Raw genomic sequence first — 553319 nt, 5'->3', positions numbered from 1 at the left:
TGACTCACCGCATTGTTAAGACAAGTACACTTTTTATCCTCTAAGAAATAGAGGAAATATTGTTCCAGAAGAGGAACAGTTAGGAAATAAAGTTGGTTATGGAAAGAATGAAATGCTCATTTGGGAATGAAACTTATAAAATCTGGAATTAAAATACCGAGGATTTTAGAAATTAAAATCTCAGTAGAGAGCTGTGTGATGGTGGCTCAGTGACAGAATTCCCGCCTGCTGCCGGAGACCCGGGTTCAATTCCCGGTGCCTGCCCACGCAAAAAAAAAACAAAAAACAAAAAACAAACCTCAATAAAAGGGTTAAAAAGCAGAATGAACACAACTAGGAAGCAAATTACCTGAAGCTCTCTCCCACAAGGAGGATATAAATTGCAATGAATTCTGGGATGTGTTTGTACTACATTTGAGTATTTGCCCATTCAATCCATTCATATTTCCTGTGTACCTGTCAGGTGTTAGGTGTTGCTGCAGATGGTAAGGTGGTGAGGTGGTGAGGATACAGCGGTGAGCAAAAATAGAAAAAATTCCCACCTTCCAGGAGCTTACATTCTAATGGTAGGCAGATGGATGGACACAAGACAATGAGTAAACTATGTGGTGTGATGGTTGGTGGTTAGTGTAAAGAAGAAAAGCAAAGCAGGAAAGGGGACCAGGGAATGCCAAGGGTGGAGGAGTTAAAGTTGAAATAGGGTGACTGGGAAGCCCTTGCAGAGAATGAGACTTCCTAACAAAGCCTTGAATAATTGAGCTAAGGGAGTCTTCGGGGGAAGAGGTTTCCTGGAAGAAGGAACAGCAAGTGCAAAGGCCCTGAGGCAGAGATGTGACCAAAACACTCAAACAACAGCAAGGAGGGCAGCGGGGCTAGAGGAGATGAGCTTAGAGAAGCAGAAGAGGGCAGATCGCTGTGAGGACTCTGAGCTTTCCTCAGAGTCAGATAAGACACTGCCAAATTTGACCACAGCAGTGACATGATCTGATGATGTAAATCAGAACTTCTCTATCCGTGGGTGGAGAACAAACTGAAAAGGTGCAAAGGTGGAAGCAGGGGGGCCCATGCAGAAGCCACTGCAGGGATCCAGGTGGTAGCCCTAGAGAAGATGAGATGTGGGCACATTCTGGCCATGTTTTGAATCTAGGACTTCCTACCAAGTGGACTTTGGGGTGCAAAAGGAAGAGAGGAGCCAGGAATAACTCTTCAGTATTGATGAGACAGGGAGCTTGGAGTTGCCAAAGGCTGAGGTGGGGAAGGCTGTAGGAGAAGCCTGTGGGGAGCTCAGTTTTGGCTGTGGTAACTGTGAGATGACCCTTAGGCAGCTCAGATTAGGCAACTGGATTTAAAGTCCAGAATTCCAAGGAGAGGTCCAGGCTGGAAATGTGACCAGGCGATGAAGTTGGAGGAGAAGCAAGCAAAGCTGGAATCCTGAAGGCCCAGGGAAGAGGTATCTCCTGGAAGGAGAAGGGTCAGAGGCAGCCCTTGGCTCAAGTGAGATGAGGACTGGAAATGACCACTGAATTCAGCAGCATGGAGGCCAGTGGTGACAATGTAGTGACAAAGGCAAAGATTTGAATGGAATGACTCAGAGAAACAGTGGGAAGAGAGAAATTAAAGATGAGCTGTAGATGCTTTCCTGGAGTTTTGCTTTAAATAGAAGCAGAGAAGGGCATAGTAGCTGAAGAAGGGAAAGGGGTTAAAAGAGAGGAGGCTTTTTTTAAGATCGAAGAAAAATAATATATTAGTATATTGATGTAATTATGCAGTAGAGAGGAAAACCCAGATGATGCCATCTGTTGAGGGAGAGAATGGAGGGTAGAAGGTTTGAAGAGAGTAGATATATGAAATAGCTCTTAGTTGTGTGTTCAAAGACATGGATAAAGGAAATAAAAAGACAGAAGAAAGACAGAACAAAGAAAACCCAATGGGTTCAATAGAAAATAGGAACAAGAAAAACAAATTTCAAAGGGAAAAATATGGTAAAGAAGAAAACATACTAAGCCCAAGTAAGTCAGTGGTAACAATAAGTGTGAATAGGTTAAAATCAGTAATCTAAAGCTAAAGGAATTGAGGAAAGAGGAACACGACCAAACTCATTTTATGAAGCTAACATCACTCTAATACCAACATCAGATAAAGATGTTACAGGAAAGGAAAATTACAGACCAATTTCCCTAATGAATATAAGCTTTCCCCTAAGATCAGGAATGAGACAAGCATACCCACTATCACCGCTATTATTCAGCATTGTACTAGAAGTCCTAGCTGGGGCAATTAGACAGGAGAAAGAAGGAAAAGGAATCCAAGTAGGAAAGGAAGAAGCAAAACTTTCGCCATTGATTGTACACCAAGTATGGAATGGTCATATGTTAAAAATGTTCATGTTTGTATGTTGTTTTGTTTTTGCCAATAAAAAAATTTAAAACAAGAAGTAAAATTTTCATTATTTGCAGATGACATGATCCTATACATCAAAAATCCTCAGAAATCTATGATAAAGCTTCTTGAGCTAATAGACAAATTCAGCTCAGTGGCATGATACAAGATTAATACACAAAAATCAGTAATAAATATTTCTATATACAAGCAATGACCTCACTGAGGAGACAATTAAGGAAAAATTCCATTCAAAACAGCCAGTAAAAGAATCAAATATTTAGGAATAAACTTAACCAGGGATGTAAAGGGCCTATACTAGAAAACTGTAAAACATTGCTTAAAGAAATCAAAGGTCTTAACAAATGGAAAGATATTCCATGCTCATGCATAAGAAGGTTGAATGTCATTAAGATGTCAATTCTACCAAATTGATCAATGTAATAATACCAATTAAAATTCCAACAACCGACTCCTACTCAGATGTTTGAGACACCAAGGATCTCTTTCAACATGGCCCAGAAAGACTCTGCAAACGAGACCATCTCTACATGTCAAAGGCGCAGTCGCACCAAATTCACACCAGATCAGCTGAAAATCCTCATAGACACTTTCAACCAAAAACCTTACCCAGGTTATGCTACCAAACAAAAACTTGCTTTAGAAATTAACACTGAAGAGTCTAGAATCCAGATTTGGTTTCAGAATCGAAGAGCTAGACACTCCTTCCAGAGGACAGAACCTGAGCAGGCCTTGGAATCAAGCCAAACCCACAGACCAGATGCCCCTGCAGTGACTCAAGTTAGAGAAGCCAGGCGGTGCCGGACCACCTATACATCTTCCCAATTATGCGCTCTCATCAAGGCTTTCAAGAAAAACCCTTACCCTGGGATTGATTCCAGAAAAAGACTCGCTAAAGAAATTGGGGTTTCAGAGGCCAGAGTCCAAATTTGGTTTCAAAACCGAAGATCTCGATTCTATGACCAAAGAAAAAGAGAACCTGCTGAGATTCGAGGAAAAATAAGAGACAAGGCACAAGGTCTCTGAGAAGAGAGAGTTCAAGCCACAGAAGCTACACAAAATGTCACCAACCTCGCTAACAACTGTTTTATTTCTCTGGAGCCAGAATGAAGGGTCATAGAAACAAGTTCAGTGTATCAGATGTCATCATCCTGAGACCCAAATCTATCTCACTCTTCCTGAAAATGCACTCTTCCTCTGAAATTGCAAGTTGAGCATTCTGGAAATGGTAAGCAAGACTTCAGAAGGCAGAAACAAGTCCAAGAGGCATGTCACAGCACTCCTCACCCAGCTTGGATCTGGAGTTCAGCAGAGTTTGAGGACAGTGAAAATAAAACTAGCACATTTTTAATCATCACAGTAAGAATTGGTTCAGACAAAAATCATCAGTGGATGCAAAACTCTTGAAATGAATGTTTTTTGAAAAACGAGATATACATTGTCTCAGAGAATCTTACCCATGGATTCCTTATTAATTACAAAAGGAAATTTGTATTGGAGAAAACTGACAGACTCTACCTTAACCAAGTGCTTGAAATTTGCTTTATCAGCAATAACACGGACTGAGGTGAGGTGCCTCCTGATATGAAGCATCTAAGAAAGACAAAACATCCTTTCTGTGGTATTACTGCCAAAAGTGCACATGCTTAATTTAATCATGAGGAAACACCAGACAAGCAAAACTAAGTGACATCCTACACAGTAATAGACCTGTACTTTTCGACAATGGATTGAATAATTGCAATAAAGATGGAGAGATAGTATGCCAACTCAGGAAGCCTCCTGAAGAGCTAACTTCTATAGGTAGAATGTGCTGCCATTTATGTGGGGAATGGACGTATATTCAGAGACCTTGTTATGCTTACAATTTCTCTCCAAAGATGTTCAAGAAACTGGTAACATTGATTATCTCCCTCTTTTTTTTTTTTATAAATGTGATTTTATTGAGATATATTCATACGCTATACAATCCATCCAAAGTATACAGCCATTGGTTCATATAGTTGTGCATTCATCACCTGATCATTTTTGGAACATTAGCATTACTCCAGAAAAAGAAATAAAAATAAAAAAGAAACCCCAAACATCTCATACCCCTTACCCCTCCCTCTTATTGACCACTACTACTACAATAGAGTTAACTAAGACAGTGTTGATTAACAGAACAAAATATCCAGAAGTAGTTCCGTAGCCACATGGGCAATTGAAATCTTTTCCTCAATATAGTTATACAATCATTATTAAAGATCAGGGATACTGGGTTACAGTTCAACAGCTTCAAGTATTTCCTTTTGGTTATTCTAAAATACTCGACACTAGAAAGAAATATCTATATAATGAGGCAGTACTCACAGTCATTTGTTAAATCCTAATTTCTCAGTTACACCTTCATCTCACATGAGTTACCTCCTGGGAAGAGAGGTGGAAAGTTGAAGATAGAACTGTTTTTCCACATTAATCTTTTTTCTTTTCTTATACTTTTGTAGTACCAAATGTACAACTCAATTTCTCATTTTTACCACTTTCAAGTGCACAATTCAGTAGCATTAATTCTATTCACAGTATTGTGCTACCATCACAAGCATCCATACCTCAACTTTTTCACCTCAAGCAGAAACTCTATTAAGCAATAACTCCCCTAACACCTACTACCCTCTCCCCACCACCGTGGCTCCTGGTAACCTGTAATCTGTCTATGAAGTTTGCTTATGTGCATTTCATATAAATGAGATCATACAGTCATACAATGTTTATCTTTTTGTGTCTGGCTTATTTCACCCAACATGAAATCTCCCAAGATTCATCCATGTTGCAGCAAGAATTAGAACTCCATTCTTTTTTATGGTTGAATAATCATGGCTTGTATCAACAATATTTTGTTTATCCAATCTTATATTGATGGACACTTTGGTTGCTTCTACCTTTTGGCTATTGTGAATAAAGTTATACAAATAAAAAAAAAATTCCAACAACCTATTTAGAAAACTTGGAAAAGCAAGTTTTCAAATTTATTTGAAAGAGAAAGAAACCTCAAATAGTTACAGATTTTCTAAATAAGAAGAACAAAGTGGGAGAATTAACACTTCCTGTTAGAGCTTACTATACAGCCAAACTGGTCAAAACAGCATGGTACTGGCACAAAGATAGAAGTATAGACTGATGGAACAGAATTGAGAGTACAGAGATTGACCATCAAATGTATGGTCAAATAATCTTTCAAAAGACCCCCAAATCCACTGAATTGGGACAGAATAGTCTTTTCAATAAATGGGCTTGGGAGAACTAGATATCAATAGCCAAAAGAATGACAGAGAACCCCCATTTTATACCCTACACAAAAATTAACTCAAAATGGATCAAATACCTAAATATAAAAGCCAATACCGGGCGGGCCGCGGTGGCTCAGCGGGCAAAGTGCTTGCCTGCTATGCCGGAGGACCTCGGTTCGATTCCCGGCCCCAGCCCATGTAACAAAAACGGAGAAACAAAATACAATAAAACAAGAAAATGTTTAAAAGATGTTTCCCTTTCTTCCTCCTTTCCTTCCTTCTATCCTTCCTTCCTTCTCTCTGTCTTTAAAAAAAAAAAAAAAAAAAAAAAAAAGCCAATACCATGAAACTCCTAGAAGAAAATATAGGGAGTCAGTGACTGAGAGAGCACAAACACAGTCGAGAGGCTACACTGGATGTCACTCTTACACATGCTTCAGTTAGACGTTGCTACCAAATGCCAACCAAAACCATTCCTGCCAATCCTAAAGAATACCTAGGGCATTATATAAGATTCTAGAAAGGTTCCATGCACTAGGGTAACTTTCCAGAAACCTACAACTTCCAGATGGGTCCCGGACCAGATAAGTCCTGAAATGCAAAGGGGCCAGCCTCTCCAGAACATCAACTAGTTCTGTCCCCCTACCCCATATTATCAACAGCCCCCTCCAATACGAAAAAGTTAGAAAGGGCATTGCCCAAATACCCCTAAAGAGTGGGAGAAAGATCAAAGGTGAGGTGTGGAGTTATACAGAGAAGGGATGATTTAACAAATGAGTTTGAGTGCTGAATCATTATACTGATATTTCTTTTAGCCTCCAGTGTCTTGGAGTAGCTAGAAGAAAAAACGAAAACTCGTGGAACTGTAACCGATAACAAACTTTAAAATCTGTTCTATAACTACTTGCTAAAACTTACTTGGAAACATATTGCTTTTTTGAATATATGTTTTATTTCACAATTTAAAAATAAATAAATATATATATATGGAAACATCTATAAATATATATGGAAACATCTTCAAGATCTAGTGACAGGAGGTAGCTTCTTGAACTTTACACCCAAAGCACAAGCTATAAAAGAAAAAATAGAGAAACAGGAACTCCTCAGAATCAAAATCTTCTGTGCATCAAAGGAATTTATCAAAAAGGTGAAGAGGAAGCCAGTTCAATGGAAGAAAATATTTGGTTACTATATATCGGATGAAATTTTGATATCAAGTGTATATAAAGAAATTATACAACCTAACAACAAAAAATAAATAAATTATAAAATGGGCAAAAGATATGAACAGACATTTTTCTGAAGAGCAAACACAAATGACTAAAAAGCACCTGAAGAGCTGCTATAGCGGAAATGCAAATCAAGACTACAATGAAATATCACCTCACAACTATAAGAATGGCTGCTATCACTACTTGACTCTAAGGCATATTACAAAGCTACAGTGGTCAAAACAGCATGGTACTGGCATAAAGATAGATATACTGACCAACGGAATCGAATAGAGTGTTCAGATATAGACCCTCTCATCTATGAACAATTGATCTTTGACAAGACAGTCAAGCCAATTCAATTCACCTGGGACAGAACAGTCTCTTCAATAATTGGTGTCTAGAGAACTGGATATCCACATGCAAAAGAATGAAAGAGGATCCCTATCTCACACCCTACACAAAAATGAACTCAAAATGGATCAAAGACCTAACCATTATAGCTAAGACCTTAAAACTTTTAGAAGAAAATGTAGGGAAATATCTTATAAAACTTGCAATAGGAGGCAGTGTCCTAGATCTTACACCCAAAGCACAAGCATTGAAGAAAGAAATAGATAAATGGGAACTCCTCACAATTAAACACTTTTGTGCACCAAAGAATTTTGTCAACAAAGTAAAAAGACAGCCTACACATTGGGAGACAATACTTGGAAATGATATACCAGATAAGGGTCTAGTATACAGAATATATAAAGAGATTGTTCAACGCAACAACAAAAAGACAGACAACCCAATTACAAAATGGGCAAAAGACTTGAACAGACACTTCTCAGAAGAGGGAAAACAAATGGCTAAAATGCATATGAAAAGATGCTCAACTTCACTGGCTATTAGGGAAATATAAATCAAAACCACAATGAGATATCATCTCACACTCACCAGAATGGCCATTATCAATAAAACAGAAAATAACAAGTGCTGGAGAGGATGTGGAGAAAGAGGCACACTTATCCACTGTTGGTGGAAATGTAAATGGTACAACTGCTGTGGAAAGCAGTGTGGCAATTCTTCAGGAAGCTAAGTATAGAATTGCCATATGACCCGGCAATACCATTGCTAGGTGTCTACTCAGAGGACATGAGGGCAAGAACACAAACGGATATTTGCACACCAATGTTTATAGCAGCATTATTTGCAATTGCAAAGAGATGGAAACAGCCCAAATGACCATCAACAGATAAGTGGCTAAACAAGCTATGGTATACACATACGATGGAATATTATGCAGTTGTAAGACAGAATAAAGTGATGAAGTATGTAACAACCTTGAGGACATTATGCTGAGTGAGATCAGCCAGAAACAAAAGAACAAATACTGTATGGTCTCACTGATATGAACTAACATTAATGAATGAACTCAGAGAACTTCAGTTAAGAACAGAGACCAACAGGAGATAGAAATAGGGTAGATATTGGGTAATTGGAGCTGAAGGAATACAGATTGTGCAAGAGGACTGATTGTAAAATTTTGGAAATGGACAGCACAATACCACCTAACTGTAATACAATAATGTTAGAACACTGAATGAAGCTGAATATGAGAATTATAGATGGAGAAGGCCTGGGGGCACAAATGAAATCAGAAGGAAAGGTGTATGACAAATACTGAGATGACATAATCTAGGAATGCCTAGCATGTATAAAGATGGTGACTAAATGTACAAATTAAAAAATGTTTTTGCATGAGGAAGAACAAAGGAATGTCAATATTGCAGGGTGTTGAAAATAATGGTAATTCATATTTTAAAACTTTAACTTATGCATGAGACTAAAGCAAAAAATGTTTATTTGGTACAAAATTTATATTTTAACTAGTGCATCTCCTAGTATAACTTATATGGACAGTTTAATTGAACACCATAACTACATGGAACCTTGAGTAGGACATGAGATTTTGTAGGTTTATCCAGAGTGATGCCCTGATAAATCCCAGAGTGATTTGAACAGTGAATAAAGAAGTATTTGCAGTCTCCTTGGGTGAATGGCAAGAAAGGGGGAAATTCAACTTTCCCATTTAGAGAAGACCTGATATTCTCGCAAGCAGTGGGGACAACAAATCAACAGGCTGAGCCCTCAACCTTGGGGGTTGTTCATATGAAACTTATCCCTGCATAGGATAGGCTAAGCCTACTTAAAATTAGGCCTAGGAGTCACCCCCAGAGAACCTCTTTTGTTGCTCAGATGTGGCCTCTCTCTCTCAGCCAACACAGCAAGCGAACTCACTGTCCCCCTCTCTATATGGGACATGACCCCCAGGGATGTAAACCTCCCTGGCAACGTGGGACAGATGTCCTAGAATGAGCTGAAATTCAGCATCAAAGGATTGAGAAAACCTTCTCAACTGAAAGGGGGAAGAGAGAAATGAGACAAAATAAAGTGTCAGTGGCTGAGAGATTTCAAATAGAGTCGAGAGGTTATCCTGGAGGTTATTCTTACACATTATATAGATATCCCCTTTTTAGTTTAGGTGTATTAGAGAGGCTAGAGGGAAATGCCTGAAACTGTAGAGCTGTGTTCCAATAGCCATGTTTCTTTAAGATGATTGTATAATGATATAGCTTTCACAATGTGACTGTGTGATTGTGAAAACCTTGTGTCTGATGCTCCTTTGATCTACGATATGGACAGATGAGTAAAACATATGGATTAAAAATAAATAAATAATAGGGGGAACAAATGTTAAAATAAATTGGGTAGAGAGAAATACTAGCGGTCAATGAGACGGAGGAGTAACGGTTACGGTATGCATGAGTTTTTTCTTTTTTCTTTTTATTTCTTTTTCTGGACTGATGTAAATGTTCTGAGAAATGATCATGATGATGAATATACAACTATGTGATGATATTATGAGCCACTGATTGTGCACCAAGTATGGAATATTCATACGTTAAGAACGTTCGTCTGTGTATGTTGATTGGTTTTATTAATAAAAATTTTTTAAAAAAGAATGGCTGCTTTTAAACAAACAGAAAACTACAAATGTTGGAGAAGATGTGGAGAAATTTGAACAGCTATGCGCTGCTGGTGGGAATGTATAATGGTGCAGCCATTGTGGGAGACAGTTTGGGGGTTCCTTAGAAAACTAAATTCTGAGTTGCCCTGTGACCTGGCAATACCAATACTCGGTACATACCCAGAAGAGCCAAGGGCAGTGACACAAACAGACATTTGCACACCGATGTTCAAGACAGCATTATCCACAATCACCAAAAGATGCTGTGCTAGTTTGAAAGGATGTATGCTCCCTAGAAAATCCATGTTTTAACCAAAATCCCATTTCATAAAGGTAGAATCATCCCTGTTCAATACTGTATGTTTGAAACTGTGATTGGATCGTCTCCCTGGATGATGTGATTTAGTCAAGAGTGGTTGTTAAGCTGGTTTAGGTGAGGACATGTCTCCACCTGTTTGGTTGGGTCTTGATTGATTTACTGGAGTCCTATAAAAGAGGAAACATTTTGGAGAAAGAGATTCAGAGAGAGCAGAGAATGCTGTAGCACCACGAAGCAGAGAGTTCATCAGCCAGTGACCTTTGGAGATGAAGAAGGAAAACACCTCCCGGGGAGCTTCATGAAACCAGAAGCCAGGAGAGAAAGCTAGCAGATGATGCCATGATCACCATGTACCCTTCCAGCTGAGAGAGAAGCCCTGACTGTGTTCGCCATGTGCCTTCTCACTTGAGAGAGAAACCCTGAACTTCATCGGCCTTCTTGAACGAAGGTATCTTTCCCTGGATGCCTTTAACTGGACATTTCTATAGACTTGTTTTAATTGGACATTTTCTCTACAGCCTTAGAACTGTAAACTAGCAACTTATTAAATTCCCCTTGTTAAAAGCCATCCCATCTCTGGTATACTGCATTCCGGCAGCTAGCAAACTAGAACAGATGCAAACAATCCAAGTGCCCATCAACAGACACATGGAGAAACAAAATGCAGAATATACATAGGATGGAATATTATGCAGCAATAAGCCAAAATGAGGTCCGAAAGCATATGACAGCATGGATGAACCTGAGGACACAACGCTGAGTGAAATAAGCCAGACACAAAAGGATAGATACAGTATGATTTCACTATTATGACTGTGGTAAAGAGAGCAAACTCCAAATCATACAGCCCAGGAAGAAAATCTATACTTGTATGTAGCAATGAACTAGAGGTTGCATCTTGCAGCTAGAGTACACAAATGACTTCACAAGCAATGGCCTTCATCTGTTCCACATTTTTGACATTGACCATTCATACTAAAGATTCTATTTAAAAATGCTGTAGAGGGTGGACCACGGTGGCTCAGTGGCAGAGTTCTCACCTGCCATGCCGGAGACCCAGGTTCGATACCCAGTGCCTGCCCATGCAAAAAAAAAAAAAAAAAAAAAAAATGCTGTAGAAAACTACATTAGTTACATCCCCTAGCCAAAGCTAATTTGATGATTAGAGAAACTTCTCGCAGGATTCCCACTTAATATCTTGAGTTTTGGCAGCTGACAAAAAAAAGGAATAAGCCCAGAGAAGAGGGCTGTTACCTAGTGCTGGTTTTCAGTAGCTCTTTTTCCCTTCTCCTGAGGGTGAGATGCGGAGGGGGGAGAAAAAGCCAGAGAGGTGCAGGCTTGTTTTCCAGCTGGGGTTGATGCAATCCATTCATAAAGAAGAGTCCGGGAGTATTGACCCCAAAATGTTCACAGTGGTGATGACTGCATGGGGAATTTAAGAGTGACCTTTATTTTCTTCATACCTTTCAATATTTTCTGAATTTTGGAACATAGGTATATTAGTTTTATCATCAGGGAAAAAACGTGAGCTCCTTTTCAAACCAGCCATGCGTTTCAGGAAGCGGCTTCTTTTGGGGTCCGAATCAGCGTTGGGCTCCAAAGATGGTCTAGAGAAGGTTCCAGACCCCCAGGGACAGGCTGGAAATTAGACCAACAGGACGATAATGGAAGGGGCAGGACGCCGTAAAGTCAGGCTGGCAGTGGCGGCTCTGAGCCTCAGGTGTGGAAGGAAAGAAAGTGCTGGAGACCCTTGCAGACCATGCAGATGTGTCCAAGGGACAGCCTGGGGCAGGCCTTCAGCCGGCAGGGGACACGAGCTGGAAGAAGCAAGGAGAGCACCATGCAGAGCAGAGGGGAGGAGGCTGTAGATGGTGAGCCGGGGAGGGGAGCAGAGGGAAGAGCGGGGGAGAAGCGGGTGGGGAGGGGGAGTCCTTCCTAAATTAAGCAGCTTCGTTCCCCAAAGCCCCTGAGGACAAACAGCTGGGTGGCCACCTCTGCTGCACTGCCCGCCCTCTACATGCCACACGCACACGGGCACGCAAGCACACTTCTGAGCTCCCTTGTGGTCTCCGCCCTTTAACCTGTAGAATTAACCTTCCCAAGCAGGGGGGGGGGGGAATCTCTAGGTCTTCGTTCAAATTTTTCCTGACCCTCTCCCCGCCCCCATACAGCTTCTTCCCCTCCCCAGCCTCTGCTGAGCGGGAGCGCCCCAGCTTTGACCCGAGGGTTTCGTGCTGTAGGAGGCGGGATGAAGGGGCAGGGGCAGGAGCAGAGAGAGGCAGCGAGAGCAGGGTGGGGGACAGTCCCCAAAACCGGGTCAGCGACCCCAAGGCCAGCCCTGGAGATGGAGGTGCCGGCGGAGGGAAGAGCCTTCCCGAGGCCAAACTAGCAGGGCCTGGGGCTGGTGGGCTGGGAGGAACCGGGCAAAGGACTTGCAGCTCGATGCTGGGGGGCTGCCACTGAGGGGGCGGGGGGAGTGGTCCTGGACACACGGAGCCCAAGGCACTGACAGCGTGTCTGGGGACGCTGGAAAGCTCCATCCAGGGCTCAGGAGTGGGCGAAGGGAGAAGGCGGTCGAGGCCAGCAGGCGGGCGGAGGCTCCACCCGGGCCACGCACGCGGGCGTCCGTGCCGCGGTCCCCACGCGGTCCCGCGCAGGGAGTGGCTCCAGGGTTCAGCCGGCCCCTGATAAGGAGGGTCCCCCCCCTAGGGCACCAGAGGAGCGGCCTAGCCCGGGGCAGAGACTTCACATCCGCGGCCCCCCTGGGAACCCAGTTCAACTTCGAGGAAACGATCACAGAACGCGGTTCCCTAAATGCCACCGGGGAAAGGTTGAAGCCCCGTCGGCGCAGCTCCAGCCTCCACCTCCTCCGGGGCCCGCGGCGCCTGCGTCTTCGGCCGTCCCCAAGCGGGTGCAATCTGCCGCGGCGGTCGCAGGCCCCTGGGCCCGGGGACCAGCCTCGGTGGAGTGGGCACCCCGGGTAGGTTCCAGCCTCTCCAGCCGGTTGTCCCCGGCCATCCCTATCGTGGGGGCCCCACCGCCGCTCCCGGAGGACGGCACCCACCCGGCCCGCGCCCCCCACCCCCACCCCCGACCCTTTCCATCCCTTCACGCCAGCGGTGTTGCCGCTTCCGCCAGCTGTGGTGGCAGTTCCTGGGCCCCAAAGCGTCCGTCAACCCCTGGACGAGGCGGCCACCAAGCCCTGTGCGGCACCCTCACCTCCACCATTGCGACCCAGGTAAGGGCGAGTCCCCCAGGTGCACAGGGGTCAAGGTCACGGTGGGATGGACTCAAAATGGCCTGTGCATTCTTGCACGGACCCCGGGCCTCTCCATCCCCTGCAGGTGGGCTCCCAGCCCCTCCTAGCCCATCCTCTTACAGGGGGGGTGGATGGTGAGACCCCAGCCATGGTGCTGACACTTACTGGCCCCCAGGGCTGGCGTGGGAGGCAGGAGGACGACACTCCCATCAAGGAGTTACTGTCACTCACAGGTTCCTGGAAGCGCCCGGTCGCAGCTGGGGACGGCTCCTTAATGCCTAACCCTGAAAAGCACCCACTGGACCTCCCCAGGCCCGACCTGGGACCCCCTTCAGCTGTGACTCCAGGCAGCTTTCTCCACCTTGGGGAGCCCAGTTGAACAGACTGGGAACTGGGGGGCCCTGGGCTGGGTGCTGGGGACATGTGGTCTTGCTCCACCATGGGACGTCCAGTCTAAAGGGACCTGGTGGCCGAAGCCCGAGGTGGGTCTGAGGCCGGCTCCGGGGGCTCCCCAGAAGCGAGGCGACTGGGCTGAGTCCTGAGGGGTGCACCGGGCGAGTCTGGGAAGCGGGGAGGCACCACTCGCTCGGGCGAGTGGGAGGTGGGGCTCTTCTCTATTTCTCCGGGCTGTCGTAGCCAAGTGGGACCAACCCGACAACAGCAATTGATGGTCTCGGTTCTGGAGGTCAGAAATCCAAAATCACTGCGTCGTCGGGGCCAGGCTCCCTCTGAAACCTGCAGTGGGAGGGTCCTCCCTGGTCTCTTCCAGCTTTGGGGGCTTGACCCCCACTCCCACCCCACCCCCAGGCACCCCTTGGCTTGTGGCTGCCTTCTCTCTGTCTGTCTCTTCTCCTCTTCTGAAAAGGCCCCCAGGCCTGTTGGATTAGTGGCCCGCCCTTCTCCAGCATGACATCATTTTAATTTAATTAATTCCAACTGCAATGAGCTTATTTCCAAATAAGGGCAAATTCTGGGGTGCTAGGCACCGGGACTCCCGCAAATCTTTCTGGAGGGCCCAAGCGGCCAGTACAGGGTGCTTTGGAAAGAACAGGGCAGGGCGGCCCCTGGGGGGTGGGGAGGGTGCTGGCCGGGTGGGTGGGCAAGGCTGGGGAGGGGGCCAGATGAGGCTATGGAGTGTTGACCCTTGAGCCCACGGGCAATAGGGGGCATGCGGATTCGGTAAGGGGGGAACAGGAGAACCCTCATGTGGCAAAGCGACACCTGTGGGTGCCGTCGCTGTCCCACACCAGGTCACCCACACCCGGCTCCCTTGGGGGCCCCCGCTCGGCCCTGCCCACCTCCTGAGCTCAGCTCCCCACTTGCCTCTCCCTGGGAGATGGTGTACGGCTCAGAGGCCCTGGTCATCTACTTGGCTGGGAGCCTGGTGGCTGCTGCCGTGCATGGCTACACCTTAGACAGGTGGGTGCCACCTGCCCAGACAGGGTCCCTCTCCCCTTGCCCAGGCCTGTGGCCCCACTGGTGTCTGAACTGGCTTCTTGCAGCTGAATCTGGAAGGAAGCTCTCTGCCCGCAGCCACAATGTCTCGGGTCTTGCCACCCTCCAGCCAGGTGGCTTGAGCAAAGCTGTCCCACTCTCAACCTCGTGGTGACACTCTCCTCTCAGGGTCTGGAGGGTGACTGCTTCCCATCAGCACTTGCTGCTGAAACCCGCTCCACACATCCCTGCTTGAATCCTCCTGGTGACGGGAAACTCACTCCCTAATCAAAGTGCCTTCTTCAGCAGCCCACATTCCAGAACACACCTCCTCAGACGCACAAGTTTCCAGGGTGGAGAACATGAGTTTAGTCCCAGATGTCCTTTTAGCATCCTCTTCAGCTCGGTAGTCGGGGCAGGGCAGGCTCTCAGCAGTCCGGGCCCAGAGCTGGCTCTGTGGCAGGCCACAGACCCCAGCCCCCCTCCCAGATATGTGTGACACAGGTTCAGTCGCAGGCCGGTGCTGACCTGGAGTGACCTTCAGGTTGCCATGTGGGGCACACGGCTGCCTTCACCCCCATCGTCCCCTTGTACTGCCTGTTCCACTTCCTGGTGACCTGCACTTCAGTCGGTGTCGTAATGAACGCAGACACTCTCCCTAAGTTTTCGAACCTGTAGCTGGGCTCAAGAGGCTCTGTGTAGGCTCCAGAGCCAACCTGCTCTGATCTCCTTGCAGTGATGGAACGGACCTCGGCATGGACCCCAACCTTTGTCCATGACCTTGAATTCACTGGGCTTCAGCTTTCGCCAGGTCCTGGTGGGACTGGGAGATGCTGCAGCAGGCCAGCTCCAGTGCCTTCTTTCTCAGCTTCGGCTACCCATGGTGAGTACTGCACCCCATCCCCTGCTCAGAAGACACCCAGTCCATCCTCCCCCGAGGAGGAATGGGAGACTCTCCTTTCCCAGGAGCAAAGGTGGGGCCTTGGGTGGGGCATACAGGGCCAGGGGTGCAGGAGGGAAGAGGAGCCTGGCACAGCAGGAAGCCTCAAGTCTACCACTCTTTTCCTCCAACCAAGGCCTGAGTGCCCGGGGCACCTCTCCCTTGCCCTGTGGCTCCCAGGCGCCTTGCTCTACCTCCTTTGTTCTCCCCCTTCCCTCCTCTCTGTCACCTCTCATCCCTTCCCATCTCCTGTCTCTGCCTGCCTTGTCATCTATGCCTTCAGACGTGCTTTCTCAGCCCCTAAGCTAAGCAAGGCATGGCAGCACTGGGCCAAACTAGGGGTGGGATGCAAAGATTACACAAATACACACACAACTCCCAGGGCACTGTGACAGACTGCCCCATGGACTGACATTATCAATGTACATAGCTGTCTGTTAGAGAACAGAGGTCACGGTCTGGTCATCTTAGGAGACCCCACAGACTCCTCCAAAGGAAAGGCATGCATGGGAGGTCAGAGATCACACTGCCCTGAAATAAATCAAGCATGGTCCTTGCCAACCATCTGGCAAAAACTAAGTGTTGTATGGATGAATGGATTGCTAGATAGGTGGATGAATAAGTATTCGGATGGGTGGATGGATGGAAAGATAGGTGAGTAGATGGGTTTGTGGCTTGGAGAGTGAGTGGATGGATGGGTGATTCAATGGGTGGATAATGGATGGATGGATGGATGGATGGATGGATGGATGGATGGATGGATGGATGGATGAGTTGGTAGATGGATGCGTGTGTGGCTAGGTGGATGAATGAATGAGTGCTGGGGTGGACAAATGGTTCAGTGGATGAATGGATGGATGGATGGATGATTGGGTAGATGGGTAGGTGAGGGGTAGATGGGTGAGTGGATGGGTGAGTGGAGAAAGGGAAGGACGGAGGGGTGGGTGGGTGGTTGGTTGAATGGATGATGGATGGGTGGGTGGGCGAATGGGTAGACGGGAGAGTGGATGGATGAGTGAGTGGACGGATAGATGAGAGATGGATTGGTATGTGGGTGGGTGGTAGATGGTGGGTGGGGTGGTTGGAGAGATAGATGGATGGCCAGGGAGGGAAGAATGAAGGGAGGGAGATATAGGTAGATGGGTGGATGGATGGCTAGATAACAGATTCAGAAGTTAATTAAAATGTGGACTTGACTGGTCTTGGTGGCTGATTGGATGAGAGAAGGGGAGGGAGAGGGAAGGCCAGAGTGGTATTCCTCCTGGTTTTCAGGAATCTGGGCATCAACCTTCTCTTATTTGACCTCCTGTCTTCACCCTTGCCCCCAGCATGCATTCCTTGCCCAAGGATAAAGGGGAATCTTTTCAAGTCATAAATCAGATCATGTCACTCCCTCCTACAACCCCTCAATAGCTTCCCATTTCCCTCAAAATGATCACATGGTGCTGCGTTGGCTGCCTCCCTCCCCCTCTTGCCTCCCCTCACCCAGTACTCCCTCCCACAATCTGGGCCAACCTCACCAACCTCTTCTGTGTTTCACCTTCAGTCCTACCTCTAGGGCTCTGCCACGCAGTTGACTCTGCCTGAAACACCCTTCTCCCAACTTCTGCTCGTTCTTCAGGACTCAGCTTAAACACCACCTTGTTTAGAAAATCTTCCTTAACCATGTCTATCTGATCAGGTATCCCCTTCTGGACCCCACTGCCCCAAGTTCCAATTGTCACCAGGCTGCATCCCTGTGCTCCATCGTGCTCCAGACCCTGGGAGCACAGCAAGCCTGGTTCATTCATGCACAGACCTGGTCCTTGGAGGTCACCCAGCCACTGCTGCCTCTGCAGAGAAAAGAACAGCAGAGGTTCAATGTGGGGGTGGGACACCTGCACCCACACTAGAGAAGGAAGGCTGACTCCAAAAATCTCTCCCAGCCCAAAAGCTGGGAGCAGAGAAACTCCTAAAATGGAGCCTCCAACAATTAATTTGCAGTCACTCCTCAGAGGAGACAATGACCTCTCACCAAGTGAGGGGATAATCATGTGTAACAGTGGCCCTCTAGTATGGCAGGTTGGACCCTGTCACCAAGGAGGTTTGGAGGGTGGAGGGAGAAGGACAGCGATGTGGGTTCCCTGGTACTGGTCTCCTATGCTGGCGCTGAGCAGCAGGTGAACCTCAGCCAATGTGCTTACAAGGGTGTTGTAGGAGTGCCCGGCATTCATTCATTCATTCATTCATTCATTCATTATTTCATTCACTCAACAAATAACTTCTAAGCACCTACCATGTGCCAGGCACCAGCCAACACCAGAAATGGAGGTGATAAGCCAGCGAGATGGTGTCAGGCCCACCTGGTGCTTGCAGTCTAGTGGGAAACCCCACACATCACCATTCCAGAGTGTGCTTAGAGCTTGATGAGTAAGCCAGGATCATGGGCATTTCTGAGCATGGATCCCCACAGCCCCTGCAGCTCCCACCAGTTTCCTTGCTTCCCTTCCAAACCATTTTCTCTATAGGAGAATGGCCCACCTTTGCTGTCCCACTTCCTCTCTCTCCCTGTCTCCTTGAAGCCACTCCAATCCAGCATCCCCCCACTTCCCCAACACAACGGTCCTTGCCAGAATCCTCCATGGCTTCCAGGTCACCATTGCCTCCTCTTCCCACTCCCGCAGCATGCAGCACAGATGGTGCTCTCTCCCCGGGGGGATCTTGCCCTGGGCTGTAGTTCTAATTCCATCTAAAGGCTGACAGCTCCCAGGTCTCCACTTCAGCTTTGCTTCTCGCCAACTTCCGGTATTGGCTCACCTGGCTGCATGCCATCTCCATATTGGCCTCTCAGCATCTCTTTCTACCTGCTCCTCCCCAAGGCCTCCCCAACTTTGGATTGGCGGGGGGGAAGGGCAGCTCCCTCACACCAGGTCCTTGAGTTAGGGTCTCCATGCCCCATCCCTCCAAGTCTGGAAGAGCACCAGGTCTTGGCAGCTCTACCTCTAATGGGCACCTTTGATTTTCTCCCACCCACTCTGTAAAGCCTGAAGGACAGTGGAAGGGTGGATGGATGGATGGATGGATGAGTGGTTGGGTGGATGTGTTTGAGTGGATGTATGGAGGGAAGGATGGATGAATGGATGGATGGATGGATGGATGGATGGCCCACTGGACTGCCTGGTTGGGGGACTGCAGGAGCGAAGCCCAGAGGCAGGAGCCAGGGTGCAGTGTAGAAGCCAGAGGAGCTCATCCAGCAGGCAGGGTTGAGGCTGGGGTGTTGGGAGCCAGGTTGGCATCAGGGAGCTAGCCAGGTGGTGGGCGACTGGAGTACATGGGACAGAATGGTATCGAGGAGGTGGCAGCTGTTGTCCCAGCACAAGATAGAGCAGGAGCCATGGGGACAGTCAGAAAGGAGGGCTGCCTGTGGCAACAGGAATTGATGGCTAACTGGAGGCTGGTGGTGTCGGGACCCAGGATCCTGCTTCCATCTGAACCCCTGAGTGGGCGTGAAGCTGCTTTCAGTAAAAAGGGCATCAGACAACTGTCCTGCCGGCTTAGTTCAGGCGGTGAACTGGTGGTGGGGGGAAGACATGTGACACTGGGGACCCTGGTATCAGACTGGCTCCTGGGTGAAGCAGGGAAGGGCTACAGGGTAGAGAGGGGGGCAGGAAGGGGAGAACGGAACCCCAGGCCCACCCCAGAAGCCAAGCCAGGGATGATGAGAGCCGTGGACATCCAACCCCACCCCAGGGAAGGAGGAAGGAGTCAGAAAGGGTCTGGGGATGGAGAGTGGTTGAGAACATTGCCCTGCAGACCCTGCCCACTGCCCTCAGCTGACCCCCTTGGCAGGGGACACTCAGGTCCAGAGAGGGCAGATGGGTCCCGGAGCTCTGTGAGCTCGCCCAGGCTGGGCCCTGTGGGCCACAGGCAGTGACCTCTGCCCCTCCCCAAGTGGCTGGCAGAGTTGACCTGCTGGCTCCCCATCGCGGGCAAGGTGGGGCACGGCCTGCGGGAGCTGCAGAGGGTGGCTGGCATCAATGGGAAGAGGGCAGCCAGGGAGGCCCTGCGGCTGGAGGTGAAACGGGGCCAGATCGTAACCCAGGGTTGGGGGGCAGCACCGGTGGACGTTCAGGCCCTGGTCCTGGGGACCCCAGTACCCAAGCAGAGAGGGCGCTGGAGAAATCCCCTAGCTTCTCCCTTCACCCCAGCTTCTCCCCTCGCCCCAGCTTCTCCCCTCACCCCAGCTTCTCCCCTCACCCTGCCCCCGGCCTCTCCCTTGCATCTCCCAGTGGCCAAACCTAAGATGGCCACGCTAGCTCGGGAAGCAGGTCAGGAATGGACAAAGGACCAGCCCTACCTCCCCACCCAGCCTGACACCACCACCCACAACCCGCCAGGTTCTCTTTGGGCTTCACTTTCTATCGCCTGGCGCTGGACAGCCACAACTTCCTGCTCCAGGCCCTCATCGGGATGGTGTGCGTCCCGGCCAAGGTGGCCACCCCGCTGCTGCTGACGGGCCTCTGCCTCCTGGCCAATATGCTGTGCCCCAGGGACGGCAGGCAGGAGGGGCATCCCGCGGGACCCCTGAGCTCTCCCCCCAGGCCGTGGACCAGAGGCTGCCCTGGCTGTCTAGAAGGAGAAGGTGGGGGGTGCCTTCTGGCAGCGGGAGCAGGGATGGAGTGGAGGGGACACCCCAAGAAAAACTGTGGCCATAAAATGAGAAGATCATAGTGATGGGTTATGGGGGGGTGGGGGTGAAGGAGAGGGAGGGGGTCAGGGAGGAGGAGCCCCAGGGTCGGGCTCTGGGGCACTGGATGAGGAGCAGGTGGCCGGGAGGGGTCATGAGGTCACCCAGGCGGAGGTGATTCCCAGGCAGGTGGAAAGACCGGCCTGGAGCTCATGGCGAGGGCTGGGCTGGAGAGAGCCGCCCATCTACCACTGGACCTACCCCGCCTCCATCCACAGCGAAGGCGGCTGTCCCGTGAGGCTGGGGGCCGCCTTGACCTGCATGACCTTCCACGCCGCGGCTCTTTCCCCCAGTGCTCAGAGGAGGAGGGCCCCTGGGCGAGGGGCGGGGCCTCCGCAGACCCGGAAGTCCGTGCCACGTGGGGGCGGAGCTCTGCGTCCCCTGACCCAGGGTCAGGGGTCACGACTCAGGCCGTGGGCCGGTAGGATGACTTCGGGGGACCTGGCCCAGCTGGGGGCCTGCATGGGATCCATCCTGAGTCCATTTGTGTGGCTGCTGGGCACACGCAACCCCTTGCTGCCTCTACTGGTGGACCCCAGGGTGCCGGTGCTGAGCGGTCTGCCTGCATTGTCGCGCTGCTGGAGACCCAGAACCTGGCTCTGTCCGACACCATCCAGGACCTGGAGCCAGTGAGTGGGCCTGCCCCTCCCGTCCCTCCTGAGAACTGCAGAGCGAAGGACCAGCACCGACAGAGGGGGAAGCTACGGCCCAGAGAGGGATACGGCATACCCAAAGTCACACAGCACATCTTTGGGAGAGTTGAACTAAGACCTGGGGCTCCAGCTCACAGCGTGGGCTTGTCCTGTGCCCGCCATTCCACCATTTGCGGCACCAAGTGACCCAGCGACCCCTAGCTCCACCTGGAGAGGGGCCAAGGGGAAGTGGGAAGAGTGCCCTTTGTGATGACTCAAGTTAGGGAGTTCCTGTAGGCCACAGACCCTACCCCTAGATTGAGCTGACAGAACTCCGTCACTGCCCACCCCCCATCGCGTGCTCAGAGCTTAGGGGCAGTATCTCCTGAGTGCCAGGGTGGATGGATCGGGGGTCTCTGCATACCACTCCCCCACACACACACACTCCAGGACACAACAGCTCTGTTTTTCCTGAACAGGTCAGTAAAGAAAGCAGCTGGTGCTGAAATCCACCTGGTTTTAGGCTCCTGGGAACCCTGCAATGGAACATTTGAAGGAGAAACTTCTTTGAAGGGAAGCAAACTAAAATGCCTTCATTTCCAGAGGGCCCAAGCTGCCTGCCCGGAGTTGAGTCCAGGCAGGCAGCTTGCCGAGCCACTGGGCCACAGCATCACTGCTTCCAGGCACCTGCTGCGCAGGCTGCACACCACTCCCTGGTCACACATCAGTGACATGTACACACGCGTGCACATATACACTCACTCCCACACAGCGTGTGCACACACTGAGCGTGTGTCCAGGACAACAGAAGGCAGTTCCTTGTCCCCAGGAGACGGGGCTCACTCCCTGGCCTGGTCTTGTCAGCTGCAGCCTCTTTTCTGCCTTTTCCGTCTCCCAAAGGGCCTCTGGGTCACCTACAGCCACCTGCCTGTGGCTGTGCCTCAATGAAGGCCCCGAGGGCAAAGAGGAGTGGGAGTGGGGTTCATGCTTATAAAGATGCCCAAAGATGAGGTTGGCTCAGCCTTCCCTGGACTTTCCATCTGTCTGTCTGTCTGCTGTCCACCTGAGCACCAGCTCTTACCTTGCTTGGCATTCTTGAGGCCCCAGGTATCCAGAAGTTTCCATAAGGCTGAATCCAGAGCTGGCTGGAGATGGTACCTTCTCTCCCCTGGGGTGTCCCTCCAGCTCCCCAAGTGGGTCAAGGCTGCCCCTCTGCCCCCATTCAGAGTGACCTCACTCCACCAGCCTTCCAGGACCTGGGGTCTGTCTGCTTCCAATGACTCATCCCTCAATGGGATCTGTTAGCTGGGAGAGCCCAGGGCCCTGAGCCTCTGGGGTGCTGGGCATGGTGTCTGGCTCACTGGGGAGTAGGTGCCATTGCCAAGGCTGAGTGGGGACCCTGTGAAAGGAGATGGGGCCCCCCTCAACAGCATCAAAAGACCTGCATCCTAAAGGACAGGCCTGCACTTGGAACATACCCTTCTCTCTTGTGGCCCACCATGGGGTGCTCTGACCTCTGGAGCTGCTGGGGCACCTTCAGTGGGGGAGCCAAGGGAGCTGGGGGGTGGGGAGAAGTACCCACCCACCTCCCTGCCCGCCAGCATTCTCATCCCAGGCAGTGGGGACTGAGGAAAGTGGTTCAGGACCCACTTTATCAATTCTCTCACCAGACCTACAGCTCACCCAGGAGGATGGTGGGGGGTGAGACGCAGCTCCAGGTAACAGGGGCCTCCCTATCTGCCCCCAGAAGTGAGGCCTCCTCCCAAAGAGCCCCAGCAGCTGGCCGGGCTGGTGTTTCCTCCCCTGGGGGCTAGTGTGACCTGGGCAGGTCTTCAGGGTCAAAGGGCATCCACCAGACTTCACTGCCAGCCTTTCTCCCCAAACGCTGTCCTTGGTACCCCCAAGGGGGAGTCTCAGGGGTACCAAGTTGCAAGTAGCAATTGTCAAGGATCCCAGGTGCCTGGAACTTCAGCCACCCTATGGTGCTGTTTGGGCCTCCTCTGGGGGTCACTGCCAGGCCAGCCAGACCCCAAGAAGCCCAGCTCAGTTCCAGGTGCTGAGTTCAGGCCTAGATGCATGGGCCAGTGGAGCCAAAACCATGGCCACTGGCTCTTCCAGATGGGCAAACTGAGTTGATGGCAGAGCCCACCATGGCCTCGAGGGACAGGAGTTCTTAGTCTCCTTGTGCCAAGAGGAAAACACCAAGTCCCGTGGTCATGTGATGCCAGGAGGCCTGGGGCTGTCCATCCAACTGCTGGACCACCCCTCTTTCTGCCCCCTCTATCCTGACAGACTGCTCAGGGCCATTCTAGGAATTTCTGGAGGAAGGATGTCCCTTCCCTTCTTGACACCAAGGACCTCCTGCCCACCAGTCTTTGTTTCCTCTGGTTGGTGATACAGGGGAGAGGGAGCAACCAGCTAAGTCCCTGTGCCTAGGATGGCAGGGGCAGCAGCAGAGCCCCAGGGAAAGTGCCATCGCCAGCACAGGAGCCGAATGTCCTGGCAAGACTGCCCCAAGTCTGCGGGTGGCTAGAGCCGACCTCCCGGCTCCAAGACGGAGCGGTGGTGGGGAAAAGCAGGGCCGGGAGACCCACTCCTGTGATGGCCTTGTTCAAGAAGGCCAGGAGAGGCCAAGTCCATGGAGATCCACACCTGGGGGGTGGCAGAGAGGACCTGATCCCTTGGGAGGATGTTGGGGGAGGGCTCCCAAGGGCTCCTGAGGACAAACCTCATGGTGGGGAGGGTCTCAGGACAAAAGCCTTCTCCTGGGGAGGGAGGAAAGGAGGAGGGGGTGATGAAGACACCTGGGCCTCTAGAGCTGGGCAGAGCCGGCCAGTTCCCCTGACCATGCTAAGGGATATTCTCTGGCTGAAGGGTGGGTCTCATTGGGCCACAGGCAGCCTCAAGCCTGAAGGGCCCGTGAGGTGTCCCAGTGGAAAGAGGGACCAAGCTTTGAGCTGAAAAACCCTGCTAATGAGCTGGCCAGCAGCCAGAGCCGCTGCAGATTTGAGATTGTGATGCAGAACCAGGGAGTGAGGGAGGTGGCAAGCCAAAAGCATGAGGAAGCAGCCCAGAAGGAGGAGTTAAGATGGAAGGCAGACAAGCAAGGTGATCAAGATCTGAGAAACAAAACGTGGCTGAGTCACAGTCCTGTGTCAAGGGGTGTGGCAATCCACCCCCCGACCCTGTTCCTCCCAAGGCTGTCGGCACATACACGAGTCTTTGTGTCCCATCCGCATCTCCCAAGTCTCTGTCCCTTGTGACTGCAATGCACGCCTGCCTCTTCCAGGGGCTGGGCCCCTGGACATGTTTGCTTGCTAGTGTCTCCATAAAGGAGCGGGCACCTGTGGACAAGGCATGTGAGCTGTGGGCTCACGTGTCCAGTCAACCCCAGGGTGGCCTAGAGGTAAGCAGAGCAAGTTGGAGGCAAGTTCAGACTTAGCCACCAATTCACCTGGAGACCTTGGACCCATTTCTGAAAGTTTTGTGGGCCAGATAGACACCGCCGCCCCTCCTACTGCTGGAGGCCGTAGGAAGCACTTGTCCCCCCACCCCACCCCTCCAAAGTCAGAGCTTGGTACCCACAGGTGCCCAGAGAATGTCTCCGCCTTCCCTGAACCAAGGGTCTTGGTATACGGGCGCAGGCCATCTTCCACCACTAGGGGGCAGCACAGTGCGCCTACCTCCAGGGACCCGGCCTGCCAGAGAAGCTGAGGTCTACACCGCGAAGAGGGCCAGAGCCAGGGCTGTCCACCCACAAGCATGGGGGCTGCTTCCTGCCCCATCCTCAGCCAGCGAGGACATGGGGTTTAAGACAAAGACAGGCTGCCCAGAGCAGCTCAAAGCAATGCTTGGCCCAAAAGTTCAAGGACAACTTACCGGCTCTCGTGGGCCAAAATTCGGGCCGAGACCCCAGCCCAAAGCCAGCACCTGCCCCAAACAAACTGCACAGGGCCGATGGGATTTGGAAAGTTTTTGTTTTCTTGTTCCCACACATTTCCGGGGTTGGGGTGTTTTCCAAGACTCAGACACATTTGTTAACAAAGAGAGAAAAAAAAACTGGGGGAGCAGGGAGCCCGTGGGCAGAGGGGTGACCCCAGCAGTCTGCGGACAACACCTCGCTCCCTCTCTTCCCTGTTGCCCGCGCCCGACAGGTGCCACAGGCGGCTGCTCGTGGTATCTAGATTATTTGTCTTTAATATATATCTGCATTTGCCTTCCCCCCCACCCGCCCCCCACCCCTGCACCTCCGGCAGGTTCCCATCAATGCACGTCGCCCGGCGGCACAAAACAGGCCTTCGGCCAGGCCTGAGCCCCTTTCCTGGGTGGCACCGGGCAGGGGCCTCCTCCTGGCAAGCGGAGTTGGGCAACTCTGGGGGCAGCCCCATTGCCCTGCCCCACGCTGCCCACCTACACGGTTGCCCCCGGCCCACCTTCCCGCCCTTCTCCCACCAACTCTGGAAACCCAAAGGGAGGAAAGGAAGGAAGGAACCAGACACACGAAAAAGGGAGAAGAGGGTAAGGAGGGAGGGGACAGTGACACAGCAAGCCTGGCGTGGGGACTGCAGGGCTTGGGAAGAGAAGGAAGGCAGGAGGGACAGAGGGAGGGAGAAGAAAGAAACTGAGGGAAATTAACGGGACGAGTAGTGGACGCTTTACAAAACCCCCAGCCTTCCTTCCCGCCCAACCCCACCAAAATAAAACTACCTCCCCTTAAAAAAATAAATCAACCCAGGGCTGTGAGCACGTGCCCTGCCTGGCGGGGGCGCAGAGCCGCGAGGGGCAGGCAGCCCCAAGACGGATAGGCAGCCCCAGGAGGGACAGGCAGCCCCGGGACAGACGGTGCCACTGCGCCGGGCTGGCAGAAGGAAGGGGGCAAGCACGGGGTTTTCCTTTTTTCTTTTTTTTTTTTTTGCGTTTCCTCTTTGTGAGAGAAGTCCGAGGCAGCCAGGGCGCGGTCCCCCGGCGCGCCATCCTCCCGGGCCGTCCCGGGAGGGGCAGCTGGCAGTGGGGCGCAGGCCGGGGGCTCAGACGTAATACTCCTTGTCTTTGTTCTTCTTGGCCTTGCTGGGCGTCTTGGGGGCGGCCGGGACCTTCTCTTTCACCACCGCCCCGTTGCTCTGGGCCGAGTTACTGATGTAGTTCCGGCTCTGGTCCACCTGGTAGGAGCCCTCGTCGCGGTTGCGGTACTTGTACATGGCGTAGAGGAGGATGAGGATGCAGAGCGCCGCGGCCGCCACGATGCCCACCACCATGCCCGTGGTGCTGCTGGACTCCCGGATCACCTCCACCGCGCCGGGCGGGCCCCGCTCCCCGGGCCCTGTGGGGTAGGCTGTGGGCAGATGGGGGAAGCCGGGCGCGGAGGTCACGCCGGGGCGCAGGGGCGGGGGCCTCCGCGGCTCGAAGGAGGTGGGCGCCCCGGGCCCCGGGGGCGGGTTCTCCAGCAGGGGCTGCAGCGGGTCGCGATGGTTCATTTTACCCGCCGGCAGGTTGGGGGCCGGGGCGGAGGGGGCCAGCAGCACCCCGGGGGCGCCCGTGGCCCCATCTGTCCTGAGGTTGGGCCGGGGAGCGGGTTTGCGGGGCGACAGGAGGGTGGTGCGGTCCGTGACCAGGGGGAAGGTGGTGTAAAAGTCCTCGTCGTCCGTGGGGGGGAGGCTGGAGTCAAAGACCTCCCCGGAGGCGAAGCCTGAGGCCTCGATGGGCTCCTCGCAGTCGCTGTCGTCCTGCTCGGCCTGGCACGGGCCGCCGGCGGGCGGGCGGCGGGCCGCGGGAGGGGGCAGGGTGTCTTGGGTAGCGCCCACGCCCGTGAGAAAGGGGTAGAAGGTGGGGGGTGGGGGCACGAAGGGGGACCGGGTGGCCACGGGAGGGGGGTCTAAGGAGTCCTCCGTGATAATGGGCAATATTAACTCTCCTCCTAGAACAAGAGAGAGAAGAAAAAAGGCAGGGCGTCAGCGCGGGCCGGGGCGCAGGCGGCCAGCGAGCAACAACAGCCTGACCCAAACAGCACCCAAATCGGTTCCAATTGGCTTTGGCGGAGACTAGAGCGGGCTGCGCCCGCCCGCCAGCCGGCCGGAGCGCTGCGCTTTAAGCGGGCGGGGCCCGGAGGCCCTGGGCACCCCACGCTCGGGCTCTGAGGCTCTCTGGGTTTTGGTCTTTTGTTTGTCTTAAGAAACCAAAAGGAACAGAAAGGAAAGGAAATCGAAAAGAAAAGGAAAAAAACAAAAAAACAAAAAAATCTATCGGTTTAAGACTTTAAAAACAGATACAACAGCAGCATTTAAACAAACCTAACAACGATATCTTTTAGGGTTTTTTTTTTTTCTAGATTTTTCTTTTTTTTTTTTTTTTGCTTTTGTTTTTAAAAAAGAAGATAGCATACCACGGAATTCAGGCAACTTACATCAACAAATAGGCCGTGTGATTTTAGCATGAAGAAAAAAATTACAAACAGAGCTGTGTAAGCGGGTTCTCCCGGAAAAAAATAAGAAAAAACAACTTTTCCGTACAACGTTTTCTGTCTATCTGTTAGGTATTTCCCTCCCTCACTCTTCTATCCCTGGACATCTTGCTTCCTCCTGACTCCTCTCTCTCCTCCCTTATTTGTGCCCTCTCCCCCTCATTAAACACAAACCTGAAATCTGCACAGTACAGGCTGGAGCTGGGGAACCGTTGCCGCCACTTGGTGTCAGCGTGGGGGGTGAGTGGATAAAGGGAGCAGGGGGAAGGAGAATTTGGACGGGAGGCACATGACAGACATTTATGCTGGAACTGCTGTGATGGGTGAGAGGATGTGAGAGGGAATGACCAAGTAAAGGGGCTTTGGAAGCTAATTGCTAGTTGGTGTGGAGAGAGAAGTTGAGGGTGCAAGAGAGAAGGCCCTCTTGAGAGTGGGCAGGGAGGAGGCAGACACACCGGGATAGGGTTCTACAGACACACCAGGGCAGGGTCCTGTCCCATAGGACTCTGGGAGGGGGTGGCAAGGTGCCAAGGCAAGGCAGGGAGGTAGGGAGGGGCGCAGAGTGAGTGGGGGCAGTGAGCAAGGACACATCATTCCTGAGCTAATACTAACTCCCCAACGTTCTCCTTCACCCTCCACCTCTAGCCCCCACTGACTTCCCCCCTCCCCCTCCCCAAAACCCCCAGGGGTCGCCAGGACCTGACCAGGGCTTGACTGCCTCTGGCCCTCTTATTATTGTTAAAACAATAATAAAACAACGGAAAGAAGAAGAAAGCAAAAAAAGGAAAGAAAATACATACACAGCCATCTGGGAGGATGCACTTGCTAATACAGGGCCCATGGCGACTAGGGGAGAGGGCTTTCATAGGTCTGATAACTTGGGACCCCATGACAGAAACTACAGCTCCTATCAGCCCCAAAGGGTGAGAACTACAACTCCCATTAGCCCTTGGACAGGTGTGGACCACAATCCCCATCAGCCCCCATGGGCAACAACTACAATTCCCACCAACCCCCCTGGGCCCTCTCTCAACTCAACCTGGGCTCTAGGGGGAGGGAGCTGGAACCCGGCTCTAGATGGCAGATGGGAGGGCTCACTCCACTTGCAGGGGCGCTCTGGCCTGGTGGGGCTGGAGGCTTCCTATCTAGCTCTCCCACCAGCAAGGCTCAGGCCCTACCCAGTGCCCTTCCTGGCCTTGCAGGTCTAGTCTTCACAGATCCCATCTACAAGTTCCCTCCCGCTCTGTGGCTAGCATCCCAGGGCTGCCATAGCCAGGTCCCATCTTCCCCCTTCAGCCAGGGTGGCCCCATTCCACCTGTAAGTATTCGAGCATCTTCTGCTGCCCCCACCCAAAGCCCTCTGTTCTTGGTACTACTATTCAGACCCCCTGCTGAGCCTTCTGATCACAGCTCCATCTCACAGTGCCATCCTTAGCCACCCAGTCAGCCACTGAAGCGTCAGCCTTGGCTGTTCTCCCCACCAGGCTCCAATCTCCTGCCTGAAAAGGGCTCCCCTGCACCTCAGATCTCGAGGGCTCTGGGCTCCTGGCCCTCTGCAGGCTGAGCCAACAGCAGAGAAGCATGTTTTGTAAAGCTGGAAGTGCCCAGCATCCATTTTTTTAAGGATAAGGACGCTGAGGCCTGAGCCAGGCAGGGGCCTTACCAGCCAGCAGGTGTCGGGCCGAGGCCAGGTGTATGCATGGACTGTCCAGGCCCTTTGTGGCTCGCAGAGGCAAGGAAAGGGCAGGACTCCTGTGGAGCCCAGGAAAGCCGGAACCATCCTCCCCAGGCCTCCGGGAATCTGCCGAGGCTGACTCTTGGCTTGGAAGCTAACATTGGAGCCAGACACCTGTTCTGTCACTAAATCACTGTATGACTGTGGGCAAGTTTTGCTCAAACCCTGGGCCTCAATTTCCTGATCTGTAAAATCAGGATATTGGACCCTTCAGTCTAAGGAGACACATAACATACCCTCTCAGCCCTCACCTGACCCCTGCCTCACCAAAGGGAGGCCTGGTACCCTGACCCTTAAATAAGGAATAAGCTCAGCAGCCAGCAGTCAGGTGGTAGCATCCTGGGCCCGCTTATGGCAGGCTCCCCTCTCTGCAGCCATCTGGAGGCCATACTGCCGGCCCACACTACCTGCCGTCTTTGAGATCTTACCTTCTATTAAGAACACCATCCCTTACCCCATTATGATCTCTCACTCGTCCTTCAGAATCCATTCAAACAGCTCTTCTAGGCACACTTCCAAGGATCCTTCCTGCCTTGAGTGCCTCTGACACCATATCCCTACCCTGTCCTGGAAGCAGCAGACTGGGACCCATTGTCAGAAAAGGACCAGAGGCCCAAATCCCATTTGTCTGTCTCCCTAGCACCCAGCACTGAGCCTGGCACAAAGCCGCGACTCATTAGCTCTCATTATTTCTTCACCAGGGGAAAGGGAGGACTATCCCTCAAGTATTTCCTCTGAGCCGGGCCAGGCTAAGTACCTGGGCAAGGGGGATGGTAGCCCCTGCACACCCAAGAAGCTGGCCTTCGACACCAACTGCCACCCACCCCTCCAGGCAGCAGCACTGCTGAGCATTCATTCTGGCAGGAGCCTTGCTTGGTGTGCCCAGTTCTCACACCCGGCCTGCTCCACCTCCAATCGTCAACTGGGGCATCAGATGCTCCTAGAAGTTTCAGAGTAAAGGCTGACCCCAGACTGACAGACTCAGGACCTAAAACAAGGAGGCCCTTGCTGGGCAGGGGGTGTGTGTCCTGCTCTAGAGGAGCTGATCCAGTCCCCAGGGCACAGACTTGGCCCTCTAGTCTCTTTGCCCACCTATCTAGGCTTAGGTGGGGGAGCAGCAGTGGTGTTCAGGCCTTCACCCACGGACAAATCCTGCCCAGCCTGAGTGCCCTGACCACTGGCCCCACGTGCTGGATCTTTAGGCCTTTGGAGCACATAGGTTTCCAGGCACTCCAGCCCCCAGAGGCCTCCCATGCAGGTCATACTCCCTGACCCCTATGTCTGGGTCTCTGCCCAGTCCCTGCTTCACTCAACTCCTAGTGGTTTTCCCTGAGCTCTCTCTGCCCTGGGCTTTGATTACAAGTCCCCTGGGGGCATTTTTCCCTCACTCCATCCCCCAGCCCATCAGGACTCCCCTCCCACCATGCCCCTTTGTGCCCCCAAATATCAGCTTCTCCCTGCACCCTGCTCCCACTCCCCATCAGAAAAATGCTGCAGAGAACCCCCTCGGATGTCAACACTGCCTCAACCCTCTGCTCTCTGGCAGTCGAGTCACACGCAACACAAGTACTGAGCTTTCCTGGGGTCAGAAGCTGGTCCAGAAAGGATCTGAATCCCCTGGTGAGGACTTGGCAGGGCCTGGGGGAGGGGAGGACACTCCTGAGACCCCTTGCTGCGAGAAGTCCAACCTGGGGCTCCTGGGCCAACCCTCCCCTCTGCTTTTGGGGTGGGGGGCAGACTACGATGGCTAGGACTTGGATCCAGCTCTATGCTAAGGGTGCATACTGGGATGGCATGTACCAGGAAAGGCTGGTGAGGACTCTACGGTAGTCTCCTTCCCCTCTACCCCCACTTCAGGCAGCTACATTTGGAAACCCAGGTGCACACTTCTCCCAGATGCCACCTACCCTCCGTCTTCAGCATCTTAAGAAACAATTGAATTTCAGTGTCTGCCACTCCTACTTACTAAAGAAAATTCCATTCCAACCAAGGAGACCGCCAGCCATTCCTGAGCACCACGGCCCTCATCCCCAGCCAACTCTCCTTCCTTTGGGGCTGCCACCTAAGCAAGGTATGCCCACCCCCAAAGGGGAGTATGGAACTGAGGTTGACCGTGTGAGAGTCTAAGTGATCAGGCAACCAAGGCCTCCCCAACCAGTGCTAGGGGACCTAACCAAGAAAGGCCACCCACCCACAGGACATTTTGCATGGAGCAGGCAAAGGGCAGACACTCAAAGTGGACACAGCCCTGTGCCAGGGCTCACAGCGCACTGCTTGGTGGGCAGAGCACTGGCTGGATTTCGGCCCTTACTCACCTGTTAGAGCAGAAAACAACCTGTGCAACTGTGGGCAGTGGCCAGAAGGATGGTGTCTCTCCACCATCTTGAAATGCCCTCAGCAAGGGCAGATGCCAGGACAGCTTCAAGGTCAAGGAAAATGAGCTGCGTCATGTGTGTATACCCTCTGTGCCACTGGACATATGCCTCTAAGCACACATGTATGTATGCGTATCTGAACCTTGATGGATCCAGGTTGATGAGCACACATGTCAGAGAGTCTGAATAGATGTCTGTGCATGCAAGCACACCTCTGGCTCTGTGCATGTGAGGGTATCTCTGGCTCCGTTTTCACATGTCTGCTTGCCTCTGGGCCCGGGTCCGAGCATGCACTCAGAACACATGAGTTCACCAGTGAGGTGGTGAGCACACATCCTGTACCTCTACGTAGCAGAGGTTACCACAAAGTTCACCAAACTCATTTCCATCTTCTCCTGGGCAGCTAGATTACGTTTCCCAGCATCCCTTGCAATTAGGTGCGGCCATGTGACAAAGTGTTCACCCTGCCAGCACTGGCCTGTAAGAGCCTTCCTGGGTTCCAGCCTCCATGCTTGTTCTCCTTTTGCAGTGACCTTGAAAATGGAGGAGCCACAAAACGAAAGACGTCTGGATTCCTAAAGCACCCTGGGGGAGAGCCACCTGCTGACCCGCAGCACCCAGGTGAGGCTTTACCTGACTGAGAAACTCCTCTGGAAGTGACCACAGAGTTTTGGGGTTATCAGTCACAGAAACGAAGTTTACCTTGATCAGTACAGACACCAGCACAGAAATGGGTATCGCAATAATGAAACCTGTGGTGCGCACGTAACAATCCAGAGACACGGATTTGGAGGCTCAAAAGATGAAGACACAAATGAGGTCAGGGCAAAACCTTGGGTAAGAGCCGTTGCTTGTGATGACCTGGAGACTGAGGTGCCCAGGGAAAGGGATGGATAAGAGTTGTGGAGTGACACATTAGCTTTTACTTTATGCTTTTAGTAAAGTATCACAAGAAAGAGACAAGTTTAGGAAAGAAGTGGCTGATGTGCAAGCAGAGATAGGGGGAAATCCAGAAATCTGGGCCCAACAAGTGTTAGAAAAGGCAACTGTTTCCAAACCCAAACAGTAAGAGAGAAGATTAAAAAAGGTTTTGAGAGGCAATGACCCAATAAAATTTATCACCTGGGCACAGGACTTGGGTTGCAGGGTCAGATTAGGGGCGAGACACCCCACCTACTGATTCAAATGCCCTCAAGAGAGTTGCCACGAAATTAAGAGCCATAGGCATGAGATAGAGAGACAAGGAAACAATTTAGGCTTGAGAATTATATCTAGGAAAAAAAAGACTAGGTGTGATTCTTTGAGGCTTAAAACAACCTTTGGGTACCCAAATATGAATGAGCAGGAAGTGAAGAGCCCCAAGAAGTTCATTTGTCCCAACACCCACTTTTGAGGTGGCCATAGAGGATAATGGACTGGGAAGAGCCTCTCAGAGGGTAGAGCCAGGGGCCCCAGACAAAGAAGAGGGGAGTTTCTCCCAGAAAACAGAGGCAGGGTTTAATGAAGACATTTCCCATCACCGAGCCAAGGTCTTGCACTACCTGCTGGCTGGATTTCCTTGCTGCTAGGAACTTGGAGCTTCTAGGTGTCTTCCACCCTTCCCTTTTTTCAATGGGAGGGTTTATTGTGGGTGTTGTCTCTGCACCACCATCGTATTCTGGGTGTGTGCTGGGATATGGGAATGGTGAAATGGGTACTCAGACCAGACAACGGTCCCCAGACCAACCAAACATAGGAATCTAGGCCAGACAAGGGTCTCCAGATGACAAAGTCCAGAGGAATGAGAACGGGACCTGATGGATTGGGCCCCACCTCTCCCAGGGATCCTCAGCTTTGATATGAATACCCTCTCTGAAGGAGACTTTTCATTGTCTCCCTTAGGTAGGTCTGAGCATGCCTTGGGGGCCCCAGGTGTGCATGTCAGCACGAGCCTCGGTAGGTCTGAACTCACGTGGGCCCCTGAGGGGTCTGGGCAGGAGGGTGCACTCCATGGGCACAGGTACATGCAAGACAGGTGAGCTTCTAGAAGCCTGAATGTGGGTGTACTGGATACACCCTGTGGTCGGGGCACGTGTGAGCATCGTGTACAGATAAGTCTACACATGCATGTGTGTGAGCGATCAAGGAAGTAGAGTTCCTTGAGTCTGACAAACACATGCCTCAATGTGTCCAAGCACATGTGTATACAAGCTTAAATCTGAAATATACACATGCATCAAGTGTCTGAAATATGTAAGTGCTTCTACAGGTCTGACTATGTGCATGTACTTCTGAATATTTAGTGTGAACCTCAACAGAGCCGAGCGTGTGTGTAGGTGTGCCCCAGAGGGTCTGAGCACCATGTGTATGTACCTCTGAGCTCGTGCAAGTGCCTTGGTGGGTTTCAGCATCTGTGTGCTGATGTGGCCTGCATGTGTGAACCTAGGTGAGACTGTGCATATGAAAGTGTGAATCTCTGTAGGTCTGAGCTGGGTATCTGGAGAGCTCTAAGCACACATTCGCAAGACTCCGTGTGAGTGCGTTTGTGAGACTGTGCTCGTGTGCATGTGTGCTTCTGTGTACAAACCACAGAGGTCTGAGTCCATGCATGTGTGCCTCGGTGAGTCTCAGCAAGAATGCCACGTGCTCTCCTGGTTGTGCACAAGTGTGCCCATGGAACTGGCACATGTGAACGTGCAGGTAGGTCCACAAACGTGTGTATGGACGTATCTGTGAAGGCCTCTGTCCAGAGCATGTGTTGGGGCAGAGGTACACGTGCCTCTGTGGGTCGGAGCCCATGTGTGCTCTTCCTAATGACCCAGCGATGGCAAACTCAATTGCGGGGCAGGTAACAACATGCAGGTTGGGGCAGCTAAGACAACAAGGGGTCACCTTTCCAACAATACAATGCATGCCCCCTAGAGACATTCAAAAAAGTGCATGCACTGTATCCCAACAATATCCTTCTTTAGTTGGGCTGCCAGCCTGTAAGCAAATGACCAGGTTAGGTGATGGTCTCACCAGGCTGAGGAAGGGGCCTGGGGGCTGTGCAGGGGCCCAGGTCAGGGCTCGGAGGGGGTGAACGGGGATGATCCAAGACCCTACACCCGGATCCAAGGTGGAATGAGTGCAAGCACCCTGGGGTTGTTCCTGGGCAGCCACTGTCTCCACCCAGGCTACCTCCACCTCCCAATACTGACCTTGGACCTAAAGGAGGCCTAGTCAGCTGCTGGGGAAAAAGCCCCCTGCACTGTGGGACTGGACAGGCGTGGGCTGGAGCTCCCCTCCCCCTCTGGAGTATTGAGGGGGACTTAGTCTAGACCAGCTTGGGGCATCTCAGTCCTTGCCTGGCCTCCCATCAGATGATAAGAATCCACTTTAAACACTTCAGAGTGGTGTGGGCCTGTATGTGTAAATGTGAACACATGACAGTGTGATGCAGGGATGGGGAAAGCCAGTCCAGGACACCGCTGGTTTCCTCTAGGGGCTCAAGTATGCATCCTGCCCTCCCTGCCCCACCTTACTTTTTTGGCTAGGCATTGGGCTGGCACACCAGTCTCTCTCTATCCCCTGACTTCCATTGCTTCTCCATCATCTATCTGCCCCATATGTGCATGGGCCTTTTCCCAGGAGCATCAATCCAATGGTCAGTGACCTCGCCCCTATCCTAACATGGCCTAAAGGGGCTCACATCAGCCAGACATGCACCGATGAGGCTCAGAGCCACAGCTGGGAGGCGAGAGACCCTTAGGTAGACAGGGTTATGTGTCCTGGTGTGTCCCGGTGTGCTGCAAGTCCCTCTGCAGCAAGCACCTGGCCCAGGACCCCCTCTGCAGGATCAGGGAGAACATCCAGAGACCCCTCTCAGCCTGGGAGCCCACTCCCAGCACGTGCATAGGGGCAGGCATGGGTGAACAGGGGCAAGTGGAGCCCTTTTCCCGTGACCCTCTGTCCCCAGGACAGTCCAAAGCCATACACCAGGGCTCTCAGCAGGCCATTCTTCACAGCCACTCTAGGCAGGCCTGGCCCAGAGGCACTGTGCCTGCCTACAGGAGCCCCCATTAAGTGAGGAGAGCTGTGGGAGGAAGCCCCAGGTGGAAGCTGCCAGATGTCCAGAGCTTCCCCAGAGCAATGGTGGGGTTTGAGCTTGGAGTCCCTGAGCCAAGGTCACCCAGTGAGATGGAGGGACAGCCCCCAGCCCCAGAGGGCCAAGCAGAGGGACTTCCCACTGTGAGCAGCACCTGTTTCAGAAGGCATAGGCCCCTGCCGTCAAGGGGGGCCTTTCCAGCCCAGCAGCCTACAGCTCCCCCAGGACTGCAGGGACAGCCCCTCAGCTCTGGCCTACTGGGGAGACACAGAGGATAGTTAGGCTTCATCCTCTAGGTCTGGGACTGCAGGAGGGAGGTCAGTGGCCTGCACCTCAGAAATCCCTCAGCCCATGGTCTCTGGAATCTGCCCCTCTGCCCCTAACGTCTCATAGTCACTGCTTAGATCCTGTAATCTTCTTGTTCTACCCACACCCTCAGCTTGAACATCTTTTCTGGGGCTGGCTGTTACTGCAGGCCCACCCACCATGCCAGCTGCACAGGATGGCCTGGTCACACTGCCCACCTCAGCCGACCACACTGCCTCCCCCGCCCCTGCCTGGCACCTACCCTGACCCCCAGCCTTCCATACCCATGGTCCAGGGGCCACCCCAAATAACAGATGTGAGGACCCTCCCCTCCCACAGGCTCACTGGGGCGTCACCAGACTCCCACAGTGGGGCATGTGACACATCCTGTCCTTCTTCCATTCCCACAGCCAGCCTCCAGCAAGACCTCAGTTCCTCCCAGCCTGCCCCTTCCCCAGCTCCTAAAAGCCACCCCACCCTCTGTCTGCTCAGGAGTGCACTTCTTGCCCACACCATGTCACTCCCCACTCCCCCAGTCGGCACTCAAGATTCACCCCCACTCTGCCAGTCGGGTCTCTCTGCAATTGCACCCTGGGGCCTTCAGCCCCTCTAGAACCCCCCATCCCTGGAAGCCTTCCACCCCAGCCCTGTGTTCCTCTCATAGCAGCTCTGCCACTGGAAATTAAGCGCTTGGCCCAGGGGACACCTCCCACCCCAGCACACTGTCCACGCAGAGCTGCTGTGCAGTCACTGCCCTGGCAGCCTGGAGACCCTCCAAGCCAGAGCGCCAGCCACCTCCCAGAGCCTAGGGATGAGGGGGGTCAGGGTCAGCAGAGCCCTGCTCTACTAGTAACAAGAACACCAAGCCTTGGGGCCTGATGGGAGTTGTAGTTCTGGACCCAGGAGCTGATGGAAGTTGTAGTTCCTAGGTCTACCCCCACCCCCACCCCCACCACAACAGGACTCCTGGGAGCTGTAGTTACTCGTCTTTCTAGGGAAAGTCTCCTTCCTTTCTTCCCAGCATCCCCTGACTCTAAAACCCCAAGTCTAGGGACCTCACTACCGCTGAGATGGGCCACTAAAAGGTCACAACTGCCTCGCCAGAGGGCATCTGAGGGACCTGGTGGGGAAGTCTGTGAGGAAGGGAGGGAGCTGTCAGGGAAAGCTAAGTCCTGGCAGCAGGCCCTTGGGCATGGGCCAGGTGACAGTCGCCCTCCCCCCCAGTGTTACAGGGGGCCCCGGGGCAGGGGAGGGGGGAGAGGCACTCACCAGTACTGGGCTCACACTCCTCCAGGTCCTCATCGTCGCTTGGACACTCGGCCGAGGCCACCAAGAGGTCATCTGTGTTCTGGGTGGGGGGGGGTGGCGAGAAGAGGGGTGGGGGCAGAGGGGATTCCAGGGTAGGTCAGCTGACCCCACAGTCACTCTTGATGCATAGGATAGCAGGGAGGGGCACAGCCGACAGGGCCGAGGCTTGGGCTCAGACGACCCTAGCTGCAGTCACAAATCTAATCACTGCCTGGGTGACCTTGGTTCCCATTTTCTCCAGTGCAAAGAGAAACAGCACCATCCCTGCACCCCCGCCCCCACCCCACCCCAGGCCTGAGGATCAATGAGAGCACACATGTAGAGCATTTTACTTCTGGGAAGGAGACTGGACGCCAGCCCAGGGACTGCACAGCCGCAGTAAGGGGGCCAAGAATGCACTAGGGTAGGGGCACCGGGGAAGGCTGAGGCTCAGGGGCTCTGGAGCCAGCACAGGCTGAGACGGGGAGCGGCCCTGCAGGGGTTACCCAGCTCCAGCTTCACCACCCCATCACCCCTGCTCTCTCCCAAACCCCTCCCCACAGCCAGAGAGAACCCCGCCTCACATAATAATTAGGGCTATGGTTGCCATGACGACAGGAGTCGGCTTTGTCAGCATTTTCTCTCCTGATTGCAAAGAGACAGTCCCCAAGACGAGTGAGTGGGGTGGGGTCCTCAGGGGCGTTCATAAAAGGGACCCAGTGTAGTCCAGGTAAGAACGGGGCCTGGGAGACTGCAGGGCAGGCAAGGCTGAAGAGTAAGGATGAGGGCAGCTGGGGTGACGGTGGGGTGAGGGGGTCACAGCCTGCCTCTTTCCACCCCTGATCGCACACGCTGCAGGCCCTCCCCAAGGGGAACATGGACACAGAGGATGGACTTCCCTCTGCATTCTTCCTCCAACATAAACAACCGCCTCCTGCCACGGGTGTTCGCTCCATAGCTGTGACCCCCAGACGCCCCTTCCAACCGGAAAGTCGCCACAACCCCCCCCCCAACTGGCCTGCACAGCCCTGCTCCCCCAGGAGCTGGAGACCAGGCGCTTCCCCACGTGGTCCCCCCTCCCTAGGGCCAAGGCCAGGAAAGGCAGAACTGACGGACTGTGGTGGTTTGTAGCTGTATGTACCCCAGAAATGCAAGTTCTTAAACTGAATCCATTCCTGTGGGTGTGAACCCATTGTGAGGAGGACCTTTGCAAGAGGTTGTTGCAGTTAAGGTGTGGCCCAGCCCACTCAGGATGGGGTTTAATCCTATTACTGGAGTCCTTTAAAAGCACAAGGAAACTCAGAGAAAAGGCCACGAGAAGCAAGAAGCTGAAGGTTAAGGGAACCCAGAAGGGAAGAGAGAAGCTGGGAGAGGCTGCCATGTGAGAGGGGAGCCCGGGACCCAGGATTACCGGCAGCCAGCCCAGGACACCCCAGTCTTTGGGGAGAAAGTATCGCCTTGATGATACCTTGATTTGGACTTCATTCCAGCCTCAAAACCGTAAGCTAATAAATTCCCACTGTTTAAGCCGACCCACTGCACGGAATCGGCTTGAGCAGCTGAGGAAACTAAAATAGGCTCTAGCTTGTCTCTGCCACCTGGATAAGCCTGTCCAGTCCCAAACCTCACTCCTCCCACAGAGGTCCCAACCCAGACCCATGGAACTCACCCCTCATTCAGAGGGAGACGCTGAAGCCAGGCCTGAGAGGAGTGAGGGAGACGCTGAAGCCAGGCCTGGGAGGAGTGTGGTAGCTCCAGGCTTAGAGCCCAACAGCCCCAGGCAGTGATACCGCGGCAGGATGGGGGACAAAGCCTAAGACTGCCCACGGGTGCCAGGTGGGAGCCTCTCCGGACTCACAAGCCAGAGCAGACCCTGGGGGCAGCAACTAGAAAACTTGGCTCGGGGCAGCCACAGTATGTTGCACACAGTGGCTTTGGCCAGCAGGAAACCTACACCTGCTCTACACCTGCCCTGCCCCAGCAAAAGCACAGCTCCCAGGGGCAGTGCCCTCCAGGCCTCCCCTGGGTCTAAGTGAAGAAGATAAACCCAAATCCCTTGGCTTGACCTGACCCAGGGAGAGCACCTGAGCAAGTGAGGCAAGCCCGAGGGAAGGATAAAACAGCTGGGGGCCACTGGCACGCAGTCCCCCTAGAACCACCAGTCCAGGAGACAATGGGGCCTGCAGGTGGTGGTGGCTGCTCAGAGGCCTTGTGAAGGCCAAGGGGCGGCAGGGTGGGACCCACGGCAGGGATCCCAGCCACAAGGAGAGGCAGCTCCTGGCCTCCAGCAGCCTCCAGACAAGGGCTGCCCACCACCGAGGGTGACTCCCACCAGTCTTCCTTCTGCATCCTGTCCAGAGCAGTGCCCACTACCTCCCATTTGCCACCAAGAGCTCTGGGCTCAGGCTTCACTGGGTGGGGGGCATTCCCTTCCCCCAAGTCAGATTTCATCCCTAGTAGGTAGAGTGGTCCTCCCTGGTCTGGCAGGGGCACAAATTCATCTCAACTCTGGAAATAGTCCCCCTGGAAATGGTGGTGTATCCACCGCACCTTTGTTCACCAGTACACCACCACCTCCTCAAAGGTGACCTTACCCCCTCATCTCACCACTGCCACAGCAAGAAGGATGCAGACAGAGGCCTCTAGGACGCCACCAGAGCCCTTGGACTCTCACCTGGTGTGCTGGTTTGAAAGGATGTATGCTCCCTAGAAAATCCATGTTTTAACCAAAATCCCATTTCATAAAGGTAGAATAATCCCTGTTCAATACTGTATGCTTGAAACTGTGATTGGATCGTCTCCCTGGATGATGTGATTTAGTCAAGAGAGGTTAAACCGGATTAGGTAACAACATGTCTCCACCCATTTGGGTGGGTCTTGATTGGTTTACTGGAGTCCTACAAAAGGGGAAACATTTTGGAGAAAGAGATTCAGAGAGAGCAGAGAAGAACGACATAGCCACGAGAAGCAGAGTTCACCAGCCAGCGACCTCTGGAGATGAAGAAGGAAAATGCCTCTCAGGGAGCTTCATGAAACAGGAAGCCAGGAGAAGAAGCTAACAGATGACACCGTGTTCACCATGTGCACTTCCAGATGAGAGAGGAACCCTGACTGTGTTCACCATGTGCCTTTCCAGAGAAAGAAACCCTGAACTTCATCAGCCTTCTTGAACCAAGGTATCTTTCCCTCGATGCCTTTGATTGGACATTTCTATAGACTTGTTTTAATTGGGACATTTTCTCAGCCTTAGAACTATAAATTAGAAACTTATTAAATTCCCCTTTTTAAAAGTCATTCCGTTTCTGGTATATTGCATTCCAGCAGCTAGCAAACTAGAACACCTGGGCACTCCAACTGCTTGCAGATATCAGCCCCAATGCCCAGCCAACCCCCATCCCTACAGCCCAACCTGAGACCCTCACCTGCACCCCTGCCTACCAGCCCAAAACCCTCATCTGCACCCCTACCTGCCAGCCCAAGGCCCTTACCTGCACCCCACCTGCCAGCCCAAAACCCCCACCTGCATCCCCACCTGCCAGCCCAAGGCCCTCACCTGCATCCCCACCTGCCAGCCCGAGGCCCTCACCTGCACCCCTGCCCACCAACCCCAGGGGCTCACCTGGGTTGTGCTGTCCCTCAGCGTAGGGGAGCGGCCCCGGCGCGTGGTGGTGGTGGCCATGGTCGTGGTGGTCTCCATGATGGTGGTGGCCATGTCGGCCAGCAAGGTGGTGGCCGTGGTCTCTGCACTGAGCAGCACGGACGGCCCCTCCCCCACCAGGCGCAGGTGGCCCTCGGTCCGCACATTGGGGTCACTCTCAGCGGCCAGCGCCAGCACCTTGAGCCCATTGTAGTAGAGGCCGGACACCTGGCCCTGGAAGGGGCGGCCCTGATCCCGGCCCCCGATCTTGATAGCAGCCTGGCTGTTGAAGATGGTCAGCTGGCGGCCTGGGGGGAGGGGGTGACAGGCAGAGAAGGGACAGGCAGTGGGGGGGAGACCAGCAAGAGGACGAAAGAGGAGCCAGACAAGAAGCCAGCAAGTGGGGATGAAGGGGCGTGGGGCACAGGGAGGGAGAAATAAGGAAGGGACAGACAACCAAAGGGAAAGTCCTTGTCAGCCCCAGCCCCAGCCGGGGGTACCCCAGAGGGCAAGAGTCCTCAGGGCACACATGGGCTGGGGAAAGGGAGACAGGTGCCCCCTCTCCCCACCATGCTCATGCCTCCCACCCCACCCGGAGCCCCTCCTCCCCTGCCCCCAGGGCCAAGGCCCCTCTTCTTTCTCCCTCGATTTGATCCCATCTCCTCTTCTCCCTTCTGCTTCCCCAAACATCCACTCCCACTGTCCGACCCCAAGCCAAGGAGCCCTTGGAAGCAACAGACAGAGGCGACCAAGAGACAAAGAGACAGATGGAGACAGCAGGCCAAGAAGGGGAGTCAGTGCAAGTCAGGGCAGAGAGTGGAGGGCAGAGCCAGGCGCCACAGTGCTTGAGGGTGGGTGCCCCACACAGCCGCCCCAACCCCACCTTAGCCTGCTCCCTTGGTCCCCCACCCCAGTCCCCTCTCTCCCCGCCTGGCCAAGGCCCAGTCACTGCCCATGGCTCAAGCCCTGGAGAACAGAGGCCTGCCTCCCCACCAGGACGTGCAAGCCCCAAGATGGAAAATGTTAAAGGGACCTTGCTTCGCTCGCTGACAGCCAAATAATCCACTCCAGCTCAATCTTGCTCTTGGCTCAGCAGTGACACCTCAGAATTCCCACCTGGGTGGGGTTTGGCTGTGCTGTTTGATTTTAGTGGATCTGGGGGTCGGTTTAACCCTCTGAGTTTGTTGCTTTGGTTTGGTTTTTAGAAAAGAGATTTATTATGTTTAAGTTTAGATTTAACTTTGGTTTTGGTGTCGGCTTTTTTTTTTTTTTTTTTTTTTTTTTTTGCAGGGGAGGGATTGGGCAGAGGGACTCCTGCATTGCTCCTTTGTCCCCCAGACTTTGAGCTGCTGGCGCTGGGGGGTTTAAGACCTGGCTTAGCCCTTGTTAGCCTCTGGTTAGTGCCTCGTTAAAGATCTGGTTTAGAGTTAGGTGACTGGAGCCCTGCCCCCAAACCCAGGCTGAGGACAGTCCAACTCGTGAAACCCACATCCTCGCTGGAAACATGGGTTCTCTGGGACACCAGGTCCCTGCATGCTCCAGCCCTCCATGTGGCCTCTGGACAAGGAACGGCCACTGGTGCCTCTCCCCACTCTCCTCCTCAGCACCTCACCTCCTCCTCCAGCACCATCCCACCATGGACAAGCCCAGGTTCCCACTGACCCTGACCTCCTTCATCCAGGCTAGGAGACGACCAGGGATGGACACTCACTGCAGTCACCTCCCTGGGTCTCGCATGCCCAGGCCCCCACAGGCAGTGTCTCACAGACCAGGGGGAACGTCACTGTCACAGGCGGGTGAGCTGGTGCCCAGAGAGGCCAGGACTAGTGAACGGCTGCCTTGGGCAAAATCCCAAAATGCCAGCCCTGGAGAGGCCCTGGAGAACCACGATATCCAAAGTTTCCCAAAGCAACATGTTCCAAGGCATAAGAATTATGAGAAAAATACACGGAACAAGGTTTGCAGTGACCCAAATGAGTTTTGGAAACAAACACGTTTCTCATGGGACTTCTCAGAGCCTTCATGAAACTAATGTGCATGTGAATCTCCAGGAAGAAGAAACAAAATTCAGCATTTCCCAAACTTATTTTACCATAAAACCCTTTATTGTGAAGCATCTCATGAGACTTGTGTTTTAAAGAACATGTTTTGGAACTGGGTAATTGATTCATTCAATAAATATTTATTGAACATTTACCATCTGCTGGGCACTGATGTTAAAATAATCCCCTCCAAGAATGTCCAGGGCTTGTTTTCAAGTGCTTTCCGCCCTTTGTTTCAACTGATTCTCACAACATTCCTGGGGGGTGGGGGTGGAGGCTGTTTTATCAAGGAGGGAACTGAGGTTCTGGAAGGGAAAGCAGCTGACGGAGGACACACGAAAGTCGATTCCCATTCCATGCTTTGGGAGATGCTGATCTAGCCCAATCCTTCATTTTCTAGAAGAAATTGAGGCCTGAAGAGAAGGTGTGAACTCACAAGCCTGAGTTCTTGCCTCATCTAGACCACACGTCTCCCCACCCCCCACCCCAAAAGGGACTGCCCAGCTTTCCCCACTCTGTGGGGTCAAGAGTTGTCCCAGCCTCAGCCCAGGCTGCTCCCTTGGCCTCTACGATTCCGGGGAGGGAGGAGGGTAATGGCGATGGAGCCACACACAAATTAGCAAACTCTGCGGCCCCTGCCCTGCTCCCACCTACCATGAATTCCTCAAAGGGTTAAAGTTCGCCCTGCTGGAGAGAGCAGCCCAGTATGGCTGGGGGCTGTAGGTTTTAGCGATGTCTGTTACAGTCCCTTTAACTTTTTGTCCTGTTGTGGATTTATCACATCTGGTTATCAACATGTTTAGTTCCCCACTGGCCATGTTGGGGGTTGGAAGTTACATTTGGGGGTTTTAGTTGGGGAAGGCCCCAGTGGCCATTTAAAAGCACAGTTATCAGCTGGTTAAGTGGAGGTTTAACAGTTCTAATCCCCCCTAGAGTTTAGCCTTAGAGGTACAGAGCTCGCCCCCCTCCAAAGGGAATGGGAGGACTGCAGATGGCCTTGCCCTTGGCCCCCAACTTCCCTTGGTGACAAGAAGCCTTCTCTCCAACCCCCAGCAGCACCTGGCCATGTGCGGACCTTATCTTGAGTCTACTCTTTCTCGGCAGCCCAACAGGCACAGAAACCCCATCTCCTCTTTCCCTATGCCCTCGAGTCTCTCCTCGTACTACCACACTTCTAAGGGAACTTCTGGAACAAAGCGGCCCACTCCAGACTGCAGCCCCCAGGCCCTCTTGGAGCCTTCCCAGTAGGATCTGAGGCCCTGCTGTTCCCTTCTCTCCTGGGTGAGCCCGGGGAAGCTTCCTGCTTTGGATCCTTTGCAGTGCGTGCCCTGCTTCCTTGAAGACTTCCAGCCTCTAAGTGCGCAGCAGCCCTCAACTCTCCCCTCACAAAACCCCTGGGATGGGCTTCAGGTGGGGGAACCTGCTTGCCCACTCAGCACCCCTACCCTGGTTGTGATTTACCAGCTTAGCAAGAGCAGGGGAGGTTCTGGGGCCATGGATGTCAGGGTTAGCCTACTTCATCCCAGGTTTGGAAATGAAGACTCTCCCTCCTCTCAGAAAATAAACGCTCTCCCCCCAAACCCACCCCTCTGAAAATACACAGGCCCTCCTCGACTATAAACTGGAAGAGAACACTTCCGATGGCCACTCTTCCCTTCCCTCGGGGGTGGGGAAGGCATGGATGGGAAAAGAGAGAGCTCTGCACCTTTAAGATAGTGTTTTAAAAGTTAATTAATTAATTAATTAATTAATTCTGGTTAATTACCTTTGTCGAGCAGCCACTCATCTACTACTCGACCAAGCCGGTAGGGGATTCTCTGTCTAGCAATCGCCAGGCGCTCGTTATCAAAGTTTCCTTGGAAAAGTTTAGAAAGACAGTAGGTTTCTCAGGCGGCGAAGTCCAAAGGAGTTAGAAAAGTAATTATTCATTTCTTAGGAGACTCAGAGTAAGCAGCAACATCCAACGGAAAGAGGGGGGAGGTCCACCAAAGCCAGGAAAGGAAACACGGGCCCCTCTTCTTTCCCATCCTTCCACCCCCCACCCCCCACCCTGGGCGCCCCATCCAGAGCAGCCCCACCCTGGGGGCAGAAGCAACCAAAAGAAAAATAGAGGGGAAAAGAAGAAAAGGAAAGTGAATGAAAGAAAGGCAGCTGGAAGGTCAAAGGTCAGAGGTTAACAGGTTTATCTGTGGTCAAGCTGTTGAGGCCCCCCCTTACTTCCCCAACCCAAAGTGGGGTATTGGGGCAGGGGAGGGGCATTTAGCAGGTTTAAGTTAGGGGCTGGCCCAGCTGGTTACTGCGTTTAGAGGGTGGTTTAGAGGGGAGGGATGGGTTAAGCAGGGTTTATGCGGCATTTAGGGGCTTGGGGGGGTCACCCGGCACACGCATTTAACAGTGAAATTTAAACCTCTTCTCCAAGGCACTTCAACCCTTTATCCTCCATCCTCACTCCCAGCTTTATACCACCACACCTCCTGCTCCCAAACCGACCCTGGCACTTTCTGCCTACTCCATAGGGCCCCAGCTCCCTCCTTTCCACCTGCCACACTTACAGGTAATATAAGGACTTAGTGCCTGTGTGGGATCGTGGCCAGCAGCCCTCAGAACCCTACCTGCTTTCCAGCATTCTCATGGCCCTTTGCGTTGCCTCCTATCTCACCTCCCCTTCCACCCACTCCTCCTCCCTGAGCCCCTTCCCCGCAGTCACCCCCCAGCCTCCCCTCCTCCCTCCTTGGCCCCACTCCGAAATGCTCTCCACACCTATCTCAGCTCCATTTCAAGACCTCAGACTTCTCCCTTCCCAGACCCAGATTCCCCTCTTTCTCAAATCCTTTCTGCCCTAAGGACCCAACCCCGCTCCCCAACTTGCTCACCTTACCAGCCCCACCATAGCCGTTCTCCTTCAGCCTTTCCCCACTCCCAATATCCCTCTTCTCAGTCCTCAGCTACCCATCTGGACACCCACCTGTTCCTCTCACTCTCCATTCTCCAGCCCATGGGGAGGGAGGATGTGCGTGCGCATGTGTGTGTGTGTGTGTGTGTGTGTGTGTGTGTGTGTGAAGCCTGTGCAAAACGGGGTTTGTTGGTGGCCCTGGGAGGATCTGTGTGTCCTGCCAATGTCCATGGGCCACAGATGACGCCTGTCCCCAGCAGTAGACATGGAGATGGCCTCCTTTGGGAATCTGGACACTATTCCTATTTAAACCACCTAGGCACTGGTCAATGCATGTGCATGGTGGTGAACACACCTGCCCAGGGATATCTGAGCCCAGGTCTGTCTGTGCCCATACCCTGTGAGTGTGCACATCCGCATACTCACATTTGCATGTACCATGCCCCCCCTTAGGTGCTTATGAGTCAACGAGACCCTGACATCCCATCAGATTCAGGACCCTTGTGTTTAAGCTGAAATGGATTATTCAGTGGGTCATTCACTCAATAAATGTCCCTTAAGCACCTGCTCTGTTCCTGGTGCTAGGCCCATGAGGAGCCCCCTCCAGTAGGGGGTGGCTGACACGTGACCAGTGGTGTTATGTGTTCTGCTACAGGTAAGCCCCGAGCACCCAACTGTAGGGGATGGGTTGGGAGGGGGTCAAAGATGACCCCACTTGGAGCAATGAATTGACTAGGAGAGAGTCAAGTGAGGAAAGGGGAGTGCCCTGCAGAGGCCCCAGAGGCAGGGGAGCAGGAGGCACCCCAGGGACCATGTGCAGTGGGATAGTCTGCATGTGTGTCCTGAGAGGAGGGAGGAGCATACATCTGCATTGTTGGTTGGAGGCTGAACATATAATCATTCAAAGACTCTGTGGTTGGACTGCCTCCACTACACATGCTCTTCTAGCACTTTCCTATATTGTCTCATGGAATCCTCACAGTATGGCTGTGAGCTAGGCATTTTTCCCCATCTTCCTGGGGTGGAAACTGAGATCCAGGGAGGTTAAACGACTCATCCAAGGTCACACAGTTTGTCAGTAATAGATCCAGGATTAAAACCCCAGCCCTAAGGATTGGAGATCCCTGAGCTGTGTCTCCCTGAGGTTCTGGAGGCCCCCCATCTCTGGCCCATGCACACCGCTAACCTGGCCTTTGTAGATCTGCCCTCACACTGCATACAGCAACCACCAGCCCCTTAGGCTGCCCTGCTTTTTGGAGGTAGTGGGGGTGGGGGAACAGTCAAGATCCACACCCCCAGCCAGGGGTCCCTGAGCAGAGGAGAGCAGGCGTAACTCCCCAAACCTGGCATCTGGCCAGCAAGGCTCCAGGTCCTGGCTTGACAAGGTAAGCTCTTTATGCCCTCTCGGCCCAGCCCTGACCAGCACAAGCTAATGTTATCATGCCACCGAGATGGCTCTGGGGTGTATGCATTTAAGAGAGGGCAGTCACACCCACACAGCCTGGTCTGTCTATGTCTGTGGGGCAGGGGTAGGGGTGACTGCACAGGGGGCATTTGTGTCTGAGTGACCTCACACGTGCCCTTGTCCTTGGTGTCGGCTGGCATCCCTCTGTGAGCTGTTTCCATGTGTGTCTGTCTGTCTGATCACATGGATGTCTGCAATTCTCTGTGCAATGGGTTGGTCTACGTATATTTCAGCCTCTGTGTTTCTTCTAGGCCATGAGCATTTCTTCATCTCCTGAGCTGCCTGAGAATGCCTAGGTGCCTGTATGGTTGTGAGCTATGAGCCTGAACTACCACATTTCTTCCTGTATCACAAGGCCCATGTGGGTTCGCACACTTGCACCATTCACTGTCCTTCTGCCCATGCCCCTGTGGGTCAACAGGGGCAGCTTCTCTTCCTCCTGCTCAGCCTAGTCTGCAGGGGCTCTCTCTGCTTCTCAGCCAGTCTCTGAGTGAGACTGCAGTGTGGCTTGGCCTGGACCTTAGCACCTGCTTCTGTAGTTCTCCCCTGCAGTCTAGGCTATCCCCCACCCCCGTCTTTAGCTCCCTGGTTGGGCTCTCTACTCTTCCTCCTGAGGCTCTGTCTACCTCTCCTCTCCCTGGCTGGGTCTGCCTGTCAGCATCTCCATCTATCTCTCAGCATCTCTCCTGGAGCTGCCTCTGTTTCTGCAAATGTCTCAGGCACTATTTTCACATCTCCCCATCAATTCCCCTCTGGTTTCCTCTCTCTCTGAGGCACTTCTTCTCTGCTTCCCTCAGTATTTTGCAAAACCTCTACCTCCTCCTTTCTCTCATGTTCTCATACCCATTCCTCACCACAGCTGGCCCACTGTTAAAGCAGGTCTGCCTGTCTGCATTGCTCCAGCCCCCCACCTGACTGTGAGACACTGCAAGTGGGAGTTGTGTCCTGCCCACCTCTGTCCTAGAACAGGACCTGATACCTAGGAGGTGGTCAATGAAGGTTTGTTGTGCACATTTGATCCTATTTTTCACTCTTGTGTCATCCATCTCTCTCTCTCCCTTTCACCATATGCCTTATTCCCTGAGACACTGAATCCTTTTTCTCTGGGTCTCCTTGGCTACTTCTCTGCCTTTATTTCAATCTCCACACATGGGTCTTTGACTTGCTCTTTTTAAAGACCCTGGTCCTTAAGAACAGCACAGCCTCTTTGCCAAGACAGATTCTGTTACTTCTGGATCTTTCCTCCGCCGTTTCTGCAGCGGCCTGGGAATTTCGACTGGACCCCCATTTCTCAATCACCCTTTCCTCAAAGGCGCAGACTCTCTCTATCACTCTCTTGCCTCCACTTCTCTTCTCCCTCCATCCCCAAACTACACCCTGGTTCCTCTCAGTTCGCCCCCTCATCCCAGCTGACAGATTCCCCCACAACGCGCAAATCCCGACCTTTCCTTTCAGCTCTGCGGGGTGCTGGTCCTTCCACCCCCGGTCCCGCCTTGGCCCCGCCCCTACAAGCTTTTCTCGTAGCCCCGCCCCACCAGCCGCCGGAAGCTCTCCTTAGCCCCGCCCCTGCCGAGGCAGCGCTCCTATCAGACGCCGCCAGCGGCCCGGCCCGTCCCACCTCGCCCACCGCGCATCCTCTGCAGGCCGGCGCCGCCTACCTGCCGGGTACCGCTCGTTGACCGGCCAGCTGTCCACCTGCAGGGTGGCGTTGCCGCCACTTCGAGTGAAGCGCACCACGTGGTACTTGCCGTCGCTCACGATGGCGTTGGGCTCGTCTATGGTAATGTCGTCCGTGCCCACGTTAAAGATCACCCCCACGGTGCCCTGGTCCTGGGGACAGGGAGGTGGAGGTCAGCGGCCGCGAGGGAGCTGCCGCTCACCCGCAGGCTACCGGTCCCTCCTTCTAGAACTCCACCTGGGACCACCACCCGCCCAGTTCCGCGGCACTTTGCCGCTTTGCCACTCCCCTTTCCCTTCGCTAGAACCTCTCAACTGCTCAAAGAGGTAGGCAGGGCTTGGCACTCTCATATGCAAACAAAAGAATAATCTAAGGCTCAAATTAGGGGAAGCATGGCGAGAGGTGCAAAGTCTGGACCCAGCGCCCTTTCCACGCGCCACACCTGCCTCTTGCCTTTCGGTTTGCCCAGAATATTCACATATATTTACACTTGCCTGAGCAAGGACCACTGAGCCAGACCCCAGAGACAACCAGGACCAAACTGGGGAACCGACAGGAAGGACCACAGAGTGGCCTGCATGGGGGACAGGGAGGGAGCCGAAGGGAAGACCAATAGAGAAGACAGCCTGGTGTCTGACCACTCCTATCCCCCCTCCCTACCTTGTAAGCTCAGTGCTCCCCTTCCCAGAAAATCCAGCTCCTCATCTCTCCCAGCAAGTTCAGCCTCCTCTGCTCTGCATGCTCAGCCTCCCCTTCCCTCCCCTCTCCTCCCCTGCATGCACAGCCTCCCCTGCTCTGCATGCTCAAACTCCCCACCTCTGCATACTCAGCCTCCCCACCTCTGCATACTCAGCCTCCCTTCTCCTCTCCACCCCAGGAAGCTCAGCCTCCCCTCTCCTCCAAGCTCAGCCTCTCTTCCTCTGATGCTCAGCCTCCCCTCCCCTCCTCTGAATGCTCAGCCTCCCCTCCCCTCCTCTGAATGCTCAGCCTCTCCTCCCCTCCCCTGCATACTCAGCCTCCCCTGCTCGGCTTGCTCAGCTTCGGCACCTCTGCATACTCAGCCTCCCCTCTCCTCTCCTCCCCAGGAATCTCAGCCTCCGCTGTCCTCCAGCTCAGCCTCCCCTCCCCTGCAAGCTCAGCCTCCCCACCCCACCCCTCCCCTTCCCTGAAAACTCAGCCTCCCCTCCACTTCCTTGCATGCTCAGCCTCCTCTCCCCTGCATGCTCAGCCTCTCCTCTGCTCCCCTGCATACTCAGCGGTGAGCAGACCCCTGGAGCTCCCTCACCAAGGCATCAGCTTGCCTCTCCTGGCAGCTTATTGGCCAGAAGTAGGTCAGGTTCTGAGTGTGGGGGTGGCCCCTCTGCAGGATGGGGGAAGAGCTTTGGTCTGTGTGTGTATATGAGGGTGATGGGCATGGGAAGAGACCCAGGGTAAACAATGTTGGATTCACTAAGGAAAGGTGAGCATGGAGGATCAGGGTATGGAATAGGGCTGACAAGGGAGAGGCAGAGGATGGCTAGGGCCTGGTGAAGGAGGGAAAACCCTACATGTTAGAACCCTTCTGTGGAGACAGAAGCCACCCAGAACCTAGCCCAGGAAGACATCCATGGTTGGTGCTGGAGTGAGAGGGAGAGGGTCACTGAACCACTAAATGGGCCAGACCCAGGGTGGATGCTCTATACACATGATCTCATTCAGTCCCCACAGCCACCCTCCAAGGAAGCCCATAGCATCCCCATTTTATTGAGGAGGAAAGTGAGGCTCAGAGAGGCCAAGGAACATTTTAAAATCTCACAATTCATATGACGGGAAATCCAGATTTGAACCCTGGGTGGACTTGACTCCAAAACCATTGCTCTCTCCACCTCGGTCCATGAGACTGGGCAAATGTTGACTCTCAGAACTTGGGGGTAAACACTAGAGGGGTGGAGAGGTAGGGAAGGTAATCCAAGAAGCCATTGAGAGAAGCCTCTCCCCTTCTCCACCATGGGGGTGGTCTACGGAAGCCAGCAAAGGACCACTGGGTCCTGAACTTGAGCCCCTTCTATTGCCCTTCCCATTCCTAGTAACACGCCCTCCTTCCCAGGCCGCCCCCCCACACCCTCCACACACACACTCAGGACAGGTATTTACACAGGCTCACGCACCCCCGCCCCCAATCACACAGCCACAGGGACCCAGCCCATCAAGGAAACAAACTACACCCCTGGGGTCTTCCTGAAAGGTGGTCCCAGCCCAGCCAGGGGAAGAGAATCCATTCAGGTTCTCTTAGAACTAACAGAGCGGAGAGGCTTGTAGCTTCGGGGGTGGGGGCTGGTGTGCCTCAACATAGATCTGGCTTTTGCAGAGAGGAGTCAAGTTTTGAGGAAAGAGTTGGGGGGCACGTGGAGACCCACCCCTATCTCTTGCCCTCCCGTGGGTCCAGTTTCCCCCTCCTAGAACTTGGGAAAGCAGATTCTACCATGTATGCAGTGTCCCTCCTCAGATGCAGTAAAGAAGGGAAACTGAGGCTGAGCTTGCCTAGCACAGAGTATTGGCAAGCCCCACCCATCCGCCAGGCACAGACTGAGCACATCCCCAGGGAGACGGGCTGGTGTCTGCTGCCTGCAGAGAATCACTCCTGCGCCTCGCTATTGTTAGTAATAATATCCCCCAAAAATAGCATCAGCCTCCTGGATGGACGGCTGTGCTGCTGGGCCAGGAACCAATGCAGTCTGGGAGAGGGGCCAGCAGAGGCCGGGTGGGCCTGAGAGCTGAGGAGCAGGACACCTGGGTTTCCTAAGAGGCAGCAGTGCTGTGCACTCCGGGGGAGAAGGCAGCTCCCCAGAGCCGCTCCTGGAGACGTGAAGTCAGTTGTCACTTCTGCTAAAGTCATTAATTCCTAATTCCCCAATTACCTCATTAGGCGGCGGTGGGGAGAACGAGACCGCTCCTACAGCAAATAATTATGGGAGTCAAAATTAATTTGGCAAAGTGGAGCGACGCTTTATTAGAAACGTCAAATTGCTTTTCTCTTATTTTGCTGCCGCCTCCCCACTTTCTGAGAGCTGCTAATGACGCCGTGGTGGAGCTGATGTGTCACCAGGGGAGGTGGGGGTGTAGGGGCTGCCCCCACGGGGCTTCAGCCCATCTGGTGCCCAGCTCTCCTCTCCAAGCTGGCCTCTCTCAGGGCTCCCCACTTCCTCCAGAGCCCCCCCCCCACCCTTGCCAGGCTCACCCCATCCTGGAGCCAGGCCTTCACCTTCCCCTGCCCTCTGCAGCACCCAGACACCAGGCCTCATCCCTCCATACCCTACACCCAGAGCCCCCTACCCTTTCTTAGCACCGGGGGACCTGGTTCCTAAACCAACAGGCACAGAGAAAGCAGTGGACAGACAACACACACACATACCATCTGGGTTGGCTCATCACAGCCTATCTCCACATTCGCGAATGCTGAGTATGTGCCTCCCTCAGACTGGCAGTGTCCCCAGTGCCTGGTACACAGTATCTCACTTGACACTCTCAGCACCACACTCCTACTGTGCTCCAACCCAGACAAGGAAATTGAGGCACTGAGACAGGAGGTGGCTTGCCCAAGGACTAACCAAGGCAATGGCAGAGTTAGAGTTCAGGCCCAGGCCCTCTGCTCCAAGCCATGCCTGGCCTCCCTTTCCTTAACTGTGGAAAGAGGACACCTTGCAACGGTCAGACCCTGACACACAGAGCAAGGTGATGACATACAGCAAACTCCACTCTGCATGGAAATGCAAATAGAGACACACTCAGAGATCGAAAGACATGGTCTCTGCCACGCAGTCATGGCATGCCAGCCCCACGCTGCCATACATGCGGTTCTAGATGCTAGCACAGCCACATATTGTCTCACACACAGGCTGTCACTCAGTTAGAGGCCCTGTCTGTCTCACTCACACACAGGCATGGAGCTTCCAGGCCTTCTCAAGTATCCCTCTCTTATACGCTTTCCTGCCCAGCCTCCACCACCCATCATGCCTCCAGCTGCCACTTCCACTCCAGCTCTGCTCTGCCCACAGGATATCTCTCCTCACATCTTCCTGCCCCACCTCCAGCCATACTGGGGGAAGGGGTGCCGACATGGGATGCTAAGAAGCTCTGCATACAGAAGAACTGGCAGCCACATTTTCATCCCAGAAGACAAGATGGGAAGGGCCAGAACCTGGACCCGCCAACCTTTCCTGAGCTTCTTCCCTTCCATTCTGGCTCAACTCTTCTTAAAGCCCAGGGGTCCCCAGCACACAGAGCCTGGGCAGTCTATTCAAGCAGGAAAGGAGCAGCTGTACAGGGCTGTATATGTGGAAGTGGAGCTTGAAGTCAGAGGCATAGGAGTTCATGTAATGGGGAGGTGGCAGGAGAGAGGCCAATACCTGAGATGAAACTGGGCAAGGCTAGAGGTCATGGGGAAGTGGGTAGGGGAGGAGAAAAGATTGGGAAGGGCTAGGGAAGAAAAGGGGCCATCTGGAGACTAGAGTTAGGAGCAGAGGGTATGGTGGGAGACCTGAAAGGGGAAGCTCTGGGAAGGAAGAGGGGTCAGGAATGGGAGCAGGCCCAGTCAGGGCCAGGTCCACAGTGAGGAGGTAGGCAGCGAAGGGACAGAGGCAGAACTGGGTGGGACCAGCGGTCAAGGTGGACTAGACTGGAGATCAGACCGGCAGGACTAGGCCCAGAGGCCAGTGAACAATTAGGAGTAGAGGAGCAGAGGAGCAATGAGCTGTCAGGGCAGCAGGGTTACGGGGGCAGAAGTCGCAGGAAGAGATCAAGGCAGGGCAGGGGCAGAATGCAACGGCAAAGTAGAAAAACAAGGTGGGCTGCTCTGGGGTGGAGGAAATGCTTAGGACCCAATAGGTGGCCCTGGGAGGTTCTGGTATGAATGGGTAAGCAGCCCAGGGGCAGTCACCAAGGTGGGGACATTCCTGATGGCTGCGTGAGAATGGCTGAGGTGGCCCAAGGAGGTTCTTGACTAGACTAGAAAGTCAGAAGACAAGAGAGGTCTCAGGTCTCAAGGAGTGGGCAGCTGATAGGACAGCTCTGGGCATCTCCATAACAGAGTGGGGTAGGTCTCAGAAGAGAACTACTGAGGAGGACACTCCAGGAATGGGAGAACAGAGATCCTGAGAGCTCTGCATGAAGGAAGGATTTGAGGCAATGGGTCTCTGCCAGTGAGGGGACTGAGAGGTCCGGGGACCAGGGCAGGGTCAGTGTGGCGGCTGGGGTCCTTACAATGTGCAGTTGCAGATAGTCCCCGAGGCCGGAGGCGCTGTCCACCCGCACTAGCACGGCGCTCCGCTGGTGGGTACTGAAGCCCACGGCCAGGCGGTCCATTCTCGTGCTGGGCCTGTCGTTGGGAGGCCACGTGTAGGTGATGAGCGCTCCCCCCTTCCCAAAGATGTACGTGGTCCCAGCTGCCGAGAGAAGGAAAGGGGGAGAGAAGACATCAGGAGGGCAGACCAGCAGGTCCTCAGAGCACTGGGGTACCAGGCTTAGGGTGTGAGGCCCACTGCAGCCACCAGGCCTGCAACCCTAGGGAGTATGCAGACGCGCGCCTGGGTGAGGGCCCGCACGCGCGCAGACAGATGTAGATGCCTCATAAGGAGTTCCAGCCTTAATTACAGCAAAACAGAGGTAACAGAGTGGCAGAGAGGGAGCCCAGAGGCTGCAGGGAGACTGAGAAAATGGGAAAGACCCAGGGGCACTAGTCCTGACCAAATCGACTTCTCCTGGGGCTGGCAGAAGTGACAAATTCAAGGCATGTGCTTCTTTGGGGCTGGCACTAAGCAGGCACCAAAGAAAATAGAAGCCCCAGGCAATGGCGGGAAGATGAGCAGGAACTGTGCTCAGCTCTGACTCACATAGCCCACAGGCTGGCACCCCTCCAGCATCTGCACACTGCCCCCCCCCCCCGCCCCCCAGCCTCCAACCAAGCCCTTGGAAATCTTCCTGGTCCTGGTCTGCCCAGACTCCCTGCTTCCATCCCCAACCAGGGGGCTGCTCCACCAGACTACAAGGCCAGTCTGAAAGTGGGGGTCCTGGAGCCCTGCCTGGGAAGGAAGAGACAGACGTGGGGGGCTGGGTCAAGAAAGATTGACAGCCAGAGGAGGAAGGAGGCAGAGACAGATGGACAGATAGGGACAGAGAAGGGTGTAGGTGAGAGAAAGCAGGAGAGTGGGAGCCAGAGATGAAGGCTCCCTCTCCTCACCTTCCCCCACCCCACCCTCTCTCCCCATCTCCCTCTCCTCCTTGAGATCCGGCTGCTGCTGGGGGCGGGTGTGAGGTCCCTAACCATCCAGCCCCAAAATAAACCCCATTAGTCGCCATGTTCCCTCCTGCGGCTGACTGAACTCCCTGGGGGTGGGGGAAGTGGGGGCAGATTAATGGTGGGGGTGGGGGTGGGGGTGGGAGGCCGGCCACCCAGTTTCCTGGAAGGGAGACTTGTCCGGGAGGGCTAGAGAACTGGGACTCTGGGGCCTTCAGAGAAGGGAAGGAAGACAACTATCTGCCATTCTTTAGAACATAAATGGAGCAGATGAGATTCATAAAATGTTTAATTAAATAATTAGCCTCTAATGACTCCTCTCTAAGCACTTCAGGAGGGGAGAGGGGCTTGAGGACAGGCTTATCCAGAGAAAAACAGAGAGGCAGATGGAGCCCAAGGACAGTAGCCTCAAGCAGGTGGAGAGGAAGGGGAGGCCTGGCTGATGGAAGAGCCCTGGAGCGGGTCAGGAGCCGTGGATGGGGGAGCTCGGATGCTGGGGGGCAAGAACAAAAGTGCTCACCAGGGTAGCCACAGAGCTGGTCAAGCTGGGGCTGGGTCCCCCCAAGCACTCAGGGGTCTTTTGCCCCAAGGACTCAGGACAATCAGGACTAAGGGGGCACTACCCCAAGGAGCCCTTCAGCCCCTAAAGGAGAGAGGTCCTCCTGAGTGCCTTGAAGGGGGTACCAGTGAGGTGCTGAGGCCGGTGGGGTTGAGGCTGTGGGAAGAGGGGCCATGAGTCCACTTGCTGGTCCCCAAAAGGGCTCACCATCGGTGCCCTCCACCTCCCTGGCAGGGCCAGAGAGTGAAAGAGGAGCCCCCCCAGGAAGCAGGACAGGCAGGAAACAACCACCGAAACGTCCAAGAATGGGCATCTCCCAACAGCCTGTGGCTGGGAAAGCATCCCCCAGCAGAGGGAACTGAGCTCTGCCCATTCTGGGCCCAGGGGCCCTCTTTCTCTGGGGGTGCTCTCACGGCGCACCCTGCCCCCTCCCTACTGGGTCACCTGTCTACAAAGGACAGGCTGGAGGAAGGAGCCGGCAGGCCTCTTCCCGGTTAACAGTCTCTTCACTCCCAACACTGCAGCACTCTGGAAAACTGGCTGTTGCCATGGTTACCGTGATACCCAGGGTCCTCCCTTCCCCCTCCACTTACAAGCTGCACGTCCAAATCTGGGAGGTGGGGAGGGCCAGGGGAGCTGAATTGCTGACCTTCGTCCAAGCACACCCCTTCCCGTGCCTCCCCTAACTGCTTCCTCTTGGCCCCTGGCTCCAGGGACCCTCAGTCAGAGGAGGGGTTTGATCGGCCTCCAGAGCAGTGGATGGAAACGCCCTCGCCCTGGAGCCCTCTCCAGACCTCCCAGGTCGGTCGGGAAAGAAGACCGTTTTTCACTTTCCCACGCCAGGAACCCAGAAGGGACAGCCTCCCAGAGAGAGCCCTGTCCCGCCCAGAGAGGGCCGGTAGACACATCCCAAGCCGGCCTCACGCACCTGGCCGCACTCACCCGGTGACGCACGCCCAGACCCCACACCCACACGGGAGCCGACACACCCGGCTGCACACAAAGAGCCCGAGTGGAGAGGCAGACGCGCAGGCTGGAGGCGCAAAGCAGTCCAGAAGCTCGGCGGAGAGCACACAAAGGCGGCCCTGCAGGCAGGCGCAGGCGCTCCGCGAGCAAGGGCAGCGGCTGGCACCGCGGGACAGGTGCTCGACACCCCACCCACCCAGCCCCCAGGTGCGCGGCACACATGGCCGCAGCCCCACTCACCAACACCCGGCCTGCTCAGCAGGGCCTCCCCTGGGATTTATTACCCAGATCTTCTCACATCGCAGCCAGTTTATTACGCTGGGGCGGGCCTGTTAAAGCCGAAGGGCGTTTATTATACTGCTGGGGTGTGTGGGGGGGGGGGGGGATCGGGCCGGAGAGCCATTCTTGGGCAGAAGAGGTGAAGGATGAATGGTTTATTGGACTGGGGCGACAGTAATTACCCTGGGGAGACATATCTCTCCCCGGCATCACCGCTCCCGCCCGCCCCGGGGGCGCAGAGGGCTCGAGTAGGCGAGGACCGCGGCGGGGCAGAGGGGGCGGAGCTTCCGCCAGGCCCTGCCCTGCCCCAGAGGCCCCTCTCACCCGGGCGAGCAGTTTTCTGCAGGGACCACCAGACTTGGCAGGGGAAGGCCTGGGCTGGCTCTCTAGAAGACATGGAGCCCAGGGCACCACACCACATCTGGAACCTCTGAAAAGCTCCAGAAAAGGTTCCAGAATAAGAGGTTGCCCAAGAGTGATCTAAACCAGTTTTTTTTCCTCCCTAGGAAAAGCTTATGAGCTAAATGGGGCATAACATTTCAGGAGGTGTGCAAAACCCTGCAGCTCCAGGTGCCCACCACCCCGAGGCACTCTCAGCCCTCACAGTCCCTTCAAAGCCTCCTAGACCCAGAAATTCACTGATCCAGTAAAACACCCTAAATGATAAAGAATCTTCCATTCAGTCCACACACACCTGCATTTGAGAAAAAAAAACCGAACCAATGGTTAATAACGGTTACCTGCCTAATAATCATCCCATGTAAAAACAGCACCCACGCGTGGATGGCCTGTGGTTAAAAATACCTGTGCAGACCCTCTCTCTGCCTCTGTCCCTGCAGAGTCAGAAGTCATGATAAAATCCTCTTGGTCACTCTAGATAAAACGCCCTGCACAATCCAACAACACCTGGTCCCAGGAGCCCACGGCCCACACAAGCTCTTTGTATATGGACCCTCACTGCCCAAAGGGGGACCGTCACCAGTACCAGAGCTCAGGCTCAGCTCTCTCTTGATCTAGAAGCCCAGAACAACATTCCCTCAATTCTTCACCCCAAACATACTTGGCCATAAACCAGCCAGTAAAAAATGCAGGTAAGCACACCCATATCCAGCATCAAAATAAACACCAGGCCCCTTTGAACACTGGAGGGATGAGCCTGGAACCTCTGGAAGCTACTGACTCAGAACTGGGCTGAGACTGACCCCTCCCCCACCATTCCTGGCTTCCCAGGGTATTCAGAATGAAGGCTGGGGATGGTGAAGGATTCTCAAGGACTCTGAAACAGGGATTGGGATCAAGGACCAGGAAGGTGTCACCCCTTCAGCCCATTTTTAGGGCGCAGGTGTGCTGGTCTTCCCAGTGCCAGGCTGCCATCAGGTGCAAGAGTGTTGAGACCAGTGTCTGGCAGGTTGGTAGGGGCATTATGTAACAGGAGGGGTTGGGGGATGGAAGGGGAAATGGGGAGGAAAAAGAGAAGGGTGTAGGGACAAAAGCAAGGAGATACACAGCAAGAACCCAAGGGAAGGGAAGTGGGGAAGCAGGTGCCCAAGGAGAGGTCCCTTCACCCAGGGAGATGTTAGGGAGATGATTGGCAGAGTGGAAGCCCTGGTCCAGAAAAGTCTCCCAAGCTCGCCTCATCCTCCAACCAAATGGGCGACCCCAAGAGGAGTCTGTTCTTTCCCCTCCTCCTCTGAATTAGGTGAGCAGAGGTAGAGCTCAGCCATGACAGGTGGCCTCCTCCCTACTCTTCCATCTTTCCTTTGACCCTCTTCCTTCCTCTCCCCACTGCTCCCCTTCACATGCTCCCCCACCACATCTCCCACCTTCTGCTGCCCCTGTTGCAGCACCCTTCAGTTCCTCCTCTCCCACCCTGTGCCACTGGGCAATCACTGGCCAGTGATTCTCCTCCACACAACAAGGGGTTGGCCATCTCTGAGGCAGTCCCAACACCAAAATTCCATAGGTTCTGCCCCCATCCAATGCTCTCTCCATTTCTTTTCCTTGCCCTCAGCTCTTTGCATTCCTCAGTCCAGCTCCTTCACTGAACCTTACTCTGACTCTCCAGCCACCAGGCCTTCTTGCCTTCTAATCCATCTGTCCTCCCTGGGAAGTTCCTCTCTCCTTTCATTGTTTCTTCTTTTTTTTTTTTTTTTTTTTTTTTTTTGCATGGGCAGGCTCTGGGAATCGAACCTGGCTCAGGCATGCACTCTGCCATTGAGCCACTGATGCCCACCTTCCTTTCCTCTTTCACCTCCTCTTCTCCCCTCCTGGCCATGCCTCTCCCCAGTGTGCCTGCCCCCCTTTTCTATCTCACACCTTTATGCCTCTTCTCATGGCCCAAAAAGACCAGGTCCTATTGGGCCCCTGTGGAAGCAACACTGGGCCTCAAGAGAGCCAGAAGAGGACAATGAAGGGGGGTAGGTAAAGAAGGACAGAAAGTTTATGGGAAGGAAAAGGGAGTTAAGATCAGGGGCAAGGTGTGGGGTGAAGTGAGGAAGGAGTTGAAGAGAAAGAAGCTGGAGGGTGCATGGAGAGCACCCAGCTGGGACAGAAATTACATGTAGAAGCGAGATGGAAGGGATGAGGAAAAGGGTTTGAAGCGGCTGCTCCTGAGAACTGGAGGAAAGGAGAATAGAGGCATGCAAAAGGAGGTAAAGATGAAATTGGAGAAAAGGAAAGAGGATTGAAAAAGGAAAACGAGATTGGAGGTGATGTGGAGGAATAAGAATTGAGAAACAAGGATGGACGGATGAGAACAATGATGGGGAGGCAAAGACTGAGTGCAGAAATGGGAGGGAATGAGGGCGTGGATGGGAAGATGAAAATGTAGACATGGAAGATGACAGAGGAACAAACATGGGCTAGAAAAATGAGAGGTGATGGTTAGACAGACATGGGAAGTGAGGAAGGTTAAGTTCAGAAATGGAGGTAACAAGAGGGCAGAGTGAGAACTGAAGAAAGTACAATGATGTAAGGTGAGAGGAGCATGGAGATGTTAGAGTACCAAGATGGGAGGTGATACTGGTACAGAAAGGCGGGGGGTGTAGAGGGAGGGCACAGAGATGGAAGGTGATAGGAGGACAGAGATGAGAGGTGTTGAATACAGAGAAGAGAAGTGATGAGTGGAGGTGATGAGTCTCTGGGATGGGAGGTGATAGGTGCTCTGAAATGGGATGTGAAGGGGGGACTTAGATGGGAAGTGATGGGGTTGAGAAAGAATGAGAAGAAATGTGAAGAGGGACAGATATGGGAGTAAGGGGTGGGACAGAGACTGAAAGTTATGGAGTAACAGTGATAGGAGGTGATGGGAGCACAGACAGAATGGAGGACAGAGAGGGGGCAGATGGGTACAGAGATGAGAAGAGATAGACTACAGAGAACATGGGGGGTTGAAGATAGGAAGTGGTGAGGGGCCTAGGGTGGGGGGAGATGAAGGACAGAAATAAGAAGTAGAAATGGAGGGTGATGGATCGGAAAGGGGAGATAAAGTAGGTGTTGAGACAGAAGGTGAGGAGGGACTGAGATAAGAGATGACAGTAAGTGGAAAGTGACAGAGGTCTGACCTGGGAGGTGAAGGGGAGTTTGTGATGGGGAGTGATGGGGGAGCATAACTTAGGAGTGCGGGTGTAACTGAGGTTGTGGGGCGATGGCGATCAGAGGTGGAGGTAGGTCAGGGTGGAGCAGTGTGGGGGGATCAGGGGGACAGGAGCTGAAAGGAACAATGATGGGAGACCAGAGTGAGGTGACTGGGAGGTGATGAAAGGACAGTAATGGGGAAAAGATGAGAAGGTTGCTGGAGGTGCAGTGGCAAAATAAATATGAGGAGGTGAAAGATGAAAAATGGGACAAGTCAAAGGCAGAGATGATAGATGGGGCACAGGTGAGACGGAGACTGTGGGAGGACCACAGCTAGGAAGATAAAGAGGCACAGAGCAGTGGGCCAGCATTGGGAAGGTGAGGGTGAGGCAGAGGTGGGGGTAAGACGGGTGGGGAAATTATAAGGAGCAGAGGAATGGGGAAGTGGGAATTGACAGAGAAGATGAAAGGACAGAGATAGGGAGGGGATGTGAGTGCAGAAATAAAGTGATAACAAGCCAGTGGGGAGGCTAAGGAGGTGAAGGTGAAGCAGGGAATGAAAGCGGTGGAGACAGAGATGGAGGGGTAGATGGAGAGGAGGGGAGTGATGGCGAGAGAGGAGAGGGTGGGGCTGGGATGAAGGGAGCTGGAGATGGGAGGTGAGGGGGTGCCGGCCGCAAAGCCGAGGGGCCGCGGCGCGCACAGGCTGGGGTGCGGCCCGTGGGGGCCAGGGCCGCGCACACCGGAGGCCCCGGGGGCCCGTCGGCTGGCCGGCGTCAGCGGCGCCACTTACCGTGCCCGCCGCGGGTGAGGAAGGGCATGCGGTTGATGGCGATGGGCACGGTGCCGTGCTTGCTGTGGAAGTGGTGGACGTGGTGGGTGGTGCTGAGGCTGGAGGAGACTCGGGCCCCCTCGGCCGCCCCCAGCAGCAGCAGCAGCAGCAGCAGGAGCGGCAGCAGAGGTGGCGGCGGCGGCGGCGGCAGGGGCCCGGCCAGGGCGGGGGGGCGGCGCGGGCACCCCCCCGGCCCGCTCCCCCCGGGGGGCATTTCGGCCCGGGGGCGGCCGCCTCACAGCCCCATGGCCGGGGGCGGGGACGGGGGGCTGCGCAGCCCCGCGAAGCCCCCCTCCGGCTCCGAGCCCCGGGAGGGGGGTAGGGGTGAACAGAAGAAGGAAAAACCAGAGCCCGAGCCTCGGTCCGGAGCCAATGAAATCAACTGGATCCCGCCGGGGAATCCGGGGTCCGCCGAGCGGCAGCGCCGAGGTCCAGGACGCCTGGGTCCATCGCGAGGAGCTAGGGGTCTCCCCGCATCCCGGCGGGGTCGGGGCGGCGCAGAGGGCCTTCAGAAACCCGGAGAAGCGCCCGGGGGAGGGGGCATGGTTCCGGGTAGAGAGGGAGGGGAGGGAAGGGAGAGCGGGGGAAATCCTGCGGAAAAAACGGGCCGGGGAGGGGGAGGGGGCTGGAGCCAAGAAGGACCGAGGCCCCGCTCCCCGGAAAGCGGGAGAGCGACGGGGACCAGAGCCGGCCGCGCCGCTGCTGCCCGACGGAGGCCGGGGGAAAGGAGGGAGCGGCCAGGGAGGGGGTGGGGGAAGAAGGGGGAAGGGAGGCAAATCCGGGTGAGGGGAGACTGGAAGGAGAGGAGAGGAGGGGAGAGGAGAGAAGGGGAGCGGGGCTGAGCAGAGGAAAGGCGCGAGCCTGCGAGATTCCGGCGGAGAGATGGAGGCAGCGGAGTGTTGCTGCAGAGGCTGAGAGGGCTGGATGGAAGAGGGAGGAAGGGAGGGAGAAAAGGAGGGGAGTGGAGAGCGGAGGGGCGGGGGAGCGCGGGGCGGGGGGGGGGGGGCAGGGCGGAGGGACCGAAGCGGCTCCCGATCTGCGGGCGGCGCTGGGCAGCTCCTGCGCGCGGCACCTGGCTAGCCCGCTCGGCGCTCGCCTCTCCTCTGCTCGCGCCCTGCCCCTCCCCCGCGCCTGGGCGCGCGCCCTCCTCCCGCCCCCTCCAGAGAAGGGGCCCTGCTGAATAATTGAACAGGACTAAGGCCAGCGAGAGAGGCCGCTCTCCTCCTCCTCCCCCCACCCCACCTGGACGAACCCCATTAGTGCTCGCTGGTCCAGCGTGTAGAGTGTGATCACCGCCACCCCTGCACGCACCCCTCGGAACACACGTGCCCGCTGGGAGGTGGACGGACTTGGGTACCGAGACATACACGTGCCACAGAGGCACCGGGGCGCGCGCACGCACACATCGCTCCGCCGACACGTATGCACACATGTGCTCCTAGACCCGGGCACACGAAATCACACTCGGCCGAGCCTGTGCACATGCTCACAGAGGCATGCATGCCCGCACACATGCTTGGTCACAGGCGATGAATGGCCGACGACACACAGAGCACAGACTCTGGGCCGCACACCCTCCACAACAGCGTGCTCTGCTTGCATACAAACAAGCACCCAGAGCACTCCCCCCCCCCCCCAGTCACCTAGCCTCCTCACCACCTCCCTAAAAAGGGTGCTCCTCTCCTCCTGCACAAGCTCCTCCTGGACTCCTCCAGCCCTTCTTTTCCACTCCTCCCCTGCCCCCACCAAATCATCTTCAACCTCTCCCTCCATGGGGGGTCCAGGGGGTTGTGAAGACACCTGTCACTGAGTATCCTACATAGGAGAAGATCCTTCCTTTCTGTGCTGGGCCACTGATGTCCAGCTGAGAACCACTTACCCTTCAGGGTGCCTCCCCCACCCTGCTCCCCCTCAGACTTTTGGGGGCCTTTAGGAAGCACTGGTCTTAGGAGACCAAGAGGTAAGTGCAGGGAGGTTGCCTTCCCTTCAGATCTCTGGACACCAGGGGCCATCTAAGTACCCACCTCCACCTGCTATGATGGGGGAGGGGCGGACAGAGGGTAGAGAAGGAGGAAAGGAGGGAGTGAGGTGGAGAGAGGGGACCTGCAAGACACCAAAAGAACAGTTTAACAGAGCGAGGAAGAGAGGTGGTAAAGAAAGGGCAAAAGGAAGGGGGAGATGAAATGAGAAAGAGGAGAGAGAAAGGCCCACAGAGACGGGGTCGGGAAGGGCAGGAGATCACGCACGAGGCCTGGATCCTGCTTATTGATTGTGAATTCTGTTTCGGAGCAAAAACTGTCACCCTGAGCCCCAAACCAGCTGCCCCCAGTTCCCGGATGCAGTCAGCACTCGGAACAGCTCCTCTATCTCTGCCGCCACCCCACCCCCACCCCATTTGGCCCTCAGCCCTTCCGAAATAGAGAAAGGGGTCCTCTGAGGCACCCAAAAGCCAAGAGGAGGCTTCAGGGTGTTGTGTGGCCCCACGAGGGATAAGAGACTGCCAGCTGGGGGGCAGGGCTGAGCCCCCCTGAAGGCTTGTCCTCCTGCCCTCTCTGTCCCATTCCTACACCCCGGCTCTGGAATACAGACTGACAGCTCTGAGCAGGCAGAAAATGTATGGTCCCCCGGGGGAGAGAGGGAGGAGCCAGTGGCTAGAGGAGAGGAAGGGAAACCGCCTAGAGGCCAATCAATATCAGTGAGTGGGAACTGGAGAGGGCTGGAGGGGGTGATGCAGGCCAGGGGGAGGGGGAATCTAGGGAGTAAAAGAAGAGAGAATGAGAGACAGAGGGTGTGCAAGAGACCAGCTGAAGCTGCAGCCAGGAGCAGAGGTGGAGAGGCTAGAAGCAGCCAGCGAGGCAGCGATGGTGAGGAATCAACTGCCTGGGAGCAGCTGGAGGGGCTCTAGAGAGGCAGCAGCAAGCGAGCCCACCAGGGGCACCTCAATTCCAAGCCCTCAGGGCTGGGTTATGCTGGGGTATCAGGAAGTGTTCCTTCCTCCTTTCATCTCCTTTCATCTTCCTTCGCTCTCTCGTTTCATATCCTCTTTTTCATTTCCTCCCTATCTCTCGCTGGCGGAGATGTGTTCTCTCTCTCTGATCTTCTCTCCCCAGCCTTCCCAGAGAGGAAATCCCCAGGTCACAGAGAGAGAAACCGAGGGCTCCTCACCCCAGCCTCCCCACCCTACCCCCACTCCAGAAAGCTCTAGCCCCCAACTCCGAGTCCCTGAGACTGGGGTCCTTGACCCTCCACCCTGGCCCTCCCCACCTCTCTCCCAGTCCTCAGGCCCAGGACCCCTTGGTGTCCCCAGGGCCTCCCAGGGTCGTATATTCAGTGGCAGAGTTAACTGAAAGGGCTCTCCTGCTAGGTTCCTGAAGGACCTCCTGTGTCACTGGGCCCCAAGAAGACCAGTCATGCAGAGGGAGCTGGAAATAGCAGAGACAAGCCTGGAGAATCAAGAGGAGGAGCCACCCCGCTAGAGGAGGGGGTTGTGGTTTGAAAGACCCTGGCCCCACCCTATTCCTGCCCCTGCCTTCCAGGGGTAGAGACATCAGAGCTGCCCCAGAGTCAGTGTTCTCTCAAGGCCCTCGTGGGCTCTCAGGTTGCACCCACCTTGTCTTTAGGTCCACAGCTTTGTCCAGCCTGTGCCACTGGGCACACAGACTTTGGGACAGTGATGCTTCCTAAGACATGTCCTGCTCCCCTGCCCCAACTCTCCCTGTCTTCCAGGGCAGTTGGATTCCTCCAACCCCAAAATCAGAAAACCTGCTCGGGCTTCTCTTCCCACAACTGCTGATGCGTGGCACAGCTCCCTAAAACCCAGTTCCTCTTTCGCCTCATTCCCAGGAGGCAAAAGTCCACTGCACCAGGAGGAAAGCAGTGACGACAGCAGCACAGCTCCCTGGCCCTGACAGTGGTCCCCTCCAGCCTGAGGATGACAAACAGAGGGCTCAAGATTGGGAACCAAGGGCATCTAGGTTCTATCATGACACCCTATGGCTTAGATGCCCCTTTCTGAAGCTGCTTTCCTCCTTAGTTAAGTAAGAAGGATGGCCTCCATGCCACTGCCTTGTCTGAGGATCAGATTAAATGGGGTCATGAATGTAAAGGACTTTGTCAACTGCAAAACACTAAACAATCAATGGGATTGCTAATATTGAGTAACAAAGGACTCTTCTCCAGGTGTCCTGGACCTTGCTGAGTTACCTGGGAGAGCCCTGCTTTACCCTATGGCAGCCAGGGCTGAAAAAGCCTGGAGCTGTCCATTGTCTGAGAGGCTCTGGAAAGCATAGAGAACAGTAGTTCAGGCAAGGAAACTCCTGGGAGGGGAATGCGGTGGTACCTAAGGGTTAGCCATGCCCAAGCACCAGGAAATCACTGAGGAAGATAGACTGGGCGTTTTTCCAAAGGGAAAGGAAAAACCAAGACCCACCCTAGAGCCCGAGCCCCCAGAAGCAGTACGTTTGTCTTGTATGGAACTCCAGACTCATGCCCAGATGAGAAAGTCTCCTGCAGTGATGTAGGAAGGAAAAGGCAATGGCTCCGGAGCCTACCCCAGTACCTCCCTGCGGAAATCCAGTGTCCCTTTCCAGGCCTCAGTCTCCATGTGTAGAAAATGGAACAGCCCCTTCCTCCTGTGAGTGTGTGTCTCTTTTCCCACAGTAGCCAACTCTCAGCAGGGCTACCCCAGGGAAGAGGATTCAAGCCAAAGCCTGAGGAAGCTGTGCACTCACCACAGCCCCCAAACCCTTCAAAGCCCCTCCCTCCAAAGGTGGAAATAGCCCCCTCCCCCTGTTGCCCCAGCTGCCCTCCCTCTGTCAACCTCTAGCCAGCTGCTGGCCACCAGGCACCAGAGATTGGGAAATTCTGCTGCAGCCGCCCTCTCTGGAGAGGGGCCTCAAGCAATATGCAAGGTGGCAGGCAGAAGCCCACCAAGCAGGACTCGTGGGAGTGTCCTTCGGACTTGAGGGGACACTCTGCAGCTGGGATTCTTGGGAGAGAAGGAGGGAGCAGCAAGGCCTGAATCCAGGCGAGCCAGCTGTCCAACGGCCTGGCCTTTGGGGGAATTTCCTGAGCCTGGTCTCTGGGATGTGGGTCTATTCTGGGCAGGAAATAACAGGCTTCCACTGCATACTTCTGAGGACAGGAGGAAGGGGGGTGCACAGGCTGGTAACAGCCTCCACCTGCACAGCGCATGCCCATGTGCACTGTGAGTACAATAAATAAGGCCGTCGCCAGAGTCACACAGTTCAGCCCCACAGAGGCTGACACCATGGTTGGGGGAGCAGCTCTCATAGAGAGCGGCTCATATCCACCGATCAACCCCAGAGCTTCAGGGAGAGAAAGCCAATCCTGCACAGCTCCAAGGGAAAAAACTCTGAGTGGGGCCAGCAGTCAGCAGCTCCTCCTAGGTTCTTGTGACAAGACAGGATGAGGAAGGGGCAAGCAGTGCAGTTCAAGACTCTCCCTCCTCCCCAGCAGGCCCACGGGCTGGGCAAAGGCCTGGATCTGCCCCGGGCACCACCACCCGTCCCAGACACTCACGGTCATTGCAGATAGGGCCTCCATAGGAAGTCATGGTGCAGTCGCAGGTGAAGCCATCCCACTGCTGCAAGCAGACGCCCTGGTTGGCACAGGATTCTTCGGTGCAGGTGGTGCTGGGGCCTGGAAGAGGCAGGAGGGAGGAACACCCCTGGCTCAGCCAACCCCCCCTTCCCTCCCCAGGAGGTGTGGAGGTTTCAGGACCAGGCAGAAGAGGTCTGTGCTGAGCTGAAAGGGCCAAGTGCTTGCCATGGAGGTGGGGTGGGCTTAAGGGCCTCTTGGCTTGGCCTTGGCCTGGGACCAGGGTGGGAGGCCACAGAGACGGTAAGTGACCCTTCACCTCCCCCCACCTCCCCACCACGGGGCAGGCTCCAGAGAGGCCCGAGGTCACTTTGGAGCACAGACTACCCTGCCCTGGTCTGTCTCTCTGAAGCTGGCCCTCCCTGCAGCCAACAGGGTCACACTTAACTTCTCCACCCTACACTCACCGTCACAGCCCCTCTCCACCTGCCCGATGCGGTGCAGGGCGTCGGCGATGAGGTCTGGGAGGCGCCCATTGAGGTCCACGGAGGCCAGGCAGCCCTGAAAGCCATCCCGGGAGGCCACCAGCTTGGGCAGGTTGCTGAACATATTCTTGCTCAGACCGCCAATGTACAACTCTCCTGCAAGGGGAGTGGGGTCAAAACCTAGGCGTCCAGGTCTCCATCCTTTTCCCAAGACGTGGGTGTCTGGCTGTCAGGTATTCCCAGCACTCCCTGGCTCGGGGTGCCCCATCCCAGACTCGTTCTTTTTCAGGGATCCAGCAACCTGCATACCACCCCCCAATCTCTTCCTTTTTTCCTTCCCCACTTTGCCATCTGTCTGCTCCCTTCCCGGAGAAGCCCAGATGCTTGGGGGTGGGGAGAGGGAGCAGCTGGAGAAACCTGCTCCATGCTCTCTCCCACACATTTGATTCCAGTTCCGGCCTGTAATCAGGGCCTTTCATAGATGTGCAGTCCACATCCCCCCACCCCCGCTCTCTCCCTCTCCATCTTCCATTCTCAGAACTCCTCCAGGTCTCTCCCAGCCTCATCGGGGCCACCTGCTCCCCCACCTCACTGCCTGGGCACATGGAGGCTGACTCCCGGCAAGCACTAGCCAGGCCGTGGCAGAGCTCAAAGAGCCCTGTCTTCATTGCTGGCTTCAGCCAAGAGGCTGGTCAATCTTGCCTTGGCCGCAGCTCAACATAAAACGCAAGACCAGTGGAGAGGACCCCTGGGTTTGCGACCACTCTGGATAAGCTGGGACACACTGCCCTCTGCTGGGAGCAGGGGGAATTTACAGCCCTGTGCAAGGAGATCTATTTCCATCTCGGCCACCTGTTCACTTTGCAACCTCAGGCAGCCATCTAGTACTCTGAGCCTGTTAAATGCAATTGTCTCTGAGGACCCTTACAGTTCTGACAGTTTGAGTCACACTGGCACTAAGGGGTCCCTCTGGGGCAGAGCACGTGCAAGAAGGTAGGTCTGGTGGCACTGCAGGCCTTGGCCTCACTCTAGTTCCAATGCCTGGTCTCCCAGCTCATTCCCCTTTTCCCTGTCCTCTCAAATACCCATTCTGGGGACAGGCAAGTGTGGGCCTCCACTGACTGCTGAAGAGGCCCTAGGAATATGCCCACCACGGATGGCATGAGGTCCAAAAACTCACCGGAGGTAGCCCAAACAATGCCTAAGATATATGATCAAGGGCAGCATCCAGGGACCCCAAGTCTGGCTACTCACTCCTCCCCTCATCAATTACACCCTCCCACCCCAAGAGGTTGAGTTCCCATCCTCTCGCCAACCCTCAACCAGGGGAGGCTTCTTGACCTTGGAAGTTCCAGAGGCCCTTGGAAGGCCTGGATGGCCCACTCCTGTTTCTAGAGGCCACCAAGCATCTCAGGAGACAGCTCCTGCAACCAATCTTTGCATGTTGAGTGGGGAGATGCGGGAAAGCTGAGAAGACCTCTGACAGGGAACTCTCAGGCTGGACACAGTGGGGAAAGGGAAAGCAGAACCAGCAACTATGGCGGGGGCAGATGGAGAACGGCAAGAGGAGTGACAGCACCCCCAGGGAGGGAATGACCTTGCTGGGAGACAGGGGTTTCAGGGCGGGAGCCAGGCCTTCTCCGGAGGCCCTAGGCCCCACCTTTGAGATCGAGGTTCCGGGCGCCGTTGGAGTGCTGCGTGACGGTGCGGGAGTCGATCTTGAGCGTGTGCACGTTGCCCGGGTCCCGGGACACCACCACGTTGTGCCACTGGTTGTCATTGACTGGCTTGTCTGAGTTCCCCTTCATCAAGGATGGGCCATTCCCCAGGTCAAACACGTAGTGGATGTACCTGCCCCACAGTAGGAAGGAGACACTGCGTCAAGGTGGGGATGGGGTCGGAAGGTGGGTAAGGAGGAGCTACGGCTGGCAGGGGTCTTAGGTGTCACTGGAAGAAGGGATGGGGGGACAGCATCCCCCACCCCATCGGAGAGGGACCTACACCAACAGCAAGAGTGTGTGGTGTGAGGTCCCACCATGGGGAGAATGGGCTGGGGGGGCGGAGAGGAGCTGGCGCCTATGACACCGGCTCCGAAGAAGAGCTGGTAGTGGGGGGAGGCTTGTGGAGGCCTCTGGAGGCAGGGTCAGAGCTGCTCTAGGGCAAGAGAGGCTGCAGCGGCAAGGCTCTGTCTTCTGCCTGTAGACAGGCCAGCGGGTCCACACCAGGCCAGTGAATAGAGGACAGACACGACTAGGAAAACCTTGGCAAGCAACTGGGGAGTCACGAGTGGAAGAAAGGGGTGCTTTGTCTCCATCTTGGCTGAGGGAGCCTCTTGGCTGCTGGTTGGGGAACTGCATCTTGTGGTTTGGGGGGACTGGACATCTCAGCCAGTGGCCTGGGGGAGCTGTATCTCGGGCAGCAGGGGGCGGGGGGTCAACTCCTTGACAGTGATGCAATGCCCAGCACCTCACCCCTTGACCAGCTCGATGACAATGAAGTCGTTGCCATTGCCCGAGTTGAACAGAAGAAGCCCGTCGGGGGCCGTGGTCTTGAACTGGAAGAAGAGGTGCATGGAGGCGTAGGCTTGGAGCGTGGCGAGTGCCAGATAGCTACTGCGGCTCTTGAAGGTGACGGGATCTGCCACGATGGCCCGCAGGCCAAAGCGCGCGTTGAGCTCGCAGTAGGTGATGTCGCCGTCCTTGCACTGGTCCATGTAGGGCTGGCCGTTGAACACCAGCCCGCTCAGGTGCCCGATGAAGTTGGAGGGCACCACGGAGATGAACCGCCGCTCCGTCATGATGCCCGTCTCAATGTTGTGGAACTCCAGCCGGGTGTGGGCTCCTGCCATCTGTCCTGCTCGGGATGGGAGACGGAGATGAAAGGGGTGGCTCTGGCCCACAGACAGCAGGATCACCTGTGGCTAGACCTCGGGTTCCCAGGAGCACCCCTTCCATGTGAGGGCCACCCCCAGGCACAGTGCCTGGTGTCAAGGAGGGGTCGCGGGCCTTGTTGAGTCAGAGGGCTCACACGTTTCCAGGTGCTGCCTGAGGTGGGCCCAAATGGTCCCTGGGGCGCAGACACCGCATAACATGCCACCCCTGAGGGAGAAACTGCAGAGATGCCCTAGAAGCAGCTGCCCAGTCTGTGGCCACCAAGAAGAATGGGACCTAACACAGGTCACTCAAGATGCGTCCCCCTCCCTGGTCCCAGACTACCTACCCTCCACAGTCACGTTGTCCACAGACAGCTGCAGGCTCTTGCCACGCCGCACCACCCTCACCGTGTGCCACTCGTTGTCATTGAGCTTGTGCCCCGCAAACAGCGTCTCGGGGCCTTTACCTGAAGCACCAAGGGGGGAGTGAGCGTGGCACCCAGTCACTCACAAAAAGGTTTCAGGTGCCACCCTGGCCACACAGGCAGCCTTGCCTCTGCACACGTGTGTGCACACATGGACATCACACAAACGTGGCACATATTCGGCCATGCCACACACCCACACAAGACACACACTCACAGCCTCACCTCACACCCAGAGTGCATGCACGCACAGACATGCTCAGCAATGCCACTCCATACAACTTCTGGGGATGCCCCTGGAGCTGTGCCCTGAGGCCCTACGCAGAGACTCGCTAGACACTCAGTCTACTCTTCCCCAAGACCCCTAAGGGCCTTCAGTGTGTGTCGCCAGCAGCCAAAATCTCAGCATAGGTGCACAGAATAAAAGCTTTCAAATAGGCAGAGCCTGAAGGAAGACCCAAATGTAAATACGCAGCACAGCGTCATCACTGGCAGTAACAGCTCCTACCTATACACATCTATAGTGGGACCCGAGGTGACCTTTCTGTGACGACACACACACATACTGACAGCATGGCCAGAGAGGGGAATGTTCTGTTTCTTAGGTATGATAATGCCTAAGATAAGTAAAACATACTTATCTTTCCAACTTTGCTGGACTTTGCAGCACTCCAGATCACTCCCTCAGGGCTCACGTCTGCCAGGGCCAAGGGTGCTGGCATTAAAGGAACTCCTTGTCCAAACCAAGTCCACCACAGACACAGAGCAGCCACACACACACAAGGCAAGACACAGCAGGACACACGGTCTTGCTTGCTCTCCTGCCTTGCTCTCAAAACAGGCAATTACACTACTCAGAAACACACTCTCTGGGACAGGACACTGGGCCCAGGCACACTCAGATGCTCAGAAATGTCCACGCACACTCTCCAACTGGCCCCAGCTGACAGCCCTCAACCCATCTGGCAGAAACTTGCCCCCCACCGGACACACCCGCCTTCATCTTCTTTCCCGTGTGCCTCGCCTTCCCCCTGGCGGCCACTTCTGGAGATGCAGCAGCATATACCCAGCCCCATTCGAGGCTCCGTCCTGCCATGGGTCTTTGCTCCCGTTTGCCTCCTCCCCACCTCCCACTGACTTGGGGTGACGTTTCCTGGCCTTCCTCTTCCAGAACCCACTGAGCTTCCTGACCACAGGCCTTCTGCTCCATTTGGTCAGTTCAGACCCCCACAACCACAGCACCCCCATCGCCTGCTCCCCTCCCCACACCCACCACCCAGCCCCCAAAGAAGCTAAAGAGCAAGGCTTCTCGACCCCACCCCTGCCCCACCCCAAAGCCCAGTGTCCAGCGTCCCAGTCCCCTTGGGTCTCTGCAGAAGAAGAGGGAAGCCACTTACTGGGTGCGCAGCCGACGCGCAGGCAGTCTGGGGGGGCCATGGGGCGGGCAGAGGGGGAGGGGAGACAAAAAGGCAGAACAAGGTTTTTTTGCTTTGTTTTTTTTTTTTTACATCCTTCACAGGGAGGGGTTTCTGCAGGCGGGGTTCCCCCCGGGGCCACTTTCCGGGGACCACGCGTGCCCAGGTGCCCTCTCCCATACCTGGACCCCTGTCCCTTCTGCCCCCGAGAGGGCTCCAACCCTCCCCAGAGCTGGAAGGGCAGACAGGTGATGGGAAGAGGGCTTGCATCCCCCTTCCTGGAGGGGCCCAGGCCTCTCGTGTCTGAGGGAGATGGGCACCTTGGGTATCCCAGTCGTACAGGGGATCACGGGGGACTGAGGGCTGACCAACCCCACATCTCCGCAGTCACTGGGAGGGAGACTAGTGGGGTGGGCCAGGGTCCCTGCAGCCCCTGCTCTGGGACGACTCCCCGCTTAGAGCCCAGGTTCTAAGGACACATCACTCCTTGTGCCCCTCTAGGCTCTGAGCTAAATGGAGGGGTCTGCCCCAGGGCCCCCTTCCCGTGGCCATATACCTCCCAAAGTCCAGCGGGCCAGCACCACCCCTCCAGGAACCTTCCTTAAAGCCCTCCCTATCCTGGAGGCTACCCGGCTGCCACTGACAATCGGGGATGGTCCTCCATCCTGGGGAGGAACTAGTCTTAATCCATTTTCCTAGGGAGGGGCAAAAGCCTCAACAATCGGGACACTGAATGTGACTGTCCATCATATTTATGGGAATGGAGAGTGAGTGGGAGAAACTCGGCCCTTTAAGTGTGCATACCTTCTCAGAACAGTTTGGGGAGCGTTAAATAGTAACCTGTGCCCCAAGTACACAAAATAGATGGAACAGGACTTCTCTGAGGACTCTCGGCAGGTTGAGGACAAGGAGGGCCCCTAAGCAGTCTCCTAGACCTGCTCCAGCCCTTGCATTTACTATCTTTCAGCTTCAGGGCTGGAGGCCCCCACATGGTCAGCCAGCTCTTCCAGAGGCAGAACGCCATTCCAGCAGACACAGACCCAAATGGCCCGAGGGAGAGGGGGCTGCCTGGGGTGACAGAAACGTCTGTGCTGGAGGTGGGGGAGTTGGGCCCTGTGCTCGGCCCTGACACTAACTCACTGTAGGGCCTCCAGCAAATTGCACTTCTTCCAGCCTCAGTTTCCCCTGAGAATTGAGGGGCTGGAACAAGAGGACCCTGAGCTGGAAACAAGAGGGCAGGTGGGCTTCCTCTTTGCCTTCTGGACAGGGGGGCAGCTTCAAGCCCTCTGTTAACAGCAATATCTACTGCATCCTGTGACTCCACCCTGCAAAGTCTCTGCCCACATAATCCTTGGCCCCTGAAGGTTCCTGGAGTGGAGGTAAAAAGATTCCCCCTGTGGCTCTGGGGGGTCATCGGCCCCTCGGGTGGTACAGCTGAGCTCCACACGCGTTGTCAACCGCAGCAGAAGAGTGGGGGAGCAGCCGGGACCCTGAGCCACAGCCTGGCACCAAGGGAAGACGAAAGGCGCAGGGAGAGGCCAAGGAGCAGACACAGAAGGAAGGCAGAGGTTCCGCTGATGAGGAGGAGGAGACAGAGAAAGCAGAGAGAAAGGAGGAAGAGGAAAGTATGGCCAGCAAGAGGAGCAGAGGGAAGGAAAGGTTGGACAGATGGCAGAGGGTGTCAGAGGGAGGGTGTGGAAGGCGCCAGGACTTGGCATCAGGTCACGGGGGCTTGCTCAGGGCCAGCAGAGTCTTCACCAATGAAGGGTCCAAAAAGAAAAAAGGGCTGGAAAAGCAGGCCGATTGCCTGATGGGGAAGAGGGCCTAGGGTAGAAACTCAGTTCTTTCCCCTTCCCTGGCAGGGGAGTGCCAGGAATAGGCCAGTCCATCTGTCCGGAGAAGAGGTGTTAGCAAAAGGCCCACCCTACAGTGACTCTGCCCCCCAATAAACCCCGCTCCAGTGAGGCCGGAGGAGAGGAAACATGCCCTGAAGATGGGTAACCCCTGAGGGAGGGCACCCACAGAAGGAGCACACTCCAGAGGGAACTAGCACTGGCCTGGGTGGGGAAGCCAGGCCCTATGTGTGAGGTAGAAGTAGTCCTTCTGAGGGGCCAGGCCAGGGTGTGACTGCATGATGAGATGGGTGGGAGAAAGGAATCTGAGCTAAAAAGAACTCCAGGAAAAGATCACAGGCTTCTGGCCCCTTCCCCTGGGCCCCCGGGTTGGAGGTGGTGGGCCCGAGGTTCCTGGGCACGTCTAAGGCGACCCTCGGCTCAGAGCAGCAGCGCCTCCCACCAGCAGCCCAGCCCAGAGAAGGAGCAGGAGGACCAGAACTGCTGAAAGAATGAAGGGGCCTCGGGTGGGATGCAGTGCCCCTTGTGTGGCCTCCAGGGTTAAAGGGCTTTGGAATGTGATGGCTTCACACGGGAACCAGGGTAGGACCGGCTCTGTATGGCTCAAAAGGAGAAGTGCAGAGGATGGGCTGACACTAGGGAAGAAAGACCCCACAATTAGGGCTGTCTCAGAGGTGGAAACCCCGACACTGGAGGCGCCTGAGCCGGGGCAGCCTGGTGTTGGTGGCGACTGCCTGGGCCACTCACACAAGGGGATGGGAGGACTCGGGAGGCTTCTCAGGGCCTCTCCAGCTTGGAGGTTCTTACATTACAATGCGCCTATCAGCCCCATGGACAGCCGTGCATAACTGCACGGGTAGTAGGGGCAACTGCAGGGAGAGGGAGAAGCAGCCAGGCCAGGCTGGGTACTGGCCCCTGAGGCCACACACCAGGGCAGGAAGCAGACACAGGCCATGCAGGAAGAGGGTCAAGAATCCAGGGAGTCTGTGGTCCTCTAGGGACAAGACCCACTGTCCTGCCCAGTGTCTGCAGTGGCAGCAGAAGCTGGAGATGGGGCAGGAGGCACCTGGAAGGAGGCAGAAGTGTCTTTTTGGTCCTCTCTGCCTAGCAAAACCCCATCTCTTGAGGCAGACATTGGTCACCTCCTCCAGCCACCCCACTGAGTCCTCAGCAGCCTCTCCAGGATATGGCCTCACAGTCTGTATGATTCCAGGGAGCACCTGCTTAGCTGCACATCTGCCTCCTGGAGGCCTGGCTTCCCTCCCTAGATGAGGCGAGGCCAGGGGCCAAGCCCAACACTGGGGCCTCGGAGTTCCATCAGCAGAGCCCACTGTGAGGCCCTGCAGGCCTGGATGGGAAGCAGGTTGGGGCCCCAAGGGGGGCTCCTGAGGAAGGGGGCAGACTGGGATGTGCTGCATGGAAGCTGTCTCCAAACCCAGGTCCCCCTTTCAGTGAAGGCTGCGTGGGTCGCTACATCTGTGTCTTGCATCTGTACAGTGTGTTCATACCCATTATTCCACAGAAGCCTCAAAACCACCAGGCAAAGTAGGCAGGGTAAGGATTCTTATTCCCATTTTACAGATAAAACTGAGGCTCAGAGAGGGAAAATGCCTTACCAAGGAACCCAGGTCTTCCCGCTCTGAGTGCTCTTCCTAGTACAGCCTGAGGCTGGGGGCAGGGTGCAAACCACCTGTATGTCTGCGGGAACCACGTGGCAGCTACCATACCTCTGTGTACACACATCAGCCGGACATGTAGATGGATGCATCCACACTAAGCATTTGGTCACGACTCCCCAAGGGCTATATTGCAGATGGCACCTCAGCTCATTGCCCTCTGGAATGGGGTAGAACCAACAGGTGCGGGCAGAAGGCCAGTCCTACAGGCTGTCCATCCAAGAAGCCTGCTGTCTGATCAAGAGAAGCCCAAGTTTTTTCCCAGGGGACCTCAAACAGTAGAAGTCAGGAAGATGCCATTTGCCTTCTAGATCCTTCCCTGCAAACAGAGGGCCCTGGAGTTTCCCTGTTGTGTCCCCACCAAGCACAGAAAGCCATGTGTGCAGCCCCTCAGAGAGCACACACACCTAGGAGGGGTCTCGTGCTGGGCACAGAGGGCAGTCTGACAAGCACAGGGCCACCAAGTATGGCATCCTGGGCTGGTACTTCCCTCCTGTGACAGTTTCAGGGATGCAAGTGTTGTGCAGACCTGTCAGGGGTTGGCCGAAGGGTGCGGCCCAGCCTGCTTTCCCCACAGAGCTTCCCTAGCCATCTACTCTCAATGGGCTGTGATCACAGATAGAAGCAGAAACACTTTAGGGAATGCTTCAAACCAATGGAGGCTCTGGCTGCCTGCACAGCTCCCCAGACCCAGAGCCCACCTCTCTTGGTAAATCCTAGGAGTACAAAAGCCAGGTGGCCAAAAGGAAAAGATACAGTGGAAAGTTATAAACGAGGTAATAGGCCCCCAAAGGGCCACGGTCTGCCCATAAGGGCCCTGAAGACCAATGTTAGATGATTCCAGATAAAGACTTAAAAACTCAACGCTCTGTGTTCTCTACAACTGAGATGCTAATCTGCTAAGAAGAGACCTACTTCTCTAGCTCAGAACACAGCAGGTGATTAGGTGACCCTAATGAATGGTGGGAGATAGACAGAGATGACCCCAGGCTGGACAGCTTGGAGTCTCTAACTCCACAGGGGTGGGGCCTTGACTTATCCCTCCTTTGAAGCCCCAAGGCTCAGAATGTACCTGGCATTTACAAGGTTTCCCACCAAGACTGGCCGAATGAGTGAAGCCTCATAGTTCTACGCTGGCCACGAGAGCTGAAGCCCACTGAGTATGCCTAACAGACCCCCCAGTCTGTCCCCTGAACACCTTGGGACCTGCCGGTGCAGCTGCTCTCACATCTGGGCAGGGACACAGCACAGTCCAGCAGCAAGGGCCGGCCACTCCCAGCTCCCATGTAGAACCCTGGGTGAGGCCTCAGCCAGGCAATGGGAAAAACACTGAACCTTTAGGTGAACAACCCCGTCACTGGCTTTGTGTTGTGGGGACAAGGCAGCACATTTAAAAAGTACTTATTTGTAAAGTCTGTCTCACATCTTCCCAGGGCAGCTAAGTGACCCAAACATGAAGGTACCCAGGGTTGGACAGAGGGCAGACAATATGTCCCTCTGTGCCCATGTACAGACACAGAGCTGAAGCTACAGAGGTAAAGAGGAGGGAAGGAGCTGAAGCAACAGTTGGGTCTTTCTCATTTCTGGATCTGCTGCTATTCTGAGCTCAGGTCAGGACCCAGGAGACATCAGGGGTGTTCCCCAAACGAATGAGCCCGTGAATGAGCAAGTGGCTGAGTTGTGAATAGGCTGTATCACCATGTATGCATGGAGACCCCATCAAGCCTCCCCCACGAGGGCCCTGGGAGGAGAGGTCTCACCCCTGGCCCCCTCAGGCCGTGCTCCGGGAGCTCTCTGCTCACAGCACTGGTGGGCACGGAGCACTGCCCTTGGTTGTGGTCGGTGCGGACACCTCCCATCTCCTGACTCTGCAGAGGGCACCCAGCACTGGTGCCACCACCGGCTTCTCCAGACAGAGGGCAGAGGCAGGACCAGGGGTGGGGGATCAGGAGGCGCAGGGCGGGATGGTTACCGAGGTTGACAGTGAGCTTCATCTGTCCCCCGTCCAGCTCGAGGCGCAGGGTGTCAGCGGACTCCCTGGAGGTGGTGGCCATCATGAGGCCGTAGGCCCGCTGGGACATGAAACGCAGTGACACGTCCTCTGCTTCTGTGTGCATGGCATTCGGGAGCATGATCTTCATGTACATGGAGCCGTCGTAACTCAGGACCGTGGCCTCTGTCCCAGGAGTGGGGGAAGAGGGAAGGGATGGGCAGGCAGAGGCCGACAGAAGGAGAGAGGAGACCGAGAGGATCATTACAGGCGTGACAAGACTGGGGGATAGGGATGGGGGTGGGGGGCGCCTTGAGGAGGGGGGCATGGGGGTGGGGACTGGGGGGCCCTGAGGAGATGACACAGGAGGGGGTCACAGGACGGGGCAGGGGCACCTAGAATGACGGCCAGTCTCACCTCTCTCGCAGACCCTCCCCAGAAAGCCGGTCCCGATGCAGTCACAGACGAAGCGGTTCCAGCCCTCCCGACAGAGGCCCCCGTTGTGGCAGGGGGCAGATGTACACTGCTTCAGGGTCTCGCGGGAGCAGAAGGGGGCGACGCCCGCAGCCCCCTGTGCCTCTGCCAGTCCCCGAAGGTCTCGGCTCCGGCCGTCTATGAAGAGGTCCCTCACGCAGCCCACGTAGCCGGCCCGGAGCGCTGCCGTCCACACCTCTGGGGGCAGGGACAGCTCTGCCCGTCCGCCCTCAGGGAGACCGCCCAGGTACAGCTCGCTCTCCAGGTCCAGAATCTCACTCTCCCCACTGGCCAGGAACGGCGTGCTGCGGCTGTTCACAGAGATGGAGCCTGGGGGCCAAGGGAGAGTGGGCCTCAGTGCGGAGGGCAGGGGTCAAAGGGGCCACAGGTCAGAGGACATGCCCTGGCCTTACCGAGGAAGCCCTCCCATCACAGCTGGGCCCTCCCCACCCTGCCCCACATGGCAGGCTCTGGAGGATGAGCAGCAGCCCTGGGCCGGAAACTCAGCACCGCCCGCCTGGCTGCAGTTACTGCTTGACAAAGGTCCCCAAGGTCAAGACTGGGTGCAGCCCACCTAGCCCAGCCACAGCATGCTGGGGACCGGAGCTGGTGAGCTCTGCTAAGGCCCTTCTCCCCAACCTGAGTGAGGGCTCTGAGGATGTGAGCCCAGAAAGGGCTGGCTCATTCATGAGATCACTCCATGTAGTGCACGTGTCCCTTAGACCAGGAAGCGAAGGCAGAGAACACTACGGAGGCCGGGAGGTCTGACTGGAGTTGCTTTCCTTTTCCCTAACGATGTTCAACGAGCCCTTATGACTGTCTGGCAGGCATGTGGCTCTTGACATAGATCATCTCATTCACGTCTCCCAATAACCCTGGGAAATCGGTCCTTTAAGATCCCACCGGGTGGTGGGAGGTAAGGCTGGAGAGCCTGGAGGTCTGCGAGTGAGATGCAGCTGCAGGACGAGCCTCAGCACCTGCATTCTCCCGCTACTGCTCTGTGGCTGCCGGACGAGACGGGCAGGCCGTCTTCCAGGGCCTGGAAACCCGGAGCACAGCTGGAAGAAAAGAGGCCGGCGGAGACCTCTGAGTCGTGAAAGATCTTTGAAAGGAGGGGCTGGTGATCTTAGAAAAGAGATGGAGGATCAGGTGGGAGCCGCAAAGCCTTTACTGAGATTTTAAGAAGCAGAAGTCTACTTCATTCTGCTTGTATTTTTTCATTCCAGACGTTTCCCTTCCCATCTCCTGTCTCAAGTTTGGAAGAATTATTTAGAAAGAAATTAAAGTCAGCCTAGCTCAGTGGGGTTAAAGAGAAGCCAGGAGGGTTTTTGAATCCACCACAGGCTGAAAGTGGCTGGGGTATTTTGGGGAGAAGGATTCCGGGCAGCAGGAGATCAGGGTGCGAGCACACAGAGGGTGACACAAGGGGAGCTGGATCCAGGCCCTTTCTCCCTCACTTAAGTGTCCTCTGCTCAAAACCTCATCTGAATCGGAAAAGCGATGCCCCTTGCCCCGCTTTATCAGCAGAGTCCCTAGCTTGTTCTCTCCCAACAAAGAGTCAGATGCCCCAGGGTCCCGCTGCTAGACCCACCTCCCAGGACTGGGGCCACCGGCCTCAGGCCACCTGGCCCTGCGCACTTCCCCTGGCAGCCAGATTCCCCAGGTGCCTGCTCACCCCACCTGCCGCCAGCCCTCCCTGACACTGGGCTCTCAACCGGTATTTGCTGAATTGAACCAAATGTTGGAGAAGGTAGAGGGAGGGGGAGGAGAAGGGGTGGGGAAGGAGGTGTATAACGGAGAGTCAGCAAAGGAAATGAGGGTGGAGTACAGGCCTCTGGTTCCAAGGTCACTCTACAACAGGGAAGAGGACAGAGAGAGCTTTGCCGCATGAAAGCCCGAGTCTGTGCGTCTGTGCACGTGTGAAGGTGGGCCGCCAAGAGTGGCAGGCGCTGAGGGGGATGGCGGTCCAGGAACCTGAAGGCAAGGAGGCCTGGGAGGCCCTGGAGCTCTCGGCAAGACCTGGGCAGATTCGAACCTGGAGAGCGATCGAAGACCTGTGTGGAAACCCTGGGAAGTGGCGTGGACCCCTGCAAAGACCCACTGAGGCCATCGTGAGACAAAACCAGGGAAGGAAGCCACGGAGCATGAAGCCTGGGACAGACAGCCTCTCTTAAGGAGGGAAGGGGAAGAAAGCCAGAAACCCATGAGAAGCTGATGCCTCCAGGAGCCTCAGCAGCCAGCCCCCATCCTTCCTGAGGGCAGAGGCGCATTCCCTCCACCAGACCTGCGAGCCCCGCACGGTGACAGGGGAGCGCAGCGCTTTAGCTGACGCAGATAAATGCCTAAATTGGATAATGTGTCACTTTTCATTTATATCAATTCTCTCTTTCTTGGAGAATTCTCTTGTGTTCAACAAGATGGAGAAGAGTAAAGAGAAGGGAATTCGTAGGGAGAAAACAAGAAGATGAGAAGGGCAGTCTGAAAAGAAAGGTGGAAGAGTGTGGCTAGATGTGACGGAAAATCCAAGAACTAGCACCGGCCAGCCCCCAGCACTCTCAGACCTGGTGCATTATGGTTTTGCAGAGACCTCACTGCCAGGCAGGAGTGTCTGTCTGTCTGTCTACTGCCTGTCATCCCCAAGCAGAACTCGAGCTTCAGGAGAGCAGAGAGTAGTTCACTGCCATCTGCATTCCCAGCACCTGGAAAGCACTTGGCACATGTGGGTACTCAATAAATATTTGTTAAGTGAGCTAATAAAAGAAAGTTAATTGATCTAGAGAGAAGAGAGATGTGGTTGGGGAGATTTTTTTTTTTAAAGAAAGCTAGAAAAGGACAACTACTCTGTTAGGCATTGTGCTGGTTTGAAGCTATTATGTACCCCAGAAAAGCCATATCCTTTAATCCTCATTCAGTGATGCTGGGTGGGACCTTTTTGATTGTTTCCATGGAGATGCGACCCTCCCAACTGTGGGTGATAACTTTTGATTATATGGTTTCCATGGAGATCTGTCTCCACCCATTCAAAGTGGGGTTGCTTAAAGGGGAGCCCTTTAAGAGGGAACCATTCTGGAAAAAGCTTTAGGGCCACGAGAGCCACCAGAACCGACAGAACCAACAGAAAAGACAGAGCCCTGGGGAAGCTGTTGAAGAGAAAGCTAGCAGATTTCACCATGTGCCTTTCCACCTGAAAGAGAAACCCTGAACATCATCGGCCATGCCTTAGATTGGACATTTCTATAGGCTTGTTTTAATTTGGACATTTTCACAGTCTTAAAACTGTAAACTTGCAACTTAATATATTCCCCTTTCTAAAAGCTATTCCGTTTCTGGTATATTGTGTTCTGGCAGCCTGCAAACTAAAACAGGCACTCTGCTAATGCTTTTACAGCAGCCTCCTTCTTTGCTCCTCTTGAAGAGGGCCACTGTGGTTAAACAGGTCTAGCAAGTGGAAGGACCAAAGTGTGCTCCTGGGTCTGACTCCAAAATGCGGCACTCTCCCTACTGATGCACCGGAGTGGATGGGGGAAACTGTGAGGGCTTGAGAGGAGGAGTGGAGGAGAAAAGGCAGGAGGGCAGCATCGGAAAGGATGCAGAAGAGCTGAGGAGGGGCTGTCAGTGCAGGGGGCGAGGGGAAGGGTCCAGAGGCCTCCTGACCTTTGCGCCCGTCTCTCTGGAAGTCCACGTGGCACCACTCGCCGTCGTTGACCTTGCGGCTGGACGCCCGCAGCTTGATGCCCCCAGAGCCCATGTCCAGTAGGAGATAGAGGTAGCCATCCAACAGCTCCAGGGCAAAGTAGTCAGCCCTCTGGGCAGGGCTGTGGCTGCCGGCCCCGCCCCCAGCCCCGCCCCCAGCACGCCGGCCCTGGCTGAAGAGCAGCAGCCCGTTGGGCTCGGTGGTGCGGAAGTCCAGTGAGATGGAGCCGGTGCGCTTGGCACTCCAGCGGGGCAGCGCCACGAAGGCCTCAGGACTCTCGAAGGTCACCGGGTCCAGGGCGGCCACGTCCTCGCAGCGGAAGGACAGGTCCCCTTGCAGCTTCATCTTGGGGTCCCCTTCCTTTGCCAGGCGGGACAGTTCCAGCTTGAAGTCGTTGTTCTTATAGACCACCTGCGAGGAGGGGGGTTGGGGTGCACATGAGAAAAGGGGTCCCAGGGCCTGGCCACTCCTGCCCAGAAGCAGCCAAGTGCCCGGGGACCCCACTGCCCATGCCTGCAGGCCCCTGCCCAGGGCCACCGGACCACCTGGCCTGGGCCTCTGTTCTAGACCTCCACAGGAGGCTGTGATCATCTCCCCTGCCCCATTTACTCCCTCTGCCCTGGTTTCGGACCCAGCGCCAGCCTGCACCTTGGCCTGCGGGCCTGCAATGCAGCTGGATTACAGATAATTCACCCACAAGGCCGACAACTGCCACTAATGCCTGTGTGACATCTCCTAACAGCCAAAGGACTTCTGCTTATAATCTCTCATCTACTCCTTACGGCAAACTGAAGAGTGAGGTGGTGCCCACTTGTTCACAGGCGCTATGGCTCACGGGAAAGAAGAAAGGAGAAGCCTCTTGACCAAGTCAGAGGGCCTTAGGGTTTGAAGACACTGAACGTGGAAGGAGCTGAGGGCCAGGCAGGTGGCCGGGCCGGGCCCGAGCACACTGAAGACAGGGGCCTGGTTCCTGCCCAGCCCTACTCACGTCCTTGAGGCAGCCCATGAAGTTGTTGCTGACGGGCGAGCCCGGCAGGTCGGCAGTGTTGGGGCTTCCCCCAATGTAGAAGAAGTCATCGGAGCCCAGCATGGTGTAGTCCTCCTGCGTGTAGCCCGTGGTGGTGAGGATCCCGTCCACCGAGATGGTCACCTGCCCAGCCCAGGGAGGGAGCGGGGGAGACAAGGAGACAACCGGCATCAACTTCCTGGGAAGAGCCATGGGCTGGGCAAGGGAGGGGCCAGGGGGCACTGGGGGAGGGGGGACACCCCATTTTTATGTCTGCTTGTCTCAGAGGAGGAACAGTGGGGGGGGGGGGGCGGGGAGAGAGGGGAAAGGAGGGAAAGGATCAGCACAAGATTTGATGGTTTCAGGGTGGACTGAGACCTGCCCTGCAGCCCCCACTCAGCAGGCAGAGGCCTGAAGGACACATGAAGGACTCACCAAGAAGTCACTCGTGAGAGTCCCTCCAACAGGGCTAGGGGCCACAGGATAGGGCCCCATTATGGGGGGATTGCTAATGGCACCTCATTTCTCTCTTCTGGAAGGTGTTCTCTGGCCTACACGTGACTTCAGGGTTTCTTTCATGAATGAGGCAGAGAACAGGAATTCTCCTGGAGTCCTGAGACTTACACTCACCTGTAGCTCTCCCTCCAGGGCGCTGACACGTTCTTTCAGTCTTAGCCCAGTAGGGAGATGGAAGCGAGCAGGGCCATGAGAAACAAGGGTTCAGGTATTCCAGGAAGTCCTGGATCTTCATGGGGTTTGGTAACGCCCCGTGGGGCTCATTCCCATCACTCCTCCCCAAGCTTCAAGTGTCCCACTTGTCCTGGCCCCTGCCCGAGTGTGTCTCTTTCCTCCTTGGGAGCCCCTCCTTTTGGGTTCTCTTCCCCATTCATCAGATTGCTCTTCCTTTCCTGGCATCTCATTACCTTCTCTGGTGTCCCCACCAATGTTATCTCTAGGGTGTCAGGCTAGGGAATAGAGAGGGGCAAGACAAACTTCACAAACACCTTGGTGGGCTGAAAATTCAGGTAAGAAAACAAGATGAGTAAGGATGGGGGGGTACCTGGTGCTCCAAGGAGAGGAGAGGGGCTTGGCAGTGGCCTGGAGAAGGCAGAAGTGACCTTGGGGCGGGGAAACAACAAGTCCAGGGGACTCTCTTATCTCACCCCCAGACCAATGCCCACCTGGCCCCTGAAAAGTCTGGCCATAGGAACAACTCACAAGGGTTCCAGATGTCCAGCAAGGTGGTAGGGGAAGAGCCAAGGGCCGTAGAACCTTGGGCCCCCATTCTAGGAAGGCTGTGGTCTAAGAGAACAGTGGGGAAGAGAGGGCAGGGGCCATTGGAAGCCGGTTTGCAGTTAACCCAATACTGTGCTTCAACCAGTCACAGCTCACCACCACTTTGTGCATCCGTGATGGGCCAGAGACCGGGGCCTTGTGGTCGCATCTGCCATGTCCCCACCCCCGCCAGCCCATACGTACATGCCAGCAGCCGACTTCCAGAGCCTGGTCTGCAAGGCTCCATTGTCACGGAGGGTGGGGGACGCTGAGAGGTGAAGCTAGGAATGCCTGAGGGATGTGGAAGAACTGGGGCAAGGGCAGCTTCCACTCCCTCTCCAGGGCCCTCACATCCTCCTCAGGCTCGGCTGGAGCCTCACGAGTGGGTGGAGTAGGGCCAAGCAGAGGGAGGGCTGAAGGAGGCACTTCCTGAGAACCATCAAACCTTGTGCTGGGGAGGAAGCTAGGGTCAAGGCAGAAGGTGAGGGGGGTCTTTGTGGAAGGGGCCGTTCGAAAGCTTTTGAGTTTTGCTCTGAGAGGAGCGGTAGCCATCACTGCTTATTTCTTCTTGCCTCTACCCCACCCCGAGATTGGGAGGTAGGGATCTGGGTAGAAAAAGGGAGGGGCCAAAGTATTAGTCACAAAAACAAGCAAACGAGATTAGAACGGGCAGAGAGGGGCTGGAGAGAGGGAAGAAGGGCACCAGGGTGAGGGAAGAGGATAAGACAGGGAGGGAGTGGCAGGGAAGGGAACTCCCTGGGGAAAATTCCACTTCCTCTCACTCTCCGCTTCCCCTCCTCTTGATGCTGCACTGAGGCATCAGCAATTGGGATGCTAGGTATTCTCTGAGTCTAAATCTGCTCACCTCACCTACACAGTCAGCTCCCAAAGGCCAGGCACCCCAGCACTAACTCCAGCATGGTCCAGGGGACGGACCCAAAGTCATTACTGACAAATGTCAAGTTGCCTCGTGACTCAGAATGCACTGGCCCTCTCACTGCCCGTGACCTCTGGCAGAATCCCAAAGCCCGGGAGCCTTGGCACCCATGGGGGACAGAGCCCCACACCTACCACGAGGGTTCTGCTCTGTGCGCCTGCTTCTGTGCAGCAGAAGACTTTCTCCTGGCCCCAAAGCTCCCAGGAAGTATCTCCTCTTTGTCCTCCATCAGTAAACTCAGCCTTCTACCCGACCAGAGCCACCTGGCTGTGGCCCCTCACCCTGGCCTCAGAAGCCAGGCCACTGGTTACTGATCACACTCCTCACCCAGGGAGCCCTCTTCATGCCTCTTTGTTGGTCCAGGCCCCCCATCCTTGTGCCTCTCTGCTTAGAAGGGCCTGACTTGGGTGGGAGTGGGGATGCCCTCCTCAACTCTGTCCGGACAGGGCCCACTAGAGACGGCTGCCTTAATCACCCTCTTATCTGTGCCCCAAATTCATATCCACAGTTCCCTGCCCCAGGAGGCTGGGGAGAGAGGGTCACAGGAGGCAAGGTAAAGGTAACACGAGAAGGTGCTCAGGGAAGAGGGAGTCAGACTGGGGGTGGGGAAAGTGGAGGGAGAGATGGGGAGGTAGATACGGGAGTGGAAAGGAAGCCAGGGGCAGAGGGAACAGAGGAAGGTCTCTGGGGAAGGCAAGGAGGGAGGTGACTTGGATTAGTAAAACCCAACTGTTCCCTCAGACAAATCAAAGTCCAGACACAAAAATGGCAGGTTCGTTAGTAAAAGCAGGAAACAGGGGAGTAACCCCCCAGTCCCCTTCCACCCCGGGGGGTTCGTGATGCCCCTGCCCCCCGTACCCCCCCTCCCCCTGCGCAGCTTCTGGAAGGGGCGGGGCCAGGGGGGAGGAGGAAGGGGAAAGGGCCATGCGACACAAAGCAGCCACTGCAGCTAGGACACATGCATGTTAGAGGGAGAGGGTGGGGGGCCAGACCTAGCAAGAGAGGCCAGAGAAAGGCAGCCACCAGTGAGAAGGCATGCAGGGGACAGGGGAGAGAGGAGGAGCAGAGATGTTGGTGAAAGAGCCGAGTGGTGCAGCAAAGAGAAGCTTCTTTCCCAAGGAGGAGGGAGAGAGGAGCGGCCCCTGGGCAGACAGTTCCGGGTTGAGAAAGAAAGGGCGTGCATGTTAGACTCTGACCTCCCTTCCCAGAGCATGGCTCAGTCTCCCAGCTTCCACCCATTCGCCACTGGTCACCAACCCCAGACACACCCACACACCCAGACCTGCCGGAACCCAGACACACCACACACGCATTGCCGCAGGCTCCCCACGGAAGGAGGGAAGGAGGAAGCCTTGACTCACTGTCATACAGCATCTCTTCCATCAATGGGGCCTTGACAAGGACCCAAGACACAGCAGAGACCCTGTACCCAACCCTCGATGACCCATTCAACATGGGCAAGCTAGGCCTAGGATGAGGGCTGTGTAGAACAGGAGGGGTGGGACACGACCAGCCAAGGAGAAGGGGAAGAGCCCAGGAGAGGCAGCAGCCCAGCGCCGGCCTCCACTCCATCCCCAAGAGAGGCCAGGTTGCCAGGAGGTGGCCAGAAAGGGCAGCCTCTCAACCCTCCTTGCTGGCCTCTTCTGCTCTGCTCTCCTCCCCTAAGACAGGCTGGATATGCATGGGACCCAGCCCTGGCAACAAATATCCCCACACCCATGAGGCCCCATGATAGAAAGCCTGAAGAAGAGGGAAAGTATCTCTATAGCACCATCTGGAAACTTGCCCAGTTGTCTGCTAGGCTTACAGGGTCACTGGCCTCCCTGGGAGAGGGGCTTATTCTGGGAGAAAAGGGTTGAGAGCAGGTGTTTTCACATGGGTGGGCTGGACGGGCTCCAGGGATTCATCCCAGGGATGCAAGGATTCAGGATCCACTTGAACCTGACACTGTATGTAAAACTGTACCAATGGGCTTTTTTTTTTTTCCCGTGAGAGTCCACTGCCTTCACCAATTTTCAAAGGGATCCAGGAGCCAAAGGTGGTTAAAAACAACCAGCTTAGGGAAAAGGCCCTTTCACCTCTTTAGGACTGAGTGGGGTGAGAGTAGGGAATAAAGCATGGGGAGGGAAGGTCTACAAAGCTAGGTGAAGCAACGCAGTCCTGCCAAGTGTTCAGTCTGATCACATGGCTGGCATGGGAGAGAGAGACTAAAGAGAGAAAAGAGCTGGAAAGACACATGGAGATGAACTTATCAGTAGTGATAGGCCTACAGGGAAGTCCTGAGCTCTGGATTTGATAAAGTTTGGGAACAGAGGGAAAAACCTTCAGGCCAGAAATCCTGGGTTCCTCTTGTAGCCTTTGCCATCTTCCAGAACGATTTCATTTTACCTCTCACTCTCATCAGTAAAAGGAGGCTTTTGCCAGGCCTACTGAGGACTGCATGAGATAAGGGAAGTGAGAGCCCTGAGCTCTCCCTAGCTGGCCATGTGATCCAGGCCAAGCCACTTTCTCTGGGCCCGTTTCCCTACCTGTTAGTGGGGAATAACCTCTGCCAGCTGCCTGCATCACAGGCCTCTGCCAAGACTAAATGCTACTCAGTTGATGTGAAAGTGATCAGAAGAGCCATGGTATACATGCAAAGAACTTTTTTTCCCCACAGGAAAAGCCCCATTGGCCTGACCGTGCCTACCTCAAACCTCTCTCACGTAGGTGACCTTTTCTTGTCTGCCATCCAACTCCCCCAACTCAAGGAGAAATGGTTAAGGAACAAGAAAACACTCCTTAAAAAACTAAATACCCCCCAAAAACGAAACACATCTGAGGGAGATCTAGGAGTCAGATCGCATCAAACTCTGCCTCTTTCAGAGCCCGTTCCGGTCCTGGCCGGAAATAACTCATCTCCAGAACCAGGACCGGTTTAGGAGGGTAAACGAAGGTGCCGGGGCCTCTCCACCAAGCCGCGCTTGCTCATCCAGGAAAGTGAGGACTTTACATACATAGAATTTAGCAGGTACTTTCCTAGCCAGGGCTGAAACCAAACAAGGTTGTCTTGTTTCATCAGACTTAGCCAAGCCATTCCCTCTTGCCTCCTCCTCCCCATCCCAACTCCTAAAGCACTCTAAGGTTTCACACAGTTTCTCTGGGACTGATTCCTAAATGGGGGGGGGGGGGGGGCAGAGATGCTACACCCCAGGGCTTGCTGTGGGAAGAAATCACCTCTTTACAAAACAACATTCCTGCCCTGGAAACACTAAGAAAATCCACTAACATTTTATAAAGTTTAGTAAAATTATAATTCCCTCTATAGAGTTCAAATGCTTTCACTTCCATTGCCCTATGTGATCTTCACCCTGACCGCCACGAAACAGGCAATGCAGATATATTATCAGCCCACTTGGCAGATGAGCAAACTAAGCTTCAGCAGCCCCAACACACACTTAGAAAGTGGGACTAGGAGGAAGATTTGCAGGTCTTAATTCTAGGACTGCATTCCCCAGGTGCTTGGGGTATACCCCATCGGTTTATGCTGCCTCCCCTCTGTCCCCAAAGTCACAGACTGGTTGTCGATGAAGCTCTGTAAAGAAGATCCAAATGCCCAGCCCCTGACAGGTACCCAAAGGCCTGGCCTGACCCAGGTGAGTTGCAGCTAACTCCCCCGAGAGCTGCTGAAGGAGTGGGGCCTGTGGACGGGAGGTGCTAGGCTCACTGCATGGCTCCATGTGAATACCACGAGGACTGGGAGTGGCCAGATGGGCTTGGACTGGGAAGGACTAGGAGGACTCGGCCACAGGCACTAGCTCAGGGACAGGGCAGAGGGGATGACCACCACAGGTCTCTGGGGGTGCAGGGAAACACAGAACTGCGAAAGCTTCAGGAAGGGCCAGACACAGGGAGGTGGGGGGGCCACTGAGATTGGAAGCCCCACCTGTCATGCTTCCCTTCTCACCGGCCAACCAGCCATGCAGACCTGGGAGGCGAGGAAGGCCAGGAAGCTGCCCCAAGCAGCCCAGGCCCCACGGGAGCAGACACGTCCATCTGCAGGGTCCCCAGCCTAACGCTCAATCATTCTGCATTATTAATAGGCCGATGACTAATCGGCTGCTGCCGCAGAGCCAGGACTGGGCAGGCACGAGGGAATCCCAGGGGATCTCACAGAGCAGGGCCCACAGGCACAGGCGAGGAGCCAAGGGCCGGCCGCCAGCCTCCTCCTTGCCTCTGCCCATTATGGTACATAAGGGCCACCCCCACGGCCCACCTCCACGCACAGTCCTCACCAGGCTGGAAAACACACACAGGCACGCATCCCCCAGTCCGTCCCAGCAGGGGCTCACAAACACACAGTTAGTTTTCCACTAACACTCCCTAAATGTCACACCAACGTTTACACACAGTCACGCCCACACACTAACACACACCAGCTGCACTTACACAGACACCCACACCGACACTCACCAGGGCTGAGCCAACCCAAACAGAGGAGCTCGGAGACAAGTCTACCCCAACCCTGCCCTGCCGGGCCTCATCCTCTCGCTCCCCTTTCTGGGGAAGGAAACCAAGACCTCCTGGGGGCCATGCGGGATAGGCAGGGGGCACTGGGGGGAAGGGGAGATGAGGGGAAGGAAGACAGTGTGAAACAGTGTTAGTCAGAGCAGAACAGTTTGGGGGAGAACTGGACGCTATCCCTGGTGGGGGGAAAGACCATTCATGCCATGCAAAATGTGGGGGGAGACGGAACCAGGAACCCTCGAGGCTGAGGAATGAGGGAGGAGATGTCACCTTTCCCCTGGCAGCCAGCCTGGGGCAGCCTCCAAGCTGACAGGAACTTGTGATTTGAATGAGATCTGGACCCATCCCGGGCAGGTCTGCATCTCCCGGCCACCCACTCCCCAAGCAGATCCAAGGTCACTCCCCTCCACCCAGCTGGCTGCCACTGGAGGTCTCACCCCCACCCTCTCCCCCAACCTGGGGGGGCCCATCTGGGAGCTAGACAGTGAGCAGAGGCGTAGCGTGTCATGGGATGGTGTTTTCCATGGATTTTCAGGAGACCAAGAAAGAAATCAAATCAAAGAGAAAAAACGAGGGAGGGGGAAAAAAAGAAGCCAAAAGAAAAAGAAAGGAACAAAATAAAGCAATAGAAATAAAAGCAGCCTGGCATCGGGGCCAGTCTAACCAGAGCCCATAAACACCGGGCCTGCCTCCAGGTCTCTCTGGCCAGGAATCGGAATTCAGGAGTCAGGGATTAGAGCAAGGACAGGCCAAATTCCTTGATTTCCATTTGTCTTTTGGATTTGAGTTTGTGTCAAAAAAAGAAAGAAAAAGAAAGAGGAAAACTAAAAGAGAGAGAAGTAAAAAATCTAAAGTTGTCCAGGACGCAAAAAACAACTGGAAAAGCAAAACAACCAGAACCAAAAGGGGAAAAGAAACAAAAGAGGGAGAATCGAACAGTTAAAAAAACCCACGGCAAACCAAACGGTAAGACAATTAGAGTGATATCTACCAGATAATGCAGTTTGTTTACCATAGCGTGTCCAATCCCTGCGTGCTTCACCGGAGATATGGGGGGAGGGGTGGGGGTGGGAGTCAAAACAAAGAAACAAAAAAACACAACAAAAAACAAAGACAATAACAAAAGAACAGAACGAAAAGAAAAGAAAAATAAAATGACCAACTGTGAAACTCAAGGAAGGAGGAAAAATATATATCCACATATATCTGGTTGTCTGTTCAGACCCTCCCATCTTAGGTCCAGCTAAAGTATTTTGTGTAAAGAAAATTAAATTATGATGGGAGGGAGAAATAACACGCACACCCAAATTAAATCCCCTTCTCCCAATCCCTCCCCCACCCCTCCTCTGGATTTCTCTCCCCCACCCCATCCCCTCCCCAAAGAACCCCATCTGCAGAGAAGGGGGAACAGTTAGAGACCTTGGTTAGTACAGAAAACAACAAAAGAACTGGACCAAGAAAGCAAAGACTTAAAGATGGCCGACATTCCGCAAATGAGACAAAGGTTAGTTAGGCTTTGCACTCATACCTTGTCCCACCTGTCCCTGCCCCATCCCTTGGGCCCCCCGGGTTATAAGCGTGTTAGTAACACACACAGAGTTGGCAACGGGGTTTTCCAACAGAAGGTGCGAGAGGGAAGGTAGGGGGTTAAGAAGCAGACCCAATTAGGCAGTATTAGTAAGTCCTATCAGCTGACATGTTAGGGAGTCAGGGGTAAGGAAGGGAGGGGGGCGAGGGTGTGAGAAAGGGATGGACTGTCGACTGGGGTTAATGGACCAAGGGGATCATTGACTAACTGGTCAACCAGATAGCTTTCCAGAGAACTGACTAAAGAGTACGTTGGTGCTGGCCAACTGGCTGACCAGTGACCATGTTAGGTTAATGGGTTAACTGGCTGGTAATGGGCCAGCTGGCTATCAGGCTGAGAGACAAGTGGCCAAAACCCCTAGCAATTCAAAGGACTGGCAAGGAAGAGAGGCAGTTTTATTTGGAGACAAAGCGAAAGGGTTCCCAAAGAGCATAGGAGGGGAAACAAATATCTGCTTTTCCTGGGGATGAGGGGAAGGCAACTAGATCATAGGACTCAATGAGGGGGTAGGGGGCAGCTCCTCTGTGTTTTTCTGCTTCTCTTCCTTGAGAAAGGAAGAGAGAGTGAGTTGTTACCAGAACAAGGAAAGGGTCACCTTCCCCTCCACTGGCCGGCACGCGGTTCACTCTCAAATCATATCTGCTCATCCCAGACCCTCCTTCCACTCCTCCCACCCAAAAGCTGCTCCTCCTTCCCACCCAACTTAACTTTTCAGAGCCAGCATCTCCCAAAGAGTTCTCCCAGTTCTTTCTTCCCCACCACCACCAACACCCCATCCAATTTTCTTCTCCTCTGGGCAACCACGTCTCCCAGAATTAAGTGCCACCCACCCCTGCAAGGCCCTGGAATTGGTAGAGCTATCAGAGCAGCCCAGTCTCCTTCCATGCATACCCATAGACCCCTTGGCCTCCCCTCCCCACAGCCAGCACCAGAAATTCACTCCCCCACTACCCAAACCATAAAAAGAAAGGCAGAGGCCCACCTACCTCTAAAATCCCTTATTCCCCCTAAGCTATACACAAGCTTCTTCTCCCCATCACCAGAGTCCCACCCTGTGTGGTTCTAAGTTCTTTCCTCATTGCCAAAGGCAGCAGCAACCACTACGCTTAAAATTACTCTGGTCTTTGGAAAGGAGATACCAAAGGGACTGGCAGCTTCACTTAGAGTGTCAGAAATGGAGAGACACTATTGTCTGATGTCCATTAAATACTAAATTGGACACCCGAGAATGCGATGTGGGAAGAAGAGGTATCCTAAGGACAGATCCATTAGTTAGAGAGTTATTATAACCAGTGGGTACAGGACTAATTCAGTAAGACAATTAATAAGGGCCTCGTATAATTAAAAACAACAGAATTCCATATTTAGCAGCTAGAAGAGGTGCTGAATAACCAGTATTAATTATTAGTGATGTGGAGACAGTTTACATAGCAAGAGAAGAGTCTAATTGCAGGTGCAGTGATTAGAGCAAGGGGATAATGGGTGATGAAAGGATTAGTACTTCCAGTTAGTGCAGCTGTCATGAAGTGAAGAGGCCAACTAGTCAGAACAAGGGACAGCCAGTCTCATGGCAGCTAAACCAATCGTACCAAAAAAGACAGGAATTGCCTGATATCACCACAATAGTCGAACAAGGCAGACAAAAAGGTATTGGATATACAAGTCCAATTACTGCTCTTTTCAAATTAGAACGGGTTGTGACTGAGAATAAAATAAGAAAAAAACAGTTTACAACTTTCATAGACAGGGTTTAATTTTAACAAGTAGAAGAGTAAATTACACAATAGGATTGGGAAGGAAGACGTGAGGTCAAAGTCTGTGTCATCCACTAATTTGTCAAGTGATCAGTCTTCCTCTGAAAAACAGCAGAGCTGGAACAGAAGAGACAGACCTCTCTAGACCCAGGAATTGAGGATTCAGGCCCAATCCATGGTGAGCATGGGGGGGGGGGGGGGCGGTGAGGGGTAATTGGCATTGTGGCCAAATGCGATGGTGGAGCTTCCACGACAAGCCATTTCTCACAGCCTGGGATGCCCACGGAGAGGTACATGGTGGCCAGGCCCTCCCACATGCCAGGATCTGTGAGCTAAGGCTTCACACTAACAAGGGAGCAAGGAAGGTGTCTTTCCACTCAGCAATGGCTAGAGAGCTGCTGGAACCTAAGAGCACAGGAATGACAGTGTACAATGTAGGAGGAGCAGATTGAAGCCATCAAGGGGAGAAGCCAGGCATTTTATCAAGTGGTAACTTCATGGCCAAGAGCCTTTGGACGAACTGCATTCCACTGTCCACCTTGAATGCACAAATCTCAAAACTCTGTGATGAAGGCATTCTCTGTAGAACTTGAGCAAGAGAAGTTCAGGACAAAGAAAAGAGGGGCCCAGACCACTGAAACACACAGAACATTCAAATGGCTTCAAGATTTGGAAACAGCTAAGAATGACAGACCCACAAGAATTACAGCCTATCCTTTACATTTCCCATCAGTGACAACAACCAGACCCTCCCTGGGAGGCGGAGAAATGGAGTGGCTTTGCTGTCAGACAGACTTCCAGTTCCACCACTTCCTAACTGGATAACCATAAGTAAGTTCTTGAACTTTCCGAGGCTTGGTTTCCTCCTTGGTAAAGTGGGAATTACATTTCCTGCCTCATGGGACTGTTACAAAAATTAAGTGAGATACAAGAGAGGAATGAAGTTGGGTGTCGGCCCGACTTGAACTCAGTGGTTAATGGAAGAGACATGTTACAGAGTATTCTGAGAAAGTCTGTATCCAAGGAAATTCGGGAGTGGGAGAGGCTTACTTTGAGCCCTACAGAATAGTTTTTTCCAGGATGACAATAGTTTAACTATCACATATGAAATAGTTAAATCTGCTGACTGGGTCTTCAATTCCAAAATCCCACTGGTCAAAAGAAAGTTTTCAAGAAAGAGTCCAAAGGAACGAGGATAGCTATCAAAACCACTCAATAGTTGTTGGGATTAAGTCTGGAAGGAACAGAGATAAGAAAGACACCCAAATATTGACCTCTTTATGGGCAGAATGCAGTAGTTCCCAAGGGCCTGGAGAATACAACAGAGAAGAAAGACTGGCTGGAGGGTGGATCAAGGAAAGTTTTCTGAAGAAGTTGGCATCTAAGCTGGGCCTGAAGGGTTTTAAAAACAATAACGAAATGCTGATGCCAGGGACAGCGGCAGCAAGCCTTTCGGTGCCCCAACAGTTCGAGGCTGACCTGGGCACTTTCAGGCTGTCCCTCTCTTGGCCTCCACTTTGCAAGTGAGGAGCTGAGCTCTGAGAGGATGCACTCCAACAAGGGCGCAGCAGAGCCAGGATTTGAACCCAGTCTCTCAGACTCACATCCCAGCTCCAGGATTTCAGCAGGTTACCATGGGAGAATTGAGAACAGAGTGGGAGCAGCATTGTTAGGCCCTAAGGCAGTGTGCATGACAAGCCAAGGAGGAAGGCAGGAAAGGAGCCTGAAATACTTGACAGGGCAGCTGGACTCCAGCCTTGGGGTGCCAGGGAGCCCCTGGAAATTTCTGCACTGAGGGGCAGCATCATTGGAGCTGAGCAGGAGGGAGCACATGTGATACTCTGATAGCCAGCTTGTCTTCCCAATCTGGTTTTGGCTAATGATAAACTGAGTTTGCACCCACTTGGATGGTGGTGGGAGGCAGTTAGGAAGCATACTGGGTATGGGAGGAGAGTGGGCTCAGGATTAAAATAGGCCTCAGGGAATCCCTCAGAGGCAATCATTCCTGCAAAGAAGCCCCAAGAGACTCTACTGGTCACAGTAGCCTCCAGGGCTGGAGGCAGAGAAGGAGACACTATCTCCATGTGGCCTCCTCTGGTCCTGGCTGCTATTTTCCAAGAACCTCTTAATGATTCCAGGGTTGATAACCTCATTTGGGGAGAAAAAAGGAAAAAATCCTGCCTCCTGCCAGTCTTTGGAACTGGCCTTTTGACCCACCCCTGGCTGCAGTGATAAGGAAAGGGAAACCTGCTCTTACCCCCTACTCGTTTGGAGGCAGGCCCTCCTCCCGAAGGCCATCTCCCCAGCCCTGCTAATCACCCGGGGGGAAACAATGGGGAGCCACAGCAGTCTCAGATCTGGGCCAGCCACCCTGCAAGGCTGAAGGTAGATGCAATGTCTCCTATTACCTCCTTGTCCTTGCTCCTGGGGAGACAGGTCTCTGGTTCAAAACACCCCACCCTCAACCCAACACTCCTCAGTCACAAAAGGACTTTCCCAACCTCACGGTGTCACCTAGACACCATGTAACCTTGCTTGAGGATGACTCCCTCCCTCTAGAGCAGGGTTTCTCTACCTCGGCATGTGATACTTGGGGCGGGGTCATTCTTTGGGGTGGGAGATGTCCTGGCACAGTGGGATGTGTAATAATCCCCCAGCTGTGACAATGAAAAACGTCTCCAGACATTATCAAATGTCTCTGGGACAGCAAAATTGCCCCCACCGAGAACCACAGCTCTAGAGGACAAGACCCACTCAGTTTCTCTTGGAAGCCCTGAAAGAAAGGTACCCAAGAGGCCTGGGGAGGTTGGACCTGGCCTTGAGCAACAAGAAAAGGCTCCCAACAAGACTTTAAGCCAACACCCTCTTTGACCCTGAGGACCCGCTTTCGGGTCAATTGCGACCTGGCTCTGCTCTGGCCCATCTGATGGAAGGGGTCTCCACCAGTTCCCATCTTGGATCCGTGACTTGGCGAGCACTGGAACAGTTCTGTCACCATCACTGTCTATACACAAGGCCAGCCTCACCTGCCCTGGCCACATACCTCTCCGTCCTCCCGGGTAGCTTCTCCAGTTCCTAGGACATTTAGAGCTGATGCTACTCCGCCAGCACTTACATGGTTTTGTTCTATTTTGTTGTTTTTGTTTTTGTTTTTCTCTCATGAATCCCTCATCCCTCACCAGTTTCAGCAATTGGTTCTGTTTTTGCTTTTATTTTTAAAAACAAACACTCCTCCTTCCCCCCCTCTCCTCATCCCCCCCATCCCTGGTAAACTCTAATCTGGCTATCTCTGTGAATCTGCTATTTCTAGTCCTTTCTTATAAGTGAGATCATACGATTTCTGTCCTTGTATGTTCTTGCTTACTTCACACAACATAAGGTTTTTAAGGTTCTTCCATGTTGCAGCCTGTCTCAGAACTTCACTTTGCCTTATGGCTGAATAATATTCCATTATGCATGTATTAGTTTGTTGAAGCTGCCTGATGCAATATACCAGAAATGGAATGGCTTTTAAAAAGGGAATATAATAGTTACAAGTTTAAAGTGCTAAGGCCATGAAAATGTCCAAATTAAGGCACCAACAAGAGGTTACCTTTACTCAAGAAAAGCTAATGCTGTTCGGAACACCTCTGGGAAGGCATGTGGCAGGTATCTCCTGGTCCTTGTTCACAGTTCTGTGGCTTCCAGCCTCTGATGTCAGTAGTTTCCTCTCTAAGCATCTGTGGGCCTTCTCTTAGCTCCTCTGGGATACAAGTCTGGGGTCTGGCTTGTTTAGCATCTCATGAGAAGGCACATGGCGACATCTGCTGGGCTCCAAGCATCTCCAAACATCCCTGTCTCTGTCAGCTCTGAAGCAACTCTTCTCCAAGGGTCTGAATCTGCAAGTGTCTCTGTCGGCTCTGGGCTTGCTCCAAAATGTTTCCTCTTTTAAAGGATTCCAGTAAACTAATCAAGACCCACCCTGAATGGGTAGAGTTATATCTCCATCTAATCAAAAGCCACACCCACAAAGGGGCAGGCTACATCTCTGTGGAGATAATCTAATCAAAATGGTTTCCACCCTGAAATATTGAATCAAGATTAAAAGAAATGGCTGCCCCCACAAGATTGCGTCAGGATTAAAACATGGCTTTTCTGGGATACACAATGTTTCAAACCGGCACGATGTGAATGTACCACATTTTGTTAATCTATTCATTTGTTGTTCATTTTGTTTATCTATTCACTTGTTTCCAGCTTTTGACCGCTGTGAAAAATGCTGCAATGAAGACTGACATGTACAGGTGCCTATTTGAGATCCTGTTTTCACTTTCCTTGAGTTATTCCTAGAATCAGATTGCTCTGTTCACTTTTCACATACCTGTCCTGTCTCCTCAGGAGCCTAAGTGCTACAAGTGCAGGAACCAAGTATTTTTTCCTTCCATACCGTCCATGGCACCCAGCACTGGATGCACATATATTTGTTAGCCAAACAACACATGGATTGGGACTCCAGGCTTGTAGTATCTGGCCAAAGGCAATACCAGTTGACAGCTCTAACCCTGGAGAGGGAAAGGCAGCAAAAAGCACCAAAGACACCTCCCTCCCCAACAAAATGGGTGTGATGGCTGAGAGTAGCACAAGTGTATATGACCTCCCTCAGGTTTACTCAGACATTGCTGGTGGCAGCCCTGTGATCAGGCAAGAGAATGATATGACATGGAGAGGGGGCACTGCATTGAACAGGAGTGCCCCCACCAAGCATTCCACTTTCAAGACTCGAAGGCCACTAAAAATAGTTGCATCAGCAGGGGCCCAACTGCAACAGGTAGCAGCGGGCTTGGGAAAGGAGCAGCAGGATGAGTCACTGCATTCTCACAGCGAGGGGGGAAAGGCATTCACTGAGGAGGAATCCCCATTAGATCATCACTCAATGATGTTAAACAAGAGCAGGTGAGAAGAGTGGGAGGTTAGCCAGAATCCTGAGCCCCGCCAACTAGCCTTTCCATGGGCAGAAGGGAAGGAGGAGGAAGAGAAGGAAGGCAGTGGTGACTACAAACAGGACGTAATGGAAGATTAGCTCCACACAATTAGAACCACAAGGCACAAGAGAAAGTAACCAGTACAAGAGTGGAGCTGAGAAGGGCAGGGATGCTCAGCCTTCCCGGGGAGGTGCTGAGACTGCTAGAGGTAGAGCTGGACCAGCTTTCCTGCCACTAGCCCTGAGGCTGTGGACCCAGGGAAGAGAAGGGCAAGCATAAGCCTGAACACCTGCAACCCAGATGCTGAGTAAGCAGGGAAAGGAGTGAGGAGGTGGAGGCAGGGGGCCTCGGGAACACAGCTGCACCGCCTGCTTGGGAAGAAGGGTCTAGCATGGGCCCTGTTGCTTAAGGCAGGCACTTCTCAGGGCCACTGAGCAGAAGCCCAGCCAGAGAGATGGCCTCACCTGCAGGGGCCACCTGTGGCAGAGAGATGGCCTCACCTGCAGGGGCCACCTGTGGCCTGTGTGAGGAGAAGAGGGCCACTGCTAAGAGGATAGAGACAACGGCCAGAAGCTTCCACACCTCTCCAGTGGGTAAGCCAGAACAGAGGAGCTAAGGGGACACTGCGGAGATCAGTCCTGTCCTGGGTGCAAGGGGCCAACCCTGGGTGGTTTCCTGTGGACCAGAGGGAGCCAGAAAGCCACAGTCTGAGAGAAGAGGTCACACTCCTTTGAGAGGAGAAGGGAAAGCAGAAGGGAGTGTCCTCCAAGGGAGAAGCAGCATTGTCTCTGCTCCTGTTTCCCTCCCCTAAAAGCTCCACCTCTACCTTACTCAACCCTCTCCCAGTAAAGAAGCTTGCCTTACCTCAGGTTTCCACATGTGCCTTTCCGCCCTAGGGTATCTAGCTGGCGGGAGTCTACTTCCTCCCCACTGCATGGCACTCTGGGGCCCAGCCTGCAGCCCTGCAGCCCTGCAGCTTGCAACTCCCACCTCCTGAATAACCTTAGCCCCAACCCTTAAAACCAACCCTGCCCCTCCCCTCAAACTTCCACCAAGGGGCAGCTCTGGAGCATCCTGCCTACCCCCATCCACCCCACCTCTGAAGCTGGCCAGGCCACCACCCCATTCCTGGTCCCTCGCTGCCCCAGAACCAAGCCCCCTCCCTCGATCCCATTCACCACGGACGGACGCCACTGGCCCTGGCCTCCTTGCTCCCCTACCTGGCGCAGGTTTCGGGTGACCCGGACATCGTGCCAGGCGTTGTCGTTGAACTTGCCGTTGACGGGCTCCACGAGGGCCTCGAAGGCACCCGAGCCTAGGTTGATGACCAGCCAGACGGCCCCGGACTTGAGGGACAGGTTGACGTAGTCGGCCGACTTGCCCGTGTGCAGCATCAGCCCGTTGCGCTGCAGGGTGCGGAAGGCCAGCGTGATCTCGTCCGTGCTGCTCTGGATCGGGTTGTGGGACAGGTCGTAGCAGAAGAACTCATTGCCTTTGAAGGTCGCCACAAACTCCTCCTTCCCTGGACGCCGGTTTGGGGAAATGGAGAAGGCTGAGTGGGCCAGGCTGCGAGGGCCATCCGACTCCCAGCTGCAGGCCCGCGGCCCCTCCCTCCGCCTGTCAGCCCTCCTCCCCGGGCCTGGCCGTCTTGCCTGTGAGAAGTCAGTCCCCCCCACCCTATGTCTGCTTCTGAACCAGGACGCTGCTGAGTGGCTCTCACCCTAACAGCTGACAATTAAGCTGCCACAGGGCCAGGCAAAGCAGCCAGTTCTCACCATCTCCTCCCCTACCAACCCACCCATCGGCCACTCCCCTTAACAAAGGTGTGGAAGAGAAACAAGGAGTAGGGGCTTCTCCCTGGGAGTTCCTCCTCTGTGGCGGAGGCACCGAGGGTCTCCTGAGTGCAGCCCACCTCCCACTCCTGCCATTCCCAGTACCCAGGGAGAGCAACTGGCCTCACTGTAAGGAAGGGGACATCTAGGCTTGTTGGGCAGGGAGTGGTAAGGAGAATGGGGAAGGGTGGAGGAAGGGCAGGTGTCACACACAGGGGAAGGCCCTGCAAGTGATAGGATGTGCACCAGGTAGGGCTGGGCCTCTAGGCAGAGCTTACATGAGAGGCTGCCCTGCCAGCCACCACCTACACCCGCCGCCTCTGTCCATGCATGAAGGACAGACCTACAGGCCCTGGGCGAGAGCCTTTGCAGTACCCCAGCACAGGAGTGGAAACCATGGGGGCCAGGAAAGTATAGAAGAAAGGGGCTAGGGACAAGGGAAGTCATGTGGATGACGCGGGCACATGTGTGTATGTAAGAGAGAGAGAGATGTGTGGTATGTCTATGATGTGTCTGCTGTGTGGCATGTGATGTGTCAGGCATCGGCACAGGGCTCCTTTCACTGGTACTTTCTAAGCAGAAGCAGAAAGGACTGTGCAAGACTTAGCATTCTACACATGGTGACAAGGAAGAGGTCCTGGGAAAGTGGAGTCTCAGCCCCAGTCCTTCGAAGCCAGAACACAATGACTGGCTTCTCCTTGCCAAGACACAGTGCCACAACAGCTCACCCTGCCTCCCGCACGGGTGGGTGAGAGGTGGGGCGAACAAGACCATGGAGTGAAAAGTCTTCAGGAAGAGCACAGAGCTGTCCCAGTATAGGGGTTCTTGCTACAAGCTCCCAAGGCCCAGTTAACAGCAGGGCACCACCCTGGGGCATACGCACAGCCCCCAGAAGGTACCTGCCTTTCCCTGTGGAGCAGGGCACAGCAGAGGAGCTCTGCTTTGAAATGGTGTGAATCTGGGTGCAGATTTCACAGATCCCCCATCCCCTACCCACAGCAGGCCTGCTTCTCTCCCTCCAGGCAGGCTGCCCACACTCTGTCCTCACTGCCTCCTGCTGCCAAGGCACCAGCTGCTGCCCCGGAGCCTGGCACAGCCCTCACTGCAGCTGGCAAGTCCCAGTTTCCTGAGGCCACAGGGCAGTGAGGCCGGAGGGGCCTGGATAACATTCGAACAGCCTGACTGCCCCCTCTGTCTTCCTTAGCATTCAAGTGGGAAGGACCAGAAAACAAAGGTGGGCAACCAAGCAGAAATGAGAAAGGAGAGGTGGGGATGGATGGCGACATGCAGGGAAGTGGTATAGAGTGGAAGGTGACCATCAGGGAGGGAAGAAGGGACATGGAGGCGGCTCAGGGGTGCAAGAGAACAAGAAGTGAAGAGGGAGGCAATGCGAAGAAAGAGGAGGAGCCAGCCTGTGGGGACAGGTAAGGGTGCCGGGAAGAAGGCCAGTGAGGAAAGGGGGACAGGGACCTCTGGGGAATGAAAGCTGAGGCTTTCTCAGGGCCCTCCTGTTTCCATGGCAACCAGGCCAGCTGCCCGGGCACTGGCAGAGCCAGGGGGCTCAAGAACCAGGAAAGAAATGCATTTGACCTTGGATTTGTCCCCACACGTACCAGTCCCTCCCCAAAGCCAGGCCTCCCTCCCACCCCCTCACCTTCACTGCAAAGAAAATACCATTAAAGAGAGAGTCACACAGAAAGAATGGCAAGAATAAGGTAACCACGTGAAAAAGTGATTGGGGCAGAACAAAAGAGGCGAGAAAAAAGGAGGCAGGCATGTGGGGCTGGACTGTGGCCGCCCAGGCGAAACGGAGGCACAAGGCCATTCCCCAACTCCTCAGGAGAGAAGGCAGAAGCAGCCCCGCTGGAGCCTGAGTGTCCAAACTCCCCAATTCCAGAGACCTGGCCAGGGTGGGCCCAGAGGTGGACAGAGGCAAAGAGCAGCCTGAGGGAGGCCAAAAAGACTTTGAGGACAGGGACAGAAAAGAGAGGCGCAAACGTGAAAAAGATCAAGGATGAGGAGATGTACAAGGACAGACCTGAGTGGGGGATTTGGGGAGCAGGATGTCTAGGAAATTGGTGGAGAAGGGCTCTCTGGCATAGGGATGTGGGGTGCCCAGGTGCTTAGAAGCACACAGCCCTCACCTGGGACCGACGAGAGCTCGAGCACCAGGGGGCGCTCTACCCCTCCTTGCTGGGCTCAGAACTCCGGAGCTACAACTCCCAGGAGCTCTGAACAATTACTGCTTCTAATAGCTCCTGGCACGGGAAAGGGGGCAGGGGGAGGCGATAGCTGACACTTGTTTACCTCACACAGTTGGGGAGTCTGGAGCCCACACGTGTCCCCAGTCATGTGAATGTGGCTAGAGACTCGTCGCTAGATGTGGTCCAGATTTCCAAATAGCAAGAGGGAGGCAGCAGCTGCCTCCTGTCCCGGCCCAGCTCAAAGTCCTCTGGGAAGCGCCTCCGGCCCCCTTGGCCCCTTCCCTACTCTCAAACACTACAGCTGTCTGTTCTGCTCACTTGGCACTTACTGCCTAGTGACATCTTGTCCTGCTCCCTTGAGAGGAAGTGTCATGTGAGAAAGACCTGGGCCCTGGGGTTGGCTCTACCATCGGCTCTGTGACCTTGGCCAACATACAGCAAGCATCTCTCAGCCTCAGCTTTCTCCTCTGGAAAGGAGGAGCTAATCATCGGCCTGCCACACCCTTTGCTGTGGGCATCTAGAAAGAAAACAGCCGGGACACAGCACTGTAGACTGCAAACCATGCCACAGATTGACGACTCTTGTGTTGGCAGATAACCCTCTCCATGTGTCAATGAATAAGAGAACTCCTCCAAACCAAGTCTACACCTTTCATACACCTCCCTGCTTCAGTATACACGCTTTCCTGTAATTACCCATTAGGGCACCCATGAGCCCTTGACAGCAGAGTCCACTGGCCTGTTTAAAATACACTGACAGGGTGGGCCACGGTGGCTCAGCAGGCAGGAATGCTTGCCTGCGATGCCAGAGGACCTAGGTTCAATTCCCGGTGCCTGCCCATGTAAACAAATAAAATAAAATAAATAAAATACACTGACAGGACATGCCAGCATATATGCCAAGCACCATGCAAAGCACTAAGGCTCTACAAATGAAAATATCCAGTTGCCATCCTCCAGACAAGCAAATGGAAGTGACGGTTACGATGCCAAGGGAGAAGAGTTGTAATGGATGTGTAGACACAACAACAGGGAGTGTCTGGGTTTGCCTGGGGAGTTCAGGCTTCCAGGGTGGATGGCTGGGCTGCTTTTTCAGAGTCAACTGAAAGAGATACCGGACGGCTGGGGGAAGGGGCAGGACATGGCGGAAATCAAGGCAGACAGGACAGCGTGTACAAAAGAAAAGGGTCAGGACTCAGTCCCAGGGCCTGGCATCAACTGGAGTTAAACTGGCCAGTAACCTGAAGAAGAGAGATTCTCTTAGGCAACTTTGGTATGGATAAAGGAGCTTACCCCCGAAAGCCCTAAGACAAGCTAAAGGAGGCACATGCTGGCCAGGAGGCTGGCAAGTCTCCACTTCCTCATCTGTAAAATGAAGGTAATGACGCCCACTGCAAAAGCATGTGAGAGTTAACTTAGGTGACATGTATGATGGCCAACTGGATCGCACTGGGTCTCTAGCAGGTTTCCAAAATTCGATGTGGGGGCGGGGGGGGCGGCTGCCCAGTACTCTACCAGAGAGGCAGATACTTTCTAGGGATGGGTCTGACTGCTTCCACAGAAAAAGGCACATGTGTTCTAGAAAGAAGCCATCAGAACAACTAGGCTTCGGGAAAGAAGTGGAGGTTTGCATTCCTTCACCCAGGGCTGGGCTGGGGCCCTCAGAATGGCACTGGGGGTGGAGCCCACCAGCTCCTGCAGGCCTAGGAGGGGACATGAGGGAATGTACCTCACTGACTCACGCCCCCCACCCCATCCCCAGGAAGTACAGTGAGCCTACAGGGAGCTGAGGGCTGGGCTCTCTGGGGACTGTGGGTCACTGACCTTTCGTCGGCTGGTGCACATCGCCGGCTCCTCCTCTCCCGGCCCCCCCCTCGGAGAACAGTAAGGACCCTACTGGAGAAGCAGAATTGGGGAGTCAGGCACGGGGGCCTCCCAGCCAGTCCCACCCAGCCTTGAGGTGACGGAGGGCCTGCTCCAGGGCAAAGGTTCTGCTTGGAGACACAGGTAAGGAGGGGCTTCTGTGAGAACTCGCTTGCCTTTGGGACCCCTAGGAAAGGATCCAGTTGACCAACCAAGGGGCCATCTGCCCCAAAGACCCCATCCAACTCAAAACTGCTGACTTGTACCCTGGGCCCAGGGTTGGGGAGAGCGGGTCAGAGTAGCAGAGGCCCTCACTTCTGGCTCAGGAGCCCCTTCTGCCCTACAAGAGACACCTGAGCTTCCACTTCCAGGACCCTCCACCACCAAAGTGTTCTCCTGCCACCTCCCCTCTGAGGCCCATTCTCCTCTCCCTCTGCATCTACGCTTCCAGCCCTTTCGGCTAGGTCAGAGTTCGTGCTCATCACCTCATTCAAAAGCCTGACACAGGCACCCCTCAGGCAAGAAGGCTCCCCTGAGCCACACACCACATCCTCCTCTAGCCTGTGCCATCCCCTGGGTCCCCACTCTTGGTCCCCAAGAGCTCCCTCTGCACCCATGGGAACACCCAGGATCTCCTTTGTCTATCTTTCTGCCATTAGACCGCAGGCTTTCCCATCCCTCTGTCGTACGGACAGGGGGTGGTACACACCAAGGGCGTGTTCATCAGGAATGTGGGAAACCCTTTCTCAGAAATTAGCCCCCCAAGCCCATTGACACCCAAAGCCTTCAGAGCCAAAGGCGTCCGCAGGCACACATCAACTTGCAGGTATCCAGACAGGCTTGGGGTCTACCCCCTGCCACCAAATAGGTACCCTCCACACCTGGCTCCTAGGCATCCCAGACCCTGCCAGACTCCACGTGATGGCTTCAGAGTGAGGGGAACTTGGGGATGGAGTAAAAAAAGTCCCGATCTGGGCTCTTACCCCAACCCCAATTGCAAAGCCCCAGAACTAAAGCTAGAATGACACCTGAGCTGTGATACTTTCCAGGGGGAGGGGCTTGCTGGAGTCCTGTGGACCTTCATGGACAAAAAGGGTGAGCCCACGGCTGGCACCCCCAGAACCAGGCCCCAAGAGGCAAAAACCAATCAGGGTGTCTACTCCTGACTCCCCAACCTGGGGACTTCCTCTTTCCCACCCTTCTTGTGAGAATGCCAGACCCTCACATCCCCAAACCTAAATCATCTCAAATCTCAGATCTATAGCCACCCCTACCAGCTACCTACAGACTAAAGACCCCACCCTGTACCTCAGTAGCAGAGAACACAACGGGCAAAGGGAACGGGGTGTGAGGACCTGGAAGGCCAAATACGTGAGCTCAGAGGGCATCGATAACAGGGGACGGCTGGGGGAGAGCAGACCTGGGGGGATACCGGTCAGGGCTTCTGGCTTCTGTCTCCAGGTGTGCTGAACACCAGAGTTTTGAAGGAAGGTACAACTGGGCAGAAGGGAGGCTAAAATGAGACGACTAATCCTAGCCATACCACCCGTTAACAGCTATGTGGTCACTGACAGGTCACTTCAGCTCTCTGGCCCTCAATTTTCTCATCTGTCAAATGGGGTTAGGAGATGCTCAAAAGCTACACGGGGAATGTGCACGTGAGCAGCTGTGGGAAGGCCTACATCTCCACCACCCCCTACCCCACCCAGCTCTTCCCTCTGCCTTCCCACTCTGGATCCAGGGGCACGCTGTAGCAGCAGGGGTCAGGAGGGAATGAGGCTGCCTAAAATCCTCTTTCTCCAGCCCATGCTTTTCTCTCTTCACTGGGGTCCATAGAAAAGAAAGAATGATCAGAATGAATGGAAGGAAATAAAACACCACCATGAAAAAGAAAAAAAGCAAGATCAACTGCCAGGAAAAGGCAAAAATGTGTGTGGAGACAACGGCAGGAGTTCAAACATCTCTTGATGTCAGAAACCAAGGTGAGATGAGGGCGAACGGAGTGTATCGGGGCAGGTAAGGGGAGAGGGGAGAGCACAGACAAGGACGCACCCCCCCAGCCCCCACCCAGCGCCCCCCCGGATAAAATAAAGAAATGGCAGAGGAAGGGGGTAGGAGGGGCAGGAAGGAGGCAGGGCAGGTGAGGAGGGGAATGGGGTAGGGGTGGGGACAAGGGAGAAGAACAGAAACTCCAGGCGTAGGTTGGGGACAATCCAATCCAATCCAAACCAAACCAAAACTTCAAACCATACCTTCGCTGTTTAACGTCAGGTGAGCCGGACCTTGGAAAAGGGGAAGGAGAGAAAGAAAGAAAGAAAAAAAAAAAAAAGAAGAAAAATGAAAGAAAAGGGGAAAGAAACAAAGAAAACACGAGTCATCAAAATCAGCCAGAGAGAAGGGAGAAAAAGCTTTTGCTGCCACAATTTAAAAACCCTTTTTTAACTTGTGACAGACATCGGGGGAAAGCCCCCAGCCTGGAAGCTGAGGGAAGGGGCCCGATGCCGAAACAGAGGGTGGGGGGCACGAAAGGGGAAGAGAGAGAAAGAGAGATAAGGGGGCACCAGAGAGGGGGAGAGGGATAGAGGCAGAGCCAGAGGGAGAATTGGGGCAGGGAGTCACTGCAGGGGGAGAGGAGATTTTGGTTTCTTTTTTTTCTTCTTGCCGAAAAAAAAAGGAAAAGGAGGAGAAGCATGAGGCTGGGAGGGTTGCTTTTTCCTTTTTCTTTTTTTCTTTTTTTTTTTTTCTTCCGGGACACGGAGAGAAAAAAAAAAAACGGTCAACGAGAAAAACGATTCAGATGGAAGGGAAAATAAAACACGACACAAAACTCAAAGCCACCTGGAGAAAGAGAGAGTGTCCTGTTAGAGTGGGATTGAGCGGGCAAGGGGGACGTCCAACCTCCCACGCCCGAGTCCCATTGTCCCCATGACCCTGGCGGGGAAAGGGGAAAGACGAGGGGCGTGACGACCCTGGGCCTGACAGGAATCCCCCACCTGAGAGGGGCTTGGAAAACCATCTGTCCAGGTCTAAAGTCCCCAGCTCCACCCTCCCAACAACTCTGCGTGCAGAGTAGGGACCCTGTCCATCAGGTCCTAAGAGGAAACTGGGGTTCAGGAGGACGAAGTTAGGGAGGAAGCAGAATCTAGGGAAACTCTGGAGCAAAGATAAGGGCTGGATTCCTCCAAAGGGGAGACTGGGAGACCAAATCTCTCAAGCAAGGGGACTGCCACATCCCATGGGCAGGAGGCCTAGCTTTCTGAGATGTCAGAATGCTTTATTCGCAGATTACTCTACGGACCTGCTTTCTCCATCCAGGACCTCGCTGAGAGGACCCAAACCAGATTTCAAAAATGGAAAACAGAAGCCCTTTTCTAAGACTGAGGGCAACATTGGGCTAGGATTTTCATCCAGGACGACCCTTAAGAGAGCCCAGCCCCAGTGGGAGAGAGCCTGGCCCACTGGACCAGTACCCCAGTCCTCAAAGGGCACCTGTTAAGGAAAGTTCTCTTCCAGAGAGGCCAGCAGCACCCAGGACTCCCCTGGGATCACCAGCCAGCCCCCACAAAGCCCAGCCCCACACCCCCATTTCCCCACACCCTGCTCCCACCCCTGTGGTATCTGGTCAAAAGGATGGGACAGGGAACAGCCTGCAGTACCAATGCCACACTTGGAGGCCGTATCAGTTGTCATGGCAATGAGATGCCACCTGAGGGATAGCTGAGCTCACAGTGGAAGTGTAAGGGCAAAAAAGCTACAAGTGTCTCTGGGACGAAGTTCAGGGCCAGGATGCCTGGGTTCCAGGAGGAAAGGCAGTGAGGAAGCCAGGAAGGCAGAGCCAGGGGCCAAAGAGATGACCCCATGCAGATGGATGATGGTCCCCATTGCCCGCTTCTCCCCACCTCTCTGGGGTGGTGTTGGTCAGACTCCCCATGCTGAGTCTGAGGCCAGTTGGGGGAGGAGGCCACTACTGCTAAGGGCAGCTCAGGACAGAACACCTCCTGGGAGACCACAGGTTTTATCCAGAAAGCAGGTGGGGGGCCCAGGCATTTGGACCCCCTTTTCCTTGGTCTGAATGCCTCCTACCCCCATCCCCAGCTCTTTCCCCAAGAACTACCAGCATCTTCCTCCAGATTCCCTAAATCCAAGGTCCAGACCCAGAGCCCTAAACCCTCATTCAATTCTTCCTATGAGAAACAGCCTTGTCCTCAGGCTCCCATCCTTGGAAATGCAGGCCTCTGGCCCACCCCACCCCCAGCCCAGGAGACAGGTGCCCTGTGAACCCACCTTCAGTCCCTCCACAGGCCTGTCCTGCTGCTGGAGGAGAACTCCATCTCTCCCCTCCCAGACCCTTCTACTGCCCAGCTCCGAGCCAGCCTCATTAGCATGCGGCACTCTCCCTCTGTCACCACGGCAACCAGCTGCTCAGCTCCCTCAGGCGTGACAGCACCAGCCATCTTGGTGAAGGGAAGACCGTTTCCCTTTCCTGTCTCCCTGTGGCTCAGCTCCAGCCTGGCCAGAGGGTCCTCTCCTGCAAGCCCATCTCCCCAACCCAATCTGTCCCCCAGTCCTCACTTGGGTATCAGCCTCCCCACAGCCCACCTGTGGCATCTGCCCCTCCTCCCACCCCTGGAAAGGAGGCTGGCAGTGATGGATGGCATTAACTAAGGGTCCTTTCCTAGAGCACTCTATCTGACTGCTTCTGGGTCTCCTCTCCCTGCCAAAGAGCGGAAGGAAAAAGGGGGCAGGGAAACCGGATCTCCAAAAGGTCAGGTCTCAGCAAGGGGCTGGGAGCAGGATATCTGGGCTCCTGGGAGCCAGCCAGGCTGAGACACAGCCTCAGGGATGTGACAAGAACTGGATCTAGTAGAAACAGGTTGGGGGCAGGTGAGAGCTGCACAGAGCTCCTTAGATCTGAAGGAAGCACTGCAGGGTCCAGAGCACAAGGCCACAGAAGAGGCTCCCAGCCTCCCACCATTAAATCACCACCTGCCAAGCCCACTTCCCCACTTCTAGCCTCACCCCCTACACTCTTACCAAAATACCAGAGAAGACCAATGCCAAAAGAAGAAAGAGCCCACCACTCATTATTGCGTTCCCAAAAAACATATGTTGAAGTTCTAATCCTCAGTGCCTCGGAACGTGACCTTATTTGGAAATAGAGTCATTACAGATGGAATTAGGCACATTAAAATGAGGTCATACTGGAGTACAGTGGGACTGAATCCAATGACTGGTGTCCTTGTAAGAAGAGGAAAATTTGGACACAGACAGACAGAATGGAGAATGCCAGGGATTGCCAGCAAGCCAATGCCAGAAGTAGAGAAAGGGATGGGAGAGAGTCCTGCAGACTGAGGACGCTCAACCCTGCTAACACCTGGATGTTAGACTTCTGGCCTCTGGAACTGTGCAACAATAAATTCTGGTTGTTTTAAGCACCCCAGTTTGTAGTATTTTGTTACAGCAGCCCGAGGAAACTAACTGTTTTGGGTACCCCCAGGAAGTGGGGTGCTGCTGTAACAAACACCTAAACACGTGGACATGGCTTTGGAATTGGTCAATGGGTAGAGAAAGAATTTTGAGGCACCCAATAGGGAGAGCTTAATTGCCTTGATGAGAGGATGGTGGAAATATGGACATTAAGGCAGATTCTGAGGGCTCAGAAAGACGTGGGGAGAGCTGCAGAGAAAGCTTTTATATCTTGGAGAATATATAGATTGTCACGAACAGAATGTTGCTGGAAACATGAACATTAAAAGGTGCTTCTGGTGAAGCCTTATAAGGAAATGATGAATGTTTTATTGGAAACTGGAGGAAAGGCTAGCCTTATTATAAGGAGGCAAAGAACTCAGTAGAAACTGTGTTCTAAAGTCAGGTGGAAGACATAACCTGGAAGCAGCAAGCTTACATATCTAGCTGAGAAGATTTCCAAGCAAAGTGTGGGAGATCAGCCTGAGTTCCCCTTGCTGCTTATGGTAACACGGGAGAGGAAAGAGAGCAACTGAAGAATGAACTGTCAGGTGAAAAGGAACCAGCCCTTGGTGATTTGGAAAATTCTGGACCTATCCAGATAGCAGATGGAAACAGGGCCAAGGGTGTAGCTGGACCACAGCTTGCTAAAAAGATTAGGCATGGGGAACCATGGATCCATTCAACCATCCCAGCAGAAGTCAGGAAGGAGACGTAATTATCCAGGAAAGATCTGTGGTGGACGCTCTCATCTGATAGCTTGGACCCCTCGGGAATTGCATAGAAGACCAGCAAGGTTTTTGAGAATTTTATGTCAGGAAAAAACACTGCTAACCTGGACTGAGAGGGAGAGAGACAGGAGGAGATGAAGGAAGAGTGATTCCAAGGGCAGAAAAGACTTTCTTGAGCCAAGAGGGAGGTGTTTGGAGAGGACAGGCCACCACCCCAATGTCTGGTGAGGGTGGGATCACAGCCCTAGCAGCCCCAGAGGGCAGAGGATCACGTCACAGAAGATGATTCTCTGGTCTTGATATCTAATAGAACTTGCACGGCTGGGTTTCTGACTTGCTTGGGACCCATGCAAGTCCCAACCTGGGACCCCTTTTTCCCTCCCAATGTGCTCCCTTCTGGAATGGAAATGTCTATCCTAAGCCTGTCTCCCTGGGAAGCGGATAAGTTGTTTCCAAGATTTCACAGGTCCCCAGATGGAGAGGAATTGTGCCCCGGGATGGATCACACCCGCAACTGATGTTGATGAGATTTTGGACCTAGAGTTGTGCTGGGCAGCTTACGGCTTTGGGGGATGTTGTGATGGAATGAATGTATTTTGCATATAAGAAGGAGTTTGGGGTGGGGGGGTGGGGGGCAACTTTTATGGATTGAATTTTGTCCCTAAAAAAGAAATGTTGAAGCTCTATTCCCCAATACCACAGAATATGACTTTATTTGGAAATAGGGTCATTATAGAGAGAACTCAGCAAGTTAAAATGAGGTCATAATGCAGTAGTGTGGGTCTTAGCCCAATATGACCAATGACCTTATAAGAAGAGGGTTATATAGACACAGACAGACAGTCAACGGGGAAAACTCCAGGTTTGACTGAGGCAGAGAAGGTTAGGGATTGTCAACAGCCAAGAGAGAAGCAGGAGACAGACACTTCCTTACAGACTTAGAGGGGGCATGTCCCGGCCAACCTCTTGATTTTGGATTTCTGGCCTCCAGAACTGTGTGACAATGTGCTTCTGTTGTTTAAGCCACCTAGTTTGTGGTAACTTGTTATGGCAGCCCTAGGAAACTAGGAGAGAGGGGAATTATAGGAGATGAGATAGAGCAACACCAAAACACACATGCAGACCTGGCACCTGGAGGCACACAGCTGTACCCCATTCCTAGTACACACAGACACACAGCCTCAGATACACATCCCTGCAGAGCCACTAACACACACAGCGCCGTGTTAAACCCTGAAGGCCACCATGTCACCCCAAATAAATGGCTAGGTGGGGTGCACATGGCTCCTTCTCCACCTGTCTCCAAACGCCAGCTTCTCTTCTTGTCCCTATCCATCCCACAGGCTGAGAAAAGAATGATCCTTTCTCTCCCCCCTCCTATCTCCAGGTCACTTTTCTCCCCAGCAGACTTCCTGTCTTGCTTCTCTGTCTCCTCCTCTCTGTTTTCCTTTTTGCTGCCCTCCCTCCGTTTGAGCCCTTCCTCTTTCCACCTCTGTACTTACCCTCACCTACACCTCCCTCTCCTACCCCTGTCTCTCTGCTCCTTCTTCCTCCCTCCAAGCCTCTTTCCTCCACCCTTTCTCCGGATCTCTCCTCCACCTTCATCTCTCCCTTTGTTCTGGAAGAGACGTGGCATCAAGAGCAAGTAAAAGTCACATCAGCACTAAATCTTATCTCCAGCTCTCAGAAAGCTGTATCCACCCAGACACACAGACTCCCTCTCACACACAGACATGCAAAGGTAAACACTGACACAGAGCAATGCAGACCCAGACAGGGAAGACGCAGACACAGATGCAAACACACACAAAGCCGCAGACGCAGAGACACAGAGACGCGGACACGCCTACTGAGGCACGCAGAGAAGTGGGCCCCATCAAAGCAGACACGGCACATCCACACTCACTCAGACCCCAATCCATCTTGCATGCACACCAGCATATTATCAACAGATGTGCACAAAGGCACAATACAGACACATAACAGACTGGGAGAGCCAAGCGGCTCTCTGTGCTCACAGACACTTACACACATGGGTGCCTGCCTTCCGGGACTATAGGACCCATGGACACCCATGGAGAAGAGACATCCCAGGGTGAGAGACCAGCCAAACCACGGACACCACAAGGTAAAACAGATCCCAGCCCCCCACTCAGAGCCAGCTTCTTGTCCTTATTCTTTCCCAGCCCTTCCGCATCCTCAGTACGGGCCTCCACTCCTAGGGTGGGGGTGAGACGGCATCTCCCAGCCTATGACTCACCTGTGCCTCACCCTCCGCTTCTCTAAGAGAACCTGGGGCTCACATCCACACTGCTGCCTTCTCCACGGCGGCCCTGTGAGCTCAGCCTTCAAGCCTACGCCGTCCAGCCCTATCTTTCCTCTCCCTGACCTCGCTCTTCCCCAGAAGAAGGGAAAGAAACAAGTAAAATCCATGCTAGAGGGAGAGGTTCAAAGCGTGACAGAAACCCCAAGGGAGCCTGCGGAAGGACAGAGACAAAGAAAGAGGCCCGGCTATGGAGGCCTGGAGAAAAGAGAGGCAAAGACAAAAACCAGAGAAGAGAGAGAGAAGGCAGACCACACAGAAGAAAGGGCAAGAAAACAGACGGAGAAACTCTCAAGAAAGGCAGACTGCCTTCCCGGCCCCGCCCCTGAGCCTCAGGCTGGAGCGAAAAGCAGATCATCTGGATCTATCAGTCCACTGGCCTGGGTCCCCAGCCCCCTACCCTCTACCTTCACTCTCCACCCACACTCCAGACCCCTTGTGGCAGGAGCGCCAGAGCCCAGAGAGGGTTCTACCCATGCACAGGCTTCTAGGGCTTAACCATCGCCTTCCTAAGTTCGAACGTAAGGCTGGGCAAAAAGGCGTCCACCCACTCACTTCTGGGCACTTTGGATCCTGTCAGCCCCAAACCCTCCATCCCCACTGTCCACCCTTCCCTAACGTCTCCTTCTCCCTCTCCTTCAAGGAAGAAGAAAGGCCAGCAGGCAGACTGGAGCGAAGACACGCAAGCAGAGGGCCTGCCCTTTGCCTGACAGCTCCCCCCAAAACACCAATAAAGAGAGAGCAGATGAGAAGAGGGGCCAAGGCAACCAGGAAGAGGGAACCCAGCCATCCTTCCCCAGAGGACCCCAGAGTGGGCAGGGGAGGGGGCTCTTAGAGGTGGTCAACAGCACACCCTCACACAGGACCCCCACAGCGAAAGGCTCGCTACCCCCGTGACTGAAAGGCATCACTCACCTTCCATGGGGTACTCCTCTACAGACCAGCAAAATGGAGAGCAGGGATGAGGCAGAGAGAAGGAGAAAAAAAAAAAGAAGGCTGTTAGCATCCTTGTACCAGGGACGGAGTACCCAAGGAGAGGGGTGGGTCGGGTCCAAGGTCCCCAGGCCCACCCTAGGCCCTGACACACGTCACCCAACCTGGAAGGTCAAATCTCAGGGAGCAATTCTATCTTTTCTGGGGACCAGACAGGGATAGAGTAATTCCCTGAGTCAGGGTCTAGCACTGGGAGGGCCCCCGACACGTCCCACCAACCATCAGGTTACGTTTCAGGAAACTGAGGCCCAGGGGAGGGAAGTAGCCACTCCTGGTCACATGGAAAACCTGAGGCAGGCCAGGATGGAGGCTTCCGGTCTCCCTCAGGTAGGCTCCTCCCCCTGCACACTCACACCAGTAACTTTCTCACAGGATTCGCCAAGACAGACAAACATACTCAGTGACACTGACACACACAGGCACTCCAAAATATGGCGATGCATATTATCTCTCACGCAGCTCATGCCTGAAGCCCTTGGTCCCAGAAAGCTGGCCATCCCCAACCGTCCCACCCACCCAGGGGAGAAAAAGTATTGGTATGCAGAGAGCCCTAAGTTAGCAGGCCTGTGTGACTTCCATGCCAGTCACTTCGCCCCTCTGAGCCCCCAATTCCTCTCCTATGAAAACGAGAGGAGTGGACTAGATAGTTTCTGAGGCCCCTGCTAGCCCTGGTCTTAGGAGTTTAGGGTCAGGGTCTTCTTCACAGCCTGACGGGCTTCAGTGGTGGGAGGGGTCAAGCTTCAGTGGGTCATAGTCCCAAGGCCATGTCGCCCCTCACCTATTAGAAGTCTGCCTGGGCCTAGCCTTGGGCTCATTCAGATGGTCAAGAGAGAAAGACTGAAGGAAGGAACCAGGGTGGAGGCGGTTCCTTCAACTAGGCTACAACTCCCCGACAGGTCTGCTTTCTAAGACCAAGTCTCCCCATCTCTGAACATCCCACCTCCAGGGAACCTTGAGAAGAAGCAAGAGGCAAGAAGAGAGAAACATGACCTGCCGGCTTAAACCCAATGGGGAGATGTGCACACACACACACACATGCAGGCCTCAGGTACACCCATGTACACACCAGCTGTGTTCAATACCCACTAACGCACACTTATCGCCTCCTACCTTCAACCCCATTTTGCTCATTTGCTCTTAGGGGAGGTAGCTATATTCCAAAAACAAGCACTGTCATTTATCCTACCTTATAACCACCCCCATGACACAAACGCATACACACAGGCTGCATGCAAACATCAAACCCACACCGTGATCTAACACATAATTTTAGAGGTACTATTAGTCGCAAACACCTGCCACTACCTTCCTGCATTTTTCAGTAGCAAATATCATGCTGAACATATACCACATCCCATTTCCTAAACCTACACCAACCAGCCTTTGCATAGTCACATGTTTTTAGACATGCTGCTATATAACACAGAGCTTCTTTTACCAGACAGCTGCATCCCCAAAAAGCTGTGTACAGAATGATTTTCTTAAGCAAACTGAATTGGGTGGCATTTACCAGGGGAGCTGGCTAGTTAAGGAAAATCTGTGAAGCAGAGACCCCTGTAAGGAGATTTCCTTGGCCCCAGTGTGCAAAGGCCCGGGTCAGGCAGTACAATCATCTCTCCGACACCTGTGTAAACAAGGAGGCACCGTGATTTTTAGGTAATCCAACAGGGCAGATATTTCAAAAATTATTTCCACCTGCCAGAAACGTGCATCATGCTATGCTCTGGAAGGTGAAGTGGCCGAGGTCGTCTGCCCCCCTGCATGAGTCCTCCCTCCCCCAGCTTCTGAGAGATGGTACCTGGAGATTCATTTTCTTCTTTTCTTCTGCTGCCCTTTGCTTTCTGCTGATCCACCTATTGTCCTTGCCTGTCACACAGACCCCTCCAGGCTCCTCCCTGCCCTTCGCACTCCTCTGTCTTCTACCTACTCTCCTTGGCCATTGCTCCCAAACCTGAATTTGCAGCACCAACCTCTTCCCTGAGGAAGAGTCCTGGATCCCCAACTGTCTGCTCAGCAATTACTCGACAATTCTCGGACACCTAAACACCACCTCTGAAACCTACTTCCCATCTCCTCCCCGACTATAAAGTAGTCTGGTGGCATAGGTACTGTTTCCTGCAGCTGGCATAGGCACTGCTTCCCACAAACACTTATGGGGCCCCTACTACGTGGCTCTCCCTCTGCCAGGCTCCGGGAATTGATGAAGCCGTGTGCCAGCCCAGCACTAGCCATCCACACGCATCATCCCGCACCAGCCTCCCAGCAATGCCAGAGGGATGGGTGGGATGGTCTCTCTCCTTCGTGCAGAAGAAGAAACTTGCCCAGGAGCCCAAAATCACCTTTGCCTCTGCCCACCGCGGTCCTCGGGCATCCCAGCCTACACGTTCAGGCCCTCACATCTGGCTTATTGCAAGAGCTTCTTCCCGGTTTGTCTGCCTGCCAGTCCCCAGCCCAGCTCTGTTGGCCCCAGCACTCGAGAGACCTAACTAAATACTGCTGTGACCAACACACACACACACACACACACACACACACACTCAGAACTTCCCAGGGACTCTGGTACAGGCCTCTTTCCTGTACTCCAGACCTCTATATGCAATCTGTTTCTGAGCAGCTCCCTCTGAATGTCTCAAAGGCATCTCACTCTTGACAAAGTCAACATGGCTTCATCACCCTTCTCCCTAAGCCTTTTCTTCCTGCCTGTATTCCCCAGTCAGGTTAAGCCCCCAGAAATCAGCCCTGCTCTCTTTTCATACCCATCACCAGGTCCTATTGGTTCCCTCTTCTCAAGCCTTGAATGGTTTCCTAGAAATCCATTCCATCCCTTCATCACCCCCGTCTCAGTCCCAAGCCCACATCAGTTCTTCTCCCCAGATCTCAACTTTCTCCCCCAATAGCCAGTCTTCACCCTACAGTTCAGACCCCAAACACCACCCTAGGGATCCAACCATGGCACTACGCTGCTTGAAACTATTCCTGTTGCCTACAGAATACAGTTCAATCTTCTCAAGGAAGTCTGTTCAAAATCTGACCATGCCTCCCTCCACCCTCCTTTTCTGCAACAATTCTAGCCCTAGCCACACCAAACTTCCTCCTGTGTCCCTCATCTGCTGCATCTCTACACATGCTGTTCCCTCTGGTTGACACACCTTTCCCAATCCCCATCCTCTCCCCCTAAGCCACCTGAGGAAGTCATCTCTTCCTTTAAGGCCCAGGTCAATATACCTCCATCCGCATTCTGAACTGACCTCCCAGACAGAGCTGGTCATTCTTCTTTTGTACATTCTATTATTATGTCGCTTATCAAATCTATACTGCAATTGTGTTTACATGTCTGCTTCCTGACTGGACTGTGAGATAGACAAAAGCAAGGACACTGTCTCATTCATCTCTCTTTATCCAACTGCTTGCACAGTTCCTGGCTCAAAAACAGGCATTCATGTTTGTTGAATGAATAATAAAATAACACTTATCAGATATTGGGCACTTTGAGTGGGCCTGGATCTTCACAGGCTTCATTTCATTTACTCACCTATCCTATCTTCTAGAGATGAGAAAAACAAGGCTCAGAAAGTGAAAGCAACTTATCCAAGATCACACACCACTGATGAGGGAGAGAACTGAAACTTGAACACAGATCTGTCTGGCTTTAAAACTTCCAATGGGTAACACTCTTGACCCGGAAGTCGAGACTTTCAGAAGCTGACTTTAGTGTGCAAGTCTGATTTTATCTCCCACAAAGTTGCAGTGGTCTTGGTTTCCCCACCATCCCTGACACACTCACATCACATGCCTGCAAGTCCTCACTTGGACTATTTTCCCAACTAGAAAACCCTTCCCTTTCCTTCCCCCTCTACAAATCTCGCTCATTCATCCCTCAGGATGGTGCCAACTCTCACCGCCTCTTTGAAGCCTTCTCTGATCACCAACGCTTTTATTGATCACTTAGAATAGTGCCTGCCACATGTATTAATTCATTCAGTCCTTACTGCTGCATTATTACCTCCACTTCCCAGAGGAGGACGCTGAAGAACGATGGAAATCATCCAGGGGCATATGGCTACCAGGAAGCAAAACTAGGATTCAAACTATGCTCTTACCTATCAGGCAACAGGATGCTTTACTGGGGAACATCTACCTCCCTCTGGATCCTTAAAGCAGTTAACTCTCTACCCTGCTCCCTTGAGCAGTCATCATCCTCTGCCTGGAGTCACGTAAAATAGCAGAAACTATAAGACCTCCAGTATTGAATGTTAGAGCTGACAAGGAGATTCCACTCAAGTGATCTCAGTTCCTCAAGTTTCACACATATAGGGATCAGTGAGCCCCCAGAGGGCAGAGTTCATACTATCTGGCCTAAAGTGAACTCAGGATTCGTGCAGATGCATTATGAAAAACTAGAACAAAAGAAAACACACACACACACACAAAAGAGCAACTTCTAAGCAGACAAAACAGACATACAACACCAATGCATTCAAAAACTCTCAAAAGAGAGCCTCTTGGGCCCTAGCCGAGTCCATTCACTTTTAGTGGCACACAATTCTAAACTGCTTGGGAAGGCTGATTTCAAGCTTATACACACACACACACACACACACACACACACACACACACAGATGTTACCTGACAACTCCTCCTAAGGGCGGAGATAGAAAAACCATAAAAAGCTAATATAAGAACTCCAAGGCACAGCAGGTAGGGACCATTTCATGCAGAGCCAGGCCTTAATGAAGGGCTAAGAGCTGGTGGCTGCCCGAGGGAACCATAGCCACCCTGAGTCATCGAGAAAAGGTTAACTCACACTCCAGACAGCACGCTCAGGGAGGCAGAGAGAGAGGGAACATGTTTTAGGAAGATTTTCACCTGAAACACCTTATATTTTGGTGTATTTTAGGTTTTAATGGGATAATCCCCCACTGTCCAGGGAAACTTCCTCTCTGAGGGCTCGGGAAGCCTGAGAGTTACTGATTTGTCTCCACTACCCCCTCTCAGTGCTGGGACAGCTGACTGACAAATACAGGGACACCCTCATCACATGTCAGCTTACAGGGGAAACAGCAGCTCTAAGAATGTAGGATGGTTACTGGTTTTGGTGAAACACTGTCCTTTAGTGTAATCCCAGTAAATCAAAGGCAAGGGATCAATGGTCACTGCTGACCGCTCTCCTTCATGGAGGCAGTACTTGGCTTGGGAACAAGTACTGGAGTCAACTCAAGGCTCAGAGCCCAGACCTTCCCCCAGCTGAGCCTCAGTTTCACCCTCTACTAGTTCCCTCTCTTTCCTCCCTTTGCTGCACAATCCCAGTTCTTTTCTTGTTCTAGACTCCTTCTATCCTGTGTCAGCAGCTCTACCTCTTCGTCCTCCCAATTGTATGCTCCTCTGAAGTCTTGTGCTCAATTCTCTTCACCTCCATCCTTGGCCACCTCTTCTGATCCCAGAGCTGCCATGTAACAGAAGAGGCAAGAACCAAGGATCACCAGCAGCCAGCCCCAGAAGGCCAGTCTTTGCGAAGAAACATCACCTCGATAGGATACCTTGATTTAGACTTTCCCTAACCTCAAAACCATGAGGCAATAAATCCCCATTGTTTAAGCCAACCTATTGCATGGTATTTGATTTAACAACCAAAAAAACTAAAACAGCCCCGAATTGCTAAAAACATCTTGAGGAAAAAAAATGAAGCTGGAGGTCTCGCACTGCCTGACTTTAAGGCATATTATGAAGCCACAGTGGTCAAAACAGCATGGTATTGGCATAAAGATAGATATATCGACCAATGGAATCGAATAGAGTGCTCAGATATAGACCCTCTCATCTATGGACATTTGATCTTTGATAAGGCAGTCAAGCCAACTCACCTGGGACAGAACAGTCTCTTCAATAAATGATGCCTAGAGAACTGGATATCCATATGCAAAAGAATGAAAGAAGACCCATCTCTCACACCCTATACAAAAGTTAACTCAAAATGGATCAAAGATCTAAACATTAGGTCTAAGACCATAAAACAGTTAGAGGAAAATGTTGGGAGATATCTTATGGATCTTACAACTGGAGGCGGTTTTATGGACCTTAAACCTAAAGCAAGAACACTGAAGAAGGAAATAAATAAATGGGAGCTCCTCAAAATTAAACACTTTTGTGCATCAAAGAACTTCATCAAGAAAGTAGAAAGACAGCCTACACAATGGGAGACAATATTTGGAAATGATATATCAGATAAAGGTCTAGTATCCAGAATTTATAAAGAGATTGTTCATCTCAACAACAAAAAGACAGCCAACCCAATTACAAAATGGGAAAAAGACTTGAACAGACACCTATCAGAAGAGGAAATACAAATGGCCAAAAGGCACATGAAGAGATGCTCAATGTCCCTGGCCATTAGAGAAATGCAAATCAAAACCACAATGAGATATCATCTCACACCCACCAGAATGGCCATTATCAACAAAACAGAAAATGACAAGTGCTGGAGAGGATGCGGAGAAAGAGGCACACTTATCCACTGTTGGTGGGAATGTCAAATGGTGCAACCACTGTGGAAGGCAGTTTGGCGGTTCCTCAAAAAGCTGAATATAGAATTGCCATACGACCCAGCAATACCATTGCTGGGTATCTACTCAAAGGACTTAAGGGCAAAGACACAAACGGACATTTGCACACCAATGTTTATAGCAGCGTTATTTACAATTGCAAAGAGATGGAAACAGCCAAAATCTCCATCAACAGAAGAGTGGCTAAACAAACTGTGGTATATACATACGATGGAATACTATGCAGCTTTAAGACAGGATAAACTTATGAAGCATGTAATAACATGGATGGACCTAGAGAACATTATGCTGAGTGAGTCTAGCCAAAAACTAAAGGACAAATACTGTATGGTCCCACTGATGTGAACAGACATTCGAGAATAAATTTGGAATATGTCCTTGATAACAGAGTCCAGCAGGAGGTAGAAACAGGGTAAGATAATGGGCAATTGGAGTTGAAGGGATACAGACGGTGTAACAGGACTAGATACAAAAACTCAAAAATGGACAGCACAATAATACCTAATTGTAAAGTAATCATGTTAAAACACTGAATGAAGCTGTATCTGAGCTATAGGTTTTTGTTTTGTTTTGTTTTGTTTTGTTTTGATTTTACTATTATTACTTTTATTTTTTTCTCTATATTAACATTCTATATCTTTTTCGGTTATGTTGCTAGTTCTTCTAAACCGATGCAAATGTACTAAGAAATGATGATCATGCATCTATGTGAGGATGTTAAGAATTACTGATTGCATATGTAGAATGGTATGATTTCTAAATGTTGGGTTAATTTCTTTTTTTCCGTTAATTAAAAAAAAAAAAGAGAAGGAGTAATTGGAGCTGAAGGGATACAGACTGTACAACGGGACTGGATATAAAAACTCAGAAATGGACAGCACAATACTACCCAATTTTAATGCAATTATGTTAAAACACTGAATGAAGCTGCATGTGAGGTATAGGTTTTTTGTTTTTTGTTTTTTTTTCTTTCTATTATTGTTTTAATTCTTATTCTGTTGTCTTTTTATTTCTTTTTCTAAATCGATGCAAATGTACTAAGAAATGATGAATATGCAACTATGTGATGTTATTAAGAATTACTGATTGTACATGTAGAATGGAATGATTTCTAATTGTTTTGTTAATTCTTTTTTTAATTAATAAAAAAAAAAAAAAAACTAAAACACCCCTCCACCAACGTTCCAACCAAGCAAACTTGACTCTTCATCTGTGACGCCTCGCCTCTCCTGACATCCAGGAAGCAGAGACCCACAGCTTCGGGCCCAGCCAAGGTATTCAGCCACCTCTGCCATCAAAGTTGCCACCATCTGTCCTCACCGTTCCCCAAGACAACCAAGGTCCAGGGGCTACAATACTCCTTTCCTGATTGTTCTAATACCCTTCCAAATGATTTCTCCACCACCTAACTTGCCTTCTATAACCCATTTTACCTTTCAGTCCATGCTTCCTAAATGAATTATTATTATATCATTATTCATCAACCTGCTCCAAAATATTTTATGGCTCCATTTGCCAATACTCTGGACACTATCAGCACCCAGTAAGTGTTAGTTGAATGGCTTTGGTCAACTCTCCAAGATCTGGCTTCAACCCACTTCTCCTGCTTTGGATTCCACTTGTTGCCCCTCTACCCAAAGGACTTGCATTCTTCCATGTTTAAGCCTCGGTTCTTCCCAGTCCTTTCGCTCAGAATGACCCCAAACCTAATTTTCTACTACTCCATTTTCAAGGCCAATCTTAAATGGTATGCCTTTCTTTAAACCCATTGCTGATCCCCCCTCAACCTGTAAATGCTCACCTTTCTGAAAACCCCAATAGCACTTTCCTTGTATTCATAATTACTATTTATTCACTGCTTATGATGTACCAGACACTCATTCAATTCTCACAGCAAACTTAAGAGATAAGGATGCTTATCCCCATTTTATAGATAAGGGAAAGTTCATCTACAGTCACATATGCATGTGATGTCACACGCCCAGAGGGTCAGACAGCTACACACCCAGATCTGTGCCGCCCGAGTCTGTGGTATAACCACTGAGCTCCACTGCCTCACAGCATCTCTCTGGCATATATCCCACTCTATGTTGCACTGTTTTTTGCTGGTATTTACTGAGTACTCTCTATGTGCCAGGCACTGATCTAAGTACTTTACATGAATTAGCATGTTTAATTCTCACAATTTAATTCTGCAGTCTGATTGCAGAATCTGCGCTTGTAACCACTACATTGTCCTGCTTGTTTGCCTGTTTCCCCAATTAAACAGTCAACTCCCAGAGCACAGGGAGTCCTCTGATTCATCTCTGCCTCCCCTTCAGCCTCCTGCACAAGGAGGCCTCGATAACTACCTGTTGAATTAGAATGCCAACAAACTTACAAAACACACACAAGCCACGCGTGTCTACCCCCCTGCAAGAACGCACATCACCCCTGGTTTCACATTCCTCCCCCGAGCAAGACATACACATCTGACCCAGCACACTACGCATCTGTGCCCCATACCACATCAGGTCTCCTTCGTCACCTTTCAGAGCTTCCTTCACACTCAAAGAAAGGGCTCACATGCAATCCCTGAACAGCCCCAGTAGACTCTATCACAGCTTTCACAGATAATCATAATCAGCAGCTGGTACACAGACTCTCAATTACTTATACTCAGATCTCTTCTTCAATTACCTGTGGCGAGACCCCAGGGTAAAAGAAACAAATTTCCTAGTATGGAGGTCTCATTTATGGGGAGGCCCAGACCCCGGGAAGGCAGGGGGGATTCCAAAGGATCCACAAGCTCATAGATCCATCATACATTATCTGAAGACAGATTGGGACGTCTCAAATTTAAAGTTAAAACCATTTTTTCTGATACATATTTTATTAACCACGACAGCATGCATAATGTCAGAGTCATCTAAAAGCTTTCCTGAATTCACAGCAGCTTTCGGTCATTTATTTTCACAACAAACCAATATAGAAATAGTATTTACTCTTTGGAAGGGGTGCTGTGACTTTTTAAAATGTCCCTGATCTCAGAAAATTGGGGACCACTCGAGGCAGGGAACAAGGAAGTGACTGTACCTTCCAGGGAAGCCTGGAGACTGGCCCTGATATCTTTCTCCCCCCATCCCAGGACCCCACAGTGGGAACCCATGCCTTTTCTCCTCGGCTGGATGAGACTGTACTGGAGTGTAATAAGCGAGCACACTATACTACAGAAGCTTCCCAGGAAGTAAGAAACAAATATAAGGAAAGAGAATGAGGTTGGGGGAGGGGAAGGAGGGGGTTTCATGGCACCACTACTGCCCCTGTAGAGGCATCCTCAGTAATCACTGTTTATAAGCCCTATGCCCATTCACACTATATATCTGAAAATAAATGTACATATTTTCATATACACATACAGCCTTACTCCCAAGCCCATATTCTCTCAAATGCTTATTAATATCTTTTCATTCATTCCACAAATCTTTCTCAAACACCCACTAAGTGTCTGGTACTATATGAGGTGATAGAGAGATGAATACAGGCAGAATCCCTGACCTTTTATCACAGACAAAGTACCACTCTCCCAACAGATACCACACACACACACACAGAGAAGCACCCCAGCCCCTAACAACTATCTGACACCCACTTAACAATACCCATTTTCCCTTTCTTATATGAATCTCACACACCCTCACATTACATACCTCACAATGGGTCAGATATACAAACAGCCATATCTCACAGCCCCAGCACACCTGACACATTCAGCATACCCATATAATACACACAACCATCCCTCTAACACACCGGTACACACACACATCTTAAACCCACAACCACACAACCTGTATTCAGATGCACACATGTTGTTTGGTTCCCTGGGGATCTCTGGTGGAAAAATACTTTCCGGGAATGGATACAAGGACTCTGGTTGACCAGACCACCTCTGGCTGCATTTTTCATACACACAGACCCAATTTAGCCAAGTGAGACCAGTTACTACAACTTCCCTGTGGCTTTAATTTCCCTTCTGTCAAAGTAGAAGGGTGGCTCATCCTCTTTTTTTTAGGAAAGCTTGGGGAGGGGGAAGTGGGGGAATTCATAGAAACCAGGGAATCAGGTTACAGTCCCAGAGAGAAATATCCCTCCTAGTCCCACGTGTCTTACTGAGGTCTCACATTAAAACACAGTCACACGTGTTTTACTCTCACACTTGTGCCCTAGGCACTGGACCTCTATCTATAAACACCACTACCCAAACAGACCCATTCACACACAACTATGCACGGCCAGATGCACAGGCCTCTGTGTGAAGAGATGCCCACAGTCACACATTCACAGCTTAGGGAGCACCTGAACTTCTTGGAGGAGAGGTGAGAAGGTGTGAGATTAACTTAATACACACAGTTCTCTGTAAATACATCGCACAGCCTTGCACAAATAACCCCACAAACATAAACAAGAAAAACCCCAAAAACCTGCCTCATGAATTCATCGCCCACAACTACAGGTGCACTATCCAAAAGACTGTGCAAAGTTCAGGTTTCCCAGACCCAGGGCCAAGCCTGCAGACTCAGCTCCTCCTAAAAGTGTTCACCCGCACATAGACACATATGCACAAGGACAGCCACCACCCCCAAAGCATTCCTAGGGTTGTTCCCCTTAAAGAGAGAAAGAGAGAGACACGGACACACACACAACTGCTGAGGGGCCCACAACTTTTAGGAGTAGCCAAGAGAGGCAAGCATGTCTGTCTGCACACACCTGCTCAGGAAACCCATGCCCCTGGACAAGAGATGAAGGGGATACACATGCCCAGCCGGCCAAACTGAGGGGGGGTCCTCCCCTGACCCCCAGCAGGACCGAAGTAAAAGAGGTCCCCCTCTTTCGTCCCCACTGAAATCACAGGCCTGGCCGGGCCCCATGGCCACGTGCCCCTCACTTTGCCCATCTCTCTGCCTCCTCCAAACCTGCCAGAGCCCTTCCAAGTCCACACTCCACATTCAAGTCCAAACTCCATTGCCCGAAAGACCCTCTCCGGCCCAGTCACCTCCCTTCCAAAACTCACACGCCAGGGGCGCCCAGGTTTGACACTAAAGCCCCGGCCCCCAGTCCCTCGCGGGAACCGATCGGCCATTTTTGCCTCAGTCAAGAGCTGAGCGACTTCGGCCACCCCTTCCCTCAGGAGTCCTTCACTCTCCAAGGGGCCCTGGCGCCTGCAGTCCCCGCCCCCCTGGGGCAGTCACAGCCTCCCAAGGCCCCCTGACCCGCACCCGCCTGGCACGCGCCTTTACGTCCTCCTCCCCACGCCCACCGCCCTCTCCCGCATCCCCTCATCATCCAGTCAGGTCCAGACTCCGGGCCTCACCGGCCATCCTGCCAGGGCCTTCACCCGCCGACCCTCAGACGCGGGCGCCACCACGGGCCCCGCCCACCTGGCCCAGCCACGCCCCCGACCTCTCGCAGATCCCGCCCACTGCCCTGCAGGGCCCCTCACGAGCCCAGGAAGCCTCAGCAACCTCCACAGTCTCCGCCCACAAGGCCTCGCCCTGGCCGCCCATAGGCCACACTCACACAGACCCCGCCCACCGCCCTGCAGGGCCCCTCACGACACCCCGGACCTTTGGCTCCCACACTCCCCGCCCATAAGCCCTCGCTCCCATCCCCGCAGGCTCCGCCCAGCCAGACCCCACCCGCGGGCCCTCACCCGCCCCTCATTCCCTCAGCTACCGGACCCACAGCCTCTCACGCGCCCGACGCTCACCCTCTCGCCAGCCCCTTACAGGACCTGACCCCTCAGGCCTACCCGCAGGTCGCCCCGGCCCCTCACGCGTCCCGAGGCCCGGCGCCCGCCCGCGCCTCACAGGGACACGTTCTTTCCCAGCTCACGTACTGGCCCCGCCCTCGCAGTCCCCGAGGACACGCCCAGCCCCTCGTCCTCGCGCCCGGCGGCGGCTCCCGGGGCTCACCTTCGCTGCAGAACTTGCCGCCGAAACCCGTGTGGCTGCAGTCGCAGCCCACCTCGCCGGGCGCCAGCACGGTGCAGAGGCCGCCGTTGGCGCAGGGGTTGCGCGCGGGCGCGCACAGCGGGTCGGCGGCGGCCCCGCGCAGGCCCTGGCTGCCCAGCAGCGCCGGGGGCCGCTCGCCCAGCTTCAGGTTGGCCAGGAGGCCGCGGAAGGGCGGCTCGTACTTGACCGTGCTGAGCGTCAGCGCCGAGAGGCGCACGTCGGGCGGGATGCCGCCCACGAACAGGTCGCTGGCCACCTGCATCTCGCGCCGCTTGGAGCGCACCTCGGCGGCGCGGACCTCGCCGTCCACCGCCAGCGCCGTGCGGCGCGCGTCGCGGGTCAGCAGCACCATGTGCCAGCGGTCGTCGGCCACCGGCGTGTCCAGCTGCAGCGTGGCGGGCTCGGCGCACGAGAGCGTGAAGCGCAGCCGCAGGCGCCCGTCCATGAGCAGCAGCTCCAGGAAGTCGCAGTCGCCGCCGTCGTCGAGGTAGAGCAGCAGCGCGCGCGTGGCGTTGGTACGCAGGCTGAAGCTGAGCTCGCCGCTGCTCGCCGCGCCCGCCCAGCGCGCGTATCGCGCCCACTGGCCCGGGCCGCCGCCGAACTCCAGGCCGCCGGCGCCCGCCGCCAGCGCCAGCAACAGCAGCACCAGGGGCGGCGGCGGTGGCCGCGCCATGCTTCCGGCGGCCCCGGGCCCGCCCGGCCCCCGGCCCCGCTCAGGCTTCAGAGCCGCGGGTGCATGGGGCGGGGAGGGGGCCGGGCGCCCCCCGCGCCGAGCGGGACTTCCTGGCGGGCTCACAATGCCATGGGCCCGGCCGTGGGGCAAGGCGTAGAGGCCGAGGTGCCGGTTTCCCCCGGGTGGCTGCGGTAGCGCCCCTCCCCCGCCACGGGCTCTGGCAGAAGATGGGAGAGGGATGCCTATGGGAGAACAGAGAGGAAAGGGTTACTGGGGGGGGGCGACGGTATTTGGCTTCTTCCGTGACACTAGGAGGCGCCCAATTTGAGGAGCTGACCCTGACCAGGAGACACCATCGTTGGCGGGGGTACTAGAAGCCCAATACTTGGGGGGGGGGGGGGCACTCACTAGGGATGTTACTTGGTTGCGACCCGATGATGTGAGGAGGAAGGTGACACACACATCCAGTGATACCAGTAGAGTTCGGTGGGAACCCAACCCAGCTCCCCAGATCCTCACCCTCCCAAAGCACCCAAGCGTCAGGACCAGGGCCAGCTCCCGCGGTGAGGCCCAGGAACTGGCTACTGGTGACTCCAGCGCCTTTCTTCTCTGAACCACCCAAAACTATGCATGACTTCCTCCTCCAGCTGAGGTTCTCCCTCATCAGCCCCTGATGCTGGATAATGAAGTTGCTAAATAATTCATTGGGATTAATTAAATGCCAATTCATCAATAGTATCACTGAGTAACCAGGCTGAGAAGGGGGGCAGGGGGAGACTGGAGCAGGGAGCCAGCCAGAAAGCAGGATCCAAGCCCCCACCATACAAGAACATAGGCATCTGCCGCCATATCTTCAGTTCCCCCCAAACCACACTCACCCTCCCTAGTGAGGCCCCAAGCCTGCAGATCCTTCACCTTCAACCTCCAGCTCCCAGGCCTCAGCCTCAGGTCTGGTCTAGTGCCTGGGTTGTCTTCACCACACTACCCTCTCACCCCCACCCCAGGGCACCAGGGCTGGGGGAGCCAACAGGAGGCATGCAGGCTCATTTGCATAAAATTGCCTTTCTGAAATGATTACCCTTGTAACAGGCTGTCAGAGAGCAATTTATACCCCACAACGGGGAGGGGAATTTGCATCTCGTTAAACTCTGAGTCGTAATTATTTATATCCAACAACCCTCCTGAATATTGCATTGATTTTATTTTGGGGAGGGAGGGAGGGAAGGAGATGAGGAGAAGCCTGGGAGAGAAGCAGGGAGGAGCCAGAATTTAGGAAGAGACAGGAAAAAGATTAAAGGGGGGGTAGAAAAAGAGGAAGGAGAGGAAATGCTTGAAAAATGACAGCAGTGGAAGAGTAATGGAGGAGAAAGGTGGTCTGATGGAAGAGAAGGAAAAGAAAGATGGAAGAAAATTAAATTCCAAATTCACAGTGCATTTGTCAAAGGCCCTGGATGCTGGGCACTTTTACAAATGTCATTTTACTTAATCACTCTGAGAAGTCCCTTTATTCTCACTACCCATTAGGGAAAACAACTTAGAAAAGTTTGGGGACTTGTCCAAGGTCATGCAGCCAATCACTAGGAAACTGGGACTTAGATCCAGGAAGGAGACAGGTGTAGCTCAGAGGGGAGGTGGGAACCAAAAGAGGGTGGGGTGGCCTCTAGAGGGAGAAGGTTGGAGGGATGGGGTGAGGAGAGCAATGTGGGAGAAGCTGCGGTATGAAAGGAAAGAATGCTAAGGCTCCCCTAAAAAAACAGTAGTTAGGGGGTGAGCAGAGAGTCACAGGAGGGCAGGGATGGTTGGAGTGGCATGTGTGCAGAAGGCAGGTTGGGGAGATGAGCCTCAGGAGGCTGGGGGTAGTGTTTGGGGAGCCATCTAAGGGACTCCCTGAGCTCAGCCCTCAGTTCCTTCCATCTGACTCCTTGAGACTGTAGCCCACCCAGCCATCCCACAGGCCCCAGCAGGGACCCAAGTCGCCTGCCCCAGCCCCTCCAAGGGCTGTCTCTTCCCCAGCAAGGGTGGAGGAGACCCGGGTTTGCCTATTTCCTACAAACACTGTCGGGGTTATATATAGCTTTTCCATTGCCTCTCCTCATTGGGTAATGGGGATAATTAACATGCGCGGGCTAATTAGCCAATCAAATTAAATGCAGCACCTGCTCCCAGCCTGATTGATGCCCTCACACGCACCCCCCAACACACACACACACACACACACACACACACACACACACACACGCATGCACGCATCCCATCCCCAGCCCAAGGCAGAGGAGGGGTATCCCTCAAGCTTAGAGGAGGGACAGGCCGAAGCTCCCCCCACCCTTTCTCTTTAAGGGGCAGCCAGAGGCATTGGCCCTGGTGGCCAGAAGAATGACCGTCCTCCTTCTCTCCCCTGCCCAGGGTCTCCCTCTCTCCTGGCTTCTGCCTGCCTCCCTCCAGCCCTTCCCATCCCTGCCACCTCCAGACACTATTTTGGGGAGGGAATTAATTAGCTATTGATTTCCGCTGGCGGAGGGAATGCGATTTCGTGCTGCTGTCCACTCTCCCCAGCTCGGGAGAGGGAGGGGATTCGTTCCCCTGCCCCATCCCCAACTTGGTCCCCCAGTCATTCTCCCCCTGCCCTCTAGGAGATGGCTGAAGTAGGCTAGGGGCAGGATCTCCCTCCCCGCCAGTAAGTTGGAGGAACACAGAGTGCAGGATGCTCGGGAAGCCTCCAGAGACTGGGTGATCAGCCTTGGGTCCCTGAGAGCCCAGAGCCAGAGGGAGCATTACCTGGGGGGGGAGTTGAGAAGGTAGGGGGCAGGGTAGGAGGTCAGTCTGGACCAAGTCTGTGTGTATGTCAGGATGTGGAGGGAGAGTGTGGGGAGGGTGTCAGGGCATTCCGGCCGGTGCCTGGGAGCCAGCTGTGGGGGCAGCGCCTCCAAGGGCGAGGGGCAGGGTCTGGGCTGCAGCCCCTCAAGGCTCATTACTCATTCTCCCCACAGCCTGCAGCTCTGCAGCACAGGCCAGCCTGGCTCAGTGCCGGGGGCCAGGAGGAAGCCCCAGCCGTCTCCGGGTCCTCAGAGCAGTTTTGTACTAAGAAATCAGCGAGAGCCCCTAGAGGAGGGTGAGCTAAGTGGACACCTGGGTCCTTCTCACCCCAACCCACCCCACAGTTACCAAGAAACTTGCTACTCCCTGTGGTTCCTTTCCCCTGCCAGGTCCCAGTGCCCAGGCCTCTGCTGACCCAGCCGTCAGCACACACTTTCTCCCAGGACTTGGGGTCTTCTCTTGCTAACCCCCCAGGGCTCTCCTTTATGCTCCACCTCCCTCAGCTCCTGGTACTCAGCGCTCTGACCTCAGCCACAACCCTCGTCTCCAGAGATCTCCTCTCTCAAGGGCCAGGGCCATCGCCTTGCACAACTGCATTAGGAAAATAGGGCTCCCTGGAGTTGCGCAGGGCAGTGGCCCCTCTGCCAGGCTCATGCAGTGCTCCCTGCAATGGAAGTAGCCCTCAGCAGTGTCCAGGCACTACCCCCCAAGGCCCAGTCAACTGCTCCAGTGCCCACTGCTAGTTCAGGGATGCCGGCCGGTGCAGCCCCGGGACATCCTGCCCACTCCCTGACGTCAGTGCAGTGTGCGCTGCCAGCCACTGCTGGCTCAGAGCCACTGTCCCTCTGGGGAGCTGCCCTCTCTGGTGTAATCCCAGGACTTTGCACCCTGTTAGCTCCCTGGTGTCCCCTACCCACAGATTGTACCCTGCCCACCCCCACCCCCGGGCCAGTGGTGAGCAGAGATGGAGGGAGTGACGGCTGAGGGACTAGGCTGCGCTCAAAGCCTCTGGCCACTCTCTACCCCACTGCATCTCCCCCCTACCCCAGCGACTCTTTCTGGGACCGCAAAAGCTGGGCAACCCCCTCCTCATCTTCCCAAGACCAGGCCAGTGCCAGTGTAGCATGTGGGCTGCACTATAGCACGTAGCACTTTTGGGGCTCCCCATTCTGCATCATGCACAGGTGGACTGTCCCATTTAATCTCCATGGTTCCAGGAGGTGGTTTCATCACCCTAGGCTTAAGGCAAGGAGACTGAGTGTGAAATGATGCATTCACTTGCCCAGCATCACCGTGTGGGTGAGTGTGCTATTGGCTCCAAAGCCTGTGGCCTTTCTTCTCACTGCACTGTCCACAGGCCTCAGGGCCAGTGTCTGGGGCTCAGAGCTGTCCCTTCTCACATCTGGCCTGTACAAGGGACCCTGCTCCCTGCAAGTGCCCCAGACTCCAAGCCCCTAGGACTGAAAAACAGGGACCTCGGAGCTCCTGGATTCCACCCTTCTCATTTTCAGAAGGTGGAAACAGAGTCTCAGAAAGGGACTATGACTGACCCACGGTCACACAGTACGGCAGGCCTAGAACCAGAGTTCCTGGCCTTCCATACCAGGTGCTTCTAGAACCAAAGTTACGGGAAACTTTGCATGTACCCACTGCTTCAACCCTGGGCCGTGCTGCCTGACCAAAGGCCTCTGCTCCCACACCACCAGTGCAAAATAAGCAAATGGTCTGAGATGGCCCGTGAACCCTCACCACCATCTACACTTGCTGCCCCGCCCCCTCTCCCAGTATCCACACAGCCCAGCCTCCTCTCTGGCCATACCCATACCACCACACACACACACACACACACACCTCCAGCCGTGGGAATGCCAGGCCTCCCTCTGGCTCTCCTCACGCCAGCTCCGTCTCATGCCAGCTGGGAGTGAGGCAACAGGGGCCTCCCCCAGGTTCCAGGGAGGGAGAGCTGGGTTTATACACATCCTGGTGGCCCAGAAGGCGGCAGCCCATGGACAGGTGGGGGAAGAGTGTGTTATGGGGGCGGGGAGGTGGAGTTAGATTTTTGGCTCAAGCTAAAGGAAAATTTGCTGGCAATCCAAACCATACACCCGTGGAGTAGGCTGCCTTGGGGGTGGTGAGTTCCCCGTCTGTGGAGGTGTGTGAGCTGAGGTGGATGACTACTGCTCAGAGATGCTTAGAAGGGGGTGCTCAGAGCACATGGGAGAGGCACCTCAGACTTCTTGACCCCCGAAGTCCCTTTGGAATACAGACTATGTTTGGGGAGCGTCCCCTCTCTTCCCTGAAACCTTAGGATTGGTGGGTTGAGAACAGTTCCCACCTTTCACTTGCAGCTTCTTCCTTCCAGCCCTGATGGCCTAGAACTAACGAGGGAAACCCCCCAGGCATGTCCACCTGCAGCCACGACCTCAGCAAAAATAAAACAGCCAGTAGTTATAAGAACTGGCTCTGAAGCATAGGTTCCACGCCAGCTCTGCCCCCTTTCTAGCCTCGGGCAAGTTACTCTCAGTTCCTGGGTTTCCTTATGTGTAAAATAGAGATAATCATAGTGTTGTCAAAATTGGAATTAATATATGTGCATATGTAAATGTTTACATATGTATATATGTTAAGCACTTAGAACAGTACCTAGCGTAGAATAAAGTATGAAAAAGTATGTGTGGTATTAATGATTACTTTTTAAACTGTTCGCCTCAGCATTTACAGTTTGCAAAACTACAAGTGTGTAGTTTCATCAGGACCTAGAGGGGGAAGTAGGCAAGGCAGGTATTATCTCTGCCCCCTTTTATAGATGGGGAAAGGGACTGGCCCAAGGTCACAGAGGTCATCGAGGCAGAACTGAGAGTCAGACTTAGTTCTGTCTGACCCCAGAGCCCCCTGTGACCTCCTCCCTCCTGCCTAGAAAGGAAGGAGAATGCACGAATAGGTCTGAGGACAAGTGGGGGTCATCTACCAGCACCCATGAGTGGGTGGGTGTCTTTGCAGGCCCCGTGAGCAGGTTGCTGCGTGCCTGGAGAGAAGCGTGAAGGGGGCGGGGCACAAGGCTGGCAGCTCACGTTCTGCGTGGCAGGGCTGCCTGCCGGGTGTGGGGGGCGGAGGGAAAAGGTGGGCCGGTGACCAAGGTGTGAATGAATGACTCGTTGCATTAGGGGGCGGAGCGCAGGTGCCTGGGAGCACCGGGTGGGCGGCCGGCCGTGGGAGGGGCGTGCACTGAGCACCCTGATGCTGTACGCAGCTGGGGGGGGGCCCTGGCCTGGGCGGGTACACCCCAGCAATGCAGCGGGGACAGATGGTTTCCAGAGGCAGCCGTGTGAGTAAGCTTGAGGTGACTGGGACTATTCCTCAAGGTATCAGAGGCAGGTGTGTGTGGGAGGGGGTATGATAATGATGATAAAAATAGCCGCTGTTTACTGGGGGGTTTCACCAGGCCTGACCCATACATCAGATAAAGGAAAGTCCACAGCCCATGTGGCACAGAGCCAGGTACACAGTTAGGTGCACACGAAATAAGAGTTGGACTTTTTACTATTTGCATCATCATTATCCCACCCAGTCTTCTAACAACCCAGTGAGGTAGATGTGCAGGCCCCATTCTGCAGATGCAGAAACTGAGACCCGCCGAGGGGCAGAGCTGAGCTCCTGTGTCCTCCCGCTCCTCCCACCACAGTAAACGGTGGCTGCAGCCTGAGAACGACTTTGTAAACGATGAGGTGCTGGGTGCACACCGGAGAGCGTGTGCTCCGGATTATTTGTGGAACGAGTCTCTGAGAGCCCACAAAGCCTGACAGTGTAGAAGGGTGTAGAAGGGGCCGGGGCGGGAAAGCCACCCAGGCAGATGGAGCGGCAGGGTGGGGGCAGCCTGCGGGGGCTGGGCTCCGGAGCTGTGAATGAATGGGCAGTGTGTCTCCAGTGCCAGGCAGGGGTGGGAAGCCCCTGTGTGTAAGGATTAATGCTGGGGGGTGGGGGGGGCACCCAGAAAAGGGAAGGCGCTGAAGGCGGCCAGGTGTGGCTGACAGCTGGACTAGACAGGGAAGGATGGTGGCAATGGCCGGGAGGGGTAGGACAGCCTGGGGTTGCTGAGACTTTGTGAGCCTGCAAAGATCAGAAAGTCTGAGAGAGAGAACTGAAACGGGAGAGAGGCTTAGGGGGTGAGCCACGGCATAAAGGGTATGTTAGCATAAGTGTGGTCTGGGGCCAAGTGCTTAGGACTGAGGCAAACGCGTGGTGTTTAACCACGTGTATGGGGGGTGGGGGTATCTGGGAGAATGTACGAGCATGCACTGTACACCTGGGAACAGTGGGTGTCTGGGAAGGACAGGGAGTGTCCAGGGAGTGAAGGCGTGCACGAAGTACAGGTGTATACAGAACGGGTACAGGTGTGCCTGAGAGGACTGTCAATCTGGAAAGGTGAGTAGTTGCCTGGGGGGCTGCACATCTGAGAGCGGGGGCTGGGCAGTGGATAGCCGGAGCCCTGTGGGCGTGGAGGGGAGCAGGGTGTTTGGGGGAGGTCTCCCAGGCAGGCAGTGAGGTGACAGAGTCTCTCTGGGTGGGGAGTGTGGGCGGTGTGCTGCCGGGAGGTGTATTGTGTACGCAGGTGTGTGTGTGCCTGTGTAGGTGTGCGTCGAAGTGGGTGTCACGGAGTGTGTGTATCACTGTCAGGGTGTCTGTGTCACAGGCAAGGGCGGGTGGGAGGGAGCAGCTGGACCTGGTTAGAGACTGAGAGCCTGGAGGAGAAGGGAGGTCCCCAACTGTGCCCCCTCCTTGCCCCTCCTCTTAGGATTCAGTTCAAGCCAAGAAACCCGGAGAGGCCCAGGGTCCTGGAAAGAACTCTCCCCTGCCACCCTTTGAGCACCAGCCTTTGCCTGTTGGTCAGTCCCATCCACCCCTATGTGTCTGAGGTCACTTCCTCTAGTAGGAATGAAGGGTCCCCAGCAGACCTTTGTCCTCTGCCTCCCAGAATGTCCCACCCTAGCCTCAGATGCCAGGATCCCCAGAAGCAGGAGGAGTTAGGGAGCTTGAGTAGCTGAAGCACCCACAAAACAGAAGGCCTCACAGTTAATGGACCAGCCGACTGCTCATCTCCCTTTCTTCCTTCTCTTTCTCCTTCTCTGGCAGAAGACAGAGAATATAAAAACCCTAAAGCCCACCCTCCCCCCAAAGGAACACCCAGACACTGGGAAGGCGGGTAGGGGAGAGGGGTTGGAAGGTCCTCACCCACCCCCGCCACCCCAGCACATACAAAAATGGGAGTGTACGGAAGCCCCCAAGGCAGTCAGAGGACTGAAGACCCACCCTCAAAGATCTCATCGCTCTATGTCTGGACAGCTCCCTACTTCACCCCAGGCACCAGGATACTGTCCCCTCCCAGCCCTTGCTGGTTCAGTGAGGCACCAAATGCTCTCTCCCACGGCTACACCCTGAGTTTCAGGTCGAGGTTGACACTAAAGGGAACAACTGCTCCCTAAAGCCAATTTTGCCTCCAAGGGCCCATCAAGGGTTCAAGGGCTCACAGCCCAGCCAAGGAACCCAGGCAGATAGATGGCTCTTTCAACTGAGGGAAGAGGCTGGGTCATGAGCGACGGTCCCCTCCTCTTTAGGGGTGGGGGAGCAATCCCAGGGCCTGCAGCTTCCTCTCCCCCTGCAGCACTCTCTGACCATAACCCTGTCGCCGCCCCCAGCGCATTCCCACCCCAGCACAGCCCCCTCCTACTGGTTACCCAGTCTCCCTCCCCCACCACCCCCAACCTTCCCCCTGCAAGCTTCCGCTTCTCTCCCTCAGGCCCCCCATCCTTCCCGGCTCTCCACCAGCACAGACCCATCTCTGCCTCGAGCACCTTGGCACACTCCCCTGTGCTCCCTCCCAATAACCTCCTCTCCCCTTGGCTCCCATCCCCCAGTAAAGCCAAGTCCTCAGTGGTTCCCCCCAGTACAGCCCTTGGCCTGGCCCCTGCTCCTTTCCTCTCCACTTCTCTCCTCTCCCTCTCTCTCCAGTCCCTCTCCTTCTCCTCCCACAGAATCCAGTTCCTCGCTGGTTTCTCCCTTGCAGACCCTCCAGAGCACAGCTCCTAGCCCCTCCAGTTACCCGCTGCTTCCAGCGCCTAGGGCTGCCACAGACTGGGGGACCCCCCCTTCGGATCCCCCCTCACAGCTCTCTGGACGCCCCTCCTTCTCACCCCATCCCCTCCCCCCATCGACCCACCCTCCAGACCCACCTCCCATTCGCCCCAGCTCAGGACCAGTGCCCCTTCAACAGGGAGCCTCTGACCCCCAAACCACCACCCCCCACCCCCCAGCCACTTAGCCTCTTCGCTGTCACACAGCCAGCCCTCTCCGCGCGGCGCCCCCGCCCCCAAAACCATCCTCGCAGCCTCCCCCGCCCCCTCCAATCCGGTCCCCTCCCCCGATCGGCCCCCACCCCCCCCACCCGTCTCCGCCGCAGCCCCCACCTCCCACGGTACCTGGTTCTGGGGGCGCCAGGAGCTGGAGGGTGAGAAGCAGAGCCCCGGAGCCGCCCCGTCTCCCACGGGTGGCAGAGCCGGGCGAGCGGTGACGGCCGCCTCGCGCCTCTCTCGCTCCCCGCCGCGTCCCCGCCGCCCGTCGGCCCGCCAGCCCCGCCGCGGTGCCGCTCCGAGGAGGATGCTCCGCGAGTCAGGGCGGCTGCTCCCGCCGCCGCATCCCTGCAACACCGACTGACGGCAGCATCGGCACAGGGCCCGCCCCCCGAGCGCGCGCATTGGGCTGCGCCGCGCTAACGGACGAGCGGCGCGGCCAATGGGAAGGCGCAGAGGCCGCCCGGCCCCGCTGCTCTACTGGCCCACCTCCCTCCCCGGCGCGGGACCCAGGCGTCCCGGCCCCGGGGCATACGAACCCTTCCTCGCCTCGCTCAGGCCTTAGCCCAGAAGGCTGGGACCGTGACGAGGCAGACCCCACCCCCACCCCAACCCGGCCTCGGTGCATTTTCCGGGAACCCAGGCACCCTAGACCCCGCACCCCCGGTCCGGAGAGCCCATGTGGCAGCCCCCAGGGCGCTGGGAGGCTGTGGGTCCGCACCTGGGGCGCGGGGGAAGCAGTACCGGCGCGGGGCCTGGGCCGCAGCGCCCTCTGCTGGCTACGCCCAGGGGCGGGCCCCGGCTGCGGGAACCCTAGGGAAGCGGGACCCGGCCCGCGACTGCTGGGTACTTTTTCCAGCCCGCAGCCTCGCCCTCGCCTCCGACTGTTCTAGAGTTCCCTAGCCTAGAGCCTCCAGAACTGAGGAGGAAGGGTCTTTGCTGAGACAAGGACACAGGAGCTGGGGGAGGAAAGGTAGAGATGGCGGCGGGGTAGACCTAGGGACTTGGGGTTTCCCAGCCCAGCCTCATGGGAATCCCAGAGCTGGAAGCATGATTCCCAGTCCTGCCAGGAAACCTGGGCTAGGGAAGGAGTAGGTTTAGGGGGCGGGCACGTGGCTGCACATTGCCTGGCCACAGAAGGGAAGCTGGCAGTAGCCCCCTCTCCGTTCTTCTCTTCCCCAGCCAGGAGTTTCACAGTGTGGCACTAGGGTGAAGGCCTTCCTTGTTAGGGCATCGGCTTCGCTGCGCACCCCATTCACTGACTCAGCCAATAAAAGATGACCTGGCGCCGTGTGTGTGCCACAAAGTTGGACAATGGACTTCTGAATGAGGCAGTGTGCCTGTGCACCTCCCATTCTGCCGCTTTGTTCCACGGCCCTGATTCCTGTTGCAGGGTCTGTAATGTGCACAGCCGGTGGTGGTTAGCACTTCCTTAGCCAGAGGCAACGTGCAAGAACGCTCCCTTCCAGCCACTAGCGCAGGCGTGTGCACGCCAGGCAGCTGCAGAAATGCCCCACCTTGGTATGACACCCAAAGGAAGCACATGCTTGCCCAAGAACGCATGCAAACTTGTGTACACCGGCACTTACATGCTCAGAGGCAATGGCATGTCCAGGGGATCAGGTGCACCTGGGGGACCAGCCCTCGGGGTCCTGCACCCCCCGGAGGTGATTGGCACCAAATGGTCGGTTACTGAGTGCATAAGCGTGGGCACCCACCCACCAGAGAGGACCTCCTGTCCTGGCCTAGGAGGGGTGAGAGGTGGACCCAGGCTTCAGGGTGTGCTTCCTAGGGGGTGGGAAGGCAGATCCCTGAGCCAGATCTCAGATTTAGGGCTGACTCTGACCTTGGAGAGACCCTCAGGCTGGCCCCACCAAGACCAAGGGAGGAGCCAGAGAATGGGAACTGCTGAGTCAGGGTATGTGGGTGTGAAAGCACCTCTCTGACCCACAGCCCACTACCCACACATCCCCCACCGTCCCTCCCCTGCAGCCTCAGGCGTGCACAGGTACCCAGTCTTGTCTGTCTAAGCACAGGGGCATAGATAGACAGACAGACGGTGTAGTGACTCACAGACAGACTGTCACTCAGGCCCTTATGGATGAGCCTGGGAATGGGGCAGTGGGGGTCCAGCAGGGGCAGGGAGGAAAGGAAGCTAAGCACTTGTCTCCTGTCCCCGCCCCCAGCTCTCTGGGCCACCTTTGCCCATCAAGGGCAGGAAAGGTCACCTGGAAGCTGCCGCACCTCCCTGCCCTCCCCTTGGCTACAGGAGTGTCTCTCCCAGGGCCCAAGGTTCAGAGTGCCCAGGACAATTGGGACCCACTACTTCAAGACAGCCCCTGCCCCACAAGGCGCACCCACCCAACGCGGACACTCACACAATGTGGTGAGGACACGCCCCTTCCCCCATGCACCCAGTCCAGTGGGGACACCCCATGGTGGGGAAATGCAGATCGAGCGTGCGTGTCCGTGCCCACACTTGCACACACCCACATGCAATGTGAAGCTCGCACACCAAATCCAGACACAGGAAAAGACAGTGGCACGTCACACACTTGGGCGGGACTGACACCCACCTGGGTACACACACACACAACACATACTGGGAAGGGACCAGGCTGGGGCTGGGGCGGAGTCTGGGGGGGAGGGGTTAGAAAGAGATGCGGACCGGGCTGCAGGGATGGTGGCAGCGCGGGAGGCGGCGGCACAGGGAGCGAGTTGCTCTTCACAACACAATCACCGTCTGTTGTTATAGCAACTCAGCCCCCAAATCGTGAAACGGATATTACAGCCTCGAGAGGGGGAGGGGGGAGGGGGCTGAGTGCAGAAGGAGGGGCAGAGCTGGGGACCCAAATGGGGGACAGGGCTGGAGAGCCCAGGGTTGGGGGGAGGGCAGGGTTGCAACTGAGACGGAACAAGGCAAGGAGAGGTGACCCACAATGAGAAATAGGCCAGGGGAGTGAGGGGGGGTCTCAAAGGGAGAGATGGGGGAGCCCTAGGGGAGGAGGCCAGGGCACGCGTGGGGGAACTGAAGCCTTTGCCAGGAGGGCCTGCACTGTGCTTTGCAGGTAGGAATTGGGGGCGCTTAGGCTTCCACCCCCAGGGAAATCCCACAGCTGCTGTAGGACACTGCCCCAGTTTGGGGGGGTGGGGTTAGGGAGGTAGCTCCCATTCTCAGGATTGCTTTCTGAAGTCTCCTGAACCCAGGGTTGGCCAGGCTCAGTTTCAGGACCATCAGCCCACCCTCCCCACTTGGCTCAGTCTTAGAAGTGGTCATGGTAACACCCCCACCCCCACCCCCAAACCTCCATGCTGCAAGTCCTGGAGGGAAGACCTGGGTTGGGAGAGGCAGCGGAGGCTGAGCACAGGATCAATATGCATTTCCTCTGGAAGTCACTGTCCTTCCGGCTGGCAAGGAGGCTGCAGGCCCCGTAAGCGCAGCAACCCCCCAGCCCAGGGAGGCCCTTCCCCCTCCAGCCAGGACTCTGGGCCGCCCCTCTCCCTCCCATCCTCCCACGATTCTCTGCAGTGAGCTCGCCATTGTTGGAAGTGTTCAAGCAGGGGTTATAAAGCCACCTGTCAAGCAAGGGGATTTCAGCTGCAGGCTGTAGGGGAGTCAGAGATGTCCACTGGACCCAGCAATCCCGGGGTGCAAAAATACACTAATTTCAAATTTTACACCCTGAATGCCTTAAGATTCAAGACACACAGACAGAAACATATCCCACCCCCCAAGATAATTTTTTCCAACGCTTTCCGGTTCGTAGGTTCTAGTCCTCAAGATTCCAGACACATGAGATTCCAGACCTCCCAAGTTTCTCTGGCTATAAAATTCTAAATACCAAGATCTAGTCCCCTAGGGTTACAGCCCCCCAGGATTCTAAGTTTGGATGGTCCACGGGTAATTACACAGGCCTTTTTATTCCATCTGGAAAATACAAATATTCACAAGAGTCTGTACAACCTTAGGGATGACAGCCCTGGCCCTGTCATCAGCCGCATGCCACCCCCACCCCAACCCCAGCCTCCTGCCCAGCACCCCCAGGCTCCCTGCTCTGCTCCAAGTCTTTTCTCCAAGGCAGGCATGAGTCCTTGATCCAGTCACAGCTGGGAAGGAAAAAAAAAAAAAAGGTTATAAGGAAGACCCTCCCCAACAAAATAAGAGTCCCCCTGGCCTGGGACCTTTGGGTTGAACACCATTTTCCTGATGTCATTCCCCATCCCAGCTCTTTGGGGGGAGGCTGCAGAGCAGGTCATGGGAGGACTCACCATGCATTACAAGTGGATATCGAACACTCCATCCTCCACTGTCTGCACCTCCTCCTCTCTGATCTCTGTGGGGGAGGAGGTCAACAGAACGAACCCCTGGGTCTCTGTGACCTCAGTGGCCCTCCCTTCCCTGCTGACCACCCCCCTACCGAAGACATCGCACTCCATCCGGGAAACAGATCCATCCACCAAAAATCAATTCACTGAATGACCAAATGGCCCAATTTTTGAGGCTCTTTTTCTAAGTTTTAGTTCTGCCACAGCTTTTTTCCCAGCCACAGATTTATCAGGGCAGTTTGCTTAAATGTCGATTTTGTGTGGATTTCATATTTCAGACCCCAGCTCTTCTGGAAGGCTCGGTGCAAATGGTTTTATCTTTTCTATTTCTGAGGATTTATGCCAACCCAAACAGTCGTGGTCAACTGCCTTAGACTCCAGTTTAACATGGGCGTTCAGACTGTTCTCAGCAAAATAATCATTTGGCTAACTTTCATTCAGCAAGTTGACCTAAAACTACCAGAGACCCCAAGACAGTCACTTGGAGATTATCAGAGCAAGGACACTTTCCAGAGCAGCCTCCAGGGCAGTCAGAAGGGAAATGCAGACAATGGTTCGCATGACTCCTTTCCCAATCCTTTGTCAATCCCCCTAACAAAATAAGAGTCCAGTTGGGACCTTGAAGCCCCTTTTCATTTGACACATCTATAAGTAAGGCACCCTTACTTCTTCATTGCTCCACTAAAATAAGAGAAGGACAACCCCAGGATGGTTCTCATCCCAAATGAGTTAAAACATTGTCACAGCAGCCCTGCCTCTCTCCCTTCACAGGCCAGTACAGAATGAGATCCACTCTTACCTGGAGGCCGCGAGCCTCGCCTGCCAGGGCGGGGCAGGGAGAAGCTGAAGGCGCGATGGTGGGTGTGTGTGGGTGAGGGTGCAGATCCCTCCAGACTCACACTGTGTGCCCGGCGCCGGCACTCAACGGACAGGCGATCCTTGCACTGCTTGTGGCAGTTCACGCCACAGGCTGGGGGGGAGGCAGATGGGGAGCCCAGATAGGGGCCATTGGTCAGAACACCTTCTATCCCATTCTATAAACCTGCACCTCTCCCAGGTTCCTTTGGTCCTGAGCAGCTGCCCCACCAAAATAAGAGTTTTCCATATACTCTCTCCTGGCTATGCCCTCTCCAAAGTTCTGTGTTCCTGGGCAGCTGCCTCTCCAAAATAAAAGCCTCTTAAAGGCCATCCCCTACACATCAATCAGCATGCCTCCTCCACCCCGTCCAAGACCCTTCACTCGATGGTAATTGCCCCACCGAAATAAGAATCCCCCCAACCCCAATATGGTCACTTCCCACAAAAATCTTTCTGGTTCCTTCAGCCCAGCCACCCTGCCGTTCCAACTCACCTCGGCATTTGAGGCCTTGCTTGTAGATGCCCAGGATCTGAAATAGAGGAAGGGCGGTGCTGGGGGATAGGGATTTAGAGATGATGACTCTATCTCCTTCTGCTTAAAGGCAGGGACTGGAACTGATCCCCCTCTGGGCCTGAGGGCTGGGCTCAGGGTCAGCTGCACAGCAGCGAGCTGAAAGACGGAGACCGCAGGCAGGGTGGGAGGTGGGCAGGGCGGGGCCAAGGCTGGAGGGGCGGGGCACGGGCGGGGGCTCACCAGGGCCTTGCAGTGGCGGCAGGCGACAGGGCGTAGGGAGTTGCTCTCCTGGAAGTTGTGGACAAAGCCCATGCGGCCCCCGAGCACCGAACTGGAGCGCAGGAAGTAGGAGACCATCTCCTCCCTGCTGATGCAGCCGTCCCTGGGGTAGGGGGGGAGGGAAGTGGGGAGTACCTCAGCTCAGCAAATAAAAGGACCTCATAGATCCCTTGATTTAGGATCCCGATGCCGGGGGTGGAAAGAAAAAGCACTTAGATTTGGAGTTAGGCAGGTTTAGTAGCTGCCACTAACAAGTTGCGTCATCCTGGGCAAGTCACTTTCCCCCTTTTAAAAAAAAAGGGGGGGATAATAATTCCTGCCCGGCCCACTTCACAGAGTTGGTGAGAAAATAAAAGCGGGATGGGTGCATGGGTGGTTCCGTGGTAGAATGCTCGCCTCCCATGCGGGAGACTCGGGTTCGATTCCCCGACCGTGCACCCAAAACAAAAGAAAGGAGCTGTGCAACCTCCCATGGGAGTTACAGCCTCCATTTCCCAAAATGTGCTCTGGCGGAACATCCGTGGGGCACCCTGAGAATTAACAGCTTTCTGATGCGCTCTGGGACGCTCGGGAAGGTGGGTTGGGAAAAGCTGCACCCGCTTTGCTCCTGTGTCATCCTGCGGAAAAAATTACCTGTAATCCAGGATTTCCCTCTGAACCCTTTGGCCACCTATTAACATATTTTAAGGAGAGAGTGAGCCTGTGCTCTGGAGACAGGCAGGCCTCAGGGCTAATCCAGCTCTATTGCTTCCTGGTCCTGGGACCTGGAGCAGGTTACTTTCCCCCATTTCCTCATCTATAAACGGGGAGAATGGATGTTCCCACACCTCTCAGGGTTTGAGTGAGGCTTAAGTGAGATAATTCATGTGAAGCATTTACAGAAGTGCCACAGCCCCCAGGAGCTATTTGCAGCAGGGCTGGCCCTTGTTTGAAACTTCCACCTGTTATATTTGGGGTTCCATAATGTTATCCTGGTGGCCCCTCAAATCAGTGCAGCCTTGGAATGGTAATGTAAAAAATAAAACTATAAAAGTGTCGGAAAAGGTAGAGGATTTCTGTGAACTTGAGGGTATATCTCCCCATTACATAAATCTGAGAAATCATAAAGGAAAAGACTGACATGATGAGCATGCAAACAGCTTTTAAAATTTCATATATGGAAAAAGACCACATGAATGGCAGACTGGGCGGAAATATCTGCAAGTGCATTCAACAGGAAAGGGTTAATATCCATTACCAGTCATTCTAAAAATCAATGTGGAAAAGACAACCACCTGGTAGGATAATGAACAAAAAATACCAACAGGCAGTTAACCAGGGAAATATAAATGGCCAGTAAACACCTGGAAAGAGACCCTCCCTGCCCCCCCACAAACATTAAAGAAATGCAGATTTAACCAATTAGACTGACAAAATGTTGAAGCTTATTATAGCATCCTGTGTTGGCAAGGAAGCTGAGAAACAGGGCACTCCTACATTGCTGGTGCAGCCTTGGCTGAGGGCAGTTTGGCAGGCTCTCACTTCATTTAGGATGTGCATATTTTTTTATCCAATTAGGCCACTTCTAGGAATTTCTCCTACCGAAACACTGGCCCCAGTCCTTCGGTCCAAAGATGGCCACAGCAGCCCGGAGGCAAATAGCAAACAAATGGGAAAGCTCTACATGTCCATCAGCAGGAGAATGAATGGTTGGGTAAGTAATGGCCCAGCCACATGACAGGCTCGCAAACTGTTCTAAAGGATGAGGTGGATCCACGTGAATCAGCGTGGAAAGATGTTCATGATAAAGGGTTCATGGAAAGCAAAAATGGGAAAAGCAAGGCATGCAGTTCCATCGAGGAAATGATTAAAAAAAAAAAAATTCACTGCTACTTACACTTGGAAATGCTGGCTAAAATACATCAAAAACTGTTTGAAATGCACAAGCGAGTTTGCAAGAAAGAAATGGTTCCAGAAACAAAGAAGGAGCTTCAAGATGAAGACGGGGCCTGGCATTGCAAGTTGCTGGGCTCCGTGGTAAGCCAGGCGTGGGGTTTTGAGAATCAACCAGGGAGGTGCGAGCTGAGGTTAAAACCCTCAAAGGTCTCAAAGAGCGCTGCACCCCCACTGCAAGGATGGTCTAGCAAAAAACCCACCCACCAGCCCAGAAAGACCACACAGGGACACCTCAGACATGGCCCCGGGAAGAAAAACAAAGCAACTACAGCAAAAAGCCAAGGGCAAAATCGGATTTATATCATAATCCTGTTTGTCCATGATACAGACACCAAGCCAACAAAATCTCTATCAATTTGCACATGCACAGAAAAAAAAAAAAGACTATTACCAAACCACTGACACTAACTATGCTGATAGTTGCACTCTCTGCCTGTGAGAAAAACCAGGAAGGAACTTCCACTTCTTACTTTGCATGCTTCGTTCACTATAAATTTATTTTACTACCTGGTTTTCTTTTTACTGTGGACTTGTAATTTGGGGGAAAAAACAAAAAAACTTTGAAATGCTGGTAACATGAAAGAAAAAAAGTCCACCTGGATGGACTGTGAGTTTTGATCAGGGTTTTTTTTTTTTGGTATTTTTCAGCAAATCAGGGGCACGGGCTTGGTTACAGAGTCATGTTGAGCCTACTTCAAAGAACCAACTGTTTTTCCAAATTGTCAGCATGTGAATTGTTGACAAGCAAGTGGGCGTTGCTAATTCCTGGCCCTTCTTATCTATTCATTAAAACAGGAGCGCCACTTTTTGCAACTAGGAGTTCCACAAATAAAGCAGTGTTTTTATGGCACTAACCCCCAGGTCTTTATAAAGTTCAGGCAGAGTACCCCCCTCATCTGTCTGAATGACTGAGATGACTCTATACCTCCACAGATGCCTACCCCCCCACCAAAATAAGAGCCCCTCCCCATATCGGTAGCTTCCTTGGCCAAGATCCTTTGGTTCAATGGCCTCATCTTGCACATGAGGAAACTGAAGCCCTAGGGGGAAGTGAGCTGAGCTGCCTTGACCTCTCCCCCAGTTCCCCCAGCCCTCCAGGCCTCCTCACTGGTTCTGGTCGAGGTCCCCAAAGGCGATGAGGTAAGGGAAGTTCCCACGGATGATTTGGAACTCTTCCTGCGAGATGTGGCCGTCCCCATCGACATCAAAGTTCCGGAACACAGACTGGGGGACAGGAGGGGATAGGAACAGGGAGAAGACAAGGAACATTAGGCCCTGCCACTTCCCACACTCCCAGTCCGCATCATTTCTGGGGCTCCCAGAAATGTGAGAGCCTGTCTGTCTCCCCTGTCAACTCCTTTTCCCACAACCCCCACCCCAACCCTGCCCATCGGCAGCTCAGCTTGACGGCTATGCCTGTGCCTTCTGGAGACAGCAATAGCCCCTTGAATGGGGCACTCGCGGTGAGCCCCAGAAGCAGTAGTCCGGCAAATGCTGCCTTTACTGACCATGGACGGCTTCCGCCAGCTGACTTCACCCCTCGTCCCTCAGGTGGTGGCTGATACCACCGAGTCTCACCTCCACCATCTTTTCGATGTGCTCCACCACGAGGGCCTGGTCCAGCTTGGGCTTGGCAGCAGAGGTCCACTCCTCCAGCACTGGGGGCCGGGGAGGTGGGGTGCAGCTTGTGGGGCTGGTTGGCTGTAGGAATGGTCAGATCTGGGGTTAGCGCCAGGGTGGAGGGGGCCCAGGGGAACAGAGAGGGGAACCCCTGGGGGAGAAAGGAACTCGCCCAAGTTTACCGCCCCACACCCACCCCAGGCCTCAGTGTCCCCATCTGTCCAATAAGCAGGCTGAGGTCACTTCTTAGAACTTTTCCTGTCCTTTCCTCCTGGGATTCTTGCACCAAATGGAAAAGTGGGGTGCCCCCAGAACCCCTCACCGAGGACTTGGAACGTGGCTCCCGCTGCAGGGACAGCTGGTACAGCTCATCTTCCGTCTGATATTGATCCAGAGACACCTGGGACACACAGGGCTGAGCTCACCCTTCAGGCCCCACTGCTCACAGGTGCCCGCTGCCCAGAGATTAGAGCCACAGGTCTGCCTGGAGGCCACAGCTGAGCTCACACCCAGCACCTACAAGCCAGCAAGCACCATGGCTGGGCCCCAAACCCAAACACAAGCCACTGCCAAGATCTCAGATAAGAATGCAAGGCCAGAATCCAGCCTAGAGCTCTGACATTCACCCCCCAACCTAGCACCCAAGCCAGCATCCGAAATCCAGCTCAGAGCCTAAAAGCAGCCAAGAATTGACACCCCATCTTAAAAACCTAAGCTGCAGTTTACTGCCTAGAACCTCGTCCAGATCTAGAGGAGAAGCCAACTCCCACCTTAGACACTCAAATAGAATCTGAGGCCAACCCAAAACCTGGCTCGGAGCCCAGGGCCACATCTAAAAGTCACCCTGGCACCCAGAATCTAGAATGCGGCCCTAACCTTGAATGCCACCCACAGCCAGGAACTCAACCCCAGGACCCAGCCCAAAATCCACGTGCCCACCTAGAGGTCAGACCTCGGTCCATGGCCCCACCCAGATCCTGGAACCCATCTCAGAGTTCAGCCCAAGCCCATTGGGTTCTCCAAGCCTACAGCCTCGGAGAAACCCAGCCCCGGGTGTGGCTGGTGCCCGGCCCCCAGGGCCTCACCGTGAGCAGGCTCAGCAGGTCGGGGTTGGCCTGCACTGGTGGCCGCAGGCTGGTCACCATGGCCAGCTCCTCCAGGATGCTGAAGAGCTGCTTCATCTTGGCGCCGTTGAGCTGGGTCCGGGCAGGGTCCAGCCAGTCAGGCAGTGCCAGCTGCAGGGCCACCAGGTCCTTGAGGTGGACACCCAGGATGGGGAAGCGGAAGCCCACGCAGGCTGCCAGCCGGCGCCGGTAGTTGCCATAGTTGCCCGTGGCCGTCACCAGTTCGGTCAGACCTTCCCAGAGCTGGGCGGGCAGCAGGCAGAGAGGGTCACACACATGCACACGTGCACACAAGGCCACCAGCTCAACCACCCCCAGCCCCAGAAATGTGGGAGAGGTCAAGGAGCCAGGGTCAGGCCAGGGTGAAAGGTCTAAATCCTCCCTGACTGCCCCAACACCAACTCCTGGAGGTCAGAGTTCAGAGGCCAGGGACTCAAAAGCAACACCCACTTCCGAATGCCACACCTGTACGTCAGGCCTGGGCACAGATTATCATCAACATTTAACAGAAGAAGAAACCGAGGGTCAGGGAGGCACGGCGGCACAAGACAATGAGCTACACTGTTTTAGCAAAAACTGTTGAACGTCCCACGTGTCCAATAACAGGAAAGATACATACATTGGGGTACAAAGTTACAATTGAGACAGCAACAAAACAAAATGCAGGAGTCTCACAACTAGGCAGAATGAAAGAAGCGAGAAATAAAATAACGTATACAACATGACTCCATCTATAGAGAGTTCAAAGACAGGCCACAAAAAAAGCCTATATTGTTTTGGATGGTAAAGCTAAGAAAAGAAGTAAAAAAATGGCAAGGTCAGTGGCATCAGCAGGACCACGACAATGGGTACCACAGGACGGGGAGTTATGCAGTAAGGTGCTGGATGCTTCTGGGGGCTGAAGTTTCTACTTTTTGACCTGAGCGGTAGTTACACAGGCATTTCTTTAACATTTTTCTTGAAACCACACGCATATTTTATATCCTCTTCTACATGTGTGTTATATCATCCAATATATTAGAAATGTAAAGGGAGGAGAAAACACAAGCTTTGGAATCAAGCAGACCTGCGAGTCCCCACTCCACCGCTTTCACTGTATGACCTGGAAAAAGCATTTAACCTTTCCAAGCCTCAGTTCCTTCATTTGTCAAACGAGGGGGCTAGGGCCCGACCCTAAGTGCAGAAGCTGTGCCCAGGTCCCAAGAAGGCTGCTCCCCTGGCCCCTCCTGCTTCCCACTCCTAGGTACCTTGACAGTCTCAGGGCTCACGTGGCCGTGGGTTTCCTTGAGGCGGGAAATGGAGCTGTGGCTCAGGCCTCCAACCACTGCCATCAGCGTGTTGAAGTTCTGCAGCTGCAGAAGCTTCTGGGTGGGAGCAAATGGGGAGGGAGAGGGGGAAGCTGTGAGTCACTGGTACCGGCCCAGACATTGGCCCAATCTTTTGGAAAAGTAGGACCTGGGTTAGTGGAAATGAGGGATTAGTGGAAAGGAGGGGTTCAGCTGGAACTGGCCGGGGGTGGGGGGGACCCCGGGCCCATCCATGACTACTGGGGAGGTTGGGGCCATAGGGAGGGGCCAGCACCTCTGCCACATGGACGAAGTGGGTGATGACCAGCGCCCGCTGCGGGGCCGTGGGTTTGCTGAGGATCATAAGCTGCACCCACTGGGAGACGCTGTTGAAGAGGGAGATGAAACGCTCCAGGACGGGGTTATCCACGGTGCAGCCGTGAGTCACAAAACTGTGATAGTCCTGGAACTGGGCGGCGGGGGGGGGGGAGAGGGCAGGAGCGACCTCAGCACCCCTTGCCGCCGGTCTCTCCCGTGAACCGATGGCCTCTCTCTCTCCCTGTCCTGGCCCACCCCACAGCCTGGCTGGAACCCACTGCCCGGATCACAGCCAACCCCCGACGGCAGGTCCCAGGGCCACACCAGGATCTTGCAGAAGGAGCGGTACTCCAGGTAGGTGAGATGCTCCGCCAGCTCCATGGGTTCCAGATGGTCAAACAACAGGGACATCTTTCGCTTTTTCTGTGCCACGGGGTTCCGCTGGGTCACCTGCCGCTTCCACTTGTAGGTGGGGCTGGGGGGGAGGTAGGTGGGCAGGGGTCATCAGCCCTTTGCTGGGGCTCCCCCACGCCCCGTGGCCCCACACTCACACCGATGCGCCAGCGATGCGCCACCGAGCGCCTGCCTACACAATGTCCTCGGCACCGAGGTCCCCACTCCCAGCCACGCCTCCTATCCGCCCCTCGCCACGCACACCACACGTGTATGGACAACGTACTCTGTGCCAGGCACTGTGCTAGATGCTGGGGACACAGAGCGTCTGTGTCCTGCCCTCGAGGAGCTCACAGTCTACTGGGGGAGACAGACACAGAAACAAACGATCACAAAACAGCGTGCCACGGGGACAGAGGGCTTCGGTGCAGGCGTCTGCACAAAGTGCCAAGAGAGGACAGAGGCAGGGATGACACACTCTGCCTGGAAGAGCCCCGAGCCCCACAGAGCCCAGAGACTTCACATTTGTACTGAGTCATGAGAAGATGGAGAAGGAGGTGTGGGGAACAGGTGGAGGGAGCACATGGTGGGGGAAATGGAGAGACCGGGAAATGGATCCCTGTGGCTGTATTTTACGAGATGCATGGGATGGGAGGCGGACTTGGGAGATGAGACAAGGAAGCCGAGGTGACAAAGGGCTTTGACTGCCCAGCTGAGGTGTTTTGAAGGCGATAGGGAGCCACAGAAGGCTTTTTTGAGCAAGAGAGTGACATGATTCTCATTCATTCAGTTCAACAAACATTTATTAAGCGCACATGATGGAGGACACCGAGTGCCACCCGCCTGCCCTCCAACCCGCCACGCTCCCCCCACGCACACGCTCTCGATGTCGATGAGGCTGCTGTGCCGTCGGTTCCCTTCTTGGTCTAACAGAGCCTTCAGCTCCTTGATCTGCTCAGCCAGCTCCGGGTTCAAATCAAACTCCGCTGGGAACGCCGAGATCCAGTACCTGGGGGAGGGGCAAAGTCACCCAGGGCGGCCCTTCCCCCGCCTTCCCGGAGTGAGCTGCCTAGGACGCTAATTGGGATTGTAGTGGTGCCCCAAAGAGAGAAGGGGAACCTGCCATGTATCAAACTGTGGTACCCCCACCCCAGCTCTGTGTTCCTCCAAGTTTGTAGCAGCTCCTTGAGACACCTCCCCCCCAGTGGACAGATAAGAAACCCAAGGCAGGGGCAAGGTGACCAGGGCCAGATTCAAACCCACACGGGTCAATTTCCAGAACAATGCTCCTTCCAGTCCTCCAGGCCAACTGGAAACTGAAGCTGGAGAAGGTAGCAGCAGGAGGGGACAGGGCCCCAGGAGAAAGACTCACCTCACCAGGTGGCACGTTTTCACCTGCAGTGAGCTGGAGTTGTCCTTCCGAGATTGTTGGTAGGTGAAGGAGAGTTAAGGAAAACGAGGAGAGGATGGAGGCCAACACTAAAAAGCGAGCTGGTGAGGTGGGGAGGGAGGCTGAGGGTGGGAGGATGCTGCGGGATTCCGTAAGCCGCGCGCGGGGCGGGGCGTGGGTTCTGGGATGCTGAGAGCAAGGCCCGGGCTTTGGGGGGGCGGGAGGGAGGGACAGGTCGGAGGCGGGGTCTGGGCGGGACCCACACTCTCGGGAGAATAAGAAGGCCTGGGTTGGAGAGTGAGTGAGTCGGGGGGCGGGGCCTGAGTCGTGAGGGGCGGAGCCTAGACCCCAGAGGCCAACTGGAGCGAAGCCCGAATTCTGGGATACAGGAGGGGCCTCACTCTCGGGAGGAGAGAGCTCAGTCCCGGTCCGGGCTGGGCAGCGGGGCTCGTTCCGGGGGCTCGTTCCGGGATGCGGACCCCAGACACCCCGGCCAGGCCCGCGAAGGATATATTTGGAGCAGCTTGGCGGCCAGCTGGGAGGAGGGGATGTACCAGGGGTGCATCATAAGGAACATGCGCACCAGCTGCGGGTCCCGCACTTTCCCGGAGTCATCTAACTCCCAGGGGTCAAAGAGAAGACGGCTGACCCTTGATCCCACAGCTGTGGTCCCCAAGCCCTGACTCTCCCCCAGCCCGCTCGGCCACAGGCCCCTCCGGCCGCACACCTGACCCTGCCCACCCACCTCTGGCTTTCCCAGAACCCCGCAGCCAGGTAGCAGAGTAGAAAGAAAAGGTGGGGTGGCAGTGGGGGAGGGCATGGCCCGAGGGGCTGGGGGAGGGGAGCGTCGTCGGTCCGGAGGGGAACCAGCTGGGGCGGAAGGAGTCTGGGTTCCCCCGGGGTCAAGAATCCAGAGGTCACTTCCTGAGTGCTGGGGGGAAGGGGCACCCCTTCACCAGATAAGCCAGCCCCCATCAGCCGGAAACAGCTCCCAGGCCGGAGATGGCGAGTTCCTCCGGATTGCCCCAGGAGACAGATAATGTCCCTCATGTGTCACAGTCTGGGGACCCCGGCCCTCCCTTCACTGAGGCGCCGGCTTGGGCACACTGAGGGAATGAAACGCTGATTCTGTCTGCAGCGTGCGGATCTCGCTGCCCCGTGACACTGAGGAGGCTCCCGCCTGGGGTCCGGAGTTGGATGGGTCCCGCTCAGGGAGCTGCGCTTTTGGGAGACGGGCGCCAGGGTTCGGGCTCGGGGCTGGGTGTGCCCTCCCGTGCCACTCACCGAAGGCTTCGATGCAGCCGCGGAGCAGCTCCTCCACCGTGCAGCCCTTGTCCAGGTCCAGGGTGCCCGCCATGGCCGCGGGTGCGAGCGGGCTGGGCCCGAGCTGCGCTCCGGGAAATCTCCGACGGGGCGGGCTCGCCCCGGACCCCTGTCCCGGGAGAGGCAGAGCGCGAGTCTGCGGAGGCGCGGGCCGGGGGAGCTGCCCGCGGGGCAGGAACGGGGCGGGGCGGGCACGCCCCCTGCTGGGCAGGGGCGGAGTCATCGCCCGCGGCCACTCCCGGGGTTAACCGGTCCGGCCCGCGATGGTGCAACCCGCCCGTTGGGAAACGGACCCGCCGAGAGGCTTCCGGCCCTCCCTCGGAGTCTCTGGAGAGCCGACGGGGTCCCCGGGGATGGGACGAGCCGGGGCTGCCAGCACCACCCCCACCCCGCCCCGCGCAGGCCCTCCTCTCCTCGCGCCCTCTCCCCGGAGGCACCTGCAGCACCCCGCGGCTTCGGCTCGGCGCCCCTCCCGTTTCCCTTCCTCCACAGCCTCCCTTCCCCCGCAGGGTTATTTTGGGAACCCGAAGCCTGAGGGGACCTCGGAGGAATTTCTCCCTGGGATGGGAGGGGGGAGGAGAGAACCCAGGCGTCCTGCCCACATCGCCCCCTTCCGGGCGCCCGGGAAGTTCGAGGCGGGGCTGGCGCGGCCCCCCGGGGCCTGCCCTTGGGGAGGCCGGCTGGAGCTCAGAGAGGAACATTCCTGGGGCAGGGGGCGGGGGGGGGGGGGGAACGGGTGGCAAGCCCGCTGCAGCCGGGAGGCGTCAGCGGGAAGCCTGAGCCTGGGAACCGCGAGGTCCCTGGCCACCTCCTCCTGGAAGGCCCCAGGGATCCCAACTCGGCCCTCCCAATCGGTGAAGTCCCTCCCCAGCCTCGGCTCCGGACTCCCGGGCCTCCACCCTGCAAGGTCCAACCAACGGTGAAGCAATTAGGCCGGCCACAGAGCGGGTTTCCCCATAGGGGGCGCTAGCGCCTCGGGGGAGGTAAATTCGTGTCTGACACCACCAGCTACTCCAGTGATTCCAATGACTGGGTCCCCTTGGGGCGGACACTCATTCCATACGTGAGAAACGGACCCATGAACACGGACCCACACTGGGGTGTGCAAGACGCCCTCTCACACACCCAGGGCGCAGGCACTCGCCTCCCATCCTCCCGCTCCCACATGCAATGGCCCACCCATCTTCCGCGCACACCTGCGCCGAGGAACCCTAGGACGCACAAACCCAGCTCATCTACCCCAGAAGGCAAGCCCGAGGCAGGGGCCGGCTCCGAGCCAGGCCAGCCTCGGGTCGCGCGGCCGCAGCGGCGCCGACATCCGCACACGTGTGCCCGCACGCTAGCCAATGCATCCACACGCATGTACACTCTCCCACACACAGGCACACCCCCCCGTGGGTGCGGCACACGCCCATTCCACCTCCCCCTCCCTCCGCGGTCCAGGGCCGTTCTGTCGCCCCCACCCCTGGCCCGGGCAGAACCTAGCACGATAGAGAGCTCTCCCGCCCCCTCCACACACGCCCCCAGGCTGGTCAGGGGTGCGCCTCCATGGAGTTCTCGGGCACACTTTTCCTGGGGGCTATCCGGAGTTGTCCCCGCTGGGCTCTGCCCCTTCCTTTCGGTGTGACCTTGAGAGTCACTTGGCCTCTTAGAGCCTCAATTTTTCTCATCTGTCAAATGGGGGGGGGGGGGTGTTCCCGCAGGGAGACCCGGCTGAGACGTGGCTGGGAAGAGCAGGGTGCGCGGCAGAGGCCCCCGGTTCTCTCGGCAGCTCCCACCTACACCCGACCCCGCCACAGACACCCCGCCCACCCACCACCCCCAGCCCGCCTGCACCGCCTCGGGGTGCCCGGAGGGACCCAGCCCTCCTCCGCCCCGCTTCCCGCCCGCACTCGCTGGCGCACTCACTCTCGGGTCCCGCGACACGGAGCCCGCACCCGGCCCGGCCGATCTCGGTGCGCCCCCGCCCACCGGCCTCGCTGCGGCTGCGGCTGCGGCTCCCGCGCGCTCTCCGCGCGGCTGCCCCGCTCCCCTCCGCCCCGCCCCCGCGCCGCGGCCGCCCCCTCCCCTCCCCGCCCTCCCGCCCCAGCGCGGGGCTCCGCACCGCCGGCTGCGCCTCCCACTCCGGGGGCTCCCTCTAGCCGGGCACGCGGCGGTCCCTGCGGCAGCTTAACCCCTCCCCTGCCGCGACGCCCGGGAGGCCTGGGCCGCAGGCGGGGGCTGCGCCACTGGCTGCGCCCTGGGTGGGCGAGCCGAGGTCAGGTCGCGCGGGACGTGGAGAGGGGGGTGCTAAACCCAGAGCCTCCTCCCCCCACCCCAGACGCCCCCCGCCCTGCTTAGGTCTCGGGCGGAGGAAGCGGGGAGGGGCAGGAAGCGGACTGCGGTGGGGAAGGGGCGCCCCGCCCAGCCCCCGGCCCCGGTTCCTGTTTTCGCGACAAACGGTTCCCACGGGGCTAACCCGGCCGCGGGCCGGGCGACTTCCTGCGGGCAGCAGGGGGCATAAGCCTGGTGGCGGTCGAGGGCGAGGGGCGGCGGGTCCTGGTTGGAGTCGGGGGGAAGGGCTAGGATAAGATGGGAGCATTTTAGCGAGAGGGGCTTCAGCGGGCGGGGGGGCCTCCAGTTCACGCAGAAGGAAAAGGGACCCCAGAAGCCTGGCTCCCCAGGGGCCAAGGGGGACGCACAGCTGCAGGCGGCGGGTGGGTTCTCCGCTTGGAGGCTGGGTGCCTACATGCCTGGCCCCCTGCAGGGCGGAACCTGGGAGGGGCAGCCGCAGGCGGTTAGGGTCCCCAGAAACCGAGCCTAGGGGAGCCGGTAACAGTTTCCGGCTGTTTGGGCTCAAACACACCGAAACCACGGCCCCAAATCTCTCTTCCGAAGCTTGCCCTTCCCCGCCTCGCGCCCAGGGTGTAGGGACGTCCCCCACATTTCAATTTCAATAATGCGAGGCCTGGAAGCAGGCCCTTTCTGGCCCTCAGTGTCCCCTGGGGCGTGGGAAGAGACACTGGCCTAGCCCAGTTGGTCTCAGGGCGTCCCCCACTCTCACACCCCCGACTTTCAATCGAGCATAGCCACCTGCTGAGAGACCCTTAAAAGCCGCAGTGGGCGGGGATAAGGGCGGAGCCGAGAAGGCACCAAGCATTCGCAGGCTCCTCCCCCTCCTGGGTCCCGCCCCCGACGGCGTGGAACCTCGGTTGCCGGGGAGGCTTCAGCCGCAGGCGGGGCTCCCAGTCCCGGTGGGCGTCACCCTGGTGCACGCCCCGCCCCCGGCAGGCCCGTCCGGCCGCTGACCTAGTATGGACACAGCCCCGAGAAGAGAAGCGTGGAGGATCCCCGCCCCCACGGGCCATCCTCACCCGCCTCCGAGGGGACGCACCTGGGGCGGGGTGCGGTGGGGGGAGGGTGGGGGCGGTGAGGGTAACCGGGTGATTGCGCAGCTGCCGCTGTGCCCGCCAAGAGCTAAAAATATTTCCCAACAAAGAGAAGTAAGAAGGCTTCCCAAAGCGAATCATTTTATTGGGGAATGGGTGTCCTTGGTCAGACCCCATAAATAGGTAGGGGAGCAGGGAGCAGTGTCCAGTCCCGGACACTGGAATCTCGAGGCTGGGGAGAATTGGGGGTTCCAGGAGGGAGCCTAGAGCTCTAACTCCCGTAGACCCACCCTCTGGATGAGAGATGAGGGCTGGCCCAAGGGATTACAGACAGTCTCCGGACCCATTTGGGGTCTGGTGTGGAAGCTCAGATGGCCTCGTTCGGGGCTGACAGGCGCTGGCGGGAGGGCTCTACACCCCAGATGTCCCGGGCATACTGGGCGATGGTGCGGTCGCTGGAGAATTTGCCCGATGTGGCTATGTTCCGGATCACCATCCGCGTCCACTCGCGTGGGTTCTACAGACACAAAAGGGAGCTCTGGGTCCACCCAGGGACGGGATCTCCAGCCTCACCCCAGCCAGGGTTGCTAGAGCCCTGCCCCACCCAGGCCTTGGGCTCCTCACCTTGTACAAGGCACTGACTTTCTCCTGGCATTTAATGTAGTCTTCATAATCTGCAAAAACTTTAAACCTGGAAGGGAATGGAGAGGCAGGAAGTCCAGTGAGGAGGACAAGGGCTAAACCCTTGCTGTCCTAGTGGACAGCTGGGGACCTGGACAGTGGGGCTGCTGCCCAGGAACCCTAACCAGCCTGTCTATCTGACTTGAGCCTGGGTCAGCCCCGCCCGCACCCCCAGTGCAGCCCCTGGCCAGGCCCGGCTCACCGGTCGTGGTGCATGAGCATGTTGACAATGTCCTTGAACAGGTCAGGCTGCTTGGGGGAGAAGAAGCCGCTGCTCAGCTGCTCGATGATCTGCCGAAGCTCAGGAATGCGGTCATAATACTCCTGGGCGTTGTACCTGAGTGGGGGCAGAGCTGGCGTCAGCAGCCTGGAAAGGGGGACCTGGATGCCCATCCAGAGAAAACTGGGGGAGTCCCAAGCTTCAGGGTCAGAACCCAGGCCCTGCCTCCTGCTGGACTCCCTGAAGCTGTCACACCCCTTCTGGAGGTCCTTCCCTGACCTTCCTTGCACCCCTGCCTCCCTCGGCTTGGCTCGGCTTGTCACCCGCCCCACCCCATTTGGTGGACAATGAAGCAGAGGCCTGGAGGGGTGGAGACAAGGCACCAAAGCAAGTGCTTTTCTCCCCTCCATTCTCGCAAACCCTCCATAAATGGCTTTTGTCCCTCATTATACCAAGGCCAGCCCTGCCCTCCTCTTAGGGCTCCAGGAGGAGCCAACACATTTGACATCTCTGGATGTCCAAAAGAGCTCATTGCTGGCACCAGCTTTCCACACAGTTTTTTGTCTTTTTTTTTGGCATGGGCAGGCACCGGGAATTGAACCCAGGTATCTGGCATGGCAGGCGAGAACTCTGCCTGCTGAGCCACCATGGCCCCTTTTTTTTTTAATTGTGAAATATAACATAGATACAAAAAAGCAATAAATTTTCCACCCAATTCTGCTTTCTGAGACATCAACCCACCTCTCTGTCACGCCAGTTCGAAACCTCCCCAAGGCCAGTCTTGTCTCTTTCCATTTCATCCACACACATGCACACACACGCTTGCAACCAGACCTCAAGGCCTCCTCTTTCACTGAATTTCTTTAGGTTCCACCCCCATCACCCCTGGGCCAGGCACTGTGCCCCCCGACTCTCCCCTGCATTATGTTGTCAACCTCTCCCCAGGATCCCCACCTCCACCTTGGCCCCTGCAATCCAGCCTCCATCCTGCAGCCCAAATTATTCTCTTAAGGAAATAATCACAAAGGTGGACAAAGATGTGAAAGGTTGCTTATTACTGTGATAATATTTCACTCTAAGAAATAGAGAAAACACCCTGAATGGCACTCATATGGAACTGGTTCGATAAGTTATGGCATGTCCACAGGAGGGAACATTATATAAACATTGAAAGTATATCTGAAGACTGATTAATGACATAGGAAATGCCTCTCCAAAGTTAAATATCAGGGTTCAAAATTATACAATTATTAAAAGACATATATATATAAACACACATAGCAAAAAGGTCTCTAGCTTTATACCGGGGTGATAGGGTCATAGTTATATTATTCTTTGTGGTTTGTAAAATTGTTCCTATCAATGAGCATGTATTACTTCTATGATTAAAAATTCCAATTTTAAAACAAATTTTTTAGAAACTTTACTGCCAGGAAAATGTCTCCTCTGAAGAAAAGCATTTCAGACGATAGGCACAATTGTAACTACCGTTACACATATTTCCCTTTTTGCAATGGCTGCCAGGGAGCCAAGAATTTCATTTTACATCCACTTCCAGAAGCAATGTTATCTCTTAGGGTTGATATTTTTTCTTCCTTTTCTTTCAGTTCTGCGTAATTTCCTTTTTCCCTTGACCTTATTTTGTGAGCTGCCTCGAAACCACTCCAGTTCCCTCATGGCCACAGCTAAAATACACCCGTGCAACCTGGGCACATCTCCTCATGCCCCCACCCCACCCCAAGCCCTGCCCTCTAGCAGGCACCCCATGGAGTCTCCTGCACCCCGTGGAGACTCCTGCCCGTGGACCCTGAACTTTGCACCGCCAACATACCCTTTCTGATCAAGCTTTTCCACGTCCTCCACCCTCATGCCAAAGATGAAGAAGTTCTCCTCGCCCGCCTCTTCTGCCATCTCCACGTTGGCCCCGTCCATGGTGCCAATGGTCAGAGCCCCGTTGAGCATGAACTTCATGTTGCCAGTGCCCGAGGCCTCGGTGCCCGCAGTGGAGATCTGCTCAGACAGGTCGGCAGCCGGGATCACTGGGGGAGGGGGCAAGAGCAGGGAGTCAAGATCAGGGCAGGGAAGAGTCGCCCCCCCCCCCCACCAGCTGGGACCTGGGGGCTGTTAAGGTGGTCCTCTGCATACCAGAGTCAGAGGCCTTTCCTTGCACCCCAACCCTGCTATCTTCACCAACCCTGCCTCCCGTGGACTCTTGAATATCTGGGATCCCACCTGGACTCCCCTCTCCTGCATTGGTGGTGTGACTTGAGAGGAACCCACAAAGCCCCTCTCCCCTATAACTTCACTTTGTTCTGCCTATAATTCCACCATTAGAGGGACACTCTCCAGTCTTGCCCTCCCTAGAGGTGAGTAGTACCTCTTCCTGGGAACTAACTAACTAACTAACTAACTGGAGTCTCCCCAGGGCCCCTGTTGGCAGCACCCCACCTTTTTCAGCCAGCGAGACTCGGTAGTTCTCCAGGAAGATCACACGGAGGCGGTCTCCCACCACCGGGTCATGGTTGACCACATCCCCGATGGCTGTGATGAGTTTGATGATCATCTTGGCCATGTGGTACCCAGGGGCAGCCTGTGGGGACACAGGCCGGGCTCAGCTTCAGAGCCCTGACCCCCCACCCCACATCCCACAACCCAGCCAGGCTGGCCTCCACCCAGACCCCCAAAACCAAAGCTCTGGTCTGACTCCCAGCCTCTCACCTTCCCTCCAATCATTACGGTTCGGGGCACAAAAAACTGATTGGGTTCCTTCTTGATGCCTGGGGAGAAAAGGGTGTGTGGGGGGGGAGGTGGGGGTGGGCGGGGTGAAGTGGGCCAGCTTTGCCCTCTGGGCCCCGGACAGCCTTCACCCAGCCGAGATCCAGGCCGGACTCAGGTAACGACTTGCTCCGTGACCTGAGATCTGTTGCTTTCCCCATCTTCTCTTGGCCTCAGTTTGCCCATCTGTACAATGGGGATAATTCCACATCCCAACAGTTGTCACGAGACCAAGGGAGATATTGATTAAGAGGCATATCATATGCTGGGAGGTACTGGAGGAAAGGACAGAGGGTCAGGGTGAGTCCCTGCCACTCACGGTTGTATAGGGTGATGACGTGGAGGCAGTTGAGGAGTTGGCGTTTATATTCATGAATCCGCTTCACCTGGATATCGAAGAGTGAGTTGGGGTTGATGTGGACTTTGTATTCCTTCTCGAGGTAGGCAGAGAACTTCAACTTGTTTTCCTGGAGGGAGGGAAGTGGGGAGGGCTCACCAACAGGCCTCAGCCTCAGGAAATCCCACTTCTCTCCGTCCACCCAAGCCCAGAGGGGCAAATGGCAAGAGGCTCATTGGCCTCCTTCCTCCACTCCTGCCCCAGAGCAGACATGGCTAGTCAATGTCAACTCTCCTCCAGTGAGTTCAGAGGACGCCTTCCAACCATGGACTCCAGGCAACTTCCACCAATGGCCTGGGGTTGGCAGGAAGAACAGGTGAGCTCTATTTGCCATCCCTGACCCAGCATCCCGGGCCCACCAGCTCTCCCCACACTCCAGCCCCAGTATCGGTGTCCCAAATTGCAACCCTCCCCACCTGCTTCACTTTGGCCACATCCCGGATAAAGGCTTCATCATCCACGTAGGAGAGCAGTTTGCGCAGCTGGTCCAGATCGGAAATGTATTCCTCCCCGATGCGCTGTGGGAAGATGGCTCTCTCAGTCAAGCCCTTCCTCCCTCATTCTCGGGCAGCCAGGCCCCTCCACCCAGCAGACCATGGTGGACCCCCTCCCAGCACCTCCCTCCCTCGCTGGCCTCCGAGTGGGGCATGACTTATGCCCCTCTGTCTTCCTCTCCTCCAACTCAGAGCTCTGACGGCTGACCCTACTTGACCCCAGCTGGCCTTCCCTGCCCCCCTTCCCTAAGGCTGGCAATGACCTTGAGCCTCCTTGGCCAGCTCTCTGTTCCTTTCCCATCTCACCTCAGATGTGTGAACCCCACCAGCCGAGCTTCAGAGCCAGGGTCCCCACTGCTCATAGGGGACCGTCGTGGAAATGAGAAATGGTGCCCCTTCCTCTGGCAGGCACAAGGCTTGGGGATGCAGGGCAGGCTGGGTTTCAGCCCTCAGCCGGCACCTTGTTCAGTGAACAACCTACACCACCATACCCTACTGACCTGGCTCAACCCCAGCTGGCCAGACCGTGACCTCTCACCTCAGCAATGACCTCGGCCAGTCCTGGGTTACACAGAACCAGCCAGCGCCGCGGGGTTATGCCATTGGTCTTGTTCTGGAACTTATAAGGCTCCAGCTCGTAGAAGTCCTTGAAGCTGCAGGATGGGGTTGGGAAAGGGTCACCAGTCAGCAGGGGAGGTGAGGGGGAGCCCTAACCTGCTTTCTTCTTGAAAGGGGCCTGGAGGAGGGCAAACGGGGAAGATGGGTGGGTGCAGGACTGTGCTGGGCGGGTACTAAGGTGCTTGTACTGGTGATACTGGGGGGGGGGGCCGGCCAACTGGAGGAGACCAGGAAACTCAATTAGGGCGGTGAGGGGGCGGGGCCTAGTGGGGGGGCAGGGCCTGGAGACCAGCGGGAGGGCGGGGAGTGGCGGGAGGGCGGGGCCTGGAGGAGGCCTGGAGACTGGCTGGGGGCGGGGCCTATGGGAAGGGCGGGGCCTAGTGGCGGCCTGGAGACGGGCGGGAAGGCGGGGCCTGGGCACCGGCAGGGGCGGGGCCTGTCGGGGGCGGAGCCTGGTGGCGGCCTGGAGACTGGCGGGAGGGCGGGGCCTGACAGGAAGGGCGGCTCTCACATGGTCTTTTTGAGGATCTCGGAGTGGATGCGAGCCACGCCATTGACAGCGTGCGAGCCAGCGATGCAAAGGTGTGCCATGTTGATGCGCTTCACCGCGCCCTCTTCCACCAGCGACATGCGCCGGAGCCGGTCTATGTCCCCTGGGAACGTGGCCGCCACCCTCTGTCCGGGAAAAGCCAGAGCTAGGACTGACCAGGGCTTCCAGCCCCGGCCCTGCTGGACCCCCCCACCCCGGCTCTCCTTCCACCCCTCACTCCCAGGCCCGGCAGCAGCGCCCCTTCCCTCGCCCCCACGCACGTTGAGGAAGCGCTGGTTGATCTCATAGATGATCTGGAGGTGCCGCGGCAGCAGCGTCTCCAGGAGGTGGACGGGCCACCGCTCCAGGGCCTCGGGCAGCACGGTGTGGTTGGTGTAAGCGCACGTCTTCACGGTCACTTCCCATGCCTGGCAGACACGGGGAGTCAGGCCGCCCCGCCAGCCGGTGCCCCAAGGCTCTCCCCACCTCTGGGGGGCCAGGGGTGGCCAGGGTCCCGAAGCTCACCTTGTCCCATTCCAGCTTTTCCAGGTCCACCAGAATCCTCATCAGCTCGGGGATGGCCAAGGAGGGGTGGGTGTCGTTGAGCTGGATGGCCACCTGGGGGGTGGGGGTGGTGGTCAGCTTTGGGCTGACCCCTGGACACGGTCCCTGGCCCCTTCAGAGCCATCCCCCACCCCCAAAGGGCCTGGCAGGGTTAGGGACTGAAATGCTGAGTCCCACATGCACACCCGGCCCCAGCTTTCGCCTCCCCACCTCTCCCAGGGAGACAGGAGTCCCGCTGCAGGGCAGGCTGAGGCTGGGGGAGACGCGATGGGAAGCAGAGGGCGGCCCTCCCCTCCCGGCCTGGCACCTTGTCCGGGAACGCATCGAAGCTGGTGCGCACGGGGTCCCGGCAGCCGAACTTGGAGGACTTGAAGCGGCGGATGATATCCTGTAGGGTGGCGGCCACTACGAAATACTCCTGCTTCAGCCGCAGCTCCTTGCCCTCGAAGAACTGGGGAGAGTGCCAGGCAGGTGGAGTCAAAGCAGTAAGGGAGGCATGGAAACAGCTGCCAAGGGCGTGGCCGGGGGGACACTGCCCGCCCCAACCAGGGCCTCTGAGCCCAAGAACTGTGGAGGGGGGAGCAGTGGCAGGAGAGGGGCAGACAAAGACCAAGGGGATTTGTGGGTGGCGCCAGGAACAGTCCCCACCAGTGGGCCCGGCCACGGGGAAACGTCCCTCCCCGGCTCTCCCTGGGACTCAGGCTTCTGGCCCCCAGCCCGGGGGGTGACGCACGTTGTCATTGGGGTACAGGACCCGGGAGATGTTCTCGGCCAGGTTTCGGTCCAGCACAGCCTGAATGTAGCCGCCGATGTTGACTGAGGGTCGAGAGTGGGGACGGGGTCAGGCCGGGGCTGACCGTGGGTTTGGGGTGGGGGTGGGGGGGCGGGCAAGGGGCTGCCGACCCCGGGGTGGGGGCAGCACTCACAGTCCTTGAGGTTAAAGTCGTTGGGAGCCTTGGCAGACCAGAGGCGCATGGTGTTGACAATGTTGTTGCGGTAGCCGGGCACGGGGGTGTCGTAGGGCATGGCCAGGACCATCTGCAGGGTCACACGTGGTCAGGAGCTGGAGGGGGTCCCCCTCGTCCTGAAGGCCGGAACTCGAGGCTCTGTCCCTGCACCTGCCATCTCCCAACCTCGGCTTCTGGTCCCAAATCGGGCATTGATTGCTAAGAGAGGACACCCCCTACTCCTCGCCCCTGCCTCGCAGCGGGGCTGGGAGAAGTAGGGGAGGAGTGGACAGGGCTGGGCTGATCCTCCCGGCCAGGTGGATACTCAGAGCAGGACTGGGGGCCTCTGGGGCCAGGCTGAAGTTAGAGGTCAAGTCCATCCAAGGGGCTTACGCCTGGCTGACCACAGGGCTAATTAGCGGTGACTAATGTGGGCTCCACAATCAGCAACCATCAATAACTGCTGCCAACAGCCGACTACTTCCATGAGGTCCAGGGATCCCCCTGAAGGGACATGGCCCTCCCTGCCAACCCGAGTAGAGTGGAGGCTGCAGCACCCCACCAGGCTGGCAGAGCAGGGCGGGGCCAGGTGTCAGACCCTCTGGCCAGAACGACTGTGCCAGGCTGCCACGTGCACTTGGCATGTCCTGCCAGCAGCCCCTGCTGGACTTTAGCCTGGATGACGGGCGAACCGATGGCCGATTCTGAAGGCCTAGAGGTTTCTCCAGCCCAGCTGGAGGCAAGTGACCTGTAGCCACAGCGGAAATGACTGAACTTGGATACGGGCACCTGGTGTGGCTTTGGGCTCCCTCCACCTAGCTATGTGTCCTTGAACAAGTGGATTTCCCTCTCAAGGCTTCAGTTTTCTCCCCTCTTCCCCTTTCTGGACTGTTGCTTTGCTTCTTGTCAACCCCCCAGTTAGGATGTGCAGGAGAGAGAAGTCATCTTCTGTGACTCTTGTTGGGGTTGGGGAGGAGACAGGTCAGGGGGGCAGCCCTGGTGGGCTCTCCCAAGCTCTGCACTTGGCCTGGCTGCCTTGGGATGCTGTCTCCAGCCTCTCTGAGCTCCAGCTGTGTGACCTTGAGGAAGTTACTTAGCCTCTCTGAGCCTCAGTATCCTCAGTTGTAAAAAAAGGGATGATTGCACCAGGGCTGTATCCCTTTGTCTCCCTGTTTCCTGCTTCTTCTGGGAACCACCTCCTCTCCCCACCCCCCACCTGCCACCTCTCCCCCACCCCCTGGCCGCTCCTCACCTGCGTGTCTACCCACTTGGCCCCCTGGTTGGTTTGTTCCACCCGGCCGTAGAAATGCACAGGCAGCATGAACTCGGGACGGGCCTTCTCCCAGGGGTTGCCATAGCGAAGCCAGTCATCGGCTTCCTCCATCTGCATCCAAAGCAGGTCCAGGGAGAAAGGACGGCAGGGTCAGAGCCGGGAACTCACAGCAGCAGACCAGTGGGAAGACTCGGGGGAGAGGGGGCAGGTCTGGTGGGATATCAGTGGGAGCTGGTGGGTATGTGTGTGTGGTGGGGGGCTGTCTGAACAGCCCACAGGTGTGCTCTGCCTGCTGCAGGTATTTCCAGCTCTCTTTGGGCAGGGGGGAAGGGGCAAGGATGCTTTCCACTGCAGATCAGTCTGGAGATGGGTGGCCAAGTGGGGGTCCCTTCCATCATGGGGACCCCCCCCAAGATCAGGGCCCAAGGCTGCTCACCTGCCACCCCCCGCAGATCTTCTGGTTAAAAATCCCAAACTCATAGCGGATCCCATAGCCATAGGCAGCCAGGCCCAGTGTTGCCATAGAGTCCAGAAAGCAGGCTAGCAGGTGAGCAGGGAAAGGGTGTCAAGAAGGGACCCAGCACGGCTCCCTGCCCCCTGCAACCCTGTCACGTACCTGCCAGCCGGCCCAGGCCCCCATTGCCCAACCCTGCATCCTCCTCGATTTCCTCCAGCTCCTCCATGTCCAGGCCCAGCTAGAGAAGGATGGGGGTGGGGGTGGGGGTGGGGACAGGTGACAATCGGAGCTGAACCCTTGCAGCCGCACCCCCCGCCGAAGGCTCGTCCCTCCACCCACACACACACCTGGTAAGTGGCCTCATCGCAGGCATTCTCCAAGGCGAGGTTCACCATGGTGTTTTGTAGCGTCCGGCCCATGTAGAATTCCAGGGACAGATAGTAGATCCTCTATCCCCGGGAATGTGGTCAGGGGAAGGGTTAGGGCCATCCAGCAACATCCAGACATCTCGAACCTCCTGCCCCACTCCCAGCCCCCAACATGTCCCATCCGGGTCCCCAGAGTGTCTCCCCCGTCGGAGGCACCGTCTCGGGCAATGGGGGCCCAACAGGTAAGGTCCTGTCCCGGCTGACTTTAAGACAAGTCAACGTGTCCTTTCTGTGCCTCAGTTTCCTTACCTGGAACATGGGGCTGGCTGTGCCTACCTGGGGATTGTGGTAGGGGCTAAAGGGAGCATGGGTGCAAAGAGCTTGGGCACCTCTTCCCAGCCACCCGCTGCCTCGTGCCTCCCAACAGCCCCTCCTGGGATCCAGGGCATAGAGAATCGGAGCCCGGAGACATGGGCTCAAGGTCACGCTATGACTCAGGGCTACTCTCTGGTACCTCCTGGTCATGCAGGCAAACCCCGATCCCCAAGCCTCACTCCCAAGGAGGGGATGGGGAGGCTGCAGGGTCCAGGATGCAGGTAGCCTGGTCTCCTGGGTTCCTCGGAGCCCTCCCTGCCCCACCTGCCTGCCCCTCCCCCACCAGGGTATTGGGTTGCTGACATTTACCAGTGACCCCACCAGACACTCGATCCCTGCTGCCCAGCTGCCCCGGCCCCACCCTGCCCGCTGCCCCAGCAGATGCATGCACATGTGCAACGACACGTCCGTCCCCTCGGGATCCACCCCAGCCACTGGGGTCTTCCTGCCCCACCCCCACCCCCCCTCAGCCACCCCTCTGGCCCCCTCCGAGCGGGCGCTGGGTGGGCCTCTGCAGCCAGCCCACCTGAACTGAGTCCCTTGCCCAGGCCCTGCCCCTCCCCCTGGGGCCGTGTTCCAGCACCCGTTGCACCTGGCACCCCGGGGACTCCTTCCAATGCCAGGAACCTGGAGTGACCTTTTATTTTGCCACAGAAAACCCTGACCCGGGAAGGGGCTGCCGCTCAGGGTGGGTGGGGAGGGGAGCCCCTTCTCCCCGCCCCCTGCCCCCTCCCCCTCCCCGGGGGTGGGGGGGGTGCCCAGGCAGCACCTTGGGGTCCTTCTCGTAGTAGTGCTGCTGCGTGCGGATCCAGCGGCCCACCAGGTGGTCGCGCACGGTGTGGGCCAGCGCGAAGTAGTAGTCCCGGGGGGTGGCCACATTGCGGTCCTTGACCAGCGTGAAGTGCAGATGCCGGTTGAAGTTCTTTTTCAGCTCTGCCACGTTCTCCACGCCGGCCAGGCCCCGCACGCTGATCTGCTTTCTCTTCTCCTGGTCTGACAGGGGCCGGGACATGGCTGCGGGAGGACGGACTGACAGGGGACAGGCGGGCCGGGGAGTGGAGGGGCCCAGCCACCAGGGGGGTTTTAAAGCCGAACCCTGGGCAGTGTGGCCCACCCCACCCCCACCCCCACAGGAGGAGGGTCTTGGCCTGGCAGCTCAGGAGCTATTTTGGGTGTGAGGGGAGGAGGGGAGTGGGGGGCGGGGGCCTGGCTTGTTCACAGCCCTGCCCTGACCCACCTCCTCCGGGCCGCACACACTGGGGGACCCTTCCCCGTTGGCACTGCTGAAAAGTGGGAGAGCCACATTCCTGGATGATAGGTAAAGGGAGGGAAGGGATTGGGGGGGCGCTCCTTAGGGTCGGCCTAAGGGAGTGTTGGGAGGGGCAGGAGGAAGCTTCCAGGGCGGCCCCACACCCCGGAACAGGACACTGGGCCCGGCGCTAGTTGCATTGGGGAGTGAGGACGCTGCCTGTGTGGCAGGAGGGGCCCGGACCCCAGCTGCAGGTTTAGGGCCCAGGACAGGAATATCCATGCGGACCCAAGGTGAGCGAGAGAAGGGGAGCCCGGGCTTCTAGGAGGTGCCACGGGGGGAGGGTGCCTGAGGCAGGGCCACTGCCCCCTCCCCACCCCCACCAAAACTGAGCCACTCTGAGCTCTCCCTGTTGCTGTCCCTCAAAGAGCTCTGAAGTGACCTTTAGAGAAGGAAGGTCGGATTACAGGCCCGCTTTGGCTGACACACCCCCACCCCCAGCCTCGAGCAGGGGCTCCTGGGAACTGTAGTCCACAAAGGTTCCCAACTCATTAATGAAGTATCTACACCCCATTACTGGTTAATCATAGTGACTGCTGCCAGGGAAGCGACCAGAGACTTCTCTCTCTCACTCCTGCTGCCACACACCTGGGAGGGGAATGGGATTTAGAGGGCCAGGGTTCCCAGCTGTGGCATTACTTAAAAATAGGTGCCTAACCCGCACCGCAGGGACCTTATAACATTTGTCCATATGACCTGGCAGCTTCTGGCTCTTCCCTCTGAGGCTTTGGCTGCCCTAGCACTTCAGGCTGTGTGACCTCAGGCTGGTTGCTTTACTTTTCTGAGCCTGGGATTCCTTCATCAAATGTATACTTTCTTGAATGATGAGACAATAGGATTAGGGTTAATCTTGTGGGGGCAGGCTGTGGATTCTAATTGGTTCTTTGGGTCAAAGGAGCCTGGGGGCTTGTGCTTTCATGGGCTGCTGGGGCATCCTGGGGAGGGGGCGGGTTGAGGACTGGCCGTTCTGTTACATGAGCCAAGGAAGCTGGTGGGAGCCACAGGCTGCAGGATATTGAGAGTCTGTGGCTCGTGGCAGGCCAAGCTGCTGCTTTGGAACCACAGCTGACCCAGCATGGTGTGTGGGCCAAACTGCAAGTCCTTCCCAGGTTTTCGGGTTCCTGAGCCCTGCTTTTCCTCTGTTTCGAATCAGCAGGCAAGGTGCCACATGTAAGTCAGAAGGAAAACCCCAAAGTGTCATTTGTGCTTTCACTGATGTAGTGGGACTTATGGAAAATGTTCAATTTTTCTGAATTTTCCAACTTCTCCTGAAAGCAAAGCCACTTTTATACCTTAGGTTTATACCTGATGGAAACCGATGGCACAGCTTGCATCCTCAGCCTCTCCTCTTAGGCTCTATCTCCAAGGAGTGTGCACCCCACCCTCCATCCACACATGCCCAACAGCAGCGGGGGTGCGCCTTGGTGCCTCTCCAAGTCTCCTTGGAGGATGGCCATGAGTAGGGCTTGGACTCCCTGGCACACAATCAACACTCAGCAAGTGGCAGCTTCCCATGCTGGCACCTCACGCCTTGCCGTGGCAGTGCCCCTTGGCCACGCATCCCTCCTCCGGAGACCCTGTTGCCTCGACTGTTTTCCTGCAACTGAAGATCCTGTTCCAACAGACCACTGCCATCTTCTTCCTCTGCCCTTTCCCAGCTGTTCCTGTGTATCTGGAATGTGCTTATTTCTCAAGTCCCACATGTTGACATCTTGCAAGCCAATTCCGAGCCCATTCCCTCCCTCCGTGTGAATTCAAGGCACTGACTGGACTGGTATTGAATGTGTTGCCTCTACCAGTAAACACGTACTTTTTTTTTTTTGCTTTACAACTACTGAATTTTTTGTGGGTTTTGCTTTTGCTTTGCTAATGGCTCCCACTCAAAATTTGTTTCCAGCTCTTCTTGCAGGGGTGATGTCACCCCCAAGGGGCCCCCTTCTTTATTTGCACACCCCAGCGCAGCATAACACCTTGAAGGAGCAGGATCACCTCCTTTTGCTCCCCCTTTCCCTCCACCCTCCTTTACCTCCTTGCTGGTGCAGATTCAATGAACCCTGAAGGCACCATGTTTCCATCCCAAACCAACTCTGGGTTGTTTGTTTTTGACCAGAAATCCTGCCTCCTTCCCTGGACCAATCTTGGGTTTCTCCAGGCTAAGCACTTGGCCAGGTGCCAGTAAGGGAGCCCCATCACTAACCTTTCCTGCCCGTGCTGGGCACCCACCAAACTCTGAGGGGGTGGGACAAGCTGCTGCTGCCCAAACTGGAATGGGGGTTGCATGGCACTCTGCAACCTTGGAAGGAGCAGGTCCCCCCACCCTGTCCCCTCAGCCTTAGGTATCTTTCAGGCAGATGAGAAAGCGTTTCTCCTCTCCCTAACTCTGCCACAAAGACAGGTGCTTGCTGGAGTTAAGAGGCCAAGCCTTCCTGCCGTCTGTTTTCCATTCTGGGGCCTTGAGCACTTTGGAGAAAGGCCCAGGACTGACGCCTCCATCAGCCACTTTGTTAATCTCCAAAACCTTAACAAAGCTGCTGGTGGGGAGCAGAGAGGGAGTGAACACAGGAATGGAGTTGGCCCCAGGGGAGACACAGGAGATAGCTGGGCTGTGGTTAAGTCACTTATTGATTTTATTTCTAAAACCCACATAGCGCCACTTTGCTTCTTCCAGAGCTTCAAAGAGCTAATTAACCGCCCAATGAGCACCCCCAGGGAAACGAGGCTTGTGGGGAAAGTGATGAGGTGAAGCCAAGGTCAAAGAGGGCAGCCAGGCCCACCCCCTGCCTCCATCCCCTCAGTGAAGGACAAAGGGAAAAACTTTCCCACCCTGTGATTGGCGTAGGGCTTGGTTATAGAAACTCATGGGATTTGCCTGCCTGCAAGGCTTTTTCATCCCCCACCGGCTTACATCAAAGAAATACAAGCAGCTTGTTCAGGGACCATACACCACTCTCCTCCTCAGACCCAAGGAGCCAGCCCCTGCTCAGGGACAGACAGCAGCCCACGTCATTACTGCTGTCCCCACTGGCCAAATGTCAGGGGCAGCAGGAACCCGCCTGTCCCCCTAGGCCTCCTTGAAGCAAAGGTGGCTGGAGAAGGGGAGGCTCTAATGTGTCTTCCTCCTGCAGGGAGCACGGCCAAGCAACCGCAGGAGTCAGGTGAGGGCCTCACTGCCTCACAGAGCTGTGACTTCACATGAAATGTTCTGGGCCCACAATGGGTGCTAGCCTGCTGCCCTAGACATGAAAAAACAAAATACCCAAGACCCTTGTGCTGACATAGCACAAGGTGGGACACTTTACCTTGCCCCTGCCATCCCCCAAAGTGCTGGCAGGCTGTAAGTCACCAGCAGAGAAAGAAAAAGCCACTTGGCGGTTTTAATTTTAGCTGCTGTGCCTGACAAGCAGGATTAGCTGGCTTGCCCTTCAGTCCCAAGGACCAAGGGTCTTAGACTGCAGCTTCCAGGCACAAATCACAAGTGGGGTCCAAGCCCCAGGGAATGGCCTAGGATAGGACGGACACTAGGAGAATAAGGGATAACCAAGGAGTTAACTAGGCTCTTCGCAGTATTTACTAGTAAACAAGTGGGAGTCAGTGGAGTTACCCACAAAGCTTCCACCACAAAAGCCACAGGGAGGCAGGTGGTAGGCTTCCTTAATTAACATCCCACTGTTTCACCCTAGGGAGCAAAGGACTGGGGCCAGGTGCTGAACACAAGGGAAGGAAACTGGTGCTGCTGCTGGTCAATGGGTGTTTAAGTGGAGAAAAGAAAAAAGAAACAGAGCCAGAAAACCACACTGCTCTTTTATTCAATGGTACATTCCCCCCCTTTAACATAGTGTCGAATCATATACCAAAAAAAGCCCGGAGACATTTCTGCAGATAAACCAGTGAAGAGAACACACATCATACATTATTGTCAACATAATCACTCCATGGAGAAGGAAGGGGGAAAGAAGCAGAACAGAGAACAAGGGGCTTAAATCCCTTGACACTGCAAAACATTCAGATGTTTGGAATCCAAAATAAAGTTTATAAGGAAGCCTTCCTGGAAGGAGAGGAGCAACTGGAATCTGAGGCAGCTTTGGCAGTCAGGGAGCATGGGAAGGACTCCAGGCTGATGGGCAAAAGCCCACCTACTGCTGGCAGGGGTCCCAGGATGGATGGGGACCCCGGAACCCTGGAGACTGGCCCATCCTCTGTGGCTTTACAAGGCCCTCTACAAGGGTGGCAGAAATAATACCCCAAACTTTAAAACAAAAATCTTTAGGGGTGGCCATGAACCCTGAAACTCAGAACCAAAGAAATGCTCCCCACCCCCACCCCCTAGCTCAACAGTAATGATCAAAGCCTGGGCCTGAAACCATTTGCTCCCCTCTCCTTGGAAAGAGCGGAATGGGGAGTGAAGGGAAAGGACTGTAATTGCAGCAGAAGACCGGGGAGAGCATCTCCTTGGACGGAGTCTGAAGAAAGGAAGAGATAAGAAAATACAAAGGAAAAAAAATTAATAAAAATGTCACGATATGGAGCCAGCGTGTTCCGATTCCGTCCACAAAAATAACTCAGGCTGCTTTGCCGAACCATCCTGTCCACCAGGGGCGCTGCTGAGGCTGTCTGCCTGGAAGGGTCACCAATGGGCGCGGAAAGTCCTCACTCTCATGGCTCGGGCCATCGCCGCTGCGGGGAGGGATCCTGGCGGCCCAATTTGGGAAGAGGCAAAGGGAGTTGGGTGAGGAGAGAAAGAAGACAAAGAAGACACTCGATGCTACAGGGCGCCAGAAGAGCCCAAACTGGCATCCCTACTACCACCTGCCCATTCCCAATCAAGTCCTCGGTCGCTTGGCCCAGCCCAGTGCGTGCACACACACACATGCGTGCACACACAATCACATGCGTGCGTCCCAATGTCTGGCTCCACATGGTGAGGTTCGGCGTGTTTAAACGAGACCAATTCTCTCTCTATATAATATATATTTTCTTAAAAAAAAGCAAGTCTAGTTCTGTGGTGGAGGCGGTGGGGGAGCTGGAGGCATCCCGAAGGGTGGCATGCCCGCCACCCCCATGCCCATCATGGTGACAAAGTTAGAAGGGTCCATGGGAGGCGGAGGAGGAGGGGGCGGGGCATACATCATGCCGGCGGAACCAGGCGGCGGAGGCGGCGGAGGGGGAGGGGCCCCGGGCGGCAGAGGCGGCTGGACCCCGGGGGGCAGGGGCACCATAGTGGGGTTGCCTTGCATCTGAGGGGCTCCTGGAGAAGCTGCGGCAGCCGCCTGCTGCTGTTGCCATGGCGGGATGGACCCTGTGCCAGCGCTCGTGGTGGTAGTCGTCGTATCTGGGGTGGTAAAGAAGCCCAAGGTCACACGCGCGGGGAGCACACCGCGGCTCTCTGCGGCTGCTGCCTTGGTATGGGGGGGCGAGGGGCGCCTGCTCCTTGCTTGGCATGCGGTACGGTGGTGGGGGGCGGGCGGGCAGGGCTGTCCTGGTGATGGGGAGTGGAGGGGTGGGCAGGACTACCCTGGGGTTAGCCTCAAGGTCTCTGGGCTTAGCAAAGTAAGCCTTTTGTCACCAATGCCCCTGGAAGGGCTCAGGGAAAGGTACCAGACACAAGAACCGGCTCTGAAATCCCTCCGCCCAGCTGCCGCCACCACCGAACGGCACATTCAACCTCAAGGCCACAGCTGCTCTCTCCCCAGTCCCCCGTCCCGTCCCTGCAGTCTCTCAGGCCCAATCACATCCCTTTCCACAGAGCATGCGTGCACCCCCCCATCCCCCCCACGTACACAAGGCTTGGGCCAGCCTGCAGCGCACTCAGCCTGAGAGTTTTGGGCTTTTGGCACCCTACCTACAACAGCAGGCTCCCCTCCAAGACCCCCACAAACCTTGCCCCAGACACAACCACACCGAACATCAGCTCTCCTTCCCAAGACTGTGGGGCCAAGAGGCCCATTTCTGTTTATGCTGCCAGCAGAGACGATAGTCTCATCTCAAGATCCGCTGTGTGAGCTGTGAGGCTCTCTTGTTCCTCTCAGCCCCCATCCCGCCCCATCTCCTGGCCCCTCTCAGTCCTCAGTGACACCCCCCCCATCCCACCCACCCCCACAAGCCCAAAATGTTCCACTCACTTTGCTGCCATGGCAAGGGGGTACTGGAAGCCATACTGCTGCTGGGCGGAGGGGGTGGCGGAGGCTGCTGCTGCTGCTGCTGCCATGGGGGAAGAGGACCAGAGGGAGGGGGCGGGGGCTGCCCACTGGGAGGCGGCGGCGGCGGCGGCATCATGCCCATAGGCGGCGGCGGCATCATACCTGCAGGTAGGTGGAGGCAACGGTGAGGTCTCAGGCGGGGTGGGGGGAAGATCAAGCTTGGGACAGAGACCCCACTCACTCCCAGGCCTAGGTGAGGACTCACATAATGTGAGCAGAGGCAGGGGCTCATTACCTTTTCCTTGATGCAGGCGATAGACCCCAGAGCCCACAGGCGTACTTCCCAGGTACTGATCTTGATGGAAGGAAAGAGCAGGAACTTAGCAGGACATGTGAACTGGCCAGGAAAAGACCCACTCCCACTCCCATCCCGCAATAACAGCTTCTCCAGTCACACAGCTAGTAAAGAATACTTTTCAACAAGAGAAGTGCCTGTGAGAACTCACTCCCTTGCTCCTTGAGAGGTCAGGGAGACCCAGTGCACTCCCTAGCTACTAGGACTGCTGCTTTTGACTCACAGCAACTTGATATAAACCCTTTCTCATCCCAAAGCCCCAAGGTTTCTGGTCTGACACTTACTTACCCATTGGAGGAGGGCCATGGTGCCCAGGTGGGTGGGGGCCCTGGTTCATTGGCGGCGGCGGTGGCTGCATCCAAGGGGGTGGGGGTCCATTGGGATTGTGCTGCATGGGATGTCCACCATGCCCACCTGTCAGGCTGGGTAACGGGTGTGGAAAGCTGTGGGGGCCACCTCCTGGTCCACCAGGACCCCCTCCGTGCATGCCGTGGTAGGGCCGACTCTCCGAAGGGCCAGAATTCATCCAAGGCGGGCGGCTCTGGGTAGTGGACATGAGAGACTACGTGAGAGCACTTCCCGCCAACGTCCCTGCCTGCGCTCCCTGCTGGCAACACTGTTCTTTTGGCTATGTCACGGACCAAAACACAAAAAAGGATCTCTCCAAAGTGAGAGGTCCTCAAACTGACCCGACATCCCTGAAGAACAATGTTGCCAGCCACCTCATCAATATGCCCCACCCAAAACACAAGGCCATAGCTCCCAGTCTGAGGAAGAGAATGGGAAGCCAGACCACAAAACCCAGTCCCCCAAGACTCACCGGTGGAGGTGGGTTGTTGGCAGGAGCAGCAGGCCGAGGTGCACTGGCTAGGGGTGTGGTGGCAGGCCCAGAAGTGGAGCCCACGGATGCTGGGACAGGCGCTTCACCCAATTCAGCCATGAGGGACAGATACTCTTTATCCATACGTGCTTTATCTTGAGCTGACTGGGGGTCACCAGGCCTGAGGATGAGGTATAGGACACAGGGTCAGGGGTCAGTGGGGGGATATCATTAAGGACATTTTTATCCTAAAGAACTTATAGACAAAGTCCAGAGGAATTCAATTGTTAAGACTGTTCCCCCTGACCACTTAGGGCATGGCTCAGACAGTCTCGTCAGCCCTTTAGCACACTGCTCAGGATCCCAGTTAGATCTATCAGGAATGTCTCCATTCCCTACAGAGACAGTGGGCTAATAACATAGACAACTAATATGCAAAAGAGGTGACAGTGAGCACCAAACCACAGCAAGCCACAGCAAACAGGAAAACACACATCTTCTCAACGACTAAACTTTGTCAAACTCTGCATTCCCTTTTGAGGGAAGGAAAATCTATGCAAGATTGGAAGAACTGCCAGAACTCACTTAATAAAGCCTTATTATTTATCACCAAAAGGAGAAAAACGTTGACTTCTAGTGCTAGTTTGCAACTGGTTGAAATCCAGATTGCTTAGTCTTTTTGGACCACTTAAAGCAGTTAATTTAGCATGCTGAGTTCCAATGAAAAGCTTTATACCTAGAATAGAATCTTCAGGTTTTCCTAGGCTCAAGATGAGCAATAAAAGGGAATGATTCTGTACAAGGCCATTTCCGATCACCTGGATTACTAGGAAACCCAGAGCTGCCAGCCTCTCACCTTTGGAATTTGCAATCAGAAGCGATGTGGCCGGCCCCTCCACACTTGGTACAAACTGTGGTGTTGGTAATGCTACGGGTCTCTGAGCTCTGCCACGGTCTTAAGATTCTGATGCAAGTGAAAAAAAAAAGAAAAGAAAAGAAAAAGTCAACTCAAGGGCTATGGACATCTCCTCTGTTTCCATGGTTCCTCAGATCTTCCCCTACTGTAAGCCCATAAAGTACCTGTTATCATCTTCCCGAAGAGTCCCATTCAAGCGAGCCAATTCCCGAAGCTGCATCTTCCGTAGATCATTCTGGTCCTCAGGAGTCTCGATGCCCTGCTTCAGGATATTTCTTATCTAGTGAAGACAGTGGACAGTTATGTTAAGTGCTGGGGCCACCACCTAGACTTGTGGCAAGCAGCTTTCTCTCCAGCTTTCTCACCTGTTCTACAGCCTTTTTGACGTTCTCCATGGTATTGGCAGTAACCAGGGCATGAAGTGGCTCATCCTCCCCTGGCAACATCTGGCCATCTTTGCGCCCAACCTTTCCTTCCTTAACAGACCCTTTCCCTCGGATCATAATCTTGGCGTTGCATTCCTTCTCTATGTTCTTCAGGGTATTCCCTCTATCAGAAGTAAAAATCAAACAGCAAATGGATCAAGTTACCACATTTGTCATCAAGTATACACACCCTAGGGACAGAGGACAGGCTGCATAGGCACTCGTGGGGAAACTGCAAGTGTAGAGAATTGGGGGTTGGGGGTTCCCACCAAGAGCGCCACAGTCTCTACGTTAAGGTCAGCCACAGCAATCCTGGGGATGTGATTTCTCTGCAGTAAAACGGGGAAGTAGAGATTTTCTCACAGAAAGGCATAACTCAGCCAAAGTGAGTCTCTTACCAAAAACAGGAAGGGAAGCCAAAGACACCCAATGAAGCACAAATTAAGACATATCTGACAGGTGCTTAGGGCTTCTGTTATCTCGTAGGAGAGCAGTTACTTACCTGGGCCCAATTAGTAGCCCCACGAAATTGATTTCTGGATACTCATCTTGTGGAATCATTACTTTATCACTCACACGCGTTGCTGGAGGCCTAAGAAACAAAAGACTTGTCATCTCTTTTGCAAATTCCTGGGAGTTAACAAAAATGACCAGCAGCTTCTCTAGAATTAAGGCTTGGTGATATGTAATTATGGGTAATTTGGGCTAAGCGGTGAGAAGTTAGCACCAAAATTGTTTCACCAGTTCACACATGACCTGCATGTGTCATCTTTCCAGAGGCCTTAGCTCTGTACTTACTTGTAATCTGCAGGTGGCTTAAAATCAGGGTTGAGTGCAACCATTTCCGTGATGAGGTTATGTCGCTCCTCTTCCAGCTTTTTGCGGGTGCGGAACTCACGGGTGTTAAGCCGCTTCCCCTCACTATTGTAGATGGGCTCAGGGGAAGGGGACCTGTGGGAGACAGACCACCATTACTGCTCTGCCCACTCCCACTTTCTCGCATTCCCCCATGGGCTATAATAAGTTTTCCCCAGCCCTTCTGCCTCTCAGTCCCTAACACAACATTCTCTGGAAGAACCGACCATAACGTGTGCCATTCAAGATTGTGTGGAATGGGGAGATGGAAGCTGGCTTAGCATTGGGGGGACTGGGGGAGTGGGTGAGAAAGGAAAAAAAATGTTTTGTTTCTAAAAGTGATGAGAGAAAAAACTCTGTCCTTTTGGGAAAAATCTTTGGTTTGAAAATGGCAAGGAGAGTGTCATATCCTCGAGTCTTCTTGCCAATGTGGATTTTCTTTCATTTGAAAAATTTTTTTTTTTTTTTTTTTTTACAAATATAACAACTTTATGAGCCACAGAAACCCCAAGTTTAGGTACAATGTTAACTCTTGGAGAGCTCATGCCCTATCAGGAAGAGCGTCTGTACCCCTAACACATGTTAAGTATGAGCTCTTTAACCCAATGCAAGTGGGACTCAAGGCTACTGCAGCTACTTGGCCCCCACAATGGAGAGAGATGGTTCAAGGCTTCGTCTCTGCTTTTCCTTCAATGGCCTGGGGCTGGCTGTGTCCAAGGCCCAGGAGTCAACCTGTTTTCTGGCTGTTCGAGGTTGGGGAGTCTGGGTAGAGAAAAACGTTAAAATGCTAGAGCAGTCTCTAAGAGAGGCTGCAAATGCAGATTTGGTCAAATACTTGTCTAGGGTCTGAACCTGCAAACAGCAAGGGGAAAACCTACGTTTCTCCACCATAGTTTACAAGTCCAGAAAGCAGATTTTCTCTCTCTCATTTTAATGAATAAAATGCTGTTGCTATAAGTAAAAAATAATAATGATAAAATGGTCAGTTTACCACAGCTGGATTTTGCGGTAATAAAAAAAGAGAAGTTACATTCCTAGAATTCTTTGTTAAGATTTATAAAAAGGACCATAGCTTGATATTCTGAATGAAAATTTAGTAGCAGCTGCAAGAAGGGAAGAGACCATGTGGATCAGATTATTAAAAAACATCCTGAAAGTAGTTAAGACTCCTATACCCTCGGTTTAGTTGAGAGAACCTTGCCTAGTTGGAGCAAGGAGTGAACTCGGCTGCTCCCACTGTCTTCAGCCTAAAGGGAACCATGTCATACCAGGTTACACACACGATGGAATAAAAGGTCAGGTTTGTTCATGGCTAATGACGGCTAATTGACACCTCCGTTTCTAGCATTTGTATAAACTGTTAGCACAATTCATTAATAATGAAGAACAAGCAAACATACCCCAGCTCATTAGACTAACATACACATTTAAATCTATAAAAAATTTAAAACATTTTTTAACTGAGTAAGTTAAGCAACATCAAAATAGCATAAAGTGGCTTAATTTTGAGAGTACACCTTCTTAAGAAATAATCTTAAGGTAACAACTCATGCATTTCCCTCCAACCTGGGCTCAAAAGCAAAACAATCAGGCATTAGGGCCTCCTTCAAACTGAATACGAGGGAAGAAAACTGCTCTGTTTTTTTTTTTTCTAACATGCTTGACATTTCTAATTCCCACCCATAGCTGTCTGGAATTAAGCATTTCTGGCTAATCATCAAAACAAGTTTTACCGGTACCAAACTGGTCATTTAAAGGCCTCACAACAGTTTAATCTCTTCCCAAACCATGGAAGTAAATGTCAAAAGCTAATATTCTAAGAGGTTAGACTGGCCAACTTCTTCACCTCAAATAGGCACCATGTTAGATCAACTAATTCTAATCCCAGCTCTCTAGGAAGCAAAGGTTTGTTAAAAATTCAACCTTTTGAGAAATTATCTAGTAACCTGTAGACATAAATAAAGGGAAAAAGGCCCAAAAGGCACTAAACAGTTGTGGTCCATAACCTACAATGCAAATCTCTTTTGCGGGGGAGGACACAAAAACAACAACAAAAAAACACCTTCAAATCAAAAAGTGAAATAAAACAACACAACCTTCTAACCAATATCTACAGATAAAAAACTAGTAAAATTTAATAAAATTAAAAGGTCGATATGGAGAAATAAAATTTCTTTTCTGGCAAAGGGCAGCAGCAGAAAAATGCATAAATAAATGGCTTCTAAAGCCTTATCTTCCCAATTTAAAAAACTATCAACTAGGTAACAAGCTAAAAACATCACTTTTTAAAGCAGTGTTTTCAACTAAGCTACATGCACTAGGAGAAATTTCATTTGCCAGGAGTGGGTGGATGAGGAGAAAGGTTTACTGCCCTTCCAAGAAACAACCAGACATTAGCTGTTCAAAGATGGAGACAATAAAATCCCTGTTGTTGTTTTTTTTAAGTGCATTTCCCCTCAACTTTTCAGAGGCATTAAAATAAACGGCACACTGAAAGGACATGACCACAGCTGTTGAGGACCACACGCCCCAGAACAAAAAGAAAAAAAAAAGTAATATAGGGTTGGCTGCTTGCCACTTGAAATCCCAAAACAGGTGAGAATGTCCTGGCCCCTTCCCACCATCCCGAGGCAATGGCCAAGGCTGAAAATTAACTGGCAGTGAAGGAAGTTGGTTAGAAAACTCATCTGATTTTAAAACCATCTCAAAACCATGAGCAGGAGGAGACTGCAGCAATGAGTGACCAGACTGAGTTTCTGGCCTGCTCAAGTTCAGTGATGCTCAAAAATACTCTTAATCCCTGCAACATGTACCTGTGAAAAAACTGTACACCCTGGGCTTTCAGCCAAAGCAGGTACTGAAAAGGCAGGTTAACTGGCCACCTCACTGTCTCTAAGGATGGGTAAATCAGGTTAAAATCTACATGCTTACCAATTGGAAACCAGTTGTCCATTTTCCTGTAACTTTTAATTTTGCTAGTAATTAAGTTTCATTTCGATTTCCTAACTGTTAACTGATCATAAATATTGCTAATTAAACCCTAATCCCCTGAATGGTCAAGAGTACCAGTCGTCTCATTAGGATTTTATTGAACCGACACAATATGTTGCCACGAGTAAAATGTATTGAGAAAAAGGTAAAAGCGTTACTGTCAGCTGGTTAAAACTGTTTCCCAACCTGTCCTCAGGGTTAGGGGGGATGCCCAGGTCTCCTGTGCGCAGTTTACGAGTCAGGTCTTCTATCTGCAGTTGCACTGGAAGAAACCAGGTTAGGAAAGAAAAAAAAAGGATGGAAAAAAGACAATGTTACCAAAAAACATCTCAAATCTCAACAACAAGCATGAAGAACTCGGAGACTTTGAAAGGGACGATTGATTAGTGAACACATTGAAACAAACTCCCAACCATCTATTGGCAGGAGTCCACTTACATCTATAGGTTTTTTCACTTCAAAATGGTTATCACTTAAGGAAGCAAACAGTTTGTTGGAAGAGGAGTTAGCAGTAAAGACTGTTCACTAATGCTAACATCAAAGCAAGGCTTTCCCTCCCCACCAAGGCTTGCTATACAATTGACACCAAGAACCAAAAGCATAGATGGTATTACCGATACCCCATTCCCACCAGATTACTTTGAGGGCAAAAGTTTGTTTTTCATTAAAATATTGAGACCCAATTAACAGGGGTAAGAAAAAAAAATCAGTTGAACACAGATCAATTCATTAACACCAGGCTTACATTTTCTTAAACAACTAATACATTTAATAACCACTTCAATACCTCATAAAATTTTGTATATATTTTCCATTCAATCAGACCCTACTAGTAAGGGTTTCCCAACACCTGCTGCTTTAGTCAAACGTTAGATGACAAACCACATATCTTAATAAACAAATAATCATAAAGAATCAGTAAGTCTTTTTTTTTTAATTACTACTAATTTGGGGAGTGAAAATGGGAAAAAGAGGATACAACCAGTGGGACAAGGAAACTGTGTGGCCCTCAGACCTGGACATCTGAGGAGGTACATGAAGAGATGAGGGTTTCATAAAAGTTGCCAGTGACTCTGGGGAAATGCTACATGGCTGACTCTCTGAGACAAGAGGAACTGTGGAGTCAGACTGTATTTCCTCAGCATCCTGTTTCTTACCTTTGTAGCATTTGAATTTTAAACAAGCATCTCTAATAAGAGTTGGGTGAGTCTGCCCCATGATTGCACTAATGCCACATCCAACCCAGGATGGCCTTGTAATTTTAAAAACATTTCACAGAGCTATAACACACAGCTAATCGAGCTCTGAAGATATGAAAATCTGTATTAACATCCAGAGAAGGTACCGAGACATACTGGACAAGACAGTTCACACTGTGGTAGATAGTAAGGACAGAGTTCCCTAGACTCCTTTATGCTAGAAAGTTGTGACTTAGTAACTTGAGGTGCAAGTTACCTTCCATGGGGGTAAGAGTTCTTCTATCTGGTCTGTGAGCTATACGGTCTATTCTGAAGAAACAGTTGGTACTAAACTGTAAATCAAATGGATGCTACCTTTCATGGTCTTATGGCAAAGGCCCCCACATTAATATCTTCAAGGCAATTACCTCTACTAATGACATGTCCACTATTTTGTGGTTCTAAGTGACTGCAGATCTACGCCAGCCTCCGCTTTGATTTTTGCTTATAGCTTTGAACAGCCCTTAAAGCTCAGTACATTAACCAGCCCTAAGGAAGGGAACTGGGAATACAAACAATGAGTTTGTTTCCCCCATTTTCTAAGCCTGCTCATGTTCTTAAGATAGCAGCCTACAAGGGGGCACTTTCACAAAATGATGAAAAGACCCAAAGAGGGGTGGGTAGGAGTAGATAGGAACAGTGGGAAAAGAAAAAATATTAGCAGCACTGTGAAAAGAAGACAATTCCAACGCCTCAAAATTCTCAGTAGTCTAAAAAACATAGGAAATGAGGATTCTCAAAAATAACATGCTGGTCTTGAAGTTTTCTGACAGCCACAGAGCTTCGTAACTCTAAAAGTAAAAGGCCTTTGCCCTAATTTCCTCACAAGGGGATGTTTATTTGGTTAGTAGAAAATCATATTTATCAAATAAATGTTGCTAAGACAGCAGCACAGGTAAACGTAAAACTTGCATTAAAACCCTTGTAGTTAAAAAAAAAAGGTAATCCTGAAGTTAATTTCCATTAACTGTGGACAGTCACTCTTAAATCTTGAAATTTCCCAACAATTAAGATCTTTTATCCTACCACCTCATTTCATTTCGAAGCAGTATCCCTTTTTCAGAAGAGTCCTTTAGTAATGATACAAGAGCCTTCATTTTAAGATAGCTCTCCAAAAACCACACCAGAAAAGATGACAGGAAGGTCAACAGAATGGTAAAATGGGTGAACTGTAAACACACTTTCAGAGTCACTTTTTGTTCAAACTGAGTCCCCCCCTCAGAAAGTACCTATAAAAAGTAAAAGACCACATTTTAGGGAAAAGGAGGAATATGAAATTATGGTGAAAGGCCATGCTGAGTGAAAAATTACTTGAGTTTACAATACCTGCAGTGTTCGCCACTGGGGCTGTGTCCAGAGGCACAAGGCACTCACCTCATCAACTGGTAAGGAAACTGAACAGCAGCTGAAAAGGATGGGGGGTGGGGGAGGGGGGCCTTCTGGCCTGGGAACTATTCTCACTCCTAAGTGGGCCCCTCTACCTTCCTGGCACTCAAGGAGAACAATGGTGTTAACAGACCAAAACAAGGAGCTGCAAATGCAGGACCCACTAAGTAAAAACTGATGTATTATGTGAAAGTCTTGAAAGTACACCTGAACATAGCGCTTTCTCAAAATAGAAAACTTTAAAACCTCAAGTTTCCAACAGACAGAAATATTGCTCTGAATAACAGTATGAAAATGCATTTGTATGCAGAACGTGTATTTACCTATATAAGCTCTTTCTTGTTCCCGAGTAAGTCCAGGGGGGATAACTGTTGGCATTCCTGGGATCACTGTCTTCTGTTCCATTGTGTCCTGGTTCCAGCGGCTCCTCTTCCGCTTCTTACTTGGGAAATCTAAAAGGAGATAAAATCCATCAGATGCAAATATAAACCAGCAGAGTAACTACCAATAGGCAGTTAAGGATACTTAGGATATTACACAAATCTCGGTAGACTGTGAAACTGAAATGTTAACCAAAAATTTAATTAGCAAAGATAAACCTCATAACTCAGATGCAAACATATGGCTTCTGCCTGGATCTGGGTCAAAAGAAGTAAACATTTCATGTTTAGAATTTTCCTCCATAAAAACAATGTAAGGTGTGTATACAAGGTAACAAATCTAAGCACAAAGTTTCAGATAACAAAATAAAGTGTTGAGAAAATACACACTACATCTGTCATGAAGTCTTGAAAGGCCCCAGGGGAAAACAAAAGTAGAGAATTAGGAACAAGTTAAAGCAATATTGGAGAACTGCTGCCTCCTCCCATCTCCACCTTCACCAATCTCTTCCTGAATGCACCCAAAACACAACCTACCATAACACACTAGTAAAGGAAAAAGCTCTATTTAGATCATTTTTTTCTTCCAATGGTTAATCAAGACTAGCATTCAATTTTCCCTGCCAAGACCTTCACAATTTGAACTCTGAATAGATGTATTACAAACTCAACAAAAGTTATCAAAAGTAGCCAAACACTGTTTCCCCCACACAAAGGCAGAAACTTCTTCACCACGCAAAAACTATTTCCCAAAGGACACAGGTCTCCAGAGAAGACCCTTTAAAGGAACAGTAAGGGAAGGCGGGGCAATCAGACACAGAGCTCTGGAGCAAATGAAGTGAGAGACTAAGAAATAACAGCTAAGGCAGAGTGGACCAAAGAATCTCTCCCCCCACCACCAAAAAAAAAAAAAAAAATAGAGCCAAAAAAATCAACATCCCCTGACTCCCAGCCCTTTTAATTCTTACTGTAAGGAGAGTGGCCTTGCTCGCTTCCCTCCCTTTCAGGCCACTTATTAACGTGCCCAAATTCTAGGACCAGGAAAGGAACGTTCCCCGTTGTCAGGTGGCCATCCCACGCCTACCCGGCCTCCACACCCAGCACCCCGCCACACCACGGGTCCCTTACTCTAAGGGCCTCCCGTTTTTCGAGTTGCACTGCCAGGCCTGGCTACCACATTGCGCCTGCGCACAGCAAACCTCTCGTCCACCCCCCCACCCTTTCCGCCTCCCATCAGCGCGCTTGCGCGCTACAGGCTCCGAGTACTGGGCCGCGCGCTCCCTGCAGCGCCTCCGCCCGGGTCTCCTCGCGCGCGCGCGCGCGCGCCCCCGCCGCGTGCAGCCACCGTCGCCACTGCCGCGCGCCCCTCAGCCGGCCGGGCCGGTCCGCGCGACGCCTCTCGCGCTCTCGGCCCGACTCACCTCCTCCCCCGCCGGCCCGGCCGGCCTGCTGGTCCTGACGCGGCGGCTGGGGTGGCGGCGGTGGCGGCGGCGACACGCGCTGGTAGAGCGGCGGAGGAGGAGGAGGGGGCGGCGGCGGAGGCGGGCACGAAGAACCGGGAGGCGGTGGCGGCTGCTGGGGCGGCGGGGGGGGCGGCGGCGGGGGAGGCGGCGGCGGTAGCGCCGCGAAGGGGAAGGCCGCGGTCAGGGCCCCCATCGATCCCACGGGCGGCGGTGGCGGCGGCCCGGACCCCGGCAGTCCCGCCCCAGGCCCAGGGGCAGGCGGCTGCCCCGGCTCGAAGGCCCCCTTGGACCCGGGAAGGGGGGGCATGCCGGGGGGGGGCAGCTTACCCAGCGGCGTGGCGTTCGCTCCGGTCGCCATGGCGCCCCCGGGGACCGGCGCCTGCGGCTGCTGTTCCTCAGCGGCGGCGGCGGCTTCTTCTTCGCGAATCTCCCGGGGGGAGGGGACCCGACTGCGCTGCCGCGGAGCGCGCTGAGCCCGTCCTCTCACGCGGCGGGCGGCGGGCGGCGGGCGGCGGCGGCGGCGGCGGCGCGAGACGCACAAAGAGGGAGGAGAGAGGGCGCCGCGGGGGCGGGCCGGGGGCGACGGGGCCGGGGCCTTGATTGGCCCAGACCGAGGCCAGGGGTCGGGATCGGCGTCCCCGGATTGGCGGAGCCCTTGCCTCTCTCGATGTGCGCTGGGATTGGCCGAACCGTTAGGCCAAGAAAGGAAATGGCGGCGGAGCCTCGTGAGCTGAGAGGTGTCGCGGCACTCACTTCATTTGTTACTGCGCGAACTGAGCCCCGAGTCCAGGAAAGAAGGTGCGGGGTGGGGCCAGCTCTGTGACGTGAGGCTGAGGCGCTCCCTCATTGGCTAATATTGATTGAGTCAATCAAACTAGGTTGCGTCGTAGTGTCGTAGGATTGGCTGCAGCTCGTTTGATTCCTTTTCTTCTCCCCTCCCCCAGGGGGCAGTTTCGGCTGGATTGGAGGAGAAGTCGCGGCGGAGGAGCCCGGGAACGAGACTCTGCGGGGGGGGGGGGGGGGTGGAGCGGAAAGGACGGGGGCTGGAAGTGCGCAGGCGTCAATGCCGGGGCCGCCTCTCTGCCCCACTCCCTTTGCGGTCAACCCCGGGGCCTGGCGCGGAAGCCCTCGGTGACGTCAGGCCTAGATCCCTATGGTAACCCGGAACCGTGGGGCGCGGGGAGGGGCCGGCGCGGGCCCCAGCCGCAGATCCGTTGACGCTGCTGGTTAAAAGGAGATTTAAAAAAATAAGTAGAAAACAACAACTTTTAAGTCTTGGTGAAAGATTTTAAACAATACCTGAGCCGATGCAAGAATGTATAACCTTGGCTGGAAGACACTGTAAAATTGTGATTCTAAAATTAATTCACGAATGTATAATCTTTCCACCAAAATCCCAACTGGGTTCTTTTTTGGTGGGGAGGGAAGCGGGATTTGATAACATCACCTTAAAGTTATATAGAAGAGTGACTGAAAATCGTGGTTTCCCACTTGTCGAAAATACTGAGGTCTTGCCTTCCAGATTGTCAGCATTGGTATATAAACTCAGGAGTGAAAACAATTTGATGTTGCGTTAACAAAGTGGAAAGTAGTAGAGTCCTGAAATAAATTTCCCCAGATAGCGGTAGAAATACCTGAGGTAGTATTTCAAATCAGGCAGAAGAAGATTTAGTTAATGTATGGTATAGTCTTAAGTATAAACAATGATCAAACATCTAGAATACAACTTAGCAGATTTATAAAAATATTCTAGGAGTTGACTTTATGAAGACAGGAAACTTGGAAACCATAAAGTAAAGATTAAAAAAAAAAAGACATACTTGATCAAAAAAATATAAAACTTTGTATGGTAAAAGTCAATAGAAAATTTACAGATTAGAAAAACCATTTGCCACACGTATGACAGATAAAGAACTAGTAACTCTGAAAAAAACTCAAAAACTTAATCAGAGAAAGTGAGCAAAGAGCCTGAATGGGCAGTTGTCAGATGGACAAGTCCAGAGCCGGTAAGGACTTTATTTGAAAGGATCATTGCAAGAGTATAGGAAAAGAGAATATACAACAGGGAGAACACTGACTGCCGGTTCAGCAGAGTCTCAAGAGTTAGGCTAAGAGGCTTTCCGAGAGAGGGGTGTAGACCCAGGTGTGGGGAAGTGGGATAAAAGAGTGGTGTAATCAGAGAATGGAGGCGAAGGCCAGCCTGTTTCCAGGAAGGACTGTGCTAGCTCCGGCTGAGGATGGGCTAAAGTTCAGGGTGCTGGAGGAAGAGAGAAGCTTAACCAAAGTTTGGTTAACAGGCATTTTGTTCTGATCAGTCCAGCGATGAATTGAAGAATGAGAATTTGGAGAGTCTGTGTCCGGTCCCCCATACCATCTGGGAGTCTTATCTAAATCACTTCCGGAAGGGGGGTTCTTTGCAGTGAGCCCTTTTTCCGGAGCACAGAGTGGGGGGATTTCTTAACTTTTGCTGTTTTCCGGGATCACAGCCCTCAGGTAAGATTTGGCATCCTCACAAATCTCTAAAAAGCAGATAGCCAAGAAATGTGAAAGGGTTGCAACAGTCCTAAGAGGGAAATGCAAATTATGGCGACAATGAGGCTCTTCATATAAATAGCAAAAAAGGAAGGTGGATAAATTTCCTTTTTTTGGAAACCAGATACCCCCCTTTGAATCCCATAGAGAAGCATGTGATTGCATCATGTGTTCAAAGTCATTCACTTCGAATTGTTTGCAGTGGCAAAATCCTGGAAACAAAGTGATTTTCCAGTAGTATGTGAATGGTTGAACAAACTGGACTATCCACAGTCTGGACTATTAGGCAGCCTTGAAAAAGAGTTAGTCACTACCAACTGACTTGGAGGGCCTTTCCTGCTGAAGTGTTATTAAATGAGAAAAGCAGCATAGAAATATATATTCCTTGATCTTGTTTTTGCAAAACAAACCTCATACATGTGTGCAAGGGCATTCGCACAGGGTTCTGTATAGGAAAAGCTAGTGAAGGATATACAGCACTGGTTCTCAGTGAAGATGCAGGAGTGGGGGGAGAAGTGAGCCTGGAAGTTATCTAACACATTTTAAGAGCCCAATATAGTTTTTTTTAATATGCTTCATACTTATAGAATATGTGTGACACTAGTCCATTTATATAGCATTGTATAACTCTGTAGGCATAGATTCACAATGGACAGTCCCAATCTCTAGTAGCACGAATCTCACGTAACTTTTGCTTTTTTCCCTTATACTTTATTATTTTTATTTTTGTAAGGAGCAAGTATGATTCCTATAAACAAAAAAAAAAAAAAATGAAGCTAATATTGCAGACAATAAAGGGGGGAAGTGATGTTTAAATTGTTTTGAAAATGAAGGGCGGGCCACGGTGGCTCAGCAGGCAGAGTTCTCGCCTGCCATGCCGGAAAGCCGGGTTCTATTCCTGGTGCCTGCCCATGCGAAAAAGAAAAAAAAAAGGTTTTGAAAAGGAAATATTTATCCAGTAAATACAGCACACTTAAGAAGACTGACCAGACACAGTATTAGCAAGGAGAAACTGGAACTCTTCCTACACTGCTGGGTGGGAATGTAAAATGTTGCAACTGCTTGGGAAGACTGTTCAGCAATTTCTTGAAATACTCCCCTGCAATATGACCCGGCCATTCCACTCCAAAGTAGTTACCCATTAGAAGTGGAAGTATATATTGACACAAAGACTGTACATGAATGTTCACAGCAGTTTTATTTGTAATAGTCCCAAACTGGAATCACTCCCAGGTGCCCATCAGTAAGCGCTGGCTAAACAAGCTCCATGCAATGGAATACTACTCAGCAGTAAAAAGGAATAAACCATTAACACATACAACAACATGGATGAATGTCAAAATAATTATGCCAAGTGAAAGAAGCCAGAGAAAAGTAGAGCATGTGCTGTATGATTCTATTTATATAAATTCTAGGAAGTGCAAATTAACCTATAGTGACAGCAGATCACTGGTTTCCTGGAGACAGGGAAGGAATGGGGTAGGGATTACCAAGGGAAGAAACTTTGGGGGGTGATGGATGTATTTCATTATCTTGATTATGATGATGGTTTCATGGGTGTATGCATATGTCAAAACTCATCAAATAGCACAAGGCTTACTGTACATCAGCTATGCCTCAAAGCGTTTTTTTCTTTTTAAAGAAATAACAGCAGCCACAGGGCAAGGGTTCTACCCACAATTCTGTAAAGCAGAGCACAGATGTGATTCATAGGTGATTTCATCAGTCTTTCATCATCTAAGAAAGGATTCTTTTGGTACTTTTGTTTTGTTTTAGCCACTATAGGGTTTTGTGGGGGGGTTTTAGTTATTTTTAAATATTTAGAATTGCATTTTATTATATCAGATGCATAACAAGAGATGTGTGGTGCCCCTGAGGGTCAGGAACTTAGTTACAAACTGAACCCCCTTGAACCTGCCACCCCACCCGAGAGCCGAGATACTACCAGTAGCTTTGCAAGTTCCTGGGTCCTCCCTCCTCCCATGCCCCAGTGCCCTCTGAGGACCACCACCGTGAATTTTGTGCTTTGCTCCTCCTTGATTTAATAGAGTTTTATCATGGTGCATGGAATACCAAACAATACATGGGTTAGTTTTGCTTTTTAAGCTTTATAAAAATGGTGTCAAAGCACGTATAGTTTTGTGCAATTTGCTGTTTTAATGCAGTATGACATTTCTAAAATTCACCTATGTTGTTCTCTGACAGCCCAGCAGGTAAGTTTAAGATACAGTATATGGGGAAAGATGAAGCTTAGCAAAGACCCAGTTCTGGACACACTATGGCAAACACAGCCAATCCCCCGCCATCACGAAGGCACGCTCTGCTTGTCTCCTCTCCCCTTGGCCCTCACCTCTAGGACCCCAGGATTATGGGCCAATTCCCCCAACATCCTGGGTGCCCATGCATTTTCCCCTCAGCCACAGGAGTGATTCAGGCCAATGTGACCCCAGCCTGAAGAGGGCAATTTGACATTAGCTATGACAATGACAAGTATGGCCACCTCTGATCCAGCCATGTCACTTCCAAGAATTCATCTCATAGACACACTGGAGTATGTACAGAGCAGCGTGGGCGTGAGAACATGTATTGCAGTTGTTTGCAATATCAAAGAAGTAGAAAGGACTTAAATGTCCATCAACAGGGACCTAACTAGAGTTAAAGTTACTTATGGGAAACCCATACAATGGGTTGTAGCTATAGGAACTGACAATGGAAAGCTCTCCAGGACATTTTAAAAGGGCAAGGTCAGAACAGTATATGGAATATGTTACCGTGTGTAGAATAAAACACTGAATTGCCTAAATATGCATAAAGACCTCTAGAAGGACTCATGAGCAATGGGGACCTGGGGGACAGGAGTGAAACTGTATTTCTTCTGTATTATTAAAAAAAAGAAAAGAAAAGAAATTTGTACCATGGGCAAATGCTATTGAAAAAAAAAACACCCATAAAAAGTTTAGTCTTTCAGTGCACATTACCCAGCTTCTCAGCCTTTCTTTGCCTTGTGGCCTGCCTTAGCTAGCAGCAAACATTTTATTAGAGGCTGTTCCTTTCGATTTGCCCAGAACCCCCAACTTTGGCACTTTACCTCCCGACACCCCCCAAACCCCTTCTTCAGACTCCTATGGGCAGCAGCTGTGGGCTGGGAAGAAGTGCCACAAGGTGGCGCTAGCCTGCTAGCTCTGGGACAGAGGCCAGCCCCTCCCCAGCCCCAGCCTCAATTCAGCCCATACCGCCGCCAAGAAACCTGGAAGTTAGGAATTCCTTGTTTCCCCAACGCCCCACCTTTCGGCCCAGCAAATACCCTCCACACGGGTGGAAACAAAACTTCAGAACCTGGCAGGTGCCTCTCCGCCTCCTCTGGGTCTCCCTGGGAGCAGGGTGTGGGTACCCTCCCTGACCTGGCTCTCGTCTTCAGCCAAGCCTCCCTTCCACTCACCGGGAGAGGTGAGAGCAATTGGGGCTCTGCCGAAGGGGTGGCCCGGGGGACACGGCGACAACCATCGCACCAGCGGCCATCTCCCCGCCACCCACCCACTTATCCCTCCATTCATTTAGCAAACAGCCACTGAGGGCCCTCCAGGTGGAGTGAGGTCCTCATTTGCACTCATCTGGGCCATCAGAAGGACACTGACCGGACCGACGGCCAGACTGGACTCCCAGGCCATTGCTCCAGTTCATACCGGCTCCCAGGACCTTCCCGCCCTCAGCAGCCCTGGTTCTGCCCATGCAGCCGGTCACCTCCTTCAGCCAGCTCCCACCCTGCCCACTCCCTAGCCCTGGTGCAGAGCGGCCCAGTCAGTGCCTTGGGTGGCAGGGGCTCCCCTGGCCTGGGGTCTGGCACCTTCAGAGAGGGAGCCCCCAGGAATGACAGCTTAAAGCACAAGGTCAGCCATGGGTGGACGTGGCCTCGAGATGCCAGCTCCAGCAGACAGGACGGGCATCGACTATTTGGAAATGTGTGTGTTACATGGATACTGGCTGGCCCTCCCGAGGTCTAACCAGAAGGTCAGGTGTGTATTCAGTCACTCCTGGTCTGAGACAGGCCTGGAAACAGAGGTGCTGCCCCAGCAGTGGGCAGGAGCCAGAGAGGCAGCTCCAGACCCCGAGGGAATCCTGGGGCTGGAAGACAGCCCAGTCCCCGGCCCCCTGCTGAGATCCTACCCGCGGCAGACCGTGCCCTGGGTGAGAGTCTCTTTGTAAAGGGGCCCTGCAGCCTGTAGCCAGCCTCATCCACCTGCACGACTCCCTGGGGTGCCGAGCCACAAGAGAGGCCTCAAACTGAAGAGCTGAGGGCTAGATCCCCAAGACAGGAGCCCTGGGAGACACGGCACCGCGAGAGGCCCGCTGGGGGTCCCTGGTCTCTCCTCCCACCTCTGCAATGCTTCTCTATTTCAGAGCCACTTGGAATGCTGGCAGCATGCCATCCAGTGTACCCACAGCACCTGGTGCCCATGGAAAGGTGGGCGGAGGGAGGGAAGGCGCAGGGAGGAGAGGAGGAGAAGGCCTGGCTCTCACCCGGCCCAGAGGAAGCAGTGGAGCAAAATCAAATAATCTTTAATACAATATAGTTCTCTCTTTTAAATACCATGTTCCCCAGGACAGGGCACAGGGGCAGGCTCTCGACAGAAAGTGTGGATAGGGAGGGTGGAACAGAATGGAATGCATCGCTCAGGCTCCAACCCGGCCAAGCCCAGGGGCACCCTGTCTCGGGGCACCAGGGACTGGGCCACCCTTAGGGGGTGACAGCAGCTTTGTCTGGTCCAGTTATTGCAGTGGTATGGGATGGGCTCCCCTCCCTTCCCCAGCCCCCAAACACTTCTCAGGATTATTTCTGCCCTTTGGCCGAGCGGAGGCAGGGGCCCGGGCCACCCTGATCTGGGAAGGGGCCCACTGCCCAAAAAGGGCAGCAGAGGAGGCTTGGGGCACAGGGGGCCCCCCACCTGCTCAGTAACTGCTCTGGTGGCCCGTGAGGATATAAAGGTTGCTGTGAGCCCCGGGGTTGTCAGTGGGAGTGCTCTCCAGGATGATGTCCCTGGAGGGGGGGCGGGGAGAGAGGGGAGGTGAGTGGGAGGGGAGGGTACCATGGGCTTGGCCTCGGGGGGGAGGGGTCTGAAGGGGAGGCTGGGGATCCCCATCCTACCTGTGGGCCCCCAGCACTCGGAAGATTCTTGTCTCATCTGTGATCTCCTGAGTCACCTGGGAAGGAAAGGGGATGGAGGATGCTCCCGCAGGCCTTCTCTTAAGAGGCAGACAGCCTGGGACACCCTCACCCACTCACCTCGTTGGTGTCCAGGCTGCGGCCCTGCATGCCGTGGCTCCAGAAGGCCAGCAAGCTGTCCTGCAGGCACACTGCGAGGGGCCAGGCCTGAGGAGGCTGCACCCTCAGCTTCCCCCAGGGCGCCAAGTCTGGGCCACAGAGGCCCTCGTGGGCCATGGGTGACGGGGAGGGGCTGGCGATCTGCCACCTTGTCTGGTTGCCGGCCCAGGCCCCGGGCTGGGTGACGTGCTCCCAGCCTGGGCTCTCCCTGCATCCTCCCTCCCCCACCTCTGGCTCACTCACCTACAGTCTCGATGGGAAAGTCAAAGGTCAGCTCTGGAGCCAGGGTGGCTGTGGGCTCGCCCTGCAGGTTGACAATCCTCACACAGCCTGTGCAGAGAGAGGGCCGGGGGGCCAGGCATGAGGTGGCCGCTTCTGGGCAGGCAAATCCACCCAGCATCTCCCAGCCCCATCCCAGAACTCACCAGCATCCCTCATAGCCAACCCAGAACCCACCAGCACCCCCGATCCCCAGCCCGGAACCCACCAGCACCCCCCAGCCCCAGCCTGGAACCTAGAAGCACTCACGTTCAAAGCTAACCAGGACCGTGTCTCTGTCCACCTGAATTACCTGCTGGGCCGAGCCCGGGATCCCTTCTACAGGCAGAGAAGGGACATAACTGGCTGAGCCGCCAGCCCGAGCCTGCCCCCAAGCCACCACCCACTACAGCCTCATAACCACTGTGGAGTCTGATACCTAATCTCACGTGACAGCTGGGGAAACTGAGGACCACAGAGTGAAGTGAGCGGTTCACAGGCCCGCAGCGGGCAGGGGGGACGGGGAGTCAGGGCTAGGCTGGCTCCCAGAAAGCCCGGAGAGGGCAGGAACCCTGGAACCAGGCCAGTGGGCATCAGGGTTCAGCCACTGTGTGACCTAAGACAAGTGTCCTCAGCCATGAGCCTCAGTTTCCTCATTCGTAAGACAGGGATGACAGCGGGCCGAACGGCATCCCCCAAAGGACAAGTTCAAGCCCTAACCCTGGTCCGGGGAGTGTGACCTTATTTGGAAATAGAGTCTTTGAAGATGTGATGAGCTCAGATGGGGCCAAATTGACTGGTGTCCTTATAAGAAGAAGAAAATTTGGAGACAGAGAGGAGACGGCGATGTGAAAATGGAAGAGAAAGAAGTGACATATTTACAGATCAAGGATCGCCAGTAGACCCCGGGAGCCAGCAGAGGCAAGGAAGGAGCCTCTCCTACTGGTCTCAGGGGGAGCGAAGCCCTGCTGACATCCTGATTTCACACTCTAGGCTTCCAGAACCTTCAGACAAGCAGTGTCTATGGTTTTAAGCCCCCCAGTTTGTGGTGCTTCGTTAGGACACTAGGGTCCCAACTTGCAAGGCCATGGACAGGAGATTAAAGTTCTTTTGCTCACGGTCCCTGGCTCAGGGCCTGGCACCCAGCAGGGACTCAGTCAATGTGCCTTTCCCCACTGCCACTTGCCAGGTTCCCCTGAGCTGTCCTGACCCCCCCAGAATCCTGCTTCCCTGCTTGGGATGGAGGTTGGGGGTCCCTGCAGCCCCCACCCTGACCCAGAGCAGTGCTGGTCCATTTCTTCCTTAGCTGTCTCTGGTCTAATGAAATCTCTCACGGAAAATGCAGGCCAGGCTCACAGAAGGGGGGCTGGGGGCTGGACACCCTAAAGCTGCAGGGAACACAGCTCTGAGGGCCAGGTCTCTCAGCCATCTCGGACTGTCTGTCTGTCTGTCTCTCTCACACGCACAGCAGCCCACTGTCCTTCTCACCGGGTGGGATAAGGATGTCAGGGGTCAGGCTGGCCTCCAGGGGCAGGACGTGGAACAGGACCCGGCAGCCCGGCCCCTCGGGGCCCTCGGCCCCCACACACACCTGCGGTAGCTCCTTTCCATCCAGCACCAGCGGCTCCAGCATCCCTGCCGGGCTGGGCAGGGGGCTGGAAAAGTTCTGGGGGTGGGGGACAGCAGGGATGCTCAGGTCCCCCCCTCTGCCCCCAGGCCCCACAGTTCCCACCCAATGGGCCCCCTGGACCCCCACCCCACCTGCCCCGCACCTTCAGCAGCAGAAACTTCTGCAGCGGCTCGTACCACTGCAGCAGGAGCAGGCTGGTGGGCAGGGCGGCGAGCAGAAAGGTGCTGCCCGTGTAGGGGTTTCGCACTGTAAGGGAAGTGGGTGGTGGGTGCAGGGGCTGGGTGCGTGCCCCAGACACCACCCACCCACCTCCCCAGCCCTGCCCCGCCCAGCTCTTACCCACACGACACTGCAGGCAGCCTTTGGTGTCAGGAATCTTGGTGGACAGGGCAAAACGCCTAGGGGTGACAAGCAGCGCAGGGTCCCTGGGAACCAACCCCACCACGCAGGTGGCCACTATCATCCTCCCCGCTTTACAGCCAAGGCTCAGAGAGGCAGAATAACTTGGCCAACAAGCACAGCTGGTGCAGAACCCAGGATGTGAAGCTCCAGAGCACTTTATCTATAGCCTGGAGCATTCTCTGCTTGCAGAATCACGTCTGGGTGGCTCGAGGCAGTTCACTTAACCTCTCATGCCTCAGTTTCCTCATCTGTAAAATGGGGGTAATGCGAGGTTCCCCCCCTCAAGGCCTCAAGCTGAGGGTGAAATGCGTGGACACGTGCAAGGGCTTACCAGCATGTGGCACATGTGTGCACTCGAAAGGGCTAGTCCCATATGCTTGTGTTTCTATTTCCTTTGAGCCACTGAAAATCTTTCTTAGTTGTAGAACTGAGAGTGCCAAGGGGCCGCCAGGCTGTAGAGAGCACTCATGGCCCTGTCCCAACCTCATATTCGCTCATTTCACAACTGGGCAAACAGGCCAAAGAGGTTAAATGACTTGCAAAAAAAAAAAAAAAAAAAAAAAAAACCGGCCAACAGCCTGCCCCCTCTGCTGCCTGGTAAAGGTCATGGCCACGGGGCCCGGGAGACAGCTCACCCTGGGTGCCTGGGAGAAGCTGCAAGGAGTGGGATAGGAGGGGCCCCAACCTCGGTTACTCAGTATCCGCCCCCCCCCCCCCCCCATGCTCCCAGGAGACCCTTCAAGCCTCTCTCTGCCTTTCCCTGCCTCCTCCCAGGCCTCGGCTGTACCTGGGTGCCTGTCTCTCACTGTCCCCTGCCCCCGCAGTTCCCTCTCCCCTTGACCTCTCATTCTCGTCCCCAGGCGGCCTTTGCCTGACACCCAGGCATCTGTTTTTGTACTTGTCTTTTTCTCCAAACAACTCAGGTTCTCTGTCCTTAACATTCAAAGTGGATGCTTTGACTCTGTGATTTTCCCAATACACACCCAAAGCCGCCTGTGACTTATTTGAGCCCCAAGGGGCCTGTTTCCTGCAGGTCATGGGCCAAAGCGGAGGCTGGCTTTGGGGACTGAGCTCAGGAAGGCTCAGGCCACAGGGCTCCAGATGCAGCCCAGAGCAGGCACGCTGCAGGAAAAACCTGGGGCCCTGGCGACCTCCCAGGCCAGTGCAGCCACTGGCCCAGCCTCCACCCACCTCCCAATCTGGCCACGACATCTAAGCCCACAGTTCCAGCCCACCCTCTCCTGGGAGCGCCAGCCCCCCTGCCCCAGCCACCTCCGCTCACACTCTAATAAGCATCCCCAACTTGATGTGACAAAACGAACCTTCTGCTTCCCATAGGAAACCAGCTCCGCCCCTACCTGATGACAGCTCCATCCTTCCTATGCCCCAGGCCAAAAGCCTTGGAGGAATTCCTGGCTCCTGGCTTTCCCTTCCACCCACTACAAATCCATCAGGAATCCTGTTGGGTCTACTTTCAAAACAGAACCCAACTCCAACTGCCTTTTCACCTCTTTCACTGCTATTCTGGCCCAAACCATCATCACCTCCCCTCCAGATTATTCCAACAGCCTCCTGGTGGGCCTCCTTGCTTCCTCCATAGCCTTCAGTCTATTCTCAACATGACTAGTGCACTGACCCATCAGGCTGCATCCTCCTCCACTGAAAACCCTGTGGAAGCTTCCAGGCCACTCAGAGTCAAAGCCAAAGGCCTCGCTGGGCTGCCTCTCACTCCATCCGTTCCAGTCATGCTGGCCTCCTTTATGTTCCTCCAACAAGGCAGGCCCCGTCCTGCCTCAGGGCCTTTGCACTGGCCGTCCCCTCTGCCCTCCCCACCTCCAAGTCTCTGCTAAACAGCTCCTTCTCTGAACACCCTGTTTGAAAGCACAAGCCGCATCCCACAATCCTGGCCTCCCCTCTTTCTCCCTGCCCTTTCGAACGTAGCACTTTCCCCTCTTGGCATCACCAGTGAACATATTCCTTTTTTATGTCCACCATTTGTTATCTGTCTAGCCCCATAAGAAAGTCACAAGGCAGGAAGGGGCAGGAATGCAGGTCTTGTAACTTGCAGAGGCATCTCAGAGCACATCTTAGATGCTCAGGAGATAATTCACTGAATACCTGAATGAGTGACTCTGCTCTAAGAGCTCACAAAACACAGGACAAGGGTGAGAGCGTTATCTTTATAATCTGCCCCCAAGTCCTCCCTCTCCCTCCCCCCTGTTCCAACCAGCCTCCAAATACTGTCAATTCCACTGCCTAAAAATTGTTTAGACCCACCCACTTCTCACCAGCCCTTAGCCTGACAACCCTCGTCTCTTGCCAGCCTCGCCCTCCCATGCACCCTTTCCATCCACACAGCTGGCCCAGCACCAGCCTCTTGTTTTTATCTGTCCAGCATCTCTTGGTGATAACAGCCCCTGGGTTTTCCTCTGGGTGGGGCTCATAAGCCCCTTTCTCCCTCCCCCAGGTGCCAGGAAAGGTCACATGAGCCAGGCCTGGTCACCAGCCAGGGTGCCTGGCCCCAGGCTGGGCAGGGGCCTAAGCCAGGCTAATAAGATTAGACCTTGGGTATTTACGGGAGTTACTTGGAAATAGAGGTTCTAGCTCTACCAGGCAGTCAGTTAGGGGAATGCTGGCCTGATACGGGAGGCAGCCATTATTTGTCCAAGAAGGAAAACAACAAAAGGAAACAGCCAAGAGATTCAGGAAGATTCCTGGTCATGCACTTTAAGCCCTAGATCCAGCTGGGCCTGAAGCTAACTCTACACCTGGACTTCCAATTGCATGAGCCATTAAATTCCCTCTTGTACTGAAGCCAGTGAGTTGAATCATCTGCAATGCAAAGAATCCTGACTGATGTACAGAGTGAGCCTTCTAAAATATTCACAGTGCCCGCTGCCAGCTGGACCCAAGCACAAACCCTCGGCCTGGCACCAAAGGAAGGGTTCCGCCAGCTGTTGCAGCTTAGTCTCCGCTGCTCTGCCCTCCTAAAAATTGTTCAGGTCCGCCCAATTCTCACCAGCCCTCAGCCTGACCCGCCTCATCTCCTGCCAGCCTCGCCCTCCGATGCAGGACAGATACCTTGGACCCTCCAGATCCCTGGGCAGCTTCCCCCCTGCCTGCATTTGCCTGTTTCCTAATCCATCCGCCTGGAAAACCTTCCAAACCAGAAATCCCCCCCACCTTAGTACCAGGTCATAACTGTGGTTTGTGGGTCCATCTCTCCCCTGTTTCTTGAAGGCAAGGATGGGCTGAATTCATTATACCCCAAGGCCAGCACAGGGCTGGCACACAGTAGGTGCTCCATAAATGTCCAAGTGTCATTAAGCCCCACATCCTAATAGCCACAGTTCCCACATCTGTATGGCACTTTCACATCACTATCTTCATGAAGCCCAACAACCCTGGGGGTTGGCATGATGGGGGGCTACCAAACTGCACTGACAGATGACAAAACTGGGGCTCAGAGAGGCAAAGCGACTCGTGCAAGATCAGAGGTCTTAGCATCAGACACGGCTCCCCTACCTCCCGCCACCCCAGCTCTTCCCATGTCAGCACCTCTAGCTCCCATGGGGGTTGGGAGGTGGCGGGGTTGGGGTGGCCTCACCTGGGGATGATGCGCTGGGTGAGGCGGTTGGTGGGGATGGAGAGGGGAACCTGCTGCTGTAGTCGCCGCTGCTCAAACAGGCCCAGGAGGTTGTGGGCCCAGATGTGCGTGGATTTCCCTGCCAGGAAGGGAGGGAGAGCGTTGAGTGGGCAGGTGCTGCAGCAGCTTCATGAGCTGCGAGGCACGCCCCCTCCCACCCCCCAACCCCAACTGGCTTGTACCTGAGAGTGACAGCAGCACGTTGTTCACACAGTAGAGCCAGGAGCAGCGGGGCGAAATCAGCTGGAGGGGACAGATGGTCAGCGCTCAGGGACCCCCGCAGCCATCCACCCCGTGCGGCCGGCCCAGCCTCACCTTCTCCAGTGTATCCTCATGCAGCTCGTGCAGGTTGAGTGTGTAGACGCCTTCCTCGGCCCCCACCACCAGGAACTGGTCTGCAGGTTTGGTTGTGGGATCAGAGGCCAGCCACGCCCCCGGGGCCCAAGCTGGGGGGCATCCTGTTTCCCCCCTGCCTCCCCACCCCGGCCTACCCCGGGTGACAGGATGGATCCAGGTGACAGCAGCGTGGATCCGCAGGGGGCAGCCATTGAAAACCTTGGAGAAGCAGGCGCCCATCTGCGGGGGGAGCGAGAGGGCTGGTGGGGGAGTGCAGGGGCCGTGGGAGGGGTCAGGGCGGTGGGCTGCAGGGGAAACACTTACGTGCACTTTGGGGGTCGGGGGGAGCCCATGGCAGGATGGTCTCTGGGAGGGGGAGGAGGTATCAGGGCCGAGGCGAACCCCCAGCCTCCCATCACCCCAACCCCTCTGTGGCCCCCCCTCACCTCGGGACCCTCCTGGTGCTTCATGGTGGCCCAGGCGGTAGGGAGAAGTGGAGGGCTGTCGGGGCCTGGTGGAGGTGGGGATGGGGTCCCTGTGGGCACAGACCCTCCGTGACTTCCAGCTCCAGGCCCAGCCTGCTTTGCCTCCCGGGCCTCCCAAGTCAGGGACTCACCTGAATGGCTGGACAGAGGGTCCTCAGCTGGAAGCTCAGTGGGGGACAGCCCCAAGCCTGGGGCCCGCTTGATGGTTCCCATGGCATCATCTGGGGAGTCCAGCATCTGGCAGGAGGGGGACCCTGTAACCCTGCCCCCACCATTGCATCTCCCACAGCCCACTTCCCACCCTGCCCAGGTCTGACTTCTCCCCATCACCCCCCAACCTGGAGAGTCAAGGCTGGCCGGATGGTCAGACTCCTGTAGGGGACAAACCAGAAGGAAACGAAGCGTGAGAGGTGGCCGGAGCCCAGGGCTGGCCAGCCCTCCTTCTCCTCACAGACCCCAGCCGCTCACCTCTCCTCCAGGGCTTCCTGGACCGACTGCAGTAGGCTCCTGGGAGGGGTGGGGAGGGGTCAGAGGTCAGCCTTCTCTGCTGCCCACAGCCCTCCCCTGCATGCTTCCCTCTCTCTCACTCACCCACTCAGCTCCTCCTTTCCCAGCAGCGTCCACTCTTCCTCCCACTGTGGGGAAACCGAGTCAGAGAGCCCAGGACAGGGGCAGAGAGACAAAGACACAAAGTGACGCAGCGGTCCAGAGACCGTGGGACATGCTAAAACACGGACGAAGTTTGAAGACATCATGGCCAGTGAGAGGAGCCAGGCACAAAAGGACAGATATATTATTCCACGCATAAGAAATAACTAAAAATGTACAGCTCCATATAGAGACAGAAAGTAGAGTACACTTAATGGGGGCAGGTCTCTGTTTGGGGTGATGGAAGAGTTTCGGTAATGGGCAGTGGCAATGGGCACACAACATTCTGGATATAATTAATGCCAGTGAATTGTACACTTGGGAGAGGCTGAGATGGGAAATTTCATGTTCTATGTATGATAGCACAATTAAAAAAAGAGAGAGAGACTTAAGAGACAACGATGATTAAATGTAGTACAACGAGCCTAGATTGCATCTAATAAAGGAGGAAAGACACCCAAAAGAACGTTATCGAGACAACTGAAAAATTGGAATATAGACTGTGAGCTCTATATCAATGTAAGATGTCTATATTTAATGTGGTTTCATAACTGAGTGTCCTCGTTCCTAGAAAAAGTACATGGAAATATCAAATGTTAGAGGAGCAGGATGGGTGCCACCTACTCCCAAACATTTAGACACTAGACAGATGACACATAAATGAGAGATCGGTAGATAAAGTTAAAAAGAACGAATGACATAGTAAATATGCAAAGGACTAAAGTTAGTAAACACGGGGCTCTGCAGAGGGGGCATATTAGAGTTCTCTGTGTTACTTCTGTAATATTCTTGCAACTCTCCTGTAAGGTGGAAATCATTTCAAAATAAAAAGTTAAAAAAAAATAGAGACTGAGGGTTCACAGGTGGTTCGGCGGTAGAATGCTCGGCTTCCGTGCAGGAGACCTGGGTTCAATTCCCAGACCATGCACCCCCGCCTCCTCCAAAAAAAAAAAAAAAGAGATTGCAGAAAAGAGGGAGAAGATAAGACAGCTAGAAAGTGTAAAAGGCCAGAGAGTTGCGCGAGGCAGAGACAGAGAGATTGTGAAAGAGAGGAACAAAGAGGCAGAAAGAACAGGAGAGAGCAAGAAATAGAGACTCAGTTGACGGGAGCAGAGAGAGTTACTGAGAGTGGGAGATAAGTGCCGGGAAGGGAGGCGGCAAGGAAGTGGGGGCTGAACAGAGAGATGTTTCCAGAGAGGCGAGGCCATCCTGCCACCTCCCAGCGGGCTGTCCGAAGGGGTTTGGCCCAGGAAGGAGCCTCCAGCCCTCAGGTCCCAGGGTGGGCCACCTGCTGAGCTGCAGGTGCAGACAGGCCACCTGTCTGGCTGCCCCTACTTTGCAGCTCTCTTGAGCCAAAATGCTCACCCTCCATCAAAGCCCCCTCCCCTGTGCCCTCTAGGTCCTGCCCTGCCCTCACCCCTGCACATCACCCTCCCCCAGCCCCCTCACCGGCTCATTTAGCGGATCTGTTTCCTTCCTGCGGGGGGCGCCAAATTTCACCTGGTGAACTGGGGGACCCAGGGTACAAGAGTCAGGACAGGGGTTGGGGAGGCCAGCCTCTCGGGACTGCTCCCCCTCCCCCCAAATCCACACCCACCCCCCAGCGAGCTCACACTGGATCTCCGAAGGGGTCCTTTCGGCCTGGCCGTGCTGCCCCCGGGAGTGGATGGTGTCGGGGAACATGTCATAAGTCTAAGAAGGAACACAAAGCAGTGGCCGCATCACCTGACACCGGCACCTGCTTCACACCAAGTATGGCTTCAGGTGCCTTATACACATCAGTGTGCTCTGCTCTCACAACCACCCTCTGAAATAAGCTGCACCCTCATTTCACAGATTGATGGGCACAGAGGGGTCAAGTAACTTGGCAGAGATCACACAGAAAGCAAAGAAGATGGCTCAGTGGGCATCATGGTCAGTCTGGACCCAAGAGCAGCAACCGATCAAAGGGGGTGTTATAGGAAGGTGGGACCCGGCTTTGGCTCAGGAAGGATTCCCAATGGGTGGGGTCAATTCTGCAGAAAGGCTCCCTGTACGGGAAATATCCAAGCTAAAGGGACCTTGCCCTCTAGAACCTCAGGGTTCCTTCTAATCAGGCCAGGCCAAGACCCGCCTCCCCAGATCCATGCCCCCGAACCCCAACTCACCTCCAGGTCACAGTCATCAGGGGAGGGGGTTCCCAGGTGGGGGTCATTGGCTTTGTCCAACAGCTGTGTGAGGAGGGCCCGGGGGAGCTGCTGGGTGGTGAACGGGTGCTGCAGGATTTATGTGTGTGGGGGGTTGGTCAGGTCGGGCCCTGGCCTCTGGGCCCCTGCTTTCCAGCATCAAGCCCCTCACCCCACCCCAGCTTCCCACCTGCAGAAGCTTCTCTGCTGTTGGCCTTTTCTTGGGGTTTTTGGTCAGGGCCAGCTTGAGGAAGTGGTGGAAATTCTGGGTCCTAGTAGGCACAAGAGCCCCCATCCCCCCCCCGACCAATCCAGGTTAGCTGCCATGCGGGCCGTCCTGCCAGCTGCCCCCTGACACCAGGAAGGCGCCAGCGTGAGACCAAGGGCAGCGAGCCCAAGCAACGACGGCTGTGGTGACACAACAGCAATTCCAGCACCACCACCTGCCCTTCTTCCCCGTTCACAGCATGGCACAGAGGCAGGCCAGGCTCCCCACTCAGATGTTGAGGGAAACCAGAGAACACAGGACTCTCGGGGGTACACCCCGGGGGTCAGCAGAAGGCTCCTCCTGCTCCGTGGGGTCTGCAGGGGGACATGGGTCCTCACCAGAGAGTCTTTTCTCTCAGTTTGGGTGGCTGGAAGCTGCTCTTCGACATGAGCATCAAGGCCCTGTGGAGGGTGCAAGGTCAGGGGTCAAGGGTCAGCAGGGGAGGGGTCAAGCAAGGGGGAAGTGTTAAGCTGACCTCATGGGGTGCAGGTGGAACAGAGGGGGCTGCAGCTCGCCCAGCTCGATGGCTGTGATGCCCAGGGCCCAGACGTCACACAGCTCATTGTAGCCACCTTTGCGTTCCACGGCAGCCACCTCCGGGGCCATCCTAGGGGTGAGGTCACAGGTGGGACGGCTGGGAGGGCCCCCCGTGGACTCACCACCTGCCCCCCCTGCTCGTGGCGCAGCCTCACCAGTATGGAGTCCCAATGAAAGATCTTCTCTTAGCCACCGATGCTGTCAGCTCGCCGGAGACCCCAAAATCGGCTGCAGGGAGAAATGGCTACTCTCACCCGCCCTTAAGCTGCCACTTTCCCCTGGGCTCAAGGTCAGGATGCACCTGGCAGGGCTGCGACGGGCAGGTGGCTCAGGTCCAGCCCCAGCTGCCACGGGCCCCGATCAGCCACTCTCCATCCCTGAGCAAGTAAGTGCCTGCCCCCCCTCCCACAGACCCAACCTCACCCAACTCCCAGCAGGCAGGGTGTACTCTTCTGTTTTCTAAGTGGGGAAACTGAGGCTCAAGGTGACACCCAGGACTTGAATCCAGGTCCTAAGATTTCAGGAGACCCCACGGAACCCTCACCCTGATTTCATCCCTGGGGTACTGACCCAGCTTGACATCTCCCTGGAGGGTGAGGAGAAGGTTGGCTCCCTGCAGAACGGAGGAAAGAGAATGCCATTAGGGGTCCCCCAAAAGCCTCTGCCCGCATCCCACAACGCCCTTGGCCAGACCCCTACCTTGATGTCTCTGTGGATCTTTCCCTGAGAATGTAAGTGGTGCAACCCCTGGGGACAAAAGAGAAACCTCTGAGCACGGCCCCACCCAGCACCATCCCACCTCTCCTCTCTTAGAACTGGGGCCCCCCACCCAAGCCGCTTCCTCCTCCCCTCTCCCCAAACAGGAAGTGACTGAGCCAAGAGGGAAATGGGCTGCTTCCGGCAACAAGACTGGGGCCCCTTCCCCCAGGACTCACAGCCCCTTGGGCCAGCCCTGCCTGAGGCGCTCCTCCCTGCCCCCCCCCCCCATGCCCTAGGTCCTGCACTGGCCAGCTGGGCTCCCTGCCCACAACTCCTGGGAAATGGAGGTTGCGGGCAGCTTCTCAGGACAGGCTACCTTCAGTGCCTCCCGGCAGACATAGGCAATCTGCCGTTCCTCCAGGGGCCCGGTGGCTGAAATGAAAGGGAGGAGGGCTGCAAGAGGGTCTGGAGGTGAGGCTTGGGGGTGGGGGTGGGTAGCAGGCACCGTTGGATGAAAACGGCCACATATCCTCCCTGCATAGTCTGGGATGCTAAGCCCAGAAGAAGACAGCATTTCTCTCAAGGTCACACAGCCAGTCAAGAGTGGCAAGGGGCCCCAAAAGAGCCCCAGCTCTCCCCTGCTGATACAGGTTGGGGGTGGGGGGTGGAGGGGTCCTGGCCCTCACCGTGGTAAATTTCCTGCAGGGAGCCCCCTCCGCAGAACTCCATGCAGATCCACAAGCGGTCATTCCTGGGGGGTGGGGGGGGGGGTGGAACATAGAGTTGGGGTGGGCACAAGGCAGGGTCAGACGGGGCTGTCTGGGAGCTGCGAGGAAGGGGCAGCCTCACCTGAGATAGCTGCCAATGTAGGCCACCACGTTGGGGTGACGGCACTCCCGCAGGATGGTAATTTCCTGCTGGAGGGAGCTGATGTCGTCCCCTGGGGAGCACAGGGCATCATGGGGGGAGCAGGTCAGGGGCGGCTCTGATTCAGCCCCATCTGCAAAATGGGCACAGCGTGCCTCCCTCTGGGCCAGCCAGGTGCAGGCGCCGGCACCTGCTGGGACCTGCCCAGCAGGAGGTCTCGGAAATGTCAACTCCCGCCCCCTCACCCAGCTCAACGCAGAGGCCCTGGCGGGGGGGGGGGGGGGGGGGGGGGCCTCACCTGGGTCTAGCTTGACTATCTTCACGGCGGCCAGTTCGGACGTGACCGTGTCGCGGGCCTGCAGGGGCGGAGGGGGTGAAGCTGCGTGAGGAGGGGGCGGGGCTGGGGGCCGGATCCCGCGCCAGGACGCCGAGCCGGCACCCGGTCTCCCGCCCGCGCACCTTATAGACGTCGCCATAGGTCCCGGCCCCCACGCGCTGCAGCAGCTCGAAGCGGTCCCGCGGGTCCTGCAGCGACACGTCCCGCAGCAGCGCCATGGCCCCGGCGGGCGGGCGGGCGGCCGGGCGCGAGCTGCGGAGCCGGCGCGGGGCGGCGCGGGGCGGGGCGGGCGCGGGCGGTTCTGAGGCCGCGGGGGCGGGGCCGGGGCCCAGGGGCGCGGCCGGGGGGAGGCGCCCGCGGGGCAGGCCCGGGGAGGCGAGGGGAAGTCCCGGGGCCAGGGGCGGAGCCGAGGGCTCCAGGTCCGCCCGCCGCGCTACAGGTGGGCCGCCCGCGGCCGGAAGGTAGGGAAATGACCCCCCCCCTCGCCCGCCCATCCCAATTTCCCCCAGCAAACAAGGACGCGCACTTTTTTTTTTAACAAAATGTATTCATCTTCCATGGAACTGAAAAATAAATCTATGTACAAAACAGGAAGAGATCAGGCTTCTCTCGCCCACTGCCAACCCCTTACAGATTTCCCCCGGGGTCCCCCGAGATGGGCTGAGCTCGGGGAGGCCCCGGGGCTCGGAAGAGAGCGCAGGCTCCGCTCCGGGGCCAGTTCGGTCAGGAAGGGGAGGGGCTCAGGAGTCACGGCGGCCGGGGCGGAGCCTCCCGTCCCGGGATCGCGCGCTAGCGAGGCGGGGATTTAGAAATCCTGGAGGCGGGTGGGGGGCTTGGATTTCTAAGGGATAGAATTCTGATGTGCGGAAATGTACTCCTAGCGTCTCAGGGGGTCCTAGGTTCCCAGGATGGAGGCGGGTCCCCAGCCCCCTGGGTTAGGGGTGAAGTCTCAGGTTCAAGTTCCGGGCCCGGGGGGGGGGGGCACCCGCGCGCGGGTGGCAACGGCCTGCCCGGTGGCGGCTGCCTCGATTGCGCGGCGGGGCCCGAGGTGAGGGTTCAACCCGCGGGCTGGGGTTCTACGGGACGCGACCTACATTCCAATGGCTCGGTTCTGAGCGGGGAAGGGGGGCGAATCCTAGGGTCAGGGGCTGAGGTACAGGCCGTCTTCCCTCGGCTTGGGTCACCGCGGGCTGGGGACAGCCCCGGGTGGCTCAGAGGCCCTTGCGCTGCCGCTTGAGGAAGGAAAGCGTGTAGTCGCTGGGCGTGGACGCCTTCTGCTTCTTCATCTGCACTTGCGACTGCGCCGTGAGCTGCAGCTTGATGGCGCTCGAGTTGATCTTGGTGGCCACCAGCAGCTCTTTCATGCCCTTCATCTTCTCACTCTGGAAAGTGAGCACTGGCCCCTCCGGCGGCGGCGACGCGGCGGGGGCTGGGGCCGGGGCCGCGCTGCTGCCCTCTGGGCCGCGGGCAGTGCCCGGGGCCGTCCCCGAGGGTCGCCGGGGTGGCCCCGACATTGCGCCCTGGCCCGCGCCAGGGCCCTTGTCGAGAGCCGGCTTCTTGGGCGGCGGGGGCTCCTCGGGCTTGGACTCGCGCCGCGGGCCTCGGCGCCGGCCTTCCCGGGCCTCCTCGCCCCACGGCTCCTCAGCCTCTGCAGCCTCGGCCTCACGACTCACGATGCGGACTTTCTGCCGCACCTGGGCCCAAGCGGGAGAGGTTGCAGGCAGGGGCTGGAACCCCAAGGATGGCCTGGGGGCCCCAACACTGTCCTCAGCATCCCCTGCATACTCCCTGCCCAGCCTCCCCTCACCTGTCCCTCGAAACGGCCTAGGGACTGCACCAGGAAGGTGGCCCAGCCCACGTGCAGCACTGGTGTGGGGCTGCCCTCCTCCCATTTGCAGATGCCATCGTAGAAACGCAGCAGGTGGGCGAAGCACTCAGGATCCTGGAGAGCAGAGCCCTGGCTCTGTGTGCTCTGGGCAAAGGAACAGGGAGGGCAGGTCAGACCCCCACACCTACCCCTATGAGCATAGGGCACCCGGGAGAAGTGAGCAGAGGCCAAAAGTCTTTTGCAAAATCAGTCTTCAGCCAAGCCCAAGAAGGGAGGACCCATCCCCTACTTCCACACCACCTCTCACCTGAGTGAGGGGCCCTGGCCATGGAAGGGGTGAGCCTCTGTCCCCCCTTATCTGAGGACATGGGGTAGAAACCCCAAAGCATCCTCAGCCCCCTCACAGCCGGACTCAGGTGGGAGGGGTGGGCTGCAGGCTGGCCCCTCACCTGGGCCTGCTCCCCTGGCCGTTCCTCGCCCGCCTCCAGCAAGCTGGCTGCCTCCTTCAGCAGGTTGGGGATGACGTCGTTGGCCACTTCAAAGAACTCCTTGTAGATCTCCTCATCTTCCCGGCAGTAGTTGTAGCTGTGAGAGCAGAAGGGCACTGTGGGGTCTCGGCCATGGTGGGTGGCCACAGGTTTCCTTCCCTGGGTTATCCCAGGAACCAGGCGAGTGGTTGGGGTCCTGACTCCCAGATGAAAGTGTGTGGGTTGGCCCAGAGCAAGACTAAGGAGGGGCAGCAGGCTGGGTGAAGGTCCCACGGCATCCCTTAGTTGGAAAGTGGGAGGGGCAGGGAAGACAGGAAGGGCCTCAAGTCCCAAACAGGGGCTCCTCCCTCCCGGTGACAGTGGCCTTGCTGCTTAGGGACTGGTGGAGGGGGATGGGGCTTGGGCCCCCGGCCTCACTCCTGGATGAGGGCAGTTGGAAACAGGATGGAGAGTGGGGGAGGCAGGAGGGCTGAAGCCCTGGCGGGGGTCCTCACTCCTGGATGACAGTGGCCGTGTCGGCCCAGGCCTGCAGGGCTTCGCGCACGTTGCGGTTGCGACAGTGGTAGCCGGCCAGGTACATGTACGGGTAGATGTGCTCGTCCCGATAGTAGGTCTTCGCTGAAGCAATGCCCTGAGGGGTGGCAGAGACGGGTCATAGGTAGGTAGCCCCCAGCTGCCCCTATGGCACAAATGTCCTATAGGCCATACTCAGAAGGGGCAACAGGAGGATCCCAAAGAGACTCCCTCTCCAACCTCACCTCCACTCCCTGCCACTGCCTCAACCAGGTGTTCCTTACCTGGGTCCACAGGACAGCTTATGAGGCCTGGGCCAGACTGCAGGGGGTAGGGACCCACAACAGAGCAGGGTTGAAGGAGGGCAAGGGGCCCGCTCCAAGCTCAGGGCCCGACCCTTTCCTTGGCTTTCCTATACAAACACTGCAGCCTTCCAAACCCAGCCCAGTGTCCCTCTTACCACTCCCCACCAAGTTAACACCCCTCCTCACTACTCCCCACCCCCATCTGACCTCTCTCATACTCCAGGAAGGACAGCAAGAGGGCAGAAGAAAAAGCAGGGCTGAGGGTTCAATTTCAGGCCCTGCCACTCACGGACTGGGAAGCTGGGATACAAGACTTCACCCTCAGACATCCCTGACTGCACTGATTATAAAGACTCCTGTAGGGCACTGTCTCCCCAGCCCCAGCCTGAAGCTCCTTAAGAGCAGGGACCACACATGGGTCATGTTTCTGTCCTCAGTACCCAGGCTGAGGTCAGGCACATGGTGGATGCCCACAAAATGAGGACTGCGTGGATGATTGTCCCATCACACAAAGTTCTCCTCTGCTTGCCTACCCCCTCCCAGCCACCAGCCACTGTCGGGGGCCTCCCCTCTGTGCTCTCCCGAGATGCCCCCACCTTGTGGTAGAGTGTTAGTGGATCAGGTCGGCCAGGGGTAGGCTCCAGCTCCTCCAGATCTGCCAGGTTCCCCAGTGCCATGGGATACCTGAGAAATGGGTATGAATCCAGGCCACCACCCTGCAACCTCCCCATCAACGAAGGTCCAGCCTGGCCCTTCTTCCTACTGACCTTTCCAGATGTCCCAGGTCATAGAGCAGCCAGAGCAGCTTCTAAGGGCCCAAGAAGAGAGGTTTGAGTTGGGGGAGGCAGAGGGAGGGGTCCACAGCCTGTCAGGCAGAGTTGGGTTTTGGCACACCCGGGACTTCCCACCATGTGGGAAGGGCCAGAATTCAGGAACCTTCAAAGTTCACCCTCTCAAGAGTCCTGGGAAAGTCCAGGCCCGGAATTACTAATCCATTTTACAGAAGGGAAAGTTGAAACTCAGGAAGGGAGAGTGCCCCTGCCCAGGACCCATAGCAAATCAGAGATCCTGCCTAGGCCTCTCCTGCCCTAGGGTCCCCTCCTCACCTGCTGCAGCTGCAGCAACTCCAGGGAGTCAGTGTGCAAGTCAATGGAAGGGTTGATGGCACACACCATAAACGCCACCTCCATCTTGCGGTCACAGCGCATGTATGACCCTTTCAGGTACAGCCAGCTCTGGGAAGGGGCAAAAGCAGACATCTCATGATGGTCTGACCCAGGGAACGAAGGCCAGGGAAGGGGCCTGCTGCCTCCCCTTCCTGATACAGTAGGTGGTGATGGGAAGAGGGAAATGTGGCCCATGAAAATGGACCCTGGGGTGGCTTGGGCTGGTAGAGTGTAAAGGGGTGTGACGGGGGGAGTAATACCCGCTCAGCCACACCAGCATTGACTGTCTGGCCCCGGCGGTCCTCGTTGCCTTTGCCATGCCAGGTGACTTCAGCTGTCTGCTCCCCGTTGGGCCCAAACACTACCCAGGCGTGGTCCTCAGACAGGGCCAGGTGAACATCCCGGAGACCAAGGGCCTGGCAGGCCCCCACCACGGCAAAGGCCACACCAGAGCTGTCCAGTTTGGTGCCTGGGGGAAGAGGAGGTGATGGTAGAGCTAGGCCAGGCTCTGTCCTGGCCCCATCTCCAAGCCTGTGCCCAGACCTCACAGTCCTGCCCATTATTCCACTCTCCTTCCCTCCTATGTGCTCCAACCTTCTCCTTCCCTCTTTTAACATCCCCCAGCCCCAACAAGAGACCTTCCTGGATCTTCCATGGCTCAACCCAGTCTCTGACCCCCTCTCTTTCCTTTTTCTGCAACCACAGTATATATTTCTGCGAATGTAATGATTTTCCCATTTTCTTTCCCTTATTAGAGATGGTGAAAACAGGCTGCTCTGGCCAACGCTCTTTTCACACACCCTCCAGCAAATACTCCTACTTTATTTCTGCATTCCTCCTGCCAAGCTCAGAGGCAGCTTCAGATTCTTTCTCAACATGGCACCCCAGTATGTGACTGTCAGTCTATTGGGTTTGGCACAAAGAAGGCGGCTCTTTGCAAGCCCTGAGCCTTCAGCTTCTTGAGGTTAAGCCCCTAGTCTGTTCACTTTCAAATATTCTCAGTGAGAGTATTTCAGGTATAGCCTATCTTTGGCTCCTCACCCATCCACTCCCCGACCCCCTAAACTGCTACCACTCTCTGAACTGCAGGACTCCAGGATGCTCAATGGCAGGGGTGGGAGTGTGCTGAGGGGGTTGAAGGTGGGTTAATGGGTTTGGAGCCAAGTGACCTGGTTATAGTCCCAGCCCCATGATTCTCTCCAAGTGTGACTTTGGTACATCATTTCCCCTCTCTGGGCTTCAGTTTCTCCCAGTCCAGTGGGGGAATCACACCTGCCCCACTAAACAAAGTCTATAGGTCTCAAAAGGGCTGGGTAAACTATAGAATGTTGTGGGGGAGGCAGCCCAAGGTTCTCAGGAGGGCAGGATTCTCGCCCTTGCCACCTGTCGGACTCCAACCTGTGATGAAGCTGAAGAGGGATTGGATGTGGGCTCGATCCTTGAAATATGAGCGGCTGAGGCTGTTCCAAATGACATCGGAGACCTTCTTCACCAGATCGCGGCTGGAGACACCCCCCTCTCGGGGGTAGAGGGACAGGTCGACCGCACCACGGATCTGGGCAGTGAAGCGAGCATATAGGGCGGCGATGATGGATAAGTCTGCCACCGGGAAGTAGGTGAGGCCGCCAGGGGGGTCGGGCGCGGGGCTGGGCTGGAAGGTGAGCTCGGGCACGTTGGTGGGGATCACACGATTGACAGCCAGAAAATGCTCCACGAAGCCCAAAACCAAAGACAGGAGCACCAGGTCCGGCTCTTCTCGGCCCAGCTCCGCAGCGAACAGGCGCACCACGTCGTCGATGGAGCGCAGCGGGAACAGCGTCTTCTGGGCGGCCTTCAGGCCCATGGCGGCGGGCAGCGGCCTGCAGGCGAGCCGAGGTAGGGAGGGGCGGGCAGGCACGGTCGAGAAGCCCCCTCCCAGGTTCGGCTGAAGTCGCCGCCCCCCCCAACTCCCCTCCTTCCCCGGTCCCTTCACCCGCCGATCACCTGCTCCCCCTCCTTCGTAGGCGAGACCCCCTGAGCCAAAGCTGCAGGGCCTTCTCGACCCCCACAACCCCGGGAGCACCAACCCCGATGTGGAGCGCCTCAAGGACCCTGCTGAGGACTTCCAATGGCCACCCCGCCCCCTCCCTTTAACTCTGCCCCCGGCCCCTAGAACCTGGTCCGTGAGACGCCCCCCGGGCCAACCCACTCCCCCTAGTCTCGAAGAGAGTCCTGGCTTCGGTCCCCCGCGCCCACCTCCGCGCTTACATCCCACACAAGGCACAGCGGCGCCCGCGGCCTGGAGCCTGCTGGGAAATGGAGTTCCGCGTCGCGAGCCGCACTGCGTGCCGGGAAGTGGAGTCCGGGGCTGTCTCCTGCCCGGGCCAAGCCTTGAAATGGAGGCCAGGCCGCGGTGGTTTCTGGGAGTGGCTCTCCCACCAATTTGGGCTCTCGGGAGGCAGGTGAGGGTGGAGGCAGCGCCCCCTGCCTGAGGTTCTCAGGCACGGGTCATTCCCTTTCGCGCAGACCAGGTGGGGAAACGCACCCGCAGTGCCTTCTGGGAGATGTAGTCCAGGAAGTGATCCGGCGTATTCAGGTGGTCGGTGCGCTGCGTATTTCTCTGAAGTGTCTGCAAGATGTGAGGAAAACAGGAACTCCGACATCGCTCGTGTATACATGTGTTTAGCCATTTTAGTTGACATGTAAATGTGCCTACCCTAAGCCTAGCAATTCTGCCCTGATTGTGTCCATGAGAAAATCTTACGTGTGTTAAAAGGAACATCTAATAAACCATTGTAATTATTTGTAATAGGGTACAAGTTTAAAGAGGTGAAGTAAATAAGATGATGAATATGCAACTATGTGATGATATTGTGAATTACTGATTATATGTGTAGAACGGAATGATCAAAATAGGAATGTTTGCATTTGTTTGGTGTTTTTGGTATTTAAAAAAATTTAAAAAAAGAGGTGAAGCATTATAGGCATCCTAAATTAGATCTCCAGAGCATATGGTTGACAGAAAACCAGCCGCAGAACAAAATGTATGATGTGATAGCATTTAAATTAACATTCTGAGACGTCAAAACAATGCTAAATAATTCATTCACTTAATTATTCACCAAACAGGTTCACTTATTCACCCACAGCCAGGTGCTCAGTTTTAGGCATTGGGTATACAGCTGTGAATAAAACCCATAAAATACCTTACCTACCCTTCTGTGCTTTTCTTCTCTGAAATTCATAAGTCCAGTTTAATATATAAATCTAAAAAGAAACACAACCCCAAGCTGAAGCACCTTCTGGAAAATTACTGGCCAGAACTCTTCGAAAATACCAAGATTGTAAAAGACAAGAAAACAGGGAGAAATTGTTGCAGATTAGAAGGAACTAAGGAAACAGGAAACCAAATGCAATGTGGTCGCCCAACTTAGATCCTGAAATAGAAAAGGGACATTCGTGGAAGATCTGGTGGACAGGGTGACCAACTGTCCCAGTTTTCCCAAGACTGAGGGGATTCCTAGGATGTGGGACTTTCGTTTTTAAAACTAGAAAAATCCTGGGCAAAGTGGAACAAGTTGGCTACCTTACTGGGGAAATTCAGATAAAGTCTTTAGCTTTGTCCATAGTTTTCATTAATTATTTTTGAATAAGTGTAGCATGGTTATTTCAGATTTTAACTTTAGGGAACTTTGTACTATAGTTGCAATGCTTCTGTAAATCTAAAATTATTTTAAAATAAAAGCTGTTTATTTTTAAAGACCCTGCCCTCATAGAACTTATATTCTAGTGGCAGAAGCAGACAATACCTATGATAAATAAGTATGATGTTTAATATGCTAGGAAACTATCAATGTTAAGGAAAAATATAAAGAAAAGAAAGGGAGTAGAAGTGTCAAAAAGAGATTGCAATTTTAGAGAGGAAGGCTGGGGAAGGCCTTATGGAAAGGGGGAGGGGAGCTTCAATGAAGACTTGAAGAAGGAATAGGAACAAGCAGTGTGGGCATCTGGAGGAAAAATATTTCAAACAGAATTGCAAAGTGCCAGAGGCCTCCAGTACTGTGTCTGGTGGATTTAAGGACAATAAGACCACCGTGGCTGGGTGCCGTGTGCAAGGGAAAGATGGGCAGAGATGGAGGCAGAGTGGCTAAGGCAGGTGAGATCACATAAGGTCTTGTGAGCAAGGTTGAGTCTCGGCTTTCACTCTTTTTTTTTTTTTTTGACACATGCAGATTCCAGGAATCGAACCTGGGTCTCCCGCATGGCAGGGGAGAATTCTAACACAGAGCTACCCTTGCAACGCCTCGGGCTTTGGCTCTTGATGCCACAAGCATGGCTGTTTCCAATAGAAGGGCCAACCTGACCCAGGGCTACAAAGGAGAAACATGTCTCTCAGTGTGAAGGTGATTTATTGCAAGGGCACTTTGCAAAGAACTGGAGGAATCTTCCCCAAACCAGTTCAAAGTGGGAGGGTGAGTCAGGGTTTTTATTGGTAAAATAAACTAACTCATGGTTTGCATGATTCAGTTTTGTATGGTCAGCGATGACGGTGGATTTTTGTGAGGAGGGTAGGGGCAAATGTTTTGGTGTTTTAGCTTCAGTGATTAGATTCAGGTTTCGATGTGCAAGCTCTTACATTGAGGGTCTTTGTGACTCTTTTCAAACTATTGTTTCATGGGGAAGAAGTGACACTGATTGACTAGGCCACAAGGTGTTCTCAACACTATTTTTATCTTGTTTCTGAAAGCAGAAGTGAGAAACTCTGGTTAACATCCTTCTGGAACTAAGTACAAAGAGTAAGCTGCTAAACTCAGCTGAGGCAAGCTTATTTTTCAGCTATGAGGTTGGGTGAAATGAGGAGCTATTACAGAGTGTTCAATCAGTGGTGGCACTGGGCATCCTTGTCTTGTTCCTGATCTTAGAGGGAAAGCTTTCAGTCTTTCACTTTGAGTATAATGATGTTAGTGGTAGGCTTTTCACAGATACCCTTTATCATATTGAGAAAGTTCTCTTCTATTCCTATTTTTCCAAGTGCTTTTATTAAAAAAGGACGCTGGATAAAAAAAAATCTTTTCTGCACTAACTGAGATAATCATGTTTGTTTGTGTTTGTCTTTTTTCCTTCATTCTGTTACTGTGGCTTATTATATTAATTTATTTCCTTATGTGGAACCAACTGTTAGGTCGGGGGAACCGGGAAGGGCACTGCAACTGGAGCAGCAGAGGCTGTGTCGCCCCTCTCGACCTGACTTCTGGAACTAATGAACTGCCCCTTCCGGATGTCACCTGACCTCCATCCTTAAAAGCTGCCCTCGCTGAAGTCCGCGCATGCGCACTCACCTCCCTCCATCTTGGATTTGGTGAGCTCTGCCCGGGAGCGCGCAGAAATACCCCCCCACACACTTTAAATTTCCTGGTCTACCCTTCTTCTTTCTCACCCTTTTGCCTCCTAAACCTTTCATCTGGTGCCTAAACCAAACCTTATGCGCCCCTAGGTTGTCTTCTGACAAACCTGTCCACACTGGATTTACTTCCAGACATCGGGCAAAAACGCCTCACTTACTTTTGTAAAAAGGCTTGGCCCCAATATCAATCGGATAATGGTTCTCACTGGCCTGAAGATGGGACTTTCAATTTTAATATCCTTACGAACCTCCGCAACTTTTGCCAGAGGAACGACAAATGGGCCGAAATTCCTTATGTCCAGGCTTTTCTCCTTCTGCGCTCCCGCCCCTCCCTTTGCACCTCCTGCTCTACGGCTCAGGTTCTCCTAACCAAGGGAACTCCCAAATCCCCACTTCCCTCTGATGAAACTTCCTCCTTTTCTGACCCCCTCGATTCGTCTTCCTTTAAAAAACCAGGGCCACCTCTCTCTCCAGCCAACACAACGAGCAGTCCCACCACCCTCCCCCTGTCTATGTGGGACATGACTCCCAGGGGTGTGGACCTTCCTGGCAACGTGGGACAGAGATCCTAGAATGAGCTGAGACTCAACATCAAGGGATTGAGAAAAACCCTAGAATGAGCTGAGATTCAGCATTAAGGGATTGAGAAAATCTTCTCAACCAAAAGGGGGAAGAGTGAAAGGAGACAAAGTATCAATGGCTGAGAGATTCCAAACAGAGTCGAGAGGCTGTCCTGGAGGTTATTCTTATGCATCAAGTAGATATCATCTTGTTATTCAAGATGTAATGGAGAGGCTGGAGGGAACTGCCTGAGAACGTAGAGCTGTGTTCCAGTAGCCATGTTTCTTGAGGATGATTGAATAATGATACAGCTGTCACAATGTGACTGTGTGATTGTGAAAACTTTGTGGCTAATGCTCCTTTTATCTACCTTGTCAACAAAGGAGTAGAACATATGGAATAAAAATAAATAATAGGGGGAACAAATGCTAAAATAAATTTAGTTTGAAATGCTGGTGATCAGTGAAAGCGAGGGGTAACGGGTATGGTAGGTATAATCTTTTTTTTTTTCTATCCTGTGTTCATTTTCTTTTTCCATTGTCTTTTTATTTCTTTTTCTGAATTAATGCAAATGTTCTAAGAAATGATGAATATGCAACTAAGTGATGATATTGTGAATTACTGATTATGTATGATGTTTTATTTCATTTAATTTTTTTCATTAATAAATAAATTTTAAAATAAATAAATACAAAAGAAAACAGGAAAAAAAAAAAAAAGACCAGGGCCAGCCACCACCACATCTTGGGAAACTAACCTCCTCTCCCTCGCTCTACCCTCCCCTCCCTCCAGCGGCGCTCCAGTCGCCATCTTGCCTTTCCCTCCCCCCTCCTGCTTCGGTGACATCTCAGTCGCCATCTTCTCCTTCTTTTCCTCCTCCTGTTCCGGCGACGTCCCAGCCGCCATCTTCCCCTGCCTCTTCCCCCTCCCTGCAGCATTCCAGCCTCCATCTTATCCTTCCCTTTCTCCTTCTACTCCAAAGGCTCTCCCATTACCTGCATGCCCCCCACCCCCCGCTTCAGCTCTTCTGCCACCAGCTAGTTCCTCGCTACCCTCACCCGTAAGCTCCCATACCTGCTCAAAAAGTACTTTACTCTGTCCCCTCCGGGAGGCTGCAGGAGCTGAAAGGTTAATTCAGGCACACCCTCCCTTCTCTCTGGCCGATCTTTCACACATTGAAAAACGGTTGGGCTCCTTTTCCAACGATCCAACTACCTACACTAAAGAATTCCAATATCTGGCTAATGCTTACAACCTCACCTGGCGTGACATTCATGTAATCTGCTCTTCTTCCCTCACTACCGATGAAATGGACCGCATTTTCAATGCAGGGCTCATGCTAACCAGGTGCATATAACCGACCGCACCATGCCGGTCGGGGCCGAGGCAGTGCCAGACCAAGAGCCAGGGTGGAAATGTCAGGTCGACACTCCAGCGGGAAGAAACGGGCGGACTAGACGGGACAAAATGCTTACATGCCTTATAGTAGGCATGCAGAAAGTTTCACATAAAGTTGTAAACTTCCATAAGCTGAGGGAAATGACCCAGGGTCCTGATGAAAACCCGGCCGCTTTTCTACACCAGCTCACAGAAGCCCTCTCCCAATATCTCCGCCTAGACCCCGACTCGGAGGCTGGTAAAACTGCTGTAGCCACACACTTGATGTCCCAGTCAGCTCCGGATATAAGGTGTAAAGTTAGAAAATTTGAGGACGGTCCTCAGGCCCCTATCCGTGACCTGGTAAACACGGCCTTTAAAATGTTTCATACTCGTGATGAACTACAGAGGGCAGAAAAGGAATCCCGGGACCGCCGAAAGGCGAATTCACAGGCCCGGTCCCTGATTGCGGCTCTGCGGCTCACTTCAATGGAGAAGAAGCCGGCTACGACTAATCCACCACCAGGAGAGTGCTTCAAATGTGGCCTCGACGGACACTGGTCCCGTCAGTGCCCCAATCCTTGACCACCCAAGGGACCATGACCCCTCTGTGGTACAAAGGGACATGGGAAAAGTGACTGACCCTCGGCGCCTGGCCGTGGAGGGCCCGTCCTTCCAACCCCTAGCCCACCGCTGGCAGTCCTGGGCCTGGCCACCCACGACTGATGACTCCCGGCCTCAGCGACCCCAATCACCCTCATCGAGCCTAGGGTAACCATCAAGGTAGCGGGTAAGTCCACCTCCTTTTTAGTGGACACAGGGGCTACCTTTTCTGTCCTCCACTCTTACTCAGGTCAACTCCTTTCTTCCCAGGTCACGGTTATGGGCATAGACAGCCGTCCTTCACGCCTCTTAACTACAGGACCGCTTACGTGTTTAATAGAAGGGTACCCCATTACACATTCTTTCTTAGTAATGCCTTCTTGCCCCAGCCCACTAATGGGGCAAGATCTTCTTGCCAAATTAAGAGCCTCACTACACTGGTTAAAAAACCCTCAAACAAAACTTCATAGCAAGTGCCAGACTAACGTCACTACCCACACCACCACCCATGTCCCCAAAGGACAATATTTCTGGTGCAATGGAACTCTTACCAAGCGCCTTAACTCCACTGCCCTGAGACCATGCTTCCTGGTAACTATTGTTCCTCAATTAACCCTCTATGGGGAGTCCAAACTAACCTGGCTACTGCCCTCTCCTCGCTCAGAAAGGGCTGCCTTTCTTCCTATCCCAGTAGGCATCAGCCTGACTGCCTCAGTCGCAGCCTCAGCCGCAGCGGGAGGGGCGCTGGGACACAATGTTTTAACCTCTCCAAACTTTGAAACTCGACTACAGGTTGCCCTGGAATCAACATCAGAATTCCTCTCCTCTCTACAATGCCAACTCACCTCACTAGCCCAGGTAACTCTTCAAAATCGACGGGCCTTAGACCTGCAGACAGCTGAAAAAGGAGGAACATGTATATTCCTCCAAGAGGAACTGCTGCTATTATGTCAACGAGTCGGGTCTGGTGGAACAAAATAGTCAAACCCTAAACAAACTAAGAGACGATCTCTACCACAGGAAACAAGGAACCAACTCTGCCTTAAGCTGGTTTTCTTCTCCTCTGACGACATGGCTCCTCTCGCTACTAGGTCGTTATCCTAATCTATCTCTTTTTTCTCCTAGCTCCCTGCCTCCAACTTCCTTCAGGGACGCATGAAGGAACTATCCCGGGTAGCAGTCAACCAAATGCTCCTGCATCATTATCATCACCTGCCTTCCTCACCAGATTCCTACAGCCAGCCTCCCCACTCCCCTGGCCATGACGGTTCCAGCCTATAACCCCACGCTGCCCCATTACAGCAGGAAGTAGCCAGAAAGATCTTGGCGCCCTATTATCACAAAAAGTCTGGAATGTTAGGTCGGGGGATTGGGGAAGGGCACTGCATCTTGAGCTGCGGAGGCTGTGTCGCCCCTCCCAACATGACTTCTGGAACTAATGCACTGCCCCTTCCAGACGTCACGTGACCTCCATCCTTAAAAGCTGCCCCCGCCGAAGCCCACGCGTGCACTCACCTCCCTCCATCTTGGGTTTGGTGAGCTCTGCCCGGGAGCACAGAAATAACCCCCACTCCCACCCCCACTTTAAATTTCCCGGTCTACCCTCCTTCTTTCTCACCCTTTTGCCTCCTAAACCTTTCACCAACCTTGCACACCTGGGATAAATCCCATTGATTGTGGTATATAATTCTTTCCACGTGCTGATTCAGTTGGCTAGTATTTTGTTGAGGATTTCTGCACCTATATTTAAGAATTACAGCTCTGCATCTATATTTATAAGGGATATTGGTCTGTAATTTTCTTTTCTTGTGGTGTCTTTACCCGGCGTTGTTACGAGAGTGATGTTGGCCTCTTAGAATGAGTCAGGAGGTGTTCCCTCTCCTTTAAAATTGTTTGGAGGAGTTTGAGCAAGGTTGGTGCTAATTCATGTTCAAATGTCAGCTAAGATTCACCTGTGAAACCATTTGGTCCTGGGCTTTCCTTTGTTGGGAAACTTTGGATTGGATTCAGTGTCTTTACTAATTAATAGTTTGTAGGATCTATTTTTTCTTGAATCAGTCTGGGTAGTTTGTGTGTTTCTGGGAATTTGTCCATTTTATCTGGGCTACCTAATTGGTTAGCGTACTTGTTCACAGTGTCATCTTATAGTCCTTTTTATTTCTGTGGGGTTGGTAGTATGCCCCCCTTTTCATTTCTGATTTTAGTTATTTGTGCCCTTGCTCTTTTTTTTTTGTCAGTCTAGCTAAAGGTTCATTGATTTTTTTTTCAAAGAACCAACTTTTGGTTTTTTTGATCCTATTGTTTTTTTTTAATTTCTCTTATGTCACTTGTCTCTGCTCAGATTTTTTTTCTTTCTTCTGCTCACTTTGGGGTTAGTTTCTTCTTTCTCTAGATCCCTTTCGGTTTTGATTTGAGATCTTTCTTTTTTAAAAATAAAAGTAAGCCATTTAGAGTTCAGCAGCCTGGCCTGGAAGGGACAGCGGGGTGCTGGATGCCTTTGTGTGCCTCCAGACCCACTTCTAGCCCTCTGCATCCCGTGTCCTCACTGCCTGCAGCGATCTGCAGTAACTGGGTTCTCAGGCCCTGTGCTGGCTGGTTGGGTTTGGACAAGGTGGGTGAGAGATATGAAGGAGAGAGTCGAATGAAGTCAAATCATTTTTTTTCCTGGGATGCCTCCTGCTCGTCCATGGCTGAGTTCTCCCGGAAGTCACAGCTCCAGCCAGGTAACACCACTGCCTTGTCCTTCCTGGCCAGCCTGGGGGTGGCGAATGGCTCCCCATTGCTGCTTAGAGCTCTGGGTGCAGCACTCCTCCTTGCTAGGTCCCCTGAATGCTGCCTACACTTTTGTCAACCGTCCCGATCATTAAACTCTCCTCAGTTACCCCGTGTGAGCGTGTCATCTAACTCCTGAAAGAGCAGGGAAGGTCTTTAACTATGCCTGCTGCCCCCCACTCCCTCTCCAGCCCCCGAACCCCAGGGGGATAGATCCAGGTGGGGAAGACCAGGAGTTTACAAAGCCGTCTTTATTGGTTTCTTGCCACCTGACAGAGCATCAGTCGATTCCTTCTGAGAATGTGGCATTTAAGGAGATAAATACTTAATTTTGCCCCCCACGCTTTAGTAGGGGGAGGTTTAATAAAAATAGTAATATAATAATAATAATGACTGTGATCAATAATAAATTGCCCTCGTAGGGTCCCCTAATACACAGTGGGTTGAAGCTTCAAGAGAAAGGACCCTCCTTTCTGGGAAGGGCCAGAGTGTGCCCGGAGACCTTCCAGTGATCCCCACAGGTGCCCTCCTTCCCACTAAGGAACCCTTATAAATACCCACACCTCCCCATCCCATCCCATCCCTGCCTAGGAATTACCTTCATGCCTGGGCATTAGATTGGTTCTGCTCACTGAGCCCTCCCTACCCCCAGAAGGAAAGGATCCATGGGTCCTACGTTCCCCTCCCAGGTCCCTCTCCCCTCCTTTCCTGTCCTTTTGCCCTTCTCTCCTCTTCTTCACTGCTCCCCCTTTATCCCTCTCTCCTCCTCTGAATCATTCCCATCTCCCTACAATCACTCCACATCACCTGCTCTTCCACCTGCTTCCCTCCCCATAGCCTCTCTCACCTTCTCCAGCCTCCTTTCCTTTGGACCAGGGCCTGCCTTGCTCACCCTGAGGCTGAGCAGAGACCTGGACATGCCCATCTTGGCCTCAGCTAGGGGACCCGACAGGCAGCCAAGACCCCAGATCTGCCCCCAGGGACCTAGTCCTTCTGTATCCCTTTTTCTCACTCTTCCTTACAAGCCTCCTAGGGTTTGGCACTAGGAATCAGAGCTTTGACACACTCATTCCGGGAAATCAGGGCAGAACGGCCTAGGCAGTAGAAAGGGGGCCATCCTATGCCCAGTGTCTGGCAGAGGCTGGGCTGGGACGAGAAAAGGAAGGCAGGATGACAGCTGGGCACCAGAAGCCCCAAGGCCTGGGAGCCCAGGCAAGCCTCCCGTTGCTGCCTGCCTGGGCCCTCCCTGAGTTCCGAATTTCCACATGCCCTGGACCAGCCGGAGTGTGGCATTTGTTGAGTTCTTTGTCCTCTCCTGTCTCTCTGTCCCGGGATTGGGGTGGGCCCTGCCAGAGGGTGTTAAGGGCTGCTCTCAGATTCTGGGGCTGGAGGAAGGCTCCGGGGCCTTTCTGAGACCTGAAGAGGGAAGAGAAGGCAGGCAGGAGACTTTGCTCACCAGCTTGGTGCCTTCCAGAAGCAGGGCTCTTGGAGGTGGTGGGATGTGAGGGATGTGTGCACACGGGGTGATATGAATCACTGGGAGAAGCCAGCGGAAACCCCCATTGCAACACTGGAGACCAACTCAAAGTCCCCATCTGTTCTCGCCACCATTCAGGTTTTACTCTGGGCAGGAGAACCCTGAATCCAACAGCAAGGAGCCCACTGTTAAGGGAGGAAGACGGGGCTCCCAGATGGACATCTGCAGCTCAGCCAGGAGCATTGAGCAAAGCGCTCACAGAACCCCTGCAGGGCAGTGACCACCTGACCAGGCAGCCAGGAGGGTTTCTTTGCAGGAGGGGATAGTGGCACAATGTTGAGAACTTGATCAGGTTGAGGACAAAGAAGGGCATTCGAAGCAAGGGGAACTAGCTGCGACAAAAGCCTGAGTATGAAAGCCTGGGAGCAAGGCTGGGGGGCCTGGGAGTGGCCTGGAGTGGCTGGAGGGGGTATAGGAAAGAGCAGCTGGAGCTGCAGCTGGAGGTTAAGTAGGAGCCTTTCCAGCTTCAATTAAATCTTCAGTCCCAGGCCAGAATGGACCGCTCTCTCTTCTGGCAACCCCCTGCCCACAGTCCGGGCATCTGTTACAAATCCAAAGGGCTGCCCTCCTGGGGAGTCCCCACCGTGGGCCAGGCAGGATCATTTCCCACAAGCCTTGCAGGAAAAACCTCATTTAACAGCAGAGGAAGTTCAGAGAGGCCGCGCACCTCTCCCGGGGCCACGCAGCTGGGATAATCAGAAACAAGGCTCCCAATGCAGCAGGTGAACTCACTGCCCTCCCCTCTACATGGGACATGACTCCCAGGGGTGTAAACTTCCCTGGCAACGTGGAACAGGACTCCCGGGATGAGCCGGGGCCGGTATCAAGAGATTGAGAAAAAAAGCCTCTTGTCCAAAAGGGGGAAGACAGAAATGTGACAAAGTTTCAGTGGTTCAGAGATTTCAAACAGAGTGGAAAGATTATCCTGGAAGTTATTCTTATGCATTATAGAAATATCCCTTTTTAGTTTATGGTATAGTGGAGTAGCCGGAAGGAAGTGCCTGAAACTGTAGAGCTGCGTTCCAGTAGCCTTGATTCTTGAAGACGATTGTATAAAGATACAACTTTTACAATGTGACTGTGTGATTGTGAAAACTTTGTGCCTGATGCTCCTTATATCCAGGGTATAGACAGATGATAAAAAACAAGGATAATAAATAAATAATAGGAGGGACAAAGGGTGAAATAAATTGGGTAGATGGAAAACAAGGGGCTGCATGGCTTAGGGGCTGCAAGGGTCAGCTTGGTCCCTGGTGCCTGCTGGGGGGGGGGGCGGGGGGGGGGGCGGGCGGGTGGTCGAACCCCCCGGGGCTCACCTGTAATTGGGAGGCTGCAGGGCTCAGAGATCCCTGGGGGCAGGACACCGACTCGCTGGACAGAGACGTCCGAGGTTTCCTCTTGGCTGCTCCAGGGGCAGGACGAGGGAATAAAAGCGCCACCGTCAGTATTTGCTGGGTCCAAAGGGGGTAGGCACCCGGGGGAAGGCCGCGGGGCTGCCCTTACTGGGGTCCGTGTCTCCATCAAGGCCGTCGCTGCCCACGGAGGCTGGGCGCCGGGAGGCCTCGGAGAAACTGTGCGGCCGCTGAGGGCCGGAGCTGCGGACGCCCCGGCCCTTCTCCTCCCGGGCCTGTAGGGGACAGCGGAGGCGGGGAGGTCAGACACCTGCACCCCGCCCCGCCCCCAGCACCAGAGAGACGCCTCCGGCCTCAGACCCCCCCCGGCCTGCGATTGGCTAGAGAGCTCTAAGCACGCCTGCGATTGGCTCCGCCTCACGGAGGGGCGGCTTGTGATTGGCTCCATTGGACTCACTGGGGGCAGGTCCTTGGCACCGGGCCGCCCCTCAGTAGGGCCCACGTGCACCAGGTGGTTGAAGTTGGACGGCGACGAGATGAACCTGGAGCGCACGAAGGGGTCCTTCAGCATCTCCCTACGCGTGGAGGGGGTAAGAGGGACGGGGGCGGTAGGGGAGGCACCTCCCCCACCGACTCCGAGGCTGAGCCCCCTCCCCCTCGGGGCGGTCCTGCGCTGGGGTCCCACCCCCAGGAGCAGGAGGAGGCCCCGCCCAGCCGAAGATGCGCACTGCGCACGCGCACCTGCGCCGCTGCTGCCGCTGCTGTTCCGACACGCGGAAGAAGAAGCGGCGCTTGCTCTTGGAGCGGAACAGCTGGCGCCGGCTGTTGTCTGTGAGGTCGGGGATGTCGAACTCGTCCTTCTCTATGGGAGGGGCAGAGAGCTGGGCGGTGCTCAGGAGACCCCGGGGTCCCCGTCAGCTGGCGCTCCCGGTCCCAGTACAGACGTGTGCACAGGTGAACGCACCCAGGTTGAACGCTCACTTGCCCACACCTCACTTGCCCACTGTACACACGCACACAGTCCCTCACCTGCCAGCTGGTTCCTGAGGTAGGTCAGGCGGACCTTCTCGGTGCCGTAGAGGAAAAGGGAGCCCTCTAGGTTCAGGGCTCGCACCTACGGGTGGCAGCAGGCACGGCAGTCACGCCAGGACCCCCCACCCCCACCCAGCCCAAGGGGTAAGGACCAGCCCTCACCTTCTTGAGCGCCACGGTCTGTACCCATTCTGCTCTCCTGACGTCAAACACATTGATGGCGTTCTCGCTGAACACTGTCAGGTAGGGGGCTGCATAACCTGCAGGGCAGGAAACTGCCTGTGCTGTGCAGCCTTGGGCCAGTCAAGCTCGTCTCTGAGCCGGTTTCTTCCTCTGTACCCCAGGGCACATCCCGTATCCTGCCACTCCAGGGTCCACACACAGGTCCTTCCTCTATAAACTACTGGTTGCTCTACCCGACCTTCATAATCCATCAAAAATTACAATCATGGAGCGGTCCCTAACTTAGGGCATGGTTCCCAACTCATCACCTGTCTCTTCTTAACTCTCAAACACCTCTGAATAGGTCATCCCCCCACCCCCAACTCACAGATGAGGATACAGAAACCCCAAGGCCTCCCTAATACTCTGGGTCAACCAGCTGGTGAGTGAAAGCTGGAACTGGACCCGGGCAGCCTGGGTCCAGCAGTTCTGTGCTCCCTTCAACTCCCAGGCCCCACCAGAGGAGGAGTGCTGCTCATGAACAGAGCTCTTTCCCTCTCTTCCAGCCCTTACCCCCTCACATCAGTTATTTGTGAATCCACCTCACTCCCCAAACAGTCAAACCCCCTGGGGTGTGCTCCCCTGGGGTAGGACTCCATAGCCAAGCTCGGGGTGTTGGGCAGCACCCTACCTCCTTCCTCCACCCCATCCCAGCCTGACCCCACCCAGCCCTGCCCTTCACAGGCCTTACCCCAGCCCATGGGGGCTGCTGGCCACAGCAGCTCATGGCCACGAGACTTGCGGCCAGCGCTATCCACGTAGACCCCAGCAGTGGCAAAAAGCAGCAGGAACTCACTGAGGCTGAGCTCGATGGCACCCAGCGCCTCGCCCAGGCCCCCACGGGATGGTGGCAGCTCCTCAGGCACCAGCCCAGCCCCCAGCACTAAGGGCGCAGCCTCGTTGAGCAGCGGGTAGAGGGCAAAGGCTCCGGCCGCACCCACGCACAGCCGGTCACCCAGTAGCCCCAGGCTCTGCACGGGAGCAGGTGCCTGCAGTTCACGGATGCGACGCTGCCAGGGCCCTGGGCCCGGCCCCAGCTGGTAGCACAGCACCTGGCGCTTGACAGCGACGCAGAGCACAGGGGTACGGGCCTGCAGGATGCGCCCAGCTGCCAAGGCCTGGCAGCCTCGGGACTCGGGGATCTTGGCGCCTGCCACATCCGTGCTCTCCAGCTCAGCCAGGGCAAAGAGGCGCACGCTGGGGCCGCGGCCGCAAAGCACAATGAGCAGGCCCGCGGTGGGGCTCACGGCCAGTCGCTGTACCCGCCGGCACTCGCCCACCTGGAAGACGTCTGCAAGGTTGGAGAAGGGAGGGCGTCACCAGGAGGTGGCAAGGAGCAGCCCTGTGCCCATCCTCCTCTGTCCTCTGGGCACGTCCCCCACCCAGGCCCGGCCTTGGCATGTACCGTTGCTGTGCAGGTGAATCACAAACAGTCCCTCCTCTGTGCCCAGGGCAAGCCGCTCCTGGTCTGATGGGGGAGGGTCAGGGGTCAGAGGGCCGTTCAGCGGCGGGGAGACGGGGCAGACCACCTGCTTTTGCTGAGCCCCACTTTTATTTGAGCAAATTGAGACAGCAGATGTCTTCATCTGCATTGCTGGACTCTTCTCTCCCAGAGTCCGCACTGGCTTTCATGGGTGAGAAGTACACTAACATGGGCTGGGGGCAGGTTTCAAGTAAGTCCCGTTCCCTCTCTGAGCCTCAGTTTCCCCTTGTAAGGGGAGCAGTGACAGCACCTTTCTTAGAGAGCTGCCGCAGGAAGAGATGAAACGGTGCAGGGAGGGAGTTAAGCAGGGCTGCTGGTCCACAGTGGTCCCTGCTCAGTATATGCCCTTCTCCCCGCTGGCTCCCAGCTGGCACAGGGCCCCAGGGCCCCATGCACTCTCTCTGGTGGCTCCTGCCCCGAGAGATGACAGGAAGTGGTTCCAGCTGGCCGAGAGCAGGGGCTGGCCCGGGGCCCAAGCAGAAGCCAAGGAACATGACTTCTGTTCCTTTCTTTCCCAGCGGTCAAGTATGGAGACCGCACTGGACACTGCTCCTGGCCTGAACCCAGGTGACCCCATGGCAGCCCCTGCCGGGGTCCCGGTCACCTAGTTGGCGGGAAGAGCCAGGACCGGAAGCCTCATTCAACTGTTCCTAAAGCCTTTCCCCTCCCCTTGAGAGTCTCTTTTAGAAAAAGGAGAAACTGAGGCTTAGAGCCACGGAGTGATGAGAAGGCCGGCCCCCTCTCCCGGCCCAGGGCCCCTTGCACGGCTCTGCACCGAGGGAGGTCGTGGAGGATGCATGTGTGGGGAGGGCAACCACGGGTGCCCCGACCCTGCCCAGGCGGTGGCCCCCGGCGGGCGGCTTACCGAGGATGGCGGCGCACAGCGTGTGGGGCAGCAGTGGCAGCCCGTTGTCATAAGCCTCCTTGAGCGAGTACACGGGCCGGGGTCGGGGCCGCGCCTCCAGCAGCAGCTGCTGCAGTTCGCCCAGCACCTGCAGCCAGCGCTCCCGCTCCCCCTCGTTCTCCGCCAGCAGCAGCACGGTGCCCGTGGTGGGCGGCACGGTCAGCTGGGACGCTGTCACCTGCAGGCAGGGACCAGGTCAGTCGAGGTGGGTGAGGGGCCCGGGAGGGGAGAGGTGGCAGTTCCAGGGAGCGGGAACAGGATGTGCAGGGACCAAGAGGAAGGTGTGCTTGGGACTGGCGGAAGCAGGGAACAGAGAGGCTGGAGAAGACAGTGGAGTCGGCTCCCTGGAACCTTGAGGCCACAGGACAGAGTAGCCCAAGGGAGAAGGGTTGTGGCCAAACCCATGCGTGGAAAAGCTCACTGCGGCTTCAGGGTGCAGAGAGGAGACGCAGGGGCCAGAGAGAGAGGCGAGGAAGCTGCATGATGAGAATGGAGAAAAGTGGCCAGAGCAGATAGCATAGGGGGGCGGGGGAGGGGGCAACCTGCCCGGACAGCCCCAGGCACTCACTCTGAAGATGCGTGGCAGGTCCCTGGATTGGGCGTGAATGACATCAGAGGCCCGGACAGGGGTGGCTGAGAACTGGGGATCCCTGGGATGTCCAGGGAACAGGTCAGAGGTTGCTCGGCCCCTGGCCACACCCCTTTCCCCCACCCCAAGTCTCTTGCCCCAGGCCACTGCCTGGCACCCACCTCAGATCCAGGGCCTGCAGCAGGGCCCCGGGGGCTGGGCTGAGCCGTGGGTCAGGGGCATCAAACAGCAGCAGGCGTGAGTCGCTGAGCGCAGCGAACACCCGCTGCCAGCCACGGCGGACACCGGAGGGCCGGGGTACCTGGGTGAGGGGGAACATGGTAGGGCCAGGGCAGGCCCACAGCTCCCCCTTCCCCTTCCCCATCACCACCCCAGCTCACCGACAGGAAGCCTTCGTAGGCAGTGCCCGTGCCCGTTTCGGGGTGCACCCCCAGAGCTGTGCGGCGCAAGTCGGGGGGTACGGGGCAGGGCGGGGCCTGTGGGGCACAAGCTGAGTGACAGAAGTAGCCGCAGGCTGTGGGAGAGGGAGAGGCCGGATGGTGTGCAGTTGGGTGGGAGAGCCCAGCATCACCAGGCCTGGGTCTCTGGGTACTCCCACCCCAGCTGCCCTCAGGCCAGGGTGGTTCTCCAGGGTCACCTGTTCCCCATCAAGTGAGAAAAGAGCAACAGAAAGACTGAGCAGGGGGAGAGGTGGAGCAGCGGGTGCCAGTGACCCTGGGTTGAGAGAAAGTGCCTGGCTGTATTGGAAGCCCCTCCACATGCGCCGCTCCACCCCTCTCCCCCTACCAATTCCAGGGCTGGGGGTGGGGTGGGAGGAGTGGGGGTGCTCACCATCACAGCCCAGGCCCTGGCGGCTCAGGCCCAGCATCAGCGAGGTGCAGCGGAGGCACTTGGTGAGGGATGGGAAGCTCCGGGGGCGCAGGGTGTGGGAACCCGGCTGGGAGGTGAGACAGGCCATTATCCCAGGCCTGGCCACGCCCACAGGCTCAGCCACGCCCACAGGCTGGACCAGGCCACCAGGACTGACAACACCTTCCAAGACCTGGCCACGCCCACACGCCTGGCCATGCCCACATGCCCAGCCACACCCATAGGCTAGACCAGGCCGCCAGGACTGACAATACCTCCCAAGACCTGGCCATGCCCACAGGCCAGACCACGCCCACAAGCTGGACCAGGCTGCCAGGCTGGACTAGGCCACCAGGTCTGACCAAGCCCCCAAGCCTGGCCACGCCTCCCAAGGCCCCTGCCTCAAGTCTGACTACCCCACCCCACCCCAGCCCGGCCCATGACACCCTGGTGTCAGACAAGCTTGGGCTCCAGCAAGTCTCAGGCAGTACTGTGTTGCTGTGGCCACTCCCCACAAGGTCTGCTGGGCGTGATGGGCAGAAGGCACCTGGAGAGGAGAGCCAGGCGGCCCCCCCAGGACAGGCATTTGGAGGGACCCAACCACCCCCTTGGAAACCTGGCAGAGCGACAGGCACCCCCAGCCATCTCGTTCCTCAAGGCACTTACCTTAGCAGGAGGCCCTTCCGTGGGGCTTGTGGGAACAGCAGGTGCTCTGGGGAACCCAGCCTGTGGGGAGGGGGACAGGTGACAGGGGTGCAGGGTCAGGGGTGACCCGGCCCCCCCACCCCGACACCCTAACTCCAGGGCGCCCGCTGGCCTCACCCCCATGCGCAGGCTGCGGCGGCCCTCTGGTCTCAGTTCTGGCTCCACCCCAGGTCTCAGGGCTTCTCCTGAGATGCCAGCGTCCCTGGTGGAATCCTTCTGGGGATGGCAGGATGGGGGGCACAAAGTCAAGGCTGCTGAGCCCCTGCGCAGGGCTCCTCCCCGGCCAGCTTCCCCCTACCTGCTTCTTACCTCTGAGCTCCAGAAGGACAGGAAGGGAATCAGGGAGTTGGAGGGCTTGGCATCTGTAATCACAGGGCAGGGGTCACTGGGGGCTGGGGTGGGCCCTAATACTTGTCCCTGAGGAACCAGGAGCCAGCGGGGGTCTTGTTTCCCCCTCAGTAAATCCTGACACTCAGCAGGTGCTTGGTAGGGCTAGCGAACAGATGGTGGGCGAGTGGCAGGGTCGGGAACAGTCTCCCGTAGGGGCGGGGTGGGGGTGGGACCGGGTGCTCCAGGGTGGGTGGGCAGACAGCCACTCACCCCCTGACCCGCGGGCCCGCAGCTCCTCCTGCAGCGCGGCCAGCTCCTGCTGCAGACTCTGGTTCTGCTGCTCGGCCTCCTGCAGGCGTCTGGGGGAGAACGGGGTGGGGTAGGGGTGGATGGGTGCCTGCCACAGCCCTCCCCACGGGCCCCAGGGTCCCCCGCCACGCGCCCACGCAGCCCCCACCTCTCGGTCTGCAGCTGGGCCTCCTGCACCTGCGTCAGCCGCTCCTGCAGGCCCTGCTTAGCCCGGATCTCGGCCTCCAGCGCCGACTGCAGCTCCAGCCTGGCTGAGGCCTCCATCTTCTGCAGCCGCCGCGCCTTCCACTGGTGGTCCTGGGGTACCCCCCCCCGCCCCAACGTATGATGCTCTCTGGGCCCCGCTGCCTTCAAGGCCCCCCTCCCACTGGACCCCGCTATGCCCATGGCTCACTGGGCCGGGCTGCAAGCCCCAGTTCTGCCACTGACCCGCGTGGAACTTAGGCCGGCCCCAGACCTTCCGTGAGCTCAATGACCCACCCCCACCGTGGAACGAGGCTACTGGCCACACTCCCTCCCCCCAGCCCCAGCCTCCTGGGGTGTTTCTGGAACTCACCAGCGGCCGGGCCTGGAGTGTCTGAGTGCCCGCGTTCCGCAAGGACTCCAGCTCCTCGGCCATCTTTGTGGCCAGGGCCTGCAGGTAACCCCTCGAGACCTTCTCATCGTTCACCCTGGTTGGGAAGGGGGGCTTTGGGCTCAGGGCTGGGTCCTCAGCCCCACCCAGGCCCAGACCCCAGCCCACCGGGCGCCCACCAGCTGAGGATGTCGGCGATCTGGGCCTCCCAGTTGCTCTCCGTCTCCTGCCGCTTGCCTTCCAGCCGCTGCTTAGTCTGCTGCTGGCGCTCCAGCTCTTCTGCCAGCTGGGGGGGGGGCGGGGAGGGAAGGTACAGGGTGGGTGGGTCAGGCCCTGGGGACGCCGGTGGCCCCAGCCGTCCTGCCAGCTCTCCTGTCTCCACAGCCCCTCTGAGCCCTACGTCTGTCCCCCTTGCTCACCCAGCAACTGGGGAGCCACGGTAGGGGGTAGGGTGTCAGCCTGCCCCAGGGCCCCCACCAGCCCTCGCCCTGCTGGCTCCCCACTCCCACCCGCTCTGTCCAGCTGTCCATCCTGCCCGCTGCTTTCCCCCGCTCACCCGCTTCTGCTCCTGACTCAGCCTTCGGTTCTCCTCCTGCAGCCGGCACAGGGCATCTTCATTCCCGTTCGGCCTGGGGAGAGGCAGGACGAGGCGGTGACCCCCAGCTCAGGCCCACAGCCCTGCCCAGGCTCGGCTGCCCGGCTCACCTGAGGGAGGCCACCTCCTTCCTCGGCTGGGCTTCCTGCGGCCCGTCCCCAGGCGGTCCCATGCCGTTGGTCTCAGAGGCCGCGTGGATGGGCTTGAAGACATAGAGGGGTCAGGGCAGAGACCCGAGAGGCCACGGCCCACCCCACCCCCGGGACAACGGCCTGGAAGGCCCCAAGACAGATCAGGCTAAGGGAGGCACCCCTTGGCAAGGACGTAAGACTCACTACCTTGCCCCGGGAGGGCGCCTTCTCCAGGCCCTGTTCCTGCTGTCGCTGGAGCCACGTCACCTCCCTGCTCAGGGCGGCCACCTGGGCCTCCAGCTGTGACAGGGTGCAGATGGGAAACCAGTGCTGGCCTTGCCCACCCCGACCCCTGCTCCCCCATCTTGCTATAGACTCTGCCAGCCACGCTGGGAGTGGGGAGGCCCCCTGGTCTCGCCTGTCCGATCCTAAGCCCCCATCCCCTTGCTCAGGCCAGTGCCAGCCCCGGTGGGGGTCAAAGAGGCAGGGTCCCCCTGCTCTCCCTGCCCACCCATCACCTACCTCACTCTGGGCCCCCTGGGCTTCCTCTAGCTGGGAGTCCAGGGCCTGGGTCTGGCTGGCCATGGCTGCCTCTCTCTCCTGGGCTTCCTGCAGCCTCCGGAGCAGCTCCTCCTGCTCCCCCTGGGCCCCGCGGAGCACCTGCTCCTGTGCCCGCAGCCTGGCCTGAGCCTCAGTCAGCTCCTGGGAGTCAGAGTGGGCAGGGGGGACAAGGACGGGGTCAGGGCACAGAGCCCTTCACCAGGGAGCTCTGGGCCACGCCGTCCCCCCCCTCCATGGCCCTCACCTGCCGGAGCTGGTCTCTCTCCTGTCGTAGCACGCTGTCCTGGCTTGGGGCCCCATCCGTCTGACATAAGGAGGCCTTGCTATCTCTCGGTGTCTCTGCCAGGAATAGCCACTGAGACTCATGCCCAGATGGCACCCAGCCTCAGCCAGCCCTCCATGGACAGGACCTCATAGAGCCCCGTCTCGGCCCGGGGATGGACTTTCTCGCCATTTGCCACATGCAGGCCCAGAGAGGTTAAGATACTTCCCCATAGTTGCACAGCATGTACAGAGCAGGGACAGGGGAGGAGGAATACCTGACAGCCTCTCCCGTAGAGTCTGCACTTCCTCCTGTAGCTGCTCCAGCTCCCGATGGTCTGAGGGTGTCTGCAGAGCCTCTGGCCAGGGAGGGGACCCCCATAGGTCAGTAGCCAGCCCTGCAGCAGGAGTCCCCAGGGCCAGACGCACCTAGCCCTGCCCAGCCCAGGCACAGCACACTTCCCTGTACCTTGTAGCTTCCGGCTCAGCTCCGCCTTCTCCTGCTCCAGACAGGAGAGCTTCTGCTCCAGGGCAGCCAGCAGCTCGGAGCTGCTTTCAGGCCCAGGGCTGGGGCAGGAAGGGAGCAGGGGTGACACAACCTGGCAGAAATCCCACTCCCCTAAAGCCTCCTCCAGCCTCCATCCAATCATTCATTCATCTAAGAATCTGAGAAACACCCACTGCGTTTACCAGCCCCGTGCCCACTCATGGGCTCTGTGCTGAGAGGGGAAACAAACTGGAGTACTGCCTGCCCTCAGGGATGCCCAGCTGGCACCAGGGTGGCAGCACAGGGCAGGGGCTCCAGGGCACAAGTTCAAGTCCCAGGCCTGGCCCTTACGGCTGTGTGACCCTCAACTGTCACTTCACCTAGCTGAGCCTCAGTTTCCCCACAGGAAAATGGAGGTGGTAACAGGGCCTCTTCAAAGGCTGTCAAGAGGACTCAGTGACAGGGATACCAGCTATCTTGGTAGATAGTAGGCACTCAATGAGTGCAGACCAGATACCTTTCCTTATACCTTGGAAGCCCCTCCTCACCCAGGACCCCGCTGTGGTCTCAGCCAGCCCCGTGCATAGGGACCAGGCAGAGGTCCCTTCACAGAGGCTCCAAGTGAGGCTTTAGCCAGGACACTCTTGACTTCCCATGGAAGGTGCCATGAGGGCCAAATGGTGGCAAGGGGGTGGACGTGGGGGTCATCCTCCTGGGAGCTCATACTACCCAAATGCAGGGACGGCATGGGCCGCCAGCCCCTTCCTAGGGTCCTAGTGGCCCCCAGCTTCCCACCTGGTGAGACTCAAGATGCAGGGGGTGAGGACCAGGCTCACCTGCTCGAGGTGTAGGTAAAGCCCACGAACGGCAGGTGGTGACCCGAGAAGGCCCCGTGGGAGGGCGGTGGCAGTGTCCCCTGCAGGAGGAGGGAAAGGAGAGTCAACCAACAGCCACAGCTCAAGGCTGAGTCCCGAGAACCCAGGAGGCTCCCTGGGACTGGCCTGATGACCTCACCCTGCCCAGGTGGGGACCAGGGGAGAAGAGACCCCAACTCCCTCAAGTCCTTGAGATGACCAGACCCCAAAAGTTACAGGAGGTTTTATTCCTTGCATGCATTCTGGTAATAGGATGACATTTGAGGTCAAAGGACCTTCACTGGGTACCACTCACCTCAGTCTGGCCGAGCTGCAGGGGGAATCATAACTCCCTTGAGCCTCCCGGGGTCCAGAGCCCTCGTCCCCTGCCCAGCAGCTGCCCTGGGGGAGCTTCTGGAAGGGGCGGTGGGACCGGCCACTCACAGGGTGGTTGAGGGTGTCGTCATCCACGTCGAAGTTGGAGGTGTCCAGGGGCCCACGGATTTCGGGGATGTAGGGCGCCGTGCTGACCGCCAGCCGCTCCCAGTCCACCCCTTCAAAGAACGGATGGTTCCGGAAGTCGTCCAGCCCACCGCATCCCAGCCGTTCCTCCTGGTGGCACAGCAGCTGGCGGATCAGGTCTCGAGCACTGGCTGGCACATCGGGCACATCCGGGGGAAACTGCAGGTGGTCCTGCAAGGCGGGGAGGGGCGTGGGTGGGTTGTGGGGAACGTTCCCTCCACTGCCCTCCCCATCACCCGGGGGGCCCGGAGGCCGGACCTCGTGGTTCATGATTTTGCCATAAGTTTCCACCAGGGACTCCGCGTAGAAGGGCGTCTCTCCGAAGAGCAGCTCATAGGCACAGACTCCCAGGGACCACCAGTCGCACTGTGGCCCGTAGTGGCCCTTGCCCTCTTCCATGGCCTGCAGGACCTCGGGGGAGATGTAGTCGGGTGTCCCTACCGCCACCGACGAGTCCACCTGTGGGACGTGCTGCTGATGACTCCAGGAGGCCCCCCCTCGTCCAGGCCTGGCACCCCCACTCCCCCGCTCCCCTAGGGCCTGGCTGACTACTCCCCTGGGACCTGGGGATCCCCACTCCCCTAGGGATTGGCCAGCCTGCGCCCACCTCTACCCCAGGGCCTAGGGCCCGGCCCTCCATTCCCCTGGGAGCTCAGCCGGCCTGCTGCCCCCGCCCCGGCCACTGGGACGGGTTACCATGCCGCTGTTGTTGAGATGCAGGCAGGAGCCGAAGTCGGCCAGGCGGATATGCCCGTTCACGTCCAGTAGGACATTGTCCGGCTTGACGTCCCTGAGGGCGGGAGGAGGGAGGGGCTTGACCTATGCGTGAGGTACACGTTTGCACGCCCACTGCACCCGCGTGGGGGGGGCATGCACCAGTGGACGTGTGCTCACACGGGTTCCTGCGAGCACACGTGAGCAGTGCCCGTGGGTGTGTGCGAGACGGGAGAAGGCTGGTGGCCAGGCCTCCTGGGTCCCGAGAGGGAAGAGAGTGGCCCGAACGAGGAAAGGACCCCTAAGGACCACCCTGGGAGACACCGGGTATGTCGTGGGGGGAAACAGGAGTGAACCTCCCCAGGGCAACCACGGCTGGGCCTCCCCCAAGCCGGGTGCTTTCCGGGTGCTGAGCCCTAGACTTCCTCCTTTGAACAATGGGGCTGTAGCAGCCCCGTGGCCTGGGGAGCAAAATAAGGAATCGTGCCCCCGAGCAGCCAGCATGGTGCCGGGCACGTGGGAACGCTGGGGAACTGGCCGCTGATCCCCACAGCTGTTAGTGGGGCTGGGAGGGTCTGCACCTGTGGACGTAGCCCAGCTGGTGTAGCGAGTGGATGGCCAGCACCATCTCAGCCAGGTAGAACTGGGCCAGCTCGGGCGGGAGGCGGTCCTCAAAGCGGCTCAGCAGTGTGAGGAGGTCCCCGCCGGCGTAGTAGTCCATCACCAGGTACTGGGGGGGACGGGGGTGGGGGGCGAGACTCAGGCTGGGAGAAAGGGTAGGGACCGACCCTAGGCTCCAGGGCTCTGCCCCTGCCACCTTCCCAGAGGTCCCACTGGGTTCTGTGACTTCCAGCACCCCGGGGTGGCCGGCCCCCAGCCAGAGCAGGGGGCTCCGGGCCAGGAGCCAGCAGGAGCTCCCAATATATTGATGGGGGTCTCTCTCCCTCCCTCTCTCCCCCCCCTCCTTGGACCTGGTGCTCCAGTCCCCAGGGGTCTCCTCTGTCTCTCTGCCCCAGGCGGCCCCCTCCAACCCTGCCGAGCCCCCTCACCAGGTACTCCTCGTCCTGGAAGGCGTAGTGCAGCTGGGTCACCCAGCGGCTGTCCCCCTTCACCAGGATGTCCCGCTCTTCCCGGAAACAGGCTGTCTGCAGCAGGATTGGGGGAGCCAAGGGTGAGGTGGGATCCGAGCCCGGAAGCCCCCCAGCCAGCTCGGGAAGGCTCCGTAAGTCTGGGCACTCATGCATGGCCCGGGCCTTGTGTGAGTTTAAGCCATGCTTTATGGGCCCTGGGCCTCACTGTTCCCATATGGAAAATGGGCGTTTCGGAAAAAGCTCATTGCACGGAAGGGAGAGAAGGGAGCTGGCGGATGTGGGGGGTTGGCACCCTCTGCCCCACTGAGTGGTGATGGCCGACCCCTCCCCGCCGCAGATGCCCCCATGGGTCTGGCTCATGGGCAGCACCCAGCTCCCCCCACCCATTAGCCGAGGCCCCAGAGCCCACGCTGACCTCGGCCCTCTTTAGCATCTCCCACTTGTGCAGCATTTTCATGGCAAAAATCTGTCCGCTGTCCCTTTGTCTCACCACTGCAACCTGCAGCCACGAGGAGCTCTGGGGTCAGGCCAGCCTGGGCCGAGAAGTCTCCCCCCACCCCCTCCTCACCCCTGCACCCCCTCCCAGGAGCTTTGCTCACCTCCCCAAAGGCCCCTCGGCCAATCACTTTCAAGATCTCAAAGTCATCTCTCTGCAGCCTCAGCTCCTTCACCTTCATCACAAAGGGGCTGGCTGCAGGGAACACAGCAGGGCTCAGGGAGCTGGAGGGGGGCCCAGGCACCCTCTCTCACCATGGGAAAGCCAGGAGCTGCAACTCCCACGAGACAAGAATGGGGGGGAAGCCCTCTGGCCAAGGGTGGGTGTGTGGGAGGTGAGGGTCCCGGCTCTGCTGGCCCCCAGGCCGCCTCCGCCCCAGAGGCTGATGGGACATGTAGTCCACCCCAACCTGGGGTCTGACCCTGGCCGGCCAGGTCACCTGGGGACTGTGGGGGGCACCGTTCCCGCCCCCAGCTCCCAGTTCTTGGCCCCTTAGCAGGCCCAGGCCAGGCCTGTCTGGGGGAACCGGACGGGTGACATTCCTTGTCCCCAGAGAGATTGCTCTGCCATTCGGGAGCTGGTGACCCTGGTCTGGGGACCCTGCAGGCATGGTGGTCTGGGGCTGGGGGTGAGACGTGGGGCTGCCTGAAGGGCAGGTGAGACATTCGCCCGGCCAGGCTCTGGCTCCCTACATGGGCCTCCCTGGGCGAAATCGATTCCAGTCTGCCCAGGTTCTCATGAGACTAAAAGCAGGGCCAAAAATCCTTTGCCTGGCGCCAGACGCTGGCACCTGAGGGTGTGAGCTCTCAGGAGCCCCTCCAGTGCTGACCGCCTCTGGGGCCCGACCCCTCCCTGGATGCACTTTGCTCCTGGTCGTGAGCCTTCTCCTTTCTAGTAACTCTGAGAACCCCAAAAGGGGCATCTCCAGCCATCCTCAGGCCCCTCCCAGGCCAGGCAGGCCCACAGGTCTGGGGTGGGGAGGGAATAGGGTCTTAGAAACTCAGGGAGGCAAATGACCAGGAGGGCCTGGAGACGGCTGTGGTCTGGCTTTGTGCCTCAGTTTCCCCCCGTCGGGAGGTGAACTCCCTACCAGCTGGGTAGGGCTGTGGGGTGGGACAGAGAGCTGCAGCACAGGTTTATCAGGCAGCACCCCCGCAGCGGGGGCAGGGTGGAAACCTCATTACAGAAACTGTCTCTCTCCCAGCTCTGGGGCGGGGAACTGGGGTGGAGCAGCCACGGGTTTCCAAGGGGGGAACTGAGGCAAGGGCCAGTATCCCATCAGCCAGACTGAGGCCCAGCTCCCAGGGGTTCTAGGTCCCCAGGACAGGCTGCCCAGTCCCTGCACCTTCCTGCAGAGGATAGGGGGCTCTGGGCAGGAGCAGGGGCAAGCTAGGGCAGGAGAGGAGTGAGTCACCACCCTGTGAGTTTCCTCGGGACCTGTCAACACAGCAGCCCCCACACCAGGGTCCCAGGCAGAGGCTGGCAGGGAGGAGCACATATGCGCACGTGGGCCTCCCGGGGGGTGCTGATGACAGCACTGTCCGACACACACGCACGACACACAGGAGGCCTGGGAACACGCGGGGGCAGAGGCCCTCTGTCCAGCAGCCCTGCCCGGGGAAGAGGGGCTGGATGCCAACTCGCTGGCACTCCTGGGCAGCAGGCCCCCAAACCACGCCAAGCAGGGCCCTGGACCTGCCCAGAGCTTAAGAGTGCCAGGAACGCTAGTCACCCACTAGGCAAACACCAGCCTCTCTCCACCCTCCAAGGCCAGCCCCATGCACACCTCCCCCCGCCCCCCACTTCCCCAGGGCCCAGCCGGGCGTGACCAGGGAGCTCTCAGGCTGGTGCCAGTGCCCACACTGGGCTCAGGGTCACCTCAGGCCAGCCACTCCCGGTGGCTCAGATGAGTCACCAGGCAGGGGCGCAGCCCCCCGGTGCCTGGAGAAACAGCCCCCGTGGAGTCTGGCTAGGGGCTGGCACAAAGGGGCTGAGGTTGGCTCTGAGTCCCGTCTGAGGTGGTCTTGTGTGGTGGGAGATGGAAGAGTGCGCGCGCGCGCGCGTGTGTGTGTGTGTGTGTGTGTGTGTGTACAGAGGGGGTGTCGGCAAGTGTGTGATCCCTCCAGGTCTGTGAATGCGTGTCCCAGCCAGCGGGGGTGGGGGTGGGTGGGCCGGGGAGGTGGGCTGCAGGCAGCATGGGGGTCCACAGCTGGATGGGCTCAGCGCGTCCCTGGGGTGGTGGGAGACAGGGAGGGCATGTGCGTGTCAGGGTGTGAAACGCAGGGGGATCTGCTGCGTGTGTGGGATGAGCCCCGTGGGGACTCTGGGTGTGAGGTGTGTGTTGTGTACGTGCGTCTGGGTCTGCCCGTGGGAACCAGTTTGTGTGTGTGTCTGAGTGAGGGCTTGTGCGTGCATCTGTGTGACGTGTGTTGTGCCCATGTGCCCTGGGGGAGGGGGGCGTCTGGGAGCGGGGACAGGTGTCTCGTGACTCTGAACGAGGGTCTCCCGTAGGTGGGTGTGAGGTGTGCGGGTGAGCTAACCGACCTGCGGCCCCCGGGGGACAAGAGTCCCCGCGGGGCGCTCTGTGAGCTTGCAGCGCGCGGGGTGGGGTGGGGGGGTGGGAGAGGGTCCCGGCGCCCAGTCCCTCGGGCCGCGCTCCCGCCCCGCCCGGGCCCGGCCCCCTCCACTCACCCCAGCTCAGGAACTGCGCCACGTTGCGCTCCCGCCGCAGGGGGGCGCTGCTGAGCTCTTGGTGCAGCCCCAGCAGCAAGTCCAGGAGGCCGTCGAGTCCCGGGCCGCCGCCGGCCTCGCCCCGCGCCAGGCGCTCCAGCGCGCGCAGCCGCCGCTCCATGGCTGCGGCCGGAGCCCCGCGCCCGGGCTAGAGCCGGGACACCCGCATGCCTGCCTGTCCGTCCGTCCGTGCGTCCGCGCGTCCGCCCCCCACCCTCCCTCCCCGCTGTCACCTTCCTCGGCAGCCGCCCGCGCGCCCTCACCTGGGCGCCGCGCTCCGCCCCCGACGGACGGGCAGGTGCGCGCCGGCCAATGGGAGCCGCGGCTGGAGGTGAAGGTGGGAGGGCGGAGGCCCGAGGGGGCGGTGCCAACTCCGGCCAGGAAGTCCAGGGGATCGGGGGGTGGGTCCCGGAGAGTAACTCCTGGGCGGGGCGGGCGTGTGTCTGTGCGTTGGGGGTGGAGGAGGAGAAAGTCCCGGGGTGGTCCGAAGACCGCCCGAATTCCTGCGCGGTCCCGGCCCCGACCCTTCCAGGGCCCTCGGCGATGCCCGCGGCCCTACAACTTCCCTCGCCCCCGGGGGCAGCGGCCGCCTCTCCCTAGGCCCCGGCAGAGGGGCTGGGGACGCCCGCGGCCCTGGAGCCGGATGGGAGTTGTAGTCCGCTCCCTCCCCGGGCCGCCGGCCGGCGCTTACCACCCCCGCCCCCAAATCCCGCCCGAACGAGCGCTCGCCAGTTTCTGACCTCATTTTATTTGTATCCTTAGAGCAAGACCTGGGAAATCCTACCCAGTGGGTGGGGCAGGGGTGGTCACAGCCATTTTGCAGATGGGCACACTGAGGCTTGAATTGAGGGACTGAGAGTGAGGAGGCTGGGACGGGAGACCCTGGAGCCGTCGGGGACCACCGCGGCCTGGCCTGGAGGGGAGGGGCAAGGAGAGGTGGGTGCTGGGCGGCAGGAGGTCCGGGGAGGGGCTGGCTTTGTCCAGCTTTCTGCCCAGCTGTGTCCAGCTGTGCTGGCCCAGACCTCATGGGTCCCCGGGGCCGTCCAAGATGAGGGGTCAAAGGCTGGGACATTTTTTTATAGTTGCAGACAACAAATTCTTTCATTTAAAGATCTGTTTGGGGGCCTGCCTCCCTCATCAGACAGGGACCCTCCTGTTGAGGAAGGAGGCCTGGGTCGTGCTGGGGAAGCTAAACCAAGCACTCCCTGGCTGTGCCCAGGTGCTTCTCCATGTGTCCCCCCATTTGACCCCCTCAGAGCCCACAATCTGTAGAATGGGGAAACAGAGTCAGGCTGTGTTCCCCAAGACAGTCAGGCAGGGGAAGGGAGCTAGGATTCAACTCCAAAGCTGGGAGTCCACCACGGCCTCAATTTCTCCTGGAGGGGGCGTGCCGGGGGGAGGGTTTGGGGTGTTTTGAGCTCTCTGGCTCTCAGCTGAGGATTCTGGGCCCTGATTCTGGGAGCCCGGACAGAGGTAAGAAGGGTCTCTGCTGTCCAGGGCCACACGGGGGCGCCAGAGACCAGAGGAGAGGCAAATGCTCAGGCAGGACCATGTCCCTGTCTCCTAGGGACTTGGGGAAGGGGGGATGCTGACCCCTTCTCCAGCTGCCTCTTTGGGACACCCAAATTCCCCCACCCCCACCGCCGTGACCCCCAGGGGTCAGCAGTCAAGGGCTAGAGAAGTGAGGTCACTGGGTCCTGTGTGCTCTTGGGCTGGTCCCTTAACCTCTCTGAATGCTGAGTTCTCCAAAGAGACCATCCCCTGGGCCCGTCATTATCCATCCCTGCCTAGTACTGAGTTGGCGAACCTGAGTCCCAGACAGCAAAACCCAAACACCCCCTGGGGCAGAACTGGGATAGCCACGCAGCATCCTGCCCCTCCCAGCACTTCATTCCATTGCAGATCTTGTATTAGTTTTGGTTGCATCTCTTTTGCCATGTCTCAGTTTCCTCGCCGGCTCCCTCCTTTCTGCTCCAATGTCCCAAGGTCCTTAGAGGCCACCTCTGTGCCTGAACAAGGAACCAGTCCCTGGGTCCAGAAACAGCTCCTGAATTTAGCCCCTGCCTTGCCCGAGCAGATCTCCTCTCTGCTCCCATGTGTGCCAGAGCCCTGGGTGCCCTTGGAGGCCAGGACCTGCTCCCCAGGAGCCTCTCTGGGGAGGGGGCTATTACTGCCCCTACGTGACAGATTACTGCATTGAGGCTGCAGGGGTGGAGCAGCTAGCTGGATCCGGTGCTCCTTCCTCCGGGCCACACCTGCCTATGACCCCGGGGTCTGGGTCAAGGTCAGTGGCTGCCAGCAGAAGGGCACCGCATGGCCTCCAGATGCTGGGGTCAGCGGCCAGGGATGGGCTGGACGATGGCGAGTTTGATGTAGGCTTCTGAGAAAGGCCTTGGATGGTGAGAAAGGGAAGCTGTCATTTGCAGGGATGACTCAGACGTAGCAGAAAGAGAGGAAGAGAAGGTTCACATAAGAGGGCAGGGTGGTGGGAGCAGGGTGAGGCCCTGAGAACCCTGTGAGGGTAGGGTGGCAGGGAACCCGGGTTCTCTCTGCAGCACCCACAGCCACAGCTCCCCCTTCCCTTGGGGGCTTGGGGCAGGACTCTCCCAGCCCTGGTCCCAGGAAGCTGCTCAGCGACCCCCGGGAGTCAGGGAGAACAAGACCCACTGTTGACTGGGCGTGAGGCCTTGGGCAGGTCACTTCCTCTCCCGGGGGACCACAGCATCTCTTACTGTACAGTGGAGAACTGTGTCTGCTCAGGTGGGGGACACATGAGGGCATGGCCTGCCGGCCACAGGTCACCCTAGCATTTCTAATTAACAAGAGCCTAGGGTGTGTTTGAAGTGGGGGGGGAGCTCATTTAGGCCCCCCCTTGCTGCTCAAGCATCGGTTTTTTGGTTGTTTTTTTAATTTAACTGTGTTGTCTACTCGGGTGGCTTAGGGGGAGGGGGCTGATGGAGACTGGGGGGGGGGGGGTTGGGATCTCCTTCACTCCCTGGGCCAGTCCTTGGCACCCCCCAGGCCCCACCGCCCCAGCACACCTAGGGCACGTCCTTTAAAAGGTCCCAAGCTCCAAATGAGTGGACAGATGGTGGTTTCATCATCCTGACTTTTCTTCCAAAACCCTTCCCGGGGCTGCTCCAGCAAAGCCCCAGGGGTTCCCACGCTCCGCAGCTCCACCCTCCCCGCCCCCAGGCCCAGGCAGCAGCGCAGCAGCCCCATGTGGTTTTACAATCAGCCGTCCCTCTGGGCGCACAGGAAGCCTGGCTCCAAGCCCCCTCGGCCACCTCTGGCCCAAACCCACTGGGCGCCACCGAGTCTCCCAGCGGCTCCAGGGAAGGGGTGGGTCCAGCCTATTATGCTGCGCAAGTTGGGTGGGACCCCATGCTGTCTGCACCCCACCCTTACCGGCTGCCCTGGGGTGCTCAGCCGAGGAGGCTGCTGACCCTGGGCCTCTTTGGGGCTGTTTCTCTCCTTTGGCCCAGGAGACGGGCTCAGAGGGCCGAGAGGACTGACTGGGTCCCAGAACGTGGCAGAGCTGGGTGGGATTCGAGCACAGACCTGTCTGCCCGAGGCCTTCCCCTCCGGGTCTGCCCACACTGGCACCCATTGAATTCAAAGGGGCAGGACAGGGGTCAGGGGTCATTAACCGTTCTCCTTTGCTTGGGCAAGTCCTCTGGCCAACCCAGTGGAAACAAGAAAGAGGGCACTGGATTGGATTTGTGGTTAGCGGTTTTTTTTTTTTTTCTGTTAAAGAGCAGAAGGAATGTTTACCGTGAATGAGATTTTACATGGAACCTCAACATACAGAACAGCTGCTTTGGGGGGACCCAGAAGTAATGGGTAGGTCCTGGGGCACCGCGTGGGTGGGGTGGATAATAATTGCCCCAAAGTTCCTCGTACTCCAAGAGCATATGGAACCAGGTGGAAGCACCTCTAAAGAGGGGGCTTTTCGGCTGCCCTGAACCCCCATCGTGGCCTGGAAGAGGCCCCTGTCTCTTGGTCATGAGCACAGCAGGGCATAGCAGAGCACCTCGGGGGCTCTCTCTAAGCCTCAGGCCAGCAGCCGTGTCCTGGGACAGTCTTTGGGGTTAGTGTCCCCCAGCCTCTACCCTCCCCGAGTGTGGGATGCGCCTGAAAGGCCTAATGCCACCAGGGCACGCTCAGCAGAGGGCAGAGGCAATCTGAGAACTCCTGGGCTGTGTTTTCTTTGATAATCTAACAACAAGCAGGCTCTGTCTCTCTTGGGTGACCCCTGGAAACTGAGGGGCTGCCCCAAGCTTTTGGGGCCTCGAGCTGGGAGCGAGCAACAGCATTTTCGTCTCTAGTGGCAGGCCTGGGAGGTGGGGGGGGGGGCAGGGGTGTAAGCCTTGGTTTTCTTTTCCCCCCTTTGAAAGGATGCTTTAGATTCGAAACATGATGGAAATCAGACTCTGGACAGGGGATTGGAATCTCCTTCCACTGCAATTGCTATTCAAGCCCCTCCTGAGTGGGGGGCTCTTCAGCTGTGAGATGGGGAGAACGTAGGCCTGTGGGATGGTAGAGGTGAAGGTCAACCTGGCGAAAGTACAGCCTCATGGGGGTGACTGTGGGAGGTGCGGGGGGTGTCCTGGGCACCTGGACTCACCCGCTAATCGGACAGTCAGTGCCTCAGACACCTGCCATTAGGCCAGACTTGGGCGGCCCCTGGGAGCTGGCGGGAGCGTGGGGCCCAGGGCCTGCTTAGGTCCTGCCTTCTGTCTGGTCTGCCTGGGGCCTTGTCTAGCCCCACTGCACTTCAGTTTCGGCCCCTTCCCTGGCAATGACACCCTTTCCTCTGCCGGTACAAACAGTGACATCAGCTGGCCCCACCTTCCTAATTGTACTTTTGGTGCTGCCGTATCTGCTTTGTCTGTCTTAAACCGCCGCGGGGCTAGGGTGCAGTCGGGCTGGCTCTTGTGTGTGGGGACCCCTCCCCGGGGCGCCCTCTGGTCTATCCCAGGCTCAGGGCGGGCCCAGGTTTGCGATGTTAGGAAGATGGCTTTGGCAGAGCCACCCTTCTGCCCTCTGGCCCCACAGCTTTGTCAATTATTGGGGCTCTCCCAAGTTCTTCGCCCCGACTCCCACCTCCAGACTACTCTTGCTCAGCTCCCATCTGGCACAAAGAAAGGGGATCATCAGTTGCCTGGGGGGAGCCCCTCTCCACCCTTGGGCCCAGGCCTCCCTTTATTCTGAGGTGGCAGCAGATGGTGCTCGAGTGGGGCAGCTCAGGGCTGGGCAGGCCATGTGGCCCTGGCAGGCTTGCCAACCTGTTCCCGCGGGCTCTTCGCCCTCCAGATGCCTGCCTAGCACCCTACTAGGCACTGGGGGAAGGAGCCATGACTAAAGACGACGATGAGGACTAAGCACCACGGACCAGCTTCTGCATAATTAAATTTGTTTAATGCAAGGAAAAAAAAAAGTCTTCAATCTTTTTGTTCTTTTTCCTTCCCAAGGTGCCCTCAGGAGCAAACTGGGGGAGGCCACCTGGAAGGTCAGGGCTCAGCCGGGCGGAGGGCGCAGGGCGGATGCCGGGGCCGCAGGCTCGCAGAGGCCCAGGGGTCTGGGTGGAGGCGAGTGGGGGAAGTGGGGGTGCTGGGGCCTGCAGTCTGCACGGCCTCTTCCCCCATCGGAGCACCCAGCACGAAGGCTGCTCCTGGCCCTGGCTGGCACAGGGCTAGTGAGGGTGTCCACGTTTCCACCAGGCCCGGCGGAGGCCAGCAGGTGGAGGCCAGGCTGGTGGCTCAGGTTTCCTATTGCTGGGCCGTCCAAGGTTCAGCTGAGTCACGTGCGGCCCTGCCTTACCCAACAGAGGAAGGAAGGGGCCGGGAGAGTGCTTTCCCCGGGGCCTGCGGGCTGGACACTGGGCCGCAGCAGGTGCGCCCCGCCATCCTCCCTCTCACCAGCCCGAAACAGGGTCGTGGGAACTTGCCACCCGCCGAGGCGCTCTAGGACCTCCTGGTAAAGGGGGAGGGGGACAAGCAAGGTGGGTGGTGGGCTAGCCGCCCCCTCCTCAGCCAGGAAGCACCAGCCCTGGGGCACTCCCATGGTGGCCGGCGGGGATGTGTCCTGCCCGGCCCCGGGTGGAGCTGCCTCAGCCTGGAGTGTGAGGAAAGGGGAGACAGAAATCACAGCTTCACCGCAAGTGGCTGGGAACTGATAAATTCGGTCAAGTATGAAAGGTGTGGCCTTACAGAACAAAAACTAGCTTATGTAGTTTTCTGGGAGACATTTCCTCACCGCGCCCCCTCCCAAAAGGTAGTTGGGTCTTGCTCCTGTGCCTGCCGAGGTGGGGAGGGGGCTGTGGGGCCTCTGCTCGGGGAGGGGTGAAGACACAAGTACCAAGGCCACCCCAGAGTACCCCAGAGCACAGCGGACGAGGTTGCACTATTCGAAGGAAGCTGCTTGACTGCCCGGGTTGCACCTGCAGTCCCAGGCCCCACAGCCACCAGGCAGGCCGGGGTGGGGGGCGCCCAGCAAGCCATCCCCTGTGGCCACAGTTGGCCAAGCCTGAGCAGGGAGAGGACGGGGGAGGCCCGAGGCCCTGGGCGTGGGGCTGTCGGACAGAGGAGCTGGCAAGAACGAATACTGCCTCTAACGTTATATATTAAAAATATCCGTAGTTCTGTGCACAAAATTCCATCATTCACATCCGAGCATCGCCCCTGCCTCCCCCGCCAGGCCCGGGAACTGCCTTAAAAGAAAGATGGTGGTTCTCCTTTTTGATAGCTGAGGCAGCATCGGCTCAGTGTTTATGGACCTTGCGAACCCGCGGCCCTGGCCCTCCCCTCCCGACCCTCAGCCTGCCTGGGCGCGGGGACAGGACGGCAGGGGGCGCGGGGCATGGCCGGTCACTCGTGCCTCCGCTTGGAGGGCGGGACCAGGTGTGGGGGCAGGTCGGCGGGCAGCTCGTGGCCCTCGAGCTTGACCTTGATGAGGTGGTTGGCCAGGGCGAACTCCTCGTCGTCCAGCAGCCCATCCTTGTCCACGTCAGCCAGCTTCCAGATCTTGCCCAGGACCGTGTTGGGCAGCTTGGACTTGACCATCTCCTTCTTGGCGTTGGCACCCGTGATCTTGCCGTTGACGGGCGACAGGGTGTAGAAGATCTCGTCGTAGGTGGGCTTGTCCTTGCCCACCACCCACTCGACGTCGTCGATGCCCTCGCCGGCGCCCTCGCCGTAGCCGTGCCCGAAGGGCCCGTTCATGGTGCCGTCGAAGGCGCCGCCCTTGACGGCCTGCGAGGGCATCAGGGACTCCTCCTGCCGCACCATCACCATCAGCCGGGCGATGTCGTTGGCCAGCATGTCGTCCACCGTGTCCAGCAGCTTGGGCTTCAGGGCCTGGAACTTGCTGAAGTCCTGGGTCTGCAGGAGCTCCTGCGGTGGGGGCAGGGGGAGACGGGGATGGGTGGGGCGGCCCCTCCCGGCCTCCTCCGGCCTGGGCCGGGTGCTCCGAGGGAGAGCTTTGCTTCCCCGTCCCGGCTCCACCACTGCCCACCTTAAACCCCTCTGGGCCTGGCCTGATCCCTCCAATGGAGGGAACAACAGTCCCTTCCTCGGGGGCTGTGGGGGCTGCCCTGAGACGAGTCACCAAGCACCTGCCCTGCCCTCTCTGCCCACCACCCGGAGTGAGTCAGCACATTCCCCTCCGAGCTGGCATGGCCGGAGAAGGCTTTCCCTGCTGGGGTGGGGTGCTGGCGATTACACCCAGCTGCTTCGGTCTGGGGTGGCCCCACCCCACGGGGAGCCGGGGTTCCCTCCAGGGCCACTGCCTTGGTGCCCCGGGCCTCCCGCTGGTCACCAGCCCAGGTGGAGCGCTCGGAGCGGCCGTACCTGCATCTTGCGGAGGCTCGGGAAGTCCCCGGGGGAGATCTGATGCTCCCGCTCGATCTTCTGGTAGATCTCGCCCAGGTTGTTGACCAGCTCCTTCTTCTTGCTCTCCTTCCCGAACACGTTGGGCATCTCCTTCTTGAGGGAGCTGATGATGTAGGCGTGGACCTGTGACGGCAGGGAGGGGGCATGTCACGGCCCGGATGTGCCAGGAATGCCGGCGGCCCGCCGTGCCGCAACAAGGACGGGGCCAGGAGGGGCCCAAGCTCCCAGCAACTGCTTCCTGATGTCACCAGGGCCCATGGGGCGGAGAAGAGCAGACCCGCGGTGAGGCCTGCCGGAGCTCTGTCCCCCGGGCTGCCAAGGAAAACGCACTTGCCACACAGGGACAGACACCGGCCTTCCCCACTTGACCAGGTGGTTCAGGAACAGGGGCTGCAGAGAGAAGGCCACCTGCGGAGCGCCCCTCGGCACCTCCCACATGTTCCATTTACTGCCCCCCAACTCTGGGGCGCAGGATCGCTCTCCCCTCGTGTTGGTCCAGAGAGCAAAGCTCAGTGAGGGCCCCGGGCTCACTGCTGGTCCGCCCAAATCCGAAGCCCTCACTCATTTCTCCTTGTGCACCCCTACCCCCAGCGCCCCCACAGGCAGCAGAGACACAGAGGGCGCAAGTTCCCAGCACAGCCCCACGCAGCCCCACCCAGGCACACACTCAGACCCGGGCAGAGTACACGCAATGGCAATGCAGCCTGAGCTCGGCTCCACCTTATCACCCTGGCGGCCTGGGGGTGACTAAGAAGCAGGAAAACTAAACAAAGGATTTCCCCAGTTGCTTCAAGCTTTATGTACACCTCCATACACTTTTAGACGTTTGCCAGCCAAGGGTGGCACGCCCTGTGTTTCCCTGCAACACTAGAAGCTCTCGGAGCAGTCCACAGGACAGCCCAGCCGCAGCTGCTGCAGCCAGTGGCATCGCCACCACTTCTCTGAACCGCCCGCTGCACCCAGCAGGTCCCCTGCCCAGCTGACCCGCACTTGCCCCGAGCTCAGCCCAGCGAGGGCTGCCTGGGGTAGCAGGTCCCTATTCCCATCTAGGCTGCCAAATCTAGGCATACCCAGGTGGGTCACAGAGGTCAGCTCAGCACAGGGGCAGCCACTCATTCCGGGAGAAGGAACGTCTTGAAACAGTAAGTAAAGGAGAAAGCTGGAGACCACGGGGCTTTCCAGGCACCGTGACTCAGAAGCCTCAGGCGGGCGGGTGCTGTGTCTCTATAGATGAGCAGGAATCTGCTGTGCTCAAGTCTCCAGCCCGGAAGGAAGAAAGGCTGAAGGAGAGAAGAGGCAGGCAGAGCTCTCCCGGGCCCTGCAACGGGAGGGCTCAGGGGCGTGCAGGCAGGGAGAAGCTGTCCTTTCCCTCTGTCTGGGCTGTGGCTCAGAGCAGAGCTCAGGCCTCTTCCCCACCCCAGCTCAGGATGCCCTCTGGTCCCGAGGCCCTGCAGCCAGTGTCACGAGTCTTCTCAGGTTTCTGGTCTCAGAACCGGCTCCACTGACCTGAGAGTTTGAGAAGTAAACTATCTAAAGTGTATGAAGCCCTACATCCTCCGGAGTAGGCTTCTGGAATTTTCCTGTGTGTGCAGATCACGGGGGGGGGGGGGGGGGGGGGGGGGGGGGGGTTGTGTTAACACGCAAATTCTCATTCGTAGGGCGAAGACGGGGACTGAGGACTGCATCTCTAACAAGCACCAACACTGCCGGTTGGAAAGCCACTGTGTGTGTCTCTGGTTAGCAGAGTGAAGACACAGCATAAGGCTTGGCTCTGGTCACTCAGGCCAGGGGGTACCCACGTGCCCCCCGACTCTGGCCAGCCAGGAGGTCCTGGGTGGAGCAGTGTTCACAAGTCTCCAAACCGCTGAGCCAGACCTGGGCCCTCCTGGGGCTCCCCCCTGGCTCCCCCGCTCCACCTCGGGTGCCCGGGCGGACGGTTTAGTTTAGCCGTAGCATGACCTTCGCTGAAACCCTGTCCCCCTAGGGCACTGGTGGAGCACAGGGGCCCTGGCAGGTATCGTGACAGGTCCTTGGGCTGGTCAAGGGCACGTCTCAGGAGCTCCAGGTTGTGATCCTCACACACGGCAACACCCCAGCCCAGGGCCCACAACACCCAAACACCGGGCTAACGGTGGGGCCATAGACAGTAAGACGCTCCTTCTAAAACACACGGGTTTGAACTTGGCAGTTTCCAGGCTGGTCTGTGTCAGATATGCTGTCCAAATGGTTGACTCCAGCCCCTTCTTAGACTTTCCCTCCCAGTGACTTACCCTGGCCAGAGACACCGGGGTGGGGGGTGGGGGGTGGTATCAAACTCAGAGACCCCCAAGGTACATGTCTGAGGGCTCCTGCGTGCTCCCCTGGAGTCCTTACCCGTAACTCCCTAGCCCCAGCCACCCCGGGGCCCATCCCAGGACCTGCTCAGGCACTGAAACTGATTCCAACACCCGAACACCTCAGATCCTGCTGTCACATTCTGCCCCAGCTGTGTCAGCTCCCATGCCGGCTCCCCAACGTGGCCTCCGCTGGCCTCCCCTTCACACCACCAGAGAGGCCCCAGCCCCCTGCTCCTGCAGCCCCCAGCCCAGGACACGTCAATTACACTTGGTCTTTTGTGTAACTGTTGCTTCCCCATGCAGGCGGGAGGGTGGGGACCGGGCGTGTCGTTCCCCGCTGTGTGTCCCCATCCTCGCCACCAGGCTGGGTGCCCATAAGGGGCAGCCGAGGAGGCTCAGTGCTGCATCCTAGCCCTGCATCCCGTACCCTGCCCAGGGCTGCTCTCCAGCCATATGTACTGACACGCCGCAGGCACATTCAGACGCTTTTTGGAAGCAGGTGGGGCATCAACCATAAACAGAACAGGTGAAGCGGGAGCCTAGGAGAATCCTGGCCAAGAAAAGGCGGCAGAGCAAGTGACACCGGATCGGGACCCGCGCCACCAAGGGTAGGCCATGAGGTCTGCCAGGGTGGGCCTTTGAGGCCGGGCAGGCGTGACGGACCAACCCCGGGGCCCCTGCCCGCAGGCCCCAGGGCCCCCCGGCCCCACCCTCTCCTCCAGCAACCCACCTTGGCCAGCCGCGCCCGCTTGATCAGGTCGTTGAGCTTCCGGAGAGCGGCATTTCGGGGCAGGGACTGGATGTCCTTGAAGAGGTCCTGCTCCTCGGCCTCGAAGAGCTTGCGGTTGTCGGGGATGAGGAGCGGGTGGGACCAGAAGGAGCCGATGTAGACGCGGACCACCTCGGGCGTGTTGATGATCTTGCCCAGGGACCACATGAGGGCCCCGTAGACGCGCATCAGCTGCTGCGTCTCGATCTGGTCGGCCTTGTTCAGCACCACGCGGATCTTGTCCTCGTGGTTCTTGAGGGCCTTGATGACCTCCGAGAACTCGTCGGAGATGTCCAGCTTGTGGGCATCAAAGAGCAGGATGATGCGGTCCACGCGCTCGGCGAACCACTCCAGGACGGCAGCGAAGTCGTAGCCTGGGGGAGGAGAGGAGGGTGAGCTCGGGGGGGAGCGCCACGGAGCCGGGGCTGCTCGTCTCTGACCCGGCCTGGTCACTGCTCAGCCTGGGATGGTTTTTGGAATTTCCGAAACGTGCGCTCGGAGCAGGAATCGGGGGTCTCCCCTAGCTCTGTACCTACCATCCAGGACCCTCTTCCGTCTAGCATCCGGCACCTCCCCAGCCTGCCAGGTGCTTAAAAAAAGAACTGACGCAGAGGCAGACGCAACAGCCAAGCTCGAAGGGAGGCCCGGCTACGGCAGGAACCAGGGGACAGCAGTTGCACGGCACGGTCCGGTGGGGGGGCGGGAAGCAGAGTCGGGGCTGCTCCTACCAGCTGTATGCTCTCGGGCAGCCCTGATGATAAAGGGCAGCACTCAAAACACTGCAGCTGTTCAGTGCTTACCCGCCAGGCTCCCTATTTTGCATAAATTCCATAGTTATTCTTTACAATAAGGGCTGTTGGCAAACCATGGCCCAGGGGCCAAATCCACATGGTTTTATAAATAAAGTTTCAGCGGAACACAGCCATGCCATTTGTATTGTCTATAGCCACTTCCTCTCTGCGGTGGCAGCTAAATCATTAGGAGAGGCCGTACGCTGGCAGCCAAAAAAATTCATTATCTGACCTGTACAGAAAAAGTTTGCTGACCTCTGCTCTACAACAAGCCCATCCTCACTAGGCCTTAAATATTTCTCCAAAACGAGGTGGCTGGACTAAATCTACTCTAGGTTTACCCTTGATTTATGCTGTTTCCCACCAACCACTAAGGTGTTATGGGGAACTTTACCTTCTGTGGTACAAAGTGCTAATTGGAATTTTCCTTTAATAGCACAACTCTTTGAGTTTTAGCTGAATTCATGGTTTTCCAAATTATGACTGCATTCCCCAGCCTTACTTGCAACAGAAATGAACTAGGAAAGGTGTATGAGCCATTCTCTCCTTCCTGAGGACTAGGATGCAGATGTGATGGCAGGAGCAGAAGCAACCACCCTGGGGGTTTAGACATGAAAGCCATGTGTTTAGGACGGCCTGTTATTTCTCACATACACTAACATATCTGAGTTAAGCCACTGGATTTGGAGGTTAGGGTTAGGGACAGGGGCTTAATTAGTGTCCTAATTTACAACTTTACCTCTTCAAAATCTTCCCCTTTTTCCCACTGCCCCCAGGAGTGAAAATTCTCTGTTCCTCACCTTTCAGGAACACTAAGGAGGTGAGAGGCCCAGGTGGAAAGGACGGTGGCCTGAGAGTCTTCGGGGAGCTTGGGTCTCTGTCCCTGAGCTGACATTTCCTTTCTGGGTGATCCTGGGAAAGCTTCTGTCCCTGAGTTTAGTCTCCTTGTTCTTTACTTGCTACCCACAGGTCAGAGGCCACCCCGAACACAGGCTGGCCCCCTCTGAACCACCGCGTACTTCCCAGAGGGCAGTTAAGCTCCTGGGAAGCCATTCTAGCCAAGTCCAATTCCCAAGCTCCAGGCGTCGGCAGGGTTTTGGATGCTGCCCAAGCCACTCCCCTCGCCCTCACCGCTGGCTCCTACTACCCCCCCCGCCAAGATGAGGATTCAGACATGTACTCTCTGGGCTGTAAGGAAACAGGAGGAAAAGGAGACAAGAAAGGACCGAGCACCAAGGGAAAGCAGCGCTCGGCACAGAGCACCCTGCAGTGACCCCAGGGGGGCAGCCCTCGGTGCCCCCCCTGGTAAGGAAGGTGCTGACCCACCCCACGAGCCGAACCAAGCGAGGCAGAACAGTGGCCAGGCCTCCCCAGCCCACCAGCCCCCCTCCGCCTCCTCCTCCAGCCCAGACGCAAGGCGGCAGCTCAGGTACCCAGCCCTGCACCACAAGGTCCCTTAGGCAAACAGCTGACACGAGACGCACCTAACGAGGAATGTCTGATTAGACAAACATCCTGGCTGCCAGGCTCCCCAGGTTCAAGCGCACACGCCGTTGTCCGGGAGTCTGACGCCACACCGTCCCCGCCTCTGCCTGTACTCAGAGCACCCAGGAAGGACCTGGGCTGTTAGATCAGCAGACTCTGGGGCCAGTGCCTACCTCCAGAATCTTGCTCTGTGACCTTTAGTATGTCTCTTAACCTCTGAGTTACAACTTCCTCATCTGTAAAATTCAAACAGTACATCCTCCGCCCGAGGTCACAGGGTGGGTGGATGCGGTGCAGGCCTCCAGCCCCTTCCCCGGGGCCCAGTGCTGGAAGGGCGCCTGCATCGGTAGAGCTGGGCAAGGGGCAGAGACGGATGACAGGCGGCCCCGTCCAGGGAACCAGGGGCCAAGCAGCACATTGTCACCGGTCAGGAATCAAGCGCAGAAAGCCAGTGCCCAGGCCAGAGGTGACTTCCCTCTGGGGTGACAAGAGGCTGAGGTACAAGGAGCCTCCAGATCCACTGCTTAAGTCGACTGACCGTGGGCAGCTTCGTAGGCCTTGCCCTGCCCAGGCACCCCCGGGAAAGAGAGCACTGATCAGAAATGATCCCTGGGTGGCTGGAGTGTCTCAACAGGGTGCAGGGGAGGTGGGGCTGGGGGCGGCCTGGGCAGAGGAGCAAGGGCGCCTTGCGGAGGCTTGCGCAGCTGGTGGGAACCGGTGGCGCCCATGGAGGGCCCTGCGAGAAAGCAGGGGACCAGGTGGCACTGACACGGGCCTGGCTGCTCCTGAGTGCTGGCTGCCAGCAACCACTGCAGGCTGCCGGATCCAAAGATCCAGGCCCCTCCGAGCGGCCCAGAAGCCGAACGGATGGCTCTGAGAGTGGGGGAAGGGACACCCAGGAAACTGGAAGGAGAGGAGAGGAGGCTGGGGGTGGAGCTGTTGGCGGCCTTGTTGAGGCTCGGTGCCTGCCCCCCACCCCACCCCACCCCAGCTGAGCCAGCGCTGGCCCGAGGGAGGCCGCAGGCCCGGCCCCAGGCCTTTTATGGCCGGCTCTGCAACAGCGGATGACTCAGGGCTGAACCACAACCCACGGCTTTGCACCCGGCAGAAAAAAAGAGAGAGGCCCAGTTTCTCCCATCTGCATGTGTCCTGCACTGCCACAAGCTGAGACAACGATGAATTCCCACAGCTGCGGAAGCAGCAAGGCCAAAACTAAGTTATTCGGAACCGGGGCGCCCTGATGGGCTGGCGCTCAGGCCTGTGTTAGCTTTGGCCTGAGAATCAGGACATCGCATGGGGAGCTGAGGTCACCCTCCCAGGCTCCACCCAGGGGCCTTCCTCCTTCCTCCCCCTGGGTGATGAAGGCGGGAGAACGATGGAAACAGAGAGAGAAGAGGAGAGGGAAGAGTGAGCCCCTCTGAGTTACAGCAAACTCGCTGCGGGTGGGTCCGGGGGCTAAAAGCCCAGAGCCAGAGCCCGCCCCCTTGACCCCCTCCAGTTTCTGACAAATGCCTCGACTTGGAGTCAACAGAGAGCTAAGTCCATTTTAACTCAGGTGAGTGAAATCTCCTGTTTTTAATTCTGGAAAACACTCACTCTCTCGGTCTGAGAGGGACAGGGGTGCCCAGCCAAGTACATCCAGTGGTCACACAAGGGTTACGGCGCTAGGGCTCATGCGATGCCATCATAGGGGTGTCCGTGCAGCTGCAGCCCACCACCGCCCCCTGGCTCCTCTCTGGGGGTGCCTCATGCAGCCAGAAGGTTGCTGAGTTTCACCAGGACTGACCCCAAAGCTGCCGACCCCGTGGCGATGGGAACAGAGTCCAGGCAATCCCAGCCCAGCACGCGGCTCAGAGCAGGCGGCATAGGCACTACCGAGCTTGTTAGCACCCCGACATCGTCAAGGCAAGGTCCACCAGGGAGCCCTCACGCTCTGCAACATACGAGAGGGTCAGAGCCCATGACAGGATACCCCTGGCCACCTATCCATACCCCCTCTCCGCCCCCCGTGCTACAGCAATTCAACAGCCAGAGAGGACCCGGTGAGCTTCATCAGACAGAAAACCGTCCGTTCCCATGGATGGGGACACCTGCTATCTCTTCAAAGGACATGGGCCAGAGGGCAGTGAGCTGGAAGAAAAAGCCAATCCTACAGCATGAACCATTTTCGCTGGTAAAAGCCAGACTCTTCCCTGATAAGGAACCACGGTGAGCCCCAGGACAAGCTCTGGCTCCAAAACACCTGGAGGTGGGAGGAGTGGGGAGAAAGCTAACAGTTTTCCTAGGCATCCAGGCCATCCCAGGGAGGTATATTTACCTCCGGACTTGGCTCGGTTCCCACAGGCCTCCCTCTGGGCCCCACTGAAACTTATGGGGGGTGCCTAGCCCTCTGCAGCTGCCGGCTGTGCGGGACCCACCTTCCTGACATGATGACAGCATGCTTCCTGCACCAGCACAGAGGCGCAAGGGGGAGCTGTTTTGATGCGTCCTGGCCCTCCCCTCACACCATCCAAAGTGCAGGTAGTTCCAGCAGCTGGGGTGGGAGGGAAGCGGCTTCATACTTTCCAAAAGTTTCTAGAACATGGAAACAATAGAAAGCTTGTCTCCAATCGACTCTTACTTCCTGCCATTCACGCAGCGTGGGCCTTGGTATTTCTTGCCATACCTCCCTATCGCACAGCTCCAGCTCAGGTCGGGCCCACTGGCGCAGCCCGAGAGTCAGGAGGAGCTGCTTCTGAGCTTCCTTTGACTGAATCTGGCAAGGGAAGGGCTTTTTGAGTAGGGCACAGGCCTTAAAGCACAAGGGCCTACCCACGCCTGAGTCTGTGCCCAAGGAATCAAAACACAGGCCCATCCCAAGCCCTGTCCACCTATGTTCACAGCAGCTTCATTCAAAGCTGTCCCAGATTGGAAATAACCAAATGTCCCTCAGCAGGTGACAGATAAACAGACTGTGGTCCCTCCCGACAAGGGGATACCACTTGACAATAAAAAGGCACGAACAGGCAATGCGACAAAAGCAAGGATGGAGCTCAAAAGCATCACAGCAGGAGAAAGAAGGCACAAAAGGCCACTACTCCATACGTCCGTTTATATGACATCCTGCAAAAGGCAAAACTTCAGATGGAGACAGGTATACGGCTGTATCACAAGGTACATGACTGTATACATGGGGCAAAATCTCATAAAGCCGTACATCGAAAAAGGATGTGTTTTACAAACATAATGTAGATAGATTGCTATAAGGCTGACCTAAATACAAATGACAAGAGGGAACCGGGGGAGACTCAGGTCCACCTTGGAATCCTGAACCTTCCACTCAACAATCAGCTGTGTGACCCATTTTCCCTTCCCGGGCCTCTGTTTCTTTATCAGCTGAGAGAGGAGAGAGCAAGCTTCTGCCTCACGGGCCGCCCGGAGGACCCAGCGAGGTCCTGGGGCACTGCAGGCTCTCTGGAATGTTTGCTATTATTTATTCACAGGACTTGTCTTCTAGGCTTAAGAAGCTCAGATTCTGATGGGGGTGTAGACAACGCGTTTTAGTGTGACGAATGCCTGGCACCCCAAATATAGACCGCCCACCCGCAGGCGTCCGCCCCAGCTGCTCCCCAGCGCCGCCGGGCTCGCTGCCTGCAGAGCAGGTGCTGTGGCCACCCCGCCTGCTGGGCTCCTCCACGGCGCCAGCTGCCTGCGCCCACCGCTCAGCCTGCGAGGAATCCCAGCCAGGGGGTCAGCGAGGCTGGGGGGACACAGAGAGAAAGGGCAGCACCCCAAGGTCCTGGAATTTGAAGGGAAACCCCGGTTGAATCAATGCTTCCCCTAGCATGTTAGTGGGTATAACTGAGAAAAAGGCCTTGTCAAATGAGGCTGGGAAACCCTGGCGTTTTCAATGCCTTTATTAATATATCCACCAGCTAACACTGGGTAGATGTTTACCTATGTGCCAATGCACACTCCTGCCATGGAGTCTGACCACGTGGCTCCCAGGGGCAGAGTGACTCCCGAAGGCCACCCAGCCCTTAAAGAACTGAGCTGGGGTCTGAGCTTCTTTCTCTTATCTGTGCTGGGGGTTTGTGAATCGGGAGGGGCAGAGCACTCGGCCTGGCCCAAGGCAGTCTCCAGGGCATTCTATGGCCTGCCGAAAACCCTAGGGGCAACGCCAGCCTGGGTGGGCTTTCAGGGGTGGCTGAGCACTGGGGCCGTCCAGGAAGGTCGGGCTGTCCGCAGCATGACCCTTCCTCTGGGGCAGAGGCTGCAGAGGGCCCCAGGTGCATGGGCAAGGGTGGGGGACCTTGTCCGACTGTTAGGGCTGGGACAGAGCCCAAGAACCAGGGCCGGTCAGAGGGTGGGCAAGTGAGAACCCAGGGGCCTATCCCCTCCCCACACCATGCAGCTCTAGGAGGGCCTGGGGGCAATCTCTGGCTGGGGGCAGGGAACAGGGAAAAGGAAGAAAAGACACAGCAACGTTCAAAACCCCAGCCCCCAAGGTCTGTTTCTGGGAATGGAAGTTCCAGACACTCCAAAAGCCCAGAACTTGAAGTCTGACCTTGGGCCCCAGGAGAGGTGCGCGGGGGCGGGCCCTGCACTCAAGGAATGCTCGGAAGCAGCGGCGCAGCAACGCCCAGGCGGGGTCAGGGACCAACTCCAAGCTCTTGGGATCCCTCCGGCTGCAGCCCCGCACCCTGCAGCCTCTTGGCCACACTGCTGCTCTGAGCACGGCCCCCCGGTGGCTGCGACTCCGAGCGCCCACTCTTGCTAGCCTGGGCATCATCTTGAGCCAATGATTTAACTTTCCTAAGCCTCCGTTTCCTCATCAGAAATGCAGCAGCTTCGTGGGGGGACGTGGCTGCTCGTGACGAGTGGGCGGAGCTGGACCACCGGGTGGGGGTCAGCAGGAGGCCAGGCCCAAAGCCAGCCAGAGTGCTGACCTGATCCAAGCTGGGGCAATGTGTCCCCACTGACATGGCTTTCGTGGGGATACTGAGGCACTGAAGTTAAGGCTCAGCTCACAGCCACGTGATGACGACAGCGGGGTGAAGGGGCCAAGCCCCCCTCCCAGGCCAGGGGCCCCCACTTTTGAGGGGGCTTCCCCATTGCCCAAGGGGTACCCTCCAGAAAGATGCTGCTCTAGGGCACTGCCTGGGCTGCGCAGGTGGCTCTGTCAAGGCTGGAAGCCCAGGGCGCCAACCCCACGGGGCCCACTGCTCTTTGGAATACCCTTTAGCAGTCACACAGGCAGCCCTTGGAGAGAATGCTGTCCCCAAAGGCCACCTTTTCCTGCCGCTCTGCCGACACAGGAGAACACTACCTTTAAAGTCACTTGGAAGAGTAGCCCACGGGAAGAGCAGCCTGAGACCCCCAACCCCCTTAGAGCGCCCCTCTCCTCAGCAACCCTTCTTGGGGGGGCCCCTACACAGAGCCCTGGCTGCACCGTGGCTGCTGAGGGCCCGTGCAGGCCCTACCTTATCTCTCCAGGCAGTGTTTCCTGAACCATGGGGAAAAGGGAAAAAAAACAGGAGGGGCCAGGCAGATGGGGTGGGAAGTGTAATTTGGAACTCTAATGTTCATGCAACCTCCAAAGAATGTTCCGTTTCCAGGGAACAGGGTCGGAAGACCACAGAAATGCATGCCCTTGCATGGGCCCGTGCTCTCGGTTGGCCCTACAGCGCTGTGAGGGAAACACCTGCTTTCCACACCCTCGGCAAGGTGGGGGCAGAGGGGTGGCCGCTTGGGTCCAGAGCACCTGCCCACACTCGGGCTGCCTCTGCAGGAAGGGGCTCAGGGCAGCGCCGGGACCTCCAGGAAGCAGCAGCCAGGTCACCCGCCCACTCGGCCTCCGTCAGCGGTGGCGACTACCTCTTCTAGCCCACATGTCTAAGAGGGCCTGGGAGGTGGTCTTTCTCCTGCCCACAACTGCTGCCACCAGACCTATTCCACGGCCATCCCAACCTGGTAACTTTTAGTATAACGCATTTGAACCATCTTCAGGGGTGGTGGAGGGAAAGAAACAGTCCAGACAACAATCAGTTTGATCTCTTGTGAGTTCATGGAGGGAAACCCCTCCTTCTTACAGTCACCCATGAACGACGGGGTGGGAGGCCATCTGTGGAAACAAGGCAGGCTGGCTGCTCAGGACCCCCACACCTGGGAGGGCACGGGCAGCCCCCCACGAGAGGATTCACTTCAGTAAGCCGGGGGTTTCCCGCTGGCCTCCCCTCCCATGTTGCTGTCAGGAGCACAGACAATCTGCAGCTGGGACTGCCCTGGCCACCACATCCTCCTGCAGTCCTGGCCCCCAAGCAAACTGCACCCTCTATCGGATTTGTCCTCTAAGCACCCCTTAGTGCCTCTTCCAGAGAGAATAAGTTTAAGACACCACTGCCCGTCCTTCCAAAGCCCTAATGCGGAAAGGAAGCAGAGGGAACGGGATGCAGGGGAGGGAAGCATCCCAGAGGAGTGGGGGCCAAAGGGTATAATATACCAAGCCCTGCATTCACAACTTCTCAGCTGGCTGACTGCTAAGGACCCAGGCTGAAGTGTCAAACACCAGTGGGGGAACTCCGCGGCACTGGGTGGAAAACAGCTGCTTCTAAGTTCCCTTTTAGGGGACAACACAGGCCTTGAGACTCTCAACCCACTTTTGTGCTTAACTCTCTGCTCTGAGGCTGAGCTGCCCACAGCCTAAGGGAAGAGGGAAGACGAGCCTCTTTTTGCAGGTAGCTGGCCCTTATCTGAGGCTGGGGACACACTCACTGCCCAGCTGACTGCCCTGAGGTTCGGAGCTTGTGCAAAGCTGTCTCTGTCTGATGGCCTTGTCAGCAGGCCTCCTGTCCACCTCCCCCTCCAGGTCATGGAAAAGATAACTCTACTGAGCCTAAAAGAAAGCTCAATGGATACTTTGGACCTGGAGATAGATCGGGAAGAACTTCTTTTGTGGTTCTTTTCTCTCGCCCTCTGAGAGTAATTTATGCAGATTTGCTAGGCCTGCTTTAGCAGATGACAGGGCTTTGGGTTTAGGGGGCATTTTCTTAAAACAAGTTCGAACAATCAAAAAGGAGAGCAATAAAAAAGAATAACCCTTACTTTTTTATAGGGGGTTCCCAAATCTACTCCCTTAAAATTGTCAGGACTGCCTTAAAATTCTCAGTCTAGCAAGAAACTTTTAAGCCAGATTTAGAGATGGGGATTGAGAAATTTCAGTATGTGCTGGTGCAAATCCACATTGACCGGGACCCACAAGACTGGGGGAAAAAAGCAGGAAGGTTTACAAGCTCCAAGAATGGGATGCCTGCCCCCACATGGCTGCTACAGAGACCTCCCGCCCACAAACACAGGCACAAGGCTCAGGCTGTGGACTTCACCTGCAAGGTGGCCACTGCCGGGTAACCCAGGGGGAAGGAAGCTCAGGAAAGATTGGCAAGTTAATTATAAACAAAACTGGTCATTTGTCCTTAACCTTTTGAATTTGAGCTTATTTCGTTTTCCCATCTGCAGCAGCAGGCTCTACCTCTGAGCCTGCCAGGTACCACCCACTTGCCCTCCTGTTCCTCTCTGAAACAATGCAACACCCACCCTCGCAAAGCATTCAGGCCCCCAGGCTCCCCTCCCTTCTGCAAAACAGAGGCAGGGGCAGGGCCAGGTAGACCCCAGGCTCATTCAGAACCAGATCTTCAGAAAAGAGAGGCAAATCTATAGACAGCAGATCACATCATTGGAATGGGTCTCGGGCACTAGAACCCAGTGAGAAACCTTTCCCCAGCAGAGCCCAGAAAGGCTGCTGCTGAGCCAGCACTGAAAGCCCATTTCCACTAGCCTCTCAACATTAAGCACCTGTCAGCAAGCTTCTTGTTTTGGTTGCCTTGCTGAAGTAAAGGGTTCTCTCCACAGTCCCGCTGGACTCGCTAGGAATTTTATTAACTTGGGAAGGCAAACTTTTTAAACACAAACTAATATAAACGAGCTGCAGGGACAGCCACTGCGGGCCGAGGGGCCTGGAGCCTGGATATGGAGAGAGTCGCTCTGACCTCCCAGCCCAGTCCCAGGCCCCAGCATCTCACCCTGGCTCTCTTTGCCAGCATATCCCAGGGGCTGGAAAGCAAGAGAGCCCCAGCAGGCTGTGGCTTGGTCTTGCCTGCTCTTGCAACCCTAGCTCAGGGAGTGAAAGGAGAAGGCAGCTGCTGCCCACTTGGTGCTTGGAGTACCGTGAAGAAGAGACTGATGGAATATGGGTTCTCACTTTGGCACATCAAAACAACCCAAAGAGCAGGGCTAGGAGACTTCCCTTCGAGATCACTTGGTCCATGTCCCAGACATCAAATAGGAGTCGGCGGATAAACTGGGTGCCCCGGGTGGCTGCTGAAGCTGGTTTTTACCTCTGCTAATACGCTGTTTCTCTCCGGAGAGGATGCCTGGTGTGTCGATGATGCTTATGCTGTCCAGGACGGGATTTGGCAACTGGGCACACATGAACCTGCACAGAGCAAGAGCACAGACAGAGAGGCGCTGAGGCTGAGATGCTGCTGCTGGGCAGGGGCCATGGCGCAGTCTGCATGCCTCCATCTCCTCTGGCTTCCCTTCCAGAAGCAAGGAACTTAAAAGGGTTTCCCAGCATCTTAGCTTCCAAGGGTGGCGGGGAATTCAACCAGCGGGCTCAGATTGACCCACTATAGCATTAGGTTTTCCCCCAGAGTTGGAGAGTTCAACTTGGGAGTGGCTGACTTAGTAAGAAGTGTGCCGGCCTGGTTTGCCATTCGATTCAGAAGGGAAACAGAAGGGCATGTTGGGAACTTGGTTTTCCATGCTGAAACTTTCAATCAGTTGGCTAAATTTCCACCCAAGATGGTCCCTTCCCATTGTTGCTAGGGCCAGGCCCACCCAGCACTGCCTCCCACCCCACTTCACCCAGATGCTTGGGGACAGGATTATAATGGGTAGCCAGGAAAAACTGGGGACCACAGGGGCTGCTGGATGATGGGGTGGGGAAATACAGCCATGCCCATCTCTGAAAGTCAAAGTAGGCCAAGGAAGAATGAAGCCACCAAGAGGCCTGTGACTTAGGGGTGACGGCTTAGCTGGGGGATGCCTGAGTTCCAGATCGAGTTTGGAAAACCCCAGAACAACAAGGGCTGGCAAACAGATAGCAGGGATTCTTGACTGGACACAGAAGCAGCTCCCTTAAAAGGTACCACAAACATAGAAAATACTGACCCATTGTCTGTCTGTAGGATGCAGGCTTAAAGCTGCTTTTCCAATAGAGGGAAGGAATCTGAACTGATTAGCTTCTCCTTTTGGCCCAATCCCCCAAGGGACCCATGGCCACAGGCTGGGGATGGCCAGCCAGGCTGAGAGGTGCCGCCTGTGAGCCACCACAAGGCAAAACCAGCCAACCTGCATGGTGAACAAACTTTGGACCTTACCCTCACAGGCAGCAGCTGCAGCAAATAATACGTGCTGTAAAAAACTGCAAGTCAGCCCAGGGTTCCTGCGAGGCAAGGGAATCATCAGGCCGAAGATGAAATATGAGGACCTGAAGTAGGACTGGCTCTCAGAAGTACTGTACATGTTTTGTGAGGGAGTCTGCTGTGTGACTTAACATCTGTGCAACTCAAAGATGTGTGGGTCTGCAAAGTCCAGGAGGGTGGAAGACAAGGCAGGGAGCAGGCCGTACAAAATCACCACACCCCCATCGCTTTTTCTCACCAACCAGGAGGCCCCCATTTCCTCTCTCACTATAAGCGGGCAGTACCAATTATGCAAGGCGGAATTTTCGCAAGTCTCTTGTCCGCTCTGATACCCTGACTGCACCCCGATTCAGCCTGTTCCATCTGACTGCAACCTAGCACAGGCGCGGGGCTGGCGGGTGGGTACAGGGGACAGAAGGCCGAGCTCTTGACTCAATGGGTCTCTTTAAAGGCATCGGAAGAGGCTGTGTCCTCCAGAGAAAAGCCCCCTTTGTTGTGCCCGCCATGCCCGGGTGGCACGCCGTGTCCTCGGGCATCCTGATACAGCCCAAGCCTCAGCTCCAGCACAAACCCACGCCTCCCCCGCCCCTTGGGAGATAAGGCCCTGCTAACGTTCAGGGATCCTCTGGAGATAAGGGGCAGCAGGAAGGAAACCTAAGTGTGGTACTCAAGATCCTGCGGCACCAATGTCAGTAAAGTGCCTGTCGTGGACCCAGCGCCCCGGAACTGCTCTTTTTCTGGGTGGAAGTGGCAGTGAGCGGTGACTGGCCACACTGACTTGCTATGTGGCCTCCACAAGCCCAGCGGACGCTCAGCCAGCAAAGTGGGGGCCGGGGGTTCTCTGAGGTCCCCCCAGCTCTGCAACTCTCAGCCTCCTCACTCAGAAAACTGCAAGTAAAGGTCTAAGGTCTATTTCTCACGATCAACAGTGGAGACCTATGCAAAGCAGGGGGTAACCGGTACAGCTCCCTCCTTGCTTCTTTCTCCTTGCCGAGTGAAAGGAGAGACCTCATGCTTGGAATTTCCAGCATAGCAGCCAAACTTTCCACAAGATCCTATCGCTCCCCCCAGTTAACTGAGCCAACCACTTCCCAACAGGCACAGTAATTCTAAAACACAAGGAGCCATCCGAGGAAGGTCTGGGCTTAGAGTGCAGGCCTCTTGTGGAGCCTCAGCCCAAGGGGCTTCACTTAAGCCTGGCCCTGACACAAAAAATGCCTACATCGGGCAAAAGAACCTGCCTATCTTCTCTGTGCACAGAGGGAGTCTGGTCCCTGGGCTTGGCTCTGGGCGGGCTGGACAGTGTCTGGAAAGGAATGTGAGCATACGGGGCGGGGACCTGGAAGGCAGGATTCAAGGGTTCTTTTCTAGGCTCTTCCCTGGATGTCTGAGTCAAAAGGCATGTGGAGTCACTCCTTGAATGCGGAGTGGGGGAGAGGGGAGGATCTGTTAAGTCCTTTGGTATGTTCCATGGGGACGACGGGTGAGCCCTTTAAAAGCCTGGCTGCTTCACCAGTCAGAAAGGAGGCCGGAACATTTCATTCATAGCATCATCAGGGTTAGGTTAGAGAACCTCCCAGGCTACAGAGGTACGTGGAGCTGAATCCCATTCCAGGCCACCCAATGCCATTGCCCTGTTTCCTGAAGCGCCCTGAAGGCAGTGCAGCCCCTTCTAGAACTGCCTCTGGGAGAAGTGTGTGTTCATGCCCCATCTGTCTGCTGCCTCAGCGGGTCCCCTAAGGCGGCTGGACAACAAGCCACCCACCCCAGGGGGAGCAGAGCAGAAGCACAGGACACCACCAGCAAAGGGAAAGACCCCAAGTTTCATCGTATTTTTTCCCCAAAACACCTAAGAAACAGGCCCCTGAAGGAAGCCAAAGGGAGAGGGAGTATTTGAATGAACTAGGTGCGTGAGCTCCGGGGTGTAGGAGTAGAGGTAAGGGTGGGGTGGGCAGGGGCCTGAGACCAAGAAAAAGAGGACCGGAATCTCTCCTTTTCCTAACGCCCCCCCCCCCCCGGTTCGGAGGGAAGTGGGGCTGGGGGTGGGAGTTAAACTGATGACCTAGAAAATTCCGGGGGCCCCAGAAGCCAGGAGAGCCGGCGGCGCCCACTCCCAGAACCCCGTGGCGGGTTTTCTGTGGGAAGCGGCAGGGGGAAGCGGTCGCTGAGGGTCCCGCCGGGGCCTCGGAGACAAAGCGTGGCGGGGGGCGGGGGCTGCGGGCTGCTCGGGGCCCCGGCCGCCCCTACTGGCCCCCCCTCCCCCGGCCCCGGGGCGAAGGGTACCGGGTACCTGTTGAGGAAGGCATTGCCGAAGGCGTTGAGCTTGCGGAAGGGGCGCCGCGGGTCGACGACGAGCGCGTTGCCCGGCACCACGCCCTCGGTGGGGCCGTGCATGACCGCGATGAAGGAGTCGGTCGTGGGCTCGGGCCCGATGCGCATCCCCGGGAAGTCCTGCTCGATCAGGTGCCGGATGAAGGTGGTCTTGCCCGTGCTGTACTGGCCCACGAGGAGCACCATGGGCTTGTTGTCGAAGTCCGCGTCCTCCAGCGCGGGCGAGTGGAACTCATGGAAGCGGTAGTGCTCCTCCAGGGGCAGCAGCTTCTGCGCGTACAGCTGCCGCAGCCCCTCGGCCACCGTCTGGAAGAGCTCCGGCTCCTTCTTGCGCCGGGCATCCTTGCTGACCCAGCTGAACATGCTGCCGGAGCCCGGGCTGGCGGCTGCGGAGCAGACCGGCCGGCTGAGAGTAGGGGCGAGGGCGCCGAGCCGAGGCGGGGCCGGACCGGCGGCGGCGGCGGCGGCGGCAACGGGGCCGAGGGGGCGGGGAGGGACCCGCACTGCGCAGGCGCACGACAGAGCCGGCGGAGGCGTCCACTGCGGAGTGAAGCGCGCGCGCCTCGCCCAGCCCCCTTTATAAGGCTGGGCCCGGCGCTCCGGGGAGCGCGCCGCTAAGGGGCGGGGCGGCCGGTGGGGTCGGGGGCAGGGGGAGGAGGTGGAGCCCGCCCCGTCCCCGCCCACGAGCCCCGCGCCACGTTCTCCCCTCCCCTGCCTCCCATTGGTCGAACCCAATCTCGCGAGACGCGCTTACCCCGCTCCCCTCCCCTGGCCGCTGCGCCGGCTACCTTGGCAACCGCACCTGTTGGGTCGCGCCCGGGTGTGGTGGCTCGCGTAGTTGCTGCGGTTGGGAAGGCGAGACGCGGGTGAAGGGCACAAAGAAGTGGCAAGGCCTGCCCTCCTTCCGGGACTCATCAGGCCCTGCATCCCGCCGCCGACCCCTCGCTATACCTCCTCAGCTGCCTGCCTACGCTCCCCGCACCCCGGCGGTTCCCCGCCTGAACCGTCCTCCTTCCACCCGCTCAGAGTCTCGTGAAGCCTCTGAGGACCCTGGGGCACGCGCCTCCCTTCCTGCACTGCCCTTCCAGCTTCCTCTCAGCCCCTCATCTTTGATCTTTTGGGGGAGAGGGAGAGACAGAAAAGGGGTGATAGAGGAAGCTGGAAAAGCAGGATATCAGAGTCCCGGGGTGAAAGGGGAAGCGTATTGGGGAAGAAGGACGATGGGGAAAGGCAGACCACAGCTGCCAGGAGGGCTCGGGATTGGGAGACGGACACAGGAATGGGGGACGTATATGACAGCTACTTAGTGGGGGGAGAATATCTCGCTGAAGAGGCCACAGGGGGGAGAATAAAGAGAATAAAGAGGAAGTCGAGGCTCTCTGGGTGCTTGAGTTTTGAGGAAGTGAAATCGGAAATTCCCTGTGTGGGGCAGAGGGGGAAATGTGGGGCAACAATGAAATCTTGTGGGAACTTAGGGGAATTAAAAGTCCCAAATACTTCCACTTTCTTCTCAGGGTCACATCAGTTACCACCTTTTACTCTGACCTGCCTGTGGCAGTGTTGGCCCCTTCCTTACCAGTTCCTGGCTGTTCCATTAGGTCTGTTCCCCTGCCATCACCCCTGGCCACACATAGTCCCCTTTGGCTGTCCAGGCTGGTGAGAATCTTCAGTGGGTGATGTCAGTGCTTTGGGGACTGTGATTGTTATGTAACCAGTATGTGCGTGAAGCTCCCTAGGACACCAAAGCATGTGATTGCGGGAGGGAGTGGGGTCTCCTGACAAATCTAAAATTCAGCTGGGAACTCAAAGGCCTCCAAATCATTTCTCTGGCTTCTAGAAGATATAGAAGGCTCTGTTGCTGGGTGCCTGTGTCAGGGAAGAAAGCAGGCTGGGCAAGAGACTAAGAGGTCAAAGACAAGGACAAAGACTCTGGCATCTGGGAAGAGAATGTGAATCTGGAAACAAGCAGTATATTAGGAGCGCTGACATCAAGTGGGGAGCTGGAGAGGGGGTGATGGGAGGTTTGGTCACCCACTCCTTACACTTGTAGGACCAGGTGCTGCTGGAAGGAAAGAGGCCTCAGGTACTTCCTGCCTGACCCTCCTTCATCCTTCCTCTTGCTTCTTCAGCTGAGTCTCTCAGCGTCTGTATGGCCATGCACCCCAACTTGCTTCTCCTTCCCTTCACTGGGAAAAACACAAAAAGAAAAAAAGACCCTTGATGAAAAGAATGTAATGAAATTGCTTTTCCTTCTCTTCACTGGGTTGGAAGGCTGCTGCAGCGTTCTCCCAGTGGGTGATCAATACCTTGAGAAAGGATGGAGTCTCCTGAGGAAAGTGGGTATTCAAGGAGGAAGAGCCCTGGGGGCCCCAGCATTTAAAAGGCAGATGAGAGAATGAGTGCCCAGGGGAGACTGGGGGGAAATGCTGGAGGGTTGACAGGAGAACTCTGTGACAGAGCAGACCAGTGAAAGAACAGAACTTGTCCATTGGAGCTGGCATTGTGAAAACCAAAAAATAAAGCTAGTGACAGGTTTTGGGGAGAGCCAATGGAGGGAAGACAAGGGGTGGGAAAGTGGAGACAGTAAGCACTGAGAAGCAAGAGTTGCTGGGGGGTGGGGGTGGGGCAGCAGAGGGGCTGCAGGTGAAAGGCTGGTGTTGTGACTGGGGTAGCGAGGGTGTCCAAGATTTCTTGGCCAAGGAGAAGGAACTCAAAGAAAGAGAGATGGAAGAGCCAAGAGTGAAGCAAGGATCCAGAGACACTCAGTCTGGACCTGGAGGGACAGAGGGACAGGGACATGGCATTGGGAAGTGGGACAAAGTGTGTCCCCACAGAGTCCTAGGTCTCTCCATGGTGTAGAAGGCAGGACTGGCAACGGAAAGGGGATTGGGCCCCTGATAACCACACGAGGACTTTCCCAGGTGACTGTACCCCCTAACGCCCTCTCCCCCTTTCCCAGCCCACGGAATAGGAAAGGGAGGTTTGCTTGCCCCTCCCTGGCTCCAGGCCTCTTCAGGTCTTTGCATTTATGGGTACGGCCCTCTTTGAATAAGCGGAGCTGTACCTCTTTCTCTGTTCTCCCCTCTCTGAATCTGCTTCTTTAGAAGCTGATCCATCCCGCAGACAGACTGCCTGTCCAGTTGCAGCTGCATTTCGCAGAGCCCCACGCAGCTCCCTGGATGCGGCCTCTCGGAGGCCCTGCAGCACCCCCACCCTCAGCAGGAACTCCACCCAGCTCCATCCCCCTCACTCTCTATTTCACCCTTGGACTGTGGCCACCGCCTAGGACAAGCACCCCCACCCCCACCCCCAGCACGCTGCATTTAATCATCCTGTACGTGTGCAATTTCTCAAACATGCAAAACATATTTTAGGATAAATTCCTGAGTAAAGCAGTTGTAATTTTGGTAGATATTGACAAAACTTCCCTCCTGAGAAGTTTGACCAGTTTGCAGTCAAAGCGCAGAGAGCCTTCCAAACCCAAGTCCCCTGCCCCCTCCCCTCCAGCTGCCCCTTTGACCTCATTTCCTCTGGGACTGCCTCCCCTGCTCCAGCCCCAAGGCCCTCCGATCCAGAATATTCCAGCCTCAGGACCTTGCACTTGGTGTTCCCTTGCCTTGACTGTTCTTCTCTCAGATATTTGCAAAGCCCCTCCCTTATTTCATCCCTTCCCTTTTGGCCCTTGAATTTCCTGTCCATAAAATAGGGATAAAAATACCTATTGCATAGGGTGAAATGGAATGGCTTATGCGATAAATAATATTAGCCCTGGTGCCTTCTTCTCCCCTTCCCTAATCATAGAGAAAAGGATGAGTAATTCCAGCCTGGCTCAGGGGGCCCCTGCCCTGCTACTTTTATTTGGGATTTCATTACATTCTTTTCATCAAGGATCTTTTTTTTCTTTTCGTGTTTTTTTTTTTGTGTGTGTGTGTGTGTGTGTGTGTGTTCTCAAAAGAGGATATTGGGGCTCATAGACAGGGCCTGTCACCCAGGGGCCACATGCCAGCTGGTGGCAGGGGCCTTGGGCGGGCCCAGTCCAGACTTCCTGGGCCAGCTCTGAAAGCCAAAAGGCTCGCCTTGTACATGGCGCTAGGAGGGGCCCGCCCCGGAGATGCAGTTTCTGAGCTGGTCCAGAGAGGGGCCGGGGGGCCAGGGAGCCTCAATGGGGTGGTTGTTCAGGGGCCTGAATGGGCTGGTCCCCAACAGCGCTCACGGCGACGCTCCGTGGTTTGTCACAGCTCCCCAGAGCCTCGGGTGCTGGGAAAACCCGGCCCCATAATTAATGGAGAACAACAAAATGCTCTGTGTGTGATTTATAAATGGAACCTGGGCCCTGGCTAGGATGTCAGGGCCACTTGATGTGCCCCAAATTGCTCTGAGGACTGGAGGGAAGGCACCCCTACCTCCCTGGGGTAGGGGTGGGGGAACCTGAATAGCCAGGAATCAGTTCCCCCGATTTCACAGAGCTGGCACCCAGGTCCCGGACCACTTCCTTCTGGTTTAATGTCCCAGATTGCGAAACATCCTAATTTGTTTTCCCTTTGGCTCTTTGAGGAGGGCAGTTTTTGAAGATTTGTAAGATGCCAATGATGCATTTTGGTTTTGGTTTCTCCACCCGTCTTTGCCTGGAACTAGGGCAAAAGATTGAGGAAACATGCAGATATTTTCCTTTTATCTGAGAAGTGATGCCCAACCCCACTTCCAGATTGACAGCCGCGACACAGGGGCAGCGTGGCCTCAGTCGGGCTCTTATTGCCTGAGGTCCACCCAGCCCCACGATGGCCTGGTCTAGAGAAGTATCTAAGGGCCCATAAAAACAACTAAAAAAAAAAAAAAATCAGAGCATTTTCCCTCAAATATGGCAGAGAAGTGGGGCTGGGAAAAATAAAAAAAAAAACCATGGGTTTGTCCCTGGGACCTTTCTGAGGAAGTTTGCTTATCAGCAAGGCTTTTCTCCCAGTCATGAAGGCTACATCTGGCCAACAAACCAGTCTTGCCAAAACAAGGTAAAGAGCTGGGACGCCTGTTACTCTGCTCTCTGGGTTTCAGCAGGGCACGGGGCTGTGGCCCCCACCCAGCCCTTCTCTGAGGGTCTACTCGCCTGGTCTTCCCGGGAGAAGGGATGCAACAGCAGGCTCAGCCCCTCGGGGCCAGGGCCCTGGGGAAAATTGTTGGGGTTCCGGGTGGGGGCGGGGGGCCGCCCCCAGCAGGCAGCAGGCAGCTGGGACCCAGCCTGGCTTGCAGGTGGACAGGATGTCAGGGCAGCTTGGGAACTTAGCTGCTTTGAAACCCCAATGAGAAATAGGCCCAGGGTGGCTGCGTGGGGTTGGCCAAGAAGCTGCGCCTTTTGCCTCCTAACTCAGTGCTCCTTTCCATACTCTAGCCATTTAAGTACGGCAGGGTCGGGTTGGTGGAAACTCTGAGGAAGAAAGTTTTCAGCACCTCCTCCCACAGGTATGGGCTGTGTGAATTTGGCATCACCAGCCCTTCTGCCCTCTCCACGTCTTGCTGCTGCTCCTGCAGCCCAGGGTGGGGGTGTATGTGTGTGGGGGGGTCCCACCTTCACATTCACCAGGACACTGTGGACATAATTCCCAAGACCAAGAGGCCTCTGAATGCTCAATTCAACTGCTTACACCAAGGGAGGCTACCCCCTGCCACAGCTTCCAGCCCCCTGTGGCCTCTGGCCCCATCTTGCAGGGGCTGCTGAGGCAGGAGTTGCAGCTGAGCTCAGGCCAGTGTTTTCCCTAAACTCACCAGTGACCCCAGTGCCATTCCGGCCTGCCTCGGCACCAAACTTTTGCTGTGGACAAATGGCATGTGGGGATGCCATGGGAAGCGGCTTCTTATTTGGCCCATGAAAGTGTCCTGCCCTCTGCAGTGACACCAGCAGGGGCTGCTCTACAGGCTCTGGGGTCCCTCTTACTCTCTGCATGGAGTGAAGTAGTGGGTGCAACCCCGATGGCAGCCGGGGAGGATGAATGAGGCATGCAAATGCTGCCACCTGAGTGACCACGACCTTAGCCCCGCTGTGTGAGAGCAGGTCACTGTCCTGTCTCGTGTCCCATCCAGGCATTTCTCGGGGGGTGGGGGGGTGTCCGTGGGGGGTCTCATGTGCTCCAGATTGAGCTGGCTCATGTTCTGCTCCAGCTGCCTGGGCCTCACCATGGTACCTCCTGTTCCCCCAGGGCTGGGGGCTGCCCTGAGCCTCAGCATGAGCTCCCAGGCTGGCCTGGAGGGTCACTCTGTCCCCAACTGTGTGTCACACTCAGCCACATCTGCTCCCAAGATGATCTATCCTGTGGTGTACAACCTGCACAATCCTAGGACTCTGAATAGGATGGATTTTACTCCCAGGACAGGTATGCTATATGGCCCAGCTGACTTTAGCTAGGGAGATTATCTGGGTGGACCTGACTTAATCACAAGGGCCCTTTAAAAGCAGAATGTTTTCTCTGGCTGGTCACAAAGGGAGGAGTCACCGATTTGAAGCACAAGAAGGTATTTGACACATTGTGGCCGGCTTGACGATGGAGGGACCCAGGTGGAAAGGAATGTGGGCGCCTGCTAAGAGCTGACTTTCCCCTCAGCCATCAGCTCCTAAGAAAACGGAGTCTCCAGAGCCGCAAGGAGCTGAGCTAATCCTGCAAAAATTAAGAATGAGCTTGGAAGTAACATCTTCCCCAGAGCTTCTAGACAAGACCTCAGCCCTGACTGGTGCCATGATTTCAGGAGTGGAGAACCTGGCCACGCCTTGCCTGGACGTCTGACCTACAGAATTGCAAGCTAAACATGGGTATTGTATTTTTTCTTTTTTAAACATAATTAATTTAACCATTTTGATTGTGGTGAAATATCCATAATATAAGAACCATTTAAACCATTTTAAGTGGGCAATTTTTTGACATTAAGTATATTGACAATACTGGGGAACTTTCCAGACTATTTTCGTAATCGCAAACCAAAACTCGAATTCATTTAGCCATAACTCCCCATTTCCCCTCTCCCCCACCTCTGATAGTCAGTATTCTATTTTATCATATCATATCAAGCGTAGTCTATCTCTATGAATTTGCTTATTCTAAGTGTTTCTAAGAGAAATCATACAATATTTGTCCTTTTGTGTCTGGTTTACATCACCCAAAATGACGTCTTCGAGGTTCCTCCATGTCGTAGCATGTGCCAGCACGTCGTTTCTTTCTCTTTATTTATATTTTTATTGACAAAACATAACAACATATAAACACGAACATTCTCAACATATGAACATTCCATTCTTGGTATATAATCAGTGACTCAGAATAACATCACATAGTTACATATTCATCACCATGATCATTTCTTAGAACATTTGCATCACTCCAGAAAAAGAAATCAAAAGAAAAAAGAAAAAAAACTCATACATACCATACCCCTTACCCCTCCCTCTCATTGACCACTAGTATTTCAATCTACTCAATTTATTTTAACCTTTGTTCCCCCTATTAATTACTACGTCATTTTTTGATGGCTGAATAATATTCAATTGTGTATAGACTATATTTTGTTTCCCCATTTATCTCTCGATGAAGGCTTGAGCTGCTTCCACCTTTTGCCTGTTGTGAATCATGCTTTGTTGTATAAATATGTATCTGAGTTCCTGCTTTTGATTCTTTTGGCTATATACCTAGGAATGGAATTGCCACATCATATGGTAATTCTTTAATTTTGTGAGGAACCAACAAACTTTTCCACAATGGCTGCACATTTTACTTTCCCCACAACAATGTATGATGGTTGCTCTTTCTCTGAATTCTTACCAACGCTTGTTGTTTTCACTTTTTTTTTCTAAATAATAGCCATCCTAGTGGGTGTGAAGTGGTATCTCATTGTAGTTATAATTTGCATTTCTTTAATAGCTAAGATGTTGAGCATCTTTTCATATGTTTATTGGCCATTTGAATATCTTGTTTGGATAAATATCTATTCAAATTCTTGGACCCCCCTTTTTTTTATTCAACATACAAACACAAAGATTCTTATCATATTCCATTCTTGTTATATGATCAGTAACCACAATATCATCACATAGTTGTATATTCATCGTCATGACCATTACTTAGAACATTTGCATCAGTTCAGAAAACGAAATAAAAAAGAAAACAGAAAAAAATTCATACATACTATACCCCTTACCCCTCCCTTTCATTGATCAGCAGCATTTCAATCTACTAAATTTATTTTAGCTTGTCATTATACAATCATCTTCAAGAAACATGGCTACTGGAACACAGCTCTGCATTTTCAGGCAATTCTCTCCAGCCTCGCCATTACATCTTAACTAAAAAGGTGATATCTATATAAGTGTGAGAATAACCTCCAGGATAACCTCTTGACTCTGTTTGGAATCTCTCAGCCACTGACACTTATTTTGTCTCATTTCGCTCTTTCCCCTTTTGATCGAGAAGGTTTTCTCAATCCCTTGATGCTGGGTCTCAGCTTGTTCTAGGTTTTTTTTCAATCCCTTGATGCTGAGTCTCAGCTCATTCTAGGATTTCTGTCCCACGTTGCCAGGAAGGTCCACACCCCTGGGAGTAATGTCCCACGTAGACGGGGAGGGTGGTGAGTTTGCTTGTTGTGTTGGCTGGAGAGAGAGGCCACATCTGAGCAACAAAAAAGGCTCTCTTGGGGGTGACTGTTAGGCCTAATTATAGGTAGGCTTAGTCTATCCTTTGCGGGGTTAAGTTTCGTATGAACAAACCCCAAGATTGAGGGCTTCTCCTATTGCTTTAGTTGTCCCTACTGCTTGTAAGAATATCAAGAATTCTCCACTTGGGGAGTAGAGTTCCCCCCCCTTTCTCACCATTCCCCCAAGGGGGCTTTGCAAACACTTTTTTTATTCACTGTTCAAACCACTCTGGGATTTATCAGAGCCTCACTCTGGACAAACTGACAAAAATCTCATGCCCTGCTCAAGGTTCCACGTACTTATGATGTTCAATTAAACTGTCCACTTAAGTTATATTAGGAAATGCACTAGTCAAAATATGAATTTTGTACCAAATAAACATCTTTGCTTTAGTCTCACCCATGAGTTAAAGTTTTAACATATTAATTACCATCTATTTTCAACACCCTGCAGTATTGACATTCCTTTGTTCTTCCTCATGCAAAAACATTTTTAAATTTGTACATGTAGTCTCTGTCACTGTACACTCTAGGCTTTCCTAGATTATACCATCTCAATCTTTATCATCTATCTTTCCCTCTGATTTCATTTGTACTTGGCCCATTTTTTAATGGGTCTGTTTGTCTTTTTGATGTTGAGGTGTGGAAGTTATTTATATACTCTGGATATTAATCCCTTATCCTATATATAGTTTCCAAATATTTTCTCCCATTCTATAGTTGCCTTTTTACTTTTTTGATAATGTTCTTTGATGCACAGAAGTTTTTAACTTTGATGCAGTCCATTTTATCTGTTTTTCCTTTTGTGGCTTGTGCTTTTAGTGTGAGATCTAAAAATCTATTGCCTACTACAAGATCCTGAAGATATTTCCCTAAGTGTCTTGTAAGAGTTTTATAGTATTAGCTCTTATATTTAGGTTGCTGATCCACTTTGAATTTGTTTGTATATATGGTGAGAGGCAGGGGTTCATGTTCATTCTTTTGTGTGAGACTTTCCGGTTGTCCCAACAGCATTTGTTGAAGTGACAGTTCGTTCCCCATTAAATGGACTTGGTGTCTTTGTTGAAAATCAACTAACCGTAGTAGTATGGATTTATCTCCAGACTTTCAATTCTGTTCTCTTGGCTTTATATCTATCCTGACTCTGGTACCCCACTATTTAAATACTGTAGCTGTTTTTTTTGTTTGTTTGTTTGTTTTTTACTTTTTAGGTCAAAATAATTTCAAACTTACTAGACAGTTGCAAAAATAATGCAAATCCCAATCACAGAGCTCCAACATCCACTCACCCAAACAGATACCTAGATCTGCCAATTTAACATTGTGCCACCTTTGTGGTATCATTCTTTTCTTTCTCTTTCTGTCCTCTATCTGTTTTCCTTTTTTTTAAAAAAAAAAAACATGGGCAAGCACTGGGAATCGAACCCAGGTCCTCTGGCATGGCAGGCAAGCATCCTTGCCTGCTGAGCCACCATGGCCCGCCCCTCTATCTGTTTTCTGAACATTTGAGAGTAGGTTGCACAAATCATGCTCCTTGAACTAATAATACTTCAATGTACATTTCCTACAAACACATTCTCTTATGTTAGCACCTTAGGCACAGTTATCAAGTTCAAGACATTTGACATTAATATAGAGCTTATATTCTATATTCCATTTTCCCCTGTGTCCCAGCAATGTCCTTTTGAGCCTTTTCTCCTCCATTCTTAGATCCCATCCAGTACCATGTATTTGCACTTAACTGTCATGATCTCATAGTTTCTCTTTCTCTCTCTTTTTTGCAATTGTGGAAACATATGTACACCATCACTCTTTCCCATCCCTGTCCCTCCCAAGCACACCATCCCGTGTCATTAATCCCATTCAGTGTCTCAGCACCCGCCCCGCCACCCATCACTGCACTTTCCCTTCAGCCCAAACAGAAAGCTCACAGTCATTTTGCATTAATTCCATCGCCCCTGCCCCCTGGTAACCTGTACTCTATTTTCTGTCTATGGGTTTGCATATTCTCTGACATTTTCTTTGTGGTTACCATGGGGCTTAAATTTTAACACCCAAAACCTATAAAGATCGTGTTTGCTTTGATAGCAACTTAGCAAATGTAATGGCATCCGTAACCATGTTCCTATATCCCTCTCTCCCGCCAGCTTTGTGCAGTTCTCGTCACAAATGATGTATGTACACATTATGAGTCAAAGCTATCGATTGCTCATTAAAATTCATACGTTTGCCTTTTAGATCCTGTAGGAAGGAAAAAGTAGAGATACAAACCAAAAATATAATAGTCTGATATTTTTATTTACCCGTGTCATTCACCTTAACCAGAGAGATCATTATTTCTTCATGGGGCTTCAGACAGTTGTCCAGTGTCCTTTCCTTTCCTGCGGAACTCCTCTAGCATCTCTCAAAGGATTTGTCTGGTTGTGCAGAAGCCCCTCAGCTTTTGTTTATCTGGGAATGTCTCAATTCCCTCTTTTTTTTTTTTTTGTTCTTGAATATGTATTCTTTTTACTGAAAAAAAATCATTCCTAAATTAACACAGAAAAATGTACAAACACATGAGTGAATAATGTCACAACAAAGGACTATTTTTGTGAAAAGTGTTTTTAAAAACATTTTTAGATTTCGGTGCAAAAATGTGCCCCTGGCACCTCTTAAAACATAAGAGCATGCAAATGTTCCAAGAAATGATCATGATGATGAATATGCAGCTATGTGATGATGTTGTGAATTACTGATTATATATGTAGAACGGAATGATCAAAATAGGAATGTTTGCATTTGTTTGGTATTTTAAAAATTTTTTAAAATTAAAAAAAAATAAAAGCCAGCTCAGAAAAAATGGAATTAAGCTTGCTACGCTCAGTGCCGTTTTCAAGATTGGGTAGATACAATCAATATGTGGGGCTGCTGCTCAGCTATTAATGCCCAAGGTGGAAGCCCTCTGACAGAAGCCCCAGTAATGTCAGCATGAATATTTTTGCAAAAATTGTGAACACCGCCGCACTAAAAAAAAAAAAAAAAAAAAAACCTGAGTGAAAAGGGGAAGGAAAGGCTTGCATTTTTTTTTCATTGACCTTCTGCTATATGCAGCAATCAGAAACAAGACTGGTTTGAGTTGCCCGTTAGTAGCTTTGAAGAATTTTATTTGCCAAGATATGCAAAAGGTCATATTTGGTTCTTATTGTTTTTTTTTTTTTTTTTTGCGTAAGCACCTCACTGTATGCTTTTAACTATTATATTTCCCATACAATGAAACCTGGTGGATAACGGTACCCCATTAAGAGATACCACATTAATAAAACAAACTTAGGCATGATTGCAAGAGAATATAAATGACCCTACTTGAAGCAGTGAAAAGAGACCTTTCCTTTTGTCCTCAGATCAGCAATTTCTCTTAAAATCAGGCGTTGACCCTTTGCCAGGTTTGTCCTTGGTGACAAATATGTTAAATAGAGAACTTCAGACAAGTCCATCTTTTAGCACTGTCATTCATACTCACATCACTCAGAACAAGAGTGGCTCTGACCCGGCAGATCATTCCAAATCGCATCCACAGTTCTATCACACTGAAAGCAGCTTACACCCTTCAGTGATGGAAGAAGAGAGGGAGAAGCTGAGAAGAGCCCAGGATAGCTCAAAAGTCTGGGGTGGAGGAGAGGGTCGCCCTCATTTTTGAAAGACAATTTAGCCAGATACAGGATTCTTGGCTGCTTTTTTTTTGCTTTTGGCACGTTATATATGTGTCCCCACTCCTGTCTTGCTTGATGCTTTCCAATGGGAAATCAGCACTCACTCTTGCCGAGGCTCCCTTATATGTGACACGTTGCTTTTCTCTTATGGCTTCCAGAATTCTCTCTTTACCTTTGGCATTCGACAGTTTGATTATAACCTGGCACAGGGTGGGTCTCTTTGGATTTATCCTGTCTAGAGTTTGCTGAGCACCTTGGATCTGTAGGTTCACGTCTTTCCTTAAATTTGGGAAGTGTTCAGCCATTATTTCTTTGAATATTCTCTTTGCTCCTTTCTGTCTGTCTTCTGGGTCCCCCATAATGCATATATTGGTGGCCTTGGTGGCGTCCCACAGGCTTCTCAGACTCTCCACATTTCTTCATGCTTTCCCCCTTCTGCTCCCGGGCCTGTCGGTTTCGCGCTTCACACGGGCATCTAGAGCTGCGCCTTTCCCTCCAGCACTGCCTCCGCCACGCCACGTCCCATGAGTTCTGGTTTGCTGTGTCTTCATTTTCACTCCCCTCCGGATAATTCCTTGATAATTTCCCTTGTGATCTTTGACCCACTGCTTGTTTGATTTATACATTTTTGTAAATTTTCCAGCACTCCTTCTGTCATTGATTTCTAGCTCTGTTCCACTGTGGTCTGAGAGGATACTTTCTAAGATTTCAGTCATTTTTTAAATGTATTAAGATTTGATTTGTGATGTGACACGTGGTCTCTCTTGGAAAACGTTCTGTGTGCGCTTTGGATGAGTGTGTGCTCTGCTGATGTTCGGTGGAATGTTCTATGTTTCCATCAGGTGTAATTGAGTGATTTATAGTGTTCAAATCCTCCACTTCCTTATTGGTTTTTCTTATTGATCTTATTGATGGTCTATCCGTTTTTGAACGTGGTGTATTGAAGCCTCCAGCTATTATCCATCATTTCTCCCTTTAATTTACAATTTTTGCTTTATGTATTCGGCAGCTCTGTTATGAGGTGCATATGTATTTAAAATTACTATATCTGGATTGAACATGTTATCAGTTTATAATATCCTTTGTCTCTTGAAAAAAATTTTTTTCACTCAAAGTCTAACTTGACAGTTTTATAGCTACTCTGTCTCTCTTTTGGGATTGTTTGCATGGCACATCTTTTCCTTTCAATGTCTTTGTGTCTTGGGACCTAAAATGAGTCTTTCCTGGGCAGCATAGCACTGGGTGAGGCTTTTTCATCCCCTTTGACATTCACTGCCTTTTAATAAGGAAATTTAATCCATTGACATTTAAGGTACTAACTGAGAATAAAGAATTTACTTCTGCCATTTAGATATTTGTTTTCCATACGTTTTTTTTTTTTTTGTTCCTCGATTACTCCATTACTGCCTTTTTTCGTATTTAGTTGCTTTTTTGCATTGTTACATCTTGGTGGGTTTGGAGGAGGGGCGCTGCCATGCACCCAACAACGCAGAGACCAGCCCCCCACAAGGAGGGATGTGTTCCAGCCCCAAATGTCAACAGGGCGAAAGTTGAGAAATCCGCTCCAGCGATGCAGCGTTGCCTGAGGGCCAGGTGTATGCAATCTGGGGCAGAGGGCCCAGGTTCAAGGACGACCAATGTGTGACCTTCAGCAAGTCCCTCTGGGCCCAGCCGTAAAATGGGGCTAATGGAAGCACCTCCCTTGTGGGATTAAATGCATGAATGCATGAGCTGTTACAGCAACACTCTACTGGGGTTTTCCTGGGTTAGGAGATGGAGTAATTTTTTATTTACTTTTCTATATTGTCTAAATTTTATGTAGTGGCCGTATTTGACTTTAATTTTTATTTAAAGATAAAATGAATAAATAAAGAGACGAGGAAGAGTCTACGAAACAACTGGTCAAGATCTTGGAAGGCAAAGACAGAAAAGGAGCAGCCCCAGATTCAGATTCGGGGGGCGGAAGAGACCCGGCAACCAGAGGTGTAGCGCGATCCCCGTTTATTAGTACAATCAGCAAAGTTTACAAGGGGTCTTTATGATATGTTTTATTCCAAACCGGAGCAAAAAAATAAAACATTGCATCAATGTTTCCCTGCCTAAATTAAGTAACTGTATGTGGTTGTGTAAGAGCTGTCATTTTTCTTAGAGGTTACGTGTTGAACTCTTTAAGGGTGAAGGGTCATCACTTATGTAACTTACTCTCAAATGGCCGGGGCAGGGTGGGGCAGATAATATATAGAATATATACATATATATTTATATAAGAAAGAAGGCAAATGTGGCAAAATGTTGACTCTAGGTGATTCTCACTGAAGGTGAAATCACTGTACTTTTCTTGGGACTTTTCGGAAGGGTTTCATAATTGTCAAAAGCAAAAACAAAAAGGTCTCTGTCCTGCAGGGGCTGTGGACTCTTTGCACAGTGTTTTATCTGCTGCCCCAGACCCAGCAGCTGCCCCTCGAGGGGCACGGGGGGTGTCCCCAGAACTTACACATTATATTACAGCAGCGTTGCTCTTAATAACCCCACACTGGGGTAAAACAACCACAGACCCGAAGTCCATTTATAGTAAAGCGGATAAAGAAATCGTAGTATATTCATACAACGGGACAGAACGGCAGAGAACAGCGGGGGTGGATGCACAGCTACGCTCCTGCAACCATGTGGAGACGTGGTCAGACGCGGCTCCCACTTTGGTGGAAAAGAAGCAGCAAACCCAGGCAAAACAAACCCGCAGAGTTTGGGCTGCGTTCCTGGGCAGTCAACCAAAGAGAAAAACAAGGGGGTGATTCCCATTGTGGGGAATGCCTGGGGGTGGGGGTGGGGAGTCCATCTGGGAGGGACACATTCGGGGGGCTTCTGTGGGCCCAGCGTTTTCTCTTTCTTAACCTTGAGGGCTGCTTACACAGGTACTGGTCTTATGATTGTATGATTATACATCACACATTCATGCTTTGAAACCAGCCAGGAACTCTCCTTGGCTCCAGGTATGTGCCGTGCCCTTGGGACCAGCCCTTGGGCTGCGAGGATGGGACAGGCGGCGTGCAGCTCCCTCCCGGGGGTCTGGAAGCTGGGAAGTCGGGGGTGGGCTGGGAGGAGGTGTGGGGTGAGAAGCCGGCCCTGCCCCAGGAGGGCCAAGAGCCCCCTGCAGGTGGCGGGCTGCAGTCCAGCTCAGGACCAAGGGGGAACCCAGGGTGCCCCCTGGTGGCGGCCGCCGGGAGTGAGGCTTTCAAAGGCTCAAGCTGCCCCCGCCCGCCCCCTTCACTCATCCCCGGCTTCTGCACCTTTGTCCCTGTCATTCCTTCCTCCTCTTGTGCTCGCCACCTCTTCCTGGGCTTCACTTCGGGAAAAGCTGAACTCAAACCCACATTCCCCAGGAGCCTTTCCTGATTGAGGACACCCGACTCTGACCTCTCCTTCCCTGTCTTCAGAGGCTCTGGGGGTGCACAGCCCTGTGTCACCCCACCTTGTGGTACTGGTTACTGAGGGCCTCCTAGCTGCGGGCGCTGAGCTGGTCTCTGCACACACTTGATGCCCCCACCATCAGCATCTCCGCTCACTTCACTGTGCGTTTATTAAACACCTACTCCATGCTAAGTCTCTGGGACTATAGGAAACAAAAAAGCCACTGACCACCGATCCAGGGCCGCTGGGGGAAGCAGCAATGAGATGTGATGGGGGCTGTAGCAGAGGCTGCCAGGTGTCCAGAGACACAGCAAGCAGGAGACACAAGGAGGCAGAAGAGAGGGAGCCGCCCCGCCCCTGGGCAGCCTTGGAGGGGGAGTGAGCTTACCAGGCTGTGAGAGGGACGGGGGCTGGGGAAGATGTACCTAGGCCCAGGCCTGTCTGCAAAGGTCAGTGGAAGTGGGGGAGCTGAGGCTGCCTTAGCTCAGGAAGGGGAACGAGGTTCCTGAAACCTTCGTGGGACCGTTGTGTTCTGGAAAGGCAGGTGGTGGAGGAAACCAGGGTTTGAGGGGGCTGCCTGTCACCCCCCTTTCACCCTATACCAGGGTTCTGACAGCAGGGCACGGGACCGGAGGCACCCACCATCCGTCCGGGGTTGAGGGGGCATCTTGAGCACCTACTGTGTGGCAGGTGCCAGGCCAGTGACGAAGTGTGAGCCGTGGACTTTGCCCTCAAGGAGCCTGGGGCCGGCGGGAGGGGCAGATAAGCGCACGGGGCTCTCTAATCCTGTATGGACCACGATAAGGGCAGTGGGGAGGCCCCTGTCCCTCTGCTTGGGGGAGGGAGGGGGCAGACCCTGCAAGTCACGGGAGGGTCCCCTGGGGAGGGGCGTCTGAGCTGGGCCTTAGGGAGGGGAGATGGGAGCAGGCCCCTGCAGCCAGGCAGTGGATGCAAAGTGCTCTTAGCACGGGGCACAAGGGGAGTGCCGGAGGGGACAGAGCCAGGCTGCTGGATACTCGTCAGCTGCATAGGGTCCTCAGAGGGAAAAGGCCAGCTTTGCCCTGTGACTGTAGCAAGGCATTCAGCTCTCTGACCCTGCACCCTCTTCTCCCGGATGGCTTCACCACACTGGCCTTGCCTGGTGGCCGAGAGGATTCGTGGTCATGTCCGCCAAGGGCTCACCTGCCGTGTCTATTATTAAGCAATTTGGACTTTATTCCCAGGTCTATGTTTCCAATTAAAAAAAAAAATTAGCAGAATTCTTTTTATTCAATGAAAAGTTTCCCCAGAACCTCTATTGGATAAAAGCCTGGGCCAGGGGAGCCTTGGGGTCCGAGCGGGCCAAGTAGACCAGGAGGCTGGCTCAGGGTGCCTGGCCTCTGGGGGCTCCAGCATAGACTGTTGTTCGGTGCTCTCAGCCCCAGCCTGGCCACCGAGCACCCTCAGGGTATGAGAACGAGGCCCAGGATATGTCCAGCGAACATTTTTGAACAAATCCCTGGGCCGGGCCTGGGCTGGGTGTTGCACTCACAGGTGGTAGGGAGGGCAGAGATGCAAGCTAAGATTTTCAATGAGGCTTGGTGAGCCTGTGCCCAGGGGACGCAAGCACTTAGGACCAGGTGGACTTCTAGGCTGCCTGGAGGCAGCAAGTGCATGGGCCGCGGGGAAGGGTAGTAAGAGTGAGCTTGGCAAAAAAGCTGGGAAGAGTGTTCAAGGCAGAGGGAACAGCATGGGCGAAACACAGAAGCATGCCGCGGCACAGTGAATGGGAGGACCGAAGCAGTTCAGTCCCTCGAGACAGGAAATGGAAAGGGGGGAATAAGAAAGAAGGGAGCCGGGTTCTCCCTTGGGTGCTGCATTGGGGCAGGGTGGTCAGCACGGCCTTGAGATATGCCTTCCCACCCCCTCCCCACCCTGGCCCCTGCAGGTCCTGGTGGCTGACATTGAGGCGAACATACCTGTGACCTATGGAATTGGCAGCCAGAGGGGAACGACAGCACTAGCTGTCAATTCATAGGTCAGAGCCCTGTGCACTCGGTCTCGGCAGCCGCCAGCAGTCCGCCTCCCTTTGCCATTTCGGGCCTGGGTCTCAAGCATCGCCGTGATGGGCCCCCAGGGGGTCTGCTGGGTGGTGGGCACCTCGCCTCCTCTGCAGGTCCTGGCCCCCGCCCCAAATAACAGCAGCCCCACTGGAACCAGTGGGCACTTCCACATGGAGTTGCTGTTACAGGGGGCGGGTGCCGACGGGAGGCCAGGCGCTGGAGAACGGCACCTCCCCTGGGGTAGGGATGCTTGGCACTCCCCCACATGCCCACTGGGTCTTCCCGGCCCCAAGTCCACAGGCTTTTTATTGGGGTTCCTTATCATCTGGGCCCACGCCTGGAGCCCCGTCTGAGGCCAGTGCTCCTTGCCCGGGCGAAGTCCAGGCTCAACCCCAAATCTGCCTCATAAAGCCGGGAGGGGCACAGATTTACAATCCTCAGCAGCCTTTGCCCGCCCTGCTGCCCCCACACCCTCTGTCCCAAAGTTCCCTCGTTTCCTTGTTTCGATCCCAGTTGGAGCTGGCCCCCAGGTTCAGATTTGGCTTTCGCAGCCTCCTGCCAGTGCCCTTTGTCCACCCTTCCTGGGCAGCCCCGGGGCGGGGGTCGCTGCCAGCTTCCACGGCCTCTGAGGGCCCAGTTTCATGAGGGTGGCCTCGTAGGAGAAGAGGGACAAGGGAGGGAGGAGGGAGAGTGAGGCAGAAAGTGGTTAAGAGAGGAAGATGACAGGGGAGCACAGAAAGCAGAGCCCAGAAAGGGAGAGAACATAGGGAAAGAGATGGTGAGGTGGAGGCGAAGGATGTGAAGATGCCAAGGGTGATGTGCAAACCTGCGGGCTGCGGGCTGCGGGCTGCGGGCAGGCAGTGAGCTGCCACCCATCGGAGAGACGCCCGGCACTGAGGTGGCCCGGGAGCCAGCAGGGTCTGGGAGCTGGGTGACCTTGAGTAAGCAGGGTGCCCTCTGGGCCACTGTGGCTCCTCAGATGCAAATCGGGGCTTGTGAGGGCCTCCCACCCACTGGCCCAGAGCCAGTGGGAAGCACCCCTCCCTTCCACCTGGGGGCCTGGCCTGGGGTCACTGTGCTGGCCTGGAACCCTGGGGACCAGGGCTCTCTCCTGCAAAGTGAGTCCTCCTCCCCTTCCTCGGGCCTGAGGCTTTAGGACAACCTCCAGGACAGTCAGTCCTGCCCGAGCCCCAGCCAGGCATCCTCCCCAAAGCTTCTGGGGAGGAACAGCGCTGGGCCTTGGAGCTTTTAAAGTGGAGCCAGGTGGTGGAGACAGGCCCAAGGAGGCAGTGGAGGCTGCCCGAGCTTACAGGGCAGGGCCCAGGGTCCACCCTATCCTGGCAGCCTCCCCAAGGAGTGCAGACAAGGTGGGATTGGGGGGGGGGGCGGTCCCCAGGCAGGAGTCTTGCTGCCTAGGTGGACAGGCCTGCAGGTGAGGGCGCCAAGGCTAACTACAGCCCCCCACAAGTCCAGTTGCCCCCCCATCCTCCACTGTCTGGGGTTCAAGTGCTGGGCCCTCAGGGTGACAGGGATGCTCCCTCCAGGAGGAAATCCTGGCTCTTTAGAGCTGGGCAGCTCTGAGAACTGCTGCTCTGGGTCCTCATTGCGCAGGTGGAAACTGAGGCCAAGAGTGGGCAGGGGCTCACCTGGTCCACCCAGGTGTTCAGCTCCCCTCCTTCCTTCCTCAGAGGGGCCAGTGACCTTGCAGAAAGGTGCGGGGGTGGGGGCAGGGGACCCCCGGGCTCTGCAGTGCCTGGGGGCAGAGGGGCTACCCGGGGAGGCTCTTACCTGGGTGCCTGGCTGGCCTTCGGGGTATGAGGAGGAAGTGGGGTGCGCGGGGCCCAGCCGCCTTTTGAGCCGTTGGCCCAGCCCCTGGCAGCGGTTAATGATTACCTGGCCACCATCAATGTGGACTGCGAGTGCAGTTCGAAGGGCACAGAACCCTGGACTATGCCCAGGTGGGGCGGGACGGGTTCCAGGAAGCCTTGGGTGGGGCCCCTTCTCTCCCTCGGGTGGCAGCAGACCCCAGCCGGCCGCCGCCTCATCTCATGGAGCCGGGTTGCCCCCACCTCCCACTCCCCGCCAGCCCCGCGCCCACCCAGCGTGGGCCTCCCACCCTGCTCAGACCTTCCTTGCTGAGTGGGGACATCTGGGTGAGCCTGTCTAACCAGACATCTACAGAAGACCCACAAGGCAAGGGCTCACCAGTTCTCAGGTGACTCCTTCGGAGCCTGTTTCCCCACCCGCCCAACCCACCCGGGGGCGCGATGAGGAACTGCGCCTTTCTTGTCCACAGAAAAAGGTCTATGGGGGGAGTGATTTGGGGTGGGGGAGGGAGAAAATGGATGGTTCCTCAATCCCACGTGAGTTCTATATAAATGTATAAATGTAGCTTACAGGGCTCCTTGCAGCTGCGCCCAAACACTCCTCCCACCTCGGATGTCCCAGAACTGGGATCCCAGGGCAGGGTTTCCAGCCACCCTAAAAGCCTTCGCCGGAGGGTGCCAGGACTCGGCTGTCCCTGGGTCAGGGTCGTGTGACCAAGCCTGAGTCTGCCTGGGGCGCCCCACAGACCCGCTCCTGCCCAGCATCCTCCCCTTGCACCCGGCCCCAGGGCGAGGCTGGATCTTAGGGTCCTGGGGGCAGAGAGCCGGATCTGAACCGAGAACTGTGGTTGGGCCGGGGGGCCCGTCCCTGCTAGGCTGCGGCGACCCCTGGCGGCGGCATGGGTGCTGCGGGGCGCAGAGGCGGTGGACACAGTTTATTCCACTTCATGCAGACACTGAGCCACGCGCTCAAGGAGCTTAAAAATAATACATCGAACCGCACGGTGTCTGCTCCCCACCTCCCCCCAAACATGGAGAGACACTTGGCTGAGTGGGGCCAGAGCCCAAGGGTCCGAGAGCCTCCGTCCTGGGACAAGGCAGCGGGTGGCCCAGGTGATGGTGAGGGCAGCGTCCTTTCTCCCCGGAGGAAAAGTGCAGAAACGGGGCCTGGGCCCCAAGGCTGGGAGGTGCCCACTCCCACAGGGACTGGTGCGGGCAGCCCGGGTGGCCTTCCCAGTGGCCCTGCCCTGACAGGTCCTGGCCGGCTCGGCTGCCATGGCAGCTTCTTGGGAGGCGCAGGAGCCGGCAGTGTCCCTGGGGTCGGCGGGGCTGCCGGGCAGGGCCGAGGTGGGGTGGCAGTGCCCCCAGGGTCCCGGACGCCCGGGGCTCAGTCCTGGGCCTCCTCCGAGCGCCACTTGAGAGCGTGGTCCTTGTGGGCGTCAGGCAGGATCTGGTTGCGCATGCCCCCAAGCAGGCTGGACGTGGCCTCCGTGGCCAGGATGAGGGGCTTCACCACGGTGGGGGGCAGCTGGCGGATCACGCCCCCGACGGCGCCTGTCAGCCCCTTCTGCTCGTGGCCCCGCGACGCCACGTCGCAGATGGTCTGAGCCGTGTCCAGGATGCCCTGTGGAGGTCAGAGGTCAGGGGAGGGGTCATGGGAAGGGCGGGGCATGCGGAGCCGGGAGATGGGGGGCAGGGGCCATGTCACCTCTCGCACGGTGTCGTAGGCCTTGGCCACGCCCTCTCGGAGGTCGGCCGGCTGCTGACCCCTGCGCAGGCGGCGGGCCGAGCGCTTGTCCTGCAGCGAGCGGGAGACGGGTGCGGCAGGGGACAGGATGTCATATACGGTCTCGGCTGTGGCCTGGGGAGCATGAAGCACACGGGGTGAGGAGGGCCAGCCTGGCAGTGCCCAGGCCCCCACGCTGGTCTTCGGGCATGAATAACGGACCCAGGCTGACCCAGGGGCCCTGGCCCTCTCAGCCTCATCTGCGCCAGCTGCACCCTTTGGCTCCCGCTCAGCCTTCGTCACCCCCCACCCCTGGCCTCCCTTCCTCCCCTTCAGCTGGAGCATGTGACCTCGAGGGGACTTTTCCTGAGCTTCCTGGGTCAGAGACATGGGTTAGGAGGTCTTCTCAGACCCACAGCTCCTCTTCCTGCTCAGTGCCACCTGCGGAGACTGGGTTGTGTCTGGCCTGGCACTGAGGCAGACAATCCCCCTGGCCTCTCTTCTCTGGGATTGCTTCTCCCTCTCCAAGATAAGGCCACAAAATGCAGCCTGATCCCTCCCAGTCGCGCCTGGAAGATGCACGCGGGGGCTGGGGAGTGCCCACCCACCTGGATGGCCTGCACCAGGCGGTTGCTAAGTTCCAGGGCGGCGGAGGCGGTGGATGAGCCAAAGGAGGCAGCCCCTCGCTGCAAGCCCCGCATGAGGCGCCCATCCTTCCGGTACTGCTCGATGGGCAGCCACAGCAGGTCCCGGAACCCTTGGACTGGTGGGGAGAGGCCTGTCAGAGGTGCCCCAGACGGCTCGGCCACAACCCGGCCTGGCTTTTAGGACCTCCTCCACGTCCCCCTAAGGACAGTTTCTAGGCTGCCCAAATGTAATAGCAGTTTCAAGAGCCCCTCAAAGCCTGCCACTCACAGAGCTGGACAACTGAGTGCATGGGGCCCACGCCCCCCAGCAGTCCCGGCAGCTGGTTCTTGCGGATGTCCTGCAGCCACTCATTGAGAGCGTAGCCCAGCACCTTGTCCACACCCAGCAGTCTGGAGGAGGTGGGCAGGAGGAGAGAGTCACACTGAGGGGTCACAGAGCCAGGAGGACCCACTGTGGCCTGCCCTGCAGCAAGGGCACCCCGGCACTCCCCTCAGCCCCATCCCACCCTGGGCAGCGAACTGATTGTTCCCGTTGCACCCTGAGAGGCAATCACTTGGCCAAAACTACCCAGCCCGTTGGAACAGTGCGAAGGGATAACCGGGGACCCCGGCATGGGCTGGGGGTGTGGGGGGCTCACCCATGCCGACAGCAGAGTCTCTTCAGTTTCAGCTCGGAGCAGTTGAGCTGGGCCAGGCCGATGAGGAGGCCAGCAAAGGTGCCCTGGGGGAGGGGGACAGGGTTTGTGTGGCAGTGGGGTTGGGAGACATGCGGCCCTCCGCAGCCCAGGGGCTGAGGGTTCCTGGATGTAAAAACCCTGATCTCCTGTGCACTCGGGAAGGGCCTTCCCGGGACCCGAGAGCCCCCCACAGCCCCGCCTGCCGGCCCCGCGTACCACCTGGTCCATGGTGACGTGCTTGCCGTGGTAATCCAGCCAGATGGGCACCTCGGCCGTGAAGCGGAACTCCCTGCACGGGCCGGGGGGAAGGGGGGCCTCTGGTCACCAACACAGTCCCCTGCCGCCCGGCACCAGCCCCCAGGCGTCGGCCTACCTGAAGTAGATGGGCTGTTGCTCAGAACAGGAGCTGTGTCTGCTGACCCCCGCCGGGGTCCCCTGGAGGCTGGATGCCTCTGTGCTCTTGGGCTGCTCTTCCTGGGGGCTGCCCGGCTGGACTCGGGTCTCCGGGTGAGCTGGGGAAGGGAGGCCACGGACTGAGGATGGGACGAGGGATGGTCCGGGGGCCCGGGCTGGGCGGGGCGGCAGCAGGATGGGACGTTGCACCCCACCAGCCCAGCCTCTCACCCATGGCCAAGGTCTCCGCCGGGACCAGGGGATTGATGCTGGCCACCAGGCTGGTGAAAAAGTCCTTGAGGAAGAACAGGGCGTCCTGCGGGGGCAAATGCAGGGCGTGGGTCAGGGCGTGGAGGCCTGGAGGCAGCAGGGGTCCCCTGGGGCTCAGCCCTCTCCTGCCCACTCACCTGGTCCACGTTGAGCCGTAGGGGCATCAGGGAGACGCGGAGACAGCACTCGGGCCCACCCGCGTGGGTCGTGGGGGCCACGTGCAGTGCCTTGATGGTGAGCTGGGGCAGAAAGCAATCTCTGAGCATCTGCTGGCCTCCCAGGACTCCCGTGGGCCCCCTGCTCACCCAGCCAGCTCCAGCCTTTGCCCCTGCTGATCCCTCAGCTGGGCCCACCCCGAGCTCCCCCTCCGAGGTGAATGGGGGGGCACGCGTGTGCTGTGGCCCCAGAGCTGTCAGGCCCGGCCCCACAACCGGCTGCCCTACCATGTTGGAGTGGGCGCGCCGCGGCATCCGCTCGCTCGTGTGCAGGTACAGGAACTTGTTGATCTGGGAGGAGGCGAGGCGGTCACGGACCTCGAGCTCCTGTACAATGAACACCTGGCGGGACAGTGGTCGCTCCTCCAGCTCCTGGCCGGGGGCTGGGGAGCCCGGGGTGGGCTCCTCTGGGTATACCTCGTGCTGGAAGCTCACCTGAGGGTGTGGACAGAGGCCTGAGGGGGCAGGCTGGGGTCCAGACATAGAGGGAGGAGCTCAACCCGGGCCCTAGGGCCAGCAGGGTGCTGGGACAGGCTCCCGGGAACCTTCTCTAAGGCCTCTTCCTGGCCACGTCCCGCTCTGGGCACCTGACAGCAGCCCGAGCTCCAACTCAGCCTGTCCGGCAGGCACGTCACACTGAACTACTGGCCTTCCTCTAAATCTACCTGCCCCTTTCCCACTGCCTCCCCATCATGCAAGGGGTACCCGGCCCACTCCATTTCCCTAATGGTGAACCTGGGCTCCTCCCTTGCCTTCCAAGTGCTTTACCAGGTCTGACAGTTTTGCTTCCTCAAAGTTTTTGTAAAGTCCCTCTATAAGCCTTTCACCTGGTCTCACCATCACCTCCCCTGGATGGCCCCAGTGGGACCCTAACTCGCCTACTGCCACACTCTCCACAAACCCAGAGGGATCTCTGTAGAACAGAAGCCTGTCCCCCTCCCACATACCCCGCGCGCCCACTTCTGCCCAGAGCCTCCTCCTGGTTCTCCTTGCACAAACTCCTGGCAGGACAGGGCCTGGTGTCTCCCCCACCCCGGGCTCCCACCCCTTATTCCGGATGGGCCCACCGCACTGGCCTCGCCTCCCGGCCCCTTGAACATGCCAAGGCATTTCTTATCTGTAGGCCCTTTGCATCTGTAGCTTCCACTGCCCTTTACACAGCTGCTCAGCTGGCCTACCAGGTCTCAGAGCCCCTGGGCCACCCGCTGAGCTCTCTCAGCTCCTCTGGGACCCAGATAACACCCACTGTGGCTCCCAACAGATTTGCTTGTCATCTTCCCCCAAGTGGTGAGCCAGCACCCTGGGCTTGGGGCACATGCTCAGCCTGGGCTGGCATCATCTTACCAAGTGGTATCTCCATCTGCTCGAGTTCTCAGGTCAAAAGCCTGTGTCACCCTGAAATGCTCAGGCCTCACACTGCTAACCCAGCCGCAAAAACTTCTCTCCAGGATCTGACCTCCTTCCCTACCTGACTTGGACGCGTGGTGCTCACTCGGACGATGGCAGCCAGCGGGATCCCGGAAGAAGCCAACCCTGCCTTACCCCTCTTTAAAACCCTCTGGTTGGCCCCACAGTACCCAGAACCGCTTCCATGGTCTATAGGCTAGCATGACCTGGCTCAGGAAGTCTCCTGGGCCTCATCTCCTGCTGCTCTTCACTGCTCAGCCTCAGCCTCACCGGCCTCCAGGGATGGGCCTAACCTGCAGCCATGATGTTGTCCCCTCTGCCTGACAAGGTCTCTCCAGCTTGCTTCCTGAGGTCTTGGTTCAAATGGCACCTTCTCGGCCTCTCTCACCTCCCCTAGCACCCTTTCACCTGTTCCCTGAGCATTTAGCACCATTTGATTTACTACTTATATTTTACTGATTTATGCATTCTTCTGCTGGGCTCTTCCCACTACCATAAAAGCAACACAAAGGCAGGGTCTTTTGCGTTGTCCATTGCTATATCCAGCCTCTAGGACAATCTCTAGAGCACAGGATAACGGATATTCCATAAACATCCGCTGATTCAGTCAATGGACGTGGCCGGCAAAAGTTTCTGTGAAGTGCTGGTGGGGGAGTGAGGATGGGGTAGGAAGGACTCTGTGGCAATTCCCTGGCCCCCGGCCCTGCCCCCAGCTGGCCTCCGGCTCTCCCCGGCCCTCTGCGGCACTTCCCTGGCCCCCGGCCCTGCCTCCAGCTGGCCTCCGGCTCTCCCCGGCCCTCGGCTCACCTTGCTGAGCTGGATCTCCATGAGAACATGGTGCTGCCGCCCGCTGCCACCCTGAGTGCGCCAGGAGTTCTGGGGTCGGTTGGAGGAGCGAGATGGGGAGCCCCTGTGGCCCGTGAGGCCTTTTGCCCTGGGAAGTCGGGGGAAAATGGGACAAGCTGACTCAGAGGAACCCCTTTCCCTCCCCTTTCCTCAGAGCAGGGCTTTCAGTCCCAGGAGATGGGCTGGACTTGGTGCAGGACCTGCATCCTCTTCTCACCTGTGGCTGGGGTGGGGGCTGAAGTCCCGGCCCCCATAAAGGTGCCAGACAAGGGAGACCTCGCGCATCACCACACGGGTGCTGGGCACTGGGAAGTGGGCGGGTGGCCGCAGCAGGTCCGTGCTGCCCAGGGGCCGGGCGAAGTGGCCCTCCTGCACGACGATGGGGCCGGGATGCAGCTGCGTCACCACGGGCTCCCCGTCTCGGGGCTGCAGGACGGAGCAGATGGGTGCACGTGTCTAGACCACCTCATCTCCAAGTCCAGGCCCCACCCCCCAGACCCACTTTGCTTCTCCATGTTCCTCTCCTCCTCTGGGGCCACCATCCTGAGCCTCGGTCCAAAGGGTCTGCCAGGAGGGGCCTGGGTGCCACCTGCCCCTGCCAGCCCTGGCTCCCTGGGACTCGGTTCTCACTGGCATGCAATGGCGTGATTAGACATTCCCCTGGCACGGGGGGCTGGAGGTGAGCACCCTTTCAGTCCAATGCTCCCCCTTGCCCTCCCCACTAACTGGCCCAGCTCCTCTTTCTCCACCCCTCCCTGATGGCTTCCCCCTGCTCAGCCCGCCCACCACACACCAGGATGCCCAGGCCGGGGGCGTCGAGGATGCAGAACTCATCGCTGTCCAAAGTGTCTCCCTCCCCCTCCTCTTCTTTTTCATCTTCCTTTTCCTCCGAGGGGGACCCTGAACAGCCAGCGGGGGCCTCAGCGGGGGCGTGGGCCCCGCTCCCTTCACCTGGGAACAGGTAGACCGACACGGGCGAGGCCTGAGGGATGGGGTCACCTGCGGGAGAGAAAGCAGTCGGGGCATGCCGAGTGTGGGTGCCCGGCTGCCCGTGGCCCCAGAGCAGGGTCCTACCTGCCGGCTGGGCCGGCTCCCGCAGGCGGCGCTCCGTGTCAAGGAGGGCGTCAGCCAGGTCCCGCTGGTTGATGAGGGCGGACTCCACAGGCGGGGTGGCGGGCAGCGAGGCTGGGCTCTCAGAGAGCTGGGCGGGGCGGGCGTGATCCGTGAATGGTGGTGGGGTGGGTGGGGGTGCCCTGGGGATTCCCCCAACCCCCGGCCCCTGGGGGCCACGGCAGGGGAAGGGGCCTGGCTGAGCTCTGATGGCCTGTGCAGCCAGGCCTCACCTGTACCTTCTGGCCGGCGATCTCCGTGGGGCTGGGGGGCCGGGGTGGGGGGTGCAGGTCGCCCGCGCTCATTACGTACTGGAGCAGGTTGACCAGCAGGGCACAGGAGTCGGCACAGCTGTGCACGTGCAGCACATTGTTGGAGCAGCGCAGCTCGAATAGCGGCTGGCTCTGCAGGGTTGGGGGGTGTGTGTGTGGGGGCGTGTCAGGGCGGCCTGGGAGCCCTACCCTGGCTCTCCCCTCCCCCTTCTCCAGGCTGGGTCTCTCTAAAGTCTCACCGCCTGTTATCTCATTTCAGACGGTGGGGGAACTGCAGGGTTATCCTGTGTTTTCCCTGGACACTGCTGCCCTCTAGTGGCAGGGCTAAAACCCATTCATGCATTCATTCACCCAGCAAAACATTCACACCAGGGCCCTGGGAGCAGAGATGAGAAGGCAGGAGGGGGCTGAAGGCTCCCTCGGCCTTGGGATCTGCTCTTGGGACCCGGGTGATGGCCACACTTACCAGTTTGCCCTCAGAGTTCCCCTTCCAGGTTTTGATCACGAGCTCTAGGAGGTCAACGTCCAAAACGCAGACATAATCTGAAGCAGAAAGCGGGGGAAAGTTCTCACTGCTTCCTCACCCCCAGCCACTGTGCCCACCACCCGCAAAGGGGAGAATTCTGGCTTGTTTCTAGGTGTAGGGCACAGGCTCTGAGAACCCGGCCAGCAGCTGGGTGGTGCGTATCTGGCTGCTGTGGGGGTCACCGGGGCCTGGGGGCCCCAGGAAGGGAGGGAGCCCAGCACGGACCCTTGCTCACCTCGCCGCAGATCCAGGGTCTCCACCCCACACTTGGTGGACAGGTACAAGGCGGAGTCATCGAGGATGAACCTGGGAGGGAACAGGGCTGAGAAGGGCAGGCGGCAGCTCCATGGGGGCCGGGACAAGGATGGGGCTCTCCAAGACAGGTAGAGCTGACAAGGGGCCCCCAGGGGGCACAAGCTCATAAGAAGCTGAAACATGACCCCCCATGGCCTCAGTGCCCTTGTCATAACCAAGGGGAGAACGAGTCTGGCTTCCCACGGTGCCAGCCCCCAAGCTGTCGGTGCTTAGGACTCGTGCACGTGGGCTTGGCCTAGGGCAACGCCTCCAGCTCTCAAAGGACTCCCAGCCCTGCCACTTTTCTCCCCAGCGGCCCTGATCCTCCCAACCCCTCTCCTCCCGGTTCTCCTTGTCTTTCTCGGACAGCCCCCAGACAACCAGGTTACCAGAGAGAGTGAACTCTTTGGGGGTTCTGAGTTGGAGGCTCCGACTGCTCTCCAAGAAGGTGCAACCAATTTGTTTTCCTGAGGGAAGGACCATCATCCCGAATGTACAGAGAGGCTGGGAACCAGGCCCCAGGACACAAGAGTAGGGCAGGGGCCCTGGGCAACGGCTGCTGAGGGCTGGCTGGGGAGGGATGGACGGATGGACGCGGGGACAGGGTGGGGACAGCCACCATACCTCAGTAGGAAGGTGGAGGTGTCCATGACGATGTTGCTGGACACGGTGAAGGTCTCGGCAGTGAGGAGGACGCGCGCGGGGAGGTACAGCGGCCTGCGGGGCACATTCCGGCTGGGGTAGGCGCCCCCCGGCCACACGCCGGTCCCCCAGCCCAGCCGGCCCGGCCTGAGTACCTGTAGTCCACGGCACAGGAGAACAGGTGCGTGTGCAGCACGGTGAGCACTGTGGGCGGCAGGTAGCCCAGCACGGGATCATCCAGTACATCCAGGAACTCCAAGAGCTTTGAGGGTGAGGACAGGAGGGGACCCTGAGGATAAGGTAACTTCTCCCTGCTCTGGCGTCTGCCTGCCATGCAGCAGCCCAGCCCCGAGGCCGTCGGCGATCTGCCATGCCCCTTGCCTTGCCAGGGGGCTCTGGCCCCCTCCCAGCCCTGGGCTATTACCTGGGAGTACCAGCTCTGTTCAGGCAGGGCCATGTAGTGGCGCAGGGTGGCTCTGTGCAGCCGCAGGGTCACCAGGAATTCCTGGGGGTGGGGGTTGGTGTCAGGGCAGTGGGGTCACGGCCCGCTGCCCTGGCCAGGTGGGCGGGCAGCAAGCAGGGGCCGCTGTACCTTGACGTTCTTGTGGGGGTCCAGGTGGATGCGCACGGCAGAGGACAGCATGCGGGCGCCCTGGGGGCCCGAGGCTCCCCGCTCAGCCACCCCTTCCTCTGATGGGTAGATGGTCAGGGCCAGCTGGGCCGGGGGCGTGAAGGTGGGCAGGTCCAGGCGGCTGGGCAGCGGGTAGTCATCCACGGCCGCTGGGGAGCAGGGGCCAGGTGAGGGCCTGCTAAGTGCTGGCCATTGACGCCACCCAGAGCCCCCAGCCCTCCTGAAAACCCTCTGCTCCTGACCAGAGGCCCCGGAGCCCCAGCCCCATACCTTGGTGGTACAGTTTGGCCTTCTCGACTTCCAGGCAGAAGTATCCAAACCCTGGCTGTCCTCGGTACTGGGAGACGCTGAAGAGGGTGCCATGTTCCACGTCCAGTACCAGCTCTCCATGCGTGGCCTCCAGCCGCCTCCCGCCGTCGCCCTGCAGATGTAGGCCCACCGATACAGCCGGGTCTTGCGTGGCAGACCTCCCACGCTCAGGGCTGAGGGGCTCCGGGAGCCCTGGCCTGACTGGGGTCAGCTCCTCTCGCCACCAGACCCCACTGGAGGCCTTGAAACCCCACTTGTCTCTGATGCCCAGCAGGAAGGATAGCCTCCTAGGCTTAAACGGACACTCCTTCTGACCCCCACAGCTAGCCGCACTCTGCACACAGTAAGGGCTGGCCAGTGGCTGATGGGGTGCGATGGATGGGAAGGGATGGCGTGTGTGGGTCGGTGGGTGGCCGGGCAGCTGGCTGTGCAGTGAACCGCTCGCTGGAGCGCCCAGGCTTTACGTCCCTACCCTTCCCAACCGGAAGCTGCTCACGCTTTCCTCGCTCTCCCTCCAGTGGGGACTCGGGACTGGGGCCCCCCCCCTGCACCCAGAAGCCCAGGAGGCGGGTCCCCATGTGAGAGGCGGCCCTCACCTTGGCCTCACAGAGGGCGGTGACCCGTCCCCGGACCACTGACACCAGCATGGAGAAGGTGCTCTGCGTGTGCGGGCCCAGGGGCTTAGGGGCCGGGGCGGGGGCAGCGGGGCCCAACGAGCCCACTGAGAAGAAGTGGGTGTCCTCATCCTCCGAGTCGGAGTCTGGGGAGATAAGGGCAGGGCAGTGGGAAGGAGACCTGGGAGGGCCACCCCCCCCAGATCCAAGGGGTCCCCGGCCCCACGCTCCCTTCCACCCAGCGGCAGCAGCCCTCCTACCCAGCTTGAAGGCCGACTTGCACATTTTGAAGTCGTCAGGCCACAACCCAGAGGGGCCCGGGAAGCCAGGAGGGTGGGTAGTGGGGCCAGGGGTGGGGAACAAGTCTGCAGGCTCCCACATGAGCAGGTCGTTGTTGATCCTGAGATGGAAGGATGGATGAGGTGAGGGGCCAGGCCTGGGCCCCCACCCTCCTCCCAGCTCTGTCCTGCACCCCCCCTCCGCCTGCCCCTCGCCACCCTGCCCGCCCCAGCCACCACCTGTTGTAGATGCTCTCGTAGACTTCCTTGCTGGGCAGGAAGATATGGGCACTGGGCAGGATCACTTCCAGGCTGCAGCGGGACAGAGCCAGGGTCCGGTTCTGGAAAGTCCTCATTTCCTCAGGGTCTCCTGGAATCACCATCTAGACAGGGTGAGGGGGCACCTGAATCTCAGTGGGTGAGTCCTGACATCCCTGGGCCCTGGGGTGCTGGGACAGGCAGTTGCTGCTGCAGGCTGGGCCTGCTCCAGGAACTTCACACATGTGCCCTCCCCAAAGCCTCACGGCAGGCCCGTGAGACTGACTTCACTCTGCCCACTTTACAGACAAGGAAACCGCACCACGAAGCTGGGTGAGTCCTTAAGGTGACGTGGCCCAGGAAACCCAGGCAGTTTGCCCCAGAGGCCCCGGGCAGCCTCTCACTCCACCCTCATTGCCTTCAGCGAGGAGGATGCTGGGACACAAATGCACACTGCTGAAGAATGGCCGAGAGCTCCAGGGCCCTGGTCCTCTCGACCAGTGCACCTCACGTCTGGGCCCCACAAGCAGGGGAGGCTCAGGCTACTGCCCAGCGACGGTTCAAGAGAAGAAATCCCCCCGGGTGCTGGGTCCCATCGCGCCCAGGTGGTCCCGGATCTCACCTCCTCTGTCTCGTACATGGTCCTCCTGGAGGAGAAGGGCGAGGGCTCAGGCTCATGCAGCTCGCAGGGACTCTCAGTCAACGACAGCTCCAGCTCCTCTCTCTTGTCCAGTGCCACCTCCCACTGCGTGCAGCTGAGCTGGGGGTTTAGCGTCACCACCACCCTGGCCGGGCACAGGGTGTCATTGGCTTGCAGGCCCCTGGCCCCTTGTTCCAAGCTGCCTCTGCTGCCCTCAGCAGAAGAGCCTTCCCTCTCCTGCCCAACTCCCCCCAAACCCCTACTTACTGGGGCAGAAAGTACTTGTGCCCAGGGGCCTTGGGATCTAGGGCTTTGGAGACTCGCAGGCAGGGAACAGGTGGCTTCTCTCCTTCTTCGTAGGTGCCTAGAGGGAACGGGATTGGTGGGGCGAAATAACCCTGTAGCATCTTCCCATCGCTTCCCCAATGCTAGGTCGGGCCAGGGTAAGGGCCTAGACCCCCTGAGGTGGCTGCCACCCTCTTGTGTGCCCCTGACTACAGAGGCCAGGGATGAAGGGACCATGCTGCCCAATGCCCAGCAGAGGCCAGGGTCTTCTCAAACTCTGACCTAAGGCCTCTTCCACAGCCCCAAGCCACTTCTCTCAGAGGCCCAAGCCCCCTGCCCCAGGTACTGTTGCCCAGAGGCCTCTTACAATGCAGGTCGGAGCAGACGAGCTCCAGGCGGGTTGGGGTGGGGGCACCAGGCCCAGAGCTCAGCTCTGACCGGAACTGGGGCTCGCTCAGCTCTAGCCGCAGGTGCTCGGCCCGCACGGCCCGGCCGGCCCACGGGTCCCGCTCGGGCCGCAGGTCAGCAATGGGGAAGCGCAGCCGCAGCGTGGCCCGAGGGGCTGAGAGCTGGACCACCATCTGCTGCTCGGGGGTGGGCAGGGGCTCCGTCTGGGGCGGGAGGGGAATGGGAGAGTCAGAGCTGTTATCAGAGCCCCCTCTGCTGAGATCAGAGGCTCCCTGCCCTGCCCGCCCCCATGGCTCGGCTGGGCAGCTCACCAGCAAACCAGCAGGCGCAAGGGGGGCGGTGGCCAGGTGCAGCAGGGCTGCAAGCCGGTCCAGGGCCCCCAGCTCCACGTCCGATTGGAAGTCAGCCAGCTCCAGTGCCAGCTCCGAGTGGCAGTGGCAGGAGGCTGGGCGCCGGGGTCGGCTCTGAGGATGAGGAAATACAGGGCAGCGAGGGCCGGGGCTGGGGGTCAGGATGTGAAAGGGCCTGTACCGTCCCCCCCCCCCCCGCAAAAGCAGACCACAGCCCCATGGTGGGGAGAAGAGCATGGGTGAGGGACCCCAGAGGGGCAGGTCAGGGGATTTGCAGGCCACCCTCACCACCCTGCCAGATACGGGTGACCAGGCTTGGTTACAGACTGAAAGCCAAGCAATACTTTGCAACTCCTGGCCTCAGAGGCCAAGCAGCAGTGTGCCATGTTGAGACAGGAAAGGGGCAATCGGGACAAGGAACAGCAGGTCCAAAGGATCCTCAGGAGGGCAAGGCTGGGCTTGGTTGCAGCAGAGGGTAAAGGGAAGGGAGCAGGCGAGAGACCAGCAGAGGGAAGCAATCCTGGGTGGGGGGCGGGCTACCTTGGGCACTCGGCGCAGCGTCTGCGTGTGGCGCAGGTGGGCGCAGGGCCGAGCTGAGGCTTGGGCGCTCGGGCTGCTGGGGAAGGTCAGGACCTGGGACAGCGAGGGAAGGTGAGAAGGTGCCACACGAGGCCCAGCCTCCCAGCCCTGCCGCCCCCACTCTCGCCCTCTGCCCTCACTTCCGTGTACTCAGGCTCCGGGGCGCCCCTGGGCCACAGGCACTCCAGCACCTCGAGCTGCCCAAAGTGCACTTCGGTGCTGGTGGTCTGCCGGCCCCTCTCGCCCGTCCGCAGCTCCCAGGACAGCTGCACGGCGGTGCCCGTCAGCCTGCAGGGAAGGAACCAGGCATCAGGGCTCGGGCTCGGGGGGGCTCGGGGGTGGGGGGGCTCGGGGCAGCCTCTCCTCGGGCCCCGGCCTCAGGCTTGTACCGGACATGGCTACAGGGACAGGCCTTCTGGAAGCGCGTCCGAAGGTGGTAGAAGTCGCGGGAGCCGAAGGGCCCGTCCTTAGCGGCATCAAACTCGGCAAAAAAGCGGGTGGTAAGGTCAGGCGTTCCAGCTGAGGGGGCGGGCATCTGAAGCAAGGTCAGTGTCACACCCCCAAAGGTCATCTTCAGCAGGGAGTCGGGGCGCAGGTTGTCGGGAACAGATGCGGGGGCCGCCTTGCCTGAGGGGACAAAGGCTTCACCACAGGCTCCCCAAGCTCAGGGGCACCCCAGGAGGGTGGTGGCTGGACTCTGGGCTAGGGGATGGGAGAAGTCCTGGCCCCCTGGACTGTGGGCAGCCAGGCCTGCCCATTGTGCGGCTCTGGCAGTGGGCTTGGCTGGGCGGGGGTGACACTGATGGGCCTTGCATCTGCCAGGCCCTCTGCCCAGGCTCCATCTCACTCTCTCAGGGTTGCCCAGAAGGATCGGAGGTGGTAAAAAGCACAGGAGTCATTCGGCCCCAGGCTGAGTGGCACACAGCAAGCCCTGACACATCAACCAAAACACAACATCCCAGCAAGGTCAGTGGCTCTTTTATCCCCTTTTTGTAGAAGGGGAAACTGAGTCAAGTCTCAAGGGGGTATTACTGATTGGTGGGAAATCATTGTGACTCTGAAACCTGGGTATCAAATCAAGTATGGGCTTTGTGCATCGCTGGAGGCCTCCACAGGCATCTGGCAACCGTAGTGGGGTGCCCCCAGCCCCTGGATCACCTTCCAAGGGGCCCCAACTCACTGGGCAGACGGGACTGGGCAGAGAAACGGCGGGAGGCCATGTCACTACCACTACGCACGGAGGAGCTCAGATCGACGTTGGACAGGGAAAGCTCAGAGAGGACAGAGGCCATGCTGCTCGTGAGGCCGGCCATGGAGAAGAAAAGGTCTACGGGGGAGGGGAGAGGAGTCAGGATGGCTCGGCCATGACTCCTGCACCCACATGAGCACCCCTCCCAGCTGCCAGGCCTGGCCCCAGACGCACCGGTGTTGTCCAGGTGGCCCAGGGAATCAGGGCCGAGCAGCTCGGCCCCAGTCCCTGCCTGCAGCTGCTGGTTCAGGTCCTGTTCAATCAGCCACAGGTCTTCAACCTCCAGCGGGCGGCTCTTGTTCAGCTTGTCAGTGTCGGGGTCTGAAGGGGAGGACACTTCAGTCCAGTGGGGCCAGCCCCTCCCCAGCTACCCCCACCCCTGGACTTCCCAGAGATCTCACCTGCAAGTTTTATAGAGCTGAACAGTCTCTGAAGCTGCTGGAGCTGCCATGGGGTCAAGAGCAGATGCAGGGAGCCCAGCTGCCCAACCACCTCCAGCTGGCGGCAGAAGAGGCAGCGATGGTGCCCACACCTCCATACCAGCCTCCTGAGAAGCCGCCACCCACCTGCCCTCACTCTGGGCAGGAGGTGGGAGGCTACCTGCCAGGCCCAGTTCTGTGACCAACTTGCTGTGTGACCCTGGGCTCAATTTGCCCTCTCTGAGCCTCAGTTCCTCCAGCTGCCCAGAAGGCAGTCATTCTCCCTACTCCACACCCTCCCCCACAATGACCACCTCTGTGGAATATCAGCCGGCGAGGAGTCCGAGGTGGGACACACTACCCACTTCTCCAGGGGCCCACCTTAGGGCCCGGAAAGGCCTCGTTCTGCTTCACCTTCACCGTCAGCTCCATGTACCCTGAGCAGCTACCGATCTGCGAGGAGGATTCTGGGAGCTCTTCCTGGGAGGTTAAGAGAATATGAGAAGATGGGTTAGAGATGACAGTGGTCAGAAAGGATGGGAGTGGGTGGAGGGCCAAGGACCAGAGAGGAGAAGGGCTCGAAGGAGAAAGGGACTCTGAGGACAGGAGGGTCAGCGAGCCCGGGGGTCGGCACACCTTTGTGGGGAGCTCCTCCAGGTGCAGGCTGAGCCCGGCCAGCTGCAGCAGCTTGTGTAGGAAGGCAGGTGGCTGGTGCACGTCCACGGGGGGCGCCTGGCCTGGGTCCCGCACTGCCTCGTCACAGTACTCCAGTCTGGGGAGCGGAGGGTCAGCCCAGGCCTGGAGCACCTCTCTCCACACAGCATTCTGATCTGGGGCCTGGGGTCAGGGAGCCTGGCCTGCAGAGCCTGTCCCCTGCTACCCAGGCCACCCCAGACCACCGAGTCCAGCCTGGATCCTCAGACTCCAGACCCCCAGGCACTCTGGGCGTGCCTCATCCCACCCTCCCCTGCAAACCAGCCCAGGCTCCCTAAAAAGCCCCCCACCCTGTGACACCCCACCCTCAACCCTTCTCAGGAGCTGAGGCTGGGGGGTGGGGGGTGGGGCAGGGTCTCCCCACCACCCCATCTTCCTCAAGCCACCCAGTCCAGCCCGCCTGGCCCTACCTTTGCAGATGGACCTCCACGGCCGTGCCGTGCTCCCCATCCCCAGGCACGTGCTCCACGCGTACAAGCGTGTTCAGCAGAGTCACCTTGATCCTCCGCAGCACTAAGGGAAACGGAGAACTTTCAAAGGATGGGACTATGGGGTCTGTGGGGCAGGAGGCCTGGCGACCGAGAGGGGCCTGCTCACCTGTCTCAATGGTCTGGGCAAACATCTCCAGCCCCTCCAGGGGCTGTGGTGGCTCCGAGGGCTTGGGTGGCTCATCCCGAAGGCACTCCTGGGCCAGCTGCAGGCTGGTTGTCATGCCTGAGGCCCAGCTCTGTAAGTCGGCAGCCCCAGGCCCTGCGGGTAAGCAGAGGGCGTAAGGGCAGGCTCCGGGGTCCCAGGCCTGCTCCCACCACCCACCCACACCTACCCGCACACCCACACTGACCTGGGCCCTGGCGGGGCTGCAGGGTGAGCTGGAGGCCCTCCACCCGCACGGTGCAGTGGTCGGTAAGTAGTGCAGCCCAGGGCACGGCCACCTCGATGGAGCCCACGAAGCCTTCCACCAGCTCCAGCGGCAGGTCCAGGGACTCCAGCACTTTGTTCACAGACTAGGAGCAGGCAGGGGGGCAAAGCTGGCTCAGGGACACCCCACAGCTGGTGTTCTCCCTGGCTGCTTCCCCAGGCCCTCCATATGCCACCTATAAGGCCTAACCTTGGCATATGCTGACCCGGACCCCTGGCCCTCTCCCCATCACCGCATGCTCCAAACACGCCCAATCCTCCAAGCCAGTTCAAGTGTTTCCTTCTTCATTCACTTCAAAAACATTTACTGAGTATTTTCTCTGTGCTGGGCACTTAAGTTACATGGGGAAATAAATTATCTGTATTCCCCACCCTGGCTGGGCTCCAGCCAAGGCGTCAGAGTGTAGTGGCAGGAGGCAGGGGAAAAAGGAGGCCCTCAGGAGGCAGGGAGGGCTGAAGAAGAACAAGAAGGAAGCCAGGGTTAGGATGTTAGAGTGCTCTGAGCATGGGTCTAGCGGATGCAAAGGCCTGGCAGGGTGCAATGGCATGGCTGGGGCACAAGGAGGGGATTGTCCAGTGGAGAGACAGGCAGGGGACTGCCCTGGCGCAGAGGGCACCCCAACTCCCAGCACTCTTGAGACACCAGGGTGAGTCCCTGGTTACACATGTCTGGGCTGGAGCTTACTGTAGCCTGCCTGCTCCCTCCCTGAGACCTGGCCATGCTGCATGGTGCCTCCCAGGAAATACTTGTGGGATCGGCGAATAAACCAACACAGAGTAGAGCTAGAAGATCCATGGGGGTCAGGTCCAAAATCCTCCCCCAGGAATCCACAGATGGGAAGAGGGGGAGGGTCTAGTTACCCAGGGTACTATGGGGTCTGAGACTACGATTCAGGCTTCTCTCCTCATGGTAGCCCAGGGTCCCCTGACACTCAGCCCCTTCTGGGGCCTTCAGGGTGGGAGCTGCAGGATGAGCAGTGGAAGCGAGGAGACCCATCATGAAAGCACCTGCATCCCACTAGGAACCCAATTTCTCTCTGGAGGCCAGCCCAGAAGCCAGAAGCCAATTCATCCCCAACAGGTGGAGAGGGTAGGGGAATGAGGGAGTGCTTTTTTTCCAGTAGAAAGGTGCAGACCAGAGGCTTGGGCCATTTCTTTAAAGCCAGTCTAAGAGCCTGAGGTCAGAGAGGTGAGAGGTGAGAGGTCAGAGAAGGCCTCCTGCACTGAAACTCACAGGCAAGAGGCTCCTTGGAGCTGCACCCATCTCAGAGTTTCTCCTCTTCCATCCCACTTGTGCTCAGGAAGGCCTGGCCTACTCCTAAAGCCCAGCTCTTCCAGGCCCCTCCTTATGGCCGGGCTGCCATATTACCCTTCCTGAAGCCTGGCACCCTGCCTGCCCTGCCAGACAACAGAGAAGCCCCGGACCCTACACCCACCCCAGCAGCTCGGGGCCTGGAGGTTGACCCAGTGCAGGTCTGGACTACAGCCTCTACTGAGGGCTCCTTGGAGGGCTTCTAGACAGCTCCCCACGTCAACCCGGCTGTGACTCACAGCCCCTCCCCAGCCTCAGACCCCCCGCCCTGCCTAGGGCCTGACCTCCCACCCTTCCCCCAGGGGCTCTCCTCCAGGCCCTGGTCCCGGCCCCTAAGCCCCTCCCTTCAACCCCAGCACGATCGGTCCCACTCTCCCCCAAGGCAGGAAGCGGCCAGGGCAGCAGTCGCACGAGGTGTTGATCAACAAGCGCTGACGCGCTCGTTGCCATCCACATCCGGAGGCGAACCCCACCCACGGGGCCCAGGATCGTGGGGTCAGGAGGTCATGGCACCATTTCCACAGGTGCCCTCGCCAGGGCTCTGGACCCCCACCAGCCGCCTCGGCCCTGGCGCGTGGAGACACCCCCGCCCCCCCCCACAGTTCCTCCGCCCCCTCCTCAACTCAGCCCCCAGCCTCGGCTGTGTGCTCATTCCGGCACTCCGGCTCTCCCGCTGCGAAGTGGGGACTGGGACCCCTTCCTGCCCGGCTTGCGGCTCCGGCGGGGACCTGTGGGCATCAGCTGGGGACCCCCGGGCGTCTGGCAAGGGTCGGACACCCCTGGCCTCTCCACGCCCGCCGTCGGGTCCCAACGCAGCCCCTCTCTGGTGCCAGGTGTGTGTGGTGTGTCGGGGACAGGGGGTGCTAAGGTGGCCGCGGCCCCGTCTCCGCGCCCCCCGGACTCCGGCTTAGCCCCTCACCCAGATCTCCAGGTGGATGTCCCGCAGGGCGACGCTGCCCTTGTACAGATCGAGGCTGAGCTGGTCCAGGCTGAGGTGTTCCTGGAAGAAGTGACCCAAGTAGTGTTGCAGCAGGTAGCGGCAGACTCGCTCTTTCACATAGTTCGACCACGGCCACCGCCATCGTGACATCTCGGTGACTGCCAGGCCGGGGCCGTCTCCGCTCGCCCGGGGCCCGCGATCCCCGCCCGGCTGCTCGCTTCACTAGAGCCCCCGGCTCGCCCCGGCGCTTCTCTCAGCGCCAGGCCGCGCCCCCGGACGCCCAGCCACGTCCCCCACGCTCACTGCCATTGGCCACTGCAAAGGGCGAGGCCTGCTGATTGGCTGTGGGGGGCGGAGCCTCCGCGAACGAAAACGAGACTGGGTGCTTTGCATAATAAAGTGCGCCCAATTGTGATTTACGCTTGCGTGTAAACACCGTGTGGGCGGGCCCTTACCCGCCGGGTACGGCCTCTAGGAAGGCTGTGGCTGGAGGCGCCAGTCCCGCAAAGGAATGCGCATGTGCAGTTTCGTTAAACTACTTTAGGTAGTTGGAGAATGATTTAAAGGGACACTATCCCCTCAAACTTCATGGGGGCGGGGGGAGGCAGCCTGCGACCCTCAGCCCGCATCCGTGGAAAGGATGAAGTCAGTAAACATTTGCATTTTACAAAACGGCTCACCATTCTGGGGTCTCTGCATGATCTCTTCTAAGCCTTATAAAAACCTTCTAAGGTAGGGATATTGTCACCAATTTACAGCTAAGGTAACTGAGATTTTGAAAAGTTGCCCCGAATCTTTTTTTCTATTTTTTTTTCTCCACTCCCCGCTGTGGAATGCTCAGGAGGAGATTAGCAAACCCTTCTCTCTGCAGTTGGTCAGGCTTGGGGCCCCTCCCTGAAATAATAATAATAGCTTTTCATGTCAGTAATCCTCAAATCAATAAAGAATGGAATCTAATTCCCTAGGGCAGGAGTCCTTTGTTTTTAGACAGCCTGTAAGTTAAGAATGGGCTTTACATATTTAAATGGTTGGAAGAAATCAAAAGATGTCATAACACCTGGCAATTGTAGGCAATTCAAATTTCAGTGTCCATAAATGAAGTTTTAGCGGAACACAGCTGTACTCATTCATTTAAGCATTGTCTGTGGCTGCTTTCTTGCTACGGTGGCAGAATTGAGTACCTGAGATCGAGGAGGTCTGCGAAACCTAAAATCTTTATCATCTAGCCACACAAAGCCTTGTGCATTCTGAGTGATTTTCAGGATATCCACAGGAAGTTACGATTTTACTTTCGCTTTACTGGGGGAGGTGGTGCCCCTGTGAGAGCCTGTTTCATGCCCCCCACCCCACCCCCAGAACCTGGATTGCAGGAGCTGAACCACCTGCAAGAGACCAAGGAGCAGCCTCGGAGGGAATTTCAGGAAACATGGGGAAGACTGCATTCAGGGAGGCAGGCTGATAGGACATCCTCTCCGAAAATGCTTGTGGAGGGAATCCTGAGGTCTCTCTGCCCCCCCACGTTATGTCAGGGGCAGTGTCGTGTCAATCAAATGTTTATTAAATTAGTAAGCATACAAATGACAATAGAATAAGTGGAGCCCATGTGATGTCCTAGGCCCTGGACCTGCCACATCACGTGTGTTAGCTCATCAGCACCTTGTTGTACACTCTCATGAGGGAGGCACTTTTATCAAATATCCCCGTTTTACTGAGGAGGAAACTGAGGCCACTTCTCTGTCTCCTTCCGCTGAAAGGCAGTGGGATTCTCCTGAAGCCCTGGAAAAGTTATCCCTGAGACCAGTCATGAGGAGGCCCTTGGGATGCACCAAGTGGAGAGATTGGAGACAGCTCCTTCCCAGATCCAGGTTCTGGGGGTGGCAACTCCCCGAGTTGGCTTCCCTGCAGGCTGCGCACTCGAAGGTCGCTCGATGTAACTCAATGACTCTTGGTTACATCTGTCTCTTAGGAGTTGGTGCCTGTGAGTCCATTCCTGGGCCCTGATTGCCTCTATTGCCGGGACACACAGGCAGTGTCTGCAAAAGCACAGCATCAGACCAGGGCTGGGAGGGGACACCTAGATCTTTCCTGTCACCTTGCCAGACAAATTCTTTCATCTTCAAACCCTCCACCACAAGCTCCACCAAAAACCAACTCCAAAAAGTCATTCCATAGCCTAACCCAGGGCTTGGAGTAGGAGCTGAATGAATGAATAAAAGAATATTGGCAGGGTAAAGGAGATCATGTTCTTTGGGGAGAGAAGGTGGTGATGGGACCCCATAGGGGTGTTTGGGATTCAAGTCCCAGGCCCTGCTTTAGGCCCAGGCAGCTCTGGGCCCAGCCCCCCAACAAATACACTGGCCCTGGGCATTAGGGGGATTTCCTGGATGACTGGATCCCCAGAAAATTTAGGGGTCTGGAAAGATGGGGGCAGGATTGCTCCTATAGAGGCCAAAAGGAGGAGGACCAGGTTTTGCCTTGAGGGTGGGCTCCAGGGGGCTGGCTGGGGGCAGGGGTGGGGTGGGGTGGAGAGGCTGAGGGGGCTTCCCAGTTTGGATTAGGGGGAAATTTATCCAAAAGCTTGTGTTGTAGGTCTCAGGGGCTCCAGGGGAAGTGCTTCCTGCCCCCAGGCGTGACCCAGCTGGAAGAGGCCGTTCTGGGAATTTTCTGAAAGGGATCAAGATAGGTGTGTACCACAGGTGTGGACGGATGTGGAAAGGATCAGGGAAGGTGCCCGGGGGCTGTGGCCTTTTAGTTGCTCCTGGCCAGAAGGGCTGGATTTTCTTGGAGAGGAGAGCTTGCCAGGAAGGAGGGAATGGAGGATGGGGGGGTCATATGGGAACACTGTACTTTCTGTATGCTTTTTATGTAAATCTTCAATTGCTGTAATTTAAAAAAGGCTTAAAAATAAGAAGTAAGGAGAATGGGCTGAGCAGAGTTCCGTGGCAGCAATCCTAAGAAACTTCCAGGCTGACCCTCAAGGCTGGATGGGGGCTGGAGGGGGAGGTTCCCCGGGAGGATGACAAGGACAGGATGACAAGCGTTGATGCTGAAGGAGCCTCACCAGGGAGCTCAAGGGCAGCTGGGGATATTGTGGGATCCGGGCATTCTGGGATTGAAGAGAGGGGTTAAGAAACTTCATCTGTGACTAGACTAGAACCATCTTAAGTGTACACTTTAAATGGGTGTGTTTTATGGCAGCGAGTTATATCTCAATAAAGATGTTTGAGAAAAAGAAAAGACATTTCAACCGCATACGCCCCCAGGGGTGACACTGTATCTATTCCAAATGCCACTTCTTCTGTCTCATATCCCCACCCCTGACCCAGACTCCCGTGGCAGCCTGGCCTTAAGTACCCCCGAGCCCAGGGCTCTGATTTAGGCTGGGAGGTGGAGACTTGGCTCCTGGTCCTTGCTTCCCACGACAGGCTGTGTGACCCCAGGCAAGGCACGTCTCCTCTCTGGCCCTCAGAGTCATAGGGCCAGAGAAGGCTCTGCAGGCCTGTGCTCCCTGCAGGTTTCTGTGCAGGGATGTGGGAGAGGCCACACCTCCTGAGACAGTGAGGTAGGCAAGGAGGGAGAGTATAAACTCCCATTTGACAGATAAGGACAAAGGCTAGATGGGCAAAGCTGGTTAAAGTGTTCAGTTTTCTGGGGGAGGGGGGCAGGTCCCCAGTGCTACGTGCTGGAACCCAGCTTGGCTGAAATGCACCCTGGGCCCAGGCCTTTACTTTGGGTTGTGCCAGCAAGTGGGTACCTCTCGGGTTCCCAGGCTCCCCCTGCAGCAGGGAGGATGGCTGGGTGGCCACCAGGGCCTGAGGCAGGCTGGGTCAGACTGAAAAGGGCCCAATCCCCCTCCCGGACCTGTTCAGCAGGGGCCTAGAATTGCTAAGGACCCATTGTTCAACCAGGCAAAATCTTCAGGGTGCAGGTCTCAAAGGGTAGTACAGGGGGGTGTGGGTTCAGGGGAACAAAGGGTGCTGGGCTCTGGGGTCCAAGGAGGGGGTCCCGGATCACAGACTGGGAACTTTTGGCTGGCATGCCAAACTCCTGGAACCCCATGGTGTCCCCTGCACCTGCAGCAGAGTTTAAACCAAGAGACTACAGTAGCGCATCTTTTGAGTTGGGAGCGGCTGGGATGTCCGTTCCGGGAGGCGAGCCTGCCTAGGGACGGGTGAGGACCCCAGAAGTGCACCTTCTCACACGCTTTGCCACTTAAGGGCTGGCCCTTTAAACCCTAGACTATGATGTCACCGCAGTAGCAAGGGACGGGAGGGGGTCTGCAGGCCTGCGGACGGACGGACTACATTTCCCAGCAGCCTCTGCGAAGCCACGCCCCTCCCGGCAGGCAGTGACCCGCACTCACCCCACCCCCGCTATTAACCGTTCCAGTGCTGGTTTCCAAAGGGCCTCTGAAGCACCCAGCCTTTCTGGGGTGGGGTCAGGTTCCCATGGAGGTGGCCTGAGGTAGGGAAGGACCGGGCAAGCCTTTGGCCCAGCGTAGGATGCTGGGCCTTTTCCTGCCGGCGTCCTGGCCGCCCCCCTTCCAGCTTCCGGGTGCAAACTCCTGAGTCCGGCTCCTTCCCAGAACCCAGCAGTGCAGCCCCCAGCGCGGCCCCCATCCCACTGTGCGGTCTCAGCCTTCCTCCCGGAGTCTGGAGTCCCACACCGGAGTTACCCCTTCAGCCGGGGAGGGCCCTTTAACTGGTGCGGGGACTACATCTCCCAGCGGCCCGGGGCCTTCCTGACGCAGCCCCCCCCACCCCCCGGGAGGTGCGGACCGGGCGGGGTGGGGGGGGGGAGGTGACGATGTCATCCTGAGCAGCTGGGCGGCGGGTGCCGGTGGCACGGAGCTGGGCTCCCACTGCGCTGCGCCCCACGCTGGGTCAGAGTCCCCGGGACTTCGGGCAGAGGTCCGCGCTGCCGGGGGACAGCCCAGAGCCCGCTGAGCGCCGGCGCCCCGACCCGGGGCTGAGCTGGAGGTGGAGGGGGGGATGCTCCGGCCCCCCCGGAGCCAGAGGGAGAACCCAGGAACGCCGCCGCCCAGCCCCAGCGCCCGGAGTGAACCTGCTGCGAAGGAGTCCAGAGCCGCAGTTCTCCAGTCACAGGCAGCCCCTGGAGGTTAGGGACCAAAGTCTGGGTTTCTGAGAAGTGAGTGTCCTCCCCCCCACCCCCCCATGGGTAGAAGAGGCTTAAGGATGAGGAGGGAGGAGCTGAAGTGGGGGAAGGGGCCCGGGTTCTTTGGGGGGGGTGATGGTGGCATGGAGATAGGGGCCCCATCGTGAGGGAATCAGTGGTGCCTCTAATTCGAGCATCTGGTTGCAGGGACGGGCCGTTCCTAAGCCTGCATGGGTGAGGCACAGGTTCCCTCCTCTGGGGAGGGGTCAAGCCAGGGGCCCCTCAGTCTGGCGGGGAGCCAGGAAGCTCATACTTTGGGAGGTGGCTGCACCTCTATTTGAAGGTCTGCGCTGTGGGGGAGAGGACAAGACAATTTGGGCACTCAGCTGCAGCCTTCCTAGTAGCTCTTCCTGAAAGAACTTACTGACCAGCTCTCTCTCTCTCTCTTTCTTACCGACCCTTCTGTCTGCCCCGACTTCATCAGAGCCAGGGTGGGAACCCTAACTGGCCTCTTTGGGACCCCCAGGAAGGACCTGAGGCCTGAACCATCCTCTTCTCTCACCTACCTGCCCCCCCAGGACTGGGCAGTTTGCAAAGGCCCTGGGGGGGCGCCTAGGACTGTGGTTGTGCTCCCGTCCACCCTCCCTACCCACAACGCTCCAGCAGGATGGGCCCAAGTTAGTTCAGCCCAGCCTCACCCAGCCTCCTCCAAGCCCACAAGGGACCCCAGGGCTCTGAAGGCCTGACTGTTACCTGGCCCTGCCATGGAGACGAAGCTGCCACCTGCGAGCACCCCCACCAGCCCCTCTTCCCCGGGACTGTCACCTGTGCCCCCACCCGACAAGGTGGACGGCTTCTCCCGCCGCTCCCTCCGCAGGACCCGGCCCAGGCGTTCCCACAGTTCATCACAGTTTCGCTATCAGAGCAACCAGCAGGAGCTCACACCCCTGCCCCTGCTCAAAGGTGAGGTCGGGCTGGCGGGCAGGGGACCGTAGCTCCAGAGCTGGGTGAGAAGCAGCCGGGACTGCCATCGGCAGGAGCGTGGGTGACTTCCTTCCAGGCCAGGGACACCCCCAGCTGCCCCCCCAACCCTCTTTGCTGACGCATGGCCCGACTGGCCTGGCATCCCTGGGGGAGTGGCATCTTGGGCGCCACCCTGGGGGTGCAGACCAGGGTCAAGGGTGGGGCCCACAGCCTGTGTTCCAGGACGTCTGTGTTCCTGGAGCAGGTGTGTGCTGTGGCTCCCCACCACCACCTGGGCTGTAGGGCTGGATGGGCCCCAGCCTCTGCCCTTAGCCCACCCCACCCCCACCCCCACTTCTGGATAGTAGAACACCTGTGAGAGGGGCATCGCCGTTTTGGGCACCTGTGCAAAGTCCAGGCCTCCTGGGTGTGTGGCCTTGCTTTCAGTCTGACTACCATGCTCTCTGAGCCTGTGTTAAGAGGAAGAGGAGGGAGCCCCACCCCCAGTCCCACCCTGCTACACACACACATACTAGGAGTGGAAGATGGGATAAGAGTCATTTGCTCTCTGCAAGGGGTAGGGGATGGCCCAAGAGCATGGGTCTGGGAGGGCGAGTGAGGTGCCCCAAGAATCAGCCCTAGGGCTTGGGAGAGCCTGGCCCTTGCAGCTGGATGCAGGCTCAGTGCCCCCTCTCCCTCCCCAGATGTGCCAGCCTCTGAGCTGCACGAACTGCTGAGCAGGAAGCTGGCCCAATGTGGGGTAATGTTCGACTTCCTGGACTGTGTGGCTGATCTGAAGGGGAAGGAGGTGAAGCGGGCGGCTCTCAATGAGCTGGTGGAGTGTGTGGGGAGCACTCGGGGAGTCCTCATCGAGCCTGTCTACCCAGATATCATCCGCATGGTGAGCACTGAGGCATCGGACTCCTGGAAATGGCTTAGGGAGCATGGGAAACCTACTGTCCTGCCACGGGGCCCCTGTGCAGGGAGTAACCCCCAAGCTCTCAGGCTTGGCTCAAGGACCCCAACATCTGTTCCTCTCTCACCCTACTGGTCTCGCAGTACCTCCTGGGCCTGCAGTGTCCTTACGTTCCATGGCCTGGCTCAGCTGCCCCCTCTTCCAGGAAGGCCTCTCTCATGGCCCAAACTGGAAATCTCCCTTTTCCTGCCTAGAATGTCCACTGACCTCCCTGCTTCCAGCTTTATCTTCCCCATGGGACTGCACCTGCCTAGGGGGCAGGTTGTATCTCCTCCATCCCTGAGTCCAAAGCCCCAGGCCCAGGGCTGACACATAGGAGGTATTCAATGAAAGATGGCCCAGGGGGCGGATTGTTGCTGGGACAGGTGCTCAGGTCCACTTTTGGAACTTCGGTGGAAGCGCCCTCTGGCTTCTGCCTTCCAGGGCTCTTTCTTTGAATCCCAATTATGCCCTTCAGATCTCAGTGAATATCTTCCGGACCCTGCCGCCCAGTGAGAACCCTGAATTTGACCCTGAAGAGGATGAGCCCAACCTTGAGCCTTCGTGGCCGCATCTGCAGGTACAAAGAGCTGGGGAAGGGTCTCCCTGGACCCTGGATGTTGCTGGATGAGGGTAGTGAGTGTGGAAGGCTGTTACTGAGCTCCCACCTTTTTGTCTGTCCTCCCCCAGCTGGTCTATGAGTTTTTCCTGCGTTTCTTGGAGAGCCCAGATTTCCAGCCCTCTGTAGCCAAGAGATATGTGGATCAAAAGTTTGTTCTGATGGTGAAGTGGGGAGCCCAGGCTGGGGAATGTTGTGGGACCCGGGTGGGTTTCTCTAAGGGGCATGGGCATGGGACAGAAGTCACCTGGGGTTGGCCTCCTTCCTGACCCCTGACCCTGGGACCCATAGCTCTTGGAGCTCTTTGATAGTGAGGACCCCCGGGAGCGCGAGTACCTCAAGACCATCCTGCACCGGGTCTACGGCAAGTTCCTGGGTCTCCGGGCCTACATCCGCAAACAGTGCAATCACATCTTCCTCCGGTGAGTGCGCCCCGGAGCCCCAGGAGGGAGGCAGGGCTGTTTGTGAGAAGACCGAGGCAAAGGCTCCTGGGCTGGGCCCCCCTATGAAACTCGGGTTTACTGAGTTCTCCCTTGTATATTGATTATATAAAGCCAGTGAGGTCAGCCAGAAAAGGATACTTATTTCCATTTTATAGATGAGGAAATAGAGGCTATGAGAGAAGTGGTTTGCAGGGACTAGGTCAGTGCCTGGGCCTAAGATCTAAATCTTTTGATTTTTATTGTGCTGGGCCCTAAGGACCCAAAGAAAGAGATGCTTTCTGCAAACACATGTGGTATGGATGCATGCCAGATACCAGGGCTCCCCTGGCCTTGTAGTTGAGAGCATGCCTCCAGAGCTAGGAGGCGTGCGTTTGAGTCTGGTTCCAATATTTGGGTGAACCTGGGCAAATTATTTAAGATGTCTCCTAGTGTGTTCATTGCTAGAATGGGGATAATGCCTGAACTAACTGAAGGACAGTCATCGAGATGAAACGAGTGATGCCGCCAAAGCACGCAGGCTAGTTCCTGGATCAAGGATGGGACTCAGTCACGCTAGCTCTTACTATTAACTACAAAATAAGGAAAACATGATCCCTGTCCCCATGGAGCTCTTAGCTTTGGGGCAAGTTTCATTTAATCTCTGTCTCAATTTTTCATCTGTATAATGGATCTAACATACCCTCTCTCTCAGGATAATTCTGAAAATTACACAGCAGAGTAGATGCTCTGCTTATTTTTCAGTCGACTGGTATGGATAGTGGAGAATGGTAGACTAAGGGCCTGCTGACTGGATAGGTACCAGACAGTGAGGGCTTAGGGCTTGGGAAGAGGGAGAGATGAGCTGGAATGATTCAGAGAAGAGAGGTGTAAGCTGGGTTGGGCTAGGAAGGGTGTTTCAGAGGTGGGTATGGATATCAGTGGGATCTGGTGTGGGGCAGAGGTTTGGAGAGAAAAGGATTAGTATGCAGGGTGGGGAGGGCGGCAGGCAGGATGGCTAGAGGGGAGGGGTGCTTCCCCGATTGCTCTGAACCTTTCTACTTTCTTGTATTCCCCTCTGCAGGTTCATCTATGAACTTGAGCACTTCAATGGTGTGGCTGAGCTGCTGGAGATCTTGGGGAGGTGATTCCCTCTGGGTCTAAGCTAGAGCAGCACAGCAGCTGGGTTCTGGGAGTAGGGCCAGGGGCCAGGTCATCTGAGTTCCTGAGCCCTCTTTCTTCTGCCCCCTCCTCAGCATAATCAATGGCTTTGCACTGCCCCTGAAGACCGAGCACAAGCAGTTCCTGGTTCGGGTTCTGATTCCCCTTCATTCCGTCAAGTCACTATCTGTCTTTCATGCCCAGGTGAGGCCCAGGCCTGGTCCTGCTGCAGCAGGGAGCTCCTGAGAGAGGCAGGGCAGCCACCCCAAATCATGAACTCATAGGATCCTTTCTCACTGTCTTTTTCGTACACTAATTTTTTCCATCTATCTTAGATAATGTCTGTTGACCTTTTAAGGCTATTCTCAGACATCAGTTCTGGAAAGCCTTCCCCAGGCCCTCCCCTCCCCTCCCCTCACTACCTGCCTGAGACAGACTTAAACTCTCCTCCTTCTATATTTTCATAGATTGTAATATATAATTCTATTAGGGAATTTTTTGCAAAATTTATAAGCATCGGTTGCTGACTCCTTCCCCTGTGAGATCATCGCTGAATTCTCAGCACACTGAGCAGAGTGCCTGGTATACCCTATACTCAGTAAAGGCTCAGGGAGTAAGGAAGTGAGAGGCAGTGAGTGGGCAGATTCCAGCATCCTGTCCTGGGTCACCGTCCTTGGTCAGGTCCCACTGACCCCAGCCTTCTTTCTCTCCCCTCTCCTTCACAGCTGGCATACTGTGTGGTGCAGTTCCTGGAGAAGGATGCCACCTTGACCGAGCATGTGAGTAACTCTGGGGGTGGGTGGGGGGTAGAGTGGGGACGTGGGTCCCCCAACTCCACTGGTCTGACTCCTTCTGCTTCAACCCCCATAGGTGATCCGGGGGCTGCTCAAATATTGGCCTAAAACCTGTACCCAGAAGGAGGTACAAAGAAGGGTTCTGATACTCACTAGAGGGAGGTTGGGAGGCTCGGCTTCTGGAGGGCAGTGAGGTGTGGTGGTTGGTGGCGTGGGGTGTGAGCTGTGGCTGCCCCCTCTGCACCTACCCCCACCCAGGTGATGTTTCTGGGAGAGATGGAAGAGATTCTTGATGTCATTGAGCCCTCTCAGTTCGTGAAGATCCAGGAGCCCCTCTTCAAGCAGGTGGCTCGCTGTGTTTCCAGCCCCCATTTCCAGGTAGGGGGCAAGGATAGGCGGGGGTGGAGGCAGGAGTATGGCCAGCAAAGGCTTACTTAACACAGCATCCTCTCTCCTCAGTTTCTCTTTTGGTCCTGGGTCTGATAATGGGAAGACTCTGGACTTAGGGTCAGGAGACCTAGGGTCAAACCTCAGATCTGCCACCCACTGGCTAATGAGCATTTGGCAAATCATTTTGCCACTCAGGCAGATTAAACTTCCTCATCTGTAAAATGGGTCAACGGTATCTCTTCCCGGTGGTGATGAGGATCAGAGAGATCCGAAGTGTAAACATGTCTGAAATGTGCTCCAGGATGAGATGGATGGTGCTGATCACTTTCCCCCTTTTCTAATTAAATTTCACCAGTCCCACTCCATGGCCCACCTCATCCAGGCTGGCTCGAACCCGCATTCCCCTGCAAGAATTTACCGACTTTTCCCCCTTCTTCCATAACCAGTGGCAGCCAACTCTTCCTCACAGCAACCCCAGCCCTTCAGTAAACACCTTGAAGTCCCCTCTCATTTGATTCTTACGATAGCCCTGTGAGGGTAGATAGTATTACTCCCATGTTACAGAAGAGAAAACTGAGGCTGAAAAGTTAAAAACTTTGTCTAGGGTCACATGGCCACTCTGTATGAGAGCTAGGATTTTCCACTGACTGTTGGACTCCAAATTCAGTGCTCTTTTCTCTTCACCACATTGCTTCCTCCAGTGGGCCAGATGAGCCCTGAGGATGGGTGTCTGTGTGTGTGGGGGGAGTAGAGGCCCTAGGTTTTGGGGTGGGGGTGGGTGCTAGACTTTGCATCTATAGGAGCCCCTACCAGAGATTCACTCTGCCATGTTGCTTGCCCCAGGTTGCAGAGCGGGCTCTGTATTTCTGGAACAATGAGTATATCCTGAGCCTCATTGAGGACAACTGCCACACTGTGCTGCCTGCTGTGTTTGGGACCCTCTACCAAGTTTCCAAGGAGCACTGGAATCAGTGAGTGCCCAGTCTTGACCTAACCCATAGAAATTGGGACCAGGACAAGCCAGTCAAGACACTGGGATTCTTTGCAGCTGGAAAGGATCAGGGACAGCATCTGAAGGTGGCTGAGGGTGGTGAAAGGGGCAGGGAAGAGAAGGTGCTTGTTGGGTTCGGGTCTGTGTGCTCCGTTTGGGTCTAGGGAGTAGGCCAGAGGGCGGGAGAGGCAGTGGGGCCACGCTGAAGGTGCTGTCCTCTCTTCACCTGCCTCCCTTGACCCTGCCAAGAACCATCGTCTCTCTCATCTACAATGTGCTCAAGACCTTCATGGAGATGAACGGGAAGCTGTTTGATGAGCTTACAGCCTCCTACAAAGTGGAAAAGCAGCAGTGAGTGCTGGGGGTAGGGCCCAGGGGAAGAAGGGAGAAAAGCAGGAAAGAATTAGATCCTCAAAGTCAAAAAACTCTTTTGGGACTATTCCACATCCAGTCAAGTCAGATGTTTAGTCTCTCCCTTATGATCCTGCCACAAGGTCGGCCATCCTATGTGTGACTATCTAGGCATTCTCGAGTCATTCTTCCAAATATTATTTCCATGTATGAGCTCTTCTGCCACTTCCTACCATCCAGCTGGGCCACTCAGGGCTAAGCTAATTCACTGTCGCCACACCCAGACTGAGCTTGGTCTCAGGGCTCCCTTCCCTAAGCACAGGGTTCTAACGGAGTCACAGAGCAGTAAATGGTGCCGTGCCCTCCCTTGGTAGACGGGGAGGTGTCTTGGTAAGACTGGAGTCTGTAGACTGGGCCTAGGACAGGGAAGCTGCCTCACCTTCTCTCCCCAGGGAACAGCAGAAAGCCCAGGAGCGCCAGGAGCTGTGGCAAGGCCTGGAAGAGCTACGGCTACGCCGGTTACAGGGGACTCAGGGGGCCAAGGAGGCCCCCCTCCAGCGGCTTACACCCCAAGTGGCCACCAGTGGGGGTCAGAGCTAGAGATCTCCCCAGAAGGAGAAGAGTGAAACCCAGAGCTCCCGGTCCCTCCCTTCTCCTGCCCAGGGGCCCAGAGACACACACCTACCCCTGGCCTGGCCAGAGTGGGCACTGAGGAATCCCTGCCTGGCCCAGCGTGCACAGCTTTCACTGGGGGAAAGGAGGAGAGGAGATGGTGGTCTTGGCAACAGAACTCTCAGGCCCTTGTGGCAGGACTTGGCCAGGGCGAGCTGGAGCAGGAAGCTGCCGTCAAGGACCTATCCCTGCCCTGCAGAGCTGGGCCCTGGACAGCTGCAGGCAGGCTCCCACCCCCCCCCCCCCGCCCCTGGCCTAGGGCAAGGGGGCTTGTCCCCTCGCCTGCCGCTACCTCGTGCCAGCGCGAGGTCCTTCCTGACCCCCACCGTGGGACCCATGGCCTATTTATTCTCCCCCCATCTCCCCCAACAAAGACACTGTCCTGGGCCTGGGGCATCCTCTTTCTCCCTCCCTTCCTTTGCCCTATACTTCCTCCATCCTTATTTATTTATTGGGCAGGGGGAGGGATGAGGGCACAGGCAAGACGAGATTCCCAGTGTCCTGGGGCAAGGTGGGGGGTCACAGCAATCACGGTCTATCCCCCTTCCCCTGGCTGGGGGTGGACTTAATAAAGAGAGAAACTGGAGACCTGTTTGCTTTATTTAGGGATAGGGGCAGAGAGAAGTGGAAAAATGAATGACTGATTAATAAGGCTGGGCCTCTTAGAGGGTTATAGCCACAAAATTTTGAGAAAGTCAGAACCAGAACTTTCCCCTCATTAAAAGAAAAAAAATCCCATAGCATGTTATTGGCAGGGTTGGGACCCCTTCCAGTTTTCTGAGTTCCAGATCCTGGTTTCTTCTACCAAGACAGCAAACCTGCTGACAGCAAAGGATGGGCTAGTAGCGCGAGAGGCGGCACATGTCACACTGACAGGCCCAGGCTGTGAAGAGCTCCACCTCCTCCCTGCGGTCCCCCACACACTGCAGCTGCACCTTCACCTGTGGGAGAACAGCTGCGCTCCAGAACTTCCTTCCTTGGGACCATCTCAGATCCCCATCTCCCGGGTGGTCCCTCCCCACCCCCACTGAGCTTGGCCCCCTCACCTTCTTCATGCCACTGATAGTGCAGCACCGGGAGACGGAAGTGATGTTGTGCCGATAGCCACTGGCCACCAGTACTGAGTACCGGGAGGGGAAGGCGCTGGACTCGCAGTAGCCCACGCAGGCCTGTGCCACATGGCCGCCCCGGCAGGTGCCTTGGGGGTCACTTCGCACTGTCACGTTGAAGGCTAGAAAGAGATGAGGAAGGGGTAGAGGGGACTCTGCTAAGGCTTGCCTGGCTCCTGCAGCTCCTCTAGGGTGCTGCTTGCCCCGTGGTCCAGTCCATCTCCTCTTTCCTCCCACCCAGAGCTTCGCTTCCTCCTAGCTCTCTGGTCCCCAAGTTACTCACAGTACAAGTGGCAGCCTGGAATGGCAGCCTTCCGACCCCAGCCTTCACTGACTGCCAGGACCAGCAGGCAGAGCAGGAGGGTCTGGGGGGTCGCCATTGGCATCTGAAACACAATGGGGAAGAACTGTCTCTACAAGGATGTGCCGGCAGAAGGGGGAGCTCTGTAAGTGCTTCCTGCCTCTGGATGGCGTGTGAGGGTCAGCCTGCTCTATCTGGCTTGGCAGGGGGACATGCAGATGTGTGTCTGTGGTTCCCGGCTTGCAAGTGTCACTCTGGATGGTTGAGTGTGAGTGGCTGTCTCTGGATGTGACTAGAGTATCAACCCATCGTGCAGGGATTCTCCTTTGGAGTTTCCCTCCCCATCTGGAGTGCAGACACCTTCCTCCCTCCATCTGTCCCCTCGCCTGCAGGACCCTTCTCCATAATCTCTAGGCCCTCCCCAGCTCCTCCTGCCTCAGCTTGCTCACCACTTCCAAGGCCCAGGAACAGAGTAGCTTGCAAGTTTCCCAGTGCCTCCTGCTGGTCTCTGGGCTGCTGCGAGCTCTTACAGTTTTTATTTGCCAGCACTTTGGAGCCACGCCCTCTCGGAGATCAATTTTCAGGCTTGCTTCCCTGGCCTGAGGCACCAGAGCAATCCCACCTGGAAGGTCCCATCTTCTCTGGGGTGTGGTCCTCAGACAGCGGCTTTTGCTGCTTTCTTCTAACCTTCGCTCCAAATAGCTGCCTGAGGTCCAGGACTAGCAGCTGTGAGATGTGGAGAAAAGCCTAGGAGCCAGCGGCATGTGCAGCAATTGGGGACAGAGGAGTCAAGACTAATCACTAAAGGTTCACAGCTAGCTAATGTTAGGGCTGATTTAGAACCTAGGTCTCCTGTCATCCATCTAAGTGAAAAAATTGCACTTGGGGCAAGAATTTGGAAAATTGGGAACGGATCCCTAGTCAGGGGTTGGGTGGGGCAGAGATCAAAAGGAAGCCTTGTGATTCTGGAGAACCCCGTTCAGGGCCTGTGCCTCAGGGACCTGCTCAGAAAGAGAGCCAGGTGCACAGGCTGCCAGAGCTCATCAAATCCTACTTTTCCTCATTTCCCAGATGACAACATAACCAGAGACAAAAATGACTAAAGCCCCAAGGCTTCACTGTAAGCTGGTTAGAGTCAGGATGGGCACTCAGATCTCACAATTTTGGAGTTGTGCCTTTCGGCAGCTTTGTAAATCTTGGAACAAGAGGACAAAGGATGTGAGCACAAATTGAGAGGCATTGGTGTGACCAATGGTGTGACTGTCTCCAGTCCTCAAATTATCACACCCAAGGCTTCCCCTTTGGTCCTTCCTACCTCAGGTCCTGTATCATCACTGGAGCCCTTCGGCAGCTATCCTCCTCTTATTTTCTCCCCACCAAAGTTAACAGCACCCAACCGAGAAGGCACAAAGGGCCCTTAGCGGTCCAGCCCCGAGTCTTTCCCTCCTTTTGGGACCCATACAGCAGCCCAACAGATAATTAGCCTTTGTTCAAAGACTTCTGGGACAAGAGCCCAGGGCCCCATGAGGAAGCCCACTCTATTATGGCATATCTCTCACAGTTAAAAAGTGATTCCTTTTTTCTGCACTAAGCTATTTCCTACTTTCCATCTATTATTTTGGTTCTCTGCTGCCACATAACACAAGTCTAATCTGTCCGTCCCAGTTCAGCCCTTCAGTTATTTGAAGACAGCTCCGAAGCTCAGTTCTTCCTGAGGGACCCTACCCCAAACTGACTTCCAGTTAATCTTATAACCTAATCTGCAATAGTGTCAAAACAGCCAGAGGGATGGGGAAAGCATTTTATCTACTAGTGTCTACACTTTGGGGTCAACCTGGGTGATGCTGGGAAGGGATGGATTTCTCAAGGGTCAGCAGGGCTTAGGAGAGTGAGTCTTGCAAGACCCCATTTCCTAACCCCAGGTAGGGAAGTTTAAGAAATAAGGCCAGTATGGGTCCCACCTACCCAAGTGATCCAGTAAACAATGACCAGGGAGACTCAGGAGAGGGCTTGTGCATTGGCTCCCTGTGTCTTGAGGGAAGAGTTTACTCTCTCTTCTTCACAAAATTAAATCAATAACTCTTCATCAATAATTTATTGTCATTAGGATCCTAAGTGCTGGAGACAAAAGACCTAAACTGGTCCTCAGGGCAGAAAATTCTCAGACTAGAGCATTTTTAAAAGCTCCCTCTTTTCTTAGTGTTTTAAACTGGAAAAAAAAATCCGCACAATAATAATATCGTAAGAAGAGAACTAGGTTGCAGGAGGCACAGCTTTGACAGAGTCACTGTAAGAGGTGGTCCTCTTTCCAATGCTGCTTTGGGAGGCTCACTGGCTGTTCTTTCTGAAGAAATATCGAAATGGGAAGAGAGAGCTGCGAGGATGAAAGTGGAGAGGTTCAGACTCTGAGGACTCCTCCCTTCTCCCCAGTTCCCATGAGTGTTTCAATAGCCACGGCATTTTTGTCCCAGTGAACCAATGAATGGAAACTCAAGTCTGGAACAGCATTTGAAAAGGTACCCAAATTAGATTAAACTCAGGAGGGGGAAGCAAAGGAGAACTGCAAGGGGATGGCTGAGCTCTCCACAAAGAAAGAGATTTGCTAACTGTCCTCTGCAAAGAGGACTCTGAAGACCCAGCCCAGATTCTGAGAGAATGGAAACATTCTGGTACCCGAATCATTCAAATGACCAAAAGACTATAAGAGTGGTCTCTGTTCCAGCCATGTTGATGGAACCCCTCTGTGGAGGCGGGTGGGTCCTGTAAAAAACTGAGTAAGACAGTCTTTTTGACTGTGTTCGGAATAATTTACAATAAGGGCCCTTGTTCTCTAATCTCATTTCCATCGTCTATTCTGGACATCATACAGAAACCTCTGTGGGTGATCGGCTTTCTTCTCTATTCTAATTTCCCTCAGAGACTCACTGAAGCAAGCTCTGAAGCTGGACCCCCCACCCCCACCCCCAAGCCGAAGTTTGATGGCAGGAGAGAAAAGTCTGTCTTACCTTAGGAACCCAAAGAAGCCTCTGGTTCCGACCTCTGTAGGTTGTTTAGGTGGAGATGGATTGTTTTGCTGCAATGACGGAACTATCTGCCCTACCAGGCTGTCCTCCAACTTCGAACCTGCAAGAAAAACACTCAGGCAGGGCAAAGGTATCAGTCTGTGGGCTACTTTCAAGTCAGTAGGAGAAGGCAGGGTACCCTGCATGAGCCAAGGGCGGCCTCACACCAGATTTGTCTGAAGCCAGGTAAGTGGTTTATTTTGACCTTCCTGATTTCATCTCAGATCATAAATTGCTATTCTGACCTCGGAGGATTTTCAAAGTCAGGCCCTAGTGATTTATACCCAGTTTAAGACCCAGCTGTCCATCACAGCTGGTATGTCTACATGCAGAATGACAACCTGTTAAAGAACTCACTTGCCTACATCCCTGCTTCTGTGACAACTGCAATCCAGACAGAATCCTCATGCTGGGTAAATATCAGCAAGGTGAAAGGATAACACCTCAGTGCACATTCCCAGCCTTCAGAGCATCTATCTGCATCCTCAATATTAACACTCATGCCCCAAAGGGGGTAGGATGAGCAACAGCTTCCCAGAGATCACTCCTCTTCAAGACAGAAAAGTGAGACACATCCCTACCTCCTAGCTTTTTCTGTAAAATGTATCATCCCACTCTTGGAAATGTTTTGCAACTTGTGGGAGCATAAATTTCACTATCAGAAGCAGAGGCCTCTCTGCAATGGGGCTTCTACTACTTCAGGGTAGGCTCCCAACCTGGCGCATGGCCAACAGGCACTTCCACCCACAGAGTGTGCTCAGGCGTAGAGCTTTGTGCGCCTCTGCTGATCAGAGAACTAAAGGGGAACAAGATAGTTATGAAAGGAGACTGAACCTGGGTTTCCTACAACTTACCCTGTTCCTGGACATCAGTGATACCAGAGGCCGGCGTCCCCTGCCTTTCGGGCTGAGTTTTTCTTTCCCTGTTCTGATACAAAGAGGATCAAGAAAAGCCTTCAACTTTACTCGCTGACAGTTTGTGGTCTAAATGCTACTTGCTGGTGAACTGATAAAACATTAGCGTTGAGGCCTGGCTTTTGGCTGTCCAGGCAGGTTCTACATTTCCTGCTATTGCAATGTCCTTTTTGTGCTTCAGCTTCCTAACCAGTCTCCCTCTAAAACCACAAGGTTTAAGTGCTGAGAACAAACCAAGTTAGGTTTACCTTATATCCCACATTACTGAGTGCCTACTATTGCTAAGGACAGAATATTGAGGTTTCAGAAGTCAGGAGGACCTTAACTTTAACTTGGAGAAAGGTATAATCTAAGGAATAGAGCTGACATATAAACTCAATATTATGAGACAGTGTGGTAAGACTGTAATAGAAGTCTGTATGAAGTGCTGTGGGACCTGAGGAGGACATTAATGGAGCTGGTAGCAGTTAGTCAAAGAGGACTTCACAAAGGAAGTGATGCAATATCTGAACAGGGCCTTGGTGAATTAGCAGGACTTGGCCATGACAGGGGGTCAGTGAGGGCAGAGCATGCAGACAGGGACATGATGTAGCAGGGCACAATGCCATCAGTGAGTAAATACAGTCAGTACGGCTAAAGTGAGGAGCAGCAGAAACATGACTACGGCATAAGCAGCCAGAACAATGCAATACAATCTTTGTACAACTGCTTTAAAGAATTCTCTTTGTGCTCTGAAGGGGACATCCTACAGGGTGGTTTCCAGCCCAGAACATTTCCTAGTAAATAGCCTGGCAGTCGAAAATGTGCTTCATATATTTTCTTCTGCGATCTCTGGCAGCTGGCCACTCCCCTCACACAGCCAGAAACTGAGTCCCTGATCACCCAGCAGCCCTGGTGAGTCTGTGGAGATGTTCTGCTGGTGAACAAACCTATAGCAAGTGGTCATGGACGGTCAAGGTGGGTCTGGGAGGCAGAGGCATGGCAAGCGTCTAGGAAAGTGAGGATATAGTCTCATCCTAAGTATAAATTCTAGGCTAAAAGACAGCCATTTCTGTGAAAGCTTATCTACAAATCCCTCAAGTCAGACCAGATATGCAGCCACCTAAGCCCTCATTCCTATAAAAGTGGGGAAAAAGGAGACCATCCCTTACAATTTGTAGACAGGGTGGAGACGGAATTTAGATGAGCCTGGCCCACTCCTGGTCTCTGGCTTCAGGGAATGACCATTATAAATTTAATGAAACTATGGTTTGGAGCTTAAATCCTGCTGCGCAGAGTAGCCCTACGGAAAGCATTTACTAAGGCTGGCAGTGGGAGCAAGGAGGGCAAAGGCCGTCCTCCCCTAAACCAGGGGAACCTCCCTCACAAGATATTTTAGCTTTTGTGAAATCTTGGGAGAGGGCTTCTCAGGCAAAAGTTGTAAGAAAGGAAAAGACTTTATAGCCTCTGACATAAGACTGAGGGTACCATCTGGGACATAATACTCTGTAAACAGCCCTGATGCAAGGCTATCTTCTGACAGTATGTTCAAAGCCACATCTGCTTAGAAGTACAGTTGAAGCAGAGGTGGGCCAAAACACTACACACGTCAGTCCACTTTCTTTCTGTCTGCTCTCCCTCATTTTTTTTCTCCTCCTAAAGTCCAGAACTCTAGATCCAGACTTGAAATACCAGAGGGAATGGATGTGCTCTTCCTTCCCACCCCACCTCCAACACCTCTTATGAAACAGAGGCCGTATTCAGAATGTGTATTCTTCTACGCTTTTGCCACCGGGGCCCCCACTGTGTTCAGACATGCATGATCCACACTGACTGTGATCCTCTTACACCCTGATGTCCCCCAAAGGGGAGAGAAAATATTAAGCAATGGACCGTAAGTAAAAATTCAACTGTTTCCAGCTCAGTGGCTTACACTGAGAATCTCTGTGATCACTTTAATTTAGGAGAAATCTTTCCCTTCCTGGGAACAGGGGCTACAATGCAGATTGTCTTTGGGCTTTGAGTCAAAAGCAACAAACATGTTCCTTTTGGTTGGGCTGCCTTTTGCTCAGAGATTTTTCTAAACCCAGTATCAGGTTGAAAAGGTAATTATGTTGAGTAAGAAGCTGTGGGCACTGTTCTTGAGGGAAATGATGTGTCAAACTAAGAATAGGTTAGTACGAACGGTAGAGAGTGAGGGAAATGTTCCTTTAATAGTAATTATCTTGGTTGTATAAAGCGTCTTTGTTCTCTTGCGCTTCATGTATCCCACTTGCACTTCTCATTTCTTATTCCTACCTCTCTAAAGGTTGGGAGATACAAGAAGAGGGCAATTGTCTGCCTAAAATTAACTCTGATGGTCAGTTGGCCAAGGCACAACTGGAACCGGGTACTCTGACCCTGCCGATAGAGGCGGCAATCTGTCTGTAAGGGTGCATTCTTCCCACAACTAAGCTGTAAGCTCCTGGTAAGAAGCAAGCAGGTTTTACATAAGTTTGTGTGTCTCAGCACCCAACACAATGCCTTGCAAACAGGAGACAGAATAAGCTTTTTTAAAGGAAAATCATGACACTCCTCTAAAAATATTTTAAAATATTTTTAGTCAGTTAAAATATTTTAGTCAGTTCCCATGATCTTCACAGTAACATCTAAACTCTTTCGCATGGCCTCAAGGTCCTTCACGATCAGCCCTTGCTGACCTCTCCAGTGACACTGCAAAGAACTGTACTCTAAGTGCCAGGTATCCTGGCTTGCAGTCACCAAAGGCATCATACTCTCTTGTTCCATGGCCTCAGCTCTTTAGGCTTCTCTGAGTTACTCTGGGAACTATTCTCTCACCTCCATCTGGTCTGGGTGAGGGTCTCCTTTGTGTTCCCTTTGTACCCTGTGCTTCCTTCTATCCCTGGACATATCACACCTACCAGTAATTGTCTGCTGAGACTCACACTGTTGGCATCTAAAGGGTAGAGCATGGTATCCCTAGTACTTGGCACACAGGAGACACTAAATAAAAGTCCGTTCAATGAATTCATGAGTAAATGTTTTGGCTGATAATTGGTCAACTTAATGGGTCCTGCAAAGGTGTGAGAGAGATGAACTGTCTGAGTTGGGTACATACTTAGGGTCAGAGCTGCTTTGGAGAGATAAAAGAGAAGAGAAAAGGAAGGAGATACAAGGCAAGAATAACAGCCAACAACTATTCAAAAAAAGGGGAGGAAAAGAAAAAGGGCACTAATTTATTTGTTTTTGTTTGTTTCGTTTTTCTGCATGGGCAGGCACTGGGAATCAAACCCAGGTCTCCAGCATGGCAGGTGAGAACTCTGCCTGCTGAGCCACTGTGGCCCGCCCTTAGAGACTCTACTATGAAAAAGAGGCCCTGAATGAGGGAACAACAGATATATGAATACCTAAATAGACTCTATAAATGAAATCAAATGCCATGGGGACAACCATCACTGCTGTAAATGAAGTTCTCTTTCTTAACCGTTTCCTGCATTGCCTATCTCATCTGTAAAAAAAACAGTCATTCTTAGACTCAGACTCCAGAATAGATGAAGGCAAAAATGTTCTAAAGAGAAAATTCTATACTGGACACCACCTCAATTCAATTCAGATCTATTTCTTTATCTCAACTACAGAGTACAAGAAGTGAGGACCTTTTAAAAAAAGGATCCATCAATGTGTGATTACGCAGCCACTTCTGGGACAGAATGTGGCAAGGGTGGAATAGCTGAATGATGTTCTGCAGGCAGTGAAATGTGAGAATGAGTTTGGTCAATTCAGTCTGCACTAAGGACCAAGATGTGCTGGTAAAAGGAATCCCAACTTGTAACAGAGCAGGAACGGCCAAGAACCTGACAGTCGCCATTTTGTTGCTTACCTTCCTTGTTTCCATAAGGGGCTTTTTTTTACTGGGGCTTTGGCTAGAAAGCCCCAACTCGGCCCTGTGGTGGAGAGAAAAAAGCCCAGGAAATGTTACTGGCGGCGGCAACATAACCACATTCAAGTAAATGTGGCCCAAATGAATATTTCAGCAGGTTGGCTATTTTTATACCGCTCCTGGCCTGCAGAATAAATGTGTGGCCAAATTCTCTTTGCGTACTGCTTTAATTCACGGTAAAATCCCAAATGGAGACAGTGATTTGAGGATTGAAAAAGGGAAAATGTAATTGATAGCAAGTATCAGATTTTGAAATACTTGATTGTGCATCAAACTCCAGAGAAAAGGAAGATCTGAGGCCTCATCTCCATGAAAAATTAAATCAAAAGGAACAGAGCAAAGCCTCACAACTCCCAGTACCCACATCCCACCTGGCTTGGAAAGGCGTTTCCTGACTCTTCACTGACATATGCATCTGGAAGGGTGTAGGGTTCAGCTACCTCGTGATCTACCCTCACTGCGCCTGTCTGTCTAGAGGCACACACAGTCTCAGGAAAAGAGCAGCTGCTGTGTGTGAACCTGGGGTGAACACAGTTTGAGCCTGGGAGTAAACCACACGTCGGATTATTCCAGCAGCTCTCTTTGAATGCTAGTAAGAACTGACTTGTCTTACTGACTCATTCTGTCCCTGACAGAGTATTAAAAGGAGAATATATGGTGTAGCCTCTCTAATAGCAACATCAAATTGTTAGGGATGAGCTCAACATTCCTTTAATACTGCAACATGTCGCCCAATAATTGATACAAAACCTCCTGCAAACATTTTCATTTTAGTCTGGACTACCACTTAAAGTAGAGTTCCAAAAGCTTACTGCTCACTGGGTAAAAGAGAGTTATATTTTATTCGTTTTTATTCTTTCAAGGGGTTTCCTATTTTTTTGGTGTACAAACTCTTGTACGTTTTGACTGTGCCTTATGATGGTGCTACCACAGCAGGTACTCACCAAGTATGTGCTGAATTCAGTTGTACAGATCTGATTTTATTTCCTCTCAGCATTCATTTTGATGAAAGGAAGAAGAGGAGACTCCTACTTTGCTGAGGGAAGGAATGCATTCAAATTCTATTGCAAATATTAACTTTCTTTCCTTCCTTAATCTATCTACTCACTGTTAGAGGCAGGTACCAACGAAAACCAGAGAGAGAAAGTGACTCTCCCAAGGGTAGGATCAACTAGCAGCAATAGCTAGCAGAACCTAACTAGCATATAGGATTTAGCTTATCTCCCAACAGCACTGACCTGTCCGGCCTTGGCCTCTTAGGGGAGCTGGGCACTTCCGGGCATCTTCGTTTTCTCACAATGGCTTCTGCTGCTTTTTTCTCAGTTAATACCTTCAGAGAGGAACCAGACTCCTGTGACCCCTCCTTCTCCAGAGCTGCTCACAGTCCATGAGGGCAAAGTGAAGAGAACTCTCATCTTAAAAAATCCCTTTGGTAAAGGCAATTTTTGACACCAGCTTTGCAAGTAAGGATAGACATTCTGCTAGAGATACAGTCTCAAAAGTCTTGCCAAATGTTTTAAAAATGGTCATGGTGATGAATACACAACTATGTGATGATATTGTGAGCCACTGATTATATACTGCGGATGGACTGTGTGTTAAGATTTCTCAACAAAAATATATTTTGAAAAAGTCTTGTGAAAGGGAAAAATATGGCCTTGTATCTACAATTCTGAGAGTCCCTTGGCAGCAACCAAGGGGCAAAGAAAGGAGAAGAGACAAGAGTAGAACTTTTTGGATAACAGGAAGGCATTAAAGGGAATTTTCGATCTGTACAGAAAAGAGCAACTTACCAATTCAAGAGGACTGTTGTTTATTGGTTTTCCTACAATAGGAAATTTGAGTGTCATAATGGATCAAGACTCCATTTCACCCGATTCACGGCCGCTACTTGAAACTGGCCTTAGACAAAATTGCTGTGTGCCCTTCTCCCTTACGCCTGGTACCATTTCTAAAAATACAGTGTCTTCAAATGCTCTTTCTCCCCTGTTTCAGGATGACTGTCCTTTACAAGCTGAAAAGGGTCTGATTTACACTAATTTTTTCCCAACGATATGCCACTTAAAAGGGGGATGATCCCTAGTACAAAAGAAGAGTGGAACTTCAGGCATCCATGACAAATGAAATGGAGAGACACTTTATGGCAAGGTCTTTGCACCCTTTTTCAAACCAAAATGGTAGGTACCTGCCTATCCTTCTATGAGTTAAAAAAAAAAAGTAGCCAGGGCCCTCACAGATTGAAAAATTGGGAGATATTTTAATGACATCACTAAGGTGAAAGTCAATGAATACTCTAAAATGGAAATATTTATGAAATGAGTTATCTTTCACTGAGTGATTACTCTAACAAAGACCTTTATACTTCCCATTGACTAGTTTTTATATATATTTAATTTTTAAAAAACGAGATAGGTACTTTTATTACTCTTCACCATTTTACAAAAGAGGCACAAAAAGACTAAGTCACTTATCTAAGTTCACACAGCTATTATACGGCAAGGACACCTGCATTTGAACCAGATGGTCTGGGTTAGAGCCTGTGCTCTTCACCTCTGACCAGCACAGCACTGGGGCACAGTTCATTTTGCCATATTCAACTTATACTGCTAACCCATGAACATTCAACCTTTCCCTTTTTCTTCTCTACCACTCACACTCCAATCATTGTACTTACCAGGGGACAAGTTTTCTTGTAACCATTTCATTTCCACATAGAGAGTGAAAACAAATGGATAGGGGACCAAGACAATTTCTCCATGTTTGAATTTCAGTTGAGAAACTCTTTCCCATCTGCTTTTATCTGGAAAAGGTGCTAAGGAGTGGGAAAAGAAACCAGTATATCCACCCTTGAGCACTATTTTGAGGCTAAAACTCCCTCTCTTTTCCCTGCCTTAGCCTCCAAACCAATCATGGCTTTGCTGCTTCCATTTGAATCTACAATGTGAGCGGCAGCTCACGTCCAGCCAGGAAAGAAAGGATACAAGGAAATACAATGAAGTGTTCTGTAGAAAATGGTTGTAGATTATCCAGGTTTCCCAAGACCACTCGAATAGAATCCTGAAAAAAATATGTGCAATGACTTTAATACTGTCTAGTCTCAGCCGATCTATTTATCTGTTCTGCCCTTCATCTACCCTATATTCTACTAAAATTGAACCATTCACTGTTCCCCGAACATGCCTTCTGCTTCTCCATTTCTATGCTTTTGCATAGCCTGTTCCCTCTACCTGAAATGTCCTTCCCACCTATCAGAGCATATTCAAACACAACTTATCCTTTAAGGTATAGTTCAAAAGTCAGCTGCAGAAAGCTTTCCCTGATTCGCCAAGTTAGAATTAACTGTTGCTACTCTCAAACTTTGCAATAACTATATTCCTTGTATATAGGTTTTATTTTCCTTACTAGAAGGTCTCCTTGTGGTAAAATATACACCTCATTTATCTTACTATCTCTTCCACAGCATCTATCATAGTGGATGTTTCACAGCAGGTCCTCAATAAATGTATAGTGAATTGAATAAATAATACTGGTATTTATCGGTACATAGTTATTTTGCTTTTCTCTTAAGTCAAACTCTTCTACTCTTTTAAAATCCTATTTTATTAGTGCCTAATTAACCTATGCTTATTAGTCTATACTAATTAAACAATTTGGTATCATAAAAAGATTACTATATTTCTACAAAAAAAATCTGGATTTCAATCCCAGCTTTGTCATTTTACCTCTCTAAGTCTCTTTACCTCATGTTTGAGCTGACAGAGGCAGAAATTGTGTCTTATTTATCTTTTTATTCTCCATCTGGTTTTATTATAATAAATATATACTGAGTAATTACTACGACAGGTGTTATGGTTTTTATATATATTACTGGAGTTAACTGAACACTCACTAGATCCCTATGAGACAGGCATTTCTCCTTATTTTGCAGATGAGGAAAGAGAGGTTAAATAACATATTTAAGGTTATACAGCTAGTAATGTGGAGCCAAGATATGAACCTAGGCAGTGAGTTCCAGAACTTACACTTTTAACCATGAGGCTGTACTGCCTCTCAGTAAATGCCTTCTAAATGAGTAAAAGAGAATAACATCTGTCTCAAAACTACTGACAGTAAGATAAAGAGTACATACATGTAAAAAGCACTTTGGAAACTTTAATATGATATATAAACGTATCTAAATTTGCCATTATTGAGCACTTAGTATGTGGAAGGCACTGAACACATCTATTTCTAATTCTCCCAACAATCTTGAAAACAGACACTACATATTACCCTCACCTGAAAGGTGAGGAAAGAGACCCAGAGAGAGCAAATAACTTGCCCAAAGTCACCCTGTGAATGGCAGAGTTAGAATTCAAGTTCAAGGATGATGGGCTTTCTCCACTCTTCTATGCTTCCTTGAGCTTGTCCGAATCTACTAAAGCAAAGTGAATTAAATTCTGTTCCACACACAATTACAATTAGCAGAAAATTTCCATGATTCTATATTAAGATAACTGTTATTTACAATGATGTCCCTGAGGTCTTACAAGATCCTAAAGCATCTTTCAACACTAAGCCAAAGAGCCATCGGTACCTTTAAGGCCATGTCTCAAAGTTTGGGTATAGTCGAGATCTGTGCTTAAATGTATTTAATTGGTTTCAAATTCTTTGAAATGTGGCAAAGTATGTTTTAGTAAATCACAATAGTCATAAATCAGTGACTTATAGCGTAAGAAGAAAACTAGTTTAAACCTCTGATTTTACAAATGAGGAAACTAAGATCCAGAGAGATAAATTATTTTATCTCTGTGCCAAGGGTCACATGCTAATTAGTGTCTAAACTAGGACTAGAATTCAGGGCCAGCCCCCTGAACTCCTTGTTCAGTGCTTTCAGCAATATACAAAGCTGTTCATCTGCTCAACCTTCTTTCTGTGGGAGAAACTAAAGCTAGAGGAGATGGGTAGAAAAAGCATGAAAATGAAGCGGGAACAAAGCAATTGCAAATGCTGTCAATTAAAATGAAAATCTAGCAGCCTTGTCTGTATATTTGCAGTTGAATTTCCTGGACGTCAAGTATCGGCTGTGGTTGGGACGGTGAGATTTCCCAGAGTCCTGGAAGGCAGCAATTTTCCGGAGGTGCTCTCTGTGCCAGCTGCCACAAAAAAGAGCTGCCCATAGCTGGGAGCTCTGGTGGAAATAAAATAACTCAGTCTCAAAGGTGCTGACACTTCAACTAGGAGAAGTGAAGAAAGTTACAGGCTTTAAAATTCCCTGGAAAAACAACCAAGTTTCTATGCAGAAGAACTTGACAGGGAGAAGTCAATTTATCAATGGGAGGTTGTGCTTTAGTTTGTAGGAAATAATTAAAACCTGCACGTGGACATATCCTCAGTTTAAAGAATAACTTTCCCAGAAGTTGTCTGCTTCTTTCCCTACCTCCAACTCCCGGACGATGACGTCCTTATTTTCTATCTCTTCCCCTCTAGAAGGCAAACAAACAAGAGACAAGTAAACCAAGAAGGAAAGCTCTGGAGAGGGTAGCCTTTAGTAGAGCAAAAATGACCCTTTCATTGAGCTAAAGAAACATGACAAATAACAACTGTGTATGCTGACCCAACAACATTCATGGAAAAGAAGCAATCACCTAGGTGGCATGGTCTGAGGACTGGCATAAACTGTATCAGAATGTCTCCTCCATTAACTTACCAAGACAGAAATTCGCACTGTGAAAGTTAATAATCTGTTAGACCAGTCACACTCAAAGTCTGGTCTGCAGACCCCTATGTGTTCTCAAGACCCCTTTTTGGGGGGGAGATGGGGTCTCCAAGGGCAAAACTATTTTCAAAATAATAAGATGTTATTTGCCCTTTTCATTGTGCTACTATTTGTACTCATAGTGCTGGCAAACTATGGCTGGCAAAACAGCTGGCACCTGAGCAGAAATCTAGGTAGTTGCACTAAACTGTACTAACAGTCACAGTCATCTTTCCCACAATACAGGGGGAAAAAAATCCAGTTTCATTTAACACCCTTGACGAAGCAGTAAAAAGTTATTAAATCTCAACTCTTGAATACATGTCTTTTTAATAAATTATGTGACAAAATGGAAAATAGGAGATATGTATACAGCACTTGTATTGCGTGCTAAAACACAAGGTTTAACTCATGGAAAAGCACTTATTCGAATATTTACGTGGCAAAATGAATTAGATGCTTTTTTCATGGAATGATATTCTGCTTTAACAAATTGGCTGACAGATCAACTATGGTTATTATTTAGACTTGGGAATTTGACAGGCTTTTTTTTTTAATTAACAAAATGAACCTGTCATTTCAAGGAAAACAACTGACAATATTGATAAATTTTGCATTTTCAAATGAAATTTTAGATTTTTGGAAAACTTCTATCCATCACCATGAGCTTCACAGCCTCCAAACACTTAATGACCTTTCTGATAGACTGATAGTGATAGTAAGTGTGATTTTTAAAATACTATATAATGAAACGTCAATATCTGGACAATCTGCATAACCCAGTGAACAAATATTTTCCAAATGATTAATGAAATGAACCATATTACAAAACCGTCCTACATAAAAGATTTGTTCGAAGATCAAGATTGACTAATGGGTTTCAATGTAGCAGAATTCTAAAAGTTCACTGGAATAATTTCAGATTCCATATTACAACTAACCTCTAAAAAACCACTACATAAAAAAAAACAGAACTATCACTTATCAGGTCTTGATGCAATGTCAAAGAAGAACATTCACAATGATCTGAGAAGGCTATTAAAATATTTCTACATTTCTCAACTACAAACCAGTATAAGCCTGGCTTTTCTTCATATACTTCAACAAAAAGTCCCTAAATTGAGAAACACCACCTTAACGGAATGCCATTCCTAATTTAGAAACATATGTGAATGATAAGTATCATAAATATAAAACACCTTCAAAAGAAAGTCTTACCTGTTGTTCTTCCGCCAGTCTAATGTACTGGGTGAAGGCAGAGAAGGTAGACCTGTGGGGCTGCACTAAGCAGTGCTTGCAGAGGTTACTTGCCTAGTTTTAAAATTACCTGATGCTGCTGCCGTATCTGATTTTGAATTTATATACACTGGGTCCTGCATGAAGAAACCTCGTCTCTGGGAATGGGTAGGTGAAGGGTTTTAAACTCATTGCTTCCAAATGATAGCCTAAATAAAATAGAAATATTAGAGAGTTACTGAAAAGCTAAGGATGGCTCCTTAGATACAGTAAAGCGGCCTGTGCAATATGCAGCATCTCTTCATGAGTAAAATGCCCAACACTCAGCACCACTGCCTGTGTCTCTGATTCAGATCTTCTACTAATCACTTGCTTGGGTCATGCTCGTACCTGCATGGGAAGGATACATGGTGTGTTAGGACGATTTCTATGTGGAAGTCAGAAGACCTGAGTTCAAGTTTGTTATTTACTTTATGATTTGGGCAAATAACTTCTCTTTCACGAGACTAATAACACTAACGATCTGCCTTGAGAACTCACTGAGCTTTTGTTATGATTAAATACAGGCACCCAAATATCTCTTGAATCTATGCTCTTCCCTCATGCCCACTTTCCCTAGAACCTAGGCAGAGGTACAGAGAGCTTAAGTCAAATAATGAGACAATCCAAATAATGAACTAATAAGAGGCACAATCAGGAAGATCTCTGCTGTTAATTTTAGATAAAGGATTGGCACAACTCTCTGCCACAGTCAATGTAGCACATAAGGATGTGGACTAATGTCATGTTTCCCAGTGGTGGTAAGAAGAGCCTTATCTATTTCACCTCCCAACCACACTTTCTCTCCACCACTGGTGAGGCTGCTCCATCTCCAAAAGTGCTTACTTTGCCCACTACTTACTAGCTTTACTTTTCTTATTCAAAAACTTCTCCCACGTAAAGCAGTCTCTAAGAAATTCAGGAAAGGGGAGAGATGGAAAAAGAAGGATGACACATCTTCTCTCCTCCAAGAGGGCACCTGGTATGCACTCAGAGGTAAAGACCAAGCACACTTAATTTTCTAAGTCACTATGACTTTCCTGTGCCTCTCCCCATATGAAAAGCAGTAATAATCATCCCCGTACTCTATCTGCTCTTCACACTGAAGTATGATGGTTAGGTTCTGGTGTCAACTTGGCCAAGTGATTATGTCCAGTTGTCTGGTCAGGCAAGCACTGGCCTGACCATTGCTGCAAAGATATTTCATGGCTGGTTGATAAATCAGAAGGCTGGTGTATTAAATCATCAGTCAGTTGACTGCATCTGGGGCCGATTACATCTGCCATCAACTAAGGCGTGTCTCCCACAATAAGATAATCCAGTCAGTTGAAGACTTTTAAGGAAGAGAAACTCTTTCACGACTTCTTCAGCCAAACTTCTGTGGGGTTCATACAGACTCTTCATTGGAGGCATTGTTGTCACAGCCTGCCCTATGGATTATGGACTCTTCCATTCTCATGGTTACGTGAGACACCAAATCTCATATTTACAGATCTCTCCTGTCGGTTCTGTTTCTCTAGAGAACCCTGACCAAGAGAGGAAGCTTAAATAATAAAAAATTAGAGAAAGAAGTCCAGAGTTCCCCAGGATCAGCGCTTCCTATATACAATACAAGGTATTGATTTCAGAGAGAGCTGAGATGGAGTAGATAGAACAGGCACAAAGTCCTGGTTTTGAATCTTAGCTCCAATGTCCCCACTTAACTTCTCTGAACCTTGGTTTTCTTATTTATACATAACAAACAACAACTAATTTTCAGCTATGCTGTAGTCTAAGTGATTTATATAAATCTCACTTAAGTCTCACAAGTCAGTGAGATAAGTAGGCTAAATTTGATAGATGAAGAAACTGAGGCACTGAGAGATTAAGTAACCTACCAACAGCTATGAATGTTAGAGTTGGAATTCTAACAGAGGCAGGAGACTAGACCTAGACTCGATGCTATTAACCTCCACACAAGTCTGCTTCCTGGGATTATTATGAGAAAAAAAACAAGATAATGCATTTAAAATCAATTTGTAGGCAGTAAAATATCATAGATATATAAGAGACTATATTTTCTCCATATTATTCTGTTGTCATTTCTGCTCGGCATGGAAAACTCTTGTATGGTGGCAGTCAGAGATCTATGAGCCCAAAGGGTGGAATTTTCCAGAATAAAGTTCAAGACTAGGGCTGCCAGTACAGAAATACTCCCATGTCTGATCTCGGCTGCTTGGGATCAGAATGACAGAAGGTTGGAGTCAGAGCCCATGAGACATTTTAGGCTAGAATTACAGTTAAAAGCAAAAAGAAAGAGTTGGTGCCAACTGCAAATTCACCAGGAGAGTACTGTTCATATCCTGAGAAAAAGTTGCTGAAGCCCCATACCTAGATGTGACAGGAACCCAGGCTAGATTTGATGGACTTTTTGGTGCCAGATGACTTTTCTGAGTAGGCAGGGAGCCCACCTAGGGAGGATTTTGACAGTTGCCACCAAAATTTAGTTCTCAGTTATTAAGATGGGTCCTCTAAGATGCAGCCACCTCTCCTCACAGGCCAAGAACTGTGGGCATAAGAGCAAAGGAAATGAAGGGCATTTTCTGGAAATGATAATCCAGAGGGGAAACTGTATGTGCTATGCCACAGCTGGCTGTCTGAAAGAAGAAAAAAACAATCCTCTTCTAGCTAGGGCCTGTTCCTGTTAATTGTTGGCTGCCCACTTCAGAAATGAACACCACACACTAATTACTCATTTGAAAATAAAGATTAGACAGCATAATTCAAAACAACCACACAGTAGCAGTGGTTCAAAGATTTCACTGTAGCCATGGTGACACTATGTCCAGTAACTATTATTAAGTTGAAAGGGTCTTACAGATGAAGAGCCAGGCTCAACCCATTTTTACCTGGTTGCAAGGTATGATGAAGAAACGTTATAGACAGTATGAGATAGTGGGAAAGACATAAGATTTGAAGTTTGAGGACCAAGGTTTAAGTCCTATTTCTACCTTTTATTAGATCCTAAGCAAGTCCTTAGTCTTTCTCAAAAGATTTTGAGAAAGATTTTGATTTAATTTCTCAAAATCGATTAAATGGAGATTCCATCTGTCCCAGGAAGAATTTGTGGGAATTAAATGAGGTAATGCTGTAAACAGCACTTCACAAACTCTAGGGTATTATATGAATGTTTGCTGTTATGAAAGATTTTAAGAGGTTCTCTCTTACTACTTCACTTAGACTAATTCAAGAGATCAAAGCTGATTAGTTTTAATCTCAACGCAAAATCTGACAGATCTGAACTGAGGACCTTTACTTGAAAATACCCCATAATTAGATTTAAGTACCATATAGATACTGATGCTAGAAAGAGAAGTTTTTCTCAAGGTTTCAGTAATTTGTTTTTCATAAAGAAATATCTGGATCAATGTACAGACTTTGGAGCAGGGTTGAATGCTATACAAGGTTAATGATTCTGATTCTTGAGGTTGAAGGAGATGATGATAAGGAAATACTATGACTAAATATATGTGGTGATATTTGATGGGAGAACTCTCTATAATGTTGAGGAATAAAAGAACTTCCATAAGTACTTATTCAGAATACATTTACTGAGCAGATCCAACACCACAGGCTCTGTAACTACTAATGAGCGTGGGTAACAAATATGGAAAATCCCACTGCTGCTAAGAGTTCAAAACTCAAGTTTTAGAATTGAGAGTAAGGACAGATGACCAGCTTCTTTTCCCACCTTCAGTACTCTTCGCCTGTTCTCAGGGCTCTGCCTGCTTTTACTGAAGAGGATTTGGATTCTCTGAAAGTCTGTGTTTCCAACGAAATTCATGGGTGCCTACAGTTGGAAGTACCCTTCATTTCAGAAGGGAAGAGAGGGAAATGACTTCACCAAAGAAGGAAACGACTTCCACAAAAGTCACGTAATCCAATATGGAACTAGGACTAGACCCTCAAGATTGTTGATTCCTTGGCCCATGCGTTTTCCATTACAATACCTCTCCTGTTCAGTTATATTACCAAACTATTAACCCTGGTCACTCTCGCTGAAGGCAAACTCAATCCAGGTATGGAGAAATCAAGCCAAAATGTAAGCTTTTCTGATTAAAAGTTCTTAGAATTATATCTTGGGGTGTAAAGGGCTACACTCACATGTGTTTGTCTTCAAGCTCTGTTTTCAAAAGGCCTTGTAGACAATTCAATAAAAGAAGAGTGACCCTTAAGTTACTCTTGCACCTAAGTACCTCTTCTACTTTCATCTCAACCATCCTAGAAGCTAAAGAAAAACTACCTTTGGTCAACAGTTCCAGGATTGTGCTCTTAATTCTGGAAAAGCAATGGAATGGTACCTCATCTCATCACTCTGCTCAGTAGCTGGGGCTTGTTTCCTCACCCATAAGATGGGGGTAATGTCCATCGTGCAGGGTGATTAGGATAATTCCAATGAAATAATGCATGTATAACTGCTTATTATAGTTCTCAGCACTAAGACTATTCAATAAAGAATAGCCTTTTCTCTTTTTTTAAAAACAAAGTGTCAAGGGATATGGGACAAGAAGAGACTGACCTAAGACCACACAGGATATGGCTGGGCTTATTGATGATATCATTCTAAGTTTTTAAATTAGGTTTCTTCCCACTCTTTCTGGTAAGGCAAAAGCTTTAAAATGCACTGGCATTTCTGCAGGAATAGATTTGCCTCTGGAACTGCATCAGGTTTTGTTTTGTTTTGTTTTGTTTGAGGGGGAAGGCAATTAAATCTTCTGACAAAGAGGTAGAAAGATGCCGTGAAATGAAGTCAAAAGGCCTAGAAGACAACTCAATAGAGAGAAAGGAGTGACCTGAAGTCATTCTTTGTATCTTAGGGCCTCTGCTACTTCCACCTTAACCATCCTAAAAGCTAATGAAAAACTGTCTTTGGTCAACAGCTGTAGGACTGTGCTCCTAATTCTGGAGGAACAACAGAATGGTACCTCATGTCATCACCCTGCCGAGTAGTTGTGGCTTGTTATATGAAGACCACCTGTTAGCATTCACATCACATTGAATTCAGTGCAGCACTCTTAAAATGCTACCAATCCCAGGAACCCAAAAAGCACCAGATGTAAAACTGTAGGCCATGAGGAACATCTTGGGTGGAAGAGAAGTATAGTAACCTGGAAAAAAGTGGGCAAGGATAACAGTACTATGAGATGAGGTGTGCTGGTTTGAAATGATGTATGTACCCCAGAAAAGCCACGTTTTACTCCTAATCCCACTTTGTAAAGACAGCTCCTTTTTCTAATCCCTATTCAGTATTATATGTTTGAAACTGTAATTAAATGATCTCCCTGGAGATGTGATTTAATCAAGAGTGGCTGATAAGCTGGATTAGATGGAGGAGTGTATCCACCCATTTGGGTGGGTCTTGATTAGCTTCTGAAGTCCTATAAAACAGGAAACATTCTGGAGAATGGGAGATTCAGAGAGAGCAGAGCAGAACGACATAGCCACAAGAAGCAGAGTCCACAAGCCAGTGACCTTTGGAGAAGAAGAAGGAACATGCCTCCCGGGGAGCTTCATGAAACAGGAAGCCAGGAGAAGCTAGCAGATGACGCTGTGTTCGCCATGTGCCCTTCCAGATGAGAAAGGAACCCTGACTGTATTCACGATGTGCCTTTCCAGATGAGAGAGAAACTCTGACTGTGTTCGCCATGTGCCCTTCCACTTGAGAGAGAAACCATGAACTTCATCAGCCTTCTTGAACCAAGGTATCTTTCCCTGGATGCCTTAGATTGGACATTTCTATAGACTTGCTTTAATTGGAACATTTTATCAGCCTCAGAACTGTAAACTACCATCTTATTAAATTCCCCTTTCTAAAAGCTGTTCTGTTTCTGGATATTGCATTCTGGCAGCTAACAAACTAGAACATGAAGTTATACACCTCAGCTAAGCAGTGAGTCAGACAGCGAACATTTATTGAGAGCCTACTATGCATGAGGCACTATTCTGGGCTCAGACACAGTAGCTATCAAGAAAGACATGAGTGGGCCACGGTGGCTCAGCAGGCAAGAATGCTTGCCTGCCATGCCAGAGGACCCGGGTTTGATTCCCGGTGCCTGCCCATGTAAAAAAAAAAAAATCAACAAATGGTGCTACAATAGCAGGATACTCACATGGAAAATAATGAAATGTGACCCTGCCATACAGCATAAAAAAAAAAAGACATGAATCCTTGTTTTTAATGGCTTGCATTTCAGAAGGTGGGGAAACCAACAATAAACACATAAGTAGATATGATTTGAATTACTGTAAGTACTAGGAAAAAAATAAAAGTTACACCATTAGGTGAGCTGCTCTGAAGCAGTACATATAGGGAAGAAAACAAAAAATGAAAAATGCATCAGCAGTTTCAGAAGAGCAAATGGTATTTGAATTATTTTTGAAAAGATGGAGGAAATATCCTTAGCTGTGGAGGAAGCAAGCATCTTTTGATACAATTTTGAGCTACAAACTCTGAATTCTTAACTTATATAACTTGAGGGGTTTAGTGACAGAAGAAAGTTACAGGGGAAGTGTTAGAAGAAATCTTCCAAAATATACAGCTTTGTTCTTAGTGTGAAACATTGGAAGATTCTGAGGAAATTATGTTATTAAGAAAACTAAATGATTTCTCATATAAAAGGAGCAAATTTCAGAAAATTAATATTTTACTAACTTTAATCTGATTCTGGTAAGATATTGAGGGGATAAGAATTGTACTCACTAGGTTTACAAAAAGATATACCTGACATGCAGACATGAACATTTCACCAAGATCATGTCAAGGGCAAGACAAAATTCAGACCTTTCGCTAAAACAAGGTAGTCCAGATGAATGAAGGGTGTCAAGAATGAGCTTACCTCATGAACTGGCCTAGACTCAATAGCTTCAATTCTTCGTATTTTACCACCTGGGCATAGATATAAAAAAATAAAATCAGATATTATTTATTGCCAGGAAACAGCAAACTTTTTTATACATATTTTTATTAATTTGTTAATTTTTTTAAACATAACAACAAACATTCTTACCATATGACCATTCCATTCTACATATATAATCAGTAATTCACAATATCATCACATAGTTGTATATTCATCATCATGATCATTTCTTAGAACATTTGTATCAATTCAGAAAAAGAAACAAAAAGAAAACAGAAAAAAAAATTCATACATACCATACCCCTTACTCCTCCCTTTCATTGCTCACTAGCATTTCAATCTACTAAATTTATTTTAACATTTGTTCCCTGTATTATTTACTTTTAATCCGTATGTTTTACTCATCTGTTGAAAAAGTAGATAAAAGGAACATCAGACACAATCAGACACAAGGTTTTACAATCACACAGTCACATTGTGAAAGCTATATCATTATACAATCATCTTCAAGAACCATGGCTACTGGAACACAGCTCCACATTTTCAGGCAGTTCCCTCCAACCTCTCCATTACATCTTGACTACAAGATGATATCTATTTAATGCATAAGAATAACTTCCAGGATAACCTCTCGACTCTGTTTGGAATCTCTCAGCCATTGACACATTTTGCTGTTTCCCCTTTTGGTCGAGAAGTAGGAAACAGCAAACTTTGAAAGACTATCAGACCATAGGGATCTGATGGTAAATAGGTCTTCACAAAAAAAATTATAGAAAGCTCATATTTATAAAGCAATGTCAATTTATATAATGCTTTCATATCTGTTATCTCACATGGTTTGAAAACTTCTACCGAAGTAGCTAGGGCTGATTCAGCTAATTTACATTCTGTACTAACTACTCTCATAAATTTACACTTATTTCACAAATATTTACATGCCTAACATGTGCCAGAAACTAAGCGCTGGAGATAAAATAGCGAGAAAGACGGATTTGGTTCCCGCCTGCACAGAGCTTTCAAGTAATTTTAGGTGAGATGATTGCTACAAAAAAGGATAGGGTGCTATCTATGGGAACATGTTATAGAGAAAGCTAACCTAGCCTTGAGCACAGGGCAGCTCTCCCTAAGTAAGTGATTCATATCTGAAGGATGAGTATGGACTATGGAAGCACAAGTAGCAAATGGATGTGGGGTCTGGGGTGGGCACAGGCAGCAGTTACAAGAGTTCTCGGGTGCAAGAGAAGTATAGCAACCCGGAGTAAAGTGGGCAAGAATGACAGTACTATGAGATGAGGTTATACACCTCAGCTAAGCAGTGAGTCACATAGCAAACATTTATTGAGAGCCTACTATGCATGAGGCACTATTCTGGGTTCAGACACAATAGCTATCAAGAAAGACATGAGTCCTTGTTTTTAATGGCTTGCATTTCAGAAGATGGGGAAACCAACAATAAACATATAAATAAGTAGATATGATTTGAATTACTGTAAGTACTAGGAAAAAAATAAAATAGGGTTTTATAGTTGAGAGTCACTGGGAGGCTGTTTCAGTCTGTATGTGAAAGGGAAGGCCTTTCAAAAGAGATCACAACAGGGCGGGCCGCGGTGGCTCAGCGGGCAAAGTGCTTGCCTGCTATGCCGGAGGACCTCGGTTCGATTCCCGGCCCCAGCCCATGTAACAAAAACGGAAAAACAAAATACAATAAAGCAAGAAAATGTTTGGAGATGTTTCCCTTTCTTCTATCCTTCCTTCCTTCTCTCTCTCTGTCTTTCCTTTAAAAAAAAAAAAAAAAGAGATCACAACAGAACTGAGGCCTTACTGGAAAGAAAACAATCATGTAAAGATCAGAGGGAAGAGCATTCCAGGAAGGAAAAAAAACAACAGCAGGCACAGAAATCTCACAATGGGCAATTTATTGGACAGAAAGGTTACTGTGGGTGAATACAGAGAATGAAGACAGAATACGGGGAGAAGTCTGAGATAGGATAGGAGCCAGACCATGTAAGGCCTTGTAGGTCACTGTAAAGAATTTAGATTTTATGCTAGGGATTTTTATGAAGGGGAGTGAACTGATCTATGTTTTAGAAGTATCACTCTGGCTACTGAGAGTAGACAAGACGAGAAGCAGGAAGTTGAGTTAGAAAACTCCCAAAGAAATCCAGGAGAAAGAAGCTGCTGATTTGGACTTGAAGTCTTGGCAGTTACTGAGAAGTGGTTGGATTTGAGGAACGTTTTAGACCAACTGATGGACTAAAAGTGGGAATCAAGGATGACTCTTAGGTTTTTGGTCATTGCAGTTAGGTGGATAATGGTAGATACTTTATTCTGAGATGGGGGGTTACTGGAGGGGAAGAGACTTGGGGAGAAAAACTAATAGTTCTATTTCAGTTAAGTCGGAGAAGCCTATTAAACATCCAAGTGGATATACTAAAGGGACAGTCTCCTAGCTTGCAAGGGATGGAAATCACGATGGAAACGTAAATTTGAGTCTTCAGTTTTTAGATGGTATCCCAAACCACTGAAGTGGATGAGATTCTTAATGGAGATAGAGAAGGGAAGAAAGCCTTCCTTAGAGGCCAGGTTATAGATTGTGGAGTCAACTCTAAGAGCAATAGGAAGCCACTTAAGGGTATTAAATAAAGAAATGACATGCCCTGACAGCTTTAAGTTAAAACAAACAAACAAAAAAAACCCCAAAAAAAGCCCTTTGGTTGCAACGTGGGAAACAATCCGGAACAAGAGCAAATGAAAGGGAACCAGCTAGGAGATTCTCATGTTTCCAGGCACACGGTGACAACCACCTGGTCTACAGAGATGAGAGTGGAGATGAAGAAAAGTGGACTGGTTAGAAAGGTGCCTAGGAAGAAGGATCACCATGATTTGATGACCTGCTGGGTTGATGGAGCAGGAACAGTCCAGGATGACACCTCAGTTGCTTGAGCAACTAACTGAAGAGATCAAAGTGCCACTTCCTGAAAAGTTAAGCTTTTGAAAGCTTTGAAAGTTAAGTTTTTGAGGGGAAGACCTTGACTCCATATTTAGAGATGCTGAATCCTGATGTGCCTATGAACTATCCATGGAGAGATTCAGAGTAGACTGTTAGATATTGTGGTGGATTTACTAACCACAGATGTGCAAAAGAAGGAACTGACGTTCAGGGAAGTAAAGGACGTACAGTAAAGTACACCAGCTTGCTTCTTCCTGTCCATTTTCTCAGATCTAAGATTCAAGGACCTCAGATGTTGAGAAAAAAAAAAAAAAGAGTTCTGAGTGCCATGACTCAAGTATTTACTTCCATGGTTAAATCAGGCATTTGAAAGCCAGCAACGCATTCAAATCTTTAAGACACGATGTGACAGGATATGTTTCAAGGGTAAATGTCTTGTTTTCATGGCAACCTCTAAGCCTGGGTAAGAGGATGATTGCAGACAAGAACACTTTTGTTATCAGGAGTTTAAAAATAAAAAAAAGGGTGGGCTGAGGGGAACAGAGTGGGGAGGGGACCCAAAAGACTAAATCACTGCCCCAGGCGGCATGAAGCGCTGGGTGTGGCGTGGCGGAAAGCAGCCTTCGGGGTCGTGCTGCTGCTCACTCGCCTGTGGAAGGGGTGGGGGCGGCAGACAGCTCAGCACAGGCTGGGCGCCCGGCCCATGGGTGCCAATTCCCTGCCTGCCCCCCTGCGCCCCCTCCCACCCTCCCTGCCTGGAACCCCAGGTCCCGCCCGGCGGCCTCCACGTCGAGGCCCTCCCTGCTGGGCCTCGAGGGTGCTGGGCGGGAGGCCCCGCGGGTCGCAAAATGTCCAAAGAGGCCCGAGGCTGAGAAGATTAGCAGCTGCGGGGGGTGGGAGGGGGTGGGGGATGCTGGGACCAAACATTTCCCTCCAGAAAAAAATAAAGAAAGAAAGGAAAAACCCGCCTTCGGGCACGAGGCCGCGACGTGCCGTTACCTCAGAACCCAAGAACCTCAGCCAGGCTCTGTCTCATACACTGAACAGGGGTCTTTCGCGCCTCAGAAAAGGGGCCTCGGCCGGGGACCCACAAACGTGCGCTCCCGGAAAACCGGGAGGGTCGCCGACCTCCGCGCTAGAACCGGACTGAGGGTCTCGCTCCGCCTCTCGCCCGCGACGTCGGAGCTCGTGCCGCGCGCCCGTCGGGCTTCTGCGCACGCGCGGCCGCGCTCTTTCTCCCCACCCCCCCGCCTCGGCGCCAGGCCGTCGTCTGGGCATGCGCGCCGCTGCAGCGTTGCCGGACGATCCGCGGGTTGGACTGGGAGCTGCGCGGGGCTCCACCCGCCCGAGCGCTCAGGCTGGGGGTTCTTTCAGAGGTTCCCCGGTTTATCTGCGTGATGTTTATTTCACACCTACTTCAGTGTGCCTGGCGTGGTCGGGTCAGGAGCTGGCCACTGCGAAGCCCTTCCTGCCCGCCGTCTGTCGTGCAGGGTGCTTTCCATATCCGCTGGTCTTTTCTCCTCACCGCCTGTAAGTGCTGAAATGCAGGTATTAACATCTCAATTTTAAAGAAGCCCGGCAAAGGCCAGCGCAAGGACTGGAACACACGTCTGTGTGATTGCCAGAGTCTGAGCACCTTCCCTGCCACTTCAAATTCTGACGGTGTGATCAGTGATGAACGGAATTGGCCCTCCCACACCTGCCCCGTAGCGCTGGGTGTGCCATTTTCGTGACGGTGGGCTCCTGGCCATGCATCTTCTCCCTTTAGTCCTTCTGCATTCTCCTTCCTCCATCTTCGCTGCTCCTGCCTTTTCCACTGCGTGGAATGCCTCCCGGACCCCTAAACCCACCCCACTTTAAAATAGTACTCCATCCCTCTCCCCATTATAGTAAACTTCTTGAAAGATTATTCTTGTTCATCTTTTCATACTCAGGGGAAGTAAACAACTACTATGCAAAGACCTGGGGAAGCGTGGCAGAATAATAATAATAACAAAAAGGGTAAGGGGGAGAAACTGGGTCTGTCGGGGTGCATCTGCCCCGTCCAGTGAGGGTATCAGCTATCCAGACCTCTAACAACACGAAGCTTACAGCAGGGTGGTGTCACTCCTGGATCTTTTGATTTTTCAAGAGCAGCTAGAGGGCTGATATGCTTTGGAACTCTCCTAAGTTAAACATTTGGAGCTGTTTGAAAAACTTGGGCACACTGTGTGAGCTGCAGCTAACCCATCGTGGGCAGGTGCACCTCTGGAGCCATCCATTTGTGACTTCTGACCTTGCTTCACATAGAGTAGAAGTTGACCATGTTGATGGGATTTGAGTTCCAGCTGTGGCATCCTTCTGTCTGCTGTTAGGTGCACATTCCTTGTGTTCTCCATGCCTGAGAACTAAGAGAAAGATCCTTTTTCGGTTGGAGTGTGGCAATGCAGGGTGAAGAAACCATGGTTCTGGTAAAGCTGTAGAAAACTACTCTGTACCTGTGCTGTTTACTTGTAACCTACCTATCTGGATATTGTTTGTACTTAAGATTGGGGTAAAGAAAGTCATAACTCGTAAATGTCCATCTATGTGAAATGCATGATGACTCCCAGTACAGGAGGGTCCGTAACCATGTGTGAAGGACAGAGGAAGTGAGCTTTGTTTGGACACACATAACCAGCCTGCAGGGAAATTGGCAGAAACCCAGAACATTCCAACCAGAGAGCTTTATTACACCCCAAGTGATTGAGCACCCTACTTCCTGTTATCCGTAACAATGGGGTGCCAAGTGGAGTAAACACTGAGATTGAACCAGAGTGCTTCCCAGCACACACAAACACACGCTGCAGTCAAGGTGTGAGAGTAGCACCTAGTGAGCCTGAGGTGGCTTCTTAGTCCACGTGGCCCATGACATTTCTTTCCACCTAAGTGGAATATTGGGTACCATCCTTTGTCATGCGTCCAGAGATACAGTGGAACCAGCCCTTGGCCTCATTATAAAGGATGTAGATTCAGGGGTTTGAAGCCAGTGAGATACAGAGTGAGAAACAGATATTTATTATTATATACCAAGCACTGTTCTAGGCCTTTGGGGATAGAGTGGCAAATAAGATAGTCAGTTGCCTTCACGGAGATGATGTTGAGATCAAACCAGGTGGAGGAATTGTTTGGAGGTGTGTTCAATCCTGTGACATCACCTGGAGCATCAGCCAGGCTTGGAGCTTTTGTGGGCCCCACAGGCTGGGTGCATGGGCCAGCTGACCCTGTTTAGACACTGATCAGCAGAGACAAGACAGTGGGAGACCGTGCCCCTTTTGGGTTCAGGGACTGCCATGTCCCTTGGGATTCTTTTTTTTTTTCATTGCATTAAAAATTTCTTAATTGACATCCAATAAAATTCACTGTTTTTTGCATATAATTTTGATTTTTAACACATACACAAATCAAGGATAGATCGGCTAGAGAGCATTTCCATCACCCCCTCAAAATTCTCTTAAGCTGTCCCTTTGTCATCAAACTCTTCTCCCACTCCAATGCCTGGCAGCCTGTTCTCTGTCCATATAGTTTTGCCTTTGCCAGAATGTTACGCAGATGGAGTTATACAGCATGTTATCTTCTGGGACTGTATCCTTTGTCTTAGCATAATAAATTTGGATTCAGTCATCTTGTTGCATGTACCCTCATTCCTTTTTATTGCTGAGTAGCATCCTGCTGTATCCATATACCACTGTTTGTTCATCCATTCACTCAATGCTATACATTGGGTTGTTTCCAGTTTTTGGCATTTTTGAGTATAGCTGATATACACAGTTACATACAAGTTTGTTGTGTAAACCTTAGGTGTCATATATCTAGAATAAACACAAAGAAGTGGGATTGCTGAGTGTGCTGGTCTGAATCTGTTCGGTACCCCAGAAAAGCCAATTTCTTTAATCCTCATTTAATATTGCCAAGTAGGGGCTTTTTGATTGTTTCTATGGAGATGTGACCCACCCAGTAATGGGTAGTAACTTTTGATTAGATGGTTTCCATGGAGATGTGTCTCCACCCATTCAAGGTGGGGTTGTTTACTGGAGCCCTTTAAGAGAGAACCATTTTGGGAAAAGCTTTAGAGCATACAGAGCCAGAGACCTTTAGAGATGAAGAAGGAAAATGCCCCTGGGGGAGCTTCATGAAACAAGAAGCCTAGAGAGATAGCTAACAGACATCACCATGTTTACCATGTGCCTTTCCAGTTGACAGAGAAACCCTGAACTTCATTGGCCTTCTTGAACCAAGGTGTTTTTCCCTGGATGCCTTAACTTGGACGTTTTTATGGGTTTAGAGTTGTAAACTAGCAACTTTATAAATTCCCCCTTTTAAGAACCTTTCTATGTCTGGTATGTTGCATTCTGCATCTTGCAAACTAAAACACTAGGTTATATGGTTAACTGTATGTTCAACTTAATAAGAAACTACCAAAGTGTTTTCCACAGTGGCTGTATCATTTTACATCCCCACCAGCAGCGTTTCAATTGCTCTGCATCCTTCCAGCACTCGGTATTGTCATTTTGCCATTCCGGTGCACGGGTGGTTCAGTGGTAGAATGCTCACCTTCCATGTGGGAGACCCAGGTTTGATTCTTGGGCCATGCACCAAAAAAAAAATTTTTTTTTTTTTTACCGTTCTAGGGGGCATCAGTATCTCATGATCTCTCACGAGCGGTATCTCATGCTAGATTTAAGTTGCACTTCCTTGTTAAATAATGATGTTGGGCATCTTTTTCGTGTGCCCTTGGAATTCTTGAGAAATACTAAGTCTGTATCCCAACTCAGAAACCAAGTTACAGTGCTAAAGAGACTTAGATGGATTCCAACTTAGCCCGGCATACTGCAACATTTTATCAGCAACTCTCAGGAGATGACTACTGGTTTCAAACCGCAGAGCCCAGATCTGTCAAGCCAGCAAGTAGGTGGCAAGAGGCTCCTGACTGCCAAACACCTTCTCCACTGCTCCAGGTTTTGGGAAGAGGAAGGCATTTTGCACTCTCACCTTCAGTTTGTGTACCTTCCCAGACTCTCCCTGGTTTACACATTCTGTTCTCCTGGAGCTCCTATTTAACATTCTCCCCTCCTTCTTTCCTTTGCTAAATAAATATTTACTGAAAGTCTACTGCATGCCAGACGTTGCCTTAGGGACACATTGTTGAAGAAGATACCTGCAAAAGAATTTCATTTTCTAACAGGGAGGCTAACATAAAGCAGATTTTTAAAAGCATTTCAGTATAGGCACTGATGCACCTCTGTTCCAGGTTTTAGGGGACTTGGAGGATGACACTTAACCATCGAGGAGGAGGCAGGAGGACTTCCTGGAGGAGAAAGCACCTGATATCAATCCTGAAGGATGAGTGGATATTGGGCTAAGAGACATGGGAAGGGCATTCCAGGCATAAGGAAAGCAAAGCCCTGGCAACAAGGGATAGTATGTTCTGTCTGTTTGTGTGTGTTCTTGAGAAGTTCAGTATTGCTCAAATATAAGAATGGAAGTGTGGAGTGACAGGGCTTGGGGTTGGTCAGAGAGACAGGAGCTAAATCATGAGGAAACTTATGCCAAGTGACTTGAATTCATCCCAAAAGCAATAAGATGCTTTCAAAAGTTAGATTTGGTTCTCAAAATAATGTTTCTGGAACCTTCCCCTGTTCCCTTTCTTCTCTGTCTGTTGATTCTTTTACACAAAGGCCACCTCCTCTGGGAAGCCTTCCCTAATCCCCTGATGTTTGATAAATAATGAACAAATTTGTGAATGAATGAAGTTTAAGGGGCCAAACCCAGCCCCAGAGTGCTGTGTGATTATACCAGGGGTTCTCAAACTTGAGCATGCTTCAGAATCACATGGAGGCCTGAGACTCAGAGTTAGAGCGCTGAAGCTATGAAAGTCAGCAGTACCCCCTACAGGAACTGTTTAAAAAGTTGGAAAAGTGATCAGACATCGAGTAGAGACATGAATGAAGTTAATCTGTATAGGACAAAGGTATATTAGAAGAATGGGTAAAGGATGATAACATCCATGTTTTTAAACTTCAACTTTTGTGTGAAGCTAAAGGGAGAGATGTTTATTTGGTGCAGAATTTATATTTTGGGTAGTACAACTCCTATTTTAACTTGTATGGTCCATTTAGTTAACACCATAAATACATGGAATCTTGAATAGGGTGTGAGATTTTGTTGGTTTGTCCAGGTTAGTGTGATGCCTCGATAAATCCCAGAGTGATTTGAACAGTGAATAAAGAAGTGTTTGCAAAGTCCCCTTGGGGAAATGGGGAGAAGGCGGGCAATATTCAGCATCCCCATTTGGAGGATTCTGATATTCTAGCAAGCGGTAGGGACAAACAAATCAATAGGCCGAGCCCCCAATCTTGGGGTTCGCGCCTATGAAACTTATTCCTGCAAAGCATAGGCTAAGGCTACTTAAAATTAGGCCTACGAGTCACCCCCAGAGAACCTCTTTTATTGCTCAGATGCGGCCTCTTTTTCTAAGCTGACACGGCAAGTGAACTCACTGCCCTACTTCTCTACGTGGGACATGCCTCCTGGGAGTGTAAACCTCCCTGGCAACTGGGACAGAAATCCCAGGCTGAGATGGGACCTGGCATCAAGGGCCTGAGAAAACCTTCTTGAACTAAAGGGGGAAGAGAGAAATGAGACAAAATAAAAGTGTCAGTGGCTGAGAGATTCCAAACAGTCAAGAGGTTATCCTGGAGGTTATTCTTACGTATTACATAGATATCCCCTTTTTAGTTTATGGTGTATTGAAGTGGCTGGAGAGAAGTACTGGAAGTGTTCCAGTAGCCATGTTTCTTGAAGATGATTGTATAATGATATAGCTTTCACAATGTGACTGTGTGATTGTGAAAACCTTGTGTCTGATGCTCCTTTTATCTCCTTATCGACAGACGAATAAAACATATGGATTAAAAATAAACAAATAATGGGGGAACAAAAGTTAAAATAAATTGCGTAAATGGAAATACTAATGGTCAATGAGAGGGAGGGATCGGGGGTGTGGTATGTATGAGTTTTTCCTTTTCTATTTCTTTTTCTGGAGTGATGCAGATGTTCAAAAAAAATGATCATGGTGATGAATACATGACTATCTGATGATATTGTGAGCCATTAATTGTATCCCATGTATAGAATGTATGTTAGAATATTTGTATGTTGTTTTATCAACAAATTTTTTTTAAAAAGCAATATTTTACTTTTTCTTAAGAAAAAAAAGAATCACATGGAGGGTTGGTTAGAACTGGATGGCTGGGCCCGCTGCATAATTTTCTGATTCAGTAGGTCTGAATTTGGGTGGTGAACTACATTCCCAGTTGAGACTGCTGCTGGTGGGCTTGACGGGCCGCTGAGGTTAGGTTGGGCTCCCTTAGAGCTGAGCCCCCGGTGGGGGGCTGTCCAGGGGCCGTCACTACTGCGGTTCATCAAGACTCTCTGTCTGGAGTCACAAAGGACCACCTGACCCTCTGGGGATTTCCTTGGTCTTGACCAGTGTGCACCCCCTTTAAGCGGGAAAGGGGGGTTACTTTTCCCTCTCCTGACCGCTTTCTCCCAGGGACTCCCAGGGGGGCTTCTCAGAGGGGCCCTGGAAACGTTGCTTCCTTTATGAGCTTCCCTGTCCGCTGAGCTGTGAGCTCCTGGGGCTGGAATCTGCAGACAGGGCTCCCTAAGAGGGTCAGAGCTGAGGCTTGTCTGCTTTAAGAGCTGCTGTCCCAGGGGCTTGTGTGGCTCCCCAGGCCCTGCAGGCTAAGCGAAGGAACCGCTTAATCAGCAGCTCCGCTTCCTGCAGCACCTGGAGCTCCCCCTTCCCTTGCTCCCCAGACCAATTATCAGCCAGGCAACTGCAGCCTCAGCTCGGGGAGGCTGGCGCACCAGAGTCTAGCCTGGCAGGACCGCAGGCTGGGTTTGGGGTCTAGAGCTGGCCCAGCTTAGAGCTGCAGGTGGGAGTGGGGTTGCTGGGGGAAGGTGGGGGGCGGAGAGTAGGGACATGGTCTCCTAAGGGTGGGGACTGCCATTCAATTGGCCAGCCCCTCTGTTCTAGTTTGCTAGCTGCTGGAATGCAATATACCAGAAATGGAATGGCTTTTAAAAAGGGGAATTTAATGAGTTGCTAGTTTACAGTTCTAAGGCCAAGAAAATGTCCCAATTAAAACAAGTCTAAAGAAATGTCCAATCAAAGGCATCTAGGGAAAGATACCATGGTTCAAGAAGGCCGATGAAGTTCAGGGTTTCTCTCTCAAGTGAGAAGGCACATGGCGAACACAGCGTCATCTGCTAGCTTTCTCTCCTGGCTTCCTATTTCATGAAGCTCCCCGGGAGGCGTCTTCCTTCTTCATCTCCAACGGTCCCTGGTTGGTGGACTCTCTGTTTCGTGGTGCTGCAGCATTCTCTGCTCTCTCTGAATCTCTCTGAATCTCCAAAATATTTCCTCTTTTACAGGACTTCAGAAACCAATCAAGACCCACCCAAATGGGTGGAGACATGTCATCCCCTAATCGGGTTTAACAACCATTCTTAACTAAATCACATCAACCAGGGAGATGATCTCATTACAGTTTCAAACATACAGTATTGAATAGAGATATTCTACCTTTATGAAATGGGATTTATATTAAAACATGGCTTTCTTAGGGGGCATATATCCTTTCAAACCAGCACACCCTCCCTTCTCTCTGGGAGTCGGGTGTCTGGTTCGCTGGAAGGCTGCCTTCCATCATGAAAGCGACACCCAGGGACCATCCAGGTGCGATCCTTGGAGAGCCCAGGGAGGCAATGGGGTGGGTGGGGTGGGGCAGGGTGGGGCTGCTCAGAGAGACCTCCCATTCCTTCCACTTGGGTCAGCCCTGCCTTCATTCCAGTCCTAGCTTTGCCGCCTCACCAGCTGTATGACCTTGGGCACCAGCTGTGTGACCTTGGCCAAGGTGCATCCTGCCACTGAGCCTTGGTTTCCTCATTCGTAAAGGTGCAGTTAATAATAATACCTCCTTGAGGGTTTTTGCAAAGATGAAAGCAGATAAGACCGGACAAAGTTCCTGATGCATTATAAGCACTCAATAAATGTTGGCTTTTCATTTTGTTATTAAAAGGGGTTAAAGGGGGTACATGGGTGGTTCAGTGGTAGAATGCTTGCCTTCCAGGTGGGAGACCCGGGTTCGATTCCCGGACCAGGCACACACCCCCCAAGAAAAAAGAGGATGGGGGTACCTTTCACAAAGGGACAAGAGAGCTTTGAGCCTGGAGCAGCAAGACAGCAGCCGGCCAGCCTTGCTGGTGTAATGACAGAGATACTTGTTCTGGATGCCTATTCCAGTTCCTGGAGTCCAGCTTATGGGCAGCTCTTCCACCTGCTCTTCTCTGCCCTCTCCAAGCCCTTGTCCCTAACTTGGGGCTACAACTCACCAGTGTTTCTCCTCCAGGACCCCCTGGTTTTGCTTCTAACTTGCCACCCTGGGAGTCCAGGGTGTCTCCCGGATATGCAGGAGCCAAACAAGCCCAGTCTCGTCACTACATTCAGCCACGCATCCCTCCCTCCCCTAACCCTCAGCAATTTTGCCCAGGGGGGAAATCAATGGAATGAACTGTCTGTCTTCCAGTGAGACTGTGTGCCAAGCCTGCTACCTGGGGCTTCCCACGTAGCACCCCGTTTAGCCCACCCCCCAGCCTAGCAAGGTGAGCCTTGTCACAAGTCTTGTTTGTATGGATGAATAAAGCAAGGCTCAGTTATATTAAGTAATTTGCCTAAGGCCACACAGCATGTGGCAGAGTCGGAAGTGAAACCTGAGTGTGTGTAATTCTAAACCTGGAGCTCTCCCTGCCATGTCAGCTGCATTTCCATGCCAGCTAAGCCCCTACTGGCTCCTCTCTCCCCAGGCTGGGCCCTGGCCTTGGGGTCCCTTCAGCTGCCTGGGGTCCTGTTCAGACCAGAGGGACTTTCAGAGACCTGATATAATCCCTGCCTGTGACCTCAATTGCTGTTCCCATTTGCCATCTCACACGCACCCCCTCCCCAACCACGGGAATTGCTGCCAGTCTAGATAAAGCCGTTTTGTGCTTTGGGGTACTCTGGGAAGGTGGGGGCAGCCCCCAACGCCCTGACTACTGCATTTCCACAAGGATCCTCTCTCCTGTTTGCTGGCCCTGATATATGCTTTGTTCTCTTTGCCTAGAATTTGCTCCTTGCAATGTGAAAGCCGCCCCCCATCACCTAGCAACTTCGTGTATTAGTTATCTACTGCTGTGTAACAAATTATCCTGAAACCTAGTAGCTTAAAACAGAATGCATTTATTATCTCACATGGTTGCAGTAGGTCAGGAATCCAGGATCGGCTTGGCTCGGGGTCTGTAATGAAGTTGCAGACAAGATGGTGATTTGGGTCATCCAAAGACTAGATTGGAGCTGAGGATCAGCTTCCAGGGTGGCTCATTCACACACCTGGCAAGTGGTTGCTGGCTGTCAGCAGGAGGCCTCAGTTGCTCATTGCAAGGACCTCTCCATAGGACTACTTGAGCTTCCTCCCAACAAGGCAACTGGCCTCTCCCATAAAAATAAACAGATTATTTTAAATTATTTCCTTTCACTTGATAATCTTCCTTCTGGAAATCTAGCCTAAGAAAATAATTCAAAATGTGGGTAACTATTTCTGCGCAAATATATTAATCCTAAGATTATTTATACTGGTGAAAAATTGGAAACACCCTAAGTAGTTCAATAGGGGCAGATGGTTAAGTAAATGATGATACAGCCATGAAAATGGACTGTCACCCAACTATTAAAGTGACTGTTTTGAGGAGCATTTAATTACATGGATAATAGCCATCCTATTCTATGAAGAGAAAAATTCAGGATATAAAATTTAAGCATGATATGGCCCTAACTGGGTGAAGAGAAAATTTCATAGAAAATATTCCAAAAGGTTAACAGTGAGGTTTGCCATGATTTTTTTTAAGCTTAACCATAGGCATATTTAAATAAAGTATCCAAATAATCTTTGTAAAACCTGTGTTTGCATAGCAAGTTTCATAAACCAATCTAAAATTAAGGCAACAAGGAAAATATCTACAAATTCAGATAAGCAGAGTCTCTTAAATTCTAAATATTAAACGCTAACTTAAATACCATTTGATCAGCTGTCAAAACTGTGAATGTTCTGAAAATATCAAGTAGAAAATTATTCAGAATATCTGTGTTGCTATAGTAATGACCTATGCAACTAAGCATTTTCCTGGTTTCAAATTATCCATAGGCATATTTAAATAAAATATCTAAATAATCATTGTAAAGCCTGATTGTATGATGTGTTTCATAAACCAATTTAAAATTAACGCCAGGAAGGAAAAAAATCTACAGTTACAGATATCAGAGTCTCTTAGATTCTAAACATTAAATACTATCTCAAATACCATTTGATTAACTATCTGTATATGTTCTCAAAATTTCAAGTAGGAAGTTATCACGAATATCAACTTTGCTATAGTAGTGAGCTATGTTACTAAACATTTCCAAATTTTTGATTTCAGGAATTTATTTTATCTTATATTACTATAGCTGCCTATAGTTGTTTTTTAACCTTTTTTTGTTGTAAAATATAGCATATATACAAGATATAAAGTTTAAAACATATATATATATGCTATAAAGCAAAGAAAGTAAAAGCAATAATTTTCAAAGCACACTTCAACAAGCAGCTACAGAACAGGTCCCAGAGTTTGTCATGGGACCTAAACTCAGATTTTATTCTTTTAGTGCCTCAAAACACTGGAGGCTTTACCAGAGTCGTAAAAGCGAAATCATACAGTATCTGTCCTTTTGTGTCAGACTTATTTCACTCAGCATTAAGTCCTCAAGGTTCATTCACGTTGTCATATGTTTCAGGACATCATTTCATCTTCCTGCTGCGTAATATTCCATCGTGTGTATATACTACATTTTGTTTATCCACTCATCTGTTGATGGGCACCTGGATTGTTTCCATTCCTTGGGAATTGTGAATAGTGCAGTGTGCAGGTTTGAAAGGATGTATGGACCCTAGAAAAGCCAAGTTTTAATCTACATCCCATTTCAAAAAGGCAGAATAATCCCTATTCAATATTGTATGTTTGAAACGGTACACAGAACATCTCCCTGCAGATGTGATTTAATCAAGAGTGGTTGTTAAACTGGACAGAATGTCACAGCCACAAGACGCAGAGTCCACCAGCCAGTGACCTTTGGAGATGAAGAAGGAAAATGCCTCCTGGGGAGCTTCATGAAACAGGAAGCCAGGAGAAGAGGCTAGCAGATGACGCCGTGTTCGCCATGTGCCCTTCCAGATGAGAGAGGAACCCTGACTGTGTTCACCATGTGCCTTTCCACTTGAGAGAGAAACTCTGAACTTTATCAGCCTTCTTGAACCAAGGTATCTTTCCTTGGATGCCTTAGATAGGATATTTCTATAGACTTGTTTTAATTGGGACATTTTCTCGGCTTTAGAACTGTAAACTAGCAACTTATTTAATTCCCCCTTTTAAAAGCCATTCTGTTTCTGGAATATTGCATTCTGGCAACTAGCAAACTAGAACATACTGCTATGAACATCGGTGTGCAAATGTCTCTTCATGTCGCTGCCCTCAGATCTACTGGGTATATACCAAGTACTGGTATTGCTGGGTCATAGGGCAACTCAATATTTAGTTTTCTGAGAAATCGCCAAACTGAGTTCCATAGCGGCTCAACCATTATACATTCTGACCAAAGCGAGTAACTGTTCCAATTTCTCCACATCCTCTCCAACATTTGTAGTTTTCTGTTTGTTTAATAGCAGCCATTCTTACAGTTTTATCTTAGTTAATGCCATCCTTTAACACTTTTTAAAATTTAGAAATAATTATACATATGTAGGAAGTTGCAAAGATATTACATATAGTTCCTGTTGATTTATCCCATTGATTTCATCTTACATAACTATAGTACAATATAAAACCCAGGAAATTGTCATTGGTATAGAGTTTTGTTTTAGTTTGCTAGCTGCCAGAATGTGATATACTAGAAACAGAATGGCTTTTAAAAAGGGGAATTTATTAAGTTGCAAGTTTAAAGTTCTAAGGCCATGAAAATGTCCCAATTAAAACAAGTCTATAAAAATGTCCAATTGAAGGCACCAACAAGAGGCTATCTTCACTCAAGAAAGGCCAATGAAATTCAGGGTTTGTCTCTCAACTGGAAAGGTGCATGGTGGACATAGCGATGTCAGCTAGCTTTCTCTCCAGGCTTCTTGTTTCATGAAGTATCCCCGGGGGCTTTTTCCTTCTTCATCTCCAAAGATCTCTGGTTGCACGGGCTTTTGTGGTTCTCGTGGGTCTCTTGCTCTTTCTAAGATGGTTCCATCTTAAAGGGCTCCAGTAAGCGACCCCACCTTGCATGGGTGGAGACACATCTCCAGGGAACCCATCTAATCAAAAGTTACCACCCATAATTGGGTGGGTCATTTCTCCATGGGAACAGTCAAAAAATTCCCACCCAGCAATATTGAATGAGTATTAAAGGACATGGCTTTTCTGGGGTCCACAAGAGATTCAAACCAGCACAAGCATGTACAGCTCTATGTTATTTTATCACACCTAAAGATTCATATAACCCCCGCCAAAATCAAGACAGGGAACTCTTCTATCATCACAAACATCTCCCACGTGCTACCACTTTAGAGTCACACTTGCCCTTTCTGACCATCCCTAAGCCTTGGTAACCACTCATCTGTTCTCCATCTCTGTAATGTTGTCATTTTGAGAATGTTATGTAAGTGGAATCATACAGTATGTAAGCTTTTGAGAATAGCATTTTTTTTCATTCAACATAATGCCTTTGATAATCCATCCAAGTTGTTAAGTGTATCAGTAGTACATTTCTCTTTATTGCTGAGTTGTAGTCAATGGTATTAATTTTCCTTTCCTGATTTTCAGTTTTTCTCCTGAGCATGAAATGTTTTGATTACCACTGTTCTAGTTTGCTAGCTGCTGGAATGCAATATACCAGAAACGGAATGGCTTTTAAAAAGGGAGAGTTTAATAAGTTGCTAGTTTACAGTTCTAAGGCTGAGAAAATGTCCCAGTTAAAACAAGTCTATAGAAATGTGCAGGAGCTTTCCCTAGCTCCCGCCTGGGGTCTTCCTCGCAACGAGACGGGGGAACTCGGTAGCCGACCGGTCCCGGGGGCTCGAAGGTCTGGAGGGCGCGCGAGACGAAGAACGACTCGCGGGAACTGGAGGAGCTTGCAAGGTGTGCGCACCAGAACATGTATTAGCGGAAGTACAGAGCTTTATATAGTGGCGAGGCGGGAATGGGGGGGGCCAGGGGAGGCGTGCTGCGTGATTGGTGAGGAGGCTAAGGGGTGGCAGCGAGGGATTGGGTGAGCTGAGAGCAGAAAGATCCAATGGGATAGCTTGAATATGTTGCTAGGCAGAGAGCTAGAGGAACGGGGCCGAAATTACATCCGGCAATTCCTCCCTTTTGTTTAATAGGAGAGGAAGAGAGAGTAAAAAAGAAAAAGGGGGAGGGGCGAGGCTGGCCGCAGGTGCAGGTGGCCCGCGGGTGCCCGTGGGGCTCATGCGGATGAGCCAGCATGTGCATGAGCCACGCTCCCAAAGGGTGATCAGTCCTTAGGGTGGGCAACACTCGCTAACCATACCTGTGCCCGCTGGCGATGGCCTGCATCTGCGAAGGGGTTTTGAAGTTCGAGAGCTGCTAGAGCAAGAAGTGTAGTTTGTTGTCTATGGTGGGAGAGTTGTCCATATATGCATTTGAATATAATAAGAATGACAATTAGGGCAAGTAATAGGATTCCATAGAAGATGAGGTTAGAGGGTTTGAAGAAAGAAGAGAATTTTTTCGTTAGGTCAGAGAGAATGGAGGCAGAGACTTTAGGGATGATTGTTTTTTCTAGAGTCAGTATGTGAGCTTGGAGTTGGTGGGTATGATTCCAAAAAGATTCATTATAAGCCGTAAAGATCCAGTCACGCAAAGTGAGGCGGGGTTGGGAGTGATTAACGAGGACAGAGGCTGGAAAAGGGGTACCGTCCATCACACGTGGAAGAAGCTATGTCGTAGAGGGCTTCGATGTCTTGGGCAATTAGGTCCATCTGCTGCTGTAGATTGAAGATGGAGTGGTGCATTAGAAGGTTAGGTCCTCTTGATTGCCGAGTGCACCGGAAGCGGTACGAGTGAGGTTGTTGATGACTTCCGCGGTGGTGGAGGTTCAGGTGAGGGCGACAGCAGCTGTAGTAGCGGCGGCTAGAGATGCGACGACAGCGGCAGCGATCGCGGCAGAAATCCCGAAGTCTCGCTTGCGGCGGAGAATGAGGACAGCTCTTTGGTTCTGAAAGGATAGGGGAGTTGCGGGGCTACCCAGGTGGAGGTGTTCAGGGGGATCCATATTAGACGAGGCTGCAACACAATAAACGCATAAGGATATGAAACGTTCCAAAAGTTAGTGAGAACACAGTTTTGAAGGAGAGTGATGTTGGGGCAAAGATAGAAGAAGAAGGGCGGGGCGAGATGAACTGCAGCGGAGATGTTGATAGCAGATATAAGCAAGGGGTTATAGATTGGGCCGCTCGGTTGCTGCCTGTTTTTCCGGGCGCAAGTAGGGGTGGCATAGGCGGTACCTAATCTGAGCGGCTTGACGCCGGAGAGGGGGCGGAGGTCGAGGCAGGCATATTTGCCACATAAGTAATTGTCAACAAATGCGGGTAAGCCGAAACCTGCAAGATCTGACTCGTTAGCAGCATATGGAGAATAGAGGGAGAAGGAAGGATTTTGATTATAGGGGAGAGGGTAGTAACAGCGATACCAGGTGAAATGGCTAAGTGGGAGGGAATCGAAAGTGGTCGTTTTAGTCCAGTGGGGTATAGGACAGGGATTAGTTGGCGGAACGGCGTGCTTGCGCATGGCAAAATTGTGGTGTGGCAGTGATGGGTGTTTAGCCGTGAGGTTTTCCGGGTACCACCAAGTAGCATCAAGGGTGTAGGCCAAATAGCAGGAGTAAGGACACGTTTTAGAAGTACACGTTCGACACGTTTTGGAATTACACGTTTTGTTTTTGACGTAGTCCACAATGGTAATTTCCTGTAAAAAAAGGCAGTTAGGGAAGGAAGGAGGGCAGATATCCACTTGGGAGTCCTAGTCCTTGAGAATGAAAAGGAGCGCCGAGTGGGGTGGAGAAAGAGAGACATTAAGTGGGGCTTGACTGGGCAGAAGATAGGGGTTACAAGGGAGGCGGAGTGAGCAGTCGTTAAGCTGTAATGAGGGAAAGAGGGGGCTATCGGGGGTGATGAAAAGGACTCCAGGGGGGTTCTGCACTGCTGCCCAAAGTTCTCTGGGTGCTGGTGCTGCTGCGGATGCTGTGGGGAGAAGCGTAAGCATTATTAGAAGAATTTGCTTTAAGCTAGGGGAGGGGTTATCGCAACGCTCTTGAGCTCCGTCATATAGGCAGAGGAGTTGCCTTTTTTGAGCTCGAGGGCTATTTTCCGGGTCGTCTTCTTCAAGGACTGCTTGTGTCATTTGCCAAACCAGGCACCTTGCCCGATGGCGCAGGCGTCTGGTGGTTGATGACAGCAGTGACGGTTGTGAATTTTTCTTTTCTGAGGGCTGTTCAAGGTGCATTTTTTCCAACTTCTTCTTCAGGGCTCGCATTCTGCATCGGTGGCGTCTGCTTGGTCGCCATGGCCGGACGGATGTTCCTTCCGGGGATCCAGATTGGCTGCGGTCCATTCTCTTGCGAGCGAGGCCAATGGGGCTGAAGAGAAGACGAGCGGCAGGGAGGTCCCTGTTCGGGCGCCAATTGCAGGAGCTTTCCCTAGCTCCCGCCTGGAGTCTTCCTCGCAGCGAGATGGGGGAACTTGGTAGCCGACCGGTCCCGGGGGCTCGAAGGTCTGGAGGGCGCGCGAGACAAAGAACGACTCGCGGGAACTGGAGGAGCTGGCAAGGCGTGCGCACCAGAACATGTATTAGCGGAAGTACAGACCTTTATATAGTGGCGAGGCGGAAATGGGGGGGGGGGCCAGGGGAGGCGCGCTGCGTGATTGGTGAGGAGGCTAAGGGGTGGCAGCGAGGGATTGGGTGAGCTGAGAGCAGAAAGATCCAATGGGATAGCTTGAATATGTTGCTAGGCAGAGAGCTAGAGGAACGGGGCCGAAATTACATCCGGCAGAAATGTCCAATCTAAGGCATCCAGGGAAAGATACCTTGGTTCAAGAAGGCCGATGAAGTTCAGGGTTTCTCTCTCATCTGGAAAGGCACATGGTGAACACAGTCACGGTTTCTCTCTTGGCTGGAAGGGCACATGGCGAACACGGCGTCATTTGCTAGCCTCTTCTCCTGGCTTCCTGTTTCATGAAGCTCCCCAGGAGGCATTTTCCTTCTTCATCTCCAAAGGTCGCTGGCTTGTGGACTCTGCTTTGTAGTGCTGCAGCATTCTCTGCTCTCTCTGAATCTCTCTGAATCTCTCTCTCCAAAATGTTTCCTCTTTTATAGGACTTCAAAAACTAATCAAGACCCACTCAAATGGGTGGCGACATGTCATCCCCTAATCCAGTTTAACAACCATTCTTAACTAAATCACATCAACTAGGGAGATAATCTCATTACAGTTTCAAATATACAGTATTGAATAAGGATTATTTTACCTTTAAGAAATGGGATTTATATCAAAACATGGCTTTTCTTAGGGGGCATATATCCTTTCAAACCAGCACAATCACGAAAAAGGAAACAAATACTAGCAAGGACACTAAGGGAGAGAGAAGCATATCATGCCTTCCAAGGAAATTTTGTGTTGAATTAAATAATAGAATTTTAGACTTGGCACCCCTTTGGTAATCATCTGATCAAGTTCTTGAAATATCCTGAGATAGTTGTGCAGCCTGTTTGGATGCTCCCAGGGTCAGGGAACGCACTGCCCTACAAGGCAGCTCATTAAATTGATATAAAATTTACCTTTCAACCTGGAGTGTGAGCATGACGCAGAGATGTTGTGCTATTTACCCAGCCTGTAATCTCCTCACTGTCCCAATCACCAAATAAACACAAGCCCAAGACGGTGAGAAAAACCCTGCAAGAACCTGGACAAATTCCTTTATATACTAGATCCAAGACTGGCCTCTCTAGGGCGATGTCAGCAATCACTGGCTTAGAAAAACAAGGGGCTGCTAGACCTTTTAAATTGGAGTGAAATTCTGCATAAACACACACACGCAGACGCTCACGTCTTCCTCCTATACGGAAGTGCCCCGAGAAGGCAGTGAACCATTAACTGGAGAGGAAAAGAGCTCAGTTTCTCTCCTGCCTGGAGCCCCCTCTATCAGACTGGAGAGCTGTTCCTCTCCCCGTTTCCCCCAGCAGCGCTCTGATCTGTCCATGGTTCTGATTGTTAATGGTTTTCACTTGGGGTCAAGGTATTGCGTGCTTTCATTCATTCACAAAAGCTAACATTTATTGAGCACTTACTCTGTGCCAAACACTGTGATATGGTCGTAATGTTCAGCCCCTTTTAATATTTTTATTGTAAACCTTAGCAAACCATTCAGCCTTTTTAAAAATGAAGTATGTCAGACATAGGGAAAAGAACACAGACCGTAAAGGTACAGCTCACTGAATTTTCGTGTAATGAACGCACTCACATAACCATCACACAGATCAAAAAATAGGATATTATTATCACCTCTGGCCTCATGTGTCCCCTTCCAGGTGCTATCCACTCACCTCCCCTTGTAGCCTCTATCTTGTGATTTTTAACAACATAGATTAGTTCTGCCTATTTTTGAACTTAACATAAACAAGATCATACAGGTTGTCTCCTCTTTTGTGTTTGGCTTCTACAGCCTGATATCACGTTTGTGAGGTTTATTCATATTGTTCCAGAGAAGTCATCATTTGTTCATTCTCCTTGCTGTATTGCATTCCACTGTGTAAAAATTCTACATTTTATTAATTCTACTATTGATGGGCATTTGGGTTGTTTCCAGTTTTCTACTATTGTGATATAAACATACTTGCGCATGTCTTTTAGTGAGCATATGCTTTTCTATTATACCTGTAAATATACAACTCTATATTATATATAATATTTATACACATACATAATGTATCTGGGGTGGACTGTAGGTGGGTCCCTTTTTAAATTCTCGCTTCCCAGATGGGAAAACTGAAGCATGAAGAAGTTCAGCCAGGAAGTCATGGGGCTGGGACTTAAACCCAGTCCTGTCTGGTGCCAAAGCCCATGCTCGCTAACCACTATACTCTACTGCCACTTGATGCCTGGGCTGTTTCAAAGTGCCAGAGATGTGTCAGACGGGGTGCTGAGACTGTGGGAGATAAGAAGATAGGAAGACATCGCCATACAAGAAGGAAAATGATAGATGCTGGTGAAAGTATGATGAGGATCCAAAGGAAAAGGAAGACACCTCTATCTTGGAAGATGACAGGGGGCTTCCTGGAGACAGAAGCATTTGAAGTGGAGGGTGGAGGCAGATTCTGGACATGCAGGAGTGACAAGGGAAGGAGGTCCCGGCTAAGAGCTCTGGGAGCACAAGAGAAAGGCTCTATAGAGGCATAGAGCTTCATAGGCCACCTGGTCTACCCTCTATTGTCCACCTACCCATCTTTTCACTGATGGCTTCCAAATGTATTTATCCAGTCTTGACCTCTCCCCTGAACTCCAAACATTTAATCCAGTCTCACATCTCAAATTTAATATGGCCAAAGTAATGTCTCCACCCCCAGCCATTCCTCCCCTCCCCCACTCCAAACACACATCCGAACCTGCTCCTTTCCCAATCTTTCCCAGACTTTGGCACCACCAACCACCAATTTCTCATGCCCCAAATCTCAGCAGCATTCTACTTTCCTTGTTTCCGCACATCCAATCCACTAGCAAATCCCCACTACATACCCCGAATGTCACCACTTCTTACCACCTCCTTGCTTCCACCCCGGTTGTGGCCACCTACATCACTTACCTGGATGATGCCAACAGCCTCCTCGCTGCTTTCACTGTCTTCACCCTCACCTGAATGTCAGGCTCTCCATTTCATGGAAAAAAGTCAAAGTCCTTACAGTGACCTACAAGTGTCCTCCTGTGATGTGATCTGGTCCCATCAACCCTCTGACCTCATCTCCTACCGCCCTTCCCCAGCTTACTCTCTTCAGCCACACTGGCCTCCTGGCTCCAATACTCTGGGCTCACTCCTGCCCCAGGGCCTTTTCTCTAGCTAGCCCCTCTGCCTAGAATGTGTCTCCACGTGGCTAGTTCACTTGCTTCCTTCACATCTTTGCTCAAATGTCACCTTCTGATTGAACTGACCCTGACCAGCCTGTTTTAAATTGCAACCTACCCACCCTGACCCTACTGACCCATCTTTTCTTGTTTTATTTTGTATAGTAGCTATTCATTTCTAATGTACTAGGCAATTACTTCCTTATTGTGTTTATCATTTATTGTCTCCTCCCCTAAGAATGTAAGTAAGCTCCATGTGGACAAGATTTTTTTTTTTTTTTTTTTTTGCATGAGCAGGCACTTGGAATCGAACCCAGGTCTCCAGCATGACAGGTGAGAACTCTGTCACTGAGTCACTGTTGCACCACCCAAGGCCAAGCATTTTTTGGTAATCTATTTTGTTCTCTTTTTTAATCCCAAGTGCCTAGAACAGTGTGTGGCACACAGTAGGTGCTCAATAATTATTTTCAAATAAATTATCAAATCCACATTACTCCCCTAATTAAAATTCACCAGTAGTTCCCCACTCATATAAGAATAATTTCATATTTTCCCCATGGACTGACATGATCTGCCTGGTCCCTCAACAGACTTCATCTTTCTCTTTCTCTTCATTGACTGTGCTCCAGTCACATTGGTTTCTCTTCTATTCCTCAAGCACACTTAGCTTATTCCAACCTCAGGGCCTTTGCACATAACAGTGCCTCTGCCTGGAATGCTCTCACGGTGGATCTTTGCATGGATGACTCCCTGTTGTCATACGGATCTTAGACTTACCCAGGCACTCTCTGTCATTTTCCCCTGCTTTATTTTCTTTACAGCATATACCACTCTCTGCATTATCTTATTTATTTATTTTTGATTTGTTATCTGTGTCCTTGATTTGGCTTTTAGTACTGTAAGAGCAGGGATATTATCAGTTGTATCTCCTGCATTTATAACAGTGTTTGATGTATACTAGGGGCACAATTAGGATTCTGTGACTGTTTAGTTTATTATCTGACTGAATAAACTAAAGAATGACTAAATAAAAGAAATAACAGCTCAGAGAGAAAGAATGGATTTTTCAAGGTCATTTTGTTGCTTGTGGTGCTTTCATGACCTTGGCCTCTTCATCCGTGTCATTTCCCCCACGACCAGAGTCCACCTGTCCACTCTTAACCATTACCCTTGGGACCCTCTCCATCTGATGCACCTAAAAAGCCCCTCTAGGGGAAGACTGGAAGCCACTGGTCTCATTCAGTGAGTATACAAAAGTATTATCCAGCTTCTTTTGGTTGTGCATACTCCTGCTACACAACTACAGAAAGGATATCTCCTAGAGAAAATAAAAATGACAGAATTCCTGATGCTTCAATATAGACAAAGAAAATTTTCAGTTCTTTCATATATCTTGGGGATTGTGCAGGTTTGAATCTGTTGTGAACCCCAGAAAAGCCAAGTTCTTTTTTCCTCATTCAATATTGCTGGGTGGGAGTCTTTTGATTGTTTCCATGGAGATGTGACCCACCCGATTGTGGGTGGTAACTTTTGATTAGACGGTTTCCAGGAGGTGTGTCTCCACCCATTCAAGATGGGGTTGCTATCAGAGCCCTTTAAGTCGGAACCATTTTGGAAAGAGCCACCTAACCCACACAGCCAGAGACCTTTGGAAATGAAGAAAGAAAATGCTCCTGGGGGAGCTTCATGAAATGGGAAACTTGGAAAGAAACCTAGCGGATGTCACCATGTCCGCCATGTGCCTTTCCAGTTGAGAGAGAAACCCTGGGTGTCATTGGCTTCTGGTTTGCTAGCTGCCGGAATGCAACACACCAGAGACGGATTGGCTTTTAATAAAAGGGGATTTATTTTGTTGGTTCTTCAGAGGAAAGGCAGCTAACTTTCCACTGAGGTTCTTTCTTACATGGTGTTCTAGTTTGCTAGCTGCCGGAATGCAACACACCAGAGATGGATTGGCTTTTAATAAAAGGGGATTTATTTTGTTGGTTCTTCAGAGGAAAGGCAGCTAACTTTCCACTGAGGTTCTTTCTTACGTGGAAGGCACAGGATGGTCTCTGCTGGTCTTCTCTCCAGGCCCCTGGGTTCCAACAGCTTTCCCCGGGGTGACTTCTCCAAAGGCCTGGGCTGAGCTGCAAGTGCTGTGATGAGGAATGCTGAGCTGCTAGACTGTGCTACATTGCGTTCTCTCATTTAAGCACAAGCCAATTAAGTTAAACGTCACTCATTGCAGCAGACACGCCTCCGAGCCGACTGCGGATGTAATTAGCAACAGATGAGATTCACCTACCATTGGCTCATGTCCACAGCAACAGAACTAGGTGCTTTCACCTGGCCAAGTTGACAACTGAATCTAACTACCACACATGGGAAGGCACAGGATGGTCTCTGCTGGTCTTCACTCCAGGCCCCTGGGTTCCAACAACTTTCCCCGGGGTGACTTCTTTCTGCATCTCCAAAGGCCTGGAGATGCAGAAATGAGGAATGCTGAGCTGCTTAGACTGTGCTACCTTGAGCTCTCTCATTTAAGCACCAGCCAATTAAGTCGGACGTCACTCATTGCAGCAGACACGCCTCCTAGCTGACTGCAGATGTAATTGGCAACAGATGAGGTTCATGTACCATTGGCTTATGTCCACAGCAACAAGACTAGGCATGCTCACCTGGCCAAGTTGACAACTGAATCTAACTAACACATTGGCCTTCTTGAACCAAGGTATCTTTCCCTGGACGCCTTAGATTGGACATATCTATAGCCTTGCTTTAATTTGGACATTTTCACAGCCTTAGAACTGTAAACTTGCAACTTAATAAATTCCCCTTATTAGAAGTTGTCCTGTTTCTTGTATATTGCATTCCAGCAGCTAGCAAACTAGAACAGGGATGAAATAGTGACTGGTACACAGAAACCAAGCACTTTAACATTCACAACAATATACACACGAACCCCACAAGGCAATCGCTAAATCTAGGAAAAATAAAAAGACAAAAGAAGAAAGGTAATTAAAGAGCGCTACATGTCTCACTTGGGAATATAGTTGCATAATCATGAAAAGATAAATATTGAATATGGATTTAAGTACTAGATTGGTGAGTGGGAGGAGAGATAACGAATATGTATTTGTAGGGTGTGTGTGTAAGGGAGCTTAGTAGTCAAATTTCATAGAGGGGAATGAATAAATGATATTTGGAGAAATACTACTAATTTTACCCAATATCTTCCTGAGTAAGAGAACCCTATTTTTTAAGCTGGGCATATGGCTACCTAGAATCAAGACACTGTTTCAGATCCTCTCCTGCAACTAGATGCAGCAAGATATTTAGCTCTAGGCAATGAAACATGAGCAGAACTATCTTGCTCAATTTTTAGTTTCCCAAGCTTCTCAAAGAAGATAGTATGACATAGGTTGGCTTCAACAATGGGAACTTATTAGCTTACAGTTTGAGGCTGGGAAAATGTCCAAATCAAGACCTCATGATCAAGGCGATGCTTTCATCCTAGAGGCCAGCTGCTGGCAATCCTTGGGTCCTCTGTCACACGGGAAGGCACATGGCAGCATCTGCTGGTCTCTTCCTTCTCTTCCAGGTTTCATCTTCTTGTTTCAGTTATAAAGGAACTCCAGTAAGAGGATTAAGTCCATCCTGAATGACGTGGGTCACACGTTAATTGAAGTATCCTCATTAAAAGATCTTAATTTACAGTGGGTTTACACCACAGGAATGGATTGGATTTAAGATCATGTTTTTGTGGGATATGTACAGTTCCAAACCACTGCATTCAACTTCCAGGAGGTATGCGTAAAGGGCGAGGATACAACTTTTCTTCCCCTACTTTTCCTTTCTGCTCTCTGCTATTTTGGTGGGATTCTTGGAACTTGAGCAGCCAGCTTGGACTATGTTCTAGTTTGCTAGCTGCTGGAATGCAATATACCAGAAACGGAATGGCTTTTAAAAGGGGGAATTTAATGAGTTGCTAGTTTATAGCTCTAAGGCCGAGAAAATGTCCCAATTAAAGCAAATCTAATAGAAATGTGCAATCAAAGGCATCCAGGGACAGATACCTTGGTTCAAGAAGGCCGATGAAGTTCATAGTTTCTCTTTCAAGTGGAAGGACACATGGCAAACACAGTCAGAGTTTCTCTCTCATCTGGAAAGGACATGGTGAACACAGTCAGAGTTTCTCTCTCATCTGGAAAGGACATGGTGAACACAGTCAGAGTTTCTCTCTCATCTGGAAAGGACATGGTGAACACGGTCAGGGTTCCTCTCTCAGCTGGAAGGGCACATGGCGAACATGGCATCATCTGCTAGCTTTCTCTCCTGGCTTCCTATTTCACGAAGCTCCCTGGGAGGCATTTTCCTTCTTCATCTTCAGAGGTCGCTGGCTGGCGGACTCTGCTTCTCGTGGCTATGTCGTTCTGCTCTGCTGACTCTGAATCGCTTTCATTCTCCAAAATGTTCTCTCTTTTATAGGACTCCAGAAACTTCTCAAGACCCACCCAAATGGGTGGAGACATGTCGTCACCTAATCCCATTTAATAAACACTCTTGACTAAATCACATCATCCAGGCAGATGATCTGATTACAGTTTCAAACATACAGTATTGAATAGGGATTATTCCACCTTTATGAAATAGGATTTTGATTAAAACGTGGCTTTTCTAGGGTCCGTACATACTTTCAAACCAGCACAGACTATGAGGCAAAGCACCAAATATGGTAACACCTTGCTCCTTCATCATCATGGAGTTGTCATATGAGCTTGGACTGCTAACCTCAGATTGTCTGCTTGAAAGAAATAAGCATCCAACCCTAACATACAACTCAAAGATTGACAGATGAAGAACTAGCCATATAAATAAGTTAGTTAGAACCATGGCAGCTGTATTAGTTTCTTAGAGCTGTTGTAACAAATTGCCAAAAACTCAGCGGCCTAAAACAATTGAAATGTAATCTCCATAGTTCTGAAGTTCAGAAGTGCAAAATCAAGAGGTTGGCAGGGTTGTGCTTCCTCAGAAGGCTTTAGGGGAGACCTTTCCTGCCTTTTTCTGTTTCTGTGGTTCCAAACGTTACTTGGGTTGGGGCTGTATAACTCCGATCTCTGTCTTCATCTTCACGTAGGCTTCTCCTCTTTATCTTCTCTTGTAAGGACACTTGTCATCGGATTTAGGGCCCATCTGGATAATCCAGGAAGATCTCATCTTGAGATTTTTAACTTAATTACATCTACAAAGACACCTTTTCCAAATAAGACACATTCACGGGTCCTGGGAGTCTCCTGGGCGACTACTAATCTACCCACTACAGAGGGTTGAAGAAACAGCTAAAAGGGTTTAAATTGGTGGCTTCTAATCCAGAAGTAAGTGGTTACTTTTCAAGATATGGAAGACTCTTGGCCTCCCCCATGTGCCGGTTTGAATCTGTGGTGGACCCCAGAAAAGCCATGTCCTTTAATCTTCATACAATATTGCTGGCTGGGAGCTTTTTGATTGTTCCCATGGAGATGTGACCCACCCAAGTGTGGGTGGCAGCTTTTGATCAGATAGTTTCCATGGAGTTGTGACTCCACCTATGAATCCTTTAAAAGAGGAAGCATTTTGGAGAGAGTCCCTTTTTTGGGAACCATGAGAAAGCCACAGCAGAGCTGAGCAGAACCATGAGACCGAAAGAACCACAGAGGCCACCGGGCAGCAACCTCTGGAGATGAAGAAAGAAAACACCTCCCAGGGAGCTTCATGAAACAAGTGGCCTGACGGAAAAGCCAGCAGATGCCGCCACGTTCGCCATGTGCCCTTCCAGCTGAGAGAGAAACACTGAACGTCATCGGCCTTCTCGAACCAGGTATTTTTCTCTAGATGCCTTAGGTTGGACATTTCTATAGATTTGCTTTAATTGGGACATTTTCTCAGCCTTAGAACTGTAAACTAGCAACTTATTGAATTCCCGCTTTTTAAAAGCCATTCCGTTTCTGGTATGTTACATTCCGGCAGCTGGCAAACTAGAACACCGTGCTTGCTGTTTTGAAGCTGTCCATGAATCCTTTCGAAGATCCGTGATTTGGAATAACTACTCATTGTGAGGAGGGGTCATCAGCATCGCACTGGCTGCAAATCTACTTCAAGGCCATGCGTCTCCAGCCAGGAGCCTCGCTACAGCCCCAAATGCACGAGATCTTCCCTGCTCACTGATGGGGGCACTGCCTCTCCTGCAAAGGGCCCCAAATTGTCTGCTTCTGAAAAATGGTGTTTTAGTTTGCCTAAGCTGACAAAATGCAACATACCAGCAATGGGTTGGCTTTTACAATGGGGATTTTTCAACTTACAAGTTTACAGTTCTGAGGCTGTGAATCAAGGCATCAACAAGAGGATACCTTCTCCCCAAGACCAGCTTCAGTTAAGCCTCAGCCCCTCTGTCACATGGCCGGTGGCAACACATGCTGGTCCCGGGTTTCATTGCTTTCAGCTTCTGGCTTCCACAGCTTCCTCTCTGAGCTGCTACGTGTTCCTTTTTTTAGCTTCTGTCTCTCTTAGCTTCTGTTTGTCCTTCTCTCTAAGCATCTCTCGGGCTTTTTTCTATGCTTAATCCTCTTATAAAGGACTCCGATAAGTGGATTAAGACCCACCTTGAATGGATGGTTCACATTTCAATTGAAATAACACAATCAAAAGGTCCCACCTACCATAGGTCTACACCGGCAGGAATGGATTAAAAGAACATGATCTTTTCTGGAGTACATACAGCTTCAAACCACCACAAATGGCCTCCCCAGAGAAAGCGAGCTGCTAGTACTGGGGATGAAAGGAGAAAAAGGGGGTCCGAGAAAAGTGCTAGTTCTCAGCCAGGATGGGAAGCCCCCTTCTGACATGGACCCCAAGGATCTCAGCTCTTGGTTTTATGCTCTGGTGTAATCCTCTCCTCTCCAGTGTGGGCTGGCCCCAGTGACTTGACTCTCTTAGATAGAATACAGCAAACACAACAGGATGCCATTTCTGAGATTAGGTTACAAAGAGACGGTGGCTTCCGCAGGGCTCGCCTTTTCTCACTCTCTAGCTTGCTTGCTCTGGCGGAAGCTGGCTGCCATTGAGTATCCTGGGAGAGATCCATGGAGCAGGGCACTGAGGTCTCTGGCCAACAGCCTTTGAGGACCTGAGGTCCTCGGTCCAAAAACTTGCAAGGAACCAAGTCCTGCCAACAACCGTGCAAGTGAGCTTGGATGTGGAACTTCTGAGCAGCTGACAGCCATGTGCCTAACTTTGGAAGCAGATCCTTCCCCTGCCCCGCCATAGAGCCTTGAGATGCCCATAGCTCTCGGGGAGGAGGGGAGCCCATGGACTTATGAGGGACTCTGAGCCAGAGGCTCACCTGAGATCTTGTCTCACAGATCATAGACGTTTGTCATTGAAGCTGCTGATTGTGGACTAATTTGTTACCCAGCAATAGCTAACCAATACAACCTATTCAACTTCTAGGACACATTAAGGTACATGGGAGGCCTTTGTCGTGGTGATAGGCGTGTCTACAGGTTTGAGGATTCACGCATATTAGCACATATCCTTCCTCAAGAATTGACATTTCTTCCCACTCCTTTTGCACTGTTTATGTTTTTAAGCAAACGTAATGTCAAACTATTTTGATGGTTGCACATTTTATTGTTTTCTGTATAATAGAGCATAAGCATTTTCTCACCTTGTTAAAGAGCCTTCAAAGCATTCTTTATTCTTAGCAGCTATCCAGAGGCTCTGATCATTACTCTCTCTGTTTTATTTTAAGCTTAAGGCAATGTTTTCCTCTCTTGTGAGATTTGCATCTATTACCACGTACCTACTCCTGCACTGGGGGCCCACAGTGCGAGAGGTGGGGAGAGAGAAGGTGGAAGAGTCTGTGGTTACGTGTTCCTGATGGTGGAATCAGTCTATGCCATTTCCTAGTTATGTGACCTTGGGCTTGTTACTTAACCCCTCTGGGCCTCAGTTTCCCCTTCCGAAAATTGGGGATGATCACCACACCCACTTCCCAGAGTTACTGGAGGCGTCACTGAGTAATCCAAGCTCATTCTTCAGCATAGTCCCAGGCATCTTTTGTGGGGTACAGGCACAAGCCAGACCCCGGAATCCTTGCCTCCTGTTAACTCCTGATCCGTGCTGCTTAATGTCACCTCTGGTCCCAGACTCCAACCCACTTGCCATCAACAACATCTTGACTTCCATAATAACACTGAGACCACCACACCTGCCCGTGCCATGAGCCCTTGGACAAGTTCTTCCCCTTTCGGGGCCTCAGTTTCCTCATCTCTAATATGGGAGAGGAGATTAGAGCAGGTGGTCCACAAGGGGCCATAACATCTGGACTTACTCCCTTTTGTTTCAAAGACTCTTTGGTTTCAACATTAGAGAGGACAACCAGAGTTTTAAACAACTGGCCAAAGCAGAAAAGACTGGGAGACACTTGAATTTATTTATCATAACTTATGTGCAAAAACTTGTGCCCAATATCCTGTAGTGTCTTAAATTTTAACATGGTGCCTTGCTCACATACGTGTGAAAGTCCGGGTGAAGAGCTGGGACTTTTCATCTGGAGCTCCCTTAGAGTGCTTCTCCAGTAGATTCTCTTGGAATCTACCTCCTCTTGGAGTAGATTCCTCAGCCCAGCTCCCTCCTGGTCCCAGGCCTCTCCTCTTCCAGCTGCCATCAGCCCAGGCCTGGGTGCAATGGGGGTGCAATGGGGGGGAGCTGAGGGTGACCCTGGGGACTGGATAGAGATGGGTGGTACCGGAGGAGACACAGGCCTCGCTGCTGCCAGTTTCGAGTCTGGCACTTGCTAGAAAATAACCTTGTATCGGTCCCTTCCTTCATTCTTTTTTTTTTGGAGGGGGGGCGCGGGGGGAGTGCCAAGAATGGCTCCAGAAGTGCACCTGCTGAAGGCTTCTCAGAACTAGATTGGAGAGCTGATCCTACAGAATCTGCCTTGGTAGAGCTCTCAGTGGCTGTAAGTGTCAGCTTGTAAGAAAGCCCAGGGGCTTCTCCCATCTCCAACCCACAGTTATGAAAATCCTCCTTGGCATGGAAAACACTCCTGGAGGAAGAAAAAGGATCCTTTTTCTGGGCTCCTCCTTGGCTCCTCCCCACCTGGCTTGGACTTGGGACTGGCACCAGCTAGGGTGGAGTTTCTGGGAATGACACAGTCTGAGGGGAGAGGTCCTGGCCCCTCCCATTGTCACACAGGCCTTCGCTTCCATGCCTTCAGCCCCTTTGGGCTCCTGGGCCAGGACCCCACCAGGAGAGCGAGGAGCAGGGGATGGTGCTTCAGTCCTTAAGAAAGGCGGTGTGACCTTGGACAAGTCACTTAGCTTCTCTGAGCTTCTGTTTCCTTAACTTAAAAAGCAGTGTGATAATCTGGACTTTGCAGGGTGGCTGTGAGGCTGAAATAAAATAGTGGTGGTGACAGGGCCTGCCAGTCAATAGCCGCACAGTGATGGCTTCCTTTCCCCCTGGCAAAATCCTAAACCAGCTGGTCAAGGAGGAAGGCCACTCTTCTGGTGGTAATGGAAGAGATGCATGCAAGCTAAACTGCTTCTTGGGCCCAAGGCAGGGGTGAGCCCAGCTCCAGGGCCTGGTTAGAAGCTGGCATGAGCAGAGGAGAGCAGAGGGAAGGCCAGGAGAGGGGAGGGGCTGGGGTCTGCACCTGGCCCTTGCCAATCTACTCCCGAGAAAGCAGGAACAGCCTTTTGCTCTCCATTCTGCAGATGTGCAAGCCCCAGAGCAGCCGAGGGGCTGCGAGGCAAGGACCCCAGCTTCCCCATGACAAGGTCCTCCAGACTGAGGGGCTGTGAAGGGGCAGTTTGGGGAGGGCTGGGCAAGAGGGCGCTGAGCTCCGAGGAAGTTCCCAGCAGGCTGGACCTAGCAGATGAGGGAGACAGGACAGGGCTGGAGGAAGGTTGGGTAGAAGGTGCAGGAACTGCAGTGGAGTCAAGGGGCAGCGAGGGCAGAGGGCATGGGAGGATGTCAGAGGAATCAGGTGGCTGAGGGCAGGGAGAGGGCTGCTGATTCAGGGGAGAGGAAGCTGGGGTCTGGAACAGGCTCAGCTGCTCCACAGAGCTATGGAGTCCAGTCCAGCAGCCAGCGGGCCCCGGAGCCAGGCAGGAAGAGGTGGCCATTGGGCACAGACGCTCATGCACGTGCAAGATCCGGCTCCACCAGGCCAGCTCGGCTTGCAGGGCCTGGATCTCCTTCTGTAGCGTGTGATTGTGTTTCTCCAGCAATTCGTGCTGCTGGGGGAGAAGAAGGGGGGGCCGGAGAGGGATCATCAGCCAACAGAAGGGACCCAGCAGAAGCCCCTCCCCTCCCCCCAACCCCCTTGACTTCGGAGGCAAAAGCACCACTGCCTGCTGGAACATCTAAACAAAGGCCCTGGGACTCATCTCTCACTTGCCCCCCAACAACCACCCACCGTCCTGCCCATTCTACCTCCTAATGGGCTCAGGTCTGCCCTCCTCTCCATCCCCACCTCCCATTCCCAGAGCCAGGCTTCCTCTGAGCTCTCACCAGTCTCTCAATGGCCCCCACCCTCACCCCCACCCCATTCTCCCGACAGCAGCTAGAGGAGTTCCTGGAGCCCACGGCCGGGCCAGCCGCTACATCTTTAACCACATGCAATGCTCCTCTAATGGTTTCACCGCTCCCACGGCTCCTAATTCCTTGGCATGGGATTCCGGCCTGCAGGGGAGGCCCCGGCTCACGTCTCCATCCAGCTTTATCTCTCCAGCCTTCTCTCTTGCTCTCCCACACTTCCCAATCCTCGAGTGGATCCATGGACCCTGCTTCTTTGCCACGTCTCCTGTTCCCTCTGCCTGGACCCTCACCCAGAGCCCCCACCCCCCACCCCCCAGTGCTGGGTGTTCCCCAGCACCCAGAACTGGCTTCCCAAAGCAGCTTCCAGGGCTACCGTGCTACAGGCTGTTTGCATCCCTGAATCAGCGTTTATTAAACTCTGTCCTGCAGATATAATAATGACCCAGTGGGACAGTAAGCCACCTGCGGTTATAAATAACTCTTTTTTGAGTACAACAGCAGAGAAAAGTTTCATTTCTGCGCCGCATACGGCTGAACGATTTGAATGATTTCCTTCAGTCCCTCTCAGCCCTTTTGGGGACACTTTTTTTCCCCATTATAAAATTTTATCTTTATACAATCATCTTCAAGAAGCAAGGCTACTGGGACACAGCTCAACAGTTTCAGGTACTTCCTTCCAGCCACTCCAATCATCATAAACTAAAAAGGGGATATCTATATAATGCATAAGAATAATCTCCAGGATAACCTCTCGACTCTGCAATCTCTCAGCCACTGATGCATTATTTTGTCTTATTTCTCTCTACCCTCTTTGGGTCCAGAAAGCTTTCTCAATCCCATGAGGCTGGGTCATTTCTGGAGTCCTGTCCCACAATGCCAGGGAGACTTACACCCCTGGGAGTCATATGGGACACTTTTTCTTTTTGATCATTCCGTTCTACATACATAAGCAGTAATTCACAATATCATCACTTAGTATGTGAGACACTTTTTAAAAGAAGAAGCTGCAAGGGTGTTTTACATTTAAAAAAAAAAATGCTTAGGCAACGGACTCAAAGTTCTAATAGGGCTCACAGCCACCAGCAGTCCCACTCCCAGGCTTGTCTCTGGACAAGATCTTTCTAAAACTCTCCCCAGCTAAACTGTCCCTTTAACTCATCTCCAGGGATTGAGTCATTCATTCATTTGTTCATTTGCCACCTTCAGACTGCTCAGATGTGATTTACGCAGGGAGGTCTTCCCTAGTTACATTTCCATGCCCCACAGGCCCATCCCTCTTCCCTGCTTTATTTTTCCCCATAGCACTTAGCACCATCTGACATCCCCAATATTTTATGGATCATTTATTCGTTTATCCATCTTCCCTATCACAATATGAGCCCTGCCAGGGCAAGGCATTTTGTCCGCCATCCCTGTCAAACAAGAGACATTCAACAGGCTGCACAGGTAGTTTAGTGGTTAGAATGCCTGCCTTCCATGCGGGAGACCCGGGTTCGATTCCTGGACCATGCACCAAAAAAAGACATTCAACAGACATTTCCAGAAGGAATGAATAAATGAATGTGCAAAGTCTCTACCTGGTACTTGTACTGTCCTGGGCACCACTGCTCAGGCTCCCCCGGCTACAGCATGCTTCTCTCCCATGTCTGTGCCTGAGCTATTTCACCTGCCCCCAACGCCTTTTCTTACCTTCATCTGCTCAGAAAACTCCTAAGCATCCTTCAAAACCAGCTCAGACTTCATCTCTTTATCTCACCCTACGGCCTTACCCATGTGTTCCCAGAGCATTTTATTCTGACTCTGTCATTCACTTGAAAGATATTTACTGAGCCTCCTCTTTTTGCCAGGCATTATTCTAGGCAGGGAAACAGCAGAGACACGAATTGGTCCCTGCCCTCGTGGAGCTTACAGTTTGGGGAGGGGGATTAGCAATGAGCAACATCTAATTATGAAACAGAAAGCCAGGATGCAGTAAAGTGCGAGGAAGAAAAAAAAAAAAAGCAGGGTAAGGAAAGTGAGGTCCCCTTTGTGTTGGATGATTTGGAAAGGCCTTCTAAGGAGGAAACATTTGAGGGGAAAAAAATTAAGGAGCAATTCTGGTTGCTATTGGAGGGAACAGCATTTTAGGCAGAGAGAACAGCCAAGGCAGAGCCCCTGAGGCTAGAATGTGCTTGGTCAGTAAAGGAATAGCCAGAAGGGATGCGGCTACAGTGGAGTAGAGAGATGTTAGGAGAGGAGGGTGGAGGGGTGGGGTGGTGCCAAGCATGTAGGGTCTATGGGCACAGAGGATTGAATTTTATTTGTCAGTATAAGGACTGATGGTAATGCAGCCTGCCTGTATGCCAGGTCCTGAGTCCAGCTATTAGTTCTTTCCCCACGACAGCACTGGTGGTATTTCCCCTGCACCAAGGAAGAAGGGAAGTTCCCAGGGACCAAGTAGCAAGTGCAAGGAGCAACCCACCTCTCCCTTGCTGGGCCCCTCCGCCTCCTGCAATCAGTTGCCTCCTTTAGCCTCCTCAGTGGTTCTCTCCACTGGGCGGGGTTTATTACCCCAGTTTTTTCAGTTGAGGAGGTTGAGGCTCGGGGGAAATAAGTAACTTGCAGCTAATGCGCGCTCCCGCTGGGACTCTGAACCCAGTCCCCTCTGAACCCTGAACTGAAGTCTCTCGGGGTGACCTCAGCTGCCCACACCAGAACGCGGGCAGGGTGACACTCACAGCTGTGCCCCATCCCAGCCTCACGAGGTGGGACCTCGGGGCAGAGGCTCGGGCATTTGCATTTTAAAGGGTGCCTCGGCTGGTCTCCTGCTCCCTGCGCTGAATTCTTCCTCAGTGCCTCCACTTCCTGCCTCTTGTCCCCGGAGATTGGGGATCGGGGTGGGGCGCGGGGTCCTTGAGGGCAAGACCCATGTGCCCTTGGGCACAGGAGCCCACCGCCTACCTGGACCCCCGGAATTTCCCAAATCTCAGCCTCACGGCCCTTCCCTCCCTGCCAAACTCAGGTGACCCGGAAGCTGCAGCCGGTTTAGGGGAGAACTGCTCCGAGGTGGGGGGTGGTGGAGCCGAGCTGGCCAGGCCCGGGAAGGGGAGGGAGGGACGGGGAGGGGGAGGGGGAGGGGGAGGGAAAGGGGGAGGGGGAAGGGGAGGAGAGGGGGCGCGGCCCCTACCTGGTGCAGGGCGTCCGCCTTGTCTGTGTGCTTCTGCCGGCTGCGCTGGGCGGCCGCCCGGTTCTTCTGTTTCCTCTTCAGCCGCCTCTCGTGCTCCTTGGGGTCCTGCAGGGGTCCGGGCAGGGGGCTCGGGGGTCCAGGCAGGGGCTGGCACCCTCCCGTGCTGCCCGGCCGTTTGCAAAGCCAGGGCCTTCCCAAAAGTCGCCTACGGCACGCACTGGTCGCATACCCGGGGGAGCCGACGCCGCGCGCCCCGTGCTCTCTCTCTCTCTCCCCCGAGCTGTGTGACCCTGGGCAAGGCGCTTCGCTTCTCGGGGGCGGGGGGGGGGGGGCCTCCGCTAGAGCACTGAGGGGTAGACGGTGTAGAGCCCAGAGCGCGGCGGGCCATCCCCGCGGCCGCTGTCGCCCTCATCGAGGCACGGCTGTTGACGTCCCCAATTGTGACCTCCAAGAGCTGGGTCTCACGGGTCACTGCCCAGCTCAGGGCCACCGCCGGCATTCATTTACTCAACCCCTATTATATTGAACCCCTACTGTGTGCCAGGCATGGAGCTAACAAAACTGGCAAAACTTCCTGCCCATTCTGGGGTGGGTGTAGGGGTAGGGCAGCAACATGGAATGAATGAGTGGAGAGTCCTTTAAATGTGGGCATCTGTGACTATCCTCTATTCCGATGTGCTATTTAACCCAAGTGCCCAGGGCTCTGGAAGGTCAGGGCAATAGGGGACACTGGAGACTCCACATCCTCCCATAGGCCACTCAGGGGGAGGGGGTGTTCTGAGTGTAGGGACCTCAGGAATGACCCCAGTCCTTCTGGCCGAGGACTCTCTACTTCTAGGTTTGTGGCCACAGCAGGCCCTTTGCACATGCTGGGGAGGCCAAAAGCTGGAGGCTGGAGGCAAAGGACCCCCCCAGTGAGAGAAGAGTGTGGGCTTAGGGCACTTAGGTTCTGAGAGAATGGCAGGGCCGCCAAGGGGAGCCAGGGAAACTGGGGGAGGAAAGAGAAGGCTCCTGTAAGGACAGTGAGCAGCAAAAGGTGGGCTAGGAGAGAGCAGCTGTCAAGTTCTAACCTGGGAGTATGAGAGCTGGAAGCCCTCAGTCCCATGTCCTGGCTTCTCAGGGGAGGAAACTGTGGCCCAGGGGAGCGGTGGGGCCTTCAGGTCACCTGGACCATTGGGGCACAGCTGGGACCAGGAGCTTCCAACCAGATGCCTCACTGCCTGGGAATAATCCCTTCTCCTCCCTGTCCCTGGTCCCCTGTACTCACTGTTCCAGTTAGCAGTCCAATGCCTCCACAGAGGTGCATGGCTTGATGGCTTGGGCAGAGGCTTACCCTGGTCAGGGATGTCCCTTGGTGTCGTGACGTCCCAGTGCCCTCTGGGAACCCAAGGAAGCAGCCCACTCTTTAAATTCCTGGTGTCTACTCCACCCACAGGGAGCCAAGTTTCAGTTTCTTCTAAAGCCACCGGCTGCTCAGAATCCCTGGCTCGGGGTTGCTCACGTGGCTGGAATTGCCTAACTTGGACCAGCCTTCCGGTTGGGCCCCTTCTCTGGGAGCAGAACGGGGGAGGGTGGCCAGAGGAGGAGTGATGGACGGCCAGGCGTGGAGAGGGTGGCAGGGCAGGCTGCCAGGGACAGAGCTGCAAGGATAAGCAGTGGGGGGACTGAGGGTTGATGTGGGGTCTGAGAGAGCCCCCTTGGAGCTGTGCAGCTTTTTTTTTTTTCACTTTGGAGCTGTGCAGCTTTGAGGTAGTAACTCACCCTCTCTGAGCCTTAGATTCCACATCTATAAAGGGTGTCGGGGGATGCTACAAATACCCACTCACAGGCTTGATGTAGGAACTAAGCAAGATAATACAACCCCCCCAAATCCTTCTGAGGTCAGTGTTGAGCAGGTTTGTGCAAATAAGCACCGGTTCTTAAAAGGTTTTCTGTGCCCTTAAATAGGAGAAGAAACCCCACCGCAGCAGGGAACAGTATCATCTAGCGGTTAGGAGCACAGCGTCCGTGCTAGGCACCTCTCTGTGCCTCTGTTTCTGAATCTGTAAAGTAAGGATAAAAACGGTTTTGTTGTGAAGATGAACTGAGTGCTCAAGACGAAATTGTAAAAACTAAAAACAATATTTTTAAAAAAGATGAAATGAGTGAAGGCAGGGAAAGCGTCTGCAGACACACCTGGTGCAGAGTCACGGTTCAAAAAATATTCACGATTATGACGTGATGGTTGGTGGGAGACTGGAAGCTGTATATCATCGTGCTTAAAAGTCCCACACATCCAATTGCACTTTTGAAAACAGCAAGCTGCAGCAAGATCTGAACAATGTGACAAGATTTCCATAACGTTTAGTAACATGAATGCATAAATATGTAATAAAAGTATAAAATATGCACGGGAACTGCAAGCTGTTAATAATAGGGGAAACTGTGGGGGAAGGTGTAGATGAAAACTCTACTCTCTGTGCAGTTTTTCTGTAAACCTACAACTTCTCTAAAAATAAGCTTTATTAATATATATATGTATATATACATATGCATGGGAATGAGAAAAACTAAATTCAGAGACTAGTGGCTGGAAGTAGGAGAAGGAAGGCTGAAGGGGAGATAGAGGGGACCTTACTTATGTCCATGGTGTTTTAGTCCCTTAACTGCAGGAATTCAGTTTTCTGTAATAATTATGTAGGCGATGGGGTATGCCTGAAATGTTTCATGATAAAAGCGTCTGTGAAAGACCTAGCAAACACTGAAGCCCTCGGCAAATATCTGCATGGCTGTGGCATCTTGCAGAGAAACCAGGCTTCGATGAGACATCTGTTTGGGGGATGGGGGGGGCAGTAACCCAGTCCAGGAATAACATGGCAACTGATGGGCAGAGGGTGGGGACCTGTGGTCTGGAAACTATAGGATCTGGGGGTTGTGTGTGGACCCTGAGGGCTCCTGGCAGGTGGTGTGGGATCACAGGGATGGCAGATACTGTGGATTTAGCCTTCTGGTTGGTATTGGTGGCCTGAAGTGCTGTGCTGAGTTCACAGCTGACTCTGAGCTCATTTGAAAAGAGTTCTGTAATTGATTAGCAATGTCTGCCAGGCCAGGCTTGACTGGTGATGTCTGCAAGGAGTAGTGGAGTGGAGGATTCGGTTATCTTGGAACTGGATGTGAAAGGAGACTGGGCCCTGTGTGCTGGACCCCACTCACCAGCTCAGTACCCCAGAGCCTCAGTTTTCTCATATGTATGCTGAGGATGCCAAATAAAGCCACAGAGTTGTTTTGAGGATGGAAAGAATGAAATGATGAGAAAACCCTTTGCATATTGAAAAGTACTCTTTGGTTGTGAACAGGATGTTACTAATTATATTGCTAGAACCCACTGCCCCTCCTGAGGTTTGCAGGGACGTATTCTGGATTCCAGGATTGGCATGGCTCACAGTTTAAAAAGCCCAGGTGGCTCACTGCCCTCCCCCTGTCTACGTGGGACATGACTTCCAGGGGTGTGGACCTTCCTGGCAACATGGGACAGAAATCCTAGAATGAGCTGAGACTCAGCATCAAGGGATTGAGAAAACCTTCTCAACCAAAAAGGGGAAGAGTGAAATGAGACAAAATAAAGTGTCAATGGCTGAGAGATTCCGAACAGAGTCGAGAGGTTATCCTGGAGGTTATTCTTATGCATTAGATAGATATCACCTTGTTAGTCAAGATGTGATAGAGAGGCTGGAGGGAACTGCCTGAAAATATGGAGCTGTGTTCCAGTAGCCATGTTTCTTGAAGATGATTTTATAATGATATAGCTTTCACAATGTGACTGTGTGATTGTGAAAACTTTGTGTCTGATGCTCCTTTTATCTACCTTATCAACAGACGAGTAGAACATATGGAATAAAAATGAATAATGGGAACAAATGTTAAAATAAACTTAGATTGAAATGCTGGTGATCAATGAAAGGGAGGGTTAAGGGGTATGGTATGCATGATTTTTTTTCTGTTGTCTTTTTACTTCTTTTTCTGAATTGATGCAAATGTTCTAAGAAATGATCATGAGGATGAATATGCAACAATGTGATGATATTGTGAATTACTGATTATATGTGTAGAACAGAATGATCAAAAGTTAAGAATGTTTGTGTTTCTTTGTTGTCATATATATTTTTTAATTTAAAAATTAATTAAAAAAAAAAAGCCCAGGTGGGAGCGATTGGGCACAGCAGCCAGGCTTTGCCCTCCTTGCTTCCAAGGGAGCAGGGGAGTGGGGGTGGAAGGTGGGGTGGCAGAGGCTGAAGTGGGGCACCCCATGTAGTGAAGCTTCCCCTCTTTCTCTGAAATTGTGTTTGTTTATCTGGAAACCTGGAGGGCTGGGGCACCCTGCCGAGGCATGCCCCCCGGGGCTCATTAAGCCAGGCCAGGAGCTGTGTGCATGATGTAACCGAGAAAAAACACAGCTGGGTTTGTCCAGGGCCCAGGTGTCCCCAGCTCAGCCCCGTACTTCACCCCAGAACCCCTCCAGGCCCCACTTCCGGTGGAAGGGCCGGGAGGAAGGCCAGAGAAGGCAGCATTTATGGCTTGATCTCCCTGCGGAGGCGGCTGGAGTGGGAGTGGCAGGGAGGGACTCAGAGTGGGTAATGTTAAATGGTGAACAGCTGTTCACCTCTCCCAGCAGTGAACACCTGCCCAGGCTGGTAGGATGGACATTTGGGGCCACCCAGCCCCACTCTGTGCCCAGAGAGGGCAGTGATTCGCTCAGGGTGAGCTGGGGTGGGGGTGGGGATGCAGATTCTGGAAGGCCTGTTCCTTGAGATTTTCCATTAGCCGAAGCCCACGGCCCTCGGGGGTGGAGGCTCAGAGGCCTCCCAAATATCAGAATTACAAAGTGAGCTCCTGAGAAGGACCATCTTTGCCTGTTTTACTCTCTAAAGTATTGTCTGTGTCTCAAGCAGTGCCTCTGCGAAATAGGTGCTGAGTTAATGAACAAATTCATAGAAGCCCAGTGGGACAGCTTGCTGTGGGGACTCCAACAGCTTCCCGCATGAGTAAAGAAACTTCTACTTGCCCTAGGTTTCTAGGGGAACGCTCCCCAACTACTTTCCTCTTTTTACCAGTGAGGAAACTGAGGCCCAAGGAAGGAGGTGCTGGGTGCACAGCTGTTTGGGGGAAAAACTGGGATGCATTGGTGCCCCATGTCCCAATCCCTTTCTACACCTCCTGGGGCTGGAGAGATGCCTGGGGTCTCCGGCTGTTCAGTCTAGGTCCTCCAAATTTGTGTACTCCTTGTTTGAGTCCTGGTCTCCTCAGAGTACATGGAGGGAGCAGATGATGGACAGCAGGGTAGAGGCCCCGTCACTGGCTGCTGGTGTGACTCAAGCTGGCTATCGAGTCCCCACCCCCAACTGTGAACAGGCCCAAGTGGGAGCGAAGCCTCAGAAGGGAAGAGTTTACAATGGGTGTGGGGTCGCCCCACCCCCACCCCAGGTCACCCCACCCCACACAATTAACTGAAGGCCGCTGTTGGGGAGTCCTGGGGGACACTTCCTTTGAGGAGGTCAAGGAAGGCTTTGTAGAGGAGGGACGCTTTGAGAGGGACTTTGACCTTGGACAAGTCCCTTCACTGACCTCTCTGGGTCTCATCCATGAAATTAGGATAATAATATGAGGATTCAAGGGAGAAATATTAGTAAGATACATAAACATCTGTGTGATGGTTCGAAGCTTTATGGACCTCAGGAAAGGGCATGCTCTTAAAGCTAATCTGTTCCTGCGGGTGTAGACCTACTGTGGGTGGGACCTTTCAATAAGGTTATGTCAGTCGGCCCAGATGGGTTGTAATCCGCTTACTGGAGTTCTCTACAAAAGCATGAACTAGAGAGAGGACACAGAAGCTAGGAGACAGAAGTTAGAGAGAAACACACAGAAGCTCAGAAAGAAAGCTACCATTTCAGAGGCTGAAAGCAATGAAACTGGGAGAGACGGACCAGCAGATGTTGTCGTGGGCCTTTGCACGTGACAGGAGTCCCAGATCACTAGCAGCCCTTCTTCAGGAAGAAGGTGTCATGCTCTTGAGGCTTTGGACATTTTTATGGACTCAGAGTCGTCATCCCGTAAACTGATAAATCCCCAGTGTTAAAAGCCGGCCTATAGGGTGCATGGGTAGTTTAGTGGTTTGAATGCACACCTTCCATGCCGGAGACCCGGGTTCGATTCCTGGACCATGCACTGCCCCCCCCCAAAAAAAAAGAAAAAGCCATCCCATTTCTGATATATTGCATTTTAGCAACTTCAGCAAAGTGAAACAAATTTATCTGTTAAGCTTAAACAAAAAAACTTTTATTCAAGCCATGTATATACAACCTAAAATTTTCTCCTTTTAATCACGTTCAAATATATAATTCAGTGGAGTAAATTACATTCACAGTTGCAAGTGAAACTTTTAAGGAAGGCACTCAGCAAATATCTGATGAATGGATGCATAACAGCAGGCTTGTGTGTTGTTTCATTATTATCATTTAAGTTAATGATTGTGTCCATGTGTGGGAAGCGGCACTTAATATTTAATGTAAATTGCTCTCATTTTTCTTGCTTATAAAGGAGTTTCTATAATAAAAGGGAAATTTGGATACATGGGATTTTTAGTTTTCCCTCCTGAGCCTTTTACTCTCATTCATTGCCCTCTGAGTGGTCTTGATTTAATTATTATTATTTTTTGCATGGGCAGGCACCAGAAAGCAAACTTGCTTTAATTTTGTACAGTGTTGCAGTAAGCAAAGATGGTTCATGAAACCTACTTCTACTGTGGAGTAGGAGATGTCAGTGTTAGACATGTCTCTTTCCTTATAAATCACCCAACTAAATAGTAAGTTTCTGCCAAGTCCCGGGTATACCAGCTTCAGGCACGGCTGGATCAAGACGCTCAAACAACGTCATTGAGACTCAGCCTCTCACCCCATCTGCTCTCCTCTGAGCTGGCTACACCCTCAGGCAGGGCCCTACCCGCTTCCCCCCTGCCCCCAGGTCTCACAGCCACCAGAAACACCAGGTCAGCTGGCCCAGGAGGGGAGGGTGCCTGCCCCCACCCCCTGCCACTTTCGCGAAAATTCCATCAGAAGTCCTCAGCCTGGCCCTCCTTTGTCTAGCTGGGATCATATGCCTATATTCCTGGCATCAGTCCCTGTGGCCAAGGGCTGAGATAAGGCTGACCAGGCTGGGGTTCCAGGGCTAGAGACCATGGGTGAAAAAGGGCGACTCCTAAAAGGCCTTGGGGAGCTGTTGGCAGAAGAAGGGGGCCTGGACACTCAGCCGATGCCCCCACTTCTGCCCAGATACAGCTATGAGGAAGCCGCTGCCAGCAGTTATCCCCCGCTTGTCTCTGCACTCAAGCCCGGCACTCTCTCTCTCCTTTGCCTCTCAGCTACCCAAGTTGGGGAGGAAGGTCACCAAGGTCAGGGGCCCACGATAGGAAAGCAAGGCTTGTGCTGAGGGGCATATTCTGGGTGGGTGGCTACTGCTGGGGGGCTGGGGGCAGCAGCATGGTGGGGACTCCCCAGGGCAGAGGGGAAGGGCCCAGGAACGCTCCGTAAAGCTGAGTTCTGCACGCAGCTGCATCACCGAGCAGCTGGGTGACTTCATCTGGGGTTCCATGGCATCGTGACCCCCATCCCACTGTCACGCTACCTGGGCGGAGGGCCCAGGCTGTCTGCCAAAGCTCTGTGCTTCGGATTTCCTGCCGCTCCTCTGACATCCGCATCTTCCCCGGGAAGCTGACTCAAACCTGTGGTTGTGGGCCGGGAGTATAAATAATAAACAGCTGAGCATTTAGGGATCAGCGAGTCTCCCAGAGCTTTGCAGGATGTGGGAGCGGGGACCCCAGTAGTCCAAGCCTCGGCCAGACCTGGGTGCACATCCCTGCTCTGCAGCTTTCTAGCTGTGCTGTGTGGCCTCGGAAGAGGCCCTTGGTTTCTCTGGGCCTGGTTTCTTTCTCTGGAAAATGGAGCTAGTGCCCTTGTTTTGCCAGGTCCTGTCATGAAGACTGGGAGCCCGTGTGGGAAGAGGTCACCGGCCAGCTCGGGAAGGGTGGGTCCCCTCTCTCTTGCCCCCCTTCTCCAGGCTCCGTCTCCCCTTATGCTGTCACAGTCCCAGCGGACTGGTGGCCGAAGCCCAGGGTGGGTGCCCTGCTGAGACCCCGATTGCTGGGAGAGAAAGGACTCTGGCCCTGGCCTTCCTGGGGCCCCTTCCCCTCCCCACACTGCTCTCCCCCTTCCTGTCCTCACTGCTGGCTCCCACAACAGCCCTGGAGAGGCAGGCGTGATTCACGTGGTGATCGGTGTTGGGGAAGGGGCCTGGAGGGGGTCCCCAGGCATGGGGTTGGGGGGAATGAAGCCTGACCCCACCCAGCCAGTGGCTCACAAGGGAACAGGCAGGAGAGCGCTGACCTCTGCGAACAAAGGACCAAGGACGGGCAAGGACTGCAGGGAGCCAGGCAGGTCACGGCCAGAGAATTCTAGAGACAGTTTAGAGATTGTCCAGCCAGTCTCCTTGTTTTACAGCTGGGGAAACTGAGGCTTAGCGAGAGGAGGGGGCTTGGCCAAGTGCAAGGGGGTGGCAGGGCCCGGCTGTCCCATGCTCTGAGGCAGCCCCAGCATGCTGCCCCCACCCCCACCCCTAAAAACATCTCCAGGTCCTGGGGTGGAAATGGTGGGGGACTCAGGGCACCCTGAGAAGGGCAGGAAAGCATTCGAATTTCTCCCAGAGGGCAGGGGTCATGGTTCCTGAGGGAGGGGAGGGGCCCCCCAAAGAAGAAGGGCCAGGGAGGGGGTCTCAGGAGAGCAGGGCTCCCCGCAGCTCCTGTGCTGCCTGGCCTCGCATCCTCTGACTCCTGGCTGTCAAAGCCCCATGCCTGCTGTGGCTGGAGGCGGGGGCCAGCCTGAGCCCCCGCCAGGAGGCAGGGGGACCCGAGGGCCAGAGGTTGGCTATGTTTGTGAGATTGAGGGGACACACCCCAAGTGGAGGCTGGGTGCCGAGGGCACGGGGTCCTGGGTTTCTGTCCCAGTGCTGGCACTCCCCCGCCGTCCTCCCTGGACACCTGTGGGGAGAGGGTGCCTGTGAGAGGCCCCCCTCGGATGGGCTTAGGCTGGGAGCTATGTTGGGCTGGCTGTGAGGCAGGGAGGCCTGGAGGTTAAGAGGAGCTGGAAAAAAAAAAAAAAGGAAACACTAGTGGTCAGTGAGAGGGAGGGGTAAGGGGTATGGCATGTGTGAGTTTTTTCTTTTTGTTTCTTTTTCTGGAGTGATGCAAATGTTTTCAAAAATGATCATGGCTTTCCCCCTAAGATCAGGAACAAGACAAGGATGTCCATTATCACCACTATTATTCAACATCGTGTTGGAGGTTCTAGCCAGAGCAATTAGACAAGAAAAAGAAATACAAGGCATCAAAATTGGAAAGGAAGAAGTAAAACTATCACTGTTTGCAGACGATATGATACTATACGTCGAAAACCCGGAAAAATCCACAACAAAACTACTAGAGCTAATAAATGAGTACAGCAAAGTAGCAGGTTACAAGATCAACATTCAAAAATCTGTAGCATTTCTATACGCTAGCAATGAACAAGCTGAGGGGGAAATCAAGAAATGAATTCCAGGGCGGGCCGCGGTGGCTCAGCGGGCAAAGTGCTTGCCTGCTATGCCGGAGGACCTCGGTTCGATTCCCGGCCCCAGCCCATGTAACAAATACGGAGAAACAGAATACAATAAAACAAGAAAATGTTTAAAGATGTTTCCCTTTCTTCCTTCCTTCCTTCCTTCTATCCTTCCTTCCTTCTGTCTTTCCTTTAAAAAAAAAAAAAAAAAAAAAAAAAAAAAGAAATGAATTCCATTTACAATTGCAACTAAAAGAATAAAATACCTAGGAATAAATTCAACTAAAGAGACAAAAAACCTATACAAAGAAAACTACAAAAAACTGTTAAAAGAAATCACAGAAGACCTAAATAGATGGAAGGGCATACCGTGTTCATGGATTGGAAGACTAAATATAGTTAAGATGTCAATCCTACCTAAATTGATTTACAGATTCAATGCAATACCAATCAAAATCCCAACAACTTATTTTTCAGAAATAGAAAAACCAATAAGCAAATTTATCTGGAAGGGCAGGGTGCCCCGAATTGCTAAAAGTATCTTGAGGAAAAAAAACGAAGTTGGAGGTCTCACGCTGCCAGACTTTAAGGCATATTATGAAGCCACAGTGGTCAAAACAGCATGGTATTGGCATAAAGATAGATATATCGACCAATGGAATCGAATAGAGTGCTCAGATATAGACCCTCTCATCTATGGACATTTGATCTTTGATAAGGCAGTCAAGCCAACTCACCTGGGACAGAGCAGTCTCTTCAATAAATGGTGCCTAGAGAACTGGATATCCATATGCAAAAGAATGAAAGAAGACCCATATCTCACACTTTATACAAAAGTTAACTCAAAATGGATCAAAGATCTAAACATTAGATCTAAGACCATAAAACAGTTAGAGGAAAATGTAGGGAGACATCTTATGAAACTTACATTGGAGGCGGTTTTATGGACCTGAAACCTAAAGCAAGACACTGAAGTAATAAATAAATAAATGGGAGCTCCTCAAAATTAAACACTTTTGTGCATCAAAGAACTTCATCAAGAAAGTAGAAAGACAGCCTACACAATGGGAGACAATATTTGGAAACGACATATCAGATAAAGGTCTAGCATCCAGAATTTATAAAGAGATTGTTCAACTCAACAACAAAAAGACAGCCAACCCAATTACAAAATGGGAAAAAGACTTGAACAGACACCTCTCAGAAGAGGAAATACAAATGGCCAAAAGGCACATGAAGAGATGCTCAATGTCCCTGGCCATTAGAGAAATGCAAATCAAAACCACAATGAGATATCATCTCACACCCACCAGAATGGCCATTATCAACAAAATAGAAAATGACAAGTGCTGGAGAGGATGCGGAGAAAGAGGCACACTTATCCACTGTTGGTGGGAATGTCAAATGGTGCAACCACTGTGGAAGGCAGTTTGACGGTTCCTCAAAAAACTGAATATAGAATTGTCATACGACCCAGCAATACCATTGCTAGGTATCTACTCAAAGGACTTAAGGGCAAAGACACAAACGGACATTTGCACACCAATGTTTACAGCAGCATTATTTACAATTGCAAAGAGATGGAAATAGCCAAAATGTCCATCAACAGAGGAGTGGCTAAACAAACTGTGGTATATACATACGATGGAATATTATGCAGCTTTAAGACAGGATAAACTTATGAAGCATGTAATAACATGGATGGACCTAGAGAACATTATGCTGAGTGAGTCTAGCCAAAAACTAAAAGACAAATACTGTATGGTCCCACTGATGTGAACCGACATTCGAGAATAAACTTGGAATATGTCATAGGTAACAGAGACCATCAGGAGTTAGAAACAGGGTAAGATAATGGGTAATTGGAGCTGAAGGGATACAGACTGTGCAACAGGACTACATACAAAAACTCAAAAATGGACAGCACAATAATACCTAATTGTAAAGAAATCATGTTAAAACACTGAATGAAGCTGCATCTGAGCTATAGTTTTTTTGTTTGTTTGTGTTTTTTGTTTTTTTTTTCTTTTTTATATATTTTTTCAATTTTTTATTTTTATTATTTTTATTTTTTTCTCTATATTATCATTCTATATCTTTTTCTGTTGTTTTGCTAGTTCTTTTCCTAAATCGATGAAAATGTACTAAGAAATGATGATCATACATCTATGTGATGATATTAAGAATTACTGATTGCATATGTAGAATGGAATGATTTCTAAATGTTGTGTTAATTTTTTTTTTAATTAATAAAAAAATGATCATGGCGATGAATATGCTACTATGTGATGATACTGTGAGCCATCGATTGTACACCATGCATGGAATGTTTTTATGTTAAGAATTTTCATGTTCATGTGTTGTTTTGGTTTGATAATACAAAATAAATTAAAAAAAAAAAAAGAAGAAGGATGAGCTGCCTCCACTGTGCTGCCCCCTGCCATGTGCCCTCTTGGCTCACTCGCCCCTTGCCCTGACTCCATCGTCCAGCAAATACCTACAGAACACCAACTGCGGGGCAGGCACCATTCTAGCTGCTGGGGAGGCAGCACAGAAAACAGGAGCACAGTCCCTGCCCTCGTGGCGCTTCCCTTCTAGTGGTGGAAACAATCAGTGTAATAAATTGAGGTTCAGAGGCTGTTAGAAGGCCATAGTGCCTGGGGGGGATGAGAGGAGGTCGGGGAGAGGAGGTGCAGGGCAGGAGAGGAGGGTGGGGAGCCAAGGGGGGCCACCATGGGGGGTCTGCAGGCTGCCTAAGATTTGGGACTCTTCCGGAAGATTCCAGGAGCATGGGAGGGCTCTGGACAGAGAAGGAGCTGATCTGAGGCCCAGCCTTAAAAGGGTGGGGATGATGGGGGGAACTGGGAAACCATCAGTAGGCTCCAGGCACCCAGGAGGCACCTGCTCACCTGTCAAAGTGGAGATGAAGGAACAGCAGGGCCTCCACTACTCCAGGAGCCAGGCAGCAAGTGGCATCGCCTTGCACTTGGTAGGCCGGGCAACGGGTGACGTAGATGTGAGCACAGTTGTTGGAGGAGCTCTTATTTTCATGTCCTTTCCCACTGCCAAGGTTCTGGAAAGGCCTGAGGATGTCATGTGCCCGTGGGTGGATGCCAGAGGGGTGGATAACTGCTCAATCTGTCATCTGGATAACACCTCTGCCTCCCACGCGAGGCAGCTGGGCTGAGACATGCGTGGCCTGAATGTTGTGCATCCCCATTGAATAAGAGAGATAAGGCTTATGAGGAGAGGAGGGGTGGGGGTACTGGAGTGGGCCTGGGGAGAACTGAAGTCTGTTACTTGCCATTTCAGTGTTTAGGGTGCACTGACGCTTTTCCAGGTCTTTGCTTACTAATTGGTGGGACAAATACCTACTCTTTGGTATGCTGCCACCAAGTGCTGGTAAATGTCCCTGCTATGGGCCTGTGTTCCAAAAAATAAGACCTGCATCATGTCTCACCAGAGAAAAAGCATGATTTTTCTTCTCATCTAAACTAAATTTGGCAGGGCTGGGGGTGGGGAATGGGGACTTAATGCTTAATGGGTAGGGTTTCTGTTTGGGGTGATGGAAAAATTTGGGTGAAGGAAGGTGGTGATGGTAAAAAAACATTGTGACTAAAGTGACATCACCAACTTATATATCTGAATGTAGTTAAAAGGGGAAATTTTAGGTTGTATTTATGTTACTAGAATAAATTTTTTTTTTAATGAAATGAGCTAACGAGGTATAAAAAGGAATCGTGGGAGGGGTGCATGGGTAGTTCAGTGGTTAGAATGCCCACCTTTTATGCGGGAGACCCGGGTTCAATTCCCGAAGCAAGCATCTAAAAAAAAAAAAAAGAAATGGAAGGGGACGAGCCTGTCCCTGGCACCACGGGATCAACAATGCCATCTTGACAAAAAGGGGGAAAAGAAGTGTAACAAAGTATCAGTGGCTGAGAGTTCAAATAAAATCGAGAGGCTATTCTGGAGGTCATTCTCATGCAAACTTCAGTTAGACATTGCTATCCGTCATAACTTGCCAACCCCAACCAAACCATTCCTGTCAATCCTAAAGAACACCTAGTGCATTATATAAGATTCTACAAGGTTCCATGCACTAGGGTAAGTTTCCAAAAACCTATAGCCTCCAGATGGGTTCCTGGACCAGACAAGTCCTGAAATGCAGAGAATCCAGCCTCTCCAGAACATCAACTAGTTCCATCCCCCATCCCATATTATTGACAGCCCCTTCCAATATGAAAAAGTTAGAATGGGCATAGCCCAAATACCCCTACAGACTGGGAAAAAGATCCAAGGTGATGGTGGAGTTATACAGAGAAGGTCGGGTTTAACAAATGAGTGTGATTGCTGAATCATTATACTGATATTTCTTTTAGCCTCCAGTACCTTAGAGCAGCTAGAAGTAAAAACCTAAAATTGTGGAATTGTAACCCATACCAAATTCTGAAATCTTTTCTACAATTGTTGCAATGTGCTTTGAAATTTATTGCTTTTTTGTATATATGCTACTTTTCACAAAAAAAGTTGATTGTGATGATTTTATATACATATATATATATATATACACACACACACACACACATATATATTCCTTCTAGCTTCCAATGTCCTGGAGCAGCTAGAAGGAAAAATCTGAGATGATGGTATGGTAGCCCATGACAAACTCTGGGATCTGTCCTCTAACTACTTGTTGAAGAGTGCTTTGAAAATTATTGCTTTTTTCTTTCTTCGCTGTGTATATATGTTATACTATACAATAAAAAAGTTAAAAAAATCTGTTCTATAACTACTCATTAAAATGTACTTGGAAATTGTTTTTTTGTATCTATGTTATATTTCACAATAAAAACATGTTTAAAAAAAGAAAAATAAATGGAGGAACCTTAAATACATATTGCTAAATGAAATGTCAATCTGAAAAAGCTACATACTGCATGATCCCAGCTGCACGCCCCCAAGGCGGAAGTATGTAGAGGGGAAAGTGGTTGCCAGAGGTACAGGAGAAGAGGCTAAAGAGGCAGAGGACGTGGGACATTTAGGGCAGTGAAATTATTCCACATACTTGTGGGCACATGACATTATGCATTTGTCAAAAGTCAGAGAACTATGGACTTAAGTTCATATTGTGTCCATATCGGCTCATCAATTTGTACCACACTAATGTAAGACGCTTGTTACTATGGGGGTCAGGAAGGAGAGGGTTATGTAGGAATTATCTGTACTTTTTGCACAATTTCCTTCTAAACCTGAAACTGCTTTTGAAAAATGAAGTCTATTTTAAAAAAAGAAGTCCTAGGCTTGGGAGCAGCTGAGATGGGAAAGTTTATGTTGCGTATATGTTTCCACAATTTAAAAAAAGAAACTAAAAAGACAATGACAAATGTAATATATGATCCTGGACTGGATCTAATCATGGAAGGGAAAAGGCTCAAAGGATATTATTGGGACACGTGAAAAAAATTACAATACACATTGGAAGCTTTATTTCAATATTGAAATTCTTGAATTTGATAACTGCCCATAAGGTGGTTAATGAATATCCTTGTTCTTAGGAAATGTATACAGAAGCATCAAGTGTTCAAGGAGCATGGTGTATAGAAGCCAGTGTCAAATGTTTAGAAAATAGACAGGCAGATGGACGGCTGGACAGAAAGAATGATATGGCAAATGTGGCAAAATGTGGATGTGGATATCTGGATGGGAATATGTTGGAGTTCTCTGCACAGGTTTTATATTACTTTAGCAACTGGCCTGTAGGTTGAACTTATTCAAAAATAAAAAGGTTTTTTCATTTGTTTGTTTGTTTGTTTGTGTTTGTTTTTTGCATGGGCAGGTACCAGGAATGGAACCCGGGACTCCGGCATGGCAGGCGAGAATTCTTGCCATTGAGCCACCATGGCCTGCTCCAAATAAAAAAGTTTTTAAAAATGGGAAACGTTATAAGGGTTACTATATTAAAATTTAATAAAAATGAACTAACTTTATTTTAAGCAACCAAATGTGATCATTTTAGTTTGAAAGACTCAAATAGAAAATTCCTTTTAGAGAAAGTGTAAAAAAAATTCTTTGGTATATATATACACCAAAGAATTTTTTTATATATATATATACAAACTTCTTGCTAATGCTTAACAATCAGCAATTATATTTAACTTGGGTCTTCTCCCTGGCTTTTGTTTTTTTCCGCCGGACAAAAGGGTTTTGGGGTTTTTCCTTGTTGACTATAAAGGTGATCTATGGAGTGGATTGGCTGGATCAAAAAGGCTATCACTTTTTAAATTAAAACTATAATGCCAAATTGTTCTCCACAGACAATGGCTAAAGCATGCCTTATAAAAAGATGCCCAGAATTCTATCCTCAAGTTGGAGCCCACATAGCTCACAAAAGTTCCTCCTTCAAAAGCAGGCTTCATAGCTGTCAGGATTTGGGTATTTTCATTTCAAGATTCTGTTTTGTGGGAGAAAAATTATATATATATATATATATATATACACACACACACACACATACATACACACACAGAGTTATACGTTATTATATAATTACAGCTCTATATATCTTCTTTCCCAGTTGTCTTCCAAAGGTATTCCCCAAAGATTTTATTTCTTTGAATTTTTTTCTTCTTCTCAAGAGGACAAGAAAAACACTGCCTGTGACAGTGTTTTATTTTACTTTTTATATTTTTATTGAGAAAGTTTTACACACTTACAGTCCATCCATAGTATACAATCAGTGGCTCACAATATCATAACATAGATGTTTATTCATCACCATGATCGTTTTTTAGAACATCTGCAGCACTCCAGAAAAAGAAATAAAAAGAAAAAAGAAAAACTCATATATCCCATTCCCCTCTCTCATTGGCCACTAGCGTTTCAATCTATGCAATTTTTTTACCCCTTTATTCCCCCCCCATTATTTATTTTTTTACTCATCTATAAATGCCCTGGATAAAGGGAGCATCAGACACAAGGTTTCACAATCACACAATCACACTGTAAAAACAATATCGTTATTCAATCATAAGAATACAAAAGAATAACCTCCAGGATAACCTCTCAACTCTGTACGAAATCTCTCAGCCTCTGAAACTTTATTTTGTCTCATTTTGCTCTTCCCCCTTTTGGTCAAGAAGCCTTTCTCAATCCCATCATGCCGGGTCCTGGCTCATTCCAGGAGTTCTGTCCCATGTTGCCAGGGATATCTGTACACCTGGGAGTCATGCCCCTGTAGGGGGAAGGGCAGTGAGTTCACTTGCCAAGTTGGCTTAGAGAGAGAGAGGTCACATCTGAGCAACAAAAGAGGTTCTCTGGGGTGACTTTAAGGCATAATTACAAGTAGGCCTAGCTTCTTCTTTGCAGGAATAAGTTTCTTAGGGGTGAAGCCCAAGATTAAGGGCTCAGTCTATTAAATTGATTGGTCTTCCTCACTGCTTGTGAGAATATCAATAATTCCCCAGATGTGGAAACTGACTATTTTCTCCTTTCTCCCCAGTTCCCCAAGGGAACTTTGCAAATGCTTTTTCATTCTTTGTCCACATTACTTTGGGATATATGGACTAACCTGCACTAACCTGCACCAACCAACAAGACCTCATGCCCTATTCAAGATTCCATGTAATTATGGTGGTCAAATAAACTGACCATACAGGTTAAATTAGATAATACACTACCCAAAATAAAAATTTTGCAACAAATAAACATATCTCCCTTTGGTTGCACACAGAAGTTGAAGTTTTAAAACATGGATGATATCATCCTGTACCCTGTATCCTGATTTACCTTAGTCTTGTTCAGATTAGCTTCATTCATATCTCTACTCAAAGCCTGATCCCTTTTTCAACTTTTAAACAGTATGGGGTACTGCTGACTTTCATAGCTTCAGAGCTCTAACTCTGAGTCTCAAGTGTCACATAAATACCCAAAATTTCTGGGAAGGACCAGGTTATACACAAACAGCTTAGTATTTTAGGATTTAGAAATAACAATTAAAACTCCAGAATGGATGTGGCTACTGTAAGAGCTCACAACCTAGGCCCCAACCTGATAACCCATGCTCCCAACTTCAATTCACTGAATTTGTATATTATAGTTAATCTATATCATGAGTGAGGCATGATAATATTTGTCTTTTTGTTCTTGACATTTCATTCAACATACTGTCCTTAACATTCATACACTTAGTTGCATGCCTCACAACTTCATTCCGTCCTGTTGTGTGTGTACACCACAGATTCCTTTCCATTCCTCAACTGTTGTACTCTTAGGCCACGTCCACCCTTTGCAAATCACAAACACTGCCGTCAGAAACACCAGTGTGCAAATGTCCCCACCTTCAGTTCTTCCAGGGACATACTGAGCAAAGGGGTTTCAGGATCATATGGCAATTCCACCCCTAGCCTCCTGTGGAACCACCACACCGCAGGGCTCCATTCTCGTCCTTAAAAGCCCCTCCACCTCCCCTGATAAATATCAACCTACAGGCAATTAGTAACCAGAAGCTCAAGACAGCCTTCCTGGTTTCACAGAGCTTGCAGGTGGCTTTTTCCATTGATGTTCACTGAAACCCTATGGTGTGTTCCCTGGGAAGCAGCTACATCTGCTTGTTGGAGGGCAGGACTTTGAGCCTGACATTTAAACAAGGATTTCAATGCCACCAGTAGCAAAGAAAAGCAATCTGGAAGCGATTAAGGTCATAACTTTATTCTCAACCCTACCCCCAGGTTAACTGTCACGCTGCAATGATTTTCAGGCTTTGAGGCCGTGACCCACAGCTAGAGGTACACACATCACGTAAATATGGAAATCAACCTTCTGGCAAACACTGCGTGGGGAAAGTTGGCCATGTTTTTCTCTTTGATTCATTCTACTGAAACTGACATGTTGTAGTCACAACGGTCAAATACAGGCAATTTCAGGTTTCAACCTATTTGTGACTATAAAGACTGCAGGAGGTTCAATCACCAGCTGCAATGTAGTTCAATTCTGATTTCCTGGGTGTGATGTTTAGGTTCAGGTGTCAGCCTGACCAGGTGATGATGCCCAGGTGTCTAGTTAGGCAAGCACTGGCCTGACCGTTACTGTAAGGATATTTCATGGCTGGCTGATAAACCAGAAGGCTGGTTAATTAAATCATCAGTCAGTTGACTGCACCTGTGACTGTCCTTAGTTCCAAGGAGCTGAGTTCTACTTTCTCCCCTGCTATAGCACTTAAATAACCTCACGTTGTCCCGTGCAATTTTTTTTCCACGCGTCCAAGCTTCCTAAACTCTTTGGACTCCATTAGCACATCTACAAAAAGGAGCAAGCCCTCTCAAGGCAAATGGAGCGCATTGCGAATGGAGTTACCTTGGGCTGGGGCCTGAAGATTCCTTCCCAAGCATAAGGCGGGGCTGGGCTACTTGCTCACACTGCCCCAGTAGCCGGCTGGGGGGAGAGCTCAAAAGAAGACCATAAGGCTCCTCCATCCCAGTCGACAATCTGCTGGGTCCCTGGCCTCAGTGTCCTCAATTTTGCTGGCCCTCTTGAGTGCTAAGACTCTTAGACAAAGTCATTCATTCCACCGTAAACATTTACTGAGCACCTACTGTCAGCCAGCCACCGTGCTAACCACCATTCGGGTCTCAACTTTGACATCTGCAAAAGGAGGGATTGTGCTTCTCAAAAGCAAAGCTGCCGGCATCTGGAGAGGAACAATTCTTCCTCGGCCGGGTCTGTTCCCAGCACCACGGGACGCTTGGTATCCCCGCCCCGCCGCCCTCCAAACGCCAGAGACACTCCCCCGGCGCTGGGACAACCCAAAGACTACTAGACATTTGGAAAAGGCCCCTAGGGGGCAATATCGACCCCCGATTAAGACCCGACGGCCCACCCTCTCCGATTCCAAGAGCCCAGGAGGAGGGAGGCCCAATCCTCTGCTCCGGCACCGGCAGAATGAAGGATCCGGACCCGGAGCCGGGAGAACAGGGCCTTCTGCAGGCCCCAGGATGAGCCGGTCAACACCCTGGGCCTCACGGTTCTGACTTCTGGGTACTCAGCGGGTCACAGCCCTTTGCTGTTACTCCCCCACCCAACCAAGATCCAACCCGGGGTTTCCGTACGGCCCTACGGAGACAGGAACGGAACGCGAAGGGTTAAAGCTGGCGCCCACTCAGAAGCCCCCCCACCGGCTTCCCTCCGAGGTCACGTGAGAGCGTGGGCGGGACCAAGCGAGGACTGGCCAATAGGCTGTGCCGTCGGTGGGCGTGATGGCCAATAGGAGCATGATGCGGGGCTCCCGGGACTAAGGAAGAAACGGCTGCCGGGAGGGGGCTCCTAAGACCATGGGGCTTCTGACCATTCTGAAGAAGATGAAGCAGAAAGAGCGGGAGCTGCGACTGCTCATGCTGTATCCTCCCGGACGCGGGAGCTGCGAGGGTACCGAGGGCCCCCACCCACGACGGGCAGGCGCCCCCTATCGGGCGCGGGGTGCACGGCCGGGTGGCCGGCGCCAACTGCCCGGTGTGCGTCACGCACGTGGGCCCTACCAATCGCTTCCAGCGGGGGCCGGGAGAAGGCCGTACCACCTGCACGGGCGGAGGGGGGTGCCCCATTCCACAGGCCAGAGGTGTGGGCCTAAAAGCGGAGCGGCGGGACCCGGTGTCGCAGATGCTGGGGAACCTGGGGCCGGGAGGTGACTCGGACGCCGCCATCTGGCGGTCTGGCCCGAGCTCGGGGCCGCTGTCCTCCCCGGCTCCGACCTCCTCCCCCCTGTCCGAGGGTGTCAGGCCCCGGCCCTGCCCTCGAGTTCAGAGTCCCGGGGGCTCGGGCCCCGCCTTCAGGTCCCAGGGGAGGTGCGCGCGGGCCCAGCTGCCTGTCCCCTCGGTGGCCCTTGGTCGCGGGCCTTGCAGGCCGTGGGGCCCCGCTACCTGCCGAGAGGCGTTAGCAGGCGCTGACTTCGTTCCCCCTCCTCGGTGCCAGGCCCCCTACGGAGCCTGCGATCCGCGAACTGGGCCGGTCCCTCCCCGGAGCTCCCGGAGCAGGCGAAAGCAGACGTTTATGTGCGCTGATAGCTTAAAAAAAAAAGAATGCTCACGCCGTGTTTTTTTTTTGAGGGAGGGAAAAGCCCGAGAAGGGCACAGAGAATTTACTCAGGTATTAATGGAGCACCTATTCTGTGCTAGGTGCTGTCCTGGTTGCTGGGGTAAAACAGCCCAACGGGAACTTCTGCCCTCCTGGGGGTTATGTCATTCCTGGCAAAAGATGATAAAACAAAGAAGTGAAATCTAGTATGCATGGAGAAGAAAGCAGTTTAAAATCAGGTGGCCAAGAAAGGCTACATGGGGAGAGTGGGGGTTGAGTAAAGAAAGTTGTGACCCGGAGGGTATCTGGAGAAGCTGCACAGGCCTTGGAGGTGGAGCTCAGCTGGTGTGTTCCAGAGGATGCCAGGGAGGGCAGTGTGGCTGAAAAGTGAACAAGGTGGAAGGTCCTAGAAGATTAGGTCAAGGAGGTGAAGGGGTGGGCTGGGAGAACTACCCCATGGAGTGCCTTTGGGTTCTTGGCTTCTGCTGTAAGTGTTGAAGGGAACCACGGCAGGGTTTTGTGCAGGAAGGTATGATCTGACTTTGGCCTTGAAAGGATTGTTCTCAGTTTCTACTTTGATGATAATGGGATGCAAGGACAGTAGCAGGAAATCCAGTTAGGGGGCATTTAAAGATAATGCAGGCAAGGTTAGATGGCAGCTGGGACCGGGATGGAAGCAGTGAGGTGATGGAAGTGGAGAGGCATTTTGACAGGAGGGCCAGCAGGAATTGCCGCTGGGTTGGATGTGGGTGTGAAAGAGAACAAAGTCAAGCCTGACTCACATTTCTGGCCTGAGCAATTAGAAGAATGAGGAGCCACTTGCTGAGATAGAGAAACCCTGGAGTGGGGAAGGAAGGATTGGGCTGAAAGCTCAGCTTTGGCCCTGTGAGTACCTCTGTGCCATCCTAGCAATGTCAGGAGGCAGCTGTCTTTATGGACCAGTGTCCAGGGGAGTGGGTGGGCCTGAGGTATAGATTGGGGAGTCATCAGCATAAAGATGGTATTTGAAGTCATGATCCTGGATGAGCTGACCCAGGGAGGAAGGACAGACCGAGAAGAAGACTGAAGTGCACTTGCATCCAGAGGCCAGGGAGGTGAGAACCAGGTGAAGGCAAGCGCCTGAGCAAGGGCAGGACAGGACAGAGTCTGGAGGAGGGAGGGGGCCACTCCGAGGGGCACACGAGAACTGACCAGCCATTGGAAAGCAGTGTGGACATCACTGGGTCTGGCCATGGCAAGAGCAGTTTGGGGAACTGTGGGAGCAAAAGCCCAATGGGAGTAGGTTCTGGAAAGAGCAAGAGGACAGAAGTTGGAGACTGGGTGAACATTGACTCCTGTTTTTTTTTTTCTTCCAGGAGATCCACTGGAAAGAGAAGGGAGTAAAAGAATAGCTAGAGGGAAGAGGAATCAAGACAGGGTTTTGTTGGCCTTTTCTGTGATGAGAGAAACAGTGACTTTGTCAGCTGGTGGGAAGGATCCAGGGTAGAAGCAAGCATGGATGCTGGGGGGAAGGGTGGATAATCAAAGGGTTAAGGCTGGGCTCCAGGAGAGATCCTCTTATCACCCCAAAGTTTTTGGACTGGAGTCACTTGCCCAGGCAGCTGAGCCCAGGGCCTGCCCACTTCCACCCGCTCCAACAAGTCTCCTTCTTGTTGGAAGGAGAGACTAGGGTGCTTCTCCCACTGGCAAGCTAACCCATTCATTTGCACCTACTCGGCAGCAAAAGGGTCAGGAAATTTCATAAATAGGCCAACGGGGCTGCTCCCTGGTATTTGCTTATTTGCTGTTATAGCTCCTTGTGCCTAGAATGCCCTAACCCCAGTCCCAGGCCTCTGTGCAGGGTGCTTTCTCAGGACAGGCTTCTCTGGCACCTGAGCTAAAGGAGCCTCTTGCAGTGACTTACTTGGAAATCCTCTTCACTGTATTTATAATGCTCTCCAGTGGCTCACTGAACCTTATGTTCTCATTTGTTTGCACTTTATTGACCAGTCTTCCCACTGCAGTATTTAAGCTGCCCAAGGGCAGGGACTTTGTCCTTCTCTCTGGGGTCTCCCCAGCACCCAGGAGAGGGCCTGGCAACTAGTAGGTACTCAGTAACTAGGTATGGAATGAATGAAGGCACTTTGGGTCAGGCGGAGATGATAAAATACGTTTATCTTGATCCTTTCACGTTCATCCTGGGTGTGCTCAAGTAATTTTGATAATGTGGGGGGACGTGTTTAGTCCCCTAAGAGGGCCACGGAGAGGGGGCCACCAGCCTACAGAGTGCAAGCACGCCTCCTTAACCCGACACTTCACAGCGGCTTGGACAATGCTGGCAAAACCACCATCCTCAAGAAGTTCAACGGGGAAGACATTGACACCATCTCCCCAACCCTGGGCTTCAACATCAAGACCCTGGAGCACCGAGGGTGAGCACAGGCCTGGTGGGTGGCAGCCCAGAGCTGGGCTGGGAGGGCAGGAAGGGGGCCAGCCTGATCCTCCAGCTCCCCTTTCCCCTGCCCAGATTCAAGCTGAACATTTGGGACGTGGGTGGCCAGAAGTCCTTGCGGTCATACTGGAGGAACTACTTCGAGAGCACCGATGGCCTCATCTGGGTGGTGGACAGCGCCGACCGCCAGCGCATGCAGGACTGCCAGCGTGAGCTCCAGAGCCTGCTGGTGGAGGAGGTGGGCTTCCCCCAGCGTCCGTGTCCCCAGGCTCTGTGCATGGATAGCTTCCTGGAGGAGCCCATGACCCCAGAGGGACACTTAGGGGCGAGGTCCATTCTTTCCCTGATCCCTCACCATTTGCCCAGCTCCTTGGAAGGTGGGGGACACGCTGTGGCCTGAGACCCATGTTCCCAGCCTAAGCTTCAGGTTCTGTACCTGGAACCGAAGATGACAACATCCCCGTTGTTGGGTTTTAGGAACCTGACACGAGGCCTAGGTGTGAAGCTTTGGGGGAGGCAGGGGCTTGGTCCAGGGGTTGGACTTCGCTGGGTTACCTTGGCCAAGACACTTGACCTCTCTGAGCCTTAGCTTTCTCATCTCTAAAATAGGATTGTAATTGGGGCGATCTTATAATTTATCATCTAGGCCAGGAGCCCCACACATACCCCATTTTTAAAAAATAAACTCTTAGGTTTACAGAAAAATTGCAAAGGTAGTACAGAGAGTTCCTGTGTAACCTTGCCCCAGCTTCCCCCAGTGTTGGCACCTTACCATGGCATATTGGTCAAAACTGAGAAACTAGCATCAGTATAAATAACCATTAGCTAAACACAGACCTTATTCAAACTTCACCAGTTTTTCCATTCATGTCCTTTTTCTGCTCTAGGGTTCAATCCAGGGTGCCTCATAACATTTAGTTGCAAACCAGGAAAACCCCTTTTGACAGTGAAAGAAGGACTTGTTAATTATGCCAGGCTCAAGGTATAAATGGGACAGCCCTGGGCACATGGGGACCGCTGGTCATCCAGTGCAGGAGCAGTAGGTCAGATGACAGGAGGCCTGTGGCCTGCTCAGCTTGGGCCTGGCACGGGGAGGCCCTTGAGAAGGGTTAGGTCTACTCACCCTCTGTAAGGAAGCCCCTGTCACAGATGTACATGGAAATAGCTAGACTCAGGCAGAGAGTGAAGCCCATCGTGGGGGATCCAGTTAAAGGGCTACAGGAACCCAGGAGAGGGAACAGTTGCTTCCAGCAGACTCCCCCCAGAACCCTGGGCTGGTCTCGTTCTCTGTGCATGTCAGCTGACCAGGTCTGAGCAGCACAGAGCCACCAAGGGCTCAGGGGCTCCTCTTGTCTCACACCCCCTCCCTGTTTATGAAAGAGGAAACTGAGGCACGAAGGAGTAAGGTACCCACTGGGCGGTGGGTGGGCCTCCGTGGTGTGTACACACTGGCTCCCCACCCTGGCCCCCTCCCACTGCCATGGCGAGATCTATCCAGGTTGACCTCTGACCCCGGATGCTTAGGGTTATTAGAAGGGTGGCCAGGCTGCCTGGGGGCGGCTGGGATGCCCTCTGACACCCCACCCACACCCCTCCCTTCTCTCCACCAGCGTCTGGCCGGAGCAACCCTCCTCATCTTTGCCAACAAGCAGGACCTGCCTGGAGCATTGTCCTCTAATGCCATTCGTGAGGTAGGTCCACCAAGGAGGAGGCCCTAGGAGGAAAAGGAACACATGTTTCTTTATTAATTTATTAGCCCCTGCTGTGTGGCAGGACCTGTGTGGGAGATGTAGTGACTTATCAATCTCTGATAAGTCCTTTACCCTGTATTCTGATTTACCTTACTCCTACTTTATATCTCTAGTTGAAGTCTGATCACTTCTTCAACTTTTTAAACAGTGTCTGCATCTTTTTTTTTTTTTAAGAAAACAAACCATACACTTAGAACCACCAAAAAAATGGGTTAGAGCCACATCTTAACTGTCACTCTAGAGCTCAGACTCCAGAATGGGAAAAAGCAGGGTCAGAATCTTGGTTCTGCCACTTACTGGCTGTGTGGCCTTAGGCGGTTGCTTAACCTCTCTGAGCCTTGGTTTTTGCCACTATAAAATCACTAACCAGCTGTGTGAACGGGTGGGAGGACATTTGTAGGGCCCCTGGCACAGAGTAGACGTGGCTCCTCGTAGCCAGCAGTCCTGTGCTCTTCCTCAGGGGCAGTGCTGGCCTTGTTGTCTGCAGCAAGCCCAGGGGTCACAGAGGTCAGGGAAGAGTTCCCAGAGCGGGGGACACGAGGAGCACTTTGGTCACTGGGTCCCTCCCTGCTCTCCCCCTTCCCAGGCCCTGGAGCTGGACTCCATCCGCAGCCACCACTGGTGCATCCAGGGCTGCAGTGCCTTCACTGGGGAGAACCTGCTGCCTGGCATCGACTGGCTCCTGGACGACATTTCCAGCCGCATCTTCACAGCCGACTGAGCGGCACGGATGCCCCCTCCTCGCCGTCCAGGCCCCCAGTCCTCGCCAGGGCCCACCCATGGAAGGGACGAGAGTCAGCCCACCAACTAACATCCCTCGCCCCCCTCTGTAACCTGCTGCTGCTGCTGCTGTCTGCTGCTGCTCCTTGGGGCCTGCCAGTGCCCACGGTGAGGGCTGCCGCCCTGGCTCCCTGCCCGGCCTGCCTGCAGCTGCCTTGCTGGGGAACCTAGGCTGGGGCCGGGAGGGGGCTGCCTGGGCTGCTGCCCAGGCCCTTTTGTGGACCTCACCCTTTGCTCAGCTGTAAGAATAAACCACTCCTGGCCCCCAGCTCTTGGTGGAGTTATCTGTTGATTCAGCAGCTTCTTAGAGACCATCTGGGAACCCACTGTCCAGGTAATGGGGGGCAGAAGGGAACAGATAATTGCAGAGGCTCCACTGCTGTGTCACAGGGATGTACGAAGAGCTAGAAGAGCACAGGGTAGGGCTGCAACTAATTCCATTTGGGAGAATCCAGGCAGGCTTCCCGAGGAGGTGACTTAAAAGCTGGACATGAAAGATGAATAGAAGTTTTCTGGGTAGAGGGAGGGGAAGACAGTCCACAGGGCAACATGTACCCTCGTGAGACATGAATTAGAAAGGAACTGGCCCCACACCTGTATCCACAGCTTGCTGAAAGGAACATGCCTCCACACCCAGGGAGCCCAATGCAGTGGACAGCCTGCACAGCTGTCTGGGGATAACACAACAGAGTGGAAGAGCAGGGACTCTTGGGAAATGCGGAAGGGTATGGCCCAGGAGAGGGAGGGGTGGCATAGGAGACAGGGCTGGCTAAGTAGGGGAAGGGGCCTTCCCTGAAGATTTCAGGGCACTCTGTGAAGCAGGGCCAGGCTGGGGAAGGAGGGGTACCAGGGCCACTCCAGGCCCCCATCTGGGTGGCAGGACTGATGGGTGGTTTCACCCAGCACTGCTGCTGTGGTCCTAACAGTGGGGCTTGCTGTGCAGGGCTCAGTTCTAAGCACTCTCCACTTACCAGGACATTACGAACAGCCCTCAGCAGTACAGATCCTGATCTCCCCTGGGAAGCTGAGTCTCCAGGAAGTTAAATACCTAGTTAAAAGCCACCTATCTAGGAAGTGGGGGAGCTGGGATTTGAACTCAACATACGTGGCCAGTATGCCCTGCTCCTGTGATAAGCTCAGGCCTAACCTTTTCCAGTTTTTGTCTCTGCAGAGAAATTCAAATGTCTGGAAGAAGGGGCCTGCCCACCTTGTGGTGAGGATCCCCTGACCAGTAATCCCAGCTGTATCCAATTGGGGGAAGGGTCCTTTTCCCCAAAGGAAGGTTGGGTGCTCTCACTTAAGGAGGGGAAGAAACACTTGGCAGCAGAGCCCTAAACATCCACTTCCAGGAGGTGGGAGCAGAGGAGGCTGGAAGGGGGACCTCAGGAGGGGATGAACGTCAGGCTGTAAGCCCCTGGAAATTTCAGAGCAGAAACCTCAACCCGGGTTCATTTCCCTTCCCCAGCTGGGCTGCCTTGAAGAGCAGATGACCGTGCGAGAGGGGCTTTAGAAGGCAACCCCTCCAACCCGGTGAGAATGTAGAATATGTTAACCACAGAGCAATTTCCTCAAAAGTTCCTCTGTGAGAACCATGGGAAAACTGACCTTTGGACAATGGCCTGTACCCCTTTTTGCATTAGTCACGCAAGCCCAGCTTGCAGAAAATCTACATTGCATGCATGCAGCTAGACACTGCTGGATATTGACCATCAGTTGGCATGCGTTCAGCCGCAAATGGCAACACTAAATGCAGATGGTTCAACAGGAGGAAAATGTATCATCTCATGAAATGAAATGACCTGAGTCAAAGTAGCTCCGGGGTTGGTTAAGTCAGCAGCTCTGTGACATCCTCAAGGACCTGGGTTCTTTCCATCCTGCTCCCCTGCCATCCCCAGCATTGCTGGTTTGTCTTCAGGGACCCCTCCTTGGCCCCCAGCTCCAGGTCCTTACCTGGCAAGGGCTGATGATGGCGGTGAGTCCTTCTGCACCTCTGCCCACCCTACACCTCACCAGCCAGACTGTGCATCAAGCCCATCCTGAGCCTACGGGCACCAAGAGGAACCCCAGCCCCAGGTAGGTTTAGATCCTTCAGGGGGGCAGGGACCTGTGCAAAACCCAGGTGCTATTAGGGTGGAAGAGGGGGAATGGATGTTGAGTGAACAAGCAAGAGTGACATTGGGACACAGACAAGCTGTCCTTCAGCGCCCTGTGCCCTCTGTGCCACATGTGCTGCGTGAACCCACCCAGGCTCTGGGACCAAATCCCAGATCTGCCAGCCACAGGTTGATGCTGAGCAAGTTACCCAACCGACCCGTGCCTCAGTTTCCCCATCTGGGGAAAGACAAAGGCACCTACCTCCCAGGGCTGGTAGGAGGACCAAATGGGTTGGCATGTGGTATGTCCTAAGCACTTTGTAAGCGTCAGATGTAATTATGGTTCTATGAACCAGCAGGAGCACAAGAAGATTCAAACAGTGGAGACACAATCATCCTGGATTACGGTGAGTCACCTCAAGCAACATCCTTGATTTTTTTAAAAACATGTTTTATTGTGAAAGAAACATATTTACAAAGAAAAGAAAGAAAAGGCAATAATTTTCAGAGTTCATTTTCAACAAGTAGTTAGAGAACAGATTTCAGAGTTTGTCATGGGCTACCACTCCACTATTTCAGATTTTTCCTTCTAGCTGCTCCAAAACACTGGAGGTGGGAAGGTATATTAATATAGTGACTCAGTAGTCATATTTGTTTGTTAAATCCCATTTTCTCTGCTATACCTCCTCCTTCTCTTTTTTTTTTAATTTTTTTTATTTTTTATTTTTTATTTTTTTATTAACGGAAAGAAAGAAAAAAAAAGAAATTAACACAACATTTAGAAATCATACCATTCTACATATGCACTCAGTAATTCTTAACATCATCACATAGATGCATGATCATTGTTTCTTAGTACATTTGCATCGGTTTAGAGGAACTAGCAACACAACAGAAAAAGATATAAAATGTTAATATAAAGAAAAGAAATAAAAGTAGTAATAATAGTAAAAAACAACAACAACAAACAAACCAACAAGCAAACAAAAACAAAAAAAAAACCTATAGCTCAGATGCAGCTTCATTCAGTATTTTAACATAATTACTTTACAATTAGGTATTATTGTGCTGTCCATTTTTGAGTTTTTGTATCTAGTCCTGTTGCACAGTCTGTATCCCTTCAGCTTCAATTACCCATTGTCTTACCCTGTTTCTAACTCCTGCTGAACTCAGTTACCAATGACATATTTCAAGTTTATTCTCGAATGTCCGTTCACATCAGTGGGACCATACAGTATTTGTCCTTTAGTTTTTGGCTGGATTCACTCAGCATAATATTCTCTAGGTCCATCCATATTATTACATGGTTCATAAGTTTATCTTGTCTTAAAGCTGCATAATATTCCATCGTATGTATATACCACAGTTTGTTTAGCCACTCTTCTGTTGATGGAGATTTTGGCTGTTTCCATCTCTTTGCAATTGTAAGTAACGCTGCTATAAACATTGGTGTGCAAATGTCCGTTTGTGTCTTTGCCCTTAAGTCCTTTGAGTAGATACCTAGCAATGGTATTGCTGGGTCGTATGGCAATTCTATATTCAGCTTTTTGAGGAACCGCCAAACTGCCTTCCACAGTGGTTGCACCCTTTGACATTCCCACCAACAGTGGATAAGTGTGCCTCTTTCTCCGCATCCTCTCCAGCACTTGTCATTTTCTGTTTTGTTGATAATGGCCATTCTGGTGGGTGTGAGATGATATCTCATTGTGGTTTTGATTTGCATTTCTCTAATGGCCAGGGACATTGAGCATCTCTTCATGTGCCTCTTGGCCATCCGTATTTCTTCTTCTGGTAGGTGTCTGTTTAAGTCTTTTTCCCATTTTGTAATTGGGTTGGCTGTCTTTTTGTTGTTGAGTTGAACAATCTCTTTATAAATTCTGGATACTAGACCTTTATCTGATATGTCGTTTCCAAATATTGTCTCCCATTGTGTAGGCTGTCTTTCTACTTTCTTGATGAAGTTCTTTGATGCACAAAAGTGTTTAATTTTGAGGAGCTCCCATTTATTTATTTCCTTCTTCAGTGTTCTTGCTTTAGGTTTAAGGTCCATAAAACCACCTCCAGTTGTAAGATCCATAAGATATCTCCCAACATTTTCCTCTAACTGTTTTATGGTCTTAGACCTAATGTTTAGATCTTTGATCCATTTTGAGTTAACTTTTGTATAGGGTGTGAGAGATGGGTCTTCTTTCATTCTTTTGCATATGGATATCCAGTTCTCTAGGCACCATTTATTGAAGAGACTGTTCTGTCCCAGGTGAGCTGGCTTGACTGCCTTATCAAAGATCAAATGTCCATAGATGAGAGGGTCTATATCTGAGCACTCTATTCGATTCCATTGGTCGATATATCTATCTTTATGCCAATACCATGCTGTTTTGACCACTGTGGCTTCATAATATGCCTTAAAGTCAGGCAGCACGAGACCTCCAGCTTCTTTTTTTTTCCTCAAGATGTTTTTAGCAATTCGGGGCACCCTGCCCTTCCAGATAAATTTGCTTATTGGTTTTTCTATTTCTGAAAAATAAGTTGTTGGGATTTTGATTGGTATTGCATTGAATCTGTGAATCAATTTAGGTAGGATTGACATCTTGACTATATTTAGTCTTCCAATCCATGAACACGGTATGCCCTTCCATCAATTTAGGTCTTCTGTGATTTCTTTTAACAGTTTTTTGTAGTTTTCTTTATATAGGTTTTTTGTCTCTTTGGTTAAATTTATTCCTAGGTATTTTATTCTTTTAGTTGCGATTGTAAATGGGATTCGTTTCTTGATTTCCGCCTCAGCTTGTTCATTACTAGTGTATAGAAAAGCTACAGATTTTTGAATGTTGATCTTGTAGCCTGCTACTTTGCTGTACTCATTTATTAGCTCTAGTAATTTTGTTGTGGATTTTTCTGGGTTTTCTACATATAGTATCATATCGTCTGCAAACAATGATAGTTTTACTTCTTCCTTTCCTATTTTGATGCCTTGTATTTCTTTTTCTTGCCTAATTGCTCTGGCTAGAACTTCCAACACAATGTTGAATAATAGTGGTGATAGTGGACATCCTTGTCTTGTTCCTGATCTTAGGGGGAAAGTTTTCAATTTTTCCCCATTGAGGATGATATTAGCTGTGGGTTTTTCATATATTCCCTCTATCATTTTAAGGAAGTTCCCTTGTATTCCTATCTTTTGAAGTGTTTTCAGCAGGAAAGGATGTTGAATCTTGTCAAATGCCTTCTCTGCATCAATTGAGATGATCATGTGATTTTTCTGCTTTGATTTGTTGATATGGTGTATTACATTAATTGATTTTCTTATGTTGAACCATCCTTGCATACCTGGGATGAATCCTACTTGGTCATGATGTATAATTCTTTTAATGTGTTGTTGGATACGATTTGCTAGAATTTTATTGAGAATTTTTGCATCTGTATTCATTAGAGAGATTGGTCTGTAGTTTTCTTTTTTTGTAATATCTTTGCCTGGTTTTGGTATGAGGGTGATGCTGGCTTCATAGAATGAATTAGGTAGTTTTCCCTCCACTTCGATTATGTTGAACAGTTTGAGGAGAGTAGGTACTAATTCTTTCTGGAATGTTTGATAGAATTCACATGTGAAGCCGTCTGGTCCTGGACTTTTCTTTTTAGGGAGCTTTTGAATAACTAATTCAATCTCTTTACTTGTGATTGGTTTGTTGAGGTCGTCTATTTCTTCTTGAGTCAAAGTTGGTTGTTCATGTCTTTCCAGGAACCTGTCCATTTCATCTAAATTGTTGTATTTATTAGCGTAAAGTTGTTCATAGTATCCTGTTATTACCTCCTTTATTTCTGTGAGGTCAGTAGTTATGTCTCCTCTTTCATTTCTAATCTTACTTATTTGCGTCCTCTCTCTTCTTCTTTTTGTCAATCTTGCTAAGGGCCCATCAATCTTGTTGATTTTCTCATAGAACCAACTTCTGGTCTTATTGATTTTCTCTATATTGTTTTCATGTTTTCAATTTCATTTATTTCTGCTCTAATCTTTGTTATTTCTTTCCTTTTGCTTGCTTTGGGATTAGTTTGCTGTTCTTTCTCCGGTTCTTCCAAGTGGACAGTTAATTCCTGCATTTTTGCCTTTTCTTCTTTTCTGATAAAGGCATTTAGGGCAATAAATTTCCCTCTTAGCACTGCCTTTGCTGCGTCCCATAAGTTTTGATATGTTGTGTCTTCATTTTCATTTGCCTCTAGGTATTTACTAATTTCTCTTGCAATTTCTTCTTTGACCCACTTGTTGTTTAAGAGTGTGTTGTTGAGCCTCCATGTATTTATGAATTTTCTGGCACTCCGCCTATTATTGATTTCCAACTTCATTCCTTTATGATCCGAGAAAGTGTTGTGTATGATTTCAATATTTTTAAATTTGTTAAGACTTGCTTTGTGACCCAGCATATGGTCTATCTTTGAGAATGATCCATGAGCACTTGAAAAAAAGGTGTATCCTGCTGTTGTGGGATGTAATGTCCTATAAATGTCTGTTAAGTCAAGCTCATTTATAGTAATATTCAGGTTCTCTATTTCTTTATTGATCCTCTGTGTAGATGTTCTGTCCATTGATGTGAGTGGTGAATTGAAGTCTCCAACTATTATGGTATGTGTGTCTATTTCCCTTTTCAGTGTTTGCAGTGTATTCCTCACGTATTTTGGGGCATTCTGGTTCGGTGCGTAAATATTTATGATTGTTATGTCTTCTTGCTTAATTGTTCCTTTTAATAGTATATAGTGTCCTTCTTTGTCTCTTTTAACTGTTTTACATTTGAAGTCTAACTTGTTGGATATTAGTATAGCCACTCCTGCTCTTTTCTGGTTGTTATTTGCATGAAATATCTTTTCCCAACCTTTCACTTTCAACCTATATTTATCTTTGGGTCTAAGATGTGTTTCCTGTAGACAGCATATAGAAGGATCCTGTTTTTTAATCCATTCTGCCAGTCTATGTCTTTTAATTGGGGAATTCAGCCCATTGACATTTAGAGTTATTACTGTTTGGATAATATTTTCCTCTACCATTTTGCCTTTTGTATTATATATATCATATCTGACTTTCCTTCTTTCTACACTTTTCTCCATGTCTCTCTCTTCTGTCTTTTCGGTTCTGACTCTAGTGCTTCCTTTAGTATTTCTTGCAGAGCTGGTCTCTTGGTCACAAATTCTCTTAGTGACTTTTTGTCTGAGAATGTTTTAATTTCTCCCTCATTTTTGAAGGACAATTTTGCTGGATATAGGAGTCTTGGCTGGCAGTTTTTCTCTTTTAGTAATTTAAATATATCATCCCACTGTCTTCTAGCTTCCATGGTTTCTGCTGAGAAATCTACACATAGTCTTATTGGGTTTCCCTTGTATGTGACGGATTGTTTTTCCCTCGCTGCTTTCAAGATCCTCTCTTTCTCTTTGACCTCTGACATTCTAACTAGTAAGTGCCTTGGGGAACGCCTATTTGTGTCTAATCTCTTTGGGGTGCGCTGCACTTCTTGGATCTGTAATTTTAGGTCTTTCATAAGAGTTGGGAAATTTTCAGTGATAATTTCTTCTATTAGTTTTTCTCCTCCTTTTCCCTTCTCTTCTCCTTCTGGGATACCCACTACACGTATATTTGTATGGTTCACATTGTCCTTGAGTTCCCTGATACCTTGTTCAAATTTTTCCATTCTTTTCCGGATAGTTTCTGTTTCTTTTTGGAATTCAGATGTTTCATCCTCCAAATCACTAATTCTATCTTCTGTTTCTTTAAATCTGTCGTTGTAGGTATCCATTGTTTTTTCCATCTTTTCTACTTTATCTTTCACTTCCATAAGTTCTGTGATTTGTTTTTTCAGTTTTTCTATTTCTTCTTTATGTTCAGCCCATGTCTTCTTCATGTCCTCCCTCAATTTATCGATTTCGTTTTTGAAGAGGTTTTCCATTTCTGTTCGTATATTCAGCATTAGTTGTTTCAGCTCCTGTATCTCATTTGGACTATTGGTTTGTTCCTTTGGGCCATATGTTCAATTTTCTGAGCGTGATCCGTTATCTTCTGCTGGTGTCTGGGCATTTAGTCAGATTTCCCTGGGTGTTCGACCCCACAGGTTGAAAGATTTTTCTGTGCAATCTCTGGGTTCTGTTTTTTTATCCTTCCCAGTAGGTGGCGCTCGTGGCACACGTTTGTCTACGGGTTCCACCAGTTAAAGTTGCTGTGGGTCCTTTAACTCTGGAAAATTCTCGCCGTAGGGGAGGTTCGGCAGCCGAAGCGTCTTGGAAGAATGCCAGCCGGCCTGGGGTTCCGAATGCGGGGAGGGTCGCCGGCCGCCGCAGCACGGGAGAGCATCTGGCCGAATTAGCTAGTCGGCCCGGGGCACCAAGCGTGGCGGGAGGGCGCCAGCTGTCGCAGCCCGGGAGAGTGCATTATTCCCAGCCGACGGGGGAGTCACGTTTTTGGAAGGGATCCCCCGGTCACTGTTCTCCGAAGTCTGGGGATTTCCGACCCAACTATCTCAGTTGTTCCGGGGGGCCTCGTGTGGTGGGGGCACCAGCCGCCGCGGCCTAAGGGGACCGCCTGTCCAATTCTACCAGCTGGCCTGGGAAGGTGGAAGGGAGGGACTCCGGTCGCTTGCCGTCCCACCCAGGAAAGCCCGTGCCCCTTGGTGATCTCACCGGAGCTGGTTCTCCCAGATAGTCAGCCGTTCCAGGATGGGGTACGCCGTCCCTTTGATCTCCCTCGTGGCTCCGGGAGCTGCTCTGTATTGTCTCCACTCCCCCAGTAGCTGTTCTCAATTATGTAAGGCCAGAAATTGCTGCAATAAATATTTCAACTCCATGGACAATTTTGCAGTGTGGTCAAAAGATGAAAGCAATTCAATAGTTCAGCAACCCATCCAGTACAATGACAGTTGTTTTGAAAGGAAAAAGAATCTCGTTGAGAAAAATGTGATGGAGCAATACTCCTTTCTAGGCTTGAGACCTTTGCCCACGCTTTTCCGTGTTCCCCAGGCTGCAAACCTCTGTTAACCCCTGTGGATAAAAAAGCAGAGACTCCTCCTTCTCTTTTGATCCTTCTGCCACTCTACAAAGATCTTCAGGCAATGCCTGTTCAGACTTTTTTTCTGCTGAGAAGGGGTGTCGACACTAAAGGATTGGGGACGTAATTAGTTGATAATCTTAGAGACGCTGGTCCCTCTGGGTTTCAGGATTTATCTGGCTGAGGAACCCTCTGGGAATTATAGTTCCCAGGAAAGCAAACTTAGTTCATGAAACTTTTATACAGTGAGTGGAAAAGTATTTGCAAAGTCCCCTTTGGGGAATGGTGAGAACAGGGAGAAATTCAACTTCCCCAAGTTGAATTCTTGATATTCTCACAAGCAGTGTGGACAACCAAAGCTATAGGCTGAGCCCCCAGTCTTGGGGTTCGTTCATATGAAACTTAACCCCACAAAGGATAGGTCAAGTCTACTTAAAATTTAGGCCTAAGAGTCACCCCCAAGAGAGTCTCTTTTGTTGCTCAGATGTGGCCTCTCTCTCCAGCCAACACAACAAGCAAACTCACCACCCTCCCCCTGTCTACGTGGGACAGGACTCCCAGGGGTGTGGATCTTCCTGGCAATGTGGGACAGAAATCCTGGAATGAACTGAGACTCAGCATCAAGGGATTGAGAAAAACCCTAGAATGAGCTGAGATTCAGCATCAAGGGGATTGAGAAAACCTTCTCCACCAAAAGGGGGAAGAGTGAAATGAGACAAAGTGTCAATGGCTGAGAGATTCCAGAGTCAAGAGGTTGTCCTGGAGGTTATTCTTAACACATTAAGTAGATATCACCTTGTTATCCAAGATGTAATGGAGAGGCTGGAGGGAACTGCCTGAAAATGTAGAGCTGTGTTCCAGTAGCCATGTTTCTTGAAGATGATTGAATAATGATATAGCTTTCACAATGTGACTGTGTGATTGTGAAAACCTTGTGTCTGATGCTCCTTTTATCTACCTTGTCAACAGACGAGTAGAACATACAGAATAAAAATAAATAATAGGGGGAACAAATGTTAAAATAAATTTAGTTTGAAATGCTAGTGATCAATGAAAGGGAGGGGTAAGGGGTATGGTATATATAATTTTTTTTCTGTTTTCGTTTTATTTCTTTTTCTGAATAGATGCAAATGTGCCAAGAAATGATCATGATGATAAATATGCAACTATGTGATGATATTGTGAATTACTGATTATATATGTAGAACGGAATGATCAAAATAGGAATGTTTGCGTTTGGTGTTTTTTGGTATTTAAAAAAATTAAAAAAAAATTATTAAAAAAAAAGAGAGATTGGACCTAAATGTAAATTCAAACATACAGTGTCTGCTGTATAATAAACAGATCAGAGAAAAAGTGTAACTGCGATGCCCAACAGCACAAATTAAATTAGTTTACAAGTATTCTATTTAATAAAGTAAAAAAGCTGACCAAAGTATAAAATGTTGGATAGTTCTGGCAACAGCAGGACACTTTTTTTTTGCATGGGCAGGCACTGGGAATTGAACTTGGGTCTCTAGCATGGCAGGCGACAACTCTGCCACTGAGCCACCATCACACCACCCAACAGGTCACTTTTTAAAAAAATTAATTTATTAATTAAAAAAATTAAGAACAAACAAAAACATTAAACATTAACATATAATTCTTTTCTACATATATATTCAGTAATTCCAATATCATCACATAGTTGCATATTCATCATTTCTTAGAACATTTGCATCAATTCAGAAAAAGAAATAAAAAGACAACAGAAAAAAAATAAAACAATAACAGAAAAAAAAGATTATACATACCATACCCCTTACCCCTCACTTTCATTTATCACTAGCATTTCAAACTAAATTTATTTTAACATTTGTTCCCCCTATTATTTATTTTTATTCCATGTGTTGTACTTGTTTCTTGACAAGGTAGATAAAAGAGGCATCAGACACAAGGTTTTCACAATCACACAGTCACATTGTGACAGTTACATCATTATTCACTCATCCAGAGAAACATGGCTACTGGAATACAGCTCTACACTTTCAGGTAGTTCCCTCCAGCCTCTCCATTACATCTTGTATAACAAAGTGATATCTACTTAATGTGTAAGAAGAACCTCCAGGACAACCTCTTGACTCTGTTTGGAATCTCTCAGCCATTGACACTTTGTCTTATTTCACTCGTCCCCCTTTTGGTGGAGAAGGTTTTCTCAATCCCTTGATGCTAAATCTCCGCTCATTCTAGGGTTTTTCTCAATCCCTTGATGCTGAGTCTCAGCTCATTCTAGGATTTCTGTCCCACATTGCCAGGAAGGTCCACACCCTTGGGAGTCATGTCCCACGTAGACAGGGGGAGGGTGGTGAGTTTGCTTGTTGTGTTGGCTGGAGAGAGAGGCCACATCTGAGCAACAAAAGAGGCTCTCTTAGGGGTGACTCTTAGGCCTAAATTTTAAGTAGACTTGACCTATCCTTTGTGGGGTTAAGTTTCATATGAACGAACCCCAAGACTGGGGGCTCAGCCTATAGCTTTGGTTGTCCACACTGCTTGTGAGAATATCAAGAATTCAACTTGGGGAAGTTGAATTTCTCCTCGTTCTCACCATTCCCCGAAGGGGGCTTTGCAAATACTTTTCCACTCACTGATCAAATCACTCTGGGATTCATCGGGGCATCACTCTGGACAAACCAACAAAATCTCATGTCCTACCTGAGATTCCAAGTTCTTATGGTGTTCAATCAAACTATCTACATAAGTTATATTAGGAAATGCACTAGTCAAAATATAAATTTTGTAACAAACATTTTTTGCTTTAGTCTCACACATACGGTGACCTTTTAAAATATTAATTACCATCTATTTTCAGTACCCTGCAATAATAACATTCCTTTGTTCTTCCTCTTGCAAAAACATTTTTAAAATATGTGCATTTAGTCAGTATTATTATACACTCTAGGCATTCCTAGATTATACCATTCAATCCAGCTCCAATTACCCAATATCTTACCCTATTTCTATCTCCTGATGGTCTCTGGTACCAACAAAATATTCCAAATTTATTCACTAATGTTAGTTCCTATCAGTGAGACCATACAGTATTTGTCCTTTAGTTTTCGGCTAGTCTCACTCAGCATAATGTTCTCAAGGTCCATCCATATTGTTACATACTTCATAAGTTTATTCTGTCTTAAAGCTGCATAATATTCCATCGTATATATATACCACAGTTTGTTTAGCCACTCGTCTGTTGATGGACATTTTGGCTGTTTCCATCTCTTTGCAATTGTAAATAACGCTGCTATAAACATTGGTGTGCAAATGTCCGTTTGTGTCTTTGCCCTTAAGTCCTTTGAGTAGATACCTAGCAATGGTATTGCTGGGTCATATGGCAATTCTATATTCAGCTTTTTGAGGAACCGCCAAACTGCCTTCCACAGTGGTTGCACCATTTGACATTCCCACCAACAGTGGATAAGTGTGCCTCTTTCTCCACATCCTCTCCAGCATTTGTCATTTTCTGTTTTGTTGATAATGGCCATTCTGGTGGGTGTGGGATGAGATCTCATTGTGGTTTTGATTTGCATTTCTCTAATGGCCAGGGACATTGAGCATCTCTTCATGTGCCTTTTGGCCATTTGTATTTCCTCTTCTGAGAAGTGTCTGTTCAAGTCTTTTTCCCATTTTGTAATTGGATTTGCTGTCTTTTTGTTGTTGAGTTGAACAATCTCTTTATAAATTCTGGATACTAGATCTTTATCTGATATGTCATTTCCAAATATTGTCTCCCATTGTGTAGGTTACAACAGGTCACTTTAAAGGATAGTTTTTCAGGGTAGCTAAAATGAGCAATGATAAAGTTCTGCACATATAACTGAAATGTCTGATATCAAACTGGAGCCAGTACCTTTATTTCTAGAGTTTACACACCCATATCTAACAAATAATTATACATTAGGATTGGGAGGAAAATCAAATATTATTTCACAATTGCCACTATGTGTTTCTTTGACACAATTGGCACAGACCCAGGCTTGCTATATTTGTGACGATTCACTGCCTTTCCTCCAGGAGCTTCTTTCACAATCTGGCTGGAGTTAGATTTTGGTAGCTGTCGGTGACGAGCTATATGTCTTATCTGAGAATGACGTTGAAATTTCTCCTTCAATTTCTGATTATAATCCTTGGCTGCTTTTTCTCGTGATATCAGCACACCCAACTTTGCAGACGCTTTCCACGGAGGAATGTTCATTTCTTCAGGTGCACACATAATGTACTTGCTGTCGGAAGTTCATTTTATGCAGATAACATGCTGCATTCGCTTTGTGCGATAAACTTCCCCACCTCGAATAGATTTATCAAAGCGAGCAGACACAAACTCTTTCCCAGTAGAAGAATGTGCTGGTTTGAAAGGCTTATGTACCCTAGAAAAGCCTTGCCCAATCTTATGGAGGCAGCTCTCTTTTAAGCCCTATTCAGCACTGTTAGTTGGAAACGTGATTACATTATCTCCACGGAGATGTGATTCAACCAATTGTGGGTGTTAACCTTTGATGAGAAGGAGATGTGACTCCACCCATTCCAGGTGGGGCTCGATTCGTTTATGGAATCCTTTAAAAGAGGAAACACTTTGGAAAAAAAGCTTCAGAGCCATGAGAACCACGAGAGCCCACACAGCCAAAGACCTTTGGAGATGAAGAGGGAAAATGCCCCTGGGGGAGCTTCATGAAACAAGAAGCCTGGAAAGAAAGCTCGTAGACGTTGCCATGTTGGCCATGTGCCTTTCCAGTTAAAGAGAAACCCTGAACGTCATCAGCCTTTCTTGAGTGAAGGTAACCTCTTGTTAATTTGGACATTTCTTGCTTTAACTGGGACATTTTCACAGCCTTAGAACATGTACACTTGCAACTTAATAAATTCCCCCTTTTAGAAGCAGTTCCATTTCTGGTATATTGCGTTCCAGCAGCTAGCAAACTAGAACTGAGAGTAATCCACATCAAGCACTGCAAATATCTGGTCCTTATGTACCATTACAGGCATGTCAAGTGCCTGCATATCGAAAGTATATAAATTGTAATCTTCATTAGCTGCAGTAAAAATGAAAGCCTCCATAGGGTTCCAACAGATTGTACTTGTTTTCATATCTCAGACAACCTTTTTCAGAAGAGTGGCTTGCCTCATATAGTCCTATATTTCTGCCAGAAGCACAACTTCCCAAGAGAAATGTCTCAACTGGGTTAAATTTAAGACTACTTATACTGTCACATCCCCAGACCATTGGATATATAGGATTGGTTCTTTGTTCATCCCAAATGTCCACTGGGTTTCATCATGCGGCAAAACCAGCTTCTTTCCAGTGATGATCAATTCCGGTATACATTATCTTTTCTAACACTGTATTCAGTAGCTCCTCCTCTTCTCCACAGCCCATGCCATCCACTTGCCAGTGCATCACAGTTTTGTCATCACCAATAGCGAAAAAAGAAATCCCACAAAAGCGAGCACATATTCCTCGTACGAAACCTTCGTGCACTTGTACTATACAGATACATTTTCGTTGAGCCAAGTTCCAAATTCTAACCTCTCCATCACATGCCCCAGAAACAGCCAGACTCTTTGGATGCTTTGCCAAACAACCGATTCCATCTCAGTGACCATCCAGGCAGGCAAGAAATGTTTCTGCAAATACCCATTCTAGTTTGGTAGCATTTAAAACTCTTCCATATTCTCGTGGAACCTCAAAAGGGTATAAGGCAGGATCACAGTTTCTCAGGACTCTCTTTAAGTCCAACTTTGTCTCATGGACGGAAGTAGTTGTCCAGGTTGCAGCTCAGCATCTACACCTTGATTTTTGCGGCTTGTTCTCACCCTGGAAGCTTTCTGCCTGAGTTCTGTGTTTCTTTCTGGAGGCTGCTTTCCAGCAGCAAGGAGAGCAGCTCTTCTTTGAGGGTGTCACCCAACTATGGCATTTAAACCTCACTGGGTGGGTAGGGACATCTAATCGGGGTCCTTGAAAGCCAGACACAGACGCAGATTCCAGCACCCTTTTGCAGGAAGGAGCTCCCAGTGCGGGTCAGGAGCCCAGGCAAGGGAAGCAGAGTGTTCCAGAGGCTGTGCAGCCAGGTCCACAGCTGGAACTTCTCCAGAAACCAGTGATCCCCTTGCCAGGGTGCTGTGCTCTGACTCACAAAATTCAAACCTCAGGACACGGGGTGACCACAGCCATGCCCCCCAGGACAGGTAGCAAGTGCTGTCTGGGGCAAGATAAGGTGCTGGCATCTTTGGGTTCTGGGGGAGGAGGCTGGAGGCCTATGTATCTTACACAAAGATTGGGTGTCATGGTACTAACCAAAGGAGGTGGGGGTGAATGGTGGGCAAGCCAACAAAGAAGGTTCTATTGTGAACGTATTCTCTTTGCTTCCCCCACCTTGCAGAGAAGGTGGATTAGCGAATTTTGTAGAGGGAAGCAGAAGAATAATTTGGTTATGTTTGGCACAATCTAGACACAGTGAAAGTGAACCGATGAAGGAAGGGAACTGGGAAGCGGAGAAGCCATTTAGGGGTGGGTGATGAGGGTTCACGCCCCCTAGGAGGGGCTCGATCACTAAGCAGAGAGCGCGGATCAGAGAACCTCCCCAATCCTTATTGTCAAATTACGCAAGTTTACGCTCCTTCAATGACCGATAACTTTTCAGACGCTCCCTTGGCCGCGCGCCCGGTACCGGAGCAGAACTGTCACTTGCGACCAGCTCCCTAGGCCCGAGGCTGAAGGGCGCAGGCCCGGGAGAGGCGGCGGCGGGCAGAGACCGCCCCGGAGGGGAGGGGGCGCCGTAGAGGAGGCGGAGGTCGGCGGTGAACTCCGCTCCAGCTCGGCTGCCATGTCCCGCCAGGCGAAGGACGACTTCCTGCGGCACTACTCAGTCTCCGACCCCCGGACCCACCCCAAAGGCTACACCGAGTACAAAGTGACCGCGCAGGTGAGGTGGGGCCCAGCGGGGAGCTTTACCACTTTAACAAGAGTGGGCCCGTGTTTTACCTTAAGGCGTGGAGCTGCAGACGGCTCCCTTTTCAGACGACTGAAGTGTATTTCCCCTTTAAGGAGGGTTTGCGGCAAGAGCCATCCTTTACTTTTTTAACCACGGGGTGGGGGGTGGTGTAGGAGGCGGGGACCTGGGAGGGCGCTGCCCTTTTTAAAAGGGCGTGGCCCGCAGTTCCCAGTCCGGCGAGGTGTGGGTGGCCACGCCCAACGCGTGGTGTACGGGTGTCGGGCTGGGAATTTATCTGAATTAACATGAAAACTCTGTCTTAACGCAAAGATTAGCTAGTTCTCCGATCTCTTAGAATAGGTTTTCATTTGTATTTATTTATTTATTTATTTTACTTAAAAGCCTTTTAAAGAGTTTAACTCTTTTTATTAATAAGCCTTGTTTGTGGTTTAACAAAACTCATACAGTTAAAAGGGATTTAAGGAATAAGTCTTTCTTCAACGGTCATAGCAGGAAGTCAGTAAAGACCGAAGTTCATTATTCGAAGCAAGAATATTATAAGCATGTAGAGAGACGGTAGAAGAAAACATGAAGGAAACAGTATAACAGAATATTTCTAAAAGGATGCAGGTAACAATTGAGACCTTTTAGGAGAAGAAGGAGGTTGATAGTAGTTAGGAGATTTTTCACTGTATATATTTTTGTACCTTTAGAATTTTGAACTGGGTGATTATTAAACTGGTGCATTCGTTAATTAACTGTTAAAGTGGAGTAAAACCATAAAGACACGACCAAAGCAATCCAAAGGCAGAATCTTCCTCCTTGTTTATTTTTGCTGTTCCCATATCTTATAATCTTGTCCATGCTTTAAAAAATGCAAGTGGTCATTCTAGGTAGTCATTTTAGGTAGATACTTAGAAGAATGGATTGGGGGTTGGGAAGGTTGTGTCATGGACTGTCACTTTTTTTTGTCTTTTTGTTGGACTTTCAGAGCAAGTAACATACAACTTTGATTTTTTTCCTACTTAATATGAACCTTCTTCATATGAACCTTTGCAGCTAGTTTCTTGCTGGTGTACCTCAATGAAATTATTATTGTGTTTCGATTTTTAAATTTTTAAAATTGAGACATAATTTACGTAAACGAATATGCCCAGATCTTAAGTGTACAGCTCGATACATTTTTACGTATGTCTGCATCAGTGCAAAAACCATCACCCCATTAAAATCCTGTACCCTTCTCTCATCAGCAGCCCCCCTCCCCAAGAGGTAACCCCTGTGGTTCTGACTTCTGTTACCATAGATTACTTTTGCGAGTTCTTGAACCTCAGATGAATGTGACTCAATTAACAAGTCGTCTTTTGTGCCTGACTTTCTCACTCTATTGATGTTTTTGGAATTTGTCCATATTATTGCATGTTTTAAGAAGTTTTTGTTTTTGTTAAATGGCTGCTTAGTGGTCTTTTCGTATGAATATACCATGTTTTTCTTTTCTTTTTTTTCTGCTGTTGAACATTTAGTTTCTAAAAATGTTTTAGGTATTATGAATAAAGTTGAGTACAGATCTTTTGGGGGACATATACACTCATTTGCCCTTGTAGATGCTTAGGAGTGGAATTGCTGGGTCGTAGGCCAGACATACGTGTAGCTTTCTTAGAAACCACCAGTTTTCCAAAGTAGTTGTACCATTTTATACTCAGTATCTTTAAATTCAAGCTATTCCTGAGTAATATCTCATTGGAGTATTAATTTGAGCATATCTCTGATGAATAATGAGTGTATTTTCACAATCTTATTGGCTATTCAAATATTGTATTTTGTGGATGGTGCCTGTTCAGGTATTTTGTTCACTTTTAAAAAGTTGACTTTTTGTTTTTGTCTTTTAAATATTGATTTGTAGGACTTCTTTATATATTCTGGATATGAGTCCTTTGAAAGGTATATATTCTTTAATGGTTTTTAAATATAGTTACTTTAACCCAAAATAGTTTAGGTGAGTCTCTATCATCAAAGACAAAGGCCAGGTTTTTTATTTATTTATTTATTTAAAAAATTAAGAACAAACAAACAAAAACATCATTAACATATCATTCCGTTCTCCATATGTAATCAGTAATTCTCAATATCATCACATAGTTGCATATTCATCATTTCTTAGAACATTTGCATCAGTTCAGAGAAAGAAAAAGACAACAGAAAAAGAAATAAAACGATAACAGAGAAAAAAAAAGATTGTACATACCATATCCCTTACCCCTCGCTTTCATTTATCACTAGCATTTCAAACTAAATTTATTTTAACATTTGTTCCCCCTATTATTTATTTTTATTCCATATGTTCTACTCATCTGTTGACAAGGTAGATAAAAGGAGCATCAGACACAAGGTTTTCACAATCACACAATCATATTGTGAAAGCTATATCATTATTCAGTCATCATCAAGAAACATGGCTACTGGAACACAGCTCCACATTTTCAGGCAGTTCCCTCTAGCCTCTCCATTACATCTTGAATAACAAGATGATACCTACTTGATGCACAAGAATAATCTCCAGGATAACCTCTCGACTCTGTTTGGAATCTCTCAGCCATGGACACTTTGCCTCATTTCACTCTTCCCCCTTTTGGTCGAGAAGGTTTTCTCAATCCCTTGATGCTGGGTCTCAGCTCATTCTGGGATTTCTGTCCCACGTTGCCAGGAAGGCCCATACCACTGGGAGTCATGTCCCACGTAGACAGGGGGAGGGTGGTGAGTTTGCTTGTTGTGTTGGCTGGAGAGAGAGGCCACATCTGAGCAACAAAAGAGACTCTCTTGGGGGTGACTCTTAGGCCTAATTTTAAGTAGGCTTGACCTATCCCCTGTGGGGTTAAATTTCATATGAACAAACCCCAAGACTGGGGGCTCAAGGGCTGGGGTTTTAATCCCAGCAGTTTCACTTACAGGATGCCTCCCCCTCAAAGGGAGGGTGCTCTTAGCCATGGGGTATCCTCGGCTTCTAGGGGGTGCTGGGGCATCAGAGGTCAGTCTCTGGTCTCACCTGGTTCCTGTCTCTCTTCCTCAGTTCATCTCGAAGAAGGATCCAGAGGATGTCAAAGAGGTGAGGCTCCTGGAAGGAAGGGGGCTTGGGGTCGCTTCCCCAATCCCAGATCTGGAAACAGCAGCATCAGCTGGTAACTCTGGGAGACCCAGCCCTCCCTACTCCCTGGCCCTGGGAGTAGGGGTACTGTACCTGGGGCCAGGCTGGCAGTGGGGAAAGCTGCTGCCCCCCAGTGCCCATCCACTCCTCTTAGGTAGTGGTCTGGAAGCGGTACAGCGACTTCCGCAAGCTGCACGGAGACCTGGCCTACACCCATCGCAACCTCTTTCGCCGCCTCGAGGAGTTTCCCTCTTTCCCCCGTGCCCAGGTATTTGGTAAGTGCCCTCGGGCCCAAGGTAGGGGGAGAGGACCTCTGCTGGTGGTGGGGAAAAACTCAGACCAGAGATACATTTCAGAGACTTGGAAGGGCCCTTAGGGATGGCTCCATTTGCGGATGGGGAAACGGGCTTGGAGTGGCAGAGCCCTTGCTGTGTGATATTCCCACCCTCGTTAGCCCTGTTGTCAGGGCAAGGTCATTGAGGCTCAGTGAGATGAAGGGACTTGGCCTGAATAAGGCAAAACTAGACAAAACTGGGCTTCCTGCCCCCGAGTCTGAGCTCCCGCTAGGCCTGGGCTGCACGAAGGCCCACGCGTGGCTGTGCAGCACTTGAGATGTGGCTGGTCTAAAGTGGGATGTGCTGATAGCGTAGCAGGCATGCTGCAAAAAGAATGCAGACCCTCTTATTGCCAATGTGTATATCGACTACATGTTGAAGTGACCATATTTTGGATATGCTGAGTTAAATAAAATATATATTATTATAATTAATTTCACCTGTTTCCTTTTACTTTACAAAAAAAATGTAGCTACTAGAAAACTTAAAAGTAAAAGTGGTTCACTGTGTAAGTCTGTTGGGCAGTGCTGAGCAGTCACTTGGGCCTGCAGGCTCACTTCAGATGTTCTTTTCACAGCAACGTGAAGGGTTGTTACCAGTGGGTTATGCTAGGCCAGGCTTCTAACTCTAGCCTGGTTATCATGCTGCCAGGGTTAGGAGAGTGGTTTGTTCCAGTTAAGCGGTTAAACATGCTACTTAACTGGAACAGAGCAGTGAAGCTGATACCAAAAAAATAAATAAATAAAAGGGTGTCGGTTTGCTTGGGGGAGGGCTAATTGCTGTGTAATCTTGGACAAGTCACTTCCCCTCTCTGAGCCTTACTTTCCTCCTCCCATTACATCAGAGCAATCTGAAATTATTTTGTTTCTTGTTGGCTGTGTGCCTCCCCCGTCTAGAATGTGCTCTCCACGAGGGTAGAGGCCTTGCTTCTCACTCATTTACCCTCTGAACCTAGCACATAGTAGGTATTCAACAAACATCTGGTAAATGAGTGAACAGGGAGATTGATCCCTCCATACAAACCACCCTCCCCGCCCAGCCAGGTGTGTTCATTCATTCAGCAAATCTTCCTTGGGCAGCTCCAGCATCTGGCACGTGGGAGCTGCCCAAGAAAGGTTTGCTGAATGAATGAAAACACCCTGGACATACAGTGGTGAGGGAAGAGGGAAAGAAGAAAGAGGGAATGGAGCTTCTAGTTCAGTTAATCACACAGTGAAATGAATTTCCTTTTATAAATGATATGAAAGGGGGAGTGTGGTTTCTGATGGCTTTTGCCCCAGCCGTGGCAGGGAGAACAGGCATCTTGGAGGCTCCCCTTGAGGTCTGGGGGAGAAGCAGGCCTTGGCCATGCTGAGCAGCCTCGCACTGCAGGCTGAAAGCAGTGCCTGCGGGGCCCAGAGTAGGAAAAAGAAGCCCCATGTGGCTGGAGCAGAGAGGGAGAGGAGAGGCTGGCAGGGGTCTGAGCCAGCAGAGTTCCCAGCTCAGAGCAAGGAGAGGCTTTGGGTGGTTTTGTGAGACAAGCTCAGATTTGTATTTTAAAAGGTTCCCTTGGCCTCTGTGTGGATGTCAGCCTGGAAAGACCAGTCAGGGGGGCTATGTGTGTGTATTGGGTACGTGGGGGTCCAGACCGGGGCTGGGCATTGAGGTCACGGCCCACTGCTGTGGCTGCAGAGAAGGAGGTAGTGGAGGGCCGTGGGCCATGGCAGAGGTGGGATCAGAAGGGCCTGGTGGCAGGTTGGATGCCAGGGACCTGGAGAGGAGCCACGGGAGACGGATGGGACAGGGGCCACAGGAGCGCCGGGTTGTTCGGGTGCTCAGGCAGGGAGGCAGGGTGGGCTTTGGGGCCCAGAGCCCCTGTGGTCACTGCTTCTCGCCCGCCCGGGGCCCACAGGCAGGTTCGATGCGGCAGTGATCGAGGAGCGGCGGAAGGGGGCTGAGGACCTGCTCCGCTTCACCGTACACATCCCCGCGCTCAACAACAGCCCCCAACTCAAGGAGTTCTTCCGGGTAGGTGTCCCTGCCACCCCCTCCCCAGGACCCCAGAAGCCCTCAGGCCACCAGGCTGCCCCCCCCTGAGACCACACCCCCCCACCCCACCCCTCGCTGATCTTTCTCCCCTGCAGGGTGGGGAGGTGACCCGGCCCTCCGATGCGTCCAGGGACATGCATATCCTGCCACCCCCACTGATTCCCACGCCGCCCCCCGACGAGCCCCGACCGCCCCCTGATGAGCCTCGGCTGCCCCAGCTGCTCCCCACCGAGAGGAGGGGCCTGGAGGAGTTGGAGGTGCCAGGTGCATCGGGAGTTGGGGGAAAGCCGGGGCTGGAGGGTCTAGATTAGGGAGTGGGGGCCCACACTCCATGTGACATTTAACACCTAGCACTTCGGAAAGGTCATTTTCCTTCTCTGGGACACAGTTTCTTAATCTGTAAAATGGGTACCCATCCTGTTAAGCAGCTTGTCTGCCCCCATGGTTGCTAATATGCCCAATGATCTCTCCCTCAGTGGACCCCCCACCATCCAGCCCTGCGCAGGAGGCCCTGGACCTCCTGTTTAACTGTGGGAGCAGCGAGGAGACATCCAGTTCCCCTGCCCGAGGCCCACTCACTGATGCTGAGCTTGCCCTCTTCGACCCCTTCTCCAAGGAAGGTAACGAGCTGAGATGGCAAGGGGGGTGGGAAGGCAGAGGCCAGAGGTCTTTGGGGATGGGCGAAGGCGGAACTAGTCTATAGGGCATCTGTGTAAACCAAAAAAAGGTGCCAGCTCTTGGCCACACTGCCCTGTGTTCCAGAATTAGAACTAGGTGCTCCTCACAACTCTTCGGCAGCAGCTGGGGGGCCCTGGTGCCATGAGTAACCTGCCCCACTGTGAAGAAGGAGCCGTTTCCCATACTGGGATCTTCTCCCTGAGAAAGCCTTGAAAAGAGGAAGGACCACTAAAACCTTAAAACCTTTAGGAGGGTTTTAGTTCCTTCCTTAGGAAGCCCAAGGTGGGGGTGTCTCATGACTGGCTCAGGGTCCAGCTGCCAGTTCCAAAGGCAGAAGAGGCCCTCTGGGGGTCAGGAGCAGCTGCTGGCATGAGGGGGGCATCAGAGAGGGAAGGGAAAGTCTCCCCTGTGGAGGAGGCGGGACTCTTGGGGACATCCAGGTTTCCTTCTTGCTTTGCAATCCAGGGAATTGAGGGTCCCCCACCTCCGAGACACTGGGTTTGTCATGTTTAAAAATTCTCTGAGTTTGTGATGTCACTGCAGCTGGAGTTACTGGGGATAATTGGGAAATGGTTTCATTTTTGATTCATGGAGAGTCTTTTTAAGGCTGCTGGGTTGGCTTTCCCTTCTTTGCCCTTTGGCGACCTCCTGGGCAGGCCTCCTAACCTTCTGATCAGTTTCAGGCATTTGAGCTCTCTCTTCCTCAGATCTGAAAAAGTCTAGTCCTGTCAAAATGAGAACTGCAGGCTCCTGTCTTGTCTTCAGCCTCTCCCTCCGCCCGCTCAGGCCTGGCAGTGGCATGAGGAGTGTCCTCCTTTTCTGATCCGCTTTTCCCTGTCCCTGCTTCTGCTCCTCCCGGGTTGGGGTTTGGGGTAAGAGGGATTGAGGGGAAAAGTCAGAGGTGGTATCACCCAGCCTTCTGCATGGCGGCTCCAGCTGTCCCTGAGGGGTTCTCTTGCCTGGTAGGCAGCTGCTCAGGCAGGAGCTGCTCAAGATCACTCTCTCTGGGAAACTCCCCAATTTTTGCCGCACTAAACGGTAGAAGTGCCGGTTGCTTAGATGTTGCCTTGTGTAGTGAGCCCCTCACCGTCAGAATTTGCCAGGCAAGGAGCCAGTCCTGAGTTCATCTCCCGAACTCAAGAACTCTTCTGCCTTCTGCCCCATTTGCAACACATAGGGCTGTGGGTGCAGCTGGGGAGTGAGATGTCATCTCCCCTTCCTGCAGGGACCCCCCAGTCTCCTCATGGAGTCTCCTCAATTGGCTGGGGTTGGATAGATGCCCCTTCCCCTTCCAGGAAAGGAGCTTTCTGCCTTCATGCAGTGCTTTCTGCTCCTGCGCCTTCCCTTCAAGGGCCCTTCTCCAGCAACTCCCCAACCTTTTTGCACATGGGGAGGTTTGATCACTTCTTAACCAGTTGAGGGGATGTGATGAGCACTCATTCTGGAATGCAAGGATACCCACTGCTTACAGCCTTCACCTTTGGGGCTTCAGCTGAAATTGCAAGGCCTCATCAAAGCCCGGAGATTCTCAAACCCATTTTAAGATTCCAAGGATTTCTAGCTTTAGCCTGGCACAGGTGATCTAGCATCCTCCAGTTAAACTTTGTGGAGGAAATTCTTCGGTTTGTAGATCAAAAGGAATCAAGAAGGGCGGGCCACGGTGGCTCAGCAGGTAAGAGTGCTTGCCTGCCATGCCCGAGGACCTGGGTTCGATTCCCGGTGCCTGCCCATGTAAAAAAAAAAAAAAGGAATCAAGAAGGAAAAAGGAGCAAAGACCCAGAGCTTGGACACTAATGCTAACGTTTACTTAAAGAAACAGGAAAGTAACCCTGATGTTACAAAAGCTCATGAATCCCGTGAATCAAATAGATCATGCCTGGTTTGCTCTACCCAAGTGGCTTCTGTACTCGCCAGGCACTACTCCCTCCCCCTGGGGGGCCCACCAGGGCTTGGGAAGCTGCTGGGCAAGTCTGCTCAGGGGGGAAAAAGGAGGGCCAGTCTGGCCTGAGCCCTCCCTATGTGATTGCAGAAAGTACAGAGCCCAGCCCCACCCACATAGGCGAGCTGGCAGCAATGGAGACAGAACCCGAGAGGCTGGAGCCCTGGGAGCCAGGAGGGCAAGAGGAGGAAGAGGAGGAGGAAGGAGGGCCCACCCCTGCCTATCTCAGCCAGGCCACGGACCTCATCACCCAGGCCCTGAAGGACGAGAAGGCAGGCGCCTACCCCGCAGCACTGCAGGGCTACCGGGACGGCGTGCACATCCTGCTTCAGGGAGCACCCAGTAAGTGGATACTGGGGGTGGAGGCTTGGGCCTGGGGTCCCAAATAGTGCAGTGAGAAAGGGAAAGTGAAAACCAAGCAGTTCAATCCAGCACAGATGGGAGCCCTTGCTCCTTAGTAACCAGCTTTGTAACTTTGGGCAGTTTTTCTTTACTTTTCTTGTGGTCTGGGTTTTCCCATTTGTAAAATGGAGACAACGGTCACTGACTCCCAGGAAAGAGGAAAAGGCACGTGAGGATGCTCTATGAACTGTTACTGGGCTAGACCTGGGGTTCTCAAGGTGGCTGAGCCACTCTCTGTCCACAGGTGACCCTTCCCCTGCCCGCCAGGAAGGTGTGAAGAAGAAGGCAGCAGAGTACCTGAAGCGGGCAGAGGAGATCCTGCACCTGCACCTGTCCCAAGCTCCGCCCTGAAAGGGTGCAGACCCTTCCCCAGGACTCCATCTCCAGCACTGCCAGCCACCCCTGCTCCTCTCCAGGGGGCAGGCCCCTATCCTCCTGGTTTTGTAACCCCAGGGGACATTTCTGTAACTGGACCAAGAATGAGAAAAAAACAATTAATTCTCACTCCTTGTCTACACCTGCCACCTTGGAATCAGGGACGACTCACACCTCTGATCGCCCTGGCTCTGTCTTGATTGATGGGTTGAGCAGCATCTCTGGTCCCCTAAACCACCAGTTTACCCTCTTAGAGCAGGGGTCTGCAAAACTACAGCCTGTGGCTAGTTGTTTTTTTTTTTGGACCTCTCAAGAGCGAAGAATGGACTTACGTATTTTTTTTTTTTTAACATGGGCAGGCACCGGGAATCGAACCCGGGTCCTCGGGCATGGCAGGCAAGCACTCTTACCTGCTGAGCCACCCTGGCCGCCCGGACTTACGTATTTTAAAGGTTGAAAAAAAATCGAAAGAAAATAACAATTAGTGTCAAGTGAAAATAATGAAATTTAAGTGTGTGTATATAAAATTTTATTGGAAGGCAGCCAGGCTCGTTCGTTTAGCAGCAGCTCACTCGGTGGAATGCCAGTGGAGCTGAGCAGATGCGACAGAGACCAGCTGTCCCTGAGGCCTAAATCATTTACTATCTAGCTCTTCACAGAAGTTTGCAGACCCCTGATCTAGAAAATGGGAAGAATCTCCAGGGAAACAGAGTGGAGGATGGCAATAAGACCACTAGAGCCAGGTTATTTGGGGAAAGGGATGCTGGAAAGGATACCCATTTTGAAGGGGCCCACGACCAAACACTGAGGGCTCAGATGACCAGAGAGGCAGGAAAGCGATGGGTTGAGGAAGGACCTACAAACCGGTGCATTATGGGAGTGGCCCCGACTACGGGGGAGCGTGAGGCTGGACGCGGTGCATCCTTGGGACGCTTGCACGGCGTGAGTGCGCGTGGCTGCGGCGACGGGGCTGGACTACAACGCAGAGCATCTCGGGAGTCCGGCTCAAAGCTTGGTGGGAGGCGACCCGGCCGGGTGAGAGGACGGCGGTGGGCGGGGCCTGGTGGCGGGGCCTGGAGGGGGCGCGGGTGGCGCAGGGCCGGAGGATCCGCGGGACTCGCCTCTCCTAGTCCCGCGCGTGCCCCGGCCGGCCTCGATGTGCGGATCGGCAGAATGGGTCTAATGGCCGCCGCCGTCGCCGGAATGCTGAGCGCTGGCCCTCTCCCTGCAGCCTTCTCATGCCCGGCTGCGAGCTGCCCGTGGGCACCTGCCCGGACATGTGCCCGGCCGCCGAGCGCGCCCAGCGCGAACAGGAGCGCCGCCTTCACCGCTTCGAGGTGGCGCCGGGGGACCGCGGGGACCGGGCCGACCCGCAGCGCGCGGTGAAGGAATACATCCGGCCGGCCGCGGGCAAGCCCCGGCCCTCGCCGAGCCAGCTGCGGCCGCCGCCCGTGCTGCTGGCCACCGTGCGCTACCTGGCGGGTGAGGTGGCCGAGCGCGCCGACGCGTCCCGCGCCGAGGTGGCCGGTTTCGTGGCTGATCGGCTGCGCGCGGTGCGGCTGGACCTGGCGCTGCAGGGCGCAGACGACATCGAAGCGGCGGCGGTGTTGGAGGCGGCGCTGGCGACGCTGCTGGCTGTGGTGGCGCGTCTGGGGCCCGAAGCGGCGCCCGGGCCCGCGGACCCCACGCTGCTGCAGGCCCAGGTGCAGGAGGGCTTCGGCTCGCTGCGGCGCTGCTACGCACGGGGCGCCGGGCCCCACCCCCGCCAGGCTTCCTTCCAGGCCCTCTTTCTGCTCTATAACTTGGGTGAGTCGGGGTCTCGGCGCAGGGGCGGAGCACGGGAACCGGGGCTCTCCACGAGGACGGTGGAGGCCGGGGAAGCAAGGAGAAGCTTTAAACTCCCACCATGAGTTCCTTGACCAGGGCATTCGGAGGCACCTCGTACGTGTGTGTCAAGTCAGTGCACAAGTTCCACTGAGTGACCTCGGGCCTGTCCCTTCCCTTCTCTCGTTTTCTCAGCAGTCGAAGCGAAAGGGGTGGTTTTGGAAGGAGAGAGTTGGCATAAATAGCGGTTTTCGGAGTTTTCCAAATCTCCACTCCCAGCGTTGCAGTCAAGAACATATATGCCCACCGAATATACTCGAGACAGAAGTCTCGACATTATATCCTTTCTACGGGGAGTGCATTCGAATAGATTCTGTTCTGTTTAATTGTAACAAAATGCTGTTGGCTTCACTACCTGCTAATGGGTTAGAAGCCCCAGTTTACAAGAGTGACCCAAGATTCTAGTGTCCCTGATTCCCCTGGGAAGCAGGGGCAGAGTCTCCTAGAATAAATGGCCTTCCTCCAGGGAGGAATCCCAGGCCAGCCCTGAAGCTATCTGGGCTTCAGTCTCCCATCTGTAAACCCTGCCCATCTCTTCACTGTGTTATGAGAATCCAGCTCTGGACCCACCCGTATCCCATCAGGATTTAGATCAGAAAGAGACTGATGACTGGATCTAGGAGGGGAGAGGGAGGGAAAGGAGTTGGCCTAGGGGCGGGGAGGGGGAAGGGGGGGAGTGGCAGAGGACCCGAGGGGGTGGGGGTGGAGGAGGTAAGTGGGGCCCAAGGGGCCAGGTTGGCGGTGGGCTCGATGGAGGAGTTGTCATCTTGGCCTCCCGCCTTCCCAGGCTCCACGGAGGCCCTGCACGAGGTCCTGCAGCTGCCTGCGGTCCAGCGCGCCTGCCCGTCCCTGCGCACGGCTCTGGCCGTGGATGCCGCCTTCCGCGAGGGCAATGCTGCCCGCCTCTTCCGCCTGCTCCGCAGCCTGCCTTACCTACAGAGCTGTGCGGTGCGTTGCCACGTGGGCCACGCCCGCCGCGCAGCCCTGGCTCGCCTCGCTCGTGCCCTGAGCACCCCCAAGGGCCAGGCTTTGCCTCTGGACTTCGTGGTGCGCCTGCTGGCCCTGGACGGGCTCGAGGAGGCCCGGGATCTATGCCAGGCCCACGGGCTGCCCTTGCACAGGGAGGAGAGCGTCGTATTCCTGAGGGGTCACTACACTGAGGAGGGGGTGCCACCTACTGGCACCTGCAGCCTGTTGGTGGGGAGCAAACTTGGGGAACGCACCCTCGAGGAGGTGGTCATGGCAGAAGAGGAAGACGAGGGAGTGGACAGACCCAAGCCCCCTCCGTGAGCCCAGGCTCTCCTTTCCCTTTGCCTGGATTATCAGACGGTAAAAGGAACTTGTTTTATAAGGAGCAATGGCTAGGCTTGATTTATTTGGGGGAGAGTTGAGACCTGGGAAGGGTGTGGGGGGAGAAACCCAGACTGGGCAGGTCCCTTCCCACCCTGGACTTGGTTTCCTGGTGTCCCTGAGGAATGACCTTGGTGATCCCCGGGTTGGTATCGTGCCTCTCACCCACCCCCACTGAGGGCAGTTTGTACTCGGCCATTCTCCACCTCTGCCCCCCAAGAGCCAGGATGCGGGTGTGGGGAGGGTTTCATTTAGGGCTTGTCACTGCCGTTAGGTATCCACAACTGGAGGGACCTCAGAAACTTGAGAGGGTCCCTTGGTGGTGCCATCAAAAAACGGGCACACTCCAAGAAGACTGGGGTGGGAGAGGGTTAGGACAGAAGCCAGTGGGGGTTGCCGAAGAAAGGCTGCAGTCAGAGTTCAGCCACAGGCCTCAGAGTGGCCGCTGCACCCTCCAGGGCCACCGCCACAATGCTCAGCTGCCTCTGCACCTCAGCCCAGGCCTCAGACCCAGGACCTGTGTCCTTGGCCTGGGAGCAGGCATTGGCCAGGCCCGGGAACGTAGCTACAGAGCCTGTGTGGCGGGGTGCCCAGAGCACATGACTGATGGTAGAAACGGGGATAAGGAGGGTCAGTTGGGGGCCAGGAAAAGGGGGAGCATTTCAGCCTGGACCAGGCTCAATTCGGGTATCCAGCTAGGCACAAAAGCCATCTGTAAAAGCCTGGGCAGTTCCAGCAACACTGGTAGGGGGATATGTGGGTTCCGATCCCAGTTCACAGCGTGACCTTAATGATTTGCCTCCCCATCTGTCCCATGAGGCTGGGCTAGGCTCTAAAAACGCGTGCAGCTCTGACACCCTCCTTCCCTCCCTCAGGCAGGTGGCCGTTGCCCACCCCACCCCCGGTACCTCCCAGGGGCCTTGGGGCAGGCTCACCTGTAGTAGCGTTCCTCGGGGAAGGCTCTTGGGTTCAGGAAGGTTCGTTCTAAGAGCATCAGCTGGTCGTTGAGCATTCGGACCTGCAGGGCGCTGGAAGAGGCAGGACCTGCCAGTCACCTTGGAGCTGCCACCCAGCTGCCCACCTCGTGCTTCCCTCCCAGACACACAGACCCCGCCCTACTGTCCTTGCTCACTTGGGGCCGTCCTTCTGCACTGCTGCTATCTGTTGGTTCAAGGCTGCAGCTGCCCTTTCAAACTTCTCCACTGCAGTCACCAGCGGCTCTGTGGGGGACAGCCAATGACTTAGGCTTGGGGGTGCAGGGAACCCCTGGGCCCCAGTATTGAGGGTTCCGTACCCAGGCTAATGCCGTGCTGCTGCAACAGGGCCCTGAGGTCCCGCTGGGCAGCCTGCAGGAAGCTGCGGAGGGTCTCGCTGTAGTCACTGACATTAAGGGGCAGGAAGAGGCTGTCACTGAGCCGGAGAAGCACACTTCCAGCTGTGCGGGCCACCGCCTGATGGCTGCTGAAACCTGCAGGGAGGGTGACAGGGCCAGGGCTTAGTCTTCAGCCCCTTTTCTTCCAGCCCCAGGATGCCCCCGGCCCCTCTCCTCACCAGGGTCCACGAATTTGTCCACATAAACAAAGGTGTCAAAGGCCGTGTGGTAGGTAGGGTAGATCCGGGCCGAGGTCTTGCTCTGGGGCAACAGAAGCCAGAGAGCATGGGCTCAGGATAGGAAGTGGGAGAAGATTCAGGGGCGTTCTCTCAATTCAATCCGCACAGCATCGGAGAGGTAAGTTTTAGAATTCCCTCTTTAAAGGAGGAAACAGGCTGAGAGAGGTTAAACAACCCGCAGAGCTGAGCTGGTGCCAATTTCACATGAAGGAGAAGAGCCTGGCTTTGGGGTGAGATGGAGGTTCAAATCCCAGCTCCTCCCCCCAGGAGCCAGGTGTCCAGGAGGAATGAAAGGGATTTTTGAAGCATCAAAAGGGAGACACTCTGCATCCTCAGTTTTATTTTACTTTCACACCAGTGCCATGTAGTAGATTTAACTTTCATTTATCCCATTAGAGCATCAATTCTGACACATCTTTTCTGATTTTAAGACCTCTGAAATCAGGTCAGTAACATCATACAAATAATTGGCAGGGTTTTCCCCCCCTTTTGAATAGTGCATCCTACAATCAGTAGTATCTTAAATTTGATAAAATAACGTGGTTGCCCAGAGAGGTTAAGAAACTTAACTGAGGTAACACAGTTCCTGAGTGGTGGAGCCCGATTCAGTCTGCAGCAGAGCAGCCCCAAGAAAGGGAGCGTCTTCTGGAGCAAGGTACTAAGGCGGAGACCGAGGGGCGACAGCTCACCCGGTCATAGGTGTAGGCGATGTCCATGGAGGAGATGCCCAAGAAATGAATGAAGGGCGCATAGTCGCTGCCGGCACCCAGAGAGCCCAGGCTGCGGGGAGAAAGAGGCCCAGGCTGGAAGGTGTTGGGCTGGCCGCCTCAGCGGCGTCCCCATCCCGGCCCGGGGCTCACCTGGGAATCAGGCCATACACCGGACTGCTACGGTTGAAGTAGCGGATCCAATTGTCGTAGATGCTGAGGGCGCCGGGGCCTGGGGCCTGGATCTGGACCAGAGGGGAGCCCAGCCTCGGGTGGGGCCCATAGCGCCTCGCCCCGCCTCAACTCCCGGGCCTGCCCTCTGCACCCCCACCCTGCACCGCGTTCTCGCCCTCCCCAGGGCCGGCCCCTCATCAGTCCACCAGCTCCGCTAGCAGCCCCCGCCCCCTCCGTCTGGCCTCGCCCCAGGCCCGCTAGTAAGCCCCGCCCACTCCGCCTGGCCCCGCCCCATCCCTCCTGAGGCGCGACCTGTTTGGCCGCGGAGAAGATGACGCTCTGGACCGGGGGAGTCCCCTGCGCTCTCAGGGTGGCGTTGGCTGCGGGAGGAGCAGGGAAAGATTTCGGGTCCCAGTCCCTTCCATTACCCCAGCCCCCGGCCGGCCCAGCGCCCGCCTACCAAACACCGAGATGTCCACGTTGATGTAGGCCACGGCGCGCTCCTGCAGCTTGCTGAAGAACTCCTGCGGCGGCGGCGGCGGTGTCAGTCCCGGGACCCCCCCTCCCCCTCCTCCTCCCCCCACCCCCGACCCAGCCGGGCGCGCGCACCTCCGTGAACTCGGTGGAGCCAATGAGGCCGAACTCCTCGGCCCCCCAGCTCGCAAACACGATGGATCTGCGGGGACGCCAGGTGCCTGCGGAAGGGAATGAAAGATCCTGGGGTGGCTCAGAGGAAAGGGTAGGGGCGTGGGGAACCCTCGGTCCTGGCACACACCCCCTCCCCCCAGCTAGGCCTTTCCTGAGACTCCCTCCTCTGCTTTGACGCCCCCCAAATCAACCTCCTTCCAACAGGTGAATTCTGCCTTCCCTCTTCTCTGAAGGTAGACTGGAAAGACTTCCCTCCCTCCACCCCCAGCCATGGCTCCCACATACCTTGCGCAAAACTCCCCCCTCACCCTCTTCATCTGATGGGCAGTCACGTTCCCCCCTAGTGCTTTATCCATATTAAATCAACCCCGTTATAGCCCCTTGAGAGGAGTCCTATTATTATCGCCATTTTACAGTTGAGTTAAATGACTTGTCCAGGGTCACGCAGCTGATAAGCAGCAGAGCCCAGGTTCAAATGCAGGCATCCGGCTCCAGAGTTCTGGGGTTTAAGCACTGCTACACGCCGCCTCTCGGAACATCTCCGATCCGGCTCCCATCTCCAGGCTCCCTGAGGGCACTGCTCTTGCCATGGTGCCAGCCACCTCCCGGAGGCCCCTGGAGACTCTGACCTTGCTCTCCATACCTCCACCCACATCTGGCTTAGCTCAGCCCCCTTTGATCACTCCTCAGCTTTTGCTTTAAACAGAATTTTTAGAAATGATTAAATTGAGGCCATGCGTACCATGACAAATCCCCACACTTATTCCTGTCCCGAATGCATAATCTGCATCTGATCGTAGAAACCTCAGACTAACTCAAATTGAGCACCTTCTAGAAGATATTGTCAGGATCGTGAAAGACAAAAAAAAAAAAAAGCTGAAGGATGAATCTGGGATTAAAGGAGGCTAACAAGACAAGGTAACTGGAAGGAAAAATTTGAGACAGTGCAATGGTAACCCGTAACAAACTCTGCAATCCATTCCGTATCTACTTATCAAAGTGTACTTTGAAAATCATTGCTTTTTTAAATTTTGTTTTCATATATATTACATTTAACAATAAAAAAAGGTTTAAAAAAATAGATGTTAGAGACAGAGCGAAAGCAAATATGTTCAAGCATTTAATATTCAGTGTCCAAAGATGAAAAATATATGTGGAGTTTTTGTGTTGTTTTTGCAACTTTTATAAGCCTGAAATAATTTCAAAATCAGATGCTTAAAAAAAGCAAAAAAAGAAGAAAAGTCAAAAGCCCAGCCTCTCTCTGAATGCTCACCCACTAGCAGTATCCTTGGGGACTCTGCAGCCACGCATGGCTTCGCCTGCCAGTTTAAATCTCATCTCTTTCGGACCTGGAACTGGCACCATCAGCTGACTGCTTTCCCTCCCCCTGGAATGTCCCTTGGACGCCTCAAAATCAACACGTGAAGGACTGAATTCACGTTCTTCCCCCCAGACCTGCCCTCTGATCCTATTTTATTTCTGATTAACGGCCTGGCCATTTAACCGAGTTGCTCGGACCAAAATCGGAAAACCCGGAACCCTCCTCTTGCCCGGGCCCTCACCTCTGAAGCCGGCACACCCCAAGGCCATGGGCTGTCTCCTGAATGCGGGGACTCCTCCCTACAGTTTCAGATTTGGACTCAATCGTGTCATCCGATTAAAGTCCTTCTCCAGCTTCCCCCTGCCCCTGGGCTGTAATGACACTTCCCAAACGGCCTGGCAGTGCCGGGGTCTGGTCTGGCTGCTCTGCCACCCCGTCCGGGCCACCGGCCTGCTTGCCAGCTGTGCTGAAATGCGGCAATGCCACCTGCTCAGAGAGGGTGTCCCCCAGGTCCTCCCTGCCCCTGGAAAGCGCCTTGGACATTTTTTTGGTCTTTACAGCACACGTTGCAATCATTACCACCTGCCGTGGTCAACACGGCCTCCCTGGTGCCTAGAACTGGCTTGGCATGTGGTGGGCATGCAAGACCCAATGCGGATTTGTTGAGTCCACGATGGTCCTTTGTCCCTGCCCCCTGTGGGCAGAGGCCGGGCTCTGCCTTGCTCACTAAGGCATCCCAGGCCTGGCTCCCTGCGGAGCACCCAGGGGTGCGTGGAATGAGCCACGCCATAGCCCCAGGCACCTCTGCCTCCCGGGCCATCAGGCTCTAGCCCAAGTTACTCCAGACTAGGAGAGAGGAGGTGGGACAGGACAAGCTTGGGGAGGAGTGGATGGGAGGTAACCTCCTGAGGTGGGGTAGTGGTCGGGGGGCTCGCGAAATCCCCTGGACAAGGCTGGGAGGTGGGGGCTCACCCTTCTTCAGCAGGGTCCCCAGGACGTGGGAGAGCTCCAGGAGGACAGCAGTGCCACTGCTAGGGTCCACGGCGCCATGCACCCAGCTGTCCCGGTGGTTCCCATACAGCACATAGCGGTCTGGGCCGAGGAGCAGAGGGTCAGAGAACCGGGGAAGGGGGTGCTGGGCGGGGCCACCCAGGGTCCTGGGGGACTCCTGGAGCCAAGCGGGGACCACTCACCAGGCTCCACGGCCCCGCGAATGATGCCCAGGACGTTGGAAGAGTTGCGCAGCTCGAGGCGGTTGTGCACACTCACATTCACCTGGCTGGGGGGGTGGGGCAGGGGTGGGGGGCAAAGGCGTGGTAGGGGTCTCGGAGCTGCCAGAGAAACTGAGGCCAGAGAGGGGATCGGACCTGGCCAAGGTCCCCTGTCCAGAAGTGCCAGGAGCGGCAGCCAGGCTGAAGCCCGGGTTTTCTAATTCTGATTCTCCTTTCCATTCACTTACTCGCTCACTCATCACCCAGGAAATACCTATTGGGCGCTTAGGGGACACCTGGCATGGCACACGGCTCTGGGCAGTGAAGAGACAGAGGCGTCCCTGGCCCTCGTGGGGCTTTACTCTCTTGAGGGAGACAGACTGTGAGGAAGTGAAGGACTGCAGGAGGTGAAAAGGGCCTGGGGCAGGGCAGGCCTGGAGGGGCAGGAGTGCGGGGAAGCATGTTCCCAGGAGAGGGAACAGCAAGTGCAGAGCTGACTTGAGCACGAGCTCAGCGCGTTTGAGGAAGGGAGTAGCATGGTTGGCACTGAAGGTGGAGGTCTGAGGGGGGACGGGGGAACCCCACACAGGGCCTTACAGGCCACCCCTCTGGGTCACTGTCTCATCCAAAGACGAGACGGATATTTTGGAATGGGGAGAATGGGTTGAGAGAGAGAAGGAAGGGAAAGTCCAGGGCTTGGAGTGGGAAGAGGGTAACAAGGGGAGAGGAGAAGAGTGTTGGGGGGACCGGGGCAGGCAGCCCCACCTCACCTGTCTGCTGTGAAGTTGCCACCAGGGCGAAAGCCTGGTCCCAATCTGTAGTCACAACCCAGGGCTCCCTGCCAGGCAGCCGGTGCTAAAGCTCCCTGGAGGTTACTGGGGAGGAAGGGAGGCCCTTCCATTGGATGTTGAAATGCAGGAACCCCCCAGGGGATTGGGCAGGAGACCCCAGGGTACCAGCTCACCAGAGCAAGACTTTTGCATCCTCGAAGCCAATGGGCTGTGTGGGAATCGGGGGAAATCCGGAGGCAACAGCAGGGTCCAGGCGGAAGGAGGAGGGGTGGGCTGGAAGGTAGGGGGTCAGGGGATCCCCAAAATACTCAAAGTAGCTGCCCCGCTCCACCCCTGAGGGAGGCAGGCGCCACGTGTGCGGGAAGGTCTGGTTGGGTGAGTGATGGCCGTCGTTGATGTCAGCGGGGTCCGTGTACACCAGCACCCCGGCCACCCCGTGTTTAGCGGCGTTCACGGCCTGCAGGGGGAACAGAGGACATGATGGGGGAGGGGGAGGGGCAGGGAGGGGGCACTTTCTTCTCCACCCCCCCACATGGGCAAGATGATGCGTGCACAAGGCATTTATCATAGTGCTGCTCGGTAAGCCAAAGACCCTGGGGTCTGGTTAAATAAATTATGGGATCTAGCATGCAACAGAATACTACGCAGCCCTATAAAAGGACCAGGACACAGTTTCCATACTGATCAAGAATGATCTCCAGGATGTATTATAATGGGAAAAAAAAAAAAAAAAACCACAAAAAGCATGGCTCAGAACCATGAGTTGGTATGCTCTTTTTTTTTTTTTCTGTATGTGGTACGGAGGGGTCACATTTCATTATTTTTCCACGTTAGCATGTTATTGCAGCACCATTTTGTTGACTTTTTTTGTTTGTGTGTGTTTGCTTGTTTGTTTGTTTTTTTGGGAAATGCATGGACCGGGAATCGAACCCAGGTGTCCCACATGGCAGGTGAGAATTCTACCACCGAACTACCCTTGCACCTCCTGGCATGCTACTTTTATGTGCCAAGGGGGGAACATAAGAATCTATATTTGTATATGCTTCTTCCAAGAAGAAAATTCTGGACTGATATCCCATAAACTAAACTAATTAAAGTGGTTACCTGTTTGGAGAATGGCATTAGAAGAAGAATTTGCATTCTATACCTTTTGATAGTAGAAAAAATTGGGGGAGCTAGGCAGGTGATACCTAGTCCAAAATTCTAATTGAAAGAAAGCAAGGATGGGGCAACAGGAAGAATTTAAATGAAATATTCAGAGAAGAATGACTTCCCAGGAAGACTTAGACTCCCAGACTATCAAAGCTGGAAATTTCCCCCCCTGTCTCCACCTTTTTTTTTTTTCTTTCTTAAGGCTCAGAGAGGTTAGGAGAGGCACTCAAGGTCACACAGCAAGCCAGGGGTACAGCTGAACAGAGCTCAGTTTTTCTGCCCCAGCCCAGCCCAGGGCTCGACCCACCACTCAACGCTGCCCCTCCCCCTCTACTTCACTTTCTCCCCTCCCCACCCCACGCTGCTCACCTTGGCCCCACGCCCTGCACCCCCAAAGCGGGTGAGGGCGATGGTGCCCTTGAGTGTGATGTTCCGACTTTGTAGCTCCTTAAAGTCTTCTTCTGTGCCCCGGTTGGCATAGACGAGGAGGCCCTGGTTCCAAGGGGATTCTCAGAGCCAGGCCCAGGAAAAGGTGGGGTGAGGAAAAGGGACGGAAGGCCAGGTGGCAGAAGGAATGATTTAGATCCAATTTGCCCACCGCTTGTGAGCTCCCTGAGGGCAGAGTCACAGCTGACCTCCCCTGTGTCCCTGTGGCCTCAATCAGCCCTGGCCTTGCACAGCAACCACCAGTGTTTGTTGAATGACTAAGTGAGAGGAAAGGGGTAGCGATGGAGGGTGGAGACGCGTCTCAAGTGCCCCTTGGGTCAGGCTGGGGAGAAGCTGGGGTGGGAGCCAGGAGGGGCTGGGCCATGGCAGGGGAGTGGGGTTGCCCCAGGCCCACCTGTGGGGTTCCAGGGGGAGCGTAGGCGGCATAAGGTGGCACTATATCAGGCCCCTCCTGCTCCGCAGTTAGGTTCTCTTCGCTTTGCCGGCAGGAGAAGACCGTTTTGCCGCTGGGGTCCACTGTGGAGGGTGGGACAGCGTCAGGGCTGGCCCGGGCAACTCCCCCAGCCCAGCCCCGTCTCTCCAGCCCCGGCGTTCCCAGGTCTCACCAACGGCCACGAGGTTGGGTTGCTCCTGGCTGGGGAGGGAGAGAAGCACCTCGTAGGTGGGGGCCTCAGCCGCGTCCAGGCCGGTCTCCGGGTCCCGCCAGCGCTGCAGGAGCAGTTGCACCAGGGCCTCATCCCTGGGGGTGGCGGCCAGGTGCGGTTCCCTGGAGAGCTCCCTGCAGGGTGGATTGGGGGGGGAGGGGAGGGCGCGTCAAGGGCTGGGACGGGTAGGGGTTTGCCCACCGGGAGGGGTGGACGGACAGGCCTCTTGCCTCAGGTTCTCGCGGATTCTGCTGGCCTCCAGCTGCCTCATCACGGTCTCGAGGATCTCCAGGTCCAGGTCTTGGGATGCTGAGATGCTGGCGGCTGGTGGGTTGGCCTCTTTGGGGATGGCAAAGTGACCCAGGATGACCCCCAGCCCCAACAGGGCAGCGCCCACCACCACCACCCCCAGCACCCTTGCCCAGAGCATGCTGTGGAGTCGCGGCCAGCTGGGGTGTCCCTGAATGGGGCTCCTTATAGATGGGGTGTAAGACCTGGTTAACCATTACCCTGCCCCTAGCACTGCCCTTTGGTCCCCAGTGGCAGGGAGAATGAGGAGCATCCCGGGCTGGGAGCCACTCCACGTGAAAGCAGTTATATCTGTCTCTGTTTCTCCATTTCTTCCTAGGAACAGGTCTGAGGACAGAGGCCAAGCCAGGACCGCAACTCAGAGCTCCTGCATCCAGGGCAGGGCTGAGTTGCTGCTGCCATCACCACCTTTGTCTCCCTCCCTGTCATTTGCCTCAGCAGGTTTTGAGTTCAAATCCCATTCTTGCTTGACATTTGCTGTGTGGCCTTGGGCAAATCACTTGACCTCTCTGCGCCTGTTTTTCTTAGCTGTAGAATGGGGATCAGAGCACCTCTTCACAAAGCTGTTGGGATGTCTTCATGACTCAGGATAGTATCTGTAAAAACTGTTTGGCACAGAGTGGGAGCTCAGTAAATTTTCATTGCCCCTCCCTTGTTTGCCTTCCCTAAAACCCAAAGCTCAGGGCCAAAGGTAGAAAGGGCATCCTGATGGCATCTCTGTACCTATCCTGCAGGGGCTCCCAGCTTATGGCCGGAGGTGGGACTCTTCCAGATCTCACAGAGAGCGGTGCAGGGCTGGGAAACCCCCCAGGGCTCAGGGCTAGGACTCCTGCCAGCCCCCTTGGCCTCTCCTGTCTTGGGGTTTCTGCCCAGCCAGGCTGCAGCCCACTAAACTGTCCCCAGATGCCTGGAGAGCTGGGGGAGCTGGGCCAGGGTGGACTGTGTGTGGCCACCAGCCTGCTCACACCCCGATTTTGCTGGCCCCACCTTCCACCCCGCCCACCATGCCCCAGTCCCCTTGGGCAGTGAACCGGGACGGCCGCCTGGGGGGCAGGATGAGGTGTGGATAAGTGACTTCAGGTAGGTCACCAGGAAGATGAGAGGTGCTTGGAGATGCTTATCTGCGCCCGCAAGGGACCTTGGATCTTATCAGAAGCCCATCGGGGCGGGGCGCGCACACATTCCATCTGAGGACACGGTCACCGGTCACCGCCAGGCAGGCGGGAGAAGGGTGTAGCCCCTGGGTCATGTGACATTACTGAAGCCACAGCGTGACAGCCGCGTGGCTGGCTCTGCGGCTCTCCTCTGGGTGAGGGCAACGCCCGGTGGGTGCCTGCCACTTCTGAGAGGGTGCACAGCACCCCAGAAATCCAGCACTGGCTGTCGGGGTCAGCCGCTGTTTTCACTGCTGCGGGCACCACATCTAAGCATGATCAGTTTTCTTGCTGCCGTCTAGGCGGGGTCTGTGCGTGGTCCCTCCCGGGACATTTTGTGCAGGCGTGGATGGACATCACCTAAGGTAGCTAAGGCAAATGGCCACCCTCCCAGCCTCCCCGTGCCTTGGTCCCTCCTGAACCACCGGTGCATGGGTGCCCCCTCCAGACCTGGGGCCCTCGCCTCCCACATCTCACCTCTCCCCTTGCCCCATTTAAGTCCTTTGCAAACTCTCTTGGCCCTGGTTGCAGTCACTGGGAAAAATCCCAACCTGGTACCACCCGACTCTGCATTTGTACCCTTTGCCCCTGGAAAGTCACGTGACTCTGCTGCTCCCGCTTTGAATTTATGGTCACAAACCTCACACAGGCCCTCAGTTCCACCCAGCAGTCCTGCCGGCTTTCCCTGGTCCATTGGCTCCCCCATGCTCCCCGGGGGGAGCTCAACTCCCCCCTTCTCTTCCCAGGTCTGACGGGAGCTTCCACCAGGGGAGCTGCCCACCTGTCCCGTTCAGAAACATGGATGAAGATATCCCCTTTCTAGTTTAAGGTGTATTAGGCTGGAGGGAGGTGCCTGAACCTGCAGAGCTGTGTTCCAGGAGCCATGTTCCTTAAGGATGATTGTATAATGATATAGCTTTTGCAGTGTGACTGTGTGATTGTGAAAACCTTGTGTCTGATGCTCATTTGATTTGGGGGATGGACAGGTGAGTAAAACATATGGATTAAAAATAAATAAATAATAGGGGGAACAAATGTTAAAATAAATTGAGTAGATTGAAATACTAGTGATCAATGAAAGGGAAGGGAAAAAGGTCTAGAAAAAAATAGGGGGAACAAAGGTGAAAATATATTAGGTAGGGTGCCCACCTTTTATGCGATTCCTGGACCATGCACCCTCCAATTATATATATCTATAACTATATATAGGGTAGATGGAAATACTAGCGGTCAGTATGGGGTGAGGGGTATGGTATCTATGAGATTTTTTCCTTTTTCTTTTTATTTCTTTTTCTGGAGTGATGCAAATGTTCTAAGAAATGATCACGGTGATGAATACACAACTATGTGATGATATACCAAGAATGGAATGATCATATGGTAAGAATGTTCGTGTTTGTATGTTGTTATGTTTTGTCACAAACACACACACAAAATATATATATATGTAAAAGAAATGTGAGTGAAGCCTCAGTTTGAACAGGGTCGCATTCTGGGTAACACACCTCTCTCTGATTCCAGCAAATAAGTATTTATTGATTAAAATAAGAAAGACACAGAAATAAAGTAAGTTACATCACCATTCAGCAACACCCAAAGAAGAATGCTGGGGAATCTCAGAGACAACTTTTCGGGTCCAACTTGGAAAGCCCCGACTGCAGTGTTCTCCTCTTGGATGAGACTCCAAAGTCTTGGGTTTTTTTTGTAGGATTTATATAGTACAATTTTAGTTATGGTCCGATTGATTCACTGTGCAAGCTCAAGTGTTTCTCATGAGACTGGCCAGGTCTCAAGAGAAACTTCCTTGAAAAAAAATATTTTTATGAAAGTATATTCCCGTCCTCAGTGGGTAGCCAGCCCTCCGAATCGGATCTGTACATTTTACCAGCAAAACAAAACGGTCGCTAGATGTTTGTTTGGTGCCTTGTGATACGGACAGTTGCACATATGTGAGCTAAGCTGGTTTCTGTGATGGAAACAACAAATCATGCAGAGGGTCAAGCTGTCCCTCTGGGGCAATAAACAATTTTGTGCTTTCATAGCGAGGCAAGCTCTTATACACAGGCATGTCACCGCCCCTGGCTCCTTTCCTCGGCCCTGCCCCTCTCTGAGGTCACCCCCTTTCTTTGTGCACCAGAGCCCAGCCCCCCTCTCTCCAGTTCACCCATGTGGCACCAGCATGTGGCACTACTTCTCTTCTCTTCATCTTTTCTCTGCAGTGGATCATTTCCATCTGTCTCCAATCAACCATTTATGCCTCCCAGCTTAAAAAAAAAAAATCATCTAATCCCACTGGCTCCTCCAGTCATTTTTCTATGATAAAACTCCTTGAAAGCTTTGTCTGTGCCGGCTCCATTTCCTCTCCTCGCTGTCTCTCTCGAAGCCCCTCCAGTCTGGCCTGTGCCCACCACTCCGCTGAAACTGTTCCTGAAATGGGGCAATTTTCCTCCATGTTGTTGAATCCAGTGGTCAGTTCTGTTCTCTTCCCACCGGACCTGGCAGGAGCATTTGCCACGGCTGATTGCTCGGTTCTCAACGCTTCGCTTCGTTTGCTTGGCTCCCAGGAGTTTTCACTTGCTTGCTGGCTTCCCCCTGCCCCCGCCCCATCTTTGTGGCTGCTTCTTTTCAGTCTCGTTTGCTGGTTACACTTCAGCTTCCTGACTTCTTCTTTTTTTTTTTAACATGTCAATTTTTATTTGCATTATTTTATAGCAAAATTTTTTTTTGTATGCTGTGGGGGTCACATTTCATTCTTTTTCCATGTGACTACCTGTTTTTGCAACACTATTTCTTTCTTTTTTTTTCTCCTTAGTATTTAAAAAAAATTTTTTAACATATGATCATTCTGTTCTACATATATAATCAGTAATTCACAATATCATCACATAGTTGCATATTCATCATTATGATCATTTCTTAGAACATTTGCATCAATTCAGAAAAAGAAATAAAGACAACACAAAAAGAAAGAAAACAAAAACAGAAAAAAATATATATATACATATCATACCCTTTACCCTTCCCTAGCATTTCACTAGCATTTCAATCTAAATTTATTTTAACATTTGTTCCCCCATTATTTATTTTTATTCCATATGTTCTACTCGTCTGTTGACAAGGTAGATAAAAGGAGCATCAGACACGAGATTTTCACAATCACACAGTCACATTGTGAAAGCTATATCATTATACAATCATCTTCAAGAAACATGGCTACTGGAACACAACTCTACATTTTCAGGCAGTTCCCTCCAGCCTCTCCATTACATCTTGGATAACAAGGTGATATGTACTTAATGCATAAGAATAACCTCCAGGATAACCTCTCCACTCTGTTTGGAATCTCTCAGTCATTGACACTTTGTCTCATTTCACTCTTCCCCCTTTTGGTGGAGAAGGTTTTCTCAATCCCTTGATGCTGAGTCCCAGCTCATTCTAGGATTTCTATCCCACGTTGCCAGGAAGGTCCACACCCCTGGGAGTCATGTCCCACATAGACAGGGGGAGGGCAGTGAGTTTGCTTGTTGTGTTGGCTGGAGAGAGAGGCCACATCTGAGCAACAAAAGAGGTTCTCTTGGGGGTGACTCTAAGGCCTAATTTTAAGTAGGCTTGACCTGTCCTTTGTGGGGTTAAGTTTCCTATGAACGAACCCCAAGACTGGCGGCTCAGCCTATAGCTTTGGTTGTCTGCACTGCTTGTGAGAATATCAAGAACTCAACTTGGGGAGGTTGAATTTTCCCCTGTTCTCACCATTCCTCGACGGGGACCTTGCAGCACTATTTCTTGATTTTTGTGTGTGTGTGTGGGGGGGAGTGCAGACACTGGGAATCGAATCTGGGTCTCCCGCATGGCAGGCGAGAACTCTATACCACTGAGCTACCCATGTACACACACCCCTGACAACTCCTGTGTAACATTCTCTGATTCTAGAGAACTGTTTATACAATTCCAGTTAATGAGACATTGACTAAGGGAGCCAAATTTAAGTTAATAGGTGCAATCACATTGCAAGAGCATTCACACCAGCTGAAGAAGTGAGGACGAGCACAATTTGAAATAGATCTAGATGAAAAACAGAACGGTTTTTGAGTGAATGCTAATTAACAAAATACGTGCCTTTGAACACGTGAGTCAACTGAATAATGGAGAAAAAGAACATGTTACCCAAACTAGTCACAATAGGATGCAAAATGGATTAAAGTAATTTACATTTAAATTCTGCAAAAAAATAAAATAACTCAAATGGATCATTGCCCTAAACATAAAATAAAAACCTTAAAACCTTCTGAAAGAAAATGTATTAGAAAAACTAGGGAAACATGGGTTTGGCAGTAAGTTTTTGTTTGTTTTTTTTTAAGACACACGAAAGTACAACCCACAGGGGAAAAAGCTGTGAAGTTGGGCTATATTGAAATAAAAACTCTGGCTCTGTCAAAGACAATATTAAGAGAATATAGGTGATCCACAAACAGGGAGAACACATGAAATGTGTATGTGATAAAAGGTTTATATTGGAAATAAGAAAAGAAATATTAAACCTCAAAAATTACAAAGCAAAGCACCCATTAATAATTGGGCAGACATCTCCTTTCTTTTTGTTGGCAGGTTTTGCTGGCTTCCGCTGCCTGCTTTCTCCCTGCTTTCTTCCCTCATTAAATCTGTTAAGCTTTGACTCACTGTCCTGCGTGGAATCCTTAATGACTCGGTGCCTAACAGTTATCCTGGAGGTTATTCTTTGCATAGATACCCCTTTTTTTTTTTTTTTTTTTTTTTTTTTTGATATATATATATTTTTTTTATTAATTAAAAAAGAATTAACAAAACAATTAGAAATCATTTCAATGTACATGTACAATCAGTAATTCTTAATAACATCACATAGTTGCATATTCATCATTTCTTAGTACATTTGCATCGATTTAGAAAAAGAAATAAAAAGACAACAGAATAAGAATTAAAACAATAATAGAAAGAAAACAAAAACAAAAACAAAAAACCTATACCTCACATGCAGCTTCATTCAGTGTTTTAACATAATTGCATTACAATTGGGTAGTATTGTGCTGTCCATTTCTGAGTTTTTATATCCAGTCCCGTTGTACAGTCTGTATCCCTTCATCTCCAATTATCCCTTCTCTTTTTTTTTTTAATTAACAGAAAAAAAGAAATTAACCCAACATTTAGAGATCATACCATTCTACACATGCAATCATTAATTCTTAACATCATCACATAGCTGCATGATCATCATTTCTTAGTACATTTGCATTGGTTTAGAAGAACTAGCAACATAACCGAAAAAGATATAGAATGTTAATATAGAGAAAAAAAATAAAAGTAATAATAGTAAAATCAAAACAAAACAACACAAAACAAAACAAAAACCTATAGCTCAGATGCAGCTTCATTCAGTGTTTTAACATGATTACTTTACAATTAGGTATTATTGTGCTGTCCATTTTTGAGTTTTTGTAGATACCCCTTTTTAGTTCATGGTGTATTGGAGTGTCTAGAGGGAAGAACCTGAAACTGCTGAACTCTGTCCCAGTAGCCTTGATTCTTGAAGAAGACTGTATAACTATACAGCTTTTACAATGCAACTGAGTGATTGTGAAAACCTTTGTCTGATACTCCTTTTATCCAGGTGAGTAAAAAATAAACAAAAAATAATAGGGGGAGGTAAAGGGTAAAAACTGGGTCGATTGAAATACTGTGGGTCAAATACTGTAAGGGGTACAGGATATATGAGTTCTTTTTCTTTCTTTGTATTTCTTTTTCTGGAGTGGTGCGAATGTTCTAAAAATGATCATGGTGACAAATAAACAATGTGATGATATTGTGAGTCATTATCATATAATATGGCTGAATTGTAAGTGTGTGGCTATTCCTCAATAAAAATATTAAAAAAAATTTTTTTAGAAGGGTGGGCAATGGTGGCTCAGTGGTAGAGTTCTTGCCTGCCATGCCAGAGACCTGGGTTCGATTCCCGGTGCCTTGCCCATGCAAAAAAAAAAAAAAAAAAAAAAATTGGGCAGGTAGGGGTGGGCCCTAATGGAAGGCATTAACGCTGAGGCAGAGTGGGTAGGTGAGGCTGGATGAGCTCTGCCTGCCCATCCCCAGAGCTGCCCTGGTACTACTGCCTCATCTCTGCTCCCTCAGGATGCTGGGATCTGATGAGCTTTTTACTGGCCTCATTAAGGGACATTTTACCATGACTAATTCCACTGCAGTGTTTGATAATGGGAATGACAAGAAATTGAAAGGAATTAGACCTCCGTGTTTGCCTTCCCATGTTCTCCATCTTCACTGAATTCCAAGTGACATCACCAAAGCAGATGTCATATCATTAGGTCTACCATTTGGCAAAGTAACTAATCTTTTGATGTTGACGGGGAAAAAACAGGCTATCTTCAAAATCGTTTCTGGGGAAGCTGCTGTTACCATAGAGAATTATCACACTCCCTATTACTTCTCGCCTTTAAAGCCAGACTGTTTATATTCGGTGCTCCCATCCCAGAGAACCAAGACTATAGTCTGCTTAATTAAGCTAGAATCCAAGCTGCATTGCAGGCCATCAGTGTATCTTCCTGACTTCTTAATGTCAGAGTAGCTCAGAGCTCAAACCTTGGACCTATTTCCAATCAATACCTATTTCTTAGGGGATCCATCCAGGCTCCTGGCCAGCCTCCAAGATGGCGTGTAAGGAGAGTGTGGAAATTACAGAGACTTCCAAGGCTAGGGCATAAAAAACATTGTGGCTTCGGTCTTATTCTCTCTTGGATCACTTATCTGCTGCTATATTGGAAGGAACTCAAGCAACCTTATGACAAGGAATCAAGGCCTCCTGCCAACAACCAACAATCATTTGCTAGCCGAGTGAGTAAGCCATGATGCAAGTGGGATCCCCCAGCCCCAGCGAAGCCTTCAGAAATTATGGCCCCCGCTCACATTTTACCCACAGCCTCATGAAAGACCCCGAGCCAGAATTACCCAACCAAGCTACTTTCAAATTCCTAACCCGTGGGGACTGTGTGAGGTATTAAATATTTATGAATTTAAGTGTTGAATTTTGGAATAATTTGCTATGCAGCAATGGATAACTGATACAAATTACCAAGTATACATCAGTAACCCACAGCAGTCTGGTTTTTCCACCTGCCTACGTGACAGGTAGGCAGCACCTGACTGATCCAAAGGTATCTCATAGCTGACATGCCTGAAACTTACCTCTGACCTTTTTCCTCAACCCTCCACCCAATTTAATGAATGGCAGCCCATCTTTCTAGGGGCTCAGGCCAAAAACCCTGGAGTCATGTCTTTCCCCCTCCTCCTCTCACACTCCACCTTTGGTCTATGAGTAAATTCTGTTGGCTCATGTTTCTTTAAGATGATTGTATAATGATATAGCTTTCGCAAAGTGACTGTGTGATTGTGAAGACCTTTTTCCGATGCTCCTTTTAACTATGAAATGGACAGATGAGTAAAAAATATGGGTTAAAAATAAGTAAATAATGGGGGAACAAATGTTAAAATAAATAGGGTAGAGGGAAATACTAGTGGTCAATGAGAGGGAGGGGTAAGAGGTATGGTATGTATGAGTTTCTTCTTTTTGCTTTTTCTGGAGTGATGCAAATGTTCTAAGAAATGATCATGGTGATGAATATACAACTATGTGATGATACTGTTACCCACTGATTGCACACCAAGTATGGAAAGTTCATATGTTAAGAATGTTCGTGTTTGTATGTTGTTTGGTTTTATCAATAAAAATTTTCTAAAAATTCTGTTGGCTCCACTTTCAAAATTAAACCCCACCAAATCCCAACCAAAACCATTCTAGCCAATCCTAAAGAACACCTAGGGAAATACATAAGATTCTACAAAGGTTCCATGTACTGGGGTAACTTTCCAGAAACCTACAACCTCCAGATGGGTCCCTGGACCAGATAAGTCCTGAAATGCAGAGGGCCCAGACTCTCCAGAACATCAGCTAGTTCCATCCCCCCATCCCATATTATTGACAGCCCCTTCCAACATGAAAAAGCTAGAATGGGCATAGCCCAAACACCCCTAAAGAGTGGGATGGAAAGATCAAAGGTGATGGTGGAGTTATACAGAGAAGGTAGGGTTTAGCAAATGAATATGATTGGCTGAATCGTTGTATTGATATTTCTTTTAGTCTTCAGTATCTTAAAGCAGGTAGGAGTAAAAACCTAAAATTGTGGAATTGTAACCCAAGCAAACTCTGAAATCTGTTCTACAACTAATTGTTGTGATGTGCTTTGAAATGTATTGTTTTTCTTTAGCAGATATGTTATTTTTCACAAAAAAAGAAAAAAAGGGGATGATAAAAAATATATATATTCCTTCTAGCCTCCAGTGTTCTGGAGCAGCTAGAAGGAAAAAAGTCTGAGAGGATGGTACGGTAGCCCAGGACAAACTCTGGGATCTGTCCTCTAATACTTGTTGAAGAGTGCTTCGAAAACGATTAATTTTTCCTTCTTTGCTTTATATGTGTGTTATACTATACAATAAAAAGTTTAGAAAAATTAACCCCCATACCAGCTCCTCATCAGCACTGTCCCCATCGCCACCCAAGGCCAAGGCGCCATCATTTCTTGCCTGCGTCACTGCCACGGCCTCTTAGATGGTTTTTGTGATTCCATTCCTGTTCCCTTTAGTCCATTCTTAGCACAGCAGCCAAAGTCATCCTAGTAAAACACAAGTCAGGCCACAGCTGCGCTGGGCTCACAGCCCTCCAAAGGCTCCCACCTTGTTCAGAGTTAACAGTCAAGGTCATTACAGTGGCCAAGGACCCCTGCACGTCTTTGCCCTTATCTCTGAGCCCTCTCCCCTTAGTTCGTGGATCCAGCCACTCTGGCTTCCAGCTGTCCCTGGACTCCCACGCGTGCTCCTGCCTTTGTATTGGTTTTTCTTGCTCCCTGGAATACTTGCCCTTCAACTATCCTCGGGGCCCACTCCCTACACGTCTTTGCCCAAACTGAGAAGTCTTTGCATCCCAGTGAGCTCTCCCCTGACCACTCCATCTCAAATTGCATCCCTTCCCCTTTCCCAGGCATTGCTCACCCCTCTCCTGCTTGATTTTTCTCCATCACATCTCTCACCATTTAGCTTTTAAGTTCATTATTTCTTGTCACCCCTCCTGGAATGTTCTACCAGGGCGGGGACATTGGTCTGTTTTATTCACTGTGGAATGCCCAGAGACGAGAACAGTGCCGGCATATGACAGGCGTTCAAAAAAAAGGGGAGGAGGAATGAAGAGCTGACTTAGACCAGTGAAGCTCAACTCCAGGGCACTGTCTGGTCTCCAAGGACCGAGGCAACTACGGGAGACATAACAGGGAGGCATCGGGCCCAGTAAGCCCGACAGGCTTGCTGACCCAGCCACGTGCAGAGGCCCAAGTGCCCTCCCAAGATGAGGGTGTGGAATCTAAGTGACCTTCAAAGCTCGATATTTCCAAAAGGTGATGCCTCAGGATGGAGGCTGATGCTGCCGGGCCGTGGGAGCTGGACATCTTCTTGGGTGGGTACAGCAGGTCCTTGTGACTGGGCAAGAGTAGGGGGTCTTTTGGGAGTAGGGGTGCTCAGATTGGCCCCCACTGGGCCTCTGAAGCCAAGTCTGGGGCCTGGCTGGGTAGAACCACTGGAGATCAGATAATTATCACCGATGCTCCAAGAGCTTGCGAAATGCCACGCCCTGTTTTAAACACGCTATGTGCACTAAGTTATTCAGTCCTCCCTATGGAGTGGGCACTATTATCAACCTCGTTTGACAGGTGGAGAAACCTGTCCAGTTCCTGGGTCAAGGTCACCCAGCTAGAAAGCGGTGGAGCTGAGATCAGGACGTGGAGAGCTGGGCTGCAGATCCTGCCCCCTTCAGCAGGAAGTACCCCACCTCTCGGGTGCCAGGCAGGAGGCACCCTCTCTAAGGGACCCTGCTGCCCCTCACTAAGAGACAGTACTGAGGGGGACACAGAAGGCTGCTTTGCCAAACTATCCCCAGCGCCCTGGTGACAGAGGAATCTGGGCCCGGCTGGTGACCCGTGTGCAGTGACCTCCTTTGGCTCTGGGGAACGTGTGTGCATGTGAATTAAGTGCCTGGTAAGGCCTTGAAGCTTTGCTGTGGCTCTCCTCCTTGAAGGGGTCCGCTGGGCTAGGCTGCTGCTCTCCCAGGATGCGGGGCAGCAGGAGTGATTGCAAGTGACCTGGTCAGCATGCATTTGGATGCTGCTTGGCCCTTCTGTGGTTTAAGCTATTTGGAGAGGAAGACTCTGGATGGGACTTAATTTCCTGCAGCCAAGCAGCAATCATGCAACCACACTTTGCTTTCCCAGGCCAGGTGCTAGATGGCAGCTTGGGGAGGAAAACAGCTCAAATGGGACCATGCTGAGGATTGTCTCCTATTGATTGGGGGCCTTAAATAGGTAAACCTTGGCAGAGATGATTCCTTTCAGGAGAATGCCAAGGCAGCCCTTTGCACAGCAATCCAGCCAAGGATTGCTCGGGAAGTGGGCGGGTGGGGAGTCCCGGGACCTCTAGAGCTATTCAGGTGAGAAGAGAGAATGATGGGAGGGGGGGCTGCCATGTCTGAGATGTCACTGCAGCTCATCTCAGTCTGAAGGTGAGACATAACCAAAACTTCACTAGTCAAGTGCGTCCTCACTTATTTCACCAGGCTCTGAACAGAGCAGAAGGGTGGGGCGTAGTCTCAAGGGGCCTGGTGTAAGTTAAACCCCCAAGTGACTTCCAAAGGGGAGGAGATTTACGCAAGGCCCCAGGGGGGCGGTGGTTCTTCCTGCCCCTCCCCAGGCTCTTCCTGCCCTTTGGGGTGAGGCCAGGTGCCCCCTTCCAGCCCAGCCCCAGTGCTTATCGCAAGGATATTGCCCTTGGGTGATGATATCAAGCTGATCTGGAAACTTCTTTTGGCGTGTGGGGGCAGGGCTGTGGAGCAGGAGATCCAAGGATCCAGGGGATGTAGGGAAGTGGGGTTGCTGGAGGGTCATCCAGGCCCCAGTGGCAGTTTGCAGCAGGGGGCTTCCTGCTTCCCACCCAACCCCCAGGACCCACAGACGCGGAGCCGCCAGCTGCACACAAGTTTATTGCCGGGACTTGGAGAGGATGATGGTGGGGCCTCCCAAGGAGTTGTCCGGGTTGAGACTTGAGCCCAGCCAGGGTGGACGTTGGTTTCTATGGTCGTGGGGTGAGTCAGGCAGCAGGATGAGCAGTGTTGCCTTCAGGGAGGCAACAGTGTGGCCTAGGGTTGCTGCCAGGTGTGGGGAGAGTGAGGGAGCAGTGCCGGGCGGATGACCCATCCTTCCCCAACACCACTGCACTGCTCCCCATGAACCTGGAGAAGTGCTGCCTTCTGGAAGGCCTGGGTTTCCTCTTGGACGACTGGGACTCCTCTCTGGACATCCTCTTGGACGACTGGGACTCCTCCCTGGACATCCTGGGCTCCCTCCTGGACTTGCTGGTCTCCCTCTTGGATGGCTTTTGCTTCCTTCTGCTTCAAACTCTTATATAATGAGTTGGGCTGGAACAAAGGATTGCAGAGGCCAGAGGAGGGCAGACCCTGGGCAGGACTGTTTGAGGCCCCTCTAGTCCTGGAGCTGGGCAGGAAGGAAGGGAGGAGACAAGACCAAGGAAGGGGGTCCTGGATGGGAAGTCTCACCAGGTTTTGCAGCTTCTTCCCCAGGACCAGGTTTTCCATTCGGGTAATGTTCAGGGATTCCCAAAGCCTGGGGTTGAAGAAACCCCTTTCAGCCCCCAGACGGTGGTCCCAGGCAGCTCCCAGCATACCCCCTTCAGGACCTGGCACAGTGTCTGGGACTAGTGCCTTACTAAGCGCCCAATCCTTTCATTTAGGCACAGCCACAGATGGGGAGGGGCCACTCTCTCTTAACAGGGGGCAGGTGGGGGGCGGGCAAGAGAAGTGCAGGCTAAGCATTGTGGGAAGGTGGCAGAGTGGAAATGAAGGAATAAGTCCCTCCACCAAAACAACTACTGAAAGGCAGGATTTGTCTAAATCAACGATTTGAAACTTGGGCACCTAGTAGAATGCTGTGCTGCATCCAGGGAAAAGCTGGACAAGGATGGTGGTAAATTACAGTTATTAGCAGTGAATTTCACCCTCTGTGCAACAGCTACCTTCCTCCTCCCCAGGTGTGTTGCAGGCAGCAGTGGGGACCGCAGCCTGGGCTCCTGATGCAGCTTGCTCAGGCCAGAGTGGGCTATTAGGACCTCATCCTCCAAAAACCCTACTTCAGATGGCTAGATAGGGCCAAATCTGAGGGCAGCCATTGTTCCAGCCCCCTCGGGGAAAAGCAGCAGAGGAGACTTAAAAAGACAGGACCTATTTATTTTTATGTATTTCTTTCTCCATGTGACACTTTCTATCCCCCGTTTGCAAGCAAAAATGTTTGGAAAAGTCACAAATTGATGGCTCCACCCATCATCATCATCATCACCGTCATCAATAACAATAACAAAAACAACCACAAACACCCTTGCAATCCCAGAGGTGTGGAAGAGCCAGAGTTACAACAACATACACTCAGATATTCAGTTCTCAACAGAAAATTACAAAACACACAAAGAGGGCGGGCCACAGTGGCTCAGTGGCAGATTTCTTGCCTGCCATGCCAGAGACTGGGGTTCGATTCCCAGTGCCTGCCCAGGCAAAAACTACCCCCCCCCCCCAAAAAAAAGCAAAATGAAAAAAACATAAAAAAATCTCCCCATAAAGAAACAGGAAAGTGTGATCCATTCACAGGGGAAAAATAACTTGCCAGAAACTATCCCTGAGGAAGTTCATATATGGGAACTATTTGTGAAAGATTTAAATCAACCATCTTAAATATATTCCATTAGCCAAACGAATTCATATTCAAAGAACCAAAAGGAATTAGAAAAACAATGACTGAATGAAATATAAAGGAAATTATTAAAAAGAAACCCAACAAAAATTTTGGAGCCGTAAAGTACAGTAATTGAAATGAAAAATTCGCTAAACAGATTCAACAACAGATTTGAAGAAGCAGAAGAAAGGATCAATGAACTTGAAGATAAGATGATAGAAATTATCCAGGGTGGGGAGCAGAAAGAGAAAAATATTGAAGAAAAATGAACAGAGCCTGAGGGACCTGTGGGACATCATTAAGCATCCTAATACACACATCACTGGAGTCCCAGAAGGAAAAGAGAAAGGGAAAGGGGAAGGAAAAGTATTCAAAGAAATAATGACCAAAACTTCTCCAATCTGATTCAACACATGAATATTCATATCCAAGAAGCTCAACAGATTCCAAGCAGGATAGATTCTAAGGGACCCACACCAAGACACATTATAGTGAAATTGTCAAAATCCAAAGACCAAGAGAGGATTTTGAAAGCAGCAAGAGAGAAACAACCTGTCACAAACAAGGCATCCCCCATAAGATTAACAGCAATTTCTTATCAGAAACCATGGAAGCTTGAAGACAGTGGGATGGGGTATATAAAGTCCTTAAAGAAAAAAAAGAAGTCAACCAAGATTCTATATCTGGCAAAATTATGTTTCAAAAATTAAAGAGACATTATGACAGTTACAGATAGACTAAAGCTGAGGGAGTTCAGTAGCAGCAGATTTGCCCAACAAGAAATACTAAAGAGAGTCTTCCAGGCTGAAATAAAAGGACAGTAGATAGTAACTTGAAGCCACAAGAATAAATAAAGAACATTGATCAGTGTAACTACACAGGTAAATATAAAATCCTGTAGTATTGTACTTTTTTGTTTGTAACTGCTCCCCCCCGCCACCATATGACTCAACAGGCAAATATATAAATTAACATTTATACAATGTCCAGACAATGTATAAAGGTATAATCTGATAAAATAATGATATAAAGGAAAGGGGCAGAGAGTTTGTACTACTGAAGCTAGGTTGGTACTAGTCGAATCAGGTCATTAGTCATTTAAGATGTTCATTCTAATTATGAAAGTAACTACTAAGAAAATAACAACAAATAGAGAGGGAAGGAAAGAAGAAGGGGATAAAAAAGCTACACTACAAAACAGCAACTAAAAAAAAAATAGGAGGCAGCAGTGAAATAATTGAGGAACAACAAACATAGAAGATATACAGAAAATAAATAGCTAAAAGGCAGAAGCAAATTCTTCATTCTCAGTTATTACCTTAAATGTCAATGGATTAAACTCTCAAAAGGTAGAGATTGGCAGAATGGATGAAAAATATGATCCATTTATATGCTGTCTAAAAGAGTCTCACTTTAGGTACAAAAACAAAAAGAAGTTGAAAGTAAAAAGGCGGAAACAGATATTTCATGCAAATAGTAATCAAATGAGAGCTGGAGAGGCTATAATATTGTCAGACAAAATAGACTTTGATTCAGAAGAGGTTACAAGAGCCAAAGAAGTATATTATATATTGATTAAAAGTTCAACCCAGCAAGAAGATATTAATAACAAACATTTATGCGCCGCACAACAAAGCCCCAAAATATATGAGGCAAAAATTGACAGAATTAAATGGAGAAATAGGTAATTCTATAAAAATAGTTGGAGACTTCAATACACTACTTTCAATAATTGATAAAACATTTAAACAGTAGATTGATAAAGAAATGGAGGACTTGAACAACAGTATTAACCAATTAAAACTAATGGGCATATATAGAACATTCCACCCAAACCCAGCAGAAATACATATTCTTTTCAAGTGCATGTGGGACATTTTCCAGGATAAACTCTCTGTGAGGCTATAAATCAAATCTTAATAAACTTTAAAATACCGAGACCATACAAAGTTTCTTCTCAGATCACCATGGAATAAAGCCAGAAATCAACAACAAAAGGAAAACTTTCAAATTTGTGGAAATTAAACAACAGACTATTAAATAACCAATGGGACAAAGAAGAAATCACAAGGGATATTAGGAACCACCTTGAGACAAATGAAAATGAAGATACAACATTCCAAAACTTATGGGATGAAGCGAAGGCACTGCTCAGGGGAAAATGTATAGCTCTAAGTCCCTACATTAAAAAAAAAAAGGAAAGATCACAAATCAATACATAAATTCATACCTAAAGAATCTAGAACAAGAAGAACAAAAGAAACCCAAAGTTACTAGAAGGAAAGAAATAGTAAAGATTAGCACAGGGATAATTGAGGTAGAATATAGAAAAATAATAGAGAGTCAAAAAAAACCAAAGGTTTTTTTTTTAAGATCAAGAAAATTGACAAACTTTGAAGAGATTTTGTTATGTTTCCTAATAAGAGTTTTGAATTAATTTTTAATTATTTTGAATTAATTTTATATACGGTGAGAGGCAGGGGATCCACATTCTTTTTTTTTTGTGGTGGATTTCCTGTTGTCCCAGCACCATTTGCTGAAGAGACTATTCTTTCCCCCATTGGATCGACTTGGCATCTTGTTAAAAATCAACTGCCTGTAGATGTGTGGATTTAATTCTGGATTTTCAGTTCTCTTCCATTAGTCTACATGTTTATCCCTATGCCCCATACCACATTGTTTTAATTACTGTAGCTTTGTAGTCAGTTTTGAAATCAGGAAGTGTGAGCCCTCCAACTTTGTTCTTTATTCAAGGTTGTTTTGACTATTTGGCATGCCTTGCAATTCCCTGTGAATTTGGGGACTACCTTTTCCATTTCTGTAAAAAAGACTGCTGGGATTTTCATAGGAATTGCATTGAATTTGTGGATTATTTGGGGTAGTGTCAATATCTTAACAATATTGTCTTCCAGTCCATGAACTCAGAATGTCTCTCCATTTATTTAGATTTCTTTCAGCAATGCTTTGTAGTTTTCAGTGTACACGTTTTTCACATCCTTGGTTAATTTTACACCCATTAAGATGACTATCATTTGACAAACCAAAAATAACAAGCGTTGGCAAGGATGCGGAGGATAGGAACCCTCGTACATTGTCAGTGAGAATGTGAAATGGTGCAGCCAGTACAGAAAACAGTTTGGCAAATCCTCAAAAAAATTAAACATAGAATTACCATATGACCTTGCAATTCTACTCTTAGCTATATAACCAAAAGAACTGAATGCACAGACTCGGACAGATATTTGTAAACCAATGTTCATTTACAGCATTATTCACAATAGCCAAAAGGTGGAAGCCACCCAACTAATGAATGGATAATCAACCACTGAATGGATAATCAACCACTGAATGGATAATCAACCACTGAATGGATAATCAAAATGTGGTATATCCATATAATGGAATATTATTCAGCTGTAAAAAGAAGTGAAGTGCCGGCACATGCTACACAAGGATGAATACTGAAGCCATCATGTGGAGTAAAACAAGCCAGACACAAAAGGACAAATATTGTATGATTTCTCTTACAGGAAATGGTTAGAATAAGCAAACTCACAAAGACAGAGGGCAGAATGGTGGCTACCAGGGGTGATGGAGAGGAGAAGGGGAATTACTGCTAAATGAGTATGAGTTTGGGTTTGGGATGAGGAAAATAGTCTGGAAATGGAGCCTGACACCTAGAAGACAGACCCTTTTCCCTCCGACTGAGTCCCCCCTAGTTCCTGGACAGTGGGACGTGGGGTCCCTTGTGGGCATCTCCCAGGCTGCCTGCCCCCCAGGCAGGTGGGCACGGTTGGTTATTCGGGAAGAGCCATGGCCTCGGCCGTGGTCCACACCTGTGGGGGCAGGTCCTGCCAACAGACAAGGAGAACCCCGATGCTCAGTGGGGGGCGAGGGACCCTGGCTGTCCCCCGGCCAGGACCCAAAGACGTGCAGGGGAGAATAGAGTGAGAAGGCAAGGGAAGAAGGGCATGTGAAGGTGCAAACCCACAGCTGCCAAGCCCCAGGCCTGGACCTGTGAAGCAGGTCTGGTCTCAGTGGGGGTGGGGGGAGTGGGGGGAGGTGGGAAGGAGGGGAGACCTGTCACCCTGCCTCCTCCCCACCCACCTCCCCTGCCCCCGCCCGGCTCACCTCATGCAGTCCTTCTTCAAGTGCCTGATCTCCTTGACCGTCCGCTGGGGCCCCCAGTCGTCCTTATCTAGGAATGGGCACTCCTGGATCTCCATGTCCCTAGGGTGCAGGGAGCAGAGAGGCTTGGATCAGAGGCTCTAGGGGTGTGTGGCCAGGCAGAGGCCCAGGTTCTTCCAGGCCAGGCCTGTCTGGGACCTCTTGCTTTGCCCACCCCAGGGCTGAGTCCTGGCCCAGGTGTGACAATCCATGGTGGGGGGGGGAGGGACACCCTCCTCCTCCCAGCCCACGCCCACCCCACCCACTCCCACACGCCCTGCCCCAGGCTTACTCTTCAGAGTCGTCGGGCTCCGCGGGCTCGGGAGTGTTGAGGAGTGTAAACAGGAACGTGACCGTGGGCTCTGAGTTCGGGTCCAGCTCCTGCTTCCACGAAGGTGGTTTTGGCAGAGAAGGTGCCGCGGTGGCTGCAGTGGCCTGAGGCCAACAGGGGGCCACACCGCCCTCCCTCCCCATGGAGGGAAGCTGTAGGGCAGGGGCGGGGGTGGGGGGGCAGTGTGAATGAGCGTTATTCGGGAGGCCCTCCACCCTGGAAGGCCCCTCCACCTCCCTTCCAGAACCTCAGCCCAGGAGCTGGGTCTAGCCTCCCCGGCAGCAGGAGGTTGCAGAGACAGGGTGGGGATGAGATGCTGGGAGTTCGGGTTCACCCAGCCAGGAGAAGATTTCTCCAGCGCCTTGCTGACCCAGTCCGCTGCTTTCAGAGGCTCGGGTGTTTCCCATCACCTCTGCACGGGGCTCCAGCGAGGCCTGCTGGGTTTCGGGCTTCTGTTCCTTACTGTGCTGCAGCCCCAGCTCCGCCATGGGCTCAGAGAAGGCTCTTCCTGTGCCCTGGGAAGACTAAAGAAGACAGAGGCCCGGTTGGTGAACCACAAGCCACCATCCCCCCTGCCTGCCCTTTCCAGCCTTGTCTGGTTTTCTTGGGGCAGCCTCCAGCCTGGGGACACTACACCACTGGTTCTGTCCAGTCGACTGATCTCTCAAAATTAAGATGGCCAGATTTAGCAAAAAAAAAAAAAAAAAGATTTATATATATACAGGATACCCCATTGAATTTGAGTCTCAGATGAAAACTCAATAATTTTAAAGTATGTCCCATGCAATAGTTAAGACATACTTATATTAATAAAATAGTGCATATTTATCTGGAGTTCACATTTAACTGGGTGTCCTGTATTTTATCTGGCAACCCTACCAATGCTACATGCTCACAACATCTCAGTAAACTGAGTCCCTGCAAAGGAAAGGTATGGGGAGGCAGGGGAGGGGGGCACTATTTAAAGGAATCCTATGGAGTCTTGGTGAAAAAATGTCTAGAATCATTCCCATTCTTGGTGTGGAAATCACCCGTCTCATGGCCATTGGGAGGCAGATTGAAGGGCAGAGTGGTATTCAAGACCCTCAGTTATGGACACCCTGGTTTTCCAACCTGCCTCATTTTCCAACACCCTTGAGTGCACCTCTGCTAAGACCAACCAAGGGGCCTCACTTCCCAACGCCATCCCAAACTCATCCCGCCATTGGGCTCTGTCCATGCCGCTTGCCCAACTCCCCTTCTTCCCGCTCTCTGCTGATCTGAATTCTCACCCCCTTTTGTCCCCGCTGGGCAATTACTCCTGTAGGACCCTCTCGGGCTTGGGCTGGAATGAGCCCAGGGATTTTTCAATCTCTAAGAGTTGGTGTGAGATGTTCCACCAAGAAGTCTTGAAGTAGCAGCTTCTCCCCAAGTCATAAAAAGCCTTAAGTCAATAGATAGGACTGCCATCATTTTTCACTCTCAGATTTTGCAGGCCCTTGGTCATCTGCTATTAATTGGTCAAGGCCAACCCAACTAGGGGGACAAGGTGTCACTTTGTTACACCAATCTCCACCTAGTCCCTTGACAGACGTGTGTGTTGGTGGCAGGGATTGTAGGGTAATTCGTTGGGCTGGTGCAAACCTTGCTTCCCTTGCTTATCCCATGAGAACAAAGGAATCCCTAACCATCATCAGTCAATCTGCTAGGAACAGGATCCAACATTGGTTGAGGTTCTTGTTACAGAAACCATGAGAACAAACTCCAGAAAGAATGAATATGTATTCCTCAAGATACCATCCAAGTCTTATGATTTCCTTTCCCTCTGGCTATGTGCCTTCTTTGTTCTTTGTTCTCGGCCTATATAAACTGCCAGTGAACTAACAGCCCCTCAACCCCACCCGTTAATGGAGATCAGCCTGAGATCCATTGCTGCCTTGGACCACAGCTATTTCTGTTAGCAACCTGCCTGCAATAAACAATTGTGTGAACTACCCCTATCTCCCAGAAGCATTCTTTGGGCTTCTCAACAGGGGTGCCAGCACCCTAGGACCAGACTGCAGTGGCCTTGCAGCCGCAATGCTACAGGGATTCTATAGAATGTGCTCTCTGCATTACATGGAGCCTTCCCAGGCAGCTGAAAGTAGCTCACCTCAAATCTATGCGATATAAATAGACCTCCCAGTGGCCAGCTGCGGCCTGCTGAGGCTGGGACCCCACCCACATGCCACACTCTGGGGATGGGGATGGGGGGGTGGGTACGGAGGCTTGGAGGCACGCAGCTGCAATCTGCTTTGATCTTTCCCAGGGGCACTTGGAAGCATATAGCAAGAGCTACAAAATTAGCTGGTGGGCGGTGTGACAGTGGCTCAGCAGGCAGAGTTCTTGCCTGCCATGCCAGAGACCCGGGTTCGATTCCCGGTGCCTGCCCATGCCCAAAAAAAAAAAAAAAAAATTAGCTGGAGCCTTGTTTCAGGCAACTTCACTTTGGAGACTATGCCCTAAAGAAATGACTCCAAGGAAAATAAAAATAATTTACACAGAGGTCCACAGTAGCAGATTCACATTAAGAAGAAAAACCAGAAATGACCCATCAGGCCCAAATATAACCAAATGCAGCTATGATCCATGAAGATGGGAGAACACAAGTCATGTAGTGTGCATGGCCTCCCGTGAACATTGCTTGGTCAACTGCTGTTGATGCAGTTGGCTTTGGGCCAGGTCCCAAGAACCCATAAATGGACACAACTCGGGCTGCCCAGGAGAAGCTCCCGGGGCGTGGGGGAGGCCTCAGGCTCACAGGTGATCAGGGGCTGGCAGATGCGCCCAAACAAAGTCTGTGTGGAAGGTCACAGCTGCAAGGGAGGAAGCCACAGGCTCTGCCTAGCAGCTCCAGAAACTCTCCCCCCAGGAGGGGACAGCTGGACTTAGAGCCGAGCTGGGTGTCTGTTGGCCAGGCAAGGAGGGAGGGCAATCCAGGAAGAGGAGTGGCTTGGGCAATGGCGGGGTGGTGCAGAGGGCATGGTGTTCGGATGTGGGGTGCTAGGGGCCCATGTACCACAGCAGGGTGCACAGGCCACGGGGACGCGTGGGGGAGCTTGGTGTGTCTGGGTGGCAGCTGGAAGGGCAGGTGGGAGGAGGAGATCTTGGGGAGAGGAAATCGAGGCCCTTGGGAAAGAGGGGGGTGGGAGGCAAGCTGCAACCGCCGCAAGTGACACTGTCGCCACAAAAGCAGGCCTCATGGGGATCTGCACGCAAGGGGACCAGCACACCGTGGGGTCACCCAGGAGACACGGCACCCCTGGTTAAATGCAAATTCCACATAAACCCCCCCCCACTTTTTTTGGTTTGAATACTTTTTAGTACAAGCATGTCCCAAATATGGCATGGGACATAGTTATATTGGAAAAGCATTCATTGTTTATCTGATTTGGGACATGTTCATAGTAAAAATGATTTTTCTTTTTTTTTTTTCTTTAGGTGCATGGTCTGGGAATCGAACCCGGGTCTCCAGCATGGAAGGCGAGCATTCTACCACTGAACCACCCGTGCACCCTCATAGTAAAAAAAGGAAAAAAAAAAAAAAGCTGTTCATCTGATATTCAAAGTTCACTGGGTATCTTGTACTTTTATGTGCTAAATATGGTAACACTAAAACCGGGTCCACAAGTTGGTTCTTGTAAGGTATTTTCTCACGTGCAAACCTCTCTTCCCCATTTCCTTCCCCTTTCCCCTTGGGAAACAGTACAGATAGGGTTCCAAGGGCCCTGGTCAAGCCTCAAGGAACGAGAGAATGTTCCCTTTATCAGAAAGCGCCTGGGATGCAGGGCAGGTGAAACTGGTGGAAACTCTGCCTGCGAACATAGGGCAGGAAGTTGTTTTAGACAAAGTTGCTGTGCCGTGCACGGAAAGGGCACATGTGCAGTTCTGAGAGGGACAAACGAGTCTTGATACCTTGCGCGGTCTGGCTTGGTGCCTTCTTTGTCCTTCCCCCATCCATCCCTCCCCTGCGGAGTGCTGCTTGGAGTCTGGAAGCTGCCCTGATCAGAGATTACATGCTCTGCCCTTGTCTTCCCGAGGCATTGTTTGGGCTCCTGAGCGAGGGTGGGACACCCTGGGAGGGAGGCTGTGTTTGTGCAGCAGCACAGCGCTCATCCAAGGGAAGAGGGGGGGCCTGAGAAGCTTCATGGTTACCTGTTAGTACATGGGGGGAATCCCGGAGAGATGGACATACGAGCAGAGTTAGAAAGAGGAGGCAAGGTTGGAGATCAGACCCAGGGCTGGGTGCCTCTGCCCTCAGATGGCTGGGAAAAGCTTGGCAACTTGTAAATCATGGGGCTGGGGTGCCTGAGGGGAGGGCAGCCTGGTCTAGGTCCAGAGGGAGGAAGAGCCAGGCCTGGGACCACAGCCTCATCTGCAGGGCTGGGGAGGGGGACTCAGGACCGGGATGAGAAGGTCACGGGCCTGTAGGCTGGGTGGAGGGCTGTCTGTAGAGGAGGGAGGGAGAAACCCCCTCCCAGCGGTGGGGGGCAAGGAGTGAGCCAACTGGCTCACTGGGTTGCTGGGGACAGGACTGATGCTGTGGGGGGCGAGGCAGGCCAGGCCGCCGAGGAGCCACTGCTCCCAACTCCACCTGCACCCCCCATCCAGGGCACTCAGGGTCCTTTGGAAGCCCCTGTCCCCAGCAGCTATGGGAGAATGTGACCGGACCAGGCTGGTGGAAAACCACCACGTCCCTTTATCTAGTCACTACGTGATGGGTGCTGGGGGACAGTGATACATATGACTCTGCCAAGAGCTGGGGGGGCTCCCGACAGCCATAGAAATGTGTGTGCAGAACAGAAGAGAGCTTAGAGGGACAAGGATGGAAGTCTGCAGGGTGACAGGGTTAAAAAAAGGAAGGCGAGGTCAGTTTGACCTGAAAATGATTGTTCCCTGGTCATTTACTACGTACTATACTTGTATTATTTCATTTTACTCCCAGTAAAACACTATGAGGTAAGTTGTACTAGTAGTCCGTTTTATCTATAAGGAAACTGAGGCACAGAGAGGTTAATTAACTTGCCCAGAGTCACAGATAGAAACCAGCTGAGCCAGGATTCAAACTCTGTTGGCCTCTGGAACTATACTCTTACCCACCATGCTACGGCTGCCGAGGGGGCTGATGGGAAGGAGCAGAGGGGATGCAGTGCCAGACCTAACTGATGCACAACTCGATGTGCAAGGAGGGAGTGGGGAGAGCACTGGAGAGGGAAACAGGTGAGCAAAGGCTCAGGGTCTGCACTGGGTCTTTGGGCCGTAAGATCAGAGATGCAGGTAGCAACCTGGTATTGGAATTCTCATCAGCCCTGCCAAGGAGTCTGGCCCCCGCCCCCCAACCCCACCCTCACCCCCAGACCGGTCCAGGTTTGGGTTGCAAACAACAGAAAACAATACTAATTTGAGCAGAGAAGTTTATTGGAAGGACACTGGGGAGTCACAGGACCGAAAGGAAGAACCAGACTTTAAAGGACAAGACTGTGGGATGCTGGCGGCAGGAGCCATGGTAGGCCCCCAGCATAGGAGAAATGTAGCACGCTGCTGTCTCCATACCAGGTGATGGAGGCACCAGGGGCACAAGTACCACTGGACATGTGCCGCCACCTCGCTGAGTCTTCCAGGTGTCCACATCCTGCTACCAGATCAGGGAGAACAAGTATCTGGCTTCTTCAATCCCATGGAGGGAAGTGCAGTCTTGCAGATTGCCCACCTACAGGTTAGGGTACTGGGCAGCCAAAAACTGATGACCGACCATCCATTTCCTCACCATACGGACACTGGGAGGTCACCAAAGGATTTTAACTAGGCAAGCAATGAGATCATATTTCAACTCTCAGGATGCTTCTTCTGACTTCAGTGTGGAGTTTGGAGAGGTGAGAGATCAAAGGGAAGGCACCCATTAGGAGAACCTGTGCAATGGCCCAGTGGCTGTGGACTGGAGGGATGTGAAGAGGTAGCACCCACAGGCCTTGAGGTTGACCGGAGGGGTAGCGAGGAGAGGGCAGAGCCACCCACGATCCTGGCTTGTGTGGCTGGGCCATCTGGTGGTGACATTAAAGCTGTGGAGCACACAGGGGGAGGTGAGCTATCGGGTTAAGTTGAGTTCGAGATGACTTCTGGGTCATGATATCAAGGCAATTCTAGATTCCAGTGGGAAGCTCAGGAGATATACTGACAAATCTTCAGCAAGGATGTGGCCCAGGGAGCTTGAGGTCATCCAGGGAGAGCAAGTGGGTTGGAAAGAGGGTCCAGGACTGAACTTGGGTGCACTGACACTTAAGGGGAAACCCAGGAAGAAAAGCTGGCAAAGGAGTGAGCGGTAGGACATCAGGGAGTGACCAGGATGGTGCCAGGCCAGGTGGAGTCCCGAGTCCATAGCTCCGAGCATTAGGTCACCAGACAGAATGGAAGCTGAGAGCAACTTCAGAACATTCTTCCAAAGAACTTAACTGGGAAAGGAGTTATGGTAGTAGCTAAAAACAGATGTTGGCTAAAGATCCTTTTGGTTGTTTTTAATACAATGAAGTCCTGTCTAGGACTTGTAGGAAAAGGAGCAAGTCAGAGATGAGAGAAGTGAATCAAAGGCCACAGAGGAAAGGTTGGCCTTGAGAAGAGGGAAGGAGATACAAGTGAGAAGGTTTTAGAAGAACTTGATGGACCTGAGTTTGTTCTAAGAATGGAGGCCAGGACAAGCATAGAGGTTGACATTAGAGGGAGGCTAGTTTGCTCCATCTACACCATCCAGGTGGCATGTATGTTCCTGGGCCTGACCTCAGAGCAGCTGAGTTTCCAAGGACAGGGCCCAGGAAGTTCCTCAGGGGTTTTGGCAGCACCCACTGCTGCACATCATCCAGGTGGGGTATAAGGAGCCTAAAGGGAAGAGGGTGGACCAAAGATTGGACCTTGGTGCCTGGTCCACAGGCGCCACCCCCAGACAATGGGGGAGGCTCCAGGCAGCCTCATCCCAGACGATTTCAAGGCCTCCTAACAAGACAGAAAAGACCTAGGCGGGTGGGTGGGGAGGGACACAGCACCCAGACTGGCACCCACTGCTCAAACATGACACAGCACAAAGGCTTGGCTTCCTGGGCCTCATACCCACAGCTCAGTCTTTGATGCAATGAAAGAGACAAAATCTAGATAATGGCAGAAATTCTTTAATCAGCTTTTTTTTTTTTAAAAAACTAAAAACAGACAAAATCTCAATTTTTCTTTAACTCAGCATTCTTTGTTCCTAGGGACAGAGAAAAATTTACAGTAATGATATGAACTCCCCATCATCTGTGCATCCTGAATTCTACAGGATTAAGACATTTCCCAAGGGCTCTGCCCCACCAGCCAGTGGGGACGACTCTTCCTTTGTGGTCTGACCCGAAGGGGCCTTGCTGGCAGGGAGCACGACGCGTCAGATATCCCAGGACTCCCCAGCGTGGTGGGGGGTTTCATTAGCACCTACCAGGCACACACTCTTTAATCCAAGCGCCCCAAGTATCGGTCTTACCTGATAACCTACTATCTGCAAGCCCCTCCACATTCCATTTAGCTTCTGATTATGCAAACTTGTCTATGTCAAAAGATGTAAGGGCCTGGGGCATGGCGGGAGTAGTGGTGGCTTAGGGTGGCCTTCAAAACCACACCCTCTACCAGAATTGAGAAAAAGGGTAGGAAATTCCCGAGAAAATGGGACCCCCACTTCACCTCCTGGCAGCTACTCAAGCAACGTTCTCATCTAAGAAATGAAGCTAGAAGTTAAAATGTCTACCAACCCTCACTCCTTCCTTGTATGTAAGAAAAGCTCTTTTTCTTTTTTTAACATGGGCAGGCACTAGGATTGGAACCTGGGTCTCCAGCATGGCAGGCGAGAACTCTACCACTGAGTCATGTTGGCCTGCCCGAGAAAAGCTTCCTAGAATGTTATAAGTATAGCTGTAAAATGCTGGTGGGATTTTCAGCTTAGGATTCTTCTAGAGTTAAGTAAGCGCCATGCTTTGTGTCAGAAGTGGGTGAGGGACAATAGGGGGCCCCTCCCTGCCTCTGCAGCAGAGAGGTGGGACCCCAGGCTCTGTGTAGGTGACGTCCCACAGCCCAGGAGCTTCAGCTTACCTGGCACCTGGAGCCGGCAGCCCCTGGCAGGGGTGCCCTGGAATACACCCTCTGAGCCCCAGACAGGCAGCACACCACAAGGCTGGCATTTAGTGAACATCCCAAGAGCAGAACACAGAACTATAAAACACGGCTTCTATGCAGGAAAAGCTTCTGGCTTAAGACCCACCTAGGCCTCACTTCCTCTTCAAAACTTATGCCCCACAGGCTAAGAGTCCAGCTTCTTCCTCAAAGATAGGACTGTTTCCCAAACCTTCAATTCCATCTGGACTCTCCCAGAGTCCAAAGCCTCTTTACATGGCTGGCTCATGGCTGGGGACTTAGGAGGGAAAGCCAGAGGCTGTCCGTGGCTGCAGTGTCACTTTCTGTTGGGGCTAGTTTGGAGCAGCCAGACTTGTCTCAAAAAGGGCAGAGGTGCCCAAACCTTCAAGCCCAGCCCTTTAATGTCCTGGGCCAGGTCAATGAGTCCTATTCCCCAGCCTGGGGCCAACTGGAAGCTGACTAGGACACTCAAAGGCCAGCAGGCTGCTAACTAGAGACAGGACGTGGGTAAGAGGCTGGCTGGCTGGCTGCTGTCACACGCACCTTCAGAGGTGGACAGGCTTCCTGTACAGCAGTAGCATATGTGCTGGTAGCAAGGCAGCCCAGGGAAAGGGGACCCCAAGTATCTTCTCCAGGCTACTACAGGGAGGGGGGAAGGGCTATGTACAGGGAGAGGAGGGAGAGTCTGGCCAGGGGCACCCCCACTTCATCTCATTCAACCAGGAGATCAAACTGCTCAGCAGCTTCAAACTCGGCATTCATGGCCGCAGCCCACTCATCCAGCTCCGATTTCTGGCGGAAGAGAAATGGGGCTCAGGTGAGTGGGGTGGCCAGGCAGTGGCCGAACATCTCCGCCCATCCCCTGAAGGTGCTGACTTTCCTCCCAAAGGGTCAGAGCCCAGCCCTGGCCCTTCACATCTTGCATTGTGTGTACATGACGGTAGAAGAAAGAGCCCAGCCCTCACTCACTCACCAGGATCTCGGGTACCTTCCTCTTCTTCCGTTTCTCCTTCGTGGTCAGCGGGGAGATTCCGGGAAGGGCTGTGTCTGGGGTCCAGGGCTTCACAGGGGCCGTGGGGGCCTCGGCTGACTTCGAACACACCACAGGTGACACCCCAGCCAAGTTTTCTGCCCCCAGCAGCCTCTCGAAGCCGAAGCAGGACCGGCGGCCTGGGGTGGAGGTGGAGGCAGAACCAAGGGCCTCGAGCCGGCTGTAAGACCGCCTGACCTTCTTAGACATTTCCAAGTCTCTGGCATCTGGCGGCCCTGCCGTGGAGTTGGACTCGACATTCAAAGAGTTGAGCACCGGGGTGGCGGCTGGGGTGACGGGCACGCTGCTTGTCTTGAACAGGTCCTCCTTGGTAGGTTCCTTGATTGGAGGGTTGTTTTCTTTCTCCAGGAAAAAGGCAATCTGCTCCAGGAAGAGAAGACTCCCTGTCACTTAGCTGTACTTCAAGAAAGCACCGAGGCACTAGGGAACCTTTCCAGAAACCTACAACCCTCAGATGGATCCCTGGACCAGGTAAGTTCTGAAATCAGAGGGCCCAGCCTCTCCAGAGCATCAACTCGTTTCATCCCCCTCTCCCATATTATCAACAAGCCTCTCCAACATGAAAAAGCTAGAATGGCCATAGCCCAAATATCCCTAAAGAGTGGGAGAAAGATCAAAGGTGATGGTGGAGTTATACAGAGAAGGGAGAGTTTAACAAATGAGTATGATTGCTGAATCATTATATTGAGATTTCTTTTAGTCTCCAGTATTTTAGAACAGCTGGAAGGAAAAACCTAAAATTGTAGAACTGTTATCTATACCAAACCCTGAAACCTGTTCTACAACTAATTGTTGCAATGTGCTTTGAAATATACTGCTTCTTTGTATGTTATTCTTCACAAAAAAGAAAAAAAGGTCGATTTTGATGATAAATGCAGTTATATGATGATAATGTGAACTACGGATTGTATACTTTGAATGATTACATGGTATGTAAGTATATAATATATATCAAAAAAAAAAAGAGAGAGAGAGAGCACTGAGGTGAACGAGGATGGAAAGACAGACCCACAGGAAAAATACTTTTAAAAGGAAAAGAGGAGAAAGGTAATAAATCAGACCCTGAGGCGGGGATGGAAAGGGAAGAAAAGAACAATCCATCACTGTTCTGAGGAGCCCGCTTTTGTGATACAAGCAGCTGGCCTGTTGGCTGTCTCCAAAACACAGCTGGCATCTAACCACTTCTTTCAAACTGGTGCCAGCCACCTCGGCCAGCTCAATAACCTCTTCACTGCTCCTCCTGCCTCCAGCTAGCCCTTCATGGCCCAGGTGCCACAGACTATCCTAAAGTGTCCATCCAGGCAGTAAGACTTTATTGATCACCTGCCACATGGTGGGCACTGTTCGAGGCTCTGGGAAATACAGCGGGCAATAAAACAGCTAAAATCCCTTCCCCCATATCACTTCCAGTCTAGTAAGAGAAAATAGATATTAAATAAGGAAAACCACAGCTTGCTAGATGGTATTAAGCATGATAAAACAAACAAAACCCAGCAGGATTGACAGTGCTGGGAGTGGGCTGGAATTCTAAGTATTTAGTCAGGGCAGCAGGCCTCCTTGTAAGAAGGTGACATTTGAACTCCAATTCGAAGGTGAGGGAGTGAGTCATGTGGATATCTGGAGGAAAAGTGTTCCAGGCAGAGGAAACAGAGTGTGCAAAAGCCCTGTGGTGGGAGTATTCCAGCCAGGGTCAAGGGATGAGGAGGCCGGTGTGGCTGAGGTGAGAGGAAGCCAGGAGAAAGGAACTGAAGATGGGGCTCTAGAGATAAGAAGGGTTGGTGGCCATAGGGGACTTCGTACGCCACTGTAAGGGGTTTGGCTTTGAGACCCAGGAAGCAGGGACAAGGCTATGATCAGGGCACCCCAGCCTGATATGTACCTCAAGAGATTCACCTGTGGGCACCTCACGATTCCACTCTCAGTTCAAACATCACCACCTCAGGGAGGTCCTCCCTTACCATAGACTGTAGCTCAGCCCCTCCTCACCTCTGCCCAGTGCCCTCTTTTATTTCCCATATAGCATCCACAGCTTTCTGATTCTGGCTAGCTCACTAGTTGACTGCCACCCTGACTAGGGTCCTGCTCATGCCCAGCCTCTACAGCAGACAAGGGGGAAAAGAGGACAAAGCCCATGGTTCTTGTGATCTACTGCAAAGAAGGACATCGGTCATCAAGACAGACATTTCCTGGTTACAGCATCTGGGAGGAATCTGCCCCATGTTTTTTTGGCAAAAAGGGATGCTGAACAAAATGAGGTCGCCCCCTCACCACTTTTTCCTTCTTTCCAGCAGCCAAGCAGTTACCTGAGCCCTGACAGCTTTACCTGCTTAATGTCTCAAGAATTTGCCAGTCAACCAACAAGAATCAGTGGCAACCATGGGGCTGTAGAAGTCCCTGCCCTCAAGGTGTTTATATTCTTCTAGGGGAAAGACAACTGACATGTAAATATGTGCTCTCAGATATTGGTTAAGACCTAAGGAGAACTACACCAAGAAATGTGAGTGGCAGGGAGGAGTGGTCAGGGAAGGCCTCTCGGATGAGGTGCCCTTTGAGCCAACAGGGCAGGCGTGTGGGGCACCGGATGGGTGAACATCACCCTGTCATGACCTGAGTACAGGCCTCGACCCCCTCACTGCAGGATTCCAGTCCAGTCCTTAACTGGTCTAGGGACCCCAGGAAAGCCTTTTGCCAATCCATTCTCCACACTGTCCCCCAGAAGCATCTTTCTAAAAACCCAGCTTAACTCAGTCACTACCTTGCTTAAGACTCTCCAAAGGCTGCCAGCTTTCCTGGCTCATCACGACCTGCTCTGGCTTAGCTCTCTCTTCTTTCCTGAATGGCCCACTGCAGACACAACAAACAAGCTGCTATTACCCAATTTTCTAACTTCTTTAGACTCCAGGTCTCTGCGACATGGCTTCCTTTGCCTGGAACAGCTCTACTTGTCTTTAAAGACATTTCTTCTTCTGTGAACCATTCCCTGAGCCATATGGCCTGGTAGGCATCTATTACTTTAATATCACAGCCCTCAGAACCCTATGATATAATAATGTGTTAATTTGTCTTTCTCCCTGCTTGACTGTAAGATCCACGAGCTCCCTCAAAAGCAATTAGTATTCCTCACTTATATCTCCAGGTATACATTTTCTAATAATGAAACAACCTAGGTAATACTTTCTGTGAAGACTACAAAGACACTGTTCACATGACTTGTCTTACAACAACCATAAGTAAAAGTGGAGGATTTGGGGTACAAGTGTAGTTCAGTGGTAGAATTCTCACCTGCCATTTGGGAGACCTGCGTTTCATTCCTGCCCAAGCACTTCCCCACAAACAAACAGAAAGAAAACAAACAAAAATTCAACACATGGTGCTGCAATAACAGGATACTCATATAGAAAAAGAATGAAATGTGATCCCGGTCAAACAGCAAAAAAAAAATAATAATAATAATAAATTTAAAATATATATAAACAAATAAAAGTGGAACACAAGAGGGATTAGAAGAAATAAAGAGTCATTAGGACACAGTTGAAATTTTGAAGGAAAATGACAGAAATACACAGGGTGTCAGGAGCTAAAGATATGAAGTCTACATTGAGTAATCAAGACTGGTACTGCATACAGGTGTCCAAACCCAAACTGTTTCAAAATAATGCGGAACAGTTCCCCGGGCATATTCAAGCAGCCAGTCTGCTTTGCCCCAGGTCTGGAGTGTACTGACTCCACTGAGCTAAGCAGATGAAAATGAACTCACCCTAGGGCTCCTGCGAGGCGAGTGGACAGCTGGGATCTGTGGAGAAAACACCAGTTGAGGACAGAGTCAGCTCCCAGTTTTGGCTGCCCGTCCCACAACCCCCTTCGTAATCCTCACCTCTTGGGCATGAGCCACTATCTTCTTCAAAACGATGGGCTTTCGGACCGCAGCCCCGGTGGACACCTGGACAAGAAGAGGGGTGAGCCTAAGTATCACATTGGTTCAGGGGTCTCTGGGGGGCAGGAACTGAGAAAGTCGGGGCTCACCTTCGGCCAGATTTCAGGGAGGGTGCTTGGGAGATCGGAGCCTGATTTCCGCTGGGACCTCCGCAGTAAATTGGTAGGAGATGGGGCCTTAGGCCCTACAAAGAGAAGAAAGGAAAAAGGTAGGGCAAGTCCCTAGGCCTTAGAGTCAAGGGACCAGGCTCTGGAGAGCGAAGTTTTCCAAAGAAGCCATTTGCGAACGCCTTTCCAGGGTGAGACGGGCCGGCTTTCCCTGCGTGGGTCCCCAGCCTCCCCTAGTGTGTGTGGGGGCTTCTCCTACCCGGGGCTGCGACCCCAAACGACTCCATCTTTCCCACGAGCCCTCTGCTCACCCGAGCGCGGGGCGGCCCCACCGGACCGCGTCTGCCTCCCAGACATATCTGGTCTCGGCCTCCTCTGCCTCGATTTCCTCCGCAGCCGAGGGCGCAGCGGTCGGCTCGCGCCAAGCCCGAGGGCCGCGGGCCACAGGAAACGTTCGAATTACCCGCCCTGCCGAGGGGAAACGGAAGTGACGTCAGGCACGGCCGCCTCGCTCTGGATTCCCCCCCCCAGTTCTTTACCCGCCTTCTGGCCTACGGCCAGTAGGGGCGTGGCCCGGTGGCGCCGTGGCGTCATCATCTCGCGCCGCACCCGGAAGAGACGTGGCAGCGGAGGGGTAATCGGAGGGGCCCGAGCCGAGGGGAGCAGAGCGGAATTTCTGGTGAGAGTAATCTCTGCCCTGCCGTGGCTTTTCAGCCTCCGCACGCGCCCGTCGAGACCGGTGCCGCGACGGATCAGTAACACGGACCGGAGAGTGGGGGTCTGTAGAGAAAGTGAGGGCGGGGCCTAGAGGGGGTGGGGCTCAGGAGGGGGGCCCTTCTGGAGGCGGCGCCGGTGGAGTGGGAGACGGTGATGGAGGGGCGAGACCGAGGGGCGGGATCCAGGAGGAATGAGGCTCGCCGGAGGCGGGGTTTTTGCAAGGGGCGTGGCCCAGAATGATACGGGAAGCGATGGGCCGGAATTTGGCGTTGTTACGAATAAGAGACGTATTTAGAGGAGTTGCAAATGGAAAGGCACAGGTCTGCTGAGAGCCCAGTAGCGGTCCCCAAAACCTGGCTCCCCACCAACCCAAGCTCTTTTCCCAGGGTCGACCATGGGGCTTTGCAAGTGCCCCAAGAGGAAAGTGACCAACCTATTCTGCTTCGAACACCGGGTCAACGTCTGCGAGCACTGCCTCGTAGCCAATCACGCCAAGGTGGGCCCTTCAGGGGAGCAGCTGAGCAGGGCTCTGGGTGGGCAGAATGCATTGGCTTTCTCCAGATCAGTAACAGAGGGCCTCCGCACTAGAACGTAAGCTCCATAGGGCAAGGACTTGGTTGATTTTGTTTACTGCTACGTCTCCAGCACCTTAGAGATTGGCACACAGTATGTGCTCAATAAATTTTTTTTTTTTTGATGGACCAAAGGAAAGGATGAGGCTCCTCTGTGATGAGAGAAAAGAGTCAATTGGACCTTGGGGTCATGGGCTGTGGGTCCCCCACTCCACTTCTGACATCTCTCTCTCTCCCTCCAGTGTATCATCCAGTCCTACCTGCAGTGGCTTCAGGATAGTGATTACAACCCCCATTGCCGCCTGTGCAACATACCCCTGACCGCCCGGGAGACCACCCGTCTCATCTGCTATGGTGAGGCCTGGGCATCTTGGGGGAGCCAGGGCAGCTTCAGGGCCCAGCCTGGTGACTGGTCTCCAGGCCCACCCCCAGCAGCAGGACAATGAGACCCCCCCAAGCTGGGGAGGATGGAGCTCCACATTCTAGTCCTGCTGGGTTACTTACCTGCCCTGTGAGTTCTGGCAAGTCACTTGCCCTTTCTAGGTTTCAGCTTCTTTTCCTGAAAAGTAAAGCTCCCAATTTCTCCCCTGCCACACTTGGAGGGTTGAGCGAGAGCCAGTCAAGCTTGTCGCCATGGCTGCGGCGTTGAGCAGGGGCTGACCAAACCAGCAGGGGGCTTTCATACATTTCAGGATCCATCATGGATTCTCAGACTGAACAGGGAGGAAGTGAAGTTCCCATTAAAATTAGTTACTAAAAGAAGTTAGCTGACACATGATCTGACTTTGATCTGACTAGTGTAAGAGCCTCAGCTCCTTTTTTAAAAAAAGCTATGCTGCTTTTTTCTTTTTTTGCAGTTTAGATAAATTTTAAAAAAATTTTTAATTGTGGTAAAATATATATAGCATAAAAATCATTTTAACCATTTTAGGTGGGTAATTCTTTGACATTAGACACACATAGACAATACTGTGTAATTTTCACCTCTATCTACTTCCAGACTATTTTTATTGTCCCAAACCAAATATTGCACCCATTTAGCAAGAACTCCAAATTTCCTCCACCCCCACCCTTGGTAATCACTATTCTGCTTTCTGCCTCTATGAATTTGTTCTAACTATTTTGTTATAAGAGAATATCTGGCTTATTTTGTGCAGGGTGTTGACTTAAAGGTTCAACCATATGAATGAACCAGCACCTCGCTTTTCTATATGGCTGAATAATATTCCGTCATACAAATATAACACGTTTTGTTTATCTCTTTATCGACTTACATTTATCCATTCATCAGTTGATGGACACTTGGGTTGTTTCCATCTATTGACTGTGGGTGAATAATGCTGCATTGAACATTGGTGTCCTTTAGGACTGGAATTGCCAGATCATACGGTCGATATATAATATCTTCTTCATCTCTTGTAATCTTTTTTAACTTAAAGGCAGCTTTGGGCACCTGTGTACGTGGATTTATATCCCCTAGCGGGGTGGGGCTCTTGCTTGAGGCTCTGAGTGTCATCTTCATGCCTCTCCTCCCCTATGTCATGGACCCTAAGATCTCTTCCACTGGGCCTGTCTCAACGAATATGCCGCCCAGCTACCCCAAAACACGGCGCCTGCTGGCTACCAGTGCCCCAGCTGCAATGGCCCCATCTTCCCCCCGAGCAACCTGGCCGGCCCCGTGGCCTCCGCGCTGAGAGAGAAGCTGGCCACGGTCAACTGGGCCCGGGCAGGACTGGGCCTTCCACTGGTGAGTGTTCCTTGGTCTGTCTGGCCGTCCTTCTATCCTGGCCCTACCTGGGCCAGATGGGTGGACAGGGGGGGCAGCCCTGGGCAGGCCGATCACCCGGGTTCCTTCCTCCAGATCGAGGAGGTGCTGAATCCGGAGCCCGAGGCCCTCAACACCTCCGACTTCTCTGACTGGTCCAGTTTTAATGGTAAGGAGCCGTCTTCCCCTGCCCACTTGGGCCCTGGCTCCCTGCTCTGCTCACAACTTTCTCCCCGCCCACAGCCAGCAGTGCCCCCGAACAAGAGGAACTACCCAGTGCCTCTGCTGCCCCAGCCTTCTACAACCAGGTCCCCGAGCCCCCTGACACCCCAAGCCAGCCTGAACAGCACACGGTGATCCACATGGGCGGCCCGGAGCCCTCGACCCATGGTGAGCCAGGGAACCGTCGGGGGCAGAGAAGGACATAAAGGGACTGGGGTAGTTTGTGCAGATGAAGGTCAGGGGTCCAGAGACCCACTCAGAGAGATCCTTCCTCATTCCGAACACAGACAGGGTTGCTCTGCGGGACAGAGAAGGGTGGCGCTCTCCTGCCTTGCCTTCCTCCTCCCCCCTGAGGCCAGTTCCCCCTGAGCTTACTGAAGCTGGTACCCCCTCCACCCCCCACAGTCTCAGCCCCAAGGAAGGTGTATGACACGCGGGAGGATGACCGGGCACCCGGTGTCCACGGGGACTGTGACGATGACAAGTACCGCCGCCGGCCTGCCCTGGGCTGGTTGGCCCAGCTGCTCAGGTACACGGGGCCAAAAAGTCAAGCCAGGTGGGGCAGGGTGGGGGTGGAGGGGAGGGAGGTGAGAGGCCGAGGCTTGGGGCGGGATGATTTCAGAATAAGAGGAGGTTTGTTCTGGGCAATGATGTCTCTGGTGTTGCAGCTGTGCAGAGAGCCCTGGGCTTCGTAATAGAATTCCCACACCTCTTGCTTGCTACCTGTGAGCTTTGGTTCTTTGAGGACCCTCCCTGCTCTGCTCTTTGTACCTCTTCCCAGCCCTGACACATTCTTTTTTTTTTTTTAATTAAACAATTTTTTTTAAACATAACATACAAACATGAACATTCTTACCATATGATCATTCCATTCTTGATATATAATAAAAAACTCAATATCATCACCATGATTGTTTCTTAGAACATTTGCATCAATCAGAAAAAGAAATAGAAAGAAAAAAGAAAAAAAACCCTCATACATACCATACTTTTACTCCTTCCTCTCATTGACTGCTAGTATTTCCATCCACCCAATCTATTTTAGCCTTTGCCTCCCCTATTTTTTTCTATACCCCTTACCACTCCCTTTCATTGATCACTAGCATTTCAGTCTACTAAATTTATTTTAACATTTGCTCCCCCCATTATTTTTTTAGTTTTAATCCACATCTTTTACTCATCTGTTGATAAGGTAGATAAAAGGAGCATCGGATACAAGGTTTTCACAGTCACACAGCCACATTGTGAAAGCTATATCATTATGCAATCATCTTCAAGAAACATGGCTCTTGGAACACAGCTCTACATTTTCAGGCGCTTCCCTCCAGCCTCTCCAATATACCTTAACTAAAAAGGTGATATCTATATAATGTGTAAGAATAGCCTCCAGGATAACCTCTCGACTCTGTTTGAAATCTCTCAGCCATTGACACTTTATTTTGTCTCATTTTGCTCTTCCCCCTTTTGGTCAAGAAGGTTTTCTCAGTCCCTTGATGCTGAGTCTCAGCTCATTCTAGGATTTCTGTCCCACGTGGCCAGGAAGGTCCACACCCCTGGGAGTCATGTCCCACGTAGACAGGGGGAGGGCACTGAGTTTGCTTGTCGTGTTCAGCCCTGAGACTTTCTGATTTATAGAATTCAGTTGTGTGCCTCACCTGTTTGAGTGTCACAGTCACCCCACATAAAGGGCAGGGACAGGAAAGATCACCCGCAGGGCACAGATGAGGAAACCAAGACTCGGGGATGGGGATTTTGGGACCCGAAGATGAGTGTGCTAACCAGGGCTCCTCTCTGGGCCATGGGGACCACCAGGGACTGGGACCCTGACAGGCACCCCCCCCATCCCCCCCAGGAGCCGGGCCGGGTCTCGGAAGCGGCCGCTGACCCTGCTGCAGCGGGCAGGGCTGCTGCTCCTGCTGGGCCTGCTGGGCTTCCTGGCCCTGCTGACCCTCATGTCTCGCCTGGGCCGGGCCGCCACCGACAGCGACCCCAACCTGGACCCGCTCATGAACCCTCACATCCGCGTGGGGCCTTCCTGAGCCCCTCGCTTGGGGCTGGGCCAGCCTCGGACCTGGGAGCCTGGGGAGGGAGCCGTGCGAGGCCTGGGGGTTCCCTTCTTCCCTGACCCCCTTCCTCAAGCCTGAGACACTAAGACCCCAGGCCCAAAGCCAAGTCCAGCAAGGTGGCTGCAGGCTGGGCCTGGGGTCCCCGCAGGGCCGGCATTTGCTTCGACCTGCCTCCCCACGGGATCTCCAGCCTCCCCCCCACCGGGGTCTCCAGCCTCTCCAGCCCCACCCCATGAAGGAGCCGACAGGTAGAAATAAACAACAGACTTTACTAAAATACCGAAGCAGCCTTTTCCTTCCCCATCCCCAGCCACGTCCCCAGTCCCTAGGCCTCAGTGGTTCTCCTCCCGGTACTGGATGGCCAGAAATTCCAGGGACAAGCGGTTGAAGAACATGATTCCATTGAGTACTGGGCGAGGAGAGAGCACCCATCAGCCTCACTCCTCCCGCACCCTTTCTCTGCCCCCAGAGCTCCCCCTTCGCCTCGGCACAGCCCCCTTCCCCTTCCTCCACTCACTCAGGATGATCAGGGCAAAGCAGCGAAGAAACTTGTCATCGGTCATCTCCGCATAGAGCGACCCCATGGCGGCCCAGCAGATGCTGATCACCTGGGAGAACTGTAGGCCCCAGTCAGCGGGAGGGTGCCCTCCCCCCTGGCACGACAGTTCGGGGTTCCCATTCGTCCCATTTGCCCCTGCCCCTGGCCCTACCATCAGGACGACCGTGTAATGGAAGCTCATGCGGTCGTAGTGGTGCGTGACACAGAAGTTGTGCACGTCGCTGGCGAAGACACCCAGGTGTACAAAGAAGAGCAGCAGGGCGGCGACGGTGAGCATCATTCCCTGCGGGAAGAAGAGCACGGCCATGCGGTCCCGCCAGCGCATCTCGGCACCAGCAGAGACTCCACTGCAGCCTCCCCACCCCTCTCGCTCGAGAGCCGAGAATCTGGGTGGCAGTGGGATTCCAGAACCAGGACACTGAAGGGGGCGAAATTCTAGAACTACGCGTGCTAGCTCCGGCCAATAAAGAAGTGCTTCCTGGGTGGCTGGGGGTGCGCTGAGTTGTGGAGGGACAGCGGACTGAAGGCATAGACGGGTGGGGTTGGTTGGTGGAGAGGCAGCAGCTTTCATCAGCCCACCCCTCACACGTCATACTCCCCTCCATGCATCCTCACTGCGTCCCCTTGACGTCTTCTGAAAGAACTTGGGTCGTCACATGCTACAGATAGAACCAGGGATCAGAAAATTTAAGGGACGTGTCCTAGGGCCACAGCAAGGTGCAGGGAGATCAGAGATAAGAACCTAGAAAGCATCCCTGGGGGAGGGGAGGCTCTGGGCTGAATCCTGAGTTCCATGTATTTGCTCCGACCCAAGGAGAAGGGAAAGGATCACAGTGGTTTTTTTTTGGCACTGATTCCCAAGAGCTTCCCAGGACTTTCCCCCTGTCGCCCCCATCCCCCATGTGGCCCAGAGAATAATTTATTTTCAGCCTCTTCCATATATTCTTCAGGGCCCAATGCTGACCAGCTTTCCCCCTCTTTACCACCCACCTTCAGGTGCTCAAAGCATTTCACACCCATCACCTCCATCATTCCAACAGTCCCATGAGAAAGCTGGGACATAATTCTATTTTATACATAAATCTGAGACACAGAAGGATTAGGGATTGTTTTGCACAAGCTTTCACACCCAATGAATGAGAGAGTTGGTATTACTGAAAGTAAGATCTGATGTTGCCTGAGGCTGTGTTGAACAGGTGGGTGGGGGGTGGGGGCTGGAAGCCAGGAAGAAAAGCATTTCCTCCATCCAGGTAAGGGGTGAAAAACCCTAGGGCTGTCAACAATACAAGTCAGAAAAACAGCCAGAAATGGCTTGGAGGGGCATGCAAACTCCCAAGACTTGAAGAGAAGGAGGAGAGAACTGGACACCACATTCTGCTACCCCATTGCCACCTACCTAACCTGCCCCCGAAAGCTAGGTCCCAGGTCAGTCCAAGCAAGCCCTGTACATCTTCTGCCTCTGAGCAGTGGAGTTAGAACCTGCCTTCACCAGCCCTGCTTGTGGCCCAGTGTCAGCTCTTAACCCTATTACAGGACCATGCTCTGGTGCCCAACTGTGGTCCCATGTCAGAGCAATTTATCTTCACCTTGGTTTTCTTTTGAGTACATGCAAACTTGTAAACGTGAGGGCTCCTAGCTCAATGCCATAAAAAAAAAATTACCCAATCTAACAAAAGATGACCCAAACTTGTAAAAGACATGGATCATACACAAGTGACAGTTTCCCTCTTGGCCCCAACCCCCCCAGAGGTGACCCCTTCACTAGTGTGGTAAAGTGGGCATCATTGGGGTCTCATTATGCAACTTCATACACCCAGATGTGCATAACTAAAAAAATAAAAAGAACCATTCGTATTGATAGAGTATCATTTTCAAGAAGTTAAGAATGACATCAGAGTATAGAATGAACATGTCATTTATTCACTTATCAATGAGGGCATTCCCGTCAGTAGGATGGCAATGCATCTTGAAGAACTGGATTTTGATAAATACTTAAAGAGGAATGTTATATCACTATGTTAGATACCAAACTGGTTAATACAAAACCGGTTACAGGGCAATGCAGATTATAACCTTTGAGGTTATCTTTTCTACTGGATATAAATTTTGCATCTCCTATTGATGACGTCTACAAGTGAATTTGTAATTTCACAGGGTCTGAACCCTTAATATAAAATGGCAAAATCAAACAAAAGTACACTCCCATGGGTATTTAAATACCCCCCCCCCCCCGGCAGGCTTGTGAAACACTACCCCAATATCACATTGAAAAGACACGTTAGACTGTTGGCCTTATCTCCAAATTTTGAGTAATATTTCTTAATCTTTTTTTTTTTGCATGGGCAGGCACCGGGAATTGAACCCAGGTCTCCGGCATGGCAGGCAGGAACTCTGCCTGCTGAGCTACCATGGCCCGCCCAATCTTTTTTTTTTTTAATAGACTCTCTTTTCTAGAGCAGTTGTAGGTTTACAGAAAAATTACCCAGAAAGAACAGAGTTCCCATATGCACCTCCCACGTATAGTTTTCCCTGTTAACATTTTTGCGTTAGTGTGGTCCATTTGTTACAATTGACAATTGGAATATTATTAAAGTATAATCAGAATATTAATATAAATATTTGGGCTCACTCTTTGTGCTGCACAGTTTTGAGTTTTTTTGTGTTTTAATTTTTATTGTGGTAACAAATATGACACAAAATTTCCTATTTTAACCACTTTCCAGTATACAATTCAGTGGGATTAATGACGCTTACGATGTTGTGCGACCATCCCCACCATCCATTACCCAGACAGAAACTCTGCCCCCATTAAGCAAATGTGTCCCCTTAACAATATTCTGCAACTTTTTTTAGAATTAATTTTTTTGGGGGGGAGGGGGGTGCGGTGTATGGTCTAGGAAATGAACCCGGGTCTCCAGCATGGAAGGCAAACATTCTACACTGAACCACTCGTGCACCCTGCAACTTGTTTGTTTGTTTGTTTGTTTATAGACCTCTTAGGGTAGATTTAAATCTTATACTCTTTTCTTTAGTTATAACTATAGTTTAGGCTGAAATCTTCATGTGTCTTTTTGTTTGTTTGCTTTTGTTTTTGCACATGGGCAGGCACTGGGAATCAAACCCGGGTCTCCAGCATGGCAGGCGAGAAATCTGCCTGCTGAGCCACTGTGGCCCGCCCCATGTGTATTTTTTAAAATAACTTCTGAACGTTCCATACATTCAGGGAAGAGCCAATTTTTCTGTGAAGGGCCTGCTAGTGACTGTTTTAAGTTTTGTGGGCCATATGGTTTTACAACTACTCTGCTGGTGAACCAAGAAAACAGCTATAAGATAATAGATAAATAGGTGGGCATGGCTGTGTTACAGTAAAACTTCATGGATACTGAAATTTGAATTTTCTATCATTTTCATATGTCATGAAATTTCATTCTTTTTTTGATTTCTCCCTCACCTCCCACTTAGAAATGCAAAACCATTCTTAGGTTATAGGCCATACTGTGTTTGGTCAGTAGGATCCCTGCAGAAAAATAACTAATCTATAAGAGGGGTTCTCAAGCTTAAGTGTGCAGAGGAAACTTGAGTTTTTTTAAAGATGCTAGGTTGCCTCCTATGTTCTAAAACAGCTAGAAGGAAAAATCTGAGATGATGGTATGGTAGCCCACAACAAACTCTGGGATCTGTCCTATAACTACTTGTTTAGAGTGTTTTGAAAACTATTGCCTTTTTTTTCTTTGCTTTGTATCTGTTATACAATGAAAAAGTGAGCTGGGGGAGGTATGATCTCAGAGTGCATTTATAACATGCCAAAAAGTAATTCTGAAAGCAATTCTGATGCAGGTCAGGGGACCAGGCCTTGAGAAACAGTGCTCTAGAGGCCCCCTGTCGGTACTGAACACGCATTCATTCCTTGCAGCCCGGCTGTGAAGTATACATGCTACCTTAGGAATGAGGAAAATGGAGCCACTGCCCAGGTAAGGAAACAGAGGCAGGATTCCTAGGCTCACTCTCTCTGGCTCCATCCACACCACCTAGGACATAGTCTGTGGGCTGTCTGCCTGCGGAGGTGCTGGGTGAGAGAGCTACGGTCTGCCCTCTTTTTGGAAGGGACAGTTTCAGGAAATCCTCCCACTGGGAAATGCGGGGTACCCAGGGCTCTTCTGGAACCTCTTTGCTCGAGGACGCAAGGCGCGGGGGGAACTCTAGTCTAGGAGGACCCAGTGCTGCGGGGGAATGTTTCACCTGAAGGACTGCCTCGTTTCAACAATAACTTTATGGTTCCCGGAAGTGCCTCCTCCAGGTCCTTTTCCTAGCCTCACGCCCGTGGGCTGCAGCTGGAGCGATGGAGGCGGCGTCGGCTGCGGGGCCGGGCCCGGGCTCTCGACCCGGGGACTGCCCTGAAGGGCCCGAAGTTGAGGCTCCGGAGCGACGGCGGAAGGCGCATGGGATGCTGAAGCTTTATTACGGCCTCTCGGAGGGGGAGGCGGCGGGGAGGCCTGCGGGGCCGGACCCCCTGGACCCGACAGATCTTAACGGGGCGCACTTCGACCCGGAAGTGTATCTGGACAAGGTGTTGTGGGGGGGGTCCCAGGCTCCAGATATATTGCACCCCGAGATCACGCCTCTGACTCGATTATGGGAGTCGGGGAGGGGCGCAGGGGGTTCGTAATAGTGGTCAGGCCTAGGAAGGGCGCCCCTCGGCCAGGTAGTAGGGGCAGAGCTGGAATCTAAGGGGGCGTGGGCAGGTTTGGACAGGCCTGACCTGGCACAGCGTCTGAGGAAACCCTGGGCTGCTGTGCTGATAGGACCAGTGTGGGGGGCGTGGCTCAGGCGCTGACAGGCGCTGGGCTGGACTTAGATGGCGTCTGAGGATTTCAAATGCTGGCACATCCCAAACAGGCTTGAGCCTGGTCAGTCCCGAGCTTTGCTGCTTACGGGCCCCGTGTGGGGGATTCCTGACAGGGATGGGCCCAGGATTCTCTTGCACCGAAATCCTTCCAGTTGGGAGCAAGGCCGGGGCATGTGAGTGCCCCACTAACCACCCAACTTCCTCCAGCTGCGTAGGGAGTGCCCCCTGGCCCAGCTAATGGACAGTGAGACGGATATGGTGCGGCAGATCCGGGCTCTAGACAGCGATATGCAGACTCTGGTTTATGAGAACTACAACAAGTTCATCTCAGCCACAGGTGACTCCTCACTGGGATGCCCCCCTCAGTCCCAGAAGCCCCAGTTCCTCCTCCTGGGTGGGGAGCACCAGCAGGGGAATTAGAGGGAGTACCTCCGCGTTTCAGCCCTGCATTGGCACTGATGTCCTTTCACCTGCCCCTCTCTGAGCTTTTGTGGTCAGATGTCTGTGATGGTAATAGTGGCCCTCAGAAAGTTGTTTTGAGGATGAAAGGGGAGAAGGGATAAAATGGAATTTTAAAATGTAATACTTTTATCTAAAGCCATTAAAAGAATCCCTGACACCAAGGAAGCCTCAGTATGGCTTAGTTTCTTTTATTAGTGTTTGTTTTCTTCTCTGGTACAGGCCTGTCTTGAAAATAGCCTTTTACTATCTCATTGTTTCTTTTCTTTCTTTTTTTTTTTTTTTAAATTAAGCAAAGAGACAAAGTTTATGGCGTTAGGGACACAAAGGCCACAGAAAGTTTTTCTTTTTCTTTTCTTTATTTTGTCCTCTTTATTCTCTATTCAAGACAGTACTAAATGCTCTTTAGCTGTCATCCGCATTGGCTTCTTTCTCTGCTCAGACTTTTGTAGTATTTTTGGGTTCACATGTACATAGCCCTGAAGGCAGATCCAAAGGATTTACCTGTAGTCCATGGGAATGCCCTGTGTGGATGTTTTCTGACATCTGTTACTCTCCTGGGGTCAGCCGTGGATGTAGTAACAGGTGCTCTTTGTTCTTTTATCTGATTTGAAGTAGGTTAAATGAGTCAGCTCCTCTCTATTTGCCAATATCGGCATCAAAATAGCAAAAAAAAAAGTGATTTATGTACCACCTGAGAAATTTCTTACTGGAATTTTGCAAACACTACATTTTCTGTTTGTTGGAATATGTGTAAGTTTTGGCATTTAGGTCTTGCTTAATAGGGATGGTTTGTTATTTTCATCTTTTTCCTAAGACACGTTAAAGCATGTTGCCTTTATACACAGAGTTCAAAGCCAATCCAGGTGTGTAGACAGATGAGCGATGTGGTCAAATAGGTGTTTTGTAAAAAGATACCTTTAGCTGCAGTGGGAGGAATGGACTGGAGAGGTGGCAGGAGTGAGGCCCTGTCAGTGGTCTGGGGCAGGGGTCCTGGGAACTTGTGTCACCACGATGGCAGTGGTGGAGAGAAACAGTCATGGGCAGACTGAGAGGGTGACACAGACAGGACGTGGTGTTGGGGAGCTTTGGGTATAAAGAATGACCCCTAGGTTTCGGCTTGAGGGCGGTTGTGGTACTCAAGCAACTGCAGAAGTCTCAGGTGGATACACAATGAGCCAGGTTTTTTTTTCTTTTTAAAATTTTTTTAATAATTATAGCTGTTGTAAGTTTACAGAAGAATCTTGTAAAAAATACAGCATTCCCATACACCCCCCTATTTCTGACTTAACATTAGTGTGGAACCTTTGTTACAACTGACGTAAAAATGGTAACGCTATACTATGAACCGTAGTCCATGGTTTTCATTAGGTGTATTTTTCCCCATATGCCACCTTATTATTAACCTCTTGCTTCAGGGTGGTACATTTGTTATTATTCATGAAAGAAAGTTTTATACTTGTACTATTGATTATAGTCCATCATTTACAGTAGGGGTTGCCGTGCAGTCCTATGTTTTATCTTTTTTTATTTTAGTAGCATATATATGACCTAAAATTTCCCCTTTAACCACATTAACCTATATAGAAATTCTGAAAAAATTAAGCATAAATTCTTCATTCTCTACCCCCCCACCCCAGTCTCTGGTAACTTGTATTCTAGATCCTAACTCTATGAGTTTTCTTCTATTCTTATTATTTCATGTCGGTGAGATCTGATTTTGCTTATTTATGCTTTTTCCCCTTTTAAAAAGTGAGGTTAACTAACATGTTATATTTTTTGTCTTTTGTTCACTTTTCAAATGACCCTGATCTTTTATTTATTAGTTCTCCTATTTAAAAATATATTTATTAATTTCTGCTTGTAGCTTTCTTTTGGCTTTCTTTAGATTTACTTTGTACTGAATCTTTGAAGAGATGATGGTGGCTTGGAAGAAAGTATTACATGACTTGATAATGGATTGAGTAGGGGTGGGCGGAAAAATAAGACTTCCTTGGTGGAGTTGACTAGCACGGCGACAAGTGCAGGGGAAAGTTCCTGAGTTCTTTTTTGAACATGTGAAGATTGAGCCGTGAGGAGGTGTGAAGCGGGTTCTTAGGCAGCGGTCCCGTCAGGCCTGGAGGCTGAAGTGTCTAAGTCGTGGCAGCACACCTGCATGAGCACCCTCAGGGAAAGGAGAACAGAAGGCACAGGCTCGCCCTCATGGCAGCTCCATAGATCTGCAGGGAGTTGATGTTTTATTGTACTTCTCTGTGAGGCGTGAGGCAGGATCACCAATTGAGAGTTACGGGGCACGTATTGGAGTTTTCAGGACTGAAAGTGCGAGTGTTATTTTGGAAAATGGAAAAGCAGACCCACCAGAGGGATTGGCAGGATGGCTGGGCAGTGTGGAATGCCACTTTGGGATTTGGGCAAAAGAGGCCAGTTGGCATGATTTGTGGCCTCTTCTAGCTATTGAGGTGCACAGGGTAGGTAGTTGGGTTTAACCTGCACTGGGATTACTCTGACAAGTAATGGAGGGAGGGGATAAGAGAGGTAAGGGGGCTTGCGAATGCTTGGCGATGTCAGAGGGTGACAGTTTCTAAGAGGAGTGAGAAGGGAAGTGGAGTGTTCTGACGGGTGATAAGTGCGGGATCAGTGGAGCTCCTGGAGAGGCTGGTGGGTTGTCAGAGTAACGAGTCAGCCTGAGCGGTCAGAATCTCAGAAGGTAGGGAGGCTTGCAGCTGAAACGTTAGAGGGAGCAGGAGAGGGTGGGACAGACGAGGCAGAGGCAAAAGTAGATGGCCCTGCAGTTGTCACTGAGTGAAGAGCAGAGAGTGTTTGAAGTCTCCGATGGCAGGAGGGGCATAAAAGAAGACAGGGAACGGTAGGGGTGGCCACCGGCCAGTTTGATGGCATGGTCTTCAGAGAAGCTAACGGTTGTAAAGGGATGAAGAGAAAAGATCTAGAAGCTTGAAGAGGGCTTGGCTGGTGGGACAGAGCCTCCTGGAGACTGGGCCGCAGGGGGGTGGTGGGTGCAACCTCAGGTCAGGCAGTTTTCTCTCAGGGCGAATGGAAAAGGACTGTTAAGAGAAGCTACACTGTTCTAGAAGGCAGAGTGGAAAGGTTTGGGAGGTCAGGGAAGAGATACGGATGAACAAGTATTTCTGGTCTCTTGCTGGTGAGCTGGGCAGGAGGATGCCCCCAGGGACAGCTGACCCTGCCTTTGCAGAGCTCACATTCTAAGGGAACAATCAAGAAAATAAAGTGCCTCGGCCTGGGCTTGGTGGGCTCTCCCGCAGAGCTGCGGCTCCCCACAGCTCCAGAGCTAGTGGCACATGGCAGGTGGGGGTGAGTGCTCAGACAATGCCTGTTGCACTGATGTAAGGACACCCTGCCCCCCAGTTTGTACGCACTGTCCCGGTCCTTTTTGCTCTGAGTCATCATTGCAACCCTCAAATGTAAGGCTCATGCCCTTTCATGAATATGGGTGGGTGGGATGAGTATTTGCACGGTGTCTCAAGACAAGCCCTGCACCAGTCATCTCCCTTCCCCTCCTTTGGGTCCTTCCCTACCCAGACACCATCCGGAAGATGAAGAATGATTTCCGGAAGATGGAGGACGAGATGGACCGGCTGGCGACCAACATGGCAGTGATCACGGACTTCAGCGCCCGCATCAGCGCCACGTTGCAGGACCGCCACGAACGCATCACCAAGCTGGCAGGTGGGCTCTACCCTGGCCTGCCCCGAAGGCCGTCTACCTTCGGGGTGGGCCCTGGGGCTAATTCCAGTGCCCTGCCCCCCAGGGGTTCACGCGCTGCTGCGGAAGCTGCAGTTCCTCTTTGAGCTGCCTTCGCGCCTCACCAAGTGCGTGGAGCTGGGCGCCTACGGGCAGGCGGTGCGCTACCAGGGCCGCGCGCGCACCGTGCTGCAGCAGTACCAGCACCTGCCCTCGTTCCGCGCCATCCAGGATGACTGCCAGGTTATCACGGCCCGCCTGGCCCAGCAGCTCCGGCAGCAGTTCAGGTGTGGCCCGGAACCCCGGCCCTCACTCCAGCCCTCTCCCGGGCCCTGCCCACCTGGGGCCTCGAAGTCCCACCCAAGTGTGCTCGCAACCCTCCTGAGCTGTCGCCCAACCCAAGCTTTCCTGTCCCCACCAGCTTCTGCCTTCCTGGCTCCAGCCACCCTTCCACCCTGCCGGCAGCCCCTGCCCCTGCCCTTACCTCCCTGTCCATCCCCGCAGGGAGGGCGGCTCGGGCGCCCCGGAGCAGGCTGAGTGCGTGGAGCTGCTGCTGGCCCTGGGCGAGCCGGCAGAGGAACTGTGCGAGGAGTTCCTGGCACACGCCCGCGGGCGGCTAGAGGAGGAGCTGAGCAGCCTAGAGGCAGAGCTGGGGCCATCCCCTCCAGCCCCCGACGTGTTGGAGTTCACCGACCGCGGGGGCAGTGGTTTCGTGGGCGGCCTCTGTCAAGTGGCCGCAGCCTACCAGGAGCTCTTCGCGGCCCAGGGCGAGGGAGGTGCAGAGAAGCTGGCAGCCTTCTCTCGGGACTTGGGTGGGCGCTACTTTGCGCTGGTCGAGCAGCGGCTGGCGCAGGAACAGGGGGGTGGGGACAACTCTCTGCTGGTCCGGGCGCTGGACCGCTTCCACCGGCGCCTGAGGGCCCCCGGGGCGCTGCTGGCCGCCGCGGGGCTGGCCGACACTGCCACCGAGATCGTGGAGCGTGTGGCCCGCGAGCGCCTGGGCCACCACCTGCAGGGCCTGCGTTCTGCCTTCCTGGGCTGCCTGACCGACGTGCGCCAGGCACTGGCTGCACCCCGCCTAGCTGGGAAGGAAGGCCCTGGCCTGGCCGAGTTGTTGGCCAACGTGGCCAGCTCCATCCTGAGCCACATCAAGGCCTCGCTGGCCGCTGTGCACCTCTTCACCGCCAAGGAGGTGTCTTTCTCCAACAAGCCCTACTTTCGGGTACGCCTGCCCCAATCCAGTCTGGCCCAGCAGCCCTCTTCTGCCAGTGCGTGGGGGATCAGACAAAAGGGACCAGGGCACACAGTCCCTGCCCAAGACACTCTGGGGGTGGTTTCAGGCTCTCTGAGGAAGCTTAGTACAGGAGCAGAGCAGATGGGGGGCTCCAGAAGGCTCTGATGTGCATCAGCAGCTGGGTGACAACAAGAGGGAGGCCAAGTCCTGTGCTGGCTCTGCCCCTCCTGCAGCTGCCTCCCAGTACGAGAACTGCTCTGCAGTACCGGGATGCAGGATGAAGCTGCCTTATAGCCTAGGCACTCAGGGCCATAGCAAGGCTCCCCAGAAGTCCCTATCTGGAAGGTGGAACCTGCTGTGGATCTGGGCCCCTCCTCTTTGCAGGGGGAGTTCTGCAGCCAGGGTGTCCGTGAGGGCCTCATCGTGGGCTTCATCCGCTCCATGTGCCAGACGGCTCAGAGCTTCTGTGACAGCCCAGGGGAGAAGGGGGGTGCCACGCCGCCCGCCCTGCTCCTGCTGCTGTCCCGCCTCTGCCTGGACTATGAGACGGCCACCATCTCCTACATCCTAACCCTCACTGATGAACAGTTTCTAGTGCAGGTACCCAGACCTGGGGGGTGGGAACACACAAGGCTGGGTGGTGATGCCTGACCCAGGCCTGCTGCCCGCGCCACCCCCCCAAGCTCGGCCTCGCACAGTCTGTGCCTGGCTGCTGGCTGACAGGGATCCCAGACTGCCCCCCGGACTCACTTCCTCTCCTCCCTCTACCTCCCAAACTCAGGACCAGTCTCCGGTGACGCCTGTGAGCACACTGTGCGCAGAGGCCCGGGAGACAGCCCGGCGGCTGCTGACACACTATGTGAAGGTGCAGGGCCTGGTCATCTCGCAGATGCTGCGCAAGAGCGTGGAGACGCGGGACTGGCTCAGCACCCTGGAACCCCGGAACGTGCGTGCTGTCATGAAGCGGGTGGTGGAGGACACCACAGCTATCGATGTGCAGGTGCTGTCCTGGAGCTCTGAGGCCAGCTGGGGTGCTGGAGGGACGACCCCATGAGGCTCAGGACAGCTGGGGCGGGCAGTGCCTGCATCCATGGCCGTGTTGCTCCTTGGCCCTGGATCATGGTTTCATTGCCCCTGATTCACCTACATGGAAGCTGAGGGCAGGGTTGGATAAAGATTGGGCTGTGTGTCCTGCCTTTGTCCCACTCCACTGGTTCTATAAATAGTTAGGTGCTGGCCCAGCAGTGACAACTCTGCTTCTTGTAACCGAGGAGTAGAAAGCTTAGGGCACCCTGGGCGGGCTTCTGATGTTCCTGACCCCTGGTGGGCTAGAGGTCCCCGTGCCCTGGTCTTCCTGCATTACCTGCTTTTGCCCCCAGGTGGGGCTCCTGTACGAGGAGGGTGTTCGCAAGGCCCAGAGCAGCGACTCCAGCAAGAGGACCTTCTCTGTGTACAGCAGCTCCCGGCAGCAGGGCCGCTACGCACCCAGCTATACCCCCAGGTCAGGCTGGGTGTGCTCAGGAATTCCGCAGTGGGAATGGAGAGCAAGGACGGGTGTGCAAAGTGGGCTCTTATTCCTGTCCTCCCCTGCACTCCCCCCAGTGCCCCAATGGACACCAACCTCTTGAGCAACATTCAGAAGCTGTTCTCTGAACGGATTGATGTATTCAGCCCTGTGGAGTTCAACAAGGTCCGAAGTCCCCAGTGAGGGCGAAGTTTGACTGGGGGTGACCCTGGCCCCCAGGCCTTGTCTCTGAGTTTCCCCAGGGCTGCCTCTAGGAGTGGGTGGTAGTTCAGAGACCCACCGTTTTCCCTTGCCTAACCCTGCCCACTACCACCATCGTCCCATGGCCCCCTGCCCTGTCCTTGTATCCATGATAGTCCTGGGTTCTCTCTGGGAATCCTATTTACACCATGGTCTCTGTCCCACTCCACCCAAAGCTCAGGGACTGGGTGTTCCTCACTCCGTGACTCTAATGTCCCCTTACCTATGTCAGTGCTGACCCCCATCTCTGCTCTTCCTCTCCCTTTCAGATGATGGTCAGAACCCCGTATCCCTCTTATTTACCTGGGTCCCGGGACTTTCCACCCCTGTCCTTGCCATGGGCACCTATGTCTCCCAAGCATCTGCCCAGAACTCTGTGCCCCTCCCAACCCCTGCTGTCCTTGAGCTGCGCCCCTGGTCTCCGTTGCAGGTCTCGGTGCTGACAGGCATCATCAAGATCAGCCTGAAGACGCTGCTGGAGTGTGTGCGGCTGCGCACCTTTGGGCGCTTTGGGCTGCAGCAGGTGCAGGTGGACTGCCACTTCCTGCAGCTCTACCTCTGGCGCTTCGTGGCTGACGAGGAGCTCGTGCACCTGCTGCTGGATGAAGTGGTGGCGTCTGCCGCCCTGCGCTGCCCGGACCCAGTGCCCATGGAGCCCAGCGTGGTGGAGGTCATCTGCGAGCGTGGCTAGGGCCTTCCCCCACCCCCCCTCCTGCCTAATAAAGAGGTGCTGCCTCCTTCTGGCACATGCTTTTCTGCTACTGGGTCCCAGGCGGCGCTCGCCAGGGGTGGGGTTTGCAGGCTGGCCTGCGGGGTGCTCGCGTCGGGCCCGCCCACGAGACCCGATTGGCTGGCCTGCTGGGGCCAGGATGGGCCGGGGGCGGATCCATTTAAAGACTTCGGGACAGGCGCCGTCACCGCCTGCTCGGTGACAGGTGCTGGCGCAACGAGTCCGGATCCTCGGCATAACCGAGCCCAAGTCCTGGGGGATGGGGTGGGCTCAGTTTCCTTGACCGACCTTTGTGAGCAGCCCCTACAAGCGGGCGGAGCGGAGCAGAGAACATGGCCCCTCCTCAGGGTCCCCGGCCTCCGCTGGAGTTCGGGGGCCCCCTGGGTAATGGGGCAGGGAGGAGAAGGGGCCTGGGGGCAGGGGCTCAGCGAGGGTGCGCTCCGAGCGGGGTGGGGGTGGGGTGTATGGAGGACGAAGGAGATGTCTGGGGGTGGAGGTTTGAGCGATCTGCGGTCTTGCCAGGGGTATGTGTCCAGTTTAGAGACTGTAGAGCGGGGAACTTAGGAGCGGGGGGCTGCGAGGGATCCTGGGACCCGGGGATTAAGAAGGAAGTCAGGAAAGGGGGGCGAGGACCAAGAACGGACTCCTGAGGCGGGTGACGGGAACGCAGAGGGGCCCTGGAGACCACAGGGCGCCTGTTGAGGGTGGAGGAGCGCTGGGGAGAGGGCAGCCGACGCCATCTGCCCGGTGCCTTTGTCACCCTCTCTCCCAGGCGCTGCAGCGCTGACGCTACTGCTCCCTGCCACCATGTTCCACCTGCTCCTGGTGGCCCGCTCTGGGCCGGCGCGCCTCCTGGGCCCGCCCCCCTCCCTGCCTGGGCTGGAGGTGCTGTGGAGCCCGCGGGTGCTGCTGCTCTGGCTGACCTGGCTCGGCCTACAGGCGGGGCTCTACCTGCTGCCTGCCAGCAAGGTGTGGGTCCTCTCGCAGATGCGCTGGGAGAAAGGGGGGATGCTAAAGAAGGGGGGTCTACGAGGAGAAAGGCACCCCAATCCCTACTTATCAGAGTACCCCTGTGCCCACAGATGGCTGAGGGGCAGGAATTGAAGGACAAGAGTCGCCTGCGCTACCCTATTAACGGTGCCTGGGGGACTGGCCCTTGCAAGGGGATAGCACGGGTGGGGGTGGGGGTGGAGCACTAGGCCCAGGTGCGGGAGGATTATAGACATAGCCCACAGGATGGGGGTGGTGGTGCTCACTGCAGGTCTCTATGCTCCCTGCCCCTTCCACATCTCGTTTGCTGCTACTCTGCACCTGGGCAACCCTCTGAAGACCAGGGCAGCAGCCTGATGGCTCGGGGTGAGGTCTGTGACCGCCTGAGCCCAAGGCTGAGTGCTGGGGGGTGGAGGATGCGGGGCTGCAGCCCCCAGAGCTCATTGTGTGCTGCGGTTCAGGCTTCCAGGCCCTAGTCCTGACCGCCCTGTTGGTGGGGCTGGGGGTGGCTGCTGGGCTGCCCCTGGTGACACTCCCAGAAATGCTCCTGCCCCTGGCGTTTGCGGCGACCCTCACTGCCTTCATCTTCAGCCTCCTTCTCTATGTGAAGTCCCTGGTTGCCCCTGCCTGGGCCCTGGCACCTGGGGGAAACTCAGGTGAGAGGGGTCCCAGTGGGGTGGGGATAGAGGTAGATGGGAGCACCTACCTGAAACTTCACCCTCCATTATTCTCCAGGCAATCCCATTTACGACTTTTTCCTGGGACGAGAACTCAACCCGCAAGCTGGTTTCCTTGACATCAAATATTTCTGTGAACTGCGGCCTGGCCTCATTGGCTGGGTATGTGGAGCTTGGGGAGAGCTGGCCATGGGCCAGGGGTAAGGGTGGAATGGGGTGGTGCATGAGCAGGACCAAAACTGTGCAGACATAAATCACTACTCATTCATACGGTCCACAAATATTTGTTGAGTTTACCATGTGCCCCAGGACTGCTCTAAGTAAAGGGCTGGGTCCTTAAGGAACCTGTATTCTCATGGAAAAGAGAAAAAAACGTCAAGTCCACAGGTAAAATACATACAGCATGCTAGGGGATGACAAGTGCTATGGAGAAAAACAAAACAGGGAGGGAGAGAAGAGTGCATGTGCAATTTTAAAGAAAGCAGTTAGGCGCAAAATCTATTTCAAGGAGAGGAAGGAGAGTTGCACTAGCTGTTTGATGGCTCAATACTGGGTGAGACTAATCCTGACTGCCAGGGGCCCAGGCAACATTCCAAATGTGTTCTTTGGGTATAATCACCCATGCTGGACTTAGGCCAAGATTTCCCAAAAGGCCTCTTAGGTCCGATGTCTCCCACAACATCCTGGCAATGACCTTAGCCAGAGGTCATTTTCAGCCTGGATCTGGGTCCTGGCCTGGTCATAGACAAATCAGCCTCCAAGGCTAGTTCCTCATCTTGAAAAGAGAGTAGTAGCTTCCCCCCCAGATCAGGGTGAGGACTGGAGGTGGTGACCCAAAGGACCACACCAAGCCAGGTGCTCCTACAGTGAGGGTGCTCAGGACAGGCTGGCTCCCAGCCAACCATCACTGGGCACTTCCCATGTGCGCCAGACACCCGGCGCCCAAGCACTTTGCGTGCATTACGCCACTCAGTCCTCTGATGGCTCCATGAGGCAGGTACGTGATCACCCCCGTTTTCCACCTGGATGGAAAACTAAGCTTCAGAGAAGAAAAGCAGCTTGCTCAAGCAACAAAGCTGAACTGCAAAACCCAGGCAGTTTTACCTCTGGAGCCCAAGCAACTCACTGTTCCCTCTGCTGCTCTCCAAATGGGTGTGCTACAGGCCAGGGCAAGGGAAAACAGGTCAGCAGGGACTCAGCCCACTGCAGCTCTAGACCCTGGGTCCAGGGCATGGATGCATTCCTCAAAGGGCTGGAGAGTGACTGTGACAGTGAAGGCAGAGTGAGGCTGGTCCCACCGACATGCTGCCATCTCTGTGGAGAACAGTTGGGGACAGACTGTCTTGTCCTGTCCCATTACCCCCAGGTCCTCATCAACCTGTCGCTGCTGATGCAGGAGGTGGAGCTGCGGGGCAGTCCCTCTCTGGCCATGTGCCTGGTCAATGGCTTCCAGCTACTCTACGTGGGTGACGCCCTTTGGCATGAGGTGAGGCTGGCCTGGGCAAGGGAGGCAGGAGAGGGAGTGCGAGGGCAGGCCTGGTGGGGACAAAGCTGGCATGTCTAGGCCCTGTCCCTGCAGGAGGCCATCCTCACCACCATGGACATCACACACGACGGGTTTGGCTTCATGCTGGCCTTCGGGGACCTAGCCTGGGTACCCTTCACCTACAGCCTGCAGGCCCAGTTCCTACTGCACCACCCGCAGCCCCTTGGCCTGCCCATGGCCTCCATCATCTGCTTCATCAATGGTCAGTCAGGATGGGGCAAAAGACTGGGCCCATCAGTCCCCCTCCTCCTGTCAGTCATCCGGTTGACTCAGAACCCACTACGGAGGTGTTAACCGTGAAGAAAGCTGGGGGCTGGGTCCTGGGCCTCCAAGCAGACTAGTCGGGGCTGTAAACAGGGTGGGTGGTCAGCATGTGACCCTTGACCTGACCACCTACCCATACATTCCCACCTCAGTTATTGGTTACTATATCTTCCGTGGGGCCAATTCCCAGAAAAACACCTTCCGAAAGAATCCTTCTGACCCCAGAGTGGCTGGTGAGCTGGGTCCCCAGGGTGCCGTGGGGGAGGCGGGACAGCTGGGCTTCCTGGGCATTTCCCTCACCACCCCATCTCTCCCCAGACCTTGAGACCATCTCTACAGCCACGGGACGGCGGCTGCTGGTGTCTGGGTGGTGGGGTATGGTCCGCCACCCCAACTACCTTGGAGACCTCATCATGGCTCTGGCCTGGTCACTGCCCTGTGGTGAGTAGGCTGAGGGGCAGAGGCGGAGAGGAGACCACAGGATGCCAGCCTGGGTGTGGAACAGAGAACAGGGATGCACCTAATGGAGGGAGTAGACGTGGGCTGGAGATGGGCACAGCATGGGACTGGGGTAGACTTCCATGCCAGCCTGGCACTGCCTTACTGGACAGGTTCCTTCACCACTGAACCTCAATGCCCCTGGAGCCCCCGGGTATGGAAACCTTTGTGAACCAGGGGACTGGCTGCATGATCACAAAATCCACCATCCCCACAGGGGTGTGCCACCTGCTGCCCTACTTCTACCTCTTCTACTTCACTGTGCTGCTGGTACACCGGGAGGCCCGGGATGAGCAACAGTGCCTGCAGAAGTATGGCCTGGCCTGGCACGAATACTGCCAGCGTGTGCCCTACCGCATTGTGCCCTACATCTACTAAGGTGGCACCACCTGCCCTAAGTCAGGGCTCCTGCCCACCTGTCCACCAGCACACCTGGCACGAGGAGCCTGGGCACTCCTGGCACTCAAAGGCCTGCACTCTACCCCGCCCTGAGCTCCATACCAAGGACCTGAGAAGGTGGGGATGAATAGCCTCACAGAAGAGGTGTCTTGGAGCAAGGAGAAAATGAAGTCAGTGCCTGAAACTGGAGTAAAGGGGGCAAGAATACTTTTCCTCCTTTGGATAAACGTCTGGAATCCTTAGTGCTGCTTCTCTGCCATTCTGGGGCGGGTAGTTATGACTGGCTGAAGCGGCCCTGATTTAGGGGGAGGCAGAGAGATGATTTGTGGACCCAAGCATCCGAGGTTGGGTGGGGCAATAGCTGGCACTAAGAGATGGGCACTGCCAAGAGGCAGACCAGTCAGAGCTTTATTCATAACAAAGCCTCCACAGTTCAACCTGGGAGCTCCTCGATGAGAGTCCTGGGAGCGGGGGGCACGGGGCCTCCCCAGAGCTGTTCCAGCTCCCCAGTGAGGGCTGCCACCTCCTCGGCGGCCACGGCATGGGCTCGGTATGCTCTAGCGCAGTCTATAGCCAAGGGGGTGAGGGCCGCCTCATTTTCGTTGGTCCAAGCCAGAAGGAACTGGCACTTCTTCCGGGCCCGGTAGAGGCGATCTCGCTCCTCCGCAGCCACGGCCCGTTTCCGGGCCCTGCCCAAAGTCTGCGCCAAGTGTCCCAGGGCTGCTAGCGTGTAGCCTTTCTGGTTGGCCCGGCCCTCGCCCAGGAGGATGCGGGAGGTCTCGTGCATGGCACCCCGGGTGCCCAGGGGCCCGGGCGAGTGTTCGCCTGCCTCCAGCACGTGGACGGCAGCCAGCAGGGCTTCTTCGGCGGAGGAGAAAACTTGCTGGGAGCCCAGAGCCCCGGAAACGCCGAGCAGCGTGGCACAATAGTCGGAGAGGAGAGCATCATCACCGCCGTGATACAGGGCAAGAGCGTGCGCGTAGGCGAACAGCACGTTGGGTAGCTGGAAGCGCACGAGGGGCGAAGCCGGTCCGCGGCTCAGGCTGGCCAGCGCGGGGATGCGGATGGGCACGGCGGGCGCGTCGACCCCTGGGGCGTCTCCAGGAACCTCTTCCGCCGGTGGCGGTGGGGTCCTTGCGGGCGCACGCTCCACCTCCACGGCGTGATTGCCCCGGGTGTCATCCACTTCTTCTAAAAGCCGCGGCCCGGCCCCGCGGCCCCACCACCACGGCTGCCATGGAGGCAGCAGTCTCCCGGCCTCGCCGCGGCTCAGCAGCCGTTCAAAGGCCGCTTTCTCGGCCGGAGCCAGCTGCTCCCAGAGTCCGGAGAGGCCGCCGGGAGGCGGGCCTGCGCTGAGGCCTGCTTCCTCGGGATCATCCTCGGTCTCGCGTTGCTGACGCAGCCGGCGTAAGGCGCTTGCCAGGCGGCTGGGCGAGGCGGTGCGGCCGCGGAGCTCGCCCAACACCTGGTCGCGGTAGAAGTCTTCGGCGCAGCTGCCATGCGCCCTGTAGCAGCGCAGCGAGCAGTAGGGCACATTACAGCGTGGGCAGGTATAGCACGCTGGCCGGGCCTCTGCGACCGGGCAGAAGGCGCAGGGCGCGACGGGATCCATGACAATTGCCTCTGATAACCAACTGCGACCGTTCACGGGCGATGCTAGGGGACTTCCGGCTCCTCTTCGATTGCTTCCGGCGCTTCTTCGGTGACTTCCGCCTCCTTGCGGAGAGGCGGGGCGCTTTCTCGCTAAGCCCTCCCGAGCACTCTCGGCTATTCCCGTCCACACTCGGGGTCCAGGCTCCACCTCTCTCCCGAGTAGCGCTTGGGCGGCCCCTGGCGAGCCCCGCCCCACGCGGTGACGTAACAGAGACCGATAGCAGGTCAGGAGTCGGAGGGTTGTCCACCCGTGCCGGCTCGCCCCTTAGTGGTTGCGCCAAAACGTGGCTGACTGCCTAAAGAAAAAAGCTGCATTTCCAATATGTAAAGCGCTGAGGCTGAAATCAATCCTCAGAACCTACTCTGGGACATAACTTGTGCAAGGCTTATGGGAGATGAAGGTGAACTGCGTCCCTGAGCTGGAGCAGCGGCTATTCCCCTAAGGAATACAGACAAGGGGCAATTCTAGTGGGAGAAAGCTCATAATGGGGTTACTTAGCCCAGCTTGAGTGTGTGGGCTGGGGGGCACCTCCCCGCATCGGCAGAAAGCATCATTTAACACCTGAGCTCGTTTGATTTTTTTCTTCCAAACTCATCTCTTCTGTCATCTTGCCATCCCTTGCCTAGCTGCTCAGCAAAAGCTTTAAGTGAGGACTCCTTACTGGGAGCCAAGAGAGATAAGGACCCTGTCCTGACGGAGTTTACAGTCTGTGAGAGAGTGGGGCATGTTATGAGATGCAAACCATCTTATGGCTGTGAAGACTTACTCCATGGCACCCCCGTAAGCCCTGGTTCTTTCTTCCCCCTCATCCCACATCCAATCCCATGTCCTGCCAGTTCTGCCTCCAAAATACCTTGTAATTAATTTTGATCATATATTTCCATGCCAAGATTTGATTCAGATTCGAAAACTTTCAAAGCTATTTATTTGTATCCCTGTTGCCTCTGATATGAATATGTTGGAAGGAGGAAAACTTGAACAGCCCCAGAGGAGTTCCACATCCAGGAACACGGAAACAATCACCTAACTAAAGATGGCTACGATTAGGTTAGCAAGGTTAGCCAACCGACACTGAAGCTTTCCAAACTGAGGCAGGCTAAGTTCCTGTCCTGGACTCCATGAAGCCTACAACTGGCCCTAAGTTTAGAGAAGGACCAAATGTGTATTTCCTAATTTATCTTCTATTTGAACCCTTCCCTCCCTTCCATTACAGACTCCATAACAAATCCTTCCACGATGATTCCTGCTACGTTCTCTGTTAAAATTTTAAGTCAGAACCCGGGGATAGAATTATGAAGTTATTTGGGACCTAGAGGCCCCCAACTCTACATCTGAAGGGCTGGCATTTTACCATTTCTTCTCCCCAGACCAAGGGCTTCTGCCTTTTCCTAATTTGACGTTGCCAATAACAAAACAAACCTCACTGTTCTCCTGTGGTGGGGGATGCACCACCAGCCCTAAAGGCCGTATTTCCACTGCTCCCTGCCTCCAGACCTTGCAAAATAAAGACAAAGCAATGACATATGGGCAAAGTGGCTTTATTAGACAAAGCCAGGACTACACAGGACTTAAGAATTGGCATTGGGGCCTTTCTTCTTGCCAAAGGTGGGCACAACGTTGACAAAACGCCGGTTGTACTGCATGCGCCGCTTGGCCCGGCCAGTCTTCTTCTTTTTCTTCTCCTGTTTGGCCACCTGGGAAAAGGGAGGGTTAATCAGAGCCTGACCAACGTGTTCAAACCTTTTATCCCTTTCCTCAGGTTCAGCCCCTGAGAGGAAGATGGCAATCAGGACAAGAGCCAAGGGTCCCAGCTTACGGTTATAGAAAATATAGTCCAAACATCACCACTCATACCCTCACTTACCTTGGGAGTCTGACCTCTCACTTTCCCAGCACGGGCCAGGGAACCATGGACTTTACCTACGGTGAGAAAAGAGAACAGCAAGCAGTTAGAGGAGCCAAAATGCCCCATCCAGCAAAATCCCTCCTTCCTCAACTTAAACTTTTAATGTCAAGCTGGGCCCAATAGGGAATGAGAACAAAACAGGAGAGATTGGTTTGCCCTTTAAGCAAGAATGTGCTGGTCTGACATACTTTGGGGTGTCACCTCAGATTTTCCAGCCCCTGACTTATAAAACTATACTATGGCTCAATCTCCCCTGAATCCCTCAAAGGTTCCACCTGAGAGGCAGAGAAGAATCACTCTAGACCGAGGGTACTTGATTAGCACTATCTGTGTTATCGCAGAAATGACAGTACACTTCCCTGACTATCCACTCCACACCCGGTGAGAACTTACAGGCAGTTCAAAGAACGCTCCTCCCCCACTCACCTCCAAGCATACGACCGGCTACTTCCAGAGTGGTCAGAGCCTCCACCCCACACTGGCCCAGTGTGGCCTCATCCTCCAGGGGCGTGCCTGCCAGGAGCACGACTTGATCTTCCGGGGCGATGCCTTCCCGGGACGCTACTTGAGCCTACATAGAAAAATGCGATTCCTAAGCGTTCCCGCAGAGAGTGAAGGGGAATGGCACAAAGGAATGGAGCCCAGGGAACACCACGCAGCCTTACCTTGATCTGGGCGACCGTCTCCTGGCCGGTCACCTCGAGGGTGTGTAGTTCCTGGGCGCGGACGAAGAGCTGCATGTTGGCGACTGAAGACAAAAGGAAAGTTTGAGCGAGACAATGTTCAGGGGGAAAGAGGGGTCGGTAATGGGTGGCGGGCCGGAGAGAATCGCGCAGGGATGGAGGTAGGCAGTCGCGGAGTCTCACGTGGGGAGTTCGGGCCTGCCAGGGAGGTTGGACGTGGGGGGGTTTTGAAACAGAGCTAGGCGCACAGAGTAGCCCTTCTTCCTCCATTTCTCTTACGCCCTCTGACCTCATGACTAATCCGCCATCAGCCCTCTAGATCCAGTCATACCTCAAGTCTTACCTGAACCGCGGTTGCTACCGCCGCTACGCCGAAGATGGAGTCGAGAAAGAGAAAGCAACGAGTGTGCACTCGACCTCACCGCCTGCTGAATGCAACGTCACTGCTGAGCGACTGCGCCGGCCCCAATTTGTACTGTTTACGGCCTTCCTGGCCCCGCCTCTTTACGCTCCGCGCAGGCGTTCTTCCAATCATTGGCGCGCGCGCAGGAGGGGGGGGGCGGGCTCAGGTGGGCGCATGCGCGGAAGGCTAACGTAGGGGGCAGGTCAAGATGGCAGCGTCCATGTTTCGAGCTACTGTGTGGGGTTGGAGAACCTGTGTCCAGCCGGGCCGCGGGATACGGCACCTGGTGAGAGCGGCCGAGCTTGGGGTTGAGGGATGAGCTGTTATTTATTGTAGCCTTGGAACCCGAGTCTCATCGGAGGCACTTGGCTGGAGCGTAGTACAAGAACAAGAGGGAAGGAGGCAGACCGGGAGCGCGGCTTCGGGCGTGTGGAAGTTAGAACCTGGTGGGAGGGAATCCTGATGAGCCAGAACTAGGAGGAGTAGTACATCGACTCTCGCTGCCCAATTTTTCGAAGAGGGAACCTTTTCACCGGGTAGGGGCCGACCCTTTGGCGACACTCCTGGGAACCCAGGGCTCCTGGTTACGTAGGCCGCTTCATCCTGCTTCCTTGCTCTTCTTGTAAATCCTGGGCCTGTCAAGACTCCGAGGTATCTGTTGGGAGAATTGTCTACAAGAAGGATCTTTAGGCTGGAAGGAGAGCAGGACGTTTTCTGGAGTGTGACTTTAGGTAGATTATTATTTTCTTAGTGTCTTACTCTTTTTTGGGTGTAAAGAGAATAGTAAAATATCTGACTTGTCGCGTTCTAATAATTAAGTAGAATCAGTGCACAATGCACTTAACATGATGCCTCGCAATGTCTCTGTGGGCCTAAAACTGTCCAGGTAGGGGGTCCTATTGTATGAATGCTGAAAGTGCCTAGCCCAGAATTAGAATTAAATAGAATGTCTAAAGGAAACTTTAAAATACTGAGAAGTGACCATTGGTCAGATTTATGGAAGAAGCAGCTCGGCCTTTCAGATGTATATGCCTATTCTCATTGAGTCCCACAGAAATCCTGAGACGCAGGGCCCTTCTGCCAGTCCTACCTGTACCCTGCTCCCTCACTAGTTGAAATCTGGTGTTTTCCCTACCTGCAGCCTTTTATTTAATCCATTTTCTCTGCCTATAATTAAGTAGAATCTACTTATTGTATTGTGTACCCATCCTGTTTTGGGTGGGTGGGTCAGTGGTCAGTGGGCTAATTGATTTTTTTTCTTTCTCAGAGCCAGACCCAGGGGCCTCCTGAATACCCCAGCTTCGTGGAGTCTGTGCATGAATACCAGTTTGTGGAGCGTCTTATACCCCCCACCAGCATTCCAAAGCCTCCGAAGCATGAACAGCTCACCCCCAGTGGCTGGCAGCCCCCTCAAGGTGAGCTGGGTGATAGGGATGGCTTGAGAAGGGCAAAAATTGGACCCAGAGCGTGACCCAAACTCCCAGGGAGGCCCTGGCCTTGATTTCATTTCTTTATTCCATTAATGTTTCTTGAGCACTTACTCAATGCCAGGCCTTTCTGTTGGGGCTTGGGGTAACGGGGTGAACACGCTAGTCCCGTGACCCTAAACTTAGGGAAAGGGGAGCCCCCTGTCCTGGAATCTGAAGGTGATATTGCCCAGGGTTGTTGACCCTCTGCAGACTCTGCAAGGGGACGGGCCCTTAGCTAAGTGGGAATGAGGCCTGGAAAGAGTTGGCTTACTGTGCCTTCCTGTCATGTCACAGACCCTCCACCCAACCTGCCCTATTTTGTGCGGCGCTCTCGGATGCACAACATTCCTGTCTACAGGGACATCACACATGGCAACCGTCAGATGACAGTGATCAGGAAGGTGGAGGGGGACATTTGGGTAAGTGGGTGAGTGGGTCAGGATCCGTCCTGACACTTTCAGGGCTGAGGGAGTGGGAGTCCCGACCTGCTTTCCCTGTCCTCTAGAGAGGGGCTCCTGGCTAGGCCTGTTAATCATCTTCCCCCAGGCCCTGCAGAAGGATGTGGAGGATTTTCTGAGCCCACTGCTGGGGAAGACACCTGTCACCCAGGTCAGCGAAGTGACAGGTACCCTGCGGGTCAAGGGGTACGTTGACCAGCAGCTCAAGGCCTGGCTCCTGGAGAAGGGCTTCTGAGGCCCTGCCGAGCGCCCTGGATTGTGACAGCATCCCTCCCAGATTGGAGGCCTTGGGGATGGGAGGTGGGTATTGGAACCAAGGAACAGGAGCTGCTTAGAGAGCAGGGCTAAGGGCTTGGACAGGGTAGGGTGAAGGATAAAGGGCCTGAGTCAGGCCTTGTCTGCATAAAGGAAGAAACGGGACTCTGCACGGCTGTCAGCAGTGGGTGAGGGATATCTACATTAGATACCCACCAGGAATAGCCAAGCTAGTGGGGGGCATTACTTGCTGTACCCCGCTTTCACTTTCCCCTCACTGAGCTCCGTAGACTCTGCTATTCCAATCCTGGGGGTGCTGACTGCTATTCTGGTGGAAGCCATAGCCCAACCCAGTTTAGGGGAGGGTAGCACGGGGCAGATCCATCAGGCACATCTCTTCCTTGGCTCTCTGGCCCTCCTGAGCTGCCTGCTACTCACATTCCCTAGCCCCTGCTCTAGGTCACAGTTGGCTTAGTTGGAAGCTACAACAGATGACTCAGGCCTGGGTCCTGCAGGTCTTCACAGGGCTGGGCACAGCCTCAATCCCTGAGCTCTCTGTACCTGATGGAGAGTTGGAGGGCCTAGCTGGAGTTCCTGTCCCTTCCAAACCAGAATTAGGTTTGACTGGCTTTCCACAATCCTGAAAATGGAAGCTCCAAGAAATTAAATGATTTGCTTTTGTTGGTGTGCCCACGAGGGGGTGCCCAATACAAGGCCATCCTCCTCAGCCTAGTGACCTGGTTTTAAGGCTGATCAGGGAGTTTGCAGGCAGGAAGATGCTGACTCTTGTCTGGTCTTCCCATTTCATGGCAAGTCCCCTTCCTTGGAGTCTCAGGGGCGAAAGACCTAAGTCCTCTCTTCTGCCTCATCAGATCTGACCTCACCACCAGACTGGCTAAGACAGTTTAATATTTAGATCCTGGCTGCACTATGTCTCTGACCTAAGGCAAGGTACTTGACCTCTCCAGAGCTCAGTGTCTTCCTAATAGTTCACTAATTCAGCACTACCAGAGGACAGTGCTGGCCTGTGGTGAAAACCTTCACTCCTGGGAGCTCTAGGCCACTCTCTAGTCTACAGCCTTGACAAGGAAAAGGAGCCTGACACACTGACCTTACAAGCCCCACCAACTGTTAGTTAATGCAAGTTTTTATTTGGCCGTATATACAATTTAAGCTATTAAAATTTGTACAATATTTACAAATTAAATAATCATCTGAAACTGTCTCCAGCCACTCTTGTAACGCAAAACCAAAGGGAAAAAAGGTGGGGGCAGGCAGGCGTTGGCTCCCATGGTCCCTGCCTGGCCCACTGCCCTTTCTGAACTGAAAAGACCAGGAGTCTGGTACTCCTGCTGTTCTTTCTTGGGGTCAAGCATTCAAATTCAAAAGACAAAATTTAAGCCAAAAGACACTAGAAAGGAAGTAATTCCAATTCTTGTAGGCTCGGGAAAAGCTCTGCAAGTTGAGAGGTGGCCTTCCTCAGATTCGGGGTTTGCAGTGGTTCCGAAGCAGACACACTGGTGCTCAGCCTACAATGAGGCCGGGCAGTGGCTGCTGGGTGAGGCGGCGCAGTCTCATGTGAGAAGCTGCAGGGGGAGAGGGGCCTTGGGGGAGGGGCGGGGCAGGGTCCCTCACTGCTGCCCGCTTGCCCGCCCCCACCAGGCACTCCTTTCCCTGAGTTTGTGGTTGCCAGTAAGACATGGAAATGCCACAGGGCATAGGGGGCACAGCCACCACCACAAGGGGCTTCTGGGGAGATCAGGGTAAGAAAGGGAAATCGGTACCACTCTTTGCTGGTGGGCAGGGAGTGAGGTCCTGGTCTGCTCCAGCCCCTCTGGAGTCCACACTTAGGAATGGGAGCTAATACTGTTCGGCACTGCAGCAACTCCACACACACAAGTAGAGCTTGGAGGGGCTGCCCCTTCTCCAGGGTGGAGGAGCAGAGGGCATCTCAGAGGCCGAGCCTTTCTGTCTTCACTGGCCTAGCCAGGCCCCTGCAGAGCACAGGGCTGAAGAGTTGGAAGAAGGCCAGAAGTGACCCAAGACCCCCACGGCAGACTGGGACTATACGGTCTGGAATCTATGGAGACTCGGGCCTTTTTCCACGTCACCTAGGAAATGCTGCCTCCTCTTTCTCAGAGAGGGCTTACTACTCCCTGGTGCAGGCAGAGGGAGCTGGCACTTGGTGGCAGGACTTGTTCTAGTGAGGGCTGCTCAAGAGTGGGGGCAGGGGCTGGGACTAGGGCAGTGTCAGTGGGCAACAGGGGACTCCAATTTCTGCAGGCGGCGGCGGCGAAGCTCTGCTGCATCAGGCTCCCCATCCTCAGAAAGCTCCTCAGTGCCCACTGACTCAGGAGCTGGGGACAGAAAGGTCAAGGGTAGGGCCCAAAAAAGTTCCCAGCCCCACCCCACTATGGGCTGACCACACCTACCTGGAGGGTTTTCAGGTTCAGGGGCTGGTGGGGAGGCTTCTGGGGATGGGGTAGAGGCCTCGGAGCTGGGAATGCCAGTGGAAGAAGCAGCAGCAACAACTGTAGGGGAAGTCTCCTCGGTAGGGCTGCCTGAAGTTGTGGGCCGGGAGGGGCTAGGAGAGAAGGGACAAAAGGTGGGCCCTGCCTTGGCATCCTGGGCTGGACCAGGCCAAGCTGGCTCTCCTAGTCTATGACTAGCAAACATGGTGACCATTTGCTGAATGAATTCTGGGATGGGGCCACACATTCATGGGCCCTGGGATTATAACTATAGGATAGAAACCATTTGCGGGCAACTCACTTTTACCCTGCAGCTCCTCCCTGGGCTGGACTGAGTAAGTACCACTCATATGTAGTCCACTGAATAAATTTGAGAACCAGTGCCCAAACCTCAGCCACAAGCTCCACTCCAGGCCTACTGGGTGCCAGGCACTGTGCACGCATGCTGCCTGCAAAGAAGAACTACAACCTTCTTTCCAAGTAAGAAAATGGAAGCCACAGAACAACTGAGCGAGGGGACCAGGACTTCAACTCTGGCCAAGCTGGCTCCAAGTGACTTTCTACTATTTGCCATCTCATTTCAGAGCTAAAAACTCCCCAGTCACAGTGTTACCATATATCAGGAAGTTGCTTAAAGCCCTAAGAATCATGAATCATTTTTTAGAAAAATATAAAGAAATAAGATGCAGGGTCGGCTCTCTAATAAATAGCACTCCTGCTTGCTTTCATCCAGATGTGATTTCTGGAGTTGGGAGGAGCAAAGAGCAGAGAGTCACTAAGAAACCCAAGACCCTGGATTCGGCCACAGAGAGATGGCCGGCATCAACAGGTGTCGTAGGGTGCCAGAGGAGACACAGGCCAAGAGCCACATCTGGGGACCTTCTCTTGGCAGCTACACCCCTCTGACTCCCCAGTTCCCCTGGGCTGACGCACCCCAAGGAGGCGAGCACGGTGAGGTACTGGTTGATCTGCAGCATGGCGGCGTCCAGCAGCGTGTGGATGTTGCGCAGGCTCTGCAGCCGCGCCTCCAGGTGCTGCCGCTCGTGGCCCTCCAGAGCGCGTAGTTCCTCGGGAGTCAGCCCGGCAAAGCCCGCAGGGGGCACGGGCATTGGGGGGAAGCCTGGAGGGGAAGAGGCTCAGCCTGGGCCTGACACCACCCCTCCCCGAACCAGAACAGTCCTGGGAGTGGCCTGACTTACCAAAGGGTGGAGGCAGGGGCATGCCCATCCAGGGAGGAGGAAAGGGGAAGCCAGGGCTGGGGCCAGCCTCTGGGGTAGGGGCAGAGCCAGGTGCCAGCACAGAGGTGGCAGCAGCAGTGGTGCCAGCAGCTGTGGTTGTGGATGCTCCACCGGGCCGTGAAGGAGCTGCTGAAGAGCAGGAACAAGACAAGTCTTTGAGTGGTGCCAGGCCTCTGATTTCATGCACCATCCCTCCAGCTGCTGCAGTACCCAACTCACCTGCACTGGTGGATGGAGGGGCCACAGCCTCTCCTGAGCTGGGGGGAGGTGGAACAGGTGGAAAGGGGCCCATGGGGGGCCACAGCGGGAACATGCCTGGAGGAAAGGGAGGCAGCAGGCCCTGCGGAACTGCAGAGGGTAGAGAGGAAGTGAGAAAAGGGTCAAACTGAAATAGACTCAAATTCCAAGCAGCATTCTAGGTTGTTGAGAACTCTGTTCTCTGCTCCCACAGGCCCCTGAGATTACCACCACCTCAGCACTGATAAAGCAGCATTGCAGTCATCTCTTTCACCAGTTGACATCCCCACTCCCCAGTCTAGACTGAACCTCCAGAGGGCAGGGACTGCATTCAATTCACTTCAGTATCTCCCACACCCAAGCCCAGGGAAAGTGGCAAAAAAAAAAACAAAACACAAGGGAGACACTCACAGTTGGGGGGCTGGGGCAGGAGTTGTGGGGGATGGGGAGCAGGTGGTGGGCCCTGGTCTGCAGGCTCAGGGGGTGGAGGTGACTGAACTGGCAGAGATGCCCGAAGAACATCCATACGGCAGGTAGGGCAGGTCTGCTGCCGCTGGAACCAGGAGCGTAGGCAACTAGGAGCCAAAACCAGGCAATGGTGAGCAGGTTCTGAGAGGCTTGCCTCCTGGGGCCTGTCCCTGCTGGGTGGGCTCCCTGCATCTTCCCACCTGGTGTGGAAAATGTGGTTACAGGGGAGTCTCTTGGCTCCAGTGACCATCTCTTCTCGACAGATGATGCAGACATTGTCCATTGCCTGGAGTTCCTCTGGGGTGGCATCTGGATACCTGGTCAGAATAGGCCGAGGATGTGTCAGGACCAGAGCTGGAGGCAGGGGTACCCAGGACAGAGCTTGGGGTAGCAGCTGGACAAAGTTCACTCACAGTGTGTTCATGTTGCGGATGGCTCGGCGAGACATGATGGCATCCGTCACAGCTTTCTTGAACTGCCTAAAAGGACAGTTTGTGTGGAAGTTAGGAGGAGTCAGGGAAGGGTCAGCGGATGGGAGGACAGGGCTGGGCTCACCTCATGGCCAGGTACATGGGTCGGATGGCAAACAGAGGGAAGGTGTGCACCTTGATCATGATGGTCATGAAGGCCATGTACAGCAGGACCTTGATGAAGCCTGGCGGGGGCAGTGGGATGCAGAGAGCAGCAGGTTACGGGCCCAGGGAAGAAGAGCCAGCGACGCTGGTGCAGGTGCAGGTGCAGGTGTGGGCTCCTCACCTGTGAAGAGCTCCGTGTAGAGCATGTACACGGCCTTGTTGTCCCAGGGGTTCTCGCTCTGGAGGTCCACAGAGTGCAGCACGTACTTGATGAAGATGGTAAGAACCATGGTCATCAGGATGGCGTACTGCGGGGGAGGGGAGAAGGGGGCATAAGCATGTGGCTCCCTGACTGCACCAGCAGTAGTCTGCTACCTCCAGGCCTGAGCACAGGCTGCTCTGAAAACAGCCAGACCAGCTAGTGTAACTTCAGGCAACTCACTGACCCTCTCTGATCCTGTTTGTCTATAAAATGACAGAGCTGTTCCCTTATGCAAGATTGCTTTGCTCATTAAGAGGGATGTAGGTCAAGTACTCAGCACAGGGCCTGGCATGCAGTAAGCACTCCACTGAGGCAGCTACTGTCATCGAACACACTCTCCCTCTGCCAGGGGGATGCCCCCCTACCCCGACTTGTCCATGAAGCTAATTCCCTCCTGTCCATCAACAGTCATCATCACTCTCCAGGAAGCCTTCCCTGAGCACCAAGGGTCAGGGCTCCCGTCTCTGTCCTCAATGCCTCTTGTGCCTTCCCCAGTCACCTAGGAGTAAGCACGTGGAGGACAGGGGCTGTGTCTGATTGATCTCTGTTCCTTGGTGGCCAGTATGGGGGCTGGCCACAGAGCAGGTGCTAAGGGTTTACAGGGTTATTCAAGGCACATACAGGGCCACCACAGGCTTGCCCCCAACCTCCCAGGCCAGTTTTACCTCAAAGCCAAACACCAGCTGCACAGAGGCCCCACGGGTCAGGATGCTGTGATAGGCATGGCTGACGAAGAGGAAGTCCAGGATACCCAGGAGGAACATGAGGGCTGTGGGGACCCCCCAAAATGGTGGGGGGTGTGGGGTCAGCCCAGGGCCTGACAGCCATTTCCTATACTCTAGGACAGCCCCCACCCATCTGCGTAGTCAGATGGGCACATCACCAAATCCAGCCCTTTGGGAACACCAGTTCTGCCTGGGGAGACATTGGGGCAGCTCAAGCTCCAAATGAGCAAGCAGAGATGAGAGCCTAGGCAGTTGAGAAGCTCTGGAGTGGAACAGAGCAGAGAGACAATGCAAATTAACTTCCTAAATTATCTTTCCTGTACAGCTGTGGCCTGGGCTCGGGGTACAGGCCCAAAGCAAGTGACTTTTCATGATCCAATCCTCCATGGACCTCTCTTCTCCCCATTTCCCTCCCCTCACTCTCCTTAAGTCTCACTCACAGACAATGCGGCAGTGAAAGAGCCAAGAGATGTTGGGGCTGCGCTCCATCTGAGGTAGAGGAGAAACGAAGCCTATCAGGGAAGCTGGGGTTTCCCCCACATCCCCAACCCAGCCCTCACTCCTCCACAAGCCTGCTCATTACCCACTTTTTGGCTTCTATCAGCTCTAGAGAACTCCCTGACCCAACTCACAAAGTCCACACGGTCCTCAGCCAGCCAGTGGAAACACTTGAGGAAGAGAAGGAGAGTAAAGAGCGCAACAAAACGGGGGCTGAAGTCATCCCGAAAAACAGTGAAGGCCAGACAAGTCTCAGTGACAGCATACCAGGAACGCTCTAGGAGGTGCTGGGGATTGGGCAGAAATGTTGTGGAACCCAGACTTTCTGCTTTCCCAGCTCCCTGCCCTTACCTTTGGGGCCACCACCATCTTACCTCCATCTCTGCTGCCCTCAGCTGCCCGAAGAACACCTTGCCCATCACCTTGCCCAAGAGGAAGACAAGGACGAAGGCTTGGATGTATAAGACCTAGAAGTGGGGAGAAGCTATGGCTTGAGGTCATTTTCTGCTTTCTTCTGTCTTGGTCTCATTATATAGGAACCTCTTCACACACTTTGATTCAAAGTGAGGCAGCTGCAGGCTGCTTTCCCTCCTCCCTACCTACCTGACCTCTAGCCCCACCCCTGTCCCTGGCAGACTCCTCCTTCCCTCCCAAGGAGTACCTCCCTCCTCCCTGAGCCCTAAACTCACTGCCATGCTGGGGCTGGACTTGGTCAAGTACACCACAGTGGGGTAGAACTGGTGCTTGAGGTAGTAGGCATGAGCCACGACGGCCCCAGTCAGCGCCAGGCTGGCAGCCATCATCACTGCCGTGCGAAACATTGCCCTGGCCCAAAGACCTGCATGGGGAAAAAGGGGGGGGAGGGGATCATTTCTGCCATACCCGAACTGTGCAAATCTAGCACAGTGTCTGACAGATAGCGTCAATAAATAGAAAGAAAAACAAAAAACCTCATTTCACTCTCACAGTCATCCAGATCAAGAGTATATACTTTCCCATTTCACAGATAAGAAAACTGAGACTCAACATATGAAGTGATCATAACTAAAGCAAGGCCCGGAACCTGGATCAGTCTTGCTTCAAATCGAAGGTTCTTTTCCACTCCGCCTGCCAAGCCGCCTCCTTAAGGGAGGCCATGAGCAAAAGCAGATGTGAAGAAGGAAAGAGCAACTGCTGGCCCTCAAAGGAAGGTACTGTGGTGGGTGGCAAAAGCAGAAACCTGCTTCAGAGGCGGGACTGCGCGGCCAGACACTGGGAAGCCTAGGCGCGAAGGGGGCGCAGCCGGAACAAGGGGCAGCGCCGCTGACAGCTCTGCCAGGGTGGGCTGGGTGGACACGCGCCCCACGGGAGCGGTCGGGATACGTCAGCCTGGAACCCTAGCGTCCCCAACCCCCGGGGAAGTATCAACTAGGGGCATGGGAGAAACGGCCAGTGGGCAGGGTACAGTGGCTGGGCTCGGTCGTCCTTGCGGCCGCGCACCTGTGAGTGCGGGGAGCTGCCAAGGAGTCGAAGGCAGGGCCAAGCCTCGGGGACAGCGGCCGCGCGGGCACCTGAGGTCTACAGCCAGTTGACAGGCCGACAGGAGGCGGCGGAGCTGAGGGGGCTCAGACACCACGGAGCCCTCAAGAGGAGGGTCCAGGCCCCGACCCTGACCAGAGCCCCGGCCCGACCCCGGCTCACTCACCAGGACCCAGCGCCGTGAGCCCGCTCAATCCCCGCGTCTGCGGCGGCCGCTCCGGCTAACAACACTCCCCACCCCCTGCGAACCGGAACTTCGAAGGGTAAGACACCTCACTTCCGGCGGCGCGGGGCGCGGGGCGCGCCGTGGGCCGTACCAAGTGTGCCCTCCCCGTCCCCGTAGCCTGCGCCGGGCGGCAGTACTCTCACCGCCGCATCTGGGGTTCATGCCCACGGGGAGGGGCTGAGCAGAAGGTGGTCGGAGAGTAACAGGGCAATCCGGAGGCCCAGAGTCCCCTGTTTACTAGCCACAGATGGAATCGTCTCTACCTCGCTGAGTGGACTCAACCTACGGAAGACTCTGGCTCTCCTGGCGGCTAGATGGCAGCGCCCCGTGCGGGCCGTACCACTCGGAAGGGGGAATAGACAAGGAGCAAATCTTACAAGATCTAACGGAAAGAAAATGCTTTAGAGCCTCCTTCTATGGAAATTCACAACAGCTTAATAAATACGATGCTCTCCGGGAGAACTGGGTGCGGAAAATAAAATTCCCACATTTCTCCCCGCCCCCTCCAGGTTATGTGAGTTGGGTCCCCGTGGCTACCAGTGATTGGTCGAGGTGGAATTACGCGGCCCAATAAGAAGAAGAACATTTGCTGGCCTATAGGAGGAGAAACGCTAGTGAGCGGTTGCTAGGGGCGGAAGGCAGTGTTGCCTAGGACCGGGTCCTACCTTAGCTGGCGAGGTAAATCCGGAAGACTCAGACCGTTGCTGGTGGCGCCCGTCTCGCCTGGTGGGACGTTTGCCACGCCACGAAAGAGGAGGCAGCCAAGTGAGACAGGGACTGGGGAGAAGACGGTCTCGTGACAGGAGTGTTCTATGCAAAAAGACTGTTTTGCACGCCCCGTGCCCTCACCGCTTCCTGTCCCCCTTTTGCTGTCACCCTTGCATTGTTCATTCCTGGGCAAGCACCCCTGCTCACGGCCCTCTTTCACTTTAAATGTGGGTAGCAGCCAACCCAACCAACTAGTTTGCAGGATGGAGCTTATGCAGCCACTTTGTGCTTTGCGTTTTCCTCCTCACCTTGTTTAACTATCAATGACCGAAGTCTTACGAGCTAGGTGGTGGTAGCGCCCTGTCACACGTGGAATAGTAGAGATTCAGAGACTTAATAAGACCTCTCCTACCTCCCTTTATGTCCCCACGCTATTGGCCTCAGCCATCGTCACCACCAGCTGTTTACCTCACTTGGCCTGACAGGTTCAACTTGTCATTGGCCACTAAGCGGCTCTCCATAAGGCCATCTATGACTTTCTAATTACTAAATCCAAAGGTCAGCTTTCAGAAACTGACTTTTATCTCCCACCTTCTGAAATGCAAATGTCTAACCAATAAGTCTAGAGTAGTGGCATATTTCAGGAATGTTGCAGGTTCAACTCCAGACCATCACAATGTATATTGTAATAAAGCAAGTCACACATTTTTTTTGGGGGGGGGTTTCCCAGTGCATATGTTATTTTTAAACTACACTGTAGTTCAGATGATGAATTTAACCGTTCAACTGCTGACTGATAAACTATACTGTAGTCTATTAAAGTGTGCAATAGCATGTCTAAAAAAAGTGTACATGCCCTAATTTAAAAATAGTTATTGCTAAAAAATGCTAACCATTATCTGAGCCTTGAGAATATCATGATCTTCTTGCTGGTGGAGGGTGTGGCTTGGTTATTGATGCTGAAGATTGGGGTGGCTGTGGGAAAATAAGACAAAAATAAAGTTAGCTGCATCCATCGGCTCTTCTTTTCATGAAAGACTTCTTTATAGCATGCAATGCTGTTTGATAGCGTTTTACCCATAGCAGAGCTTCTTTCAAAATTGGAGTCTATTTTTCTCAAATCCTGCCACTGCTTTGTCAACTAACTTGATGTAATATTCGAAATCCTTTGTTGTTGAGCATTTCAACAATTTCAAAGCATCTTCACCAGGTGTACATTCCATCTCAAGAAACTACTTTCTTTGCTTATCCATAAGGAGCAAGTTCAAGTTTTATCATGAGATTGCAGCAATTTAGTCACATCTCCAGGCTCCTCTTCTAATTCTAGTTCTCTTGCTATTTCTACCACATCTGCAGTTACTTCTTCCACTGAAATCTGGAACCCCACAAAGTCATTCTTGGGGATTGCAATCAGCTTCGTCCAAACTCTTGTTAATGTTGATATTTTTACCTCCTGCCATGAATCATGAGATATTCTTAATGGCATCTAAAGTGGTGAATCCTTTCCAGAAACTTCTCAATTTATTTTTAGCACAGATCCATCAAGAGAATCACTATTTATGGCAGCTATAGCCTTACGAAATGTATTTCTTAAATAATAAGACTTGAAAGTTGAAATGACTCCTGGACAGACTGTGGACTGATTATTGTGTTAACAGGCATGAAAACGACATTCATCTCATTGAACTCTCCAGCCCCCAGAGCTCTTGGGTGAGCAGGTACATTGTCAATGGGCAATTGTACTTTTTTTTTTTTTTAACATGGGCAGGCACCGGGAATCGAACCTGGGTCTCCGGCGTGGCAGACAAGAACTCTGCCACTGAGCCACCTTCACCCACCACAAGCAGCTGTATTTTGAAAGGAATCTTTTTTTTTTTTCTTCTGAGCAGTGGATGTCAACAGTGGGCTTAAACACCTGTAAACAGTTGTGCTGTCATCCAGGCTTTGTTGTTCCACTTAGACAGCACAAGCAGAGTTTGATATAGCATCATTCTTAAGAGCCTGGGAGTTCTGGAATAGTAAATGAGCACTGGCCTCATCTTCAAGTCCTCAGCCACTTTAGCCCCTAACAAAAAAGTCAGTTTGTCATTTGGAGTTTTGAAGCCAGTCATGGACTTTACACTATCAAAGTCCTAGATGGCATCTTCTTTCCATATGAAGGCTGCAGCTTCTGCATCAGCATTTGCTGCTTCACCTTGCACTTTTTATTTTTATTTATTTAAAAATTTTTTTTGCATGGACAGGCACCAGGAATCGAACCTGGGTCTCCAGCATGGCAGGTAAGAATTCTGCCACTGAGCCACATCACACCACGCAAATACTTTTTTTTTTTTTTTTTTGCATGGGCAACCACTGAGAATCAAATCCGGATCTCTGGCATGGGAAGCAAGAATTCTGCCGCTGAACCACCATTGCACGGTCCTTTTCACCTTGCACTTTTATCTCATGGAGATGGCTTCTTTCCTTAAACTTCATGAGCCAACTTTTTTTTTTTTATTTATTAATTAAAAAAATTAAGAACAAACAAAAACATTAAACATTAACATATAATTCTGTTCTACATATATATTCAGTAATTCTCAATATCATCACATAGTTGCATTTTCATCATTTCTTAGAACATTTGCATCAATTCAGAAAAAGAAATAAAAAGACAACAGAAAAAGAAATAAAACAATAACAGAAAAAAAAGATTATAATATAGCATATCCCTTACCCCTCACTTCCATTTATCACTAGCGTTTCAAACTAAATTTATTTTGACATTTGTTCCCCCTATTATTTATTTTTATTCCGTATGTTCTACTCGTTTCTTGACAAGGTAGCTAAAAGGAGCATCAGAGACAAGGTTTTCACAATTACCCAGTCACATTGTGAAAGCTATATCATTATACAATCTTCCTTGAGAAACATGGCTACTGGAACACAGCTCTACATTTTCAGGCAGTTCTCTCCAGCCTCTCCATTACATCTTGAATAACAAGATGATATCTACTTAATGCATAAGAATAACCTCCAGGACAACCTCTCGACACTTTTTGGAATCTCTCAGCCATTGACACTTTGTCTCATTTCACGCTTTCCCCTTTTGGTCGAGAAGGTCCTCTAATTCCTTGATGCTGAGTTTCAGCTCGTTCTAGGTTTTTTCTCAATCCCTTGATGCTGAGTCTCAGCTCATTCTATGATTTCTGTCCCACGTTGCCAGGAAGGTCCACACCCCTGGGAGTCATGTCCCACGCAGACAGGGGGAGGGTGGTGAGATTGCCTGCTGTGTTGGCTGGAGAGAGAGGCCACACCTGAGCAACAAAAGAGGCCATGAGCCAAATTTTGTTAGCTTCAAACTTTTCTTCTGTAGTTTCCTCACTTCTCTCAGCCTTCATAGAATTGAAGAGAGTTAGGGCCATGCCCTGAATTACACTTTGGATAAAAGGGGAATCTTGTGGCTGGTTTGATCTTCAGTTTAAACCACTAAAACTTTCTCCATTATCAACAATAAGGCTGTTTTGCTTTTTTATCTTTTGTGTGTTCACTGGAGTAGCACTTTTAATTTCCTTCAAGAACTTTTGCTTTGCAGTCACAACTTAGTTAACCATTTGGCCTATCTCAGCTTTTGACTTGCCTCCCTCACTGAGCATAATCATTTCTACCTTTTGATTTAAAGTGACAGGTATGTTACTCTTCCTTTCACTTGAATGCTTAGAGGCCATCGTAGGGCTATTAGTTGACCTAATTTCAATATTGTATATCGGTGAATAGGGAGGCCAGAGGAGAGGGAGAGAGATGGGAAAAGGCTGGTCAGCAACGCACACATTTATCCATTAAGTTTTCCATCTTATATATGCACTGTTTGTGGTGCCTCTAAATAATTAGCATAATAATAGCAAGGATCAATGATCACAGATCACCAGAGCAGATATGATAAAAGTGAAAAGTTTGAAACATTGCAAGAATTGCCAAAATGTGACACAGGGACACAGCACGAATATATACTGTTGGAAAAGTGGTGCCAATAGACTTACTTGACAAAGTTGCTATAAACTTTCAATTAAAAAAAAAACAGAAAATAACGACACAGTATTTGGAAGCACAGTAAAGCAACATGCAATCAAATATAATATGACTATATCTGACAGCAAGATCATTTACAGAACATATAAAAGAATTCTTGTACCTCAATAACAAGACAACAAAATACAAAAGCCAATACATCCACTAGTTATGTTATACATTTCTGTAAGGTTTGGAATTTTCACAGAGAGTGGGCATTCCTCTCACAAGCAGAAAAATAAATATATATATTTAAAGGCAGCATAATAAATGAGTTCAGCAAGGTTACAAGATACAAGAACAATGTTAAAAATCAATTGTATTTCTATACTCTAGCAATGAACAAATAAAAAATGAAATTAAGAAACAATTCCATCTACGAAGCTTTAAAAAGAATAAACTACTTAGGAATAGGTTTAATAAAACAAGTGCAAAACTTATTTTATTACTGGAAATTACAAAATATCGTTGAAAGAAATTAAAGAACATCTAAATAAATAGAAAGACATTCCGTATTCATATTCACGGATTGGAAGACTTAATATTGCTAAGATGGCAGTACTTTCCAGATTGATCTATAGATTCAATGCAATTTCTATCAAAATCTCGGCTGCTTTTTTTTTTTTTTTTGAGGAAATAGACAAGCCAATCCTAAAATGCATATGGAAACGCAAAAGACACAGACTAGCCAAAATCATCTTGAAAAAAAAGAACAAAATTGGAAGACTCACACCAATTTCAAAACTTACTGCAAAACTACAGTAATCATCAGTGTGTTCCCGGCATAAGGGTAGATATATACATTAATGAAATAGAATTGACAGTCTAGAAATAAGCCCTTATATTCACTGTCAATTTATTTTTAACAATGGTACCAAGAAAATTCAATGAGGAAAAGAAGGTTTTTTCCAAAAATTGGAGATGGGATGACTGGATATTCACATGCAAAATAATGAAGTTGGAACCTGTAGCAGGCTGAATAATGATTATCAGGTTGTAATACCTGGAACCTGTGTTACCTTATTTGGATAAAGGGTCTTTGAGGTGTGGTTAAGTTGAAGATTTTGAGAAGGGGGGATTATCTTGGATTATCTGAGTGGGCCCTAAATGCAATCACAAGTATCTTCACAAATAGGAAGCAGAGGGAGATTTAAAATAAACAGAACAGAAGGAAACACACAAGAGGAGGAAGCAATGTGACCACAGAAATAGAAATTGGAGGGATGTGGCCGCAAGCCAAGGGATACCAGCAGCCAACAGAAGCTGGAAGAGACAAGGAACAGATTCTCTGCTAGAACCTGTGGAAGGAGTGCAGTGCTGCTGACACATTGATTTTGGCCCAGAGATACTTTTTTCAGACTTCTGGCTTCCAGAACCAAGTGAAAATAAATTTCTGTTTTAAGCCACCAAAGTCAAAGGAAACTGATACACCTCCTACCTCACACTGTATTAGGCAAAGTTGGCTCAAAATGAATCAAAGGACCCATGTTCAATTCCCTGCCCATCCACCGCCTTTCCCCCCAAATCCAAACAAATAAACAAGCAAAAAAACCAAAAATAGGTTGTGAACAAAATTCTCTATGATATATGTTTTAGTTTTCAAGCTGCCGGAATGTGATAAATCAGAAGTGGAACTGCTTTTTAAAAAGGAAAACATAATAAGTTACTAGTTTACAGTTCTAAGCTTATAAAAATGACCAAACTGAGGCATCTAGGGAAAGATAGCTTAATTCAAGGAAAGCGGATGGGTCAGGAACACCTGTGTCAGCTGGGAAGTCACGTGGCTGGTAGCTGCTGTTCCCTGGTTTCTGGGCTCCATTGTTTTCAGCCTCTGTTCCTGCGGAGGCTCCTCAGTTTACTTCTCAAGGCTGGCTTTCATCTCTTGGCTTCCCTTGGCTCTCTCCAGGTTCTGGTTTGCTTAACATCTCGTGGTGACGTCTGCTGGACTCCAAGCATCTCTAAACATCGGTGCCTCTGTTCTCCAAGTGTTGGCATCTGTGACAGCTCTGCTCTGAAGCTTCTGTTGGCTCTGTCATTTCTGCTCTGTCTGCTCTAAACTGTCTCCAAAATGTTTCCTCTTTTAAAGGACTCCCTTAGACCCACCTGGAAAGGGTGGAGTCATATCTCCATTTAATCTAAAGACCACACCCACATTGGGCATATCACGTCTCCATGGAGATGATCTAATCAAAGGTTTCTACCCTACAGTATTGAATCAGGATTAAAAGAAACAGTTGCTCCCACAAGGTTGGATCAGAAATAAAACACGGCTTTTCTGGGGTACATGTACTTTCAAACTGGTACATATCACATATCTGCCACCGTTTGAATGTATAGTATAGAAGTACGTATATGTAGGAAAACACATTAAAAACAAAAATGGATCAAAGACCTAAACATAAGAGCTAAAACTATAAAAGTCTTAGAAGAAAACATAGGCATAAATCTTTGTGACCTCGGGAAAAGCCAGTGGTTTCTCAGATCTGATCCCAAAATCACAAGTAACAAGAGAAAAAATAGATAAATTGGAGAAAATGAAAACTTTCACCAGTAACTGGGGTAACTGGACCCTCAAACACTGAGAATGAGGGCGGAAATATAAAATGCTGCAGTTGCTTTGGAAAACAGTCTGGCAGTTTCTGAAAATGTTGAACATACAGTTACTATGTGACCTAGCAAATCTATGTCTAACTATATACCCAAGAGAAAGGAAAACATATTTCCACGCAAAAACTTGTATACAGCTGCAGCCTGGAGGCTCTGGAGACAGGAAAGTCATGCTCATCTTGCTGAGATGCTAGCCAGCATGTGTCTGTAGGTTATGTTCATCTGAGACTTCTCTGCTAGAAATCACCTGGTATTACCAAGTGTCCACTAGAGCCAGGATTTGCTGCCTGATTTCTTACCATGTCGAAAGAAGTAGAGACAAGTACAACCAATGGTCAGCCTGACAAAAGCACCATCGAAGAAGGAAAAGAGGAAAGGCTCTGAAAAGACAGATGAGTATCTCTTGGGTAGGTTTAATGGTGACGGTGTGAAATGCAAGACGAAGCAAATTGGCACTGATGATGTGCCAAATGCAAGAGAGGATAAAGTGAGCCAAGATTCCGTGATGAAACAAGGGAATGGCAGCAGCTGCTCGGTCTTGAGATCAGCACAAACAAAATCTCTGGGTCAATATTTCCCTTTCTGGGATAAAATTAATTGATGAGAAAACTGGTGTAATAGAACATGAATAGCCAGTGAATAAAATTTCGTTCACTGCCAGTGATGTGACAGACAACTGAGCATTTTGCTATGTAAGTGGAGGAGAAAGCCAGCACCAGTTTTTTTTGTTTGTTTTGTTTTTGCCATAAAAACAGGGCAACAGGCCGGGACATCGGCCACTGATCTTAAAGATCTTTTTCAAGTTATCAACAATGTAAAGAAAAAGGAAGAAGAAAAGAAAAAGACTGAAGAAGCTACCAGAGCTGCAGAGAATGGGAGAGCCTCCTGACTCTTGGTGACCAAGCTAACAAATTGAAATTGGATATTGACCGGATAGCTTTCTTTGGGGGACATGTCTACACCTCCTGACCCAAGTAGTCCAACATCTTCAGCCAGTGACTTGGTTGCTCCTTGCTCTTCCCATCTCAGAATTTCCAGGCCAGATGTCACTTACAGGACAGCTCACAACCCAACACACCAACCCTCTGGACCTCTTCAAAACGAGTGTTTCTGTCCCAGTAGGGCCACTAAGGGTCTAGGTGGTGTACCAGTTGCACCCCCTCAGGCAGGAGCATGGACCCCCCCGCCATCTTTAGTCTTCCATGAGTCCCCTTCAATGGACCCAGGAACTATTGGTTGAGCAACCTTCAGAATTTGTTCAGTCGCTCATTTTTGGCACAAGTCCAGCTATTCCACGTTGGAACCAACCTTCACCCTTTGCAGCCTCAGCCTCCCCTCCAGCCCCTGCTGTTTGGGGCCCTTTAGCATCGGTGGCAGCTAATGCTTGGCCATCAGCAATCTCGTTAGGGAATCCTTTTCAGAGCAATATTTTTCCAGCTTCTACTGTGTCAACCCAGACCTCTCCTGTGCTCCTCTCCTGGTTGCTTCTCCTCAGCTACCTCCCAGAACTGCTGCTGCACAGGACGTCTCCAGTGGTGTGTTCACTGTCTTAGACCCACTGGGGGGGTAAAGAAGTTAAGGAAGTGAAAGAAATGTTTAAGGACTTACAACTGCAGCACCCGCCTGCTGTACCTGCAAGGAAGGGAGAGCAGACTTTCTCTGGGACTTCCAGTGCCTTCTCTAGTTATTTTTTTAATTTTTTAAATTAATTTTTTAATTTTTTAAAAATATAAAACAACAAGCACAAACGTTCTTAACTTATGATCATTCCCTTCTACATATATAATCAGTAATTCACAGTATCATCACATAGTTGCATATTCATCATCATGATCATTTTTTAGAACATTTGCATCAATTCAGAAAAAGAAATAAAATGAAAACAGAAAAAAATTCATACATACTATACCCCTTACCCCTCCCTTTCATTGCTCACTAGCATTTCAATCTACTAAATTTATTTTAACATTTGTTCCCCCTATTATTTATTTTTAATCCATATGTTTTACTCGTCTGTCAAAACAGTAGATAAAGGAGCATCAGACACAAGGTTTTCACAATCACACAGTCACATTGTGAAAGCTATATCATTATACAATCATCTTCAAGAAACATGGTTACTGGAACACAGCTCCACAGGTTCAGGCAGTTCCCTCCAGCCTCTCCATTACATCTTGACTAACAAGGTGATACCTACTTAATGCGTAAGAATAACCTCCAGGATAACCTCTCGACTCTGTTTGGAAACTCTCAGCCATTGACACTTTATTTTGTCTCATTTCACTCTTCCCCCTTTTGGTCAAGAAGGTTTTCTCAATCCCTTGATGCTAAGTCTCAGCTCATTCTAGGATTTCTGTCCCACATTGCCAGGAAGGTCCACACCCCTGGAAGTCATGTCCCACGTAGACAGGGGGAGGGCAGTGAGGTTGCTTGTTGTGTTGGCTGAGGGAGAGAGGCCAAATCTGAGAAACAGAAGAGGTTCTCTTGGGGGTGACTCTTAGGCCTAATTTTAAGTAGGCTTGACCTATCCTTTGTGGGGTTAAGTTTCATATGAACAAACCCCAAGACTGGGGGCTCAGCCTATTGCTTTGGTTGTCTGCACTGCTTGTGAGAATATCAAGAATTCAACTTGGGGAAGTTGAATTTCCCCCTTTCTCACCATTCCCCAAAGGGGACTTTGCAAATACTTTTTTATTCACTGTTCAGATCACTCTAGGATTTATCGGGGCATCACTCTGGACAAACCAACAAAATGTCCTACTCAAGGTTCCATGTACTTATGGTGTTCAATTCTTCTCTAGTTATTTTCACAACAAAGTTGACATCCCTTTGGATAATACAGACCATGATGATTTTGGTGCCAACAACTGTTGAAGAAAATCAATGAATCACAAAGCCAGCAGCTCCCAAAGTGCCCTGCCAGTGACCAGATCTTCTACAAGGCATTTGAGAACCCTTTCTCCAAGGTTCTTTCAGTTCATCTCCACAAGTCCCTGTGGCTTCTCAACCCAAAGCTCCTGATATATATATAAGGATCCTCTTGGAAATCCATTTGCATAACTTCTGAACTTGGTATCCTGATGATCCAGAGGAACAAAAAAGTTGGTTCTTTTAGCAGACAGGGACCAAGCTAATAGCCAGATGTGTCCCAACCTCTGCCATTGTTCCAGTTTTGACATATTTTCTGTTGCCTTATTTCTCGCTGCCTCTTTCACTTGTAAAATACCTTTCACTTTCTGTCTAGGTTAAAGCTAAACTGAGCCTTTGACTTTAAATAAACTCAGAAACTAAGCTCTGTAGCTTAAATGTAAATGAAGTAGTTTCCCTACTTGAGCCCTTGGCTACTGTGCCCCTAGAACCTTCTAGAATACTCTACCGTGTACCCTGTGATTGGGAGATGCAGTCACCACAGACCCCTCAGATCATACTTTTTAAAATAAATTTTCAAAGCTTTACCAATGCGAAAAAAAACAAAACAAACTTGTACACAAAATTTCGCAGCAGCATTGCAAATAATAGTCAAAAAGTGGGAACAAACCAAATGTCCATCAACTAATGAATGGATAAATAACATGTGGCATATTCACACAATGGACTAGTATTCGGCCATAAAAGAAATGAAGTACTGATGCATGCTACCACGTGGATGAAATTTAAACACATTTTGCTAAGGGAAAGATGCAGCCAGACAGCAAGACCACGTAGTATATGATTCTATTTATACAAAGTGTCGAGAACAGGCAATCTATAGAGACAGTAAGTAGAATAGTTGTTGCCTAGGGATTGGGGAGGGGCTGTTGGGGAGGCAGGTAAGGGAACAGGGTTTATTTGTGAGATAATGAAAAGGAAGGAAGGAAGAAAGGGAGAAAAAGAAGAATGAAAGTAAGAAAGAAAGAAGGAAGGAAGAAAGGAATGAAGAAAGGAAGGAAGAAAAAGAGAATGAAAGAAGGAAAGAAAGAAAAAGAAAAAGAGAAGGAGCAGCAACTCCAGGTTACCTGGAAGCCATGTGGTGGAGTAAGCCTAAAGCTTCACGGAGGGCCCATCAGTAACCTTTTAGATGCTGGGCTGCCTTCAAATCTGAGATGTGAACCGTCTGCCCAAGGGAGCATATGGCTTGTGCTGAGTTTTATTTGGTCTGCACAATGTTCACAATATTTACAGATTCGTTGCCAGTGCTTCCAATGTGTAAGCTTTTACATAAGAAGAAAAGATTTCTGGCTTCTGCAGAGAGCTTCGCCATCTGGCCCCACTGGGTCCACCTTCCTGCCTGGAGGCCTCTGGATGGGGCCTGTGCTGTCCAGGACACCCCTCACCCCCACCCCTAGCCCCAGAGTCTCTTGCACACTACTTGTGCAGGCTCTGTGGGTGTTGGTTTTGTTACCTGCTTGAAGAAGAGGGGCATTGAGTGGGGACCCTCTTGGCAGTCCTTGAAATGCAATGCCCACTCCTTAGCTCTGCAAGACACCAGCTCCAGGGATGCATGTACCTGGGACATCAGCCCTGGTCTCAAAGGTTTTTTTGTTTCTTCCATCATTCATTTAACACACATTTATTAGATTATATTCCGTCTCTTGGCTGAATCATTCTGTGCACGCTGGGGATGCAGAGATAAGAACACACAGCCTTTGTTTCTAGAAGCTTAGAGTCCAGAGGGAGAGACAGCTGGAAACAAATACCTACCCTAAGTGTAACAAACATGGTAGCAGAATTGTATGCAAGGCACGATATTTGTGTGTATGTGTGTGTGGTCAGTGAGTGTAGGGGACCAGTCTCCAGCTATAGACAATCCCAGGATATGTGCGAAGTGGTTTTCTCTGGGTAATCACATTTGGATCCACACATTCTCCTTCCATGAAAGAGAAAATGAGGAACCTTCTCCCATCTCCTTCATGGCACATTCCCAACTACTCCCATCCTGGAGGGCCAGCCCCTCCAGCTTTCCCTGGAGACCCCCAGAAAACTGCACCAAGTGTGGGTCTGGGCCAGAATGTCTGTCTATCTGTCTAGACTGCCTTTGACCATTTCCCTGGATCGCTGATCTCATTTCTTAAATCAGCAAAAATTTACCTGTGCCAGGAGCTGGGGACACTACAGAAAACAAACTACAGCCCCCCTTGATCTCATGGTGGAGAGGTGCATTCAGCAAAGAATCACAGAACCTAGGGCTGATACAGAGGATAATCTCAGAAAACATCTGTTGAATGAATGAATGATTGAATAAATGAAATACTCCAAATTCCTGTCCTGTCAGGATTGATGTCCTTTTATTTGACATTCAAGACCTTTTTCTTGAGCAGTTGATGGATTAGACTGGGGTTTTTGGAGGGCTCAATGCATAACACCCTGGGTCTCCCTCCTCAAGTTCAGAACCAACTGAGAAATAGACACAAAGCATAGAGATCAAATGTTACTTATGTTAGGAATGAAGTTGTTGGCAAAAAAATGGCTGTTTCCACCTGTCTACACTCCCTTGAGTTGGAGAGACTTATCCATTCAGTTCCCGATGGATTCACCTCCTTTGGGCCTCTTGGTCCATGACAAGACATAGAGCAGAATACATGAACCTTGCAGGCAGGCAAATCCCAAGAAGGAAGAGATAGGAAAGGGCGATAGGAAAGGGCTACACAGAATGTGGCCGATTCCTTCTACCAACCTCAGCAACCAGAAGTTGCTTTCCTCCTTCCTTGAAAGGACTGAGTGAGAACAAGGGGGCAAGATCAGCAGTGTTAGTTACTCAGGAAAAGACCCACCACATGGAAACCATACGTCTGGGAAATAATTCTTAAATCCCATCAATCAAATCAAAACAATCAATTATCCAGCCAATGAGTCAACTGATCAATCTGTGTTAAATGTGCACTCTGTGCAGTCCATGATAGGTTCATAGATTACAGATGACCGCAGGTTCTTTATCACTCTTCCAAGAGAGGTGGGATCTGTGCCTGTTTGAATTTGTTGTGTACCCCAGAAAAGCCATGTGCTTTATTATCATTCAATATTGCTGGGTGGAAGCTTTTTGATTGTTCCCATGGAGACATGACCCACCCAACTTGGTAACTTTTGATGAGATGGTTTCCATGGAGATGTGTCTTCACCCATTCAAGGTGGGGTTGCTCACTGGAGCCCGTTAAGAATGAACCATTTTGGAAAAAACTTTAGAGATCACGGAGCCAGAGGCCTTTGGAGGTGAAGAAGGAAAATGCCACCAGGTGAGCTTCATGAAACGAGAAGCCTGGAGAGAAAGCTAGCATATGTCACCATGTGTGCCTTTCCAGTTGAGAAACCCTGAACATCATTGGCCTTCTTGAACCAAGGTAACTTTCACTGGATGCCTAAGATTGGACATTTCTATGGCCTTGCTTTAATTTGGACATTTTCACAGCCTTCGAACATGTAAACTTGCAACTTAATAAATTCCCCTTTTAAAAAGCCATTCAGTTTCTGGTGTGTTGCATTCCGGCAGCTTGCAAACTAGAACAGGATCTATTCCCCACCCCTTTGATTCTGGGTTTGACCTATGACTTGGCTTTGAACGAACAGAATATGGCGGAAGCAGCACTGCCAATTCTGTCTGGAGACCCTCGTAGAAGAGCATTACCAGGGTTGCTTTTACAAAGCACCCCAGACTGGCTGGCTTAAACAGCAGGAATTTATCGTCTCACAGTTTTGGAGGCTAGAAGTCCAGACTCAAGATTTTGCAGGATCGTGGTTTTCTTGAAGTCTGTAGCATTGTGGTGGAGGTTGCTTCCATCACAGGCAATCTTCCATTTTCTGTTTGGACTATTGTCCTTTTATCAGGATTCCAGTCATATTGAATTAAGACCCACCCTGATTCAGTTTGGCTTCATTTTAACTAATATCTTCAAAGATCCTATTTACAAATGGGTTCACTGCACAAGACCAGGACTTAGGACTTGAATAAGTCTTTGTGGGGGATATGATTAAATCCATAACAAGGCCCGGCCAACAGGTAGCGTTGACTTGACAGCCATGCGAGTGCGCCATCTTGGAAATAGATTCTCCGGCCCTCATTGGGCTGCTGTAGCTGATGCCACATGGAGAAGAGAAGACATGGACTCAAAAGGCCTTGCCCAAATTAGAAAATGGTGAGGAAATGATTACTATCCATGGATGCTGCTAAGTTTTAGGGTGGTTTATTCAACAGCAATAGACAATCAAAACAGTAGGCACCACGTCTGATTTGTTTCCTTGTTCCCAGGCCCAGGTCCAGGTCCTGCCACAGAATAAGAATTTGTGAGTGTTTGTCATAGGCAGGTTTATGTGACAACTTAGCTAATTGATGGTACCCAGTTGTCTGGTCAGGCAAGCACTGGCCTAACCATTACTGCAAGAACATTTTGTGGCTGGTTGATAGACCAGAATCTGGTTTATTAAATCATCAGTCAGTTGATTGCACCCATGGCTGATTCCATATATGATCAACTAAGGGGAGTGTCTTCTGCAAAGAGAGAATCTAATCAGTTAGATTTAATCTAATTAGTTGAAGACTTTTAAGGGAGAGGTGATGATTTCAGCCTTCAGAAGAGAGAACCTTCGTCTCTATTTCAGTCAGCCAGACTCTCCTAAAGAATTCACTGAACACTTTCATCATTGTTGTCAACCAGCAGCCTCCCCTACAGAATTTGGACTCTTGCATCCCCACAGTTGCATGAGACACTTTTATAAAATCTTATGTTTACAGATATCTCCTGTCGGTTCTGTTTCCCTAGAGAACCATGCGCTTTGTGTTGTAGCCAAACTTGTCCCCAGTTCCCAAACTCCTCTTATCCCTTCAACCCAGATGTCTGCGTTTGATCCTCCCTTTGTGTAGATGCTTCTCCCCCTCCTCTCGGTGCCACAACATCTGAACTGACAGGAACACAGCTACACAATTCTGCAACATCTACATTTTTTCAACCCCCTGACAACTTGTCATCTTATTAATCGGAAAACAGAGGCTCAAAGAGGCTCAGGGATGTAGCCTGAGTCCACCTGCTGGACAGAGCTGGAACTGGCATATCACAGCATCTCCTGTGAGCTGCCAGGTGACGCGTGGAGGCCTAAAGTCCCCCAGGGCTGGGGCCAGCCCTCCCCTCTGGCAGCCTGTCTGGGAGCTGAGTCATTCCTAGCAGTTTCTGGACCAACCTGGGGAGTGGCCATCTCAGGCGGCCGGGCAGGCTGTTGCCCGGACAGGACAGGCATCAAGCCTGGGGGTCCTCAGAGGACAGAATAGGCACAGGAAGCGGGAGTCGCTCCCTTCTGCAGGGCAGGAAGCCAAGTGGGGAGGCCATGCCAGGCCCCTTAGGCCAGCTGACCTAGTCATCCACAGCAGGGAAATGAAACGCTGGGGGTGGGTTGAGGACAGACAGGTCCAGGGGGCAGCACGAGACAGCCAAGTCAAGAACAGATATAAGGGCGGGCCACGGTGGCTCAGCAGGTAAGAACGCTTGCCTGCCACTCCCAAGGACCCGGGTTCGATTCCCGGTGCCTGCCCATGTTAAAAAAAAAAAAAAAAGAACAGACATAAAAGATTGGGGCAATGCAGGGCCGGGCAATCATGTGGCATCTGGCCAACCCACACATTCACAGGGGTCTGTTATATGCTGGTGCAGCACTACGTGCTGGGAACTCAGAAGGGAGCAAACAAAAGACACGGCCGGCTCTCGTGGGCCTCTGGCCAGGTGTAAGGACTTCGGTGCACACGCCTTCCCTCCTGACGCTTGCACAGGCTCCTGCCTCCTCGTTCTTTCCTCCCGTTAGAATGAATGGAGTCTCTCTCCTCCTGTTCAGTCATTTGTTCATCCAACAAGTATTTGGGTGTCTGCCAAAGCCAAACCTCGTTCTAAGTGCAGAGGACGCATCGGTGAACAAAGTAGTCAAAAGTCCCTGCTGTCGTGGGAGAGTACAGCCTATAAAGGACACAAAGTGAACCAGGAAACACAGAGAGAAGCCATGGCTTTGAGAAATCAAGAGCAGGCAGGGGCGGGGGCAGGGGGACGGGCTGCAGAGCAGAGAAGGAGGCCCTGGCACCTTCGAATGGAGACACAGTTCTCCCATCCCTGCAGGAGGGAGAACAGAAAAGATGTGCATAGGTGCAGATTCAGGTAGACACAGAAGCAGGAAGTAGAGGGAAAGTCACGCTTCCCCTCGGACCTAAATTTAAAAGCCAACTTTAATTTTTTTTAATATAAAATTTTTTATTGCGAAATATAACACATGTACAAAAAAGCAATACATTTCCAAGTACATTTTAACAAGTAGTTACGGAGCACGTTTTAAAGTTTGGTATGGGTTACAGTTCTATGATTTTTTTGTTTTTTCTTCTAGCTGCTCCAAGACACTGGCGACCCACAGAAATATCAGTATAATGGTTCAGCAGTCCTACTCATTTGTTAAATCCTATCTTCTCTGTTATACTCCTCCTTCTCTTTAAGTAACATATATACATGAAAGCAATACATTTCAAAGCACATAGCAGCAATTAGTTGTAGCACAGATTTCAGAGTTTGGCATGGGTTACAGTTCCACCATTTTAGGTGTTTACTTCTAGCTGCTCTAAGGTACTGGAAGCTAAAAGAAATATCAATATAATGATTCAGCAGTCATACTCATTTGTTAAACCCAACCTTCTCTGTATAACTCTACCGTCACCTTTGACCTTTCTGCCACTCTTTAGGGGTATTTGGGCAACGCACATTCTGACTTTTTCATGTTGGAAGGGGCTATTGATAATATGGAATAGGGAGATGGAACTACTTGATGTTCTGGAGAGGCTGGGCCCTCTGCATTTCAGGACTCATCTGGTCCAGGGACCCATCTGGAGGTTGTAGGTTTCTGGAAAGTTACCAACTTTAATTTAAAAAAAGAACTTACTTGGGGGCGGGGGGCGCAGTAGGATGGCCAGGGAGCAGGAACACCCAGTTTGAGTGGCCCTGAGCACAAAATGAAACAAATGTCTGAACTCCTTTGTCCTCGGTGAGTATGCCCATTCATTCTCCAAACTGTGCCCAGCCTCGAGTGTGGGCCCCACTTAGGGAGTCACTTCCAGTGAAGAGCGGAGAGGGAACATGGCGGAGTGAGACCCGGGAGACCTGGCCATGAGAGGCCCTGCCACTGTGGCTTCCCCTTGTCTGCTCTCTCTTCGGTCCCTTGAGGACGTTCAGGGAGCCCAATGGACAGGTCCCCCTGGTGACCACCAGCGGCCCGTGAGTGAGCCCCCTGCGTGGGATACCTCCAGCCCTGGTCAAGTTGGCAGGTGACCGTGGCCCTGCCCAACATCTTGGCTTGAAATGTCCTGGGTGATCATGAGTCAAAACTGCCCAGCCAAGCTGCCTCCCCAATTCCTGACCCACAGAAACTGCGAGATAAAACCTTTTTTTTTTTTAAATTTAAGCCACAAAGTTTTGGGGTAATTAAAAAAAATACTTTTATTGTACACACAAACAAACATACAGATCTTCTTGACATACAAACACCCTACACATGGTGTAGAATCAGTGGCTCACAATATCATCACATAGTTGTGCATTCATCACGCATCAGTTTTTTGAACATTTGCTTTTCTCCAGCAAAATAAATAAAAAAGAAAACACTCATACACACCATTCCCCTGACCCCTCCCTCTCATTGACCCACTAGTATTTCCGTCCACACAATTTATTTTAACCTTTGTTCCCCCTATTATTTGTTTCTTTTATCCATATTGTTTACTCATCTGTCCATACTATAGAAAAAAGAAGCATCAGACACAAGGTTTTCACAATCACACAGTCACATTGCAAAAGCTATATCATTATACAATCATCTTCAAGAAACAAGGCTACTGGAACACAGCTCTACAGTTTCAGGCAGTTCCCTCCAGCCTCTCCAATACGCCATAAACTAAAAAGGTGATATCTATTTAATGCGTGAGAATAACCTCCAGGATAACCTCTTGACTGTGTTTGAAATCTCTCAGCCATTGACACTTTATTTTGTCTCATTTCTCTCTTCCCCCCTTTGGTCAAGAAGGTTTTCTCAATAAAGTTTTAGGGTAATTTTTAAAGCAGCAACAGCTAGCTAATATACCAGGGGCCTCTGATAAAGAGGAGCGATCAGAGATTAGGTTACAGGACTCCCAGCACCTGCCGTCTCCTGGTTCTGCCATCCCCTAGGAGTCTTGGAGTTCTCTGGAGACCTCCTGCAATGGCTAGAAGTTAGAGGGACAGAGAGTGAGGCAGGCAGTGAGGGAGCGTGATTTTTAAGGGCCATCTGTAGTAATGGAAATAAAAAGTAGTGACAGATGGGATGAGGAAGTGGCTTAAAGATGACTGAAAATAGGGTAGTTGGAAGGGAGAAGGGAATAAAGACTGGTAGAAAAGATCCTCTGGCATGAGAGCCCAGAGGGTAGCTCAGTGTGCCTGGAGCCTGGAGAGTGAGGCTGAGAGTGGCAGAAAATGAGCGTGAAGAGGTGGGCCAAGCCAGGTTGACAGGGGCCTTTATACAGCCTCTTAACAGCTCGGGTTTATATGGGGGTCCGTGGGAAGACCTGGAAGGGGTTACCCAGGAGTTAGTTGAGCAAATGTGCATTGGAAAATACCATCCTGTCTGCAGTAGAGAGATGGCCTGGAGGGAGGGGGAGAGCCTACGGGAGCAGGAAGAGTTGTCAGGAAGCCCATGCAGCCTCCCCGGAAAGATAGGGCAGACTGCTCTCTTGCTGGGCAGGATGGATGGACACGCGGAGAGCGGGGTCGGCCCGGATGTGGTACTCGATTGGATATGGGGGGATGGGGAGGAGCCAGGGGGGGCCTCAGGCTTCTCCCTGGAAGGTAAAAATTACTCTCTAAATCAGGAATCCTGGAGATTCCTGCATGTTTAGGGGTGACATATTGAGTTCACTTTTTCAAATTATGCAACATTTGATGGGTATAAAATAATAAATATCAAATACCCATAAGTCATGGAGTGAAATTAGAAAATCAACACCCAATTTGGGAATAGCAACATCATCAATTTTCCCTAATTGCTGTTTCTCATCACACCTCCCTGCCCCACCCCCACCTCAAGACACCACTATCCCATACATTTATTGTTTGCAAATTCATTCTCTTGCTTCTATGTTGTACATAACACAAGTGGCTATTTTATGATAAATATGCTTATGAAAATGGTCCAGTTATGAATGCAAAGGATCTGCTTTTTCAGAGCAAAGCTGGCTGTTTTGAATAAAGCTCCAGATTTCTAGATGTCATCTCAATAACCAGCTCAAACTGCTTTCCCCCCAGGCACTCCCTGTCCTTAGCTGGGTGACAGCATTATGCTGTATGTCCCTGGGTGCAGAAACATCCACTGTCTGCATTCACTGAGATCATGCACATTTTCTCTGCTAACTCTTTTTTTTTAATTTAAAAATTTTTTTAAATAACAAAAAACACCAAACAAACGCAAACATTCTTAACTTTTGATCATTCTGTTCTACATATATAATCAGTAATTCACAATATCATCACATAGTTGCATATTCATCATCATGATCATTTCATCGAATATTTGTATCAATTCAGAAAAAGAAATAAAAAGACAACAGAAAAAAATTCATACATATTCCCACCCATCCCCCTCACCGATCCCCAGCATTTTACTCTAAATTTATTTTAACATTTTTTTCTCCCTATTATTCATCTTTATTCCACACGTTTTACTCATCTCTTGATAAGGTAGATAAAAGGAGCATCAGACACAAAGTTTTCACAATCACACAGTCACATTGTGAAAGTTACATCATTACACAATCATCCTCAAGAAACATGGCTACTGGAACACAACTCTACATTTGCAGGCAGTTCCCTCCAGCCTCTCCATTACATCTTGACTAACAAGGTGATCTCTATTTAATGCATCAATTTATTTGCATCAATTCAGAATAACCTCCAGGATAACTTCTAGACTCTGTTTGAAATCTCTCAGCCACTGACAATTTATTTTGTCTCATTTCACTCTTCCCCCTTTTGGTGGAAAAGGTTTTCTCAATCCCTTGATGTTGAGTCACAGCTCATTCCAGGATTTCTGTCCCACGTTGCCAGGAAGATCCACACCCCTGGGAGTCATGCCCCACGTAGACAGGGGGAGGATGGTGAGATTTCTTGTTGTGTTGGCTGGAGAGAGAGGCCACATCTGAGCAACAAAAGAGGCTCTCTTGGGGGTGACTCTTAGGCCTAAATTTTAAGTAGGCTTGACCTATCCTTTGTGGGGTTAAGTTTCAAATGAACGAACCCCAAGACTGGGGGCTCAGCCTATAGCTTTGACTGTCCCCACTGCTTGTGAGAATATCAAGAATTCAACTTGGGGAAGTTGAATTTCTCCCCGTTCTCACCATTTCCCAAAGGGGTCTTTGCAAATACTTTTCCACTCACTGATCGAATCACTCTGGGATTCATCGGGGCATCACTCTGGACAAAAAATTTTCATGTCCTACCTGAGACTCCAAGTACTTATGATGTTCAATCAAACTATCTACATAAGTTATATTAGGAAATGCACTAGTCAAAATATAAATTTTGTACCAAATAAACATTTTTTGCTTTAGTCTCACACATTAGTTGAAATTTTAAAATATTAAGTACCATCTGTTTTCATCACCCTGCAGTAATGACATTCCTTTGTTCTTCCTCATGCAAAAACATTTTTAAAATTTGTACATTTAGTCTCTATTATTATATACTCTAGGTATTCCTAGATTATACCATCTCAGTCTTTAACATCTATCTTTCTTTCTGATTTCATTTATGTCCCCAGCCCTCCTCCCTCTATCATTCTCATGTGCAGCTTCATTCAGTGTTTTAACATAATTGTATTACACTTAGGTATTATTGTGCTGTCCATTTCTGAGTTTTTGTATTCAGTCCTGTTGCACAGTCTGTATCCCTTCAGCTCCAATTACCCAATATCTTACCCTATTTCTATCTCCTCCTGATGGTTTCTGTTACCAATGACATATTCCAAGTTTATATCACTAATGTTAGTTCCTATCAGTGAGACCATACAGTATTTGTCCTTTAGTTTTTGGCTAGTCTCACTCAGCATAATGTTCTCTAGGTCCATCCATGTTATTACATGCTTCATAAGTTTATTCTGTCTTAAAGCTGCATAATATTCCATCTTATGTATATACCAGAGTTTGTTTAGCCACTCATCTGTTGATGGACATTTTGGCTGTTTTCATCTCTTTGCAATTGTAAATAATGCTGCTATAAACATTGGTGTGCAAATGTCTGTTTGTGTCTTTGCCCTCATGTCCTTTGAGTAGATACCTAGCAATGGTATTGCTGGGTCATATGGCAATTCTGTATTCAGCTTTTTGAGGAACCGCCAAACTGTTAGGCCTAATTTTAAGTAGGCTTGACCTATCCGTTGTGTCTGCTAACTCTTAAAAGGGTAAATAACATTAATTAATTTCCTAGTCTTCTTTTTAAAATATTTTTGTTGAGAAATGTTTGCACACAAACATTTGCACACAGTCAATACATGGTGTAGAATCAATGGCTTACAATATCATCACATAGTTGTGTATTCATCACCATGATCTTTAAAAAAATTTTTTTTTATTAATTAAAAAAAATTGCAGGAAAGAAACACAAACATCCCCAATATGTGATCATTCCATTCTACATATATAATCAATAATTCACAATATCATCACATAGCTGCAGATTCATCATCATGATCATTTCTTAGAACATTTGCATCAATTCAGAAAAGGAAACAAAAAGACAACAGAAAAATAAAATGAAAACAGAAAAAAAAAACCATACACACCATACCCCTTACTCCTTCCTTTCATTGATCACTAGCATTTCAAACTAAATTTATTTTATTCCCCCTATTATTTATTTTTATTCCATATGTTCTACTCATCTGTTGACAAGGTAGATAAAAGGAGCATAAGACACAAGGTTTTAACAATCCCACAGTCACACTGTGAAAGCTACACCATTATACAATCATCCTCAAGAAACACAGCTCTACATTTTCAGGCAGTTCCTTCCAGCCTCTCCATTTCCTCTTAGATAACAAGGTGATATCTACTTAATGTGTAAGAATAACCTCCAGGATAACCTCTCGACTCTGTTTGGAATCTCTCAGCCATTGACACTTTGTCTCATTTCACTCTTCCCCCTTTTGGTTGAGAAGGTTTTCTCAATCCCTTGATGCTGGGTCTTAGCTCATTCTAGGGTTTTTCTCAATCCCTTGATGCTGAGTCTCAGCTCATTCTAGGATTTCTGTCCCACGTTGCCAGGAAGGTCCACACCCCTGGGAGTCATGCCCCATGTAGACAGGGGGAGGGTGGTGAGTTTGCTTGTTGTGTTGGCTGGAGAGAGAGGCCACATCTGAGCAAAAAAAGAGGCTCTCTTGGGGGTGACTCTTAGGCCTAAATTTTAAGTAGACTTGACCTATCCTTTTTTGGGGTTAAGTTTCATATGAACAAACCCCAAGACTGAGGACTCAGCCTATAGCTTTGGTTGACCATGATCATTTTTAGAACATTTGCATCATTCCAGAAAAAGAAATAAAGAAGAAAAAAAAGCCATACATACCCTACCCCTTACCCCTCACTCTCATTGACCTCCAGTATTTCAATCTACCCAATTAAAAATTTTTCTAGTCTTAAATTAACTTTGCATTCTAAATCTAACTTGGTCAGTTCAGAGGTGAGTGAAAAGACACAGTTGGACCTCATGAGCCTGGAGGGCTGGAGTTTTCTTTGTGGTAAGATTTTGCCTAATGACTCAATTTAGTGAATGTTATGGGACTAATAAGGTTTTCTATTTCTACATGAGTCAGTTTGGTGGGTCATATTTTTTTCTATAGGAGTTTGTTTATTTTCATATAAATTTTCAAAAAGGTTGGCTTAAATTTGTTCATATCTTCACTTTTAAATTGTCTAATATTTGTTATTATATCTCTTTTTTTCATTCCTATTATTGTTAATTTGTGCCTCCTCTTTTAAGAAATTGCTATGGATCAATCTTGGCAGAGGTTTGTCAATTTCGTTGGTCTTACCAAATAACCAAATTTTGACTTTTCTGATTCTTTCTATAATGTTTTGTATTTTATTAATTTTTGCTCTTATCTTCATTATTTTATTCCTTTTACTTTCATTACATTCATATATTTTGCTGTCCTTTTTTTCGGCTATTTGTTTTGAAATAATTTTAGACTTACAAAAAATTGGAAAAAGCAGTAGAGAGAGTTCCTGTGTATCCTTCACCCAGCCTCTCTTAATGCTAATTTCTTACACAACTATAAGACAGTTTTTTAAAACTAGGAGATTATCATTGATATAATACTGTTAACTAATCTATAGTTCTCATTTAGTTTTGTCAATTGTCCTCCTAATGTCCTTTTTCTGGTCCAGGATCCAGTTCAGGCTTCCAAATTGCATTTAATTTGCTTTGTTATTTACCCATTGTTGTGTAAGGATCATTGCCAAATCTAGCAGCTTAAAATAACAAACATGTATTATTTCAGTTTCTGTGGGTTCACATTTGGAGAGCTGCTTAGTGGGTGGTTCTCACTTAGATTCTCTGAAGAGGTTGGAGTCACCATGTCAGAAAGCGCTGCAATCATCTGAAGACTTGACTGGGGCTAGAAGATCTGCTTTTGGGATGGCTCACTGCGCTGGTTTGAATCTGTGGTGGACCCCAGAAAAGCCATGCCCTTTGATCCTCATTCAATATTGCTGGGTGGGAACATTTTGATTGTTTCCATGAAGATGTGACCCACCCAATTGTGGGTGGTAACTTTTGATTAGCTGATTTCCATGGAGGTGTGTCTCCACCCACTGAAGGTGGAATTGCCTGCTGGAATCCTTTAAAAGAGGAAACATTTTGGAGAGAGTCCCTTTTGGTAGAGCCACGTGAAAGCCAGCAGATGCTGCCATGTTTGCCATGTGCCGTTCCAGCTGAGAGAGAAACATCGAACGTCGTTGGCCTTCTTGAACCAAGGTATCTTTTCCCGGATGCCTTAAATTGGACATGTCTATAGACTTGTTTTAATTGGGACATTTTCTCAGCCTTAGAACTGTAAACTAGCAACTTATTAAATCCCCCTTGTTAAAAAGCATTCTGTTTCTGGTATATTGCATTCCGGCAGCTAGCAAACTAGAACACTCACTCACACAGCTGTTAGCAGGCATTCTCAGTTCCTTAATGTGGGGGTGTCTGTATAGTGCTGCTTGGGTGGCCTCACAACATGGCCACTAGCTTCTCCCAGAGAAAGTAAGGTGGGAGTTGCAAAGTTCTTTATGACCTAGTGTGGTGGTTTGAAACTGTTACGTAGCCCAGAAAAGCCACATTCTTTAATCCTGATTCTGTATTGTAGGGTGGAAGCTTTGAATGGATAGTTCACATGGAGACTGACTCACTCAATTGTGGGTGTGACCCTTGATTAGATGGCGATGTGACTCCGCCCATTCAAGGTGGGTCTTGATTAGTTTACTGGAGTCCTTTAAAAGGGAAACACTTTGGAGAATGCTTAGATGCAGATATTTTGAGATACTTAGTTTTGAAAGAGATGCAGAGCCCAGCAGACATTGCTTTGTCCCTTCCCATGAGATACTAAGCAAGTCAGAACCCAGAGTTTTGCCCTAGAGAAGCTAAGTGAAGGCCCACAGAGGTTTAGAGAGGAAGCCACTGAAATCAGAAGCTGGAAGCAACAGAGACATGGACGTTTGGAAATGCAGAAGCCCCAGGAGACAACAGTTGCTTCAGAGCTGACAGAGACACAGACATTCGGAGATGCTTGGAGCGCCAAAAGATGTAACATGGGTGCTAAGCAAGGACTCACAGAATCAGCCAGAGCCCGGAGAGAAGAAATCTCCAGCCTCAGGAGATGATAAGCTAAGAGATGAAACCCAGAGTTTTGCCCTGAGCAGCTAAGTCAGGACCTACAGAGGCTTAGAGAGGAAGCCACTGGAATCAGAAGGTGAAAGCAACAGAACCAGGAACAAGGACCATTAGAAATCAACCATGTGCCTTCCCATGTGACAGATAGTGGTCCTCTTCTTGAGTCAAGGTGTCTTCCTACGGATGATTTGGTCTGGTCATTTTTATGGCTTCAGAATTGGAAATTTGTAACCTCATAACTCCCTTTTATAAAAGCCAATCCATTTCTGGTATATTGCATTCCAGCAGCATTAGCAAACTAAAAACACTTGGCCTCAGAAATCATACTGTGTCGTTTCCACACCATCCTTTTGGTACACATGTCAGTCCTACCCCATGAGGAAGAGGAATCAAGAGGGCATGATGTCTAAATGTTGTGTCAGTTAATTTTTTTTTAATTAATAATAAAAAAAAGAGGGCATGATGAACATGAGGGTCACCAGGGAACCACCTTGGAGACTGGCTACCCCAGTTGTCAGGTCTCTGCCATCTTCAACCTTGAACAATTTCTCAGACTTCTTTTTCTTTCATGAATTTGACACTTTCGAAGGGTACTTACTGGCCAGTTATTTTGCAGAATGTTCCTCACAGTGGGTTTATCTGATATCTCATAAGGATTGGTCTGAGATTGTTTATTTTAGGCAAAAATACTACAAAAGTGATGTTATGCTCTTTTCTTCATGCATGATATCAGACCGTGCAGGATGTCAATATGTCTTTTTACTGGTGATATTAGCTCTGGTCACTTGGTTAAGGTGGTGTCTGCCAGGTTTCTCCACTGTAAAGTTACCCCTTCTCCCTTTGTGATAAATAAACATCCCGTGGGCAGATGTCTTTTTGAGTTTATGCAAGTTGCTTATTTCTCATCATGTTCTTTCCCTCTCGTTTTAGCCTCTGTATCATTCATGCCTGCAACAGTCGTTACTGTGGTGTTTGCCTAATTGTGATTTTCTATTTCCATCATTCCTTCTGCAGTTATTTATTGGAATGCTACTGTAAGGAAGAGCTGTTTCTTCTTCCCCATTAACTTATTATTTATTTACTTATTTATTTAATTAGGATGGACCCATGGATATTTATTTTATTTCATGGGAAATGATCCATTCCTATTATGACTGATACTGTTGTTTGAATTGTCCCAGATTTGGCCCTAGAGAACTCTTTCATGTTGACTCTTGGGTCCTTTTAACATGCCTCATCTTTTTTCTTTTCTTTTAAAAGTATTTTTATTGTAAACAACAAGCAAACATACAAACATTCTCGACACGGTGTACAATCAATAGCTCACAATATCATCACGTGGTTGTGTATTCATCACCATGATCATTTTTTTGAACATTTGCATCTCTTCAGCAAAAGAAATAAAAAAGAGGGCGGTGCAATGGTGGCTCAGTGCCAGAATTCTCACCTGCCATGCTGGAGACACGAGTTCAATTCCTGAAGACCATCCATGCAAAAAAAAAAAAAAAAAGAAGAAGAAATAAAAAAGAAAAATTCATACATGCCATACCCCTTACCCCTCCCTCTCATTGACCACTAGTATTTCAATTTACTCAATTTACTTTAACCTTTGTTCCCCCTATTATTTTAAAATTTCTTATCCATTTTTTTTACTCATCTGTCCATACCGTAGATAAAAGGAGCATCAGACACAAGATTTTCACAATCACGCAATCACATTGCAAAAGCTACATCATTATACAATCATCTTCAAGAAACATGGCTACCGGAACACAGGTCTACAGTTTGGGTACTTCCCTCCAGCCACTTCAATACACCATAAACTAAAAAGGGGATATCTATGTAATGCATAAGAATAACCTTCAGGATGACCTCTCGTCTCTTTGAAATCTCTCAGCCACTGACACTTTATTTTTTAATTTCTTTTTTGCTTTTGTTTTATTTTTATTTTATTTATTTTTATTGATTCAACAGCATACAAACACATGCATTCTTAACATACAAACTTTCCATACATGGTTACAATCAATGTCTCACAATATCATCATATGGTTGTATATTATCGCTATACTAATTTTTTAGAACATTTGCATCACTCCAGAAAAATAAATAAAAAGAAAAATACATACCATGCCCCTTACCCTCCTCTCATTGACCACTAGTATTTTCATCTATCCAATATATATATATTTTCATTTTAACATTGCTCTCATTTTTTTTATTTGTTCCCCCATTATTTATTTTTATTCCATATGTTTTACTCGTCTGTTGATAAGGTAGATAAAAGGAGCATCAGACACAAGGTTTTCACAATCACGCAGTCACATTGTGAAAGCTATATCATTATACAATCATCTTCAACAAACATGGCTAATGGAACACAGCTCTACATTTTCAGGCAGTTCCCTCCAGCCTCTCCATTACATCTTGGATAACAACGTGATATCTATTTAATGTGTAAGAATAACCTCCAGGATAACCTCTCAACTCTGTTTGGAATCTCTCAGCCATTGACACTTTATTTTGTCTCATTTCTCTCTTCCCCCTTTCAGTTGAGAAGGTTTTTTCAATCCCCTGGTGCTGAGTTCTAGCTCATTCTAGGATTTCTGTCCCATGTTGCCAGGAAGGTCCACACCCCTGGGAGTCATGTCCTACGTGGGTGGTGGTGGTGGTGGTGCAGTGAGGTTGCTTGTTGTATTGGCTGAGAGAGAGAGACCACATCTGAGCAACAAAAGAGATTCTCTTGGGGGTGACTGTTAGGGCTAATTTCAAATAGGCTTAGCCTATCCTTTGTGGGGTTGTTTCATATGAACAAACCCCAAGATTGGGGGCTCAGTCTATTGCTTTGGTTGTCCTCACTGCTTGTGAGAACATCAAGAATTCTCCACTTGGGGAAGTTGAATTTTCCCCCTTTCTCACCATTCTCACAAGGGGACTTTGCAAATACTTCTTTATTCACTGTTCAAATCCTTTGTCTTTTTGTTGTTGAGTTGAACAATCTCTTTATATATTCTGGATACTAGACCTTTATCTGATATGTCGTTTCCAAATATTGTCTCTCATTGCATCGGCTGTTTTTTTACTTTCTTGATGAAGTTCTTTGATGCACAAAAGCATTTAATTTTGAGGAGTTCCCATTTCTTTCTTTCTTTCTTCAATGCTTGTGCATTGAACTAAGGTGTAAAGTCTAGGAAACCGCCTCCTATTATAAGATTAATAAGACATTTCCCTGCATTTTCTTCTAAAAAGTTTTATGGTCTTAGATCTAATGTTTAGGTCTTTGATCCATTTTGAGTTAAATTTTGTATAGGGTGTGAGATACGGATCCTCTTTCATTCTTTTGCATTTGGATATCCAGTTCTCTAGGCACCATTTATTGAAAAGACTGTTCTGTCCCAGGTGAGTTGGCCTGACTGCCTTATCAAAGATCAATTGTCCATAGATGAGAGAGTCTATATCTGAACACTCTATTCAATTCCATTGATTAATATATCTATCTTTATGCCTGTACCATGCTGTTTTGACCACCGTAGCTTCATAATATGCCTTAAAATCAGGCAGCGTGAGACCTCCAGCTTCGTTTTTTTCCCTCAAGATACTTTTAGCAATTCGGGGCATCCTGCCCTTCCAGATAAATTCGCTTATTGGTTTTTCTATTTCTGAAAAGTAAATTGTTGGGATTTTGATTGCTATTGCATTGAATCTGTAAATCAATTTAGGTAGAATTGACATCTTAACTATATTTAGTCTTCCAATCCATGAACACTGTATGCCCTTCCATCTATTTAGGTCTTCTGTGATTTCTTTTAACAGTTTCTTGTAGTTTTCTTTGTATAGGTCTTTTGTCTCTTTAGTTAAATTTATTCCTAAATATTTTATTCTTTTGGTTGCAATTGTAAATGGAATTCGTTTCTTGAGTTCCCCCTCAGATTGTTCATTACTAGCGTATAGAAACACTACAGATTTTTGAATGTTGATCTTGTAACTGCCACTTTGCTGTACTCGTTTATTAGCTCTAGTAGTTTTGCTGTGGATTTTTCAGGGTTTTCGACATATGGTATCATATCATCTGCAAACAGTGAGAGTTTTACTTCTTCCTTTCCAATTTTGATGCCTTTTATTTCTTTTTCTTGTCTAATTGCTCTGGCTAGAACTTCCAACGCAATGTTGAATAACAGTGGTGATAGTGGACATCCTTGTCTTGTTCCTGATCTTAGGGGGAAAGTTTTCAGTTTTTCCCCATTGAGGATGATATTAGCTGTGGGTTTTTCATATATTCCTTTTATCATTTTAAGGAAGTTCCCTTGTATTCCTATCCTTTGAAGTATTTTCAACAGGAAAGGATGTTGAATTTTGTCAAATGCCTTTTCTGCATCAATCAAGATGATTATGTGATTTTTCTGCTTTGATTTGTTGATATGGTGTATTACATTACTTGATTTTCTTATGTTGAACCATCCTTGCATACCTGGGATGAATCCTACTTGGTCATGATGTATATAATTCTTTTAATGTGTTGCTAGATTCGATTTGCTAGAATTTTGTTGAGGATTTTGGCATCTATATTCATTAGAGAGATTGGTCTGTAGTTTTCTTTTTTTGTAATATCTTTGTCTGGCTTTGGTATGAGGGTGATATTGGCTTCATAGAATGAATTAGGTAGCTTTCCCTCCACTTCAATTTTTTTGAAGAGTTTGAGCAGGATTGGTACTAATTCTTTCAGGAATGTTTGGTAGAATTCACATGTGGAGCCGTCTGGTCCTGGACTTTTCTTTTTGGGAAGCTTTTTAATGACTAATTCAATTTCTTTACTTGTGATTGGTTTGTTGAGGTCATCTATTTCTTCTTGAGTCAAAGTTGGTTGTTCATGCCTTACTAGGAAGTTGTCCATTTCATCTACATTGTTGTATTTATTAGCATAAAGTTGTTCATAGTATCCTGTTATTACCTCCTTTATTTCTGTGGGGTCAGTGGTTATGTCTCCTCTTCCATTTCTGATCTTATTTATTTGCGTCCTCTCTCGAACTTCTTCTTTTTGTCAATCTTGCTAAGGTCCCATCAATCTTATTGATTTTCTCATAGAACCAGCTTGTGGTTTTTTTTTTTTTTTTTCTTTTTTTTTTTTTTTAAGAGAGAGGGAGGAAGGGAAGGAAAGACAGAGAAAGAAGGAAGGATGGAAGGAAGGAAGGGAGGAAGAAAGGGAAACATTTTTAAACATTTTCTTGTTTTATTATATTTTGTTTGTTTGTTTGTTTTTTACATGGGCTGGGGCCGGGAATCGAACCGGGGTCCTCCGGCACGGCAGGCAAGCACTCTTGCCCGCTGAGCCACCGCGGCCCGCCACCAGCTTGTGGTTTTATTGATTTTCTCAATTGTTTTCATGTTCTCAATTTCATTTATTTCTTCTCTAATCTTTGTTATTTCTTTCCTTTTGCTTGCTTTGGGGTTAGTTTGCTGTTCTTTCTCCAGTTCTTCCAAGTGAACAGTTAATTCCTGAATTTTTGCCCTTTCTTCTTTTTTGACATAGGCATTTTAGGGCAATAAATTTCCCCCAGCACTGCCTTTGCTGCATCCCATAAGTTTTGATATGTTGTGTTTTCATTTTTATTTGCCTTGAAATATTTACTGATTTCTCTTGTAATTTCTTCCTTGACCCACTGGTTGTTTAAGAATGTGTTGTTGAGCCTCCACGTATTTGTGAATTTTCTGGCGCTCTGCCTATTATTGATTTCCAACTTCATTCCTTTATGATCTGAGAAAGTGTTGTATATGATTTCAGTCTTTTAAATTTATTGAGACTTTCTTTGTGACCCAGCATGTGGTCTATCTTTGAGAATGATCCATGAGTACTTGAGAAAAAGGTGTATCCTGCTGTTGTGGGGTGTAATGTCCTGTAAATGTCTGTTAAGTCTAGCTCATTTATTGTAATATTCAAATTCTCTGTTTCTTTATTGATCCTCTGTCTAGATGTTCTGTCCTTTGATGAGAGTGGGGAATTGAAGTCTCCAACTATTATGGTGGATGTCTATTTCTCTTTTCAGTGTTTGCAGTGTTTGCCACATGTATTTTGGAGCATTCTGGTTCGGTGCATACATATTTATGATTGTTATGTTTTCATGCTGAATTGTACCTTTTATGAGTACACAGTATCCTTCTTTGTCTCTTTTAACTGTTTTACATTTGAAGTCTAATTTGTTGAATATTAGTATAGCTACTCCCGCTCTTTTCTGGTTGTTATTTGATTTGCATTTTCTTAATGCCTAATGATTTTTGAACATCTTTTCATATGCCTATTGGCTGTTTATATAGCTCCTTTAAAGACATGGCTATCAGCTCTTTGGCTCATTTTAAAATAAGCCTATTTGTATTTTTTATTATTTAGCTGTAAGTATTCTTTCAACATTTCTGATACAAGTCCTTTATCCGATATGTGATTTTCAAATATTTCTTCCCATTTGGGGGTTGTCTTTTCACTTTAATAGCATCTTTTGCAGCATGAAGGTTTTTAATTTTGTTGAGGTTCAGTTTATTTTTTCTTGTGTTGCTTGTGCTTTTGTGTTAGATCTAGAAAACTGCTGCCTAACTCAGGCCATGGAGACTTACTCTTTTGTTTTCTTCTAAGTGTTTAATAGTTTGAGCCTTACATTTAGATCTCTTGGATCTGTAATTTTAAGTCTTTCATAAGAGTTGGGAAATTTTCAGTGATAATTTCCTCCATTAGTTTTTCTCCTCCTTTTCCCTTCTCTTCTCCTTCTGGGACACCCACAACACGTATATTCATGCACTTCATATCGTCTTTCAATTTCCTGAGTTTTTACTGTGTCTTTTATTCCCATAAGTTCTGTGATTTGTTTTTTCAGACTTTCAGTTTCTTCTTTTTGTTCTTTCCTTGCCTTCTTTATACCCTCCCTCAATTCATTGATTTGGTTTTTGATGAGGTTTTCCATGTCTGTTCGTACATTCTGAATTAATTGTTTCAACTCCTGTATGTCATTTGAATTGTTGGTTTGTTCCTTTGACTGGGCCATATCTTCAATTTTCCTAGTGTGATTTGTTATTTTTTTGCTGGCGTCTAGGCATTTAATTACCTTAATTAGTTTATTCTGGAGATTGCTTTCACTTCTTTTATCTAGGGTTTTCTTGCTGGATGAATTTGTTGTCTATCTGTTCTTTGACATTCCATTCAGCTTTATCTGGACCTTTAGCTTAAGTTTTGTTTAACAGAGGAGAATTTTTCAGTTCTTGTTTTCTTGTTTCTTGCCCTGCTTGTGTGGTGCCTTTCCCCCATACACACTTAGGAGGGTCTACTTAGATATTATTGACCCCACCCAGATTTTCCCAGACCAAACTGGCCTCCTATCAGGCGGAAAGAGTTGCCTGTGTCGGTTTTCCCTGAGGGTGAGACCCAGCAGGTTGAAAGACTTTCCTGTGAAGTCTCTGGGTTCTGTTTTTCTTATCCTGCCCAGTATGTGGTGCTTGTCTGACTGCAGGTCCCACCAGCATAAGATGATGCGGTACCTTTAACTTTGGCAGACTCTCCCTGTTGGGGGCGTGGTGGAGACAGAGGAGAGGTTGTAGGCTGGTTTTAATGGCTTCAAATTACCAAGCCCTGGTGTCTGAATTCCTTGATGGAGGGATTCCACCTGGGTGGGGCTTCACCCCTCCCCTGGGGAAGGCACAGGCTCCAGACAAGCCCCCAAAAGAGCTCACTTCTGCCTGTGCCTGGGGCAGTTGCAGCCTGAAGAGTCCTGCCGCTGTATCCAGAGGCAGTCAAGCCTTTGTAGATACACAGCTGCAATAACCTCTGTTTCCTTCTCTTTTTTTCCCCCCTTTTTCTGTCAGTCCTGCCCCCTTGGGTCAGTCCTGCCCCCTTGGCACCGGGGCAAAAATGAGCAACCTCCTCTTTGATCAGTTTCACCTAAGCTGGGGGCCTATTTTTAGTAGTCAGAATTTGTTGATTAGTTCCACAATTGGCGTTTGATTGTGCCCAGTCCCTGCTGCTGGTAAAGTCCTTTCCTTTCCCCTCTGGGAAGCAGCCTGTGGGGGAGGGGCACTGGCTGCCGCAGCTTTAGGAACTCATGGTTTGGGGGGGGGTGCTCGCAGCCGGTCCAGCTGGTCCAGACTGGGGTACACTGTGTGTCCAGTCACTATTGTGCCTCCGGGAGCTGTTCTGTACTGTTTCTGGTTATTTAGTAGTTGTTCTGGAGGATGGACTAAAACGTGCACGTTGTTAAGCTGCCATCTTAACCCGGAAGTCAGGATTTTATTTTAAAGACTGGCTTTTTAGACCCTGCCCTTGGGTCTGAGCAGCCTGTTGTTCTCTGTTTGGTCAGAGTTTGCACTTACCGCCCCTTATTCCAGTAAAATGTCTGGCCTGTGTTGTTGGGTCTGTTTGCAGCTTGGGGAATATTTTCAAACCCATCCCAGTCCTGTTGGGATTAATCCTGAGTGGGTGCAGCCTGGAGTGTGTGCACAGCCTTCCCAGGGTTGACTGTGACCCTAGGACGGCTTTTCTTTGCTGTCTCTTTCCCTGGTTCTCTGTACCTTTTCTGGCTGCCCTGCTGTTGTGCTTATCACTACTATTATCATGGGGCTGAGAGCCCTCTGTAATTGCCTTCCACCACAATCTCCTTTGTTTCTGACAATCCCGATATGTATTTTCCAAATAAAGTCAGTCCCTGCCTCCCTGTTTAGGAGTTGGAGTTGATAAAATCTGCTGGAGAACCCAGACTGACACCACATTCTACAAACCATCAGGGATGGGGGTGGGGGTGGGGTGGGTAGTAATCCCTGGTCTTCTTGGCTTCCCTCTCTTGGCATGTGTTCTAGTTTGCTAGCTGCCAGAATGCAACACACCAGAGACGAATTGGCTTTTAATAAAAGGGGATTTATTTTGTTAGTTCTTCAGAGGAAAGGCAGCTAACTTTCCCCTGAGGTTCTTTCTTACATGGGAAGGCACAGGATGATCTCTGCTGGCCTTCTCTCCAGGCCTCTGGGTTCCAACAACTTTCCCCGGGGTGATTCCTTTCTGCATCTCCAAAGGCCTGGGCTGAGCTGTGAGTGCTGAGATGAGGTATGCTGAGCTGCTTGGGCTGTGCTATGTTGTGCTCTCTCATTTAAGCACCAGCCAATTAAGTCAAACGTCATTCATTGCAGCAGGCCCGCCTCCTAGCCGACTGCAGATGTAAATCAGCAACAGATGAGGTTCATGTACCATTGGCTCATGTCTGCAGCAACAAAACTAGGTACGCTCACCTGGCCAAGTTGACAACTGACTCAAACTACCACAGCATGAAACTTGTCTTACAAGTGAGCTGGGATGAGAGCCATTGGGATCCAGTATTTCAGAGCTGCCACACCTGGAAGGGAGTTTGATTTTTGTTTTGCTTTTGTGCATGGGCAGGCACCGGGAATCGAACCCGGGTCTCCAGCATGGCAGGCGAGAACTCTGTCACTGAGCCACCATCACGGCACCCTGGAATGAAGTTTATCCCCTGTGGGTTTGGGTTATGTGGGGGAGGAAGCATCTGGATTTCACAGCTGCAGCCTGCTTGGAATAGAGCTTCCAGTTAATGCGGGAACTGGGGAATGAGAAACTCCATTGGCCTGACCTTCCAGGGGGAAACTGCAGCCCTACGTGGGGAGAAGTAGGGGAGGCAGAGGGAAGCCCCATTTTCTGGGGCACCTCGTCCCAAAACAGTGCTTCCCTAAAACAGATCAGGGAGTGGGTTGTGGCTCCATTTCCATGGGTGCTTGCCGAGACTTTCTCAAACGTTTCTCCATTTGTTGTGTGCCTTCAGGATCCCTTCCAGGCTTTACACAATTGTTTCTTCAGAATAATTTTTTCCATTTAAATGGTTGTTTCATTGGGGAGAAAATCTACTCTGCTGCTTACTCACCAATCCAGAAATCAGTCTTAAGAGTTTTAAAAATGGACCGTTTCAAAGCTTATTTCCCCCTTGTCCTTTCTTATTTGTATATTTGTGCTTTCTCCCTTTTTTTTTTTTCTTAAAAAGTTAGATGGTGGCCTGTGTATTTGTGGATTTTTCCAAAGATCCAGGTCCAAGTTTCCCAAGGATACAAGGCTACTGATTTTCTATTGTCTGTGTCATTAATCTCTGCTTTTGTTTTTATTTGTTTCCCACTTACTTTGTGGGTCTTTTTCTAGTTTTCTTGGAGCTGGAAATTTAATTCACTTTATTTTCATTCTCTTGTTTTACTTGTAAAGTGTTTAGTGCTTTCGATATTTCTTTGATCCTTGCTTTAAGTATATCCTATAGATTCTGATAAATAGTATTTTCATTATCATTATTTTTGACATTTTTAGTTTGTATTTCCTCTTGCCCCCAAGAATTGTTTACTGGGTACTTTAAATTTCTAGATAGAAGGATCTTTTTGTCTTTCGTTTTTGTTACTAATTTCCCATTTTATTGCATTGTGCTGAGAGAATACTGTCTGAAATATTTTAATTTTATGGAATTTACTATTGATTTCTTTGTAACCTAATATATAATCTTTTTTTTTTTTTTGTAGATATTTTGTTTCTTTGGATTCATGGTTGTCTTTTCGGGGAGAATTTTCTTCAGTTGATGTGTGTTGGATTTTTTTTTTTTTTTTTTGTAATAGCTTCACGTGGCTATTCCTTCTCCTGTTCATGTTTGCAGTATTAGGGTATTTTACAAGATTTCTAGTTCAATAGCCCACTCTTTATGTCAATATAGCAAAGTCCAGAAATGTTAATGGATTTTTGTTTCTTTATTGGTTTTGGTTGTTGTTGTTGGGTGGGGCCGGTGTGTGCCCTCCAGGTTTTTTTTTCTTCTTTTGTTTTGCAGGATCCTAACTTTTCCCCTTCATCACTCAATTTCCAAAAGGCATTTTTCACTATATTTTTTTTGCCTTTTTTTTTTTACTCCCCAGCAGGTACGCATTTCAAAGACTACCCCTTCAAATTGTCCATACGTTTAGGTCTCTTTTCTGTCATCTGACTCTGCTGTCCCAGAATGCTTTCTTGGTATTTTCAGACTTTGGAAGGACTTAGTCTTTCTAATAGCGCTCTACATCAGCCTTAAGTTTTGTCGCCAACTCCCCTCTTCTTCCCCCAGTTCTTCTTGGTACAAAGCCTCTCGGCAGAGAGTGAGCTGGGAGCATGAGTAATCCATGCTGGGATTTGGTGAGTTCTCTTCTTACTCACGCTTATTTCGAAGTTGGGGCATTGTCTGTTTTCAGTTTATGCGGAGAGTGTGGTTTGGGCATAGTTTCATTTTTCACTTCTTATTCTGATTTGTTTGGGGTGGAAACCCTAGGACACGGGGACACAGGCAGCTGCTGCTGTCATCAGTTTCCTGGAAGTCTCTCTGGTCTTTTATGACTTTTTAATAATGGAGTTTTAGCTCATTAAAGTTCAGCCTTTCATTGAGATGGTATAATCTAGGAATGCCTGGAGTGTATAATAATAGTGACTAAATGTACAAATTTTAGAAATGTTTTTGCATGAGGAAGAACAAAGGAATGTCATTACTACAGGGTGCTGAAAATAAATGGTAATAAATATTTTAAAATCTCACCTTATGTGTGAGACTAAAGCAAAAAATGTTTATGTGGTACACTATTTATATTTTGACTAGTGCATTTCCTAATATAACTTATGTAGATAGTTTGATTGAACACCATAAGTACTTGGAATCTTGGGTAGGACGTGAGATTTTGTTGGTTTGTCCAGAGTGATGCCCCAATGAATCCCAGAGTGATTCGATCAGTGAGTGGAAAAGTATTTGTAAAGCCCCCTTCGGGGAATGGTGAGAACGGGGAGAAATTCAACTTCCCCAAGTTGAATTGTTGATATTCTCACAAGCAGTGTGGACAACCAAAGCTATAGGCTGAGCTCCCAATCTTGGGGTTCGTTCATTTGAAACTTAACCCCACAAAGGATAGGCCAAGTCTACTTAAAATTTAGGCCTAAGAGTCACCCCCAAGAAAGCCTCTTTTGTTGCTCAGATGTGGCCTCTCTCCAGCCAACACAACAAGCAATCTCACCAACCTCCCCCTGTCTACGTGGGACATGACTCCCAGGGGTGTGGACCTTGCTGGCAACGTGGGACAGAAATCCTAGAATGAGCTGAGACTCAGCATCAAGGGATTGAGAAAACCTTCTTGAACAAAAAGGGGAAGAGTGAAATGTGACTAAGTGACAATGGCTGAGAGATTCCAAACAGAGTTGAGAGGTTATCCTGGAAGTTATTCTTATGCATTATATAGGGATCACCTATTTAGATTAAGATGTAGTGGAGAGGCTGGAGGGAAGTGCCTGAAAATGTAGAGCTGTGTTACAGTAGCCATGTTTCTTGATGATGATTGATAATGATATAGCTTTCACAATGTGACTGTGTGATTGTGAAAACCTTGTGTCTGATGCTCCTTTTATCTACCTTGTCAATAGATCAGTAGAACATATGGAATAAAAATAAATAATAGGGGGAACAAATGTTAAAATAAATTTAATTTGAAATGCTAGTGATCGATGAAAGGGAAGGGTAAGGGGTATGGTATGTATGAATTTTTTTCTGTTGTCTTTTTATTTCTTTTTCTGAATCGATGCAAATGTTCTAAGAAATGATGAATATGCAACTATGTGATGATATTGTGAATTACTGATTATATATGTAGAACGGAATGATCATATATTAATGTTTTTGTTTGTTAAATTTTTTTAATTAATAAATAAATTTTTTAAAAAAGAGCAAAAAAAAGTTCAGCCTTTCTTATTTACAATATATACATTTGAAGTCATAAATTCCTCTCTAAGAATTATTAGCTGGGCCCCACAACTTTGACAAACAGTATTTTCATTATAATTGCAATCTAATTATTTTCTAATCATGATTTTTTTCTTTGACCTAGAAATTATGTGAACAAATTTCTTAGTTTCAGAATATGTAGGATTTATATTCTCTGTTTATCTGTTTGCTGGTGATGTTCAACTTAATTGTATTATGGTCAAAGAACATAAAATGACTTATTTTTTTTTAATTAATTGAGTCGCTTTATGGCATAGAAATTGGTCAGTATTTTGGAAAATGGTCTAATGTTTGAAAACAATACTCATGTTTGCATTTGTTGTGTGCTGGCTCCATAGTTATTCACTAGGCCAAGTTTGTTAATTATATTCTTTATGTTTTTATATCCTTGCTAATTTTTTTTGTCTGCATGTACCATGAAATCTACTAATATGATAGTGACTTGTCTATTTTTCTTTGTGGTTCTATCAATTATATATGTCTTATACGTCTTTATTGCTTATTGTTAGGAGTAAAAATTTCTAATTGCTATATATTTAAAATAATTATGTAATCATCCTCTTTATTTCTAGTAATGCTTTTTTTCCTTAAAGTTTATCTGACATTAATTTACATATTCCAGCTTTCTTGCAATAAGTATTTTTTCTGTCATTGTACTTTCAAACATTTTATATCCTTATGTTTTATGTGTACTTTTTATAAATAGCATATAGTGGTATATTCATTAGCAGAGTGTAAATTATACTGTGATAATTGTGGTAGGCAAAATACTAGCCTCTCAAAGATGCTGTTCTAGTTAGCAAGCTGCTGGAATGTGACATACCAGAAATGGAATGGCTTTGAAAAGGGGGAATTTATTAAATTGCTAGTTTACAGTTCTAAGGCCATGGAAATGTCCCAATTAAAGCAAGTCTATAAAAGGGTCCAACTTAAGGCATCAACAAGAGGTTACTTTCACTCAAGAAAGGCTGATGAAATTCAGAGTTTCTCTGCCAACTGGAAAAGCACATGGCGAACATGGCGACATCTGCTAGCTTTCTCTCCAGGCTTCTTGTTTCATGACGCTCCCCCGCTCCCCCGGGGGTGTTTTCCTCCTTCATTTCCAAAGGTCTCTGACAGCATGGGCTGTCTGTCTGCTTCATACCTCTCATCCTTCTGTTGCTAGTCTCTGCTCTTTCAGAATCTCAACCCTTTCCAAAGTGCCTTCTCTTTGAAAGGATTTTGAGTTGGAGATGCTATCTTGGATTGTTTGGGTGAGCCCAATGTGATCACAAGTGTCCTTGCAAGTGGAATAGGGAAACAGAAGAGGGATCGAGTCAGAGAGATATGAAGATGCTAATGGCTTTGACAATTGAGAAATATTGGCAATCTATCGAGGCTGGAAAAGGCAAGGAAATGGATTCTCTTACAGAGGCTCTGGAGGAAATGCAGTCCTGCTGACACCGTGGTTTTAGCCTGTGGCGACCCATTGTAGACTTCTTGCCTGCAGAAATGTAAAATAATAAATGTGTCTTGCTTAAACTGACTCAGTTTGTGGAAACTTATTACAGCAGCCGTAGGAAATGAATTCAGATTTTGGCACATGCAAGTGGGGTGCTGCTGTAACAAATACCTAAAAATGTGGGAGTGGCTTTGGAATTGGGCAATGGGCAGAAGCTGGAAGAATTTTGAGACGCATGATCAACACAGCTCAGATGGCCTCAAACTGTTAGTGGGAAAATGAATGTGAAAGACTGTGATGATTAGGTGCTGGTGTCAAATTGGCCAAATGATGATGCCCAGTTGTCTGGTCAGACAAGCACTGGCCTGACCGTTGCTGCAAGGATACTTTGTGGCTGGTAGATAAACCGGAAGGCTGGTGTATTACATCATCAGTCAGTTGGTTGCATCTGGGGCTGATTCCATCTGTGATCAACTAAGGCGTGTCTCCCACAACAAGATAATCCAATCAGTCCGAGGCCTTTTAAGGGAGAAGAGAGACTGTTTCACTGCTTCTTCAGCCAGCCAACCTCTCCTGTGGAGTGCGTCCAGACCCTTCATGGGAGCTGCCAGCTTCACAGCCTGCCCTACAGATTCTGGACTCTTCCATTCCCACGGTTGAGTGAGACACCTTTATAAATCTCATATTTATGGATCTCTCCTGTTGGTTTTGTTTCTCTAGAGAACCCCAACACAGAGGTTCTGCAAGTGAGAGCTCAGAAGGAAGTGAGTGGCCCCGCAGAGAAAACCTAAATTGCCTTAGAGAATACTAACTCGCTGAAAACAGACTGTTGTTAGAAATACCGTTGCTAGAAGCACTGCTGCTGATGACTCAAGGAAATGACAAACATGCTACAGGAAACAGGAGAAAAGGGAATCCTTACTACTACTCTATACAGTGGCCGAAAGCTTAGCTGAATTGTGTCCTGCAGTTATGCGTAAAGCAGAACTTGTAAACAGTGAACTTCGGCATTTAGCTGAGGAAATACCCAAACAAAGTTTTGAATGTGTGGTCTGGTTTCTTCTCGCTACTTACAATAAAATGCAAGAGGAAAGAGATAAATTGAGGAAAGAGCTGTTCAACAAAAAGGAACCAGAATTTGATGATTTGGGAAATTCTCAGCCTACCCAGATTGCAAAAGAAGCTAAAATTAAGAGATTCATTGTCAGGAAAGTGTGCTCTAGAGAAAAACCTGAAGGTGTGACGAGCCAACCTTTTGCTAATACCTCAGAGAGATCAAGAGATCAGTGTGTCCAGTTACATACAAAGCCCCTTAGCAGCAGCCAAAAATAGAGATGGGTTATCTGGAAAGATGTTTGGAGGAGATACTTGTCTGGTGGAGTGAATCCCTGTGCCATCCTTGGGAAACCCACAAGGTTGTTGAGAATTTTATATCAGCGGAAACCCTGCCAGCTTGGACTGAAAAGGACAGAGAGAGTATGACATGAGACGGTCAGATCCCCAAAATTCTATAAGCAGGAAACATGTGCTACCCTTTTTGAAAAAAAGACATGACTCAGAGGACAAAGTCAAGAGACCAGAGGCTAGAACCGTGAACCCCAGGGCTTGAGACCAAATAAAGTTGGTCTCGTGGATTTTGTTTTTGTTGTTGTTAATAAATTTTTTATTTAAGAAAACAAACAATATACTTAGAACCATTAACAATGGATATCTTAGTTAGCTTAAGCACAGGCATATTTCAATAAAGTATCCGTATAATCATTGTAAAGCCTGTGTTGTGTGCAGTAAGTCTCATGAACCAATGTAAAGTTAAGGCAACAAGGAAAAATATCTACATATTCAGATAGCAAAGCTCTTAAATTCTAAGTATTAAACCACTAACTTAGATACCATTTGGTTAGCTGTCAAAGCTGTGAAGGTTCTCAAAATATCAAGTAGAAAGTTCCTACAAATATCTGTATTGCTATAGTAATGACCCACGTTACTAAATATTTGCCTGATTTCAGATGGTTCCTTGGCCAGATAAGCCCTAAAAATACTCATTTTTACTCAGATAAGCCCTAAAAACACTCTAGAGAAGTCATGTTTTACTCCTGATCCAGTCTTGTGGGGCCAGACCTATTGCTGAGCGTGGAAACCTTTGATGGGATTGTTTCCACGGCGATTGACCCACTCAATTGTGGGTGTGAGCTTTTCATTTTTTTTCTTAAACATTTTTAATTGTGAAATGTAACATATATACAAAAAGCAATAAATTTCAAAGTACATTGTGACAAGTCATTTTCGGACCGATTTCAGAGTTTGCTATGGGTTACAGTTGCACAACTTTTAAGTTTTTCCTTCTAGCTGCTCCAAGATACTAGAGACCAAAAAGAAATATCAATATAATGACTCAGAAGTCATACTCATTTGTTAATGAGAAATTAACAAATTTATCATTATTAATGAGAAAACTCCTTCTTCTTATTGTTTGGTTCAAGCCCCAAACTTCCCAAAAAAGTCTTCTTCAGGAAAATATGAAGATGCAAGTATTTTTACATGTCTAGTGGATTTTGAAATGGCTTGGGACCCTGATTTTCCTTTCATTTTCTCTCTTTTGAATGGTTATGTCTGTGGTATTCCTGTGCTTTTGTCTCACTGTTGATTTTTGGGAGGAGATAACCTCGTGTTTTGAGTTTCACAGGTTCACGGATGAACAAGGTTTGTGCCCCAGACCTCACCATATCCCATTTAGATAATAAGACTTGGGGACATTTGAGCTGATAAGATTTAGATGAGAATTTTGGACCCTGAGTTGGTGCTGTCATGGGTTGACACTTAGGTACGGCGATAGGGTAGATGCATTTTGCATGTGAGTCTTTGGTGTGGGGGCAGAGGGAGCACTGTTACAAGTAGGATAATTATTTCCCAAATGTGTGCACCTCCTAATTCTTGGAACCTGTAAGTATGTCACAATCACATGGTAAACAGGAATTAAGTTTGCCTATAGAATTAAGGTTGCTGCTAATCAGCTGACCTTAAAGTAGGGACATTATCCTGGATTATCCAGAAGGGCCCGGTGAGATCACAGGGGTCCTTAAATGTGGCAGGGAGATTCTCCTTCCCTCCCAACCTCCCTCCCAAAGCTGGGCATGCTGTGTTCTAGCCTCACTGGGCAACCTGCCACTTTCTGAATTTGCTCTGCGCCTTCACATCTCTCTGGCTTTGCAAAAGATGTTCCTCTGCCCAGCCCATTGCATCTCCTCTGTTGGGAAAACTCCTTCTTCTTATTGTTTGGTTCAAGCCCCAAACTTCCCCAAAAAGTCTTCTTCAGGCAAAGCTAGTGTGCCAGTTTGAAACTATTATGCACTCCAGAGAAGTCATGTTTTACTCCTGATCCAGTCTTGTGGGGCCAGACCTATTGCTGAGCGTGGAAACCTTTGATGGGATTGTTTCCATGGCGATTGACCTACTCAATTGTGGGTGTGAGCTTTTCATTTTTTTTCTTAAACATTTTTAATTGTGAAATGTAACATATATACAAAAAGCAATAAATTTCAAAGTACATTGTGACAAGTCATTTTCGGACCGATTTCAGAGTTTGCTATGGGTTATAGTTGCACAACTTTAAGTTTTTCCTTCTAGCTGCTCTGCGATACCAGAGACTAAAAAGAAATATCAATATAATGACTCAGCAGTCATACTCATTTGTTAAATCCTAACTTTTCTGTTATAACTCCTCCTTTTCCTTTGATCCTTCTCCCAATATCTAGGGATATTTTGGGCTATGCCTATTCTAACTTTTTGCATCTTGGAAAGACATGTTGACAGTATGGGTAGGGGAATGGAACTGGTGGATGTTCTCGGAGAGACTGGCACCTCTGAGTTTTAGGGCTTATCTGGCCAAGGAACCATCTGAAGGTTTTAGGTTTCTGAAAAGTAAAGTTAGCGTGTGCAACTTTTGTAGGAGCTCAGATAGAGCTCTGCGTGTTCTTTGGGGTTTAACAGGAATGACATTGGTTAAGGATTGGCAAACCATGGCAATAAGCAATATCTAGCTGAAGTTTGCCTAAAGAGGAGCTTCCAGAATAGTCTCTCCTGACTTTACTAGAAATCTCTAAGCCACAGACACCTCATTTTGTTACATAACCCTTCCCCCTCCTGGTCAGGAAGACACTGACGAAACCATGGCGCCAGGGCCAGGCTTGTCCTTGGGAGTCATGTCCCACATTGCCAGGGAGACTCACACCCCCGGATGTCCTGTCCCACACAGTGGGAAGGGTACCGACTTTACCTGCAGAGTTGGGATGAGAGAGAGAGAGAAAGAGAGAGAGAAAGAGAGAGAGAGAGAGAGAGAGAGAGAGAGAGAGAGAGAGAGAGAGAGTTGACCAGTGATTTTCACAAGACTCTTGAGATTTTGCAAGACATTTTTTTCTTTATTCTTTTTTAAAATTTTATTTATTTATTTATTTATTTATAAAAAAACTTAACAAACAAACAAAAACATTATTAACATATGATCATTCCGTTCTACATACATAATCAGTAATTCACACTATGATCATATAGTTGCATATTCATCATCATGATCATTTCTTAGAACATTTGCATCTATTCAGAAAAAGAAATAAAAAGACAACAGAAAAAAATTCATACATACCATACCCCTTACCCCTCCCTTTCATTGATCACTAGCATTTCAATCTGAATTTATTTTAACATTTGTTCCCCTTATTATTTATTTTTATTCCATATGTTCTACTTGTCTGTTGACAAGGTAGATAAAAGGAGCATCAGACACAAGGTTTTCACAATCACACAGTCACACTGTGAAAGCTGTATCATTATACAATCATCTTCAAGAAACATGGCTACTGGAACACAGCTCCACATTTTCAGGCAGTTCCCTCCAGCCTCTCCATTACATCTTGAATTTTGCAAGACATTTTTGTTTGTTTTCAGTCTAAAAACAATTTTATCACCTAGTTACTCTCTTTTTCTACAAATATCTGTACCACAAGAGAAATTTCTGACTTGTAAGCCATTAACAGGGCTACTGGCCAAGGCAGAAGCAGTTTGCATCCAGAGGAAGACTGAGCATGCCTTCCTAACATTCTCTAATCTATGCCTATGTTAAAAGTGTTTTCATCTCTTTATTGTCTCTTCATGTCTTTACTGAGCCTTGTATCTTTGACTAATCAATTTTTGAACTTTTGAGGGGAAGGAGTAGGAATGGATTCTAAAAGTCACTCTCCTATGGATTAGCCTCAGGGCATTTCTGGTTTCTTTGAAAGTTCTCTTGAAGGTGGCTCATTTGGACTTGGCATCTCTGGGGCTTCTCTGGAGCTTACTAATCAGAGAATACAGAAGAATGTGCCCTGAGAACCAGTGTGAATTGATTACTAAAGTCCTTCAGAAACAACAGCACGTAAATCTGAGCAAGACCAAGGCTTAAAGAGAATTTATTTAGGTGAGCAGTCACCTCCCACTCCTCCTGTCACCCAAGGGTTAACACCTCCTGTTCTAGTTTGCTCGCTGCCAGAATGCGATATACCAGAAACAGAATGGCTTTTAAAAAGGGGAATTTAATAAGTGGCTAGTTTATAGTTCTAAGGCCATGAAAATGTCCCAATTAAAGCAAGTCTATAGAAATATCCTATCTGAGGCATCCAGGGAAAGATACCTTGATTCAAGAAGGCCAGTGAAGTAGAGGGTTTCTCTCTCAAGTGGAAAGGCACATGGTAAACACAGCATCTGCTAGCTTCCTTTTTGGGCTTCTTGTTTCATGAAGCATCTCCAGGAGCATTCTCCTTCATCTTCAAAGGTCACTTCTGGTGGACTCTCAGCTTCTCCTGGCTATGTCGTTCTGTCATCATTCTCTGCTCTCTAAGAATATCAAAGGAATTCTCTCCAAAAATGTCTCCTCTTTTATAGGATCCCAGTAAACTAATCAGGACTCCCACAGAATGGGTGGAGACACGTCTCCATCTAATCAAGTTTAATACCCACAATTGATTGAGTCACATCTCCATGGAAATAACCTAATCAGGCTCCAACCTATAGTACTGAATAGGGATTATAAGAAACCATTGCTCCCACAAGATTGATTAGGATTAAAACATGGCTTTTGCAGGGTACATAAGTCTTTTCAAATCAGCACACCCCCTATGTGCCCTTCTAGCCGAGAGAGAAGCCCTGACTGTGTTCGCCATGTGCCTTCTCACTTGAGAGAGAAACCCTGAACTTCATCAGCCTTCTTGAACCAAGGTATCTTTCCCTGGATGCCTTTAATTTGGACATTTTTACAGCCTTACTTTAATTTGGACATTTTCATGGCTTTAGAACTCTAAACTAGCAATGCATTAAATTCCCCCTTTTAAAAGCCATTCCATTTCTGGCATATTGCATTCCGGCAGCTAGCAAACTAGAACAACCCCCCATTATTAATAATTCCTACACCCTAAACACTGCTTTTCCCCTACCTCAAATATACAACTTTGTATGTGTCAGCAAGCCTGCATCTACGGATTCCTTGTCCAGGACTTCCAAATATTCAAATCCACCACCATACCTGTCAGCCATGTGTTCCCCTGGACACTGAGAAAAGGTGGCTCAAAATCTCTCCTTAGGGAACTTGGTGTAAACATACAACAGGCTACAAGCAGCTGCGAGAAGGAATGAAGTTGTGAGGCGTGCAACTAGGTGAATGAAACTCGAAGACAATATGTCGAATGAAATGTCAGAAACAGAAAGACAAATACTATCATGCCTCACTCATATGGCCTAATTATAATGTACAAACTCAGAGAATTTATGTCGAGAGCATGGGTTATCAGGTTGGGGCCTATTGTAAACGTTCATAGACGGTAAGCTCTTACAGCAGTCACATATATTCAGGAGTTGTAACTTTTATTTCTAAATTCTGAGATACTGAGCTATTTGTGTATATCCTGGTCATTCCCTGAAACTTCGGGTATTTGTGTGACACCTGAGACTCAGAGTTAGAGCTCTGAAGCTATGAAGGTCAGCATTACTCTACAGAGTAACCATTAAAAAAGTTGAAAAAGTGATCAGACTCTGACTAGAGATATGAAGGAAGCTGATCTGGATAGGCCTAAGGTAAATCAGAATATAGAGTAAAGAATGATATGGTCCATACTACCAAACTTCGACTTCTGTGTGAGACCAAAGGAAGAGATATTTATTAGGCACAAAATTTATATTTTGGGTAGTGTAGTATCTAATTAACGTATATGGTCAATTTATTCAAACACCGTAATTACACGGAATCTTCAGTAGAGCATGAGGCCTTATTGGGTTGTACAGGTTAGTGTGATGCCCCAATACATCCCAGATTAATTTTGGCAAAGAATAAAAAGGTATTTCCAATGCCCCTTTGGGGGACTGGGGAGAAAGAAGGAAATATTAAACATCCCTATCTGGGGAATTCCTGATATTTTTGCAAGCAGTGGGGACCACCATTTCCATAGGCTGAGCCTTCAGTCTTGGGGTTTGCCCTATGAAGCTTATTCCTGCAAAGAAGAAGCTAAGCCTACTTAAAATGAGGCCTGAGTTAGTGGGTGTGAGCTTTTGATTAGATGGAGACGTGACCCCACCCATTCAAGGCGTGTCTTGATTAGTTTGCTGGAGTCCTTTAAAAGAGAAACATTTTGGAGAGAGTTCAGAGCCCACAGAGCCAACATAAAAACCAGGCATTTGAAGATGCAGAAAGAAAACGCCCCTGGGGAAGGTGTTGGAAACCAGAAGCCAAAGGACCAGCAGATGCCAGCAACATGCCTTCCCAGCTGACAGAGGAGTTCTGGAGCCATTGGCCTTTTTTGAGTCAAGGTATCTTTCCTTGGATGCCTTAGTTTGGACATTTTTAATGGCCTTAGAACTGTAAACTCATAACTTAATAAATTCCCTTTTTAAAAGCTGTTCTACTTCTGGTGTATTGCTTTCTGGCAGCATTAACAAACCAAAACAACTAGGTTCTCCTCCTCCATGTCTCACATCTCCCCTGTGTCTCCTCCCTCCGTGACACCCTCTGTAATTGTCTAAATTCAATTCAACTGCAAATTAAAGCTGTGCTGCTGTATCATTTTTCACTTCTCAGATTGACAAAGATATGAACGTTTGATAACACACTGTTGGCAAGGCTGTGGGGCAATGGACACTCTCATGCTTAGCAGGGGAGACTGATAGAACCTCTAGAGGGCAATTTGACACCATCTCTCAACATTACAAATGCAGATACTCTTTGACCCAGTTGGTTCCTCCTCCAGGGATTTATCCTACAGCTAATCTTGCACATGTGATAAATAACATATGCTCAAGGCTACTTGTTGCAGCAATTTTTGAAATTGCACAAAAGTGTCCAACAAGGGGAAGTTGTTTACATACATGATAGAATATTCGTATAATGGGATACTCTATAGCTGTGGAAAAGAATGAGGAAACTTCCTGTATTGATATAGATGGTCTCCAAGATATATTATTAAGCAAAAAGATCAAGGGGCAGACCAGCATAATGGTATGCAACTGTCTGTTTAAAACAAGCAAGAGTGAAAGAATAGATGGACACATTTGTTTCTAGTCTGTGGAAGGACACACAAGAAAGTGGTAACTTCAGTCACCCACAGGAAAAGGAAGTGGAGGGCTGAGGATAGGGTTATGAGTATCATCTTTTCCAAAAATTCTTAATAACAGATTCAGTTCAACAAGAACAAAAAATGTGGAAGAGGGAGTCATAAGAGCCAATTTCAGGGAACATTTCTAATGTGAGAAAGTCTTGACCAGCCATTTCTGGCTTTGAAGATGGAAGGGAAACCTGAGCTAATAAATGAAGGTGACC

General features: G+C 52.0%; 27 protein-coding genes, 3 long non-coding RNA genes and 3 pseudogenes across 85 annotated transcripts; 14 read left to right on the top strand and 19 right to left on the bottom strand.

Moving 5' to 3' along the window:
* The first annotated feature begins 2871 nt into the window (after window positions 1-2871).
* Window positions 2872-3788, top strand: LOC143645855 (double homeobox protein A-like). Its single transcript, XM_077114966.1, has one exon. The coding sequence runs from the start codon at window positions 2893-2895 to the stop codon at window positions 3424-3426; it is 534 nt and encodes a 177-aa protein (XP_076971081.1). The 5' UTR covers window positions 2872-2892; the 3' UTR covers window positions 3427-3788.
* A 21675-nt stretch (window positions 3789-25463) lies between these two features.
* On the bottom strand, window positions 25464-125495 carry NRXN2 (neurexin 2). Of its 12 annotated transcripts, none has more exons than XM_077115834.1 (21): window positions 125429-125495; window positions 113438-113455; window positions 106255-106284; window positions 103964-104035; window positions 99324-99625; window positions 83065-83226; window positions 82037-82487; window positions 78326-78712; window positions 77891-78094; window positions 72372-72398; window positions 70897-71016; window positions 70149-70530; window positions 69338-69528; window positions 67660-67833; window positions 67175-67294; window positions 54389-54570; window positions 49131-49302; window positions 44880-44969; window positions 41055-41380; window positions 37418-37496; window positions 25464-27123 (listed from the first exon to the last, which is right to left on the bottom strand). In XM_077115834.1, the coding sequence occupies exons 1-21, from the start codon at window positions 125433-125435 to the stop codon at window positions 26237-26239; spliced, it is 4383 nt and encodes a 1460-aa protein (XP_076971949.1). In that variant the 5' UTR covers window positions 125436-125495; the 3' UTR covers window positions 25464-26236. The 12 variants fall into 12 exon arrangements, with proteins under 12 accessions (XP_076971949.1, XP_076971950.1, XP_076971953.1 ...); XM_077115835.1 differs by having other exon boundaries at window positions 103964-104032; window positions 125429-125481; XM_077115842.1 differs by lacking the exon at window positions 25464-27123 and adding an exon at window positions 27594-33444.
* A 14313-nt stretch (window positions 125496-139808) lies between these two features.
* RASGRP2 (RAS guanyl releasing protein 2) lies at window positions 139809-153211 on the bottom strand. 2 transcript variants are annotated; one of them, XM_077115832.1, is made up of 17 exons: window positions 153174-153211; window positions 151227-151374; window positions 150455-150557; window positions 149925-149987; window positions 149430-149561; window positions 148484-148634; window positions 148137-148310; window positions 147803-147919; window positions 146517-146798; window positions 145754-145831; window positions 145390-145512; window positions 144920-145035; window positions 141838-141979; window positions 141577-141613; window positions 141025-141195; window positions 140169-140233; window positions 139809-140006 (listed from the first exon to the last, which is right to left on the bottom strand). In XM_077115832.1, the coding sequence occupies exons 2-16, from the start codon at window positions 151297-151299 to the stop codon at window positions 140175-140177; spliced, it is 1821 nt and encodes a 606-aa protein (XP_076971947.1). In that variant the 5' UTR covers window positions 151300-151374; window positions 153174-153211; the 3' UTR covers window positions 139809-140006; window positions 140169-140174. The 2 variants fall into 2 exon arrangements, with proteins under 2 accessions (XP_076971947.1, XP_076971948.1); XM_077115833.1 differs by lacking the exon at window positions 153174-153211 and adding an exon at window positions 151703-151742.
* Window positions 153212-154748: 1537 nt separating this feature from the next.
* On the bottom strand, window positions 154749-165423 carry PYGM (glycogen phosphorylase, muscle associated). Its single transcript, XM_077115831.1, has 20 exons — window positions 165101-165423; window positions 163936-164037; window positions 163748-163826; window positions 163568-163671; window positions 163111-163242; window positions 161838-161949; window positions 161645-161727; window positions 161219-161362; window positions 160873-160965; window positions 160629-160775; window positions 160330-160493; window positions 159739-159853; window positions 159123-159224; window positions 158629-158776; window positions 158253-158311; window positions 157983-158124; window positions 157366-157573; window positions 155517-155651; window positions 155258-155324; window positions 154749-155150 (listed from the first exon to the last, which is right to left on the bottom strand). Exons 1-20 carry the CDS (start codon window positions 165341-165343, stop codon window positions 155001-155003), a joined length of 2529 nt encoding a protein of 842 aa, XP_076971946.1. The 5' UTR covers window positions 165344-165423; the 3' UTR covers window positions 154749-155000.
* A 3998-nt stretch (window positions 165424-169421) lies between these two features.
* Window positions 169422-183382, bottom strand: SF1 (splicing factor 1). Of its 15 annotated transcripts, none has more exons than XM_077115815.1 (14): window positions 182565-183109; window positions 181087-181215; window positions 178326-178401; window positions 175092-175244; window positions 174796-174885; window positions 174234-174417; window positions 174033-174148; window positions 173809-173916; window positions 172953-173133; window positions 172421-172694; window positions 172073-172132; window positions 171760-171939; window positions 170765-170969; window positions 169422-170329 (listed from the first exon to the last, which is right to left on the bottom strand). In XM_077115815.1, the coding sequence occupies exons 1-14, from the start codon at window positions 182962-182964 to the stop codon at window positions 170200-170202; spliced, it is 2286 nt and encodes a 761-aa protein (XP_076971930.1). In that variant the 5' UTR covers window positions 182965-183109; the 3' UTR covers window positions 169422-170199. The 15 variants fall into 15 exon arrangements, with proteins under 15 accessions (XP_076971930.1, XP_076971940.1, XP_076971936.1 ...); XM_077115825.1 differs by having other exon boundaries at window positions 172417-172694; window positions 182934-183109; XM_077115821.1 differs by having other exon boundaries at window positions 182934-183109.
* On the top strand, window positions 183118-183971 carry LOC143646651 (uncharacterized). The gene is made up of 2 exons (XR_013157560.1): window positions 183118-183404; window positions 183551-183971. It is a non-coding gene; the product is annotated as an uncharacterized LOC143646651 (long non-coding RNA).
* Window positions 183972-185527: 1556 nt separating this feature from the next.
* MAP4K2 (mitogen-activated protein kinase kinase kinase kinase 2) lies at window positions 185528-202971 on the bottom strand. 2 transcript variants are annotated; one of them, XM_077115813.1, is made up of 32 exons: window positions 202859-202971; window positions 202698-202755; window positions 202382-202472; window positions 202219-202283; window positions 201909-201964; window positions 201533-201580; window positions 201404-201446; window positions 200989-201061; window positions 200772-200903; window positions 200635-200697; window positions 200219-200300; window positions 200011-200118; window positions 199477-199555; window positions 199313-199371; window positions 197807-197850; window positions 197684-197722; window positions 197554-197587; window positions 197347-197452; window positions 197177-197265; window positions 197055-197096; window positions 196886-196970; window positions 196710-196789; window positions 196577-196637; window positions 196356-196473; window positions 192686-192744; window positions 192489-192592; window positions 192205-192382; window positions 190987-191055; window positions 190702-190788; window positions 190420-190490; window positions 190282-190337; window positions 185528-186043 (listed from the first exon to the last, which is right to left on the bottom strand). In XM_077115813.1, the coding sequence occupies exons 1-32, from the start codon at window positions 202952-202954 to the stop codon at window positions 186031-186033; spliced, it is 2388 nt and encodes a 795-aa protein (XP_076971928.1). In that variant the 5' UTR covers window positions 202955-202971; the 3' UTR covers window positions 185528-186030. The 2 variants fall into 2 exon arrangements, with proteins under 2 accessions (XP_076971928.1, XP_076971927.1); XM_077115812.1 differs by lacking the exon at window positions 185528-186043 and adding an exon at window positions 189675-190173.
* Window positions 202972-203268: 297 nt separating this feature from the next.
* On the bottom strand, window positions 203269-209422 carry MEN1 (menin 1). Of its 2 annotated transcripts, none has more exons than XM_077115809.1 (10): window positions 209284-209422; window positions 208435-208895; window positions 207297-207505; window positions 206977-207105; window positions 206638-206678; window positions 206467-206554; window positions 205547-205683; window positions 205014-205149; window positions 204544-204708; window positions 203269-204430 (listed from the first exon to the last, which is right to left on the bottom strand). In XM_077115809.1, coding segments are annotated over exons 1-10 (1851 nt in total). In that variant the 5' UTR covers window positions 209286-209422; the 3' UTR covers window positions 203269-203947. The 2 variants fall into 2 exon arrangements, with proteins under 2 accessions (XP_076971924.1, XP_076971926.1); XM_077115811.1 differs by having other exon boundaries at window positions 209272-209420.
* An 8546-nt stretch (window positions 209423-217968) lies between these two features.
* CDC42BPG (CDC42 binding protein kinase gamma) lies at window positions 217969-236181 on the bottom strand. 5 transcript variants are annotated; one of them, XM_077115804.1, is made up of 37 exons: window positions 236022-236181; window positions 233434-233525; window positions 233250-233333; window positions 232793-232888; window positions 232325-232473; window positions 231726-231819; window positions 231288-231488; window positions 230952-231200; window positions 230490-230569; window positions 229636-229733; window positions 229445-229525; window positions 229150-229244; window positions 228867-229046; window positions 228552-228644; window positions 228324-228415; window positions 228175-228247; window positions 227798-227904; window positions 227601-227715; window positions 227193-227341; window positions 227006-227094; window positions 226715-226767; window positions 226523-226621; window positions 226367-226426; window positions 225683-225788; window positions 225232-225365; window positions 225013-225152; window positions 224831-224912; window positions 224224-224440; window positions 223281-223343; window positions 222567-223166; window positions 221816-221913; window positions 221651-221735; window positions 221363-221483; window positions 221079-221196; window positions 220773-220896; window positions 220586-220671; window positions 217969-219148 (listed from the first exon to the last, which is right to left on the bottom strand). In XM_077115804.1, exons 1-37 carry the CDS (start codon window positions 236179-236181, stop codon window positions 219092-219094), a joined length of 4620 nt encoding a protein of 1539 aa, XP_076971919.1. In that variant the 3' UTR covers window positions 217969-219091. The 5 variants fall into 5 exon arrangements, with proteins under 5 accessions (XP_076971919.1, XP_076971921.1, XP_076971920.1 ...); XM_077115806.1 differs by having other exon boundaries at window positions 221079-221163; XM_077115805.1 differs by having other exon boundaries at window positions 226523-226618.
* Window positions 236182-242667: 6486 nt separating this feature from the next.
* EHD1 (EH domain containing 1) lies at window positions 242668-262829 on the bottom strand. Its single transcript, XM_077115803.1, has 7 exons — window positions 262702-262829; window positions 261880-261966; window positions 261085-261511; window positions 257706-257803; window positions 247019-247431; window positions 243911-244075; window positions 242668-243454 (listed from the first exon to the last, which is right to left on the bottom strand). Exons 1-7 carry the CDS (start codon window positions 262718-262720, stop codon window positions 242930-242932), a joined length of 1734 nt encoding a protein of 577 aa, XP_076971918.1. The 5' UTR covers window positions 262721-262829; the 3' UTR covers window positions 242668-242929.
* On the top strand, window positions 261797-275593 carry LOC143646646 (uncharacterized). 3 transcript variants are annotated; one of them, XR_013157556.1, is made up of 4 exons: window positions 261797-263208; window positions 267314-267487; window positions 267597-267921; window positions 275339-275593. It is a non-coding gene; the product is annotated as an uncharacterized LOC143646646 (long non-coding RNA). The 3 variants fall into 3 exon arrangements; XR_013157557.1 differs by lacking the exon at window positions 261797-263208 and adding an exon at window positions 264475-266579; XR_013157558.1 differs by lacking the exon at window positions 267314-267487 and having other exon boundaries at window positions 261801-263208.
* A 6087-nt stretch (window positions 275594-281680) lies between these two features.
* On the bottom strand, window positions 281681-299954 carry ATG2A (autophagy related 2A). 4 transcript variants are annotated; one of them, XM_077115792.1, is made up of 42 exons: window positions 299669-299954; window positions 297361-297523; window positions 297117-297269; window positions 296930-297032; window positions 296442-296577; window positions 296187-296285; window positions 295788-295884; window positions 295561-295707; window positions 295318-295464; window positions 294527-294764; window positions 294278-294425; window positions 294099-294191; window positions 293520-293672; window positions 293168-293411; window positions 292783-292879; window positions 292498-292660; window positions 291858-292000; window positions 291600-291739; window positions 291322-291485; window positions 290687-290837; window positions 290378-290565; window positions 290210-290290; window positions 289941-290047; window positions 289768-289860; window positions 289533-289610; window positions 289085-289155; window positions 288790-288866; window positions 288285-288455; window positions 288016-288142; window positions 287735-287940; window positions 287159-287367; window positions 286903-287029; window positions 284917-285123; window positions 284611-284712; window positions 284435-284519; window positions 284184-284322; window positions 284027-284099; window positions 283772-283854; window positions 283402-283523; window positions 283095-283249; window positions 282469-282621; window positions 281681-282384 (listed from the first exon to the last, which is right to left on the bottom strand). In XM_077115792.1, the coding sequence occupies exons 1-42, from the start codon at window positions 299837-299839 to the stop codon at window positions 282148-282150; spliced, it is 5841 nt and encodes a 1946-aa protein (XP_076971907.1). In that variant the 5' UTR covers window positions 299840-299954; the 3' UTR covers window positions 281681-282147. The 4 variants fall into 4 exon arrangements, with proteins under 4 accessions (XP_076971907.1, XP_076971910.1, XP_076971911.1 ...); XM_077115795.1 differs by having other exon boundaries at window positions 295788-295830; XM_077115796.1 differs by lacking the exon at window positions 289533-289610.
* Window positions 299955-304481: 4527 nt separating this feature from the next.
* PPP2R5B (protein phosphatase 2 regulatory subunit B'beta) lies at window positions 304482-312724 on the top strand. Of its 2 annotated transcripts, none has more exons than XM_077115798.1 (14): window positions 304482-304837; window positions 305682-305767; window positions 306472-306668; window positions 307201-307302; window positions 307413-307505; window positions 307633-307763; window positions 308845-308904; window positions 309017-309125; window positions 309647-309700; window positions 309792-309842; window positions 309974-310093; window positions 310949-311076; window positions 311346-311447; window positions 311900-312724. In XM_077115798.1, exons 3-14 carry the CDS (start codon window positions 306531-306533, stop codon window positions 312045-312047), a joined length of 1236 nt encoding a protein of 411 aa, XP_076971913.1. In that variant the 5' UTR covers window positions 304482-304837; window positions 305682-305767; window positions 306472-306530; the 3' UTR covers window positions 312048-312724. The 2 variants fall into 2 exon arrangements, with proteins under 2 accessions (XP_076971913.1, XP_076971912.1); XM_077115797.1 differs by having other exon boundaries at window positions 305289-305767.
* GPHA2 (glycoprotein hormone subunit alpha 2) lies at window positions 312580-315438 on the bottom strand. Its single transcript, XM_077115801.1, has 4 exons — window positions 313979-315438; window positions 313512-313614; window positions 313166-313350; window positions 312580-313060 (listed from the first exon to the last, which is right to left on the bottom strand). The coding sequence occupies exons 2-4, from the start codon at window positions 313612-313614 to the stop codon at window positions 312959-312961; spliced, it is 390 nt and encodes a 129-aa protein (XP_076971916.1). The 5' UTR covers window positions 313979-315438; the 3' UTR covers window positions 312580-312958.
* Window positions 315439-315601: 163 nt separating this feature from the next.
* Window positions 315602-339491, bottom strand: MAJIN (membrane anchored junction protein). 2 transcript variants are annotated; one of them, XM_077115799.1, is made up of 12 exons: window positions 339285-339491; window positions 335312-335361; window positions 328489-328606; window positions 326844-326889; window positions 324406-324481; window positions 324099-324224; window positions 323218-323249; window positions 322663-322754; window positions 321365-321428; window positions 317446-317518; window positions 316535-316652; window positions 315602-315903 (listed from the first exon to the last, which is right to left on the bottom strand). In XM_077115799.1, the coding sequence occupies exons 3-12, from the start codon at window positions 328587-328589 to the stop codon at window positions 315858-315860; spliced, it is 774 nt and encodes a 257-aa protein (XP_076971914.1). In that variant the 5' UTR covers window positions 328590-328606; window positions 335312-335361; window positions 339285-339491; the 3' UTR covers window positions 315602-315857. The 2 variants fall into 2 exon arrangements, with proteins under 2 accessions (XP_076971914.1, XP_076971915.1); XM_077115800.1 differs by having other exon boundaries at window positions 339414-339483.
* Window positions 339492-359035: 19544 nt separating this feature from the next.
* Window positions 359036-385722, bottom strand: BATF2 (basic leucine zipper ATF-like transcription factor 2). Of its 6 annotated transcripts, none has more exons than XM_077115786.1 (7): window positions 385680-385722; window positions 384807-385096; window positions 379934-380030; window positions 374453-374590; window positions 373545-374319; window positions 372278-372382; window positions 359036-368810 (listed from the first exon to the last, which is right to left on the bottom strand). In XM_077115786.1, the coding sequence occupies exons 5-7, from the start codon at window positions 373581-373583 to the stop codon at window positions 368157-368159; spliced, it is 798 nt and encodes a 265-aa protein (XP_076971901.1). In that variant the 5' UTR covers window positions 373584-374319; window positions 374453-374590; window positions 379934-380030; window positions 384807-385096; window positions 385680-385722; the 3' UTR covers window positions 359036-368156. The 6 variants fall into 6 exon arrangements, with proteins under 6 accessions (XP_076971901.1, XP_076971906.1, XP_076971902.1 ...); XM_077115791.1 differs by having other exon boundaries at window positions 359036-368807; XM_077115787.1 differs by having other exon boundaries at window positions 384807-384980.
* Window positions 385723-391764: 6042 nt separating this feature from the next.
* ARL2 (ARF like GTPase 2) lies at window positions 391765-398191 on the top strand. Its single transcript, XM_077115785.1, has 5 exons — window positions 391765-392287; window positions 395262-395372; window positions 395468-395630; window positions 397003-397083; window positions 397730-398191. The coding sequence occupies exons 1-5, from the start codon at window positions 392223-392225 to the stop codon at window positions 397862-397864; spliced, it is 555 nt and encodes a 184-aa protein (XP_076971900.1). The 5' UTR covers window positions 391765-392222; the 3' UTR covers window positions 397865-398191.
* A 12804-nt stretch (window positions 398192-410995) lies between these two features.
* LOC143645517 (DDB1- and CUL4-associated factor 13-like) lies at window positions 410996-413896 on the bottom strand (annotated as a pseudogene).
* Window positions 413760-423831, top strand: SNX15 (sorting nexin 15). Of its 2 annotated transcripts, none has more exons than XM_077115782.1 (8): window positions 413760-413993; window positions 417067-417102; window positions 417296-417416; window positions 419368-419483; window positions 419600-419768; window positions 419981-420124; window positions 422212-422463; window positions 422768-423831. In XM_077115782.1, the coding sequence occupies exons 1-8, from the start codon at window positions 413895-413897 to the stop codon at window positions 422872-422874; spliced, it is 1044 nt and encodes a 347-aa protein (XP_076971897.1). In that variant the 5' UTR covers window positions 413760-413894; the 3' UTR covers window positions 422875-423831. The 2 variants fall into 2 exon arrangements, with proteins under 2 accessions (XP_076971897.1, XP_076971898.1); XM_077115783.1 differs by lacking the exon at window positions 413760-413993 and adding an exon at window positions 414438-414632.
* Window positions 423832-423940: 109 nt separating this feature from the next.
* SAC3D1 (SAC3 domain containing 1) lies at window positions 423941-426136 on the top strand. The gene is made up of 2 exons (XM_077115781.1): window positions 423941-424704; window positions 425570-426136. The coding sequence occupies exons 1-2, from the start codon at window positions 424137-424139 to the stop codon at window positions 426070-426072; spliced, it is 1071 nt and encodes a 356-aa protein (XP_076971896.1). The 5' UTR covers window positions 423941-424136; the 3' UTR covers window positions 426073-426136.
* On the bottom strand, window positions 425836-435286 carry NAALADL1 (N-acetylated alpha-linked acidic dipeptidase like 1). The gene is made up of 18 exons (XM_077115780.1): window positions 435069-435286; window positions 434800-434972; window positions 434589-434710; window positions 434117-434239; window positions 432769-433052; window positions 432575-432679; window positions 431787-431872; window positions 431566-431685; window positions 429234-429319; window positions 429085-429148; window positions 428937-429004; window positions 428604-428695; window positions 428433-428523; window positions 427684-427765; window positions 427427-427600; window positions 427265-427352; window positions 427068-427160; window positions 425836-426735 (listed from the first exon to the last, which is right to left on the bottom strand). Exons 1-18 carry the CDS (start codon window positions 435266-435268, stop codon window positions 426546-426548), a joined length of 2241 nt encoding a protein of 746 aa, XP_076971895.1. The 5' UTR covers window positions 435269-435286; the 3' UTR covers window positions 425836-426545.
* A 12112-nt stretch (window positions 435287-447398) lies between these two features.
* On the bottom strand, window positions 447399-467426 carry CDCA5 (cell division cycle associated 5). 3 transcript variants are annotated; one of them, XM_077115772.1, is made up of 11 exons: window positions 467244-467424; window positions 466915-467009; window positions 466766-466831; window positions 466649-466684; window positions 462814-463251; window positions 454088-454201; window positions 453639-453829; window positions 453311-453409; window positions 447994-448060; window positions 447670-447855; window positions 447399-447585 (listed from the first exon to the last, which is right to left on the bottom strand). In XM_077115772.1, the coding sequence occupies exons 1-11, from the start codon at window positions 467287-467289 to the stop codon at window positions 447577-447579; spliced, it is 1347 nt and encodes a 448-aa protein (XP_076971887.1). In that variant the 5' UTR covers window positions 467290-467424; the 3' UTR covers window positions 447399-447576. The 3 variants fall into 3 exon arrangements, with proteins under 3 accessions (XP_076971887.1, XP_076971885.1, XP_076971886.1); XM_077115770.1 differs by lacking the exon at window positions 447994-448060 and having other exon boundaries at window positions 447670-447931; window positions 467244-467426; XM_077115771.1 differs by lacking the exons at window positions 447399-447585; window positions 447670-447855; window positions 447994-448060; ... (1 more) ...; window positions 453639-453829; window positions 454088-454201 and adding an exon at window positions 460837-462632 and having other exon boundaries at window positions 467244-467425.
* A 22-nt stretch (window positions 467427-467448) lies between these two features.
* ZFPL1 (zinc finger protein like 1) lies at window positions 467449-472718 on the top strand. Of its 4 annotated transcripts, none has more exons than XM_077115776.1 (8): window positions 467449-467710; window positions 468036-468145; window positions 468464-468575; window positions 469775-469968; window positions 470083-470155; window positions 470230-470376; window positions 470614-470737; window positions 472061-472248. In XM_077115776.1, exons 2-8 carry the CDS (start codon window positions 468044-468046, stop codon window positions 472245-472247), a joined length of 939 nt encoding a protein of 312 aa, XP_076971891.1. In that variant the 5' UTR covers window positions 467449-467710; window positions 468036-468043; the 3' UTR covers window position 472248. The 4 variants fall into 4 exon arrangements, with proteins under 4 accessions (XP_076971891.1, XP_076971892.1, XP_076971888.1 ...); XM_077115777.1 differs by having other exon boundaries at window positions 467449-467723; XM_077115773.1 differs by having other exon boundaries at window positions 467451-467611.
* On the bottom strand, window positions 472529-473248 carry CATSPERH (catsper channel auxiliary subunit eta). Its single transcript, XM_077115779.1, has 3 exons — window positions 472985-473248; window positions 472792-472891; window positions 472529-472683 (listed from the first exon to the last, which is right to left on the bottom strand). Exons 1-3 carry the CDS (start codon window positions 473156-473158, stop codon window positions 472607-472609), a joined length of 351 nt encoding a protein of 116 aa, XP_076971894.1. The 5' UTR covers window positions 473159-473248; the 3' UTR covers window positions 472529-472606.
* Window positions 473249-473286: 38 nt separating this feature from the next.
* Window positions 473287-485597, top strand: VPS51 (VPS51 subunit of GARP complex). Of its 3 annotated transcripts, XM_077115767.1 has the most exons (12): window positions 473287-473359; window positions 476747-476804; window positions 477119-477400; window positions 477887-478016; window positions 481697-481843; window positions 481926-482145; window positions 482363-483080; window positions 483477-483692; window positions 483874-484092; window positions 484472-484593; window positions 484695-484782; window positions 485288-485597. In XM_077115767.1, exons 3-12 carry the CDS (start codon window positions 477173-477175, stop codon window positions 485546-485548), a joined length of 2349 nt encoding a protein of 782 aa, XP_076971882.1. In that variant the 5' UTR covers window positions 473287-473359; window positions 476747-476804; window positions 477119-477172; the 3' UTR covers window positions 485549-485597. The 3 variants fall into 3 exon arrangements, with proteins under 3 accessions (XP_076971882.1, XP_076971884.1, XP_076971883.1); XM_077115769.1 differs by lacking the exons at window positions 473287-473359; window positions 476747-476804; window positions 477119-477400 and adding an exon at window positions 477414-477535; XM_077115768.1 differs by lacking the exons at window positions 473287-473359; window positions 476747-476804; window positions 477119-477400 and adding an exon at window positions 477543-477740.
* A 150-nt stretch (window positions 485598-485747) lies between these two features.
* Window positions 485748-490203, top strand: TM7SF2 (transmembrane 7 superfamily member 2). 2 transcript variants are annotated; one of them, XM_077115761.1, is made up of 10 exons: window positions 485748-485971; window positions 486360-486556; window positions 486670-486724; window positions 487039-487233; window positions 487313-487416; window positions 488621-488740; window positions 488834-489002; window positions 489217-489297; window positions 489383-489505; window positions 489780-490203. In XM_077115761.1, exons 1-10 carry the CDS (start codon window positions 485920-485922, stop codon window positions 489938-489940), a joined length of 1257 nt encoding a protein of 418 aa, XP_076971876.1. In that variant the 5' UTR covers window positions 485748-485919; the 3' UTR covers window positions 489941-490203. The 2 variants fall into 2 exon arrangements, with proteins under 2 accessions (XP_076971876.1, XP_076971875.1); XM_077115760.1 differs by having other exon boundaries at window positions 488819-489002.
* A 152-nt stretch (window positions 490204-490355) lies between these two features.
* ZNHIT2 (zinc finger HIT-type containing 2) lies at window positions 490356-493040 on the bottom strand. The gene has a single exon (XM_077115762.1). The coding sequence runs from the start codon at window positions 491571-491573 to the stop codon at window positions 490395-490397; it is 1179 nt and encodes a 392-aa protein (XP_076971877.1). The 5' UTR covers window positions 491574-493040; the 3' UTR covers window positions 490356-490394.
* A 97-nt stretch (window positions 493041-493137) lies between these two features.
* On the bottom strand, window positions 493138-494683 carry FAU (FAU ubiquitin like and ribosomal protein S30 fusion). Of its 2 annotated transcripts, none has more exons than XM_077115764.1 (5): window positions 494548-494683; window positions 494187-494269; window positions 493948-494092; window positions 493480-493535; window positions 493138-493309 (listed from the first exon to the last, which is right to left on the bottom strand). In XM_077115764.1, the coding sequence occupies exons 2-5, from the start codon at window positions 494259-494261 to the stop codon at window positions 493184-493186; spliced, it is 402 nt and encodes a 133-aa protein (XP_076971879.1). In that variant the 5' UTR covers window positions 494262-494269; window positions 494548-494683; the 3' UTR covers window positions 493138-493183. The 2 variants fall into 2 exon arrangements, with proteins under 2 accessions (XP_076971879.1, XP_076971881.1); XM_077115766.1 differs by having other exon boundaries at window positions 494536-494656.
* Window positions 494684-494759: 76 nt separating this feature from the next.
* Window positions 494760-498009, top strand: MRPL49 (mitochondrial ribosomal protein L49). The gene is made up of 4 exons (XM_077115763.1): window positions 494760-494893; window positions 495875-496022; window positions 496371-496495; window positions 496623-498009. The coding sequence occupies exons 1-4, from the start codon at window positions 494816-494818 to the stop codon at window positions 496767-496769; spliced, it is 498 nt and encodes a 165-aa protein (XP_076971878.1). The 5' UTR covers window positions 494760-494815; the 3' UTR covers window positions 496770-498009.
* Window positions 497919-505069, bottom strand: SYVN1 (synoviolin 1). Of its 2 annotated transcripts, none has more exons than XM_077115758.1 (16): window positions 504948-505069; window positions 503953-504101; window positions 503638-503730; window positions 503398-503550; window positions 503206-503254; window positions 502706-502809; window positions 501960-502086; window positions 501759-501858; window positions 501617-501682; window positions 501404-501520; window positions 501147-501310; window positions 500718-500846; window positions 500460-500627; window positions 500194-500380; window positions 499222-499373; window positions 497919-499146 (listed from the first exon to the last, which is right to left on the bottom strand). In XM_077115758.1, the coding sequence occupies exons 2-16, from the start codon at window positions 504082-504084 to the stop codon at window positions 499040-499042; spliced, it is 1848 nt and encodes a 615-aa protein (XP_076971873.1). In that variant the 5' UTR covers window positions 504085-504101; window positions 504948-505069; the 3' UTR covers window positions 497919-499039. The 2 variants fall into 2 exon arrangements, with proteins under 2 accessions (XP_076971873.1, XP_076971874.1); XM_077115759.1 differs by having other exon boundaries at window positions 500460-500624.
* LOC143646631 (uncharacterized) lies at window positions 503102-506759 on the top strand. The gene is made up of 3 exons (XR_013157555.1): window positions 503102-503759; window positions 504270-504453; window positions 505517-506759. It is a non-coding gene; the product is annotated as an uncharacterized LOC143646631 (long non-coding RNA).
* A 5910-nt stretch (window positions 506760-512669) lies between these two features.
* Window positions 512670-513285, top strand: LOC143645515 (disabled homolog 2 pseudogene; annotated as a pseudogene).
* Window positions 513286-513321: 36 nt separating this feature from the next.
* LOC143645514 (disabled homolog 2 pseudogene) lies at window positions 513322-515243 on the top strand (annotated as a pseudogene).
* Window positions 515244-553319: the final 38076 nt, after the last annotated feature.

The sequence above is a fragment of the Tamandua tetradactyla genome, chromosome 9 (assembly GCF_023851605.1).
Source record: "Tamandua tetradactyla isolate mTamTet1 chromosome 9, mTamTet1.pri, whole genome shotgun sequence".
NCBI classification, from domain to species: Eukaryota; Metazoa; Chordata; class Mammalia; order Pilosa; family Myrmecophagidae; genus Tamandua; species Tamandua tetradactyla.
The sequence above is the reverse complement of the archived record's forward strand: the minus strand, read 5'-3'. Positions and strand labels throughout refer to the sequence as shown.

Coding starts and splice junctions, on each gene's coding strand:
- LOC143645855 (XM_077114966.1), top strand. CDS start 2,893: ATGGCCCAGAAAGACTCTGCAAACGAGACCATCTCTACATGTCAAAGG.
- NRXN2 (XM_077115834.1), bottom strand. Junction 78,095..78,325: donor GGGGAGGGTCTGCGAGAGAG/GTGAGACTGGCC, acceptor CTCCTGGGACAG/AGGCCACGGTCCTGAGTTAC. Junction 70,531..70,896: donor GGACAACGTGACTGTGGAGG/GTAGGTAGTCTG, acceptor CATCCCGAGCAG/GACAGATGGCAGGAGCCCAC.
- RASGRP2 (XM_077115832.1), bottom strand. CDS start 151,299: ATGGCGGGCACCCTGGACCTGGACAAGGGCTGCACGGTGGAGGAGCTG. Junction 148,635..149,429: donor CTCATCGACATCGAGAGCGT/GTGCGTGGGGGG, acceptor CCTCCCCCCCAG/CCCCACCTACAAGTGGAAGC. Junction 145,832..146,516: donor ACCTGCTGAGCCTGCTCACG/GTGAGGCCCTGG, acceptor TGTGTGTCCCAG/GTGTCTCTGGATCAATATCA.
- PYGM (XM_077115831.1), bottom strand. CDS start 165,343: ATGTCCCGGCCCCTGTCAGACCAGGAGAAGAGAAAGCAGATCAGCGTG. Junction 160,776..160,872: donor AAAAGCTGGAATGGGACAAG/GTGAGCTTCGGG, acceptor CGTGTCTGCCAG/GCATGGGAAGTGACCGTGAA. Junction 158,777..159,122: donor ATGTGGCCAAAGTGAAGCAG/GTGGGGAGGGTT, acceptor CCCTCCCTCCAG/GAAAACAAGTTGAAGTTCTC.
- SF1 (XM_077115814.1), bottom strand. CDS start 182,964: ATGGCGACCGGAGCGAACGCCACGCCGCTGGGTAAGCTGCCCCCCCCC. Junction 172,133..172,420: donor CCATGGCCCTCCTCCAATGG/GTAAGTAAGTGT, acceptor CCTTCCATCAAG/ATCAGTACCTGGGAAGTACG. Junction 171,940..172,072: donor TCGCCTGCATCAAGGAAAAG/GTAATGAGCCCC, acceptor ACCTACCTGCAG/GTATGATGCCGCCGCCGCCT.
- MAP4K2 (XM_077115812.1), bottom strand. CDS start 202,954: ATGGCGCTGCTGCGGGACGTGTCGCTGCAGGACCCGCGGGACCGCTTC. Junction 202,473..202,697: donor GATAGTCAAGCTAGACCCAG/GTGAGGCCCCCC, acceptor TGTGCTCCCCAG/GGGACGACATCAGCTCCCTC. Junction 200,301..200,634: donor CTGAGAGAAAAGACTCTCTG/GTGAGGACCCAT, acceptor TGTGCCTACTAG/GACCCAGAATTTCCACCACT.
- MEN1 (XM_077115809.1), bottom strand. Junction 207,506..208,434: donor CCTCTTCAGCTTCATCACAG/GTTGGAGTCCGA, acceptor CTCTTCCCCCAG/GCACCAAACTGGACAGCTCT. Junction 205,150..205,546: donor ACGGCCACTGTCATCCAGGA/GTGAGGACCCCC, acceptor CTGCTCTCACAG/CTACAACTACTGCCGGGAAG.
- CDC42BPG (XM_077115804.1), bottom strand. CDS start 236,181: ATGGAGCGGCGGCTGCGCGCGCTGGAGCGCCTGGCGCGGGGCGAGGCC. Junction 229,245..229,444: donor TCTACGGGAGAGGCTGTCAG/GTATTCCTCCTC, acceptor TATTCCTGGCAG/AGACACCGAGAGATAGCAAG. Junction 228,248..228,323: donor AAGGAGGTGGCCTCCCTCAG/GTGAGCCGGGCA, acceptor GCCTCTCCCCAG/GCCGAACGGGAATGAAGATG.
- EHD1 (XM_077115803.1), bottom strand. Junction 261,512..261,879: donor GGCCAGGGGAGGGGAGCGGG/GTAAGCGCGTCT, acceptor TCTGCTCCGCAG/CCGCCAGCCCGGGCTCCGGC. Junction 244,076..247,018: donor AGCGGGCGCGGCTGGCCAAG/GTGGGTTGCTGG, acceptor CTGCCGTCACAG/GTCCACGCCTACATCATCAG.
- ATG2A (XM_077115792.1), bottom strand. CDS start 299,839: ATGTCACGATGGCGGTGGCCGTGGTCGAACTATGTGAAAGAGCGAGTC. Junction 288,456..288,789: donor GGAACTCTGAGGGCAAACTG/GTAAGTGTGGCC, acceptor CCAACCCTGCAG/AGCCAGCCGCTATTCGAGCT. Junction 285,124..286,902: donor TGGAGATCCAGCTCAGCAAG/GTGAGCCGAGGG, acceptor CCACACCCTCAG/GTGAGCTTCCAGCACGAGGT.
- PPP2R5B (XM_077115797.1), top strand. CDS start 305,569: ATGGAGACGAAGCTGCCACCTGCGAGCACCCCCACCAGCCCCTCTTCC. Junction 307,506..307,632: donor ATCAAAAGTTTGTTCTGATG/GTGAAGTGGGGA, acceptor TGGGACCCATAG/CTCTTGGAGCTCTTTGATAG. Junction 307,764..308,844: donor TGCAATCACATCTTCCTCCG/GTGAGTGCGCCC, acceptor TCCCCTCTGCAG/GTTCATCTATGAACTTGAGC.
- GPHA2 (XM_077115801.1), bottom strand. CDS start 313,614: ATGCCAATGGCGACCCCCCAGACCCTCCTGCTCTGCCTGCTGGTCCTG. Junction 313,351..313,511: donor TCCAGGCTGCCACTTGTACT/GTGAGTAACTTG, acceptor ATCTCTTTCTAG/CCTTCAACGTGACAGTGCGA. Junction 313,061..313,165: donor CTATCAGTGGCATGAAGAAG/GTGAGGGGGCCA, acceptor GTTCTCCCACAG/GTGAAGGTGCAGCTGCAGTG.
- MAJIN (XM_077115799.1), bottom strand. CDS start 328,589: ATGAGTTTAAAACCCTTCACCTACCCATTCCCAGAGACGAGGTTTCTT. Junction 323,250..324,098: donor ACAAGAAAACTTGTCCCCTG/GTAAGTACAATG, acceptor TTCCTATTGTAG/GAAAACCAATAAACAACAGT. Junction 315,904..316,534: donor GGCTTCTTTGGGTTCCTAAG/GTAAGACAGACT, acceptor TCATCCTCGCAG/CTCTCTCTTCCCATTTCGAT.
- BATF2 (XM_077115786.1), bottom strand. CDS start 373,583: ATGCACCTCTGTGGAGGCATTGGACTGCTAACTGGAACA. Junction 372,383..373,544: donor TTGGACTGCTAACTGGAACA/GTGAGTACAGGG, acceptor GGACCCCTGCAG/GACCCCAAGGAGCACGAGAG. Junction 368,811..372,277: donor AGGCGGACGCCCTGCACCAG/GTAGGGGCCGCG, acceptor CTTCTCCCCCAG/CAGCACGAATTGCTGGAGAA.
- ARL2 (XM_077115785.1), top strand. CDS start 392,223: ATGGGGCTTCTGACCATTCTGAAGAAGATGAAGCAGAAAGAGCGGGAG. Junction 395,631..397,002: donor AGAGCCTGCTGGTGGAGGAG/GTGGGCTTCCCC, acceptor TCTCTCCACCAG/CGTCTGGCCGGAGCAACCCT. Junction 397,084..397,729: donor CCTCTAATGCCATTCGTGAG/GTAGGTCCACCA, acceptor CCCCCTTCCCAG/GCCCTGGAGCTGGACTCCAT.
- SNX15 (XM_077115782.1), top strand. CDS start 413,895: ATGTCCCGCCAGGCGAAGGACGACTTCCTGCGGCACTACTCAGTCTCC. Junction 419,484..419,599: donor AACTCAAGGAGTTCTTCCGG/GTAGGTGTCCCT, acceptor TCTCCCCTGCAG/GGTGGGGAGGTGACCCGGCC. Junction 420,125..422,211: donor CGACCCCTTCTCCAAGGAAG/GTAACGAGCTGA, acceptor ATGTGATTGCAG/AAAGTACAGAGCCCAGCCCC.
- SAC3D1 (XM_077115781.1), top strand. CDS start 424,137: ATGCCCGGCTGCGAGCTGCCCGTGGGCACCTGCCCGGACATGTGCCCG. Junction 424,705..425,569: donor CTTTCTGCTCTATAACTTGG/GTGAGTCGGGGT, acceptor CCGCCTTCCCAG/GCTCCACGGAGGCCCTGCAC.
- NAALADL1 (XM_077115780.1), bottom strand. CDS start 435,268: ATGCTCTGGGCAAGGGTGCTGGGGGTGGTGGTGGTGGGCGCTGCCCTG. Junction 429,149..429,233: donor GCTCCACCGAGTTCACGGAG/GTGCGCGCGCCC, acceptor CCGCCGCCGCAG/GAGTTCTTCAGCAAGCTGCA. Junction 427,161..427,264: donor GTGCAGAAGGACGGCCCCAA/GTGAGCAAGGAC, acceptor TGCCTCTTCCAG/CGCCCTGCAGGTCCGAATGC.
- CDCA5 (XM_077115770.1), bottom strand. CDS start 467,289: ATGTCTGGGAGGCAGACGCGGTCCGGTGGGGCCGCCCCGCGCTCGG. Junction 466,685..466,765: donor TAGTGGCTCATGCCCAAGAG/GTGAGGATTACG, acceptor TTTTCTCCACAG/ATCCCAGCTGTCCACTCGCC. Junction 454,202..462,813: donor GGAAGGTACCCGAGATCCTG/GTGAGTGAGTGA, acceptor TGTCTTCTTTAG/TCTTCCCAGGGCACAGGAAG.
- ZFPL1 (XM_077115776.1), top strand. CDS start 468,044: ATGGGGCTTTGCAAGTGCCCCAAGAGGAAAGTGACCAACCTATTCTGC. Junction 469,969..470,082: donor CAGGACTGGGCCTTCCACTG/GTGAGTGTTCCT, acceptor TCCTTCCTCCAG/ATCGAGGAGGTGCTGAATCC. Junction 470,156..470,229: donor TGACTGGTCCAGTTTTAATG/GTAAGGAGCCGT, acceptor CCCCGCCCACAG/CCAGCAGTGCCCCCGAACAA.
- CATSPERH (XM_077115779.1), bottom strand. CDS start 473,158: ATGCGCTGGCGGGACCGCATGGCCGTGCTCTTCTTCCCGCAGGGAATG. Junction 472,892..472,984: donor ATTACACGGTCGTCCTGATG/GTAGGGCCAGGG, acceptor TGGGGCCTACAG/TTCTCCCAGGTGATCAGCAT. Junction 472,684..472,791: donor CTTTGCCCTGATCATCCTGA/GTGAGTGGAGGA, acceptor CTCCTCGCCCAG/TACTCAATGGAATCATGTTC.
- VPS51 (XM_077115767.1), top strand. CDS start 477,173: ATGGAGGCGGCGTCGGCTGCGGGGCCGGGCCCGGGCTCTCGACCCGGG. Junction 483,081..483,476: donor CCAACAAGCCCTACTTTCGG/GTACGCCTGCCC, acceptor TCCTCTTTGCAG/GGGGAGTTCTGCAGCCAGGG. Junction 484,594..484,694: donor GCACCCAGCTATACCCCCAG/GTCAGGCTGGGT, acceptor CACTCCCCCCAG/TGCCCCAATGGACACCAACC.
- TM7SF2 (XM_077115760.1), top strand. CDS start 485,920: ATGGCCCCTCCTCAGGGTCCCCGGCCTCCGCTGGAGTTCGGGGGCCCC. Junction 488,741..488,818: donor GTGACGCCCTTTGGCATGAG/GTGAGGCTGGCC, acceptor TGGCATGTCTAG/GCCCTGTCCCTGCAGGAGGC. Junction 489,298..489,382: donor TTCTGACCCCAGAGTGGCTG/GTGAGCTGGGTC, acceptor ATCTCTCCCCAG/ACCTTGAGACCATCTCTACA.
- ZNHIT2 (XM_077115762.1), bottom strand. CDS start 491,573: ATGGATCCCGTCGCGCCCTGCGCCTTCTGCCCGGTCGCAGAGGCCCGG.
- FAU (XM_077115764.1), bottom strand. CDS start 494,261: ATGCAGCTCTTCGTCCGCGCCCAGGAACTACACACCCTCGAGGTGACC. Junction 494,093..494,186: donor AGACGGTCGCCCAGATCAAG/GTAAGGCTGCGT, acceptor TTTTCTATGTAG/GCTCAAGTAGCGTCCCGGGA. Junction 493,310..493,479: donor TGAGAGGTCAGACTCCCAAG/GTAAGTGAGGGT, acceptor CCCTTTTCCCAG/GTGGCCAAACAGGAGAAGAA.
- MRPL49 (XM_077115763.1), top strand. CDS start 494,816: ATGGCAGCGTCCATGTTTCGAGCTACTGTGTGGGGTTGGAGAACCTGT. Junction 494,894..495,874: donor GCCGCGGGATACGGCACCTG/GTGAGAGCGGCC, acceptor TTTCTTTCTCAG/AGCCAGACCCAGGGGCCTCC. Junction 496,496..496,622: donor AGGTGGAGGGGGACATTTGG/GTAAGTGGGTGA, acceptor ATCTTCCCCCAG/GCCCTGCAGAAGGATGTGGA.
- SYVN1 (XM_077115758.1), bottom strand. CDS start 504,084: ATGTTTCGCACGGCAGTGATGATGGCTGCCAGCCTGGCGCTGACTGGG. Junction 503,731..503,952: donor AGTCCAGCCCCAGCATGGCA/GTGAGTTTAGGG, acceptor CCCCACTTCTAG/GTCTTATACATCCAAGCCTT. Junction 501,311..501,403: donor AACCACATTTTCCACACCAG/GTGGGAAGATGC, acceptor TTTGGCTCCTAG/TTGCCTACGCTCCTGGTTCC.